General features: G+C 44.9%; 5 protein-coding genes, 1 long non-coding RNA gene and 1 other non-coding gene across 11 annotated transcripts; 3 read left to right on the top strand and 4 right to left on the bottom strand.

Annotated features, from left to right (window-relative positions):
• Positions 1–532: 532 nt before the first annotated feature.
• On the bottom strand, positions 533–639 carry LOC124509074 (U6 spliceosomal RNA). Its single transcript, XR_006961412.1, has one exon. It is a non-coding gene; the product is annotated as a U6 spliceosomal RNA (small nuclear RNA).
• A 71,049-nt stretch (positions 640–71,688) lies between these two features.
• Positions 71,689–279,458, top strand: PIAS1 (protein inhibitor of activated STAT 1). Of its 5 annotated transcripts, none has more exons than XM_047074882.1 (14): positions 71,689–71,893; positions 189,708–190,152; positions 237,203–237,287; positions 237,549–237,596; positions 241,039–241,129; positions 241,757–241,891; positions 248,114–248,219; positions 258,669–258,742; positions 269,067–269,227; positions 271,001–271,131; positions 272,263–272,443; positions 276,235–276,377; positions 278,226–278,263; positions 278,878–279,458. In XM_047074882.1, exons 2-14 carry the CDS (start codon positions 189,711–189,713, stop codon positions 279,169–279,171), a joined length of 1,929 nt encoding a protein of 642 aa, XP_046930838.1. In that variant the 5' UTR covers positions 71,689–71,893; positions 189,708–189,710; the 3' UTR covers positions 279,172–279,458. The 5 variants fall into 5 exon arrangements, with proteins under 5 accessions (XP_046930838.1, XP_046930836.1, XP_046930839.1 ...); XM_047074880.1 differs by lacking the exon at positions 71,689–71,893 and adding an exon at positions 121,305–121,617; XM_047074883.1 differs by lacking the exon at positions 71,689–71,893 and adding an exon at positions 121,418–121,617 and having other exon boundaries at positions 278,977–279,458.
• A 5,950-nt stretch (positions 279,459–285,408) lies between these two features.
• CALML4 (calmodulin like 4) lies at positions 285,409–295,524 on the bottom strand. The gene is given in 5 exon segments (XM_047074879.1): positions 285,409–285,727; positions 288,491–288,679; positions 290,779–290,919; positions 295,248–295,278; positions 295,390–295,524. Coding segments are annotated over 5 exon segments (594 nt in total). The 3' UTR covers positions 285,409–285,629.
• On the top strand, positions 289,119–290,785 carry LOC124508456 (uncharacterized). The gene is made up of 3 exons (XR_006961259.1): positions 289,119–289,397; positions 290,368–290,464; positions 290,596–290,785. It is a non-coding gene; the product is annotated as an uncharacterized LOC124508456 (long non-coding RNA).
• A 2,724-nt stretch (positions 295,525–298,248) lies between the features above and the next one.
• On the bottom strand, positions 298,249–315,065 carry CLN6 (CLN6 transmembrane ER protein). The gene is made up of 7 exons (XM_047074878.1): positions 314,876–315,065; positions 308,487–308,601; positions 303,935–304,033; positions 302,695–302,883; positions 302,347–302,402; positions 301,421–301,543; positions 298,249–299,818 (listed from the first exon to the last, which is right to left on the bottom strand). The coding sequence occupies exons 1-7, from the start codon at positions 314,959–314,961 to the stop codon at positions 299,548–299,550; spliced, it is 939 nt and encodes a 312-aa protein (XP_046930834.1). The 5' UTR covers positions 314,962–315,065; the 3' UTR covers positions 298,249–299,547.
• Positions 315,066–345,244: 30,179 nt separating this feature from the next.
• Positions 345,245–358,702, top strand: FEM1B (fem-1 homolog B). The gene is made up of 2 exons (XM_047074877.1): positions 345,245–346,103; positions 356,743–358,702. Exons 1-2 carry the CDS (start codon positions 345,856–345,858, stop codon positions 358,376–358,378), a joined length of 1,884 nt encoding a protein of 627 aa, XP_046930833.1. The 5' UTR covers positions 345,245–345,855; the 3' UTR covers positions 358,379–358,702.
• A 12,880-nt stretch (positions 358,703–371,582) lies between these two features.
• Positions 371,583–497,771, bottom strand: ITGA11 (integrin subunit alpha 11). Its single transcript, XM_047074876.1, has 30 exons — positions 497,720–497,771; positions 462,599–462,710; positions 433,455–433,555; positions 429,172–429,263; positions 426,144–426,258; positions 423,341–423,468; positions 422,172–422,320; positions 417,675–417,819; positions 417,037–417,202; positions 415,329–415,399; positions 406,448–406,592; positions 403,608–403,756; positions 399,521–399,661; positions 399,083–399,286; positions 398,204–398,334; positions 394,370–394,536; positions 393,003–393,145; positions 391,502–391,612; positions 387,964–388,049; positions 386,004–386,211; positions 383,780–383,878; positions 382,323–382,399; positions 381,317–381,406; positions 380,087–380,177; positions 378,522–378,635; positions 378,226–378,312; positions 376,745–376,855; positions 376,305–376,400; positions 372,385–372,498; positions 371,583–371,654 (listed from the first exon to the last, which is right to left on the bottom strand). The coding sequence occupies exons 1-30, from the start codon at positions 497,769–497,771 to the stop codon at positions 371,583–371,585; spliced, it is 3,567 nt and encodes a 1,188-aa protein (XP_046930832.1).
• Between the last annotated feature and the right edge of the window lie 45,188 nt (positions 497,772–542,959).

Raw genomic sequence — 542,959 nt, 5'->3', positions numbered from 1 at the left:
TTAGCAGGCCTTGCCGCAGCCACTTATTGGTTACATGATCATGCCCAGGTTGCTTTGCCTCTCAGTGACTCCTGTAAAATGGTGACAATAATACAAGGCAGGGCTGTCAGGAATACGAAACCCGGATATTGGTGAGGCCCCTGGCACACGGTAGACCTTAAGGAGCGGGCATTATTTTTTTTTGATTCAGAGGCAGCATGGTGAGTCTTGTTGCGCGTTCCTGTTAAAGTCACCTTGTCTATCACAGCCCTAAGTTCCTGTTCTGTTTTGGACCTGAAGTGGGTCCACTTTGGCAAGACCGTTTCTTTAAGTGTTAAGGTACCGTGGGACTCAGGATAGTGCAAGGGGAAGCAGAGGCAAGATGGAAAAGATCGAAGACTGGGGCCAGACATAAAAAGCATGACAAAGAGAGATTCTGACTATGCCCCACCTCCTCTTATTCCATCTCCTGGGACGACAGTTTCCTTTGTGTGAAACAAAACATAGAACCTGTGAGTGAAAAGTGTTTGCAAGGGAGGAATAAGCTCAGGTACAAAATATGGAACGCTTCACGAATTTGCGTGTCATCCTTGCGCAGGGGCCATGCTAATCTTCTCTGTATCGTTCCAATTTTAGTATATGTGCTGCCGAAGCGAGCACGATTTGCAGGCGCGCTCTGAGGGTATATAAAGCAGAGAATGCGAAGACTTTTACAGTTATGGTGACCATACTGCACTGCTTAGAAAAAACTAAATTTTGAAGACGTATGACCTTGTGTATCTCGTACACACGGTAATTGTATTTTGTGATTACAGCAAAATGAACCCTAATTATTTCTCTAACCCTCCAACGTTGTATATGCAAATTAAGGGACCATGGGAAATTGGCCCTCGGCCCGCGCGACCTCTGCGCGCCCCCGGAGGGCGCGAGCCTCACACTCGGTCACGTGGCGCGCGCGGCCGCGCTCCTCTTCCCCGCCGTCCCAGCTGGGCCCCCAGGGGTCGCACGCGGGGTTCCACCGAAAACCGGGCGGCACGGTGTCCCCGAAACTACGCGGGGCGGCGCGTGCGCGGCGCCGGCACATTTTGGGGGACAAGAGGCGGTGATGCGCACGGGGGCCCCACAGAAATCGGGTCGGGCCGTCCCCGCGGCAGGACCCGTGACCCTGGCGAGAGCTGGAAACGCCGGTCGTGCACCGGAAGGGGCCGGGCAGGGTGGCCCGGGGCCGCAGCGCGGAGGAGTGGTTCACCGTGCGCCGCTGCTTCCCCTGGGGTGGTCGGGCCCTGCGCCCCGTGCTTGAAGCCAAGGGCAAGGGGGTGAGCGTCCGCTTGGGGCCAACGCTTTCCGTAGTGTGACTCGAGGTGTGGCAGACCGGGAAAGGTCGCCAGCCTTTGGTCCAGCACTGGGCCAGGCCCCTTAGCTGACCCGTGTCCTTCCCCTCAATTTCCATGTTAGAAAACAAGCTCTAGTGGTTAATCAAGGCCAAAATTAGCCTGCCAGTCGTGAAAGAAGTTGGGATTTGCAGGCAAGTCTGGTTTCAAAAACCGATCCTTTCCTCTTCACAGTGGAACTCGAGCGAGGAAAGATTTGGGACCAGGAGTGCGGCCTCCCCTTTTGGACAATGCTCCCAAGGCCTTATCGGCTCAGACTTTCCTTCCTGCCCTAGTTCCCTCACCACACAGCAAGCATCTGTGACGTCAGCGCCGGGGCTGCAGGGCCAACAAGAAGTGGTTTGTGTTGCTGTGGCCGTTCGGTTCCAGCAAGGGAGCCAAGCAAACGTGGAAGAGCATTCTCAGTGCTGAGAGGGACTAGAAGGGAAGAACATGGGGTTTAGACAGTGACTGGGGAATGAAGGTGGGCAGGAGGGAAGGGGACATTTGAACTGTCGCTCCATACGGATGCAACCCTGAGAGGACCTGACAGTCAGTGCCAGGCAGAAGATGACCTGGGAGCTACCTGAGTCAATGTCACCCATCTGGGCAAGTCCTTCAGGCAGGAGAAGCCACTGTGGAGGTAGGTGGTGCTCCCGGTCATGCTGTGGCTCAGCGTTGTGAGCCTGACTCAGACCACAGCCGGGGAGCACCTGGCCTGGCCTCTGGGTACTTTGGAGTCCCTCCCCCCACCTGTCTTCAGTGAAATGGAAATCAGGTGCAGGCTGCCCAGCTTCTCACCTGACCTCTGTCTAAATAAGCAGTAAGCAAACACAAACCTCAGAATGCTAATACGGCCTTCACTGAGGGAAAAGAGCTAATTTGGGCAATGATGTTTCCCTCAGATTTGCAAAAGGGAATTGCAAATAACCAAAAAGCGTATTAGCATTGATGGGAGATGATGCTAATCTTCAATTAGCATCCACGTTTTTATTCATTTATTTAGAAGAAGAGCCTTTTCGTCACAGTCAATGCGCACACGTGTCACGGTGACAGGTACATCTCGTGGGTTCATAACTGCCTTATTGCGAAAACCAGCAGGAGATGGACCAGGTTGTTCACCATTTCTGGCTACACGAGTAGGTGTTATTTTGAGCCAGAGGTGGAGTTTGGGTGTTTTTTTGTTCTGTTTTGTTTTGTTTTTTGTTTTTGTCTGTTTTATTATTGAGCAGTTGTGTTACAGAGGGACGTCTGAGTTCTAGTTTCCATTCCTTCCTGCATCTGCCTTTGTGACCTTGCCCAACTCCCTGGACTTCTCTGCCAAGTGAGGAAACCGCCCTAGAGAAGATAACCTCTCTTTCAGCTTTGACATGCTGTGACTTTTTTTTTTTTTTTTTGTAACTGGGTAACTGAAGGACTTTTTTTGAGACTCCAATTAGCAACGTGTAAAAACTGAACACTTTTTGTTTTCTATTTTAGAAGGGTGGAGCATGCCAGTCATCCTTGGGGCATAGAATATCCCAGGAACAGTTCACAGGGCAGGCTAGGGTCTGGGACCTGCTGAACCTTGTGACACTCGCCCCTGAGCCCCAAAGGCCCAGCGTGGAGGGAGGGGGAGGGCCGGGATGAGAGGAGACGAGGCAGATTGGATGTGGCATGAAGCAGGAGGACAGATGTATGGAGGGAGTCGGTAGGGAGAGACCCAAGGAGACGGACACTGAAAGCAGGGAGGAGTACGTGGGTGCCAGAGAGAACTGCACGGTCTCAGAGCTGCAGTGGGAGCCCCCGGCTCCTGCTGGCCCTCGGAGCTGGTGTCCCCACCCTCCACTCTGAGACCTGAGGTGGCCTGAGTCCCGACAGCCTTCCCTGAGTGCCATGGGCTGCAGAACCTCAAGAAAGGCAGAGTGGTTCCCCCCCCCCCCCCGCCATCGCCCCCTCCGGTCTGAGCTGGAGCTTCCCGCCACTCTGAGTGCGAGAGATCAGAGCAACTTTAATTACATTTTGATCAATGGAGAAACCGCCTGTTTCATATTGAAAACACGTCAGTGAAGACATGAGATCTCAGCATCCTCTAACATTGTAGTGTTTCCCCTGCAGCCTGGGAGCACTGAGTGTTTCCATATGTCATTCATTTGAAGGAAGAAGGGCCAGGGATTCCCATCAACCCCACCAGAGGGAAGAAGAAGCAGGGATGTGGAGACGCAGCCGTGGCCTCCTCTGTGCTGGGAACCCTGGGGATGAATGGCATTGGGGGCATCAGGAGGCTTTACCCAGTCGTAGGGCGGGGATGTGCCGAGTTCACAGGCCTGGCCCGGAAGGTCCTAAGGCCCCAGACACAGAGCAGGGCTGCGGGGAGCATGGGCATGGAAGAGGACCCACCACTCAGGTCCTAGAAATCCCTTTGAGCAGCACGTGCTCTGACTTAAACCTTGTTTTTGTAAGCTCTCTTTTGAAGTATACTCTCCCACCTAATCACCCCAGTGTATATGAGTTTTTCCGAGTTTCCTTCTCTGCCTCCCAGTGAAGAAAACCAGGGGTGGGGGGAGGGGCAAGTAGAAGAAGATCTGTGTGCCGACAGCTCAGAGGGAGGCCTGAGGCAGGGTCAGCTGTGGCCAGAGGGAGTTGCTCCTCCCAAGCTTCCTTAATCCCCCTGTGCTCACAGCCCTTGCTTTTCTGGTTTGGCCCCTGCTGTGGTTAGAGCAGTTCTAATCCATCCCAGATGCCTGACCTCAGTGGTACCCTATAATCCTGCCCCTTCCCCAGCTTGCATTTGGAGCGGGGGTTGGGACCCCAGCCCAGGCGGTACTTTTTGACCCTCCCTGTGATCTCTTTTTTGTGCCTGGAACTTTGTGAATATCTGGCTATTTCCCCACCTGTAGGACAGTGACTCTGCTGAGTGCCCAGCACAGCAGTTTGAACACTGACTTCAGTTTTGACGTGAACAGCCCGAGCACTTTAGATGAGCTGCTTCTGTAAAGTGTTTAGGCCCTGGGCATGGGGGAGGTACATGGAAGGTATAAATATACTCGAGGCATAACCACTCCTTATTCTTCTTTGGTCTTCTTTCCTTAATCTTGCAGCTACCTGGATGAAACACACTTTTTAAAAAGTGAAAATAGCTCCTCTTTTTAAAGTGACTACCGGGACTATTTCTTAGCTACTATAAACTTTTTGTCGTAGTAGCTCCTTTTTCTGAGTTATCTCCCTCTCCCCTGCCCCTCCTTTTCTTAGCTGTGATGAGGACTGTTTTCACCCAGAGGGCTTCAAGGCTTTGGGTCTGAGCACACAGGCTCATAGACCCACTCACTCCTGTTCACTGAGCTTAGTCTGAATCCTTCCCTTTCTTCTGATGTTCTGTTTCATTTTCATGTCTGAGAGATAAGCACTTTTACTGATGGGGAAAAGCTAGGCCTGGAGAGGAGAGTGACAGAGCTAATCAGGGACACTGGAATTTGCTGCCAAATCTTTCTGGCTCCAAGAGCTAACTTTTGCACCTAGTTGGAATAAAGGAGTCCCATTTGAGGGTTCTGGGAGGATCTCTCTAAAATCTCTCTCTCTGTTGCCTTAACTCCTGCCTTTGAAGCCTCCTTAGCCTGAGCTGTTGCTATCTGATGAGTTCACTGTGATTTAGTCCAAGACCATTTTCTCTGGCAATCCCAGGCTAGCCTAAGAGCACAGGCACTTCGGTTTAGGGCATGGAAGGGACACTCTGTGAGGGTGCAAAAAGAATCCCAAGTCCAAGTAGAAAGTCTGCCAACTTCTCGGTGGTTCTGTTAGTTTTTCTCTGTGGGGTTGCGAGGTGAGAGGTGAGGTGACACCCTCTGCAGATACTCCCGGCCCTCCCCTGAGTCCAGACAGCGCTCACCCCCACCAGGGTCACACCGATGACAGCTGTGGTACAGGGAAAAACTACAATGGCTTTGAACCAAGGAAGACCACGTTTATTAGAGTCAGCAGTGAACCTCAGTTTCCTCATCTCTAAGATGGAAATAACAATTTCCCTACTTTTATAGGGTGGCGAGGCCCCATGGGAAATCCGACTGTAAAGTGCTGTGGGGAAAAAGGTAGGCATATGGTCTCCCCAGACCCCCTTTCTAGCCTCAGGCAGTTAAATCCTTCCCATACCTGGTGAGCGAGGCATTTGTGCATCAGGAACAGACCTACAAAATATGAACAACAAGATGAACCATCACATTGTGTTAATATTTTCACACCACTTAACTCTCATTAAAATGTACTTTGCTGAATTTAATATGTGATTCCAAATGACACAACATATTAAGTGCTTAATATACTAGAAATTATGAAACTATTATAGTCGGTGCCATATGAAATAATTAGACTGAATTAAACTTTAGCAGCCAAGTGAAGGAAAGACTTCAACTTGGAATGTCTTTAAAGGATCTTAAGCCACCACTGTAATCCCCAAAATAAGTGCCAGAAATTAAGATCTTTAAATAAAAACTGCAACCTAATCTGTGCTTACACCCAGCTCCTCTGGGCTTGGCTGATGCAGAGTGAGGGGCCTCGCACCCACCCCAGGGCAGGGCATCAGGGTCCGGTCTTCAGGGGCCTCTTCCCCTGGGGCCTGTCTGGGGGTTGGTGACTCAAGTGGCTTGAATCTGGAGTAAGGCCTCCTGCTGAAGGGGCAAGTCACTCTTCTTTGCCCCAAATTAGCCTCTTGTCACAAAATAGAAACAAACCCACCTTATTTAACATTTTGTGAGTCCTTCCTTCCTTCCGGGTGTTTTTTTATGCATTTTTTCTCACGTAATCCTCACAATATGTGCATGTTGTAAACCACCGTTTTCAGATGAGGAAACTGAGGCTCGGAAAGATTAAGTGAATCATCCAAGTCCAAGGCCCTGCAATCAGAATCCATAGTGTTCACCCCTACATCACACGTGGCTTCCTCATTAGCGTGTGCGTGTGCATGGCGCACCTTACGCTGCTTCCTATTTTAATAGTGGTTCGGTAACCAAACACATTAACCTGCTCTCTGGCAGTGACTTACAACCAATGGATTTTTCACAAGCAGGGTAGGGACCATGACTTGAGAGTCTCACTTTGAATAGATTGCAGCCTACCTAACTTACACAGGAAGCTCTCTGTATTTGCTGCTAATTCAATTAAAAAAGAATGGATTCATTACCCTGAGTATCCTGACATAATATCTATGGGTAGCTGTCATAAACAAGACAACTTCTTATAAAGAGTAAGCAACACTTTTTTATCATAGGGAATACTAATTTCTTGGCTACTTAAGATGCCCTGTCTCAATTTACTCATATCCATGTGAAAATACTGATCTAATGGGTTGTTTGAAAAATATAAATTTGACTGTAGAGATTTAAATATATTATCATTTACTCACCAGCAAAACTAATTTTAATGGAGGCAGGAAAACTTAGCTCAAGGAAACACATGTTTATAATTAACCAGAAACGTACTTTTCATGAGTATCAGGATAAGGTTCTGCCTCAAATAATAGAAAACCAAATAACTATTGCTTTAAGATGACAGAGGTTAATCTCTTTCTTGCATGAGGCAAGTTGTCTTTCTTTTTTTTTTTTAATATTTTTTTAAATTTTTTTTTCAACGTTTATTTATTTTGGGGACAGAGAGAGACAGAGCATGAACGGGGGAGGGGCAGAGAGAGAGGGAGACACAGAATCGGAAACGGCTCCAGGCTCTGAGCCATCAGCCCAGAGCCCGACGCGGGGCTCGAACTCACAGACCGCGAGATCGTGACCTGGCTGAAGTCGGACGCTTAACCGACTGCGCCACCCAGGCGCCCCACAAGTTGTCTTTCAAGGTCTGATCTGATGGCTCCACTGTGTCACAGAGCTGGCTCTTTAGGATTACAACTCGTGGCCCCAGATGGCTGCTGGAGCTCCAAGCTCCAGGCACCAGGAATAAGGCAGGCAAGAAAAGCAGAGGATGCATATTGATGCTCTGAATAAAATCTGTAACTAAGAAAGAAGATAACAACCAGGGGAGCCTGGATGGCTCAGTCAGTTAAGCTTCCGACTTCGGCTCAGGTCACGATCTCGCTGTTTGGGAGTTCGAGCCCCGCGTCGAGCTCTGGTGCTGATGCTCAGAGCCTGGAGCCAACTTCAAGTTCTGTGTCTCCTTCTCTCTCTCTCTGCCCCTCCCTTGCTCACACTCTGTCAAAAATAAATAAACATTAAAAGAGAGAGAGAGAGAGAACGGTAATGGATAGGCAGCTCGAACGATAATGGGTGGCCCTTGGCATACCTCCTGGCACTCAGGTAGCAGTCGATGAATGTTACTCTACTTCTTTTCTGCAGAGCATCAAGAAAGGGGAAGGGAAGTAATATTTGCTAAGAGCATGTAGGAGTTCAGGGACCATGCTGGACATCTGCACATGATCTCATTCAGTTATCATAACCCTGTGTGGGCAGCAGAGCAACAGGCCAGGTAAGAGAAGAGGCTGCCATCTGGGGTGAAGCTCTGTCCACAGGTAGAGGTGAGAAGTTGGAGGGGAAAGTTGGAATGTTTGCATGAGAAGCCCAGGGATTCCTGAGAAGGAAGGATGAAGCTTCTGTCCTTGCTCTCCTAGGGTCTGTCAAGTTATTATAAGTTTGCGGGGTGAATCAGATGGTGAGGACCGAAACCCAGCAGCAGGAAGGTGTTAACTATGCCCTTAAAATAAAGTTGCCATGAGCAGAGAAAGTGAAGAGATTACAAAATTAAAAAAATAACTTAAAACCGGCAAAAGACTTGAGCGGGCATTTCACAGAATGGGAGCATCAGACATCCCCTGTGAAAGTGCACTCAACCCCATCAGCCCTCAGGGAAATGCAAAATCGACTACCTCCCGGTTACCACTGACAAGTCTGAGAATGCCAAATATTGCTGAGGAAGCAGAGCCGTGAAGATAAGAGAATGTGTGGCTGGAGTGAGGAGAAATCAGTGCAGCCACTTTAGAAAACTGTTTGCCGACCTTCTAACATCGGGGATAAACTGACCCCTATGACTCAGTTGTTCCATTTCTAGTTATAAACCCTACAGAAACTCATGTGCATGTGCAGCAGATTACACGCAAAAAAAAAAAAAAAAAAAAAAAAAGAAGGTTCAAAGCGGCATTATTTGTAATGGCCACAAACTGGAAACAACTCAAGGGACGATCCACAGGAGAATGGATAAATATATGGTCGTGCACTCAGGCAATAGGACGCTAGACAGTACTGAAAACGAGATGCTCGTGAAAATAAGTGAACTATAGTTACATTCAGTGTCACGGGCTGAAATGTATCCCTCCTCCATTCAAATGTGAAAGTCCTAACCCCCATACTTCAGAGTGTGACCACACTCTGTGGTCTTCACACAGGTAATTACGTTAAAATGAAGTCATATGGGTGGTTCCTAAGCCAACATGAAGTCCTTATACAAAGAGGAAATTCAGACATAGACACGTGCGGGGGCGGTGGAGAGGGGTGGGTAGCCAATGTGAGAACAGCCATTCACAAACAAAGGAAAGAGCCCTGGAACAGATGGAGGCATCCCTCCTGGTGTCTTGACCTTGGACTTCTAACCTCCAGGTCTGTGAGAAACTATGTTCCCGTTAAGCCGCCAGTCTGTGGTACTTAGCCCTAGCAAACCCATACAGCCAACAATAGGGATGAATCTTGTATACTTGACGCTGAGTGAAAGAAGTAAGGCGCAATAGGCATTACAGAATTATACCATTTATATAAAGTTCAGAGTTATGGAGGCAAACCTATATTGTTTAGGGACACATATAGAGATGGTAAAATGGTAACAAAAACAAGGCAGGGATTGGCATAAATGACAGGGAAATGGGAAGGAGCACATGAAGGCTTCTGGGGTGGCAGCAACATACTATTTATTTTGGGGAGGGGGGAGGGGCAGGGAGAGAGGGAGAGAATCCCAAGCAGGCTCTGTGCCATCAGCGCAGAGCCCAACGCAGGGCCCAATGCGGGGCTCGAACTTGCCAACCATGAGATCATGACCTGAGCCAAAATCAGGAGTCGGACATTTAACCTACTAAGCCACCCAGCTGCCCCAACACTCTTATTTCTTCATTTGGGTGCTGGTCACTCAGGCATTCTGCCTCTAGTTATTCATTAATCTGAACCTTTATGTTTAGGGACTTTTCAGTGTTTATTTGCAGTCAAATGTAAAAACAAGAAGGAGAAGGAGGTGGGAGAGACAGAGAAGAAGGGGCTTGGAGAGGAGAAGAAAGAGAGGAGGGTAGGGAAGGAACTCATGGGCTAACCCGGTACCAAGTGGATTGGTCTAAGGATCTGTGAGCCCACAGCGACCACAGCTATATGTAACTGGAGGGTCTGAAGGTGGTGTTGCCTCTGAGTACATCACCTGAGCCCAGAATCTCAGGAAGAACTCCCTCCCCTAGAGAAGCCTTCAGACCTTTGTAATCTAGGGAAAGCCACCGCCCCTCTCTGAGGTTGGTTTCTCCATCTTTAGACTGGGGAAGGCTCACTACATGTCCTAAGGCTCATTCTGTCATTAACTAGGTTTCTGCTCAATGTCACCTCCTCCAGGAGGTCTTCCCTGACCACTTCTTGATGATAGCACCTCCTTTCTTTCTGTTTCCTTTTTTTTTTTAAGTACTTAATATTGGTGATAGGTATTTATCACTGAAATCATGTCAAATATTTGTTTATTTACGCAAGCAGAGCAGGATTTTCATTTTATTTTTAAGTTTATTTTTGAAAGAGAGTGAGAGGGGGGGTGTGCGCTCGCATGCGCACCCACACAAATGGGGGGAGGGGCAGAGACACACACACACACACACACACACACACACACACACACACACACACACATAATCCAAAACAGGCTCCAGGATCCGAGCTGTTGGCAGAGCTCGATGCAGGGCTCGAACTCACAAATGGCAAGATCAGGACCCCAGCCGAAGTCAGATGCTTAACCGATGGAGTCACCCAGGTACCCCAGGATTTTCATTTTATTACCACTCTACCTCCAATGCCTAAAGTAGTGTTTGGCACTCAGTATAGGTGCTCAGTAAATATTTGGAGTTACAAAGGTGAGAATGTTCTGTAGTGTCTGACACCTAGAAGGCACTCAGTAAAGGCTAGTTTTTACTTCCCTTTTAGCTGAGACCCACCTACCCACCCACCCACATTTCCTGGGGCTGAACTTAACCAGTGTCTCCCCCTCCCCGCCCCCGCCCCCTCCCCGGCAACTTGGGACTGAGAAAATGCCCACAACTCACCCCTCTGGTCATTAGCAACATTGTACCGTAGCTAACATCAGAGGCTGTCCCCAGGGCTAGGGTCTCCTGTGTGATGACACCTCATCCTGGGCCACTGCTTTCCCTTGGACCCAATGTGACCCATTTTGCCCCACTTCTGGCTCTGCGCTGACAGCATGGAGCTGGCTTGGGATTCCCTCTCACCCTCTGTCTCTGCCCCTCCCCTGCTCCTGCGCTCGCTCTCTCTCTCTCTCTCTCTCTCTCTCTCAAAATAAGTAAACTTAAAAAAAAATGTGACCCACTTCATTTGGCCTCTCCCCATACCCTTGCCGAGGGACACAGCTTCCCCTCAGCATGGCTCAGCTGCCCCGGATGAACCAGGCTCTGCAGGCTGACAGCACTTTGAGTGTGTGGGTAGTTTCTTCCCTTTAGAGTTTACTGTTGCAGTGCAGCGTGGGGCCCTGCAAACACGGCAGAAAGCCTCCTTCCCATTCCTCCATCAGCATTAATTGCTCACTCCCCCTGTTCTTGCTGCTCAGTTCCTATATTTAGCGCTCATTCTCTCCTGCCTTGTATTAGAGGTGGCTGTTTACTTGCTTGCCTACTCTCCCTCCTCCCCAGACCAGGAGGGCCTGCCCAGGACAAGGGGCCAGACCTCCCTGGTTATTGTACTCCTGGCATGTAGCGGAGCACCTGATGTTAACAGCCACGTTTATCGAAGAAAAAAAAAAGAAAAGCTTCTGCTGTTACAAATGACAGATAATAGGATTTTAGAGTTGATGTAGATGGCATTAGACCAATCTTCCTTGATATACCATCTCCAATCTGCCCAATTTAAAAGCTAATTAAGACACAGAAAAAGAAAAAAAAAAGTTAGAACCTTTCAGAAAAAGTGCTAAATTCTTGGCAGGCGTCTGGGACGGATTTTCCCTGATGACATGCCGGTGGGGCCGGGCAAAGCGGCAAGGTTGATTGGCATGTCTTGCCTTCTACAGTGCCCCAGAACCTCCGGAAGGAAAGCATGTAGGGGAAAGATTTGACCCTCACTCACCGGGTGGGGTTGCTTCTGCCAGATGGCCCGGCAGCGCCTCCTGTCCCACGGGTGCAGGCCGTCAGTGTCCTGAGGCCGTCCAGTGTTTCTGAGGCCATCACTGTCCTTCCTGGGCCTTTCCGTTAGATGTGTCTGCCCACGTCCGTCTGGAGACTGATACCACCAAAAGGCAGGGAGCAGGGTGTAACCGGTGAGGGGGCGTCACCATTGTTGCAGACGCTGAGGACGTGCGTGCGTCGTGAGCTGTACAGATGTGTTGTGGTCATTAAATTGTATTAATCCAGTTAGAGGGTCTGCAGCTTCCAGTAGGAGAGTGTAAGACATTTGTATACATTCTGGCATGTTGGGTCTTATTTTCATGTTGGGGCTTTGCGGATTTTGGCCTTCTCTTTTTTATGTTTCTTTTGTTTTTTGGCCTTCTGTGAAATGCACAATGATTTATTTGTTTTCGTCTTCTGTAATTTGGAAATTTGTACGAAGCATACAGCCTGTTGTTTTATTTTTTATTTATTTAAAAAAATCGTTTTAACGTTTATTCATTTTTTGATAGAGAGCGAGAGCAGGGGAGGGGCAGAGAAAGAGGGAGACACAGAATCTGAAGCAGCCTCCATCTGGGCTCTGAGCTGTCTGCACAGAGCCTGATGTGGGGCTCGAACCCACCAGCTATGAAATCATGACCTGAGCCGAAGTCAGACACTTAAGGGACTGAGCCCCCCAGGCGCCCCCCCAGCCTGTTGTTTTAATTCTTTGACGCCGTTAAGACTGTGAACTTCCTTCCATGTACATTTCTCTGACTGTCAGATTCCAGATAAATCCATCATTTTTGCCTCCCTTTCGTGGTGAGCTGAAGAGTTTTCCGGCTCCCCACTTGCATGCCTCTCCGTTCTATCTCCCATTTCAAAAACTACCCAGGTCTTCTTTTTTCAAACATTGGTTTTGAAGCTGATGTTCAAATTTTAGCGGTGCTTATAACGTTTACATTGAATTGTGTATATTGAAGTGGTCTTCACCTATACTGCATGTTCCAGGTACTATGGCAACACAGATTACCCCAAAACTTAATGGCTTCAAACAGAAATCCCTATTATTAATCTCTTGCAGTTTCTGTGCATCAGGAATTTAGACAGAGCACAGCAAGGGAGGCTTGTTTCTCCTCTACAGTGTCTGAGGCCTCAGCAGGAAGACTCAAAAGCTCGAGTCACTAGCTTGGCTTAATCATCGGAGGGCTAATTCACCTGTGGTTGGTGCTGGCTGTCACCCAGCTGGGATCCTGGCTGGGGCTATTTGTCACAACTCCTACACATGGCCTCTCGTGTAGTCTGACCTTCCTCACGATATAGGGGCTGAGTTCCAAGGGCCAGTGTCCCGAGAGAGAGAGAGAGAGAGAGAGAGAGAGAGAGAGAGAGAGAACCAAGGGGAAGCCATTTGCCCTTCATGACCAAACTTCAGAAATCATCCAGTCACTTCTGCTGCATCCTGTTGGTTGGGGCCGTTACTAACATCCACCTAAATTCAACAGAAGCGTGTCAGTATCGCTCTGTAAGATGAATATGTGGGATGCTCACACATATACACACGTGTACATGTACATGTACATATGTGCATTTTTAAAATTATTTTTGAATGTTTATTTATTTTTGAGACGGAGACAGAGCGCGGGTGGGAAGGGCAGAGAGAAAGGGAGACACAATCTGAAACAGGTTCCAGGCTCTGAGCTATCAGCACAGAGCCTGATGCAGGGCTCAAACCCACGAACCGTGAGATCATGACCTGAGCCGAAGTTGGATGCTTAACCGACTGATCCACCTAGGCACCCCTCATACGTGCATTTTTATGTTGGTGTGGTCATCTTTGTTTTTTTCATGTTTTATTTTATTTATTTTTGAGAGAGAGAGAGCATGAGCAGGGAAGGGGCAGAGAGAGACAGAGACACCGAATCCGAAGCAGGCTCCAGGCTCTGAGCTGTCAGCACAGAGCCCAACACGGAGCTCAGAATCACGAATCACGAGATTATGACCTGAACCGAAGTCGGACTCATTTATTTTTTTTCCCAATTAAGTAGGCTGCACTCCCAACGTGGGGCTTGACCTCATGACCCTGAGATCAAGAGTCACATGCTCTACTGACTGAACCAGCCAGGTGCCCTTGCATTCTCCTTTAAACTGGTTGTCATCTTCCTGGGTCCCTGGTTTATAATGAGTTAAATAAAATCTTTAGCATATTCATTTTGTATCTGTACAAGTGTAATGGTTTTACCTTTTTAAAAAAATATCTTTAACTGTCCTTCTCTTAAACATTGAAAAATATTTGAACATTACCTATAACAACATAGCAGGCATGATATAATGATACTTATGGACAATAGACTTCAACTATGTAGGTATAGTATGATTAGAACTGCATTAACGTTGTAAAGAAAAAAGACTGGGGGAGCCTGGGTGGTTCATTCAGTTGAGTGTCTGACTTCGGGTCAGGTCATGATCTTGCAGCTCGTGGGCTTGGGCCCCACGTTGGGCTCTGTGCTGACAGCTCAGAGCCTGAAGCCTGCTTTGGATTCTGTGTCTCCCTGTCTCTATGCCCCTGAGCTGCTCGTGCTCTGTCACTCTCTCTCTCTCTCTCTCTCTCAAAAATAAACATTAAACATTTTTTTAATTAAAAAAAAGAAAGAAAAGAGTGGAAAAGGTATATCAAAGTGTGTTAGACTGCTTGATATATTTAAAATATGTACTTTTGTTACAGAAGCCCAGTGATGTTAAAGTCTAAGCCTTTGTTTTTTTGATGGAGTGATGATTGTCTTATGGGATCTCGAAGGGCTCGAGAGGGGCATCCTGTCCTCTGCACAGCCACTGTGGTCAGCGTCAAGTTCTGTGGGGCAAGGGGGAGGGAGGGGGAAGGGGCATATGATGATAGTAATAGTAACAATAATAAGATAATGAACACATACGATGTCCCAGGAATTGTGGTAAGCGGTGTCTAACTGGACCCTCACAACAGCTCTTTGAAGTAGGTACCACCAGTATTCCCATTTTACAGATGAGGAAATTGAAGAGGTTAGGAAGCCAGGAGGTTAGGGGTCTTGTCCAACAAGCACGTGGTGAAGTGCGAACTGACACTCGGGCCAACTCCCTTGCTACCCTGCATCACGTGAGAAACACTGGAAGTCCTGGGATCCCCTTCTGAAAAATCAACCCCAGTGCTGAATCCAAGCCCTCAAAATCAGTGCATCTGGGAAACAGTTACCGAGCCCTCCATGTCCCTCCCAGCCCTGAGAAAAAGACAGTCTGAGTCTTTCAAGTAACTCAGGAGCTGCGATGAGCCGGCAGGGATGGAAGCAAAAAAGGAGGGGTGCTGTGAGGGAAGGGAGGGCCGGGAGGTGCTCCCAGGTGGAGGTGCCAGCCACCTGGAATCTCAAAAGGAGGGGAGGAGCTGGCCTGCCAAAGGGGTTGTGGGTGTGGTAGGGGCAGTCAGGACAGAAGAATGGCCTGAGCCGCGGGGTGAAAATGAAACACCAGACTAAGGCCATTCATTCTAGCATCGCCCTCCCCCTGTGTCCGGTGCCCCACCTGTCTCCATCCCCGGTTACCAGAAAGCCACTTTGCTCAGTGGGAAGGTGGGCACAGTTACTGTTGGGTGGGTACCTGAACATGCCAATCAGAGCCTGCTTCTCCAGGATATTTGGAGTTGGGTCACGTTGTCCCTCCCCAAAGCCTAGTGGCCTAAGATCCAGCCTGGAGCCAGTCATGGCAGTGGTGTGCAGAAGGTGCTGGGAGAGTGAGAAGACGAGGCTGTGGGAGGTCTGAGCAATGGGTCTACACGTCCTTGAGGTCCAGCGGTATGCCCGGCATGGGGTTCCATGACACGTGCTGAGTCTTTCTAACTCCTTTCTTGTTTCCTTTAGCTCGATGCAGTGCTCTTGACACTCCAAGGCAGCTGTCCTGCCCCAGCCCCTGTGAGAAGCAGATCGTTTAAGCCTCCCGGCTATAACCGAAGGGCCAGGGTGGGCTCCCTGCCAGGGGCCAGGCAGGGCACAGGCCGGCTGCAGTTGATGACTCACGGTCTGGCTTGAAAGCATGGGCTGTCTTCTGAGAGTGTCTTAAAAGGTTCAGAGGAAGCTGCAGTCAATGGCGGGCTCTATGGCTGGAGGCGGAGTAGGCTCGGAGGCTGGGGTGGCCGCAAGGCGCCAGGTGCCAGTTGAAGTTGCAGGGGAGTAGAGAAAGGAAGCTGGGTGGGAAAAGTAACTGCACGGGTGCCCTGTGGTCAGACACACACACACAGGCTAGCTGAGAAGCAGACACAGTAGTCACATCGCAGAACTGCCTGGTTTCTGGCCCTTCCTGGGGCTTGACAGGGTCTTCACTGTGCCTTCATGCCATTCCCCCCTCTTTCCTGGGGCAGTCTGGGTGGTCCTACACTTCTCTGCTACAGCCCACCAAACGGAAAGCCATGGCTGGAGCTGGTCACTTCTGCTGCTGGCTGGGCTCATCCCTCCCTCTATGATTTTCTGGTTTTACTCTTTGAGGGAACGTCAAACTTCAGGCTGGGGTCACTTTGCTGTCTTGGTCCCTCTCTGCGTGTTGGAATCTTAGCCACTAAAACTCACTGATGGGTGACTGGGGCCTCACTTCCCTCAGCTCTTAAATGGCCATCCTGCAGCATTATGGCAATGTGGAAGTTTATCTAATCCGGGCTGCAATGATTAAGAAATTGCCCTACCCGTTTAAGTTCCAGGGAGAAAGCGAACCGCACAGGACCACCCCCTGCTCTGCCCATTCCAGGAAAAACCCATCTCCATTCTTTCTTACTACTCCCAGAAGACGCACTGATGACTCCCTTGTTTACCTGCCTTTCTAAGACCCCAGGCACCTCCCTTTTCTTTGAGATGGTCCTTGTTAAGGAATATTCTGTCTAGTGCAATAGCCCGAATAAAATCTTCATTATCTGGTGCCTTTTGCTTTTACAATTACCAGAGGTTGCTGGCAGCATCAGTTGGGCCGCCTATCCAGAGTCCCAGGTTCCAGTCCGGGATCGCCCAAGTCTGACTTCCCCTTTTGGCAGGTTTCAGGTCTCTGTTGGAAGCTCGCTAAGGGACCCACGCTTGCAGGATGCATGAGTGGCAACTCAGCTCTCAAGCCTGGCACTGGGAGGCGGGGCAGAGGGAGCAGCTGTAACTTTTGCACGCTGCCACCAGAGGGCGGCTGCTCCGCGGAGGAGGGCCTTGGCTTCTGCACCCGCTGGCTCCTGCAGAGCCTTTAAAATGTGCTTTGAAGTGGACGCCACGCAGCGTTTTCAGCCTTCCAGCGCTTTCCCTAGTTTCTTCTACTGCCTCCCCCTCCCCTCAACCCCTTGTGGCACTCCAGGCGCCCCCTTTGTGTTCCAGCACCCAGAGAGTCCTCCTTCTCCGCTGATGCCCCTCACAAGACTCGAGTGAGCTGGAGTGAGTTTTCAAAAGCCAGCCTCTAGGCCTCCAGTGCTTGTCTGGTAACAAGGTCTCTCTCTTTCCCTGTCCCGGCCCTCTGGCCCTTGTCTCCACTGGAGACAAGTTGAAGAATCCCTACAGCTGGGAGATAGGGAGGAGAGGCAGCAGGGGCAGCCCTAAGAGGACTTAACCATCAGCACTTTGGAGCCTCACAACGTCCCCTTCCAGTGGGCAAAGCAAGAACTGCTAATCCCTCGGAGAGATGGGGAAACAGGCTCGCAGAGAGAAAGGGTGATTCGCCTCTGCTCGCACAGCTAGCATATGGCAGGATTAGGACAGGAACTCCGTTCTCCAGGCCCCAAACCTGGAGCCCTTAGCGAGGGTGCCAAACAGTCAAGAGATAGATTGCCACTTGGCAAAATTATATGTGAGCCTCCTGCAGGAAGGGGCCCTCAGCATGTATGGGGCCAGAGACCAAAATGCAGCCACTGAAAGGACTCCATTTGTGCAATTTTCTGAATTGACATGGTAAGATGATCACGTTTGCTTTTTTTTAGTACATGTGGCTACATACACGTTTTAAAAGCACATATAGGGGCGCCTGGGTGGCTCAGTTGGTTGAGCCACTGACTCTTGATTTCAGCTCAGGTCATGAACCCAAGGTGGTGGGGTCGAGCCCCGTATCCAGCTCAATGTTGAGCATGGAATCTGCTTGAGATTCTCTCTCTCCCTTTGCCCCTCTCCCCCACTTATGTGTGCGTGATCGCACGCTCTCAAAAAAAAGAAAGAAAGAAAGAAAGAAAGCAAGCAAGCAAGCATGACAGTCCACAGTGGCCATCTCTGGTGGTTGGAATAGCAGGAGGGGGAGGTGGATTTTTGTTTTGTTTATATCATTCAAATGATTCACTATATGTATAAAGCATATAGAACACAGAAAGAAGAATAATGACTCAGTATCTCTGACAAAAAGTCATACCTCCTTGTTAAAGAATTGGAAAATACGGGAGGGGATGAAAAAAAAATTCATCAGTAATTTTGGCCCCCGTTCCCCCTGTCCCCAAGATATTGATATTTTTCTTTCTGGTTGGTTTCTTTCTCTACAAAACATGGATAACAGTCTTAACCTTACAGGAACACTGTGAAGATTGAGAGAATGTATATAATAGCGAACATTCCAGAAGTGTTAGCTATTTCTATATATAACAAACTCGGCACCGTCCTCTATATGTTGTTCATATGCTGCTGTTTTCACTTATTTTTCATGGGCAGTTTCTCATGTCAACCAGTCTTTAAAAATTATATTTTTAGCGACTGTACAAAATTGCGTTATATTTACGTACAGTGTGTTGGACCTGTCCCCTGTTGTTGAATCTTTAGATTGTTTCCAGTTTTTGCTGTTAAAATAACACTGAGATTAACATCTTTAAACATCTCCCCTTGTCAGCATTTCTGATTACTTCCTTAGATGGATTTCTAGAGGCAGGATTACTGGGACAAAGGGTGCAAATATTTTTCAGGCTTTTGATTCGGGTTACCAAATTGCTTCCCAGAAAGATCTTGCCAATTTACAATCCCACCTGCAGCGTGTGAGAATGCCCGTCCCACAGCACACAAAGGAGGGATTTTTTTGGGGATGGGTGAGATTCGATTGAGGAGAAGAAGCCCTATAGAGAGGAAGAGTTTGAATTTCAGGAGACAGAGGGGAGGCTAGAGGAGTGAGGTCTCTGGGGGAAAGGGAGGGGGCTTGGGGGCACGTTCCGTAGGGATTGCCTCGGACTCACCTCATGTTCTGAGACTCGGGGGGTGGAGAGGGGGACAGTGTGACTGGGTGTGGATAGGCAGTCGCCATAAGTAGGTAGATGAGAGTCAAGGGACCTGAGGGGTCTCCTTTTCTCAATAAAGTAGGAGGCTGAGTTCAAAGGTACATGATGAGGGCTGAGGAAGGAGGGACTGGAGGAGAAGATGTAGCCCTTTTACCTACAGAGACTAAGAGAGTTGACAGTTGGGTTGAGGTGTGCGACCTGGCTTGTGGTGCCACTACTCTTTTGTTGTTGTTGTTGTTGTTGTTGTTTAGAGAGAGAGTGAGAGAGAGCATGTGCACACGCAAGTGGGGGGGGGCAGAAGAGAGAGAGAGGGAGAGAGAATCTGAAGCAGGCTCCACGTTCAGTGCAGAGTGCAATGCTCGGCTCACCTTGAGACCATGACCTGAGCCGAAATCAAGAGTCGGACGCTGAACCGACTGAACCACCCAGGCGCCCCTGTGGTGCCACTATTCTTAAGTGCTGTGTGTACTTGCTCTACAGTGTGCAGCCACCTGGGGAAAGTAAGACTTGGGTTCGATAATTTAAACCAAGTCCTTCAAAATATGTGGTAAACACTAGAAAACAACGGGGCTGGGGGAGTCATGGTAATAAAAGTTTATGAATTTCTGGAGTTGTACCAAACTCTCAAGGAACAGTTAATTCCTATCTTATGTAAGTTTCTCCAGAGAGTTAGAAAAGAACAAATGCTGCCCAGATCTTTTTATGAAACCAGTATAATCTCCATGTAAAAGACAAAGCAATAGGTGAAAAGCATAGGCCTCTTTCCCCTACGATGTAAATATAAATAAAGTTCCAAATAAAATATCAGTGTGCTAATCCAATGATATCAGGATGCCTGGGTGGCTCAGTTGGTTAAGCGTCCAAGTTCCGCTCAGGTCATGATCTCACGGTTCGTGGATTCGAGCCCCGCGTCGGGTTCTGTGCTGTCAGCTCAGAGCCTGGAGCCTGCTTCGGATTCTGTCTCTCTCTCTCTCTCTCTGCCCTTCCCCTGCTCGCACTCTGTCTCTCTCTCTCAAAAAAAAAAAAAAAAAAATTAAAGAAAAAAAAATTTTTTAATACATTTTGATCAAGTAGGATTTATTCCAGGAATTTCAAGTTCCACATCAGAAATCACCCCATTGATAAAGGACAAAGACCATATGGTTATCTCAATTAATTGATGAAGAAAAAAACAATAATGTTTCTCACTTGTTTATGGGTATGGAGAGACATCCTTAACTTGGTAAAGGCTATAGAGCAAAAACTTAAGGCAAGCATTCACTTAATGAAGAGGCTTTAAGTGCATTCTCTTTAAGATCTGGAATGAAATATGGAATCCAACTATACTGAGATAAAAACGATTACTATGTAAAGGTAATATTTTCATTTTCCTTGGAAAACAAAGAGAATCAACAGATAGATTGTTAAAACTGTTTAAAGAATCCAGTCAAATCACTAGATGCAAGATTAACCTAAAAAAAGAAATCCATGGCATTTCTCTTCACCAGCAGTAACCAATTTCTGTTCACAAAATCAAAACAGTATGTACAGTATCTAGGAATGAACTTGACTAAGAATATGCAAGAAATCTACAGAGAGAACTTTAAACTTTAATAAAGGATGGAGAAACTAACCTGAGTAAATGGAGGGAAATATGCTCTTGGATAAAATGGCCTAATGCTACACAGCTGTCACTTATTTCTGAGTTAATCTACACGTGCAATGAAATCCTAATAAAGATTTCAGGTGTGTTTTCTGGAACTTGACAAACTCATTCTAAAATGTGTACAGACAGGGGCAACTGGGTGGCTCAGTCGGTTAAGTGTCCAACATCTGACGTGGGCTCAGGTCATGATCTCGCAGTTCGTGAGTTCAAGCCCTGCGTCGGGCTCTGTGCTGACAGCCCAGAGGCTGGAGCCTGCTTCAGATTCTCTGTCTCTGTCTCTCTCTGCCTCTCCCATACTCATAATCTCTCTCTCTCTCTCTCAAAAATAAATAAACATTAAAAAAATTTTTTTAATGTATATGGACAAACAGAACTAAGTCAATCTTGCAAAAGGAGAGCAAAGAGCAACACATTACAAAGCTGAACAAAGCAAAACAACATTGTTTTGGCACAAAAACAGACCAATAGATCATGGAACAGAGTGAAAAACTCAAAATCAGACCAGGAGTGTATGTGTGGGAGGCATCACAAATCAATAAAGAAGGGACAGATTAAATCAGCTTACTGTGTGGACAAAATAAACAGGATTCCTGCCTGACATCAAATAAAAAGGTATACTCTAGAAGTGCCTGGGTGGCTTAGTTTGTTGAGCATCCGACTCTTGGTTGCAGCTCGGGTCATGATCTCACGGTTTGTGGGCTCGAGCCCAGCATTGGGCTCTGTGCTGACAGTGCAGAGCCTGCTTGGGATTCTCTCTCTCTCTCTCTCTCTCTCTCTCTCTCTCTCTCCCCCCCCCCCTCCCTCTCCCTCTCCCTCTCTCTCTGCCCTCCCCCCCACCCCCGCTCATTCTCTCTCTCTCTCTCTCTCCCTCAAAATAAATAAATAAACTAAAAATATTTTTTAAAGGTACACTGTAAATTACAAAAGACCTCAGTGTAAAACTAAAACTCTAAATTTGTAGAAGAAAATATAATAAAGTATCTTTGGCACTTGGGTCCTAAGAAGGACTCTATGTAAAACTTCAAAAGCCTTCTCAAACCAGAAGGAAAACAATTGATTCATTTGATGATATCAAAATGAAGGATTTCTGTTCAAGCGAGGATACCATGGGCAATATATGATAGAATGGGAGAAAACATTTGTAAATCTAAAACTGATAAGGAGTTAATACATAGAATATACAAAAAAAAAAATAGAATATACAAGTAGCTCATGCAAACCAATAAGCAAAAGAGAGACTTCTAGTTTCCGGTCTAGCAAGTAAGGACCTTGGAAGTCTACATTCTCTCCTAACAAGTAAAACATGGAACAAACTGAAAATAAACAGCTCTTCTTACATCTGCCAGAGAACTGAGCACACAGGGCAAACCACTGCTCCAAAAGTTGAAGATACAAATGGATGAATGCTCACAACTTACCAGAGCAGAAATCCTGGGAACAGTGCTAGACAGGAAAACCAGAACTGCAATTGTTGGATTTCTAGAGGCTCCATGTGGACAGTTCTGAGATTTAGGAGCCCTAAGGGTGCCCGTCGTAGAGGGTGAGATTTACCTCCAGAAGCTCTACCAGGTTCTCACAGCAAATAGCAGAGAACAATCTGTTCACACTTCTAGGAGGGGGAGGGAAAAGTAACCATTTTGAAATGTGCTGGTGGACTTTGTTCTTCGTAACACCTGCCCTCAGGAGAAACTATTTTATCTGAGTCTTGCTTGTATCAGAACCTAACCAACCTGGAGGAAGGAAACTACCCAGCTCCAGCCAGCTCTAGCCATCCTGTCCCACTTAAGGGGGGGAAACTGGGAAGCACTTGTGAAGTTCACAGTCCAAAGGTCTAGGCTCACTGAAAGACTGACAGCTCATCATAGGCCTCTTGGCTCCCCCTCCCCCCATGGACCTTACACCACATCACTAAAGGCCCATTACTACAGTTATTTTTATCCACATCATGTCTGGCTTTCAATAGGAAATTACAATGCATACTCAAAGGCAAAAACACAGTCAGAAGAGACAGAACAAGCACCAGAACGAGATTCAGATCTGGCAGAGATGCTTGAAGGGTCAGACTAGGATTTTGAAATAACTATGAGGAACATGCTAAGAGCACGGATGGATAAAGTAGACAACATGCAAGAACAGAAAGATAATACAAGCAGAGAGATGGAAATTCTAAGAATCAAAAAGAAATGAGATAAAAAACATCGCAGCAGAAATGAAGAATGCCTTTGGTATGCCCATTCATAGACTGGGCAGGTCTGAGGAAGGAATCTCCGAGCTGGAGGATATGCCAATAGAAACTTCCAAAACTGAAAAACTAAGAGAAAAATGACAGCAAAAACAGAATGGGATATCCAAGGGCTGAAAATAAGTAAACATTTTTTAAAAATTAAAAAAAAAAAAGAATGACAGAAAGGAGCAAAAGAAATACTTGAAGTAATAATGACTGAAAAGTTCCCAAAATTAATGTCAGACATCAAAACACAGATCCAGGAAGCTCAGAGAGAACCAAGCAGGTTAAATGCACCACCCCCCCCTCAAAACCTATACCTAGGCATATCATATTTAAACTGCATAAAATCAATGACAAAGTCTTAAAAGAAGCTGGGGGTGAGGGGAAACACCTTATCTATAATGGAGCAAAAATAAGAATTACATCTGACTTCTCAGAAACTGTGCAAGTAAGAAGAGCGTGCAGTGAAATATTTCAAGTGTTGAAAGAAAAAAAGATCGCACCAACTTAGAATTCTGTATCCTGGGAAATTATCCTTCAAAAGTGAAGGAGAAATGGGGCACCTGGGTGGCTCAGTCAGTTGAGCATCCAACTCTTGGTTTCGGCTCAGGTCATGATCCCAGGGTCGTGGGATCAAGTCCTGAGTTGGGCTCCACACTCTGTCTCTCTTGGGATTCTGTCTCTCTCTCTTTCTCTCACACTCTCTCTCTTTTTCCCTCTCTTTCTTTCCCCCTCTGCCCCTCGCCCCCACTCACACACACTCTCTCTCACTCTAAAATTAAAAAAAATAAAGGGTAAAAAAGTGAAGGGCAAATACTTTCTCAGACAAAAAATAAGGGAATTTGTTGCCAGTAAACCTGCCTTACAGAGAGAGGAAGGAAAATGAGCTCAGTCAGAAAGGTGGATCCACATAAAGAAAGGAAGAGTGTTAGTGAAGGAATAAGTGAAGGTAAAATAAACACTTTGATTTTTCTTATTCTTAATTAGCCTACTATGTAACAGTTTGTTCAAAATAATAATAGCAGTGTGTTTTATAATTATAGTTTATGTGTAAGTAAAATGAAATGGCAGCAGTAACACAAGGCATGGGAGGAAAGAATTAGGAATACTTGGTTACTGTAAAGTACTTGTAGTTCCTGTGAAACCATAGTTTTTTTTTGAAAGTGAACTTGGATTAGTTATAAACATCCATTGCAAACTCTAGGGAAACAACTAAAAAAGGTAAAAAAAAAAAGTGTAACTGATACACTAAAAAGGAGAGAAAGGAGAATCATTATAGAAAATGCTCAGTGAAACCACAAAAGGCAGGAGAAGAGTACAGGACAAAAAAAGGAACAAAGGATGGGGGTAGCCTATAGAAAACAGTAACACATATGGTAGATATGAATCCAACTATAGTATATCATAGTCATTTTAAATGTCAATGGTCTAAATATACCAACTAGAAGACAGAGATTACCAGAGTAGATGAAAAAACATGACAAATTATGTGCTCTATGAAAAAACCCACTTTCAATAAAAAGACATATGTACATTAAAAGTAAGGGAACGGAGAAAGATACATCACGATAACACTAACCAAGAAAAAGCTGGAGTAGCTATATTAGTTTCAAGCCGATAAGACCAAAGAGCAAGAAAAGTTTTCAGGGATAAATAGAGGCATTATATAATGATAAAAGGATCAATTCTCCAGGAAGGCAGATTAATTCTTAATATGTATGTGCCTCACAATAGAGAGTCAATATATATGGGGCAAAATGGATAGAACTGCAAGAAGAAATAGATGAATTCACTCACCTAGTTAGAGACTTCAACACTCCTCTATCAGAAATGGACAGATCTACCAGGCCAAAAATCAGTAAGGATACGGTGGAATGCCATATCATCAATCAAGCGGATATAATTGATGTCTATGGATTACTTCATCCAACTGCAGAATACACATTCTTCTCAAGCCCACGTGGAACATTCACCAAGACAGACCACACTCTGGGCCATAAAACACACCTTTAACAAACTGAAAAATAGAAATCATACAATGTTTGCCCTCAGACCACAATGGAATGATAGGAGAAATCCATAACAGAGATGGCTAGAAAATCCCAAGATACTTGGACATTAAACAACGTACTTATAAATGACACCTGGATCAAAGAAGAAGTCTTGAGAGAAATTTTGAAGTATTTAAACTAGTTAGAAATGAAAATACAACTAATCAAAAATTATACGGTGCAGTGAAAGCAGTGCTTAGAAATTTACAGCATCGATGCGTGTAGTGGAAAAGATCTAAAATCAATGATCTAAGCTTCCATCTTAGGAAACGAAAAAAAGAAGAGCAGGTTAAATCCAACGTAAGCAAAAGGTAACAGGCCCTATGGGAAAATGCACAAAGTTTATCAATGGGCAATTTAGAAAAGTGGTAACCCAAACAGGCATATGAAGAGGATTATTAAGAATTAAAATCATCAGGGGCGCCTGGGTGGCTCAGTCGGTTAAGCGGCCGACTTCGGCTCAGGTCACGATCTCGCCGTCCGTGAGTTCGAACCCCGCGTCGGGCTCTGTGCTGACAGATCAGAGCCTGGAGCCTGTTTCAGATTCTGTGCCTCCTTCTCTCTCTGACCCTCCCCTGTTCATGCTCTGTCTGTCTCTGTCTCAAAAATAAATAAACATTAAAAAGAATTAAAAAAAAAAGAATTAAAATCATCAGGGGCTCCTGGGTGGCTCAGTCGGTTAAGCATCCGACTTTGGCTAAGGTCATGATCTTGCGGTTCTTGAGTTCGAGCCCCATGTCAGGCTCTGTGCTGACAGCTCAGAGCCTGGAGCCTGCTTCAGATTCTGTGTCTCCCTCTCTCTCTGCCCCTCCCCAGCTCACTCTCTCTCTCTCTGTATCTCTCTCAAAAAACTAAATAAAAAACAATAAAAAAAAAAGAATTAAAATAATCAGTAATCAGAGAGGTTCAACTTAAGACAACAGGGAAATATCACCTTCCATCTACTACACAAGCAAAACTTGGAAAGCTGGAAAATGCCAAGCGTTGGCAGGTATATGGAGATACAGTCTCCTATACCTGCTGCTGGTGGGGATGCGGAACAGTTGTCCCTTCTGGAGAGCAGTCTGGCACAACATAGACAAATTAGGCACATGCAGAGCCTAGGACCCAGCAAAGTAAGTCCTGGGTGGGTATACCAAACAAATGATCGCACAGGTCCTGGAGGGGATTTGCATTAGAATGTCCACTGCTGCATCCGCTCTGATTGTGGGCAATCACAGACAGTCGTCCATCTGCAGAGGAGTAGATGCGGGAAGTGTGGAAGGTGCACATGGTAACAGTACTTACTACACAGCCGTTAGAGACACAAGGGATTGGATGCATACGTAGGAACGTGAATAGACCTTAAAAACAGTGCTAAGTTGACGAAAGAAGAAAAATGAGATAAATGACTCCAAACCATTCATATAAATGACAGTACATGTACATATTTTTGTAAGTTACTGTATATATGCTTTTTGTCAATTTTTAAAATGCATACGGAGCAGGGGAGGGATGAGTAAGCAGAGCACAGAGGATGTTTACGGCAGTGAAAATACTCTCTGTGAGCCCGTAATGGTTGGATACATGTCATAATGCGTCTGTCCAAACCCATAGAATGTACACCACCAACAGTGAACCGTAATGTAAATACAGACTTTAGGTGATTATGATGTGCCAGTGTTGGTTCAGCATTCGTAACAAAGATACCCTCTGGTGGGGGGTGTTTTAAATGGGGAAGGCTACGTATGTGAGGGGGATGGGGGAGGACAGGACCTCTCTGTACCTTCCACTTCATTTTGTTGTGAGCCTCAAACTGCTCAAAGAAAAAAATAAAATCTTAAAAAATATTTTTTAAGTAAATTTTAAATACACATAGTACTTGAAATGAATCATAAACCTAAATCTAGGAGCTCAAACTGTTCAATTTTTGGAAGAAAACATAGGAGAAAATCTCTGATTTGGGGTTAGGCAAAAATTTTTTTGGCTGAAGAAAGCATGAATGGCAGGAAAAAAATGGACACATGGAGCATCACGAAAATTAAAAACCTCTGCTTTTCAAAAGACACTGTTAAAAAATGAAAAGGCAAGCCACGGCCTGGAGAAACACACATATGATAAAGGCTTTTGTGCCAGGCAACAGTTTATTGGCTCTCATTTCCAAATCCACCCTTCTTTGCCTGCTCTGTGATCCTGGAGGTGGGCTGTGTAGAGATTTCATCTATGACATTTGGAGTGATGTTGTGCCAGTATGGGGTGCTGGAGGGACACTGACGAGGAGGGAATTTTCTCTTCCTCTTTCCAGTGTCCTGCAAAGTGCAGGCTTTCTTGCACTGGGCTCCTGCAGAGGGCAGCTTCCCTAGCTCCCAGTTCTGATAGCATAGGGCAACCAGCAGTGCCCAGCTGCTAGAAGCTTCTCTCAACACCTTCTCAAAGTGGTATGCCACTGGCAAGGGAACCTGACTCTGAGCCACTTCCCCCAGTACTCTTTGGGGGACTTTGTATCAAGTTCCATTGTATAGCACCTCCCTGTGGACAACATCCCCAACCCCCAAAGGGCAGATTTCCAGTTTCCACCAATGACCCACCTCAGTGTCTCCTTCACCATCCAGTGATCCATGCTATGCTCTTTCCAGCAGGTCTGGAGGCCCTTCTCAGAGAACTAGATCTCAGCCCTGCTAGTGGCTGACCCTGTATTTGCTATTCCTGTATTCACCAGAGTTCCCTCTGACCCTTACAAGTCAATTCCCCATTACATCAATCTCCTGTTAATAGTTTTCTTGATTGGACCCTGATACTTATATCCAGAATGTCTAAAGAAACCTCACAACTCCATAATAAATAAAATGAACAACACACTTAAAAAATGAACAAAAGATTGAAACAGATACTTCACCAAATAAGCACATAACAAGAGTCTCAGTATGGTTAGTCATTAAGAATTGCAAATGAATCTCTTCAGCAAGTGGTGCTGGGAAAACTGGACAGCGACATGCAGAAGAATGAATCTGGACCACTTTCTTACACCATACACAAAACTAAGCTCAAAAATGGATGAAAGACTAAATGTAAGACAGGGAGCCATCAAAATCCTCAAGGAGAAAGCAGGCAAAAACCTCTTTGATCTTGGCCACAGCAACTTCTTACTCAACACATCTCTGGAGGCAAGGGAAACAAAAGCAAAAATGAACTACTGGGACCTCATCAAAATAAAAAGCTTCTGTACAGTGAAGGAAACAATCAGCAAACTTAAAAGGCAACCAACAGAATGGGAGAAGATATTTGCAAGTGATGTATCAGATGAAGGGTTAGTATCCAAAATCTATAAAGAACTTATCAAACTCAACACCCAAAAAACAAATAATCCAGTGAAGAAATGGGCAAAAGACATGAATAGACACTTCTCCAAAAAAGACATCCAGATGGCCAACTGACACATGAAAAAATGCTCAACATCACTCATCATCAGGGAAATACAAATCAAAACTAATTTGGATGTAAATCTTAAAAAATAAAAAATAAAATTAAAAAAAGAAATAATTATACATGCAAATAAGCAGAAAAAAAAGAATTGCAAATGAAAACCACAATGACATTCTGCTACATCACAAAATGATTCAAATCAAAAAATCTGACAATACCAACAACTGTTGACAATGCAAAGCAACTGGAAGTTTTATACCTTGCTGGTGAGAAAGGAAAATCGTTCATCACTTTGGAATACAGTTTGACAGTTTCTTATATACTGATGAATATATCTCATTGTTTTAATCTGCAACTCCTTAATGACAAATGATGTTGAGCATTTTTTTGTATGCTTGTTTGCCATCTGTTTATCTTCTTGGTGAGGTGTCTGTTCAGATATTTTGCCCATTTTTAAATGGGGTTGTTTTTTTACTGTTCAGTTTTAAGAGTTCTTTGTGTATTTTGGATACAAGTCCTTTGTCAGATATATGTTTTTAAAATATATTCTCTCAGTCTGTGATTTTTTTTCATTCTTTTAACAGTGTCTTGTGCAGAGCAAAACTTTTTAATTTTAATAAAGTCCAACCATTTTTTTTGTTTAATAAATCATGTTTTTGGTGTTGTATCTAAAAATTCATTGCTAAACCCAAAGTTATCTGGATTTTTCCTGTCTCCTTCTAGAAGTTTTATAGTTTTGCAGTTTACATTTTTTTCTTTAATAAATCATGTTTTTGGTGTTATATCTAAAAATTCATTGCTAAACCCAAAGTTATCTGGATTTTCTCCTGTCTCCTTCAAGAAGTTTTATAGTTTTGCAGTTTACATTTAGGTCAATGACCAATTTTGAGTTAATTTTTGTGAAAGATAGAAAGTCTGTGTTTAGATTCCTTTTTTTTTTTTTCTTAACATATGGACATCCAGTGGTTCCAGCAACATTTGTTGAAAAGGTTATCCTTTTTCCATTGAGTTGTCGTTTCTCCTTTGTCAAAGATCAGTTGACTATTATTGAATGTAAATTTTACTTCAATAATATTGACTCTTCCGGGACCTTGGGCCACTCACGTAGAAACTACATTTCCCAGCCCCCTATATACCTCACTTACTTATGACCTTGTGGGCAAGTTTTCATCTGAATGGGATGTGAGAGGATGTGACTACAATTCTAATTTCATATTCTTTTTTTTTAATGTTTATTTACTTGTTTTGAGAGGGAGAGCATGAGCAGGGGAGGGGCAGAGAGAGAGGGGGAGAGAGAGAGAATGCCAAGCAGGCTCTGCACCATCAGCACAGAGTCCAATGTGGGGCTCAATCCAACAAACCATGAGATCATGACCTCAGCCGAAATCAAGAGTTGGATGCTTACCCGACTGAGCCACCCAGGCACTTGGGTCTTTGTCTTCTAATAGAAGATTTAACTCATTTACATGTATTGTTTAGATTATGTATTTTGTTTTTGGTAATCTTGCTTATGAGTCATACTTGTTTATCATTCTAATTACCTTTTTCATGTCTTCTATTATGCAGACTGTGTTTTGCTTGCTTTTATCTTGCTGTGATTTGGAAGATAGATATCCTGTTTTTTAATTCTACAGTTTATTGTAAATAAAAAAAAATTATTTCAAAAAGACCCCCACATCTTAATTATCAAGTCCAAATATAGCCTAACAAAATATCAGCGTTCTTCTAAAAAATTTATTTCTTTGTATCTGTCCCTTAGTAAGTCACCTCCCAATGAGATGAGAACAGAAATTTTACCTTATTATTTGTTTGTTTGTTTATTTAGGTTTAGGGGTAGCATGGTAAAGATCTTGGACTTGGCACAAAATAAATATATAATTTATCACACATACTGATACTCAGAAGGCCAGCTTTGATCTTCTTCAGTGACCCTTTTGAATTACAGCTGATCCTATTATTAGTTTTATTAGAATTTATTGGGACACCTGGGTGGCTCAGTCGGTTAAGTGTTTGGCTTCAGCTCAGGTCATGATCTCGTGGTTCACGAGTTCAAGCCCCATGTTGGACTCTGTGCTGACAGCTCAGAGCCTGGAGCCTGCTTCAGATTCCCTCTCTCTCTGCCCCTACCCTACTCGCCTCTCTGTCTCTGTCTCTTTCTCAAAAATAAATAAACATTAAAAAAAACACAATTTATTGATAATGTGGGACTTTTCTTTTTGTTTTCAACCTATTTTATTCCAATGACATACATAATGAATGACATTCACATACAAGGTACAGTCTCATGGACATAACCTCTCTGAGAAATACTAAACATTTAGTAGAGAAGTTAAATAAATAGCCTCTCATACTTTCTTTGGCATGATATTTATAACAGCATTTTTTAAAATGTTTATTTATTTTTGGGAGAGAGAGAGGGAGAGAGAGTGTGAGTGGGGAAGGGGCAAAGGGAGAAGGGGACAGAGGATCTAAAGCAGGCTCTGCACTGAGAGTAGAAAGCCCCATGCAGGGTTTGAACTCACGAATCACAAAATCATGACCTGAGCCAGTCAGATGCTTACGATGCCCCTATAAAAGTGTTTTATAAACATATGAGTGGTAAAATCAGCCCTTAAGGACATGTAAACAACATTCTATATGAGAAAGTACATAACTATAAGCAAATCAATTTCTAAAATATGAAGCTTTATTTAAATTAAAATATATCTTTCAATAAATTTTATTTTTCCCGTCTTCACAGCATAGATAATATTAGGAAAGGAACACATATGTACTGTTGCAGAATAAACATGAGTTAATCTCCTACTGTTTAAAATGATCTCAGAAGGGGTGCCTGGGTGGCCCAGTTGGTTAAGCGTCGGACTTGGCTCAGGTCATGATCTCGAGGTTCCTGAGTTCAAGCCCTGCCTCAGGCTCTGTGCTGACAGCTCAGAGCCTGGAGCCTGCTTCAGATTCTGTGTCTCTCTCTCTGCCCCTCCCTTGCTTATTCTCTCTCTGTCTTTCTCTGTCTCTCTCTCAAGAATACATAAACATTAAACATTTTTTTAAAAATGATCACAGAAGTCAATCATCTCTATCTATGTGACTATGAATATGACAAGTTGCCCTTGTACTATCTGTTTGGTTTTGATTTGGTAATCGTCACTGCCACCTGGCTCCTAATAGGAATGATCGTCAGGTCATGCTCTTTCCTGTGCCTTCTAGATGTGGATGTAATCTTCGGGTTTGATTCATCGTCCCTGCCTCCTTCCCTATTAAGAATTTATCTATAGGTAAAATTAAGAAGAAAATGAAAGTAAGTCTGTGAATCATGACTACCAGGCACCAAGATCATTCATAATCCTCACCGCTATTTGTGGTGCCCCTGGCAAGGGTAATCGCCACTAGCTGAGGCCAGGATAAGATAAATTGTGGGTCATGTGCAGTTTTGGTAGTTCTCTGTATCAGCCCTGTTTCTGCTTCTCAAGAAAGTGCATTGTAATTCAAGCGACTGAGCTTGATTATATTTGAATGCATTCTGAGTTTTCACAATTAATTAATTTCAAAATAGGAAATATTCCAATCAAAGAAATCCAGTGAATAATAAGACAATAGTATACTCTCCACCTAGTTTAAGAGATGCCACCTGGGTGGCTCAGTGGGTTGAGCGTATGACTTCGGCTCAGGTCATGATCTTATGGTTTGTGGGTTTGAGCCCTGCATTGGGCTCTGTGTTGACAACCTGGAGCCTGCTTCAGATTCTGTGTCTCCCTCCCTCTCTGCCCCACCACGGCTAGCCTCTTTCTCTCTCTCTCAAAAATAAATAAACATTAAAAAATTAAAAAAAAAAGATACAACAATAGAGATACGATTGAGTTTAAAGACAATTAGGTCTCTCTGATTTAAATAAAACAAGGCAAAAGAAGTCCCCCCACAAAACCCCACTTTAACTGAAGTATAGCATACATCTAATTTATTTTTAAAAAATAATTTTCAAAATTAACCCCATGAGATGAATTTCTTGGGACAACTGTGCCACCAGTGACAATGTCATGAGGTGATGCAGTAATATGACTGCAGATCAAATTCATGGATGAACAGTGTCCTTCAACTTTCCTCATCATAAGTTGTTATTTCAACTCTTTCTGGTTGAATATATAAATGCCAACAATTCAACATTCAAAATTATAAGCCTGTAAAGGAAAAGTAAGTTTCTTGGGGTACCTGGCTGGCTCAGTTGGTGTAGAGCACAACTCTTGATTTGGGGTTGTGAGTTCAAGCCCCATGCTGGGTGTAGATTACTTAAAAATCTTAGAAAGAAAGAAAGAAGGAAGGAAGGAAGGAAGGAAGGAAGGAAGGAAGGAAGGAGAAAGGAAGGAAGGAAGGAAGGAAGGAAGGAAGGAAGGAAGGAAGGAAGAAAGAAAGAAAAAGAAAGAAAACAAAAGTAGGTTTCTTGTCCCCTGTCCTTCAGCTCATGATTTCTTCCAAAGGTGCATCTATGGCTATGGGTTCTTGTGTGTCCTTCCAGGGATATTCTACGCGGTCAGTGAATTTTCAAGATAGGATCTATGGATTGGTTAGGTTGCATACAACAGAAAGGCCACTGTCTTGACTTAACCAAGTAGGAGTTTCCACTTCTCGTGAGCGGGAAGTCTGGAGGCAAGCAGGCAGGGTCGGGCAGCATTGTCACAATAGTGTCAATGTCCGGCCATGTCCCTGCTTTCTGCTGCCTCACACTTAATGTGCAGTTCATTGAGTCACAGTCACGAGTTGACTGCACTTCAGAAACCAAGAAGTAGGGAGAACGAGGGAAAAGTATGCCTGTGTTAAAGCAAAACGTTCTCAGAAATCTCCAGCTGTCTTCCACTGATATCTCAGTGGCCACATGGCGTCACGTGGCCACTTGGAGGGAATCTGGGAAGCGGAATAGCTAATCTGGGCCTACTGTCGCTCTCCTCGAAATGTCTCTTGGTAAAGAAGGACAGCAATAACTGTATCTGCCAACCCCGCTTGCTTTTTTTTTTCCACTTAACTATGTGATTCCACATGCTCTTTCTTCTCAGAATAGACTTGCAGTGTCAGATTCATTTCCGTCTTTTTATTCATTTAACAAATAAGAATGTGTTGCTCACTTAGGTAGCAGAGGGAGATTAATTGCCTTCCACTATCCGTTTCTGCTATTTTGAAAACCTCTGATTTTTAAATGGACACCAGGCTGGGGCACCTGGGTGGCTCAGTCAGTTAAGCGTCTGACATCGGCTCAGGTCGTGATCTTGCGGTTGGTGAGTTCGAGCCCCGCATCGGGCTCTGTGCTGATAGCTCAGATTCTGTGTCTTCCTCTCTCTCTGCCCCTCCCCAACTTGTGTGTGCGCTCTCTCTCTCTCTCTCTCTCAAAAATAAATAAAAATACTAAAAAAAAAAAAAGTTTAAGTGGACACAAGGCCACCCAGGATAAGACAAAATTTCTAGGCATCCTTTCAGCAAGGTGTGGCCATATGATTAAGTTCTGGCCTCTGTGATGAGAGCGAGGGTGGTGTGTAAAACTACCAGGTCCTGCCTTTGAAGAGGACATGTGTGCCTGCCCCTTCCTCTCTTTCCCTTCTGTGGGCTGCACTGCGGACTTCATGGTGCCCCTCATGCAGGGGTGGGTGGGGGGTGTTACATGCAACAGCAGCCGCGTCTACATCCTAACTAATACCTCCATGGATGTGCTGATAGGGAGCCAGGAAGCAAAAACGGATAGAATTGTCTCCTTGCCTTCAAGGAGCTCCAAATCTCATGGAGAAGACCAACAGGTAGACAAATCCCTCTGAAGTCATATGGCCAGTGCTGTGGTGGGTCAAGGACCTTTGGAGCCCAGCAAATGCAATGGCTTGCCATCTCTCCAGCCCTCAGCCGTTCACACCCATCCATAGATGGATTTATCTATCATCCACCCACTCATTCTTGCCCTCAGCCATCCCTCTCTCCTACACAGCTCACGAGGACCCTGCAGTGATTTTTGGCAGAGAGTTACGTAGAATCCATGCTGATGTATTTTTCTCAGAATCAAGCTGATCAGAGTGCACTTTTTAGCCACAATTTTAACAGATGCCAAGATCATCACACACATGCAATATAATGAGATTTCAGATCCAAATCACATAATACATGCTTCTTTGGGCAGATTTTTAGATTTTCCTACATAATAAAAATGATATATTGACTACTTTTTTTTCTTTTTCAAGCAGTCCCTCCCTCTTCTGAGTCAGGGTGTGACAGTCTAGAGCACAGCCGAGCCTGGGAGACAGGAAGGGCAAGTTTGGTGTTTTCAGTAGTCATTTGTGATGCTCTAAAAGTAAGGGTCATCCATAGCTGTGTATTCCCCTTATTCTCTAGGGCTTAGGGTGAGGTGGGGCGACTACCAAAAAAAATCCCAGCAGATTTCATTCACCTCCCAGGAATGAGACTCAAACGCTTCCTCTCTCTCTCTCTCTCTCTCAGTAAGGCCACTTAAACAAACTTTTGAAAATCCCTCTTAATAAACAGAAAACCAAGGATGCAGATTATGGCAGAAACATAGGGTATGGAATTTTCTGTTTCATTTAATGAGAAAACATAGTCATCATTAAAAAATAAAACAGTTCACATGCTGACCCCCATTAGCAAATATGAAATGTCACTTATCAAAAATGCTGAAAATTATTTGGTTTAAAACATTACGTAGCAAACTTCAAACAAATTGAACTTCGTGGTTAAGTCACAGACCTGACCTGCCTTCTGCGGAGATTGGGGGTGGGGGGGGGCGGTGGTTTCAGGCACTAGGCAGCTGGGCTCCCGGAAGTAGCCCACCCAGGAGAGAGGAGCTTAGCTGGCATTAGGTATCATTTGAGACTCATCACACTCTCCAGAGCTCCTCGGATTACCAGGCAAGGTTGCCTCTCACATTTGCAGAAGGAAGCACTGTCATTCCAAGCTAGCCTCTGTGCTCAAAATCTGGAAGGGTCTGCCTCCCTCTAAAATATTTTGAAAGTAGCCAACAGCTAAGCTTTGGTGAGCTCTGCCTCAATTTCTTCATCTCTAAAATAAGAATAGTAATAGTGGTGCTTACCTCATGGGGTGTTGTGAGAATTACAGCCCTCAGTTGATGATCATTATCATTACTTAGTAGTAATTATTATTAGTAATACTTCCTCCAGATTGTTGCATGGATTGCAGTATGTGCAAATAAACAGATTTTAAGGGCTTCCTGAGACTGGCAGTAGGGAGGCAGCATTTAAGAGTGGAGGCTTTCTGGCAGACTACCAGCGGCGTTTGTATCCAGGATGGCCACTGAGCAGCTGTGTGCCCTTGGGCAAGTTGCTTAACCTCCCTGAGCATTTCTTTCCTTTTTTTTTTTTTTTTAATTTTTTAAATGTTTATTTTTGAGAGAGAGAGAGAGAGAAACAGACAGAGACAGAGTGGGAGCCCGAGAGCGGCAGAGAGAGAGGGAGACACAGAATCCTAAGCAGGCTCCAGGCTCTGAGCTGTCAGCACAGAGCCCCACGTGGGGAGCCAACTCAGGAACTGTAACATCATGACCTGAACCGAAGTCGGATGCTCAACCGACTGATCCACTCAGGCACCCCTCTTTTCTCATTTTTAAGGTGAAAGTAGTAACAACGCGCATTTCACACTACCTGGTAGGAAGAGGCTGAGCTAGGCTCTCTACAGCCAGAGCATCTGAGCTGTCCAAAGGGCCTGGAAAGTGAGGGAGTATTATTCTAATAGGATAATGATGTTATTCTAGTAACAGTACTACCTATCTCAAAGGGTAGTTATGAGGCATGAGCACATGCAGAGCGCTTTACAACAATGCCAGACAATAACTATGTACTATTATTATTATCTCCATTTTGTAGATGAGGAAATTGAGGCCCAGAGGCATTGAGCCCCGACCCCAGAAGCATGCCATTAGTGGGTGGTAGGGCCGGCACTGGAATCCAGGGGTTCCGTCAGTGCCCCGCAGCTGCCCAGCCTGGGAACTAGACAGCTCCTCTCCCTCCACTCCCCACCCCCCGGGAAGGCGCCCTGGGAACGGAAAGCTGGCCGCCCTCCAAGTCCCAGGGGCCCTGGAGCCCTGCCCCCGCTGCACCCTCCCCCAGCCTCAGAACAAAGTACACTGCGCCGCGGGAACATTCCAGCCCACTGAAGGCCGGCCGCGCCCCCGGAGCTGCGCAGCGCGTCTGCGGGCCCCCGGCCGAGCCCCGCGGAGCCCCTCCGGCCCCTCCAACCCCCCCCCCCCCACCCCACCCCCGGCCCCTCCGGCCTTCCTGCCCAGCGCGCGTGCAGACGCGATTGCACCGTAGGAATTCGCTCTTCCCTTTCTTAACCTCCCCGACCCGACTCTCAAAAGGCCGAGGGATGCGGGGGGCGGAGCAGATGCAGAGGCTGGCGTCGGCCCCGGCGGGCTCGGAGCTAAGCTGCATTCCCCGCGGCGCCCTGCCTTGGCAGCGCCGGCTCCCGGGCGCGCTGGGCGCTGGCCCGGCTGCCCCCACGGCCTCACTTTACTCCTTCATAAGAAATTAATGCATGCTTTTGTTAAGAAAATAGGACAAGTAGAACTAGGAGAAAAGATCTCCGTGCATCCTACCCCTCGTAGACAACTGCTATTAATTTTGATTACGTCCTTCCAGACTTCCCTGTGCACAAAAGACACAGACGTATATTAACGTGGAAAGGGAGCATGCAATTATACCGTTGTTTTTAAATGAACGGACTTTAGTTTTCAGAGCAGTTTTAGGTTTACAGAAAATTGAGATCGTGCAGAGTTCCCATGCACCTCTTGTCCCCATGTACCTGCTGTCCCCATCTTCACAGTTTGTCCTCTTATTAGCATCTTGCATTCGGGTGGCACACTCATCACAACTGATGGACCAGTGTTGATACACTATTATTCATTAAGCCCGTAGCTTAATTAAGCTTTCCTTTTGGTGCTGTAAAGTTCGAAGTTCAGATAAATGTGTAATGTCTGTGTCCCCCATTACAGTGTCATACAGAATAGTTTCCCCCACCCTAAAAAATCCCCTGGGCTCTACCTAGTCATCCCTCCCTTTGGGACCTGGTGCAACCACTGATCTTTTTACAGTCTCTAGTTTTGCCTTTTCCAGAATGTCACATAGTTAGTCATACAGTAAGTACTTAGCTGTCCTTCCCTGTGGCAGGCTGGCTTCTTGGGCGAAACAGTATGCTTCTAAGTTTCCTCCATGTCTTTTCATGGATTAATAGCTCATTTCTTTTTAATGCTGAATAATATTGCATTGTATGAATGTACCACTGTTTGTTTATCCATTCACCTTTGGAAGGACATCTTGGTCGCTTCCAGTTTTGGGCAGTTGTGAACAGGCTGCTATAAACGTTCATGTGCAGGTTTATTGCACTATTTTCCAGCTTGCTTTTTTTCAATCACATTATGAATGGGTTTCGGTATTGTAAACACAGATACAGATCATCATTTTAATGGCTACGTAAGATTCTATCACAGTTTATTTAACCAGCCTCTATTGTTAAGCAAATAGATTGTTGTCCTGGATTCTGACCTCCTAAGCCTACCCCAACTGGTTGGTCTACACTTGACAGTATCTTGTAGTTCAGGCTTGGCTGCCTGAGTCTTGTGTTCGAATCCCAGACACCCCACTTACTTACTGGGTGACCCCGGGATGAAGTTCTTAATTCCCTATGATTTGGTTCCTCATCTGTGAAATGGAAATAATAATTGTGCTTATTGTGAAGATTAATGGAGCTGATACACGTAGAGTATTTAGCACAGTTTAGAACCTGGCACATATTAACCCATAATAAAACGTAGCTCTTATAACAGACAAGTAATACAGAACCTGAAAAGCCAGGGTGTTGTATAGTCTTTGATAGATGTTGGGTGAAATCACAAAGAATGGTGAGATACTCATGGTGAAGATACTACAGCGAGTGAGGGGCAGTAGCCGGCAGGCCGAGAAGGCTTCAACAAGAAGGATAGGGGCTGGTTTAGTCTAAGGAAACGAACTTCAAGGGAATAGTGGTTTTGTAGAGAAAAAAGAAGGATCAGTAGTCTAGAAAAGCCAAAGGAGAGTAAGGAGGACCCCTCCCCCACCCTGGGCCTGTGATCTGTGGGGTAAAGGAGAACACCCAGCGGCTACATGAGAGGGCTGTAAGAAAAGCAATGTTCTCAGGCAGAACCAGATTTCAATGAAGGCAAGAAGAGGAAATGAATGTTTGGAGAGGAGACTGAGGATTTAGGGGATATTGCTGAGGGTGGACCGGAGGTTGAGGTCGCAGTGGAAGAATGGGGAACTTAGGAAGAGTGGGCATGAAATTAATAAGCATAAGAGTCTGTATGAGGGTGGATGACCATCAATGGATGTTGAGTTTTACTATTTTTTAAAACTTTTAATTTAATTTTGAATTTACTTTTTAGATTGAAAAATTTATCACATTATTATAGGACTCTTATATTCCATTCATACCATAAATTTTAATGATTTTTTAAAAAAATGTTTATTTTGAGAAAGAGATAAGAGATCGAGCAGGGGAGGGGCAGAGAGAGGGAGACAGAATCCCAAACAAGCTCCATACTATCAGTGCAGAGCCTGAGGAGGAGCTCGAACTCATGAACCGTGAGATCGTGACCTGAGCAGGAATCAAGAGTCAGATGCTTACCCGACTGAGCCATCTAGGCGCCCCAAGTTTTAATGATTAATTTCACATTTATACCAACCCTTCATCCTTAGGATAACACAAACTCGCAGGATATATTATCTTTTTAATATATTGTTGAATTCTTCACTTTGCTGTTATTTTGTTTAGGACTTTTTTGCATCTGTGTTTGTTAACAAGATTGATTTATACTTTTCCTTTCTTCTAATATCCTTGGTAGGTTTCAGTAACAAGGTGATGCTGGCCTCATACTTTGAGTTTGGGGTACGTTTCCTCTCTTCTATTTTCTGAAACAGTATGTATAATCACGACAATTTTCCTTCTTAAATATTTATTAGAATTTGCCAGTGAAGCCATCTGGGACTGGAGTTTTCTTTGTTGGAAGATTCAAATTATGAATTCCACTTGTTTAATAGATATAGTACTATTTAGATGTTCTATTCCTTTTGTTGGTTTTTGTAAGTGGTAGTTGTGTAGCTGCTGTCTCAAACTCAAATTTTTAATGTATTTGAAGACACAAGTTGTTCATCGTCTTATCTTAAATTTTTTTTTCAACGTTTTTTTATTTATTTTTGGGACAGAGAGAGACAGAGCATGAACGGGTGAGGGGCAGAGAGAGAGGGAGACACAGAATCAGAAACAGGCTCCAGGCTCTGAGCCATCAGCCCAGAGCCCGACGCGGGGCTCGAACTCACAGACCGCGAGATTGTGACCTGGCTGAAGTCGGACGCTTAACCGACTGCGCCACCCAGGCGCCCCATGTTCATCGTCTTATCTTTATAATGTCTATAGGATCTGTAGCTATGTCTTTTTCTCATTCTTAATATTGATAATTAATGCCTTCTCTCTTTTATCAGTTTTCCCAGGGGCCTTTACATGTTATCAATGTTTTCACAGAACAGTCTTCTATATTTTGATCATCCTATGTATCTTAAGTTTATTATTATTATTTTTGCTGCAAGAGTTCCTGCTCTTATCTTTATGGATTTTTAAACATTTGACTTGTTAAAACACAGAGCTACCATATGACCGAGGATTACACCTCAAAATATATTCAAAATATATTCAAGAGAAATGGAAACATGTTCACACAAGAACTTGTACCTGAATGTTCATAGCGACTTTGTTCCCATAGCCCCAAAGTGGAAACAACCCAAATGCCACCAACTGGTAATGGAAAACAAAATGTGTTGTATCCATACCATATTAGTTTGCTAGGGCCGCCATGACAAAATACTACATTCTGGGGGACTTAGACAATGGAAATTTATCCTCTCATGGTTCTGGAGGCTAGAAGGTCAAGATTGAGATTTTCAGGTTTGATTTCTCCTGAGGTACCTGTCCTTGACTTGCAGATGACATTGTCTCACTGTGTCCTCACATGGCTTTTTCTCTGTTCATGTTTCTCTGTTCATGTGCATCCTTGGCAACTCTTCCTCTTCTTAGAAGGACACCAGTTCTGTTAGATGAGGACCCCATACCTTTATGACCTCATGGAGCTCTTAAAAGATGTTACTAACTCTGTATGTAGTAACATTGGGGGTTAGGACCTCAACATATGAATTTGCGGGGGGCACAGTTCTGTTCATGACGATCTTGTCGCACGTCTGTCAGTTCTCATCGCTGTAGAGAAATTCTGTGTGAATATGCCATGTTTGATTTATCTGTGCTACAGGTAATGGGCATTTGGTTAGTTTCCAGTTTGAGGATATATGAATAGTGCTTCTATGAACATTCTGTACCTTTTAGGTAAACATTAAACATTTCTGTGGATGTATATATATATACCTAAGAATTACTGGGTCCTTATTTTCAGCCTTACAAGATACTGATGAACATTTTTCCCATAGATAGTTTACACTCTTACCAGCAATTTCTGAGAGTTCTGTTTGTTCCACATTTTTGGCAACACTTGGTATTATCTGATTTTTTTCCTATTTTTTTTTTTTTTAGTCAATTCTGGAGATAGTGTGAAATATCTAGTGATGTTAATCTGTATTTCCTTCATGACTAGTGGAGTTAAGTACCTCTTCTGTGTCTGTTGGCCACTGGAATATAATTTATTGTGAAGTGGCTATTCATTTTCTGTTATTTTGTTATTGCCTTGTAGGGCTTTTAAATGTATTCTGGCCAGATAAAAACATCCTCTCTTATTGAAAATATCTTCTTACATACCATGGTTTGCCATTTGACTAACTTTCATCTAGAAGCCACTTTCATTCTTAATATAGTCCAGTCTATCCTTTCTCCCTAGATAGTCAGCTCATTATTTTGGTCCCGTTTTAAAAAATCTTTACATACTACAAGATTGTGAAGATGTTCTCTTATGTTTCTTTCTAAAAGGAGCTTCCCCCCGCCCCCATTTATATTTAGATCTGCAGTCGGAATTATTTTTCATGTGTGACCTGAGATAGAGAACAAAATTCTTTTTTCCATATAAACGTTCAATTAGCCTGACGCTGTATATTAAAATATTTTCTTTCCCTAGTGTACTGCCATGGTACCTTTGCCGTTAGATAGGTGACCAAATAAATGTGATTCTGATTCTATTTATTGGTTTATTTGTCTATGTTAGAATGATATATTTTATCATTCTACGTATACCTTCTATTAGCTTGAAAATTATATACTTTTTAATTTTTCTGTTAGCAGTCACCCCAATGATTACAAATGAATCAGTGACTTACCAAAGTCTAGTGTTATTTGGTAGTTTTACCGCTTTATTTAGACCACTCCAAATATATTTCAGACTTCACAAGATCTCCTTCTGCTTCTCTCCTTGTCTTTCTCCTCCTCCTCCTTTTTCTTGCCAATCAGTAGTCAGTTAGATTTATCTATTTTCCTGCTTATTTTGTTGCTCTTCATTTCTTCCTGCATCTCAGTATTTCCATCTGATATCTTTTTTCCATTTGCCTAAGGAACACACTTTCGGGTTCCCTTTGAATCGAATCTGTTGGTGATGAAGTCTCTGAATTTGTATTTGTCTGAAAATGTTTACTTTGCCTTCAATCTTGATGAGTGTTTCTGTTGGGTGTAGTATTTCAGCTCTCCAATGATCGCATCATAATTGTATCTTGGATTTCATTGGTTTGTTGAGATTTTTTTATGTCATTCTAATTATTGCTCCTTCAAAGGAAAGCTGTCTCTTTTCTGTTCTAAGATTTTCTTTGGGGGTGTCTGGGCGGCTCAGTTGGTTAAGCATCCGACTTTGGCTCAGGTCATGATCTCATGGTTCGTGAGTTTGAGCCCCGCGTCAGGCTCTGTACTGACAGCTCAGAGCCTGGATCCTGCTTTAGAATCTGACTCCCTTTTCTCTGCCCCTCTCCCTCTCACACTCTGTCTCTCTCTCTCTCTCAAAAAATAAATAAATGTTTAAAAAAATTGAAAAATAAAAGATTTTCTTTGTGCCCGAGTTTGTGATTTGTCTAGGTGTGGCTTTCTGTTTCATACCTTCTTTGCGAGTTTGTAGTAATTCTTACATCTGTGACTTGATATCTTTCATCAGGTCTGGAACCTCCTGAGCAATTGTCTCTTCACATATGTTTCTGTGTGACTTTCTTCTTCTTCATGTATAGGACTCTAATTACATGTATGTTAAGGCTTTTTAGTATATTGCTTGTTTTACTTCTATATTGCATCGAATTTTGACTCTCCATACAATCTGGATATTTCTTCAGTTCTATTTTTTAGTACATTAATTCTCTCCTCAGCTTTGTCTCCTCTGCCATTAATTCCACACACTCATTTCTTATTTGTTGGTTATGGTATTCTTAATATCTAGAACTTCCGTTTGGTCCTTTTTTATGGTTTCTAGTTCTTTGATGAAGTTCTGAGGGAATAAAAGAGTTACTTGGCACATTCACAAGCAGGTAGACTCTTGCCCTAAGACTGACTTTGGAATCATCTGAGAAGCTGCCGGAACCTATTGCTACATGGACTGTGCCCAGGTGGTGAACAGCTCTCTGCTAACCAACAAAGAGCTTCTTGGTTTATGGATGGAAGTTCCAAGGTGAATGGAACAGCATCCTGCTTGGAAGGCTGCCATTCTGACTGAAAAATGGTTAAAAACAAATCAGCTCAGTGGACTGAGTTACATGCTATTTGCCCCTTTTTGAATTTTTACTGACTCATTGGGGCAGTGGTCAATGGCTTGGCCATATGGTCAAGCAGAAGGGCAATGGAAAACTGGCCTATTAAAGGGATGCATAGAGGATCTGGTTGGCTCAGTCAGTAGAGCATGCAACTCTTGACCTCAGGGTTGTAAGTTTGAGCCCCATGTTGGGTGTAGAGATTACTTAAAAAAAATTAAATATTTGGGGAACTTGGGAGGCTCAGTCGGTTAAGTGTCTGACTTTGGCTCAGGTCACGATCTCATAGTTCGTGGGTTCAAACCCTGCATCCGGCTCTCTGCCATCAGCACAGAGCCTGCTTCGGATCCTTTGTCTCTGTCTCTCTCTGCCTCCCTCTCTCTCTCTTTCAAAAATACGTAAACATTTGGAAAACAAATAAAAAAATAAAGTCTTTAAAAAAAATAAAATAAAGGGATGCCCATAGGGGGCACAGCCCTGTGAAAACCACCATGGGAATTTGAGGGGTGCATTAAAGTGGAACATGTTGATGTCCATCTTGCTTGTGCTCAGTTGTGATTTGTAAAGGTGACTGAGTGATGACACTTAGAGGCTGATGCCAATGGAATATTTTTATTACTTACATTTCCCGAGAGGAGGTGTGTTACGCCTCACAAGGTGTAACACATGGAGAAGCACCAGTGTTGGGGGGGGCAGAAAGGAATGAAGGGAAGACACAGGCCACCGCCTTTATTAGGGTTTCCATGGGGAAGGCAAGGCAAGGCAGGACAGGGTGACTAGCTTAGGGTTGGCTAGTTTGAACAGTTCAGGCGGGCTCCGGGGCACAGGGGCTGTTCCCAGTTGCCTGGTCCCTGGCCCTGGGTGGTTCAGGGCAGGGGACGTTGTGTGGTGTGTGAGAGTAAGACAAAGAGGTGTTCAGAGTATGGGCTACAGGTGGCAGGCGAGCTGTAAACAACTGGGGCTGTTAGTTTGGCCCTGAGATGAATGGGTGCCAGACAGACAAATACCGAGTGTAAGAAAATACAGTTAGAACAGCATTAGAAGAACTCCCTTTCAGGATCAGCAGGTCACTGGAGCCAGTGAATAGATATCCTGGTGTGCTCATCTGAGGCAGCCACGTAGGTCCGTGAAATAAATAGACATCCGGGGCTGCAACAATGCAGATGCGGGCTGAATTTAGCCATATTCCTTTCGTACCCTCTGAGGCGTGGAGTGCCAATAACAACAGTTCCATCTGCCAACAAGAGAGGCAGAGATTGCAGATGGCACTGGGGAAGATTTCCTGGGGAGAAGGCCCTGAACGTAGCTGCTAAGTGGGCCTGGTACTGGTGGCCCTGGGCAGCTGCAAATGGGTCCTGGCAAGAGCAAATACTCACTCCGCCCGGGCTTTGCCTACCAAGCAATAGAGAGAAACGCTCAGAGTGCTGTAGAAAAACCGGAACTAGGGGCGCCTGGGTGGCTCAGTTGGTTGAGCGTCCAACTTCGGCTCAGGTCACGATCTCGCGGTCCGTGAGTTCGAGCCCCGCGTCGGGCTCTGTGCTGACAGCTCAGAGCCTGGAGCCTGTTTCCACTTCTGTGTCTCCCTCTCTCTGACCCTCCCCCATTCATGCTCTGTCTCTCTCTGTCTCAAGAATAAATAAAACTTTAAAAAAAAAAATAGAAAAACCGGAACTGAAGACACTCCACGAGTCTGGGCCTCCACGTCACATGTCTTCAGACCAAGGAACATGCTCTATAGCCCATAATGTCCAACAATGGGCAGAGAGATCTCCTCCTCAGAGTCATAGTTGTTTTCGTTTTTTTTAAAATTTTTATTTAAATTCTATACAGTGCACATACAGTGCAATATTGGTTTCAGGAGTAGAACTCAATGATTCGTCACTTACCTACAACCTCCAGTGCTCATCACAGCAAGTGCCTTCCTTAGTACCCATCACCCATCTGACCCTTCACCACCCCCCCCCCACCTCCACCTTCCTCCATCAACTCTCAGTTTGTTTTCTATGTGAAGAGTCCTCAGAGTTATAGTTTGATAGAGAACTGGAATGGGTGCTTAAAATGGTTGTCTAAAATGGGAGCAGACACCAGCATGAAGCGCTGGCGGAAGGCCCTCACGAGTGTGTGCTCATACTCAACGCAGGGGTGCCAAGGCGGGGTCCCTACTAGGTAGACCCCTCTGCTTTTTCAGTGGATTTGGGAACTTTGATGCAAATTCCAGGTGGTCATCATCTGAACTGTATTGCAGTACGCCAGCTGATGTCAGAACAGACTCTAGTTTTTATCCCCAGCCCCAGAAGGCTGTTAGATATTCCATTCGGCTTCTCCCCCTCTCATCTGCCTCTTGTGGACTTGTCTGATGCCCACTGTGGAAAGACGAACTCCACATTTCCTTTTTCTGAATGTTGACCCTATAATTTTTCATTGCCTGTTGGATCTTCAGTCCTCCAATCAGATGCGTTTCATATCCTGTCCAAAGTCTCTAATTGTCCTCAGTCTGGTAGGCATTATCCAGTCTACCATCCATGGAAACATAAGTCCCTCTTTCCATAGATTTTTTTTTTCCATTGTGGGTGAATATACATCGACAGGAAATTTACCACTTAAGCCATTTTAAAGTGTACAATTCAGTGGCATTGAGTACATTTTCAATGTTGTGCAATCATCAGCACTAGTTCCAGAACATTTTCATCACCCCCAAAAGGAAGCCCCATGTCCATTAAAAAGCCACTCCCCATTCTGTCTCCCCCAGTCCCTGGCAACCACTCATCTATTTTCTGTCCCTAGGGATTTGCCTGTTCTGGATATTTTATGTAAATGGAATTGTATAATATGTGGCCTTTTGTGTCTGGCATCTATCACTGGGCATGTTTTCAAGGTCATAGACCTTTATATACAGTGTTTTCTAAATATTCTTCAGTTACTGTTTTGATTTCTTCTTTAATTCAGAAGTCAGTTAAGAGATGACTTTCTAAGTTTTCTTCCAAGTTTTGTTAGTTTTATATTAGTTTTATTCATCCCTATAACACATTGATTTAGTCCACTTCTGTAACATTTTGTGTTCTCTGTTTTATCCTCTGTGTGGTCTGTTTTTGTGCGTCGCTTTCGGGCAATTTGGAAAGTAGTCAGACTATTTTTAGTTCTCCTGGTGGTCATCCTTGTCATTTTAAATCATGTTTAACTAACATTTCTCAATTCGTCATTTTCAGAAAGGAAACGATGTCATTTTCTCTCTCCTAAGAAAAATGGAGTTATTAGTGATTTAAACAATCTCTCTCGCAGCTGCTATGGAAATGGGATGGCCATTTCTTCAAAAAATTAAATGAAGCATTGCCATATGATCCAGTAATCCCAATTCCGGTTGTGTATCCAAAAGAAGTGAGTGAAAGCAGGGACTTGAACAGATATTTGTACACCCATTGTCATGGCAGTGTCGTCGTACACAGTAGCCAAATGACAGAAGCAACCCAAGTGTCCATCAACAGATGAAGAAATAAGCAAAATGCGGGCCATGCATGTAATGGATATTACTTAGCCCTAAAACTAAGGAAGTTCTGAGACACGCCACAACAGGGATAAACCCAAAGACATTATGCCAAGTGAAAGAAGCCAGTCAGAAAAGGAGAAATGTGGGTGCCTGGGGGGCTCAGTTGTTAAGGATCTGACAAGCTCAGGTCATGATCTCATGGTTTGTGAGTTCAAGTCCTGCATCGGGTGAGCTCAAGCCCCACTCTGGGTGAACTCATGGCCCGCTCTGGGTGAGCTTAAGCCCTGCTTAGGGTGAACAGGAGCCCTGCTTCGGGTGAGCCCTGCTTCCCTCTCTCTCCTCTCTCTCTCTTCCTCTCTCTCCCTCTCTCTGCCTCTCTCTCTCTCTCTCTCTCTCCTCTCTGCCCCTCCTGGGATTCTCTCTCTCTCTCTCTGCCACACCCTCTCTCTCGGAAGGAAGGAAGGAAGGAAGGAAAGAAAGAAAGAAAGAAAGAAAGAAAGAAAGAAAGAAAGAAAAAGAAAGAAAAATATACTGTAGGATTCCTCTTACATGAGGTTGCTAAAGTAGTCAAATACATAGAGACAGAATGGTGATTGCAGGGCTGGGAGGAGGGGGCATGGGGAGCTAGTGTTTAACAGATAGGAAGTTTCAGCTGGGGTAGATGGAAAGGTCCTGGAGATGGATGGTGGTGATGGGTGCACAGCAGTGTCAATGTGCTTAATATCAAGGAACCATACACTTAAAAATCATTACAATGGTAGATTTTATGTTATGGATATTTTACCACAATAAAAACGAACAAGCAAACAAACAAGCAAATATCTGTTTCTTTTTCTTCTATTCCCCCCCCACCTCCTTTTTTGTGACAATTTTGGGATTTTTTTTATCAACAACAATAAACACAACAACAAAAAGCATTTTCAAGGTTTTTTTTTTAATTTTTTTTTTTTTAACGTTTATTCATTTTTGAGACAGAGAGAGACAGAGCATGAACGGGGGAAGTTCAGAGAGAGAGGGAGACACAGAATCGGAAACAGGCTCCAGGCTCTGAGCTGTCAGCACAGAGCCTGACGCAGGGCTTGAACTCACGGACCGCGAGATCGTGACCTGAGCCGAAGTCGGACGCCCAACCGACTGAGCCACCCGGGTGCCCCCTTTTTTTTTTTAAATGATAATTCTAACACTTGTATTATTTTCCTGGTCAACATAATTATTACAGTTAAGAATGTTCAGGGGTGCGTGGGTGGCTCAGTTGGTTAAGCACCAACTTTAGCTCAGGTTATGATCTCGAGGTTCAGGAGTTGGAGTCCCGCTTTGGGCTCTTGTGCTGACAGCTCAGAGCCTGGAGCCTGCTTCAGATTCTGTGTCCCTCACCCACTAGAACTCTTGTCTCTCTCTCAAAAATAAATAAAAAGAGTGTTTACGTGTATGTTTAAATAGATGTAATGCTTACCACGAGTCTTTTTATACCTCAGTTTCCTCTTATGTCAATTCTTAATTTGGATTCATCTTTTGGCTGTTTTTCTCATGTCTTCAAATAGAGTGGTAGATTTCCTGTTGATGGAATGAATGAGAAGGATTTCACTTCCTGTGTGACACCTTTGGGGGGTGGGGGGGGCGTTCCAGCCTGGGGATGGGACAGCTCCCTGCTATTGTTAGTTCCGGTGCAGCTCTGTCCCTTTTGGTTTCCCTCACTTCTTGCCTAAACCTTGTCAATTGTCTCTTCATGAAATTTCCCTCAATTACCCAGTTTGAGCCAGCTTCTGTTCTGGCTGGGTGATGCAACCTCTCCCCCAAGCACCCCATACCTCCTGTCCCTTTTCTCTCTTTCAACCCCCTACCCCTCCCCATTCTTTCTTCCTCTTTTTGTCCTCTCCCATTTGAAGCTAGGTGACAGGCGGTATGTAGGTTAGCATAGCACTCTTCATGGGCTCTGTGGTTGCCCTTGTCCCTGGGTGGTCAAGAGCACAGTATTCCTTCTTTTGAAACAGCTCAGGATTCTGGTGGATTTTCAGAACGTGCAGTCCATCTCCCAGCCTCTCAGAAGCCCCACCCTGGCCAGCAGTCAGACAGGCTCCCAGTCCTGCCCTATGCTTTCTTTCTTATAGACAGCCCATTTTATTTCCTCGTCTGACATCTTGGGAGGGTGTGTGAGACCAAATCTGTTACATCAGTGTCTAGATGGAGCGTTAGCTAGCTCAGGCCAAGACATTATAAGTTGCATTTTTATTGCTTTCCCAATCCTTGTGTGCAGCTTTTATTGTGCTAGGAGTTTAAAATGTAATAAACAAGGAGAAAAAAAATATTTTAAGTCACTCTGGCTAAAGACTCCAGCCTAACAAAATCCTTAACAGACCCTTGTAAGTCCTGTTGCCGGGGAGTATTTGTCCAACAGACCTGGAACAGTTTAAAAAGGAGGAATGGGGGTTTGGTTAACATTAAAGAAACACAAAGATTTTTCATCTGGCTCTGGGGGAGACCAGAGCCACAGAGGGAACAAGAAAAGAAAGAGGGGATTGAGCATTTTTGCAAACAAATGATAAAACTGCCTTTTAAAGAAGGGGGGGGGGAACCCCTTGTCCAAACAAGACTTTTGCCAGGGTAGGAAATCATTTCTGCAATTGTTTACAATGCTCAAGCAGCCCGTCCAAAGTCAACATGGCCTGGAAGCGTTGCCCTGGAGCCTCCTGCTCTTTGCCAGCCGCCTGCCAGCTCGGGCTCAGCTATTTCTGGGACTTAGTTCCCTCCCTTGAAAAACAAACTGTGGCCCTCACTGTCATCCCCAATAAAACCCCCAGGTTTTTCAGGCTTAATCATGTTTTCCAGAAGAGTTGTCCAAATTGGGGCCTGGGTGCAAAGAGTTGAGTTTGGGAGAGCCAGTTTGGGGGGAAGGGGACCTTTCATTTGCAAGGTGCCAAGGTGGAAATTTCCATTGCACTCCAAGATGGCTCCACCTGTGGCTAAGGAAACCCGTTCTGCCTTCAAAGAGGAGACCCTGGCTAGTGAAATTTGTGCCCCTTCCCACAGTTTGTTCCACAAATCTAGAGAAAAGTTTCCTTTTAATAAAAAGCACCATGATTGCTAGTAATAACCTCTTACTTCTGGATACCTCTTTAATATAGATAAATGTCTGTTATCTTATTTGATCTCCACCATGAGAAAGGCACTGTTAATCTCATAAATAAATGAGATTGACTAAATAAAGTTAATCTATGTGTGTCCTTGTTTTTGTGTTAGTAATACAGTCACGTGGTTTGTAAATTTTAAAGTGAAAATAAAGCCCTCCCTTGCACTCTGTCTCCACCTGCCCATAGGTAGCCAGTGTTGTTCATCTCTTGTGTATCTTTCCAGAGGTGCTTTATGCATATAAGCAACTTAGAGTGGCGCCAGGGGAGAGTATCGCACTGAGACAAAGGAGTCCCAGGCCCTAGTCCTGCTTCTGTCTCCAATGTGCTGTGTGACATTGTGTATGCCACTTTCCCTCTCTGGACCTCATCTGTGTCATCTGTGAAACTGGGAATACAAATAGCTAACATTCGGTTGGCTTATATGTACCTGCCACCGTGCCAAGTGCTCCCATATGTATTAGTTGAATTAAGATCACCACAACCGCATAAGGAGGCATCATCAGCCCCATTTATCAGTGACAAAACCAAGACCTAGTGAAATTAAACAACATGTCCAGGTCATAGCTAATTAGAGGAGGAACCTGAATTTTATGAAGCTAGGTAATCTAACAGTAGAGCTCTTAGCCACTCAAACCACTATGATATTCCTCTGCCACTCATTGATGATATTGACAATACCAAATGATGGCTTGAGGCAGGAGGCTGTCCCAGAGCTGTTCCTTCCAAGTCTGCTATCAGGAACTGGTTCCAGTTCCTGTGAAGCTCTGGCCAGGCAGCTCTGACTCACTCAGCCCCATTTAGATGGGATGGTGGACAGCTGGCGAAGAGCAGGAGACAGCAGGGCAAGGCTCAGGCACGAACCCTGATGTCAGTCCCCTGCCTCCCTCCTGGGCATCAGGACAACTCCTTAAAAACAATCATTTTAAAATTTTTATCAAAAGTAGTAATGCACATATTTAAAAAGCCAACTAATATTTGAAGGCTTATAGCAAAAAGCATCAGAGAACAACCGCTTTTAACCCTTCTGGCTACTTTTTTATGTATTTATCTCCATTATTATAAATCCGGGGTTTACTTTTTCTGTAAGAGTGCAAACTTTTCCCATAAAGGGCCACATAGGAAATATCTTCAGCTTTGTGGGCCAGTATGTTGCAACCGCTCAGCTCTTCTTGTAGCTACAAAGCAGCTGTAGGTAAATGAGTGGGTGTAGACATATCCCAGTACAACCTTATTTACAAAACCAGAATTGGCCAGTGGGACATCATTTGCTGACACCTGTTCCAATTGCTTAAACTTCTCTTCCTCAATATTCTTGATGTGTAAGTTTAGGGATTACCCGTTCATTTTCTATTGTGGTAGATAAAAATTGACCTTTCTTAAACAGCTCCCCTTTCTGTAGTTGTTTATGCTCCTAAGCCATGCTAATAGAGTTATATTGTAATTATCAGTGAAATCAGTATTCAATGTTTGCTTATTATGACTGAGTAAATACTGTTCTTTACTGAGTCAAGTAATGTACCATGTGACATTTCCTTTCTCATGTAGGCTTTATTTTTACCTGGAGTTGATAAGGCTCTCATTCTTTTTTTTTTTATTTGCATGGTTTCTTTGACCTTCAACAGCCCCTGTTGGACAATTTTCTACGTGGGTAAGCAGATAATATGTCAAATGTCTCTTTTTTTCAGTGCCATTGTTTTACCAGAGTCTCTCCTAGAGCATTCTAGCCTCCTGCTCCACTGTGGACTGCTCCCTTGAGCTTGGGCTCAGATCCTATCCCAGGGCTTCCTTTCTGCACTTGATCTCTTTTCTGTGTTGGATCTCTTTTCCCCAGATGTGATGTCTTCTTCTCTGACTTAACTTCCTCATTTTGCTGGAGCACATCCTCTAGTAGCTGTCCGAGAAAGGGAACATGGGAGATAAAATGGTGAAGTTTGGTATATCTGAAAATGCCTTTAATTTAACATCACTGTTGAATGATAATTTTGCAGAATGGAGAGTTCTAGGCTAGAAGTTACCTTTGTCTCAATATTTTGAGAGATACAGGTTGTTAGAAGTCTGCTACATTTTTGATCCTTAATTCTTTGCATGCAATCTTTTTTCCCCTCAAGAAGTTTTTATGTTCTTCTTTTCATTCCTAATGTTCTAAAATTTCTAGTCATTGTGCCAGACGCTCAATAGACCCTTTCAATTTGGACATTCATGTCCTTCAGGTCTGAGAAATTTCTTTGTAATATTTCTTTCATAATTTCCTTCCCTCCATTTTATTTTTTCTTTCTTTCTGACACTCCAGTTCATTGGCTTTTAGACCTCTTGGATTGTCCCTTAATTTAAAAATGTTCTTTGTGGGGCGTCTGGGTGGCTCAGCCAGTTAAGCGTCTGACTCTTGATTTCAGCTCAGGTGGCAATCTCATGGTTTGTAAGTTTGATCCCTGCATCGGGCTTTGGGATGACAGTGTGGAGCCTGCTTGGGATTCTCTCTCTCTCTCTCTCTCTCTCTCTCTCTCTCTCTCCCTCTCTTTCGGCTCCTTCTGCACATGCTCTCTCTCAAAACAAATAAATAAATTTTTTAAAAAGTGTTCTATTTTCTGCCTTTATCTTTTTATTTTTGGAAGAATTTCCTAGACTATTCCTTCCAGTATTTCCATTTAAATTATTTTTATTCTAGCTACCATACTTTAGATTTCTCAAAGCTCCATCTTGTTCTCTGTTGCCTTTTTTTTTAATGTTTATTTACTTCTGAGGGAGACAGAGAGCCGGCAGGGGAGGGGCAGAGAGAGAAGCAGACAGAGGATCTGAAGCGGGCTCTGCTGAGCAGAAAGCCTGATGTGGGGCTTGAACTAACGAACCAAGAGATCATGACCTGAGCTAAAGACAGACGCTTAACCGACTGAGCCACCCAGGCGCCCCACTCTGTTGCTTTTTATAGTATTGTTTTCTTTTTATGCATTCACAATCTCCTCTCTTACTCTTCTGAGAATATCAAGTATGGATGGGACATTTTTATTTGTGTTATTCTGCTCCCTGCATTGTCCTTGTCTCCCCCAAGTTCTTGTTTTCCTTTTGCTTTATTCTGTCTTTTGTGTTGGAGGCTTTCTTCAACTTATTGAATCTTTGTCTCTTCTTATTAAAGAGTGAGTCACCAAAAAGCTTTATGGAAGTTCTGTTGTCATAGAGAGGGCTGCCAACTGGTGATCCTCACTGAAGGAGATGGAGCAGGCAGAGTATTTTCTGGAGGAGATGCCTAAGTGTCATTATCAACCAAACTTGTTGTTTTCAGCCTTCTCTTTGCCTTCTGCATTACCAGGTCCCCCAGTCACTGAGCCTCTCTGGCTTGCTTCTCGTGGTATCACCGATGTATATAATCTCTTCGGAGTCAGCTGCTTCTACTCTGATATGACTGACTGGGCTGTCTATCAGCTTTTCATCCTCCCAGCATGTTGACCAACCATTTCCCCCTATTGTTTCCATTCTTGTGCTCTTGTCTTTGTGGGCTTAGAGTTTGTTCTTAGTACAATACCACCCCCCCCCTCAAAATGGCCTTTTGGCTCCCATCCAAGGAAGTCTATTATCCGCACACAAGCAAGAGTGGTCCTTTAAAATGTAAGTCACAAAGGGCGCTTGGGTGGCTCAGTTGGTTAAGGATCTGACTCTTGATTTCAGCACAGGTCGTGATCTCACTGTTTGTGAGTTCAAGCCTCGCATGGGGAGTCAGCGCAGAGCCTGCTTGGTATTCTCTCTCTTCCCCTCTCTCTGCCCCTCCCCCACGAATGCTTTCTCTCTCTTTCTTTCTGTCTCTGTCTCTCTCTCTCTCTCTGTCTCTCTCTCCCTCTCTCTCTCAAAAATCAATAAACATTAAAAACATTTTTTTAAATAAAATGTGAGTCACAATACCAACATGTGGATATTCCATAGGATGCTGCTCTAACCTCTTTAATAGTCAAAGTGTGATGAAGAAGTGAGCAGGGATAGGGTGAGAGATGGTCCTAGATTTAAAATATTTACGAGACATACTAACAAAATGCAATGTGTGTTCCTGAGTTACACAAACCAGCTGTAAAAAGGCATTTTGGGGGCACCTGGGTCGCTCAGTCGGTTGAGTGTCCGACTTCGGCTCAGGTCACGACCTCACGGTTCATGGGTTCGAGCCCCGCATCCATCTCTGTGCTGACAGCTCCAAGCCTGGAGCCTGCTTCGGATTCTGTGTTTCCCTCTCTGCCCCTCCCCTGCTCACATTCTTTCTCTCTCTCTCAAAAATAAATAAAAAACTTAAAAAAAAAAAGTCATTTGGAGCACTTGGTGAAATTTGAATATAGATATGAAAGAATCATTAATTTTGTTAGGAACAAGCCTGGTATCGTGGTTGTGCAGGAAATGTCTTTATTTTCTAGAGATGCATATTTAATTATGATGAAGCACCATGATGTCTGAAAATTTGCTTTAAAAAACTCAGCAAAAAAAAAAAAGCGAACATGGTAAAATGTTTAAATGTAAATGTTTAAGTGTTAATGTTTAAATCTGGGTGATAGGTATACATTATCTACTTTCCCTACTTTTACATACGTTTGAAATTTGTTTTTAAAGGAGAGAGGTGAGGGGGGAGTAATATGCTGCTTAAGCTTTTCCGTGGCTTCGCAATTCCTTAAAGTAGAACCCAAAGCTCTTAAGGCGGCCTTCAAGGCCCTGCAAGGTCTGGGCCCCACCTGCCCCTGGACCTCAACCTCTGCTGCTTTGCCCTGTTCCCAGGATCCCAACCACACTAGCTTCCTCCTTGTCCTTACCAAGCCCATTACTGCTCTCTCGGGGTCATTACTGTGACTCTCGCCTCTGCCTGGCATGTTCTCCCCGTATCCCCATAGTCAGTGGGGAACCCCTGCCTCGTTCTGGATTCTGCTTTGACATCAGCTGATCAGAAAGACCTTTTCTGATACTTTACCTAAAAACGACACTCCCCCCCCCACTTCTCCACACCATTTCCCATTCCCCTTTCCCTGCTTTTGTTTCTTTATAGCATTTATTATCACCTGCCTTTTTTAAAAAAAAAAAAACATTTTATTTTTAGGTAACCTCTATGCCCCACATGGGGCTCAAACTCATGACTCCAAGATCAAGAGTCACGTGCTCCACTGACTGAGCCAGCCAGGCACCCCTATCACCTGCCTTAAAAAGAAAATTCTGATAAAATGTACATATGTGAAATTTGCCATTTTGACAATTTTAAAGTGTAGAATTTGGTGACATTAAGTGCATTCACATCTCTGTGCACCATCACCACCATCCATCTCCAGGACGTTTTCATCTCCTCCAGCTGAGACTCTGTGCACATCAAACACTAGTTCCCCCTTCCTCCTTCCCCTGGCCCCTGGCAACCACCATTCTGCTTTCTGTCTCTATGAATTTGACTAGTTTAGAGACCTCACGTAGGTGGAATCATACAATATTTGTCCTTCTGTGTCTGGCTTATTTCACTTAGCATCATATCGTTAAGGTTCATCCACGTTGCAGCCTGTGTGAGAATTTTGCAGCCCCTGCTGTTTTGTGTATTTATCTATTCATTTGCTTACTGTTGTTGTTGTCCACCTCCCACTCTCCAGCAGGAGGTATGGTCCTCGGGTGCAAGAGCTCTGCCTGGTTCGCTCACTCACCTACCGCAGTGCCTGGGCATGAGGATGCATTTAATAAATATTTGTTGAGTAACTTGACTCCCATTGGGGCAATCTTTTTTTGCATAGAGCTGGCCTTCTCTGAGCAAGACTTGCCCATTCAGCAAGCACTTTTTGGCCTCCACCGTGCTGATGGAGTGGCAGAGAATAAAAGAAAGAGAAGACAATGAAGCCAATGTAACTGAGAAGGTAAGAGAGATAGAGTGGATACATGCTTTCATGGTTTGTTTGTTTCTGCCCAACGTTTGCTCCTGTTTTTCTGATGATAGGAATGGAATTTTCCCTTGAGGAATCTTCCTTCCCTTCATCTTATCCTTGGTTTCAAGGAAATGCAAGCAACCCAGGCCTGGGATTTTTGTTGCAACCGTTGGGAAACACAGGCACCATTGCACTGAGACTGTAAAACTGGAAGGATGTTAGCCCAGAGTTATGATGACTCCCTGCATTGAAATGGCAATTGAAAGAATGCAAAAGTATTCAAATAATGATTGGTAGGAGACCAAAGTGCCTTCCAAACCCAAAGGTGACCCTTAAATGGTTGTTTTTTGGCTACAATAGAGGCTAGTGAGAGAGAGAGAGAGAGCTACTTTCTAGGGCGGGGGGTCGAGGAGAGTATGAAGGTTGGAGGTTTTCAAAGCTTTGTGTGGGAGGTTCTGCCAGTTACCCACCCAAGTCCAGCTCCCTTCCTTCCCAGGCACATGGCTAGATTCTATTTCCCAGCCCCCCCACTGCCCCCCTGCAGTGAAGTGTGGCCATGTGACCAGATTCTGTACAGAAGAGTGTGAGTGGTGATGATGCGTGACGTGCGGGGACTCGGGCCTTAAGATCATGGAATGTCTGTCTCCTCCTCTTTTCCTTTCCCACCAGCTGGCACCCAGGTACAGTCAGGGAGACCATAAGCGGGCTCTGGAGATGGCAGAGCAACAACCTGGAAGGAACCCAGGACTTGACAATCTGTGTGAGAGAAAGTTCATCCTTTTGCTCCCTAGGCCATCCTTCTATCGGACCTCTTCATTACAGCAGCTCAGAGCCTTGCCCTGACACCTGGCATGGGCCATCATGGCTAGGGCATCCATTTCTCAAAGTTCGTTTCCTTTTTAAAAACAATAGGCAGTTGTGGCAGGGTGGGAAAAGCCCTAGACTCAAAGTGAAGAAGTTTGCGTCGTGAAAATAATTAACATTACGTGCTTTGCATTATATCTGACAAAGGTTTCCTCTGTGAGACCTGGTTTCCTCATCCCTACGATGGCAAGCCACAGAGGAACGAGGAGTTCTGGTGACAGTTCCATAAACTGTCAGGTGTCATACAAGTGGGAGGGTCTCTTGGCATCTGGAGCAGGGGCTCCGTCTCCACTGAGAGGCAAGGTGGGGTCATCTGAAGAGGAACCAGGCAACAAAAGTGGTTGGAACCTGCTGCCTGGCCGCCTAGACCGATTGCATGCGAGAGGTCATCAGCGGACTGCGCTCTGAGTCAACTAACTGTAAAAATAGGCGGCATTATAGATACAGTGAGAGCCTGTATGACACCTCACGTTATGGAGAACAATCCCCACAGAGGGGTGCTGCATTGAAATAACAGCTGTGGCAGTCAGGAGGCCGCCTTCTGAGATGCATGCTGGAGTTTGGCTCTAAATGCCAACATCCTTAGCTAATCTAAGTAATGCATGAGCAGGAAGAATTTGGTGGCTGGGAGCCCAAGTGGAGTTGTATAAAGAACCCTTAAGAGCAGCTAGTAACCTCCGAGCAGTAGGCTCCAGTGCAAGATGGGAAACATAACATTTAATAAAATCTGGGGGTGGGGGGAGCAGGGGTGCCGAGAGGGCTGGGGGTGGGGTCTTGGGTCTTGGCAAGAGGCAGGCTGCTACGGGGCCCCTGGCAGGGTCTCCGCCACACCACAGATGGTTTTCGTCTCTATGGTTCATTCGTCCTGGGTGAGATGGGCCCGCTCCGAGTCAGGAGTCCCAGATTAGAAGGTCTACCACCCCCTCATTAAAGAGGGGCTCAGCCAAAAGATTTGGGGGGGAAGATGTATCTCCTACCGAGAAGGGAGGCAGCCTCTTACCCCTGACGTGCTAACCCTGTGATTTTTAAACGTTGTTATTATTACTAAAAAAGTAATAATAAAAAACCTTGTGATTTTTTTGAACTGGAAAATCGTTCCAGAGAGCGCCTCGCCCATGCCCCGCCTCCCCCCTACCATCTCCAGCTCTCACTTTACAGTTTGTGGAAACTGAGGCCCCACGGTCACACAGCCAGTTAGGGTCCTTCGAGATCATCTCCTCCAATCCAAACCACCGGTCCCTACCCTGTTATTTGACAGACATGGATACTGAGGCACAGGGAGAGTGACAAACTGGATTTCATGGCTAGAGGGGGAGGCGCGGCCAGGTTCCCTGGTCCAAACCCAGGCAGTTTTGATCCCCGTAGGTCAGCATCTCCCAGCTGAGAGCGATGATCGTCAAAGGCCCCTCTCCTGCTTTGACTCAGTGGGTCTCCCTGCAGCCGTTAGCAGCCCAGGAGGGAACCCCTCAGGACAGGGAGTGCTCAGCTGTCCATATTGGGCCAGACGCCTGCCCTTGAAGCAGTCGGCTGTGCCAGGAGGCAGGACAATTGCAGGTGATGGCAGCTCTCTCAATAATGCAAGTAGATGGAGCCAAGGGGAGGTAGTTCCAGAAGAAGGGATGCCGAGCAGACGATTCTCATGGACATGTACTGCAGCCTCCTTAACCTCGACTCTCCTCATCTGTAAAATGGGGACAGTAATTGTGCCCAGCCTACAGGGCTGTCATGAAGAGTAAACAGCGTAATATATACAAAGTCTGCTTTATGTAAGCACCTAATACATATTAGTTCCTGTCTCCCTTCATTTTTTTTTTTCCAGGAGCATTTCTGAAATTGGAAGCTCTCCCCTACACCAAACATGCTAATAGAGGAAGTGAAAATTTGGCCTGAAAACTCCAGTTTGAAGAAGGCGAGTGACATGATCTAATTTTTAATGTTTCAAGATCCCTCTGGAGGCTGGGTGGCACAGAGTCAGGAAAGGAGGCAGGGGTGGGAGCAGGGAGAAGGGTTACGGAGCCATTACAATAGCCCAGGTGCGTGGTGCTCCTGGCTTGGTGCAGGGGAGTAGCCGTGGAGATGGGGAGAGGCGGGTCAGACTGGAGACACTCTGAAAGGAGAGCTGACAGCATTTGGCTGTGGGGAATAAAAGGCACCCACAAATCCATAAGGTGCCTCAGTTTGGGGCTTCCCTAATTATTTAAAAAAATGTATTATTTTCAGCTTCTTTTTCCCAAGATTTTTTGGCTGCTTTTTAAAAAAATTTTTTTAGTTTATTTTTGAGAGACAGAGAGCAGGGGAGGGACAAAGAGAGAGGGAGACACAGAATTCAAAGCAGGCTCTGAGCTGTCAGCACAGAGACGGATGAGGGGCTCGAACCCACGAACCATGAGACCAGGACCTGAGTCAAAGTCAGATGCTCAACCGACTGAGCCACCCAGTCGCCCCTTTTTTTCTTCTTTTAATATATTGTGCTTATTTTTGAATAGTCAACCCTTTCACATGATCCAAAGTGAAGATATAAAAGGTATACAGTGGGCATCCTCCCTCTGCCAACCACCAGGTCCCCTCTCTGGAAGAAACCCAAATTTTGAATGTAACATTATCATTCCAGGGGTATTTTATGCATGTAGAAGGAAATAAATATATAGGGATACACATATATATGGATGACATACACACACAGAAATGTAGATATATTTCTGCCTTTTTACACAAATAATGATGTATTATACACATTTTTCTGCACCCTGATTTTTCTACTTAAGGATATATCTTGGGGCTCCTGGGTGGCTCAGTAGGTTAAGCATATGACTCTTGGTTTTGGCTCATGATCCCAGGGTTGTGGGATGGAGCCCCGCATTGGGCTCTGTGCTGACAGCCAGGAGCCTGCTTGGCATTCTCTCTCTCCCTCTCTCTCGGCCCCCCCCCCATTCACTCTCTCAAAAATAAAAATAAAAATAGGGGCGCCTGGGTAGCTCAGTTGGTTGAACGTCCAACTTGGGCTCAGGTCATGATCTTGCCACTTGTGAGTTCGAGCCCCATGTCAGGCTGTGTGCCGACAGCTCAGAGCCTGGAGCCTGCTTTGGATTCTGTGTCTTCCTCTCTCTCTGCCCCTCCCCTGTTTGCGCTCTCTCTCTCTCAAATATAAATAAACATTTAAAAAATTTAAAAATAAAAATAAAAATGAAGGGGCACCTAGGTGGCTCAGTTGGTTAAGTGTCTGACTTCGGCTCAGGTCACGATCTCGCGGTTCCGTGAGTTCCAGCCCCGCGTCGGGCTCTGTGCTGACAGCTCGGAGCCTGAGCCTGCTTCAGATTCTATGTCTCCTTCTCTCTCTGCCACTGCCCTGTTTGCTCTCTCTGTCTCTCAAAAAAAATATGTATCTTGAAAATTGTCTCTGACTTAATTATATAACAAATTACCCCCAAACTTAGTGGCTTCCCACAGCCACACTCCTATCTCTGTTTCTGTGGGTCAGGAACCTGGGTGCTGTTAACCTGGATCATCTGCTCAGGGCCCCTCACAGGTTGTCATCAAGGGGTCGGTGTGGTTCACAGTCATCTCAAGGCTCCACTGGCATCAGATGCCAAGCTCACTTGTGAGATTGTTGGCAAGATTCAGTTCCTTGGGAGCTGTTGGACCCAGTGGCTTCCTTCCTCTGAGGTCCTGGCCACGTGGTCCCTCCAGCATGGCAGCGTGCAAGTGAGAAGTCCCGGGCTTTCAGAGCCAAATCTTGCATAATTTAGTTGTTAGGAGAAGGCATTAAGTCTCGCTGCCCCTCACCCTTAGCCCAGCCACCACACACACGCACACGCATTCACACACACGAGGAGGGATTGCACAAGGGTGTAAATGCCAGGAGGTGGGGATCACTGGGATCTATTACAAAAGCTGCCCGCCACAGTTCTCCAGCGGTCTCTAATAAAAAGCATGTTCTGTCTGTCCCAACCTCCCATCATATGGATGGGCCCTTGTCCCTTTAACCGGGACTCTGCTGATGGGTTGATGAGGTAGTCTTTCACTCCCACTGGTCGGGAAGCTCACGGCAGCAGGGATCTTGTGTACATGGTGCGTGTGGCTGGCACTCAGCTAACACTGTGCTCCTTTGCATGTGTGGAGGGTAGAGAAAGGTTTCTCAGTTCTGTCTTAGTCAAGAGTGCACTGGGTAATAAACTGTTGCTTGTTCTTTAGGGAACCGTGAGTGATTTGAACGGAGGTTTTGGAAGATTTGGGGGACTCCATCTAGAGGACTGCAGAAAGCACATTCAGACATGATTGTCTCCCGGAAGAGAAACCATGAAAAGGGCCTGGACCAGACTGGGCTGGACACACATCGTGTATACGCAATATCCTGAACTGGACTGATCTTGGGCCATTCTGTATTTCTGTAGTTGTCCTGCCGTCCACACACAGCAAGACCATGGCCTTGGTAAATTCCACCAAAGGAAAGTTCCCATTGCTAGTCATCCTGGAATAAAGATTATCCTGGGGCAGAAACTGAGGACTCAGGATGTGGGCCTTTGGGATGACAGAGAAGTTCTCTCCCTCTCTCTCTCTCCTGATTTTAGTCTGCCCTACGAGTGAAGACATGCTCCATGCAGCTCTAGAAGTGGAGCTGAGCTGGACCCTGCCATGTGAAGCAAGCTGGGCCTGGATAGGTAGGTGACCCTATGAGATTACCTGGACACGAGCATGGGATCTGTGAGCTCTGAGAAAAACCACACGAATCAAGGTTGTGAGCATTGCTCTGTTTTACACATCTTCTGTGATCCCCAAGTCTTGTCAGCTCCTGCTAGAAGCTGGACCTGGTTTCTGGTTAAGTATGATACATGGAGAAAAGGGGCCTAACCATGCTTGGAGTTGAGTGGCTAAGACGAGGCCAGAGTGTGGGCTCAGGGCTGGTGGCTACCCATAGAGGGCGGCCATGTCCCCCAGGGTGGGAGTCATAGAGGGTGTGGGATCCGCTGAGGAGGCTGGAGGGCAAGCTCCGGGGCTGGTATCGCCCACCACTGAGGAGCTCTCCAAAATAGCTCAGGACACTCTGCAGGGGCTGAGCTCCCATGTGGGCCAGCAGGGTTCAAAGGAATTGTAATTTGAGTATTTCACGGAGTAAGACAGTTTATTATCCTTGGCTGGGGAAGCTTGAACACAGCCATTCTATTAGATGTTGTAGTAGGAAAACAGATAATACGAATAATCCAGTGCGTCAACATTTTAATGGAACTTTTCACTTTACAAAGCATTTTTACATGTGCCATCCCTAGTTGATCCTCAAATAATCCTGTAAGGTATGTAGAACAAGCATGAGATTAACTGGTCTTATTCATTCTGAGGATGAACCATATGAAATTCCATATTTACAGGTCAAATGGAGGTTAGATGTTGACAATGTATATGGTTCAGCCTGACAGTATTATACGCATCATAATTTAAATTATTAATAAGTAACTACAATAATAGGTGCTTTTTCTTAAGTGCCTGGAATATTGCTAAACTCTTAGCACGTTTTATCTGATTTCGTTCTCACAAGAACTCTGTGAAATGGGTACTGTGGTGATTATAGCTGTGTCCCTCCCAGGGCCCCCATCAGGGCCCCACGTCCATTCCCAGCTGCTGGAAATACTGGCCACAGCTCCTTCCCTCACTGGGAATTGTCCTCGGCCACAAGCTGCTGCCTGCACCAAGGTGAGGCCCGGCCTCAGAGGGCAGCCCATGACTGGCTGACGCGGGCGTGTAAAGGCTGGGCCTCCTCGCCTCACTTTGGGACCCGCTGAAGGGCCATCCCAGCTCAGAGCCCCCTGTAGGATCAGCTGAGGACCCAGCTGCACCCCCACTGGGGGTCAGCTTTCTTCTTCCCAGGCCGGTCCTCTCGCTTACAGTGTGTCTCCCAAGAGCACTGCCTGCTTAACCTTCTTCAGACAGTTCTCCACCTCAGAGCCTGCTTTCAAGGAACCTAACCCAAGACAGCTGGTGCCAGAAGTGGTCCGAGGAAGCAGATGTGGGAATTGGGAGAGGGGTCATTTGCCATCTGGCCATCAGTGAAGACCGCATCGCCGGTATAGAAAGGAAGGCTGGTCCCCTGCATGCTGTAACTTCGTGATTATCAGGCCTCCCTGCCCAGGACCTGGGATGAGATGCGGGTGGAAGGAGTCATGGTGGCTGGTGCAATGTCTCTGGACGTTGAGGGAAGTAGTGAGTATAAGGACCACGGAAATGAATGAGTGTGGCAGAGCCCGCTGGTTTGCTAAAGAGGGATAATGACAGCGTCAAAGGGAAACATCACCAAGGCCAAAAGCAAAAGCCAGAGGGCAGCCCCTGGGGTATCATGGAAGGAAATCCCTCCTACAGAAGGAGGACCAGGCTTAGGACTTTGTGCTAAAAGTAGCAGAGCTCCAGGGAAGCTGGACTTCTCAGTTCTGATAGGCCTCGTATGCCAAGATCAGAGCCTGTTAGGAAAGAGGTGGGATCCTAATACTCGGGTTGGGGGTATAGGAGTAGATGCAGTTGAGAATCTTGAACTCAGATTTTCTGAATCCACTGGGCCCGCAGAAGGGGCCCACTTCCTGTTGACAACGAGTGGTCCCTCTTTATGGGAGATTTAAATGCAGTTTAAAATGAGGCAGTACCCTACAGGATAATGCTCACCTCCCTCAGAACCTGCCTTCACCTCCTTTCTGACTATCCGACGGACACCAAGAGTCAGATCCCAACTGTGTTGGGCCTGCTAAGGGAGGAGAGGGGCACTTCACTGAAGGAGCCACCAGATCTGGCTGATACTTCTGGGCGGTATGTATACACAGAACTGAATCCTGAAGGACCAGATCCAGAGAAGAAGAAAATAGGGATGCCTGGGTGGCTCAACAGGTTAAGCATCCAACTTCAGCTCAGGTCATGATCTCGCATCCGTGAGTTTGAGCCCCGCATCAGTCTCTGTGCTGATGGCTCAGAGCCTGGAGTCTGCTTCAGACTCTGTGCCTTCCTCTCTGTCTGCCCCTCATCCACTCACATTCTGTCTCTCTCTTTCTCAAAAATGAATTTAAAAAAAATTTTAAGTAAAAAAATAGAAGAGGAAAATAAAGCTGGACAAGAGCAGGTGTTGATATGAAAGTACCCTCCTATGATGCAGGAGTTAACTCCTGGCAAGAAACCCAGGAGACGGTGCTAATATACTTTTTAGATGGATTTTAGAAGCTTAGGAAAAGCAGGGTTTCATGTGAAGTAGAAATGTTAGAATAGCCATGGCAGGGGTGCCTGGGTGGCTCAGTTGGTTGAGCGTCTGACTCTTGGTTTTGGCTCACGTCATGATCTCACGGTCCATGGGATCCAGCTCTGCATTGGTCTCTGTCCTGACAGCAAGGAGCCTGCTTGGGACTCTCTCTCTCTCCCTCTTTCTCTGCCCCTCCCCAACTCACACATGCTCTCTCTCTCAAAATAAATAACTGAACATAAACAAACAAAAAAAAAGAATGGGCATGGCAGACAGTGGAGGGAGAAGTCAAAAGGCTCAGAGAAGTGGGCAAGCTTGAGTGTTTGTAGCACACAAGTTCAGAAAGTCCACCGGCCAGTTGTTCTGGAGAACAGTCTACTTATCGAAGCAATAAGGAATGGGCTGGTGAGGGGAGCACCACCTTTCGGGGACAGTAGGAGACGCTGTTGCAGAACTGGGCTCCCCAATACCCACAGGGATTATGGGATCCCAAAATAATAGAGGTCGGGTGGTGGTGCCGAAACTTTAGAACCCGGGTGGGCATGATTATTGCAATGAGCAGCAAAATCAGAGTAGCAGTCAGAAGGGCCTGACCCATAGAGGCTATGGAGACCATAATAGAATACAGTGCTCCCAGAGGCAAGATAGATGGGTGGCCCACAGTGTATTGTCTACTTTAAACAATCAAAAGAAATCAAGGATGAATGATCAGGGAGCCAAGGCAGCTGCCCCCAGTAAAAGGTCACGATTCTCTACCCTGTTTCTGGACCTGAGCCATGGACTGAAGGTCTGCAACATTATGGCGAATGTATTTGGTAGTATTTCCCCATGCCCAGTCCTTTTCAGAAAGAATCCATGGCTATCACTTGTGTAACTGAGCATGAGAAAGGGGAACTGGCAAGGAATTTGAAGAATTGTTGGCCACAGGGTCTGCACTATCACTGCACTGATATTTGGTGACCCAAGTGCCGTTATGCACCACCTCCTGCTCCATTAGAGTGAGCGGAATGGGAGCCAGGTAGTAACGGAGCCCTGGCTTAGGTCTAGGTCTCAGTGAATTCAGTGGGGTCCCTGGGTGCCCTGTGCTTATTTCCCTGTGCCCGAGTGTATAACTGGAATGGACATACTTGGTAGTTAGTAGAACCCCGATATTGGTTTTTTGACCTATGGAATAAGAGCTAGTATATAGTAAGGAAGTCCAGTTGGAAGTCTCTAAAACTGCACCCCCCCCCCAGCCCGGATACTAAATCAAATACATGACTATGTCCCAGGGCAGATGGGAGGAATCGGTGCCACGCTCAAAGAAGAAAGGAAGCAGAGATGGTGGTCTCTGTCATATTCCCTTTTAATTTACCAGCCTAGCCCCTGCAAAAACTGTATAAAATGGCTGAGGAGGGTAAACTACCACAAACTTAACCAAGTACTAGCCCCAATTGTTGCTGTTGTGCTAAGTATGGTATCTTTGCTGGAGCTGATCAACACAACCTCCAGAACATGGTGCATGATTGTGATCTGTTTATTGCCTTCTTTCTATCTCTAGAAGAAAGAAGAATCAAAAGCAGTTCACATTCACATGGAGCAGAGAACAGGATCTGCTTGTGTCTTGCATCAGGGCTATGTTAATTCTCTGCCTTCTATCATAATGTAGTCTGAAGGGACTTAGACCATCTGGACAATTCTGCAGAATATCACATTAGTGTGCCATATCAATGACGCCACGTTAATGAGACCGAATGGGCAAGAAGCAATACGTATGATGCATTCACTTTCGAGGGTGGGAAATAAATCCTACCCAGATGTGGGGCCAAGAAACGTCAGTGAAGGGGCTCCTGGGTGGCTCAGTCGGTTAAGCGTCCGACTTCAGCTCTGGTCATGATCTTGCAGTTTGTGAGTTTAAGCCCTACGTCGGGCTCTCTGCTGGCAGCTCAGAGCCTGGAGCCCACTTCGGATCCTGTCTCCCTCTCTCTCTCTCTGTCCCTCCCCCATTTGCACTGTCTCTCTCTCAAAAATAAATAAACATTAAGAAAAGAAAGAAAGAAATGTCAGTGAAGCATATAGAGGTTCAGTGGCCTAGGGACAGCCTGTCCAAAGCAAGGAATGTAAAGGACAACTGGTGGGCACCTTGCCAGCACAAGTGAGTCTGAGCTTGCATGAAGCTGTCCCCCACAGCTGCGGCTGATGTCACAGGCAAGTTGAAGGGATGAGACACAGGGCACCCAAGATGTCTGCTATCTCCCATTTTACAGATGAGGCGGATAAGTCTCAGAGAGGTTGAATAAATTCCCCCCCCCCCCAACACACAGCTGGCAAGTGGTGGATCTAGGATTAAAATCTAACTCTGACTTCAAAGCCCACATTCTTTAATGCGTTGTATAGCTAAGGAGCCTGGGAACAGAGAGATCAGGTGGCCTCTTGCTGCGTTTTGGGTTCCCAGGGAAGCAGGCTCTGAGTTGGCAAGTTGGCATGCAGGAAGTTCCCTGGGAAGTGGTCTCAGGAGCAGCACCCCAGGGCAGCAAAGAAGGCAGGACTGGACACAGAAGGAGGTTGGACTACAAAGGTGTTAGACAATCCCACAGGTTGCTCTGGAGCTGGGGTGGCTCTTCAGAGTTGTCCTTGCTGATGAGAGGGGACCGAGCTTTTATACTCCAGCGTGGAGCAGGCTTTGGTCTGCCCCAGGAAAAGGAGGTCACCTTCTGAGAAGTGGTCCTTTTTGGCCTTCAGGGGACTCAGCTGAGAGCCATCAGGCTTTAACACTTCCAGCTCCGGGGGGCTGGGAGGGGGAACACCTCTTCAGCCCTGAAGGGGGCTCTGTGTGCCACATCAAGGCGTCTGCTACACTTCTCTGGGTCCCCCACCGCTAGTGGCTGGGCGGGAACACAAAGGTGGGTCCACTGACTCCAAACCTAAGGTTAGCCTTGTTTTTTTCCAGGTCTATAACATGCTCCCTTATCTCAGAGTGCACGAGCAAGACCAAGGGCTCCAGCTGGAGGTTGTTGATTGGAAAGAAAGGTAACCTATTCAAACTTGATCTGATCTGAAGGAGGGGGTGTTGTTAAATAAGAGAGAAGACATCATTCATTCAAAAATATGTACCGTGTGATTACGATTCCCCAAGCTCTACCCTAAGTGCTGGAGAAACAGGACAAAACCCCTGCCCTGGAGGGCTTCCTTTCTATGGAAGAGGACAACGAGGGAGCCCTGGTCTCTCCAGGGCACCGAGCGGACTGGCCTTCTTGAGGAGAAGCAAAATACTCTCTCATCATTTCATAAAGAGCCTACGGGAAAATAACACTCAGTTAATTTCTCACCTGATTACCTGCCTTATATAAGTAACTGAGTAAGGAAGGGCTGGTAACAGTTGTTACCTCTGGGGGGAGTAAGACAAGTGGAATGGGGAAGGAAGGGGGAACTTTAATTTCCTTGCGTTTCCTTCCTGCTTCCTGCGCCCCGCCCCCACCCTCTCTCCACCACTTCCTTTTTTGCCGGGTGTGCCCAGGGGACAGCTACTGTGTGCAGGACTGCGTCTGAGACAGCCCCAGCTCTTGGCTCAGCCCTGGCTTCAGGTCTGGAACAGCAGTGGGAATTTCCCTGCCCTGTCTCCTCTGTTCCGTCCACTCCAGGGACCCCTCTTGCTGTCCACGACAAGGGGGGAAGCAGGTACTTGGAGATCCCATGCAGTGGGCACAAGTTGCAGAGTCTGGGGGGGAGGAAAAAAGAGTCATTCTACAGACTTTAATTTTTTACACTGCATAGTTGTGCATTACTTGAATGTTTAAAAAAAATTTTTTTTTTAATGTTTATTTATTTTTGAGACAGAGAGAGACAGAGCATGAATGGGGGAGGGGCAGAGAGAGAGGGAGACACAGAATCGGAAGCAGGCTCCAGGCTCTGAGCCATCAGCCCAGAGCCCGACGCGGGGCTCGAGCTCACGAACCATGAGATCGTGACCTGAGCTGAAGTCGGACGCTCAACCGACTGAGCCACCCAGGCGCCCCTTGAATGTTTTGTAACACGTGTGATTTGAATATTGGTATGCTAGCTGTTGCTGTTCCTTTTTTCTTCCCTTCCTCTCTTTCTTTCTTCCCTTCCTTCCTCTTTTCCTTCTTCTCTTCTCTTTTCGTTTTTCTTTTCTTTTCTTTTCTTTCTTGACATTGCAGGAGGAAGATTCTGCCTGACAAACCAGGCCTGGCTCAAGACTTCTCTAGGGGCAACTGGGTGGCTCAGTCGGCTGAGTGTGTTCCACTCAGTCATGATCTCTTGGGTTTGTGAGCCCTACATGGGGCTCTCTGCTGTCAGCACAGAGCCTGCTTCGGATCCTCTGCCCCTTCCTCACTCACACTCTCTCTCAAAAACAAACATTAAAAAAAATAATAAAAATAAAACAAAATACTTTTCTAAAAAAAAAAAGAATTCTCTAGTAAAGACTTCTAAGGCAACACCTGCTTTTGGCCAAACCGTGAGGGTGGTGAGTCTGCCTACAGGAACAGAGGCCTCTCTTCCTGGGTTCTCCTTTTGTGGCCATGTCCCCCTCCCCTCTCACACTGCAACCTGTTCTTTTGAATGTTTCTGCTTCTGATTGTGGGTCATCCTGCTGAGAACAAAGATCTTTCCAGATGGGCTTTCTATCCCCCATGGCCTTTGTGCCTTATGCTGGAACTTCTTGCCCAAGGTGATAGGCTCTGTGTCCTGAGGAAGGAAGAGTCAGCTTCAGCAGGTGACAGTGGTGACCTGGTGATGGCACACTCTCCCTAGAGATGACCTATGAGTCCTGGTGGGGGGCGGGGGGGGAGGGGGGGCGCGGGACAGCCAGGCTGGCTTTGGAGTCAAGTTGGACGAGGATCTGCAGTGAATACCTATGAATTGCTCCCGCTCAGGGGCACCTGGGTGGTTCAGTTGGTTAAGCGTCCAACTTTGGCTCAGGTTATGGTCTCGCGATTCATGGGTTCGAGCCCTGTGTCGGGCTTTGTGCTGACAGCTCAGAGCCTGGAGCCTGCTTCAGATTCTGTTTCCCTCTCTGCTCCTCTCCTGCTCTGTCTCTCTCTCTCTCTCTCATCTGATCAAAAGTAAACATTAAAAAAAAAATTTGAATTGCTGTTGCCCAGCATTCAGTGCCCACTTTTCTGATGATAGCATAATTTTGCTTTAGCAATTGACCCCTCTTGCATTTCATATAGTTTGGGTGGGACTGACCATCCCCTGGCTGGAAGATGAGTCATGTCACTCCGTTATGCCACCAGATCCTCTTCCTAGGAAGCTGGATCTTGAGCAAATGATACAGATACAGAAAGTGTTTGGGGCTAATTCATCCTAGTCCTGGTGACTTCCCTCTGGGGTCTGCTTCCCAGGTTCCTAGAACTGCCCTCCTGTCGATTCCTCTGGGAGCCTGGGGCTGCAACTTTTCCTTCGGTTCTCTGTTGTCTCGCATCTTCTGGTGAAGTAAATCACTGTTGCTGAGTAAATTACCCAGAGTCCATTTCTGTTGCTTACCACCTAAGACCCCTGGCTAATATGGCCCCCGTGCCTCCCAGGTCTCTCAAGCCCCATTTCCTCCCCAAACAGTGGTTCGGGCCTCTTGGTTTCTGTGTATGTGTGGTCGTGGTAACTCTGCCCGTGTTTTATTTATGCTATGGATGTGGTGTGGGCAGCAGCTGAGCAGGCCAGATTGGGCCTGAGGCGCCAAGAGAGATGGTGGGGTCAGCCAGAGTCATCTCCAGTTTCTGAGCCATGCTGTCAAGCTGGGTGTGCACAGCCACGGAAGGAGGGCCTGTGGCAGATACAGGCAGAGCGTGAAGCCGCAGGCTGATCACGCTGTATCTTCTGGAAGTACCAGTTTGAAGATTTTATGGGAGTGGGGAGACATGGTTTTAAAAAAAAAAAAATTTAAATTAAATATATATATATTTTGGCATAGAATACAAGAATCTGCAGGAATTTTTATGAGAACACAAATGTGTTCTAAGAAATTTCCTGCTGGCAGAAAGCCAATTCCATATGCCTATCTAAACCTCCTGGCAGTACACATTCCTCTCTGCAACTATAGAGAGTTCCTTGGTAGAAATTTAGAGATACACAGGCTAATGGTATTGGGAGCCTTGATTAAACCACACAGGCTGTTCTGGTCCAGGTCCCCATCTCTGTCGACCCTCAGATTCCTTTCAGGCTTGCGCTACAAATGGGGGGCCTCTCAGAGTCCTGTTATCGCTGATACCTCTTCACAGCCCCTAAGTACGGCTACCTTGTTAAAAACGGACAACCCTGTTAAAAATCCCTCACTAAAGTGGGGTGCCTGGGCGGCTCGGTTGGTTAAGTGTCCGACTTCAGCTCAGGTCATGATCTCACAGTTCCGGAGTTCAAACCCTGCGTCGGGCTCTGTGCCGACTATCTTGGAGCCTAGAGTCTGCTTCGGATTCTGTGTATCCCTCTCTCTCTGCCCCTCCCCAGCTCGCACTCTGTTTGTCTCTCAAAATAAAATAAACATTAAAAAAAATTTTTTTTAAAGTCATTCATTAAAGAAAGATAGCCCCTCCTTTCATGAGTAAATTCAGGAAGCTTATAATTCTAATTTTAAATATGTAGATGCCTATTATATTCTGGGCATTTTCCATTAATCATTACAGCCACAAGGCAAAGATAGTATTATTCCCGTGGTATAGATGAAGATACTGGGGCTTACTGAGGCTGAGTAAGTAACCCAAGGTCACACAGCTAATTAGGCCATTTTTCTTAAATATCATTCCTGTTCAATCTCCCCTTTCTAGAGTGAGCTCATGGCCTGAATGGGGAACACGTTAAATCCACAAAACTTCAGTATGAATGGATTCATTTTCTGCTGCCTTCTTCCTAATGGGAGGCCTCTGCCTACCAAGAGGATCTTGGCCATCTGGGGCTGGGGCAGTGGGAGAAAGGCACAGAGAGAAGGCTCCCTGAAGATAATTTCTCCCAATGACTCTGTATGGTAGTGGTTAAGATCATGGGCTTTGAGGACAAGTAGGGATGGATTTGAGATTCTATTGTACTACTCATTGTATAGCTAAGAGGAATGGGACGGGGAGTACAGAGGGAGGGAAGCCCACCACACCACCATCAAGCCACAGTTGGGCTCAAAACCGACTCTGTTCCTAGTGTCTTTACGAAGAGGAATGGTAACAGCTACCTCCCACGACATCTGACCAAGCATTCTGCCGAACATTGCCAATTACAGAGAAGCTGATGGCAAGGGGCTGTGGGCGGGCCTGGCAGCCTGGCCTTGGCCAAACCTACTGCCTGGCCCCTCACTCTCATGATTCCATCCTGATCCACAGTGTCTACCCTGCAGGTGCCCCTGCCTCTCTCTCCCCTGTCACCTTTGGCCTGGGAACCCAGCGTGGGGCCAGGACTGTAGGACACCCTTACTTGACTCCTGGGTTGGAGTCCACAGTAGTGACAGCTCCTTGCCCAGGTCCCTTTGGCAGTGGGAGTGTGGTCTCTTGCTCTCCGCTTTCCCAGGATGTCCTGTGCTGCAGGGGTTAATAACACTGTGCTCAGGCCACTGGGGCAGACGTCCCTTGCAGCTAGGCCCTGAGTACTCTGACCCTAAACATGGGATCCGGGATCATGGAAGCCTCTACATGAAGATTCTGGAGTGGGTTACTTTATTGCCAAGTTGAATATTTTTATTAAACTTCCTTTTCATTATATGTTTCTTTTAAGGGAAGAAATCCCATTGTGCACTGTGACATCGACCACTCTATGCTGTGCAGAGAGTCCCATTGAAGAATATTCAGGACCTGGAGGGACCACTAGAGTTTCTGCTACTGGAGGGCAGGGGCTCTGCCTTACAGGTGTGGATGTTCGAGCCCAGAGAGGCCCTTAGCGACCGTCAAGTTCAGCCCAGATAGGGAAAGGAGCTTGTGCAAGACCCCATGGTCGGCAGGCCCTGAGCTGATGGGACCCCGCTTCACACTGCTGCATATCTGCACCCAGCACAAGGCCTTGCACATGGTTGGCTCTCAAAAATTTATGATGAATGCATGGGTGAAGGCATGAACAGACCAGCCAAACCCTGGGGACGGTTCTCCTGCCTCTCAGGCAAGGCCTTGACCTTGCCTTGCCTCTCAAAGAGCTGCTCTGACTGGGGATTGAGGCCAAACCAAGGGCCAAGCGGGCAGCTAAGCCCCTCACCAGCTTCGCCTCGGCATCCTCATCATCTCACATTGTCTGCCTTTGTGGAGAAGATGCACAGAGGAAGTTGCCCAGTGAATGGATTTGTTGAATGGGTGTGTGAATAAGATATTCTGTCCTTCTGGCTATCTCTCCACTTGGAGAGCGTGAAGGGAAGTTGTCTTCACCTGGATCTCCCTAAAGCAGGATTTGGTGGTAATTATTCGTTTAGGAGATGAGCCACGGAATTCAAGGTGAGAGAGAGGGTACGCGAGACATGGAAGGCAGGTAAGTCACCTGTTAAGGTGAATATTCTCTTAAGGGATATTTTGCTGAGCAGGTTATCCTTCTGGGCAACTGGGGCTCAGTCCCACTGGGGACCTTCTGAGGGGCCAAGAATCTGTTATCCATCAATAATTGTTCCTTAGTGACTGAGGTTTAAACCTGGGGCTATTGATTTTCTACACTCTCAGCCTGCCCCATGCTCCTGCTATTAGGGAAAGCCCTCAGGTAGAGAGAGGCAGGCTGGGAGTGCAGAAAAAGGTCTACCACAGCTGTCGGTGACCTCCAGGGTGGGCCATGGGAATCTGGGCAGGACAGTGACAGTGCCTGCTGGAGGAGTGTCTGGACGGTCATGCCCGCCCCATCACCACCAATGCAGGCTGTCTGCAGGTGCAGTGTACCCAGAAGGCAGCAAAGCTATCTGATGGGCACAGCCTGAGCCTGTGACCCTGGCCTCACCCTAGCCAGGTATCTTCCTACAAATGTTTCTGGAAGGCCCTGTTGAGTTGATGGTCCCAAGTGCTCTAAGGGGCTGGTGGATGATTATGAGAAAGGACTTCCTCCTTTTATGTGTCCTCGAGGGGGTGGGGAAGTCAGGCACCAACTGGGTGTTGATGTCTGTCACTAACTCACTGGGTGACCCTGAACAAATCACTTGGCCTCTCTGGGCCTTAGGTGGCTTATCTAATAATAATAATTGAAAGTCATTATGGCTTCAATGAGCTTCTCAGTTTATAAATGGTATTTATTCTTTGGGAGTCTCATAGCTTCCCTATAGACTCAAGGCTGGTAATCTTTTTTAATGTTTATTTATTTATTTTGAGAGAGAAAGTGCATGCAGGTGGGGGGGGTGCAGAGAGAGAGAGAGAGAGAAAGAGAGAGAGAGAGAGAGAGAGAGAGAGAGAGAGAATCCTAAGCAGTCTCCACACCCAGCAAGGACCCCAATGTGGGGCTCGATCTCATGGCCGTGAGATCATGACCTGAGCTGAAATCAAGAGTTGGGCGCTTAACCGACTGAGCCACCCGGCCCCAAGGCTGGTATTTTTAACTTTCTTTTTGAGTTGAATTTGAGGTCTAGAGAGGGCTAGTGTGATCTTAGGATAGCACAGCTAAACGTGCCAGCACAAGCTCTTTATTTTGCTCTTCCGTAGCTAACATGAACAGTCCCCCAGGGTCTGTCCTTTGCAAATTATGGTGAAGAAAATAGAGACAGCATCACATGTTGAATGACGTAATGACACCTGATGGGGAATAATCCATTACCTTTAAAAACATGTCTTTCAACCTTAGTGGTAGCATTCATTTCTCCATTCATTCATTTATTCATGGAAGAACATTTTGTGAGGCATCAGGTATGTGCCCGGTGCCATGAGAAGGGTTGGGGGTAAAGAGAGGAACCACCCATGACGCTTGCCCTCGACAAATTCACAGGTGTAGGAAGACAGACACTGAGACACAACCAGAGCAGAAAGTCCCTCAGCTGCCCCTTTAATTTGTGGAAGTTTCTTACTCTTGCAACAGCCCTTGTGGAAAAAACAAGGGGGTGGGGGGCACACATGCGGTGGGCGTTGGAACACAGGCTTTAGCAACTCACGGTTGTGTTGAGGGTCTCGAGTGCACGCAGAGTGTGCACGGGTGTGGGGGGTGTGCCAGAGCGCGTTCTCGAAGGTCTGAATCCCTCCCACCACATTCCCCATTGCGTCTCCCCAGTCGCAGGAACTTTGTAATCATAACCAGCCTGGGATTTAACCAAACACAGCATTCCACCACCCTCTGCAACCTCTTTGTTTGATCTTCCCCCGGAGACACAGGTCATGAGGAAGAGAAGGGGGAGGGGGCACGCTGCAGGGAGTGTGTGTGGAGCTTCCTCTGAATCTTCTTTTAATTCGGGAACTGAAAACAAGATGCCGGTTCCCAAAGCCTCCTGAGTTAACACCACCCTGCGTTAAAGGAGCTCAGTCACAGAGCTCCAGAGCACTGGCCACCTTGGAGGTCGCTAGTCTAACCCACTCAGGTTACAGACCCCAGAAAGGGGCAGTAGCTTCTTTGATGTCACACAGCAGAAAGGAGCATCTTTGCAGATCAGCTTAACCAGCAAATGCGCCGAGGGAGCGAGGGTGGTAATGGAGATTCATTTATGCTAGGGCGTGGATGACTGATATCATGGTGTTCTGACACCAAGAAGGAGGCTTAGGTAGTGGGGGCAGAGGAGGGGAGATCAGAAGGGCACTGGATCCTTCCAGTCAAGGTGACTGGGGCTCCGTCTGGAAGGAGGAGGGCACAGGGCTGGGAGGCGTCAGGCCCTGAAGAAAACCATGGCAGCTGCTTTGTATGTAAGCCCTGGGTCGGGTGTCTGATTTTCTCCTTCCTCTGGGAAGGAAGCCGCGAGCTTTCCAAAGTGTCAAATCACTCTTCGAGGCTAACCCTGTTGTCTTCTGGAGAGAATGTGTTTTAGATTTATTTTCAAACTGCATCTAAAGGCATCAGCAGGGTTATTCATTTCGGCTACCTGGGTTTGGTGGGTGCCTCGAGCATTCATACACAGCAGCACTTCCTTCCTCCAGCCCTGTGGGAAATGAGGTATTTCTCAGGGCGAGCTTTCCCGTTTTGTCTTGTTTTGCTTTTTGTTTTTTTTTTTTTTTAATAATTTAAGCCCCCTGCTTTATGTATCTAATCTCTTCATATTTTCAATATGAGAATAGTTCTACCGGCATTTTACGTTCTTGGAGTGTGTGGTAATGGTTGTTTATAATTTCAATTTCATTTATTCTTTTTCTTTAGTGTTTTTCATTACTTAAGAAATACATACTCATCGTAAAGCCTTCAAAAAATAGAAAAGTATATAAAGTAAAAAGTAAACATCACTTTATCACTTTCAATTGCTAAAGACACAGCACTTCTGTGTGTATCTCGGTTTCTTTTTCTCGTTTAACAGAAGAGGGATTATATACTCCATCAGTCGTTCTCAAAGGGTGGTCTTGTGAATTCCTGAAGGTCCCTGAGACCATTACAGAGGATCCACAATGCCAAAACAATGTTTAATGATAATACTAAGGCATTATTTACTTTTTTACAATTTTTTCTTTTATTTTTTAGTGTTTATTTATTTTTGAGACAGAGAGAGACAGAACACGAGTGGGGGAGGGGCAGAGAGAGAAGGAGACACAGCATTCGAAGCAGGCTCCAGGCTCTGAGCTGTCAGCCCAGAGCCCGACGCGGGGCTCAAACTCACGAACCTCGAGATCATGACCTGATCGGCAAAGTCTGAGGCTTAAGCGACTGAGCCACCCAGGCACCCCAGCTTTGTGCGTGTGTGTGTGTTTCTCCCCCCACAGTGCTGACATTGGCATTGATGTTACAAAAAGCAAAAGTTGAGTAGAGCTGCTCGTGTGTTAGATCAAGAGGTGACAGCCCCACACTCTCCTAACGGTCATTGTAACCCGTCACCCCCACACACTCGAAATAACGGAAACACCAGTTTCTTTAAGAATGTCTTTGAAAGCCGTAGAGATTATTCATTTTATTAAATTTCAACCTTGGAGTACCTGTCTTTTTAAGGTCCTGTAGAATGCCATGAGAAACACCCATGGAACACTTTCACTGCATTCCGCAGGCTATCTGGGGAGAAGGGGGTTTGCAATGAATTGTTGGACTTGCAAACTGAATTCCACTGGTTTTTTCATGGAACACCATTTTTACTTGAGGTGATGACTAAATGGTGATCTTTGGTGATTCAGATTTGGGAATTTTTCAGACATTTTCTCAAAACGGAATGAAAAGATCCTGTCCCTTCAAGGAAAACTGGCAGTGTTTATAACTAATGATGACATTCAAGCTTTCAGGCAAAAATTAGAATTTTTTACACAAGGGGCACTGGGTGGCTCAGTCGGCTAAGTGTCCAACTTCTGATTTCAGCGCAGATCATGATCTCTCAGTTCTTGAGTTGAAGCCCTGTATAGGGCCCTGAGCCAACAGTGTGGAGCCTGCTTGGGATTCTCTCCCTCCCTCCCTCTCTCTCTCTCTCTCTCTCTCTCTCTCTGCCCCTCCCTGCTCACACTCTCTCACTCTCCCTCTCTTTCAGAATAAATAAATTAACATTTTTAAAATAAAAAATAAAACCTCAGTGCAAATTTGAGCAGCAGCCTTTTGTTATTACACATAAAAGGGATTGTTCATGACATCAGCAGTTCTCAAAGGGTGCACTATGGCTTATGTCATGACCTGGACAACTTTCCAACACTTAAAGCCTTGAGTGGTGAGATGGGTGGTGATATTAACAAATGTGATTTTTGGTATTGTTAATAACATGGTCAATATTAGAGAGATCTGCATAACTCCATGAGCTGACATTTTCCAAATGACCAATGTTACAAAATCATGTGTGGGTAAAATAGTCATTCAGAGTAGAAGATAGGGGCGCCTGGGTGGCTCAGTCGGTTGGGCATTTGATTTTGGCTCAGGTCTCACAGCTCATGAGTTCGAGCCCCACGTCGGGCTCTGTGCTGACAGCTCAGAGCCTGGAGCTGCTTCAGATTCTGTGTCTCCCTCTTTCTCTGCCCCTCCCCTGATCTCTGTCTGTCTGTCTGTCTGTCTCAAGAATAAATAAACATTTAAAAAAAAGTGGAAGACAGACCAATGGATTTTATTTTATTTTATTTTTTGAGAGAGAGAGTGCATGTGACAGAAGGGAAGGGGAAGAGGGAGAGGGCAAGGAGAATCTTAAGCAGGTTCCACACCCAGCGCAGAGCCCTACATTGGACTTGATCTCACAACCATGAGATCATGACCTGAGCCAAAATCAGGAGTCCTATGCTTAACCCCCTGAGCCACCCAGGCACCCTCAAACCAATGGATTTTAATGCAACAGAATAGGAGAATCTCACTGATGGTGTTTCAGAATCCACATTACAACTAACCATTGAGAAATCACTCCTTGTTATATTTTGGTGAATTATCCAAGGAAAATATCCACGATGATCTGAAAAGGCTATTAAAATAATCTTCCGTTTTCCAATTACACATGTATATGAGGCTGGATTTTCTTCTTGTACTTCAACCAAGACAACACATCACACAGATTAAATGCAGAAGAAGCAGATCTGAGAATACAGCCGTCTTCTTTCTGTAAGGCACAGATTAAACACACGTGCAGAAGTGTGAGACAATGCCAGCCTTCTCACTAAATTATGTTTCGATATAGTTCATTTTCATAAAGAGGATATGACTCTTGTAAACATGTAATGAGTTCGTTATTGTTACTTTATTTCTTTTTAAGTTTTTATTTATTTAAGGAATCTCTACACCCAATGTGGGACTGGAACTCATGACCCCGAAATCAAGAGTCACATGCTCTCCCAACTGAGCCAGCCAGGCTCCCCTCATTGTTATTACTTTAAATAAATTATTAAGCACATTTTTTTAATGTCTCAGTTTTAATTTTCTAGTATGGTAAATACCAATAGACAGAGCTACATAACAAAAATTCTTTGGGATACCCTCGTTAATTTATAAGAATATAAAAAAGCCCGGAGGCCAAAAAGTTTGAGAACTGTTGCTGTACAGATTGTTCCATACTTGATCTTTCTTGCACGTCAGTAAACACAGGTCTGCCTCACTCCTTTTAACAATTGCATGTTTGGGGTGCCTGGGTGGCTCAGTCGGTTGAGCGACCAACTTCAGCTCAGGTCATGATGTCACGGTCCGTGAGTTTGAGCCCTGCGTCGGGCTCTGTGCTGACAGCTTTGGAGCCTGCAGCCTGCTTTGGATTCTGTGTCTCCCTCTCTCTCTGCTCCCCCCCCCACTCATGCTCTGTCTCTCTCTGTCTCAGAAATAAATACACATTAAAAAGAAAAGCAATTGCATGTTTTCTTGTAATTATTCACTTAACCCACTGCACTGTTGATGGACATTTATATTGGTTACAAATTTTCACCAGTATTTGTAATGAACAATGAATTCCTTTTGTACTTACATCTTACACGTTTGAAGGTAATTTTATAAGTCAAGTTCCTAGAATACGTGTTGAATCCAAGACATGTACATTTACAAGATTAGTAGACACTGAACAAATTATATTCTGAAAAGAATTTTAAACTTTTATCAAAAACATGCAAGTCCCCTCTTTCTTGTCTTAAATCTCAAGTATTTTACGTTTATTCCTTCTCTTCTTTTTTTTTTTTTAAGTGTTATTTATTTAAGTAATCTTTACACCCAACGTGGGACTTGAACTCATGACCCAGAGATCAAGAGTCACATGCTCTACCAACTGAGCCAGCCAGGGGCCCCACATTCCCTTCTTTTTTGACTATTTCTGCCTCAGAAGGGATTAGAGTGGGCCTACACTGAAAGCCAGAAAGAAGGATAAATTGAACAAAAGCTAGGCAAGCAGTGGCCCTGGACTGAGTAGAAGACAGGGGTGGATTTATACTAGAAATCTATATAAGAGAAAGACACTGTAGCAAAGCACTAAGTTTTGCCCTGCTCTATCAGGCAACTGGGGCAAAAAAGAAACATAGTAATTTATACATCTTGCCTTATCCAAGAGCAGGAAGTCAATGAGTACCCAGAGACAGATATCTATTCTCAATGCTCAATGCTGAATATTTCCTCACAGGGATGTTGTTTTCCCTTTTTTATCTTTAAAGTTTTGTTGCTTTGGTTTATTCTACTTTATTGGGTAGACAGTACATTTGTATGGCTTGAAAATCTAAATAATATAAAAAAGTACACACTGCAAAGTGTTACTTTCATTCCATCCCCATCCACCCTTTCCCCCTTAACCAAGAAGTACCCATGTTTATTTATCATTTCACTACTTTTCTGTAAATTCATGCACATTTTTTCATTCTCTTTCAATCACAAGAAATAACATACTTGATACACCCGTCTACATGTCCTGCATCTTGTTTTCTCCCTAAGGAAGATAATTTAGTCCAAATTGACAGGCTATACCCTCCGTGTACTGACAGAAACACTCGCGGTGCCTATTGAGGTTGTATTTCCAGATCAGACCGTGCTGTTTTGAGCAGATGCCACACGAGCAAGAACTCCGGCTGAATTTTCACACGTGGCTCCAGTAACGCTACTGGTGATCATCTTGCTTTCAGGGGTGCAAGGAAGCAAAAGGGACATGAATTTTTATAGAAGGGTCCCTGCAAGAACAAAAGCAAGGCGAGATATGGGTGTCATGCAAGGCGGTGATTACCCTGCAGCATGGATCTCTCCTTTCATGGGTCTATTTAGTCCTCAGTTTTGCAGGTCTGGAAATGCCCAGGCCCATCTCACGTTAGCCACTCTCAGAGGACACTGATGGGCATCCAAAATTAGCAATTAATTGACATTAAATGAAAGTGATTCTTGGACCCACAATTATATGGTCGACTAATCTTCGACAAAGCAGGAAAAAACATCCGATGGAAGAAAGTCTCTTGGACAAATGGTGTTGGGGAGACTGGACAGCAACATGCAGAAGAATGACACGGGCCCACTTTCTTACACCATACACAAAAATAAATTCAAAACAGATGAAAGACCTAACTGTGAGACAGGAAACTGCCAAAATCCTGGAGGAGAACACACACAGTAACCTCTTTGACCTTGGCCACAGCAACGTCTTACTAGACACATCACCAGAGGCAAGGGAAACAAAACCAAAAATGAACTCTTGGAACCTCATCAAGATAAAAACTTCTGCACAGTGAGGGAAACAATCAACAAAACTAAAAGGCAGCCTGTGGAATGGGAGAAGATGTTTGCAAAAGACATATCTAATAAAGGGTTAGTATCCAAAACCTGTAAAGAACTTATCAAACTCAACACCCCAAAAACAAGTAATCCAGTTAAGAAATAGGCAGAAAACATGAATAGACATTTTCCCAAAGAAGACATCCCGATGGCTAGCAGACATGAAACGATGCTTAACGTCACTCATCATCAGGGAAATACAAATCAAAACCATGATGAGATACCACTCACACCTGGCTAAAATTAACAACACAAGAAACAACTGTTGGCGAGGATGCGGAGAAAGGGGAACCCTCTTGTACTTTTGGGGAATGCAAACTGGTGCAGCTGCCTGGAGAACAGTACAGAAGTTCCTCAAAAAGTTAAAAATAGAACTACCCTATGATCCAGCAATTGCACTACTAGGTATTTACCCAAAGGATACAGAAATACAGATTCAAAGGGGTACATATACCCTGATATTTATAGCAGCATTATCAACAGTAGCCAAACCTTGGAAAGAGCCCAAATGTCCATCAACTGATAAAGAAGATGTGGTATATATATAATGGAATATTACTCAGCCATCAAAAGGAATGAAATCTTGCCATTTGCAATGATGTGGATGGAGCTAGAGTGTATTATGCTAAGTGAAATAGGTCAGTTAGAGAAAGACAAATACTAATATGATTTCACTCATATGTGAAATTTAAGAAACAAAACAGATAAACCTATGGGAGGGGGAAATAGAAGAGAAAGAGAGGGAAACAAACCATAAGAGGCTCTTTACGATAGAGAACAAGTTGAGGGTTGGGGCACCTGGGTGACTCAGTTAGTTGACTGTCTGACTTCAGCTCATGTCATGATCTTGTGGTTCGTGAGTTCTAGCCCCACATTGGGCTCTGTGCTGACCGCTCAGAGCCTGGAGCCTGTTTCACATTCTGTGTCTCCCCTTCTCTGCCCCATCCCTGCTCACACTCTGTCTCTGTCTCTCAAAAATGAATAAACATTAAAAATATTTAAAAACAAAAACAAATTGAGGGTTGATGGAGGGAGGTGGATGGGGGGGTAGGCAAATGGGTGATGGGTATTAAGGAGGGCACTTATGTTGAGCACTGGGTGTTATATGTAAGTAATGAATCACTAAATTCTTCTCCTGAAAACAGTATTACAACATAATGTATGTTAACTAACTAGAATTTAAATAAAAATGTGAAGGAAAAAAAAAGGAAGTGATTCTTTACATTTACTGAAATAATCACACTCATTTACTGAAATACAACTAGCTGGGATACTGCTTTCCCAGAAGGCATTTCCTACCCAGGGGAAAGAGATAATGCTGACAGATGTTTCATCCAGACCTGATCGTTTCCTTTCCCCCAACCAAGTATGTCTCTCCTTTTATCAGATAACTTGAGTCCACTGGCTTTACCATTCTCTGCACAGTATTTACCCCTCTGAGCTATCTTTTCATAGATGCCTTGGGAAACAAGCCCCCTTCTGTTAACACGCTGTCTTCAGGCAGAGCACAGCATGCTTGGGAGATTTCACCATGTTTGGTGGTCGAGTCCTCCTCAGGTTCTTCCATTATATAACCACAGTATCTTGGATGTTGTTATTGTGATCAACAGCGGTTTTAAAATATGTCCCCCGATGTTTGACTAATGTTCTCTTTAAGAGATGGATTTGCATTGCCCCCCCCCACCTTCTGCCTTGTGACTTGTTTCTTTTTTTTTTTTTAATTTTTTTTTTTAACGTTTATTTATTTTTGAGACAGAGACAGAGCATGAACAGGGGAGGGGCAGAGAGAAAGGGAGACACAGAATCAGAAGCAGGCTCCAGGCTCTGAGCCATCAGCCCAGAGCCCGGCGCGGGGCTCGAACTCACGAACCGTGAGATCGTGACCTGAGCTGAAGTCGGATGCTTAACTGACTGAGCCACCCAGGCGCCCATGACTTGTTTCTGATGAGTAGTGGTGGCAAGTGATCGATGTTGCCGAAATGCGTCAAAATGTTAATAAATATTGGTTGATTAGTAATGTTTGACTCCAGTGGGCCCCACCCCCATCAGAATTATTGGTGGTCCTGGGACAACCCTGTAGCTCAAGAATCAGGATTTTCGAGAAGAAACAGTTCTCCGGTGGACGTGGCTGTGAAGACTGGTCTAATTTGGTCACTCACTTCCTCAGCAAGCTGGGAGGGGCTCAGTTTGACACTGACCTGCCCAACAAGAAGGTCTGAATAGACTCTGAGCACAGGGGAGCCGCTGCTGGAGCCACTGGGGAAAACAGAAAAGGCCATTCCTACCTTGACCTTAGTGGAGGCCTGGGTCCCAGCCCGCAGGATGGACCGAAGGGGCCAGGATGCTGGTCCTCTCCTGGCTTCCGGAGCAACGGGAAGCCCAGTAGCCCTGCTCAGCGGTGGGAGTTCGTGTGGAAACCCTCACTGGCTCTATTCCTCCCTAGCTTCCCTGCAATAAAATCGAGCTGCCAACACAATAATAAATATAAATTATGTTTGGCTAGTGATCGTGAGTGATTTCTCGTCTTCCATTTCCCTTCACTATTAACTGCTGCTCGTCTGCTGTACACTGGGCGGCCAGAGGTCAAGGCTTGCAGCGGGGCGTGCTGCTAGGAGTCAGTCTGGGGAAGCAGCTTACTTTTATTCTTGAGGCTTTAATGCCCATGTGGGGCTCCTTTTGGGGAAAGCTGGCTACTTGAGCCCGCCACTATGGAGGAAAAGCGGGTAGCAAACCCAAGGACAGCCAGCTGTGGGTTGACCAGCAGCCCCAGAAGGACACCTGTAACTAACTGAACCCTTTAGCCCCTCTCTCTCTCGGAGTATTCGAATGTGAGTCTCAAGAGGGCTCCTTCTGCGGATGAAGCAGGGGAGGAGGCAGAAGCCTACAGAGGTGCTGAGAGAGGGTAGGGGGCAGAAGCCCACTTGCTACAGAGCAAGGCTGTAGGAATGGTAATGGCAGAGGCAGAGATTAGCTTTGTTGCCAGAGTCTGAGCAACAGAAGCCAGGGACCATTTGGCAGGGCTCCAGGCATCAGAGCTGCATGATCCCCTAAACCAAGCCCCGTTTACCTCCAGGGCTTTTTAAGGAGAGAGAGTAGGGGGCGCCTGGGTGGATCAGTCGGTTATGTGTCCGACTGCAGCTCAGGTCATGATCTCGTGGTTCGTGGGTTTGAGCCCCACATCGGGCTCTGTGCTGACAGCTCAGAGCCTGGAGCCTGTTTCAGATTCTGTGTCTCCCTCTCTGTCTGCCCCTCCCCCATCCACGCTCTGTCTCTCTCAAAAATAAATAAACGTTAAAAAAAATTTTTTTTTTTTTCAAAAAGGGGAGACAGTAGTGCTCTCGTGTAAGTGGCTGCCTAGCCTGTTTCTGTTTGCTTATTTAGCAAGGTGAACTGTGGGGAGGTAAGGAACTCAGGCTCGCCCTCACCAAAGTATCCTGACTTTCTTGACCTTGATCTTTTTAAAATGTAAGCATTTGATCTACGGAGCCTGGAATATACATTAAAATTCATGGAAGAGGAGACATATTTTTGAACTGAGGTCCTGTTTTCCAATTTCTTTTCCTTTCACTTCGGGTCTGGCAGGAGGTTTTTATATTGCCTCTCAGGTGTGGGGACCAGCCACTCTGTGGTGCTTGTAAAGAATGGAATAGCTTTTGGGAAAAAAAAAAAAAAAAAAAAAAAAGTTAAACGAAATTGCTTTCCAGGATGCTGTTGGCTTTAAAATTCCTTCTCAGGGTATCAGCTAGCATGACTCAGGTGCTCGGGCCACGGTTATGGGATTCCTGCTCATCTCTGCTCCTCAAACATTCAGTTCCACCATCTCCCTCCCTACTTCTCTCACTGCCTTCTCAGCCTGTCTTGGCTCCTCCACTCTTTCCTTTCTCCCTGTTCTTCTGGCACGATGTAATACTTCCCGGCACCAGACATTATGACACCGTGTTGATAGATAAGGAGCCCAAAGGGCTGGCATGAGGGAGGAACAGGGCTCAGTGAGGGCAGTCATTGCCAGCTGTCACTGGGGAATGGATGGAGAACATAGCTGTGGGCCCAGGAAAGCCAAAAAAGGAGGGCTTTCTAAACAGCCCCCAAAGAAATCCAGAAACCATAAAGGAAAAATGAATCTATCCAACTACACAAAATATTTTAAATTGTGAGGGGCGCCTGGGTGGCTCAGTCGGTTGGGCATCCAACTTTAGCTCAGGTCATGATCTTGCTGTCCATGAGTTTGAGCCCCGCATCGGGCTCTGTGCTGACAGCTCAGAGCCTGGAGCCTGCTTTGGATTCTGTGTGTGTGTCTCTCTCTCTGCTCCCCCACTCTCCACCCCCGGTCACACTCTGCCTTTCTTCCTCTCGAGAATAAATAAACATTTAAAAATATGTATCTAAAATTATGCAATGGTAAAAGATACCATCAGTAAAGTCAGCGAGCACATGACAGAGTAGGGAAAATAATACATGTGACAGACAAAAGGTAAATGTCCTTCCTATACAAAGAACACTCTACAACTGAATAAGGAAAAATATGAAAAGCCCAATAGAAAAATAGGTTAAGGTGTGAATAGGCAATTCACAAAGGAGAAAACACAAACCTCCAAAAGACATAAGATGATGCTTGACCTTTCTTTTAGTCAGAGAAATGCAACATATAATAATGACATGCTATCTTTTGCCCATCAGATTGGGAAAAAACAAAAAAGATGTGCAGAGTAAGGAAATGCTGCACCCATACACTGTTCATGACATATTAAGTGAAAAAAGCAAGTTGAAAATTTAGACAAATAGATAGCATGAATCAGTTTCTGTATTCTAAGAAAACCATGGAGACGGGGTGCCTGGGTGGCTCAGTTCGTTTAGTGTCTGACTTCGACTCAGGTCATGATCTCATGGTTTGTGGGTTTGAGCCCCGCGTCGGGCTCTGTGCTGACAACTCAGAGCCTGGAGCCTGCTTCAGATTCTGTGTCTTCCTCTCTCTCTACCCCTTCCTTGCTCATGCTCTGTCTCTCTCAAAAAATAATTTAAAAAACATTAAAAATTTTTTAAATAAGTAGGAGATAAATAATTAAGCGGCGCCTAGGTGGCTCAGTCGGTTAAGTGTCCAACTTCAGTCAGCTTACAATGTGGCCGTCCATGAGTTCAAGCCCTGCGTCGGGCTCTGGGCTGACAGCTCAGAGCCTGGAGTCTGCTTCAGATTCTGTGTCTCCCTCTCTCTCTGACCCTCCCCTGCTCATTCTCTCTCTCTCTCTCTCTCTCTCTCTCTCTTTCTCTCAAAAATAAATAAGCATTTACAAAATGTTCTTAAAAAGCATGGAGAGAGAGAATGATCAGTGGGTGGGTCCCTTTAAACTTGAAGGAAAAAAATAAATACACAGCAAACTGTTAATCTGGGAAGTGGAAAGTGGGGTCTTGTAAGTCTTAGTGTAGTTTCCTTTTTAAGCATAGTTGGTTTATGGGTGGTTTCACTTTGCGTGTTTTCACCGATATTTCAACCCAATTATAAACTGTGATATCGTAAGGATGTTTGTGGTAGCTGGTCATGCGGCATGCTGATTTTGCTTCAGTCACTGTACTAGGGTGTTTCTACATGTTAGTTTATTTTATCCTTGCAATCCCCAGCGAAAGACACGATTAGAACCATTTTGCAGGTGAAGAAGATGGAACTTGAGTAGCCAAAGTGCCTGGTCCACAGACTTTGGCTGCAGTCATGCCTTACAGGCAGTTGAAAGCAAAGTTGCAGTCAACGTGGGTGACACTCATGTCGTTATAAAGACAGAATTCAAAGCCTCCGATTTGGTGAACCCTCTATGAGGCACATGGATGATCTTTAAAAACTGAGTCTCAAATAATACCCTTCCCCAGCTGAGGTCAAGTCTCCTTCCTTTTGACTTTTGATGTCCTGGCTTCGTAGAATTGCGGGGCTCCAGCCAGGGACCCGAGTGAGGGTGGAGTGAGGGCAGAGGTTTGCAGCCCCAAGCGCTAGAAGGCAGCTTCCCCCCCGCTCATTTAATCCTGGATTAACCAATGCCAAATGGGAGTCTAGGTGTATCATGTGACCACATTTTCAACAACACTTCCAACTCTTTCTCCACCCCTTTCTCAGGATACATCCCCAGCTGTGGAGTCTCCAGAAGCCCCCTTCCACAAAGCTGGCAGCTCTTGGCCAGGACTATGGCAATGATTCCAGACCTCTGAAGAGTCTAAACCCCCTCTCCTAAGTTAGTATGTAGAGAGGGGGTGCTAGTCGTCCATGCTGGAGTGGGGGGGTAGGAGGTGTGGGGGAGGGGAGGCTGCAGAGGGGGCAAAGCTGCCAGGAGGAACTGGAGCTAGTGGAGCAGTTCATACCTGGGAGGGGAGGGAGCAAGGAGAGCAGGAAAGCCAGTGGTTCTGGAGTGAGTCTGCATGGGTCATTTAAAAAGTGGGAGCTGGGGGGTACTTCTGTGGCCACAAAACAGTTCTGGGGAATACGGTAGCCTGGAAAATACAAAATGTTATGAAAGAGACAGCTAGGGGCACCTGGGTGGCTCCGTGGGTTAAGTGTCTGACTTTTGATTTCAGGTCAGGTCATGATCTCGTGGTTCATGAATCTGAGCCCCACATCAGGCTCAGTGCTGACAGGGCGGAGCTTGCTTGGGATTCTCTCTCCCTCTCCCTGCCCCTCCCCTGCTCATGCTCTCTGTCTCTCTTGCTCAAAATAAAAGAAAAGAAAAAAAAAAAGAAAAGAGACAGGTGAACACCTTGGTCTGTGCTTAAATGATCCCAGTGTGTGTTTGGGGGGTGGGAGTGAGCGGTGTGGGAGTCTTCCCAACTTCTGATGACTTAATTCAAGTATCAGGCCACCTTTCCTGCCCTTGGAATCTCCCCACCTTTCAGTTAAAGAATCTTCCCTCTTTCCTGACTGCAGTCCCCAGCGCAGGTCACAGTTCCAGCTTCGCTGGGGGATGGGCAGATTGCCTGGTTCTGTCCACTGAATCAGATCTACTGCCCCAAGAAGAATAGGAGGCCCTTGGCTCAGCTCAGGGGCTTTCAGAAAGTCCTTGGGGGTTATTAGACCACAGCCTTCAAACTTTTTAAACTGCAACGCTTAGTAAGAAATACACATTGCAACCTAGTACACAAGTGCTCACTAGCACGTGCACACACGCACACAGCAGCAAACTTCAACTAACAATACTTAATACTTAACCCTAATTATCCATGGTGCACTTAGATTGTTTTCCATTCTATTCTTTCCTTTCTTTGGTTTTTGAAATGTTTGTAACTGCTCACAACACTCTCCGTTAATTTCAAGACCGGTGAGTTAAGACCAGCAGTTTGAAACATAATCAAAACAATGGAATTATGCAGACATTTTGGAGAGAAGCCGTCAGTTTGCCTCAGCCACGTGTGCTATAGGAGAAACCCGGACGGAGGGCGAGTTATGGTCCAAGGCCATCTCTCAGGCCCTTCTGGGTGAGACATTCTCAGTCAACATTGGCTTGACTGTGTTGAGTCAGATGGTGAAACGGACCACTACAGTTCTAGAATGAAAATAAGATTAATTATTGAAAGCTTTCTATGTGTTGGACATTGTTCTAAGCACTTTACTCCAATTAATGCACTTAATTTTCATACCACCATCGTGCCGTTCGTAGTATTATTTATTTCTGATGGACAAGTTTGGGAACTTAACCTCCTGGAAATGGCTGATATGTGTTGATGGAGGAATCAAAGCCCATTGGTTCCAGAGCCCCTGACTCTTAAAGCATCACACCTACCTACTCCCTACCCAGACCTTCTCTGGGATTTCACTACCAGTTCATTTTGCCATCTTTTCAAAGTATGCCATCCAGTGCTGAGTTCAGCAGGCTCTGGCCAGAACCCCACAGTGGACTTAGACCAGAACTGAGACCCCGGCATGGTCACCAATCCAGGAGCCTTTAATCCTGGTGGCTTCAGTAGAGTGTTCTTTCAATACACATTTACCAAGTCCCTCCAGCTGAGAAGATCGAGGCTGGAAGGCATCTCCGAAACTGTCCTTTTGCTGAGGGACTTTCATATGAGATATAAGGGGCACAGGCTTCCCTCCGCCCCAGGCCTCCACTTTTGTCTGTTTTAGATGTGGAGTTTCTGCATAAGCTCATACTTGAACAAAATAGCTTGCTATTAAAACAAATTGTTGGTTTTAGGAGAGGTGAGCAAAAATTTTAGGGAGTTGGTTTTCTTTTGGAAACTAATTCATTGAACGGTTTATTATTATGGTAAAATACATACAGCGTAACATTTACCATTAGTGACGTTGAGTACATTCACAATGTTGTGCAATACTCACCACTATATAGTGCCAGAACGTTCTCGTCACCCCAACAGGAGACTTCATGTCCACTAAACAATCACTTATTACCCTATTTCCCAAGCCCTTGGCAACCACCAATCTACTTTCTGTGTCAGTGGATTTGCATATTCTGGATATTTCCTAAGAATGAAATCGTACAATACATTGTCTTTTGTGGCTGGCTTCTTTCACTTAGCATAATGTTTTCAAGGTTCAGTCTTGAGGTAGCATAATATCAGTGCTTCATTCCTTTTTATGGATGAATAATATTTCATGTGTGGATATGCCACAATTTGTTTATCCATTTATCAGTGGATGGCTATTTGAGCTATTTGAACCTTTCTGCTATTGTGAATAATACCGCTGTGGGCAATTGTGTACAAAGTTTCTGTTTGAACACCTCTTTTCAATTCTTTTGAGTAAACACCCAGCAGAGGAATGGTTGAGTCACAAGTTATTGAGAAACTGCCAAAGTGTTTTCTCTAGTGGCTGCGCCATTTTCCTGCCCACCAGCAATGGACAGAGGATTCCGATTTTTCCACATCCTTGTCAATACTTATTTTTTATTTTTAAAAAATTAGAGCTACCCTATAGGGTATAAAGTGGTATCTTACTGTGGTTTTGATTTGCATTCCCAAATGACTAACCATCTTGAGTATCTTTTCATGTGTTTATTGGCCACTGTGTATTTTCTTTAGAGAAATGTCTATTCAAATCCTTTGTCCATTTTCAACTGGGTTGCTTGGCTTTTTGCTGATGAGTTGTAGGAGTTTTTAATATATTCTGGATATGAGTCCCTTCTCAGATATATGATTTGCAAATATTTTGTCTCCTTTTATGCGTTGTCGTTGCATTCTCTTTATAGTATCTTTTGATGCACGTAAGTTTTTAATGTTCACAAAATCCAGTTTATCACTTTTTTCTTTTATTCCTTGTGTCTTTGGTGTCATTAAAAAAAAAAAAACCACTCCTGAATCTGAGGTCATGGATATTTACCCATATGTTCTCCTAAGAGTTTTATGTTTTAGCTCTCACATTTAGGTCTTTGATTCATTTTGAGCTAATTCTTTAATATGGTGTGAGGTAGGATTCAAACTTCATTCTTTTGCATGTGGGTATTTGGTTTTCCCACCACAATTTTCCCATTGAATGCAATTCACATCTTTTAAAAATCAATTGACCCTAGATGTATGCATTTTGTCCTGGACTCACAAATCTATTCCACTAATTTATATGTCTACCCTTATGTCAGTTCCACAGTTTTCTTTCTTTTCTTTTTTTTTCCTTAAGTAAGCTCTATGCCCAACGTGAGGCTTGAACTCATGACCCTGAGATCAAGCATTGTATGCTCTACCAACTGAGCTAGCCAGGTGTCCCAGTCCCACTATTTTGATTACTGTAGCTTTATGTAAGTTTTGAAATCACGAAGGGTGAGTCCTCCAATTCATTTTTTTTCTTTTTGTTTTTAAATGTTTATTTATTTTGAGAGACAGAGGGACAGAGAATCCCAAGCAGGCTCTGCACTGTTAGTGCAGAGCTCGATGTGGGGCTCAAACTCACCAACCGTGAGATCATGACCTGAGCCAAAATCAAAAGTCAAATGCTTAACTGACTGAGCCACCCAGGTGCCCCTGGTTCTTTTTCAAGATTGTTTTGGCTACTTTCAGTCCTTTACAATTCCACGTGAATTTTTGGATAGCCTGGTCCATTTCTGCAAAACAGCCTTTCGGATTTTTATAGGGATGACGTGGGATCCATAGATTGCTTTGCATAGTATTGCTATCTTAACAATATTAAGTCTTCAGATTCATGAAGCTGAAATGTTTTTCCGTTTATTTAGATCTTTATTTTCTTTCAGCAATGTTTACAGTGTGTGCCTTGCATCTCCTTGGTTATAATTTATTCCTGAAAAATTTTAAATTAATGAACTGTTTTGTGGGGCAGTTTTAGTTTTATGGAAAAATTGAGCAGAAGGTACAGAGAGTTCCAACATACTCTCTAATTTTTTTTCTTTGATGCTATTATAAATGGAATTGGGGTTGTTTTTTTAAAATTTCCTTTCGGTGTTGTTAATTGCTAGTGTATAGAAACAAAACTGATTTTTAGGGGCGCCTGAGTGGCTCAGTTGGTTAAGTGTCCTACTTTGGCTCAGGTCATGATCTCATGGTTCGTGGGTTCGAGCCCCACGTCGGGCTCTGTGCCAACAGCTCAGAGCCTGGAGCCTGCTTCAGATTCTGTGTGTGTGTCTCTCTCTGCCCCTCCCCCACTCATGCTCTGTCTCTGTCTCTCAAAAACAAATAAACATTGAAAAACATTAAAAAAAAAAAAAATAAAACTGATTTTGGGGCATTGATCTTGTACCCTGCAACTTGCTGAATTTTTTAGCTCCAATTCCTAGTGATACTTGACCTTTGCTCTAGTCCACACACTTTCTCCACATTTAACTGTTGATGACACTCAGTAGCTGGGATTTGCTAGGGTCTTGCTGCCCTTTATACCTGAGCTTTGGTCCAGCTTAGTGCTTTCCCTTTAGTATTCAGAACACCAGCTCACTCCCAGAATTGAACCCTGGACTTTTCTGGGTAATTTACAGGCACAAATCTCATCAAGACGCCTCTACAAAGCCTCCTGTCTCTGTCTCTCCCTTCCAACTCCCCAGTCTTCCCCCCCACCCCATTTGCTCCCATTTAACTATTATCTTGAGCTGGGCTGGTCTCCCACCCCGACCCAGCCCAGTTCTGGCAGGTTGGAGGCAAAGATAACTTGGGGTAAGTTAAACCCCAGGACCCTTTGTCCCTGACCTCCCACCTGGAGCAGAGAAGCACCAGGGGCAACCCCTCTGTTCCGCCCCCACTCCCTGGGCCTGGTCTCCCCCACCCCACCCCACCCCTCACCCTGTCCCAATGAGCCCTTGTCTCAGACCTCCCAGAGCTCTGCACAAGCTGCCTTGGCAAGGTCAGACCCTTTGCCTGCAAGATGCCTGCCAGGAAAACAGTCAAATTCCGCATGCAAACCAGGATTATTTTAGGAGTTAGGGGCCTCCTGCTTGGAATCTGGTTTCCATGCTCACAAAAGGCAGCCCTAGAGGTGGAACTTTCCTCTCCAGACCCAGAGAATCTGTGGGCAGAGACAGTGGGGTGGGAATGCGGCCTGCAGATTGAGTGGGCGAGAGGGAGGGGGAAGGAGGAACTGCAGGCCCAGTGCCCCGCCTGGTTGCCTAGGTGACGGAAAGAGAAGTTGGTGGGGGGGGGGTGTGTGGAGAAGTGGCCGGGTAGGCTGAGTTATTTGAGCATCTCGATCTTAACACCATCTAGAAGTATCCATCTTTGCTTCTCCTGCTCCCAATAGCTCAGCCCCTGCTGGGGAAGCAGGGCTGCCAGAGCCCAGGGGACTCTTCCCCACTCTTTTACCCTGGTACCCAGGGTTCTGCTGCTCTATTTCTTGGAGAAATAGAATGTCAGTCCTGGAAAAGGAATTGCAGAGTCTCCTGGTCCAGTGGTTTTCAAATAGGCTTGTAGCAACACATCCTTGTTTCAGAAGAAATCTTACCCAGAACCCCAATATGCAAAACAGACACGTGGAGAGCTGCTCACCCTCCCCTCCCCAGGACTCTAGGGCCGCATCACCCAGAATGTGAAAATCTCTGGTCTGGGCCCAAACCCTCATTGTACACATGGGAAAACAGATCCCCAGACAGCACTGTCTTGCTTAAGGACACCCAACAGATGAGTTCACGGCAGAACCGGGAGGGGCACTGGCCTCCCTAGGGCCATAACAGAAAGAAGCAGACCCTTGAGGTGGTAGGGAGAAGAACAGGGACCACAGGTGTCTTAAGAACCTGGAATCTGCTGGGACAACCCAGTGCCCTCCTTTCACAGAGGAGGAAACTGAGGCCCGGAGAGGGGGCAGTAGCTTGTTAGTGGAGTGATTCTAAAAGGGAGTAATAGGGGCGCCTGGGTGGCGCAGTCGGTTAAGCGTCCGACTTCAGCCAGGTCACGATCTCGCGGTCCGTGAGTTCGAGCCCCGCGTCAGGCTCTGGGCTGATGGCTCAGAGCCTGGAGCCTGTTTCCGATTCTGTGTCTCCCTCTCTCTCTGCCCTTCCCCCGTTCATGCTCTGTCTCTCTCTGTCCCAAAAATAAATAAACGTTGAAAAAAAAAAAAAAAGGGGAGTAATATTCCCTTAGAAAGAAGATGAATTTGAACATTTGGCTTTTTGGCTAGCTCGTGCAGTCTTTAATGAAATTCCGAGGTGCCAGATGGTGTAGGGGGAGGAGCACTGGCCTGGGAGTTTCATCCCCCTCTGTTACAGACAAGCCCCATGACCTTGGGAGATTTATTTTAAAGAGCCAAAAGGATCATCCCCTGGTTTGTGAGAGGTCCAGGAGAGTAATAGGATTAAATGGTGCTTCAGAGTGTTTTATATTGTTTCTAAACGTCAGGCAAGAGGGGAGTAGGCACATTGTTCTTTAAAGATTGAATCTGACAGTGGGTTTTTAAAAGGACCTTTATATCTCTTTTCCATTTTTCATGGCTAATTATAAAGTAACACATGGCATTTCCAGAAAATGTGTAAAGTACAGAAAATGAAAAAAAAGCTGAAAATAAAATCACCCATAAACACATCACTCAGAGCAACCATTGTTCAACAGCATTGTACATATTTCCTTTCAGTCTTTTTTCTATACCTTTTTTTCCTTGTACAGAGTATATCACATTAAAATTTAAAAACTAATTTTGTTTAAGGACTAATAAAACCCTGCCTTTCACCCGTTATATCATGTCCAGCTATTAAGAAAACATTACGAAGCACACCAAAAGGCAAAAAACACACCCTGAAGAGACAAAGCAAGCTTCAGAATCAGACATGGCAGGGGTGTTGGAATTATCAGACTGGGAATTTAAAACAACTATGATTAATATGCTAAGGGCTCCAATAGATAAAGGAGACAGCCTACAAGAACAGATGGGCAGTGTAAGCAGAGAAATGGAAATCCTAAGAAAGAACCAAACAGAAATGCTAAAGATAAAAAAAATAATAATAACAAAAACAAACAAACCACTGTAACAGACATAAAAAATATCTTTAATGGGATCATTAGGAGACCAGGCATGGCCGAAGAAAGAATCTCGGAGGTAGAGGATATATCAGGAGAATCCTTGAAACCTAAAAAGCGAGGAGAAAAAAGGAAAAAAAAACCAGAGTATCTAAGGACTGTGGGCCAATTACATAAAGTATAACATACTTATAATGGGAATATCAGAAGGAGAAGAAAGAGAGAAACAGAGGAGATATTTGAAATGATAGTGACTGAGGATTTCCCTAAACTAATGTCAGGCACCAGGCCATAGACTCAGGAAGCTCAAAGAACACCATGCCAAAAAACTACCTCAGCATATCACTTTCAATTATAAAGGAAAAAAACCAAAACTGCATGGGACGCCTGGGTGGCCCAGTGGGTTAAGCTCCCAACTTTGTCACAGGTCATGATCTCATGGTTTGTGAGTATGAGCCCCTCCTTGGGCTGTCTCCTGTCAGCACAGAGCCCTCTTTGGATCCTCTGTCCCGCTCTCTCCATCCCTTCCCAATTTGTGCAAAAATAAAGTCTCTCTCTCTCAAAAATGAACTTTTAAAAAATTAAAAAAAAAAATCAAAGATTAAAAAATCCCAGAAGAAGCCAAAGGACAAAACACCTCGCCAATAGATGAACAGAGATAAAAATTACATCTGACTTCTCAGAAACCATGAAATCAAGAAGAGAGTGGAGTAAAATATTTAAAGTGTTGAGAGAGAAAAAAAAAAAAAAACATGAAAAACCCTAGCCACCTACAATTCTGTACCCTGCAAGCTTATCCTTCAAAAGTGAAGGAGAAATAAAGACTTTCTCAGATAACAAAAATTGAGGGAATTTGTTGCCAGTAGAACAACCTTGCAGAAAGAAAAAAAAAATTTTAAGTTTACTTGTTTGTTTATTTATTTTTAAGTAATCTCTACCCCCAACATTGGGCTTGAACTCTCGACCCCGAGATCAAGAGTCACATGCTCTACCTCATGAGACTGCCGGGTGCCCCTGCCTTCCAAAATATGTTTTTAGAAGTTCTCTAGAGAGAAGGAAAATCATATGGGCCAAAAACTCAGATCTGCATAAGGAAAATAAGAGTGTTGAAGAAGGAGTAAATGAAGGTAAAATAAAACTTACCTTCCTTATTCTTAATTGATGAAACAGATAATAGTTTACTCAAAATAATAACAGCAACAATGTATTTAGTTATGTATGTGTATGTATATACCACATATGCATATTTTCTTATGTATGCTTACATGTAAGTGAAATGAATGACGGAAATGATACAAGGGACAAGATGAAGGAATTAGAATCCTTTTGTTATTACAAGGCACGCACACGATCTAGAAAGTAATAGAGTGTTATTCAAAAGTGAATTTGGATTAGTTATAAATTTATATTGCAACCTCTAGGGCAAACCACTAAAAAGAAGTATAACTGATATGTTAAGAAAGGAGAGAAAATGGAAGCGTATAAAGTGTTCAACTGAAACCACAAAAGGCAGAGACAGTGGGAGACGAAAATAGGTATAAAGAACAAAGACAACAAATAGAAAACAGTGACAAATGTGGTAGCCATTAACCCAACTATGTCAATAATCACTTTGAATGTCAATGGTTGAAATATACCAATTAGAAGCCAGATAGTGTCAGAGTAGATCAAAAAAACATAATCCAATTACATGTTGTCACAAGGAACCCACTTTATTTTTTTTTTTTATTAAAAAAAAAATTTTTTTTTCAACGTTTATTTTTGGGACAGAGAGAGACAGAGCATGAATGGGGGAGGGGCAGAGAGAGAGGGAGACACAGAATCGGAAACAGGCTCCAGGCTCTGAGCCATCAGCCCAGAGCCTGACGCGGGGCTCGAACTCACGGACCGCGAGATCGTGACCTGGCTGAAGTCGGACGCCCAACCGACTGAGCCACCCAGGCGCCCCACAAGGAACCCACTTTAAACATAAAGACACATACAGTCTAAAAGTCAATGGATAGAGGGGCGCCTGGGTGGCTTGGTCGGTTAAGTGTCCGACTTCGGCTCAGGTCATGATCTCAAGGTCCGTGAGTTCGAGCCCCGCATCGGGCTCTGTGCTGACAGCTCAGAGCCTGGAGCCTGTTTCCGATTCTGTGCCTCCCTCTCTCTCTGCCCCTCCCCTGTTCATGCTCTGTCTCTCTCTGTCTCAAAATAAATAAACATTAAAAAAATAATTAAAAAAAAAAGTCAATGGATAGAGGGAAAATATACCATGCTAACACTAATCAAAAGAAAGCAACAGTATCTACATAAATTTCAGACAGAGCTGACTTCAAAGTAAGAAGGTTATCAGAGATAAAGAGGGGTGTTATGTAATGATGAAATGGTCAATTCTCCAAGAAGACCTAACAGTTCCTGACATGTATGTGTCTAACAATACAGCATCAAGTTACAGGACGCAGAAACTGAGAGAACTGCAAGGAGAAATAAATGAATCCATTGTCATAGGTATTTCAACACTCCTCTGTCAGAAATGGACAGATTCAGCAGGCAGAAAATCAATAAGGACACACCGGAACTCAACAACACCATCCATCAATTGGGTACAATTGACATCTGTAAACGACTTTATCCAACAAATAGCAGAATAACATTTTTCTCAAGTCCACACAGAACATTCACCAAGAAGATAAGAGGAGTAGCTTTCCTTATTTTTCTTGTCTCTGAAAGAGTTCATAGAAGATAGGAATTCCCTCTGTTATTTAGAAAAGTTCACTTATGGTGAAACTCTCCCGTAGAACTACCTGGACCACATATCTTCTTAGCAGATAGATTTTTGACTAATTGTTTCCATTTCTTTTAGGGTTGAGAATTTATGTTTTCCTGTTTCTCTTTCATCTGGGTTTTATTTATTTTTTTGAATCATGTTGTTTTTTATAAATGTAAAATCTCTTATGAGTTAGAAGTCTGTAGTTTTTCCATTTTGTCAATCTATATAATGTTAATTTTGCCTCCCTGTGCTTCACCTGATATACTTTGGAAAAGCTTACCTATTTCTTTAAGTGTTTTCATGGAATCATTTTTTTATTTATTAATTAACATTTTTTCTATTTTATTGCTTTTTACTTCAGTCTTTACCATTCTTCTTTAGTCTACTTTCTTTATATTTTGTAGGGTTTTTTTTCTATTTATTTGTTTTTTAAAGTTTGTTTGTTTATTTAAAAGTTTATTTATTTGAGAGAAAGAGCGCACATACCCATACATGCCTGTGCATGGTTGAGCACAAGCAAGGGAGGGGCAGAGAGAGAATGGGAGACAGAGAATCCCAAACAGGCTCCCCATTGTCAGTGCAGAGCCCGAGGTGGGGCTTGATCCTACAAACACAGGAGATCATGACCTGAGCTGAGATCAAGAGTCCGAAGCCCAACCAACTGAGCCACCCAGGAGCCCCAGAAGTTTATTTATCTAAGTAATCTCTACACCCAATATGGGGCTTGCACCCACGACTCCACGATCAAGAGGCCCATGCTGTTCCCACTGAGCCAGCCAGGAGCCCCTCAGTTTATTTTTTTGGAAGCTGGACAGGGTTCAATAGTGTCCCTGCAAAACTGATGTCCAGCCTATAAATGTGACCTTATTTAGAAATAATTTCTGGGGCACCTGGGTGGCTCAGTCAGTTAAGCACCCGACCCTTGATTTCAGCTCAGGTCGTGATCTCACAGTCGTGGGATTGAGCCCCAAGCGCTAGGCATGGAACCTGCTTAAGACTCTTTCTCTTCCTTGGCCCCTCCCCTGGTTATGCTCATGAGTGCTTGTGCTTTCTCTCTCTTTCTGTCACTCTCTCTCAAAAAAGAAAAAAGTATCTTAGCAGTTGTTATCAAGTTAAGATGAGTCATACTGGATTAGGATGGGCCCTAAATCTAATATGACTGGTGTCCTACAAGAAAAAAGAAACTTGGACCCAGAGGCAGACACACAGGGAGAAGTCCATGTGATAATGGAGGCATAGAGTGGAGTGATGTGACTACAAGCCAAGGCGTGTTAACAATTGCCTCCAATTACTAAAGGTTAGCAAGAGGCAAGGGAGGATTCTCTGCTGGGGCCTTCAGAGAGACCATAGCCCTGCCAACACCTTTATTTCCATCTTCTATCCTCTGGAACTATGAGACAATAAATTACTGTTTAAGCCAGTCTGTTTGAGGTAATTTGTTATGGCTGCCCTACTACAAAAGCTGGGTTCAGTCATCATTAGTCTTTCTTATTTTATAATAACTACATGAGCAGCACCTGGCTGGCTCAGTCAGTAGAACATAAAACTCAGGATCTCAGGACTTTGAGTTCCATCTTCACATTGATTGTAGAGATTATTTAAAACTAAAATCTTAGGGGCGCCTGGGTGGCTCAGTCGGTTAAGCGTCTGACTTGGGCTCAGGTCATGATCTCACGGTTTGTGGGTTCAAGCCCCGCGTCGGGCTCTGTGCTGATGGCTCAGAGCCTGGAGCCTGCTTCCGATTCTGTGTCTCCCTCTCTCCCTGACCCTCCCCCGTTCATGCTGTCTCTCTCTGTCTCAAAAATAAATGAACGTTAAAAAATAAATAAATAAATAAATAAAACTAAAATCTTAAAAAATAATAATAACAATAACTACATGTAAGTCTATATATTTCCCTGAAAACCACTTTGCTTCCCAAAGTAGTACTTCATTTAATTCTCACTTTGTTGTGATTTTTCTTCCATCCATTCTTATTTAGACCTCTGTTTTGAATTTCCAGATGTATGTAAGTTTCTACCATCTTTATACATCTAATTTCATTTCTGGGTCATCAATAAATGTTTTGTATTACACTAACTTTTAAAAATTTTGGAGACTCGCTGTGCAGCCTAATACTTAAGACAATTTTTGTAAATGTTCTATCGTGTCTGAAAAAAATGTACATTCTCTGCCAGGTTCAAAGTTCTACATGTATCCATTAAATTCACAGTTTGTTAATTTCTGTGTGAAAGACTGATAAACAGACCAGTTTCTGCCTTCCTCCTGGGTACATAACAAGGCTACATTTCTTGGCCCTATGACAGAGCTTTGGCCGGTCGAATGTGAGCAGAAATCATAGGTGTCAGTCACTTCCAGAACCGGCTCATATGTGATTCTCCATTCTGTCTCTTACCATGACTGTCAGCCAGATCTCAATAGCCATTTTTATTTTTTTGTAGTAGGTAATTTTTTTTATGAGCATTTAATTTTTTCTTTATCCTTGATATTCTGAAATTTCACTATAATGAGTAGATGTGGATTAAAAAATTATCTTATTGTACCTGGTGGACCCTTTTGTTATGAAGATATACTTTTTTTTTTTAAATTCTGGGAAATCACTGTTTATTATTTCTTTAAATACTATATCCTATTATCTCTGCCACCGACTTCCGGAACTCTTATTAGGCAATATTGGCGCTTCTAAGTCTATTCCCGTTATTTTTAACTTTTCTTTTTACCATCCACCTCTATTACTTCAGGCTGTATTCTATAAAAGAATTCCTAGGCCTCATCTTCAGGTTCCCTGATTCATTCTTTAACTGTGTTCATCATACGATCAGCCCCTCTATCTTTTGGTTTCAATAAGTCTTTCTTTTATTACAAGAACTCTAATTGTTTTTTTTTTTTACAACCAGCCATACCTGTAGCATGAATGAAATACTCTTCCTTATCCCTCTGAGCATTTAGAATTACATTTTTAAAATTTTTTTAAGATTTTATATTTATGTAATCTCTACACTCAATGTGGGGCTTGAACTTACAATGCCAAGATCAAGAGTCATGTGCTCTGCCAACTGAGCCGTCCACACGCCCCAAATTACATTTATTTTTCAGTCTCATTCTGGTTACCGTATTAACTCTCTTTCTTCAGATGTGTATTTATCTGCTTATTACCTCTACGATCTGTTGTTTGTAATATCGCACACCTCAAGCGTTTAGTGATTCTTGACTACGTGTACATTCTTGTAGTTGTGGCACCTCAGAAGGCCGATGGCTGCCTCTGGTTGAACAGTTTGCTTATAGGGAGTGACAAAACAGCTGCTGGAACTTGTCCTCTATACTATTTTGACGGGCAGGGCCTGCTGCTGGGTGGGAACCTCGGCAGCTGGTCTTCTAGGCTTGGATGTTTCTCATTCCTTCCAGACTTCGACAGCCACTCAGTGCATGGTCTTTTCTCCTTAATCCAAATACTTACCCCCAAGTTCATACACACAGGATACGTGGAGAAATGTGAGTTGGTAGGGCCTGGCTGCTCCTGCTACAGTTCTGCAAATAATACCCCTATCAACTTTCCCTAGACACCCTCTTGTTTACAGCTCTCTCCCATCACCTCTGGACGTGGAATGTCTTGATATTTCTCCCTTCTTCTGGGAGGTTCACTTCCACTGTGGCTATTGCTGTACCCCCTTCAAGTCCAATCCTGTCCGCTTTCAGTCTTGCACAGATTCCTCACACTTTTGGACCATAAAGAAAGCCCCTACTCATTGTTGAACATACATGTCTTGTCCCACTGTCTTTTCTAAGATTGGGTGTGGACTCAGTCTGCCACAGACATATAATTCTGTGTTTTTCCACTTGATATTGTATTAAAAATATTTTTTCATATTTTTGAGTATAAATGTGTGCATGTGTGTGTGTGTGTGTGTGTGTGTGTGTGTGTGTTTCCTGGCTGTAACAGGGCCTAAAGGCAATGATGCTTTATCAGCAGAGAATACACTTATGGCCCAAATCTTGGTTTCTGAATACTATTATCCACTAAAAGGAACCAAAACTGCTTTGGAGAAATGACTGACTCCAGGACTGAAGCATGGACAGTACAAGATAAGCCTGGAACATACTATTGCACAAAACAGTATGGAAGTGCCAAAAACAAAACAAAACAAAACAAAACAAAACAACAAAAAATAAAAAACCCAATGGGGTTATGTCAAAAGGACATAGGAGTCAGTTGAAGGGGCTTCCACTGACCTAATCTGGGACAATTTGAGCATGCAAATAAATAATTATATAACAAATAATAACTCATAAAAATAAAATAAGAATTGATGCTGGTATGAAAAATGAACAAATAAATAAGAGGTGGAGAAGGGAAGGAAGGATTGATGGGATCAGAAAACCACCGTTCACTGGGGCACCTGGGTGGCCCAGTCAGTTAAGCATCTGACTCTTGATTTCAGCTCAGGTCGAGATTTCATATTCGTTGAGACTGAGCCCCTCATCGGCTCTGCAATGAGTGTGGAGCCTGCTTGAGATACTCCCCCTTCTTCTCCCTCTGCCCTTCCCCTTCATGCTTTCTCTTTCTGAAAAATAAATAAATAAATAAATAAACAAACAAACAAACAAACAACTAGTAAAATTAAAAAAATTAGTAAACCACCATTCAGCAACCACCATAGTAATAGTTGTCAAACAAGAGTCACCAACAGAGGCTAAACCAGTGGGTAAAAATTTAACAAGAAACAGGGTACTTACATTGTCCCAAAGCACCTCCCCACAAGATGCTGATTAATTATAAAGGGAAAAAGAGACACCACGTAACTCTTGATTTGATAAGGACACACCATTATCCCTGTCATGTTGCCGACAAAATGTATAACCAGAATCTAATCATGAGGAAACATCAGACAAACCCACACTGAGGGACATTCTACTGAGCTGTACTGTTCGAAGTTACCAGAATCATAAAAGACAAGAAAAAAGTGAGGTAACAGTTCCAGGCTGAAGCCGACTAAAGAGATGGGACAATCAAATGCCATGTGTGATCCTGGACGACGTCCTAGACCAGAAGAAACATTCGTCCCTTTTGCTCTAAGGGATTTTACTGGGACAAGAGAGAAATATTTATGTCTGTGGATTAAGTAATGGCATCATATCATTATTAATTTCCTGATTTTGATTATCGTTACGGAAAAAAGTCTTTGTTTTTAGGGAAAAAAACACAGGTATTTAGGGATAAACAAACCAACACACACACACACACACACACACACACACACACACACACACACATTCACAGTGACACGCACACATGCACATACATGTATTTTTATGCCACTCTTCTGTGAAGACATTCGATGTAAGGCCTGTATGATACTCTGCCAGCCGGGTACATTGTATTTTACTTTATCATAGACTTCAAGTCAGACATTTCTATTAGTTCTAATTTTCCCCAATGATAAATAATACCGAACTAAACACCCTTCTATTTAGTGCTCCGTCTACTTTACAGATTTCTTCCTTTGGATAAGTCCACAGCAGTGTTGATCACTGTCCAGGGGTCTGAGCATTTTAAGATCCTTTTAAAAAAAATCTTTTTTAATGTTTATTTACTTTTGAGAGAAAGAGAGAGACAGAGGTGTGAGCGGGGGAGGGGCAGAGAGAGAGGGAGACACAGAATCTGAAGCAGGCTCCAGGCTCTGAGCTGTCAGCACAGAGCCCAAAGCAGGGCTCGGATTCACAGACCGCAAGATCATGACCTAAGCTGAAGTCGGACACTTAGCCAACTGAGCCACCCAGGTGCCCCACGATTCTTAAAGCACGTTTGTTTCATAGGAATTGGAACAACTCAATCATGTTCATGCATATTCTCATTCATTTAAAAGTTGTGCTAATTTGAGAGAGAAGAGGGATATTTCATATTGTTCTAATTGTCATTAAGCGTTAGACAGGATGTTTTCTCCCCATTATGAATAGTGATTTTTGTGTTTGTTCCTGGTGCCTGAGGGGATTTGTGACAGTCACACATTCCTCTTGGGGGTGAGAATAGCAAAGCTGTTTGTAACTTCTAAGAAGTAATAAATAGTGATTACCATACTGGAGCACGCAGTCAAATCACTTGTGACACAAGCACATTACCATACAAGATTGAATCGACAATTTATTTAGACTCCTAGAAGGAAGAAACGTAATGGGGTAAAGAGTGGGTGACAGGAGGAGGGAATTTCCTGGCCTGTTTGTTTGCTTACTCCCTGCTTTCCCCCCTCACGTCTCCCTCCTCCCTCCCTTCTAAGTGTGTGTGTGTGTGTGTGTGTATATAATATATATGTATGTATATATATTATATATATGTATGTATATATATTATATATGTATGTATATATAATACATGGCGTGTGTATATATATACATATAATGTATACATTTAATGTAACGGGGTATATTCTCATTATTAATGTAATATAATATAAGCCATCATAATATAATGTATGCATGACTTTGCCGGGCATCAAAAGGATTCAGAGATAGGAGACCAGCTGTCTTTCCTCTGGGGGCACCTACTCTCATGAAGGCAACAAGATATGTGCCTCATGATTCCAAGGGAGGGGAGATCAACTTAAGCCCCAGCACCCTTTATAAGAATCCTCACACTGCCCAGCACCCTGAGCTCTGCCTTTTCCTTGAAAACCTCCGTGCTGGGACGCCTGGGTGGCTCAGTCAGTTAAGCGTCTGACTCTTGTTTTCCGCCCAGGTCATGATCTCACGGTTTGTGGGCTTCAAGTCCCATGTCGGGCTCCACACTGACAGTACGGAGCCTGCTTGGGATCCTCTCTCCTCCCCTGTTCATGCTCTCTCTTTCTCTCTCTCTCTCAAAATAAATAAATAAACTTAAAATTTTTTTTCTAAAAAAGAAAAGGAGAAAAGAAAACCTCCATGTCCTTCTTTCTCAGTATTTTGCTATGCCTGCAGTTTCTTTCACTTATTGCCCTCATTGAACATAACCAGCCTTCAAGGCCCACTCAGATGCCACCTCCTCCAAGAGGCCTTCTTGGATTCCCCACTCTCAGATGCAATGGCATCTGAGCTCTCTCTGCATTCTCCACCTCTCCCGTGGCACTTGGCACTTGGCACTTAAGATGTGACACTTCAGCTATTATTGTACTTGTCATATGTCCTCGATCCGGCTGTGAGCTCCTGAAGGGCAGGACCAGTTCTGGCACATCTCTGTACCCCAATGTCACTATCACAGCTCTTGGCATAGGGAAGGTGCTCTGTGAACATTGGGATAAGTGAATGAATGAACACATCCACAGAAAATCCTTCAATTTCACAGTTTCCCATGTCAGCTGCAATGGGCAGTGTGTGTACAAGAGTGGACTTTCAAGTTATCACTTCTGAGAGATTGCACATAGGTCCGTCTGTGGGCAAGTTCCTAAAGGGAAAGCAGGAACTGGGCATGAGTGTGGCTAGAGCACTGGACTGGGAATCCGGAAGCCTGGGTCTCTACCACTACTGAGTTGTGTGATATTAGAAGTTCATTTCTGGGGCTGGGTGGCTCAGTTGGTTAAGCATTCAACTCTTGGTTTTGGCTCAGGTCATGATCTCATGGTCGTGAGTTTAAACCCCGAATTGGGCTCTACACTGCTTGGGATTCTCTCTCTCCCTCTCTCTCTCTCTCTCTGCCCCTTCCCCACTTGTGCTCTCTCTCTCTCTCAAAATAAATAAATAAACATCAAAAAATTAAAAAAAAAAAAAAAGAATTTAATTTCTTCCTCTCTGGGCCTTGATATACCCATCAGTAAAATGGCAGTTGGGAGTGATCTCCAAGGATCTTTCCTTTTTGCACATTCACCCTTCTGGCACAAAGCGTGTCAACTGCCCTGGCCGATCCTGAAAGCCCTTGGTACTCAGAGACTTAACTAGAAAAGAGAAAGTAGCTGGAAGCTATTTGGGAACTATGAGCTCTCTATTTGCTTAAAGGCTGTGCAGTTTTTATAAAGTTTATTTATTTTGAGAGAGAGAGAGAGCATGGGGGAGGGGCAGAGAGAGACAGAGAATCCCAGGCAGGCTCCACAGTGTGTCAGTGTGGAGTCTGACGCAGGGCTTTATCCCACAAACCATGAGATCATGACCTAAGTTGAAATCAAGAGTCAGATGCTTAACCGATTGAACCACCCAGGCGCCCCAAGGCTGTGCATTTTAAGTATATTTCCCATGTGATACCTTTTCTCTCTTAGGTTTCATAAATTACTTCACATACTCATACACACATGCGTACACACATGTATGATCAGAGAGGCTGACACACCAAAGCGATAATAATGATTTCCCCTCGGGAGGTGAAGAGGGTACTGAGTTCAGGAGCTCCGAAAGGACTTCAGCCTTACCAGCAACGTTCAATTTAGAGAACAAAATATATGCAGTCAGATGCCAAACTGTGTGGTTTAAATTCTGAGCGTTGACAAGGAAAAGAGGGGTGAGATCCTTGTGGTCAGGGGATGCCAAAGGAGGCTTCAGGGACCCGAATGGTGGGTTCCACAATATGTTTTATGCAACAGTGTTGCTTGTCAAACAAGTTGAAGAGAGGCTGAGTCTTTGATACTTTGATGGGTAGAATGAATCTTCATGGGATCCTGGCATCTTAGACTTTTTCTGACTGGTAAGAAGGATGAGAAAAATTGTTCTCCTGAACCAGAGGGGGAAGGGAGGCCCAGAGAAAATTAGCTTCCGTTCATTTCAACCAATGTCCTTTATGTAAAATTTAATTTGTTAGAAGCTCAGTGTATTTTTAAATGTTTAAAGTACCTTAATGCATGATTAGAATTTTAATAATTAATAACTTTAATAGCTATGATTGAGAGTTAAAATTTGATAAGCTATTTAATTTCTAAACCTGATACCTTTATTTTCTCATGAAGTGAAATGTGATGGGATTACTTGCAGGACAGGCACACCCTCGGCTTGTCATTGAGAAAGTCACCATGGTCGTAATTCTCTCCTCTTTAACGTGCTATTGTCCAACTGAGACACTTCCTGAAACACTTTGTACTTGTCTGGGGTTTCTAGGCCTGTCAATGTCAGTTGCTTTTGCTTTTACACTAACACATGTTGTCACATGAAAACATGTAGCCCTTCTCGTGAAGGTGACGGAAGTGATTAGGGGTGCCTGCCAAGACTTTGAGAATAAGGTAGCCTGTGGAATGGCCAGGGTCATAGCAGGAAGTAGAATTCACCCCCAGAGAATTCCAATGAAGACACTAGACAGAAGGAGATACTTACAGAGAGACCAGCAGAGTTTAGGGAACAACGAGGGATACTGAGGCACTCAGAGGCTAGCATCCGAGGAGGGAGGGAAGCTGTTACGACCTTTAGGCCTGGAGGGACAAGAGAAGTAAGTGGTGTCACTGAAGCCCAGCATTGGCTCAACCTGAAAGAAGGGACTGCCCAAAAGGAGCCATGGAGGGAAACAGCCACTGCCAAAGACAGGCCATCACTTCAGGGAAATCCAGGGAAAGAAAAAGATCTGACCCATATCTCTTCCTGTCCCCAGTGTCCTGCCAACCAGAAGCGAACTGGCAAAAGAGGCTGGGAGGTACATCCACAGAGGAAGGCTTTAGGGCATGGAGCAGGGCAGAGAATAGATGTGGGTGGGGTATGTGCAGTTGTCAGGGATCAGGGGGTAGCAAGCCAACACGCTCCCTCAGAGCCAAACTAGAAAACCCTACACATCATGGATGCCATCAGCCACTCTCAGGCAAGCCTTGGTAGGTGATGGAAAGGGTTGAGTGTCCCCAGGACTCCAACCACAGTGCCTTTATGTCATTCCCAGGGAGCAGAGCTGGAATGCGATTTCAGTTAAGGGACTTAACTGAAAATTGATTGCGTCCTACTCAATCTTGGAGTTGTAAGAACTCCCGCTTGGGGTACGGACAGCCAGGGGTGAGAAAACTCAGAGAACAGAATTTGGCCATGTGTCTCAATACTGGTCAGGAGAGAAAGTAGGCTCACCCTAAATCTCCCTGTGAGCCTGCCCCCCAAAGGGGATGGATACATCCGACTCTCATGGCTCCATGACACCTGCCAAGAAGGCCACCGGCTCCCTCCCAGGGCTCTGCATCCAGACTCCCCAAACAGCCCTGTGTTTAGCATTTGACTTCCCATAGAGCCTACCTGTACAGAGAGAATGTGCTGATCAGCCCATGAAGAGGACAATGACAGCTTGTTGTAAATGAACAAATTAGCCTCTGGTGTATCTGATGCACTTGGGGATTCTGCTTCAGGGCCCCTTCCACGTCTCCCCAAACACCTTCCTCTCTATTTCCAGGGCCCAGTCACACCCAGATTCAATAACCAGGTGTCCAAAGCTCTGGTGCCGAGGTCCAGATTCTGGACCTGCCCCCGGGCCTTGCCTCTCTGGACAACCAGCCAGCCTCACGAGAGCTCATCTTTAGTTCAGTCCTGCAGCCGTGGTGGCTGCTGACAGCGAAAACTCCACCTGCCCTTTCAACCCTTGCTCTTATTAGAGTTCAGAACCCAAGGCTGGCAGGGGTCTGTAAGGCCAGCCATTCCCCGTTCTTTCTCCCGCCCCCCCTTTTTTTTTTCCAGAGAAGAAGGCATTTGCTAGCAAGAGGGAATGACTTGCCCAGGGTCTTAGCACGTGTTGGTGACTCACCTCGAATCCTTTTTTATAATAGGATCACATGAATGGATGGATGGAGAAATAAATGGGTGCATGGATGCATGCACAGATGCACGGATGGGTGTTACGGGAAAGACTACTCTTTCATACATACTCTGTCGTGCTTGTGGCCGCAGCTCTGGGTATCCTGTGCCACCACTGCAGCCACAACGAATATTTCCACGCACATCTACAATGCTCAGCCATCTCACCGTTCTTTCTGCCAAAACTCTTCCTCCAAAGCTGCAGAAACTCATTCAACCTAATTGCAGGGCAGTCTCAAAGTGCATAGGAGTCAACATCGTGAGGGGTAATCCTTTGCCACAAAGAATGAAAATCGGGGCTTAAATGCCCCCAGCCTCCCATCCTTCGAAGGAGCAATTCTGAACTGCATCCTATATGATTTCTCAGACATTTGCTAGCAGGATCGAAGCTCACCCCAGTAACCGACTACCACCCTTTAATGGCTTTCCCCCCTTCCCTGTCTCGCTCTGCTCATTCCCTTACTCCTGCTTCCTGGAATCATCTCCCCCCAAAACTACCTCCACTCAGCTCCTTATCTCAGGCTCTGCTTTTGGGAGAATACATATTAAGACACTGATTAAACTGGCTCACTTCTTCTCCCCTGGAAGGAAGATGTCTCTTTTTATTCACACATGTGTGCATTCCTTCCCTCCAGATGAGAAACTTAGGGCTCAGAGTGGTTGAGGAGGCTTCCTAAATTCACAAGACATAAATGCCATCACTATGCTTGGTGAATACCAACTCACAGGACAATTCTCCATCATGGCCTCGCACAATCTCATAGCTGCAAAGACTCTTAGGATCATCTAGTGCAGTATTTCCAACGTGTTATTACCCTTCCAAAAGTCTTTTCGGACTTTTTTTTTTTGGCTAATGACTGCCCCCATGGAATTTTAATACCACAGATATATTGTATATCCATTTATGCAGTGTGTGTGTGCGCGCGCGCGCGCGCGCACCAGGCTGAAGATTCTTTCTGATATTGTTGACATTTTTTTCTTTTCAGCACCTGACATAATTATTGATGGACTGAATAACTTGGTAGAATGAAACAGTAAAAAATAAACTATTTTTATTTAAATCTCAAAGCCTAAGTCATACACAAAAGCTCTGAAATCAGCACAATCAATACCCACAAGGCAGCTAATGGCAGCCGGTAAGCACACACAGACCATCTCTTATGACAGCACTTTCTGATGGGGCAGGTGACAGACAGAAAGCCCCCCAATCACAGCCATCTGTTTGCCGTACTTTTGCCGCACCGATCTTGCATGCGTTTTGTGCATCTTCCCTGAACTTAATGTCAGTGCCGCTCATTTGATACCAAAGAAAATCCGATGAGATAAATCAGTTGAACGCTAAGGGATGAGATTTTGCCTGATAGGACTGCGCTTTTGGGGGGGGCGGGTGCCCAAACCCTTGTCATATCCAGATTTCTTTACCTCTCCCCAAACCAGTCTCCACCCTTCTAGATGTCATGAGAATGCATGAGTTAGACTGACGCCATCATTGTACAGATTGGAAGGACGTCTAGAGGAGGTCACATGATGGGATCAGGCCCAACTGGAATGAAAACCAGTTCTTCTGATGCATAGTCCAGGGTCTATGTTACATCGCCCAAGAACCTGGCTCACCCGTCGGTATGAATTGGCCCTAGACACAGCCAGTGTCGGTGCTCTCTGGCCCTCAATTTTTCTTGGGAACAAAGTCTTCATTTTGCTGTGGAACGTACCGTGATTATTAAACTGCATTTCAGTTGCTCCGCGACCCAGTTTCCGCTGGGGCATATAAAAGCAGAAAGCTAATTATATGATAGTAATTACCTGGAAATTATATGTTTATTGGTTTTTCCACCAGTGGATACTACTATTTTTGAACTTTTCATTGTCCCGCTCAGTGACAGGAGTCACACTGTCTCTGCTCCAAATGTTCCCTCCAATCTCATGATTAGCAGACTTTTTAAATGGAGCCACCGCTGGCAGCACGGAAATCCTCCGGGTAGGGACGGGAGCATGGTGACTCGGTCCATGCAGGAGGCACCGGAAGTCCTCATTGCCCACGTTCATATGCACCTCTCTTCTTGACAGGAGCCTTTAATAACAAAGTGCTCGACATCTCTGGTCTAAATGAAGCACGTTCCTGTCTTTGCTCTCGGGTACTGGGAATAGTATCCAATAGGAAGGGGTTTCATCTGCCACCGGATATATTTATCTACCCTTCAATTATGTGCCTTGGTTAATTGTCCCTTTTCTACCAGCTCTTCTTACGACACAGAGCCTGCGCCTCGCCTATAATTACAGTGAGGAAATGTATCTATGAGCTTTTAAAAGAGAAGCCTAAACTGGGTTGAAACATTGAAGGTGGGAAGGTCAGGGAGCAAGGGTCAGTGTTGGCTTTCCTCTCATGAGCCGGTTTCCAGAGGCTTTCAGTACTTTCTGCCACTTGCGGACTGTCGCCTGCAATTCCACCCATCCTGTTGCTCTTATCGTGACAATCGTGATCGATAGACAACATCTACGGAGGATTTTACAGCTTACAACATGCCTTTTGCGTGAAGTGCCTCGCTTACCTTCTCCACAAATGCTGCGAGCGGTCAGGTGACTTGGCTGCACTCACTCATCAAAATGCGTGTCCTCAGCCCTCCGGAGGGGCCACGGGGCAAGCCGCCTCCAGTCCTCTCTCTGCTTCGGTTTGGGGAGACGGCCAGCTTACAGCCCTACAGCTCTGCCTGCGTCTTCTATTCACAGTAGGATCTCAGCACCTACAATGATGCCCGACACATGGGCAGATGCAGGGACTGTTTATTGAGAGAGCGAACGCGTGCATCCAGCACAGAAGTGATGAGACTATTATTCATTCATGGGTCCTACACCCCCACCCCCGCCCCGTTCAGTCCATTCTCCCCTCCTTGCCTTTACTGATTAGGCCTGCTTGGAACACCCTCCTGCATATCTCAGCCTGGCCATCAGCTTTGGCATGAATCCTGCTAACTTCGGGACCCTCTCAGGGGTCCCCTTCCTTTTTCCTACTGTTCCAGCCATCCCCACCCAAACCATCCCTCCACTCAACCTTGACCGGAAGTTGGAAACCAATTAATCACCTGTCCAACCACTTCATTTAACAGATGAAGAAACAGGTCTATGGGGGTGAACGGCCTTGCCCAAGCCCCAGATCTTCCGGTGAATCAAGGGCAGGGTTGAAACCAGAACCCAGGTCCTTGGACTAGCTGTCCAACACACTTGCCATCACACCAAGGATAGGAAATAGGTTTCATCACAATTGTTCTGCTCGAGCTGTGGCAGCTGCCCAGAGAGGTGGACTGAGCAGGCCTATGTGGGAGTAGCCTGGCTTGGTGAGGAAGAGTGCTGTGATTGTTTAGTCATGTCTGCCAGGCAGGAGAGGGGGAGAAGGAGGAGCGTGTGGGACAGTCAAGGGCTTACCTTGCAGCATCAGGGGACTGCACTGAACCTGACCAGGGGCGTCCACTGCAGCCGGAGTTGTCTCCAAGGCTTAGCGAAGTGATGAGTTGACTCAGGGCAACTCCAGTCTGCTCACACTGAAAAGAGCGGCTCAGTCCAAAGGCCAGTCCCAGGACCAAGTGAGGACCTCTCTCCTGCTCGGCTTCGCGGCTGAGATATGGTGGTATTGCCTGCCCTTCCCCACCATCTTGTCCCAACCCCAGAGACAGCTCCAAAGCTTTGACTGTGTTTGTGTAATCAGAAGAGCAACGCTTAAGAGACAAGCCACTCAGTAATGGGATTTTTGCATTCCAACAGAGCCGAGGAAGCCTGTTAGGAAGGAGGAAGGGGGGCTTCAGGAAAAGGTCAAGGATGATGCCAGTGATGATGTGCAGCGCCGACTCCACTGAGAGAGACGCGGGTTTGCAAATTAGGGGACAATCAGGAAAATGTTCCTCTTCTTCCTCGTGGGCTTGAAGAACAGTTGTGGGCACACAGGCCCGTGGGGCCACACACATGAGTGAGCGAATCAGCCTGGTGTGTAGGACAGTGGGGAACAGTGGGGACTGTAACTAATTGAGAAGCCACACATACCCTAGCCAAAGGAGTTCAAATTTGCAAACATTTTTGAAAACACAGCACTGACCACATTAGAAGATGTTTGTGGGTTTCACTTAGCTTTAGGGCTTTAGATTGAAAACTGTTCTCTGGAGATGTGTGTGTATCTGACCTAACAGTTAACCACTGGTCAATCGGAAAAATAGAGAAGCAGGGTTGGGGGGGAGGGGCGGGGCGGTGTTCTAGAGATGACCGGTGAAGTGCCCCCCAACCTCTCTATTTTGTGGAACTGTGCGCCACGACCCTCTGTGGCCTGTCCTAAGGACCATGTAGATATCGTTCCAGATCAAACTAAAGAACTGGGACTTAAGGAATTGCACTGCTTGGGGAGGGAATGCCATGGGGGTGAGGTTGAGCCCTGAGGGTTGGGGTTGGGATTTCCTAAAAAGCGGGAGCAGATTTGTAAGGCAGGGTGGAAAGATTTGCAAGTCAGATCTGCAAAATAGAAGTAAAAAGAAGGAAGCTTTCTCGGAGAAGCAGGGGTGTGGGGGGGTGGGGTGGTGCGGGGTTAGGAACTGGTCAGGGCCCAGGTAGGGCTGAGCTGCTCAATGCAGCAATCCTGAGAGCTTGCGGTTCCCACAGACATGCCTGGGATGAAGGGCTTAACTTCTCGGCGCTCTCTCTCAGTCTATGGGGGGAAAAAACCCATATTTAGTATGCATGCTTAAAAATGTTTCCATTGCTTCATGGAGATTCCCCCCACTCAGCCTACCCGCCTCCCTGGTTTAGCCTCATAGGACGATGGCGGGAGAAAGAGAGAAGGCCTGCTCCTCCTGTTTGGAGGAAGCATCTTGCTGTCAAGGGGGCCACGAGGAAGCTTCCAGGAAGCCCCAGTGAGCCGTCGGGAAGGAATGGGTGGTGCTGGAAGGCCTCTGCCACAGAAACCCTCTCCTCTCTAGTACACAGTGAAAGACTGTAACCCCCAAGAGAGAAGCTGCTGAAGTTCAAGCACCTGCCTGGTCTCTGCCCAAACCTTGGAAGGAGCAGGTGGTAATGAATGTTTAGGCATTTTCCTCCCTCACTGGAGGCCCGTGTGACTCAGTGTGGCAGAAACTGTAAAAGGCTTGGGAAAACAGAGAGTCCTATAAATGCAAAATATTATCATGCACCCTTCCTCCCCACACACTTTTCAGCTTCACGAGATGTCTTTAAGGCCCAGTAAGAATGAGTTGAATTATAAGATTATTAAACTGGGGGCGCCTGGGTGTCTCAGTCGATTGAGCATCAGACTCTTAATTTCAGCTCAGGTCATGACCTCACCGTTTGTGGGTTCGAGCCCCATGTCAGTCTCCACGTGACAAAGCAGAAACTGCTTGGGATCCTCTCCCGTTCTCTCTGCCCTCCCCCTGCTTGCGCACGCTTTCTCTCAAAATAAATAAAGTTAAAAAAAATAAGATTATTAAATGCCCCTGGCCTCACAAGCGAGCATCTGCAGAAACTCCAGGTCCCTGGAGATAGCGGCCCTTGCACTGGTCTTGCCTCTCTTCCCTTGGAGAGAGAGAATGTGGGCTGGTGAGAAGTGCATGGCATGGGGCTTCTGGCAAGTCTGGGCTTGAATCTCAGCTTCATGACTGGTAGGACTTACCCTCCTTGAGCCTCAGTTTCCTCACCTGTAGGAGGAGGTGATGATGACTGACACTGGAATGCTGTGAGGCTGGGGGGGTGGGGATCATCTTTTTTTTTTTAATGTTTGTTTTGAGAGAAAGGGAGAAAGAGAGCAAACAGGGCAGGGGCAGAGAGAGAAGGAGACACAGAACGTGAAACAGGCTCCAGGCTCTGAGCTGTCAGCACAGAGCCTGACACGGAGCTTGAACCCACGAATTATGAGATCATGACCTGAGCCGAAGTCAGACGCTCAACTGACCCAGCCACCCAGGTGCCCTTGGGGGGAATCGTCTTTGAGTCCTTGAAACTTTGAGCAACATAAAATGGTATAACAGGTGAATTTATACATGGATGGGAAGAAAAGAAGATCTGTTAGATTCTCAGTATCTGATGTTTACACTTTGGATATAATCCAGCTCTTTCCCCCAGGGACAGACCAGGGACAAATGAGCTGTGTCCCTAATAAGATAACATTCTTTCACTATGAGGATGTAGTGTTTGCCTGTGGCACAGGGCCCTGGGAGAATACCCACGAGGGCAGTTATAGGCTCTGCTGCCCTCGAGTGCCTGAGAGGTCAAAGGTCAAGGCCCAGATAAATGGCTGCATCCCAGGATTGGGGCAGTGGGACGGCTTACCCTCCCCAGGCACCCTTGATGTGGTCCCCGGATGCTGCTGATGTCTGCACCCCTTTGGCATGCAAAGCTTTCCTGTGACTGGAACACCTACAGCCCTACTTGGCCCAAGGTGGTGACGTCTGTTCTCCAGTAGCTTAATCTCTGGGACTTAGACAAGAGCGTAGTGACCGTCACCATTCAGGCCTACCTGGGAACCTGAGGGTTCGGCACCACCCCTCCTCATTTGAAGAGAAGGTCTCCTCTTTGCTTATGGGATAAAGTTAAAGCCCTGGAGCCTGCACCCAAGGCTTCCCCTAATGGCCCAGGCTCATGGTCATGGCAGCCATGACCCTCTATCCCATTGCCCAGCCCAAAACACGCTTCCTGCCTTTGCACACATGTCTCCCTCACTCCCTGTCTCCACCGGCTCAACACCTTTCTATTTATCCATGTCTCTAAGAAAACTTCCCTCCCCCACGCCCCCCAAAAGAGTAATGTACTCCTTTTATCACACCCTTAACCTTCAAACTTGACTGATCCATCCACATATCAATGCCCCCAACAAGTACATAAAAATCAAAACAGAAGGAGGCTGGAGCGCCTGGGTGGCTCAATTGGTTAAGTGCCCAACCTCGCCTCAGGTCATGATTTCACAGTTCACGAGTTCGAGTCCCGCAACGGGCTCCACACTGACAGTGTGGCACCTGCTTGGGATTCTCCCTCTCTCTCTGCTCCTTTCCCACCTCCCCTCTCAAAATAAATAAGTAAACTTAAAAAAAAAAAAAAAACAGAAGCAGACTGAATGTGCAGCTCCATTCTGGGGGCTCCTGGTGGGCCATCTCTGGCTTCCCAGACCTGGGGCTCTGTGCTCCAACAGTGAGAGTTGCCTCTGAGCCCTTTGTCCTGTCCAGCCTGTTTTTGTCTCATCCACCCTATGACTTTCTGGCTCTGGGCTTTGGCTTTGTGCGTGGATCCTGGCCTTGGTTCAAACTGTGTATGATGGTCGGTCTGGTGGCCCAACTATACCTATGACAGGAAACTCCCTGCCCCAGCCCCGGATTCTCAGGTCTTCACCCAGCTTTCCAACCCTAAAGAAGGAGTCAGGCTGCTCCTTCGCCAGTGCTCCCCATCCTCTTGTTCTGTAACTTATCAGTTTGTCTTGTAACTATTTGTCTTTGTGACTGAGCCCCTCCCTGGTCTGTGAGTGATTTGAGGGCAGAAATATGGGACTGTGGGTGTCTAAACATACTTTGTAAATGAATGCATGAATAAGTTATGGTCACTCTCTTGTATTTTAATATTTGTGTGATATTACTACAAATGATATTTTAGTACAACGAATTCTATAGAAATCATTTTTATTGTCCATGACTTCCATTTCAAGCCCTCTCAAGAGGGAGGAAAAATAATCTCTGCCTCTCTGGCCCCACTTGGAGTCAAAGGAATATTTTAGGTTTTTTCCTTGTATTTCTCTAAAACCACTACTTTCTTTGAGGCTTGTCTACCTTAGTACCTACAGTTTGACATTTTTTTTAGTTTTTACAACATATTTTCTTAAGATATGAGGGAAAAACTGATACTGTAATTTTTTTCATTATCTACAAGATTAAAATTTGACTTTAACACTAGATACTCTGAGCCAGGAAAAAATGGGAATTGTTTCTTCCCTTTCTTCTCACTCTTTGAAAGCAAAACTTCTTTTTTTTTTTTTTATGAATATGATTCATTGTCAAATTGGCTTACATACAGCACCCAGTGCTCATCCCAGCAAGTGTCCTCCTCAGTGCCTATCACCCATTTTCCCCTCTCCCCCACCTCCAATCCCCCCTCAGTTTGTTCTCTGTATTTAAGAGTCTCTTATGGTTTGCCTCCCTCCCTCTCTGTTTGTAACTACTTTTTCCCCTCCCCTTCCCCCATGATCTTGTTAAGTTTCTCAAGATCCGTATATGGGTGAAAACATATGATATCTGTCCTCTGACTGACTTATTTCACTCAACATAATACCTTCCAGTTCCATCCACGTTGCTGCAAATGGCATGATTTCATTCTTTCTCATTGCCAAGTAGTATTCCATTGTGTATATAAACCACAACTTCTTTATCCATTCATCAGTTGATGGACATGTAGGCTCTTTCCATAATTTGGCTATTGTTGAGAGTGCTGCTATAAACATTGGGGTACAAGTGCCCCCATGCATCAGCACTCCTGTGTCCCTTGGGTAAATTCCTAGCAGTGCTATTGCTGGGTCATAGGGTAGATCTATTTTTAATTTTTTGAGGAAACTCCACCCTGTTTTCCAGAGAGGCTGTACCAGTTTGTATTCCCACCAGCAGCGCAAGAGGGTTCCCGCTTCTCCATGTCCCCACCCGCATCCCTACAGTTTGAATTTAGATGAAGCCTGTGGCTCAGTTTTCTACTTTGAACTTCATCTCTAAATTGGTCATGGCTCATTGCTATTGCTTCACATCTCACCGTTGTGTTTCTTCTTTTCCTACTTCTATAGGTTGTGAGTTAGGATAATCGAGTCCAGATAAAATCACCCCAAGCCATTTGTAGCTCTGGGAAGCTGGCACCAGGCTGTCAGAAGCTGGCTGGGTGCCATCAAGAGGAGGAAATGTTCTTCCTTTATTGGGACTCCTTAACAGTTTCTTGCCAAAATTCTAGGAAAATGATGATACTCTTCCCTGGAGCTATTCTGTATGTTTCTATAGGTGGGGAATCTTTCAACGAATACTTTGGCTATAAATGCCTCTCATGGTTTTTCATTGGATTAAGCGTGTAACTTGAGCTCCAGATTGTGAAATACTGACACAGAGATATGAATCATTGTGCATAGTTGAGATATAATTGTCATCAGCACCAGCCACTCACGTTAACGGAAGGTTTATAGTGTATGGAAACCTGTTCAGGATGTGCTCGTGGAAGAACAATTAGAGACTTTTTTTTTTTTAAACCATGAAAATGTTCTTTTCTGGGGGGATGAGAAGCAGAGAGAATGGGAAGAGCTTATGAAAAGCTGGTAGGTAATCACAACTCTCTTCATTTGTATATTTACTCTCTCTTAGATGCCCATTCAGATAATGACTCAATGCCGATCGTCAATTTATTTGAACATGTGTGTGTTTTTCTTATTTGGTGGAAGACTTTGTCTCTCTGGCATAGACCAACTGAATTTCAAATTCATGTTTAAGTGTTGAAAAGATACAGCCATAAGCATGTCTTTACTCAAGTCAGTCAATGTATCATCAATCGACAGTATTTACTGAGCCCTGACTACATGCCCAGGCCTGTGTTTGGAAGGATCCAGAGAGGAATAAGGCACTGTTTCTTCCTTCTCTTTATGAATTAACAGGCTAATCAGGTAGCCCTCAGTTCAAGTCCTAGTTCTGTAACTTAGTAGCAAAGAGGAATTTTAGCGAGTTGTGTAATACCCTCGGAGCTTCTGTTTCTGTCAAGATGGGGACGATGATAGCATCTACCTCACAAGGCTGCTGTAGGAATTGAAGGAGATAGTGGGTGTGTGTTGCAGGATGCATCTCTAAATGTTGCCTTTCTTCCCCTTCCTTGAGTCTGTAGCCTGAAGAAGCTCCAGCAGAAAGGGTAGTCCTAGAAGCCCAGTGTGAGGGCCTTTTTCTCAAGGCCAAGGGCCATTACTTCCATGGTCACATGAAAGCAGAGGCTGCACACTGGCTGCCTGCTGGCCAAAGCCAACCTTAGACCCTTCCAATTTGTCCTATGTGATGTTGAAATTGCCAATGTTTAAATGTCATAAAATATCCATAAAACCCAGAATTTAGGGATTCTCTTGAAAATCAGAGATTCTTGGGGCACCCGGGTGGCTCAGTCAGTTAAATGTGCGACTTTGGCTCAGGTCACGATCTCATGATTCGTGGGGTCAAGCCCGGCATTGGGCTCTGTGCTGACAGCTCAGAGCCTGGAGCCTGCTTTGGATTCTGGATCTCCCTCTCTCTCTACCCCTTACCTGCTCACACTCTGTCTGTCTGTCTGTCTCTTTCTCTCAAAAATAAATAAACATTTTAAACAATTTTTTTTTAAATGACACATTAATGTAATTAAGAAGCATTGCTTGGGGTACCTGGGTGGCTCAGTCGGTTAAGCGTCCGACTTTGGCTCAGGTCATGATCTCACGGTTCAAGAGTTCGAGCCCCGCATCAGGCTCTGTGCTGAAAGCTCAGAGCCTGGAGCCTGCTTTGGATTCTGTTGTCTCCCTCTCTGTCTGCCCCTCCCCCACTCGCATTCTGTCTCTCTAAAAAATAAAAAAATAAAATATTTTTTAAAAAAGAAGCATTGCTTGTTAGTTTTTTTCCTTTTTTGTATTGTGATATTTATTTATTTTTCCCTGATATGAGTGTCCGTATGAAATTCAATAAAGGAAAGCTTTTACTGACTGCTTTTTTTTCTGGCCACTAATATTGTTTGCTTTACTTGATTACTATTACTGAAAAGATTTTTGTCATATAGAGGAGGAGAGTGTTAAAATGATCAAGGGTGCCTGGGTGGCTCAGTCAGTTAAGTGTCTTGACTTTGGCTCAGGTCGTGATCTCATGGTTGGTGAGTGTGAGCCTCCCATCAGGCTCTGTGCTGACAGCTTCAGATCCTCTGTCTCCCTCTCTCTCTGCTCCTACCCTGCTTGCTCCCTGTCTCTCTCAAAATAAATAAATATACTTAAAAAAAAATCTTTAAAAAATGATCAGAAGGGTCACAGCCCAGAGGAGCCTAAGGAGAGGTGACAACTAAATCTAAAGTGGTCCCCTGGATGGGATCTTGGAACAAGAACAGCAACAAGATGGTAGGTAAGAACTAAGGAAATCCGAGTAAAGAAGAGACTTTAATAATAATGTATCAATATTGGTTCATTATTTGTAACAAGTATACTATAGTAATGTCAAATGTTAAACTGGATTTGGAGTATATGGGAACTCTCAATTTCTGTGCACCTAAAACAGTTTTGAAATTAAAAGCTTACCGGGGCACCTGAGTGGCTCAATCTGTGAAGCGTCTGACTTCTGTGCCTCCGATTCTGTGTCTTCCTCTCTCTCTGCCCCTCCCCTGCTCTCTCTCTCTCTCTCTCTCTCTGTCTGTCTCAAAAATAAATAAACATTAAAAAAAAAGACACGTAAACCTTTCCAAAAAAAAAAAAAAAAAAAGAAATTAAAAGCTTGCTAAAAAAACTAAAGGATCACCTCCAGAGTCAAATACGCCGGGTACATCAAAGATGTATCAAATCCTTAGTTTTGAAATCAGCCAACCCTAGGGGGTCTTCTGTAGTCTCTTCCTCCTCTGTCCTCATGCCTCCTTTGTGGCTCCCTAAATTCTCCCTCTAGGCCATAACTCTTTGAGTTATGACGTCTCTTATTTTTTTCTCAATCTCTTTCCTCTGGTCCAGCTGTTCCAAAGTGTGGTACCATTATGTACTCGCAGAAAAAAAGCCAGATTCCCTTAAGAATGTTCCTAATGAGGGGCGCCTGGGTGGCTCAGCCGGTTAAGTCTCTGACTTCAGCTCAGGTTTGTGGGTTCAAGGCCCGAGTTGGGCTCTGTGCTGACAGCTCAGAGCCTGGAGCCTGCTTCAGATTCTATGTCTCCCTCTCTCTCTGTCTCTCCCCTGCTTGCACTCTCTCTCTCTCTCTCAAAAATAAATAAACGTTAAAAAATTAAAAAAAAAAAAGAATGTCCCTAATGAAGCCATAAAAGTATCCATTTATTAGACTTTGACTCTTCAGTACACGTCTTTTTAAACTATCCTGTAGGATGAAATGGAAACTCTAAGTAATGCACTTCTACTGAATGCTGAGGAATAGCGATGGTTATCTTGGGAAGCTTTTCTGAAATTGTTTTGCGTTGCAAAGTGAAATCCCCATTTCCTGAAATGCCGTTTTTACTTGAAAGAACTGAAGACTCACAAAGCGTGGTGATTCAGACTTGAATATTTGGCAGATATTCTCTTAAATATAAACAAAGTGAGCCGTTCGCTTTAAGGAACACAACTGATAGTAATTTTTGCCAATGATAAAATTCAAATTTTTAATTGAAAACCAGGACTTTGGAAAACTTCTATTTACCATTGGGAACTTGGCAGCTTTCCCATACTTAAAGACTTTCTGATGAGTTTGGTGGTGAAGAAAAAGGACTTTGCTGCCTCCATTTTGACCTCGGACTTTTTGGTTGGGTTCTTCTTTACGGATTGTCTCTGGGCTCAGGCTGAAGCCCTCACAGGCAAAGCATCCCCTGATGGAAACAGAAACTCCCACCTCGAAAAACAAAGACCACCCTGAGCCAGCAAGAGCCCGCCCGCAATGGACTCCAAGAGGACTATGGATTTGACCTTCACTGCTCTCCCGCAAGTACACACCCACCTTAGCCCCACATTTTCCTCCTATAAACCTGGAAGTGTTTTCGGAACTTTGGAAACAGTCTTGGAGGGGCTAGCCCCCTGTCTTCTGGGTGTTGGCCTCGCTGAAGTAAATTCCTTTCCTGTTCGGCTACCACACATCTCTTGGCCTCTGGATTTTGTCGAGCAGCTGGACCTGGTCTGTTTGGGACCCCTGCGCCCAGGCTACAGCGATGTTAATAAATGTGACTTTTTGATATTCTGTAATGAACGATGTCCACATCTGGAAGGTGTGTATAACTCCGTGAGCCACTATTTTCCAAAGGACCAAAGCATAATTTTACAATAACCACACATGAGTAAAACGATCCGTTCAAAGCACATGGATTTTAACATAAACAGAGTGGGAAAAGTTCACCAATGTGGTTCCATAGTCAAATTTGCAACTACCCTTTAAGAAACTATCACTAATGAGTTTTACAGCGGTAGCAAGAGGAACATTCACAATTATCTGAAAAGGCTATTAAAATACTCCTCCTGGGACACCTGGCCGTGGCCCCATTGGTGGCCATCAATTCTTGATCTCGGAGTCACAACGTCAAGCCCCACGTTGGACACAGAGTTTACGTACTGAAAAAAAAAAAAAAAAAAACTCCTCTTTTGTCCAACCATATATCTGTGTGAGGCTGGGTTTTCTACATGTACTTTGACCAAAACAACATATCATAACATACTGAATACAGAAGTAGCTAGTGATGCTGGCAGGCCACATCTGAGGACCAAGAGAGTCCTAGGGGCGCCTGGAGGGCTCAGTTGGTAGAGCGTGCCACTCTTGATCTTGGGGTTGTGAGTTTGAGCCCCGTGTTGGGTGTACAGATTACTTAAAAATAAAAATTAAACAGGGGCGCCTGGGTGGCTCAGTCGGTTGAGTGTCCGAGTCCAGCTCAGATCATGATCTCACGGTTCATGAGTTCAAGCCCCACATCAGGGCTCACTGCCGTAAGCACAGAGCCTGCTTCAGATTCTCTGTCCCCTTCTCTCTGCCCCTCCCCTGCTTGCGTGTGCATGCTCGTGTGCGCGCTCTCTGTCTCTCTCTCAAAAGTAAACATTAAAAAAAAATTAAAAAATCAAAATAAAAAAAATCAGTCCATATCCATTATTGGCTCCATTTCACAAAGAGTCTTAATTGGGAGAGCAGTTGGGAGCTATCAGACTAAGAAACCACAGGAGTCTTAAGAAAAGGACCAGTAAGGGGAATGGAAGAAGAATTGATTTGAGAAGCATTTACTTTGGTGGCCAATGGAATGTGGAGGGGGCAAAAAAAAAAAAAAAAAAGGAGAGAGAGAGAGAAAAGGAAGAGTGTGGGTGCTTTTGTGAGTGGGAAGATGTGAGTCCCAGGAGGCAAAAGAGAAAGTCAAGAAGAGGGGCCGGACTGGACGTGGGGCAGGTATGGTGACTCCAGTGTGCCTTGTGCTGGCAGGTGCTCCCAGAGCCCCTGGCTTCTTTCAGGCCTTCCTCCTGTCAGAACTCAATGCTTCTTCTTCTTCTTCTTTTTTTAATGCTTATTTTTGAGAGAGAGAGAGACAGACAGACAGACAGAGGGCGAGTGGGGGAGGGGCAGAGAGAGAGGGAGACCCAGAATCCGAAGCAGGCTCCAGGATCCCAGCTGTCAGCACAGAGCCCATCGCAGGGCTCAAACCCATGTACCGTGAGATTATGACCTGAGCCGAAGTCAGACACAACTGACTGAGCCTTCCAGGTGCCCCTGGAATCCAGTGCTTCTAAACAACCTTCCTCCCTCCAGAACAAGGGTGTGCTCCCTACTCCACTCTCCACCCCCATGCCCCGGCAAAATTTAATAATTCCATTCTTCTATATCTAATCATTCAGCCCAAAGATCCCTCATTCCCTGTAACCTGAGACTTCAATTCTGTTCATTCATTTATTTAATCATTTATTCCTATAAACATTTCAACCAGAATTTTTAGAATGGCCACTGTGTTCTAGATTCGGGAATACAGGGGCACCTAGGTGGCTCAGTCGGTTAAGCATCAGACTCTTGATTTTGGCTCAGGTCATGATCTCATGGTTCATAGGCTCAAGCTCCGAGTCCTGCTCTGTGCTGGTAGTGTGGAGCCTGCTTGGGATTCTATCTCTCCCTGTCTCTCTCACTGCCCTACCCCTGCTCATGCTCTCTCTCTCTCTCTCTCTCAAAATAAATAAACATTTAAAAAAATAGATACTGGAATACGAAGATAATGAAGGAATCCTGTCCCTAGGTCACAATCTAACAGGACAATTATTATTATTATTTTCTAACAGGACAATTAAACCAGCTATGGTAGAGTGATGCACAAAGACAGAAAAACACACAAATCATAAATACCTATCTTGATGAATTTTCACAAAGTGAGCACATCCATGTAACCAAGAACCTAAATCAAGAAACAGAACAAGATCGGCATCCCAGAAGTCCCTTTTGGTCACCACCCCTTCCATGGAACACAGATGCATTTGCAAAGGCCCTCTCTAACTGCAGCTGGAAAGGTGGGTCAGGGGAATTGAAACTGAAGGCGGTGAAATTTGTCAGGAAGCAACCTCTAGAAATGGTGAGGCCTGACTCACAATGGTGATGGTGGAAAAGGAGAGGAAGGGTCAGACTAGAAGGGCAGTGAGTGTGATAGAATTGACAACGCCCTCTCTGCGGGGAATTCACAATATGCATGGAGCCCTCCGGTCAATTGCGAGCTGACCTTGAGAATTTCCAATGGCTTGCCTTCTCATTTAAAAGTACCCAAGGCCTGGGGCACCTGGCTGGCTCCTCAGAAGGGCCTCTGACCCTTGATCTCAAGGTCATGAGTTCAAGTCCCACATTGGGTGTAAAGATTACTTAAATAAATAAAACTTTAAAAATATGTAAAAAAAAAAAAACAAAAAAACCCAAGGCCTGGTAAGTATAAGCAAATACCTCCAACCTCAAAGAGAGTTGCATCTCAATGCACTGTGGCTTTTAAAGGAAGGGAGTGCTTTGGTCAGCTTCCTGGATTGTTTAAAAACAACAAAAGCCAAATTGGACCTTATAACAAGAGACTACAGATACTTCCTGAGGATCTTCAGCATGGAAGAGTCTTGAGGCCCGTTGGCAGAGCTCTGCGGCACCGACACAAGCAGTTTAATTTCACAAACACCCACACAATATTATAGGGCAAAAAAATTTTTAAGCAATAAAATGAACCACAGTATAATTGGAATACATGTTTCTGCAATCCTGACACAGTAATAACTTGCCTGTAAACACCTTTCTTGAAGAATTGGTTAATAGGATATATAATACATGGCAAAGGAAATCGTTTATTCCAGAAAGGCTTTAAAAATGGGTCATTGATGCCTCTTGTGAGCCTGTAATGATTCTAGAAGATGATGGTGATGATTCTAGACTAGAATAAAGCAACAACATTCCAAAGATGTGGGATGGAGTAGATTTATGCAAAATAGAAATCTGGCCATGGTTGCCTCATCGGCAAAATGAAGGCATTGGGCAAAATCTGTGGTTTTTGATTTTGACTTGTGCAGGCGGGTCTATGGACCTCTCTCGGCACCGCGTCTCCTCTGCTTTAACTACAGCCTCTCTGCTCTTACCTATTTAAATATTGGGTCTTCTGTGTAAGATTTTGTTTGAAATAAAGGGATCGTATAACTAAAGCAGAGTTGGAAAACCGCTGGATGAGATGATCTCAATTGCCCCTTTTGGCTCTAACTTTCTAGAAATCCAGCCAACATGTGCCTGACTGGTGAAAGGTGATGAAGACACAAAGATTAAAAAGAAAAACCCTAGAGGCGCTGGCTGGCTCAGTGACTAGAGCATGTGACTTGATCTCAGGGTCGTGAGTTTAAGCTCCAGGTTGAGCATAGAGCCTACTTAAAAACAAAAACAAAGCCCGAAACCAGCCCCTCAAAACTGTCCAATTCCTATCTGTAAGAAATTCACCAGTATAACGTGTGCATGTGAGTATGCAGCTGACGGTGTGTGTAAAATGCCACGTACAGGGGTGCCTGGGTGGCTCAGTCAGTTGACCATCAGACTCACGGTTCGTGAGTTTGAGCTCCTCATTGGGCTCACTGCTGTCAGCGCAGAGCCTGTTTGAAGCCTCTGTCCCTCTTTCTTTCTGCCCTTCTCCCTCTCATGCTCTCTCTCTCTCTCTCTCTCTCTCTCTCAAAAATAAATAAACATTTTTTAAAAAGTACCACATAGGGGGGCCTGCGTGGCTCAGTGGGTTAAGCATCCAATCTCAGCTCAGGTCATGATCTCCCAGTTCGTGAGTTCAAGCCCCGCACCAGGCTCTGTGCTGCCAGCTGAGCCTGGAGCCTGCTTCGGATTCTGTGTGTGTGTCTCTCTCTCTCTCTCTGCCCCTCCCTGCTCACTCTCTGGCTCTCTCTCTCTCTCTCTCTCTCCCAAAAATAAATAAACATCAAAAAAATTTTTAATACCATGTAGAATATTAAAAATAGTAACATGATAAGGTCTAAAATGAAGGCGTGGATCAAATGTTTGAGAGATGATTTGGGAAGTTGTTTTTAGAGAGGTGACATGTAAGTGAATGTTAACGGGGGGGGGGAGGTGTTAAAGCCAGAGAGATCAGCGTGAGCAAGGTTATGGAGGCCACAGAAGGGTTATGGCTGGGGAACTACAGGCAGCTCATTATGTTCCCTGCATACCCGGAGAGACAGCTAGAAGAGGCCAAGAAGGATGCTGAGGGACCAGTCCCAAACTCAGCTCCTAGGAGTTCTTTTTGCCTTGATGCTGCATTCTGCAAGCACCTGGCCACCTAACAATAAGGTTGTTTAATCATTGACCACACCACTCCTTCCTTCTATGTTGTGTAACTCCACGGGGTTAAGGAAAGGAGGAACGTGTAGACAAGACCAAGTCTATAACAAAAGGCTAGAACAGGGAGAGTCATAGCTACCTGCAGGCACTGAGGAAAAGGGAGACCCAGCCCAGGGAGGTGACCTGCTCAGACCAGGCCAGGGCCAGGATTCTCCTCTATGCCAGATGAAATGCTCCAGGCTGTCGAGCCATGTGCCCTGCAGCAGGCAGGATTTTGTGTTGAACTCTGAAACAGGTTCCTTTGGGAGAAGGAAGACTTCCAGGGTTGAGGAGGTAGTCCGTTTCCCCAAGACAGGGAAGGGACTAAGTGTTCAGAGGTAGGAGGCCCATGGGTGGTTCAACCCCTAGGCACCCAGGGGCACTCAGTGCCCCAGATTGCGAATGGCTGTTTGCTATGTCCAGGGAAGCCAGACCCCAGACCCTATGCCGTGGAAGTCTAGAGGAAAGACCTTTGTGACCTGCTTGAATGGAAAGGAATGGAACTGTACCTCACAAGATGGACAAAGGACGTCCCAGCAGTGACAAAAATGGAGCTAGAAGGGTTTTCCCCACACTCCCTGGCCCTTTAAGACTCCTGGGAGTCTTGTCCAATTCTAGGAAAGAAAACTCTCACTAATAAGCCGCTCCCCTGGAAAATGGATGCTCAGAGTGACTTTAATTTGATTCAGAAAGAGAATGAGATGCTACATTTCTGGCATCCAGATATTGTGGTGCAAATGCTTGTCACTCTAATGGCTTTTCAGTGGGTGTTGAGACACGACCAGACCTGCAGTTTGGAAAAATCACTCGGGTGATTGCAAGAGGATGTACTAATACAGAGATTGTGGGAGGAGAGGTCAAGATGCCACGGTGGTAATCCATGTGAGGTGGTGATGGAGCAAGGACAGTAGAAGTGGAGATGCGCAATAGGTTTAGGAAACATTTTGGAGGCAGAATTGACTGGTCTTTGGCAGCCAGTCAAAATAAATAAATAAATACATGCTGAGAGATCGGGTAAGGATGGGACTACAGTGCCGTGGTTTGCACTTGGCTGCACATCAGAATCATGTGGGGATCTTGTAAGCCCCCCTCCTGCCCCGGTGCTCAGGCCACACCTCAGACTAACGAAGTCTAGAACTGTGGCTCTAGTGCCTGGGCACAGGTATCTTAGAATACGGCCAAGGTGGAGAACCACCGTACTGAGTTGCAGCTTGGTAGGCAGAATGAATTGGGGTGGCGTTAAATGAGATAGGGACAAATAGTTCTTTGTGGTTAGGGTGTAAAATAGGTGGAGAAGGGGGAGGAACAGCAAGTTCAGGCAGAAACTAATGAGTTTGGTTTGGGATGTGCTGACTGCAATTAATGGCCTGATGTCCCAGAGGAGGTGTGGGAGAGCAGGAGCGTGGGGTGGGGGTGGGGAGCCTTGGAGAGGGTGGGGCATTACTTCCTCCGGAAGAAGGGTGGGTAAAGATTTAGAACAGCTTCCACGGGAAATGAGAAGGTTCTGAGTTAGGAAGAACAACAACACAAGAATGCACGTGCCAGGCCCTAGCATTGGGGGTTTAGGTGAGGTTACTCTGTATTAGCTATCGTATTAATCGGATAATAAACCTGTTTTTGAATTTGACCAACCAACATTCATCCCAATTAGTAGTGTGCTGAAACCAACTGGTGCCGGTTTGCAAAAGTAGATAACCACATTTACAGGAGCTTTGCCAGTTATTAAACACGGCCATTATTAACATTAGCATTTGAATATCTTAAATAAATTACATGAAAACAAGACTAATAAATATTCATTCAGTACTCACCATTTCCTAATACTTTGACTGCATGCTACTATTATCCATGCTCTGGAGGTGATTTACACCTGTCATGTGTATATGGTAGAAATACTGTAGGATGTTGTGTTACCGTGAGTCTTTTTCTTTTTTAAAAAAAAAAAAATTTTTTTTAATGTTTATTTATTTTTGAGACAGAGAGAGACAGAGCATGAACGGGGGAGGGGCAGAGAGAGAGGGAGACACAGAATCGGAAGCAGGCTCCAGGCTCTGAGCTGCCAGCACAGAGCCCGACGCGGGGCTCGAACTCACAAGCTATGAGATCGTGACCTGAGCTGAAGTCGGACGCTTAACCGACTGAGCCACCCAGGCACCCCAAACTGTGCGTCTTTTTCTAACTGTGCATTTGTCGACTTCACAGTGATAGCTTGAAATTGGCCATGGATAGAGTATCTACACCTTGGAAATTGGCAAAGGCTGCAAATCAGGGCTCACCTCCCTGTGCCTCGACCCCCCCAACAAGGCCAATAGTTAAACATGTACCAGCATATCACCGATCTTAATTCATCCCACAAGTATTTCTTGACAACATCCTAGACCGTGGTATCCTCTGGACAAAATCAAAGAAGTGTAAGGGTTAAATGTAGCAGTGAGGTGGGAGGATCGTTGAAAGACATGCCTGTAGGCCCCGCTGTACCTGGGTTCTAGTGCTGACCAGTGGTGTTAATAATGCCTCCTCTTTCCAAATTCCTATTGCAGTTTATATATGCCACAACGCGGCCACTGTATTAGTTATGCATCTTTTGACTACTAGATTAAAGCAGATTGGTAGTAGAAAAAATTCGTAGCCAGCACACAGGGGTGCAGGAGCACCTCGCTCCAGGGGTCCCAAACAGACCGGGTCCGGCCCCTGGCCGCTGACAAAAATCCAAAGGCAGAGAAATGAGTGGAGATGTTGGAAACAAGAAATATATTTATTTCAGTGAGGCCAACACTGAGAAGACGGCGGACTGGTGGACTAGCGTCTCAAAGACTATCTCCAAAGCGCCAAAAATATGTCCAGGTTGATGTAAGGAAAACGTGGTCAAATCCATCATTGCCTTGGAGCAGTCGTGGGTGGGGTTTTGTTGGCTCAGCGCAGCCCTTGTCGGTGGAGGGGGTAGTTTCTGTTCCCATCAGGGGACCTTTACACTCTCAGGGTCTTTCACCTGGGCCCAGAGACAAGCTGGAAAGAAGAACCCAAGTGGGATGTTCGCGTTCTAAATGGAGGCAGCTGAAGTCCTCTTTCAAACTGGTAATTTTTTCTAACTGCATTCTGGCTTTATTTGTTGCACAGACCAAATAAATGTGGCAGAAATCACCCCTCCCAGTTCTGCATTTATACGTGCTGTCTGTAAACCAGTCACACTGAAAATGGAATCTCTTAGCCTGGATTGTAGATTCCCAGGGAAGAAACTTATTGGCTCAGCGTGCTCCAATCTCCAGGTCTGGACCCATCAGTCAAAGTCTCATCTTCTATAAAATAAGGCTGAGGGAGATATGAAAGCCAGACAGGAAAAAAAAAGTCTACACCTCCTTATGAGGAAATACATCATTTGTACCCAGAGTCCACTGGGTGCTGTGAGAAATGACAGCTGTGTCCTAAGACCAGCCATCCAAAACTTTATAGGAGACCTCATTGTTCTTACTCCAGTCTAAGATAAACACCGAGATGATCACATATCTGTGTCATCTCTGGCAGAGAGATGTACAGCTCCAGAGGGCATCAGGCAAACAAAATACATTAGCTTAAGTGGCCATTTGTAATTTTAATGGCCCAACTGCTTGTCATGGTATTGTGGGAGACATTTTAATCTAGCACGGTTTGCTGTGAGTAAGACTGATTTTCCCCCCATCATTCATTGTGAAACGTCTGTGGCTGATCAGTCTAGTCGATGTTTAGGACAGTTGTTCGTTTAGGGCTTGGCTGACGCCTTAGTTCATTAACTTCTCATTAACCAGCTTGAGGTACAGGGAGAGCGGAATACAAATCTGTGAACTTGAGCAGAAGGCCCGGTTAAGTTTGGGAATGGTGTGCTGCTCACTATCTTCTAGTATTAGACTGTAAACAACTGAAGGCAGGGCTGTCTAGAATCCAGGCTCTAGATTCTCACAGCCGTCTTGCAGTTGCTGCATCCGGCCTCACGTATATACTGGGTTCTGGTATGTTTTTAGGAGGAAAAGACCTGTTCCAGCTCCTATAATTTATGAAACATAGAACACCCCTCAGCTCTGAGTCATGGTAAACAATAGGAATTTATGCAGTTAATTCTGTCCCCACAGTAGTCAGGGAGAGATGTATTATGTTTACCAATTACTCAGCTAATGTTTTTCAAGAATTTACTTAGGGGCAATGAGACAAGCCAAAGAATTATCGAGCCCTTCAAGGAGGAATGACGATCTGCTTGTGGGTGGGTGGTGACCAGCTATGCTATATTCGAGCTGTATTTGGATTGCCAATTTTCAAGAAATTCAATTATAATAAGACATGCTTGGCACTGAAATTCTCGGGGCCGTAAATGAATCTGTCTTTGATGACTCAGAGGGCATATTTGTACCTCGCTTTATTTAACAGATATTCAAATACTGAGTATCTATTGTGTGTGAGGCCTTGTTCTAGACCTTAGAAATACAATGATAAGCAAGACACAGCCCCTACTCTCCAGGAGCTTGCTAGCTTAGTTAGAGGTAGGGGCTGTAGGGAAGGAGGAGTAGGCTGATGGGTTGGTGAATGAGGGGGGGGGGGTTGCATTTTAGCACTAAAGGGCCAGAGCATGCTTATTGAGATTGCCCAGAGAAGGAATGTGTCACCCAAATGTTTGGGTGAGGTGTGTTCCAGAAAGAGTCTCCAGAGGAGGTGACATCTTACTTTGAGACCAGAAGATCGATAGGAGTTTGCAAATGGAAGGTGGGGAGGTGGGGGGAAGAGTTGGGCAATATGTTTCAGGAGAGGGGAACAGGCTGTGTCCAGGCTGAGACACCAGCGAGCTCAGCCTTCAGGAGCAGAACTGTCCTTGAAGTCCCAGTAGGGCCTCAGGGCTGGATTATTACATATGAAAGTGCCCTTTGTTAGTGTTCTTCCCAATATTATCCCTAAACCAGACGTTTGCATAGTACAGTTTTTTTTTTTTTAATGTTTATTTATTTATTTTTGAGAGAGAGAGAAAGAGGCAGAGAGAGGGAGAGAGAGGGAGAGCTGGAAGGGAGCCAGGGAGGGGCAGAGAAAGGGGGAGACAGAGCATCTCAAGCGGGCTCTGCGCTGACAGTGCTGAGCCCGATGTGGGGCTTGAACTCACCAACCCTGAGATCATGACCCAAGCCAAAGTCAGATGTTTAACTGACTCAGCCACCCGGGTGCCCCCCGTATAGTACAGTTTATTTCATCTCCAATTTCTTTCTTTCTTTTTCCTTTTCTTTCTTTCTTTGTTTTTTATTTTTGAGAGAGACAGAGAGACAGAGAGACAGAGTGCGAGCAGGGGAGGGGCAGAGAGAGGAGACACAGAATCCGAAGCGGGCTCCAGGCTCCGAGCTGTCCAAACCAGTTGTGCCACGTGTTAGCAGGTGTGTGAACTTAGACAAGTTACGAAAGTGACTCCAAGACAATCCCCCGGAGACTTGAGCTGAGATCTTCCCCACCTCACCAGCAGGGGTGGTGCCACACAGCCCCAGAGTCTCACCCAGTGTCAAGATGGGGGTGGACAGGCAATGTGCTCTTCATCAGACGTTTGGTACCACTGAGAAAACCACTGGCTCTCCTCCCTCCGGGCCCAGCCGCTCTCCGTAACCTTTGTGCCACATTGGGGATCGGGGCATCTCTTGTGAGTCTGTTTATGGTCACCCAACCTAGATGTAGCCAGCAGCCATGCCTCTGTGGGAACTTGCTGCCTCGCAGGAAGCAGAACCAGGCTCCCCCTTGACAGGGACTCCCCCCACCAAGAAATTCTATTTTTGCCTCTAAACACTATCTACACCTGCAAATAGCCTTCTTCCCTTCTCTCCTTTGCAAACCCTCTAATTTTCCCTCAAGCTCCTTGGGTTTGGGGAAAACAAAAGCCAGAGAGTTTTGCCTGCTTCTGCCTCCTGTTCTGCTTCAGACCTTCTCAACGTCTCATAGTTCAGAGTTCACCGTCTGCTTGAATGGGAGGGATGGAGAGAAGCAAATACGGGGTGGGGTGTGGGGCAGACGACAGATTAAAATCTGAAAATGTAAAATCTAGTTACACAGACAAGAGACTAGTGAGGGTCCAAAACCATAAAAGTAGGATAGGGGCGCCTGGGTGGGTCAGTCGGTTGAGCGTCCAACTCTTGGTTTCAGCTCAGGTCATGATCTCAAGGTTCCTGAGCTCAAGCCCCCATCGGGCTCTTTACTGACAGTGAGGAGCGTGCTTGGGATTCTCTGTCTCTCCCTCTCTCTCTGCCCCTCCCCTGCTCTCTCTCTCTGTCTCTCAAAGATAAATAAACATTAAAAAAAGAAATATTTTTTAAAAAGTAGGATGCAGGTAGAAAGGAACGATTCCAGAGGTTTATAGGGCTGCCTGGGTGGTTTAGTCGGTTAAGCAGCTGACTTCGGCTCAGGTCATGATCTCACAGTTTGTGAATTCAAGTCCCGCATCAGGCCCTGTGCTGACAGCTCAGAGCCTAGAACCTGCTTCGGAGTCTGTGTCTCCCTCTCTCTCTGCCCCTCCCTCCTTCCCCCACTCACTCTCTGTTTCACTCTCTCTCTCAAAAATAAACAAACATTTAAAAATTTTTAAAAAACAGATCTATAGAAAAAACCATTCATTTTTGCCTGCCAATTCACCGTAGGAGTCATGGGAATGCATGTCTGAAGGAGCACAATGACTCGGGTCAATCAAACAATGTGATCAGTAGTTGTCATTTTAAGGTGACCTTCAGTTACCTGCAGGTAAATTTGTTGATTCATTATCTATGGATTGCACTCATTTCAGCTGAGCACAGTAGAAATAAATATGTACATTTTAGATCACTTAGGCTGGGGGCGCCTGTGTGGCTTGGTCGGTTAAGCGTCCGACTTCAGCTCAGGTCATGATCTCACAGTTGGTGGGTTCAAGCCCCTTGTCAGGCTCTGTGCTGACAGCTCAGAGCCTGGAGCCTGCTTCAGATTCTGTGTCTTCCTCTCTCTCTGCCCCTCCTCTGCTCACACTCTGTCTCTGTCTCTCAAAAATGAATAAACGTTAAAAAAAATTATATAGATTAGACTGGATAATGGGTATGTGAGGGTTCATCATATGATTTCTTTGTGTATGTTTAAAAGTTTACATACTAACATTTTTCTGAAAATAAGTACATGAACCCATTTGAAAAGTAACTTTTTATGATCCATCACCTTGTATATTATTACAAGAAATAGTTGAACTCATATTTCAGCCTCACTGTGAAAACTTCATTCTACTAGTTAGATGTTCTCCACAAACCTTAGTTCTGACCTAATGAATTCTTTAAAAAATTTTTTTTAATGCTTATTTATTTTTGAGACAGAAAGAGAGAAAGACAGATCATGAGCAGGGGAGGGCAGAGAGAAAAGGAGACACAGAATCCGAAGCGGGCTCCAGGCTCTGAGCTGTAAGCACAGAACCCGACTTGGGGCCCGAACCCACGAACCAAGAGACTATGACCTGAGCTGAAGTCAGACAGTTAACCGACTGAGCCACCCAGGGGCCCCTGACCTAATGAATTCTTAAAGCTTAAAGACGTCTCTTGCTGAGGAGTGAAACGTGCAAACCAAGAGAACAAGAAACGAGGGGAAAAAGCCTAAAATTGCAAGGAGCCCTGTCTGCACTTTCTTAGAGGGGAAACTAAAGCCAAAAAGTAATGGAGATCATTAGAACATGAATGTACTTGGCTGTACCCTCAACATCATGGGTTAATGGAGGGAGAAGAAGAGCCAGAGCCAAAGGGGATAGAGCTAGAGAAAATGATCCTGCTGTCAGACTAGCCCCCAGGGGAGCCGGCAGCAGTCCAAGGCAGCATCCAGGGGGACATGCTGTACTCAGAATCAGACGGGCGGTTGCACCTTTGTTCTGGGTCATCAGTTGATTCGGAACGAGACTGCCGCCACAAGTTGGGGGTTAGAGAACACTGGCCAGTTCCTCAAAGGGAGAGGCTGACAAATGTGGGCAGCGTGTTCCAGTCATGTGGTCCCAGGATCACGGCAGGAAGTGGAAAGACGATAAGGACGCAAGGCAGATGCTCAGCTGAGTATGGTCCTGAGAGATTCTTTTTTGGTTGGAAGGGAGACAACTTAAGTTACTTCAGCTGATTTTAAGGATGCATTGAGAAAGTGATTTGATCTCTCTCTACTTTTCTTCTCTCTTTTTAATTATGGCACCTGACTTACGAAAAGTTTCTGTAAGGCTGTGGTGTCTGCTACCTCATGGCTTTTGTTCACAGTCTTCTCCCATGGTCTCTAGGCACGCTTCTCGCTCTGTCTTAGGATGGATTCTGTAGCAAAAAGGCTCTTGAGGTGGATATTGGTAGGCAGGAAGTTAATTGGGGAGAACTCTCAGGATCAACATCTGTGAGGAGTGAGGGCTGAGGGAGAAGTTGGACTTTGATGTAGTCAATACAAAGGCCTCAGCCCACCCCTTGGGGAATGCTGGAGCTGGGGTGGCCTTTCAGAGTTTTTCCAAATTGAGATGGTGGGGTCAGGCCTTTGTATTCTCACTACGTATTGGATGCTGGCCGCTCTTGGGAAAGGAGTACCACTTGGCTGAGGGCAGTTCTAGAAGAGGGACTCAGCAGTGGGTTGCCAACAGCCAATAAAGCCAGCAGCAGAAGAAATGAGTGCCTCAGTACCGAAGGGGAGTGTGGTGGCCCATCACAGCATCCCCTACATCTTCTATCTGTCCCCTAAGGGTAGTTCTGGTGGGTCCACTGCCTGTCTGCCAGTGTTCTTTCCAGTTTATAAAGATGGCCACAATCGAGTTGGACCTGATCCTCCATCTAATCAGTTGGGGGGTAGGTTGGAGACCTGACTTAGACCAAGACAACTTTCCTAGAAGGGCCTATAAAAATGGTGTCATGTACGGCCAGTAAGACAGGTGTTGGGGAAGTGTGTAACTGGTGCCCAGAGGTCCCAACAAAGTTGAAGGGGCTCACTTAATCCCAAACCCACTTGCTTGAAGGATCTGTGGCTGCTAACACTCTCTCTTCCATGGTCAGTATTGGCCTGGTTCCCGCACACAGGAGGCTGGATGGTCTCCAGCTGAGAAGGCCAGAGGAAGAGTTCCAACCCCACAACTCGTTAATTTTAAGCAAGCCATCGGCCCAAATTGCATCAGTTGGCAAATATTTAGCTAGTACCTATATGCCAGGAATTGTACTTAGCCCTGGTAAGTCCCTCTCTGGGTCTCACCTTCTTCTTTGCAAAATAAGGGTATGGGAATAAATGATCCCAGTGAAGTAAAATGGTGGCCGTATTTTCAGAAACAAAACCCCAAAACACACTGTCTGCCAAGCCAGACTATTTTTTAAAGGATTTTTTAATAATAAAAAATGTTTATTTATTTTGTGTGTGAGAGAGAGAGAGTGTGTGTGTGTGAGCAGGGGAAAGGGAGGGAAAAAAATCCCAAGGAGTCTCCATACGGTCAGCACAGAGCCCGATGTGGGGCTCAATCCTACAAACTGAAATTATGACCTGAGCCGAGATCAAGAGTCGGTCACTTAACCTACTGAGCCACCCAGGTGCCCCCAAAACAATATTTTATATTGAGCCTGACCCTAGAAAACCCAGGATGTATGATCTCATTATATACCTACACATGGATTCCATCTCCCCTCCCCACATTTGTTCCCCCCAGACATGCTGTATAGAATGACTTGATCCTCAGGATGAAGGAAGGAGGTTACATAAATTATATATGACTATACAACTTATATAACCTCTTATCTTGCAAATCTTTAAAGTCATTTAAGTGTTTACCCTTACTTTTTGAATTCTTTAGAGTTTACATGGTCTGAGTTTAAATAATCCTGAACACATTCCTCAAACACTCTTATTTAAACAAAGCCCAGCTATGGTGATTACACAGCCAGGTTTTTTCCAACCCTTGGAGGCTTTATAACAATTTTATTTTAGGGCCAAGCATCCTTACCTTCTGAGTCTTTTGCATTTGAATAGCCTTTCAAAGGTTGACAGCAGAGCTGGAGTCCTTCACAGAACAGCCCATAGCAGTTCAGCCAGATCTGGTAAGGTGAGGCCATTAGCATCACCTTAATCATGTGCATACTCTCCCCCTAGTCACAGAGACCCAGAGTCACAGAGCTGAATGTTGTCGGGGGTGGAGAGGGCTAAGGATCAGAGACCCAGTATTTGGCTTGCCACTGTGAACAGTGCTCCTTATGACAGGGAAGGGCATGGAGGTGAGAGAGGAGAGTGCTTGTGCATGTGAGGCACCTGTCCTAAGTGCTGTAAGAGATATAAAGGGAAAGGAAGGAGGAGAGAGACCCATGTAGTGAGCCCCACGTGGGGCTTGAACTCGAGAACTGTGAGATCATGACCTGAGCCAAAATCGGAAGCTTGACCAACTGAGCCACCCGGGCGCATCCCCCAAGGCCCTTGTTCTTCATGACCACACCTCTACAGTCATGTCACATGGACCTTATTATCCCAAATTGCAGATGAGAATACTGAGAGTCCAAGGGGGCAAGAAACTTGCCCAAGATCATGTAGGTCTTAATGACTCCTAACTACTACTCTTATTACTAACCTAGACTAATTCTCAACCTAAAATGGGACTCCTGTCCAGGAGGCGCTTCTGTTGTAGGTGGGCACAATTCTTTCATAATGAGTGCCTCTAAAGTGCCTAGTGCTTTCATAGGAGGCAACAGGCCATTCGCTTGAAGTGACAGAAGACTGACAGAAGGTTTGCTATTTTCCTTTTTTTTTTTCTTTAGTTTATTTATTTATTTTGAGTGAGACAGAGAGAGAATCCCAAACACGCTCCGTGTTCTGTGCTGAGCCCTGTGCAGGGCTGGATTGCTGGCTGGATCCCAGGGCTCAATGTCACCGGAGCCGAAATCAAGAGTCAGATGTGTAACTGACTGGCCACCCAGGCACCCCTGCTGTCTGCCATTTAGACCTTAAAGAATAGCTAGCTTGCTCTTGGGAAATTCTTACTAAGATCAGGACTGCTGGTTGGTTCTTCTGAGAACTATTTTGTTTGTTGGAATGAAGGAATGTAGTAACTTAGGAATTGTATCATTTCTCTGTAGCTGAAGAGTCACATGAGAAAAAGCAGTGGAACCCCTCAAGAATATCTCAAAGATAGATATTCTAAATTTGTTTTTTTAACGTTTATTTATCTTTGAGACAGTGAGAGACAGAGCATGAATGGGGGAGGGTCAGAGAGAGAGGGAGACACAGAATCGGAAGCAGGCTCCAGGCTCTGAGCTGTCAGCACAGACCTCGATGCGGGGCTCAAACTCGTGAACCACAAGATCGTGACCTGAGCTGAAGTCGGACACTTAACCGACTGAGCCACCCAGGCGCCCCACAAAGATAGATATTCTAATTTTTATCTTTAAAAATAAAAGAAAATTAAATTTTAAAATAAAAACTTACTCAAAATCTCACACTCTGAGATAACCACTGTTTAATATACCAAAGTATACACCCCAAAAATATATATGTATATCAGAGTATATCTGTCCGTATTTTTTCCATGTATAAACACAACTTTTGAAAATTAAATTATAGGGTATATATTACCTTATCGTGGGATTCTTTTCACTTAATATATCTTGAACATTTTTCCACATGATTAAATGTGGAAAGTTAATTCTATAAAATCATTTAAAAAAAAATTTTTTTTTAAGTTTATTTATTTTTGAGACAGAGAGAGACAGAGCATGAACGGGGGAGGGTCAGAGAGAGAGGGAGACACAGAATCGGAAGCAGGCTCCAGGCTCTGAGCTGCCAGCCCAGAGCCCGACGCGGGGCTCGAACCCACAGACCGCAAGATCGTGACCTGAGCCGAAGTCGGACGCTTAACCGACTGAGCCACCCAGGCGCCCCTAAAATCATTTTTAATGGTTGCAAAGTATTCCATTATTCACTTACTCAGTAAATAATGATTGAGCACTACTACGTGAGAGGTATTGTCCTGAGCTCTTAGGATACATCAATTCACAAAAATGAGAAAAATCCTCATCCTCGTGTAACTTACATTTTAGCAGGAGGAGATAGACATTTAAAAAAAGAGGTAATAGATAAATAAACGTAGGGCCTTATAGGCTATTGTAAGGATTTTTATTTTTAGTGTGAGTGAAATGGGGAACCACTGCACTGGCCAGTGTGTAAATATGTCATTCATCCAACTCCTGCAGGCGTTGGTTAGACATTTAGTTGATTTCCAATATTTTGGTATTGTAAAGAACATTTTTATATATAGATAAGATCATACAGTCCATACATTTTTGTTTATTGGATATTTGGTATTTTATTTAATTATTGTTATTATTATTTTTAATGTTTATTTATTTTTGAGAGAGACAGAGACAAAGTGTGAGCGGGGGTGGGGCAGAGAGAGAGGGAGGAGACACAGAATCCAAAGCGGGCTCCAGGCCTCCAGCTGCCAGCACAGAGACCGACGCGGGGCTCGAACTCGAACTGTGAGATCATGACCTGAGCTGAAGTCAGACGCTTAACCAACTGAGCCACCCAGGCACCCCAGATATTTGGTATTTTAGTCATAAAAGTAATATATTGTAATCGTGACAAGCCAAACAGTATAGAGATATATACAGAAAATGTAATAGTCTCCTCACTACCCTCTTCAATTTCACCCTCTTGAGGTAATGAAAGTGAATCAGTCAGAAAAACAGAAAATACATCAGTATTTTAACAGACAAAAGTTTTATCTAGGACGGACTGGGCACATTGAGGCCCACAGGCCAAATCCTTCCCAGCTCATATTTGTAAATAAAGTCTTACTGGAACACAGCCAAGTTCATCCCTTGCTGCCCCATCTATGGCTGCTTTCATTCTATGATAGCAGAGGTGAATAGCTGTGACAGACACCATATGGTCTGCATAGCTTAGAATATTTACTGTCTAGTCTTTTACAGTAAAAGTTTACGAAATTCTGATCTAGGGGTTTGGGAGAGTAGACAGAATAATAGTCCCTAAAGATGTCCATCTCCTAGTCTCCAGAACTTGGTCACCATGTTACTTGACATGGTGAAAGGGACTTTGCCGATGTGATTACATTAATGGTCTTGAGAATGGGAGATTCTTGTAGATCATCTGTGTGAGTCCAATGTAATCACAGGGTCCTTATAAGGGATAGAGGAGGCAGGAAAGTCAGAGAAGGATTTGAAGGTGCTACATGGCTGGCTTTGAAGGTGGAGGAAGGGGCCATGAACCAAAGAATGCAGGCAGTTTCTTGAGTGGAAAAGACAAAGAAGTAGATTTCTCCAGGGCTTCCAGAAGGAATAAAGCTTTGTTGACCCTTTGATTTTAACCCGATGAGACCCACTTTGGACTCTGACGTCCAGAAGTGTGTAAGATAATACATTTATGTTGTTTTAAACCCCTATGTTTGTAATGATCTGTTACAGCAGCAATTACAAACTTGATAATTGACTGAACAGGTAGTGGAGGACTGAGGGATAAAGGGACCACTGAGGTGAGAGAGTAGCTACAGGAGGTGGTTCCCACCTCTACGTCTGGGGAACAAAGGGAACTGGCTGAGTTATTTGAACCCAGAAACTTGGAGAAGGGGCTTGTGGAGCTGGTACCCAAGACTCTGAGGAGTGGGCACTCCTAAGCTCATTCTGGGCATGTGGAAAATACTGGAAACTGGAACCAGGTGTTGCTGCCAGGGTGAAAAATTAGTGGGGATACTCTGATAGGAACAGGAACGGGGCGCCTGGGTGGCTCAGTCAGTTAAGCATCCAACTCTTGATTTCAGCTCAGGTCATGATCTTACAAACACGGAGCCTGCTTGGAATTCTCTCTCTCCCTCTCTCTCTGCCCCTCCCCCACTCATGCTTGCTCTCCACTCCCCTCTCTCTCAAAATAAATGAATAAACTTTAGGGAAAAAAAAGGAGAAAAGAATAGGAAGCTCTTAGGAAGCAAACAGGAAGTTCCTCCTCCAGCCTTTTGGAACCCCTTATTACCGTTCTGTCACCAGAGTGAAGCAGAGCACCCAACGCTGAAGTGTAGTTTGTGGAGTCTCAGCCCCAGCCTCACGAAAGAGAATTAAAGCATTGGTTTGGACCTGAGACAAGAGCCCAATCACAAACACACGGTGTTAACAATTCGGTGTGTAGCATTATGCACTTTTCTCTACGCTCATGCAAAGATGCAGTCACATTTAATTAGAGGCTCTTCCCCTCTTTCCTATTTAGAAAAAAAATAATGTGGTCCTGTTATACACATTACCCAGAAACTTGCCTGTTTTATTCAACAATATATATGATGCACGTCTTTTCATGCAAGCATAGTAGAGTATCTCATTTTTAAAAACGGCTCAGTAAAATGAATGAATGAATGCATACATACATAGATACATACATACATACTGCTCAGTAATATCTCATGGAAATGCCAAAATCGACCCAGTCATTCCGAAGCTCAATGATTGGCCCAGGGTTTGGCATGTGACTCAGGTTTGCCGGTCTTGGCACTCTGGACCCCTGCAGCTGCGGGTGTGGGCAAGCTCCTCAAATCACATGCCTGAGAACGGGAGAGGGGCAGTTCCCCCAAAGAAAATCTAGGTGCTTTTGGCAGGAGAAAGACACAGCTGGAGAAGGAAACAGCAAATGTCCACAACTTCCTCATATCCTTTGCTCTATTGTTTCCATTGGCTTGTTTTGTTATCAGTTTATGGATGGCCTTTGAATATAGCTCATGTTAACCCTTTGTGTATGTATGGCAAATGTTTTTCCCAGCATATAATTTCTTAATAGTGTCTTTGACCATGTGAAAGTTAAAATTAGAATATTGTCTGATGTAACTCTCTTTCTCTTTCTGGCTTGTGGATTTCCTTTCTTGCTTCATAATGGTTTCCTCCTACAAAGATAAGCACATTTGGTCACTAGATTGGTCAGGATAGGTTAAGGATGCTGTGGGAAGAAAGAAAAACACTCTAAAATTTCAGTGGAGCAACTCAAATCAAGTATTTCTTGCTCACACTGCATGGTAGGTTAGAAGAAATCTCTCTACTGGTTACAGTCACTCAGGGACCCAGGCTGATAAAGGGGAGGCTCCAGCCCAAGAAATGATTGGTAAGCACTAGCTCTTAAAGTTTCTGCCCCAGGGGCACCTGGGTCGCTCAGTCGGTTAAGCATCTGACTTTGGCTCAGGTCATGATCTCGTGGTTCGTGAGTTCGAGCCCCACGTCAGGCTCTGTGCAGATGGCTCAGAGCCTGGAGCCTGCTTTGGATTCTGTCTTCCTCTCTCTGCCTGCCCCTTCCCCTCTCATTCTCTGTCATTGTCTGTCTCTCAAAAATAAATAAACATTAAAAACAAAATTAAATAAAAAAGTTTCTACCCCAAAATGATACACATGATTTCCTTTCACATTTTATTGAAAAAATTTAGTCACATGGTCAGAATTAATTTCAAAAGGATTGGGGAAGTACAGTACCTACCATTGGGTAGGAGAAGAGAATCAAAATATCTGTGAACAGCCACCATGTAAACAGAAAGAGTTAGGGGTCCCTGGAAAAAGAAAGACAGGCACAGCTTTCTCGACCAAAAAAAATCATTTTAGGACCCTGGCTGTCTTCTGAAGGAATGTACGAACAAACAGCCACTATCAGGCCAGAAGGTAGCCTAATCATATCAGGGACAATAAATCAGTGGTAAAATTCCCAGTGCTGATTCAAAAGTAAAGACTGACCTGACACACATTCTTGACTTATCTTTGCAGGATCTAAACCCCCTTGAGCATTCAGATACCCGACCAGCTGGAGCCCAAGAACCGTTGATGCTGACCCCTGCCAGCCTTGTGACTTTAACCTGGACTTAGTCACCTAAAGGTGACTTGTGCTTCAATTCTGTGCTGTATTCCTCATTGTGCAAGCCCCTTCATGAATATGTATGCACTCTCAGCTTGAAACTCCCCCCAATTTTGCTGTTCGGGAAATTTCCCCGGTGTTCTCCTTTACTTGTTGTTCTCCTTCCTTTTCCTATTCTTTGGCTTGATTGGGTCTTTTGTTTGACACCTACCAAGAGGCAAACCCAGTTTCAGGTGACATTAAGGACTAGTATACAGATTTTCCTCACCTTGTGATGAGGTTACCTCCTGAAAAACCCATCCTAAGTTTAAAACATCATAAATCAAAAATGCATATACCAACCCTAACCTACCAGACATCATAGCTCAGCCTAGCCTACCTTTCACCTGCTCAGAACACTTACATTAGCCTATATACTTGGGCGGCATCCTCTAACACAAAGCCTATTTTACAAGAAGGTGCTGAGTATCTCATGTAATTTGTTGAATCCTGTCCTGAAAGTGAAAGGTCTAGAATGGATGTCCGAGTATGGGATGGTTGTAAATGCACTGGTGGTTTACCCTCATGATGGCGTGGCTGCCTGGGAGCTGCGGGCCCCTGCCCCTGCCCAGTGTCACCAGAAAGGATCACACCACACATCGCTAGCCCGGGAAAAGATCCAAATTCATAATTGAGGGGCAGCTGGGCTCAGGTGGTTAAGCGTCTGACTCTTGAATTCTGCTCAGGTCACAATTTCAGAGTTCATGAGTTTGAGCCCCAGGTAGGGCTCCCCAGTTTAGGATTCTCTCTCTCCCTCTCTTTCTGCCCCTCCCCTGCTCACACACATACTCTCTCTCAAAATAAATAAGTAAACTTTTAAAAAAATGAAATTCATAACTGGAAGTACAGTTTCTATTGAATGCTTTTGCACCATAATAAAGTCAGAAAATCATTAAGTCCAGCCATTAAGTCAGAAACCATCTATAATCCACATTTCTGACCACCAAATTCCTTCCCCACAAACCAAATACCCACACTCACCCTTTCTGAGGCAGTTAACCGCAAAGTCTCATTCTAGTTGAACCTTTAGTCTGACACTTAATCCAGTCAGAAGTTTAATTATTCATTCATTCATTTATTTATTTTAAAAATAGGCTCCATGCCCAATGTGGGGCTTGAACTCACAATCCTGAGATCAAGAGTCACACGCTCTACCAACTGAGCCAGGCAGGTGCCCCCTCTCAAATTTCAAACATGGATGTAAGGGCAATACTTTTTATTAAATCCTTGTTGCAATGCTGAGTTTTCACTGTTTTCTGTTTTTTTTTTAAATTTTTTTATTAATGTATTCTTGAGAGGGGGGGGGGCGGGCAAGAAAGGGAAGGGAAAGAGAGAGAGAGAGAGACAGAGAATCTGAAGCAGATTCCAGGCTCTGAGCTGTCAGCACAGAGCCCAACACAGGGCTCAAACCCACAAGCCATGAGATCATGACCTGAACCTAAATCAGATGCTTAACTGACTAAGCCCCCCAGGCGCCCCTCACTGTTTTATCTTGTAGCTAATTTGTAATGAGAAGCAGTCTGTCTTCCAACTCTGCAAATCTCTGAATTTGTGGACTCTTTCTTTTGCTTTTCATTTCTACTTGCAAACAAGCCAGTTCCTCTTCCTCCCCTCCCCCCATCTCTTTCTCTTTCCCTCTATCTTTCTATTTCTATCTCTCTTGTCAAATACAGCCAAGGCGCACCATTAATACCATGTTTTCTTTTTTTTATTTTTAAGTAATCTCTGAACACAACATGGGGCTCGAACTCACAACTCTGATATTGAGAGTCCCATGCTCTACCAACTGAGCCCCAGCCGGTACTGGCTCAGTATTAGTATACTATGTTTTCTAATTGTTTCTTCTAGAGCTACAGGTTCATTAGGTACATAACCTACCTTCCAAGTAACTTCAGGCAATACCTTTATCAAATGTCTCACTATTGTGTAATATGGCTCACCATCCTTATCGCTGCCAGTAACACTTTTTCAGGTTTTTGTTCTGACTGCATCTCATATTAGGGATCAATCATGATAAGATAGGCTATGGTGTAGTAACAAACTCCAAACTCTCAATCACTGAAAATGGTACAAGTTTATTTCTTGCCTAGGTACATATCCAGCATGGATCAGCAGGGACATCTGCTCATGGTGGCCACTCAGAAGCCTTAGCTGATGGGAGCCTCACTTCATTATATGCTTCCACAACCATCTCAAAAGGGAGAAAGGGGGACATGTCACAGATCCACGGTGCTGCCTAGAAATGACACATCTTCCTTCTCCTAATACTGCCTCATTCAAAGCAAATCACACAAGTATGCCTATCTTCAAAAGGTTCAGAAAAGCGTCCATCTTATCAGGTTCACAGAAAACAGAACCTGTGGGTTTGTGAACAATCTTAATGGCTATCACAGGGATTTTGTGTTGAGAGTTTATTGCAGTGAAATAAACTGTAGGTAACAATAACAGCCTTTCATTTTCCATATACCTGGGTCTAGTTTTGTAACTCTGCTACTCTATTTTTGTGGTTGTGATGGTAGGCCATCATATTCCAAGTCCACCTTCAAGTACAATTTAATTTTGCTTTAAACCTGAATAAAAATACCTGATCCTTAAGACAGTTATTTCATGGGGCACCAGGGTGGCTCAGTTGGTTGAGCATCCAAGTCTTGATTTCAGCTCAGGTCATGATCTCATGGTTGTGGGATCAAGCCACTCATTGGGTTCCGTGCTAAGCATGCAGCTGCTTGGGATTCTCTCTCTCTCCCTCTCTCTCTCTCTCTCTCTCTCTCTCTCTCTCTGCCCCTCTCCCCAGCTCACTCTTTCTCTCTCTAAAAAAAAAAAAATCTGAATTCCTTCCACAGTCACTTAAGTCACAGTCACTCAACATAAGTTATAATTCAGATATTTCCTTATTCTGTCCTCCCTTCCTTACCTGATAATTCCACTCTGCAATTCTGTCAGAGACTGAAAACCAAAAAATAATAATTTTTTTTTTGCAAGAGGGTCAATGCAGAAAAATTACAAATGCTTGTTTTTATTCAAAATGAAGGTTTTGTTTTTGTTTTTAGTCAAAATTTTTAAAATGCCTTGGTTCTAAGATGATGGATATTCTTAAGGTTATGATTATCTACTTTGCTGAATGGAAGAATGTTAGTGAGAAAGAAAATAGAGCCGTTGTTTAGCAACTAATATAAATATCTAGGCATATTTGAGAACTTCAGTAGCAACATGAGGCAGCTTTCTAATCTTTCATCCTGAAATTAGATCCCAGGCCTGTCTTGAAGCTAGTCTTACTGAATAGTGGCTCTCAAACCATTGGTTGAAAATGCCCTGACAGAAAATATGTCAAGTTAAACATTTTGGTAAAGATGGCTGCTGAAAACCCCTTTCTGTGAATAAGCACACAAGGATGCAAGGTAGTAAAAAAAAAAAAAAAAAAAAAAAGAGAGACATCCTTTCAACCAGCATTCATTGAGTCCTTGGGTCAGGCCTTATTCTGAGTGCAGGAGGTACCGTGGAAAACAACACAGGTAGGAATTCTGACCTTCTAGAACTTACTCTTAGGTATGGGTCAGCACCAAGGAGACAAACAAATGAATTAAATAATTATACACTGTGATAAATGCAATGAAAAAGTGAACAAGAAAATGATGTATCAGGGATGTACAAACAGGGAAATCCATTGAAGGTAAAAAAAAAAAAAAAGAAAAGAAAAGAAAAGAAAAGAAAAGAAAAGAAAAGAAAACAAAAAAGAGGGGGCCTGGCTGGCTCAGTTGGTAGAACATGTGACTCTTGACCCTCAAGTGGTGAGTTTGAGCCCCATGTGGGGCATAGAGATTACTAAATTAAAAAAAAAAAAAAAGCAAAGGAAAAAAAAGGAAGAAAATCGGGAACTTTTAGGATCAAAGGGAGCCTAAACGGGTAGACTTGGAAAGTAAACTAGAACCCTGAGAGATTGGGGGCCAGGCAGCAGGAACCTGAGAAGGTCATGTTATAAGCTGTTTGCTGCATCTCTGCCCTGGTGTCCCTGTGTCTCCACAGAGAATCGGGGCACCTGCATTGAGGCTTGGCTCACACACCTGTCCCTTAGCTGAACCATGAAGCTGTTCTCTCTCAGCTTCTGGCCTCCAGGCTGGGTGGCTGGCTCTCTGCACTCTCCTCCCACCAAACTCCCACAGTGGGGAATTTCCTCTGTGAGGTCTATTCTAGTGGAGGTGACTTAGATGTAGGTCAGCCAGAAATAGGGCAAATGGCGACTCTGGTTGAAATAAAATCTACCACCTACCTTCTTTAGATAAGAAGGCATCCCAGAGAAAGTAACATTTAAGCTGAGCCAAGCCTGTTCCTTTCTTCTTCCCAAATTTGTCACACCATGGTTTTAATGAGTGTTTCCCTGGTGACTGATGAAGTTGAACATCTTTTCACGTATCTATTGGCCATTTGGAATATGTTCTTGAGTGAAGTGCCAATTCAAGTCTCTTGTCTATTTGCTTTATTGGACTGCATGCTTTGTATTTTGTTAAATTGCTGTGAAGTTTTATAAACTTCTAGTATAATATTCCTGGTCATCTCTTTTGTTGGATACATGTATTTCAAATATATTCTCCCACTACTGGCTCACTTTTTCTCTCTCTTAATAGTGTCTTATGATGAAGAGAAAGTTTTAAATATTAACATGCTCTAATTTATTAATGTTTTCCTTTGTGGTTAGCACTTTTTGTATCCTATTTAAGAGATTTCTGCCTACCTTAAGGTCATAAAGATATTCCCCTGTGTTAACTTATAAAAGATTTATTTATGTTTTTACATTTCATATTTAGATTTATAATCTATCTGGAATTGCTTTCTATGTGTGATTGGAGATAGGGGTCAAGATTCATTTTTTGCTAAGTGATGTCCAATTGACCTGCATCTTTTATTGAAAAGATCATGCTTTCCCCAAGTGTCTGTGAACTATAGCATCTGTTCTTTGCTCTACTTATCTATCCTCGTGCTAATACTCATGATTCAGTCACTTTAGGTTGATAGCATGTTTTAATTTCTGGTACTATGAGACATCCACTTAGGTTGTTTCCTTTGAGATTGTGTTTGCTATTTCTGAATCATTGCATTCCTGTTGTATTGAAATCAGTTTATTAGTATTTACAACAAATATGCTAGGGTTCTGATTGCAATTACGCTGAATATATTCCAATGAAACATGTATCAACTGGGAGCAAACTGACATCTTTACAATGTTGAGTAGTCAAATCTATGAAAAGAATATAATCCTTCTAGTTATTTGGGTCTTTGATTTCAGTGGCATTTTAATAGTTTTCAGTATAGAGGCCTTTTTATTTTTATTTATTTTTTTAATTTTATTTTAAGTGGGCTCCACACCCATTGTGAGGCTTGAATTTGTAAGTCTGAGATCAAGAGTCACGTGCTCCACTGACTGAGCAAGCTAGGCACCCTGTAGAGGCCTTTTTTTGAAGGCATGTTCCAAGATATCTTTTGTTATTCTAAAAATATTATTATAGGGATGCCTGGCTGGCTCAGTCAGTAAAGCATGCAACTCTTGATCTTGGGGCATGATTTTAAACCCCACATTAAGTATGTAGCTTACTTGAAAAAAAATAAAAATAAGAGTGTTATTACAATTGGTATCTTTTCAAGAATTATATTATATATTTGTTTACTGCTGATATTTAGAAATAGAATTGATTTTTTTTAATTCACCTTGTATCAAGTGAGTTGACAAATTCACTTACTAATTCTAATATCTAATAGTTTTTCTTAGAATCTTTTTTTTTTTTTTTTAAAGTTTATTTTATTTTTGGGACAGGGAGAGACAGAGCATGAACGGGGGAGGGGCAGAGAGAGAGGGAGACACAGAATCAGAAACAGGCTCCAGGCTCCGAGCCATCAGCCCAGAGCCTGATGCGGGGCTCGAACCCACGGACCGCGAGATCGTGACCTGGCTGAAGTCGGACGCTCAACCGACTGCGCCACCCAGGCGCCCCTCTTAGAATCTTTTATATGTTCTTCAGGCACAATCATTTTCCCTGTACATGACAATTTAATTACTTCTTTCTAATCCTGATATTTTCATCCACTTACCTTATCACCTTTATCATTCCCATTATCAAAAGGGATATTTTCAATATTTTACCATTAACTATGTTTTCTGTACATTTTTGGTAGATACTTGTAATCATATAATGGAGCTCTCTTCTATGACTAGTTCATTACAGCTGATATGATGAATGGGTGTTAAATTTTTTTTTTAATGCTTTTTCTGCGTCTATCAACATGATCGTATGCACTTTCACTTTTTGTGTCTATTAATGTGGTCGATTAAAATGGCTGGTTTTTATGAGACTGACACATTGCCCATTGCACTAAGAAGGCAATTAAAATGGCTGGTTTTTAAATGGTAAACAACTTTTTGTGTTCCTAGAACAAGTGCTTCTTGGTTATATTCTATTTTGCTTTTATATATTGCTGGATTCAATTGGCTAATATTTTGCTTAAGAGTCTTGCTCCTATGGGAATGAGAGAGAATTGTCTATATTTTTTCTTTCTCACAGTATCCCTGTCAGGTTTTGTTTTCAAGGTCCTGGACCCAAAGAGTTGAGTCTATCTTTTCCTATCCTTGGGTAGATTTTGTGTAAGATTGATTATTGTTTCTTCCTTAATTGTCTGGAAAATTCACTGGTGAAATCATCTGTCTGGAGTTTTCTTTGTAAGAAGGTTTTAAATAATGGATTCAATATCTTTGATAGATGTAGGACTATTCTTATTTTCTATTTCTTCTTGAGTCAGTTTTCTGAGTTATATGTTTTATAGAATTTGTTTATTTTATTTAAATCATCAGCTGTATTGCAGCAGGCTGTTCATAGTATTCTCTTATAATCTTTTTTAGTATCTACAGTATCTTTAGTGATCATTTGTTCATACGTGGTAGTGATAATTTCTCTTTTTCTTCTTTTTTCTTTAAAGTTTATTGTTGAGAGAGAGAGAGAGAAAGCAACATGAGTGGGGGAGGGGCAGAGAGAGAGGAAGACAGAGAATCCCAAGCAGGCTCTGAGCTGTCAGCACAGAGCCTGATGTGGGGCTCAAACCTACAAACCATGAGATCATGACCTTAGCCGAAATCAAGAGTTGGACACTTAACCGACTGAGCCACCCAGATGTCCCTCGCTTTTTTGCTTCCTGATCAGTCTTATTAAGGGTAACCAATTTTATTAAAAACGTTAAATAGCTGGGGTGCCTGTGTGGTTCAGTGGGTTAAGTGTCCAACTTCAGCTCAGGTCATGATCTCGCAGTTCATGGGTTCAAGACCCATGTGGGACTATGTGCTGACCGCTCAGAGCCTGGAGCCTGCTTTGAATTCTGTGTGTCCCTCTCTCTCTACCCCTCCCTCACTGATGCTCTATCTCTCTCTCTCAAAAATAAATAAACATTAAAAGCATTTTTAAAAAATGTTAAATTGCCAACTTTCAGCTTTGTTGACCTTTTGTATTTTGTACTTGTTATAAATTTTATTTCTGCTGCCATTTTTATTATTTCCTCACTGCTAGTCTGAATTTGATTTGCTGTTCTCCTAATATCTTTCTGAGATGGAAACTTACATAACTGATTTTCAACCAAAAACATTTTCTAATATAGGCATATTTGACTACAAATTTCTAAGTTTGTTTGTTACACTATTTTAAAACTTGTGGTAAGGGCACCTGGGTGGCTTAGTTGGTTAAGCGTCTGACATCCGCTCAGGTCATGATCTCACAGTTAGTGAGTTCAAGCCCTGCATTGGGCTCTCTGTTGTCAGTGCAGATCCCGCTTCTAATCCTCTATGTCTCTCTCTCTCTGGCCCTCCCCCATTTGTGCAATCTCTCTCAAAATAAATAAATAAACTTGAAAAATTTAAAAAAAATTATAGTAAATGATACAAAACAAAATTTGCCACTTGCAAGTGGCAAATTAAACAAATTCAGCAAAGGTGTCCAATATAAAGCCAACACACAAAAATCAGTTGTATTTCTATATACTAGCAATGAACATTTTGAAAAGGAAATTAAGAAAATAACTTCACTTATAATAGTATCAAAAAGAATAAAATTCCAAGGAATAAGTTTAACCAAAGGATTTGAAAGGGATGTTAGTCTATAGTTTTCTTTCCTTGTAATATCTTTGTCTGATTTGAGTATCAGGCTAATGCAGGTTTTACAGAATAAATTAGTAAGTAGTATGTTCTCTTCGTTTTGGGGGAATAGTTAATTCATCTGTAAATGTTTGGTAGAAATCACCAGTGAAGCCATCTGGTCCTGGGATTTCTTTGTTGGGAGGATTTTTTTTAATTATATATTCAATCTCCTTACTTGTTATAAGTCTATTCAGATTTTCTATTTCTCCATGAGTCATTTTGATAGATTGTGTATTTCTAGGAATTTGTCCATTTCATCTAGGTTATCCAATTTGTTGGAGTACATTTTTTTTACAGTATTCTCTTGCAATTCTTTTAATTTCCATGAAGTTGATAGTAATGCCTACTCTTTCATTTCTGATTTGAATCTTTTCTCCTTTTTCCCTTAGTGAATTTAGCTAAAGATTGGTCGATCATGTTGATCTTCTCAAAGAACCAAGTTTGGGTTTTGTTGATTTTCTCTATTCTTTTTCTACTCTCTATTCAATTTACCTTCACTCTAATCTTTTATTTCCTTCTTTCAGCTATCTTTGTGTTTCGTTTGGTATTCTTTTTCTAGTTCCTTAAGGTATACAATTATATTATTGATTTGAGATCTTCTTTTTAAAAATGTTTTTAAATGTGTATTTATTTTTGAGAGAGAGAGACAGAGCATGAGCAGAGGAGGGGCAGAGAGAGAGAGGGAGACAAAGAATCTGAAGCAGGCTCCAGGCTCTGAGCTGTCAGCACAGAGCCCGACGTGGGGCTCAAACTCATGAACCGTGAGATCATGACTTGAGCCGAAGTCGCACGCTTAACTGACTGAGCCACTCCAGCGCCCCTCACCTTTTTTTAATGTAGGCCTTTACAGCTATAAATTTCCCTCTGAGCATTACTTTCATTGCACCCTAGAAGTTGTGCTTTGTCTACATTTGTCACAATGTATTTTTTCATTTATCATGATCCAGTGGCTATTTACGATTATATTGTTTACTATCTATATATTTGTGTCTTTTCCAGTTTCCTTCAGTTATTAATTTCTAGTTTCATTCCATTGTGGTTGGAAAAGATATTTTGTATGATTTCAATATTTTTGAATTTATTAAGACTTGTTTTGTGGCCTAACATATAGTCTATCCTGCAGAATGTTTCATGTGCACTTGCTTCATATATTTTGGGGCTCTGTGACTATGTACATATATGTTTAATGTGTTATATCTTCTTTATGTATTAAATCTTTGTTAATATAAATGTAAATGGATTAGACTCTCCAATTAAAAGACAGATTGTCAGTATGAATTTAAAAAACTTTTATCGATATATAATGTCTTATGTCTTTTTGTTTTTTGTTTTGTTTTTGTCCTTCTATGTCTCTTATATCCATTTGTAATTTAAAATCTATTTTGTCTAAAAACAATAAAATCTATTTTGTCTGATAATAAGATAACCACTTTCTTTTAGTTACTATTTGCATGGAATATATTTTCCTCATCTTTTTACTTTCAGTCTATTTGTGCTTTTGTATCTAAAAGGTGTCTCTTCTAGCATACAAATGGATCATATTTTTAACCTGTTCTGACAATATCTCTCTTAATTTGAGGGTTTAATCTGTTTTCACTTAAAGTGATTACTTATAAGAAAGGACTTCTTTCTGCCATTTAACTATTTCTTTTTCTTTTCTTCTTCTTCTTTTTTTTTTTTTTTAAGTAGGCTCCACACCCAGCATGGAGCCCAGTGTGGGGCTCAAACACATGACCCTGAGATCAAGACCTGAGCCGAAATCAAGTCGGATGTTTAACCAACTGAGCCACCCAGGGACCCTAAGATTTATATACTTTTTATTCCTCAATCCTCCTTTACTGTCTTTTTTTTTTTTTAATCTGGTTGATTTTTTTTTTTGTAGTGTTCTGATTCTGTTTTTAACTTTTCCGTACATGTCTTAGTGATTTTGAATAGTACCAACTAAATTTTGAAAATATCCAAGCACTCTGCTCTCATACATTTCTGTTCCTCCCCTTTTATGGTCACAGATTGCACCTTTTACATTATGTGCCCATTAACATAGACTTATAGTTATTATTTTGTGCACTTATATTTTAAGTCATATAGAACCAAAAAAAAAAAAAAAGAAAGAAAGAAAAGAAAGCGTTACAGACCAAAAGTACAATAATCTTGAGCAACTGGCTGGGTTGGTCCATGGGGCATATGGCTGTTGATTTCAGGGTTGTGAGTTCAAACCCGCGTTGGGCATAGAGCTTACTTGATAAAAATATGTAAATAAATAAAAAGTACATTGCTACTGATTTTCATTTACCTATGTAGTTACCTTTACCAGTGTTCTTTATTTCCTCACATGGCTTTGAGTTACTGTTCACTGTTCTTTCCTTTTAACCTAAAAGATACCCTTAGCACTATTTCTATGGCAGGTTTATTAGTAATAAACTCTCTTAGCTTTCATTTATCTTGGAATGTCTTATATTCCCCTTCATTCTTGAAGGATAGATTTGCTGGGTACAATTCCTATTTACGGGGTTTCTTCCTTTCAGCACTTTATTTATTTTTTTTAATTTATTTTTTTTTAACGTTTATTTATTTTTGAGACAGAGAGAGACAGAGCATGAACGGGGGAGGGTCAGAGAGAGGGAGACACAGAATCTGAAACAGGCTCCAGGCTCTGAGCTGTCAGCACAGAGCCCGACGCGGGGCTCGAACTCATGGACCGCGAGATCATGACCTGAGCCGAAGTCGGCCGCTTAACCAACTGAGCCACCCAGGCGCCCCCCTTTCAGCACTTTAAATATGGCATCCCATTGCTCTCTAGAGTCTTTTGTTTCTTATGAGAAATTGGCTTTTAGTCTGATTGAGAATACTTGTATGTGATAAATTATTTTCTTCTTCCTGCTTTCAAGATGTCCCCTGCTTTCCTCTGACTGCTTAAATATGTTCTTAAACACCTCTAGCGAATTTTTCATTTTATTGTACTTTTCAGCTTCAGAAGTTCTACTTTATTCCTTTTAGTAATTGCTATCTCTTTATCTCTTTTTTGTTCATACATTATTTACCTAGTTTCCTTTAGCAATTTGAGAATATTTAAGACAGTGGCTTTAAATTAAAAAAAAAAATGTGAGAGAAAGAGACAGAGTGTGAGTCGGGGAGGGGCAGAGAGAGAGAGAGAGAGAGAGAGAGAGACCCAGAATCTGAAGTAGGCTCCAGGCTGTGAGCTGTCAGCACAGAACCCCAGGCGGGGCTCGAACTCACAAGAACCCATGAGATCATGACACTTAACCGACTGAGCCACCCAGGCACCCCTTAAGACAGTGGCTTTCAAGTCTTTGTGTAAGTCCAATGTCTGAGCTTCCTCAAGAATAATTTTTGTCAATTTTTTTTTTTCACTAGACTGGGCAATATTTTCCTGTTCCTTATTACGTTTTGTGTTTCTTTGTTGTCATCATAAAAAACTGAGCATTTGTATATTATATTGTGTTATCTCTGGGAATCAAATGCTCTCCCTTCCCCAGGATTTGCTGTTCTTGATTGTTGGAGCCTCAGCTTGTGTTCAGCCAGTGTTTTTACTGAGATTCCCTTCAATACTGGGAACTTAAACAAACAAGCAAACAAACAAGCAAACAAACAAACAAACGAAACACCTTTCCCCATCTTTGTGGATTGGGTCTTATTTCTTTAACACGTACCTAGACCATTTGAAATCCTTCCTCAATCTCCCTTTCTGGTTACACTGAGCATGTATGTCAGCCAACGGTGGAATCTGAGGGCTTTCTTAGGTCTCTCCTGAGATGCATCTTGTCTCAGGCACATTCGTGTGGCTTTCTGAATGCCCCTGTGTTCTTGAGCACTTTCTAATTTGAATGACCTAATTTCCCAGTAAATTTCTCTCCCCAGTTTCTACTCCCAGGCTTTAGGTGGTCTATTTAGGTACCAACTGTAATCTTTGGCCCCAGGCAGTTTCAGGTTGTTTGTTTGCATTACAGTGTTTTCAAGCAACACCTGCTGCTTTTCTGTGGCGGGTTCCATGTTAAACACAACAGAGACAGGCCTTGCATTAGTCCTTTAGCTAGCCCCCAGGAAGATTAGAACAGACGAATGATTTCCAGGGACCAGGGCTCCATCCCCAGAAGGTGGGGTGTTGTGGAAGACTGCTACCAAGTCAGGGAGGGAGTAGGGCAGATGTAAGTGAAAGTATCATAAAATTTAAAGTTTCCTTTTTGGACTAAGCATTTGCTTGAATGCTGTAAACCTTTGACTGTTTTCCAGAGGTCTGACCAAGTTAGTCTGACAGTTGCTGGGTTTTTTAAAAAATAAATTTTAAAAAATGTTTATTTTTGTAAGAGACAGAGCACAAGTAGGGAGGGGACAGAGAGAGAGGGAGACACAGAATCTGAAGCAGGTTCCAGGCTCTGAGCTGTCAGCACAGAGTCTGACACGGGGCTCCAACTCACTGAGGGTGAGATCATGATATGAGCCAAAGTCAGTTGCTTAACCGACTGAGCCACCCAGGTGCCCCAAGTTGCTGTTTATTTGCTTTTTTTTTTTTTAAGTTTATATGGAGGTATGGGAGTTTGTAACTGCCTACTCTGCCACTTTGATCATGTCTTTCTCCCCACATTGAGGATACACTGTATCCTCATTGAAGATACAACAATCTTCATTGAAGATACAGTGTATATTCAATATTTATATACACATATGTATACTTTTCAGATATACATGTTTATATACATCTGGAAAAAATGTGTACTCTTATTTTGAAGTAATTGTAGATTCGTAGGAGATTGCAAAGAAATGTACAGGGAAGTCTCATGCATCCTCCCCCCACCCCCAGTCTCCACAAAGTTACTATTTTATGGAACTATAGTATAATATCAAAATCAAGAAATTGACATTGGTAAGAACCATCCTTCCCCTGCCCCTGCCCCATCCCTAACTCCCTGGCAACCACTAGTCTATTCTCCACCTCTGTAATTATGTTATTTCATTCATGTTACAGAAATAGAATCAGACAATAAGAATCCTTTTGGGATTAGGTTTTTTTTTTTTTTTCAGTCAGTATAATTTTCATGAGGTTTATCCAACTTGTTGTGCGTATCAATAGTTTTTTTGGTTTTGTTTTTAGACTGCTGAGTACAGTATTTCATGGTATCACAGTTGGTTTAGTCGTTTACCCATTAAAGGAGATTTGGATAGTTTCTAGTTTGGGGCTCTTAAAAATAAAGCTTCTATTGGGGCCTAGGTAGTTTAGTGGACAGTTAAGTGTCTGACTCTTGATTTCAGCTCAGGTTATGATCTCACAGTTGGTGAGGTTGGACCCCATGCTGTCAGTGGAGACTGGGATTCTCAGTCTCTCGCCCTCTGCTCCTTTCCCACTTATGCACACATTCTCTCTCTCTCTCAAAATAAATAGGTAACTTTAAATCAATCAATCAATCTGCTATGAACATTCTTGTACAACTTTCTACATGAAAAGAAGTCTTTGTTTCTCTGGGATAAATGTCCAAGAATTGTTGAGTTGTATGGTGAGTACATTTCCAGTTTTCAAAGAACTGCCAAACTATTTTCCAAAATGGCTGTACTATTCCTACCAAAAATGTATGTGTGGTCCACATCTAAGAAAGCTTTCTCTCACTCAAGGTTATAGAGATTTACTCTTAAGAGTTTTATAGTTTTATTTATTTTTTATTTTTTTATTTTTTTAAATTTTTTTTCAATGTTTATTTTTTTTTTTTGGGACAGAGAGAGACAGAGCATGAACGGGGGAGGGGCAGAGAGAGAGGGAGACACAGAATCGGAAACAGGCTCCAGGCTCCGAGCCATCAGCCCAGAGCCTGACGCGGGGCTCGAACTCCCGGACCGCGAGATCGTGACCTGGCTGAAGTCGGACGCTTAACCGACTGCGCCACCCAGGCGCCCCAAAAGAGTTTTATAGTTTTAAGTCATATTTAGGTCTACGAATAATTTTGAGTTAATTTTTATGTGTTCTGTGGGACCACGATAATTTTAGGGCCCACAAAATGTTTTAAATCTTTATTATTGGAAGAAAAAATAAGTATACTCTGCTTGGATTGCATTAGTCTTTATACCAATACAAACGTAAGATGTAGTTTTTTTAAATGTAATTTTATAATATACATTTTTTAAAATGTAATTTTAAATGTAATTTTTTTTCATGTAACTCCAGGGGTGTATATATATATATATATATATATATATATATATATATATATGGGAAGAAAGGGCCTCTGAGGTTCTTTCTGACACCAAATATGTGATATCTTTCCACACTAATTCTCCAACACCAAGCATCCAACAATTCAGTTTGAAAAAAAATTTTTTTTAATCTTTATTTATTTTTGAGACAGAGATAGCATGTGAACAGGGAGGAGCAGAGAGAGAGGGAGACACAGAATGTGAAGCAGGCTCCAGGCTCCGAGCTGTCAGCACAGAGCCTGACGCGGGGCTCGAACTCACAAACTGTGAGATCATGACCTAAGCCTCATGAACTGTGAGATCATGACCTGAGCCGGAGTTGGAGGCTCACGGACTGAGCCACTCAGGTGCCCCCAACAATTCAGTTTTGACATCAACTCCAGGGGTAAGCTCTGACCCCACAGCTTTAGGCCTGAGTCCCACAAGCCTGCCCCTACTTCAGATGCCAGTTGCCAGTCCTATGGGCCACTTGTAGTTCTGTCTGAACAAATTTGAGGATTCCTAGAATTCCTCCTCAGGTTTGATAATTCATTAGAATGGACTCATAAAACTCAAGGAAACACTTTACTTACATTTACCAGTTTATTATAAAGGAAAGAACTCAGGAACAGCCAAATGAAAGAAATGCATAGGGCAATGCATGAAGGAAGGGGATGCAGAGATTCCCTGCCCTCTCTGGCCACCCACTTCCTAGTACTTCCTTGTATTTACTAACATCCCTCTAATCATGTGTTGAGTCTTTGTAGTGACCAGCTCCCAACCTGAAGCTCCCCGGGAGCCACGCCCTCTCATCTCATTAGTATAAACTTGGGTGCGGGTGCGGTGGAAAGGGGCTCATTTTGAATAACAAAACACAATCCTATCTCTCAGGAAATTTCTGAGGTTTTAGGAGCTCTGTGACAGGAACCAGGGACAAAGTCAAGTGGTATTTTTATTATACCACAGCCCCCAGAAGGCAAAAGTGCGTAGGGGCACGAAAGTCATAATGTAGTTCTGTCAGTTGAATAGCCTTCTTAGCAATCCAGTTGTAAAATTATGGCATCTTGGAATAGGGTGATGGTAGTGGGAAGCCAGTGAAATGGATAGGCTTGGGATATGGTTTAGAGGCAGAGTCAGCTGGACCGGCTGATGGATTGGATGTGAGAGGTGCCTGAAAGAGAGGAAGCAAGGATGATTTCCAGATTTTTGGTTTGGACATCTGGGTGGATGATGTTGCCATCCACTGAGAGTACTGGGAAAGGAACAGGATCGGGGGATAAAATCCAAGCTCTATTTGACATGGTAAGCTCAAGATGACTAGGAGTCATGAAGTAGAGATATTAAGTAGCCAGTTGGATTTATGAACCTGGATTTGGGTGGGGAGGTCTGGGCTGGACAGAAATTTGAATGTCAAAGAGTTGGATGAGTTCACCTGCGGAGAGTTAAATGGAGGTGACAGGTAAGGACTGAGCCCTGGAGCACTACAACATTTGAAGATTGAGCCAAAGAAGAGAAATCAGCAGAAGAGTTTGAAAAGGAGGCTCAGTGAAGGAACAGGAAAATCAGGACAGTGAGATGTCGAAGGAAGTTCAGGGGGAAAAGTGTTTCGGGAGAAAGGAGTCTTGTCAACTGTTTGCAATTCTGCTGAGAGGGTCATTTTAGATAAGAATAGAGAATTGACAATTGGTTTTGGAAACACGGAGGTTGTTAATAATCTTGATAAGGGATCTTGAGAGAAGTCAAAGCTGGATCAGAGGGGCTGAGAAGGGAATGTGACATGAGGAAGTGGGAACAAGCGCTGTAGAGAGATCTTGAAAAACCTCTCGGAGAATTTATGCAGTGAAGAGAGAGAAATAGGGCAGTTTGGGAGATTTTGGAGCCAATGGAGGTTTGTTTTAGATGGGAGGAATTTCAGTATGTTTATATGCTGATAGGAGTAATCTAATAGGGGAAAAAGTAATGATGTTGGAAGGGCGAGGTGATTGTAGGAGTAAAATTCTTAGGAATGTGGGAGGGAAAGGAATCCAGGTCACTGGTAGAGGGAATGGCCTTCATAGGCACAGGGACACTTCATTCATAGTAACCCAAATGTAACTGCCTGTAAGAATAGTTTGGATGGGGAGTAGGGAGTTCATGTCTGTTATCTTTTAAGTTTTTCCATGAGGTATGAAGCAAAATTGCTAGCAAAAAGTGGGGGTTGGAGAGGAGGTATAGGAGGCTTCCAATAGGGAGGAAAAGGTGTGAAATAATTCTTTCATCACATCTACTTAAAATGTCAGTTTATTGGAGAAAGCCCTCCTTGCATTAAGTCCATCTCCTTCCAATCGCTATTCTCTCACTGGACCCTTTGTTCTTTTCTAGTACTCATCACCATTTGTAATTGTATCTTTATCACTTGTCTGTACCTCCATTAGAGAACTACAGGAGGGCAGGGACTTAGTTGTATTTAATTTTCCGATGTATATATAAAGAAACAGGACTGGAACATAATCACTAAATAATTGTTGAAACAAAGAGTTAATGAACGAACGTCTTCAGAATTTTGTCTTAGGTCACCCCCCTGTCAAGTGTTTGGACAAGTCACTTTCCCTGCCTGAGCTTTCATTTCTGACTATATACATATGTGTGTGTGTACACAGTGTGTATATATATATATATATATACACACACACACATATATACCACGTGAATTGTAATCTCTGCTCTGCCCACTTCACCGCACTGTCATGAGCAGGATCTGAGCTAATAAATCTGGAAATGCTTCATCAAGTGATCTTCAAATGTAACGGATTGTAGCCTCGAAGGTAGCAGGTGCTGAAAAGGACTCGCTGATTGGGGGAGGGGGCCATTATAGTTTCTGTGACTGTAGGCATCGAAGCTTTGCAGCAAGGTTCTGCAGGCCGCGGAGGGGCGGGGCTCAGGCCGGCAGCCCACTCGCTCCGGCCTTTCTCTGGAGGAGCTAGCCAGGAGAGGATGGGGGGCGGGGAGGCCGAGGGGGGAGTAACTGTCAAACCTCCCCGCTTGGCGCCATTATTTAAATGGTACGTGCCCGTCTCCCTGCTGTACGTGCCCGGGGCGGGGCTCCGAGCGCCCGGAGAGGGGCGGAGGCCGGGGGCGGGACGGGGAGGTGGAGGGGCAAGAGGGGACGGGCCGGGGCGGGGCCAGGCTGGCTAGAGGGGCGGGTCTAGCGGCGGCCCCCGGCGAGGTTCAGTGCGCTTGCGCTGACAGACGCAAGATGGCGGACAGTGCGGAACTAAAGGTAAAGCGCAGCTCGAATTCACTTCTAATATTCGGCCGTGGAGACGGCGCCGCTGCTGCCGGGGGGGATGGGTCTGACCCTGGGGGGCCGCTCGGGCCTGACTCCACCCGGGCCTGGAGTTGTAGGGAGGAGCGGCGCGCCCGGCCCCAGCTGAGGGGGCCCGGCAGCGGCGGGCCGCGGGCCCCGGGTGCCTCGGGGGCGCTGACGGGTCGTCCCCGGCGTGTTATTGTTGTGGGCGCCTCTGGCGGGGGTGGCGGGGGAAGAGATCGGGAGTCGGGAGGTGGGGGCCTCGGCTGCCCCCTGGGCTCGGCTTCCTCACCTTCCAGCCAGCCTCCCCGCCCCCCCATGGGGAACGGGGGCTGGGGCAGGGTGCTCGTGTAGGGGGGATTGGGAAAGCTCCCCGCCGCCGCTTCCTCTTCCTCCTTTGCAGTCCCGGGCTGCTGTCAGGAGCTCTCCTTAGACCCCCGGGAACTTGGCTCCGGCCGCCCCGCCCCTCAGTGGCTCCCTGCCGCCCCCACCCCGGAGTCGGCTCTCCCCGGCTGCCCGCCTGTCAGGAGGCGCCGGGGGTGCCCAGTTTGTGGGCAGCGCGATCTTGGGGCATTGGGGCGGGGATGTGGGGAGAAGCTCCGGTAAAGTTTAGTGAGCCCCGGGCCGGCGTTGGGGTTCGGCCGAGGGGTGGCGGGGGAGTCTGCCTGGGCGGGACGTTACTTTCTCTCTGATTCTGGGCAACCGCGGGGGGGGTAGCCCCCCCCCCCGAAGGGTGTGTATTTGGAAGCAGTGGTGGGTGGTGGGAAGCAGCTACCTCTCCCTTCTTTTCCTTCTCTTCCTCTGGCTGGTGCGGAGGGTGAGAGGAGCCTTTGGGGGTCTCTGCACACACCATGATGGCGATGCTATAGCTGATGGAGGTGAATGGTTCGTGTTTATATCCCCCCGTTGCCTTTTGTTTGTAGGGACATCTTGCTGGCCATGTTGATTTGAACGAAATTCTCCCCTCACCCTACTTCAACCCCCGATAAATAGAACGTTCCTCCGTTCCTCTCAACTGTACCAATTACTCACGCCTCGCGAAATTGGATGAAAGGGTGCCCCCTGTTCCCCGCTTTTTCTCCCACCCCAGTCTTCTTTACCTGATGATGGCTTCTTTACCGAAGCAGATATACCCACCACTACACAAGCCGTTGGGGGAGGGCGGGTGGAACCCTTATGATTGGATTGTGACAAATGGGGCTCCGCTTGAATAATTTTGGTTTAGTAGCAGGCAGTTTTAACTAACGCGTATTATTTCGAGGCTCTGAACGCGATATTCCCCTGTCTGTGGCTTCTTGTGTGTGAGCCAAGCAGCTGGTTTTATCTTGACCCAGAGAACTGACATCTCTGTCAGAGTGGAGATGGGGATACACACTTGTAAATCTTTGGCGGGGGGGGGGGTCCTCTTTCCATAATTAATAAAAATTATTTAAAATTTATTTTCTCTGTTATACTGAAACGACAGCTTCTAGAACAGCCAAGCGCCAGGTTTGTTTCTGGAGAGTTTTTCTCTGGAAAGCTTCGCTGAAAGATCGGTTTCCCCAGTAATTTTGCAATGTTAACATTCCAAAATTTGTGTATTAAGTAAGGCACTGGCTTTGAATGTCACTCTTTTTAAATTGACTTCTAATTACAAATTAATTTAAGGGAGAGCAGATTTGGAGTGGTTGGTTTCGTTTTTTTTTTTTTTTTAATCCAGTTTCAAACTATTGACTGAAATGAAAAAGCCTCAGGAATTTGAATATTCTGAGGTCATTAACTCTTGAAATGAAAAGTACACAAGTTTAATAAGATACATGTCTTCTGTAGTTTCACTCTTGCGATGTAGTCACTATGTTGCTATGATCTTTACCTTCTAATATTTATTTTGTTTGGAATCCTTTTGAGTGATAGCTAATCAGTTCTGTTGTACACGGGCCACAGAATAAAGCTGAAAAGCTTGGGCTGGCTATATTGTCACTCTTGATGCTGTCCAAAGAAACTGGTATGGAAAGCACATGCTGGGAGATTTCCTCCTTTGTTCTTTCTCATTTTAAGAAAGTGCCTTTGGGGATAGATCAGATCCCTGGTGTGAGTCTTGTTAGGTAAAGTTTCTCTTTGCAAAAATGAGGCTGTATCAGATAAATGCTGAACACTGGGGGGAAACATTATTTTTCTAAAATTGGTCTCCCTTTTTGCTTTTTCAAAAATCTACTTGAATTTTTTTCCAGAGGAAAAACTCGTCTTGTGTTCCTGTAGTACAGTTTTTTTTTCAAATTATAATAACTGTTTTGACATACTGGTTTGTCACTGTGTGTGCCCAATACTTTGAGAAGCTGTGATAAATTGCTTAGCTGGTGATAGCTGTGTTAAAAATTTTAGTACTTGATTGTGGTTGGATTTGCTGTTCTTTTTTTTTTTTTTTTTTTTTTGGTAGATGATCTTAGGAATGCCTACCATAGTTATTTGAGAATGTGTGTATATAATTTTCTGTGCAGTAAGCTTTGGAAGATACTCCTCTCGGAAATTATATTTTCTGATGGGTTTTTGTTTTTTGTTTTGGATGTAAATAGCATTTATTCCTAATAAGATAGGAAAAGTCAGAATAAGATTTAAGGAAAACGCCAGATTTTTTCTCAAAGTTTTAGGTGAAAATACAATACTTACAATGGATTTCCAACTATGAGGCTTTGAGTAAATACCATGACTTTTTTGTTATCTTAATTCACAACCCACATTTCATTTTGCTGTGGATTGTATTCAAGATTATTTTCCTCATGGCCCATTTTAGTGAGTCCTTTTAAATCTATAGCAAATCTACAAAGATTAGATGGGAAGACGGATAGGTCTGTATCTCCTGTAGGAATAGTGCAAGCTGCAACACTTGAAGATACTGCCAATAAAAATTAGATTGTGAGTCATACATATCAAAAAGAATTCTCTGTGCACGTTTGTTTATGAAAAGTTTAATTTTTCATTAGGGGAATACCCGTAAATGACATTTGTAAGAATGTAGAGTGAGCATTTTATTATCTTTGGGAACTTAAAAAGAAGGAGGGTGTGATGGCCAGATGATCTTGGAAGTTAATAATCTGACAGCTTCATGTGGTTTCTCTTAGAGTACTTCTTAATTACAATTTTTTTGCACTAAAACTCAAATCAGTTTACATTGCCATTTTAACTCACAGGAGGAACAGTGGGAAGGAAGAAGTTCATTTTAGTGGAGTAAAATAATGGAATTCAATGGGAAGAGAAGCCATTCTTTTATTATTTATTTTAATATTTATTTTATTTTCTTTTAGAGAGAGGGGAGAGGGGCGGTGGAGGGGGTGGGGAGAGAATCCCAAGCAGGCCCCATGCTAGCATAGTGCCTGTCGTGGGGCTCGATCCCACAGCCCTGGGATCGTGACCTGAGCCAAACTCAAGAGTCGGCAGATTGAGCCACCCAAGTGCCCTGAAGCCATCTTTTTAAAACGTTGTTTTTAAAGTATCTATAAGCCTGTCAGTAAATTCTGTTGTCAAAGTCTGCCTCTTTATTTTCAAGAAATAGCCACTTGATTTTGATCTTTGTGGTGTGAATTGTCTGCCTCTCTTTCAGATAGAAGCACATAAATCTGACAATTTATTCATGGATTTGATTTGAATCTCCCTAACTTGGTTTTGTGTCACGTGCCACATTTGGATGACTTTTGTTTTAAGTCACCATTTTTATGAACAGTATTTAAAAACAATTTATAAAACACTTTAGTTTTTAAGGATTTCATATAATTGTTTTGAAATACTGCTTTTTCATCCACAGTTTTCTCCTGGGTCATTGTATTGTCTTTCTTTTCAAAGAGTCTCTTGTAACCACTGTGAATTGTAATAGTGCTTAGTGGTGAGTCCATAGCTGATTAACCTTGGGTTTCTCCTGGTGAACTCCATCAACATGTTGCTCCAGGGTTCTTGCTGAAGCTTTTTGAGTTCAGTGTAATTTGTACCCTTTCTAGGTGGTAACTAGGGATAAGGAAATTAAGTGGCTCATGGTTGTAGTGGGAACTGGGAAGAAGTGTTAGGGTTTCTGAAAAATTGGCTGTTTATGATGATTGTAGCCTTTTAAAACAAGACCCCTGGTTCATTACAGAATTGATTGTGCTGTTTTTTGAAATAATTTGCTCTGGTGTTATGCATCATTTTTTTTTTTTTAATATTTCGATGAATTATTTTTATATGGTACTTTCCAGTTAATAATGTATCACATTATCTCATCTGATCTTTCTAACCGTTCTTTGAGGTAGGAAGGCAGGTAATAGCTCTCTTTTATTGATAAAGTGAGACCAGAAAGAGTAAGCAACTAGCCCAAGGTCATACAAATAAAAGTGGCAGGGACTTGAACCTAGGTCTTGTGATTTCAAGCCCTGTACTCTATAGGCTGTTGTAAAGGTGCCATGTCAGTCCTGGAGACGTCTAGGGTGCCTTGCTCACAAAGAATTTTAGTTATGTTGTTGCTAATACTTTCCCTCTTGCTCTATGCCAGGGTATTTTTGGATATTCCTTGGGCTTTTTGCAAGGAAGATTTTGGAGTTTGTTAGTTGGAATCATAGATGTTTTAATTCTTGCAAATGTCATTTTACTTTGAATATTTCAGAGAATGCTGAAAAGTAAGCAGAAAAAATAAACACCTGTAATCCCAGCACTTAGAAATATCATGGTTAACATCTGGGTATCTATCCGTTTAGACTCTCTGTGAGCATATGTGTATGTATATTCATCACAAAAAGAGATCACACTTCTCTTTATTTGTAATCTGCTATTTTCATGGCTATCTTTCTAGGTTAGTAAATATAGGTCTATGTGATCATTTGAAAGGTAACATTGTATTTTATTCAGCTAGTACCTTATCATTGAACAATTAGATTATTTCCAACTTTTTGCTATTTTAAACAGTGTCTTAACAAACAGCCTGATCTAAAAGTTGGCAAATGTTTTTTTTTTAATAACAAAATACATTGATATGACAGAACTTTTTCTGTGCTGTAGGCAGCACAGCAAATGGTATTTTGATTAGATGGAAGTGTTGTGAGTGAAATAAGTAATTCTTGATTTGTTCATTGTACTTCTGTTTCTATTTCTGTAAACCTATCAGATAAGATTATTAAATGATGGCAGAGATATATTCTATAAAATATAAGTAAACATTGCTTCTCAATCAGAACTTTTGATAAAGTATGAAATAGAGTATCAAACAGCATTTATAATTTATTTCAAGTGTGCTTGATTTTTGAAATTGTATCACAATAATCAAATATCGGAAGTTTATGTGCCTTGTGTAGATGTGCATGTGTTTTTAACTGACATTTTAGGAAAAGCAGTGTTGAGCATTAATATAGATAAAGTGGAAATGAGAATTTGCCTTACTCATTTTTAATCTCAAAACTTAAGTGTTGCCTTAGTATTATATTGGTAGGTAACATTGTTTTGAGGAGGCTGTTATAGAAAAGAGATTACATAGTCAATGAAATATTTTTCTATTTTAAGAAACTTTTATGGGTTAAATCAATAAATGCACATATCAGTTGAGTTAAGAATATAATTTATGCGGAGTGCCTGGGTGGCTCAGTTGGTTAAGCATTCGACTTCAGCTCAGGTCATGATCTCACAACTCTTATGTTCCAGCCCCATGTCAGGTTCCCTGGCGCCTGCTTGGGATTCTGTGTCTTCCTCTGTCTCTGTCCCTCCCCCACTCACGCTTTGTCTGTCTCTCCAAAAATAAACGTTTATATATATATATATATATTATTTGTGCAACATCTGAAAACTACTGCAGTGTAGAAGGAACAGTTAAGGGTGTGAAATTGATCAAACTCAAAAGTTGATCACCTAGACTTGAATTTATGTAACAAGTTTTACCATGAGGATTTTAAAAAATAGGTGACCAAGAAATTTTAAGTACTTAGTTGTATTTTATTATCAATTTCATAATTGTCATACACTTTTTCCTACTCTTACCACAAAATATGATTATACTTCCCTTTCCATGTTAAAAATTGTGGGACTTCCATTTCTTTTGATTCCCTCTACTTTTGGTTTAAGTGGTATCACATGAAATGATAGCCACCCGCCCCCAACCCTTCCTCCCTTCAGAATTTTCTGGTAAAACTTCATTCTTTGTAATGAATATCCAAAACTCAGCAAAATGAAGAAACTATCTTTTTTTTCCTTTTCTGTTTCACCTTAGATCAAGCAAACAAAATACATTTAAACCCTTTGAACACCACCCGGTAACTGAAATATCAGTATGTCTCACGGGATTGTTGCAAATGTTCCTATTTTTTTTTCAATGTTTATTTTATTTTTGACAGAGAGAGTGTAAGCGGGGGAGGAGCACTGATAGAGGGGGACAGAGCATTCCAAGCAGGGGCTCTGCGCCCATAGCAGTGGGCCCCATGCAGGGCTCAAACTCATGCCATGAGACCGTGACCTGAGCCCAAGTAGGTTGCTCAACTTACTGAGCCACCTAGGTGCCCCAGCAAATGTTCCTGTTTTTTGTTTTTGTTTTTTTTTTTTTTATGTTTATTTATTTTTGAGACAGAGAGAGACAGAGCATGAACGGGGGAGGGTCAGAGAGAGAGGGAGACACAGAATCGGAAGCAGGCTCCAGGCTCTGAGCCATCAGCCCAGAGCCCGACGCGGGGCTCGAACTCGCGGACCGCGAGATCGTGACCTGAGCTGAAGTTGGACGCTTAACCGACTGAGCCACCCAGGCGCCCCAATGTTCCTGTTTTTTAAAACTTCATCTCCTTCTTAACCTTTCCTGCTCAGTTTCCCCCCTTTGGTTGCCAGGTTAATTTTCCCAAAACATTCTTTTCATCCTGTCACTCCAATGGCTTTCCATTGAAAACAGGATAAAGTTTTAGCTCTCACGTATTCAGGATTTTCTACATAGTTTGATCCCTGTCCACTTTGTGTGTGTTTTGTCTCCTCCACTCTATGGCAAGAGTTCTTAACTTAAAGCCAGAGCTGGTAGTTTGTTTCTTTTTGTTGATTAGTGTTGTACTTTGTATACCACTTCATTTTCCCCAATCCCTACCCTGTGGACACAGTAGGTGCTTAAGATATATTTGTGAAATGAACAAATTATGTTCAACGTTTGTTTCTATTAGTAAAGGGGCTGATGTACATGTCTGTATGATGGTCTAAATTGTAAATATTCACAACCTCACATTTTTTTTTTCATGGCTGCTTTGTAGATGAACTTGAATAACATACCCAGAATAATATAGATATCTTTGATATCTATATAGATAACATATAGATAATAAAAATATAGATATCTTTGAAGGACTGTTTCAGGTTTATCTTTTATATTTCTTTAACTTACGTATGTAATAAGTGAATACATTTCTTATTGTAATGGTATAGAAGTAAGTAGAGTACAATTTTAAGGGACTTCATTATCTTCAAACCCCCCTCTCCCACCAGAGGCAATCACTTTGGTGTCTATTCTTTTTTGGGAGTGAGGAGTATAACAGCTTTATTGAGATATAATTCACATACCATACAGTTCATCTATTTAAGATACACAGTTAAATGGTTTTTAATACATACACAAAGTGGTGCAACCATCACCATAGTCCATTTTAGAATATTTTTCTTATCCCCAGAGAAATCCTACACCTTTCAGCTATTTCCCCCATTGCCCACAACTCATTTCACCCTGAGGCAGCTGCTAATCTGCTTTTTGTCTCTGTAGATTTTGTGTCTTTGTAAATTTATATGAAATGTCCAAAATAGGCAAATCTACAGAGACAGAAAGCAGATTAGTATTTTGGACATTTCATATAAATGAAATCATATATAGTCTTCTGTGTCTGACTTATTCATTTTTCTTTGGGCATGTGTGTGTGCTTGTATAATATTTGTAATTTTTTGTATGTTTATATGTCTGGATTCAGAACAGAATAGGCACAGAGAAGGAACTTAATAAGTATTACTAAATGAATGTACATGTACATGAATATATTTTCTAAAAACATAAATGGGATCATACTATACCTACTATACTTTGACTTGCCTTTTTTTTTCTTTCTTAATAATACTTATCGAAGATCTTTCCATGCCGTATCCCAAAATGAGATGGTCTCATTCTTTTTAACAGCGCACATATTTTGTATGTATGTTTTTAGAGGTTTACCTCTTGAATTTATCAATGTGTATGTCTAAAAGTTCTTAACGTGGGGCGCCTGGGTGGCTCAGTCGGTTAAGCGGCCGACTTCGGCTCAGGTCATGATTTCACGGTCCGTGAGTTCGAGCCCCGCGTCGGGCTCTGTGCTGACAGCTCAGAGCCTGGAGCCTGTTTCCACTTCTGTGTCTCCCTCTCTCTGACCCTCCCCCGTTCATGCTCTGTCTCTCTCTGTCTCAAAAATAAATAAAAACATTAAAAATTTTTTTTTCAAAGTTCTTAACTTGTTTTGATGGTTTTGTTATATTGTTGCTTTTTAAATAGTTGCCATAATAAATGTAACATGTATGGTATTAACTTTGGAGTTTCACTGAAAAATAGGAATAAAAACTAAAACAGGTAAGGGTTGTTTGGCTTGAGGGGAAATGGAATGTAAGCTCTTTATGGGATTCTGGCAGTGCACAGCCAAAGCAGTTCATTTTGTATTTGGGTTTCTGAATGTGAGCAAGCCTGTTTTTAGCTTCATGGCATAGTGCTTAAAATAGAATTTAACATGCTATCTTGTGCTTTATGGTGAATTTTAAGACTTTTTCTTGCAGGCATGTAGGTCTAATCTTAAAAAAAGATCTGAAAGATTTCAGGATAAACATTTTTCTCATACATTAAAATCATCATTCTAGTCTCTAGGGTTCTGTAAGTTACCCAAGAATGGGAATATAGAGGCACCTAGCTTATAGCCTCGCTTATGGTAGGTACTTGGCAATCATTTGTTATTTATTCAAGAAGTATCTACCACATTCTGTCATTCATTATGTTTGGGTTCCCACTGTGAGGTACCAGGCTATCAGTGATTTGAGTATATCTCTATGCATGTATGTGTATTTTTAACCATTCTTGTTATAACAATATTTATTTAAAAATTTTCTTTAAAGTCATGTACGTAATATATTAGCTATTACAGTGGTTCTCAGAGTCCATTTTCCAGACCTCTAGAAAGAGGCCACCAGGCTCTTTCTGGGGGTCCTGCAGGTCAAAATGATTTTTCTAACCAGTAGTAAGGTGTTTGCAAAATCAGTGGTGGGTAAAACTGCTGGTGGCTTAGCGTGAATTAAGGCAGTGGCACTAAACTGTCCTAGTTTAGCACATGACCATGCATTTGGAATTAAAAAACAAATGCCAGTTACACTTAGTGTCCTAAATAAATCCTCCCCCCCCCAAATGTATTGATTGATTATGCCTCAGTCCTTGAGTACATTTTAAGATACACGTTGTGTGATGAAGTGGTAAGTGCCTGTAAAAGCACTTTTACTGAGTACCAAACCCTATGGTTAATTGAAAGAAAAGGTGTTGTTCAGTTGTTTGAGTTATAGGCTGAACCTAGCTGCTTTTTTAATGGAATACCGTTTTTACTTGAAAAAATGGCTGACAAAGTGTGGTTATACAGACTTGGATATTGAGCAGTTTCTGTGCAAGAGAACAATTGACAATATTTGTTGCTGATGATAAAATTCAAGCTTTCCAGGGAAAATGGAATTTTGGGAGACTTGTATTTGCTACTGTGTTTGATAGGTTCCCAGTACTTTTTGATAAGATCACTGGTGGTACTAATGAATGTGATACATTGAAGTTGTGTAGTGGAAGTGTCGACATTTGGAAGAGCTGCATAACTCAGTGAAGCAATGATTTCTAAATAATGCATGGGATTACAAAATCATGCATGGGTAAAAAGATCCATTGGAAATGGAAGATAGGCCAATGGATTTCAGTAAATCAGAGTAGGAAGTATTCAGTGATCCGGTTTCAGATTCCATATTGCAACAGCCTTTAAGAAACTGCCACTTGCTGAGTTTTGGTGAAGGATCAAAGAGTATCCATAGTTACTTGAAAAGGCTATTGAAATATCTTTTTCCAACTACATACCTGTGTGAGGCTGAATTTTCTTCATGTACTTTAGTCAAAACAACCTCATGCAGCAGATTAAATGCAAAAGTGGATACGAGAATCAGGCTGTCTTTATTAAGCCAGAGGTTTGTATTAAAGAGGTGTGTAAAAATGTAAAACAATGACAGTTTTCTTGTTAATATATTTTTGTCTTGGAATATAGTTCTTAAAATTTACATGTGATTTATGTTAATAAATAGTGAATTTATTATTTTTTTTTTTATTTTTGAGAGATAGAGCATGAATGGGGGAGGAGCAGAAAGAGAGGGAGACCCAGAATCTGAAGCAGGCTCCAGGCTCTGAGCTGTTAGCACAGAGCCCGACGCGGGGCTCAAACTCACGGATTGCGAGATCAGTTGGACACTTAATGGACTGAGCCACCCAGGCGCCCTGTGAATTTATTATTTTAAAATTATAAATCTTTTAAAAATTTGTTTTAATTTCTAATACAGTAAATATGAATAGATTTAATCAACAAAGATTTTGGGCGTCCTCCATTTTCTAGACTGTAAAGGAGTCCAGAGAGCAAAATTTTGGAGAACCTGAACACTGCTTGTATAAGAGTCACAGTGCAAGAGTCTGTAGCTTAAAATGAGACTAGCCCTTTCACCTTCTCACCCGTGGTATTTTTTTTTATTATTTAAAAGAAAAAAATAGCTTGTTTATAGATAATAGTGATCCCATTTACAAGGCAAGTTTGCAAGCAGAAACTGTTGAATTGTATCTTGCATTTCTGTAGTAAAAATACTAATGCATTGCATTGAATGACTCTGCTCTCAAGTGTTTTAAGTCAGTAATAAAGAGGGAATTGTGTAACTTTTTATTTTCTCAAGGTTATGTCTCAACCCTTGATTGGCTTTTTTCTGTTGTAGAGGATAGAAATGTCTTGGATAAATGAAAAATCCATACAGATGTCTCCTAACCTATTTTAGCCAATAATTTCCTCTTTGGCAGATCTTCTTAGCTCTTACCAGGTATCTAAGATGATTGGTTTGCATTCGACCTATTTCATTTTCTTCCTTTCCCTCTTGTGGGATTGAAGTGGAACCTAGAGATTATAAAACTCAGAATGCTTTTCTAGTTTCTTTCTACCTTCTTTAGAGTTGTATTTGAAAAGCTTCAGCCTCTGTATTCCTCAAGTGTCTTTCCCCAGGGTGTCAAGGTAAGACTGGAAAATGAAGATTAAAAAAAAATTTTTTTTTAATGTTTATTTCTGAGAGAGAGAGGGAGGCAGACCGCGAACGGGGGAGGGGCAGGGAGAGAGAGAGAGAGAGCACGACACAGATTTCGAAGCAGGCTCCAGGCTCTGAGCTGTCAGCACAAAGCCCATCATGGGGCTTGAACTCACGAACCACGAGATCATGACCTGAGCGGAAGTCAGATGCTCAACCGACTGAGTCACCCAGGCACCCCTGGAAAATGAAGACTTTTGTACAAAAGTTATTCCAATCTGTGATTTCAAAATCAGGTGACATCTTAAAGGTGAAAGGTTTTGTTTTTGTTTTTTTTTTTTTTAAGTGTGCCATTCTTTGTGTAATTGAATACTAATTATTCAATTCAGGGACAGTAATGTGAATTTTAGGATTGCCATTATTTTTCACTCCTAAATTTAAATTGTAATCCCAGGAATAGTTTAGACTAATAAGAAGGGGGAAACAGTTAAAGTTAATAACTCTTAATTCCAGACTATTTTTAAAAAATATTTTAATTAAATTTGTCTAATGTTTATTTCGTTTTGAGAGAGAAACAAAGAGCAAAATCATGCATGCGTGGTCAGGGGAAGGGCAGAGAGAGGGAGACAGAGGATCCAAAGCAGGCTCTGCGCTGACAACAGAGATCCCAATGTGGGACTTTAACGGAACCACGAGATCATGACCTGAGCCAAAGTCGGATGCTTAACCGACTGAGCCACCCAGGAGCCCCAGAGTTTTTCCAAGTGGCAAACCTGCTATGCCCAATAGAAAGGATATCAGATAACACTCATTTGTAATTAGCAGCATTATTTGCATATGAAAATGTGCTGTAACTCTTGAATAGTTTGGTTAAGTTCAGCTTTGCTGTTTAATGGGTTGATTGATAATTGTTTAGAACATATTTTCTTGTAGGTAAACACTTCATACTGTACTGAGGTATTTTCTGGAATCTGCTGATCTTAACAGGTGATTCTGTTGAGTATGGAGGGTGATACTGAACATTTTGTTTTGCAAACATATTCAAGTTTTATCTGTAGCTTTAGTAAAAGTGGCTCATTTTTTGATGTTCAAATGTCTTGTCATCATAAGTACATAATCTATTTGAAGGACTGGGTTCTGAGGGTGATGTTTGTATTTGTATGGTGGGGGTGGGGTTGGCGTGGTGAGGATACTGTGAATGCTGTTGGGATTCAGGGAGTTTGTCCTCCATCAAATGTAATTCTGCACATAAAGTTAATCAAGGGAAAAAGTGATATTGGTGTGAAGTGCAAATAGTTAAGCTCTTATTAATTAGCTATGGGTTTGAGGTATTTTTTTTTTTTTTAAGATTTTATTCTTAAGTAATCTCTACACCCAATGTGGGACTCAGACTTATAATCCTGAGATCAAGAGTTGCGTGCTCTACCGATTGAACCAGCCAGGTGCCCTGGTTTAGGGAATTTGATTGAAGTAATATCTTATGAATGAATACAGAAATATTTTTTTTCACTTGATTTACAAATTAGTTGATCCTGCAATGTTTTCCCTTTTGCAGTCTTTTCATAGCTCATTAAAAACATGGATTTTGAAGAGAATTTGTTTTACTTTTTATATAGTTAGGCTTTTTTAGATAGTCATTTATGTATTGATTAAATATTCAGGTGTATTCTGTGTGCATGGTATTGTGCTAGTCATCATTATACAGAGATCATTAGAACAATTACTGATGGAAAAGAATTCAGTCTGGTGGAGAGGTAGAGACATATTATCTTGCATCAAAATTATCTGCTTAAGAGCAGTAATAGAGCCATGCATGGCTGATCTGTATGTTTTACTTAACTTTGAATCTCTATGTTTTTGAGTTATTTAAAATTGTTTCTCCTCAACTTTCACATGAGAATACTATAGATAAGTGTAAAAAAAAAAAAAAATTAGTTACCGTAACCTAACTTTTTTGGAAAATGTACTATAGTCTTTTGTTCTGAAATTGTTGTATCACTCCTGTCCAGCTGCCTGCCCGCTGCCTACCTCCTGTCCTGCCGGCCCCATGGTTTTAAAAAAAGGATAATTCCAGGTGCCTGGGTGGCTCAATTGGTTAAGCATCTTGATTTTGGCTCAGGTCAATGATCTCACTGTCTTGAGATTGAACCCTATGTCAGGCTCTGGGCTGGGCGTGGAGCCTGCTTAGGATTCTCTCCCCCTCTGTCTCTGTCTCTCTCTCTTTCTCTCCCTCCCCCCCCCCCCCGCCAAGGTGTGCACACACGCTCTCTCTCTCCCCCTCAAAAAAAAAAAAAAAAAAAAAAGATCATTCATTTCAGGTTAGTATTTTGCCAAACTAAATTAACCAAAATCTATTAGTAGCAAAGGACTTTTAAGTAAAGTAATGATCCTATTGAAAGTTAGTTTACTGTTAAATCTTTGACAGATCTTAGCTTTTCAGAAAATTTCCTCTAATGGCTAGTTTTATCCCTTGAATGAAACTAGACAATTTGAAGTGTGGTAGAATTTCGAACTGTTAAAACAGACATTTTCTATTGTATATCCTTGCCTTCCATAACATAAAGTAAAGGTTATTTTCACATTATACATGGTACAAAGTGCCATTTTATTTTTGAACCTTTATATGACCTGTCTGGAGGTTTTAGGATCTTTATTCCTGGTGTGGCCAAACTTCATGATGAAATGCCTTGGATGGGTGTTTTTCAGTCATTGTGCTAAGGTGCTTGATGGCACAGTCTGGAGACACATCCCCTTCACTTCTAGGAAATTGTCTTGTATAAATCCTTTAGTAATTTTCTCCCTTTCATTTTCTGTTTTCTCTTGTCAGAGGACTGGATCTGTGCTTTTATTTTATTTTATTGTTTTGTTTTAAACCAGTTGAACATTGTCTTTTGCTCTTTGCGCTTGTGACTTAATTTTTCTTTTTTCTTCCTTTACTGTCATTTTGTTTCTTTTTAGGGAGGGAATGTGATAGCTGTTTGTGTATGGTCAGTTTGTATTTAACTGGTGGACATTGTAAACTTTGTGAAGCTCATAATATGAACCATATTAATATATGATAACCATTCTTAAATAGTTGCCAATGTTGAATTAAGATTTATGAGTGATAATAGAAATTGTGTTCTTTCCTAAAAGGTAGGTTGCTTTAAAAAATGTGTATACAAAATGATATGTATAATTTTGTAGAGGAATGCATAACTTATAGAGGACTAATAAAACATCACACTTAATAGAGTATTCCAAAACTTTGAAGCCTTTTTTGGTGTATCCTCATCCTTTCTCCTCTGTAGTTCCTTTTAGGTAATTTGTATTAATAGTTTGCTTTAAAAAAATGGCAGTGAAATATTAGTTATGTATATTATTTACTTGTAAGGTTGTTTTTAAGTTGTTGCTTCTGGTTAAACCATCTAATTATATCATAGTCTTATAAATTTCCAAATTTGATACAGCGTTCTTTGAAGAGGAAGATTCAATAGGTGGAGGTGGAGGGGGAAGGTTTGGAGACCTCATTTTGAAAACACGCAGAACTGTGGTAAATACATATGCCCCTAGAATCTAGCAATTATGCCTAAAGGTGTTTGGGGAAGACAAAGGGACTTAATTGCCACAGTGATCAATATTTGGTTAAGTCTTGGAAAGTGCTTAGATTTATATGTGTCATGCTGTAATCCATGAGGAAGTTGAGTTGAAGTGGTGAGAAAAGTCTTATCTTTTTGGTTGGTGGAAGCATAAACCATTAAAGTCTACATTACACATCATATATTTTTTCCATTATTTTGCTTGATACATTTTAAACATTTATGTTTAAAAAGTAAACATAATTATTCCTTTACTGGGCTAAATGTAGTCTGTGCTAAATCTTGAAAACAAGTATTCTCCCCTTCCCTTTCCTTTTCCTTGCTTCATGTTTGGCCTTTCATATCCCAGTTACTTAAGGCAAGGATCTCATTCCATCACTAAAAATGAGGGCTGATTTATGTACCAGATACTGTGTTAGATGCTCAGTAGTCATTTGGGAATGAAACAGATGGAGTCTTGGCCCTTGTGAAACTTACATTCGAGTATTCCAGTCAAGTACATGAAAAATAGCCTGGTTCTCTCGCACCTTTCTGTATCTGAATTTTTATAAAGAACACATGGTTTTATAATTAGCAAAAAAAAAAAAATGCTGCTTTGAGATTTTGGAGGTTTTTTTTGTTTTTGTTTTTTTGTAATACGAAATTTATTGTCAAACTGGTTTTCATTGAAAGTTGTTTTTTTTTTTTTGACTAACATAACAGTTGAATGCTTTGTTATAGAAAGTTGAATAGTTATTTGTTTAAGGTATACTTATTAAAGGTAGTTTTTGGAGAAAGGAGATATGGGAGGAAAAAGGAAAAGATTGACATAATTACCATGGGAAGTTTGATTGCTGGCTTACTGGAAAATTTAGTGGGATGCCTGTGCCCATTGGAATTGAGGATTATAGATGTATAGTAACATCTGTTTGCCTGTGTGCATGGATTCTTCTGTCTGCCTGAGTTGTAAAGTTGGAACCAGTTGAGTGTGCCAGCAATAGAGGGGGAAGGAAATTTTGCAAAAGAAAGTTTAATGATGGATCAATGGAATCTTTCTAAGCTGGACCTGAAGAGGGTAGGTGGACAGACAGTGATTAACATCAGTGAATTGGAGATATTTATGATGTTGAATTGTTGCAGCGAAGGTACTTAAGTAAGAATAGCAGGTGGTAGTTGGAGGATTTAGTGTTTGAATTAGTGATTTTGGAGGTGGTATAAGTTCTGGTAGAAAGGTCCAAGGTGTGGCCACCGGAGTGAGTGGCTGAGAGTGGAGAGTAATGATAGAAAGTTAAATACAGCTGAGGGTATTGGGTTGGAGTCTGGATAGTTGAGGCAGGTGCTAAAACCTTCAGTGAATGACAGGGATATTGTTCTAGAGCTGCACTGTCCATAACTGTTGCCACTAGTCATATGTGGCTATTGAGCATTTGAAATGTGGCTGGTCCAAATCGAGATGTGCTGGAGGTGCAAATATACAATGGATTTTGAAGACATAGTGTGAAAGGGGGGATGGAAAATAGGTCAGTAATATTTTTTAAGTTGATTATATGTTGGAATGATAATATTTTGGGTATTTTGGATTAAGTAAAATATTAATATTACCTGTTTCTTTTACTTTTTAGAAGTATAGTTTGCAGAAAATTTAAAACTACATGTGTAGCTTGAATTTGGAGCTTATATTATATTTCTTTTGGGTAGTGATTTTCTGGAAGTATTATCACCAATAAGTAGTATGAGGATTAGAAGGGAAGTAGGAGTCTGTAGAACCCAGTATAAGATATCCTTCGGGAGGCGTGCCTGGGTGGCTCAGATTAAGTGTCTGACTTCAGCTCAGGTCATGATCTCACGGTTTGTGAGTTCGAGCCCCGAGTTGGGCTCTGTGCTGACAGCTCAGAGCCTGGAGCCTGTTTTGGATTCTGCGTCTCCCTCTCTCTCTCTCCCCCTCACCTGCTCAAACTCTGTCTCTCTTTTCTTCAAAAATAAAACATTAAAAAAAAAAAAAAGAATCCTTTGGGAGAGGGAGTGGATCGATCTTTCTTTCTTTCTTTCTTTCTTATTTATTTTGAGAGAGAGAGAGAGAGAGATCAAGAGAGGGGCAGAGAGAGAGGGAGAGAGAAAATCCCAAGCAGGCTCCATGCTGTCAGCATAGAGCCCAGAGCGGGGCTCAATCTCACGAACCATGAGATTATGACCTGAGCTGAAATCAAGACTTGGACGCTTAACTGACTGAGCCACTCAGGTGCCCTCGAGTGGATGTTTCTTAGACTTATTTTCATTGGTCCTCTGATTTTCATTGGTCCACTTCTACTGTTTTTATGCTTAGAATTTCCTTTTGTTCTCCACACCTACCTCTGCTCCCTTCCCCCCATACCTGACCTCAAGGAGTTTGCCTCATTCATGTGGGGGAGAGAAATGTCTAGAAAAACTGTAATGGAAAGCAATATAAAAGAGTAACTGTATGAGTAGTTAACAATGGATTCATAAGAGGAAGAGGTCACTTGTGCCTAAGCTTATTTCAAACTGGGCCTTAGAAGACTTTTGATAGTTGGTGATCACAGGGGGGTTATTTCAAGCAGAGGGAACAGCATGAACAAAGGTAATGAGAGAAAACACTGAGGTATGTTTTATGGAACACGCAGTAGATTCATGTGTGGAGACAGATGTAAGAGAGTAATGCAAATTCTGTGAAGTTGGGGGTCAGATTGCTATCAGAACTTATCACGTTGGAATTATGAGTTTGAAATTGTACTAAGTTCTATAAAGGAAAAGGACAGAATTCTGTATGTACCTGTTAACAAGAAGACCTGACATAGTTTGGGTGCTCAAGGAAGGCTTCCCTGTTTCTAACCTCTGGACTACAAAATTCCCCACATCCAGGTCCTGTCACATCTTTCTTAATATTATGCCTTTCTTTCCTTCCCAACTACCACCCTTATTATTTCACTTTCATAGTATCATATTGGTGTTTATCAACAACCTCTAAATTGGTCTCATATCTTAATTTCCCTTTTGAATTCACTTACTCTTCAGTCAGATTGACTTTTTGATTATATGCCGTCTCTTCCCCACCCCCTCTAATTCCTGCAATTTGAACATTTTTTTTAATGTTTATTTTTGAGAGAGAGAGACCATGAGCGAGCAGGGGAAGGGCAGAGAGAGAGAGGAAGACAGAGGATCCGAAGCAGGCTCTGCACTGACAGCAGAGAGCCCGATGGGGGGGGTCAAACTCAAGAACTGTGAGATCATGACTTTAGCCTAAGTCTGATGCTTAACCAACTGAGCCACCCAGGTGCCCCGACAATTTGAACAGTTTGTATATCTCCTCATTCTTTGTAGGACTAAGGCCAACATTCTTTAACCATCCAAACTAAATAATTTATTGTTTGGATACCAGTAACATGTTGACTAGGCATTGGGCAGATTTATATAATGTCTTTATTTTAGGGAGGTATTGTGTATAATTTCTAATAAGTTTGCATTACCAAAATGGTTCATAATACTTAAGACAGATGCCACACTATCATTACTCATATATTTATTGACAAGGAACAAGACACAGTCTGTATAGACAGCGTATAGTTTGATAGAGAATAGATAAGTAAACAGGATTTTTCTGCATATAGTATAAGGGCTGTTGGGTTAAACTGTGGAGCATATGGGAAGGTAAATTTACTAATGTTGAGGGTTGCCTGAAGAAAGTATCCCAAAGGTAATAATGTCTAATTTGACACCTGAAGGAGTTGAAGTTAGCTAGGAAAAGGTTGGAGAGGGGGAAGAATTACTTGCTGAAAGAACAGCATGTATATGCAAATCCTGAATGATGGAGAGCTGGTTTAAGGGGGTTAGTGGCAGTGGCTGAGACTGGATCATCAAGTATATTTAGGCCAGGCTAGGAAGTTTGGCCCCTATCTTGAGTGCAGTGGGTAATCATTGCAAGTTTTAAGCATGAGAATGACCTGATAGACATGTTTTAGAAAGATCACTAGTGTGGAGAATGATTTGGAGGGTATAATATTGGAGACAGAACAGCTGAGTCTTTTGTAGACATCTAGGAAGAGATCATGGTAGTCTGAATTAAATTGATAATAAGGACTTAGACATTTTAAGGTGGTAGGATTTGAAATGACTTGGTAAATAGACATGAGTGAAGGAGAATGTGTTGAGGAAGTTTCTGGCTTGTACAGCTGGTTAGGTGGATGGAAAGTTTGACAGAAATTTGATGTATTAGGTTTGGACATGTTGAGTTGAGTACTTGTGGGTCATAAAGGTGTTCAGCAGAGTGGATTTGGGAATTACTGAATTAGAGATGGCATTTTAAAGTCATGAGATGGATGAGGTCACCGAGGAAGACTGGTCTGAGTGAAAAGAGAGTCAAGAATACAGAGGAATTCTCAGAGTTAAGACCTGGAATAGTTTTTACAAATATCTTTTAAAACTTTAAACCTCTTTTATGGACTGCATTAATGTTTTTAGAAATTTTTCTTTTTTGTGATGCTTGGGTGGCTCAGTCGCTTAAGCGTCTGACTCTTTGATCTTGGCTCAAGTCATGATCTTATGGTTTGTGGGATTGAGCCCCGCATTGGGCTCTGTGCTGACAGCATGGAGACTGTGTGGGATTCTCTCTCTCCCCCTCTCTCTGCCCCTTCCCTGCTTGATCTCTCTCTCTCTCTCTCTCTCAAAACAAATAACTTAAAAAAATTGTTAAGAAAAAAGAATTTTTTTTCCTTAGAATTAGATATAATGGACTCTTTAAAACTGTGCAATTGAGATATTGTTTGCTGTCTAAATCTGTTTGGTTTGTGAGTTCAGTTAGCAAGAGTTCATTAGTCCAGAGTATTTTGAAAGTATATGTAAGATTGCTAGCACAGAATTCCTTAAGAAGTTTGGGAAAAGGATTAGAGATCAGTCATCATCTACATAACATTTTAACTGCATGCAGTAACATGACCCTATTGATTTGACATTTGGTAAAGGTAGTTCACATGTTTTATAACTCATGTTTAGTTTTAGAGTATTAATACTACCATGACCATATAATTTATCATCCATACTGGGGCACTTTTAAGGGTGGAAGGGGATGCTTTTAATAATTTTGTGAGAGCAACAGGCATAAAAGGGAACTCCTGGAAAATTTGAAGGTCTTATAATTTATTCTAGAATCTTCTTTTGTGAAGTGCTAAGAAATGAGATGATAATAGATTAATATATAATAATAAAGAAGGCTTTGTGGATAAGCAAATTTGCAGAATGTTAGATGCAACGTTAACATTTCTGCTGGCCTTCTTGGGACCTTTTATGTGTTCAAATATGACTTGAGAAAGGAGGGCATGATGGAGAATTACAGAATCTTGAATTTCTTGAACTTGTTTTGCCATAGAACCCTATTTCTCTGAATATCTATTAATACCATGAGCCTAGTTTAGAAAATGCTGATTTAGAGTATCCTGTTTTTTAAATTGAAGCTTGATTTAAAAATTTATTTATTTATTTATTTATTTATTTATTTATTTATTTATTTATTTATTTTTTGAGAGAGCGCATGAGCAGGGGAGGGGCAGAGAGAGAGGGAGAGAGAGGATATTAAGCAGTGTCCATACCCAGCCTTGGAGCCCCCCATGGGGTTCGATCTCAGGACTGTGAGATCATGACCCAAGCCAAAGTCAAGAGTTGGATGCTTGACTGAGCTACACAGGCACCCCTTAAAGTTCTTTTTTTTTTAATGTTTATTTGAGAAAGAGAGAGAGAGAGAGAGACAGAGCGTGAGTCGGGGAGGGGCAGAGAGAGAGGGAGACACAGAATCTGAAGCAGGCTCCAGGCTCTGAGCTGTCAGCACAGAGCCCGATGCGGGGCTCGAACTCACGGACTGTGAGATCATGACCTGAGCCGAAGTTGGTTGCTCAACCGACTGAGCCACCCAGGTGCCCCTTTTTCCTCCTATTTTTGTACTTAAAAAAATTACTCCTTCCTTGGCAGTAACTTGAACATTTTGTTGTTGTTGTCGTTGTTGTATTCTGGATATGTTAAAACGGGTACTGTTAAGAGTTTTTGACGTCAGAGATTTAGGAGTAGTTCATCTTTCTTCTCTTTAGTAAATTTCAGGAAGTGTGTAGTGTTTTTCCATGGTCCTCACCTTGAAATGTATTTTTATGTACACTAATGGAATTTCTTGAAATAGAATATGAGCAGTTTCTTAAACTTGATTTCACTACTATAAAACTTCTGCATATAAATATTAATCATAATCTGTTCTGAAGAATGATCTGTGTAAGTTTTGCAATAAGTAGCAATTTTATTGTTAACTCTATTGTTGTGAAGTTGTTTCTCTTATCTATAACCAAAGAAATAATCAGGTGAAAGTGTTTTGTGTGGAAAAGGAAGGGTTGTTATAGGTTTCTGATGGGATTTTCTTTTAAAAAAATTTTTTTTTCAACGTTTATTTATTTTTGGGACAGAGAGAGACAGAGCATGAACGGGGGAGGGGCAGAGAGAGAGGGAGACACAGAATCGGAAACAGTCTCCAGGCTCTGAGCCATCAGCCCAGAGCCTGACGCGGGGCTCGAACTCACGGACCGCGAGATCGTGACCTGGCTGAAGTCGGATGCTTAACCGACTCGCCACCCAGGCGCCCCTCTGATGGGATTTTCTAAAAAAGATTTTAAGTTAATCTCTATAGCCAATGTGGGGCTTGAATTTACAACCCAGAGATCAAGAGTCACACACTCCACTGAGTGAGCCAGCCAGGCACCCCTGATGGGATTTTTAAAAACACTTAGGCAGGCTGTGATTGTAAGACCTGAACAACATTTTTCTGCAATATATTTTTTTAAATTTTTTTAAATTTATTTTTGAGAGAGTACAAGCGGGGAGGGGTAGAGAGAGGGGTCAGAGGATCTGAAGCCACCTCTGCGCTGACAGCAGCAAGTCTGATGTGGGGCTTGAACTCCTGAACCTTGAGATTGTGACCTGAGCCGAAGTTGGACGTTCAACCAACTGAGCCACCCAGGCGCCCCTATATTTTTTCTTTTTAATATTTTTCTGTAGTTTTTGAGAAATCATTACTAGGGCTTTTATTTTTTATTGTTTTTTGAAGTTAGTTTATTTATTTAAGTAATCTCTACACCCAGTGTGGGGCTTTAACTCATGACCCCAAGATCAAGAACCTCTTCTGACTGAGCCAGCCAGGCGCCTCATTCCCAGGCTTTTAGAACATTTGTGTACATCTTTTTCTAAGCTTATTTTTCTCTGAAAAGCAAGTCTGTAAATCAAGACTGAAAGATAACCTTAATTAAGTAGTTAAATAATTAAGGACAAGGTGTTTTGAATAATAACCTTAAGATTGGGGTATCCTGGGGAAAAATAGTCACCTGCATCCTAAGTAGTTGAGCAATGTTGTTTGTAACCTTATTGTTATCTGAAGGGGACTCTCTTAGGATGTGCCACAGGGCTCTGTACTTGATCCTGTTATATCCCAAGTTTTAAAGATGACTTTTGAATATTTAAAAGGCAAAATTCTGATTTTGTAGGTGGCACTGGGAAGAATACGTTAGATGACAGAATCAAAGGGAGTTAGTTCATCATCATCTCCTGGGCACTTAACCAAGTGTCATGTACTATACTTAGCCTAGGTGATATGGAGATAAGTGCTTGTCCTTGAAAAGCTCAAAGTCTAGGGAAGGACAGAGACCAGAAAATCAACGATTTTTAACACCATGTATGTACTGCAATAGAGGGTGAAAAGTGCATTTCCTCAGAGGGGTTTTGAAAGGCTAGAATGATGAACTGGAAAAAAAAAATGAAGTTTAATAGCACCTGATATAAAGTTATAATTTTAAATTTAAAAATTTTGTTTTAAAACATAAGAAGGTTTAGCCTAAAAGCAGTTCCTATGAAAAAAATTGAATAAACGTTTCACTTAACTTCAAGCTTAGTACGAAACAACAATTTGATGTAGATGCAAGTTCCCCTCACTGCTGAAACAAAAACATAACACCACATCCTTCCCCTTGCCCAGATAAAACAAACCAGTCAGCTTACAAAGCAAATGCCTTATTAGGTTACATTGGTAGAAATACTGTGTTCAAAATAAGAGAGGTAGTAACACTGCTGTATTCAAGATTAGGCCATTATCTGGAAAGTTTCAATCACTTCAGAGTGTACACAGAAACAGTGGACTGCTTAAGGGCTCCAGAGAACAGTGATCAGGGTAGGATGGGGTCTAGAAACCAAGCCAGTTGAGGGAAGAGAACCCTCTCAACACATTTAAAGAATAGACTCTGTGGAACACCAATGGGACACAATTTCAGAACGATTGGGTGGAGTTAAAGGAAAGTTTTGATTCATAGAGCTTTTGTGTAAGGAAGATCGCTTTAAGATTAGATTGTGAAGTCTTAGAAGAGTTTGAGCAGAGGCTGGGAGACCATCATTTAAGGGGGTACGGTAAAACTTCATATAATGGAGAGTTGGACAAGAAGATTCCTAAAATTTTATGTGATGTTGTACTCTTAGGATTCTCCTATTTCCAAGAACATCATTTTCAAATTATCAGATAGTGTGTGTCATTATCAGTACTCTGCAACATCGCGTGGACTTTGGCATCTGACTTTTGAGTTGGGTTCCATTACTTGCTAGCTCTGTAACCTTGAGTAGGTTACACTTGTTACTCTGAAATAGTTCTCTTGATACAAATTTCCCTCTAGGGCGTCACCTAAATGTCTTTTCTGGGACTCAGAAGGCTATGATTTAAATACTTTTTGTTTAGTTACAGAATACGTTTTTCCCCTCACATTTTGTTTTGTTCATACTTGTCTTTTCCTCCTTTTAGGTTTCTTAACGTTCTCTCAGATAGAGTATATTGTTTCTTTCATGGCTTCTTACCTTGTTTGAAAACTTAAATTAGATGAGATATGGTATCTTCCAATTGCAAATGCAGTGTTTTGCTTGTTTTTGGTTAGGAGAGTTTGGAAAAAAATCCCCAATCTTTTATAATATGATAGAATTAAAATTTCTTCAAGTCCTGCTTATTATTTTTAAATTCTAGATTTTATTGAAAAGTGAACGATGGGGGCACCTGGCTGGCTCAGTTGGAAGAGCATGTGACTCTTGATCTCGGGGTTGTGACTTCGAGACCCATGTTGGATGCAGAGATTACTTAAAATCTTACAAAAAACAAACCCACAATAAAAGTGAATGATGATTGTTCTCATGATTATGTAAAGTTCTAATTGTTAAAAGATGTAGTTAGAATATTGCATGTGACCTGCAGTTTTTCTTTGCATTATTTCTTGGTCCTATCTCTTCTGTGTTGACTGTCACATTTTCTTCTTACCTTATATATAGATAAATAATTCTTGTTGCCATATATTTTAGCTGGAAATCTTGTTAGTCTTTTTTGTTTCATCTGTCCTATAGGTGGCTACTTGGATAGCCTTAAACATTATTTTCATCACATTTTGTTGCCCCCAAATATGATTGTTTACTCTGTGTAGTCTAAATTCCTTATGTCATATAGTGCCCCCTGTCTCAGTGTAACACACAATGTGCCCTGGCTGAGATTGTGGTAAGATGCTTGTATTGGTTAGTCGTTATGAGCTTAGGCTCTGGAGTCAGGTTGGGTTTGAGCTCTGTCTCCGTCACTTATTTACTGTTGGAATTCAAGATTAGCCTCAGTTTTTTTATCCATGCAATACGAATGATAATGGTCTGTCTCTTGGGTTCATATGAGGGTTACGTAAGTTAATCACATTTACTATAATTAGTACGTGATTGGGATATTGTAAGCTTTTAACACATACTAGGTTCATCATTTTTATTCTGCCGGCCCATGTAAATGACACTTAAAAAATTTGATTGAAAACCTTACTAACCTAGATTCACTAACTATACAGATTGTTTATATTTCCTTAACAATGGAAGAATGAGAAGAAAGATTTCCTTTAATAGAGTTATACTGTTATAGAATTTTGATATTTTAAGGAACGTTTGAGAACCTCTAGTTAATCTCTCATGTTTTGAAGTGAGAAAACAGACCCTGTGAAAGATTGCGATTCAGTAAATTAGTGGTCAGGTTGGTACTGGAATCCAAGCTCTGTGTATACTAGTACCATATTATATTATACATGTACCTAGCACATAGTAGGTGTGTAGTAACTTTTGAGAATCGAATTAATATGATGATTATGTGTTTCTGTTTCTGAAGACTAGCTTATCTCTGTGTATTCGTTGTTCCTGTATTCCCGTTTTCTTCATACTCATTTAGGGGCCGTGCGTTGATCCAAAAAGCATTTATTGAACATCTGTGGGCAGAACAGCCTTTTACTTAAATAAAAGTCATGTTTTCCTACCTCTGCATAAGAAGTTTGGCAATGTGTTAGAATTTCACACTCTAAACTTTGTTTTTTATTAGAAAAAATATTTCATCCAAGTTTTAAAATGTTCTGAGTTAGGTTTGTTATTTTTAGTATCCAAGTTCTCATCTGGAAGGAGCCTTTTGAAGGACACGTCCTTATGTTTCATGAAATGTGATAGAACATAAATGAGGATGATTTTCAAATTATCTATCAAAAATCCAAAGCCATGGTACACCAATTGAACAGTGCTAGGTTTGTGCTTAAAGGAGAATGGGATCTCCATATTTTGTCATTATGTGGGACTGACTGCAGCCTGTATGATGGAATAAAGACCAGAAGAAGAGGAAGATCAACTGGAGGAGTAGGCCCTAGAGGTCACTTTTTAGTTATCTTATATTGAGAAATAAATACAGTGTGAGAAATTGGGTGGAACAAGATTATGGAGATAATTAGCCTGATTTGTTGTCTTAGTAGAAACTGTCTAACTAGGTTTTCTGGTTGAACTGGGCATTGCTGGCCAATTACTACTGCTTATTAACCATTTCAGATGGAGAGGATTAGAAATGATGTAGAAATCATTTTCAGTAGAAGCATCTGACTTTAAAAATAATGAATAAAACAATTGTGTTGTACTGTACAAACTTTTTAATGTATACAGTTTTAGAATCATTGATGATTGCTGTTGTGGAGAGAAAGCAAAAGTATGGGGCGGGGGAAGAAAGCAAAGGCATAAATGAAATATTATGACACTGTTAAATGCCTAATTTGTCTGTGTTCAGAATTCAGTTTGGTTTACTATTGGTTGTTATTTGATACCAGATAAAGATTCATAATATAGTCTGCTTTATTATGATTAATCCTGTAGACTACTTGCAGTGGGATGTGTGAATGAAAGTAATTATGTTGTTCAACGGGAGGTACCTAATTCTTATTCACAATTTAGGGGTGACCTTTAATAATATAAGGTCATGACTAATGAGACAATAATCCTGGCACTTTTTATTTAATAGCAAAAAGCAGTACTTGTTGATATTGTTGAATATTATTTTGTATTTGGTCCCTGCCTTTATAGTTGGCATAGTGTTTCTCTCTCTCTCTCTCTCTCTCTCTCTCTCTCTCTCTCTCTCTCACACACACACACACACACACACACACACACACACACACGTGTCTCTGTGTGTGTGTGTGTGTGTGTATAAAATTTTACATATCTGAAAGGAGATTCAGTTGAAATGTCTTCTTTTTGAAAGGTGAAGACCTCCCCCTCCCCTCTCCCCATTGTCCTGAGAGCACTGGAAGCCAATCTTATACTGCCAAAGCAGAACACTAGAGGATTCCTCTCTGTCAAAAGTGATCAGACCAAAGGAAAAAAGGAATCCTCAAAATAGCCAAGTTCCTGCCTGATCATCCTAGAATGAAGTACCCCAGTCTGCTCACTCAGATCATCTGATCATGTTTTTAGTATCTTACTTTCAGATACAAATGTAAACCAGTGATCCTCTGTCATTTGAGGAAAATGTCAGGCATGAAAGGCAGGTACCAAAGCAGATAGCAGAAAAGAACCCAGAGGTTACAGAGACCACACAGCAGAAGAAAACAACAATGTCATATATCCAATTTATTTATATCGTCAGAGAGAAAACAAGATACTACATTCATGAAAACTAAGAACAAGACGTAGGGGAAAAAGAAAAGAAAAAAGGCATGCAACAGAGCAGAGCTCATGGGAATGAAAATTTTAATAAGAGTGTTAGAAGATCAAGTTGAGGAAATCTCTCAGGAAATGGAGCTAAATGGAAGAGATGTAAAATGCAAGAGAAAAAAGAAAATAAAGACAAGTTAGAGAATTGGTCTAGGAAGACCGATACCTAAATAATAGGCATACAAGAAAAGGACTAGAAAAAAGACAAAGTAAGAAAACCTCCCAGAATGGAAGGACATGCCTCTCTAAATTTAAAATACTCAGCAATTACCAGTTCATACAATTAGCGCAAAAACAAAAGCCCTAGCAAAAAACCCAACCCAACACTAAGACCCAACACTGTAAAATTGCAGAGCATGTAGAAAGAAGCTTCTATAAGCTTCCTGAGGGGGATATACAGGTGACTATGAAGGATTGGAGATCAGGATGATGCCAGGCTTCTTAACAGCAACACTCAAAGCCAGAACACTTTGAGGAAAGGCTGTTAAAATTTTGACAGAACCTGTTTTCCTGTCTAGAATTCTATACTAAGCCAAACTCACTTATTAATTATGGATAAATGAAGATATTTTTGGACAATGCAAAGAATAAAAAACTGTAGCTTCCAGTTCCTTCTCCGGAATCTAGTGGAGGAAATACTCTACTCAAAAAAGAAAACGAAGAGAAAAAAGTGAGATCAAGGAAATGGGATCCAATATGGAAGAGAGACGAGGGAAATCCCCAAGATATGTTGAAGGGAAATTCTGTGACCACAGTTGTATCCCAGGTCTAGAGAGTAAGCAGTCCAAATTGGAACCTGGTGGAGGGCTACAGAAGGTATATATTTAAGAAAGAAATTAAAACAGGTTTACCTGATGTATTTGAATACGTTAGTAGGAAAGTTATACTTTTAGCAGTTTACAGATGAATTAGCAGTAATTACCTAGAAAATTAAGCAAATACAAAAATGGTGCAGTTATTAACTAAGGAAAGCCAGGTCATACAAAAAAGGAAGAGCAATCCTGATGTACTTTGCTCAATTGTGATATCATTTACAACCATAGTATAATGTAAACAACAGTTTATTCAACCAAAAATTATGATGGGAACTTGGGGATAGAGATGTCATAGCGCTAAACCATTATTGTTTATAATAAGTCATTTTTTTCTCGAAGGAAAAATTTTAAGAACACATAAACCTGTTATATAGAATATAGTGAAAAATGCCAGAAGAAATTGCCAAAAAGCCTTGAAAGAGGTTGCCCCAGGGATGTGAAAAATAGGAGCCGGGCAGGGGACATCTGTTTTCTCTCTCTTTGCACTATTTGACTTTTTAAACTGTGTGCATATGTCTGTTTAATTAAAAAAATTAATTTTTTTATTTAAAGAAATTTTTTTAAAAGTTTATTTTTGAGAGAGACAGAGGGTAAGCAGGGGAGGGGCAGAGAGAGAGGGAGACACAGAATCTGAAGCAGGCTCCAGGCTCTGAGCTGTCGCCTGACACAGGGCTCAAACTCACGGACCGTGAGATCATGACCTGAGCCGAAGAAGGACGCTTAACTGACTGAGCCACACAGGCACCCCAAAAATTAATTTTAAAAAGATGCCCCTCACAGAATGCTCTGTGTTCAGAGTATGTACATTTCTCAGGCATTCTGAATTCCCTAGGGTTCTGACAGCTTTATCATTTGGGGATGTAGAGTCAGCAGCATGCTATTTGAGGAGGTAATGATTTCTAGTAGTAGCAGTGGTTGATGTTATCCTCAGTTATAAATATTCATTTTGTTGTAGTGCTAACAAATGGAGATTTTTAAACACATGACAGATTAAAATATATTGCATTTCAACATCTCAGATGTAAGTGTTTAGTTTTCCTCTGTGTTGTCAACACTTTACATTGTGAATTGACTGCTCCATGCTTCTCTGAAGCTTTTTGTTGAGTGATGCTTCAGATGTTTGTGTTTCCGGCCCCCCTTTTATTTAGTTTTTAAAAATACTGCACGCTGGGGCACCTGGGTGGCTCAGTCAGTTAAGCGTCTGACTTCGGCTCAGGTTATGGTCTCGTGGTTCGTGAGTTTGAGCCCCCTGTCGGGCTCTGTGCTGACAGCTAAGAGCCTGGAGTCTGCTTCCGATTTTGTGTCTTCCTCCCTCCCCCCACCCCTCTGTCTCTCTCTGCCCCTTCCCCTCCCCGACTTGTGCTCTCTCTGTCTCTCTCAAGAATAAATAAATATTTTTTTAAAATTCTGTATGCTGGGGCGCCTGGGTGGCACAGTCGGTTAAGCGTCCGACTTCAGCCAGGTCACGATCTCGCGGTCCGTGAGTTCGAGCCCTGCGTCGGGCTCTGGGCTGATGGCTCAGAGCCTGGAGCCTGTTTCCGATTCTGTGTCTCCCTCTCTCTCTGCCCCTCCCCCGTTCATGCTCTGTCTCTCTCTGTCCCAAAAAAAAATAAATAAACGTTGAAAAAAAAATTTAAAAAAAAATTCTGTATGTTTACTACAGTCCTTAAGAGCGTGCAGAAGCTGCTCCAATAACAGCAATGGATAGCACCCTATCTTTCACTAAACCTGATTTTAAGGTGCAGTGGTTCGTTTGAATCCAGATGCATTCTTTTCTTATCCGAACCACCAATTGTTTTAAGCCAAATATTGATGCTTGAAATGGAGATTAGATGTTAAGTCAATTAGTCTTTTAAAAGGTTTTTCTCTTTCCTAATTGAAAAGCTCGTGGTTTGTTTCCTCTAAAAGATGGTATAGTATAAGAGCACAACATTTGGAGTAGTTGTATAGTATTCAACAACTTTCTTAACCTGCCTAGGTCTCAGTTTTACTTTTTTTTTTTTTTTTATGTTTATTATTTATTTTGAGAGAGAGAGGGAGAGAAAATCCCAAGCAGGCTCTGCACTGTCAGCACAGATCGCAGTGCCATGTTTGAACCCATGAACCATGAGATCATGACCTGAACTGACATCAAGAGTCAGACGCTTAACCAACTGAGCCACCCAGATGCCCCCAGTTGTTTCATTTGTAAAATAAGGACAGTACCTCATTAATTGTGATGATTAATTACACATCCTGTAAGAACAAAAAAATTACACTTCTGTCATCAGCCTTTTTCTTTTGACCATCAAGCAAGAGATTTTATTTTATGTGAATTGTCAATATGTCCTTCCATATAAATAAAATGATAATATATCTGTGGTGCATTTAAATCCTTATACCCAAAGAGTAAGGACAAAAACTGTCATCAGTGAAAAGTTTGTGATAATTACTGAATTTCAGGTTTGTTTGTATTTGACCTAGGAGAATGGAATTGAAGTAGAAAGACATTATTCTCTTTCTAAAATTTTTACTACTGTCTCTGTAAAATGAAGTGTACATTTGACTAATGCCAACCTAAATTTATTTTTAACTGATAATCTTTGAAGCATAATTTCTGTTATTTCTCCAAAAGCAGAAGCTTACTTATTAACGTAGTGCTTTTCAGTTGAAGTCCCAGTTCCTTTTAAAATAAGTCATAAGAATCTTTAAAACTATTTTGTACTCTTAGGACAATTTGGATAGTAGAAAGAAATCGGTATCTTGCTGACATTATAGTAAGTATTTAACTTCTGTTCGTATCTAAAAAAGAGGAACATTTAGAGGATTTGGGGTAGAATTTGTTTTTAAGGCTTGTAGTATTTCTTTGCATGCCTTGTATAGAACATAAAAGTTTGGGAGTTCATTTGCATTTATGTTATAGTTACATGTATAACTTATTGTTGTAGGTTCCACCCCTGTTCTTTCTTTTGGTGTGATTTTCTTATTTATTTTGTTCTTTCATTCATTCATTTATTCATTGTCCAGGCATTTGATGAGTTTCTACTGTTGTCAGGCTCAGGTAACATTGGCTTGTGCCCTGGAGGACCTCAAAGTGGTCATGGAGTCACTTGTACAAATAGAAAATTGTAATAAAGCAAGACAAGTGCTAGTAAAGATATGAAAAGTGGCCAATAAAAGTAGTGAGAAAAGAATCACTAATAATATTGCCAGGCCCAATGGACTAAGGCTGACAAAAGCTAGAATTTGAAGAAACAGTATTTTTCAGGCCAGAGAAGTAGAGGAAGGACTTACATATGTTTAATTACCAACTATATTGGATCTAAAGCTCTTTATACTGTTTTCTCACTATTTGGATTTTTTATTTAATTATTTTGCACTCTCTAAACAGCTTCAAGAGGATTGGCTGGGGTAGAATGTCCTCTCAGGGAATGGCGGTGAATTAGGAAAGGCAGGTTATCTTTTGTGAATTGGTAATTGGTATGGGGTGAGGGGATAAAACAGTTGGGGAAAATAGGTGGTGATAAGCTTACTTGTGTCTTCCACCCTAACACCTCCCTGTCAGTGGTGGTAAAGTCAGGATTCTGCTGTTAATACTATATGATCTTGGGTAAGCCATTTCTTCTCTTTGGATTCCTTTTTTTTTTTCCACTTTAAAATGAGAGGAGTGGTATAGATGGGCATTTCCTGTTGGTAGTCTCTTAGTAATTGGTGGAAAAGAAGAAATATTGACCAAACAATTTTGGAAACCAAGAGCCTTACACATTATGGCATGTGGATCGAATTCCTAGACTTTTTAGCCTGGGCTTGCCAGTGGAGTGAGTCAATATTATGTTTCCAGCTCTGTCCTTTCCTAATGGTGTAGTGGAAAGAATAGGGGTTAGAATCATACATAACTGTGTTTGAATCCTGACTGCTACTTAGTAGCTATGTGGCCTTAGGTAAGTTATTTAACCTTTCTTAACTACATAGTTTCTTCATGTGTAAAGAAGGAGCGTGATAACACCCTGTGGAGATAATAAAGATTTAGTGACAACGATATGATATGAAAATATTGATACGAAAATTCGATATGAAAATATCGAATATATCTGGTCAGTAATGGGTCAGAAAGGGTATATAGTTTTTAAGTCCTACAAATTCCAAGGTCCGCATAGAAGGTAATACCTGATAGTATGTTATTTATACCCTGCTGCGTGCATCTGGTGTTTGAAGTGGGCTGTGTATGTGTTTCGTATATAGTTATGTAATTTCCCCCCAAGAAAATAAATGTTCTTGAGGGCTCATCATTATATTTTGCCATCCACAGAGCACTCAGCACTCTCCTGGAGACTCAGTAAGTGCTTGGTGAATAGCTGACAGTTGAATCAACACAGTGGACTGAGGTTAGGTGTGGTTCTACCTGGTGAATACTTCATCTTACATCTTTCATAACCCTGGGTAGAAGTTGTTGAATTTATGAGTATTAACTTAAAATTTCTTTGATTACTTATTTTAAGTTTGAAATAGCTAGAATTGACTATAAATGAGCTGGCCTGTAAGCAAGCCATAAGGAGAAAGGGTTATAATAAAGTATTGTTTAATATTGTAAGTTATACTATTGGAATACTAACATTTCACATTTTGTTTTGTCTCGAAGCAAATGGTTATGAGCCTTAGAGTTTCTGAACTCCAAGTACTGTTGGGCTACGCTGGGAGAAACAAGCACGGACGCAAACACGAACTTCTCACAAAAGCCCTGCATTTGCTAAAGGCTGGCTGCAGTCCTGCTGTACAAATGAAAATTAAAGAACTCTATAGGCGGAGGTTCCCCCAGAAAATCATGACGCCCGCGGACTTGTCCATCCCCAGTGTCCATTCAAGTCCTATGCCAGCAACTTTGTCTCCATCTACCATTCCACAACTCACTTATGATGGTCACCCTGCATCATCGCCGTTACTCCCTGTTTCTCTTCTGGGACCTAAACATGAACTGGAACTCCCACATCTTACATCAGCCCTTCACCCAGTACATCCGGATATAAAACTTCAAAAATTACCATTTTATGATTTACTGGATGAACTGATAAAACCCACCAGTCTAGGTAAGATTATTCTATGATGGTTATTTGGTTACCTGGGACAGAGGTGGGGAGACGCATTTTCATTTTAGAGTGTTAATTTGACTCAGTTTATTATTCATCATGAAATTTTCCTTTGGTAGTAGCATTCAGATTACAATAAGGATCTTTCAGTTTTAGACAGAATCAGATACATAAAAGTTATCTTTCAGGCAAAGAAAAAAAGTATAGTCAAGTTTCCAAGAATATAAACTTTTAAAGTGTAATATTTTAGGGGCACCTGGGTAGCTCAGTCAGTTAGGCGACCGACTTCAGGTCATGATCTTGCGCTCTGGGTTCGAGCCCCATGTCGGGCTCTGTGCTGGCAGCTCGGAGCCTGGAGCCTGCTTCAGATTCTGTGTCTCCCTCTCTCTCTGCCCCTCCCCTGCTGACACTCTCTGTCTCTCAATAATAAATAAATGTTAAAAAAATTTTTTATGTGTAATATTTTAGATTGTTGATTAATATTTTGCAATAATCCTTACAAATTAAAAAATTAAAACCTAATAATTTCTACCAGCCTCTAAATTCAGTTTTTTTTTTTTCTTCAACTTTTTTTTTTTTTTTTTTTTTTAATTTATTTTTGGGACAGAGAGAGACAGAGCATGAACGGGGGAGGGGCAGAGAGAGAGGGAGACACAGAATCGGAAACAGGCTCCAGGCTCCGAGCCATCAGCCCAGAGCCTGACGCGGGGCTCGAACTCACGGACCGTGAGATCGTGACCTGGCTGAAGTCGGACGCTTAACCGACTGCGCCACCCAGGCGCCCCTAAATTCAGTTTTTAATTTTCAGGGTTGATGACATCTAAAACAAATGATTGACTAGTTTTGATTATTTAAATGAGTAAATGGTTTTAATTATTATAAAAGGAAAATTCAGCTTTGATGTGTAGTATTTTAATTTCAGCTGACTTTTTCAAGTGGATGTGTGTGCTTTGCAGGTGTGCACATGATCATGCTTTTATAATATGAATACTTGAAATTTTATTTACTGTGTTTTTATCATTATTTGATTAATGGATAGCATTTTAATAGGATTCAGTGTGTATTAGTCACTTTATTGCTTCAATACTACCATAGTTCATTTAATGCAGAATAAAACTGACTCTTTTGTGATCTCTAATACCTTTGTTGTAATATATTTAAAATATCAGATGTGCAGGTGCTGGTTTATTGTTATAAATTAGTGGTAGACAAGCTGTGGCCGGCAAGACAAATCCTGTGGCCTGTTTTTTGTGGACCTAATAAGCTAACAGTGTTGTGTGTGTGTGTGTGTGTGTGTGTGTGTGTGTGTGTTCATTCTCAAAGGCTTGTAAAAAAAAAAAAAAAAAAACAAAAGCAAAGAATAATATGCAACAGAGACCATGTTTGTCTGCAAAACCTAAACTATTTATTGTCTGACCTTTACAGAAAAAGTTTGCTGACCCCTGTTACAAATCATTAAACATTTCAGTTAGGGGCATTGGTTAGTGTTGAATTTTGAGAACATACTCGAATTCATTGAATTGGGAAATGTTTGTCTTTAATTATATTTAGCAGAATTTACCTGAATAAATTCAGTTTATAGGAGTCATTTTCAAACAACATGAATTTTGTGTCACATTATTTTTTAAAAATAGCTATTGCAGGGCAACCTAACACTTGTCAAAAACCTGTATGCTTATAAAACGTACACATGCTCATTATAAAAAATGAAAGTGCCAGAGTCCCTTCCTCATTAGTAGTTTGTGTATGCATATATAAACAAATTACGTTTTTTGTTTTTCAAGAAGGAATCCTATTATACATCGTATTCTGTGACTTGCCTTTTTCCCCTTACTATAGACATTTCTCCTTGTCTGTGTTAATAATTGAAGTCCATACACATATAGACACACACCACACACACACACACACACACACACACGCACGCACACATTCTAGCTCATTTCTTATTAAAAAACTGTATACTATTCTGTGATTTAAATGAGTTCTCTAGTAAAAGACAAGTTTTTCTAGTTTTTTGCTGCCAAAAACTGTGCTGCAGTGAACATCATCTGAAATTTAAAAGGAAAAACTGTTGGTGGCTTTGATTTGATTTGATTCCCAGTTCTCAAATTCTCTTCTGGTCTTAATTACTGTATCTTGCTGTTTTCATTTTCAGTAATATACATTTCAAGTACCAGTGTGAATAGATTATATTTACATATGTATCTTAATTTTGTTATAAAGAGTAGGAATGCAAACTGGACACACATTATACTTATATTGGATAATAGTTTAAATCAATTAAATAAATTAAATTAGAATTGAGAGAATTAATTATTTTTATTTTACTGAAGTACTTTGCTTGAATATATTTGTTAAGTATTAATTTCTAATTGTCTACACTGATGGTCTTTTCATGCCTTTTTAGCTTAACCTAATATATCATAATTTACATTTTGTATTGTATTGCTTTAATACTTCAGGATACTTTTATCCTTATGAACTTTTCAATGTACCCGATTTTCCTCTAAAAAGATACTAAAAACAGATAGTTCATAAGAAATTATGTTCTTAAAAGCTGCAGTTTTCGATCTCTTTGTATAATGCTTTCCCCCCAGTGGCTGTTTTTAAAGAATAGGCAGTAAGTTTTAAATAATTTTTCCATCTTTACTCTTTATGTGAAAATTTATAGACTGCTTCAATGGGTGTGTTTGTGTGATAATTTAAAAACAATTCCATAAAAATTTTCCCATCTTGATAACCAGTAAGTAAACCCTTGCATTTACAAAATTGACTAGATTGAAATACTGAAGGATTTACCATGAGACTTACTTAATTGGGTATTCTTTGTATTGTCAGTTCTCATTATTTGCACATTCTATCTTTGTGAATGTCTACTATCTCAAATTTATTTGTAATTCCAAAATCACATAATAATTGCATGGTCATTTTAGACACGTGCAGAGTGGTAAAAAAAAGTTGAGTCTTCTGACTCACACTTTCACACCTGTGGTTGAACAAGGTGACTCTCGAGGCCTTCTTGTTTTCAGCTTTCGTACTGTAAGTGTCCTCTTCTATGCTCTATTTAGTGCCGTGGTTTTTGCATTTTTGTGCTTTTTATTGGTGATTTCAGTTTTAAATAGCCCCCAACTATAGTGCTGAAGCTCTGTCTAGTGTTCCTAAATGCAAAAGGCTGTGATATGCCTCATGGAGAAAAAAATATATGCATTCAGTTTTGTTCAGGCATTAGGTAGTGCTGTTGGCGGTGAGGTCGATGTTAATGAATCACCAATATATATTAAGTAAGGTGTCCTTAAACAGAAACACAGCCTAAAACAAGGTTACATAGTGATCAGTGGATGAAGATGGAATCAGAGGCTTGTAGGAATTTAGTCCTATGTATTCCCTAAACCTGAATACTGGTTCAGTATTCACTAATTCATTGTTTGTGGTGACTTGTAGAACAATTACCACAAGTAACAAAAATTGATTGTGTATTTAAAGTGTAATTTAATTCGAATACTAGTTTTTATTGAATAAATCCATTGTTTATGGTATACATACAAAATGAATAGGTGTTATAGAATTGCTTGGTGTGTATAAATAGATTTCTAATTTCTCATTGCTATCATAGAATTAAAATAAAAGCCATTATTTTGGTTATGCATAAAGCAGTCTCACCAGAAAAGAATTTGTGGAGGTTTATTGATTCAGTAAATATTCAAGGGAGGGAATGCTCAGTGAATCTGAAAAAGATTTATTGAAAAAAGGTTTTGAGTAATTTGCAGAGTTTAAGGTGAATGTATTTTAAAGCTCTATTTTGTAAAAAGCGGAATAGAAGAGGGGCGCCTGGGTGGTTCAGGCAGTTGAGCTTCCAACTCTTGATTGCAGCTCAGGTCATGAACCCATAGTTTGTGGGATCGAGCCCTGTGTTGGGCTCTGGGCTGACAATGTAGAGCCTGCTTGGAATTCTCTCTCTCTGCCCCTCCCCAGCTTGTGCTCGCTCGCTCTCTCTCTCTCTCTCTTAAAATAAGTAAATATGGGGTGCCTGGGTGGCTCATTCGGTTAAGCGTCCAACTTTGACTCAGGTCATGATCTCGCAGTCTGTGAGTTTGAGCCTTGCCATTGGGCTCTGCACTGGTGGTGCAGAGACTGCTTGGGATTCTCTCTCTCTGCCCCTTTCCCTCTTGCATTCTCTCTGTCTCAAATAAATACATAAAAAAACAAACAAAACTTAGGAAAAAAACTTCAAAAAAAATTTAAAACCCCAAAAACAGAATAAAAGAAAATAATCTAGAAGATCCTTCAATGTTATTAAAGACTGTTTCTTCATTTAATGAAGTAACCACTTCACTTCATCACAGAATTTAGTTTTCTTTTTTCTTTCTTTCTTTCTTTCTTTCTTTCTTTCTTCCTTCCTTCCTTCCTTCCTTCCTTCCTTCCTTCCTTCCTTCCTTCCTTCCTTCCTTTCTTTCTTTCTTTTCTTTCTTTCTTTCTTTTCTTTCTTTTCTTTCTTTCTTTTGGAGTACACACCAGCCTGGCGAGGAGCCCAACATGGGTCTTGAACTCATATGACCCTGAGATCAACAATCAGATGCTTAACCCACTGAGCCACCCAGGTGCCCCACAGAATTCAGTTTTATAAAGGGCTTTTTTGCCACTAGGTCATTTCCGAAAAGTGAAATGTCTCTGGTATTCTCTTTGTTTCTAAACATATACATTTAAAATCATTATAGGCTCATTAGAGTTTAGTTTTGACCTGTAGCCAGCTAGTTTATAACAATTATCACTTGAGACAATCACAATGTGACAAGTAAATTTAATTTTTCATTTCCTCCCCTCCTTTTGGCCTTAGCCCTTAGATTTAAACAGATTCTAAGATGTTCTGAATATAACTTGAATGGTTTTCTGCATGATTTATGTTTCTAGCTAAAATCACAACAATAGTTTTGGTATCCCCAATTTTATTAGGTAATTGTTATCCACTCTTAAACTCATTTTGTTATTATTTCTTTAACAATGAGTAATTTTAAGGTCTTCATTCATTTTGGAACCACACATTAAAGAGAATTCTTTTCATTGTCCATAGTTAACTAGAAGAATTGGGAGATGAAGGGGTTGATTTATTTTTTTTGCCTATCATATTAAAAATCTTGTTTGTAAGAGGCCTATTTTACATGCTTTTTTTTTCAATATATGAAATTTATTGTCAAATTGGTTTCCATACAACACCCAGTGCTCATCCCAAAAGGTGCCCTCCTCAATACCCATCACCCACCCTCCCCTCCCTCCCACCCCCCATCAAACCTCAGTTTGTTCTCAGTTTTTAAGAGTCTTATGCTTTGGCTCTCTCCCACTCTAACCTCTTTTTTTTTTTTTTCCTTCCCCTCCCCCATGGGTTTCTGTTAAGTTTCTCAGGATCCACATAAGAGTGAAACCATATGGTATCTGTCTTTCTCTGTATGGCTTATTTCACTTAGCATCACACTCTCCAGTTCCATCCACGTTGCTACAAAGGGCCATATTTCGTTCTTTCTCATTGCCACGTAGTACTCCATTGTGTATATAAACCACAATTTCTTTATCCATTCATCAGTTGATGGACATGTAGGCTGTTTCCATAATTTGGCTATTGTTGAGAGTGCTGCTATAAACATTGGGGTACAAGTGCCCCTATGCATCAGTACTCCTGTATCCCTTGGATAAATTCCTAGCAGTGCTATTGCTGGGTCATAGGGTAGGTCTATTTTTAATTTTCTGAGGAACCTCCACCCTGTTTTCCAGAGTGGCTGCACCAATTTGCATTCCCACCAACAGTGCAAGAGGGTTCCCGTTTCTCCACATCCTCTCCAGCATCTATAGTCTCCTGATTTGTTCATTTTGGCCACTCTGACTGGCGTGAGGTGATATCTGAGTGTGGTTTTGATTTGTATTTCCCTGATGAGGAGCGACGTTGAGCATCTTTTCATGTGCCTGTTGGCCATCTGGATGTCTTCTTTAGAGAAGTGTCTATTTATGTTTTCTGCCCATTTCTTCACTGGGTTATTTGTTTTTCGGGTGTGGAGTTTGGTGAGCTCTTTATAGATTTTGGATACTAGCCCTTTGTCTGATATGTCATTTGCAAATATCTTTTCCTATTCCGTTGGTTGCCTTTTAGTTTTGTTGGTTGTTTCCTTTGCTGTGCAGAAGCTTTTTATCTTTATAAGGTCCTAGTAATTCATTTTTGCTTTTAATTCCCTTGCCTTTGGGGATGTGTCGAGTAAGAGATTGCTACGGCTGAGGTCAGAGAGGTCTTTTCCTGCTTTCTCCTCTAGGGTTTTGCTGGTTTCCTGTCTCACATTCAGGTCCTTTATCCATTTTGAGTTTATTTTTGTGAATGGTGTGAGAAAGTGGTCTAGTTTCAACCTTCTGCATGTTGCTGTCCAGTTCTCCCAGCACCATTTGTTAAAGAGACTGTCTTTTTTCCTTTGGATGTTCTTTCCTGCTTTGTTAAAGATTAGTTGGCCATACGTTTGTGGGTCTAGTTCTGGGGTTTCTCTTCTGTTCTGTTGATCTATGTGTCTGTTTTTGTGCCAATACCATGCTGTCTTGATGATTACAGCTTTGTAGTAAAGGCTAAAGTCTGGGATTGTGATGCCTCCTGCTTTGGTCTTCTTCTTCGAAATTACTTTGGCTATTCGGGGCCTTTTGTGGTTCCATATGAATTTTAGGATTGCTTGTTCTAGTTTCGAGAAGAATGCTGGTGCAATTTTGATTGGGATTGCATTGAATGTGTAGATAGCTCTGGGTAGTATTGACATTTTGACAATATTTATTCTTCCAATCCATGAGTAGGGAATGTTTTTCCATTTCTTTATATCTTCTTCAATTACCTTCGTAAGCCTTCTATAGTTTTCAGCATACAGATCTTTTACATCTTTGGTTAGATTTATTCCTAGGTATTTTATGCTTCTTGGTGCAATTGTGAATGGGATCAGTTTCTTTATTTGTCTTTCTGTTGCTTCATTGTTAGTGTATAAGAATGCAACTGATTTCTGTACATTGATTTTGTATCCTGCAACTTTGCTGAATTCATGTATCAGTTCTAGTAGACTTTTGGTGGAGTCTATCGGATTTTCCATGTATAGTATCATTTTACATGCTTTTTAAAACCTTTTTCATTAATCTAAGATTTCTCCCTATATATATCTATTCCTTCCCCCATCCAGAATTGATTTCACTTTTTTTTCATGTTCTTATAACATTTTGTTGTTAGTGCCTCAAAATGGTAAGGGTTCTGCTGTATTCATCTTGTATATATTCCTGTAATAGCTATCTATGACTTTGTTACATGGCAGTTGTTCAGTAAACATTTATTAGCTCTCCAATTTATTTAAATACAATAGAGTCTTTTACTTCACTCTGATTCAGTGAATTTTAATCATTTTACCATCTGAATACAACTGAGGCATACCACATTATCATAAACAGTGGCTTATGATAAGGATGGGAAATAGAGTTAGGGAGAAAAGAGGTGTCCTTCCTTTTATTATTTCTACTCCCACTCTGAACTCTATAGTTAATTGATGATTTGGATATTTAATATACTCTATACACTCTCCCGCCCCCCAATTATAAAAGATATAACATGTTTTGTATAGAATCCATAGAGAACACTCACTTCAGAGAGAAATTTAAAAATACTTCTATTGTGTTCTGGTCAGTCATTGTCTTGTGTGTGTTTGTGTTTCTTTTCTTTCTTTCTTTTTTTTTTTTTTAAGGTTTATTTATTTTTTGAGAGAGAGATGGAAAGAGTGCAAGCTGGGGAGGGGCAGAGAGAGAGTGAGAGAGAGGATCCCAAGCAGGCTCCACACAGTCAGTGCAGAGCTTGATGCGGGGCTCGAACTTACTCACTGAACCGTGAGGTCATGATCTGAGCCAAAATCAAGAGTTGGACGCTTAACCAAGTAAGCCACCCAGGTGCCCCGCCCCCCCCCTTTTTAAGTTTTATTTATTTAAGTAATCTTTATGCCCAACATGGGTCTCAAACTCATGACCCCAAGATCGAGAGTCACACGCTCTTACAACTGAGCCAGACAGGCACCCCTTGTTTGTGCTAATTTCTGATTTTGTTTTAATGAAGAGAATCTCAAATACTAGCTGATGTAACCCAGCATGTTCTTAGCCACTTACATTATTGATCCATATAAATAATGGGGCGCAGAAAATTTTAATCTTTGTAGTATATTGAGCAACATGTGTCAGAAGTATACAGTACTTTGAAATCTCTTATTTGTATAGAGTGCCCCTATTGTGTCGCTCAGCTATGGAATTTACACAATTGTAAAAATCAGAAGGACAAATCATTTTGGACTAAAATGTTATGTCCATTCAGAAGCAAGATATTTTCCCTCAATTCTTTAATATTATTTTTAGAATAATATCATTGTTTAGAATGTTATTGTTTATATTGTTTACATTTGCCTGTGTTAGAGCATAATGGTAAAAACACAAAATATTTTCATAGTGATTGAAAGAATATTTGGTTTGATTCAGATAAGAATAAACAGCCATTAATACTTAGGTTTATGTTTGTTAGTAATTTAGTTATTTCTCTTTTCCTTGACTCAGGTAAATTTTCAAAGAGAAACTAGATTTTTTTAAAATGATGCCTTTACATGTTTTTAATAGTTTTAATTATTTCAAAGGCAAACATAGAGAACAAACAGCTTTGCATTCATTTGGAGTACTCATGTAAAAGTTTGTTGAGTCATCTCAAGTTTTGCTGAGCCAAATTGTATCTTCTCAAGAGATGTCTTCCTTTTCAAGTTTTTGTTATTTATTTTATTTTATTTTATTTTATTTTATTTTATTTTATTTTATTTTATTTTTGTATTTTTTTAAGATTTTATTTTTTTTTTAATTTTTTTATTTTTAACGTTTATTTATTTTTGAGACAGAGAGAGACAGAGCATGAACGGGGGAGGGGCAGAGGGAGAGGGAGACACAGAACCGGAAGCAGGCTCCAGGCTCTGAGCCGTCAGCCCAGAGCCCGACGCGGGGCTCGAACTCACGGACCGCGAGATCGTGACCTAAGCTGAAGTCGGACGCCTAACCGACTGAGCCACCCAGGCACCCAAGATTTTATTTTTAAGTAATCTCTATACATACAACATGTGGCTTGAACTCAATCCCAGGATTAAGAGTTGCATGTTCTATTGACTGAGCCAGCCTGGCATCTCTCTTTTGAGTTTTGTTTTTTTTTTTTTTTACATTATTTTTTTATTCAGTTTATTTATTTTGAGAGAGAGAGAGAGAGAGAGAGAGAGAGAGAGAGAGGGGGGGGGGGGGAAGGGCAGAGAGTGAGAGGGAGAGAGAGAGAATCCCAAGTAGGCTCTGCACTGTAAGTGCAGAACCCGAGGTGGGGCTGGAACCCATGAACTGTGAGATCATGACCTGAGCTGAAATCAAGAGTCGGATGCTTAATAGACTGAGCCATCCAGGTGACCTCTCTTTTGAGGTTTTTCAAGGTCTTAGGCAGTACACCTGAATAAGTTTACATCATGTGTCTATGGATTAGCGATTTCTCATGGATTGGAATGAGGAATAATAATTGTTGTCATTGAGTGTTATTTCTAATGTTCTAAATCAGTGTTCTTCTAGTTGATCAGCAAAGGATACAATGTTTCCTCTTATCCAAATTCGAACCAACTGATAAAAATGACACATAATGACTTAAACATTTTACTTTAATGTAAAACATATTAATGTATATTCATTTGCCAGTCTTTTGGTGTAGTTTAAAAGGCCTTTCCTTTGAGACTGCAGATTTCCTAGTTTTAGTTTTATTTATTTTAAATTTATTTATTTTTTGAGAGAGAGTGTTCCCATGTGTGCGGTGGGGAAGGTGCAGAGAGAGAGAGGGAGAGAATCCCAAGCAGGCTCTGCACTGCTAGTGCAGAGTCCGGTGTGGGGCTCGAACTGAGGAACTGTGAAATCATGACAGGAGCCAAAATCAAGAGTTAGACCCTCAACTGAGTGAGCCACTCAAGCGCCCTGATTGCACTTTTTAAAAATAGATATTTAATTTTTTCAATGCTTATTTTTGAGAGATAGAGTATGAGCAGGGGAGGGGCAGAGAGAGAAGGAGGTACAGAATCCAAAGCAGGCTCCAGGCTCTGAGCTGTCAGCACAGAGCCTGACATGGGGCTTGAACTCACCAACTGTGAGATCATGACCTGAGCTGAAGTCACACGCTCAACTGACTGAGCCACCTAGGTGCCCCACTCATTGCATTTTTTTTTAAGCAACTTGCTTTTGTTGGGGCTTTGCAGAGCATTTGACTTAAGTTTTCATAAAAACAGCAACTCTTTCTGCATTTAAATTTCATCAGTTTTATAGTATTTAAGTTTGTAATTGCAGGTGCTACTGGCATATAAACAGGTTTGAGAAAAAACACCTCTGACTCTGCAGTGCTTCTGCACTGGAGAGTAGTCTGTCGGTGCAGGCAGTCAGCTTGCCGGAGCACCAGTCAGGAAGTGGAGAGGCACTGGGGAAGAGCAGTTAATAGCCGGTCAGTTAAGAGGGTGTCTGTGGATTTTCTTATGCAACCATTCTGAAAATATTTAACTCTCCAAAGACCATGAACTTAGAAGTTTATTTGTTCTCTAGCCTGCGAATAACTTAAGTGGCTTCTTTGGAGGAACAACATGGATCATAAATGTTACGGTTGAGGTGTTTTGTTGTCGTTTGTTTTGTTTTTTTTTGTTTTTTTTTTTTTTAAATTCCACCCTTTTTTTTTAAATTTTTAAATTTTATTTTTGAGAGAGAGAGAGACAGAGCATGAACAGGGGAAGGGCAGAGAGAGAGGGAGAGACAGAATCTGAAGCAGGCTCTGGGCTCTGAACTGTCAGCACAGAGCCCGATGTGGGACTGGAACTCACCAGCTGAGAGATCATGACCTGAGCTGATTAACCGATTAACCGATTAACTGACTGAGCCACCCAGGCGCCCCTGTCGTTTGTTTTTAAAGAAACCTACTTTTATCTCCCTGTCACCTCTTTGGGAGGTTTAGATGGGAGGAAGCTTAGGAGAAATAGGGAGGTAGTAAGTGAACGTTGTTTTTTACCATACAGTTTTATGTTTGTAGTCTATCTTTAGAATTCATTATACTCTAATTCTTTTCTAATTGAGGGCAGTGACCATAAAGAACAAGGACAAAATGAAACCATTTCACAGGCATTTTCTCTTAAATCTGATTCTTGTAAAAAACTGGAAATTGTCTGTGAAGATGGTCTTCTCTTGGTCCTCCTCAGTTCTTAGAGTGTTGTAACATTTTTTGGAAAGCATTTGGATGCTACCAAGTGAAGTATCTGGAACACTAAGACATTGTGTCATTCTTCAGTTTGGGGTTAAACAAGTCACTTGTTTATGTTTTCTTTTTCTTTTTTTTAAGATTTAATTTTTAAGTAGTATCTGCACCCAGTGTGGGCTCAAACTTACTACCCTGACATCAAGAGTCACATATTCTACTGACTGAGCCAGGCTGGCGCCCTTATCTTTCTCTTTTAAATCTTGGAAGGTAGCTTCTATTTAAGTTTTAATGTTTGTTAAACAATCTTTTCCATTAAACATCATGAATGTATATTATCTGGGTTCTATTTATTTGGATTTTCCTGAGCTTTGTCACACCGAGTTCTAACTTGATGTGGGACAATATACCGATGCTTCCTAGGGAAAACTGACAACTGAGGTGTACTGGGTTTATAGTCTCAGTATTTTAGAAAGCTAGGTTGATCTCTTTCCTTTTTAAAACAGAACACTTCCTATATAGAAAATTATAATTATTTTAGGCTTGGGAAGATGTATGAATAATTTATAGAAAAGGTTTGAATTTTATATATATATAGTGTGTGTGTGTGTGTATAAATTTGGGTTTTGCCTTCGAAAGGCAGCATATGCTTCAGCACTTCTAAATAGTTAAAATGATCCATCTTGTTTTGTGCAACACGGGTAAGGTTTCTGCTATATCTTAATAACGTTGGGTACCAGTGTTTTCCGCCAAGGGCTCCTCTAGCATTGGATTAGATTTCACAGTTTCCTTCTCCTCTCATTTTTTTATAATTGAGTTTGCCTTCCTCCACATGCCTGATAGCCACTGCCTAGAGATCAGGTGATACAAATTCAAGGACGCAGGCTCTGGTAAGTATTGGAAAGGGCATTCAGAGGTTTTGTGATTCACTCTTCTCTGCTTTTAGAAAATTTGCCTTCTAACAATTCAATACAAGCTGTGCTCTTCTGTACTTGAATTTTGGGAAATCAAGGCACTAATTTTTTCTGTAGGTGGGTTTTTTTTTTTCCTAATTTGGAAGCACTGGTTTCTGATTTCAAAGTAAAATCTAAGATTTACCTTCTAACGCTATATTCCTTTGTAGATAATTTAATATTTTGATTATTGTTTTTACAGTGGCTCAGAACCCCAAAGGCATCTAATGTGTTTTTAATAAATGGGTATCTGTGTTCTCAAGGGTTATCTTGGGAACTAAGAATGATAGACTTTTTTGGGTTGGAAAGGAATCTTGACAATAAGAATCAGTAAATCAGAGTCAGTAAAGAACCCTTCTGTGTAACTGTAAATATGAAATTAAAAATCTTAAATTGTGACATTAACAAGCCAGACATTTTGGTGCAGAAGCAAGTAAATACAGTTTAACAAAGAAATCCAACATATGAGATTTTGCTAGGATGAAATTTAAAGATCAGACATGTAGTGTGTACAGTGTTTGAAGTGCAGCCTTTCAGATTTCCCAGTGGGTTGTACACCACTTTGGCCCAGTCTCCCCGGCACAAATCGAGTTCCATGTGAGTTGCACCAGCCAGCTAGAGGAACTGCATCTGGTGATCATGGGACAGGTAGGATGGTGCAACACGGGGAGAACCCAATTTTGGCAATCAATTTCTTTCCTTTTTTTATTATATTATTAAAATTTTTTTTTGACGTTTATTTATTTTTGAGAAAGAGAAACAGAGTGCAAGCAGGGGAGGGGCAGAGAGAGAGGGAGACACAGAATCCGAAGCAGGCTCCAGGCCCCAAGCTGTCAGCACAGAGCCCGACGTGGGTCTGGAGCTCACAGACTGTGAGATCATGACCTGAGCCGAAGTCAGACGCCTAACCGACTGAGCCACTCAGGAACCTCTCTTTCCTTTTATTAAAAGGAATATTGTTGATAGATATCTGGGTGACTGGAAGATAGTTTTAAGCCATTCCCTTTCTTGAGCTATACTACTTTAGTGCTGGTAGTACTTGCAGATAGATGAACTCAGTAGTTGTGAGCAGAGATTAGTTCTAATTCTTTGGCACTACTGCTGCTAAATTTATTAAAACTAAAATGTAAATAAGCTTTAGATGTGCCAAATATGAGGATATTGCAGTTCAAAAGAAGCTGGATGTTGGATGTAGTATTAGAATTAAATCACTTTAAGGTAGGTGAAAATATAAAGGCTGAATTTTTTCTACCTGTTCTCTGTAGTTCCTAAAATTTTGTTTCACAGTTTATTTTAGAGCTATATTTTTGAATATTTTATTTCTGTTCTTAAATTTTGTTTTTATTAAACATTTTTTTTAATGTTTATTCATTTTTTGAGAGACAGAGAGAGAGCATGAGAAAGGGAGGGGCAGAGAGCGAGGGAGACACAGAATCCACAGCAGGCTCCAGGCTCTGATTTGTCAGCACAGAGACCAGTGCGGGGCCTGAACCCACCACCTGTGAGATCATGACCTGAGCTGAAGTCAGACGCTCAACCGACTGAGCCACCCAGGTGCCCCTTGTTTTAATTTTAAAAGTAATGATTTTAATACATAAGATGGATCAGAAGGGAAGTCATTTGTGTATAATATATTCATAACATTTTATGCTTTTTACCACCTCCCCACATAAACTTTAAATGTAAAGTAAGCAATTTATATTTACATACAACTTTCACAAAGAAAATTTTGGATTAAGTTGATTACATAAAAATGTTAAGGGGCGCCTGGGTGGCTCAGTTGGTTAAGCGTCCAGCTTCTGCTCAGGTCATGATCTCACAGTTCCTGAGTTCAAGCCCCACGTTGGGCTCTGTGCTCACAGCTTAGAACCTGGAGCCTGCTTTATATTCTGTCCCCCTCTCTCTCTGCCCCATCCCCACTTATGCTCTTTCTCTGTCTTAAAAGTAAATAAAACATTAAAAAAAATTACAAATGTTAAACCTCTGTGCATCATGGTTTTTTAAAAAAGTGTAAAAATAAATACTAAACAAAATATCTCAATCAAACATAAGACTAAAGGAAGGAACTCACAAATCAATATCAAAACTGCTAAGACTCTGTTAGGCAAAATATATGAATAGTTAAGTTATACAAGGGGAAATACAACTAGGAAACATGAAACTATACTCAGTTACTGGTTCTTTTTTTTTTTTTTTAAGTTTTATTTATTTTGAGAGAGAGAGCGAGCGAGTGTGTGCAACCACATGTGGGGGAGGGGCAGGAGAAGGAGGGACAGAATAGAATCCCAAGCAGGCTCCCACACCATCAGTGCAGATCCCAACGTGGGGGTGGAACTCACCAACCATGAGATCATGACCTAAGCGGAGGTCAAGAGTTGGACCCTTAACCAACTGCGCCACCAAGACGCCCCTCACTGTTACTAGTTCTTAAAGAAAATTCAAAATAAGTCAGTGAGGTTTTAATCTTGTTTGTAGTACTAGATTTAAAAAAATATATGTATTTCTATCCATTATTGATGAGATTTGTTAAAACGTATGTTCACTGCTGGTAATAATTTGGAGTACAGCTCTTTGAGAGTAGAGTTTGCCGATATGTAGCAAGAGCTTAAAAGTACATTTTGATCTGTTAATTCCACCTTTGGGAATCCAAAGCCTAAGAATATTCAATGTAACATTATTTCTAATATAAAAATTAGAAATAATCTAAATATCCAATAATAGAAAATACTTAACCTGTGATATATCTACTATGTAGAATATTTTAAGGCAGAGTTAAAAATGATTATCATGAAGTCTTGAATATAGGAGGTGGGGAGAGAAATGGGATACATAAATAAAAATTGTTGGGCACTTACTCTGACAAGCATTAAACTAGGAGTTTATATCGGTTATCTCATTTAAGCTTCCAAACAACTTTGGAAGCTTAGACCAATAGCCTAAATATTACAAAAGAAGTAGCTGAGATCTGCAGAAGGTAATTCACAAATGGAAGTGATGGGGCCAGGATTTGAATACAAGTTTGCTTCCAAAGCCAATGTTTTTCCTGTTATATAACAGAAGATATTAAAAATAAAAAGATTTTTTACGGGGTGCCTGGGTGGCTCAGTCAGTTAAGCATCCGACTTCAGCTCAGGTCATGATCTCATGGTTCATGGGTTCAAATTCCTGCGTTGGGCTCTGTGCTGACAGCTCAGAGCCTGGAGCCTCCTTCGTATTCTGGGTCCCCCCCCCCTTTCTGCTACTCCACTGCTCACATTGCGTGTCTCTCTCTCTCTCAAAAATGAAATTAAACATTAACAAATATTTTTTAAAAAAAGAAGGATTTTTTAAATTGTTCCTTGAAGTAATTTGTCAGTTTTATAACATCATTTTCTCTCAGTTTTATTTAGAAAAATCTTGAATTTTTTTTTAGTAGAATTTATTGGATCTACAAAATGGAAGCACTGTTTTGAAATTTACTTTTAGAGTGCTACTGAAGGTGTTTTTGTATTCCATATACATACATTGAAAGAGGGTTTGAGATTTTAATTTTACATGATAATCTTTACCAGTATACATTGTAAATGAAATGGAGTTTTATTTCAACAAATCATTTTGGACCTGTATGAAATTCACAGCACATATGAGGAATTCTGATTTATCACCTCTAGATGTTAGTCCCTAGATTAAGAAAAAAAAAAAGTGTGTTAAAATTATAGATCCTTCATAACTCAGTACCTAAATATTTCAAAGAGAACTCAACTTTTTTTCAGTGCTGTCTAGATTTTAGTTTTTGTGCTAACATTTATTCTCTTAAAATGACACACACACACACATATACATATATATATAGTTCAAAATCTTTCTGATGATTTTTAATATTTTGGAGGAGCAAATCTTTTGCCTTAAAGAAAATAACTTACACTATTTTCTAAGGTGTGGAGAGAGAGACCTTAACAATAAGATGAAGATTATAAGGCTCATCAAAAACAGTAGAAAAAAGGAATTTTTTTAAGTTCTTCTAAAATTACTTGAATAAAAGAGAAATGAAATAGAGTTATAGAAGACTCACTTATTTTGGTTATTTGGGGTTTTTTTTGTTTGCTGATATTTATCCTTTTCTTATGGATCAAGCCACTATAAAACATTCTAAAAGAGCAAAGATCTTAATAAAGCATATTTTCATTCTTATGTGAATACCTCTGGTTATGGAAGTAGAATCTTCTCCATCCCTTCTTGCCAAGAAATCTGTGATTTTTTTAAAAAACATAAATATAAAAATAACTTATTTTTATTTTAAAAATTTATTCATTCAACTAATATTTATTAGGTGCCTTTATGCCAAGCACCATTCTAGTTGCTGAGAAAGAATAACACATGGTTCTTCAAAGAGTTCATGATATGGTGGAGGAATCATACATTAGTTCATTTAGAAATACAAGACCAAGTAAACTAAAAGGCATAACCCAGGGATAAAAATTAAAGGGATTTTATTCACCAGGGATCATGAATTTATCATTTTTGTTTTGTGTAATAGTGGAATCAGAATTACTGATTTCTGTTAAATACAGAAATTTTCCATAGCCCGGGTCTTCTGAATTGTATTTATTATCATAGTACAGTTGTCCCTTGAACAACATAGTTTAAACTGGATGGGTCCATTTACGTGCAGATTTGTTGTTGTTTTTACAAATATACTGTAAATGTATTTTCTTTTCCTCAACATTTTCTTTTTCTTAACATTTTCTTTTCCCTTTATTGTTAGAATACAGTACATAATACCTATAACATACAAAATATGTGCTGTTTATGTTATTGGTAAGGCTTCTGGTCAAGAGTAGGCTATTAGTAAAGTTTTGGAGGAGTCAGGTTACATACAGATGTTCAACTGCGTGAGGGTCAGTGCCCCAAACCCCTTTGCTGGTCAAGGGTCAGGGTATATACATGCATTTCCATAAATGTCACTTCATTTCTTTGCACTCCTCTAGAATGTATCATAGTATGATCATAAACCTGAGCTTTCTCCTTTCCGTGAGCATACAGGTTATTTCCTTTTTTTTTTTTTTTTGCTGTTTATACCAGTGAACATCCTTGTGTGTGTGTGTGTGTGTGTGTGTGTGTGTCTATAATCCTTATATATAAGAATATGTATTTTTGTATGTATGTATTTCTTTAATCTTTAGTAGTTTTACTAGGTGAAAGGATATGCATACTTGTAATTTGCTACTGTCAGTGCTTCCCTGACCCTAAAATAAAGAGTTATACTCCTATGAACATTCTTGTGAGTGCCTATTACCCACAGTTTTATCAGTAATTTAAGAAATTTTATGAACTGACAAAATAAAAATAATATTTTGTTTTAATTTGCATGCCTTTGCTTACTGCTAAGGTTGAACATTTTTATGATCATTAACCATTTGTAGTTCCTGAATTGCTTGTTCATATTCTTGCTCATTTGCTTAGTATGTTTTTTTTTTTCTTATTGGTTTGTATTTTGTGAGTAATGCATACTAGTCAGTTCTCTATTATATGTTGTAAATATTTTATCTCGGTCTGTCACTTACTTTACGTAATTTATAAAATCTTTCATCACACAGACGTTGAAAACAATTAAGTTGTCAAATCTGTTAGTTGTTACTCTTATGGTGTTTGGATTTTTAAAATAATAGCTTCATTGAGATATAGTTCACATACTTTAAATTTCACCCTGTTAAAGTGTACATTTCAGTCGTTCTCTAGTATATTCATGGAGTTATGCATCCATCACCACAGTTTAATTTAAAAAAATTTCATCACTCTGAAAAGAAACACTGTACTGATTAGCAGTCATTCCCCTCTCTTCTCAGTCCCTGCAAACCACTAATCATCTTTCCATCTCTATGGATTTGCCTGTTCTGCATGTTTCATACAAATGGAGTTGTATAATAGATGGCCTTTTGGGACTGGCTTCTTTGACTTAGCATGATGATTTTAGGGTTCATCAATGTTACAGCATGCATCAGTAGTACTGCATTCTTACAGTTTTTTACATAAAGTTTATTTTGAAAGAGAGACTGAGTGGGGGAGGTGCAGAGAGAGAGGGAGAGCGAATCCTAAGCAGGCTCCATGCCAGCAGCACAGAGCCCGACATGGGTCTTGATCTCACAAACCATGAGATCACAACTTGAGCCAAAATCAAGAGCCAGATGCTTGACGGAGCCACTCAGGCGCCCCATAGGGTATATAATTTTTAGTGAGATGTGTCTAAGTTCCTTTTTAAATTTTAAAAATTGTGGTAACATATTCACCCTTGTACATTTTTAAGTGTACAATTCAGCGATGTTAAGGATATTCATATTATTGTGCAGAAGACTGCTAGAACTTTTTATCTTGCAAAACTGAAACTATACCCATTAAACAATTACTATTTTCTCCTACCCTCAGCCCTTTGGTAACCACTATTGTATTTTTTGTTTCTAAGAATTGGACTAGTTTAGATACCTCATGTAAGTGGAGTCACTCAGTATTTGTCTTTGTGACTGGCTTATTTCACTTAACACAGCGCCCTCAAGTTTCATCCATATTGTAGAATGTGACAGGATTCCTTCCTTTTTAAGGCCAATAAATATTCCATTGTATGCATAGTCTACATTGGCTAAACCAGTCATCTGTACCTGGACATTTAGGTTGCTTCCACCTCTTGGCTCTTGTGAATAATGCTGCTATGAACATGGGTGTGCAGGTATCTCTTTGAGGTTCTGCGTTCAGTTCTTTGGGGTATATATCCAAAAAGTGAGAGTGCTGGATCATATGGTAATTCAGTTTTTTTCAGTGGCCACCATACTGTTTTCCATAGTGGCCGCACCATTTTATGTCCCTACTAACAGTGCACAGGGTTCCAGTTTCCCTGTATCCTCAGTAACACTTCTTTTCTTTTTTTTTTTAGTAGCCATCCTAATGGGTGTGAAGTGGTTTCTCATTGTGGTTTTGATTTGCATTTCTCCAGTGATTCATAAGGGTGAACACTTATTCATGTGCGTGTGGCCATTTGTGTATCTTATTTGGAAAATGGTCTATTCAAGGCCTCTGTGTATTTAAAAAAAATTTTTTTTTACATTTATTTACTTTTGAGAGAGAGAGAGAGAGAGCACAAGTAGGGGAGGGGCAGAGAGAGACAGAGACAGAGAATCCAAAGCAGGCCCTAGACTCTGAGCTGTCAGCACACAGCCTGACATGGGCTTGAACTCACAAACCGTGAGATCATGACCTGAGCCGAAGTCAGACGCCTAACCGACTGAGCCACCCAGGCGCCCCCCTCTGCCTATTTTTTAATTGGGTTTTTCTTGCGGAGTTGTTGGAGTTCTTTATTTTGGGTTCTTTATTTGAGTTCTTTATTTTGAACCCATGACCAGATACATGATTTCCAGATATTTTCTGCCATTCTGTAGGTTGTCTTTCATTCCTTTGATGAGTAGATTTTAAGTTTGGTGTAGTCCCAACTGTCTGTTGTCTGTGCTTTTGGTGTCATATCCAAAAAATCATTGCCAAATGTATTATCATGAAGTGTCTCCCCTGTGTTTTCTTCTAGAAGTTTTATAGTTTCAGGTCTTTAATCCATTTTTAGTTAATTTTTGTATATGTTGTAAGGTAGGGGCCCAGCTTCATTGTGTTGCACGTGGATATTTAGTTTCCCCAGCACCATTTGTTGAAGATACTGTTCTTTCCCCATTGTGTGGTCCTGGCACCTTTGTTGAAGATCATTTGACCTAATGTGTAAGAGTTTATTTCTGGGCTTACTCCTGTTCCGTTGGTCTCTGTGTCTGTCTTTATGCCAGTACCACACTGTTTTGATTACTGTAGCTTTTTTACATATTTTGGCATCAGGAAATATGAAGCCTCTGACTTTGTTCTTTTTAAGATTGTTTTGGCTACCTAGAATCCCTTGAGATTTCATATGAATTTTAAGATGAATTTTTTGTTTGTTTCTATAGAAAATGCCATTGGGATTTTGATAGGGCTTGCATTGAATCTGTAGATCACTGTATAGTATGGACATTTTAACAATATTAAGTCTTCTAACCCACGAGCATTGGATGCATTTCCATCTACCCTACTTTGTGATTTTCTCCATACAAGTCTTTCACCTCTTTGGTTAGGTTTATTCCTAAGGATTTCATCCATTTTGATGCTATAGAAAATGGGATTGTTTTTTTAATTTCCTTTTCAGATTGATCATTGTTAGTGTAGAAACACAACTGATTTTTGAGTGTTGATTTTTGTATCCTACAGCTTCATGAATTTGTTTATTCTAATAGTTGTTTTGGGGAATCTTTAGGGTTTTCTACATGTAAGTCATATCGTGTATGAACAGAGATGATTTTACTACCTTTCAAATTAGGATGTCTTTTATTTCTTTGCTTATTTACATAATGGACTTCTGGTATGATGTTGAAAAGAGAGTTGGCCTTGTTCTTGAACTTAAAAGAAAAGCTTTTAGTCTTTTACCATTGAGTATGATGTTAGGTGTGGGTTTTTCACATACGGCCTTTATGATGTTGAAATAGTCTCCTTATACTCCTAGTTTGTTCAGTGTTTTTTTTTATCATGAAAGGTGTTGAATTTTGTCAGATGCTTTCTGTTAGTTGGAATGATCATGTGTTTTTTTCTTTCATTCTGTTAATGTGGTATATCACATTGATTAATTTTCATATTTTGAACCATCCTTTCATTCCATGAATAAACCCCACTTGCTTTTGGTGTATAATCCTTTTCATATGCTGTTGAATTTGAAGAGTGGACATTCTCATCTTTCTGTTTAGAGGGAAAGTATCTAGTCTTTCACCAGTGAGTATGTTAGCTGTGAATTTTTTTCATAAATGCCTTTTTTGTTGAATTTGTTTTTTAATCATGAAAATGTGTTGGAATTTGTTTACATGCCTTTTATCCATTTATTAGGGGTGATCCTGTGGTCCATGTCTTTTAGTCTATGAATATGGTCTATGATTGCTTTTCATATGTTAAACAGTGGCTTTTGGATTTTGTCTGATTTCTGAGGACCCATCCTATCTCTAAGATAAGTAAATTAAAAGTGCCTTGCATTTTCCATTTCTGACAGTGAAATATTTGGTTTTTTTTAGATGAACTCTAGAGATTTTTTTACTTATTGAGAGTAAAGCTCTTATTTTCTCCCAAGACTTCTTTTGAATGAATATTTTTTTGGACTTTTTTCTGTTCTACTGATTTGTTTGTATATTTCTCCACCAACATGGAATTACTGTGTTTAATATTTTTGATTGTTTTAAAACTTTCAAATTGGTAATATATTCACTGGATATAAAAACCAAAAGTTATAAAAGGCTTTATAATGAAAAAGAAGTTCCTCTCCTACCTTTATCTCAACCACAGGTGTTGCTTTCAGTTCCTTTTTTGTCTTTTCAGAGAGTTCTCTGCATATGCAAACATTTGCCACATTCTTTTTTTAATATCTACTTACTGTGTGATTGATTGGACTATCCTTTATTAAATATTCTCCTACTGATTAACATTTAGGTAGTTTCCTGCTTTTAAAAAATAGCACTACAGAGAATGTTTTGTAACATATATCACTGTGCACATGTCTAAATGTATAAAATAGTTTTTTAAGATAAATTCCTAGAAGTAGAATGTGTATTTAGAATTTTGATAGTTATTGCCAAATTTCCCTCTGTAGAAGGTTTGTGCTATTTCCTAATCCTCCTAGGCTGTGCAGAGAGTTTTTTCTCCTGTGCTTTTAATAACACCATGTGTTTTTAAACTTTTTGATCATTTTAAAATAATAGGTGAATATTTGTAACTCATTATTTATAGTTTTTTTTTTTTTTAAGTTTATTTTTGAGAGAGAGAGAGCAGGGAAGGGGTAGAGAAAGCGAGAGGGAGACACAGAATCTGAGGCAGGCTCCAGGCTCTGAGCTGTCAGCACAGAGCCCAACATGAGGGCTTGAACCCATGAACTGTGAGATCATGACCTGAGCTGAAGTCGGATGCTCAACTGACTGAGTCACCCAGGCACCTCTTAACTCATTATATATAGTTTTAACTTTCATTTCTCTTTAGAGTGAGAGTGAAGAGTTTTTTAATATATGTATATTATATTGCTTTTTGTTTGAATTGTTCATGAACTTTTCCCATTTAAAAATTGGCTTGTTGGACATTCTTCTCTGACTTATAGAATTAAGGAATTTAGCACTTTGATAAATTGCAACCATTTTTTGCTCTAGTGTGATACCTTTTGCCTTTATTTATGATTGGTGTTGGAAATTTGCCACCCATTCCTTTTAGTTGTTTAAGTAGTATTTCATGGTACGGATATATCACTGTTTCTCTACCTGTTCACCTTTTTGCATTTTGGTTTCCAATTTTTGTCTGTCACAAATAATGGTATTACAAGTATTCATGAACAGGTTTTTGTATGGACATATGTTTTGCCTCTTTTGGCCAAATGCTCAGGAGTGAGATTGCTGGGTCATATGTGTAAGTGTATGTTTAGTTTTTTAAGTAAAACACCAAACCATTTTCCAGAGTTTGTACCGTTTTACACTTCCAGTGGCAATGTCTGAGATCTAGTTTTTCTGCATCCTTGCCAGCATATTTGTTTTTGTCACTTTTTAATTTTAGGTGATTAAATGTAGGTAGGTAGTCGGAGTTGCTTTATGTATTCTAGATACTAGTTCTTAGGTATGTGGTTTGCAAATACTTTTTTCCAGTCTGTAACTTGTGTTTCTTTTTTCTGAACTTTTGATTTTGAATAATTGTAGATTTATAGGAAGTTGTGAAGAAGTGTGTACAAGAAGGAATGTCCTCTGTACCCTTCACTCAGCCTCCCCTATTGTTAGCACTTTTCCTAACTATAGAGTAGTCTCAAAACCAGGAAATTGACATTCACAGAGCTTATACAAATTTTACTAGATATTCATGCACTCATTTGTGTGTGTGTGTAAGTCTGTGCAGTTTTATCACATGTATAGTTTCACGTAACTACCACCACATTCAAGACACCGTAAGACTCCTTCTTGCTGCCTTCTTGTTTTATAGCCTCACTCACCCCCTTCCCCCATCCCTAGTCCCTGGCAGCCACTCATCCGTTCTCTGTCTGTAAGTTATGTTGTTCCACCAATGTTTTATAAAAGGAATCCTTATGTATTCTTTGAAGATTGGCCTTTTTCATTCAGCATAATTTCCTTCAGGTTCGTCCAAGTTGCGGTGTCCATCAGCAGTTGTTTTTTATTGCTAGGAATTACCTCATCATGTGGTATACTACCATTTGCTTAACCATCTTACCCACTGAAGGACTTTTAAATAGTTTTCAGTATTTGGCTATCATGAATAAAGTTGCTATGACCAGTTACATACAAGTTTCTTTGTGGAGATAGGTTTTCAATTCTCTGTGATAAATGCCCAGTAGTTCATTTGCTGGGCCATATGGTAAGTTCATTTTTAGTTTTAAAAGGCACTGTAGGGGCACCTACGTGGCTCAGTCGGTTTAAGCGTCTCTTTGATTTCAGCTCAGGTCATGATCTCAAGTTTGTGAGATTGAGCCCCGCATTGAGCTCTGCACTGACAGCGCGGGAGCCTGCTTGAGATTCTGTTTCTCCCTCTCTCTGCCCCTCTCCTCCTCATACTCATGCACACGCTCTCAAAATAAGTAAACTTTAAAAAATAAAAGGAACTGCAAAATTATTGTCCACAGTCACTATACCATTTTATATTAGTACCAGCCAGGTCTAAGTGATCCAGTTTCTCTGCATCCTTGCCAGCATTTGGTGCTATCATTATTTGCTATTTTAGCCATTCTGATAGATGTGTATCGTGATACCTCATTGGGGTTTAATTTTCATTACCTTAATGGCTAATGATGTTAAACATCTTTTTATTTGCTTATTTGCCATGTGAATATACTCTTCAGTGAAATTTTTCTTCATCTTTTGTCCATTTTATAATTGGAGTCTTTGGGGTTTTTTTTTTAACTAAACTAATGAGTTTTCAGAATTCTTAATATATTCTAGATACTATTCCTTTGTTGAGTATGTGGTTTGCAGTTATTTTCTTCTACTTGTTTTTTAATCTTCTTAATAAGGTCTTGTGCAAAACAAAGGTAAAAAAATCTTTTTCTTTCGTAGATTGTGCTTTTGATGTCAAGTCCGCGTACTCTTTGCCTAACCCTAGATCTGAAAGATTTTCTCTTATGCTTTTTCCTAAAAGCTTTATATTTTTATGTTTTACAGGTGAATTTGTGACTCATAGGTTGTTACATTTTATATAAAGTGAGGTTTAGGTTGGGGTTCTTTTATGGCTGGCTCATTGCTCCAGTACCATTTTGCTGAAAATGATATCCTTTCTGCAGCATATGTACCTTTTCAGAAAATAGTTGTCTGCACTTGTATGAGTCTGTTTCTGGGTCCTTTGTTTTGTTCCACTGATGTCTCTGTTTCCCATCTATACCACATGTTCTTGATTACTGTAGCTATCTAAGAAGTCATAAAAATCAGGTAGAGTGATTTCTCTAACTTCATTTTGTTTATAAATTCTTTTAGTGGGGCGCCTGGGTGGCTAAGTCAGTTCAGCTCCGACTTTGGCTCGGGTCATGATTCTCACGGTTTTGTAAGCTCGAGCCCCATGTTGGGCTCTCTGCTGTCAGCACAGAGCCCGCTTCCGATCTTCTCTCTCCCGCCTTTTGTTCCTCCCCTGCTTGGACACGCTTATGTGTGCACTTGTGCGCTCTCTCTCAAAAATAAACATTAAAAAAAAAATTAGCTCTGTTTTAAAAGAAAAATTCTTTTAGCTATTCTGGTTTTTTGGCCTTTACCTACAGGTTTTTGAGTTCTGTATCTCTATAAAAAAAATCTTACTGGGAGTTCGATAAGAATTGCATTAAGCCTGAATGTCAATTTAGTGAGAGTTAATTGTTTTTCTGTGTTGATTCTTCTAATATGTGAACAGGGTATGTCACTTCATTTATTTAGATCTTTGATTTTGTTGATCAGCAGTTTGTAGTTTTCAGTATAGAAGTCCTGCACTTGTTTGTTAGAGGTGTACCTTAGAGTTCTACTTTTTGGAGTGACTATAGATGTTATTGTATTAAATTTTTTTTTTGTTTGTTTTCATGTGTTCATTGCTAGTATATAGATGTATAGTTGATTTTTGTTGCTGTTGCTGATTTTCTATCTTGTGACCTTGCTATAAGGTCACTCTTAGTTTTAGGAAGTATTTTGTAAAATTTTGGGGATTTTCTAGATAAACTACTATGTCATCTACAAAAACAGGGACTTTTCTTCTTTTGCCATCTATATACCTATTATTCGCTTAGTTTGCCTTATGGTACTGTTTGGGATTCCAATACAGTATTAATACTGATGAGAATGAAAATCCTTTCTTAGTGTTCAATCTTAGGGGGAAAGCCTCAAGATAAATTGTTTTGTTTTTCTTCTATTTTTGGACTTTGTCCTTTGAAGTCTGCCTTGTTTTTTGTCATTATTCTTGCTTAAGTTTTTTAACATCTGCCTAATAGAAACTTTATTCTTTGTTTTTTCACCCTTTTGTGGCATTTTGTTTTAGGGTGCTTTATGTTTTTTAAATAACAGTTTCCTTAAGATATAATTCACATATTATAAAATTCACCTTTTTAAAGGGTACACAATTCATTGGTTTCAGTATAGTCATAGAGTTGTGCACCCATCACCGCTATCAATTTTAGAATATTTTCATCACCCCAAAAAGAGACCCATTATCAGTCACTCCTCATTCTCACCTCCCCCTGCCCCCCTGGAACTACTGATGTCATTTCTGTCTCTATGGATTTGCTTGTTCTGGACAGGTTATATAAGTGGTATCATACAGTATGTGACCTTTTGTGACTGGCTTCTCTTAACATGTTTTCAAGGTTCATTCATGTTGTAGCTCGTGTCAGTACTTTATTCCTTTTTTATGGCAAAATAACATTGTATGGATATACCACATTTTAATCCATTCATCAGTTGATGGACATTTGGATTGTTTCTGCTTTTTAGAAATTATGAATATTGCTGCCATGAATATTTCATGTACAAGATTTTGTATGGATGTACATTTTTAATTCTCTTCATTATATACCTAGGAGTGGAATTACTGGGTCATATGGTAACTCTGTATTTAACATTTGATGTACTGCCAGATGTTTCCAAAGTGGCACCATTTTACATTCTCACCAATAATGTGTGAGGGTTCCTGGTTCTCCACATCTTTGTCAAAACTTGTTATTGTATGTCTGTTATTATAGCCAATCTAGTGGGTATGAAGCGGTATCTGATTGTGGCCAGTTTCTCTCTTATGCATAGCAAGCCTGTGGCTGGCTTTTTAACAACTCAATCTAAAAATGTAACTTATTCTCATTTTTATGCTATCACTGTTACATTTGTTCTTTGTTCTGCCGTCTTTGTTTTCTTTGGTCATTTATTTTTCTTTCTTGACCTCTGTGAGATGAGTTATGTATGCTCTCTTTGCTTCCCTTCCATTTTCTAGTGTTTTATCAATTCTCCATGCTATTTCTGTTTTACAAGTAGTTACCGTTTGAAATTTACCAAACACCAAGTCAATACCAGAGTTTAAACTTAAATTTTCCTACGTACATCAGTAAAATTTCAGTGTAATCGGTGTGTCTTGTTTCTCTTTCCCCCTTCATTAATTTACTCATTGGTTTGTTTTACTAGAAATGTGTTAGTGGCTTATTCCTCAGGTTTTCTATTAACAATTAAAGCTTACATTAGGAGGTATTGACAGAAAAAGCATTTTCCTTCATTGCATAAGGATCTAAATCTTTAAATAGACTGAATAATTATGGTCATGAAAGAATTGCTGCCAAGTGGAAAAATATACATTCATCTTTAGTGCTTTCCTTCAGATTATTTTTAGAGGACTCTGTAGAGTCCAAAGCTATGAAGTAGTCATTCAACTCAGGGTAGGTGGGGAGGGGATAAGAAAGTCCGATGGATACATTGAGAGATCGAGTTAAAGTTCAACCAAGAGAGTGGAGCTCTGATAATATTTAACATGTCAAATTGCAACTGTATCCAGGAAATTCAGATTTTCACATTCACTCAGGATGTGAATCGTTAACTCCCTATTTAGTATAAATAATACATTATTGCTTAATAGACAGCATTGGTACTATTTCCTGTATTTTTATCTTAGGTTGAAGTTTCCCCAAAATTCATCTCATGCTTACTTTTAGGTAAAGTCAGTCAGGCCATATGTCTGTATTTATCATTTGTGTTTTTGTGTGTCATTTGCTTACGCTTGTATAGATCAGGGAGTACTTTTGAAGTCAATTTCAAGACAAGATTATATTTATGTATGTGGTGGTTTTTCATATTAATTCTCACCTTCCTGCCATAAGATGTAGATTTGCTAAATCAGAATATTTGGAGAAGAATGATACTTTACTTAGTGTGACTAGAATTAAAATACTGGAGCTTTTGCTACCTCATGAATAGTCTGTGTTAGCCTTTCTAAATCCGCAGATTCCTTTTACTTTGCTCCCTGACCTAATATATCACCTCTAGTTTTACCCCTGTTGTGCTTTTAATTTAACCTCTGAAATGTGTTTTAACTTCATCTAAAATGGGGGCGCCTGGGTGGCGCAGTTGGTTAAGCGTCCGACTTCAGCCAGGTCACGATCTCGCGGTCCGTGAGTTCGAGCCCCGCGTCGGGCTCTGGGCTGATGGCTCAGAGCCTGGGGCCTGTTTCCGATTCTGTGTCTCCCTCTCTCTCTGCCCCTCGCCCGTTCATGCTCTGTCTCTCTCGGTCCCAAAAATAAATAAACATTGAAAAAAAAAAATTAAAAAAAAAGTACATTTAACTTCATCTAAAATGAAATTACAGTTTTTAATGATAGTGACTTGTTGTCGCCCTCATTGCTTTACATAGATAGATTTTCTTAGAGGATAGACACTAATTTTTTTTTTTTGATACCTAAGGAATCACCTCACATAAGTTAAACATTTTACTATTTTGAGAAAATGATAATTACCAGTCTAATTCAGTTCTTTAGCTGAGGGTCATTGCATGGCATACGTTTGCTGTATGGCGAACTGCAGTTCAGATACCGATTCAATTAAAGGTGGTAATTTCCTTTTCCAGTTGATTTTTTGTAACTCTGGTCTGTCAATACGTGCATTTGCAATGCATTGCAATGACTGTGTTTAAGAGACAGAGTGCATTCCTTCGCACCTAGAGTTAGGGAAAGGAAAACAAACGAGAACGTGCATATTGGAGATATTAAACTCTTTGTACTGCCTTTCCTCCACCATCAAAGCTAAAAGTGATGGTTAAACATCTATCTCTGTGCCCACGAGGAAAGTAACTTTTGCTTCTGGACCTTTCTGTATTACAAGTGGTGGAGGATTTGTGGTACAGGAAGGTGAACTCTAGGAGCGAGAAGAAAGTATTCTCTTATCTGTTACAAAACTGGCTCAGGCCAAATTTCAATGGAAAGTTGTCTTTGACATCTTCCTATTTGTTGCTTTGTGCTCCCCCCACCTCTTTCTGCCCCCTTCTTAGGTGTCTGGTGTCTCTAGTTCCTCCCTGTGGCATTTTTCCAAGGCCTGCACATGTACCTCTTTTTAAACCCCACAGAATCCTTCCATTTTGCTTGTAATATTATCTGTAAAGTATAAGAAATCGATCTGATGTATAGAGTGAAGCGAGTTATTCTGACAGTCAGTGTTAGAGCCGGACTGCTGAAAATTCCTGCTGTTGTTCATCAGTTGCAGTAGTGTGTTATATCTAAATACTGTAAGCTTTCATCCAGCATTGGGTCCGATTGCTGTTTCTTTAGTTGAACACAGATGAAGTTGGCTTATGTTTAGGGACACATTGTGTGAAAATCATTACTGGATCTTTAAAAGACTAACATATTCAGCATCATGAGATACTCTCCTTAGGAAGAAGGTATAGAGAAACAGACTGACTGAGGTAACTACACTTTTCTGCTCACCGGGAAACTGTGGTTAAACAGAATGTCTGGCATTATTTATGATTATTTGGGACCACAGGGGAAAGATGGTTTTGAGCAAGGAGCTAAATCTAAGAAACCTACACTTGCTTGAGCATTCTTCTGGCTCAGCTTCATTAAGATAATCTTGCTATTCATAATATTTCTACTTTTGAACCTATAGACTCTCTACTCAGGGATGGGAGTCCAGGACAGTAGTAGCTATTTGTAAATGTTTGCTTATTTGTAATTTAGGTGTTTGTCAGGGATCTTCCATTAAGTAACTTAGGTGTTTATCAGGGATCCTCCACTAACTTCGAGCTATTTTTCCTCTGATCACTGTTCATAGCAAGTATGCTTCAGTTTGGGTTCACCGCCACCACCATCATGTCATGAGTTCTCTTAATCCTTATCAGAAGGAAAGTCGTTTCTTCGTAGAGGAAAGTAAACATAGTAGTTTGTAAGATTGGGTTCTCTTAAGGAATGTATTTTAGGGGCATAAATCAGTATTTACCCAAATGCCTAGAATTTCTAGCTTGTCTTTTGTAAATATAAAATTAGTTGTGGGTAAATGTTATTAAATGCCTTATGTTTACACTAGATAATTCTAGTCTTTGGAACCTTTTCTGGGTTCATGAATTTAGGCCACTACTCACATTTTAATATTTTACCCTTATTGTTTTTTAAGAAAGAAAGGATAGGGTAGAATGGATTTGAAAATGACTATTAAACTGTATGTAAATGCGATTATACAATGAATAGTAATGTATGATGAAAAATAAAGTGGCCAACATTATTTATTTATTTATTTATTTATTTATTTATTTATTTATTTAAAATGTTTATTTATTTTGGGAGAGAGAAAGTATGTGTGGGGAAGGGACAGAGAAAGAGAGAGAGAATCCCAGAGAAAGAGAGAGAGAATCCCAGGCAGGCTCCATGCTGTCAGCGTAAAGTGTGATGCTGGACTCGATTTCTTGAACTGTGAGATCTTGACCTGAGCTGAAATCAAGAGCTGGATGCTTAGCTGACTGAGTCAACCAGGAGCCCAAAATGACCAACATTTATAAACAGGAAAAAATTTGACAGTAAATACTTAATGCTCATGCTTAGCTAAAGACAATACACATCTAAGAAAAAAACTTAAGCACAGCCATTTAGTTTCAGTTTATACCATGTAGATAGTGAAACATTACTTAAAATAATTTTAAGAGTTACAGTGTCGCCAGAAACTTCTAGATACTTTTATACAAGAACTCATGTACAAGAAAACTACTAGAAAATCAACAGTGAGGATGTGTTAGAACTAATTAAAAGTTCAGCATGAGAGCTAATTAAAAGTTAATGTGAAAAAAAATCAGTATTCTTTTTATTGCAAATGATAGAAAATCTACCTAATTAAAAGTTAATGTGAAAAAAAAATCAGTATTCTTTTTATCGCAAATGATAGAAAATCTACCTAAATCTGGCATTAACATAAAAGCTAATCTATTAGTTCATAGAACCAAAGAATAAGGGGCTCGATGCTGAGTTCAGCGAACACCAAGATCCTTTTCTTGACCTTCCACTTCCTCTGCCAGCTTTGCTCCTCATTATGGCACAGTTCCATGAACAAGTCCTCTCTAGTATGTCTCCAGTTCCTCACCTTCCATTCACCTGTAAGTCCATTCCAGTCAAGCTGTTGCTCCAGTCACTCCACTGAAAGCTCCCTTGTCAAGAAAATCTGTGATGTCAAAGCCCAGGGTCCCTTCTCAGACTCCGCTTAGTTGATCAGACTCAGCAGCATTTGACACAGTTAATCAGGTTCTGCTGCTTGCAGCACTTTGCCACTTGGCTTCCAGGATCCTGCCCTCTCTCTCGATTTTCCTTTTATCTCACTGGTCATTTCTTTTTATACTTCCTTGCTTGTTTCTTTCCTTCTCCCAGTCTCTTTTCTGTTTACACTTCCTTGGTGATTTAATCTAGTCTCAAGCCTTTAAATAGTAATTAAACATTGGTGACCCTAAATTTGTATCTTTAGCCAAGGCCTATTTCATGGGTTATAGAGTCTCATCATCTACTGTCTATATAGAAAATCACAATTCAGGGGCGCCTGGGTGGCTCAGTCGGCTAAGCATCCGACTTCAGCTCAGGTCACGATCTCACAGTTTGTGGGTTCGAGCCCCGCGTCGGGCTCTGTGCTGACAGCTCAGAGCCTGGAGCCTGTTTCCGATTCTGTGTCTCCCTCTCTCTCTGACCCTCCCCCGTTCATGCTCTATCTCTCTCTGTCTCAAAAATAAATAAACGTTAAAAAAAAAATTAAAGAAAATCACAATTCAGATGTCTGTCTCAAAACTTACTATGTCCAGAAGTAATTTTTTGTTCTTTTGTCTCAAACGGATGGTACCCAGAGTCTTCTCCATCTTGGTTAAGGGAATCTTCATCCTTCTAGTTGCTCAGGCTGAAATGTGCAGAGTCCTCCTGGAGTTTTGTCTTCTATTGTGTCCCAGTCTAATTAGCTGGGAAGTCCTGCTGGCTCCACCTTTAAAACATATCCAGAGTTTCTACCATTTCTCATAACCTTGGCTGCTACTACCCTGATGTGAGCCACCATGATCTCTTACCTGGATGATTACATTAATCCCTGCATCAGTGTTCTCAACTTAGCAGCCAGAGTCATACTTTTAAATGTAAGCTAATCATGTTACTTCTCTGTTTAAAACTCTTCTTTGGCCTCCCATGTGACTCAGTAAAATCCAGAATCCTTATGATCTAGCCTTCTCTTTGTTATTCATCTGATACCATCATCTGCTAGTATTTATTCTCTTTGTTAACTTGGCTCTAACTATGCTGGCTTTCTTGCCGTTGCTCAAATATACTGTGTGTTCTTGTCTTAGAGCCTTGGCATGGGTGTTTTCTTTACCTGGAATGCTGTTCCCACAGATATTCACATGGCTCTCTCTTTTACCTCTTTCAAGTCAAGGTATTACTATTTTTTTTTTAATGTTTATGTATTTATTTTGAGAGAGAAAGCACGAGTGTGAGCAGGGGAGGGGCAGAAAGAGAGGGAGAGAGAGAATCCCCAAGCAGGCTTCACACTTAGCACAGAGCCTGGTGATGATGCGGAACTTGATCTCATGACCTGAGCTGATATCAAGAGTCGGATGCTTAGCTGACTGAGCCACCCAGGTGCCCCAAGGTATCACTATATTTAATGAGACTTACCCAGACTCCCTGTTTTAAAATTGCACCTCATTCCTTCCAATCCCCATTTCTTTGCCCAACTTTTTGTATAATGTTTATCACCTTCTAATACACTTTATTATGATATTATTTATTTTATCTTTCTTTGCCCATTAGAATGTAAATGTCATAAGAGCAGAGGTTTTGATCTCTTGCTCGTTGATTATATCAAGCACCTAGAATGGTATCTTAAAACATATTAGGTGGTTGGTGAATATTTTTTGAATGAATGTTTGTGTAACAATCAGATTCATGTTCTTCGTTTTGTGGTTCTGCTTCCTTGAGGTTCCTCCCAATTTTTGAGGCATTTATGTGGTTCCCAGGAGTTCCTTTCAGATTCACATCTACCTGAAGAGAGGAAAAGTCTTTGTCTCAACATTCCCAAGGGAAGTCCTGAGGTTCATTATGATTGAACTATTTTAAATGCTTCGTCTAGCCCTTGATCAATCAACCCTGGCAGGGGAATGTAATGTACTTTTTGGCCTAGACTTTGGTCATATGCTCCATTCTGAGACGGGAAGTAAAGCCACAAACAAAAATGTCTGTTGGGGAAACAGAAGCTGCTAAATAAGTATACAAGGAATGTCTACTTGCTTATATGCCACTGTTTCACAAAATGTGATCCTTGGATACTGGTTCCATGGGATGCCATTAGCCATTCTTTGACCATGTCCCATTAAGTTTGGAAATTTAAATTTAAATACATTTCGTTACAACAGAATTTCTCAGGGCTTTAAATATGATCATGTGCTGTAGGAATCTCTAAGTGGGAGATATTTTATGCAACAACTTCCCAAAATTCTTTGAACATGTAACCCTTTCCCTTTATAGAACATCTTTTCCTTTTCAGTGCCCTTTTAGAAAATCTCAAGGCATATTCTTGTGGACCATACTATGAGAAATTTTGATATACTTGCTAAGAACTAGTTACAAAATTGAAGAAAAAGCTCATGTGACAATTAAAATACAAAAGAATACTCCTCAAATATTCAGGACTTATTTGAAGACAAAAAAATGTTTACAGACCCCTAAAGACGTTAATATATAGAAAGACAGTTTTTTGAAAGATGTTTATTCTCAGTAATTTAGTGTAGTTGTAATTAAAAATCCAGCTTAATAGGGAGGGGGTGAAGAGAAGAGGAAGATAGCTTTATCAAATGACTCTAAACTTCCTTTGTTGTAGGCTTTTTTGATTACAAGGAAGGTAATACCTCAGGTCACCTAAAAAAAGTTTAATGTAAGGATATATATGAATTAAAACCAGAATCAGAAAGTTATGATTATGTACTTTCTCTGTATGGTTACATGCCTTCTTTTCCTCTGTGGCATCTCTGTATCTCTTTAAGCATCTATTTTGTCTTTCACTGACTACAAAGAGTCTCGGAGACCCTGCATGTTCCACCCTCCAAATCCTGGGCAAAGCTAGTTTGAATTGATTTTAGTTAATATGTTGATAATGGATGGATTCCTTCAAGCCTAGTCATTTTGTGGGTTGCCCAGAAGTCAGTGGATAGCCCACCCCTGGGAAAATTATGCTCCCCGGTCCTGTCGATGTTCAATATAGAAAACAGCCGAGAGCTGTTTCCCTGGTAGGAGATGTGAGCTGGGAAGATTCAGCTAGAAGGGGAAGTTGGATGTGGTATAGGTACCATGACTAAAATGTCCAGTATAATTGAGAAGAAAAAATAAGAATAGACGAAGGATTCTGACAAAGGGGTGTGTGCCATGCCACATATAAAATACACTATCCTTATATGTGGCAAAGGTATAGTAATTGAAACTGTGTGTGGAGCTGGTGCTTGAATAAGCAGTTAATGAAGTAGGAATACAATTTAAAAATAACATGAAAGTGAAATTTCTAATTAGTTGCATGAATTAGATATTAAATTGTTCAGGAGTTCTTAATTAACCATTAAAAAGTAAGATTCCTACCTTGCAACTTACCAGAGTAATGTCAAGATGGTTTAAAGATTGAAATGCTTAGACATGAAACTAAAACAATGTTAGAGGGAAATATAGGTTGCATTTAAATAAATGCATTAGGGGTGCCTGGATGGCTTAGTTGGCTGAGCATCCGACTTCGGCTCAGGTCATGATCTCACAGTTCATGGGTTCTAGACTCGCAGTGGGCTCACTGCTGTCAGAACAGAGCCCGCTTCAGATCTTCTGTCCCCGTCTCTCTCTCCCCCACCCCCACTTGTGCTCTCTTTCTCTCTCCAAAATAAATAAAAAAACATTTAAAAGACAAATAAATGCATTAAAGTACATAAATAATACTTACATAACATGGGAGTAAGGAAAGAATTTTCCCTAAAGAAAGAAAACAAGATTTCCTAGTGAAGACTCAAACTCCAAAAGCACTTTATCACATTAAATGGCACAAACCAAGGGAAACTATTGACAATATCTGACCATATCCTGTATCTTGAATATGTGAAAGGCTATTGGAAATAGTTTGTGTGTGGATAGTAGTGCTTAATCATACTCAGCCATCACGACAGCATTACTGTAGTCCATGTGCTCTCCCACTTTGCTAGATGACTGTTCTGCTCTTATTCTTTCACAAACAACTGTTCTTCCACTGTTTGCTGATGCCTTTCATTTTTATTTCTCCTTCACTGAGTTGATAGGACAATCAGAAGTTAACTTTTATAACTATCATAAGTAGCTTAGATCTACCTACCTGTCTCCCTGCCTATATGTTCTTTACATATTTATGTTTTTTCTGTGACCTTGGATGAAGTCTTTGGGCTAAGGCCAATCCTTAATACTTTGTGCATCATCAATTTTTTGCCTCTTTACTAGATCATTCCCGTTAATGTACAACTTTATGCTAACGTTCCCATCTTAAAACAAACTACTTTTCTTCTGATTTCCCTGCGGCTATACCCCCATTTTCTTTTCCTTCATCACAGAATTCCTTGCCAGGGGTGTCTCAATTTACTGTCTCCTATTTCTTTTTTCCCTTTGTTTCGTGAACCGTTTCCAAGTAGGTTTTTATCTACCCCATGCCAAAGAAACTGTTGTTATCAAGGTCATCGGTGACTATAATGTCACTAAAAGCAGTGGTCATTTCTCAGTTTTGAAGCATCAAGAGAAAAAAATTAAAAGATGACTAACACAGCAGAATAGTGTCATTCACAATACAAAGAAAGCCAATGAAGGATATGAAAAGCAGTCAACTTACAGAGTAGCCAAAGAAAGGCAAATTTAAGACAATAAGATGTTTTTCACCTACTGTCCAGTGTTGGCAAGTGAATCTAGCACTTTCACGTATCACTTATGCAAGTGAACATTTTTGGAAGCAAATTTGCACCTTGTACAAAAGCTTTAAAAATGTGTCTGTCTTTTGACCCACCCATTCCTTTTCTAAGAGGATGTCCTAAGGAAATAAAGATCATATAGATACACACATGGACATACACCCAGGGAGGAAGGAAAGGCATTGATTGTGGAAGGAAAAAATTAAAAACTATATAAATGTCCAGCAGTAAGAGATTGGTTAAATTATGGCACATCTGTATAATAGAATACCATGTAGCCATTTAAAATGATGCCAAAGATATGTTTATTAACATGGAAAGATTTTTGTTGAACGTTTTTAAGTGAGAAATGTATTCACTGCAATTTCTATGGGAAACTGCATCTTACACTCATTGGTGTACAAATGTACGTATGTGTATATATATGGAAAAATGCCTGGAAGAGTATATACGAAAATGTTTTTTTTTTAATTTTTAAAAATGTTTTTATTTATTTTTGAGAGAGACAGAGCAGGGGAGGGGCAGAGAGAGAGGGAGGACACAGAAACTGAAGCAGGCTCCAGGCTTTTTGGGCTCGAACTTGTGAACCACAAGATCGTGACCTGAGCTGAAGTCGGATGCTTAACTGACTGAGCCACCCCGGCACCCCCGAAAATGTTTTTTATCTGCTATCATCAAGTAGCAGACTTTTGGATCTTTTTCCTAACTTGGAATGGTTGGTTGTATTACCAATAGCAAAAAAAAAAAAAAAGAAAGAAAATGAAATTTTTGTGAAAGAAAGAGAAAACTAACTTCTTAATTATAGTCTTTCCCTTTTCTATTTTTGCATTTAAACATTGATCATCAGACATCATTCATAGCTGGCTGGCTTGATTTGACCTAGTCCTGTTTCTTAACCCACTGGACTTAAAATAGCCTGATGGCCTGCCAGCTGTGAGAGAATAGATGGGCCAGATAAAATATTTACCATACTTTTAGCTTTAAAGTTGCCCAGGAGTCTGTAGGCTCATTTGATTAAGTCTATCAGGAAACCAGCTACTAACTCTCAGTAAGCTATCAAAAAATAATAGAAAGACTAAATAGGAGTTGAACTCCCGAGGAGAAAGATCATGAAAAGTATAGGCAGGTGTACTGAAAATGAGTTTATTAGGAACCTCCAGTTAGGGTATGATAAAATGAAATTAAAGGGTTTTATAGAGCTGAAGTCTAATAGTATTGCATGTTACAGTTTTTTCCTGTTTCTTAGTATTGGTAATTTTTGTTCGTATGGGTGGACAAATTCATGTATAACATTTGTTGTACCCCAAAGAACTTTAAGCCAGAGTTTATCATGAAATATTTGTCATCATGAAGATTCTTAAAATCTAGCAGTAGATTTAATGTATGTGTGATATTACATTGGTTTTTGTACAAAATATGTAAAACAAATTATTACAAGAGCAATACATAGTGTAGTCTGAAGAATTCTAAAGGTAAAGTTACAAAGAAATCAACTCTTGGTGCCTCATTTGGTCTTTCAATAGTGAATATATTGGGGCACCTAGGTGGCTCAGTCGATTAAGCGTCTGACTCTTTGTTTCCCCTCGGGTCATGATCTTGCGGTTCATGGGTTCATGAGTTCGAGCCCTGGGTCAGGCTCTGTGCTGATAGTGTGGAGCCTGCTTGGAGTTCTTTCTCTCCTCCTCTCCCTCCCCCCCCCCCCCCCGCTGCAATGAATAAGTAAACATTTAAAAAATTGTGTGTGTGTATGTATATGTGTGTGTGTATATATAAGTATGTGTATATATATATATATATATATATTGCTTATGCTATATATTTCTTTTACATGTCTTTTAATATTTTATGACTATGTTGTCATGTCATTAAATATTGTTTACTTAAAAAACCTCCCATTTTAAAGATAAAGTAGTTAGTCAAAGCAGTGTTTGTTGATGATTCAGTGTATCTGCCTTTATTGGAGGAAATAAATTTTCTGCAACCTTCTGACTTAGCAGCCTAATGCTGAAAATACATCATTTCAGCTCCATTTTCAAAAATTACATAGTGGTCCAGGTTTTTGTTTGTTTGTTTGCATAAACTAGAGATCTTATTAAAGATTTTAAGGCTGACATTTGTAGATAGGTACTTTAGTTTCACTTTCCCCAAGACAGCAAGAAATATTCTATAACAGAAAGATGACTATTTTTAGCTTTTCTTTCTGCTGGTGAGGTGGAATAGTGAATATTTTTAGAGCAGTTGAAAGTACAGCCACTTAGACTAGCTCAGTGTTTCTATCATCAGAATCTCAATAACCTTGTTTATTTTATGTATCTAGGTTTTACCTTCCAGTGTTTTCAGTTTATGTAAATTGCAACATGATTCCTCTTTCTCTTTTTAGTCTAGTTCATCTCTCTGTGGAACAATATGTAAAAAAAAAAAGATGAAATTTTAAAGCCTAACTTTCTTTCTGCACATTTTGTGTATTTTGAATTATAATTACATCCTGGTTATTGTGGGCAATGCTTTTCTTTCTTACAGATGAAAATTTGGTAATTAATACAGGGGGAAGGTTGTTGAAAATCTCCCATGAATACCTTAAGCTCTTAATATTCATAAGAGATATTCCCCCATAACCTTTGTAAGTATTCTTAATTATGAGCACCACTAGAACATTTCATCTTTTTTCTAAATTGGAGCATAGAGTAAGTGAAAATCCGAATGACTTCTCTTTTACCTTCAATGACTACAAGTATACTATAATTCATGTCACATTGAGAGGCTGAGGTGCTACCTCAAACACTAATCCTGTATCGCCAACATTCAAATTCCAGTCTTAGAAAAATTTCAAAAATTTCAAATTACTGTACATTCTAGAACTTTGGAGACCTTCAAGATTAATTACTGTGACTCAAAATAGTATAGTAGTTAATGCAAAACCCTGAGACATTAATATAATTTCCTATTGCAGATAGGAAAACAATTGAAGATCTCATATTTAAGTGTTAAAATCAGTGATTTAACAAACCATTCGCACCTGAACCCATTGCACTCTTGACTTTTGCTCCTCCCATTGCCCTGAAACACATCCAGCCAAGATCACTTATGACTTGATAGTTGTTAAGTCCATTTCTGAACTCTCATTTTACCTGACCTCTGAGTATTTAACACTATCCACTCTTCCTTTGAAATTCCTTCCTTAGTATCAGGGACACCATTCCCCCCAGCTTTTCTTTCTGAATTCTTGGCTACTTCTTCCTTGACTTGAGGCTTTAATGTTGGTAGTTCTTCAGGGTTCTTTTGTTCATCTCCATCCCCCTCTGCCTCCCCCCTCCCCATTTTGCTTTAGTCACTTTTTTAAACAACTTTATTGAAATATCCTTGTCATATCATAAGTTGTACATATTTAAAATGTACAGTTTAATACGTTTATCTCATCCCATTAGTAATTCTTCCCTGCTACCCCTTCAGTTCTCACCCTGCCCCTAGATTGGATGTGCTTTCTGTCATATTATGAATGTCACATCTATAGATCAGTTTGCATTTCCTAAAATTTTATGTCATGGAATCATGGATTATATACTTGGTGGGGAGAGGTTGGTCTTCTTTTACTCACGATTATATTCTAAGACTTATCTGTGTTGTTGTGTGTGTCAGTAGTTTATTCCTTTTTATTGTTGAGTAGTATTTCATTATATGGATGAGCCATTTTATTCACCCATTAATAGGCATTTGGGTTGTTTCTCCAGTTTTTGGTTGTTGAAAACAAAGCTGCTATGACAATTGAGGCTCAAACTTTTGTATGGGTATGTGCTTATATTTTTCTTGGATAAATTGTTTAGGAATGGAATAAATTGGTCATATGGTAGACGCAGGTTTAACTTTTTAAGCAGCTCCCAAGCTGTTTTTGAAAGTGTTGGGCCATTTTACATTCCCGCCGGCGGGGTATGAGCTTTCCATTCGCTCTATATCTTTGTCAACACTTCGTGTTGTCATTTTAAAAATTTTAGACATTCCACTAGGTGTATATCTCATTGTGGTTTCAATTTGCACTTCCTAGACTAAAGATGTTGAGCATCTTTTCATGTGCCTTTGGCCTTTTGTGTATATTCTTTAGAGAGGTATCTATTCAAATTCTTTGCCCATTTTTTAAGTTGGGTTATTTTTGTTGTTCAGGAATTCTTCATATATTCTAGATATTAAACCTTTATCAGATATATGATTGCTCATGTTTTCTTCCATTCTGTGTGTTGTCTTTTAACTCTTTTTATGTCTTTTGATGCGCATTTTTCATTTTAATGGTGTTCAGTTTATTTATTCTTTTGCCTGTACTTTTGTTGTCGTGTTTAAAGAAACCATTGCAAAATCGAACGTCGTGAAGATTGTTTCCTTCTAAAATTTTTATATTTTAGCTCTTTAAATATAATGAATAGATAATAAATATTTGTTAAACATATTTATACAGTAAATATGTATTTATTAATTAAATATAATTATTCTCTATTAATATAGAACAAACAAAATACGTACTTGTTACCTAATAAATATATTTGTCTTTGATCCAATTTGAGTTAAATTTTGTATATGATGTAAGGTAGGGGTCTAACACCATCCTTCTTGTGTATAACCAGTTTTCCTATCATTTTTGGAGAGACTCTTCTTTCCCCATTCAATAGTCTTAGCATGCTTGTAGAAAATCAGTTGACCATAGATGTGAGGGTTTGTTTCTGGGCTCTCAATTGTATTCACTTATTGTCTATGTCAATCCTTACAATTTTTTGTGGAGAACTAGCTGTTTTGAGTATTTTAATATGCTAACTGGAAATCAGATTCTCCCTCTCTTCAGTGATTGCTTTTGTTACTTGTTGACGGGGGGTGCAGCTGTCTGTTTCGTACAGTGACTTTTCTACACTATTTCTGTAAAGTCTCTATTCCTTGTTGTGTATGGTTGGTCAATTTTCTGTTCCATTGTGTCTTTAGTCAGCTTGTGATCTGACAGAGATTTCTCCAGATGTCTGGATCTAAAAAAAAACCAAAGTGTGTACATCTCTTTAAATCTTCTGTTAGATGCTGGTGGGGAAGCTGCTGAACCTAGAGCAAGTCTTGAAACAAAGAGAAATATCTACTCTGGTCCCTCAGAGAACCACCAGACCACACAAGATGCACAACCCCGCATTTTTGGAGGGCTAGGTTCTTACTGTTCGTATGAGCCCAGCCAGCCTCTCCAAGAACTCAGGTCATGGTTCCCACAGCCCAGTGAGTCCCAGAGATGGTGGGGGGATAGTTGCTAGATCACTCACACCGCTCTCTTAGCAAATTTCAGCAATCTTGTTTTATCAAACACTCCCGTGGTTGCTGTAAGTGTCTCATCAGGTTCCAGATTTCTGAAATCATTGGTTCTGATAGATTTTTTTTCCCCCAGCTTAATGGTTATATTAGAGGAGGGACTAACCCCTGGATGTTCCTCCATGATGTCACTTAAGACCTATTTTGAATTAATTTTTATATATGGTGTACTATATTATTTGAAGCCCCCTTTTCTCCTGCATACATGGTGTCCAGTTGTTCCAGCATCATTCATCGATAAGACTTCTTTTTCAACTAAATTACCTTTGTACCTTTGTCAAAAATTAATTCTCTCTATATATGTGGGTGTACTTTGAGACTCTGTTCTGTTCCATAGATCTATTTTTATACTGGCTGGACACCAACATCATATTGTCTTAATTGCTGTAGCTTTATAATGTTTTGATATCAACTGTTGTTAGCCTTTCAGCCTCCTTCTTCAAAGTGGTTTGGTTCTTCTAGGTCCTTTGCATTTCCAAGTGAGTTTTAGAAGCAAGCACCTTGTCAGTTACTGTCCCCTCTCCGCCCCCAATCTAGCTAGGATTTTAATTGCATTATATTGAATCTACTGATCAGTTTGGTAACAACTGATAGCTTAATAGCACTGAATCTTCTGATCCACAAACATTGTATATCTCTTCATTTATTTGGGTACTTAATTTCTCTGAGCAGTGTTTGGCATTTTAAAAGGCCTTGTACCTCTTTGTGATATTTGTCCTTAAGTATTTCATTTTGAAGGGATGCTATTATAAATATGTTTTTAAGATTTCAATTCCTAGTACATAGAATACAACAGATTTTTTGGTGTATCATCTTTACCCACTAAATTCGCTTTTCTAATAGCTTTTTATAGACCTATGTACATAGGTCATCATGTATTGTCTGTGATAGATCGTTTTACTTATTTTCCAATCTTGATTTTTTAAAATTTCTTTTTCTTGCCCTGTTGCCCTAGCAAGAACCTCTAGTACATTGTTGAATAGAAGTGATGAGTGGTTATCATTACCTTGTTTCTAATTTTTTAGGGATAGTATTTAGTTTTTCACCTTTAGGTATAATGTTAGCTCTAAGTTTTTCATAAGAATCCTTTATCGGGTTGAGGAAGTTCACTTCTATGCCTGGTTTGCCCAGAGTTTGTTTTTTGAATCCAGAATGGATGTTGAATTTTTGTCAAATATATTTCCTATGTCTATTAAAATGACAATATGGTATTTCTTAGTTAATGTAGTGACTTGAATGTTGAACATTGGTTCCTGCATTCCTAGGAGAAATCTTACTTGGTTGCAGTGTACTATCCTTTTTTAACATATAGTTGGATTTGATATGCTAAAGTTATGCCGAGAATGTTTGTGTTTATGCTTACGTGAGGTATTGGTAATTATCTTACAGTATTTTTGGCTTGTTTTGGTACTGTAGTAATACTGACCTCATAGAATGATTTGAGATGTACTCCCTTCTTTTTAATTTTTTTTTGGTGGGGAGAATTTTTTAGAGCTTGTATTCCTTTTTAAATGTTTGATTTTGAAACAATCTATGTAGAACTGTTTCCTACAGTTAGAGAAATCTAACTGTAAGATACCAAAACCCAATGAATCTATAATACTTAAAAAATAGCACCAGGATAAAAAAGACCAATGGGAAAATAGCCCAGAAATGGAACATATTGGATATAAGGATTTAATATATGAGAAAGGAAGCACACATATCCACAGGGAAGGGAAGGATTATTTAACACATGGTGTTAGTATAACTGTTGGAGTAACAGAAATTTAGATTTTTAAAAATACCACATAGTAAAATAAGTTCCAGATGGATTAATAATTACATAGAAACAAAAAGCCAAAGAATTGAATTGTATGTTGATTGAAACTTAGAAGGGGAATAATTAGAATTTGCAAAGGATATGGTTGACAGATTAGACTACATAAAAGTTCAACTTTTATATCCTCCAAAAATGTAGCCAAATGAAAAAAATATAGCAGACTGGGGAAAATTTTTGCAGCAAATTTCCAAAGATTAATGTTCCTATGTATGAAACCCCTATGCAGATATAAAAATGGGTGAAGGACAAGATTGGACAATAAACTAAATCGGAAAATAAGCAAAAACAAAGAGGGAAAAACTCTTTAATGCACATTAAACTACTTAAGGAGTTACTATGGTCCCTGCCCCCCCCCCATTGAGTTAGCACAACTCCCATGCAAGCCAGGGTAGAGTGTGATTAGTAGATGCATAAATTGCTGGTGGTCTTATATATAATGTTATAACCATTTGAAAACCACTTTCACAGTATGTCAAGATTTATAAACATCTTTATACTTTTTGACCCAGAAATGCCACATCTAGGAATTGATCGAAAGAAAGTAATAGCTACCCCACCTTTCAAACAACAAAGGTATGAGCCCAAAGATGTTCACAGAGTTGTTTCAAACAGTGAAAGATTAGAAACAACGTAAATAGCTAATCAAGGGAGTAATTAAAATTTTCATTATACCCCATAGAATACAATGCAATAATTAAAATATGGCAATAGAGATTATAATTGAAAAATGTGATAAGGGTAATTTTTTTAAAGTGAGCTTTCAAATTGTGTATACAATTCAATATAAAAATGACTAGAAGGAAATATGTAAAAATGATAAGCAGTTATGATGAAGGGATAGTGGGTCATTCTTTTCCTATTTTCTGTGATCCATATAACGCTAGGTTGCATTAAGAGAATTATACCACCCAGATCAGGGGAGCTAATGGACCTGTATTATGAGAAGGCTTTGGAGATGTTTAGATTTGAGTTCCAATACTGCTGCTTCTTACCTGGTATGAGGCCTTGACATAACTACTTTGAACCTCACTTTCTAAATCTGACAAAGGAGTGGATACCTTTTCTTCATGTGTAGATTAATAATAGTAGATGGTAGTTGTTGATAAAAATGCTCTTCTAGTCACATCACATTTGGAATAATGTACCATTCAGCTTACAAGCAACCATAAATCTCAGTGGCAAATGAGTAAGGTTCATATCTGCCTATGTTACTTATTAGCTGCAGATTGGCTGTGGCTCTCCTTTATGTTCTTCTCACTCTACAGTCAGGGTGACCTGGAAGGAAAGATGATGAAACCAAAGGATAACCTATAAAAGTCTGCCCAGAAGTGGTACACTTCCACTCACATTTCATTGGCCAAGGCTAATGTCAGTGGTGCTAGTACAGAGCAACAGCAGATATTTTGAATAAATAGTATATATTATGACAGAGTATGTCCAGTTCTTGCTGTTGCTTTAAGGGTGTGACAACCTGGAGTATGGCCAGAGGATCAGGATGGTGACTAATTTTGTAATCTCCCCTGAAATACAGTGGGAAGAGTGGAGAAAGAGGGGCTTATTAATGCCATCTAAAATATTTGAAGATTGGCTGTCCCTGAATATGGTGTATGACAGCGATGAGTAGAAATTAAAACATTATGTATTTTGACTCTGTATAAGGGCATAAGGAGGAAAGCGGATAGAAAAGAACATTGTTGATTGTTTTAAATACCTTACCTCATTTATATTCTTCAAAATAACCCTATGAGGTTCTGTGTGTATGTGCATGTTTATGTTTAAATATCGGAGAGTATCGGGTAAGAACCGAAGGTTATATGGCAAGTAAGTGGCAAAACCAGTTTGGAATCCAAATCTGTGTGATCTCCTCTTTTTCCACTAAGTTTTGCTACTCTCTATAGGGCTGCACACTTTCTTACAGTTAAACTATTAATACCGGCTATCTTCTGCCTGACAAGGTAATGGCCACTCTTCCTCCCCCTCTAAAATGATTCACAGTGTGAGGAAGGGTTGAAAGGAAGGTTGAACTCTAGATGGGTAGTCTGCAAACTTATGTGATCATATGCATCCCCCCCCCAGTAGAATAATTTAGTATATACATATGTTACATCTTTTAAACTATCATATTCATATTGTATTTGTTATAAAACAAAAATAGAAGTAAAAAAAGGTAAGATTTTACATACAATTTTAGGTATTGTGTAAATTAGATTTGAGATTTCTTGTAAAATCTCAACTTTTTAAAACTTACGTTTTATAGTTAGGTAGATACTTTTCTTGTATCCTTGTGGATTGTCTTGTGTACCTTTTGAGATGTGTACCCCCAACATTGGCGGTCATTGCTTTGGAAGATATGTTAGACTCCTTTTCCAGGGTGAAGATTCTGTGATTCTGTGTAGCCTGAGCTTTTATAAAGGTGATAATAAAGCTTAATTGACTTTCAGCAAAGTTTTTGAGGTAATCTGTTACCTGAGACCAAAACTATAAATTCTTCACTGGCATTCTTTATAGAAATTAAGCCTGAAAACTACATAGATGAATGATGCTTTTCCAGATAAATACTAATAACCTCATGAATATTACAGTCTAAAAAGAGTTTGTAAATGGGAGTTATCACTAAGCAATAAATCTCATTTCCATGTGAGACACAAGAAACTGCCTCTTTATTTCAGTCATGTCTTCTCTATCTAAATCTGCATGTGTGTGTCCAAAACTTACTGTACTCATTTATTCTAAAATGAATCTGAAATTTTGCCTAAAGAGAAATACGAATTTTTGTACTTGGGAAATTATTTTAGGGCTATTTTAGAATGGAGCCAGAAATCTATATTAGGCTAAGCCCACTGGACTAAAATCTGCATAGAGATACATTCTTTAAGAAGCAAAGGAGTTACTTGCATTGTTTGACAGAGGAAACTGTGCTTTTCTGCATTCTCGTCCTTGGTTATCAGCCATTTGCCAGGTTGGTGCCTCACAATCAAGATAACTTTCTGGTTAATAACTCTTTCTTGGGGATAGATTATTTAAGAAAAAACCTTCCCAGATCGCAGAAAGCAGAAATGCAAATCTGGCCTTTAAAAGATAGTTCTATATTGAGATGAAATTGTAGATCAGCAGTGATCTTTTCCATTTTTTTCTCATCGTGATGCATTTGTACAGATTTTTCAGCATGACATACTGCAGTTTGGTGGTAATTGTAGAAGAAGTGTTGCTTGCAAGTAGAATCAAACCCAGTTTAAACAAGAGATGGCCAGTTCAGCTCCTTTTTCTGCATGGGTTTAAGTGGCCCACAGGCCAGGATTTCCTTGGTAATAGCTTTTAGTGAGCCTTTTGTCCTAGAAGATTACCCTTCAAAGTATAGTTTAAATAGTTTAATCTGACATTTAAAATTTTTCATGTTCTTTTATTCATTCAGCAGTCAGTGGTTGCTTCTTTGTGCCAAGCACTGAGGAGACATTAGTGCTGATTTTTAAAATCTATCTAAAACTGGTCTAAGCCAGGAGGACCCTTGCTGCTCACAGCAGGTACTGTAGGAGTCCCTGCTCTCACACAGACTGTCCTTGCTTGCTTGCTCTCCTGCTCTTTTCTCTCCCTACTGCCCTTCCCCTCCCTCCCTTCTCTTCCTTCCCTTCCTTCCCCTCTTTTTGTAGCTCTTTCCTTCTTTGAGATAGTGACCACAGCCAAATTTTGAAGTTAGAGCATCTAAGCTTAGGAGAAACTACTTGTGGTATTTACTGTATAACACTTGCATGGTATAATTAGACAGGAGATGATAAAATTCTGATTTTGCCTTAAAGACCAAATGTCATCTCACCTGTACAGGTATGTATATTTGTTACTTAGCTCAGAAGCCATGTATCTTTAAATGGCTTTATACTTTTCTATTTTAAATAAAACTAATACCGACGTGTTTTTACACAAGTGTGCTTTTTAGATGGAAACATTTATATGATTAGGTACTTTTCTCTTAGTGTTTCTTTGATTATGTATTTTCTGAATTTGAATCCTGATATGGCTTTTGGAATTAGCCATTTTGGGGCTCATTTCTGTTATGTTACAACTGGCATATTTCTGATTTTTCAGTGGTTTAATTGCCTCGTTATCCAGACTCTAGAATACATTCCAATTAATTAAAGTCATATGAGTGATTGAGGTTGTTTCTGTTTTTTTCTGGCTGTTGTGCTCTCTATTGAAGAATTTGAAGATGATTAAAAGTATGATTCTTTTCTTCTTTAGCATCAGACAACAGTCAGCGCTTTCGAGAAACCTGTTTTGCATTTGCATTGACACCACAACAAGTGCAGCAAATCAGTAGTTCCATGTAAGTTCTCTTCAAGTATAACTTGCAGTTTGGCCTTTGCAACCAGTAATGGCTATAATAAGTGATTTTTAAAAACAGTGTATTGGGTGAGTATTAGTGTCATGCAAATATTAGTATTGAAAATACTATAATAGTGTTAGTTATCCTAAGAACACTTAGAGCTCTGATAATTTGAAAAACTTCTGGAGTAACAGTATCTTTGAATCAGCTTTCATGTGCATATTTTAAAAATAATTGTAGTTCTTACCCTGTCTTTTATAGGGATATTTCTGGGACCAAATGTGACTTCACAGTGCAGGTCCAGTTAAGGTACAGTATTGACTATAGTATAGTATTAAAAGTTAATATTCCTTAAAGGTTGTTTAAAAAATTGTGTCATTTTCAATAAGTATATTGAAAGTATTGGGTTTAAATGTTTGGATGAGGTAAGACCTTCTCCTGTTATGAAATATCCTAATTTTTATCCAGCTTAGATTTTAATATAGCAAGTCATGTGCCATACCTCTAATCACATTTCTCCATTTTGTGTGCCTTCAGTTGGTTGAGAAGCTCCAGCTAATGATACCTTTAAATGATGATAGTGTCAGCTCTTTAGAACTACACTTTTATGAAAGTACAAAGGCCTTACCTATATGGATGACAAACTACTCTAAATAGAGAACTAGTAATGGGGCACCTGGGCGGCTCAGGTGGTTAAGCATCCGACTTTGGCTCAGGTCATGATCTCATGGTTTGTGAGTTCGAGCCCCGCATCAGGCTCTGTGCTGACAGCTTGGAGCCTGGACCCTGCTTCAGATTCTGTGTCTCCCTCTCTCTCTGCCTGTCTCTCTCTCTCTCTCTCTCTCTCTCTCTCTCTCTCTTTCAAAAGTAAAAGAAAACATTAAATTAAAAAAAACAAACTAGTACTTAGGTTAAGTGTATAGTTATGGACTAACAAAAAACAAAACAGTCTAATTTGCTTCATCCTGTATTTTAAATCATTAATTTAAAAGCAGTCTATTCTAGACATCTCTTGATAGTTTTGCAAAGAGGAATGGAAAATTTTCCAACATGGCTTCACAGTTTCCCCTTATTCAGCTTCTTTTCTTAGCTCGTTTCTTCTAAGGCTATCTAAGAATTCTTCTATGTTAATGTCTCTCTGTCTTATATAAACCATCTTCTGGTACTCTTTTTACTCCATGACTATCCATGTGGGAAACTAACTGCCCCAAACTGTTCTTGTTGCAATAGGAATAAAGAGGAAATAACAAGACAGTTGTTTTCCTCAATAAGCTGTTTTCCCTAAAGTGGGAAGGATAAGTCAAACAGATAGCCTCATCTCAATAACTGGATCCTAAGTTGTATGTACAAATTATAGCTACATTAGGAGGTCAGAAAAGAGGCTAAAGCACCTGCTCAGTGCTTCACAGAACAATATGAAAACCTCTGATCGTGACTTAAAAATAGGGTGCTGAAAACAAGTGAGAAAGCAGAAGGGAGGTTGAAGTCTTGATTTTAGAAGGCACTGACAAAGATGTTCCTGTGTAAAAGGTACTTTATCCTCTCTCATGAGCAGAACGTGGTAATGACTGAATGAATTAAAGGACTAAAATATGATGCCATCATAATTCTATATTGCTCTTATCTTGCTTACTTCCTGCATCAACAGTTTTCTGTTTTGTTCATACTGATAATGTGACATTATCGTTGAAAACAGTGGTCTTTAAACAAGCTTGGAGCTACCCTGAGGGGTCTATATTGTGACTGCCCCCACCCCACACATACTCTGAGCCCAAGTAGTGCTGCTTTGAGCTTTGATCTATTTTGCATGTTTGATGTGTGGGTTGGTTTTTCACTTGGAGAAAGAGTCCCAAGACTAAAATAAAGTTTGAAAACCATAGCTCTAGAACAAGAGATCTAGTTCCTGTCCTCAGTATTTTATATTAGTATACATGCATTCTTTAATGCAGCAGCAGCTGTGGTTCACATTCCAAAGGAAGGTTTTCTTTCTAAGATAGATCAACTCTATTTCAGAGATTCCAAGGGAATCTTGAGGGTTAAAAAAATGGTTTAGCCATTTTCAATTCAAATATATCTCCAGAACTTGAAAAAAAAGAAAGGAACCATTTTGTATTATATTTGGTAATTGTTAGGTGGTTCTTTGTGTTTTGATAAAATGGTTATTTTTCATCCTTACTCCCATACCCCCATTACTACATCTATAATCCATCCCAGTGTATTATTTAAGTTGGGAGTGTATACCTATCTGCCATCCTAATTATAAATTTTTATCTAAAGCATGAAAATAATTTAGGGTCAGTGTTTTCTCTATTAGATTAGGGTCAGTGTTTTCTCTATTAGATTCCTAGTCTGTTTTCATTTATGTCTGTTTTCCCTCCCCACCCCCATGAACTTCACAGAAATTTTCTGCTATTCCCCCTTTTTTCTTCTTTTCCCTTTGGCTTGTTAGGGTGGCTTAGATTTTCACCTTTTACTTAAATGAATAGTAGGAGTCAACTTGTCATAAATCTTTCTTTTCCTATAGCTTCAGGCAGCCAAGGTCCATGTTTTAAATTTATCACTGCATTGGAATAATTTATTAAAAACTTTGTGGCATACTCTTACTGTTGCAATATAAAGAACCTTCTTTAGGTTTTCTTGGGGTTGGAGATGATCATCTGAGCTTTGACATCTCTGTATTTTCATCTTTGTAACTATGTATATTTCAAGAAAATCTTTGTAGATCAGTAATATTTAACCCTTTCATGGATCCCTTATCCCTTTGAGAATCTGATGGAAGCTCCAGATTGTTTATTCATAAAGATGAACATATATATGTACACAGAAAAGATTGTCCCAATTTGTGGATCTTCCTACACACAGATTCTACAGCTGGCAAGTCAAGACCCTACACCACAGATGTTGAGGGAAGATGTTTGTGCAGGATGAATATGTCACAGAATTCAGATAGGGTTCTTCTTGACATATAACTCACAGATGCTGTGAATGTTCTGTAAAGGTGGGATGAGGCTCAGTCGTATATTGGGAATAAGGAAGTTATTAAGATGTCTTAAATAGCAAATTAACAATTTATTTCTTTATCTGTATAAACGTGAACAGAATGAGAATTTACAAATTATGTAGCCCTCTATAGTTTTGCCAAAAGATTATGCATTTAATTTAGAAATAAATGTTTTCATGAGTATCTAAAATAGTATTTTAAGTGATAATGCTATTTTTCAACATCTTTAGTTTTCAGGGAATAATGGAGTACCTTGGTTTAGTGGATAGAATTTGGTCCTGGGATGGACTTACAGCCTTTTCAGTATGCTCTGCTAAGAACCAAAACAAAAAGTTTTATAAGCAGATAAATTTGGGAATACTGTGTATTGTATCTCCCTCCTAGAAAGTTACAGTGCACGTTACCCTAGCTCTGAGAAGTCTATATTAAGGAAACTTAATTTAATTTTTTGATTCAGAATATCTTAAATTTATTCCACTACCGAGCTTTTTCTTTTTTTTTTCCTCTTTAGAACATGCTTAAGCAAATGATTGGAAATATTAGGAAGACAACTACAGGTTGATAGTCGTGATCACTGAAACTCTACATTGACAGAATTATTTACTTTCAATTTGTTTAAATATGTGAAATGTCTAGTGTTAAGTAGTTTTTATTGTTGTTAAGTTTGACAGCCTTTTAGATTAGCTATTGAACAGAAATATTGAGGTCATCCTTTAAGAATGGAAGTTAAACTTGTCCTTTATTGTTTAGGTTTTGTTTATCAGAAACCAGTTGTCCACAAGAAGATCACTTCCCACCCAATCTTTGTGTGAAAGTGAATACAAAACCTTGCAGCCTTCCAGTAAGTCCTAAAAGTTATTTTTTAAATGCATTGCCAGCATAGCATGCGTAAGTCATGACAGCTGTCGTTAAATCATAGTTTTTCATTAAGAAAACATCCTTAGTTTGGATATATATTCATGTGACTGAGTGAAACACTTGTACCAACTGTGTACAATTAACAGCTGTGACATTAGCTGTGGAGACCAAGTTGAGGAGGTGGAGTTGGGTGTGGTAACTTTAGTGTTATTCTGGATTTGAGGGGACAAGAAATTGTTGCAACAAAACCTCAGCGGCACTCATGTGAATCTGGAAGCCTACAGTAGAACAAAGGAAGAATGCTGTGGGGGGGATGTTTTCGGTTACCTTTAAGACGTTCTTTATACCCTTATCTGAGCTCTTAATGAATTCATCCTGATTCTTAAGTTTTAGACATTTTTAAGTTCTATCACTAGTATTTTTCTCTGGCTTACTATAGAATGAGATGACAGGGTTAATGTAAACTCTTGTAAATGTTTGCTTCTCTACTCTTCAATGAAAATATTCATATTTTCTAATATGTAGTTTGTGGGGTTTTTTCGCTTGTTTTAGGAATAGAAGTGGAAATGATTGTGGAAATAAGTAGAAATAAATTACATTTTATTCTTAGGGTTATCTTCCACCTACAAAAAATGGTGTGGAACCAAAGCGACCCAGCCGACCAATTAATATCACCTCACTTGTCCGATTGTCCACAACAGTACCAAACACCATTGTTGTTTCTTGGACTGCAGAAATTGGAAGAGTAAGTAAATTTTTATTTCTACTAGATCTTAGTATTATGAGGAAGGGTTAATCTCCTTGGCTACCTGAGCTTATATGTAAATTATATTGTAAAGTGAGTTGCAAAAGGATTTATTTTTGTCTCACAGTGAATTTTCAACATGTTCCCATTTGAAACATGGGATCATACGCTATTCAGTGTTTTATAACCTGATCCTGTTTCAGTCAGCAATTTATCATGAATGTTTTTTATGTCATTACATGTTCATCTGCATGATTTTAAATGGCTAGATCGTATTCCAATATGAGTATGCCACAATTCAGTCTATTTCCTGTTCTTGAGCAGTTAGTTGATTGATTGATTGATTGATTGATTGATTCATTGCTATTTCAATGACCATCCTAGTCTCTATAGCTTTGCTTCCATCCATGATAATTTCCTTAAATTCCCAGAAGTGGAATTCCTGAGTCAAAGAGCCTGCAGAATTTTAAGAAATGTTGTGTACATTGACAGATTGCCTTACCAGAAGACATGCAAATTTCTTCTCTGACTTTCAGTGTTTATTTGTGTGCCTGTTGACCCATACCCTATCAATACTTCTTTAAAAAAAAAAGTCTTGGGGCGCCTGGGTGGCACAGTCGGTTAAGCGTCCGACTTCAGCCAGGTCACGATCTCGCGGTCCGGGAGTTCGAGCCCCGCGTCGGGCTCTGGGCTGGTGGCTCAGAGCCTGGAGCCTGTTTCCGATTCTGTGTCTCCCTCTCTCTCTGCCCCTCCCCCGTTCATGCTCTGTTTCTCTCTGTCCCAAAAATAAATAAACGTTGAAAAAAAAAAAATTAAAAAAAAAAAGTCTTCTTTAAAATCTACCAATGTTAGTAGGTAAATAATGGCACCAAGCTGCTTTGATTAGTGCTCCTTTTATTATTACTGAGATTGAACATATTTGTCTGTGTGATTTACATTTTAAAATTATATCTGTATTTTTTCTCTGTTGCTATTTTCCTTACTGTTTATGAATTCTTTATATATTAAGAGTTAAACTCTTTCACATATTGGAAATATTTGTTTTTAGTTTGTTTCCCTTTTATTTTCGTTCATGTAATTATTTAATGTTTAGAAGATTTAAATTATCATAGAGACAGTTTTTAACTAGTTTTTTTTAATAGTCTTTCCCCCTTAGTCCCATCACACTTAAGTCTGTCTGCCCTTCCCAAGCTTACATAAATATTTGTTTCTATTTTCTTCCAGACTTTTGAGTTTTCTTGTTTTACCTTTAAATATTTAATCCATCGCAAGTTATGTGTGGTGTGAAATAAAAATGTACTTTCATTTTTAAATAGCCATTTGGTCTAACACCATTAACTAAACAAATGCTGGTGCAGAAGCCAACATCACTATGTATCTGATTTTTATTTATCCTATGTGTGATCCTGAACTTTTTCTGTATTGTTTCTTTGTCTTGCATTCTTTTTCCAGGACAATTTCAGATGTCATTGATTATTTCAGTTTTATCATGTGAATGCATATCTATTCATTAATTCATTTGAAATTTATTGAATGCTTCCTGTATGCCATGCACTGTACTGAAAACTGGGGGTACCATAGCAAGGAAAGAAAGTCCTTGTTCTTTTAGAGCCTGATATCTGGGGGCCAGGTGGTCACACACACAAAGGTGAACAGTTTTTAGAAGGACTATGAAGGAGAGGTATGCATTGATTTTAGAATATATTAAAGGGCACTTTGAACTAGAGAGAGGTCGGGCGGGGCTTCCCTGAGGAAGCAGTGACTGAGCCAAGAGAAGAGTAGCAGGAAGCAATTTGGGTGAAAGGTTAGAGGAAACAACCTGCACAACAGCCAGTGGCAGGGGACAGCCTGGTTCTTTCCAGGAGACTGAGAGGGAGCCTCTGGGGCTAGATTGCAGAGAGTGGAGAAGAGCCATGTACAACATGAGGCTACAGAGGTAAGGAAGGGCCAGGCCATGAAGGGCCTTTGAGGTACTGTTAATGTTAAGGATATTCTCTTCTTTAGATTTTTCTTTTTTCTTTCCTTTTCTTTTCTTTTCTTTTCTTTTCTTTTCTTTTCTTTTCTTTTTTTGTAATGTTTATTTACTTTTGAGAGAGAGAGAGAGAGAGAGAGAGAGACATGAACTGCAAGTGGGGGAGGGGCGGAGAGATAGGGAGACACAGAATCCAAAGCAGGCTCCAGGCTCCAGGCTCCACCAGCATGGAGCCCAAAGCAGGGCTCAGCCTCAGGAACTGTGAGATCATGACCTGAGCCGAAGTTGGACACTTAACCAGCTGAGCCACCCAGGCGCCCAAGGTTATTCTCTTTTTAAATGAAAATTTTACAGGAGTAAATATTTCTGTGTACAGAAGGTCACTCTTCAGAGTGGTAAACGGTTTGAATGGCATCCAGAATCGTGCAGAGAGGTCACTCTTAGGAGCACGCTGTTGCTGAAGTGTTAGTGGAGGAGGGCGTGTATTAGCCTGAAAGTGAGGGAGGCTCTGGGGAGAGTGGAGGTGTTGGAAAAGTAATTATGGGGAGGGAGCCATGTTTTCCTTTTTCACCCCCCCCCCCCAGATCTTTCTGGGAATGTGAATGAGATTGCTTTAAATTAGTATATTAAGTTAGGATTAATTTATACTATTTAATATTTCCATTCCAAGAACTGTATGTTTCTCCATTTATTCAAATCCTCTTTTATGTTCCTTGGTAATTTAATAGGTTTCTTATAAATCTTCCATTTTTTAAAATTAATTCTGTGTTGTTTATTGTTATTATTTCTATTGTAAGTAGATCTTTTTTCTATTATATTTTCTAAAGAATGTATTTGTTGTTGGTTTATTTAAAAGCTGGTTATTGTTGAATATTTACTTAATACCTGAATTTTCATATACTGGTTCCAACAGCTTTTTAATTGGTTTCTTGATGTTTCCAGGTAGGCAGTTTGGAGTTTGAGATGTATCATTATGCAGATAATGATAATCCTAGTACTTATGTCATAATTTCTGGTTTTTGTTCTAGTGTGCTGACTAGAACCTTCAGAACAATGTGAAATAATGAGAGTGCCAGTGGCACGCTCAACTTGTTCCTTACAATAATGAGGATACTACTAGTGACCCAAGTATTCATTAATTTTTGATAGAGCTTGCTTACATCAACAGTGTGCTCCTGTATTGCTCTTTTACTGGATATCTTTGTGAGACGTGGATTGTGAATTTTATCAGCATCCCTTTTGACAACTATCCAGATTATATTTTTTCCTTTGCCTAATTAATATGTCACCATTAGGTTTTTGAAATCCTTTTAAATGTTTTACTTCTAGTATACCTTGGGGTTCCCCTTTTGGTCTCCCTTTTTGAAGAGGGCATTGAAAATGTTTTTTGTTTTGTATTGTTTTGTGTTTGTTTGTTTGTTTGTTTTTGCCCGTGTGTGAAAAGCATAGCCTGTTGGGGGTGTTTGCAGTGAACTATGACTGTGGGAGCGCAGGGAGATGTGCTGATATGTATGGGATTAGAGGAGAGAGGAAAGCCTTTCCAACCTCAGAGAGAAGACAGTATCTTCAGTGATTTGATGGTTGTCTAGTCTTACCTAGGAGGTAAGATCTTCATGTAGACCCCAGTCTACAAGTTGGAGACCTTTTTGAAGTAAAACATTGAAAGACAGTTGTTCTTTTTTTTTTTTTTGAAAGAAAATTATACTTTACCAAAGCCCAGAAGATAACTTATTAGATTGTTTTTCCATCACTAGTTTTAATTCAACTTGTAAAGATGCTCTGATTAGTGTAGGATCTCTTTATAGAAGTGTATCAAATCAACCTGTTGTGTACCTTAAACTCACATAGTGTTTTATGTCAGTTATATCTCAATTTTATTAAAAATTTTTTTTAATTTTTAAATTTTATTTTATTTTATTTTTTGAGAGAGCAGGGGAGGGGCAGAGAGAGAGGGAGAGAGAGAATCCCAAGCAGGCTCCACACTGTCAGCACAGAGCCTGATGCGGGGCTCGAACTCAGAAACTGTGAGATCATGACCTGAGCCAAAATCAAGAGTTGGACACTTAACTGACTGAGCCACCCAGGCACCCCTATATCTCAATTTTAAAAAGACAATATTTTTTGAAACAGAAGAGCTAGCACAGTGCTGGAAGGAAATAAGTGAACTGTATTATAACTTTTTATCCTGTCAGGGTAATCACTGTATTTAGCATTAATTAAACTCTCTTTGTTTAGAGAAAAGTTATTTAGATACTGGTATAAAGGGCACTTAATGAGTAGATTATATCTTAATTATGGAGAAAACGTCCTGTGAACTTGATACACAATTTTGAAGACTTTTGAGAAGACACTTGACAAAAACATCAGTGTAATGCAATATATATGAGTAGTTGGGAGGTAAGTAGTAATTGAAGGGTTAGCAGAAACAATGTGTTATCGTTTACCTGAAGGAGATATTATACCACTGTAAAGTTTGGGGGATTTTTTGCTGCTGAATCTCTTTCAAGTGCTATAGAATTAAATTCTGTATTATCAGTACAAGTGGCATTTGTTAATAAATGCCTCAGATTCTTTTTCCTTCTCCTTTTTTTAATTTGTTACATGTTTCAACTAGAATGAACATACCTTTTCACTAAACTTGTAGTTGTGGTTTCTACTTGATCTCCCCTTAAAAAATTATATAAAGCCTGAGGGTAATTTCTAGTACTGAAGACTCAAGCTGTCAGTACATAATTTCACAGTGTTAATTAGCATTTCTCTAGTTTCTGTCATATTAATCAAATAAATAATAAAGGTGAATAAGGGTTTTTTCCCCCCAGAAGAAGCCTTTCAGTTTTACATTAGATTGATACGTATGCTCTAAAAATTAGGCAGGTTTTAAGATTACTTGTAAATTAGCTTCTTTGACCCTTCATTTCCACACCCCCCCCCCGAAAATATGTAACATGTGATAGGTTTCTGAACTCCAAATGAAAATTTGGCCTACCAGAGGATACATGGGATATTTTCTCTTGTTAAAAGAGGGGAATGCATTTTTAAAAGTCTGAAAGTTGGAATATACGTTGGGCTAGGTTAGGAGAGTCAAAGGAAACAAGGTGCACAAAAGCAGGAATGGTAGAGAACTACACTGGCCTTGGCCATTAAGTCCGTTGTCCCGATATCCCAACTCTTTCTTCCTGGTTTCTAGTGCCAGCTCTGTCACCAAACAGATGCATGATCATGAGCAGGTGACATATCTTTTTGTTCCTCCATTCCATGAATCCTTTACTTAGAAAAATACTTATTCTTGTCTTTTATATAGGCCTTCTGTGAGGTTTAAATGAAGTAGATAGTATATGTTAAGAGTGCTTCAGAAACTGTATGTAGCTGTAAGCTAGAAGGTGGCAGTAAGTATTTTTCCTTTTGCTTCTCTCCAAACCTCTTGATCTTCCTCTTGATCCCGACACAAAATGGAAAGTGGGCCTTCTCATTTAGATCTCTCTCCTACCCTTAATAAGCCTCAGCTCTCTTTTCTTCCTCTTATCCAGTCATGTACCGTTCACTCTGCCTTGGCTTATGATGAACTATTTTCTTGGTTACCTTCTCCTGCTGCCATCTCCTCTACCGGTCCTCTGCTGGTAATGGATATTCATCTATTCATCTGCCAAACCAGCAGCTTCTCTTTGAGAATCTTTAATATTCCCTCTGTTTGTGATAATGGCTCACATAGGGTCTTTTCACAACTAGTTAGAGACATAAAGAGAGATGCAGTGGTATAGATTAGGAAGCCAAGCTAATTTGTAATTTTTTAATAGGTACTATTATTTAAATATATCTGTTACCTACCAAATGTGGTTTATAGTGACTTTGACATCTTATTGGCCTTGGTTTAGATTTAATTTTAATAGTGTTTTTTGTTTTTTGTTTTTAATATAGGTGCCACAAATCGATTAGCTTCAAGTGTAGGTAGTCAGGTAATATGGAAGCATGACAGATTTGGCTTTGTTGCTTGAAAGTTGCAAAATTCTTTTACTTTTCTACACTTCACTTCCTCGTCCATAAAAATAGGTTTATGACCACCTCAGCGCCTTTTTGGTTAGGACTAAATTAATTACTGTTCATAAAAACACCTAAGATAGTGTCTGGCCACACAGTAGGTGTTTTAAGAAGTGTTAGTTTTCTTTCCCTATCGTTGTGAGATTAAAATAGATGTACTATTTACTTACATATGTTGTTTGTTTTCTACATCTTTTTTTTTTTTTTTTTTCCAGAACTATTCCATGGCAGTATATCTTGTAAAACAGTTGTCCTCAACAGTTCTTCTTCAGAGGTTACGAGCAAAGGGAATAAGGAATCCGGATCATTCTAGAGCTTTAAGTACGTATAATAAACTTATTTCATTTATGTAGCTGAACTATTTTGGTAAAGGTTAGAGTAGTGTGCTTTCTACTCAATAAATTTTCAACAAAAGAAATTTCTTTTTCACTAGAGATTGTCATAGAAGATTCAAAACACTGAAAACTTGTTTTCTGAGCAAAGTAAATCAAGACTTAAAAATAGTTTTAATATCTTTATTATGACCTATATTTTATCTGTAATATCTTTTAATATCTTTATTATGACCTATATTTTATAATCTGCATTTTACTGATCTTAAAATGAACTTTGGAAAGCCAGTAAATGAATACGGAAGATTATTTTACTAAAATTGCATAAAATAAATAAATGTTTAAGGGATTCTAGGAGACGGGAAGGAAATTTTGGTGTGTATTTCATGAGAATTATTTTATATTTAAGGCTTATCCAGGAAAAATGTGCAGGGATATGTGAGGACTGTACCCTTGCATTAATAAAGTAAAAAGAGAGCCTGTGGGATGGTAAAAACAATAATGAAATAGGTTCCATTAGTCAATTATGTGACCTTGGACAAGTCACTCTAGTCTGAGTCTCATGTTCCTCATCTGTAACAAGAGGTTGTTGCCACATGATTTCTAAAGCTCCTTCAAAGTCTGGGTTTATAGTTACAAATAACTAGATGGTTCATTTTGTCGTGTTGAATTTGAGATGTAGTAAGGTCTGTAGATTGACTGTTCTGGCCTCGGTTTTTGAGGGTTAAGGCCAGAGGTTGGCAGCCTTTCCCAAGAGGTGAGCTTAGTTCTTTTATGCTTTTCTTTGTGAGAGAAAGATTCTTCATGGATGGATTCAGGGATGGGGCTGGACACTTAGGGAACAAAACTTTATAGGCAGGGGTTAGATAGCTATTCTTGAAGGATTCTTGATGTGAGTTGGTTAATGAAACCCACTCTCAGATTTGTAGTTAGGCACACACACGCTGGTGGAAAGAACTAATAAGGTAGTAAGGCCGGCTTTCCCCTCACTTTCCTTTGTAGCATAGCTTTTATCTTTATTTCTAACCTGTTTCTGTGCCAGAGTAAAAGATCCCACTACCTCTGAATAGCATTATACCCTCAATAATAGTTCATCGAAGGATTTTTCTGCATTAAAAGGATCCTTTTTTTTAAATGCAAGTAATCCTGAGTCAAGAGGAGCATGATTTTGGCTAATGCCTCTGTAGACATGCCTCAAAAGACAGTAGAGAGCTAGAATGACAGCAGTGGTTCGGGGTCTACGGGAGAGGAAGCACCGGTTGGCAGAGACAGAGAAAAAAGGGACACACATCTGCTTTGCAGGAGAAGAACTTTTCTTTTTCACATTTGTTGAAGTCCATTTCTGGTCATTCTACTGAGACTCTCCGTGTGTGCCACATAGTGCTAGAATCTCATGTAGTCAGTGCTGTGGAATTATGTGAGCTTGTGTGGAAAAAGTAATACCAACAAATAAGGCAGATGAGGCTGTTCTATTGAATAATAGTGGTGGTGGTGGTGGTAGTCATAGCAGCAGTAAGGCAAGCTGGTTTTTGTTCCGGCTGTTAGCTCTTCTCCACTTGTATTTGTAGCACCGTCTGCGGGGGGAGTGGGAAGGTGAGCCTAGAATTACTTTATTTTCTGGAAGGAACCACTATTAGCCACTGTTAAATAATCAGAACTTCCTGTTTCAGAGGCTATTTATTCCATCTCTGATACAATGCCAGGAGTGGAGAGTAGTTGCAGATGGGGTAGGGTTTTTGTGGCAGTTTTTTCTTATCTTACTTACTGGCCTGGAGAACCAATAAAACATTAATTTGGATCCTACCAGTAAGGCATTCGTTGTAATTGTCTAAGGAACAGATTGTTTGCCTTTACGCTATCTATAAAGAAGTAACTTTCCCAACAAATTAATTGTGTAATTAAAAGATTGTATAAAACAATTTGACAGAACAAAATGTTGACAGATTTCTCAGATATTTTTGAAGAATCAAATTACCTAAAAATATATTCACTGTAAGTCATTCTTAATCTTATCAGTAAATTCTGCTGGCAAAGTTGTATTCATCAAATCAGGCACTATTATGTTCTTGAAAGAATAAACTCCACAATATTGAGACTTTTCACAGAGAAATCTACTCTGGTTCGTTTGATTTAGTAGATTTTTGCCTTGTGGTTTCCACCTTTGTGTAGAGTTGTCCCCTCAATCACAAAGACAGCCCTTTACTTACTTCTTATCACGTTCCTATTCTCTCCCTCTTCCCTGCAGCAGTCATTTTAAACCTTGGTCACACTTTACACAAACACTATTCCCCCTCTCTTACTAGCACACTGCCATTGCAAGAAAATTGGCACTACAAGGTGTTAATTCTCTCAACTGCCCATTGCTTCCTTAATCTAGTGCCACCATAACTGCTCTTCAGCTTATCTACATTTGTAACTACCCTTACTTATTCTCTTCAGTCTCAGGAGTAAATGTCCCTTTTTCTGCTCAAAGGTAATCTTACATTCATTTATTCTTCTCATTCAAGAAATTATATTAAGAGTCTACAGTGTTCCAGGCACAGGAGAATATAGCATTAAACAAGACACACACTGTCTCTGCATCCCTTAGAAGTTTGTAGTCTGGTGGGAAAGACAGAATTAAATGATTGAACAAGTCATTAATGAATTACAGTTGTGACATGTGCCTTAAAGAAGAAAGACAGGGAGCTCTGGAGGTAACAACAGAACATAGCCCTCTCTGGTGCTGTGATGTTTAAAGACAAGATTATAAGGATGAGGCAGAGTTAAGCCCAAGAAGAGAGGGGAATATGCTAAGAGACAAGGCCAGTGGAGCTGGAGAAGAGAGAACCAAGGAGGACAGTGGCCAGAGAGATAGCCATGGGGTGAGTTCATACAGATGACATAAAGGTGTCGAGGATAGAAAACCCTTAAAAGATTTTTAAGCAGAGTGACATGATCAGATTTGGGCAATAAAAAGATTGCTCTTGGGGGCACCTGAGTTTTGAGCGTCTGACTTTGGCTCAGGTCATGATCCTCACGGTTCGTGAGTTCAAGCCCCGTATCAGGCTCGCTGCTGTCAGTGCAGAGCATGCTTTGGATCCTCTGTCCCCGCCTGTCCCCCCCCATTCTCTCTCTCTCTCACATACACATACACATTCTCTCTCTCTCGCTCTCTCTCTCAAAAATAACTAAACATTTAAAAAAAAAAAATAGATTGTTCTGAAGACTGAGCTGAGGAGGGGCTGGACTGATGTGGTGAGGCCAGTTAGGAACCTGTTGTCCAGGTAAGAGGTGATGGTGTCTTGAGCATAGGTATTGACAATGGGCATAGAAATTGACAGTTTGAGGGGCGCCTGGGTGGTTCAGTCGGTTAAGCGGCCGACTTCAGCTCAGGTCATGATCTTGTGGTCTGTGGGTTCAAGCCCCGCGTCAGGCTCTTTGCTGGCAGTTCAGAGCCTGCAGCCTGCTTCCAATTCTGTGTCTCCCTCTCTCTCTCTCTCTCTCTCTCTCTGCCCTTCCCCTGATTGCTGTCTGTCTGTCTCTCTGTCTCTCTGTCTCTCTCTCTCAAATAATAAACATTAAAAAAATTAACAAAAAAAAGAAATTGGTGGTTTGAGAAGTGTTGAAGGGTAGCAATGGTGACAGATTACATGTGGGGAGGGAATAAAAAGAAGTCAAGGAGGAATTCTAGGCTTCTTAAACTGATTACATGGTAGTGCCCTTTACTGAAATGGGAAACAATGTGGAGAAGATTGGAAGGATCAGAGTGCGTGCTTACACTGGTATTTGAGATGTCTGCGAGACATCTGGGTGCAGATGCCCAGAAGCAGTATTATGAGACCTCGTTCCCTCATTTATCTGTTCTCTGTCCTGTACTTTGGTTCACCCCTCTCTATTAGCTCTCCCTGTCAGCCTTCTTTGTCAGGTCTTTTTCATCGTTTAAAAAATATAAAAACAAGCTATTCTCTATCTAGATAGAGTTCTGTCTTCTTCCTGTTGTGTCCTCCTACTTTTTTCAAAGAATAGCCTACACTTGATCTGTCTCCCTCCTCACTGCAACCCAGTGTGCCCTTTAACCTCCTATCATTCCATTGAAACTTCTCTTGCAGATGTCACAAGTGACAGTCTGATTGCCACATTTAAAGTTTATTTTTTCAGCTTTCATCTTAGATATTTTTGCTACATTTCATACCAACCACTTTTTCCTTGAAATTCTCTTCTGTTTCTTTTCAATCACTTACCTTCAGTAGATTCTCTTAAGAGAAGCATCCTGCTTAAGAGAAGCATTTCCCTGGGGTGTCATCCTTGGCCCACTTTTCTGTATACTTTATCTGGATATAATCACATCTGATCTTGTGGTTTAAATTAGCACATATCTCATCTGGGACCTTCCCCTGAGTTTCATATATAGATATGCATAGTTAGCTAACCACCTTCACAGAAACATTCTTTTGGGTCCTCAAATTCAAGTATTAAAAATTTTTTTAATGTTTATTTTTGAGAGAGAGAGAGAGAGAGAGAGACAACACGTGAGCAGGGGAGGGGCAGAGAGAGGGGGAGACACAGAATCTGAAGCAGGCTCCAGACTCTAAACTCAGGGACCGCGAGATCATGACCCGAGCCGAAGTCAGATGCTTCACCACCTAAGCCACCCAGGCGCCCCCCCAAATTCAAGTATTTAAAACTGAACTCCCTGAATCCTATCAAACTTCCAGCCTAAATACTTTCCAAATCTGTCTTCTCTCTCTCCCTACTGTCACTGCCATCATTTAAGCTCTCATATTCTGCCTTTATTTAAAAAATCTATTCTTAAGTAATCTATCCCTCTTCTTTCTTGGTCCCTCTTCCTATCTCTCTCCTGGTAGCGACCTAAGTGATTAGTACAGACCTAATCTTACACTCCCTTGCAATCCATGGCTTTGTAACATCGGTAGAGTAAAAACTCTAACTTTGTTAGCATGACAAGTGCAACTTTCCATGTCGTGGCACCTGCGTACCGCTTTCCACCGTTCTCTGTGTTCACCCTTACCTTTCCTAGTGTCATCTCTGTTTACACTTACCGCTTCCCAGTGTCCTCTCTATTCACCCTTACCCTTCCCAGTGTCCTCTGTATTCGCCCTTCTTTTACTTTATATTCCAAAAATACTGGATTCTTATCTTTTCTGCACGACTTTTGCCAGCATTGTTTTCTGTGCCTCCGAACTTCCCTGTTCTTTGCCTCACTTCAGTTATCCTTCGTGTTTCACTTTTTCCAGGAGGCATCTCAGAACCTCTGGAGTAGATGAGTTCACTTTCATCTAGCTTCCTGAACACATTTCTTTTAGAGCACATTAGAGATGGTCCCACTGAGCAGCTCAGCTGTCAACTAGACTCTGAGTTTCTCTGGGCAGGAATTTAATCTTATTTATCTTCGAATTCCTCATGCACAGTTCCTAGCACATAGTAGATACTCAGATTTTTGTTGAAGTAAACTGATTTAAAGAAATCCAGAATAAAAATTTGGTCTCTGTGCCTGTTTCCTTGCCTAAATAAAGTATTGAATTTAATATATTCAGTTGTTTACAACCTTAAAGTTCTAAAAGGATTACTATAAAATAGTCTGATATTAAGGAATGATAGAACTTATTAAAAAAAAAAAAAAAGCTAGAGCAACAGAAACAGAAAAATCTGTGATGATGGAAATGTACATCTGCCCTGCCCCATGGGTTAGCTGCCAGCAACATGTGCCTGTTGAGTTCTGAAATGTGACCAGTGCAACTGAGGAACTGAATTTTAAATTATATTTAATTTAAACTCAGATATAGCCATGTGTGACGACTAGTTGCTAACTCTCATAGGTCATGGCAACAGAGATTTTTAAAAAGATTAATTTTAATGTGGCTAGCTATAACTTCATTATAGGTCATATAATAAGATACTGTTACCACTGCACTCACAGTGACGCAGGAAAACTTTAATTCCTAGAAGACTTGCCCCATGTTGTTTGATGTTGCAGGGTAAAATATTGTAACCTGTATTTATTTTTTACTTCCTTGCCCTCACATTATAAGGACTTTGCTTATTTTATTTTTCCTTACTTGCTGTGACTAAATTTAACATGATTTTCTTTCCTGTCTCTCTTTTTTCTTTTGTTTTTTTTTATTGAAGTATAATTTACAAAAGTAAAAATTCACCTTTTGAATTGTACAGTTTGATGAATTTTACAGGTGTATGCAATCATGAACCACTGCCACAATCAAAATATAGAACGTCCTTCATCCCAGAAAGTTCCCCTGTGGCCCCTTGCAGTTCATCTCAGCCCCTTATTCCTAGTTCCTATAACCATTGATGTGATTTCTGTCTCTGTAATTTTGTCTTTTCTAAAATGTCAGGTATCTCAAGGCCTGCAGCATGGACCTTTTTATGTCTGACTTCTTTAACTTAGTATAATGGCTTCTGAGGTTCATCCATGTAGGGTTTTTTTTCTCTTTATTACTTAGTATTCCATTTACCTGAATCATCATTTGTTTATCCACTTATCAACTGACGGACGTTTAGGTTGTTTCTAGTTTTGCGCTGTCATAAATAAAGCTGCTAAAATGTTTACATTTTCCATATGGATATCCCACTTTTGTGGACATATGTTTTTATTTCTCTTGGGTAATTAGGACTCGGATTGCTGTCACATGATATGACTGGCAGTTTCTTATAAAATGCATATGCCATTTTTGCATTCCCACCAACAGTGTATGCGATTTCAAGTTTTTCTGCATCTTCACTACCACTTGGTATTGTCAGGTTGCTTTGCGTTTCAGCTGTTTTGGTCAGTGTGTAGTTGTATCTCATTGTGATTTTAATTTGCATTTTCCTAATGATTAATGATGCCTTCTGCTTATTTGCTGTCCTTATGGCTTCTTTGATGCAATGTCTGTTCAGATCTTTTCCCCATTTCTTTTTATATAATAGTTGTGCTTTTTGCATACTGTGAAGTCTTTGCCTAACCTAAGGTCACAAATATTCTTTTTTTAAATTAATTTTTGTATATGATGCAAGGTAAGGTTAGAGCTTCATTTTCCCCATATAGATACCCAGTTCCAACAACATTTTTGAAAAAAACTGTCTTTTTCTGCATTTAATCACCTTTCAAAAACCCAATTTGACCATAGATGTAGAATCTGTTTCTGGACTCTGTTATTTTTCCTTGACCTATATGTCTGTTCCTATGCCAATACAACAGTCATGATTAGTGAGTCTTGAAGTCAAATAGTCTTCCAACTTTGTTTTCAGAATTGTTGGCTAAGTCAATTCTAAGTCGATATGTAAAAAGATTATGATACAGTATGTCAACTACACTTCAACTAAAATTAAAAAGACAATCTATATTAACCAAATAGAGGTTATTCCAGGAATATTAGGTTCATACAATATATGTGAAAATCAATCAGTATAATTCACCTTCTCAGCAAACTTAACAAAAAGAAAAAATTACATGATCATCTCCATTGATGCAAGAGAAACATTTGGTCAAAATTCAGTATCTATTCATGATAAAATTCTCAGCAAAATAGAAGAGAAGGGAGCTGTCTCAGTGTAACAAATGATATTTACAAAAAGCCTTTAGCTAATATTATAGTTAGTGGTGAGAAATTAGAATGCTTTACCCCCATGATTGGGAAAAAGGGAAGAGTATCAGCTCTTAATATTTTTGTTCAGCATTGCCTTTGCGATCCTAGCTAGCACAGTAAAGCAAGAAAAAAAGCACAATAAAGCAACAGATTAGAAATGAATAAATAATTATTGCCTTTATTTGAAGATGACTTCATTGTCTGTGTAGAAAACAACTTAAAGAATCTATTAAAAAGCAACTAGAGCTAATATTAATTTAAGCAAGGTTGCAGAATACACAATTTATAAATCAGTTGTATTTCTGTTAGCACTGTACAACTGAAAAGTGAAATTAAAAAAACAGTTTACTATAACATCCAGAAGTATGAAATACTTAGGAATATGTCACACAAAATATTTGTATTCTGAAAACTTCGAAACAATGCTGAGAAAAATTAAAATAAGACCTGAATTATGGGGAGATATGACATGTTAATGGATCAGAACATTCAGTATTGTTATTGTAAAGATGTCAGTTCTCTTCAAAATGAAGTCCAATTAAGATCCTAGTAGAATCTTGAAAAGTATCTTTACATGAAAGGATTGACTAAGATTGAGTCTTTAAGGGCAAAGGCAAAAGCAAAGCTTTTTTTTAAATAGAAGTTGACAAGCTGATTCTAAAATAATTTCATAAAACCCTGCCATCTCCTAGAGAAAGTGAAAATACAAATGACATTTTTAAAAACAGTAGCAGTAGCTAATATTTATTGAGGGTGATTGATATTAGGTTATTTTAAAGCATTTTGTGTGTATTAACTCATTTAATGCTTAGAACATTGCTATAAAGTACTGTTGTTACCATTTACAAGTTGATGCAACTGAGGCACAGAAATGTTAAATGACCGGACTAAAGTCTGAATTCTAAGTTAGGCTGTATTCTTTCTTTTCTTTTCTTTTCTTTTCTTTTCTTTTCTTTTCTTTTCTTTTCTTTTCTTTTCTTTTCTTTTCTTTTTAAGATCCTGTATTCTTAACCACTACTTCAGGTTGCCTCGCCTGTTTCAGTTTCTTTGGGAAGTACTAAACACTGAACTCTGTTCTGCATAAGGTTGATATTATGGTCTGTGTTACTGCTTCATTTCAGTGAAAGTTTAAATAGATCAAGTCCATATTGTTCTCATTGCTGTTTGTAGGGTGGTGATAGGGTGCTGCAGGTATGCGGAATGGTCAGTAATCACATTACAATTCTATTTACATGTTTGTTACTTTTAAAAAGATACTGTTTGTTAAATGTATCTTTATAAGAAAGGATTGACTAAGATTGGGTCTATAACGGTACAGGTATAGTTTCCATAATTGACATATGATATATAGCATAAGTGATATGATAACTATATTTCCCAAACTAAAACCCGGGGATTTCATGCCTTTTCAGGTGTGGGATGCAGACTATGAGTTATATATATTTCAGACACTTGGAATTTCCAAACTAAATGAAATGACCTTTAAGCTTGGCATCAGAATCACATCTGGAGCTTTTAAAAAACAACCAGTTGGTGTCCCTCTTCCCCATTCTGACTCAGTGAGCAATTATAAGTTACAGAACTCTATAGGTAGTTCTAATGTGCATCATAGTTGAGATTCACTAATTTATGGAGATAGATAGACTATCTAAAATGTAGACCATCTCAAAAAAAAAAAAAATCCAGATTGTAAAGATCACCATGTTTAATAAAGGCGGGACTCTTCATTCTCATAAATGGTTATCAGCACAATAGACATCTACTCTGAAATCATTCTTCCTTATCTGAGTACTTTTCTGCTCCCCATTTTCTTAATTCTACTATATATTAACTTTCTAGTCACACTTAGTTGTGCCACAGCTCTGAACTTCTGGAATTGACTATGTACACAACCACTCCCACTTGGGCCTCCCCTTACACATACAGACTTCAGAGTCATTGTGGAACAATGTCTAAAATTATTGGAGTACTACCATTTAGGCATTTCCAGTCTCAACTCAGTGTTGAAATTTAATTAAAGTTCCAAATTGAAGTTTTCAGAAGTAAATATGTGTCTCAGGATTCCAGGCGAGAAGTATAAAGGTCCTTTACACTCCTTTAAGACTGACAGAAAGTAGCAAAATAGCCATTATTACTAGTGCCCTATCTCTTAAGAACCTCAGGAAGTTTGAACTGAAGAGACCCAGAGATTATCTAGTGTGTGAGTTCTTATTTGCTAGAAGCAAATAAGGAGAGGAGAATTGACTTGCCTAAAATATTAGCATAATTAGTTTATGGATAAATAAGTATAAAACTCAAATAATTATGTGGAAGAAAAGAAATTGAGCTTTTTTATAATTTGAAAGTAGAATTAATAGAAAAATAGAAAAATTTAATAATGAAAAATAGAATAATTAATATAGTGTATAAGATGTATTAATTATTTTATAATCTGAGCTTTGGAAAAATTTATAAATGTTGATAATTCTATTTACACTATTGTGTATTCTATTTACACTATTATAATTTCTTATAATATTGGTCATAATTTAAAAGAAAGAACAACTTTATCCAGTTTCTTAGAATTATAAAAGGAAAAGATTCTGCCGTCAGGTGAATATGTCAGTTTACTATACAGATTTCCTTTATGTTAATGCAATGTAGTTTTTGTTCCATGGATGAGAAGAAGTTATAAACCGTGTAATTGTTTTTATCTTTCCATTCAATTAATTGGAAATAATTGAACGGATTATTTTTGAGTTCATTTTTTTTAAGCTTCCTCATTTTAAGTTCCTTATTCTTTTTCTAATGTTGCATCACTGATGTATCTTTAATCAACATGTTCTGTTTGTTTTCTCTTCAATGAATGTCAGTTAAAGAGAAATTGACTGCGGATCCAGACAGTGAAATAGCTACAACCAGCCTAAGGGTTTCTCTACTATGTCCAGTAAGTGTTAACTAATATTTGCCTTTCAGAAGATTCAACATACATTTTTCTCCTTTCATGAAGTATTCCTGGTATTTGCAGTATTATGTTTTACTTTTGAAATATGCCCACCTTTGTCACAGTTTCTGAAAAGTAGAAAGACATTATTATTTAGTCGTAGGATTTGGAATCTAACCAAATTATTAAGTCTATAAAAATTTTCTACTCTTAATAAGATATATTTAAATATTGCTTGTGACTCATGATTGTCTCTCAGACTCAAGTGTAAAGTGTTCAAATAAGGAATATGTATTATCTTGGTGTATTTATTAAAATTGCATTTTTAAATGTTTGTTTTAATTTATTTTGAGAGAGTGAGTGAACAAGCAGATAAGAAGCAGAGAGAGAGGGAGAGAGAGAATCCCAAGCAGACTCTGCACTGTTAGCAAGGAACCTGACGTGGGGCTCCGAACTCACAGTGAGATCATGACCAGAGCCGAAATCGAGTCAGATCCTTAACTGACTGAACCATCCAGGCACTCCTAAAATTACATTTTTAAAAATAATATCCTTTCGAATAGAAATCTAGCCATGACTTACTCACACATTAAGTTTAACCATTTTGCCAACAATGTCTACGTTGTAAGAATCCACCGATTAAAAACTGTTCTATTTAGCCTGAATAACTGAATTGATTATGCATGAAAAAACAAATATTTTTAAACCAGAAAATGAGGTCAAAATCATTTGTACAAAATGAATATAAATAAGGCCCAAAGCATACCAGGATGATTAAACTTGTAGTGAAAAAGTTTCCCCCAAAGATGTGATAAGATTTATTTCTTGGGGGCACCTGGGTGGTTCAGTCGGTTAAATGTCCAACTCTTGATTTCGGCTCAGGTCATGATCTCATGATTCATGAGATTGAGACCCATGTTGGGCTCTGCGCTGATAGCATGGAGCCTGCCTGGGATTCTCTCTTTCTCTTACTCTCTCTCTCCCTTCCTCCCTCCCTCTCTCTCTCTGATCTTCCTCCACTTGTGCACTCTCTTTCTCTCTCAAAATAAATAAGCGAACATTTTTTCAAAAAGCTTTATTGCTTAACTAGCTTGATGTTAGGCCCACCAGTTGTAGGAGTGGTAATTGCATGTGGTTTTCATACAAAAATATGTGAAAAACTAGGAGTAAATTACTTTGACATTTTAATTACCTTTTTATAATTAATCAAATTAATCATACCTAAATTAGGGAGAAAGTGTGAAAACTAAGAGGACACAGCTGTTTCCTGATTTGCCTGGATTGTTCAGGCAGACTTGATTTATTTTTGGGACAGAGAGAGACAGAGCATGAACGGGGGAGGGGCAGAGAGAGAGGGAGACACAGAATCGGAAACAGGCTCCAGGCTCCGAGCCATCAGCCCAGAGCCCGACGCGGGGCTCGAACTCACGGACCGCGAGATCGTGACCTGGCTGAAGTCGGACGCTTAACCGACTGCGCCACCCAGGCGCCCCAAGGCAGACTTGATATTGAAAGCTTTGAATATTGAAATCCAACTAATCTAAGACAAAGATGAAGTTACTGTATTCTTAAATAAACAAAGAATTGAAACAAATTAAATGTTATTTGTCCTACATCTTAGTCTTTTATAGTTTATAAAATCTCAAACACAAGATGAAAAAGTCATTAGCTCTTGAATTCATATAAAATACTATATTTGATGTAGCTCTTAAAAAACTTTTTTGCCTTATAATTATTGCTAAGGGAACCCATCTTCATTATTAAGCTTTTGTAAAATTACAGAAATACAGTGGAGTTAATAAAACCCACCAAATCCTATCATTTGGCATATATCCTTCTACCTTTTTATTCCTTATTATATCTAGTCTTTCTTAGGCAAATTGTTTTGACTCCAGCCTTTTTATATTATTATTAAAATGATTTCCCAAATACATGATGTAATTGCTGACAGAGCTAAAGGGAGAACTAGAAAGCAACACAATAATAGCAGAAAACTTGATATCCCACTTTCAGTTATAAGTAAAATAACCAGCCAGAAAGTCACTAAGGAGGCAGAGGACTTAAACATTATAGACCAATTGGACCTTACAAAGTAGGTCCAACAACAGTAGATTACATAATCTTCTTAAGTGCAGTTGGAACATTCTTCAAGGTAGATCACGTGTTAGGGCACAAAACAAGCCTTAACAAGTTTAAGTCATACAAAGTATCTTCTCTGACCACAATGGGATGAAACTAGAAATCAGTAGCAGAAGGAAAACATGAAAATCCACAAATAGATGGAAATTAAACAACACACTCTTAAACAACCAACGTGTCAAAGAAGAAGTCACAAATAATCAGGAGACAAATGAGAATGAAAACAAAATATACCAAAACTTACGGGATGCAGCAAAAGCAGCAGGAAGAGGGAAGTTTATAGTAGTTAATACTTAAGTTAAAAAAGGAAAGATCTCAAACAACAACCTAACATTATGCCTCAAGATACTAGAAAAAGAAAAAAGAAAAGAAAAAAAAAAAACAAAAAAAACTAAACCCAAAGTCAGCAGAAGGAAGGAAATAACCAAGATTTGCAGAGAGATAAATGAAACAGAGAATAGAAAAACAATAGGGGAAAAAAAAAACCCAAAAAACCAATGAGACTGAGAGTTGGTTTTTCAAAACAATCAACAAAATTGTCAAACCCTTAGTTAGATCAAGCAAAAAGAGGGGAGACTCCAGTAGCTAAAATGAGAAATGAAAGAGAAGATACTACAGCTGATGATCTAATATGACAGAAATAAAAAGGATTGTAACAAACTACTATGAACAATTATATTCCAACAGACTGGATAACTTAAATAGATAAATCCTAGAAACATACAACCTACCAAGACTGAATCATGAAGACATAAGAAACCTGAACCTATACCTAGTGAAGCAATTGAAGCACCAATCAAAAATCTCACAACAGAGAAAAAAGTCCAGCACCCCAGTGCCCTCACCAGAGAATCCTACCAAACATTTAGAGATAACACCAATCCTTTTTAAACTTTTCCAAAGAATTGAAGAGGAGAGAATACTCCCGAACTCATTCTCTGAAGTCAACATTACCCTGATCCCAAAACCAGACACATTAAAAAAAATCACACACCATGACCAAGTAGGATCTGTAGCTGGAATGTAAAGATGGGTCAGCATACAAAAATGAATCAATGTGATATACCACATTACCAAAATGAAGGACAAAAACCACATGATTATCTTAATGCAGAAAAGCATTTCAATACCCTTTCGTCCTAAAACCACTCAGCCACCCAGGAATAGAAGGAAGCCTTTGCAACATAATAAAAGCTGTACCTGAAAAGCCCACAGTGAACATGGTACTCAGCACAGAATGACTGAAAGTTCTTCCCCTAAGATCAGGAACAAGAATGCTCACCCTCATCGCTGCTGTTCAACACAGTACTGGAAATTCTAGCCAGAGCAATTACACAAGAAAAAGAAATAAAACATATAAATTGGAAAGGAAGTAAAATCATCTCTGTTCATAGATGACATGATCTATTGTATAGAAAACCCTAAAGATTCCACAAAAAACTGTTCAAACTAATAAGCAAATTCAGCAGGATACAAAATCTTAGTTGTGTTTCTAAATACTAACAGTCAGCAATCCAAAATGGAAATTAAGAAAACAGTCCCATTTATGATTACATCAAAAAGAATAAAATAGGAAGAACCTTAACCATGGAAACAAAAGACGTGTACACTGAGAACTATGAAACATTGCTGAAAGAAACTAAAGAAGACATAAGTAAATGGAAAGACATCCCAGGTCCATGGATTAGAGGCTGAATATTGTTAAAATATTCTACCCGAAGTGATTTACAGATTCAGTGCAATCCTATCAAAATCCCAATAGAGCGGTGTCTAGGTTAAGTGTCTGACTCTTGATTTCGACTCAGGTTGTGATCTCATGGTTTGTGAGTGCAAGCCCTGTATCCCTGTTTGGGATTCTGTCTCCCTCTGTCTCTGTAACCCTCCCCTGCTTGTACTCGCGCTCTCTCTCTCTCTCAAAAATAAACATTAAAAAAAAAAAAATCTCAATGGCATTTTTTGCAGAAAATGGAAAGAAAATCTTGAAATTCCTGTGGAATCTCAAATGACCCCAGGGAGCCAAAGCAATATCTTAATGAAAACAGAGTTTGAACCCTCACATTCCCTGATCTAAAAACATACTACAAAGCAACAGTAATTAAGATGGTGTGGCATGGACATAAGATAGATAATGTAGACTAATGGGACAGAATAGAGAACTCAGAAACAAACTCTTGTATTTATGGGCCAAGTTCCTTTTCAACAAGAGTGCCAGGAAATGACAGTCTCTTTAACAAATGGTGTTGAGAAAACTGGGTATTCATATGAAAAATAAGGAATTGGACCCTTACTTTACACCATATGCAAAAGATAACTCAAAATGAATTAAAGACCTAAAACGTAAGACCTTGAACTTTTAAACTCCTAGAAGAAAATGTAGGGAAAAGCTTCATTGAATTTCACAATGATTTCTTGGATATAACACCAAAAGCACAGGCAACAAAAGCAAAAATAGACAAACGGACTACCCCAAACTTTAGAAACTTCTGCATGTCAACAAAACAAACAAAACAACTGAGTGAAAAGACAACCTGTGGAATGGAAGATCATTGCAAATCATGTATCTGATAAGGGGTTAACATCTGGAATATATAAGACACTTATATACCTCAACAAGAACAATAACAAAACAACCTGATTTAAAAATGGGCAAAGGACTTGAATAGAGAGTTCTCTAAAGAAGATTTACAAATGGCCAATAAACACATAGAAAGATGTTCTACATTGCTAATCACTAAGGAATTGCAAATCAAAACTGCATGAGTTATCTCTTCATACCCATCAGGATGGCCAGTATTAAAAGAAGATAGCAGGTGTTGGTGAGGATGCAGAGGCACTGGAACTTTTGCACACTGTTGGTGGGAATGTAAAATGCTGCAGCCCTTATGGAAAACAGTAAGGAAGTTTCTCAGGAAAAATTAAAAATAAGATTACCCCATGGTCCAGCAATTCCTTTTCTGGGTATATATCCAAAAGAACTTAAAGCAGGATCTCGTAGAGGTAATTTGCACACCCATGTTCATTACAACATGATTCGTAATAGCCAAGAGGTTATTATAATCCAAATGTATATTGAGAGATGAATGGACAAAGAAAATGTGGTATATACATACAACGGAATATTATGTGGCATTTAAAAAGAAGAAAACCATGTCATATGCTACAACATGGATGAAACTCTAAATCATTCTGATAAGCAAATAAGCCAGTTACAAAAAAAGGAATACTCTATGATTCCACTCATATGAAGTATCTAAAGCAATCAAAATCATAGAAACAGGAAATAGAAAGGTGATTGCCAAGGGCTGAGGGGAGGAGGAATCAGTGGTTATAGAATTTCAGTGTTGCAAAATGAAAAAGTTCTAGACATCTCTTGCACAACAATGTGAATATACTTAACACTACTGAATTGCATGCTTAGAAACGGTTATAGTGTTAAATTTAATGTTACATGCTTTACCACAGTAAAAAATATAGGCCTCAGAGTCATGGGGTGGATTCTTAAGTAACTAGGTAAATGTTATAATAGACTATGGTGTAAAGGAAGCTGGCATTTTTTAACATGTAGGAAAATGGCTCACAAACCAAGTGAGTGGAAGGTAGGAAGAAGACAAAGATTAAAAACAAACGAAAAAAGATACCTGCTTATCCTCCCCTCCTTCCCCCAAGCCCCAATTTATCTATTTATCTATTTTCCCCTTCCATGTGTTTTCTTGTCATCCCATTTCATTACAGAATACCAGGTTAGAGACTATGAGAAATTTAGAAAAGTGCAGAAGCTTCATTTCCCATTTAAATCACTGGAAGAAGTCTTGTTTTTCTGCAGTCTCCTTTTAAAAGTGTTTACAGTTGTTCTAATATCTATGATGTTTATATCATTAGATGAAGCATTTATTCACATAAATGAGCGCTGTAATATAAATCTTGATGTTTTTACTTATAGAACTAGTTCTAAATTTTATAGTTCAGGTGATCTCTATATTATTAGAAAATGTTAATCATGTTTTGCCACTTGCACCTCTTAATTTAGTGCACCAGCTTTTAATTTTTCTTTCCATATCACCACCGTTTCTTCCCTTTTTAGTTTCAACAGTTTTAGCAGTTCATTTTAAATTGACATCTGCTTTTAAAATTCAGGATATAGAAAAAAACTATATATAATCCATAATTATAATACTTTTATGGATTTCTATTTGGCTAAAGGGAAAATCCCTTTACAATTATTCTGGAACATTAAGGCAGTATATTTTAGGTATGTTTTTATTCTAAAAAGTAAAACTTAGTAATGACAACTCATCTATATATCAAATTTATAGAATAATAAAAAAGATTTGTTCCCTTTGAAATATGTAAATATGATGCCTGACTGTGCATTTGAATTGCCCTTGTTGTGATATACACAGCTCAAAATAAATGAGTTTCTGTTGTTTGTGAACATTTAGCTAAAGGCAATGAAAATAATTAGAAATGTTTTTGTTCTTTGGGAATATTTTAGTTCTGATTTATTAAAAATACAGCTGGAAGAATGTTTGAGAACCTACTTTGTAAGATATTCCCCAGACCTATGAACTTCAATACAAATGACTTGGAGTTGATAAAAGAAAAAAATAAACTCCTTGGGAATTTATTTATGACATGATGATGATGAAGAAAAAGTGAAATTATTCTTGATATCACTATTCCTTTCTTTTTTTTTTTTTTTTTTTTTTTTTAAATTTTTTTTTCAACGTTTATTTTATTTTTGGGACAGAGAGAGACAGAGCATGGATGGGGGAGGGTCAGAGAGAGGGAGACATAGAATCGGAAGCAGACTCCAGGCTCTGAGCCATCAGTCCAGAGCCCGACGTGGGGCTCGAACTCACGGACCGCGAGATCGTGACCTGGCTGAAGTCGGAGGCTTAACCGACTGCGCCACCCAGGCGCCCCACTATTCCTTTCTTTTTACCAGATTTAAAAATACATATTATTGACTCTCTAAGGTCCTTTGGACATAAGCTAGCTTGAACATCTCTAGGGTATAGGGTATTTTCTCTTACAGCGCCATCAGTTACTAAGTAGTACAATTATATATTATAGTAGGGCTAGTGGCATTGGAAAACTTGTTTGGGGGTTGCATACAGAGTGTTTATTTGCAAATGATGCAAATATCCAATGTCCTATGAAGGAAAAGGGGGAATTTGTAATTATGAGATGAAGATGTTTAAAGCCCTGCTCTTCTCCTAATACCATGTTAGAGAAGTCAGTGTCCATTTGTAGATAAATATTTAGGATTTAGAGATTGTTTTTAAAATCAGAAGTATGGGGAGTATTACCACATAACAGTTACTTCGTGATTCTTTGAAGCAAAGCGTTTTGTGACAGCTAATCAACAGTGCATTTGCAAGGGAACTTTTCTTCTTCTGTCCCCATTTATAAATGTGTTTCCTGCAGCATCCACTTAGCAGTGTTCCTTAAAAATCCTGTAGACAGATTTGTCAGTGTGGCTGATCATAAGGGCTTGAGAGTTACTCTCTCACCAAAAAGGTGAGCTGACCAAGTGAGGATTATGAGGGGGGAGAGAGGCATGTGAGACGATTGTTTAGAGAGTTAACTGCTTTTCAGAGTATAAGTTCTGTGGTTGTGTGGCTTGCATTCTGAAAATAGTCTTCTTCCTTCGGATCCATTGTCTTCATAAACTATCAGAAGTGGCTCACTAGTTCTGTACTACATGGACTTTATCCACAATTACTTTATTTGTCTAGGATTCTCAAGTCTGTGATTTCTCTACTTAGTATTTAAGCGGTAGGAATTTTATTTCACAGGTAAGTTAAGGTGTGCTTTAAGATATAAAAAATTAATTTAGCATCACCATCCAGATTGTTCTTTGGAAAATGTTTCTAGACTAATGCAACATGTCTTAGCTAACAGCAAATAGGTATTCTTCTGTTATAAGAACTAGTTTGTCCTTTTTGGCCTTTTTATCGGGTGCTTGTGTAAATCAAATCATAAAAATTGAATAGAAGAGTAGAAAGGAGTAATGAGTTGCCTTATCTTATGTGAGCACAGAATGGAAGAAGTACTGAGCTGAAAAGGGGGTGTGTCTCCCACTAGCTGACAAAGTAATTGGAAGCAAATAGTGGCTCTGTAGTTTTATTGTAATGGGGGAACATATACTGAGCACTTACTATGTGTCTGGCAGCATACAGTAAATACAGTTTAAATCCCACAGTCTTAAGATGTAGATGGTATTTTTATCCCCATTTTACAAAGCTGAGGCTTAGGGAGACTAAATGACATTCAGGATTCTCACACTACCTAGCGTGGCCAGGATTCAAACCTAGGCAGTCTAACTCCAGAATTCGTACTCGGGACAGGCTCATAAAGTGCTGTGTAGGGCCTCACACTCTCCATGAGTGCTCCCTCCCAGAGCTGCTCAGTGAGCACAAAGCCTTAAGTGTCCACACACAGGACCGTCTTCCTGCTGTATATAGCACATACATTTCCAGGTGCCAGGGATGAGGAACTGAGTCGGGTGTGTTTCTGGTAGAAGGCGACAGATACATAAACAGATAGTACATTATCACGCACAGGGTGGGGTGGGCACCCAGAGAAAGGAGCTGTCAGTTTTCTCTGTGTCTCCCCTGTCCATGCTTCTGACACGGAGCTGGCGCTACTCCCTTCTCACAAGTTTATGGCACATTCTGGGTCCTGTTTTGTTCTCGATCACTACATCCTGTTGAAGTGAGGAGGAAGCAGTGTTACTTTGGAGATAGAAAAAGAGGCCCAGAAAGGTTAAGTGCCTTTCCTAGAGGCACACTAAATCATTGGTACCAGAACAATAATTTAGGACCACAAATGACAGTTAATTTCCTTGGTAGACTAGGAAATTGCACATTTTCCTGAAATTCTTCTGAGCCAAAACTCTTTTCCTCTTTTTTTCCGCATTTAACTCCTACCCTTTTCAAGCCTTTATATTTTTCAAGCTTGCAGATTATGTCCAGAATCTTTTCCTGGTTCGCAAACAGTGTGGTTATTGAAAGTAGATAACTTTCATACTGTATAGCCATTGTAGCCTTTGGGCAGGGGGGCAGGGAATGGTGGCAACCCAGCTGCACCGTGTGAGGTGGCCCCCAGGAAAGGAGTTGTGATACGGCAGCTCGCAGTGCGGCTTCCGTGCCCGGGGCGCAAGCTACCATCTCAGGACCGGATGAAGTAGGTTTCATTTTTCATAGGGCAGACTATTGAGCCTCAGCTTAAGGCGAGAGGAGGAAGTCTCATAACATGGTGGAGATGCTAGGTCTAGGGATGTTTGCCGAATAGTGTGTGATAATGCCCAGGGAGGGGAGAAGTACAGAGAGTGCACACACTCGACCTCCTTCTCAGAGCTGCCATTTGGCAACTATGCCAGACATCCTAGGGATCTCATTCAGAGATCAGGTTGAATGTCTTCATATCTGTTATCTTGCAGTATTTAATGTAACATTCTTTTTTCATTTCCTCAAATCCTTTGTAAAGTGGTTTATAACTTTTTTAGATGAGGGACTACTCTGAGAATTTGGTAACAGCGCTCTTTTTGGAAAAATGCACACCCTTACAGAATTCGGCATATAATTTTAAGGGGTTCATGGTTCTTTCCCCCAAAAGCTAATCTGTGAGCTATGGATGTCAGGTGGAATAACCCTTGATGTAGACTTTCTTTTTTTATTTTATTTTATTTTATTTTATTTTATTTTATTTTATTTTATTTTATTTTATTTTATTTTTTTAATGTTTATTTATTTTTGAGAGAGAGAGAGAGAGAGAGAGACAGACAGACAGACTGTGAGTTGTGGAGGGGCAGAGAGAGAGGGAGACACAGAATCTGAAGCAGGCTCCAGGCTCTGAACTGTCAGCATAGAGCCTTACATGGGGCTCAAACCCATGAACCGTGAGACCTCAACTTGAGCCAAAGTCGGACACTTAACCAGCTGAGCCACCCAGGTGCCCCTGTAGACTTTCCAGAGTCACTGTGTTTAATATCTAAAGAAATCCTATAATTTTTTAATATGTAGGGTCCATAGGAAATGTATTTAATGTTCTTTCATATTGATGAAAAGTAAATACAATATGCTTTAAGTCAGAATACATACACATTGCGTTTCAGGAGATTTTTATCAAAACTTAAATTGAATGACCATTGTCTAATATTTGCTTTTGTCTCTCTCTTTTCAAGCTTGGTAAAATGCGGCTGACAATTCCATGTCGGGCCCTAACATGTTCTCACCTACAGTGTTTTGATGCAACTCTTTACATTCAGATGAATGAGAAAAAACCAACCTGGGTTTGTCCTGTCTGTGATAAGAAGGCTCCGTATGAACACCTTATTATTGATGGGTATGTTGATTTACAGTGTTTCCTTATACCTTGGAATGACCATCTATTATCTGAATTTGTGATCTATCAGGTTTAGGATGAAAATTCTGCAGGTAGTGTTTTCTAAGTAGTACATTTTTAGAATTTTCATGATTCTAGAAATTAATACTTTTCAAAGTAAGTAATTAATATTGTGAGCATTTTTCCCTTTTAACTTGATGTCCTCTGTTTGGGAAGTGTATGCTTTACCGTCTGTCTCTCCCGACTTTTACCATTTAAAGTAGCACTGGCTGTAAGCAGGGTATGCTTACACCTTTTCCTAACATGAGTCCCATCTGTCCCAGCCATGTAGGCCGTATTAGAGAAAGAATGAATGGCAGGACTGTGACACTCTGGCTAATTTCAGCACACCCCCATTAGGCTTTTTTAGTAGAAGCTAACCTATTTTTGCAGATTTTTCTCCTTCAGTCCTGGTTCATCATACCTGTTCCCCACTGTAAGGGCTGTAAGGGCTTCATAACTGATCAACATGCTGAATAGCAGCTTTCTTTGTTTCTGTTTCCTCTGAAGTACTTGTCTTTGTCTTTCTTGTCCGCCTACGGCATCACAATAGTCAGTTATCTTTTTTTTTTTTTTTAACACTCCTGTGTTTTCTCTGTCCTTCCAGACATCTTGGAGTGTTTCTCTAAATGCACCCCTATTCTCTAGACTCCTTTCTTGTCCTTTTTGCCGCTGAACAAGGATAAATTGTGAAAAGAAGGATCTTCTTGATATTTCCTGTACTCTAGCAAGACACTTAAGGCAGCTTATCTACAGCATTTGAGAAAACATAGGAGCCTGAAGATGTAACATAAGGAGCGGAATACATTTAGCAATACAGTGTAACCTAGAGCTTGAAAGATGTCAGGCCAAACGTGGGAAAAGAGTAAACATGTAACTTAAATGTTTTATGTTTAATTTTTTAGAAATGACAGTGATCACTGATAAATCTAAATTGAATGATATTTTACCAACTCTGTATATTATATAGCTCTAGATCCCCTCCCCCCATCAATTGGGATTTTTCTTTATTTTAAAAACCATATACTCATGTGCACGTATCTATACACACATTTAAGAAAAACTGAAAAACATAGGAAAATGAAAGGGTTTTGTGGTGTATTTTCTAATTTTTGTTTTCACATAATTGTGATTGTACAGTATTAATATTTTTTAGCCTTTGGTTTCATTTCAGAATTTGACAATTTTATCCACTGTCTTGCAAATCCCATTTCTTAATATCTGCATGTTATTTTTCAAGGAGACTTAACATTCAGTACATATTTTTTGTATGTATTGCTTCAGTTTATCAAATAAGATATGCTTATTGTAGATACTTTGGACTATGCACAAGAATATAAAGGAGAAATAGAACTACTCATAATGTCACCAGTCAGAAATAACTGCTGTTTATATACCACTTACACACAGAATTTTATTTTTAAAATGAAGAATTTTATTTTCTTGGCCTCTTCCCACTTTCTGTGTGTATTTTCCCCTATTATTAAAAATGTTTGAAAACTTCATTTTTCATAGTTACATAATATTTGCTCATATAAGGTACCATAATTTAAGTAACCATATTCCTATTTAGCCCTAGAATTTGAGAACAAATACAACTTATCTGTTTGGCTTTCTTCTTTCTCATTTATACTTGTACAAAATATAGGAGGTCTGAATGTTTTTTGAACAGCAATACTTCTAGTCTGTTTTCATTTAGAATGTGATATTCAAAGGACCAATTGCTTTTTATAGCTTGTTTATGGAAATCCTAAAGTACTGTACAGACTGTGATGAAATACAGTTTAAGGAGGATGGCTCTTGGGCACCTATGAGATCCAAAAAGGAAGTACAGGAAGTTTCTGCCTCTTACAATGGAGTTGATGGTGAGTGCTGGTTTTCCAGAAGGGTGGGGCAGTCTCCCTGTTATTGTGTAGCCTTGATTTTTACTATTAAAATGCATATATTTCTGGGGGTGCCTGGCTGGCTCAGTGGGTAGAGCATGCGACTCTTGATTTTATTGTTGTGAGCTTGAACCTTGTGTTGGATGTAGAGATTACTGGAAAAAAAATAAGTTTTTTTAAAAAAGTACACATTTCCGAAAAACTCAGCAGTTTATGGGTCGCTCAATAACTCTATTAAATTATTGATTAAATGTTCAGAAGTAGTAAAACTCCTTTTAAATTCACTTTGCTAGCTTTAAAGTTTTTCTGGTGTAAGATTTCAAAGTAACAAACAAATAAGTCATTTGTAAGGTCATACTTTTGAAATGGTATCATTTAAACTTTTTAAAAGGTTTGGTCAAGATTAGTGAATGTTTCTTTTCCATTTATGTTATTTTTCTGGTTTTTAGTATGTTTTTGCTGGAAGGATGCTATGACATTTAAAAAGTGTTACCATACATTTCCTAAGTATCCTAGGTACATATGTAATGTATGGTATTTACCCTCAAACTGCTTTTATGTTGAAATAGACATACATTTTGATTGTTTGCCCTAATTCAGAATTGTTTTTTTGTTTTTTTTTTTTTTGCTTTTAAAAAAAGGGGGGTGGGCTCCTGGGTGGCTCAGTTGGTTGAGCATGGACTTCAGCTCAAGATCAGGTCATGATCTTCAGGTCATGATCTCATGGTTTGTGGGTTCGGGCCCTGCACCCAGCTCTGTGCTGACAGCTCGGAGCCTAGAGCCTGCTTCGAGTTCTGTGTCTGCCTCTCTCTCTGCCCCTCCCCCTCCTGTACTCTGTGTGTGTGTGTGTGTGTGTGTGTGTGTGTGTGTGTGTGTGTGTGTCTCTCAAAAAATAATTAAAAAAATTAAAAACAAAAAACTTTTAACAACCAATAATCAATAGTAGTTTTAAGCTTAGGGGAACAGAGCCACTGTTGGTTTTCTACTCTCTGCCCCTAACAATATTGTAAGTCTAAACTGTAACTGATAAACTAACCCATAGACATACTGAGGAAAAAAGAGACGTGTCGTCATGGGTCTTTTTTACCTTGTGTTTTATTCATTCCTACACAGGATGCTTGAGCTCCACATTGGAGCATCAGGTGGCTTCTCACCACCCGTCCTCAAATAAAAATAAGAAAGTGGAGGTGATTGATTTAACCATAGACAGTTCATCTGATGAAGAGGAGGAAGAGCCTTCTGCCAAGAGGACCTGTCCTTCCCTGTCTCCCACATCACCACTAAATAATAAAGGGTAAGTAACTGAGACCTTAACAAGTCATTGGGAAAGTTAATTTTGCAAATACAGTTAAAAAAAATTCTGCCAGTAGGGGCTCCTGGGTGGCTTAGTTGGTCGAGTGTCCGACTTCGGCTCAGGTCATGATCTCACAGTTTGTGGGTTCGAGCCTCACATCAGGCTTGCTGCTGTCAGCTCAGAGCCTGCTTCAGATCTTCTGTTCCCCTCTCTCTCTGTCCCTCCCTGCTCACACTCGCTCACTCTCTTTCTCTCTCTCCAAAATAAACATTAAAAAATAATAATGAAATAAAAGATCAGCCAAATGAAATGATTATGCATGATTGTGAAACTCAGTAATCAAAGAATAGGTTGGAGTTTCCCCAGGTGTGTGATATATTTGAGGGGCTGGGACAATGCGTTAAAGGAGTCCCTTGGACGCAGTATTTATCATACCAGAAGATGATTCTCGAACATTGGTTCTTAAACTTTGGTGCCTGGCAGAATCACCCAGAGCGCTCATTAAAACACACATTGCTCCCCTATTCCCACACATCTGATTCAGGAGTTGGGACTGAGAAAACTCACATCTCTCATCCGTTCTTAGGTGATCTTAATGCTGCTCGTAGGATTTAGAACATTTACGCAATGTGTGCTTTAAGATTAATCCTAGGTTGAATATTTCAAGTAGAAAGCAGAGGAGGACCAGAGGAATGCATTAAAGCTGCCTCAGAGTGTGTAAGGTGGGCAGTGAAGGAAGCCAGAGACTAAAGTTGCAGTGCCAATGCTTTCTGTTTTGCAGACTCATTTCCCATAGTTCCCATTAGTCCCCTATCAGTACCTTGGTTATGCTTCAGTTCTCTTTAGCAAATACTGTTATCTGCTTTATGTAAAACACCCTGTGCCTAACCTGGGTGATAATAAAATGGGTAAGCACGGTCCTAACTTTAAAGAGTTTCACATTTTGTAGAGGATGGTAAGACAAGGAGCTGTGCTCTTTAAATGGACTGCCTCATGAGACACGTCGGAGATTCTCAACAAGAAGACTTCATGTTTTGCTGAGGCACAGTTGTAGCACCCCAAAGAGAAGTCTAGAAATAGGCGTGCCCCCTTTTAGGTATATATCGGGAGAATGATGTGGCCTGTTGTAACTGAGTAGGAGCTAGTCAAATAATCTCCTTCCAGCGAACAGTAGTGCCTGAAGAAGGAATGTTAAGTGAGAGAAGGCATTGTTGCAAAATTTCAGGGTTCCAGAGGGAAAGTTAACACCAGACCAAGGGCAGGCATTCCCATGCATGGAGTCAAATCATTGTCAGGTTTGATACTGTTGGATGAGATAAAAGATCTTCTATTTGGTAATAGTTGTAGTTACTTGAAAGGTAGAAGTTGCAGCAGTAAAAAGAGCATAATTATGATAAAGGTAACTTGCCTGTTAGAAACTGACTATTTCAGGAATCTTCATAATACAATCAAACCTGTTACACAGGTTAGTATTTTCACTCCAGAGTAGCTTATCAGCACACGTCAGACAGAAATAAAGACATTAATAGCAGTATCATTATTCTATGTAAAAAATAAAACACGAATATCTAAACACTAATTCCACTTTAAATCCTACCTTATGAAGATTTACGTCTGATGAAAGCCTACCCGGATGCCTGTTACCCAACAAACCTGACCTTGTTTTTACACCAACTTATTTTATAAATCTGAGTGGGAGGGGAAAAAATGTCAAATTGCCAGAAGACGGTATAGTTAGAACAAATATCTGTAGAATCTTGATCCCAAGATATTGTATATTTAATATCAAATCTTACTATGACCAAGTACATATTACCATATTATTTCTTTAAATACCATAATTGTAACGTTAAAAGGTATTTCATAAATCTCTGGGTTTATACCTAATGGATTAAATGCACCATTATATATGTAAGTTGCTTCTACTCTGTAGAATATTTATTCACATATATACGTAAACTGTGCAATAATTTTGCTCTCTGACTATACATTTTTCCTTAAAGGAAACTTTTTGGAGTGTTTAGAAATCTGGTATTTCAATTCTTTGGACATTTGCTTTGCTGTTTTTCCAAAACTAGTTGTGTTTATTATGTTTGGAAAATTACATTAGGTGCATTAACTGCTTCCTGAGCTTACCAGTGACCAATTAAACCCAGATAAAGTATTTACCAATGCCAGACCTTTCTCTGTTTTCGGATAAAAACAAGCAACCTGCAAGTTTATGGCATTTTTAGAAGAATAATGCCATATTCAGCATTCGTGGCCATTTTACAATAATGACTAGCCAATAAATAAAAACCTCAACCCTAGGCATATTGTATTTGTTATTGTGCAGTGTAAAGGTGGAAATGCATCTTCAGAATAATATCACAAAATTGAAAGAAAAGGAGCCAGCCAGGAATTAGAGGCAAACATCAGTAAATGTAAAACATTTTGCTGTCTTCAGCCAGTGAGTGTTTAGTATTCGTCCAGAAATTTCCTTTGCTGTTTGGTATACCAAGATATTTTCAAAGGCTAGCATTTCAACTGCTTTCTTCTGTCTTATAATCCCTTAGGCATTGTCAGAGGAGACAGCTAATGGAAAATGGTACTTTTTATAGATGTAAGAGGTTTAATTAAGTTTCCATTAGACAAAACATTTTTTATGAGGCAGAAGAGAGTATATTTTATGTTTCATATCCCATTCATGAAAATGTGGCGGATGGTCATAACTAGAACTCTATTCCTGGAAATCCAACCTTGGCATCTTTTGAAATATTCTGAACTTGCATTGCACCATCGAAATTGAATCTCCACACCCAAGTACTTTATATGAAGTTTTAAAAGCAAAAAAATAGCCTCTTTATACCTTCTTTGTTCTTTATTTTCTATGACTTATATGCCTGTTAGCCTCTTGGATGATTGGGATAGCACATGACCCTCATGTTTGCACTCAGAACTATTAGAATTCTTTTTCTTTTTAAGATCATTTCAGTTCTTTCTTGTCTTTTTCATCTTTTCCCCTCCATTTTGCTTTTTTAATTAATTTTTTGTAAGGAAAAAAAGATTTAATTTCTCAGCTACTTAAACATTTCACTTTTTTCTTCCAGAATCCCTTTTTTTTGTCCCGTTCTCCCCCCCCCCCCCCCCCCCCCCCGCCATTATACTATTCTCTCTTTAAAACCTATCTACCACCTGTTCACTTTGGAGCACATCTTCTTGTCTTGCTGCCTCCGTTCGTTCAGCAGGCTTTGTATGCAAACAGTGTGCCGACAAGTGTGCGGGGCATTGGGAATACCAGGATAAACAGTACCGTGTTTCTTTTCTCGTAAAGATTACAAGTGTGGGGGCCAGCTGTTAGCGCCACTGCTCAGATTGCTGCCATTTCCCAGGCTTGTCTGTGTGTGTTTTCTTTGTGGGGACATACCTATACTTTTGACTAGACAGCATTCCAATGCTTATTTTTAAAAGGTTTCCAAATTTTGGCTGCTATAGATATCTTTCACTCATATCTCGCTGAAGTGGCTCAGCCATGCCTTCCCCCTGCATTCCAAAAGTGTAGATGAGACAGCATGTGGCTTATGAATGTTGGATATATCATTTACCCATCCATTTCTCCCTATAGCCCCTGCAAAGTGCTACTCTATATACAGATTATTTCCAAATAATTATGATAGTTTAAATTATGTATTGCTTTGCTTGTCTTTTTATTTTCAGCACAAAAGCTAGGACTCGTTTTGCAAGATGTGGTCCCCTTGTTAGAATTAAAAGTTCAACTGACTCATGAAAATTATGCGAACCTTTCCTTCTAGCATATTAAGTCTTCCACATCAAGCATCTCCAGTGTCCCGCACCCCAAGCCTCCCTGCTGTAGACACAAGCTACATTAATACATCCCTCATCCAGGACTACAGGCATCCTTTCCACATGACACCCATGCCTTATGACCTACAAGGTGAGTCACTGGTTCTTCTGTATTGTCACATAGCATTATGAATGCCTTTGATCTACATAGACTTCCTCCGGGTGAGTCTAGGGAAGAATGGAAAGATTGAAAAAACAGGGGCTTGGGCCTGGTGAACTGAGAGAAATTAACACGGTGGTCGTAAATAAATACAGACCCAGTTCCTTGTTTGTACCTTCATTAGTAGCCAATGTTTTACTACCAGCGGTGAGACTAGTACAAGGATCTCAAGGTTTTGTGACCTTCAGTGATCTACAAGTTGTTTTTGGATGACTTTCAATATGTTGCTTTGCAATTTGATATTTATGAAAACTATTTTTTTTTTCCTGAATCCAGTTAATAATGCAACTGGCATTGTGGGTAACTGTGTTGTATTATGTTTTAAATAATGCTGAATTAAGACATTGGGAAGTTTTAATTTTTGTTCCAGCGAACCTGACTCTTCTTTTTAAAAGTAGTTTGAAATGTCAGTATACTCGCTGCACAGTGTATTTGGGGTTGATAATAATCACTCACATTATCAAAAAATTATTAGTTCTGTGTCTTTGTAATTTAAGAATTTGTACATCTAAGAACATTTTTCTTTTTTATCCCAAAAAGCTGTGTGTGCTTACTGTAGAGAATTTAATACAAAAATATAAAGTGAAAGATTCCCTCCATCCCCTCCCCTACGGAAAAATCCGGGGCCACTGGCAAAGATTCTTGGAAGCTGAAATAGTTGAGTAGATTCTTAATGATTGTTATGAAAACCCTGTTTGAGCTCTGTCCAGTAGAACTTTCTGCGAGGAGGGAAATGTAATTTACAGTGGCCACTAGCCACATCTGGTTATGGAGCGTTTGAAACATGGCGGTTGTGACTGAAGAACTCAGTTTTTCATTTGACTTAATCTTAGTGAATTTGGGTACCCACATCATGTGGTTAGTGGCTACTCTGAGACAAGGCAGCCCTATTTCTCACTGAGGCTACTGCCAGATGTCCACATCAGGAACCACAGGGACTGTACATTTTGCAGATCCTCGTGTTATAACCTGTTCCAGTGTAGACAGTGGATGGATCCTCAGAGGATTTGTGTCGTCATATTTTTATCTACATCTGCTTGTTATCCGTTCCCCCAAGCTTAGATATCAGAATGAGGCCTTTTATTCACATGGGTTTCTTGTTCTCCATATCATACATTGAGCGATGCGGATGAGAGTGGGAATTAGAAGGAGCAGCTTGCATGGACTCCATGGCAGCCAAGGACCAGACAGCCCTTCTGTGACACAGCACCCCAGCAGTCACACCCCTCCCATCTCCCCCCGCCCTCATGCCACTGGAGGATCTCTGAGTTGGAATCTGGTACAGATAGTGGCGAGTGAACAAATTTGAGAAAGAAAAAGAAAATCTGTGCTACAGCTTGCTTAACTTCCTTCTACGTATTCCTTCTACGTAAAACTTTCTCACCCACAAAATGAGGCCAGACATAATGACATACCTCACAGGTGCTTGTGAGGAGTACATTAGAGTAGTTTGAAATGTTAGTTAAGAGAAGTCAAGAAAAATTGGTGAAAAGTACTCTGTCCGTGTAAGGGATCATGTTCGATCCAGCAGGGTGGCAGTGACCCAAATCCCACAAATGGAGTTGCAAGGAGGGCAAATATGGCTAAAGCTTGAACTTCAGCCTTGGTAATCTAGAGAGGGGAGAGACCAACAGTGGGCTTCCGCTCTTCTTTTTAAATTCTAAATGAATTTAGAATTAGCATTTAAGATTTGTATTGGTTTCTAGAGTATTGGGGCATTAGGGAGGGTTTTTTGTTTTGTTTTATTTTTCAAAACTAAAATAATTTTTTTTCTCACAGGATTAGATTTCTTTCCTTTCTTATCAGGAGACAATCAGGTATGTTATATGAAACATATTGCTGTTGTCTTAATTGAACATTAAAGTATTTGTAAGTATATTATGTAGCTGTGAGAGAAGATAAATTTCTTAGAAAATTCAGAGTAGTCCTCATTATTGTTAAGGTTTTAAGCATTTAAATAAAAATCCCCTTGTTTCAGCTGTGCCTGAGTATACAGTCAGAATAGTATCTGTTTGTTGGTTTCCAGTACTCTTTTATATAAAAAAGAAACAGGGCAGTAAGTCAGTTGATAAATCCTTGGCCAGATATCTCCATTAGAGAAAGAGGGTGGACTGTCTTCTTTCCTGCTGCTAATGAGCATATGCCTCTTTGGAAATAGAGTTTTGAGAATTGTTCGCATTACAAATTAAAACAAAACACAGCACAAGTTTTACTTTGGTTCTCCCCCCCCCCCCACCCCCAGTTTCAAATACAAAAATGTTCTCAAGATCAAGAACGTGATCATTACATACGGCCATTTGACTGTGAAATGTTGCAGTAGATATTTCAGGCATACCAGATATGCAGTATGTAAGTTGAGGACTTTGTTCTGCTGAGAAGGTCTATGAATTTAGAATTGATGAGTGTTTTGTCTTCTGTCTTCCCTCCCCAGCATTATAACACCTCCCTCCTTGCTGCCGCCGCAGCAGCGGTTTCCGATGATCAAGACCTCTTACACTCGTCTCGGTTTTTTCCGTATACCTCCTCACAGATGTTTCTCGATCAGTTAAGTGCAGGAGGCAGTACTTCTCTGCCAACCACCAATGGAAGCAGTAGTGGCAGTAACAGCAGCCTCGTGTCCTCCAACAGCCTGCGGGAGAGCCACAGCCACACCGTTGCCAACAGGAGCAGCGCGGACACGGCGTCCATCTTCGGCATCATCCCAGACATCATCTCGTTGGACTGATTCCCTCGCCCCTGCTGCTCCCACCCCTACCCCAGATTAAATGAACTTGGCAGAAAGAAGAGAACTTTGTGCTATGTTTTACCTTATTCTGTTTAGAAAAGTACACAAGCGTGTTTTTTTTTCCTTTTTTTAGGGAAAAAATTAAAAGAAATGTACAGAGAACAAAACTATATTTTCAGTTTTACTTTTGTATATAAATCTAAGACTGCCTGTCTGATAAAACACTTGTAAAAAACAAAAAAAAAGGAAAGAAAAGAAAAAAAGAAAAAAAAAGTACCCACAAACCACCTTCAGTTCATTTTTTTCTGGATTCTGAAGATTTTTTTTTTTCATCATTTGTCCTATGGTTTTGGTTTTATTTTACTTCAATGGCATTATTTTATTTGCAATAACAGAAAAGGAATTGCATGTATGAAGTTTTAAATTGTGGGCTTTTCTTTGTTGTGGGGAGGGGGCTGGGGGGAGATCGTTTTAATTTCCATTTTCTAAAAAGGACAGACTTGGATTCTGTTTGTGCGTGTGCATATTTTATTCAGCCTTAAATTATAAATCTCATCTGTCCCACTGCATTCCCTGTGTATTTTCAGGACATAGCTCGTGGGTGTGTGTGTTCAGTGTGTGTGTCTGTGTATATTTTTCTGTCGTTACTGTTCCTTCTCCTCCCGAGTTTTCTGCATTCAGTTGATAAATCAGTTGCCTGCTTCTCTCAAAGTGCTTTGAAGGTCTTGAACTCCCGTATGAGCATCTTTATTGCTGTCCCAGTTGCATGTTCCCCATCACATATTCTCTCTTATTTGCTAGATACCCCCTGAGAATATGTTCTAGAGATTTGGAGTAAAGCTGTCTGGATAAAGGAGGAGGCTTGGCAGACCTGTGAATAATACACTTTAGTCTAGTTCTTTCTTCTAAATTTGGATTGCCAGTATTATGTATTTAAACCAAGTCTGTGAACACCTGCCTTTTTGGCCACGGGGTAACAAGTTTTCACGAAGATCTTCATGCCAAAGTAGGAAGTAAAAATAGCTTCAAAAGCCCTGTTGGGTGTCTTGTGCAGCTGACAGAGGTAAGGTTACATCGCTTCGAAAAAGAAAGCAAGACAGTCGATTACCCTAAAAGTAAATTCTCTTTGGAAAATACAGTGCACCACACACGTCCGTCTAGAAATCCACTATCTGATAAAGAGTTAAAATGCAAAATAGGCTTGATTCTTAGTCAATTTACTCCCTGGTTCTGAGTGAACTTCTTTTCTTAGCCTTGCTGTCTTGTTTGTTTTATTTTTTCTTCACCTTTTAAAGACACGCATGACATAGGAAAGTCAATATTGTTTCCTTTTTTCTTTTTTCTTTCTCTCTCTTTTTTTTAGAATTCATGGATCAATCTAATCTTATTAATAATGGAACATGTAAATATAGTGAGAACTGTTTTTCAGGAGATGAGTGTGGGTTGGAGGGAAGGAAGGTGGTTCTACTTGTGTTCCAGAATCCTCGTCAGAGAAGGTATCTTGTCCTTCGGGGAGCACCTGAAGGTGTGGAGGGGTTTAGCCAGTTTAACAGAAAAGATGGAGGAAGGAGCATAACGCTTAACCAGTTTCCCAGCCTGGATTTTTATATCACGACTGTTTATGTTCTCAGAGTTGGTGAAGGACCACCTTTGTGTATAAAAGTGTCGCTTCAACCTTGCAATGGTAACAAAATGACCTGCTTTATCTGGGTAGAATTCAAGATGGCTGTATCTTCAGTTGTATGATAAAAACGGTTCACATGACTGTGTGGCATCTAAAAATAATACCTGTTTTTACAGCATCTCTCTGCCACTAAATTGTTGACTTGAATTTTGAAAAACAAGTTGGTGTTGATATGTATATGTGTGTGTGTATATATGTATTTATAGACAAGTGTGTGTGAGTGACACGTGAGTTAATAGTCTTCCCCTACGCATGTGTATCCACACACACATGGCTGAGTTATAGTCACTAAACAATTTGCAATAAAAACAAAAGATTCATTGTCAGTGAAAACAGGAATTAGTGTTTTAATAAATCTGCTCTTATGGTGAGTAAACTCTTTAAGAACGCTCGTTGCCATATTAACTTAGGCTAAGATTTAAGAGTACCATAATTTGTGTCTAAATTCAGACTGAGATAGAAATCACTCAAGTTGTGGGGTGTTGCTTCTTATTTCACACTGTAATAGGAAACATCATTTCTATTAATTCAGCTACCTAAAATGAATAGTTTTCTGTATCCTCTTTTCTTTGTTTTTCTGTCATTGTTGTTAGTGGTCTCAAAATTCTGATCAATAACTTTGTGTGTAGTGCTGAATCCCAAACTCTGAATGATCCAGTTGAAAACCCATCCCTGTCCTTCCTTCAGCTGAGGTTTGGGGATGGTGAGTTTCCCTCAGTGTCCTGCATTATACCAGACTAAAGGAAGAACAGGTAATAAATAGGGAGAAAGAAATGTCTGTCTAGTGGCTTTGGTCATGTCTCCACAGGAGAAACGAACCATTTGATTGTCTTTCGATTTTAGTTCATTCCACTCTAAGGAGTTTGTTTCTTTCAGTTGTTGGCTTGCCAGAGTGTCTCAGTAGCAGTAGCTATCCCTCTGTTGGTCTCTTGGTCAACACTGGTCCATCAGACTGTTTTGATTGGTAGTCGTTATTGGTAGAGTCATGCCCTGCACCGTTATCTTCTAAGTTTAAAAAAAAAAAAAAAAGTGCACAGGCATTTCATCGGTTTTTTCCTTAACCCACCCTCACCCCACGCCAACACTGACATGCTGTCTGTGGACGAAGAGCGATTCCCAGAATCTTTAGGCAAGCTGCCACCATCCCCTTGCCGTGGGCTTTCCCAGTAGGTGCACATATGTTTCTGTTTCTGTACAGTACTCTGTATTTTTTGATAAAATAGCTATTTGACTTAGCAGGGTTGAAGTGGCTTTTAATTATCTTGTGGGCATTATTGGACACGTCTTTTTAAAAACAATCTGACCTTAATCGTGCCACACTTGGTTGACTAATTTATTTTGAGCATTAAAGTTTTTCTTCTGTTAATTTAGACATTATCACAATTCTGTATCGTTACTGACTTAGGAAAGATTGCACTTAAGCTTCTGTTAAATGTGATTTCTTGGCAGATTTTCCTTTGAGTCAAATGTCTGAAACAATGAACATATATCCCAATTTTAAACTAATTGTGGAAAGAACATTTTTAAACAATTCCAAGTTTAAATCCATAAGACACTTCAAGATCTTCAGAACTTTAAAGCACATTTAAAATTATTTTAGTAAGAATTTTGTTTTATCAATACATGTTGAATTCTGTTTTTTAGTTAAAAAAAAAAAAACACAAAGCTTAGATTTCAGAAAGAGGGAGGGAGAATAGCTGGTGGTCCCAGAGTGTGCTGCTGTTAATTGTTTAATTAACAAAGGGGAAATGTATATAAACAGATATAAAAGTTACCATAAATTCCATGAACTTAAATCTGTGATTCATTGCCTTAAAACTTTCTCTCTTAGAATTTCCATACCGCATGCCAAACCAGTAAAATGGCTTTTAAAAATGTATAGTAGACCAATGTCAGTTTGTATAAAAGTACCAAGTGAAAATATTTATTACATGCATTGGAAAAAAATTGTTTACCTATTGAATGTTACCTGTTTATGTAGAGCTCTTTAGATGTAATAAAAGAAAAGCCTTCAGTTAATTTGTCTTCTGTAAAATATACTGTGGGTATGCAAGGGACCATCCCCGTAAGAAAACTGATAATGCTTGGTGTTTCAGAGCACCATTCATCCAGAGATTTCAAAGCATGGCAGTTAATTCCCTTGCAACATGCTTTGAGGTAAGTAATGCACATACAGCCATCATTCCCCCTTTCTTACTGAAATATGGCAAGCTTTGTACTGAAACCACAGCATCTGTTTAGTTTTAAATCTATTTGATAATCTGCAGTTTGAGTGCTAAGACAGGTGTGGCCTGTTTTTGTAAACAACGCTAGGTGCCAGGTAAACCAACTGGGATTTCAGGAATGAACAAGAAACGGCCTTGGGGTAGTAAGAGAAGGCCTTTCCTGGGGTAGAGGTTTCAGTGAGAACGAGTCACAGGGTTTTGGAGTCCTAGCCACTGAACACCCAGAATTAGGAACACGGAGTCGGTGCAGATGAGCCCAGGCTCTAACGACCAAGCCACTCAGGGGCTTTGGGCAAGCGATACTTCCTGGTAGGAAAATGAGATTGATAAAACTTTGCTTTAAAACCATCCTGGGACCATTCAGTGACAAACATTTAAAAAGCTTGGAGGGGAAGTACCCTTGTTTATTATTTTAGCCCAGAACTTCCTTTCCTGTCCTATCTAACTCCTAGGTATCTGCTGTATCATCCGTGGTATTCCAGATTGGCTGTGCAGGGCTTGCTTCCTCATGTCCATGACGAGTCAAAAAGAGATGTGGGGCCAGGACCCCTAAGCCTTGGCTGAAAGTGAAATGTAGCAGTTCTCAATGGGGTACCGCAGAGAAGCCTTCAGGTAACGAAATTTAAGCACCAGCATACACACAACACCCCCCCCCCAACTTGCTTTGGCCTCTAAAAGGGCCCTGGGAACAGCCCTAGCAATTCTGTATATTTATTTATGTGTGTGTGTGGTTTTTTTTTTTTAATGTTTATTTACTTTTGAGAGAGAGAAAGGCAGAGTGTGTGTCGGGGAGGGGCAGAGAGAGGTGGGGGGAGACACAGAATCCAAAACAGGCTCCAGGCTCTGAGCTGTCAGCACAGCCTGATGCGGGGCTGGAACTGGTGAACTGCGAGATCGCCACCAGAGCCACCCAGGCGCCCCTCTCTTCATGTATTCTTAAAAGAAGGCCATCGAATTGTATAAGCCTCAGGCCCCACGAATCCTGGATGTGCCCCTGCACCATGTGAACCTGGGCTCCCCAGCCAGATGGTCACAAGTTCACCTACTTGGTGTTGGGGCCATTTACTGCCTGCCCCCAAGAGTGCTCGGAAAATGACCTTGGTTAGGTCTGAAGCCACAGCATCGGGAGATGGTTGCAGTAACACGGGGACCGATCTGTCTGTCCCTTGCAGTTTCCCTTGTGCCTAGCCCTTAGATTTGTGTTTTGTGTAACCTCCCAAAAGACACACCTCCCTCTGAATTTAGTTTTCTTTTGCTTTGGCCACTAAGGTGCCATTAAAAAGCCACAAGCCCACAGAGCCCAATTTTGATACATATAAGGATGAAAATCCCTGTACTTAGAGCTCTGCCCTGCCCCGGCTTAAACATGCTAGTGTGTGACTCCAGCCCTTTTTAGGGCTGTGCTGACACTGCCAGTGGATCCACACATTTGTTGAGCACACGGGCAGCACCAGCCTGGCACCTCCTGGGTACATGAGTCACTTAAAAATCTCCAGCTGGAAGAGGTCCCAGCAGGGCTCTCGCTGTGTCCCAGCCATGGCCGGTTGCTCCCCTCATTACTTGCCATTAGTCTTGGGGGGAAATGGCTTGAAGCCATGATCAATTTGGCCCACTTGAGCCGACCCCTCCTAGTGCCGTGACCCTCTCCGATAACAGTAGAGCTCGAAATTCAGACGGGAGCTCCTCTCAAGCTCTGCGGGGTCCTGATGAATGCAACGTGTCACATCTGACCTCCTGTGGCGTGGGCTGTAAAGCCAGATCACTCTTCCTGCTGTTTAGCCGATGCCGCCCTGTTTTAACGCGACGGTTTTCACTCTGTGGTCTGTGTTTATGAATGAATATCCCGAACTGTGTCACTATGTGCTGAGCTGGGAATAAGAATTTGTAAGCGGCCCCGTGGTGCCACAAGAAATGTTAACCATGATCTTTCGTTCATTTGTTTTAGCTCTTTGCTTGATGCTGGTTCTCAGCTAGCACTGGCTTTGCCTTGGAAACGTGGAAGATGGTTCCAGCACCCAAATACAGAATAGTGTCTTTTGGTAGATTGTCCTTTTTAGGAGACCCACCCGCATGGTAACTCAGGACCGCACAGTGCTCTGCGATTGGCAATGGCGGTTTCAGGCCACTATTTCAGACCATCCTCAGGGGGCTCTGTGAGGTAAGAAGTAGGAATCTAACTTTAGGAATCCAGCTGAGGCTTTGAGGGGGTGAAATGACTTACCCAGAGTCCAGAGTCACATAGCTTGGCAAATGGCAGAGTCAGAAGTGGAACCCAGGCCCAACTCCAAACCTTGGGCTCTTTCGATGCTATAAAGGGCTGGACTAATGGTAGTTATTAAAATCAGTATAAATCTTTTTATTAAAGGCCTGCTGATGCCACGGCTGAGATCCTTTAGTCTCAGAGCCAAGCTACCCTCTGGTACCGTCGGGTCATGTCACCCCGCTGCCATGTTCACCATTTCCCCAGAGGGAACGGAACACTTTTCCTTTCAGAAGCTCTCAGTCTGCATCTCCAGGGCCAGGGGGAGGCTCCCTCACATCCTCTTCGCTCAGTAGTCCTGCACAGGGATGGTGATCTTGTCAATAAATTCATCATACTTCACTTTGCCATTTGGTTCAATCTCTGCTTCCCTGAAAAGATCGTCCACTGCAAAAAAATCACATTAATTTTTCAGGTTGGCCACAGTGTTACATGATAGGACATCGAGTCAATTACTGGGGGGCTGAGGCTCCCCAGAGGTCCTCCCTTGTGTCCAACGGACCGTTCCTGTAGACTAAGAAATATACTAGTGAACAGAACAGGACAACCCATCCCCTGTCCCTGAAGGCCACTGATTCAATTTTGAGCTAATCAGGCTTTCTGCAGGGGCCAGGATAGAGGGTAAGGAGGTGTACTAAGTGAGGATTAAGCCACTGAAGCCACTTTGTGCTTGTTTTTCTCTTCATCTTTTTTTAAGAAAAATATCTGACCCCTGTGCTTGTATTTCCAGAAACGTTTGATGTGGATTTTACCTCCTATAGCCCACCCTCTCAGCCTCCCAGCAGAACAGACAGCCTCAGCAGCCCCATCCTGGGCCACCCTGTCCCTGGCTTTGGCCTGCCAGCTCTCCCTTCCAAATTGGCATGCCCCACCCTAAGAAGGGACTTGGTGACAAGTGGTGTCGGCCACCATCACCTCTCTTTTAAGACGTGTGTGTTTAGGGATGGGGGTAGTATGAGAGAAAATAAATTCAACTGTGTCTAAAGCTCATAGTATACAAAACTGTCATTGTTCTCTGACATTGCTAAAAAAAAATCATTTACTTGTTTCTTCTGGTTCTGGATTCCTCAGACAAAATACTAGCTTGTCCCAGATGTTGGCAAGAAAGGCCATTTCAGCTTACGTTTCTCCACACTGGCCTCATGGGGCCAGCCTACCTTTGGCTCTTTGGGCCATCCTCATCCTCTTGCAAAAACCGTTTCACTGCCCTGTGTCAACTTCCCTGGCACTAGATGTCCCCGACACATAATTCTGGGCAGTTGGGAAATAGCCCGTGATTCTCTGCTCAACCGTCCATCCTCCCCTAAAATGTAATTACTCTGCTGTGTGCCTAAGCTGATGGTAATTCTGAGTATGTTTAGAATGTTGTGGAGACTGTAATTTATCTTGTTTCCTGAAGAAGCTTCTACCCATCAGCCATTTGGTTCAGACCTTCCCAGTGGACAGGCCCAACACCAGCTTGCGACATCAAGCACTGCAGCCTTCTCCTGTCCAGAGAAGGGGCCGCGCTTCACGGCCAAGTGCTGATGATGCCTTCTGGGTAGAGCGGTGGGTCCCTCTGACCCCATAAAGAACCAGGGTGCTGAAATTCTAAGCCTGTCCCAGGCCTTCGAATGGAGGCCTCCCTGGCAGCCTTCTCCAGCTGTTTGGAGGATGCTTCTTAATAAAATTGAAGGTTTTCTTTCAGTCATCCAGGGTAAAAGATTCCTACTTCTAGTATCATCTTTCCTCTCTCCCACAACGAGAGGAAGGGAAATCGGGCTTCCCGCTTGTCTGGAACACATTACCAGTTTGTTTGAAATGTCACTTCACTGGTTAAACAAACAAGATGCATGTGAGTTTGGGGGCCATGGTGTTGCTTTAGACCGAGATCATTAACCGTAAGAATTAAGGTCCCAGCCGGCCCCCTCTGCCAACACACCGCCTGGAACATAAAAGGCCGAGCGGTGTCCTCAGAGCCTGAGAGCGAAGGAGAGCCCATGTTTTTCCCCGGTTCACATTAACACAGCTACAGTGAAAGATGGGATCGTGATAGCTGGCAGCCTGAAAAAGCGGGGGAAAGCTGAATCTGCCGTCTGTAGCGCTATTTTTAAATGTGCTGTGCCTTAGTGACTGCGGATAAAATCTTAAGTAGACTGCTTTACAGAATGTTAGCTCTTGGGAGGATCTGAGGGACTGTCTATTGTAACATTGTTTCCCAAAGGGAAAACCGAGGAGAGTGAGAGAGGTTAAGAAACTCATCTGAGGTCCCGCAAATGAGGGGGGGGGGGTACCAGGAGTCCAATCTAATTCAAACCACAACCTTGCAACCCCTCCGCTGGTCCCTTATGATTTAACCAAAGGCTAAAAGGTCCACGGTTACTGAAGCCTTTTCCTCCGGCCTGCTTGTGTCCTAGCCCAGCCCTCCCGGCCCCACCACAGGCAGGCCCAGCGGCCTAACTGGAAATGCCAGCCTCTGGTGGCCAGCCTGGGATGGCTGGTGTGGCAGGGCCCAGGGGCTAGGCTGGAAGATTGCCAGCGGATGGCCCAGCATTGGGGTCATCCCATAGAGCGTCCAAAGGGCTTTCCCAGAAGACCCTGGCCCCTTGTCCTGCTCTGAGGTAGGAAGGCACACTGAGCTGCTAGAAGGTGCCAGGTGAAGGCCACCATGGACGCTCCTTATGGATGAGCTCTTAAAGCTGGCTGAGTCGTGAGGAGAGGGAGCAGAGTAGCATCTCAGTTTGGAAGCTCTTGGCATTAGCGACAACTTCAGAAGACAGCCCTGGCAAGGGGAAAGAGGCTCGGGGGATGTGCGTGTGTCCAACTGACCTGCATTCAACAACTAGCTGTTACCCGCCAGTCACTCGTGTCACCATTTAGCAGTGTAAGGGGGCCACTAATGCCCCCAGGACTGTCGTGAGCGCTAAATGAAGGCCCATAGTAAGGCCCAAGTAGATCGGGCTGGGTTTCCCCGGGTCTTCCCTTCACCCTGGCAGACTTCCTCTGTCACTCTTGGGCCCCCTCGTTCTTCCCCTGGGCTCCAGAGTTCACTGAGCAGCCGTCTGGGGCATGCATCAAATGCGGTGTGTGCACAGACCTGCCGGCGTGGTGTCCTTCCCCCAACTCCCTAATCCTCCCCTGCTGTTAGGAAGGAGGGACCCAGGCCTTTACCTTCCTTGTGGGTGAGCTTCTCCCCCAGTGTCATGAGTTTTGACCGCAGCTCGGACGCCATGATGTAGCCTTTCTTCTCCTTGTCTGCCATCAACATGGCCAAGAGGATTTCTTTCTTTGGGTCCTCTTGTTTTATTTGCGTGTGCATAATGGTCAGGAACGTGGAGAAATCCAGCTCCCCGTTTCTGTCTGGGAAACCCACAAACACAGCAGACTGAGCAGGGAGGGAAGAGCTAACTGGCCCCCTGCCCAAGTCTTTATGGCCAGTTCAAGGGCCACCTACTTCAGGGAGTGCCGTGATGGTGCTGGTGTTATAGTGAAGATGCGGCTGAGATCCCACCATGGATCTGCCTCATTCAATCCTCCCAGTAATCCTCAGTGACCATGGCTACCATTGCCCATTTTGCCCACTAAGGAGACAGAGGCCCCAGAGCGTGGGGTCATCTCACAGAGCAGTGGCAGGACCAGGATGGAGCACACTTCCTCTGCCCCTCTTCCGGGTGCTTCCCTCCTGCCCTGAACTGGAGGGAGGTACCCCACGCGTCCATGCTTGCAGCCACTGCAGTACATCCGCAAGGACGCACAGGTGACCCACCTGGAACCTCAGGCCCCAGTCCCACCCGCTCACCTGCCTTTCTCCTCACTGCAGCCTCCGGCCTAGGCTCCCCAGCCCAGGCCCCTCCTCCAGGCACGCCTGGGCCCCTCAGCCCAGGCCCTGGCCGGCTACAAGTGCAGGAAGTCAGAACTTCCCCTCACCACAAGTTCCTGTTTGGAGGAGACAGAAGCCAAAGGAAACCACCACCCCTTCAGAGCTGGAAACAGGGGATCTCAGTCACGAAGCACCCCATCACCAGGCTCCAGATCTTCAGAGGCCTGCCTCCAGGATGGGCTCCTAGCGCTGCCACAGGTATGCTCTGCTGGGACCCCAGGGTAACCCCTAGCAGGTGGTGCGAACCCATCTGCAAGATGAGAAATGAGGTGCAGACACCGAGGCCTTTGGGCTCCAGGTCAAGTGCTCTTTCCCGTCTACCTCCTTCCTCTGGGCCAGTCTTTCCTTCCTGTGTGTCCAGCTACCAGTGCAACATCCATCCTGGCCTCTGACACCTCTCTTTTTGGGTTTTCTTATTTTTATTTCTTTAAAAAACAAATTAAAAAAAAAATTTTTTTTAATGTTTATTTTTGAGAGAGAGAGATAGAGCATGTGTGGGACACAGGCAAAGAGAGAGGGAGATACAGAATCTGAAGCAGGATCCAGGCTCTGAGCTGTCAGCACAGAGCCCAACATGGGGCTTGAACTCACGAACTGTGAGATCAGGACCTGAGCTGAAGTCGGACGCTTAACCGACTGAGCCACCCAGGCGCCCCTAAAAAATAAATTTTTTAAATTTAATTAGAGCATGCGCAAGTGGGGGAGAGGGGCAGAGGGAGAAAGAGAGAGAATCTTAAGCAGACTCCACACTAAGTGAAGAGCCTGATGGCAGGCTCAGTCCCACGACCCTGGGATCATGACCCAAGACAAAATCGAGAGTCAGATGCTCAACTGACTGAGCCACCCAGGTGCCCTTCCCCCCAAAAATAAATTAAAAAAAAATAAAACTTGTTTCTAGTTATCAAAGTCCTATATGTTCCCACTGTCGAACAAACAAGAAACAACAATAAAGGGTATAGAAATCATCCCTAATCCCATCTCCAGAGAGAACAATTTGGTAGCATCTTGGGTGGGTTTCCTTCTACCCTTTTTCTCGGAGTGTTGCATCATTTTTAGGAGGTCAGTCTTTGGAAGAAGAATCAGGTCCCAACCCTGATTCCACCATTGGCTTAAGAACTTGGGCAAGTTACCTAATGGTTCTGACCCTTGGTTTTTACCTATGAAACAGGATGATGCCTACTTCACAGTTGTTCGAGCTAAGCACGTGACAAGTACTCAGCGAAGGGAGACACGGGGGATCGCTGTTAGCCCTATCTGTACGGCAGGTTTGTGATGACCTAGTTGGAACGTCTAGATCCCGTGGTCCTCTGTGCAAAATGGGGTGGGGGTGGGGGGGGGTCACTGGTTGCTATGAGGATTCAAGGAAGCCTGAGGGATACACTGTACCCCTGGCCAGATGTCTCCACAGCTAGCGCTGGTGAGTTCTGACTCCCACCTGCCCCTCCACCGGCTGAGCTGTTCACACCCCCACCCTCTGGGCCACCCCCTGCTGGGCCCCTCCCCAGGACCAGAGCTGCGGGACTCAGGGCCCACCCACCAGCCCAGATACTGTATTCCCCTCCGGCAAGCGCCCACTCACCGATCCTGTGAGTCTGCAGGTGCCGCTGCACCTCTCCAGGTGTCGGGCTGGCCCCCAGGCACCTCATCACCACCATGAGGTCAGTGGCTTTTATCTTCCCCCGCTGCTGTTTGTCATACAGGGAGAAGCATTCCTTGTACTCTGTGCACAGCCCAGAAGAGAGAGTCAGCCGCACATACTTGCTCTCCACCCCCATGCCCTCTCTGTCCTCCCTTTCCCTTCCCTCCCCCTTCCTTTTGCTGACTCCCTCTCCTCCTCCCCTCTTAGAGTTGCCAGATACAGCAAATGAAAATACAGGGCTGCCATATCCTATTGACTAGAAGCAAGTTACGGTTTCCATCGACACTCAGGGGTAGGGGATCATACTGGAACATGATTACTAGGAGATGGGGATCCTGAGGGCCGCACTAACATCTATCCAACACACCACGTGTTGCAAAGAATCTAGGGTGACCATGTACATCCTGCTAGACATGCACCAGGGGCTTTCTGCTTTTAGTGCATCATGTGTTGTCTGTGCTATTCTGTGACAATATTTGTCGTAGCATTGCTTATTGTAGAAGATTGGAAACAACCTAACTATATATCAATGGAAGATTGGCTAAATATATTACATTATAGTCATAGCAAGGACTATTTTGCAGCTGTTTAAAAAAAATGAAGCAGAATCATATACACAAATCAAAACAATCTCCAAGAACAGAGCTAAGTAAGACTAAGGCAAAGGACATAATAGTCCACCTAATATGCTGCCATTTGTGTTAAAATAAATAACGGGGGAAAGGGAGAGAAATACCACTTAATGATAGAAATAATTGGAAAAATTGCCTGAAGGAAAATGGAAGACTGAGGAATAGAAATGGGAGAGAAACTTTACACTGGATATATTTTTTACTTATTTTTTAACTATGTGTATCCTGCCTATTCAAAAATAGAGTAATAAGAATTTTTTAAGGAAAAAAAATTACAGGGCTGCCAAGTTAAACTGAACTTCAGATAAACAGTGAATACGTTTTTAGTATAAGTATATCCCACATTTTGCATGGGATATACTTATACTAAAAGGTTTTTGCTGTTTATCTGAAATCCAGATTTAACTGGGTGTCCGGTATTTTATCTGGCAACCCTATCACCCTCCTTCTCCTGACTTCCCTTCTGTCTCCTCCCTCCCTCTCCCTTCCTGCCTCTCCCTCTTCCCTTCTCTTTTCTCTTCTCTTTTCTCCCCCTCCCTAACTGAATAAAACCAGAGGAAAGCAATCCTACCCTCCAGGGCCAGCCCATGGAGACCAGGAATCTACAGCAGGGCGTCCAGGCTCCAGGGCACCTTGGCAAAGACAGCTTATGTGGGAAACCAGGGAAATAATGCCTCCGGGTTACTGAGAGGAGCAGAAATCCCTTCTGGGAAGGCCTGGCAGAGAATGGCTCTCCTATGTGGCGACAGTTATTGTCACAACTGTGGGCACTGCTGTGCCCACTCTCCAGCCCGCCGCCTCCAGGCTGCCGAACCCTCAAGCTGTCCTCTGACACAAGCCCTGGTCCTGTTCTCAAAGACTTCAAGGGGTGCTGCCGGGACGTTGTCCCAGGCTCTGACTAAATCTGGCTTGCTGCTGTCCTCAACCCTTCCTCCCTGGGGGAGACACAATGGCTGCCAGAGCTGAGGCTTCTCTAGACCCAGTCTCAAGGCCCAGGGGAGCCCAGCTCTCAGCCCTGAGGGCACAGTGAGGCCAGCAGGGAGCTGGGGAAGATCCTGGGCCCCACCACTGAGATTCCCATTCAGGCTGGGTGGGGCTGCCATCAGAATTGGTCAAAAGCTGCCCGGGGGGCTCTCCAATCCCTGAGGCCCACAGGGTGGTGCACCCCCCATCGGGGCCTCTCAGCATCCAGCTCCTCTGTTCCTCATACCACCTGGCTGGTGCCTCAGAGGCTGGGCCCTAGGCTCCCTACCTGAATAATAATAACAAAAAAATGGCGGCTTACAGTACTGAGCACTTCACCTGGGCCCGGTTCATCCTGCAATGACCCTGTGATGCACCAACGTGGTACCTCTACCCTTCCCATTGTGTAGAGGGGGCCACTGAAGGCTGGGCGGCTGAGGGCCTGGCTCCTGAAGTTCAGCTCCACCCTCGAGGCCACTCTGGATCCCAGATTCCCAGGCGGAGGCCACCAGAGGGCAGAAGGGGATGAGGGGAGAGGGACGGAAGGTCCCCAGTTCAGCCCCTTCAGTTCCCCGATTAAGGCCTCTCCTTGCAGCCTAGGATTTCAGCAGAGCTGCTAATAAAAGGCAGCCTCCCCTGTGGGGTTTAGAGACAATTAGTAGCCTTTGTGCCTGCGGAGAGGTTGAAGGGGAAGGCCTAGCCCTTTCAGAACTTTCCAGAGCCTGGGCTCGGAGAGGGCCAGAACACATATGTGACCAGGGAGCAGAAACTGAAGTGTCCCAGGGAAGCAGCACCAGAGCCTGGCCTAAGATCCCGCCTTTGGTTCCTGCAAAACCTAACTCCCTCCAAGAGGGCCCAGTGCCATCACCTTATATGGAGGGATAGAGCGGGGGCTGCTCTGCATGTAGGCCTTAAAACTCCCACAGCGCCCTTCCTGGGGACCTCTCGCGGCCACCCCACCTTGTCTTCTGTCAGTTTGCCCTCTGAGACCTCATCCTATGACAGCTTTTCAGACCAGTGCTGCAAGGCAGTCATCACAGGTCATGGGGCCTGGAATCAGACAGATTCTACAGATGGGCAAACTTTCTCTCCCACTTGGATCAGTAACTGGGACGGTGCCCCTGACATCAGCAGGGCTAGGGGCAAATGGAATCCCATCGCCTAATAGACTGTTTCATAAAATACGTTCTTTCTTCCCACCTTGACAAATATACCATCGAAAGATCTGGAAGGCCAGATCTGAACTGGATCTCCCGTGCTGGAACAAAACAGCAAGTCTGTTACATTTATTTCCCAATAAATGTAATGTCGCTAAATCTGATAAGTGAGCTACTGTTACACTATTTCTCACCCTTGGACAGATTACATTCATGAAACTGAACCCTCTTTCAAATCTTCAGCACTATTGATTGCAATAGGGCTATTTTAAAACATTTGCTGTATAGATGCAGGGATTGGAACAGTGTTTGATGCTACATTACTCAGTAATGGCTCATTTCAACAACCAGCTCAGAGTACTCCTAAAATTATACCACCTGGCTCATGCTAGTTAGAGCAAGTCTGGGTGACACCGGCCCGAGGCAGGCCCAGGGTCGTGTGTATGACGGCCTCCTCTCTGTCCCTTGCTCACAGCAGCCTGGTGAGTCAGCGTCATTCTCCCTACTTCACAGATGAGAACACTGAGGCTCAGGGGTGACTGGACCCCAGGTCACTGCCTCCAAAACCCCTGGCCTTTCCACTCCAGCGGGCCACATCTGCCCAATCTCTCATTTATTAAGCATTAGTGGCCACTTTCTCAGTGTCAGGTACTGGGATGCAAAGGGAGGATTTCCTTCTTCCCTTCTGGGAGCTCCACAGGTCACTGAGCCTCGGAACCAGGCGTGGGTTGGTGGAGGGGGGTTCACGAGACTGACAGCCTTGAGTCAACATTCAGTCTGCCCTTCAGACTTGGGCAAGAGAGGTCCCTGCTGTGGCCCTCCTCTTGGGGTGAGCATGTCGAGCGATCTAAGACCAGGTGCTCTCCTGGAGCCTGCAACCCACCCACCCACTCTAGACCAAGCTCCGGGGACCTAGAACTCTGGAATCCCTGCCCAAGGAACCCTAAGCACACCTCCGGCTCCTGCAGTTGCTAGCTGGGCTCTGCTGCCCACCCCCTGGCTCAGGTCCGGGCCCCTGAGTTCTATGTAAGCCAGATCTCCCCTCCTGGCCTTGTGGACACACCACGCTGTGCTGTGCCAACACTGAGGCCGGCTGGGTGGCAGGCGGGCTAGGGGACTTGGGGAGTAAATGCTCCAAAACTAGGCTGGCTGTCAGGGCACAGGTGACCTCAGAGGCCACCTTAGCTGATCCCCGTTTCACAGATGGGGAGACTGAGGCCCAGAGAGCAGAAGTGCCTGCCCAAGAGTGCAGACCAGGGCTCTTTTGCCTCTCAGCAACTTTTGTTTGACTCTCAGCCATAAGCAGTTAATGACCGCACTCTCCACCTCCTATCCCTCCTCCCAAATCTAGCTATCAGATCCCCAGAGAAAAACCTCCAGGGCGCCCGCTCCTATCTCCCTAACTTGTAAGTTACACCGACAAATGTCATAGCAACACTTCCACCTCTGAGCCCTACCCCCACCTTCTCGGCTGTGGTGTCCCCGGCAGCAGGCGGCCCCTTGCCTGTGGGTGGGCCCCGCTCTCCCACCAGCCGCTTTCCTTCCCACTGATAAAAAAAACAAAACAAAACAAAACAAAAAAAACGGGCAGAGCAAATTGCCTAATGAGACCCATATTTTGCTGTGAGTTGCTAATTAAAGAGCAAAGCCAACCTACCATTAATTTGGTCCTGGGAAAGAAACTTGGCCTGTAGCAGAGAGAGGAAAACAGTCAGGGAGGGGACTCCAGGAAAGCGCCTCCCGCCCCCCAGTGCGGGGAGGGGGGGCAGCCTAGCTGGAAGACACAGCCCCCTACTCACCATCGAGGGGCCTCAGGCTGTCGCCTGTGGGCTCCCGGCTCCCACAACCTCCTGTTCTGTCCCTCTCCTCGCGGCTCCAAGTCGAAAGTCCGCCAAGCTGGGTGGAGGCCCCAGTAATAAATCCGCGGCTGCCATGGAGACCAGGCCCAGTGCCCGGGTCAGATTCCAGCTTCCCCGAGCACAGCTGATGCCCCGTCACCGCCCGGCCAGGGCGACAGGTTTCACTTCTTCACTTCGAGAAAATGAGGCTGCGGAAAGGGCTCCCCCAGGACTCGTCCTGCATCAGGACGCTGATGCTCTGTAGCAAACGGACACGCGCCCTGGTTCCTTCCTGGGAGCCCTCCGTGGACACCGGCAAAGTGTCGGTGAGTACACAGAAGGGGGTCCCTGCCTGGGGAGGGAGTGGGGGGGTGTGGTCTTTTCTCTCCCCTGGGACTAAGCTGGGGGCTGACAATTCCTGCTTGGTGCCTGGCACTTTGCACCCCGTCTTACTTAAGGCCCATCACACACCATCCTGGAGGCAGCAGGGAGCCCTACCATGGTGGTGCAGCCGGGCAGTGGACACCCTGCTGCCCAGGCCTCGTGGTACAGAGTGAGGAAGGGACACGGGCTTCCTGCTCTTGGGTTGGATTCAAATCCTTCCCTTGGGTTCATTTGCTGAGTGACCCCGGAGCATCATCTCACTGCTCTGTGCCTCAGTTTCTGCACCGGGCATCATCACAGGACTGTTGAGAGGATAAATGACTAGTGCACAATCGGTTGGTTCCCTTCCCTCCTTCTGGGGACCCTGAGAACAGGGGTGGGGTGATGCCTGCACTGGGGTCTCAGAGCCCACAGCGAGCTACCCAGGGGGTTCAGGGGGAGGCCTCTTAGGTGACTTTCCCCAGTCAGGAAGGCTGCTCTTCATTTCCCTCCTCTGCCACCTAGAACTCCCACCCCTCTGGCAGAAGCTGCTGACATTCCTGCGTCCTCTCACTGGTTTGTGCTGCACTCCCCCCACCCCCAGAAGGGGAGTGTTCCCCTAGGGTCCTCCGCAGCTGCTGGCTCCCTGTCTGTGGGGCTCCAACTCCAGGGTGGCACCCGCTTTGTTAGGTTTGGCATGGGTGGCCCCACAGGCTGTGCTCTGCACAAGGGCCCCCAGCTCAGGGGATGAGTGGGGCCTGGTGAGGGGCTGCACGTGCCTGGAGGAAGGCAGGGGGCTCTTGCTAATGTATACAAGGCACGTGGACAGGGGGCCTGCCCTTGGTCCAGCCTCCTTCCCTCCTCGCCTGACCACCTCCACCTGGAAGGTTCGCTTCCCCCAGATGGAGTCACTTCTTCACACCTGTTTCTAGGCCCAGAGAATTTCGGCTGGAGGATTTGACTACTCTCTGTTGGGGCTGAGAAGAGGAAAGGCAGGCAGGAGGCAGGAGAGGAGAGGGCCCCTGCTAATAGCCTTGTGGGGAGAAGAGGTGGGGCAAAGTCAGGTGGGGCCTTGGAGGCCAGGGGTGGGGGCACAGAGCTGAGGCTGGTGGGGAGGCCTGCAGGGGCGAGGCCAAAGCACTCGCTCGGAATCACCCTGTGTTTGGGAAGGCGCTCATGCGGGAGACAAGACATTTTCCATCCATGAAGCTGTATACTCACCATGAAAAATAGAAACCCCGTCCAATACCAACTGAGGGCTGAGACTTTGTTCACCAGAAGGGCCCCATCACCAGAGGTTCTGATTCAGCAGACAGAAGGGGCCAGTTTGTATTTTCCTCTGCCATCCTCGTGTGCCAGTCAGGGCCACACTTCGAGAACCACTGGCCTACAGGTAGCTAGAGGGAGTGAAGCCAGGTTGTAATTAAGAAGGATTTCTGGGGCGTCTGGGTGGTTCAGCTGGTTAAGCATCTGACTCTTGATATCAGCTCAGGTTGTGACCTCACAATTCGTGAGATCGAGCCCTGCATAGGGCTGTGCTGACAGTGCAGAGCCTGCTTGGGATTCTCTCCCTCCCTCTCCCTCTGCCCCTCTCCTGCTCTCTCTCTCTCAAAATAAATAAATAAAAACTTAAAAGAAAAAAGAAGTATTTCTAGGGAAACATTTCCAGGAAACTACCCAAAGAGATCTCTGTCAAGAGAGAAACCAAATTTCCAAGACTCTAATAATTTGCTGTGATTTCTTTTCCATTCTAAACATTCACTTTCGTACCTAATTTTTTATTCACTTTTTCTTGCTTTTTGTTTTTAATCAAGGGCTCCCCAAGTTGTATAAGCTTCAGCCCCCACACAACCAGGCCCATGCCTGCTCACGAGACCTCCAGCAAAGCTGTGCCGTGGAGAACAGGCCAGAGGCAGGGCTGGAAGGAGCGGTGTCCTCGAGGCGAGGAAGGAATCAAATGTGGTTGCTGGGTAAGTGGAGGCAGGGCCTGTGATGGTGTGAGCATCTCCTGTCCGGCATGGCCCTTCCTGTGTTCTCTGGTAACAGTAGCCCCAGCCAGTTCCTGGTGGCTGTGTGGTGTGAGACCCGGAGGGAGTAAGTGACTTGCCCAAGGCTCAGTGCCAACCTCCAACACACCAGCTTCCCCACCCCTCAGAGGGCACCCTCTCTGTTTCCACCTCTGGGACGGGCTGGCAGCATGGCTGGGAGGCTCGATGTGCCATCTCTGAGAGGCAGGCCTAGAGATGCCCTACCCTGGCTCCCCACCCCCCCACAGCCCCCAGACTCCTGTGAAGAGAGCTAGGACTGACTGGGTCCCACTGAGTGGCATGGAAGGCCAGTGGGCAGAGGCAGCACCCGCTCTGAGCCACACAGGCCTCAGACCAGTCACTCCCTCCCCTGCTCCAGGGGACTCCCTCCTGCCTCCCCAATTCAGCAAGAAGCAGCCACCAGCCAGGCTTGGCTCCACACTGGTCTTTATTGATACCTCTCTCCACCCATCTGACCAGGGACCGGGGGACCTCTAAGGGGGCTGCAGAGGGACCCCAACATGAAAGGAAAATCGGAGGCACGGGGCTCCCTGAGAACACAGGAATGGAGGCAGGGTCCAGGGAGAGACTCACAAGCTCACAGAGCCAGCGCTGGCTGGAAAATGGGGCTGGGGGGCCAGCAGCTGTGTGGGCAGACCTGGCCCCGATGCCTGGGGGAAGGTGGGCCCAGGGGGATCCTGCTGGGAACAAAGCCTCCCTTTTCTGGGAGCAGGCCTGCCAGCAGAAGGCAAGAGATTCAGGCTCAGACAAGGCCTCCAGGAGAGAGTCTCCAGCTCCCCCCAACATCTCCCAAAGGCCCCTGCCCCTATAATGGGGCTCAGGGAATACTGCAAGTGTTTAAGAACTCAGCCTTCAGCTGCAGTTCAAATGCCCGGGTCAGGCGGATGGGAAGGGGTGCTATAGTTCTGCTAGGGGGCAGGGATACAGCTTCTGGCAGAGGGAAATGGCTGGAGAGACCCCAAGATCAGGCTGCGGTTAGGGGAGAGGGCTGGCCTCTGGCTCTCCAGGGGCAGGGGGCAGGGCGCTCAACACTCCCTGTGACCTGAGGTTGGGTGAGGTCTGTCGCACGCGTACCCTTCCTAGGGCAGCAACAGAAGGGGACGACTCAACCATCCCAAGGCTGCCCCAAGAGGGGCCTGCAGCCGGCCCACTGACACACTTTGGGCCCATGCTCCCAGCTAGCGCACGCGACGCCTAGAGAATGGATGTGCTTCCTCAACAACACCCAGAAAGTTATCAGAACCTTTGTGATCTGGCCTTCGGGGTCAGGGCGGGTCTGAGGGGTGAGCCAGGTGGCGGGTGACGTGCCCAGTCCCCTCCTTGCTGCTGCCCCACCCACCAGGCGTCTCCGGGATGGCGACCAGAAGACATCCCGGGAAGAGTCCAGTCAGGTGCACAAGAAGGCAGGGCCCAGACCTCGGCCTGGACACACTGCCTAAGACGACATCCCATCCTGAAAAGATCGAAGCTACAGAGAAACTTGATCCAAACAGTCGAGTATTACGATGATGCACTCTGCACGCACACACACACACACACAAACACCCGCCCGTGTGCAAGACACCTACCCCCACCAGCGTTGTCACAATTGCACACACAGATGGACACACACGTGTGTGCACGCACGCAAGCACCCGCCCACCACACTCAGACACTCTCTGTGGCTCGTCTCCCGCCAGGCAGAGCACTAGCGGCTGGTGCCAGGGACTCAGTGTCGGCTGCTGACGTGGAGGGTGTAGAAGGCCCAGGGCTCAGGGACGTAGATGACACCCGGGTACTTCTTCCTGAGTACAGGGTCATTCCACAGCCAGGCGACCCACAGTGCCACAAGCAGGAGGGTGAGCGCAAAGGAGTAGAAGAGGAAGAGGCCGTTGCTGTCCAGGAAGAGGCGCTTCCGCTTCTGGTGCAGGACAAGGGCCAGCATGGCGAAGAAGGTGAAGATGAAGAGGATGAAGATCTGGCCCTCGGTGACCAGGTACCTGAAGGGGCCGGGGGGTGAGGGGAGGCGAGCGGCATGACAGCTCTGTCCTGCCTGGCAGCCCTCCCTGGACCCTCATACCAGGCTGCCCTCCCGCTCAGGGTGGCTCATCTCACAAGAGGCCCAGGGAACCATGCTACCCTGAGCCCAGCCCACGGGCAGCATATTTGTTTTAAATGTTGAGTTCGTTACCAACGTTTAAATAACAGATTAGCTGCAAATGCGGGTTTCTGGTTTCTTTGGTCACATTAGGCCTATATTCCCGCATGACAACAACCAATCAGAGGATAAAGCAGCTGTGCCCTTTGGAGAGTGCACGGTTCTGCAGTTTGCCACAGTCCCCACCACTCACTGTTGCCTCACTTGATGCCTGCTTGATGCATTTCTGTCACCAGCTTGGTTCCTAGAGGCATTTGAGTTTGGGAATGCAGTTGTAATTTACAGGCGTTGTCCTCACTGTCTCCTCGGGGGCTGGGACAGTCTCAGACCTCCCGGGGTTCTCTGCAGCTCCTAAGGCAGTGCCTAGCACACGGCCGGGGCATCTGAGAGGCTGTCGCCTCCGCTCCCCTGCCTCGAGAAAGAACCACAATGCTGACCCATTCGGCTCAAGGAATTACACAGCTCTGCAACTTTGTGGCTGTGTGGCCTTGGAGGGATTTACATGATATCCTGGGGCTTCTGTTTTCTTACCTGGAATGGGGACATAAATGGCCCCGTCTCCCGAGAGGTAAGACACCTGACAAGAGCTGTGCACACCTCTTACTTGAGAAAGCATGCTGCTGCTCCTATGCGGCCGTCTCTGCACTAACACAGCAGTGGGTCAGGACTGGGCAGGAAGTCCTCCCCGAACCGAACCGCTCTCCCTCTTGCTGTGGTTGCCACCCATTTCTTTTTAAGCCTGTCCTTAGGGGGCACCCTCTCGGTGAGGCGGGGACAGACCCTGCAAGTGGCTTGGAGCTGGCCCTAGGGAAAAGCGGCTTTTTTCATTCTGAGGCAAGCTTCCCATCAGAGAAGGGTCCAGTCCTTCCTAAGACACCCATGATCCTCGGGTGGAGCCTATCCTCGGGGCAGAATTGACAGGAGGGGGAAGAGCCTGGCCGAGGCCTGAGTCTACTCTCTGAAATGGGATGAGAGCGCTGGAAGGCACAAAGAAACCAGACAAGCTCCGGAGGCCATGGACTTCCCCCCTTTATCTGTCCTTGTCCCCTTCATAGTGCTTTATAGTTTGTGAAGTCCCTTTCCCTCCTTCTAGATCCTCACCATCCTGTGAGAGGGAGACAGGCAGGTATTGTCCCCATTTCACAGAGGAGGAAACTGAGGCCCACAGAGCTCTATGGGCTTGGTGTTCGAGGTGGAGTCTATTGGGACCGCGGTGGCACTGGAGTTCTGGGAGGTACAGCAGAGGGGCATGAGGCCAGAGAGACCACACTTGGGCCTGGCTTCCTGGTAACAGAGAGGGGACCACAAAGCACAGTCACAGTCCCCACTACACAGGGGAGGAAGCAGGAACCCAAGGAAAGTCACGGAGCAGGACCGTGGTCAAGAGCACATTTTTACTACCTGGCTCACTGAGCGCCCCCACCCCTTCCCCAGGTCCACTCACCAATAGTACAGGCCACTGGGCATCACCAGGAGCAGGGCCACCCCTGGCGCTGAACTCTCGGCTTTGGTGGGAGTGAAACAACCACTGAAGTATATGAAGAGGATGAGGAAGAAAGGGATGTACCTGCAACAGGGAGACGGGTGCCCGTTTTAGAAGAGGACAACTTGGTTCTCTTGGCTGTTGAGTCCAGCCTGTTCTAAACGGGCCCTGGAAACACGAGTGTAGGCCCGGTGTGACAGGAGCCAGCCACCGCACTCAGGAGGGAGGCCACCGGGTCCCAGGCTTGCTGCCCGCCCCCCACCCCCAACTCCCCATCGAACTCCTCCCCTGGCCCGGCTCCTCATGTAAGACAAGGGAGAACTGACGGCTGACTCCGAGGGGGGGATGGGGGGTGGGGGAACCTGACTCTCCCGCAGCCGCGCACATCTGGGAGGTTTCCGCCGCCTTTGGGGTGAAGGGGGCCCTCCCGGGAGTTCGAGGAGCAGGGTACTGGCAGCCCCTCCCCCATCAGGTCCAGCCGGCCTTCCTCGGCTTCGTTCCGACCTCCATTCCCAAAGATCACGTCCTGACACTGTAGGGGTCCCCCTCGGTGCCCCCCCCCCCGCACCCAAGCGTGACGAGGGGGCGAGAGTCGGTCCGCGCCGCGCCCCTCCCCCCTGGCCCCGGCAGGGCCCTGGAGGGACAGCCGCTCGCTGCCCTCTAGTGGCCGCCGCGGGCACTGCCGCACTGGGGCCCCGCGCCAGCGCGGGAAGGGTAGGCCTTTCCAGTGGCTCCGCCTCACATCCAGAGGCTCGTCCAGTGTCCCCGAGGCCCCCGGCAGAGCGGGGGGGGGGGGGGGGGACGGGGAGAGGGGGCTGGGCCCAGGGTCCCTGGGGAGACAGTGGGGCTGTTGCTGCCCTCCTGGCTGAGACAGCCCCATCACTTACCACATGGAGTGGCCCAGGTACTCGTCGTAGTAGTAGAGCAGCTCAAAGGAGTCGATCTGAGGGCGGCAGGGTACGGCAGGTGCTTCAGGAAAGGTGCTGGGGCCCACGCAGCCCACCCTTCCTCAGGCCTCCCCCCAGCAGCGCTCTACTCCAGGGGGCCCAGGTGGGAGCCAGTCAATGTGCCACTTCCTGAAGTGTCACCAGCATCCTAGCTTGGTGGGTCCAGCGCCCTCACCCAGCAGAATGCCTTTAGCAGGCCAGGCACAGTGATGGGTGGGGCGATCTCTTTGGCCTCCAGGACAGACTGTGCCCACAGGGCTTTACGAGTACTGGGGGAGGCGGCCTCACCAGTGTCTCCGGCTTGAGGTTCTTGATGATGGGATTCTCACGGACAGACAGGTGGTGCTGGTAGCCACTGAAGAGCAAGCGGTGGTTCACGGAGTCGCCCACCAGGTGGATGCTGGCACCCATGACGAAGGTGATGATGCTGACGTAGATCATGGAGCGTGGCAGGGTGCGGGGGGACCGCTCAATGAGCTGAAGTCAGACAGAGGCCTGATTCAGCCTCTATCACAATAGGAAACGCCCCTCTAGTCCCTCCCTCACGCCTGGGGCGGGATAGATGCCGCCGGTTGAAGAGTCACTCAGAAATTGACTTTAGCAGGCCAACCAGGCCTCCAGAGTCTCATATGATCCCTGTGGACCCAGCATGACCTGGGAAACAGCACCCCCTTCTCCCAGAGAGGAAACAGACTCAGAGGGGCTAGCTCAGTGCCCAAGGTCACACAGCAACCGTGTGCTAGAGGCAACAGCTAGGCCTTCAACACAGGCATCCAGGCCCCAGACCTGGCCCTCTGCCGGGTCCCAGGTGTGCCCCTGGGTGGCTGGGCTGGTTCAATGGCATGACTCTCTGATTTCTGAGTCACTGGTCCATGGTAAACACAAAGAAAATATCAGGGTTTTTTTTTTTTGGGGGGGGGGGGATACTTTGAAACTAAATTATTTACCTTTTAGACTCCTCTGAATTCTGAGATTATACCCTTCATACTTTTGGAGATTAGAAATGTCTTTCTAGAAACACAATGATGGGCACAGTAGACAGCAATAATTGTTTTAAGACCCCTTATTTGGATGTGCAAAGCTAGCTCTGTGCTCCCAGTGACTTCTCAAAGTCAGGGATCTCCAGGCTAGAGTATAGGTCACCTTCACTGCGGCCGTTCCTGCCACCTGGACCCTACCTGCCTGCTCAACTGTCCTTGACTTCTCCCCAGGCAACCACCTCAGTCATTCCTTCTGCCTCAGTCTCCCCAAATGTATTTGGTTTCCCAAGCATGGCCCTGTCTTCAGGTCCTTTTGCCTGACCACTGCTCCCACATCATCCCCTGACGCACAAGACGGATGCCCAAATCCAACACCCCTCCTGGGGGAGGCCTTCTCCATCCTTCCATCCCAGCCTTCATCCCCCCGACTCAGGCAGGGTAGGCCTGCTTCCTCCTGCTTCCATGACTCCTAGGGCGTGGTACCAGCTTCCTGCTAGGGGAGGAAGAAATGAGGGTGGGAAGGGAGGGCAGGGAACCGAGGACTGTACCTTGAGCAGAAGGAAGGGCGTGATGATGTTGTAGGCCATGTGGAAGTAGTCCCCCACGCTGGGCTTGTTGAGCGGAAACCATTCGAGAGGGAACACCAGCTGGGGAGCAAGGGGAGGGATGGTGTTCACCCAGGCAGAGTCCCATGAGCCCTCAGAGAGTCAACCCTCACCTCCTCCACACACATCTAACTCTTTCTGTGATCTCTGGGGATCCTCTTGGCAGCCCTGGGGGACCCAGACAGAGAAACTGACTCCCAGAGAAGGTAAATGGATTTGTTCCTGGATGCACAAGCAGATGCAAATCCAGGACCTGACTCTGGGCCCCTCTCCCGGTGGGTACTAAATAAATGTCCCTGGGGGCTGGTCTGGGAGTTGGAGGCTACCTTGGGACTTAGTGGTGCCACACACTTTCTGGGTGACCCCAGGCAAGTCCTTCTGCTCTCTGGGCCTTGGTTTCCCCACCTGCAACACGAGAGATGTGACCCAGGTGGTCCACTTGAGCCCTTAGGGGTCTGGCACTCCAGGTGCTATGCTGATGAAAAGATCTCCTGACCACTAGGCCCCATGTTCTGGGCCCTGAGCAGATGGACTGCAGACACTGCTTCCAGATTGGGTCAGAAGTATAATTAGGAAACAAAGGAGAAAATATGTGAGTTCTACCACGAAAAAGAAACTTCAGTTCTTTCTTCCCTCTGTTTCCTGAGACAGGAGGCAGGCCAGGACCAGTTTCTCGGCCTGCCATGCCCTCTGTCCTACTGGCCTTGTCAGGGTCCATGTGAAAATCCCTGGGCGAGGTCAAAACATGTGACGACCCCCCAAACTGTACTTCCAGTGTCTGTTGATTGAGAATACAGGCAATGACCACACATTTCAGTCGAAAATTTAAACGTTTATCTCTTTTAATTCAGAAATGCCATGTTGGTGAAAACTAACCTGCACATATAAAAAACCCCCAGGATACAGGTCTCTCTTTTCCTCTCTTTCTCTCTTATTCAGTGTGTATCTCTAGATCTTAATCTATATCAAGATATAGATGTTGGATATACATACCCTATCTTCCTTATCCACTTATTTCTTTATTCATTTACTGAAGGAGACTTGGGCTGCTTCCATAACTTGGCTATTGGAAATAATGCTGCCATGCACACAGGGGTGCATGTATCTTTTTGAACTGGTGTTTTCGTTTTCTTTCGGTAAATACCCAGTAATGGGATTACTGGGTCATTTGGTATTTCTATTTTTAATTTTCTGAGGGATCTCCATACTGTTTTCCACAGTGGCTGCACCAATTTGTATTCCCACCAACACTGTAGGAGGGTTAGGTTTTCACCACCAACACATTACTCAGCCATAAAAAGAATCTTCCCATTTGCAACATGGATGGACCTAGAGGGTACTATGCTAAGTGAAATAAGTCAGAGAAAGATAAATGCCATGTGCTTTCACTTATATGTGGAATCTAAAAAACCAACCAACCAACAAACAGAAAACGGATCATAAATACAGAGAACAAATGGGTGACTGCCAGAGGGGAGGATGTCGGGGGATGAGCAAAATAGGTGGAGGGGATTAGGAGGCACAAACTTCCAGTTATAAAATGAATAAGTCATGGGGATGAAAAGTACAGCCAAAAGAATATAGTCACTGATATTGTAATAATGTGGTATGGTGACTACACTCAGTGTGGTGAGCACGGCATAACATATAGAATTGTCGAATCACTATGTCATGCACTTGACACTAACATAAACTTGTATGTCAACTGTACTTCAGTTTCTTTTTTTTTAATATTTTATATTTGAGAGAGAGAAGGGGGGAGGCGCAGAGAGAGAGAGGAGACAGAGGACTCGAAGCCGGCTCTGCGCTAAGAGTGAAGAGCCCAATGTGGGGCTTGAACTCACGAACCGCGAGATCATGACCTGACCTGAGCAGAAGTCAGACGCTTAACCAACTGGGTTACTCAAGCACCCCTATACTTCGGTTTCTTAAGAAAAGATATATACCATGGTGAAGGAGCCACTATCAGAAATGATACCTTATACATACTGACATGGAAAGACAGCCATGATATGTTCTAAAGTAAAGCAAGCAAGCTGTAGAATAAGGTGTAAAGGAAAATCCCATTTGGGTTAGAAAGGGGAAAAGAGTGTATATACGTTTGCATGAGCAGAGAAAGGAGTGGGGTTGCTGTGTCTCAAACCTCCAGGGGTGGGACTGGAAAGGGAGACTCCAACACTTATTCATATGCCTGGGTATTAGTTGACTTGTTACGTACTACTTTTATAACTTGTTAAGACTTTGTTTTTTGCGATTACAAATTTGGGACTGCTATGCCTACATTTCAGAAGCTCCAGTGTATATACGAGCTTTTCAAATGTCTACTCTCCTAACAAGCCCACTTAGGTTGCTGGGCAGGCTGGGGAAGTGATTTGCCCTGCAGGAGACCCCCACGGCCTGTTGTGGCTGAGTCCTAATGAGTGAGGGAGCCATGAGCCTACTCCTGGCCTCATTTCCCCCTCCCCCATGGCAGTTCCTTTGGTCCCCAATATATGGGGCTTTCTTTCCAGAAGGGGGATCAGAGCAGCCAGGCCAACCAGCATTCTTATGAATGAGAGAACCAAAGCCCAGTAGACACTGACTTGCCTAAGGTCACCTACAAACCTGATCGCGAACCCCGACTCAGTCTCTTTTCTTTCTCCCACACTTCAAAACAACATGTACGCCCTATGGAGAGTCTGCCCAAAGGAGAAACAGCATCCACCATAAATCCGCTCCAACAGTGCTGCCAGAACAGCTTTTCTTAATCCCCTTCAAGCCTCTGATCCCATGTGTACAAGATGTTAAGACTGTCACTGACTTGCAGTCAGGCAGGATGCCTATCACTTCTATACCTTTATGCTCCTTCAACGTCCCAGGTTGCTCTATAGTATCTATGATTCCTGTTTAAAGGCCAGATAATGTTCTCTGTACTGGATACAAAAAGTTGATTTACCCAGTCCCTATGCTGGACACTGAAGTCACGTTCAAGGTAAGCAACACTACAGGGAACACCATTGGGTATAGAGGCTCTTGTCTTCTTGCTGATTATGTCTTCAGGGCAGATTCTTGGAAGAGGTCTTACTGGGTCAGGAGGGAAGGACACATTAGGGTCCTGGATATACACAAGACAGGAAGGGGGTAGTCTCTGGGGCCAGAGTGCCGGCACACAGATGCTGGCTCTTCTACTTGCTATGTGGGTGGCCCTCTCTACCCTTGAGTCTTCCCATCTATGAAATCAAGATTAATAAGAGGATCAAATTTGAGGTGAGGATCAAATGAGTTTAAACACTTAACAGGTTTAGAACAGAGTAAGCACTCAATGTATGTTAACCACTATTTCTACCTTAATGTTATTATTATTCTTAATTCAATAAAAGTGCATATGCTAGGCACTATTCCTTCTTTCTTTCTTTCTTTCTTTGTGTATTTATTTTTGAGACAGAGAGAGACAGAGCATGAACGGGGGAGGAACAGAGAGAGAGGGGGAGACACAGAATCTGAAGCAGGCTCCAGGCTCTGAGCTGTCAGCACAGAGCCCGACACGGGGCTCGAACTCACGGACCGTGAGATCATGACCTGGGCCAAAGTCGGACGCTTAACCGACTGAGCCACCCAGGCGCCCCAACTAGGCACTATTCTTTAGGTGCCTAGTTATCATCTTGACAAACTGCTTTCCAAAAGGGCTTTGCTATGGGGCGCCTGGCTGACTCAGTTGGAGGAGCGTGTGACTCTTGATCCCCCAGTCGTGGGTTCGAGCCCCATGGTAGGTGTAGATATTACTAAAAAAATAAATAAATAAAAACTCAAAAGGGCTTTGCTGATTTGCATTATCACTAGCATGTGCAAGGTGTCAGTTTCAGCATCGGATGTTGTTATTGTTACCACCCACACGCAAAAATGAACAATTTGATGCAAGGTGGTACATCACTCAATTTTTCACATTCTGTTATCTATCTACCTACCTACCTACCTACCTACCTACCTACCTACTTATGACAAGCCAGGAGTTTCAATACTCTTCCAGTATTGATCTCTGTACAGACCACCCTTGTACACTGATGCATGAACTAGCCTTGGAGGGAAGGGGATGGTTTCACAAGATAGCACTAAAAATTACCCGAGGCTCAGAGCCATGCAAAATCAACCTATACTCTTTACCTCCAGAAAAATAATATACCAAGGCTGTGGGGATGCTCTGTTTTCTTTCCCATACCCTGTTGTATGGCTTGGTGATTTGGTTAAACCTGGGTATGGGATGGTGGGATGGAAGAGGGGCACGGTATCACTGTTTAGGGCCACCAGTTCCCCTATGAGAGTCAGGGGACAATATGACTATTCAGGCCCCAGATCCCCACTTGTTGGCACAGTCATGAGCTAAAGCACATGAAAGCATCCAGGCGTATTCTTGCAGTTTACTGGTAGGGGAAGTGCCTTGTCTAAGGTCACTCAGCTAATTCACGTCACACTGTGTTCTCACTGCTGGTAGGGGCTCTGTCCATAGCTTCGCACTCACCATGGCAATGGGGCGGCCAAAGTCCAGAACCCAGTTCTGCAGGGTGAAGTAGAACCAGAGGTCAAAGTGGAAGGGAGCTGTGCCGGCAGCTTCATCAGCCTTGACGGAGCTGTGCCTGGGAAGGAACCAGACAAGAGGGGTCAGCTCTTCTCTCCTCCCATGGGAATCTTCCCCCTGAGATGAGCCACAGAAAGGTATGGGGATTTGAGGGCAAGAGGATTAATTTCTAGAAAATGAGTTTTGCTGGAAATACTGGCTCTGAGGCCAAGGGGGACATGTCCTGGGAATGGATTCCAGCTGTCCTGGAAGCTTAGCTTCTCTGTGATTCAGTAAGGAAACTGCCAAACAGGTATAATAACCATTGGGCATTCTCTCCTATAGCATGATGGGGACATCTAATGGGGCAAAGATGCAAATGTAGCTGGAAAATGTGAATCATGATGATGGATGACAATAGCGAACCTTTATTGAACACTTACTATATTCCAGGCACATCATGGCTGTTTGCATGCATTATCTCATTCAACACTTTTACTCCTCACAGAAACCCTTTGAGGTTGGAATATTACCCCCATTTTACAAGTGGAAAAACTGAGGTGTAAGATGTTAAGTAACTTGCCCAAAGTTACACAGCCAAATATTGAAGCCTAAATGACTAGGCTCCAGAGCTTGTATTTTTAACCTCTATGCCATCATCATGTTCACAATGATTGGGCCACCAGATGGGCATGTGACCTGAGCTGGACCAATCACAGCCCTTCAGGGAGATCAGCCTCCTAGACCATAGATTCCGATCAACAGTCTCTTTCCCTCCTTCTTGAACCTGGAGGAGGTGAGAATAGGGCTGCTGGTGTACCTCGTCTCACTAATCCACACAAGAGCAGCCAGCGGAAACAAGCTGATGCAAGAGACATGGCAAGAAGTGGAACACCATCTGACAACATATCTTTCGATGCCCGTCCCTCCTGCCAAGTCGTTAGCCATCTGTTTTTCACAGATGAGCTGAAGTTCAAGGGCCAGTGCCTATGCCACTTCCTCCAGGAAGGCTTCCTTAATAAGTCTTTTCCCAAAGCCCCACCAGCTCCAGTACAGGGAGTGCTTCATCACTAACTCCCTGTCTAGCCATGACCTCATGGGTCTGGAGCTTTGTTCTTATGTACACCCTTAAGAAGACGGATGGCTTTTAAGGTTCTCTTCAACTCACCCACCACCCTATCAGCGTCCAAATCCTCCCTGAGACTACTTTGCACACCTCCAGTGACAAACAGCCTGCTACTTCTTACGATGAGTGAAGTGTGAGTTTTATTGCTCTATTTGTGCTGAGAACAGAAGCTGTGTGAATGGTCCATGTTACCCAGCGTTCTTGGCTCAGTTCCTGGTTGATGCTTAGTGATCACTGGTTGATTTTAAACAATCTTGATTACCAGTTACTCATTGTTTTTACTGGCAAACATTAGCTTAGAGGCATTGTGAAGGTTTTTTCCTCTTCTCAGTGCTACTATGGCGTCCATAACTTTCTGAGATCCCTTTCGGGCAATTCTAACAATGGTCCACAGTGGGCTGGTAGAGTAACCCAGAGGCAGAGGGCCAAGCTCTGGGAGATCTCATCATCCTCTGGTGGCAGGTAAGAGGTGGGGTGGGCCTTTCTTGGGTCAACTAAGCCTTCCCCTCTCTTCTACTGAGTGCCCCACCACTTATTGAGTGCTGAGTGTGTGCTGTGTTAGCAGCTTCACCTACACCATCTCACTGAATCCTCACAGCAATACCAGGAGGTTGTTCCCCTCGTGTGTTACAGATGAGGATACTGAGGCTTACAGGGCTTAAGGGCTTAGCCAAGATCACCTGTGTGGTATGGCGCTACAGCAACTATTCCTTTTGTCGGCCTATTTCCCACTCCAAGCTGCTTCTAGTAAGAGATGAGGTTTCCTTAGTCACAGGGAGGGCCAGTGACCTAAGCCAGCCCGGTGGGATGTTTCTAATTAGAGCTGGTGGAAAGAGTCCCTCCCTTTCTGGCACTGGGATGCTAAGGATGCAAATCCAGGGCTATGTGTGGCTAAGGGGCGAGCCTTAAAGAACAGCCAGGTGAGAATGAAGCAACCCTGCAGAGAGGACCAGGGGAAAAAGAAGAGGAAAAGCCCTGAGAGTTCTAGGTAACCCCAAGCTAAAGGTTTGGCCACATGAGCCAATACATTCCTTTTTGCTAAGGGTGCTGCCATTCACCCTGGCTTTATGTCACTTGTAACCCATGAGTCCTGAACAGCATAAATTCAAATCTGTGTCTATATGAATTCAAGATCTGTGCTCTAAATAGTTTGCTATCCTGTTTCTATTATAATAAACTATGTGACATATGAGGAGGTCAAGACAGAGAAGGCTCAGTAAGGCCTGGAGCAGTATGCAAAGCTGGCATGAAGGAAGAGAGCCAGGAAGCATGGACGGGTGGATTTAAGTAGGCAGAAAAGCAATAGGAGGGCGAGATCAAAGGCCTGGAGGTGGAAGTGAGAAAGGCACTGCATGGAGTTGAATGCCTGGCTTATTCGTGAAGAGGAAGAGAAGGGAGGGACTGGAGGGGCTTTAGACTGAGCAGATACTCAGAAACTGTGAGGATTCATCTGAGATGGGTCTGAGATGAGAGACTGGCTTAGAGGTCCCCACCTGCCCTTCCCCTTAGTGACTATCAGTCAAGGCCTGAAAAAGCAGATGGTGGGAAACTCCAGGTTTGAAGAACTTGCTGGAAGAAAGAGGATAACAGCCCTCAGTGTTTTATTCTGGAAACTTCCAAACTGGGCAAAGAGTAAGATGTTTGGTACAGAGAAGAAAGGTATTTTGAAAGCCTGGGGAAGCACTTGGGTATGGGTCTCTGTAAGCTGTGGATACCTAACAGATACTAGGGGCTCAGTAATTATTTCCTCCTCTACCTAAGGGGGCACCTCAGTTAATGGGAATCCCTGTCATTAGTCCAGCTGGCTTAGTGGGGCAGGAAAAAAAAGAGCAGACATAGGGCACTCAACTTGGGAATCAAGATTGGTCAGCATCTGATGGTTTTTTCTGTCGGGACTCTGACCACAGGAGGAAGATCATGGAGAATGAAGGCCATCCTCTTCCCCAGTCCTTGTCCTGGGGATGAGCAACCTCAGGCCTGTCCCAAGTTCCTGACTCCACAGACTTCACAAACTGAGCCCCTGGCCTGTGCCAGCTCTACATCTCAGTCATCAGAAGCTGCTGCTGAGAACACTAGTAAAAGCACAATGGCAGGTAACCCAAGACGAGGATGGCCTTTTCTCTCCTCCACAGCTTTATAAGTCTACCATATGGGGGAACTGATACCATGACAGTTGGGAAACACATCATATACAGTTGAAATATTAAAAGCAGTCAGCATCTGTAGGACTCCCTGGCAGAAAAGGAAGGACTCAGCCAGGGACCCATAAATGGGAACTATAGAGGGACTGATTTACCATAAAGAATGGTAAAGTACCTGACATGATGGAAAGTTCAAGTGAAAAATGAGAAAATGAAGGCAAGTATAAGAGGGGAAAAAAGAAAGGCAATTAGAAACCCCAGGAAAAACAAAAGCAATATAAGAAAGCATATGGTACTGTTAAATATTCCTTGGCTTTGTAGGGAATAATGTTCACATGGCTTAACTAATAAAAATATTGTATACTGATTTTTTCAGAATTTAGAGTCCATCCACACACAAAACATGAACACAATTATGGCTGAAAAACAGCAGGTAAATACCATTAACCTCGAGAACAAGAAAGTAAATCTATAGAGGAAAGGAGCTGGGGAAAGGGTAAGAAAAGCTAAACATTAGAGTAGAGGACTAATATTCACCTTTGAAAAAGGAAGCAAGAGATACTGCCTACAGTTGCCCAAAAAAGAAATAATGGTGTATGCATGTTCCCTGAGGCTAACAAGGGTAACAAAGAGAAAAACTAAAAATAGTTTAAAAACTAAGAATAGATAAAAAGAACCATCTTGTGAATATGGGGGAGGTGTAAGTGAGCCAAATCATAACAGGAAATCGGGAAACATTATCTTAGAAGCTACAATTGATAAACCAAGAAATGGCAGTTGAACATAGCTTTTAAGAATATAGACTTTAGACTGGGTGGCTCAGTCGGTTAAGCATCCAACTTCGGCTCAGATAATGATCTCACAGTTCATGAGTTGGAGCCCTGCATCGCTCTCTGTGCTGACAATGCAAAGCCTGGAGCCTGCTTTGGAATTCAGTGCTTGTCTTCTCTCTCTGCACCCCACCCCCGCCCACTTACACACACACTCTCTCTCTCTCTCTCAAAAATAAATAAAACATTAAACAAAAAAAGAATATAGACTTTAGAGAACACCTAGGTTCATATCCCAGCTTTGCCATTAAACAGATTTTGAGCAAGTTACTTAATCTGTCTTGGGCCTCAATGTTCTCACCTGTAAAAAATAGTAGATCCTATCTTGAGAGTTGTGGTGGAATTATTACGTGCAAAACTTTAGCGCAGGACCTGGTCTGTGGAAAGTGTTACATGGTATTTGTTAATATCATTTAAAAATATGAATTTAATTCTAGTACAAAGAGCTAAAAGAAGGTTGTCTCTGGTGCAAGGGAAAGGTGGAACACAGAACCATTGATTTTTTACTCTAAGTCCTCCAGTGCTATTTAATGATAGGCATTATTATGTTGATTGCAATACAAAAATTGTCAACAGAACAGGTGGAAGCTGGAATGGGCTACCTTGAAAGGTAGTGAGCACCGTGTCATTAGAGGTATGCGAGCAAAGCATGGATGCAGCAGAGGAAAGCCAAGCATCTTAGGAATTGGACAGGATGATGGTACCTAGTGTCTTAAACAATGATACTGAAAATGGTCCTAGAGGTACCCAAAGATGGTGGCAGAGATACCCTGGAAGTGAGTCAGCCCTCATGCCATCCTCAGGGAACACCCTGCTGGTAGTGAGCTCATCAGGAATGAAGAGGAACATTACCCCTCAGCAGCCAAAGTGGAATAGTAGGAGCAGAAGCCTTAGGTGTAGACCCTGGGTCTTGCCACTGAGAAAGATACTGCATATGGAAGCCCCGCACATAAGATAAAGTGGTGATCATATCTGATACCCACCCATTGTTCTGATTGGACTTCCACAGTTCAGGGCAGTCAAAGACCCCCAACGTGGAAGGAGATCCAGAACAGAGATGGCCCTCAGTAGCAGGAGAAAGGGCTGCCCTCAGCCAAGTCCCTCAGATTTCTTCCCTCATCCCTAATCATACCACAAACCTCCTAAAATTGACTCTGAGCATACTAGTGCTCAAAAACCTTCCATGGCTCCCCTGTGCTTACAGAATAAAGGCTGCATTCTTAACCTGCCATTTAGGGCAGGAACTAGGGTGAGGCAAGTGAGGCACACAGGGCCCAACATTTAAGTAGGCACAGAGTTGCCACAGAGTGAACATGGCCTTAAATTTCCTTAAATTGGGAAGTCTAGGCTTTCACCCCAGCCCAGCTGCCAGGAAAGGCCCTTCCCAATCAGTCCACATCTCTTGCCACTCTACACCAGAAAGCTCCAGCACGCCTGCCCACCTGACTTTCCTCAAGCTTTCCCCCTGGCTGGAAGAACTTTTCGTCCCTGAGTCACCTACTGAGTACTCTTGAGACCCGGCTCAAGTGCCACTTCCTCCACGCTGCTCTCCGCGATGACCTCTCAGCCCCTTCCGCACTGCGAGCCCCTCCCGGCTTCACCCTACCCACCCCTCCGGTGCCTGCCACAGCACTGGGCACAGCAGAGGCGCTTAATAAAGACCTGCTCACCGCAAGGAATGTTTCTGGCCTATACGACAGGGTGAACGCAGAATGGAGGGAAAGACTAAATGGTGGTTTCCGTGCCTCTTCCTCGGCCACTCCTGGTCTCAACTACATAAACCAAGAACTTCCCTTTGGAGAGAGAAGGGAACAACACAAGAGTGAGAAAAGCCCTCCCTCATGGAGGAAAGCTTCCACACTTCCCTGTCCCTGGCATTTCCATTCTCACAGTCTTGGGATAAGGAGTGAGCTTCCCGATTAATACCAGAATCCAAGTCCTATTCAGCTTGTAGGGACCCCGAGAACTTGGAAATGGAGACCGGGGCGGGCAGCTGAGCTGGGGGCAAGGTGAGCGGAGGTGTCTTGTGGCCCGCCGCCCCCCACCTCGAGTCTCTCGGACCCCTGGAGAGGTCTCCCCAGAGCAGCGACTGTCCTCCAGCCGGCCCGGGCCCGGGGCACCCCCAGGAAGAGAAAGGGAAGTGGAGACGGGGCCCAGGCGCCAGGGCGCAGCGAGGGCAGCCCCCGGGCCGCCCCGGGCTCCTCCAGCGGGGACCCCGCCCCCGGGTCCCGGCTCCCCGCGCCAGCACGCGCCCACCTGGCCTGCAGGAAGGACGCGCCCGGCTGCGCGCCCGCGCCGCCCGCCGCTCCCGGATGCTGCCGCCTCCGCGCCGCTGCCTCCATGGCTGCCCCGCCGGCGGCGGGCGCTGCGGCCCCGCTTTCCAAGTTGGGGAAGCGTTCCCCTGCCCCGGCGCTGGCGACGGCGGACACCCGGCGCGGGGCGGGGCGTGGCGGGCCGGCGGGAGAGCGCTCAGCCCTGGGGGCGCGAGCGGGAGGGGCGGGACCCGGGGCGGGGCCGACGCAGGCGGGGAGGAGGGGAGGGACGCGAGGCGGACGGAGCCAGGGAGGCGGGGCGCGCCCGGACTGGGGTAGGAGGTACGCGACAGAGGTGGCGTCCCCTGAGGAGAGCGGGGTGCAGTGCGGGCCTGCGCGCGCAGCGCGTGTGGCCCTGTGGGGGCTGGGCTTTGCTGGGGACGCCGGCGAGGTCTGGGCGGGAAGCTTTGCCTAGGCAGGCCGAGGCCCGGATACTGGTCTGAGTCGGGTAGGAACCCGGAGAAAGACTCACCAGATCCAGATGCCCCCGGGGGAGGAGGCCAGGCGGGATTTCCCTTGTCCTTGGGGACAGGGACGGCGGGGGACGGAGGGATGTCCTCCCCAACTGCGCTGCGCGCCCATCTTTCAAATGGAAGATGTCGCTTTATAAAATGTCACTTCTGTGGCCCGTGACGCTAAGAATTAAATAATGGGCGGAATAAGAGGGTAATACGGAGAGGAGTAGCTAATTGTTTCCAACTTGGGGTGGGGTCGGATGAGTTGGTGCAGATTCCAATTCTGGATTTGTCACTCTCTTAGACTTTGTGGCTTTGGAAAAGTCGCTTGCCCTCTCTCTCTCCCACTCAAACGTCTATTAACTCTCCGCTGTGAGCAGGGCGCTGTGGGGCCAGAACGCACAAACCTTGCTCTAGTAAGGCTTACATTTGGTGGCTGAAGGGGGCGTTGGTAAATGGTGTGGTGGGGAAGGTACTCAGTGTTGTGGCCCCAGAGACTTGGAAGGGTGGGGTCAGACCAGGCATCTGGCGACTTTGGACTTCCGAGCTGACGGTGAAGTCTGAGCAGGGATGGAGGGAACACAGTGAGTGCGGAAGTGTCTGAGGGAGGGATCCACCAGCCAGGAGGCTCAGCATCCAGAGAGAAGCTGGTGTTTGGAGAACAGAAGGAGGTTCAGTGAGAGCAGCAGAGCAAGAGGAGCTGGCCTGGGGAAGGGCGCAGATGAAGAGGGCCTTCGTCCTGGGAAGGACAGCCTAGGAAGTGGCCCATTATATTTGCATTGCAGTGTTAGGCGGATGAGAGGAGGCAGGGCTGGAGACCGCCACGGGGAGTATGTGGTGTGCCCGTGTTCTAGTGAGGGGCCTGCTCTGGTAGGAGCCACCGTGGCAAGGAGAGATTTGACAACCTCAGTTGCATGGAGGGTACCATGCGTGTGACTTGGATGTCAGGGGTGAAGAAAGAAGAGTCCAGGCTCTGGCCAGGTTCTGCAGCTGGGTGGATGGTGGAGATGCCCTCTGGGAAGTGGGTCGGAGCAGGTTTAGGGTAAGTGAGACTTCTTCCTTGGACGCATGCCTGAGGTGGGTCGGGAAGGCTGTTGGTCCTGTGGATCTGGAGCTCAGGCCAGATCTGGGAGCATGGCAGACTGACTTGCGAGTCCGAGGAATACAGATGACAGTCAGAACCCAAGAGGCCGCCTGGGGAGACGGGGTCCCTGTGAGAAGAAAGAACAAAGGGCAGATCCCAAGAACAGTCTGCGCGCAGATGGCCTGGGTTTCAATCCCGGTACTGTTCCTAACTTGCCGTGACACTTGGGTGAATTCTTGAACCGCTCCCAGCCTCAGTTTACTCATCTGCAACAAGGAGAATCCTGTTGCATCTACTGCATCGCGGGGTGTGATCATTAAGTGGAGTAGTGCACGTGGAGCACTTGGCCTAGAACCTGGTGGGTTGCTTCTTTACTGCAGTCTGCCCCTGGACCTGATGTGTCCTGTGTGACCTGAGGGGTCCCAGCTGTGCCTGTTTCAGTTCCATTTTCCTTCCTGTCTTTTCTGCTGGGAGACTTACCGAGTTTTTATTCCTTCTCATTTTGATCAGAGCCCATGTCCTATCCTGGCTGTGACTGGTGCCTGCCCCAGGGTCACTTTCCATCAGCCCCATCCTGGGCGCCAGCAGCCCACAGGCCACACCCTGGCGCCCACCGCAGCCCCACTAAAGGGCAGGTTGACTTTATAGCTTTTCTTCTCTCATTTGCTCCTCACCAGGTCATGAGCAGAGTTGGCAGTGTCCCTGTTTCGCAGCAGAGAAAGCCAGTGTCCTGAGCCGAAGTAGCATCCCCAGGGTCAGCCAATGACAATGCTCAGACTGGATCCCAGATTTAATTTTGGTGAGTCTGATCTTCCTCCTACAGATTGATCTATGTATGTGCCAGCTCTGACCCCAATCTCTTATTCCCTGCTGGCTTTGCAAGCCTGGCTTCAAAGGAAGGGGTATGAAGTGCCTGTGATGTAATATCAGTTTAATAACACCCAGGGTTGGGCTTCCAGCCATTAGAGGATGAGGCTGTGTGGAGGAAGCTTCTCTGGCCCATTTAATCCTCCAATCCCTTAAATACCCACAAATCTATCTCCCGTCTGGAGCCGGCAGCTGCCCCCTGAGTGGAAGGGATCCCAGGCTGACGGGGGGCCAGGCCTTTCTGAATGAACATGATGAAACCCGCCCCCCCCCGCCGCCCCAGCCTAGAGGGATTATCAGTCCCTCTCTTTCCTGTCCCATCAGGATTCTTTTTTTTTTTTAATTTTTTTTAATTTTTTTTATTTTATTTATTTTTTTTTCAACGTTTATTTATTTTTGGGACAGAGAGAGACAGAGCATGAACGGGGGAGGGGCAGAGAGAGAGGGAGACACAGAATCAGAAACAGGCTCCAGGCTCTGAGCCATCAGCCCAGAGCCTGACGCGGGGCTCGAACTCACGGACCGCGAGATCGTGACCTGGCTGAAGTCGGACGCTTAACCGACTGCGCCACCCAGGCGCCCCATTTTTTTTATTTATTTTTATTTTTTTTATTATTATTTTTTTTTTCTGTCCCATCAGGATTCTAAGAACATCATCTTCATGTGCTCTCAAATTGCATGGACATTTGGGGGCCGAGGGGCAGAGCAAAGTTGGCATCAACCCTTGGGCACTGAGTGGCACACGTTTCCAAGGATCTTGCTTGCAACTCTCTGGGGACATGGTTCCTTCACCCAAGAAGGGTAGATGGTCTCAGCCCTTTGAGCTGCCATTCCACTGAAACATGTCCCAATGAACTTTTTAGCTGGGAAGGTCCTTTGGGATTGTCCAGCCCAGTGGCTTCAACTTTTATGTAGCAGATGTTCTCACTCTTTTTCAATTACTGCCATATCGGTTACTTTCTGGTGCGTCACCTAAGGTCCCCTCAGCCACACCTGTCTTCCAGGTGCTTGCCACCTGTTTCATTCCAGCACAAGCCAACTGCACCCACACCCCCTCCGAACTTCTGCTTTCAGAAGTTCAGGGGTGTCGGACACTCCACGGAGTGAAACTTTGACCGACAAGAAACAGGGTTTGGCAGAGAAATCTTTGCTTCCTCTTTCTGGATGAACTGTCCTAAGCTTCACAGAGCCTCTTTAGAGAAGGTCCCACCGGATCTAGCATAGTTGACGCTCATGGCGGCCAGCTCGGCAAAGATCTCTGTCCTCGTCTGTCTCGCCCCCTTTTCCTCACTGCAGCTTCCCTGGCTGCATCCCTCTCCCAGTGGCGGCACACACACATATCCTGCCTCGAGCTCTGCTTCTAGGGAACCTGGGCTAAGGCAGCATCTGGCAAGCGGGCCCGGGGTAGAAAGCGGATACAAGTGGAGCCACTCTGAGTGAAGAGAAACAGGGCCCCGGGTGCCATCCCTTTGCCCCCGATACAGTTTCCAAGGTGATGACCCAGGCACCACACAGGGCTCTCTGGCGAGCCTTTGATCTCATCTATTTCTGTCACTCAGCAGCTAAGGCAACTGAAGTCTAAAGTCACACAGCAAGTTAGAAGCAAAGGCAGACCCGCGTCCTGTCTCCACACTCTAAGCCAGCACTCTTTCTTTTAAGTCTATTTAAGAATTTCTGAGGGGTGCCTGGGTGGCTCAGTTGGTTAGTCGTCCGACTCGTGGTTTCCGCTCAGGTCATGATCTCCTGGTTCGTGGGTTCGAGCCCCACGTGAGGCTCTGTTCTGGCTGCAGGGAACCTGCTTGGGATTCTCTCTCTCTCTCTGTCTCTCTCTCTCTCTCTCAATACATACATACATACATACGTAAATAATTAATTAAATATTTAAAAAATGGTTTAAGAACTGTTAGCCCTGAACTTTGTGTTGTCAGACTTTGAAATTTAATCACCTACATGAATGTTACAGAGACCCAGAGCTACTAGTCTTTAGAAAATCTTGGCTTTCTTTTTCTTTTCTTTTTTTTAAGTTAAAAAAAGTTGTTTTAAAGTAATCTCCCTGCCCAATGTGGGGCTCAAATTCATGACCCCGAGATCAAGAATCACATTCTCCACCAACTAAGCCAGTCAGGTACCCTGAATATTTTGACTTTTCAATGTATCTTCATAGGCCTGATCCTTTAAAACTAGGCGAGGGGATCCTGGGTAGCTCAGGCAGTTAAGCATCTGACTCAGGTCATGATCTCATGGCTTGTGAGTTCAAGCCCCGCATTGTGCCCCACATCGTGCTCTGTGCTGACGGCTTAGAGCCTAGAGACTGTTTCAGATTCTGTCTCCCTCTCTCTCTCTCTCTCTCTCTCTGCCCCTCCCCCACTCGTGATGTCTCTTTCTCTCTCAAAAATAAAAAACATTAAAAAAAAAAAAAGTAGGCAAGCCATTCACCAAGTGGACCACGTGCTGCCGAAAGTGAGGGCTTTGAAGAGAGAAGACTTAGGTAGGATCTGGCCCCTTCTGGGTGGATTCAGGGCTGTGTGATCCTGGAACAGCCACCCAAGCTCTCTGAGTCTCGGTTTCTTCACCTACAGAATGGGGGTGATCACCACAGCTGCTTTCCAAGGTCTGTGGGAGGCCAAATGAAGGTGGTAGAAGGTGGACAACTTGTGATAATCACGCTGGTGGCAAGAAATATGTTTCTTGGGTGGGAAGCTCTGGGAAGGCGGTGCTTATATCCAGAGGAAGCTAAGACCAGAAGCTCAGTCATCCGAAGGACTTCTGGGTCCCCTTGAGCCCCACCAGGGGGGTTCGGTAGCCTGTTCCACATCATAGGAAGGACCTGAATTCCTTTCTGGGCTTTGAACCTGTGGGATTCTCTGTCTCCCCTCTCTCTCTGCCCCTCCCCAGCTCTCTCTCTCTGTCTGTCTCTCTCAAAAATAAATAAATAAACATTAAAAAAATAAAAAATATATTTGAGAGAGAGCATGAGGAAGGGGCAGAGAGAGAGAGAGAGAGAGAATCTGAAGCCAATTCCGTGCTGTCAGCACAAAGCCCAACACAGGGCTCAAACCCACGAACAGTCAGATCATGACTGAGCGAAAGTCAGACGCTCAACTGACTGAGCCACCCAGGTGCCCCCACCTAATTTTTTTTTTAAATCAGCTTTATTGAGGTACAATTTACACACAATGAAATTCTTTCATTTTAAGCACAATTCAATGCGATTTGTAAGTGTATGTTTTCATGTAACCACCACCACGGTCATGATACAGAATAATCACATCATCTCAGAAAATTCCCTTGTGCCCCTTTGTAGTCACTCCCTCCTGCCACCCCCAACCCCTGAAAACCACTGACCTTCTTTATGTCATGATAGTTTTGTCTTTTCTTTTCTTATGCTTATTTGTTTATTTTTAGAAAGAGAGAGAGCAAGTGGGGGAGGGATACTGAGAAAGGGAGACAGAATCTCAAGCAGGCTGTGTGCTGTTAGTGCAGAGCCTAACGTGGGGCTCGAACCCATGAGCTGTGAGATCGTGACATGAGCTGAAACCAAGGGTCAGTCGCTTAACCAACTGAGCCACCCAGGTGCCCATATAATTTTGTCTTTTCTTAAATTCCATATAAATATAAATCATCTAGCTTTAGTATGATGCTTTTGAGGTTCATTCATATCATATATATCAAAAGTTCCGTTGTTTTTATTATGGAACAGAATTCTATTGTCTGGATGTACCACAGTTTTTTTAATCCGTGTTCCAGTTGAAGGACGTTTGAACTGTTTCCAGTGTGGGGCTATCATGATAAAGCTGCCAGGAACATTCAGGTAAGTACCTCTTTGGTAAATGGCATGGCTGGGTCATATTGTAAATGCCTAGTTCACTTTATAAGAAACTGCAAACTCCTTCTGAAAGCAGCTGAACTCTGCTTCGCATAGGAGTTCTGAAAGATTACCTTCGGGACTGTAGGAGAGGCAACCACAGCGATATCATCCTAATGATCAATCAAGTGTTGTGTGTTCAACTCCGATGGCCTGGAGGTTCCTCATCCCTGCAGTGTGAGAGGGAAGCTCTAAATTGGGTCACTCACCCCCACCCTCGCTCTCATCCCCACCCCCCTTCCATGATCTTCCTGTGCTGGACCCTGGCTTGAGTGCCAAGCGTAGAAGCAGGTCAAGGCAGTCTATACATAATGTATGGATTGTCTGGGAATTAAGTTTCCACCTAAAGCAAAAAGCCCTAGTTGCCTGACTTCCAATTAACTATTCATTTGTTTGGCTACAGGATCCCCCATTGAACAATGGGCAAGTCATAATTCTAAATGGACCCAGCAGACAAAGCTGGATCCCATTAGCCAGAACCAGTTCTCAGTTACCCAGTCAATAAACATTTGTTGGGCTGTATCCGGATAGTGTATACGGAACTAATACTTTTTGCAACCTTACTGTCCCTGCCCAACCACTCCATGGGGATTGTCATTGCTCCTTGACAGATGATTCAATGGATGCTTTTATTTGTGTTTAGAAAAGCATTGGGAGAAAAATCCCAATGGCTTTGTCCTCTTTATAAAAGCTGGGCCAAGATTTTTGTATGGGACCTTATTTCTCTTTGGTCAGGTTCTTACTCTCCGTGACTAGGGTCCGAGAATGCGCATCAGGGGTCTTTAAACCACCTGAAATTGTACACAACATGTGTTGAGGATATATTTTTTCCTTTCATCAGATCCTCAAAGGCCTCTGGGAAACAGCCACAAGTTTGAATCACTTCTTTCTTAGTTTTTTTTCTGTTGCCAGCAATGGCATCAAAAGTACTCCACTGACTTTAAAGGAGGGTTCAGAGTTAGAATTATCCTTTTAAAAAGTAGCCTGGATCATCTGCTTTTGGCAGTGTGATGGACTAGATTCTCTGAAGGGCTCCCTCCCTAAAAACCAACTGGATCCTGGAGTGGGGGAACCCCAAAACTTTTAATGTATTGTTGGCTATGCAGAGAGTAGGGGAAATCCCCAAGGTCCCTCAGCACTAAAATCAATCAAACCAAACATCCCGGACTTGAGATCAGTAGGGGAGCCTGACTGGAAAGCAAAGGGAAGGATGGGTGACCCTGAGGGCAAATGCCCATTTCAGCGGTTACTGGGAAGCCTCCCTTGGACGAGTGTCAATGTGGGGGATCTGTTTCAAGACTCTGCTTTAGCTCAGGTCTCTAAGGGATTGTGTCTTGTCACTGTCTCCACCTTCTGAGGTCTCCCCTGTGGCACGGAGAAGCAGAAACTACATTTCCCAGAACCCTCTGCCCTGTGGCATTCCAGAGGCCCTTGTGAGAGGCTGGGAAGGCAGGTGAAAGGGAGAGGCACAGTTCTCCAGAGGTGTTGCAGACTGACTTTATGGGCAGACGTGAGCTCACGTCAGCTTCTGGGTGTGCTTGAGAATCCCCAGCAATGCGCAGCAGCTGGAAAGAGCGGGCAGGTGCTTTCAAGAGGCTCCTGAGATTAGATGGCCTCAGAGCAAACCTTGAGAGCCACTCACATGGGAGCTACAGAGGGAAGTTACAGTTGAAGTCCCCTTTCTTTTTACTTCCCTTACCGATCCAATGGTCATATAAACTCCTTTTTCCCTGTATTCAAAACTTAGGTACTTGGTGTGCCAGTCATGCATTTATGGATCGTCAGCTCCAAATTCAGTTACCAACACCTCCTGTAGGATAATGGGCAACATTCCTTGAGACAGATTACCTTACAATGAGCATGATAAGTTTTTTTCAGTAGGGGGCGCTGGAAAGACATTAGGGGAGGAAGGGGCTTCTGCTGGTTCTGGAGCTATACCTTTGGAGGGTAGTCTTGATGAGAGGACTTCCAGTGGTGTAGTGTCCCAGAATGCACAGTCTCAGTGAACTTGTAGCCCCTGTCCAGCCTGGTGATCACCTTCCTGTGGCCCTCTCACCTGGATAATAGATGCTCTGGGCCTCCATCCAGCCACGGTACCCACACTGCTTCTGTGCACCTGTGTGCCTGTCTACCTGTCCCCTGAGAGAAGCTCATCTGTGTCCCAGGAGGTTACTTCTTGCCTTTCCAGAGACTGAGGACAGGCTGTGACCCAAGCCACCTTGCAGTCTTCTCTGCCATCCAGTGGGCTGCAACCACATCTTCTTTAGTGAGGTCTGAACCTCAGCTTCGGGATGGGTGTCCCCCTTCAAAGTTTGTGTTCCTTGGGTACATTCCCTCAGCCCTCTAGGTTTTTATATGTCTTATAGTATGAAAATATACATCCACACAAAAACTAGTAAATGAATGCTCGTATCAGCATTCCTCATAATAGCCCAAAGCAGAAGCAGCCCAGATTTCCATCGACTACATTTCCATCAATTTAGTTAGTAAATAAATAAACAACATGTGGTATATTCATATAATGGACTGTTATTCAGCACAAGAAGGAATGGAGTACTGATACTCGCTACAACATAGGTGAACCTTAGGAACATTATAGAATGTCCAGTATAGGCAACTCTATAGAGATAGAAAATAGATTAGTGGTTTCTGGGGGAGGGGATGGAGGGAAATTTGTAGTGACTGCCAATCAGGCATGTGATTTCTTTCTTGGGGTGACAGAAATATTCTAGAAGTAGATGGTGGTAATAGTATCGCAACTTCTGTGACTATATTAAACACCAATGAATTGGGGGCACCTGGGTGGCTTAGTCAGTTAAGTGTCCTACTTCAGCTCAGGTCACGACCTCATGGTGCATGAGTTGGAGCCCCGCATAGGGCTCTCTTCTGTCAGCCCAGAGCCTGCTCTGGATACTCTGTCCTCCTCTCTCTCTGCCCTTCTCCTGCTCGTGCTCGCTTCCTTTCTCTCTCCAAAATAAATAAACATTAAAATTAAAACACACACACACACACACACACACAGACACACAGAATGAGGGCGCCTGGTTGGCTCAGTTGATTAAGAGACTGACTTCAGCTCAGGTGATGATCTCACGGTTTGTGAGGCTGAGCCCTACATCAGGGTCGCTGCTGTCAGCGTGGAGTCCACTTTGGGTCCTCTGTCTCTCTCTCTGCCCCTCCTTTGCTTGTGCTTTCTCTCTCTCTCTCTCTTAAGAAATAAATAAACATAAAAAAATTAAAAATAAAAAAACTCACAATGAATTCATCCCAAAGGATGAATCTTATGGTTTGTGAATTATATCTCAATAAGACTGTCATTAAAAAAAAAAATAAGCAAGGTAAAGAGACTATTGCAAATCTCTAGACATCTCCAAAAAAGAAGCAAATGGAATTTAGTTGTTGATATTAAAAATTCAGTGGATAGGCTCAACAACAGATTAAACAGCTGAATAGTGAATTAGTGAACTGGAAGACATATCTGAGAAAATTACCTCGAATGCCACACATGGAGTCAAGGAGATGAGAAATATGAAGGAAGGGTTAAGAGAAGGGAGGATGGAATGAGGAGGTCTAAAAAATATCCAGTCAGGATCCCAGAAGAAGAGAAAAGGGAGAGTAAAGGAGAAGCAGTATTTGAAAAGCTAATAATGACTACAAATTTCCAGAACTGATGAAAAATGTGAACCTATGGACAGAAGAAACACATACATCAAATAGGTTTAAAAAAAAAAAAAAAGAAAGAAAGAAACCCATACCTGGACATATTGTAGAGAAACCACAAAACACTACAGGCAAAGATCTTAAAAGCAGCTAGAGAGGAAAGATAAATTAACTACAAAGAAACAACAGTGAAGATGGCAACAGGAACATGAATCTATAAGATAGAAAAACATCTTCAAAGTACAAGAAGATGGAAAATAACCATCAACCCAGAATTATGTACCCAGCACAATTACCTTTCAAGAATGAGTGTGAAATAGAAACATGAAGGTGTACCAGGGATATTTTTAGGAAAAAAACCTGAGAATTTTACCATGAACAGACTTTTCTCTAAAACAAGTACATCTAGAAGATGTACTTCAGGAAGAAGGAAAATGATCCCAGAAGGAAGGTCTAAAAATGCAAGAAGAAATTGTGAGCAAAGAAATTAGTAAACATGTAGATAATTGCAAACAAACACTGTCTGCATAAATATAATGAAAGATGATGATGGTATATGATATATGGGCTTGACAAAGGACAGGAACAAAGGCTGGATAATAATGATTCATAGGTGAGGGGAGGGGAGGATGATGAGAGTCCGTGAACTTCCTTGTATTTGTCCTGAGAAGGCTCAGGGACTGATTTACTTCAGACTTTGTTAAATGTGCATGGTAAAATTTCAAGGGTAATCACTAAACCCAGAGAAAGTATCACTTCCACACCAGTAGAGAAGACAGAATAAGAAAGAAAAAAACCCAACAGCTCAATTTAGCAGAAAAAAAGGGGGGAAAGAAAGGAGTTTAGAAAAGAACAAATAGAAAGTAAAATGATGGTAGAAATGAAAATACCATCAGTAACCACTGGAAGTATAAGTAGACTAAACCACCTATTAAAAGACTGATTCTCGGGGCGCCTGGGTGGCGCAGTCGGTTAAGCGTCCGACTTCAGCCAGGTCACGATCTCACGGTCCGTGAGTTCGAGCCCCGCGTCAGGCTCTGGGCTGATGGCTCAGAGCCTGGAGCCTGTTTCCGATTCTGTGTCTCCCTCTCTGCCTCTCCCCCATTCATGCTCTGTCTCTCTCTGTCCCAAAAATAAATAAACGTTGAAAAAAAAATTAAAAAAAAAAAAAGACTGATTCTCAGGCCTACACTTAAAAAAATTTAGACACACCTAGGGGTGCCTGGCTGACTCAATGGGTACAGCATATGACTCTTGATCCCAGGGTTGTGAGTTCAAGCCCCACATTGGGCATATAACTCACCTAAACAAACAAACAAACAAACTTAGACACACTTAAAGTAAAAGGACACAGAAAGGATGAAGGTAAAATGATTGAAAAAGATATACCAGCCATATACTAAGTAAAAGATAGCAGGTGTAATTACATTGATTTTAGACAAAATGGAATATAAGGCAAAAAGTATTACTAGGGCCTTTTATCATTATGACGATAAAAGGTTTACATCATTAGGAAGATATAATAGTTCTAAAGTTGTGGGTACCTATTAAAATAGCACCCAAATATATAAAATAAAAATTTATAAAACTATGGAGAGAAATTGAGTAATCTGCTAACAGAGTGGGAGATTTCAGTACAATGCTTTCAATTATTGATAGGTCAGGAAAGATTTGAGTAACATAGCCAAGCAGCCCAACTTAGTGGATGTTTACAAATTACTCTGCATCCATCCATCAAGGAATAGACATTATTTTCAAGTACACACAGAACTTTCTTAATTTTTTAAAAATGTTTTTATTTATTTTTGAGAGAGAGAGAGAGAGACAGAGTGTGAGCAGGGTAAGGGGTGCAGAGAGACAGGGAGACACAGAATCTGAAGTAGGCTCCAGGCTCTGTGCTGACAACCAGGGCTAGAACTCACGAACCGTGAGATCCTGACCTGAGCTGAAGTCGGACATTTAGCCAACTGAGCCACCCAGGCACTGCCACACGGAACATTTCTAAAAATTGACCACATAAAAGACCATAAAGGTAGTTTCAACACAGTCAAGTCATGTGGCTTACATAAACCACATTTTATGACCTATGATCATAGATCTATGTTATGCAATTAAACTAGAAGTCTGCAACAGAAAGAAAAGTGACCCCCCCCCCAGTTTTGGAAATTAATTAGAAAGTGCACCTCTAAATAATTTATGAGTCAAGTAAGAATTCATCATAGAAATTGAACATTGCATAGAGACAACAATATGATATGTGATAAAAATTCTACATATCAAAACTGGTAGATGTGGCAAAAATGGTAAGCATAGGGAAATTTATAGTTTTAGATACTTACATTAGGAAAAAAACCCTGAAAATTAGTGAGCTAGAAGAAAGAGGAGAGGAAGGGAAAGAAAGGAAAGAGGAGGGGCACCTGGGTGGTTCAGTCAGTTGAGCATCTGACTCTTGATTTCGGCTCAGGTCATGATCTCCCAGTTCATGGGTTTGAGCCCTGTGTTGGGCTCTGCACTGTCCATGCAGAGCCTTCTTGGAGTTCTCGCTCTTCCCCTCTCTCTGCTGCTCCCCCCACTAATGCACACTCTCTCTTTCTAATAAATAAGAAAAGAAAGGAAAGAGGAAAAGAGAAAAGAAAAAAAAACCCAGTAGAATAAACTCAAAGCACAAGGAAAAAATAAAGATAAGAGCAAAAATTAATGCCATGGACAGCAAATGTACAATAGAGATGATCGGGGCACCTGGGTGGCTCAGTCGGTTAAGCGTCCGACTTCAGCTCAGGTCACGATCTCACGGTCCGTGAGTTCGAGCCCCACGTCGGGCTCTGTGCTGACAGCTCGGAGCCTGGAGCCTGCTTCGGATTCTGTATCTCCCTCTCTCTCTGCCCCTCCCCCGTTCATGCTCTGTCTCTCTCTGCCTCAAAAATAAATAAACGTTAAAAAAAATTAAAAAAAAGTTTTTAAAAAACAATAGAGATGATCAATAAGCCAATGCCAGATAAAATAGACCCTCTGGAAAGATTCAGTCAGAAAGAGGGTAGTAGCATGCAAAAGTAGACAGTAACTGAAATAAAGAACAGAAGAAAGCGACAGATACAGAAGAAGTTAAAAACATAAGATGAACATATCACGGATAACATTAGATCAGTGAATTCGAAAACTTATTAGAAAGGGAAACATTTCTATATTTTATTTTTTTTAAGTTTTATTTATTTCAGTAATCTCTATGCCCAACATGGGGCTCGAACTCACAACTCCGAGATCAAGAGTTGCACACTTCTCCTACTGGGCAGCCAGGCACCCCGAAAGGGAAACAATTCGAGAAAAATATAATTTGTCAAAGAAGTAACAAGAGAAGCTGAGTTTCCAATGGTATTAAAGAAATTGAATCAGCAGCTTTAAAAAGAAGAAGAAGGGGCGCCTGGGTGGCGCAGTCGGTTAAGCGTCTGACTTCAGCCAGGTCACGATCTCGCGGTCCGTGAGTTCGAGCCCCGCGTCGGGCTCTGGGCTGATGGCTCAGAGCCTGGAGCCTGTTTCCGATTCTGCGTCTCCCTCTCTCTCTGCCCCTCCCCTGTTCATGCTCTGCCTCTCTCTGTCCCAAAAATAAATAAACGTTGAAAAAAAAAAAATTTTAAAAAAAAAAAAAAGAAGAAGCAGCAGCAGCAGCAGCAGCTTAGCTGGTTTTTAGGCAATTCCTAGCAGGTTTTCATAGGATAAATTACTCTAATTTTATAACAACTCTTACAAAGACTATCAAAAGAAGCAATACTCCCCAACTCAAATGAGGTTAGTACAACCTTGAAATAGAATCAATGAAGGACTGTATGAGAAAGAAAATAACAGACCAGAATCCCTCCTGAACATAGACGGAAATGTTATAAACAAAATATTAGCAAATCAAGTCCACCAGTGTATGATAAAGATAATTTATCATGACTAAGCTGGATTTATCCCAAGAATATTAGGATGATTTAACCTAAAAACTCGTGACTTTAATTCACCACGTTAATGGCTTAAAGGAGAAGTTATATGATTATCTATCCCAGTGGATGTAGTAAAGGCATTCAGTAAAAGTCAACATCCAATCATGCAAAAAGCTCTTAGTAAAACAGGAATAAAACGAAACTTCCTAACATTCAAAGGTTGTCTTTTCTAAAAAAGCCTACAATAGTCATCACTCTTAATAGTGAATCATTGAAAGCTACTGTTCCTTTTAGAGCAGAACAAGACATCTGCTCAATAGGGCAAGTATAGGACAGATATAAGGAGAAAGACGGAAATAATACGGTCATTATTTGTGGCTAATGTATTGCATACGTAGCAAACTAAAAGAATCCACAAATTAGATTATTTGAATTAACTCTTAGAATTGTACATTGGTACAACTGTGAGAGACACTTTGGCAATATTTTGTAAAGTTGAACTAAATATATGACACAGATTCTTGCACATGCATAAGAATATTCATTGCCGTACTGTTTACAACAGCAAAACAATTGGAGACCACCAAATGGCCACTGACAGGAGAATGTATAAATCAAAAAGCGATATATTCATATAGTGAAATGAACTACAGCTACATACATAACCTGGTCAAATACAATGTATGAAGAAGGCAAGTTGCAGAAAACTACATACAGTCACGATACCACAGAGGCGCCTGGGTGACTAAGTCAGTTGAGTGGCTGACTCTTGATTTCAGCTCAGGTCCTGATCTCATGATTTGTGGGTTCGAGCCCCACACTGGGCTCTTTGCTGACAGTGTGGAGCCTACTTGGGATTCTCTCTATCCCTCCCTCTCTGCCCTTCCCCCTGCCTCAAAATAAATAAGTTTATTACTTACAAAATAAGTTTATTACTTAAAAAAAAATAAAGTCATGTTTCCACATTTATAAAGCTCAAACAAGTAAACTAAAAAATATTTTGTTTATGTGCATACACATATGATAAAGCTACATATTTTTAAAAATTAAAAAAAAATGGTCAACATAAAATTCAAGCTAGTGTTACCTCTGGTTAGGAGGCAGGGCAAGATAGGAAAGAGGCGTACAGGTGGATGCATCAAGAGATAATGTTCTTCACTTGAACAGTGGGTCTCCAGGAGTTTATTTTATGCTGCATTTACTCTTTTGATGTATCAAATACTAGACATGAAGCTTTTTATAGAGTGGCCTGTAGTTACCCTCTTTCACCACTACATGACAGGCTAGTCCGTCAGTGAAGTACCTCCTAAAAGGAGAAGGCTGGTGAAGACGGAAACACTACCTCAAGGCAGCGTTCTTGCGGCAACTACCCTACAGGGTGATTCTCAGAGTGTTTACACGCACAACCAGGATAGCGCAGGTGCACAGAACTCTGGCTAGCGTCTTGAGGCGAGGTGGCCAGGTTTTGTTTTTTCCTTTCTTTTTGCCTGGTTATGTAACCATTTTGCAAAGTTAAAAGTGTGTCTGCTTGAATGTTGATTTTGATTTCTCAGAATTTTCCAATACTTCCCAAGGCGTTCATCCCTAAATTAACAATATGGAGCATGAGATCAACTACTTGGCCTCTCTCATGGCAACTGACACATCTAATTGCCCCTTCTATGTTTATTGATCGGCGGCTATGTTTCTCAGTACCGGCATTAGAACCACCGTGTAATGAATTTCCAGATGGCACTGTTATATACAGGGATATTTAAATTTTCATTAACAGTGTTAAAATAGCAACGTAATAGTCATCGAAAACACTCACAGGAATTCCGGTCCCGCACAGCTTCTTCATGTGATGTAACTGATAAATGTTGGTAGATGTTTGTTTCAGCAGCCAGTGTTATGCCACCAGGGGCAACAGCACACATGGTACCCCAGCCACCTCCTACTTCTGTTTTCATTCTCCAGACCTGCCCTGTCCACTACATTAGCCACTGGCCACACATGTGGCAGTTGAGTGCTTGGAATGCGATGTGCCCTAAGTGTAAAATAGCTCTGAAGTTTGAGGACTTGGTATAAAAAAAAAAAGTTGAGTGCCTGTTAATAATTGTTCATAGTGATTACCTGCGGAAATTATTATGTTTTAGATATGTTAAGTAAAATGTACTATTGAAATTAATTTCATCTGTTTCCTTTTACTTTTTTTATGTTTGTTTATTTTTGAGAGAGAAGGAAAGAGAGCACGTGAGCGAGGCGGGCAGTGGGGAGAGGGAGACACAGAATCCGAGGCTCTGAGCTGTCAGCATAGAGCAGGGCTCGAACTCGTGAACTGCGAGATCATGACCTGAGCCGAAGTCGGTGGCTCAACGGACTGAGCCACCCAGTCGCCCCTCCTTTTACGTTTTCATGTGGTTACTAGAAATTTTGAAATGACGTACTATGTGGCTCATACTGTTATTTCCACTGGACAGCACTACTTGAGATTCTGCCACCAACGCTTGTGATCCCTGCATAGAGCCAGCTTCATGGTTTGTGGCAATAGCGGTAGCCCTGCTCTGTGACTGCTGCCACCTTCGCCAAGGGCGAAGGGTCCTGGGCAGGGTTGTGGGGAGGGGCAGGGCGGGGTGCGGTGGGGGCCATCCATTCCCGGGGCTGGCAGCGCCGGGTCTCTTGTCCGTATTCCTACCCAGGGACGGAGAGCAACTGGCGCTCCACGGAGGTGACGGTACCGTTGGGAGTTGCCTGTCTGCCTGGTTTGGGCAGCGGGCCTTAGGAAGGCGAGACAACTGGCCGGACTCTCTCCAGACTCGGCCAGGGTGTGGCACCGTCGTTGGCGGCTGGCGGGAGCATGCAGGTCTGGGCTGGAAAAGAAAGCATGCCCTAGTCTGGCTTTGAGCTTAGGGGGAAGGTGAGGCGGTGGCGTCGGGGGGGGCAGTGGTCTTCCCCCTCCCCAACCTGCCTCAGGTTTTCTTGTGTTTGTCTCTTCTGGACTGCTCACGGCACTCCCTAGAGATAAGCCACACCATGAAAATTGTGCAATTTCTGATTCCACATGCGAATTAAATACTATGATATTTGCATCTACAACTGGCACTACACAGGGGCACCTGGGTGGCTCAGGTGGTTAAGCACCGGACTTCGGCTCAGGTCATGCTCTCACCGTTCCTGAGCCCGAGTCCCTATGGGGTGAGCTGGAGCCCCGCTTCCAGTGAACACAAGCCCCACTTCTGTGGGATTCTCTCTCTTGCTGACTTGCTCCCCCCCAAAAAAAACATAAAACAACAACAAAAAACCCCCCAAAACTGGCACAGCACAATACAAAGAATGGTAAAATTCATGCTAATAATTTAAACCTTAAAGTTTTCTTTACATTTTTAAACGGTGGAAAAAAGTTTTTAATTTGTAATTGGAAACACCGTATCACATGATATTTACCATCTTAACCATTTTAATTGTACAGCTCAGTAGTGGTATAACACATTCATGTTGTGCAACCAGTGTCTCCAATTTTAGTGTGTGTGCTGTGGGAGCAAGCACTGTGCGACGAGGCCTGGACGTTTTTCATCTTGCAAAATTGGAACTCCATACTCATCAAACACTACCTTTCTTCCATTTTTTCCTCCTGCCAGGCATGGCAACCACCGTCCTGCTTTCTGTTTCCATGAGTTTGACTGAAGTCGTATTGCATTTGTCTTTTTGTGACTGGCTGTGTCACTTAGCATAATGTTCTTAAGGATCATCTACGTGGTGGCATGTGTCAGAATGTCCTTCCTTGTTAATATTGAACAACTTTCCACTGTATGTATATATACCACATGTTCCTTATCCATTCACCCATCCAGGAACATTTGTGTTACTTCCACCTTGCGGCTACTGTGGATAACGTTGCTATGAACATGGGTGTACAAATATCTCTTTCCAAATTTTGGCTAAAGTAAACAAGGCTGCAATTCATATCTTTGTGCATGATCACTTTGTGCACGTGTGTGTATCTATAGGTTACGCCCTTAAAGGTAAAATGTTGGGTCAAGGGAAATGTACATTTTATAATTTGTTAAATATTGCCAAACTGCTGTCCATAGAGATTGAACCATTTTGCACAGCCTTTGTGTGTTTTCAAACTTTGATCTTTGACAATATGATAGATTAGAAATGGAATTTCCGTCAATAAAAATGAGTGGAAGCATGTAAAATATGTTTAAGTCCAGGAGTTTGTAATGACACCATAAAAACTCCCCAAATTTTAGGGGCACCTGGGTAGCTCAGTCAGTTAAATGTTGGACTCTTGATTTCAGCTCAGGTCATGATCTCACAGTTTGTGAGTCTGAGCCCCACATCAGCCTCTGCACTGACAGCGTGGTGCCTGCTTGGGATTCTCTCCCTCTCTCTCTGCCCCTCCCCTGCTCCTGATCTCTCTCTCTCTCTCTCTCTCAAAAATAAATAAACATTAAAAAAAAAAAAAGCCTCCCACAGTTTCAAAATTCAGCTTTGAAGGATACTAAGGAAACAATTCACTGTTTTGAAAACAAACAGATGAAAACAAAAGGAATCAAATGTGACCTGCCTTTTCTTTTTTTAAAAAAAAAAAATTTAACGTGTATTTATTTTTGAGAGATAGAGACAGAGTACAAGCCAGGGAGGGGTAGAGAAAGAGGGAAACACAGAATCTGAAGCAGGCTTCAGGCTCTGAGCTGTCAGCACAGAGCCTAACACAGGACTCAAGCTCATGAACAGTGAGATCATGACCTGAGCCGAAGTCAGATGCTTAATTGACTGAGCCACCCAGGTGCCCCCTGCCTTTTCTATGTAAACTGTATATCAGGATAGCCAAATAGTCGATGAGAGGAAATTTCTCTTTATAAAAGTATTCTCATTGTTAAATGGAGAAGGAACAATGTAACCATTGAAAATACCCACAAAGATAATGATCACCAAAGATTGCAAAAGAGAGACAAAGTGAGAAAGAGATAGCTAGACATCGTGGTCCCCCAATATGAGATCATTGCTCTATCTCTGAACTCTACTTACCTAACATCTAAACTTGAATCTTGTAATGCCCGAAGTTCCGAAGCCTCCCACAAAAGACCACCAGAGTCGTAAGTCAAAGCCAAGCAGCAAGGGTCGTTTATTGCAGGTTCGAACCTGGACCTCCGCGCACTCGTCGCCAGTGACGCTAAGAGGCCTCCATCAGGGTTGGTACAGCGTTTTTATAGACAGGGACAAATAGCACAGGGGAGGTTTCAAAATATGAGGGGCCTGATTAGTTGGTTTTAAAGTAAGGTCATTTGTCGTTCTCTGATTGGGCGTCCTTTGTCTGTTCTTTGGCGGGAAGGCTTTGTCCGTTACTTGTGGCGGGAGGAAAAAGGGGAAAGGGGAAAGGGGGTAGAGGAGGAATGTGTTGAGCAAGCAGATTTACAGAAGTGAGAAATGCCGGTTAGTTCATGTACAGTCACTTATTCTATTACATACCAGACTACATGTAGGAATTTCACAACTTACTCTATTACATAGTGAGTTACATTCAGGAAAGGGTTCACAACGCTCGTAGCAAACAGCAAGCGAAACAGACTTCTCAGCAATTGTATTTTTTATCAAAGATCCATAATAAGCAGAAAAGAGAACTTTAGCTTTAAACTAAGGCAGGGCTGTCATTTGGATTTAAAGCTGTTCTTTTCAAATCTGATCAAGTCACCAGGTCTACCTGCCAACTACCAAGTTACAGAAAAAATAGAGATAAGAACAGGTTAAGCAAAATATCAAGGGGATGTGATCACAAAATCCAGACTCTAGGAAACTCAAGTGACCTAATTTCTTCTATAAATAAATTAAAAAAAAAAAAAGAGAGAGGGTGGTGGAGGGATCTCTAAATTAAAATAAATTTAAGGTTCATAGCAACCAAATGCAATATATGGGCATTTTAACATCCTGACTCAAACAAGCAAACAAAAATGTGCTATTATTTATGAGACAGCTGGGAATTTTAACCCTGATTCAATATTTAATTATATTAAGAAATTATTGTTGATTTAAAAAAAATTTAATATTTATTTATTTTTGAGAGAGAGACAGAGTGTGAGCAGGGGAGGGGCAGAGAAAGAGGGAGACACAGAATCTGAAACAAGTTCCAGGCTCTGAGCTGTCAGCACAGAGCCTGATGTGGGGCTCGAACTCACAGACCAGGAGATCATGACCTGAGCCGAAGTCAGACGGTTAACCAACGGAGTCACCCAGCTGCCCCAAGAAATTATTGTTAATTTTAAGGCACTATGATATTGTGCTATTTTATCACATGATGTTTTAGGTATTAAGGTATTATTTTCAAGATTTGTGGCATTATAGTTAGGTTAAAAAATCTTATCTTCTAAAGATATGCTAAAATAATTATTGGTGAAGGGATACAACGTTTGAGATTTGTTTCAAAATGACACAGTGGGAGTGTGTGCTGGGATGGGGTGTGGATGAACCAAGACTGACTATGAGCTTATGATGAATCTGGGTGATGCATACTCTACAATTCTCTGTATTTTTGTTCATTTTTGAATTTTTGAATTTTTCCAGATAAGAGTTTATTTCAAAAGGAGAATGAAAAGAGAGTAATTAGAAACAATAGGTACAGATTGGTCTTTGTAGGAATTTTAATGTAAACAAGGAGCAAAGAGGAAAAAGAATCAATAGCTGTGAGTCAAGAGAAGGTGGTTATTTGTTTTCCTTTTTTTTTTTTCAACGAATCTCTCCGCCCAACATGAGGCTTGAACTCACAACCCCTGAGATCAAGAGTCACATGCTCTACCAAATGAGCCAGCCAGGCACCCCATTAGAAGGCTTTTTCTTTTATTTTAGAGAGAGAGAAAGAGAGAGGTGTGTGCAAGTTCGGGCCAGGGGCAGAGGGGGAAAGAGAGAGAATCTTAAGCAGGCCTCATGCTCAGTGCGGAGCCTAACGTGGGGCTTAATGCCATGACCCTGGAATCATGACCTGAGCTGAAATCAAGAGTTGGACATTTAATTGACTAGGCAGCCCAATATTAATTTTTTTTTAAAAAGCAGGCAATATTAACAAAGGCAAATGTTACAAATAGTACATATTAAATGTTTTGAATACAAATATATGGAAAGCAAACTAATTCCACCTCTGGGACTATAAGATTTAACCCTCACCTATGGTAAACTCAGAGTATGGAAAGGATAGACAGCAAAAATAGGCAAAAGGAGGCAAAAGGAGGCAGGCCTCCACTTTTGTGAGAAAAGGGATTTCAGTCTAAGAAGCTGGTCTTGTTGAGTAAGAACTGACACCACCCATATCAACATGATGCAACTGTTCCAGAAAATTCTTGCCCAGGAAGATAAATGGATTAAATGCTAGCTCAAGAAATTAATTTATCTGGGCAAATCGTTTGCTCATCTGGGATAGGACAGATGACTGCTCTGTCAAGACCACAGAATGCACACACAGGCAAAGAGCTCACCATAATGACAAAGTCTATTTATCAAGATTTGTTTTAAGACCCTTGCTTCTCTGGGGCTGTGTATGCTAAACTGTGCCCAATCCCCATCAATTTCTTGCTTTGAAAAACCACCTTAAATCATGTGAGCCCAGACCCCCAAGTCCTACAAATCTCTTTTCTTGAAATCCCCTTTCTAAGATACTACCAAATCTCGATCAAGGTGTTATTTTCCCTTGCTGCAGTAAATACCTAATAGCCTTACTTTGCTTGATCAACAGGTTTTGCTGGTGTTCTTTTGGGAAGTCGGCAGCAGACAAGATCTGTGAACTCAAATGAGGAAAAAAACCCTGACATTTATTTTCCTAAACCTGTAACTGAAATTTAGCATTTCCTTTAACTATGAATATAAGCAACAAATCCCAGTGACTGTAGCCATGTCACCAGTAACAATTATGACCATTTGTCACTGGTAAAAATGACAGGTATTTTTGGTCTGAGTAACAGCTATTGCCTATATCTCAAAATATCATTTTATGCTTACCACTACTTTGAAATTAATGTGGGGTCAGAGCTGTGAAGGCTCTGAGATTTTGCCCGACTTACAAGCTACCAAGTCAGCTTGCCACAGATTCATGGATCATGGCAGAAGTCACAAAAGTCCTGGATCTGAGATGAAAGGTTGTATTAGTCACGGCAAAAGGGATAGAGCCAGAGTGTCAGTGGATTTGTGCTGTTTCCCTAATTTCTATTTCCACAAGGCATGCGGGACCAGGTCACAGGAGCACGTGAAGCAGATTTTGTTAAAAGACAGGACTTTAGGCCCCAGGGCCGGTGCACTTTTTGAGCAAGTGACAAATGTAGCAAGCAGAAAATAAGCTAGACTGGTTGCCTAAGTGACCAGCTACTGATGCTGCTCAGAATCGAGCAAGGGATAAGCCGTGCGGTCTGGCACACTCAGCAAGAATGTACAGGGACACTCAGGACTCATGTGGACTGCCTCTCCAACATGCAGTACTAGACTTGGTATTAATGCATTTACAAAGGAGCAGATACAGGGGTTCCTGGCTGGCTCAGTCAGCAGAGTAGGTGACTCTTTTTTTTTTTTTTTTTTTAATGTTTATTTATTTTTGAGAGAGGGGATCCCGGGAGCGGGGAGGAGAGGGGCAGATAGAGAGGGAGACATAGAATCTGAGGCAGGCTCCAGGCTCTGAGCTGTCAGCACAGAGCTGGATGTGGGACGCGAACTCATGAACAGCGACATCAGGACCTGAGCCGAAGTCAGATGCTTAACCAACTGAGCCACCCAGGTGCCCCAGAGCATGTGACTCTTGATCTCTAGGTCATAAGTTTGAGCCCGGCATGGGATATAGAGATTACATAAAATACAATAAATACAATAAATACAATACAATACAATACAATACAATACAATACAATACATAACATAAAATAAAATAACATAATAACCGATTTCCTTATTTTATTTAATACATGTATATACATACATAATTCCGAGAAGGGTTGGTAGGCTTAACCAGATTGCCAAAGGAGTCCATGGCACAAATAAGGTCAAGAAATGGGAGATTTAAGCAAATACTTTCTTTTTTTAAAAAAACTTTTTTTTTAACATTTATTTATTATTGAGATAATAATATGCCTCTCTGAGAGAGACAGAGCATGAGCAGGGGAGGGGCCAAGAGACGGGGAGACACAGAATCCGAAGCAGGCTCCAGGCTCCAAGCTGTCAGCACAGACCCGACTCGGGGCTCAAACTCACAAACCGTGAGATCATGACCTGAGCTGAAGTCGGACGCTTAACTGACGGAGCCACCCAGGAGCCCCAACAAATATTTTCACCAACAAGTATTGATATAAAAATAAATTTTTATACAGCTCCATTACTCAGGAATACCTGTTCAGAACTCTCCTCATCAAGAAGGCAGAGTGGGAAGGGCCCTGGTGTCAAATCCAGGAGACTAGAGTTTGGGTCTCAGCTTTGTAAATGCCCCACTAGTTACTTAAACTTTTTGTGTTCAGTTCTCATCTGTCATGTGATATGCTTGTTACCTAACTCACTGGCTCACGGCTCAAAACAGAGACTTGAGAGGTATACTCTCACACATTGTCTGTGGGAGCGTAAACTATATTTCCTGGAGAGTAACTTGGCCTTATGTACTCAAAAATATTCAAATCCTTTGAGCTACTACATCCATTACTAGAAATTTAGTATTAGGACATAAGCAGATATACACACAAAGACGTAATTGGAAAGATGTTCATGGCAGTATTATTTATAATCATAGTATTTTTGCAAACATCTTGAATGTCTAATAATTAAGGCATGGCTACAGAAATTGTGGCACGTCTATACTGATAAATGCAGTCATTGTGAATTGTCAGAGCTGAATATTTTGTAACATTAAAAAATGCCTGTGATTTTATGTTAAGTTATGCAAAACTCTGCTGAAAATGTTATCGCTAGTGGTATAACGCATACATATTTGCAATTTTTAAATTTACATTAAAATTTTTTCTCCTATATTTCTCAATAAGCATATGCTGCCTTGTAATAAGAAAAGCAAATTATCTGAAAAACAACTCAAATTTAAGGTTTTTTGTGTGAAAGTGTTTTGACACTCACATTGTATGACATAAATGTGAAATGTTATCAGTATTTTTCTGGGAATTTAGAAGCACAGTTGGATTCACGTTTAAATCAATAGATTTGGCTACATGGAATATAAATTGGTCAGTGGGTGGCCGTGTTCTGTGCAGCTCTGGAGCAGGTGGGCTCCCTCTGCTTGCTCCTCCCCCCCCCCCCCCCCCCCCCGCAGCCCCTTTCTCACTCCTGTTTTTCTTCCTCTCCATGCACCATCCAGCCCTCCTTCCTCTGAACGAAGGTGTCTGGTCTTGTCTCCTGGGCTGAATCATGCCTCAGAAATGGAAAAAGCCCCAAGGCCAGGGCCTGTCTGGCTTGAAGAGCAGGGGCTCAGTTTTGAGTGTCACATCAAAGGGCATAACGAGGGCTGTGTTGCAGGTTCCAGGCTAGAGGGCAGGCGTGGGTGGCGCCATGGTTATGGGCTTCGGGGCTGTGGCCCTGACGGAATGCTGAAGCCGTATGGCCAGACATATGTGAGGAAAAGACTGCTTTTCCTGCTGTACGATTTGAGGGCATCCTGTGGTCCCCCTCACTCCGAAGCTTCTGGTGCCAACTCACTGTCCTCTTCTCCTGAAATCTCCAACATTAATGAAGGCTCCTGTTGAAATGTATTTGGATCATCTGGGGCAGCAACCTAACCTAATACTAGGATTGAGGCTTTGGAATCAGGTAGACCTAGTTACATGCTGATCCCCACTCCACTGCTGCTTGGAATAGTCACTCGATGTCTATGAGCCTGGGTCTCGTCTTCTGTAAATGATGACAAACGCACTTACATACAGCAAGCATATGACAAGGCACAGTTCCGGGTGCCTTTCTTATAACAACTCATTTGATGTACACAACAACCTTAATAGGCACCTGCTGTTATCGTCGTGCCCATTTTACAGATTGGGAAACTGCAGCCCGTTTGGTTAATTAACTCGCTCAAGGTCCCCTCAGGGTCAGCACCAGGATGAACCCAAGCAGTGTGGTTCCAGAGTCTATGTTTTTAACAGCCATGTTGGGAGCCTCATGGTAAGATGCGGCAACTATAGTAACTATGATTTATTAGGAGCTTACTTAGTGCCAGGCACTATGCTAAATGCTGCAACAGGCATTTCTCATTTGTTCATCCCAATGCCTGGGTGAGGCAGGGACTATTGTTACATGCTAACATTGACCTGCAGGACCTGGCCCAGTGTAGACAAGGCCCTCTGTTAAAGGCGGGGCTTTTAGGAGGTCGTTACAGGGTAGAAGAGCTAAGATGTGTCCATAAATCAATGTGATTCACGGTAGACTCAGAGCTTGATGGAGCCGGAAGAGAGCTTCGAGATGGTCTAGTTTAAACTCATTTTTACTGATGACAAGAACTGACTTGCTCTGTTTATTCCCATAGAGTTTGGGGGAGGATCCAGTGAGATAACAATAGGCAACACTTACTGAGTTCGCTTGCTGTGTGTGTGTGTGTGTGTGTGTGTGTGTGTGTATTTTTCATTCAACCCTCACAACAACCAGATAGGAGAGGCACTATTATTATCCTCATTTCGAAAACAAAGGAACAGATGTTGAGAGGTTAATAAGCAACTTGTCCCACATCACACAGCTAGCAAGTGGCAGAGCTGGGGTGCTGGCAGAGTGGGTTCCAAAGCTCGGTGCTGAACCACCATGCTCTGTGCCACCCCACTTACAGAAGGTGGTTAAGAAGCCTAGGAGGAGGCGGGTGGGTCAGGTGGGTCAGAAAGTGCTTCGTAGACTACGAAGTGCTGTACAGACATGGGTTATTATCAGAAAGAAGTGAGGGTCCCAAGAGAAGCGTAAACTGGTACAAAGCCCAGGGCAAAACCAAGCATGATCTCTAGGATGAGATGGACCCGCGTTCCTAAGTACGAGTGAGGAGCATCCAGGGTGTTATGAGGTGGTGGTGGGGAAGGCTTCGTCTAGTCCTCCCTCATTAGCTCAGAATGACCGATCAGATTAGCCAATTGGCATGTTGGCCCTGGTGAAGTGGTGATCAGGACCAGAGAAAGCCTTGGGGACCTTCAGAGAGCAAGCTGGGCGGGGGCTACTCAGAGGGGGATAAATGGAGGCACAGAAGAAGGTTGGTAGCAGGGACGGGGGTGGGGGTTAGACAGCCCGAGTTCAAACCCTGATGTTTTACCACACTCTGATTATGAGGCCCTGGGTAAGCGATCTCTATCTGAGTTTCCTCATCTGAAGAATGGGAGTGATAATAATGGTATTCTTCAGAGGCTTGTGCAAAATAGACACGCTAATTTGTTTAAAGTGTTTGCTCTGATGCTTGGCACCCAGTAAGCACTCAATAAGAGCTAGCATTGTTATTTATTTTATTACTATTATCCCGGATACCTGATTGGTGTCATGATTCAGGGAGGAGTGGTGTTAGAAGAAAGCAGATACACATGTCTACCGCCATCTACTCTTGGTAAATCTAAGTCTGCTGTGGTGAATTGGTTTGCAAAATAATGCAGACTAGATTCCCCCCTTCTCACCTTAGGTTTTGTTTTTGAGAATCATTAGATCTGCATCTCAGGTAAAGGTAAGGAGTGGGAGGAAGAGGGGATAAAGGCCAATGGGCCACCGGGCCTCTGGGCTAATTAGAGAAGGGTCATCAGCGGTTTCTTGGTCGTCACACTCACTGATTTCTGATGCCTTCCCTCCGTGTCTCTGTTGGGATTTCTGAACTCTTGTTAATTAGCCTCCTCACCCCTTTGCATAGTATATGGATTTACGTTCTTCTTTTTTTTTAAATTAATTTATTTATTTTGAGAGAGACAAGAGACAGCACGAATGGGGGAGAGGCAGAGAGAGAGGGTGAGAGAGAGAATCCCAAGCAGGCTCTGTGCAGACAGGCTCAAATGCACGAAACTGCCAGGTCATGACCTGGGCCAAAATCAAGAGTTGGAGGCTTAACCGACTGAGCCAACCAGGTGCCCCTGTGGATTTACTTTCCATTATCAGAAGCAAATACATCCCTGCAGGGAACATGCAGATGGGTGGGAAGTCTTTTCTTGAACAGATTAATGGCACGATAGAAGGATGACTGTTGGATGGGAACTAGGGAGAATGGGAACTAATATGTACTGACCTGCACTCCTTTGCAGGACCAGGCTGGGTGAAGGAGCTTGCATGTTGCCATCATGCCAACCCTGCAAGAAAAGTATTAACTCCATTGTAGAAATCTGCCCAAGGCCACAGCTAGCCCATGGAGAAGGGAGTCCAACCCAGATCTATTCAATGCCAAGGGTCATCCTTTATAGAAAATCTGAGAAACTCCACTGACTCAGAGCTATAAGGCCAAGTCATCCTGGCTTGGGGAAAGGACTGCTCCAGGGAGGGAAGGTATAGTTTATTCTGCTTTAAGGCCTCCTCCCAAATCCCCCAGGAGATGAAGCACTGGAGCTCAGTTATGTCTTTGGTCCAGGTAGAAGATTGCAGTTTGTTGCAAAAAAATTGATCTCCATCAGGCTATTACTACTTGTGGTTATATTTAACTATTGTTCAGTTGCTCAGTAGCTTTTTGTCATGGGGGTGGGGAATAGGTCAGAAGCCCAAGGAACTATTTCTGGGCTCTTGCCTTTGGGAAAGCAACCTTGTCCTGTTTACACATCCTCCCTCTGGATTTGCACAACCTGACCCAGAGGTGACCCAGAAAGGTCACCCTCCAAGCCCAGGTAAAGAGAGGCAACCAAATAGTCTCCAGTTAGCCAATGGCTATTGAGCAACCAAGGGAGCCCAGAACCCTACAGAAGGCAACTATGATAAATGTAGAAGAAAAGAGCAGCGTCAGACTCCTTGGACTGCTGGAGCAGAAGCATAGTCCTGTCTGGGGGCGGAGGTCCCACAGTGCAAGTTCCAAGCCCCTCTCTCACATGACTCTTGGGCCAGTCACCCTTCTTAGCAACCACCCAGTAATACCACCAAGCTGAGGTGTCAGCACAAGCATGAACCCTAGTTTATCTTGTAGAGTGAGAGGAGGAAGAAGGAAGTCTCTTATTCAGCAGTGAATAATAGATGGATGAATCAGGTCTCCTTCAGAAAAGAAAACTGAAGGGAAGAAGGGGCCTGTGTCTGTCACCTTCTTCAAAAAGTCAGGTGGGAAAAAAAATGATGTAGGACAAGAGGCTGGCTCTGGGGGAGAGAAGGGATGTGGAGCCTGGTTGCTCTACAGAGCTCAGGAAGGAAGCCAGTTGGAAGGGAGCCCCCAGGTCACACATCTGAATATGTCACTGCCAAGTCCCCAGAAACCAAAAAGCCTGCATCAACCTGTCAGGAACTGGACATTCTGCCAATCCTGAACTCCCAGAACCAACCTGCTTCCTCCTCTTTTCCACCAGCTATTTCAGACTCTACCAGTGGAAGCTCATCTTCAGCCCTCATTTTCTTTTTCAAAAAATTTTTTTAATGTTTTATTTATTTTTGAGAGAGAGAGAGAGAGAGAGAGAGAGAGCAGGGGAAGGGCAGAGAGAGGGAGGCACAGAATCCGAAGCAGGCTCCGGGCTCTGAGCTGTCAGCACAGAGCACAATTCAGGGCTCGAACCTGTGAACGGTGAGATCATGACCTGAGTTGAAGTCAGACACTTAACCGACTGAGCCATCAAGGTGTCCTTGGAGGAGAGAATTTGAGAAGTGGCCAAACCCCACCAATAGCTCTGTAACTGAGGGGCGGTCTTCACCAACTAGGATTGGGATGGGGGCTAAACAAAATATATACACTTGTTGAGCCCAGCGCGGTCCCTTGGGACCAAATACATGTATTTGTTCTTTCTCGGTGATAGATATTGTCCTTTGGGGGATCGGGGGGGCGGAGGGAGAGAGAAAACTTCTCTATTGAGTTTGCACATTTTGTGACTGCCCCAGGAGCTTCATCACCTCCCCTTCTACCATCCTAATCCAAGACCTTTCTTCCTAAATGGCCTTCCTGCTTCCTATTGGGTCCTAGAGTTTATTCTCCATACAGCAGCCAGAGAGATCTTTTTAACAACATAAATTGTGGGGCACCTGCGTGGCTCAGTCTGTTATGCGTCTAACTTCCGCTTGGGTCATGATCTCACGGTCTGTGAGTTTGAGGTCTGCATTGGGCTCTGTGCTGTCAGTACAGAGTCTGCTTGGGATCCTGGGTCCCCCTTTCTATCTGTCCCTCCCCTGCTCATTCTCTCTCCCTCCTCTCAAAATAAAGAAACTTAAAACGTAAATCCTTACCTTGTCACTTTCTTGTTTAAAACTGTTCAAATGCCCCATCACACTTAAGAGTAGAATTTAAACAGTTCGCCATGGGTGACGGAGCCCTACGGTGACCTGCACCCCGCTGACTCCACCTCCCATCATTCTTCCCCGGGGCCCATTCTGATGCAGCCACACAGACCTTTGTGTCTGAGCTCACCAAGACTATGGCCTCTTCAGGGCTTTGGTACTAGCTTTCCCCTTTGCCCAGAATACCCTTTGTTCCTACCTGTCATGGAGGACTTGTCTGACCACTCAAACGAATTGGCCCACCGCCCCCCCCCCACTCACCCCCATGAGTGATACTGACTCAACCAGTCTCGTCTAGTATTCGCTTACTCGTTCATTGTCTGTCTTCCCCACAACAACACAAGCCCCAGAAGGGAAGGCACTGTGTCTATCACTGAATCTCTAGTGCCAAGCAGAACCTGGCGCGTAGATCTCTAGTATTCGTCAGATAAATGAGCTTTTCAAATCTGAACAATCCTGAGAGGTATGTGAGAAAACGGAGGTTCTGTCAGACTCTGGATCAGAGTCCTGGTCGGTCTGAATACAGTCCTCGCCTTCCTTCCAGACACCTCGTCCCTTTCCACTGCGGGAGCAGCTCCCCTACCCCTCCTCACTTAATCCCCCTCTCCTGGAGGGATAGACCGGAATTCCAATCTTGTCTCCGAGCCTGGTGCCAGCTCCCAAGTCCTCTCACGTTTCGGGGGCTCAGAGACGCCACCCTTTTCTTAAAACGGACCCTGTCGGGTGCGTGCAACCCCCCTTCCCTAGGTCCCCAATCAGGGCAGAGAGGAGTCCCGCACCGTCTATGGTAAAACCGGACGGGCCCCCTAGCCCACCGGTGGTATCGCCTCAACTCCCCGACTCTGTCCCTCTCCCTGCTGGGGAGCCCCTGGGCCGCGTGGGGGCGAGGAGGAGGCTCCAGGCGTCAAGGGCAACGAGGACATTCAGGCCCGAATTGGGGATGGGCCAACTTGGCGCAGTAGAACCTTTCTTCAGCGAGGCCTCGTTTGCCGGCCGGGCGGCTTTGGAGGAGACACCCGGCTTAACCGTCCCTCCCGCTCGCACCCTCCCCCTCCCGGCCCAGTCTGCGGAGGCGCGCCTTCCTGCCCGCCCCGAGTTCGGGGGCTGCTGCCGCGGGAGCGTTCCGCCTCGCTCCGGAGGGCACCCCCCCGCCCCCAGGCGTGGAGCTCCGAAGCCTTCGGCAGCGTCTGGCCCTTCGGAGCTGTGGTGGGCGAGGGCCCGCGGGTTTCCTCCAGCTGGGGAGGACGCAGAGCGGAGGCGGAGGCCGAGGAGTTTCCAGGCCCGAGGCCCGGCGGGCCGGGGCGAGGGAGACGCGCCCACCATTCGCCATCCGGGGCGCGAGCGGTCCTCTAGGGACCTCGCCGGCGACCCGTAGCTCGGGCACGCGCCTGTCGCAGCCCGCAGGAAGGAGGGGTCCGGCCTGAGGCCCAGGGCGGCGGCCGCCATGGAGATCCCCTCGGCCCAGGGCCGGCGCCTAGGGCCTTGGGGGCGGCCCTGACCGCCCTCCTCCCTGCCCGGACCGGCTCGCGGACGTGCCCCCTGCGGCATTCGGCCACCTCTGCGTCTCCGCCCTCCCCGGGCCGCGCTGCTGCCTGGGCGCGGCGGCGGCGACGGCGCCCTGTTGAATGGGCTGTGAGGGCCCAGGTTTGAAGCGCTGGCGAACGCGGCCTCCGGGGGCGCAAGGCAGCAGCAGCGGTGGCGACCAAACGGGTGTTGGAGTTGGCGGCGGCCATGGAGGGCCTGGCTGGCTATGTATACAAGGCGGCCAGCGAGGGCAAGGTGCTGACCCTGGCCGCCTTGCTTCTCAACCGGTCTGAAAGCGACATCCGCTATCTGCTGGGCTATGTCAGCCAGCAGGGAGGGCAGCGCTCCACGCCCCTCATCATCGCGGCCCGCAATGGGCACGCCAAGGTGGTGCGCTTGCTGTTAGAACATTACCGGGTGCAGACTCAGCAGACGGGCACCGTCCGCTTCGACGGGTAGGTACATCCCAAATCCTCTCCAAGCGCTCTGAGAGCCCCCCGCTCCCCCCGCCTCCACTCTCTCTTCCTAGAGGTATCACTGCTTCCTTTCTGTGCATCCTCCTGCCGCATTAATGACCACTTCATCTTCCAGGGCTACTACTTCATCCCGTGTGTTGCTCATCCTCCTCGGTCCCTACCCCTCATTCCCTCTCCTCTGTGCGTAAATAGCCACACCTCTGTCTTGATATCTAATCGGTATTCTTCTCCACTAGAGAGTCTGTGAGCAAGTAGTATGGAGGAGGTGCACCTTTCCAGGTTTTACCTTTGTCGATGGTGGGGGTCGGAACCGAGAGCAGAAATTAACGCGGTCGGCAATTAACATCGAAGACTTCTGTTTGATGACTTAGTTGGTCACCCCGTTTTTACTCCTTCAAGTGATGGTCCCTTCAGGCAGGTTGCTGGGGCCTTCATGTCAAAATAAGCGCCTAGAACTCCAGCGTCTGGAGGGGTCGTCGGGCAGCCAGACATCCCAAGACATGATTCTGACTCTTCCACGTTCCTCGAGGTAGAGCTGTTGGCTGCAAAAATGGCCCTGGGCCTGGTATAGCAGATGATGCCATTGTTAATATACGTTATCTTGTGATATTGTGAGGAAACTTGATTGTTTGCTCTTCTTTGAGATGGGGAGTTAAATTCATATTGTCGCAGTTAAAGTTTGGTTTTTAGGTCTAATGTACATATTTTTGGGGTGTGATAATAGTTAACGCAGAATTGTCAGGTTTGACAGTGTCTGCTGTGCTGGATGATTATAAAGTGTTTTACAGATTACAAACTTCATTGATTGCATTTGTATTTGTTGACTTTTGTGCCAGTTTATGAGCCATTCTAGCATTTTTTTTTTTTTTCTTTTTGAGGCGGATGTGGTCCAAGCACAAAGATAAGTATCTTTAGTTTTGGTGATTGAGAACTGCTTGGTTAAAACCGCATTGAAAAAGCACTTCTTGGGGCGCCTGGGTGGCGCAGTCGGTTAAGCGTCCGACTTCAGCCAGGTCACGGTCTCGCGGTCCGTGAGTTCGAGCCCCGCGTCGGGCTCTGGGCTGATGGCTCAGAGCCTGGAGCCTGTTTCTGATTCTGTGTCTCCCTCTCTCTGCCCCTCCCCCGTTCATGCTCTGTCTCTCTCTGTCCCAAAAATAAATAAACGTTGAAAAAAAAGAATTTAAAAAAAAAAAAAAGAAAAAGCACTTCTTGGTGATGACTAGGGCATTGTTGAATTTTGGTTGATTCTTTTTTACGTTTAAATAATAAAAGCTTTTTCTTCTGTTTTAGATGAGAAGAAAATATTTTAGAGTATTACATTTTAATGAAACGATAGCCTGTGTTGGTGGTTAATCTACGGTGCCACCTCCCTAGACATTCAGGAGATGGTCTTCTTCCTGTTGATGAAAGATGGCAACCTGATTCATGTTTGCTTTCCCTTACTGGCTTCTTTGTCCTTTCTATAACTACCTGCATTCCCACAGCCTTTCCGATACCTGGAGAAGTGCCACAGAATGACCCCTGAACTTCCAGCACCATTCCAGTTGTATAGGTGCATGCATTCATTGAGATATAACAGCTCCTGGGAACACCACAGCTAAGGAACTTGCTGAGGCCTGTTGGGAAGAGGGGAGAATAGTGGTGAGAAAAAATAGTTTCCTAAAGTATTTGGAAAGGCTTTGCTTACTGCTGTCTTCCTTAACTATCAAAGAGAAAGGTATTTTGAGATGGAATCACAAGAACTTGAAATGACTAGAAATGACTAGAAATACAGCACTGAGCCTGTATAGTAGTGTATCTTGCCCGGTGTTCTCCCCCGGCCAGTAAAATCAAAGAGTTCAGTGGGCAAACACTTACTGAACTCCCGTGTGCCAGGCTCTGCGGTAGGGATTGGGTATGCAGAGGTGAGTAACATACTGTTCCCACCGTGGGGGAAGACAGTCTAGTGGGGGAGACACAAATAGCTATATAAATGAATAATTACAGATGCCTTGCCATTTAGAGTTTTAGAAGTCTTTGGGACTGCTGAGGGAGTATGAGAAGAGGAGGTGCTCAGCTTTGCCTGGGGGAATCAGAGAAGGCTTCCTGGGTAAGGTGATGTCAGAGTTGGATCTTAAAAGAAGTGAGAGAGAGAGGCAACAGCCTGGTGAACTTGCAGTGACCAGTGTTTCAGTGTGTTTCAGTGTGGTCATAGGAAGGGATTCAAGCTGGGGAAATTGAGAAGAGATGTGGGAGACTGGAGAGAGGTGGAGGCCAGATTTTGATGACCCTTGTGGGAAACAGCGAGTCGGATTGGTGAGGCTGTAGTTGCGAGCGGTTCTGCATTTGAGATTTTGGCCAAGCGTTCTTTCTGTTCTTCAGTCTGCCTTTTTGGTTTGTGGATTGTTACAATTATGAATTTCTTGGCTGCTATGCAAAGGCAGTGGAGAATTTTATTTATTAAATGCCCGCAGTGGGCCTAGCCCTATTTATTACATCTTCTGTGGAGGATACAGAAAAAAATGCAAGGTTTCTACGTTTGAGGAGCTTACCAATTAATTAATAAGAGAGAATTGAAGTTCATGACCACCTTTCTGCCCACTCACAGCACTCTGAGATTTTGCAGTTTATTCCCGTCATTTTGGCATTTCAGAACTAGATAAAAAAGAGTGTTATTTGCAAATGTCATGATTTCACTTTGCACTCATTCCAGACATTGTGAAAATGGCCTGAATGCGGTGTTAACAATATGAAGCTCACTCATCCGTTGGGGGCTGGCTTTTTGAGAAGTACTTAGCTAAAATCCCCCCTTAGGTTCCATTGGCACTTGAGAACCATGGCCAGGTGGGGACTAGCAGGTTCTCTCTGTGTGCTGAGCTAGATTAGTGTTTCCTAGTTTTTGGTCACTTGTGTACCATCTTCACAATTTTTTGTCAGATTGTTCATTATTCTGTTATTTGCTCGATTTTTTTTTTAAGTTTCACTTTTTATCTTCATTCTAAGCAACGGTTATCTATGTGATTATGGGTTTGATATAGTATGTATTGTGTGTGTGTGAGAGAGAGAAAGACATTAAATATCTTATTTAAAAAAGTTATTTTTAAGTCTATGTTCTGCCTAAAAATTTCTATTATACCTTAGGAAACTAAAGTGGATTCATAATAGAGTCTCAAGGAGGAAGGGACTACCTACACCTACCGAGATCAAGCCCCATGGTGATATTTGAGCCCTTGTTCATATTTTTAGGAGGAACATTTGAGATTATTTTACTTATGGCTTAATATGCGAAGACTAAAATTGACAGACAAGTAGGCAAGAAAAATTACTTGAGTGGAAATGAAAGAACCTTTAGTTGGAGAATGGAAAACTATTAAGAATGTTACAGAAATGGAACAGAACAGAGGTGAGGTGTCATGTGACCATGGAATATTGTGTTGGCCTGAGTTCCTAGGGCCCACCGCCAGCTCTGGGCCAGAGTTTGTGGGGAACCCTTATGCTAAAAGAGGTTTGCTGACATGGATGGGAAGGAGAACAGGACCTCTGGGAATTCTGAGGCTTTTTGTTGAGTTCTCTTATTTTAAAGTCGGTGCTAGTACTAATACTTTCAATATCCTGGTAGAGGGCAGGCATGAGGGGCACATCATCATTTGACTTCATTTAAAAGTCATTGTTGGGGAGTATATATTTTAAGAAACTGCACTTGATCTAGTAAATGATTTTAAGGACTTTGGTTAAAATAAAGTATTGATCATTTACATTTAATGAATTTTTATTTCCTTTTCAAATGCTTGAACCAGACATTTTTATTTCAAATTGAACCAGGAAATAGTTGAGTTTAGTTTTGTGATCAGAAATGTTATCTTTTATTGTGAAATATTTGTCATCTGGTGTGTGTGTACATTTTGTTTAAAAAGGTGAATGTCAGATTTAGTTTCTTGATATTTATGTATTTACTTACTTAATTTTATTATTTTTTTTATGTATCTCTACCCCCAACATGGGGCTCGAACTCACGACCCCAAGATCAAGAGTCGCACGCTCCACCGACTGAGCCAGCCAGGTGCCCCGGTTTCTTGATTTTTAAAATGAAATACATAATAGGGAGTTTGCATTGCAGTTTGGACTGAGTCTAGAAAGATCATTGTTTTATAGTGCTTCTCCCATATGGACTAAGTACATATTGCGTTAATTTTATTATATTTTTATTTTCTGTTATAAATGTGTTTGGTATGTTGTTTTGAGGCAGTTTGTGCTCATAATTTCAGCTGAATTTTATGGACAAAGGAACGTCATAGATTTTAGGCTTATAATTCCCTTTAATCTGTTTAATTTTTTGTTTAGATGTAGAAATGCAAAATTTACTAAGGCTAGTGTTTCTGAAGGACTGGTCATTTTCTTTTTTAAAATCTTTTTTTTTTTCAACGTTTATTTATTTTTGGGACAGAGAGAGACAGAGCATGAACGGGGGAGGGGCAGAGAGAGAGGGAGACACAGAATCAGAAACAGGCTCCAGGCTCTGAGCCATCAGCCCAGAGCCTGACGCGGGGCTCGAACTCACGGACCGCGAGATCGTGACCTGGCTGAAGTCGGACGCTTAACCGACTGCGCCACCCAGGCGCCCCAGGACTGGTCATTTTCTAATACATTCTACAGTGAATATTTTGTCCTAAACTATTTATTAAAAATTTTTTAAGATTTATTTTAGAGTGAGTGAGTGGGGGGAGGGGCGGAGGGAGGGAGGGGGAGAGAGAGAGAGAGAGAGAGAATGAGAATCTCAAGCAGACTCTATGCTCAGCAAGGAGCCCGACGTGGGGCTTGATCCTACAACCTGAGCCAAAATCAAGAGTTGGATTCTCACTGACTGAGCCACCCAGATGCCCCTGTCCTAAACTATTTAAAAATTTTAATTGCCTCAATAAAAATAGATAATTGAAACTTTCTTGAGGCTTCTGTCACATCATTATATGGAAAAATGGAAATGATTAGGCTGCACCACAGAAAGTGTATTTTTAAAGTGCAAGGGAACTGGGGCGCCTGGGTGGCTCAGTCGGTTAAGCGTCCGACTTTGGCTCAGGTCATGATCTCGCAGTTCGTGAGTTCCAGCACTGCGTTGGGCTCTGTGCTGACAGCTCGGAACCTGGAGCCTTTTCAGATTCTGTGTGTCTCTCTCTCTGCCCCTCCCCCGCTTGCATTCTGTCTCTTTCTCTTTCAAAAATAAACATTAAAAAAAATAATAAAGTGCGAGAAAACATTTAACTATGTAAATGTAACTATATATTAACTATGTATTCATTTTTGATAGACTAATCATCAGTTTCAAAATGCTTTTTAAAGTTAAGTTAATGTTAACTTTTAAGTTAATGTCATGTGTTATGTTTCCTTACGTTTGATGCATTTTATAGTTTCTAGAGTAATATTGTGTTTCGATCTCATATAAACCTTTTAGTTACATATCTGTAAAATGAGCATAATATGGACCTCGTAGGGTTACTGGGAGGAGGGCATTGTGAGGATTGAATGAGATACATTGCATGTTGAGTACTTAATACAGTGAGTGCTTGGCACATCAAAAATATTTATTAGCTATTTTTGTTCATTTGAACTGTTTTTCTTTAATTGTGTCTCATTTTTGTTTTTAATTATGCATATTTTTAGTTAAGGTATAATATCTAGTAAGGTGCATAAAGTTTAAGTGGATAGGGGCACCTGGGTAGCTCAGCTGGTTAAGCATCTGACTCCCATCTGGCCTCAGGTCATGATCTCTTGGTTCGTCAGTTAAAGCTCGGCATCAGGTTCTGTGTTGTCAGTGAGGAGCCAGCTTGGGATTCTCTCTCTGCTCCTCCCCTGCTCGCTCTCTCTCTCAAAATAAATGAGTAAACTTAAAAATAAAAAAAAAATTAACTATACAATGTGATAAAATTTTAATATGTTTACATCCATGTAAACACCTTCTAGATCAGTATGCAGGACATTTTAATCATTCAGTTTCCCTTGTGCCCTTTCTCCATCAGTTCCTCTCCTTTTCCTTCTCAGAAGTAAAGATTATTCTGACTTCTATTATCATATATTAGTTTTGCCTATATTTGAACTTCCTGTAAAGGGAATCATACAGTATACTCATCTGTCTCTTTTTTTGCTTAACACATCACTATGAGATTCATCTGTGTAGTTGCATGTATGGGTTTTTTTTATGCTCTGTAGTATTCCATCGTATGAACCTATGGCAGCTTATTCTGCACCAGATATCGTAGGTGTTTCCAGTGTTTGACTTCTACAAATAAAGCTGCTATGACCATTTTTATGTAAATGTCTTCACTGGTGGTTATTCGTGTTCATTTCTCTTCAGTTACATGCCAAGGAGTAGAATTGCTGGGTCATGGGGTTGGTGTATTGCTAAACGGTTTTTCCAAAGTGGCTGGAAACATTACATTCCTACCAGCTATGAGAGTTTGAGTTGCTTCACATCCTGACCAACACTTAGTATTATCATGTCAGTCTTACTAATTTTAGCCATTCTGGTGGCTGTGTATTGGTGACTCCTGGTTTTAATTTGCATTTCCCTCGTGAGTAATTATCTTGAACATTTTTTTTCATATGTTTATTGGTCACTTGACTATCTTCTTTTGTGAAGTGTACTCATTTAGTCTTTTCACCCATTTTTTAGTTAGGTTGTTTGCCTTTTCTTATTGATTTGTCAAATACATTTAATGGAAATATCTTCTCCCAGTGAGTGGACCGCATATTCACTTTCTTCACAATATCTTTTGGTGAATTGAAGTTCTTAATTTTAATGAAGTCAGATAAATCAGTTTTTTATATGATTAGTGCTTTTTTTGCATTCTGTTTAAGAAATGGTCATTAACTCCAAGGTCATTAAGATAGTCTTTTTTTTTTTTTTTTTTAGAAGCTTTTATTGTTTTGCTTTAGATGTATGCCACTTCTCTAATTTTTATGCATAGTGTGAGGTAAAAGTCAAAGTTACTTTTTTCCCATACAGATACTTAGTTGCTTTAGGACCATTTTTTTAAAAAGAGACCATACTTTCTACCTGATTTTCAATGGAGCTTTTTTTTTTTTTTTTAAATTTTTTTTTAATGTTTATTTTGGGGACAGAGAGAGACAGAGCATGAACGGCGGAGGGGCAGAGAGAGAGGGAGACACAGAATCGGAAGCAGGCTCCAGGCTCTGAGCCATCAGCCCAGAGCCTGACGCGGGGCTCGAACTCCCGGACCGCGAGATCGTGACCTGGCTGAAGTCGGACGCTTAACCGACTGAGCCACCCAGGCGCCCCTCAATGGAGCTTTTGTCATAAATCAAGAGACTATGGGGCACCTGGGTGGCTCAGAAAGTTGTGTCTGACTCTAGATTTCGGCTCAGGTCATGACCTCAGGGTTGTAGGATTGAGCTCTGCTTAGCATGGAACCTGCTGGAAATTCTGTCTCTCTTCCTCTCCTTCTCCTCCTCTGCTTGTGCGTGCTCTCTCTCTCAAAGATTAAAATAAAATAAAATTAATTAAAAAACTATGTGTGTGAATCTACTTCTGGATTTTTTGTTGTTGTTGTTGTTGTTCTATTGATACACTTGTCTATCCTTGTGCCAGTGACACATTATCTTAATTACTGTAGTTGCCCTTTTTTTTTTCCTTTCAAGATCCTCTTGGTTGTTCTAGGTCCATTGCATTTCTGTATTCCTTTTAGGATTAATTTGTCAATCTCTACATGTGTGGCTATGCCCGCATGCGCGCGCACACACACACACACACACACACACACACACACACTGTCTCTCTCATCCACCCCTGCTGGGATTTTGGTTGGAATGCATTGACTCTATATATCATTTTGGTGGAGAATTAACATCTTAACACTATTGAGTCTTCTAACTATGAACATGGAATATTTCTCCATTTATTTAGACCTTTAATTTATCTCAGGAATGTTTTGTAGTTTTCAGTGTAGAACTCTTATATATTTTTCATTAGATTTATTACTAGGTACTGATATTTTCTGATGCTGTCACAAATGATATTTTTTTGGTAGTGAAAGAAAAATTTTTTGAACTTCGTATAATCATGACACTAAAAATGTTAATTTTAATTTTACTGAATTGTTTGCAAAAGGCACGGTTGGCAGCCATTAAAACCATCACTGATGTTTTGTCTTCTTTTTTGGACTTCCAGTTTAGTTTAAAAAATCAATTAACAAATGGCACTTACAAAAAATAAAATTTAGAAAAGAAACTTCAGAAACCTGGTTTTTTGTTTTTCGAGGTTTGTCTTCCATACAGTAAAAGGCACAGATCTTAAGTGTGCACTTTGGTGAGTTTTTTTGCCCTAAATATCCACCCATGTAGCCACTACCCAGGTCAAGATATAGGACATTTCCAGCAGCTTTAAGCCTCTTCCCAGTCAGTCCTACCCCTTTCCCATAGGTAACTGCGTAAGTCCTTGTTAGAAGACTTTTGTGTCATTTTGTGTCACTTGAAAGTGAAGAAGTAACTGCCTGAATTGTTATAAAGTGGGTCTTTTGTTTTCAGCAGAAACAACAGACCGATGGTGTCTTGGAGGTGTTGTTAATTGGAGTTAAACTATGATGTTTTTATTATACCAGAGGAATTATACTCTTCCATTTCATGGACGATATAATTTGACCTGTGTTATAACATAAGGCTGTATAGTGAGGAGCTCAGCAGTGAGGTTTTTATTTTTTTTTATTTTTTTTTCAACGTTTATTTATTTTTGGGACAGAGAGAGACAGAGCATGAACGGCGGAGGGGCAGAGAGAGAGGGAGACACAGAATCGGAAACAGGCTCCAGGCTCTGAGCAGTCAGCACAGAGCCCGGCGCGGGGCTCGAACTCACGGACCGCGAGATCGTGACCTGGCTGAAGTCGGACGCTTAACCGACTGCGCCACCCAGGCGCCCCAGCAGTGAGGTTTTTAGTATAGATTCTTAACTCTAGTAAATACTGCTTTTGTTTGATCTTTTTCCTTAACACTTCCAAGTATACTTATTTTAGTGGTTCATGCACAGTAGATGTAAGTATTTGTAGCAAAAATCTACTTTTTAGGGCTGATGCTTAGTAACGCGATAAAAAGTTGAGAAATTGAGGTTGGGGAAAAATTGAAGGTAGACAGATCGACAAGATTGGCCTCCTTGCACGTCTGATTTTATGTAAGTAGTGAACCTAGTGTATATGAGGCAATAAGTAAGTGGTGACTATGAAGCCAAAAAGTGCAAGCACAGACTGAAGGTCAGGGAAGATGCCCACTTGTTTTTAGGAAAATGCTAATTGTTTCCTGCTCTTAATATTTTCCCCCAGTGATTTTGTTGAAGAACATACATAAACCCCTAATGTAAGCACATATATACATGCATATTTTTAAGACTTCTACATTTTTTAAATTTATTTTTATTTTTTGAGAGAGCTTGTGTGTGCACGCACATACGCACAAACCGGGGAGGGGCTGAGGGAGAGAGAGGATCTTAAGCAGTTTCCATGATCCATGTGGAGCCAGACTTGGGGCTCGATGCCATGAACTGTGAGATCACGACCTGAGCTGAAATCAAGAGTTAGCACAACTCACTGAGCTAGCTACCCAGGCACCCCTTGAGACTTCTTTTTATTTATTTATTTTTGAAAGAGAGAGACGGAGGGTGAGCAAGGGGAGGGGCAGAGAGGGAGATACAGAATCTGAAGCAGGCTCCAGGCTCTGAGTTGCCAGCTCAGAGCCCAATGCGGGGCTCGAACCCACGAACTGAGATCATGACCTGAAGCGAAGTCAGACGCATAAGTGACCCAGCCACCCAGGGCACCCCAGAGACTTTTAAATTGGAGTATAACAGAGAGAAATGCACTAATTGAACATGTTTTTTCAGAAAGGGAACATACTCGTTTAATAAAGTTCCTTTTGTGCTTTCTCCCACTCTCTACTCCCCTTAAAGGTAAACAGTGTCCTTCTGACTTCCAACACTACAGATAGGTATATACATGTAGTAATATAACATGTACTATGTTTGGTTGACTTTTGCTCACCATTACGTTTATGTGATCCTTCCATATTGTATGGAGCGGGAAGTTTTTCATTCTCACTGCTGTGGTAGAGGTATATATTTGATTAGCTCAGATAATCTTAGGAAAAAGTTATCTGCTTAAATCCTTGTTTTCCTAAAGCAGTTTTCTAACACAGCGTCAATATAGGGATTAGGGTAGCTTTCTTACTGACATATAGAGAGAAACTCCGGTCCGTGAGGGATCCCGGGAAGGAGGAACATGCTTTTTCTTAAGAGCCAGTGCATCAACTGGGTGGTAAAGAAGTTACGAGCCTCCGTACATTGCCTCTGTGTTTTCTGAAATGTATTTACTTTTGCTAGTAAAAAGTTGGTGATTTTTTTTTTAGGGTTATATACGTTGGTAATAACAGTAATAGATAGCTAACATTTATTGAGCTTATACAAGGTATAATAAGTACAATGCAACATGCTTGACTTAAGTCACCTGATTTTATTTTCACACAAACTAACGCTTTATTTGCATTCTGTAGATTGAGGGTTTTGGTCAGTGCAAACGAATACATTCTTTAAACTTCTCTCAGGGCACATGGCCTCCATTTTCTGACGGTTTGTTCTTTTCACGAACAGGTATGTGATTGATGGCGCCACTGCTCTTTGGTGTGCAGCAGGAGCTGGACATTTTGAAGTTGTTAAACTTCTAGTCAGCCATGGAGCCAACGTGAACCACACCACAGTAACTAACTCGACCCCCCTGCGGGCGGCATGCTTTGATGGCAGACTGGACATTGTGAAATACTTGGTTGAAAATAATGCCAACATCAGCATTGCCAACAAATACGACAACACCTGCCTGATGATTGCAGCGTACAAGGGACACACTGACGTGGTCAGATACCTTTTAGAACAACGTGCCGATCCCAATGCTAAAGCACATTGTGGAGCCACAGCCTTGCATTTTGCAGCTGAAGCCGGGCACATAGATATTGTGAAAGAGCTGATAAAATGGCGTGCTGCTATAGTAGTGAACGGCCATGGGATGACGCCATTAAAAGTAGCTGCCGAAAGCTGTAAAGCCGATGTCGTCGAACTGTTACTCTCTCATGCTGATTGCGACCGAAGAAGTCGGATTGAAGCTCTGGAACTCTTGGGTGCCTCCTTTGCAAATGACCGCGAGAACTATGACATCATGAAGACGTACCACTATTTATATTTAGCCATGTTGGAGAGGTTTCAAGATGGTGATAACATTCTGGAGAAAGAGGTCCTCCCACCAATCCATGCTTATGGGAATAGAACTGAATGTAGAAATCCTCAGGAACTGGAATCCATTCGGCAAGACAGAGATGCTCTTCACATGGAAGGCCTTATAGTTCGGGAACGGATTTTAGGTGCTGACAATATTGATGTTTCCCATCCCATCATTTACAGGGGAGCCGTTTATGCAGATAACATGGAATTCGAACAGTGTATCAAGTTGTGGCTGCACGCCCTGCACCTGAGACAGAAAGGTAACCGGAATACCCACAAGGATCTTCTCCGATTTGCTCAAGTTTTCTCACAGATGATACATTTGAATGAAACTGTGAAGGCCCCAGACATAGAATGTGTTTTGAGATGCAGTGTTTTGGAAATAGAACAAAGTATGAACAGAGTAAAAAATATTCCAGATGCTGATGTCCACAATGCTATGGACAATTATGAATGTAATCTCTATACCTTTCTGTATTTAGTGTGCATCTCCACCAAAACACAGTGCAGTGAAGAAGATCAGTGCAAAATTAACAAGCAGATCTACAACCTGATTCATCTGGATCCCAGAACTCGGGAAGGTTTCACCCTGCTGCATCTAGCTGTCAACTCGAACACCCCGGTTGATGATTTCCACACCAATGATGTCTGCAGCTTTCCAAATGCACTTGTCACAAAGCTCCTGCTGGACTGTGGTGCCGAGGTGAATGCAGTAGACAATGAGGGGAACAGTGCCCTTCACATCATCGTTCAGTACAACAGGCCCATCAGTGATTTTTTAACCTTGCACTCTATCATCATCAGCCTGGTTGAAGCTGGCGCCCACACTGACATGACCAATAAACAGAATAAGACTCCGCTAGACAAAAGTACAACTGGGGTATCTGAAATACTACTTAAAACTCAAATGAAGATGAGTCTCAAGTGCCTGGCTGCCCGAGCAGTTCGGGCTAATGACATTAACTACCAAGACCAGATCCCCAGAACTCTTGAAGAGTTTGTTGGATTTCATTAAGTGACTGGATATGTAAAATCGTTTAATGTGGTGCTAAAAAGTAAAGGACTTTAATCACAGACAATAGAATTATGTGTTCATAAATTCTGCTTTTCTTTCCATTACCCTTCCTCCCTACCCATCCTTCCTTAGTTCTGTATTTGGTCTTTTTGCCTCATGATGTTGACTGATCTCAAATACGCTTTAAACAACGCCACATTGTTTAGGTGTAACTATAATCTAAGGTGTCTGGATATTGGTCACTTAATCTTTCTTTCTTTCTTTCTTTCTTTCTTTCTTTCTTTCTTTCTTTCTTAATTGAAGTATAATTGAGATACATTATATTAGTTTCAGGTGTACAACATAATGATTTGACATTTGTATTTTTTTTTAAGGAATGAATATAAAATATTTTATGTAACAAGGGACGTTTATGATTTGAAGTCAATGTTTTAAAAACTGCCTACAAAAGTATTTCTGTTAAGCCTGTGTCAGCGTGTTATCCTTGCAGCAGTTTTGAGGATTTCATGAAGAAGAACAACTAAAAAGGACCATAAGAGTAATGGGATACCCCGGTGTTCTGCGTGTGCCCAACTGCTGCACGTAGGTTTTGCTCTTCCAATATTTATGCGGAGTGATACGGCACATCATAACATCAGGAGGATTTCAAAAAATACTACTGCAGATTAATCTGAAAATGTGCTAATTTCATAATAGTTATAAATGTATCAAGTTAAAGCCATTGGAATTATTGCATTATGCTGGGTGGTACACACAAAGGAGTAATAGTCTTAAAGCAATTTTTCAGAGAATATCGATGGACTCTTTGCCGTCAGGCTTAAATTCTAAAATTCTTTGGTCTCTGTTTTAAGGTAACTTCTCTAAATTGCAGCAGCCTGCATTTGAACTCAGCTCACAGACATGTAAAAATTATGAATACTGTGTTTTCTTATGAAACAAATTGTCACAATATAGTTACACCTTCTATTTTTGTCCCTTTCTCCCTTTCCTCCTGTGTGGTCTCTTTTAAAAATTGAAACTACTTTTCCAGAGGGCACTGTTTGTGCCCCCCTCATAAGGTGTTTATGATGGATGAAAAGGAACAAGGATGTTTTTAATTTTTTCACTTTCTTTACTTTGTCCCTTATAATTAGTAGAAAAATCACTAGTGTGATATAGGAAATGAAATGTTTTTGATGATAAAAGTAATTTGCAATGCTGTCTGGATGGTATTTCTGTCTGAGAGCTGAAAGTTCAACCACAAAATGTCACTGATTCTGATAGGCTGTGCAGAGGTCTTTTTGTTTTGTTTTGTTTTGTTTTGATGGCAGCATTTTAAGTGTCAGACTAAAAGAGTATTCTGTGATTATCTTTTAAGCATCACAGAAATTCAAGTAAAGGGTATACACCTATTTCTATTTCTATTGATGTTAAAAAATGATAAAGTAAAATGAGCTATATCTGTATTTTTTCTCTCTAGTGCCAAATGAATGCCTTAGCTACTCGTAGTGCATGGTACTGTAAGTGAAGACCAGCTTTTTTTTCGTTAATGAAAAGCATTATGATGCTGTAACATCAGCTATAAACTAAAAAAAAAAAAACAAAAACAAAGAAACCCCAAATCTGTATGGTTTCAATGAGCATTTTATGTCTGCATATTGTTTGGTGAAGTATAAGAGAAAGGTTGCAGTTGAAACAGTATAAAGCATAAATGACCAAGCCAAAATTAGCACCTAGGGCCTTAAATAAAAGATACCCCACAAAATGAAATAGTTTGAAGGGTGGGAGGGATTGGAAGGGGGGGAACCTTAAAAACTTTTTCCCCTAAGGATGCAAGATACCTTTATGGCCACTGTAGTTCTACTTCATGCTCTTGTTTCAGCTAGGAACGTTTTGATGGCAAATTCTGTCATGGTAATATATTTCTGTTTTCCTAACCTGAGGTCTTTGCAAGGAGGGTTTTCAGGATGGTTTGAAGGGAGATACTTGAAAGAGCCCTAATTTGAAAGTTACTGGCCTTGATGATCCTTCCGGTGCAAATCAAGGAAATACTGTACCTTGCTCTTGGCAACTCTCGTGGCCTGAAAGAGAAAATGCACGTCCTCAAGGTGAGTGAATCACACCTTTTCCACAGCTTAGGTCAGACCCTGTATCTTTCAGACTTCAAGGCCTGTGTCTCTGACAGTCTGAGGAATGGCTATGATACTTGGTATTCAGTTGGTTCCATTATGAATGTGTATGATTTTTAAACACCAAAACTTAAAATATCAGATAATGTTGCATGTTTTAAAAAAACCATCCCTCTGGCTACCCAGGACCAGCACTCTTTTAGATCTTACATATTCATAAAATGAGGATGATGATTATATGTACATATTCAGACATCAAAATTTAATGACAGTGCTTTTGAGAAGGGATGCATGCTGGAGAGCGCAGCTGCTGACTGGAGTGCCGACAAGGTTGGAGAGAGAGTGTGAAGACAGTGGGAATAAACTGTGAGCTCTGCTAATGGTAACATACTTTTCTACTGTAGTGTCGTAGTATGTTGTGCACTCCATTGCTAAGGATCTAATTCTGTCTTGTAAAATAAATCCAAATATGTATTGTGAAACATCTGTATAAAACCATTCTTGAAACAAGTGATCTACATGCCTGTTTTATTTGTTTTTGGTAGAATTATTTTAAGTATGTTTAGCCAAATCCTTCCCAAGCTTAAATGTTTTGTGTGTTTTAAAAAATTTATTATTATTATTATTATTATTTTTTTTTTTTAAGGAAAATAAATCGGTAAGAAAGGTCAATAGTTCTGTATCTCAGCTCATGAGAACTCCAGGCTGTCTCCATTTTCCAGCCACTTTTGTCATTTTCTGTTTATTATTGGTAGAAGTATGCTTCGGATCGTAAGTCTTCCTTGATAATATTACAAATTAAGTCAAAACTTCTTTGTCTTGCTCAGTAATTGTCCTATAAATTTGGTTGAACGAGAGGCCCAGGAGGATGGATATCTGGGCAAACGAGGTGAAACTTAGGTGGGTTTTCCGTTTTTAAATAAGAGTTGGTGAAACTGAACCCTTGAATTTAGGTGACTCTTCAACTCAAGGAATGGGCAGCAAATCCATCCCCTCAATTGATTAAAGAAGGGGGAAATTTTTGTCGTGAGAACTCTGACACCACATGGTTTTCTTCACTCTACTCTGGATTGCTCCAGCAGGCCACAGTCCCACTACCTTAAGGTTCTTTGCCGTGGGAACTTCAAACAAACGAGCCAAAAAAGCAAGCTTTGGTCTTGCTTGTTTCTGGGAAGGGTTTTGTTTCAGTGGACTACTAGTTGATTAATAACCGATAATTAGGGGCAACCTAGGTAGGTACTATAGCGCTGTTTGAAGTAACAAACGATTCCGGGGGGTGCAGCTCCCTAAGTATCAACTCTGTGTCTGGCAAGTGGTTTTGCAAATTACATATCCCAAGGGAATGACAGCCGTTACCAGTCTCCACTGCAGTTGAGGCAGCTACTTTATGGATAGGACCATTTTGGATTACTCGTGCAGAAACTTTCCTTTTTGGGAACGGGGCGCGGTGAGGAGGTGAGTTGCTGGCCCTTGAGTTACAGTTTTCTGGGTTTAGAAGCAGCCAGTGATTGAACTAGTGAGTAGGTGGACAAAAGTAGAAAGGGCTTGTTTTTATGGTAGATTTTCTGTAAAAATCCTAAATGTTCCTTTTTAGTCTAGCCACAAGTATCTATGTACAGATGACTCTTCTGTTTTCCTCACTGACTATGCTGTAACACTGAAATGGGTTAAAGAAAACAAAACTCTGCCTTTTGCTCTATGGAAAGTTACCAGTCCATAGGATGTTAAGCTGTGTGTTTATTTCCACTCTGAAAACGCACAGCTCTGCTCTGGATACCCTTTCGGGAAGGTAGAAAGCTCCTAGGTACGTATGGCACCTTGCAGGGCTTTGTCATACACGTCTGGCAGACTTGCCCAAGTCTTCAGATGGCCTGGGTTGTACGTACAGCATCCTCTGTCCCAAATAGGGGATCTGGAATAAGTCCACTGATAGTGATGGTAGATACATTAATTTTTAAAACTGTAAAGTAAATGTGGTCTCTAGTCCTAGGTTTGTGGTGTGTTCATTTGTGTTAATGTGCAGGGAAGGGACATTGACTTGATGGTTATGGGGAGTATATCTTGATGTGTGTACAGGGGTGAGTATTGCTAAATTATTAACAGCTTTTCATTTAGGGGTGAGTCATGTGATGAGTGGCCTAATCAGCAAAATGAAGGAGCAAAGATGCAAGCTTTGCCCAGTGATGAAGTAAACAAGGTTTTGTATCTGTCTTTTATCAGGTGTTGTAAAACTTGCGCATGGCTTTTTTTGTTGTGGCTTATTAGTAATTGGTGGAGGAGAAAAGATGAGGAAAACCCCTCAGCTTTGCTAACCACTCTTTTCAGAGGTACATCATTGGGGAGTAAAATCTGACTGGCCTAATGTGTTGAAAAGATCCTATCCTTTATAATATTCACCCCATCCTGTAATCCTCCGCATTGAGGAACTACATTGTTGTATTCTAGTAATTCACTGTGATTTATAACAAACCAGTGATGTCATTCTCTTGTGCACTTTTGTCAAACCATTTACGTGACTTTAATAAACATAGTGAACTTGCTGACTGCACCAGAGGTCTGTTAGTGATTATATTGCATGACATTTTCTATTTGAGTTTGACATGTAGAATCATTTTTAATTTCGTGGCAATTGACAGTCCTAATAGCCCAGCTAATTTGAAACTAACAATATTGCTGTGTAAAAGGAAAAAAAAAACCGGTGTTTGTGTTCAGTAAATGTTTGAAAAAAAAAAACCAACCCTGCCTTGCAGTTTGTGTCTTTATTGTTCAGTGTGCCTTAGTTGAGATGATCTTTTGTTGAATTTATTTAAAAAAGAGTTGTCAGAGTTATATGTGCCTGGGGAAAAAATGCAGATAGTAAAGAAAAATTCAAATTGTAAAAAAACAAAACAAAACAATGCCCTTCTCATCTCTACCTGCCTCCCTCTCATTTAGACTCTTTTTTTTTTTTTAATTTTTTTTTTCAACGTTTATTTATTTTTGGGACAGAGAGAGACAGAGCATGAATGGGGGAGGGGCAGAGAGAGAGGGAGACACAGAATCGGAAACAGGCTCCAGGCTCTGAGCCATCAGCCCAGAGCCCGACGCGGGGCTCGAACTCACGGACCGCGAGATCGTGACCTGGCTGAAGTCGGACGCTTAACCGACTGCGCCACCCAGGCGCCCCTCATTTAGACTCTTAAGAGGGCTGTCACTATTACTAGTTTTTTTGAATAGCTTCCCAGAATTTTTGTGTGCATATATGTTTTTTTTCTCCTTTTCATTTTTTTAAAAAATGCAAATGGACTTTTTCTTATTCTATTCTGCATCTTGTCTTTTACATTTACTATATCTTAGGCTTTTTCATTTTGGTGTGTAGTTTTGTTTTGTTTTGTTTTGTTTTTTTAAGCAACTTTATAGATTTAATTCTGTGGGTGGACTTAACATTTATTTAGCCAGACCTTGTTGTTGGACTTCTAGGTTTTCAATTTATTGATATTCTAAATAACGCTTCAGTGAACATCCTTATATACTATGTTCATAGAACAGATTCATTCCTAGCACTGGAATTTCTGGTTTAGTGACTGAATATTTAGAATTTTGATAGAGAACATTAAATTGCCTGCCATCTACCTATACTCTTACATCAGATTTTATCTAACCATTTAGTTTTTGCCAAGGTGACTAATGAAAAATAGTATTTCATGGTTTTGATTTGTGTTCCTTTATTATGAATGGGGTTGACACTTTCATATATTTACTGGCCCATTTGTATTTCTTTTGCTTGCTTTTGGGTTGTAGTCTTTTTCTTACTAGTTAGAAATTCTTTGGAAGTTTTGGGAAATTTTCTTTGTCATATGTCACAGTTTGTAGTTTGTTTTTTGACTTTGAATATAGTTGCTTTTATATCAGAAGTTTCCATTTTTATGTAGCCAAATTTATAATTTTTTAAAATGGATTCTGAGTTTTGTATCTTGCTTATAAGGTTGTCTCCATTCCAAGATGATAAATCTTTTTTACCCATGTTTTCTTCTAATGCTTTTATGGCTTCTCCCTTCCATGTCTTCTCTCTCTTCTTTTTCTCCTCCTCCTCCTCCTCCTCCTCCTCCTCCTCCTCCTCCTCCTCTTTTATCTATCTGAGGGGCGCCTGTGTGGCTCAGTTGGTTAAGCATCCAACACTTGATTTGATTTCGGCTTTGGTTTGTGAGAACAAGCCCCGTGTCGGGCTCCCTCAGTGACAGTGCAGAGCCCGCTTGGGGTTTTCTCTCTCTCTGCTCATCCCCCACTCATGTACTCTCGTTCTCTCTCTCTCTCTCAAAGAACCATTAAAATAAATCAATCTTTTATCTATCTGGAATTTATTTTGATGTAAGGATCCAGCTAGCCGAATAGCTGGATTGGTACTGATACCAGTCATAAACCAAATTTCCATTATGTAATGAGATCTTTTTCTGGGTTCTCTGTTTTATTCTGTTGATCTCGCAGTGTGGTGGACTGGGGATTATTGTCACGGCTCTATCATTTACAAGCTCTGTGGCCTGGGGTAAGTTACTTTTCTGTCCAAGCCTTAGTTTCTGTAAATCGGGATGATAATATTTAACTTGGACTGTGATGAGCAAACAAGAGAATCAAGATGCTTACCTAACAGTAACAAAGTGCTTGACATAGTGAAGTGCCTGGGTAATGTTAAATGTTAATACTAGTGGGGCTAATTGTTCATTTGTCTTCTTTTGGGGAGGGAATATAGTTTTTTTTATTATTGTATGTTTATTTTTGCAGATGAATTCCGGTGTCACGTCATGTTGAAAGTTGATTTTGTTTAGCGTTAAGAGATTAATTTAGGGAGACTTGCTGTCTCTGTAAGTCTGAGCCTTTTTATCCAAAGGAGAGATAGTCCCAGTTAGTGAAGTCTTATGTCTCTTAGAGATTTTTTAAGGTTTTTTTTTTTTTTTAGTGAAGTTCTTACAAATATATTCCTTTTACTATTAGGTTCTGTGTTTATATTATGGGTAGGAGCTTTTTTTTTTTTCAATCACATACTTCTAAATGTTAATGTTTTTACATAGGCATTTTATTTTATTTATTAAAAAAAATTTTTTTTTACGTTTATTCATCTTTGAGAGACAGAGAGAGAGACAGAGCATGAGCGGGGAAGGGGTAGAGAGAGGGAGACACAGAATCCGAAGCAGACTCCAGGCTCTGAGCTGTCAGCACAGAGCCCGACGTGGGGTTTGAACTCACCAACTGCGAGATCATGACCCCAGCTGAAGTCGGATGCACAACCGACTGAGCCACCCAGGTGCCCCATTTACATAGGCATTTTAATGGATTTGCCTTTTTTTGAAAAATGAAATTGTTCATTGCTTTTGGATGTCGCAGATACACTAATCATCATTTATAAGTGAAGCTTATTTTGCCTCTTATTTCAGTATTCATATTCTATATTTCTTATAGAATTATAGAACCAATTAATATTGGTTAAGATTATCCAAAGAGTATTAAGTGGTGGTATTGGAGCACATCCTTGGCACATGTTTGTTTTAAAATTTAGATTTAGGGTAGCCATTCCAGTCCCTTCCTAAAGACCTGAAAAAACCATGTAGTTCAAGTCTCTCGTTTTATAGCTGAGGATGTAAACCCAGAAAGAAGTGTTTTGTCCATGTAAGGTCATACAAGGGTTGAATGTCAGAGCCCAGGGTCAGCTCTGGGTCTTGACTCACGGAGCAGTGCTCTTTCACTCTCAGACTATTAGGCTGGCACAAGCAAAGATCCTCTTAGCATCTCTGCCAGGTCTGAGCCGGCTGTAATACCCAGCTGGACTCCGGAAATCATCCAGACAAATTCTAAATCATTTTTTTTTTCTGTGTTTCAAGTAATGTCTGCTGTATTAAAGTAACAGACGATCAGACTAAAGAAAATACTGGCAGTAATATATTTCATCAGGTACTTAATCTAGAAAATGCCTGTGTGAGATGTAAATTTCAGGTGGTTCATAAAGACTTTGCATGTTGACAAGCATAGACAAAACTAGCTATTCTAATTTCTCTGTGCTTTGTGCATGTGGCGTGCTTGGTCTGTCCTGAGTGCAGTACTGGGGCGTGTTCCTGCCTCCAGCAGACACGCTGTATCAGGGATGCGCGTACAAAAATAAGAAACATGGTCCCTGCCCTTGATAAGCTTGTCATCTAGCCAGATGCCCCTATTTGAAATCTGATTTTCTGTTTTTCCTCAGATCTTCATTTTAATTTCCCAAATAAAAGTTTATGATGCTACCTTTTGACTCTGGCTTGGGCCATTTTCTGAAAACCTTTCAGGAAACCGTGTCATTTGAGTTGTTGATTGTCGTATTTTTCTGTGGTACCAGGGAGATAGGGGCAAAGAACGTGCACAGCTGATTTAGAAAGGATGAATCCGTTAAGGAACAATGCCCCCTTCTTTTTTAAGAAAATGTTTTTTTCCTGCTTCTACCCTACTTTGAACCTGGTGAGTTTGCTGGGGACATTTTAGCCTGTACCTTCCTGAGAAGTTACAGAGCCCAAGTGCCAGGCTTCTAACCCCCTCTCCACGCTTTACTAGCAAAACTCGTCCGTTCCTGTTCCTGTTTCAGTTTCCGTTTGGAACATGGTGTCCTACTTTAGTGTGATGTCAAAGCTAATGGAATAGATGGTGACACGAGAGCACTGGCCGGTTTTAATGTGGTCAATTAAGCCCGACTGCCCCTTGCGAAGAGTCTAGATGACGTAAATACTCACAGTAGGACAATTTTTTGAGATTTCAAAAAAAACGGTAAAAAGTAGTACAGAGTAAAGGGCTGACACGACCTCGGCTGGAGGTGAAAACGAAGGACAATGTGGTAGTGAATGAAAACAGGAGACCACTCCCCACTAATAGCTGTATTAAGTTAAGTCACCCAAGGCATATCTGGTGGTTGGAGAGACCTGGCCACTTCCTGTACAGGGTGAGGTGTGGTTGCAGTGAGTCATGCAGGAAAAAGAGCACGATTAAGCTGGCTGTTTCTCTTACAGGCTGCTTGGCACCCTGGGGCTTGAATCCGGGGGACTGGCTGAAGTCTAGAAGTCTAGTTTTGTATTCCAGGAGAGCACTGATGCTAAGTGTTAAATGCTAAATGCTGATGGAGACAGCAACTTGTCTTTTAAAGACCTCTAGGAAAGGCCAGTTCCATACCTTCTGTGGAAAGCCCTTCCGCTTTTATTGTCCCCTCTCTGCTGTGTTTGTGTTCGCACTTTGCCCCTTCCACCTGGTAGCTATCGTGTGACCCAAGGGCAGCTGAGGAAGGCGCCACTGTTTAAGAAACTGACCATGACGTCTAGAGAATATTGTGGCTCTGGATTGCTGGTTCTATAAATGTAATGTGCTTAGCATTACCTGACAGGAAATTGGATCCGTGAGGTCTGGGGTAGAACTTGGTCTGTGGTTCTGATCAGGGCGGCCGTGGAATCCCACTCTGAGAAGCTCAGCTCTGGATAGATGATCTGCTCTAGCAGGCACGGTTTGCCCTCCAAGCTTACATGTCCACACCATCTGATGCCAGAAAGAAGCGGCCGGCTGGAACCGAGGGACACCAGAATTGATGGCCGCTTCCCTGCAGAGCACTGGGCGGTGATGGCACAGGGCTTGAGGCCTTTCTTGTCTACCCAAGCCCTGCACCTCAGTTTCCGCATCTTTTCTGAGAGCCTGCCTCCCCCCCACACGTTAGAGCAGCAGTGAGACCTCATAGAACATCGCCCAGGATTCACTTCACAACTCCTGTGTTTCTCCTCTCTGAGAGCCTAGAACTTAGGAAATCCTGAGAATCCGTGGACCGAATTCTAAAACCATCTTCTGTTGGTGTTTGGTTTATAAGAGACCTTGACCCATGTGTTTTTCTCCTATGCACTCGTTTGCTATAGGCTTGCTTACGCAAGTATCCCGTGGCCACCTGAAAGTCAAAGCAGCTTGTTTAGAGTAGCATCTAGGATGCTGATAAAGCTTTTAAAAGACGGAACCATTTTTAACTTGGTTCCACTTTATGTCAGCACTCGGAGTTCAGCCCTTAGCTCCATCATAAATATTCTTAACTACGGAATAGAGCATTGCTAATAATATCCATCTGTGAACCACAATATGAATTTTATGTTGATCTGCAGTTGCATTTTGGGCTGCTTGCCACTAAATGCCAAAACTGCTTCGGAGACTGCTCTCCGTCTCTCCTCCAGACAATAGCAGATGGGTTCAACTTCTCCCAGAGTCCCCTCGGGGCTCTGGAGACCCAGGAGAACTGGGTGAAGTCTGTAGCAGATCCCTCTCCAGAGACTTGCTGGAACAAGAAAGTCTTCCCAACTCTAGGCTGGAGTCAGGTTAACTTGAATATTATGAACGACAGCATAGTCCCTAGTGCTCATAATGGAAGGGCACCTATGTGTGTTAACCCCTTATTTGTTTTCCAGCCTATATATTCACCTGCCTGTTGACCTCAGCTCGGCACATCTGTCACCAGAGGAACTCTAAAACAACAAAACTGATGCCTTGGCCCCTCTCCCAATTACATGTGAATCCCTGCGGTGGACCCTTGCATAGACATCTTTTAGAGCTCCTCAGGCCAGAGAACCGCTGTAGCGTGAGTTTGCTCCCTGTTAAATGCATCGTGGCCCTACCAGGAACTCTGTAAGGTCTGTCTTGATCATTTATACCCCAGAGCAGATAAATTCAGAAAGGATTGATAAGAGAAACAGACGAGAGAGACACGAGGGGATGGCTGAAGGCCTTGAAGTTACAAAGTTCCGCCTTTTGACCAGTTAGTTGTTCTTGGTGTAGGGCCAGGGAGGGGCGTGAAGGGGCCGCGGAGCCCTGGGGATAAAGGTGGCCTCCGATGGGCTGGAGGTTCCCATTTGGCCACTTCTGGGTTGCGTCTGACCTGCAGATACGTTTTGTTTGTCCTGCAGCGTGGCCGCACATAGCAACTTTTTAAAGGTGAATGCCAGTCTCTAAAAGGCAGGTTTCACGTGAAAGCATTCTCTCAGAGTTGATGGTACCAGACAGAAGACTCGGTCTAAATCACACGTAATGGCATACGTGTGAGTGTGGGTTCATGGAGCATCCTTGAGTCAGGTGCTCCATTCACGAGGGCAAGACTCCAGCGAAACTTGACTCTAAATGGGGCCTTCTGATTTGGGGGTCACCATTTGAGAACAAATATTCCCATAGTTACTTTGTATTAATGCCTTCTGCTCCTTTAGTAATCCCCTCCCCAACCCCCCCCCTCCCCCCCAGGCTGGGCTGTAATGACTACCCTACTTGAGAGACCGCAGTCCTAAAATGAGTGTGGGTTTTGCTGGGGATCCTAGGGCTATCTCTTAACTGCTCTGGTTCGGAGTGTCCTCATCCATGGGGGAACAAGATCAAATAATTTGTAAGTTTCTACCTCTGGCCTCTTGGGACTCCAATGGCACAAGATTGGAAGGGAGCCCACTTGGTTGAAGAGCAGCCTGTGTGTAAAGGTGAAGAAGTTCCGGAGTATGAGGTCAGCACTGAAACGCTAGCCTGGAGAAGTCTGGGAGGCCAGAGAGGGAGGAGCCGGAACTAAGGACTGGAAGCTACAGTCACTTGTGGGCTTCAACCATCCAAATGGGTGAAGGGGGAGCTGGTGGTCTTGGGCGGGAGGAAGTGTTCCATCCCTGGAGATGTCCATCCCAGATCAGGCAGCCATTTGGAGGGGATGTTGTAGGGACCAAATGGTGGACAAGCCCCTTCCAAACATTTAGAGACAATGGGAAGAAAGCAGGGGCCCCCCAGCCACCTCCTTTCCTTCAGAGAAAAGACTCTGGCTCCCCAGGATAAGCCCTGCCCACAGAATGGGAGACAGCAAGCACCTTGGTTGTTTTCAATCACTGTATTTTTTTTTTCTATAGTTTTAAAAAATATTTACGACAGTAAAGGTCGTACTATGGGACAGGGGGACAGATGCCTTTGATGCATCCCCCTTTCATTTCTATCTCAAAACAAGATTAAGGCATAAATTACTCGCTGGGCACCGGGCGTGCCTATTGTCCTCAAGGCGCCATCATTGGTGGTACCACTTGTCCCATGGGCCAGCGGATCAGGATCAGATATTTGCCACCGAGGTTCCATAGACTTGGGTGTCCCTGCACCAGCTTTAACCAGTGCATTCCAGAGAGCACCAGAGTGCATTCTAGCAGCGCTGGCTGAGCCCTTCTCTTGTGCACGGGGGGCAGTGGGCGGAAAGGGGGGACGGGAGGCTGTGTGTGCTTGTGGGGGGGGGGCACGCACCCTCCCGCCACCCCACTGCCAGGCCTGGAGTTGTGCCGCGCTCAGGGCAGGCAGGCGGGAAGACCCAAGTAGGTACGGGGGACCCAGGGAGTGTGCCGACTGCAGGCTCCCGTGGGGTACGAGGAACAAAAGCCACCGAGGGGTATGTGCGGGGGTGGAGGGCCCGCCTGCCTCCCATCTCGGGGTGGGCGCCCCATATTCTGTGTCCTAGCTGCCCGTCCGTCACAGTCTCCATGCCCCAGGGTCTTTCTTCATCCCTGTCCAGCAGCTGTCACCACCAAGCCCTTGGCCGCGGGGGTTCATTCAGGGGCAGCTCTCCTGCCTGGGGAAGGGGTGAGTGGGACTTGAGAGCCTTGGGGAGCGCCGGGGTGGGGTGTGGGGGGTGGGAGGACAGCCCAGGATTCAGATCTGCTGCCCCACTGGGTCCTGCTGGGACTCGAGGCCTGGAGTGTGAAGAATGGGTTTGCATTGCCTTCTTCCTCTGCCGGTTTCTTCTGAGGATGGGACAGTTATGAATTCCTAGCACCTAGTGGCGGAGGCAGCAAATGCCCCCACAAGCCCAGGGGAGGCTTTGGTGTGCCTTGGGAGGGGTCCCTTTAAGTCACCAGGGATCTGTGTTGGAGGTGTCTTGGCCTCCCAGTAGAGCAGTCCCTCTTAAAACTGGCTTGAGTTCCTTTCAGAGGGTGCAGGCTTGGTCTCTCAGGAGATGAGGTCAAGTGCAAAGCGAGCTGGCGTCTTCTCCACCCCAGCTCAGCGGGCCACGGGCCTGGGCCTGTACACTGCCTGGACTGGCGTCCTGGCCCCCATCAACTTGCAGCCTCCTCTGAGCCTCACTCCAGCACTTTGGGGGTGGGGTCCAGGCCAGGTTCCCTCCTGCGCTTGGCACTTTTAAAGAAGCCGAGCTGTGGGGGGGCAAAGGGAGAAGTCTCAGGGGTGGGCAGGGAGGACAAGACCTGTCTCTCCCACCTGCTTTCACCCCACTAACGCTCCTAAGACTTCTTCCTGTTGAAGGCTTCCCCGAATACCCCAGCTAACACTGAGTACCAGCCCCCACCCCAGCCCAGCAGAACTCCCTTGGTGGGCCACGCAATGGGCCACTTAACTGGTGAGGGGGGATTGCAGTGGAGTGGATGGAGCCAGGGTCGGGAGGCAAGAAGTCATGCTGTGTGACCCTGCCCTGGTCAACAACCCTCTCTGGGCCTCCCTCGGCTCATCTGTAACAGAAGGTTGAGACCAGGGGTTCTTCACCTGAGGCTCAGTGACAGAGAGAGGTTTGGGGGCTTGTTAACCGCCTGACTGTTGGAGAAATTTTGTGGTTGCGTACTTGCTGCTGCTTCCACGAAGAGAAGACCGAGCTCCCGTCAGGTTCTCAAAGGAACCCACCAAAGGGTCAGAGCCACAGACTGACGGCCCTCTGGAGGCCTTAGCCAATCTGCCTGCTGTGGTGAGATGTGGGTGCTTAGGTAGCAGGAGGCACATTCTCGGGAGGAGGCCGGGTGGGTGCCAGCTCCCACAGGGAGGAGAACGCGTGGGCTGGCCACAGAGCCTGCAGGCCGGAGCCCCCCTCCCCCACCCGGCCTGGGCCGACCAGCCAGGATGCTGCTCTCCACCACCACCTTGCTGGGGCCTCACCTTCCAGAGTGCCAGGACGAGCAGGGCCAGCAGCAGGAGGCCCCCCAGCGTGCTGCCCACGATGATCCAGATGGGGATCTGAGAGTCTTCTTGCTTGGAGATCTCAAACGTGATCTGTAAGGGGAGGAGTGCGCCAGGTCAACAGCATTACTGTCCTGGGGACCGGGGGGGGGGCAGCCGGGGTGCAGGCGATGCCTAGTGCCTGGTGGGATCTGCTGGAGGCATGGGTGGCACCCAGCCTGCGGAGGCCTCAGAGGACCCAGCCCTTGCACAAAGGACACCTGAGTTAAATGACCCAGGTGATCCTGCCTCCTCTTTGAAACTTTCTGCCTTTGGCCTTGGGTTCTGTGCCATGTTCCATGGCTCTGTCCTGGGACCTCTTCCTTATCTACAGTCATTTCCTGGTGAGCTGAGCACTGTCTTACCCAGTAGGCACAGGGAGCTCAGGGCCCTTAGTGCTTTTAGGGGCCCATGAAAATGTTCCAATTTCTTTTAAAATTCGAGGGAAAAACAAATATAATCTCTTGCCTGGCTTATATGTCTTTATATATATTTGTCATAAAATAATTTAAATTATTATTTTCGAATGTTTATTTTTGAGAGAGGAAGAGAGCAAGCAGGGGAGGGGCGGAGAGAGAGGGAGACAGAGAATCCCGAGCAGGCTCCGTGCCGTCAGCACAGAGCCTGATGTGGGGCTCGAACTCACAAACTGTGAGATCGTGACCTAAGCCCAAACCAAGAGTCAGATGCTTAACCGACTGAGCCACCCAGGCTCTCCTAATTTAAATTATTTCTAAGGAGGAAGGGTCTTCGAAGGTAAAAGTGCTCAGGGCCATGGAAAGCATAACACAGCCCTGGGCAAACTCACTCCATTGTGAGGCTTTGAAACCTATACGCCAGGGGCGCCTGGGTGGCTCAGTCAGTTAAGCGGCCGACTTCGGCTCAGGTCATGATCTCACAGTCTGTGAGTTCGAGCCCCGCGTCAGGCTCTGTGCTGACAGCTCGGAGCCTGGAGCCTGCTTTGGATTCTGTGTCTCCCTCTCTCTGACCCTCCCCCATTCATGCTCTGTCTCTCTCTGTCTCAAAAAATAAATAAACGTTAAAAACCTATACGCGGACTGCCGTCACGTTTCTCCCTTCTATCGGGACTCTCCACACTCCTATCCTCCTGTCTTCCTGGCCTGCTCGGCATCTTTAACAGGTGTCCAAACTCTTGATCCCACTCTGTACCCTCAACCCTGTTCCATCCCCGCCTTTCCCATGAAAGCAAATGCCAGCATGGTCCTTCCTCGCTGTCGCTCAGGCCAGAAGCCTTGTACTCGTCACTGACTCCTACCTTTGCATCCACATGGACTCCAGCAAAGTCTGTCTGGCCTACCTTTGAAGCGCCCAGAATGTGGGAGTCCCGCCTCCAGGGCTACCTGCTTGGACTGAGCCCCCTGTGTCCCCCTGGAGGCTGCAGGAGCCGGCTAACTGCCTCCCCCCTCCGGCCTCGCCCTCTGCAGTCTGTCCTCAGCATGGCAGCCTGACGAAGGCATATTTATTCTCTGCTCTGCTCCAGCCCCCCACGCAGGGTGGAAAAGAAGAGTCCTCGCGTGCGCCTGCCAGGCCTCACCCTCTCTGGTGCTGCTCATCTCGCTGGCCTCACCTCCTGCCCCCCCGTTGCTCTCTCTGCTCCAAGCCTGCAGCTACCTGGCCCTCCAGCATGCCAGCACACGTCCACCGGAGGCCTTTGTATTGCTGTCCCTCCCTTTCCGGCAGCACTTTCCCCCCCGAATAGCAACGCGACACCCCTCTTCTTCATAGTTTCTGATGTTAGTTTATCAAGGAGGCTTTTCCCAATCTCCTTGTATAAAATAGAACCGCCCCCCCCACCCCGCCCCAAGTCTCCACCTTTAGGTGCCTGCATTTTTCGGGACAGAACGTATCACCATTTGACAGTGATATATTCACGTGTCTTGCCCTTCTTCCCATCTAGAACGTCAGCCCCAGGGGAGCAGGGTGGTATCTGTTTTGTTCGCTGTTCTATTTTCAGTGCCTGGGACAGAGCAGGAGCTCGGTCCACATGCCGAATGGCTGCATGAACGAACCCCTGCAGCAGGGGGGAGTCCCGGCTCAGCCACTGACTCCCGGTTCAACTCTCTGCCTTATCTCACCTAGCCTGAGTTTCCGTGTCTGAGAAATGGAGGTGGGGAGTACCTCACAGTGCTCTGAGGAGTGAGCAAGGAAACGTGCAAAGTGTCTGTGACAGTGCCTGGTGCAGCGTTTAGGGCTCAACAAACGGCAGGTCCCTTCTATGTTCTCTGTCCTTCCGTAAAGGCTGGGACCTTCTCTGCCTTCCCACCCCCGGCACCTGGCACACATTCTGGGGCTTACATTATGGGTTGCTGGGTTTCTAAAAGAGAAGCGAGGCATCCAGAGAGTATAAGAAAGATTTTTTTTGGTCGGGGGGAGCGCCTGGGTGGCTCAGTCTGTGGAGCATCCGACTCTTGATTTCGGCTCAGGTCACCATCCCAGGGTCATGGGATCGAGCCCTGTGTTGGGCCTGTGCCGAGCATGGAGACTGCTTAAGATTCTCTCTCTCTGTACGTCTCCCATCCCTCTCTAAAAAAATAAAAATAAATACAAGAGGGATTTGCGGGGGAGGGGGGCAGTGGGAGTTGAAGGAGAACGAGAATTCATTTAAAAGATGAACTGGTGTAGAGACAGGGGTTGTGTGTGTGTGTGGGGGGGGTGGGGGTGCCTGTACAATGCCTCTTCCCTTGGCTGACTGCAGAATTCCAACATCTCTCTTAAGCTTCAGTTCAAGTGGACCTGGCTCCAGAAAGCTTTCCCCGGACATCCCTTGCTCTGACTGCCCCCCAAGCCCAGCCCCTGTGCTCACCCCCACATTGTAGCCATGGCTTTGTTATCCTCATCCCCAGGTCTGCTTAATTCATCTCTGTATCCCCGGGGGGCTTGAGTCATAGGAGGAACACCCAACAAATGCCGGATGAATGAACAGATAAAACTCCTTAGGTGGGTCCCCTGAATGCTGCTTCTAGGTTTTGGCACCTGCGACCCCTCTGCCTGGCAGCTCCCCACCTTGTTTATGAACATCTGTCCTCCTGACCGTGCCTCTTTTGCTCTCCAGCATCTCCTGGGGGTGGGGCTGGGGTTAACTCTGCATCTGGTGCAGGAACCCAGGCCACGGTTCAGGGACGTGGCCAGTGGAGGGCAGCAGTGTCCCACGCCCAGGATGCCCGTCTCTCCATAGGATTGGGCTTTTCTTCAAGGCCCAACTTCTCAGGAGAGCATTGCAGGAAGCCTCACCCCCCTTCCTGAGGCCCTGATTCGAGGCAGTCTGGTCTGTGACAATCTGGTTTTATCTAATTCAAAAAGAGTCCTAATACAGAGACATCCTGCATTCCTTGGTCTTGGAATTCCTTGGAATTCGGTTCGCACCAGACTTCTGAAGCATGTCATGTGTGTTCCTTAGATTTGAGGTGCTAATGGATGGGGAGGAGAGGGGTGGGATGTTCATTCTAGGCTGCCAGCCGGCCCGAGACCCAGCGTCACAGCCGGTGGAGTCAATCAATGAGCCTCGCCAGGGCAGGCGGGCCTGGGCTCCAGTTCTTTCCTCTAGTGCAGAACTCTTTCTCTTTCTCTGCTTTCGTGGGACTACTGTGGTCTAGAGCCTGCCGCCCCAGGCACTGGGCGAATGCTTGCTTCCGGCTCCCTCCCTACTTTTGCCCCTAACGTCCTACTGATCTTGCTTTTCCCCTCTTTTCTGATGCTGTGCTAACTGCCGGCAGATGGGTCCTTCTCTCTCCTGCAGGCACACACGAGTGGAGGGTATAGGAAACTCTAGGGGAAGGGACGACCCCTTCCCCAGCTGGCCCCGCTCAAGCTCAGGTCTGCAGGGTCTCCAGGGGACTCACCTGACGGCTGGGATCCTCCTCGCGGAAGATGAAGGGACTGTGGAACTGTCTGTGCAAGGCTGCATTGACCGTGATCTTCATCAACTTGTACTTGAGCTGTACAATCAAAGGCCTTGTCAGAAGCTGACCCCTCCCTGGGTGGGAGACTCCCCAGCACCCACCCCCTTCCCCTTATTCCTTGGAGTCTAGCCCAGGTTCTCTACTTTCTGCTTTTAATTTATTTTTGTTTTTATATATATAGAGAGAGCGGGCAGGGGAGAGGGGCGCAGAGAGAGAGAGAGAGAGAGAGAGAGAGAGAGAGAGAATATCTCAAGTAGGCTCCATGCTGAGCACGGAGCCCGACACAGGGCTTGATCCTGCAACCCTGGGATCATGGCCTGAGCTGAAATCAAGAGTCAGATGCTCAAGTGACCCAGCCACCCAGGCGTCCCTCTACTTACTGCTTTTAGGGACCTCAGCCACAGATTCCCCAGCAGATGGAAATGGATTTCCTGGTTAGGGGCCAGCCTCACGTTGCAGCTGATGGAGACCACGTCAGAGTTGCTATGATTCTGCAAAGGGAGGTAGGTCTCCGGGTGAGCGGCTGGGCTCCGGGGGAACGGGGGAGGCAGCTAGCCCAGCCATGACCTGAGAATGTGAGCAGAGGCTTGGGCCACCAGAGAGATGGCTGAGCTCCACCCCTCACCCAAGGTTTGCTCCTGGGGGAGGAGGCGCAGAGGACAGGGGACAAGGAGAGGTGGGGGTGGGGGACACATGGGCTGCGGCTGCCAGGGGATGGCACATGCTGTACTTGAAGTTGTGCAGCACTGGGTGTCTTCTGGGAGAACTTTGGTTCAACGTTAGGGAACCTATCAATGTCATCACCACACAAACGGATCAAAGCAAACAATTGTATGACTGCTGTAACAGATGCAGAGAAAGCATTTGGGGAAATCCAACTTCTTTTATGATATGTATATATAAAAAAAAAAATCTCCCAAGAAACTTCCTGAATCTGAATAAAGGGTGTTTATAAAAACCCTACTACAAGCATCGTGTTTAATAATGAAAAATTAATAAAAATAAAAAAAAAGTCAAGATCAAGACAAGACTGTTGTCATTTCTATTTCCCATTGCCCCGGAGGTCCTAGCCGGAGCCATAAGCCGAGAAAAGCCGTTTATAAGGATTGAATGGGAAAGCTTAACACTGTTATTATTTGCAGATGATACCGTAGTAACAGAAAAACCAAAGAAATCGTCAAATAATCAGAATTCATTGGGTTAAACTTGAGTCTCCTTCTTGCAGCCACCTCAACCCCCCACCCCCCCCGCCCCAGGCCCGGTCTTCAGGGAAGTACACTACACCCAAAAAATGCTTTGTGAGGCGCTCGTTTGGGGGAAATAAAACTAAAACAGCTAAGATCTTTGGGGAAGAATAATGAGAGCGCGCTCAGAAAGTGGTTTCTGGCAACAGTGGCAAGCCTGGGAGCATAAGCCTGGAAACTAGCAGGTGTTTGGGGAGGGCCTTGCGAGGTGACACGAGCTGCCTGCCGTCTCTGGGGACAGGGAGGCCCAGCTGGTGGGGTCAATGTCTCCACTACCAGCCATGTAGGTCCTGGCCTCCGTAGCGTTGTCCTGTCTGGCTCCTTCCCCTTCCCTCTGCTCATCTGTGTCCTGCTGGCCCTTTAAGGCATAGATGCCAGTCGACTCCCCCTGTTCCTTTCCTCCACTGCCCCTCTCTTGACACCTGTCACAGCCTTGTCCCCTGGCTTCTTTGGCATTCACTCTCATGGCCCCTGTGAGATGGTGAGCTCGTTAAGAGCCAGAAGTGTCTTCGCTTCATCCCGTTTCCTCTCCGCTTGAGGCGGGACACATTGCGCTCAACACGCTCTTAGTGACCGACCACCGGACAAGGACAGGAGCAGCTGCCCAGGACACTCACCAGCTGTGGGGCACGACTCAGGTCTTCCTCCGTCGGGGCGTGCCGGTACTCGGTGCTGTTTCCCCAGACGTTACAGGACGTGTCCACCTGCACGAGGGACACACACCCGCCTCACAACGAGCACCCGCAGACTCAGCAACCCCGAGACGCCCCTCTCTCCTCCTCTTCCCCGAGAAGGCCCTGCCCGCCCTGGTCCCGGGAGGAAGAGCTGAGGTCGGAGGACCTGGGGACACACCGGGGGCAAGTCTGTCTCCTAACTGGTCCCTTCCTTTAAGCCGGTTCCAGGGCGCCCGTACCTGGTCGGTAAGGAAGTCCCTCAGCATCAGCAGGCGGTTGCCGCCCCTGGTGGCGATGGGGACGGTGATCTTCATCATCACTCCATGGATGGGGAAGAAGCCCAAGTTCTGGATCTGTGGCCAGAGGGGGAGGGGTCAGCACAGCCCCCAGCAGCTGGAGGGGCGGAGGAGGAGCTGCATAGGGGCGACGCCCGCGGCCAGGCCTGGGAAGGCCCCCTTCACGCCCCCTGGCATTTTCACTGTAGAGGTTCTGGAGCTCTGCCCAATCATGGTGAGGGCTGCATGGGTGAAGTTGTGTGAGGGCGTGAGGACGCTGAAGGGGCCGGGGTCCCGGAGGCCGAGGACAGGTCAGTGGGGCCATGAGGCTGGAGGGCAAGGTCACTTCTGTTGTTTTTCTTTTCTTTTCTTTTCTTCTCTTTTTCTTTCTTTCCTTTTTTCTTTTCTTTTTCTTTTTCTTTTTTTTTTTTTTGAGAGAGAGCGTAGAGTGTGGGGAGGGGCAGAGAGAGAATCCCAAGCAGGCTCCACGCCTTCAGCAAAGAGCCCGACCCGGGGGCTTGAACTCACAAACTGTGAGATCACGACCTGAGCCAAAATCAAGAGTCGGACGCTTAACTGACTGAGCCACCCAGGCGCCCCGGTCACTTCCATCTTCAGCCTCCCCCGGTGTGGGGACTTTGCAGCCTGGTGCTGGTGGCACGGTGGGAGCACTCGTGAATTTATTACGACAGAGACTCTTTAATTAATGGCGCACATTCTAGCCGCGACACCTCTGGTGTCTAAGCAGCAGTGATTACAAGCAGGGCTCTGGAATCAGAAGGACTGGGTGTCGCAACCCAAGGCCATGACCACGTAGGAGCTGTGTGGCTTCGGGCGGCCGCTAACCCCCTCCTGGACCAGCCAGCCAGGTACCAGTGTGTCTGAAGTGCAGTTCCCAGCTGTCAGCCTGCCCCCGGCTCTCATGCGGAGTTCAGAGGCTCCGGGGGGCCCACACTGCAGACTGCTCAACTGCCTCCTAATTCTCCTTCTCCCCCCTTCCTCAGTGACGGGCACCGAGACAAACGCCACGTTTCCCCGCCTCCCTAGGTAACTACAAGTGTGAAGAACCGCTAAGGACCTTCTTCAGTAGGGAGGGGCCTGCTCTTCTCCCCTTCCTTCTTCCTGGAATGAGAACGTGATGGCTGGATCTGCAGCTCTCTTGGACTCTGAGATGAACTTGAGACCCTGATAATCGCATGTTGAGGATGGTGGACCAGAAGGGAGACCCGATCCTGAATGACTTCCTGAAGCTGACAACTCCAGACTTCTTTTATGGGGAGAATAAACCCTGGCCCATTTAGACCACTGTTTTTTTTTTTTACATTTTTTAAATCCTATGCAGCCGCACTTAACCTTCACTGATAATATCCTCACAGTCCAGCCCCATTATTTTCTGGACGAGGCCCAGAGAGGGGAAGGAACTTGCCTAAAATCACACAGTGAGTGGGTGACAGGGTTGGGCCGAACCCCAGGCACTAGCAATGATTCCAGATTCCTCCCCTCCCAAACGGGGGCTCCTCGGCTCTTACCTTGAAAACGCAGCTGAAGGGAGGCCCGATGCCATCATACCTCTCCAGTGAGCTATTGGGCTTGACCTCGTAGTGGCTCAGGCTGCTGCTCCTGCAGGGACAGAGGACAGGGCCGCCGTGAGCTCAGTCAACGTTGGCTAGATGGCTAACTGAACGAAAGAGGGTGTGGGCATGTGCCTGGCTCTCCCTGACCACAAAAAATAGGTTTCCTCTTGCGTCCATCGGGAGAGCCGTGTCAGGAAGGATTCTGAGGCTCAGAGGAATGCACGCTGAGATCAGTTAGCAACATCCTCCTGTGTGGGACGGGCATGAACCAGAAGGGCCATTATTTGACATCCCTGCCCCGGGGCCTGGCCTCTTTGGAGCACGAACTCGCCCACTACGCCCCGTTCCAGCCTCTAGCAGTGGCCGAGGGAGGGCCTGAGCTTGCTTTCTCTGTGGTCGCTATTACAGCTTCATCCGCCTGGGAGCTCCCAGAGGACAGGCTGGGGGCCAGTGGTACCCGGAGGGGAGTGGACGACCGGACAGGATGGTGGGAGCAGTTTGCCCTGCGGGGAGCGGGAGGGGGAGCATTTTCTCAATTTGGCTGTTTAGAGCTGCAGGTGCAAGATGGTCAGGGAAAGCAGATGGGCTTTCAGTAGGTTTTATTACTATTTTAAAATTCTCTACAGGGGCGTCTGGGTGGCTCAGTCGGTTAAGCGTCCGACTTCGGCTCAGGTCACGATCTCATGGTTCGTGAGTTCGAGCCCCGCGTGGGGCTCTGGGCTGATGGCTCAGAGCCTGGAGCCTGCTTCCGATTCTGTGTCTCCCTCTCTCTCTGCCCCTTCCCAGTTCATGCTCTGTCTCTCTCTGTCCCAAAAATAAATAAACGTTAAAAAAAAAAAATTAAAAAAAAAAATTCTCTACAGATCATGCTCCCACTCACTGCCTGAACTTGGGGTGGACACCTCTGGCTGCCCTGGCCCTCGCCCTCCTCCCCTGCCCCTGCCGGGATCTCCCTGGAGGCCAGATCTTTGTCTCCTCCTTCCGCTATTTTGATAGCACCCGCCCACCACGGATGAGGGGGCTGCACCCTCCCACCCCTCAGGGACACCCCTGGCTCCGGCTCACAGTCCCTGGGCACTGGAGTCCGGCCCCTGAGACCTCTGGCCTTATCAGGGCCCCCCCCAGGGGTACCCCATCTTAGGCCTCACTTCTCTCAGGCCTCCCCTCCCCCGGGGTCCCACCCACCTGGTGAAAAGGACATCAGCCTCGTATTTGAGGTGGGAGCGCAGGAGGGCGGTGTTGTCTTCCTTGGTGCTCTCCTCCTCATCACTGTCACTGCAAGGAGAGCCCCCCACCGAGCCGTCAGGAAGTAACCCGCTTCTACCAGCCCAGCCAGCACAGCGGACTGGCTGGCTGCAGCCCCTCAAAACGGGCAGAGCAGGAGTCATTCCCACCCCACCTCCCGAGTTACAGGTAAGAAAAGAAAAGAGGGCTCAGAAAGGTTGAACGAACTTCCTAACGACACACAGCATTTACATAGTGCAACTGGGAGTGGAACACTGGCTGTCCCACTCCTTATCCAGTGTTCTTTCTGTCCGGGATTTCCCCTGGGACATTTTTCAAGTTTATTTATTTTGAGAGAGAGAAAGAGAGAGAGAGAGAGAGAGAGAGAGAGAGAGAGAACAAGCTGGGGTGGGGCAGAGAGACATGGGGACAAGAGGATCTAAAGCAGGCTCTGTGCTGGCAGCAGAGAGCCCAACGCGGGGCTTGAACTCACCAACTGTGAGATCATGACCTGAGCTGAAGTCTGAAGCTTAACCAACTGAGCCACCCAGGTGCCCTGACATTTTTCCATCCGAAAGGACCTTATTCCCTTTACTCCGTGAGGATATCCCCTGCTTTGCCCATCTTCAGGGGCTGCTGTGAGGACCATTACATGTACGGTGTTTTGTAACCGTGGGCTTTAAAAATAACTGCTATCGAAATTGCTATATAAAGGTGAAGGTATTATTATTTGTGTCCCAGCTGTCCCAGGCTGGAGAATGGCAGCAACACGGCAAGCAGGAGTTTGGCCTAAGCTAGGGGATTGGCAGGGGGTGGGCGGGGGTGTTCCCAGGGCAGGGCGGGGCAGGGGGGGACGGCCTGGAAGGGATCCCATTGGGCGCAGGGAGGGACTATTGCTAGGGGCCAAATGGGGGCCCAGGAGCAGCGGGGAGGAGCGGGAGGAAGAAGGAGCAGGTGAGGCCCTGACCTGCCAGCCGTGAGACGGATCTCCAGGTGGTGCAGGAAGACGGATTTGCTGAACTCAAAGTCTAGGCGGAAAGCCACCTGCGAGGAAGAGGTCAGTCGCTGGAGCTGGGGTGGCTGGGAACTGCGTCTGGGCCTGGCCCTCCCTGCCCCTGCCCCTGCCCTGGGAGAGGAGCTGCTGACTGGGAGCAGCTGGGGGGCGGGAGGGCCAGGTGCCGGCTGAGCTCAGGACCTGGCGGGGACAGCCATGGACCAGAGCTCCTCTGATGGGCTCTCTTGGCTGTGGGGCCAGCCCTCCTCTCCTCTGACTTCCTTTTTTGTTTTCAACTACAGGCAACTAGAAGGTAGCAGGTCCAACTTCAACTTCAGACTCCTGCAGGAGTTCCTGGGTGGGGAAGGGGAGGTGGCCATCACCAGGTGCCGCAGGAAGCGGGGCCAGAAGCCAGTGGAAAGATGCCTCACGGGCCCCTTCTTCCCACATGAAGGTGAGGTGGGGTGAGGCCAGGAGAAGGGGGGAGGCTGCTTCGGGCCACCCAGCACGTTAATAAGGCACCTGCCTCCTGGTCCATCAGTCCTCCCACCACGCTGATGGCCCAGTCCAGGTGCTTTGCCTGGGTCCCCTGATTGTTGCCCTGTGCCCTCTGACCCTCCTTGCCACCTTCTGCTCCACTCTGGGGCTTTTCACAGGCTCCTGTGCTTTTCCCGGGTCTGGCCCTCTTGGGTTTTTCTAAAGAGATCTTGAGGCCCCATTCTTGACTTGTGTCCCAGTTGGAGGGTTCTTTGGCAAGGAGCCCTCATGGCCCCCCGCCTCTCGCCCCATCTCCTTTCCTTCCACTGCAGACCTGGGCCCTGGAAACATGCTGCCATTCCCTGGCAAGCTCTTGCCTCAAGCTCTGATTCCTGCTTTACAGGCAGCCTGGTCTCAGATCTTCTCCTGCTCCAGAACCTTCAGTGGCTGCCCACTGCCCAGTGGAGATGGGTAAAAGCCACACGATCTGGAGTCTGGAACTTGGAGATTCTTCCTGGCGAACTTGCTTCTCCCCTCACACACCCTAGCCACTTTCCACATGCACTTTTAGGCACATGGTAAGTGCTCACGAAATGTTAACTTTTCTCCCAATCTCTTGCCATGCTCACAGGAGGATGACAGAGGCTGGACTCTGAAAAGCTGTGTTAGGATACAGGACAGCGGGGTTAAGTGGCCAAAAGGTGGGGGGGGGGAGAGTGGTGGGTGGGAGTGGTAGGGCTCCCCCTGAGGTGAAGGGGCCTGGATGTTCTTTTGCGGGGGGCTGGCTAGTTAGGTCATTTAAGAGTCATTTCCTGGGAGAAAAAACTAAAAAGCATGCTCAGGCGTCCTGCTCCCTCCTCTGTTCTCCCCTCAGTTCACTTCCATTTCTCTTGCATTCCCAGTGCCTCCCAGTTTCCGCCTGGTCCCACCCCCACACTGCCCCCAGCCTCAACCTTGGCCTTGGCCCGGAAGAAGGGGTAGCTGACGTTGCAGACTTTCTTGTGGAGTCTCCTCTCCTCGTTCACGCACTCGATGCTGCCGTCTGAGTCGTCCTGGAGGTGGGTGGAGGGCACAGTGGGCAGCAGTTAGGTGGGCCAGAGACCCAGGTCTGGGGGCCACCCGTGCCGCCCCCAACGCCTGTACTGAAGCTGCAGTTGGAAAGAAGCTGGGACCACAGGGGCCCTGGAGAAAGGGGGTGGCGGTGGGTTTGAGGGGGAAACACCACCGGGCCCCCCAGCCTATCTGAGCTGGGGCCCCACTGGGCTAGCACAGGCGTCTGTCTCCTCAACACAGGTCCTGAAGGAGGGGACTCACAGCGCTCTAGACCGATGCTGCTGGGTGGCTGTGCGTTCATTTGCTTGGGTCTCATTTTGCTTACCTGTGAAATGGGGATGACAGTACCTACCTCATTTAGTCGCTATGGGCGTTCAATGATACAATGCATATAAATGCAGTGCCTAGTTCAATTCCCAGAACGGTGTAATCGCTTGCTAGATGATGATTTGTACCCGCTGCGGGCCCTGCACCCTTGGGCCCTAAGCTGTATGTCTAAGTAACATGTGTGTTTCCTTGGATGTAGATGTAGGTTGGTATGCTTTTGCCTATGTGTGTACAAAATGTATGTGATCAGACTAACGCATTTGTTTCTGGCTAAGGGTGTGCTTCCTCCACTAGAGTTCCCCTTGGCTGGATGATGGGGAGTCAGGGGCATCTCCCGGGCTGGGGATGGTTGGGAGGCATCCTGTGAAGGAGCCAGGAGCCTCTCCTCTGTTCTCAAAGCCCTCCTTTGCCACAGAAACAAAATCCCATGACTCCTGGCCCCTGGGGTTATGAGACTGTAAAGTCTGGGCTAGGGAAGCGGTGAAAGGTGGATGTAGGTTTCAGGCTCAGTTTCCCCTAAATATTCCAATTGAGACAGATACAAAAATCTCTGGGCAGGACAGGACTTTGAAAGGCCATCACATGGTGCCGCTATGGGGCTATGGGGGGCTTGGCGGTGGGGCCCAGCCCTGGGCCTGACAGACCGACTGGTGGTGGTTCTGCAGTGGAGGTGAGGACAGAAGGGCCCTTGTGCCTGCCCCACCCCACACTCTGGGCTCTACACTGACACTCTGGGACCCCCGAGGGCAGAGGCTGTGTCTGACGGGACCTGGGTCCCCCAGCACCCACACAAGACAGCGGTGTCCTGGGTTTACTCAATAACCACGTCTCCAGGACTTCTCTCATGCCCTGCAGGCCTTCCGGGTTATAGCAGGCTAGCACTCAGGCACTCTGGATGTCCCTGGGGCATACACAGGGCTGTGCCTGGGACTTCTGTGGGGCTGAAGGGACTTGCGTGGCCTTCTGCCACTTTGGGAAGGCACTCGAGAACACACGACATGACTGTGCTCTGCCGTGAGGAACCCCACCCTGCCACTTAGCAGCTCTGTGCTCCTGATCGGGCCCCTTAACACCTCTCTGTGCCTCAGTCTCCTTCTCTGTAAAATGGTAACCAAGAAGAAACAGGAGCCTGTCAGGCAGAGGAGGGAGGGAGTCCAGGCAGGGGACCACATGGGTAGGGCCTCAGTGTGAAGGCAGGTGTGCTGGGAAGCAGCAGTGGTGGTCGGACTAAGGGTGTGGGGGTGAGCGCAGAGGTGGCAGGTGATGGATGGGGAAGCGGATGGGCCTTGAATGCCACAACAGAGTCTGGAATTTGTTGTGAAAGCAGCTGGGCATGATGGGCAATTTTAAAGTGGGGAGTAACCTGTTCCGATTCTTGTTAGAAGGGCCCTTTTGAGAAAGCCTGAAGGATGGACTGTAGGCAGAGGGTGTGTATAAGCTGGTGTGCATATGTATGGTGTGTGTGTCTGTGTGTGCGCACGTGCCCTAATGAGGGCCGAGGACACAGGCCCAAGGACGTTCCTCCCCACATTCCTGAATGGGTCAGACCCTCATCTGCTGGTGGTTCTCGACCCTGGCTACACACTCACATCCCCCTGGCTGCTTTAAAAGCACACACCGCTGCAGGCCCCACCTCAGACCAGATCAGTCTGAATCTCCGGGAGAAGTCTGACCACAGGTGCTCGCAAGCTTCCAGGTGATTCTTGTGGGCAGCCAGCCAGGCCCCTTGGCTGGATCCATCCTATCCTGCCTCTGCCCTTAGCCTCAGGAAGGCCAGGCAGGTCGCCAAGGTCTCACCTTCTGGATCAAGCTGGCAAACTGCAGGTTTGCTGACTGCGAAATATTTAGGACTGTGCTATAGGCATTCTCGCCCCTGTTCTCCAGCACGGCCTCCACTGCCACCCGGCGGCGCGTGCTCTCTATGATGAAAACCGCCGTGTCAAAGGTGAGTGTGTACGTGGAGCAGTCCTGCGCAGGCTTCCTCAGCACCCTCTGGCAGTACTCCCTGTGGGAAAGAGACCACCAGGATCAGGCAGATGGAATGGGGAATGCAGGGCTGGGCCTCCCTACTCACGTATATGAAAGAGCTGACCTAGGCCGGCTGACTAGTGACTACGTCCCTGAAATGGCCGCAGTAGGAAGTTCCTGCTCAAACCTCAGAACACGCCTCCTCCCCTTAAGTAACTTACCGATTGATGCTTTCTTCCGAAGTCTGAGGTGGGAGGAAGGGGAGTGTGAGAGGCGTGGAAAGTGTGAGAAGAGGGAGGCTTCTCTCAGGTAGGGGCCAGAGGCAGGAGCCCTCAACCCTGTCCAGGCTTAGAATGACCTGGGAGCGTTTTACCCCTCCCCAAACCAATTAATCAGAGTCTCTGGGGATGGTGTTTGGTGCTAGGTATTTATATAGCACAGCTAGGCTGACAGCCAGTGGTTAATAGGTGACCAGTGAGAAACGTTCTGTATACGCTGAGGCCAAACATGTTAGAGATCCTCAGACACAGTGGTTCTTAAACTTCAGTGCATCAGAATCTCTTGGAAGACTTGTTTAAACACAGATTGCTGAGCTCCACCCCCGGAGTTTCTGATTCAGTAGGTCTGTGACCACCAGGCCCAACATTTGCATTTTTAACAAGTTCCAGGTGATGCTGATAATTGCTGATCTGGGACCACACTTTGGCAGCCAATCCGCTGAGGCCACGACCCTTCCCCAGCCAATCGGCTAAGGCCACGATCCCTATGAAACCTTTGTGCTTTTGAAACTCGCTCTCTCTCTCTCTCCCCGGTATCTCACCGCTGCGTCTCCTGCACAGGTAGGAGATTGAGCTCGAGCTAGCTCGAATAAAGGCTCTTTGCTTTTGCATCGGACTCGGCTCCCTGGTGGTCTTTGGGGATCACGAATTCTGGGCATAACAGTATATACCCCTTCTCTACTCAGCATGTTTCCCTTTTGGCTTTGGCTACCAGGAAGCTCAGAGCCAAATGTCAAGACGATCTTGATTAGTAGCCTAGATGGTTAGAATATTTGCTTCTTCATCCTTCCCTAAAAGTTTGTTTATGCTATTTCTATTTATTGTATATGTCAGGGTATATATGTCTTCTACCTAAATATCACAGAGTTGGGTAAAAGTTGAGCATGAATTATTTGAAAATACAGGGCGCCTGGGTGGCTCAATCGGTTAAGCGGCCGACCTCAGCTCAGGTCAGGATCTCGCGGTCCGTGAGTTCGAGCCCCGCGTCAGGCTCTGTGCTGACAGCTCAGAGCCTGGAGCCTGTTTCAGATTCTGTGTCTCCCTCTCTCTGACCCTCCCCCGTTCATGCTCTGTCTCTCTCTGTCTCAAAAATAAATAAACGTTAAAAAATTAAAAAAAAATATTACATAAATTTAAAATAGGACATTTTCTATTTTTTTCCCCTTCTTTGCTACAGAACCACAGGTCCTCGTCTCCACCTTTTATCTGTTTGGTAGTAGAGGCTCCAAAGAAAGGATTCCTTTTTCAAAACAAAGTTTGAGGAGGTAGGATAACTAGTAGTTTTCATTTTACAGAGGAACTGACTGAGGCCCAGAGAGGGAAGAGACTTGCCTGAAGTCACACAGGAGTGAGAGGCAGAGCCTGGGCTAGACCCAGGCTCCAAGTTCAGTGTTTGATCCATGCTGCCCGCAAGAAGGATGTGCAGGAAATAATCCAGCTCCCCGGGAGCCCCGGATCCACCAGCAGGGAGGGAAAGGAGTCAGGGTGGGGGCTGGGAGGGGCCAACTCACATGGCTGTGGGCAGGTCACTGCGGGCATCCAGCAGGAGGTCAGGGACGCAGTGCTCGTCCTCACTGCAGCCATTCCAGAAGGGCACCTGGGCCAGGGAAAGCCAGGGAGGGGTGGGTGGGCGGCCCTTTTTGCTGGGGGCCATCTCTCAGCCCCACAGCACACCAGCTCCTCTCTCTACCACACTAGATACAGGCTTTGTCTTCTCTGCCCTTTCCACGGACACCACCCTGCTGTTCCTCGTGCTTTTGCCCAAGTGCCCTCCTCTAATAAATACATGGCTCAAAACTCAGCTCCTCCTGGGTCTCTCAACTGAGCCAGTAGCACAGAACACCCACCCGCCCCACAGGGTAGTTCCAGTCCACATTTACTGTGGGGGGCAAGGTCTTAGGTGCTGGGGATACAGGATGAGGAAGACAGCTTCTGCTGTCAGCTCATGGGGAAGAACTGTGAATAAATAATTATAGTGTGAAATGTGCAAAGAAAAAAAAAAAGATCTGTGGGAGGGATAGGAGAGGCAGAGGGGAGGAAACAGTTACTTTGGTCTGTACCTGGTCAGAGAAGCCTTCAGGGAAGAGACAGTAGGTCAGAGTTCTGAAGGATGACCAAGTTAGCTGGATGGCCAGAGGGACAGGGGAGTCGGGAGGAAGGATGAGCCTGTGTAAAGGTCCTGAGGCATGAAGCAGCATGGTGTGTTTGGGAAATGACGGCTGGTTTAGTGTTGCTGTCGTGTGGGGTTGGGGGGAGAGGAGGGAGAGACGGGTGGGGCCAGTTCTCACAGGGCCTCGGCATCATGCCTTGCAATGGACAGGAGTCACGACTGCTGGGCAGGGGAGGGGGAGGGACAGGACTGTTGGGCCTGCGTATTGAAGGCTCCGTCTGGCGGCTGGGGGTGGATGCGCTGGATCGAGGCTAGAGTCAGGGAGACCGCTGAGGAGGCTGCTAAGCGTTCATGCAAGAGAAGATGATGATGTTGGAGGCATCCAACATCTGGATATGGAGAGGAGACAACGGGTGAGGGCCGCCAGAGGTGGGGTCCCTAGGACCTGGAGTTCATCAGAGCTAAGGAGGCAAAGGGCCCAGGAAGTTGGCGGAGTCCCTTTGTCCGTGTGTGGGAGGATGGCCACACCGCTCATTTATACGTGGCGGGGTAGGCTGAGTTCAGTTCTGGGGCACGTTGAGTTTGACACGCCCGTGGTCCTTCCAGCTGAGGAGTGCGACTGTCCCTACCAAGGACACGGCCCCAAAAAAGGGAGGGGAAACAGGTGTCACAAAGGCCACACGGTATCCGAAACCCACGAGCTTTTCTCACAGGTGAGCTCCTTAGCCGCCTCACTCAGATCCACACGCGCGTCCGTGGACACGTTTCTGTCAAGCACAGCCCTCGGGTCGGCCGTCAAATGGCACACACTTACAGCGAGAAGCAGGCACGCAGCAGCCAGCAGAAAAGGCAGCACAGCCATGTGACAGGGGGCAGGGTGAGGCCACGCAGTGAAGGGACAGAGCGTAAAACACTGAGTCTGAGGACTCTTACAGCGGCCCCCGGGGGCTTCGCTGTAAGCTGGCACCCACGTGCCCCTCGGTGACGTCAAGTCTCCGATGAGACGCCCCCACCCCGCCTGGCAGGCTGCGTAAAAAGTGTGAAAACTGTATTATAACCTTCAGAAGCATTTCCATCCAGTTGATTAAAAGGAATAATTAATGCGATAAGCAAACGCTACACTCAATTATGTGGAACAGCTCATTGCCCCAGGAGGCGAGCTGCCGCGGCGTGGAACAGACGCTAAGTAAGAATCTGCAGAAGAGCGACAGGCGGAGTATTTCTCCTTCGATAGAGACTGGGCACTAGAAATCCAGATTAACAAGATTTTTAGCAATTTAGCTGCTACTCAAAGCCCTCAATAATGTGGCCCAGATTGTCTTTTTCAGACCTATTTCTCCTTGACATTTTTTAAATGTTTATCTGTATTTGAGAGAGAGAGAGACAGTGAGTGAGTGCGGGAGGGGCAGAGGTGGAGACACAATCAGAAGCAGGCTCCAGGCTCCGAGCTGTCAGCACAGAGCCCGACGCGGGGCTCGAACTCACAAACCACGAGATCCTGACCTGAGCCGAAGGCGGACGCGTAACCGACTGAGCCACCCAGGCGCCCCCAGCCTGCTTTTTCCCACTTCCATGTCTTGGATATACTGTCAGCTCTCCTGGAACAAAAGCCCACTCTTCCCATTTCTGCATAGATGAATCTGGTCTATTCTTTAAGGTGCAGCCGACAGTCACCCCCTCCAGGAAGTCTCCCTGCCCTGTCACGTGATTACTCCATCACACTGTCTCTGAGCTCACCCCCGGCCTACAACGCTTACTGCCACCTTGCATGGATATCATGAGCTGGGCAGAGAGTGTGCCCTGCCCGTCAGTCTGCATTGTGGGCTTCCACATGCTTGGAGAATGAGTGGCAGGTTCTCATTCGTTTGCCGTAGCGGCTCTGTAATTACTGCGACGAGGAAAAACCTTAATGACTCAGCGTGTCACCTCTGCTCCTCTCCTGGCTCACTGATGAGGACTCCAGCCTTGCCAGGCCATTCCCCCCTTCTCGAAGTGGGTAACATAACCTCTCTTATACGTCTGTGATGCAGAATCAGGAGAAAGGAGGGAAGGTGTGAGGGTTGAGGGCTGGGTGGTGGAGTCTGGGAGGTCTGGGAAGGCAAAGGAGCTGAACGCAAGGAAGGGGTGAATGGGAGCAGAAAGGGGCTTTCAGAAGCATTGCTGTCGGCCACCCGACCCTTTTATGTTGGAGAAATACAAGTAAGAATGTGAGTGATTCTGAAGTTGTTTGCCGGCGGGAGTCTATAAAACTATGAAATTCTCAGAGACACTGCTCAGAGACTGGCCTTCAGAGGCCATGGTCTTTAGAGAGTTGTGGCGAATGTGAAAGTTGTTTCCCGAATCCTTAAGGCTCAGGAATTAGATGTTACATGTTACAGATTTTGCCTGCTCTCCCAGCACAGCTCAGACAGAATTAAACTGTGACCTTTTCTTTGAGGGGGATTTCGGTGGGAGTTGGAGGTGTGGGGGGCATGTGAGTGTTCAATACCAGAACGTTCTGATGCCTCTGGAGCTAGGGGTTAGGGAGTGTGATTGAGGGGGCTGGAGCACAGCTGCTAGAACCTTCTAGGTGGTTGAATCACCTATTCTGGCCTCCAGTGCCCTCACCTGTAAATGAGGGAGGTGGGCGATTGAGACCTAAGGTCCCTTCTGGTTCTGTGATTCTCCGGGACCTGTTCAGAGCTCACCCTGTGCTGTGGATACAGGGGACCCTCCACCAGGAGAGGCCTGGCCCTCCCCTACAACACGTCCAGCCCGGGTCACAAGGGAGGAGGGATGGAGTCCTGTTGCGGGTTTGCAGGGCAGGAGACAGGAGGGTGCAAGAGGGGAAGAACTCCTTTGTACCAGCGCACTCGGGATCTGGGCTTTGGGGAGGAGGTCGGGTGTGGTAGGGGGGTTGCTGACGGCCAGGGCTGTGTGCCCCATGTGCCGGGATGTACCGAGACACGGAGGGTGGTGGGCCAGCCGTCGTCCAGCATGGGGCCGTGGTCCGGGTCCTCCAGGGAGTACTCGACCGAGAAGGCCACCGGCTTCACATAGTCAGCAGTGTCCTGTGTGGGAGGAGATGAGGGAGACGTGAGGAGGCGTGGGGTGCCCATTTCTGGGCCAGGACGCTGAGAGAAAATGTCCACTTTCCTAACACAGGAGGGCCGCTTCCCTGTGAGGGAAGGGTGAGTCCGCCTCAGGGTGAGTCTGGGATGAAGGGGTGTGCTGGATGGATGGAGGTTTGGCAAAAGCTCCCGCTCGGCCTTCAAGGCTGGGCACCTCCACCCCGCCCCCCCCCCAGTGCCTCGGCCTCCAGGGAGCCAGGCTGGGCCCACCACCCCATGTGCACACCCTGTCCAGAGCCCTTACTCCGTCTGGCTTCTTATATGGCATTCGAACTGCCTCTGTGTGCTGATCTCCCTCCTTCAGAAGCACTTGGCACAGGGCTTCACGAATGCATTGAATCAATGAACGAACAAATGTGTGGACAAAACAGGGGCTGTTCCGGTGGGGGTCCGGGTATGGTTGGTAAAGAAGGGGATGCTTAGAGATGCCTACAAAATCTCCCGCGTGGAACCCAGATCCTGACACGAGTGGCTTCTTTGTATCAGGGCAGTGACCCTCAAACTGGAGGTTTTGCATCCCCGGGGGTGGGGAGGGAGGGCGCAGCAAAACCCTGAGTGCTGAGCCCAACCCCTAGTTTCTGATGCTGGCGGGCCTGGCGTGGGGCTTGGAAACATGCATTGCTAACAGGTTCCCATGTGATGGGGATGCGGCTGGTCCGGGGGCCCATGCTTTGAGAACCAGGACAACAAACACCTCAGAGGGGGCCACGTATTAATGGACGCGAGGACCTCCCATATCCGCTCACTTTTCCGACTTTTGGCCTTTGGACCACGGGGGTTCGGTGGGCTCTTAGTGCCCCCTGCTTGCATCTTAAGGCTGGAGCAGTGGCCTGGGCATTTGGAGTTTCTGGATGTGGCAGACCTCCTATCCTCCTCCTCATCCGTGAAATCAGGCACCAGGCCACTGCTGGTTCCCCCTCTCTGCCAGGCTGGCTGCTCTCGCCTCCTCCTCCCTGCTCGTCCCCGCTATGAGCCTGTCCTACCTGGTCCTCATCTTTAGCCAATGCCTGCTTCCATTCCCTCCGGCCATGGCCCCCGCACCCTCTGTGAGCCCTCACCGAGCCCAGATTTCACCCTCTGCTAAGGAAACGGCAGACATCACAGGGCTGGGGAAGAAGGGATTTTGGAGGTGGGTACCAGAAGTGATAGTGTGTCCCAGTAAGGCATGAATATGGGGGGCGGGCAAGGTCTGGGACAGTGTACCCCAGCTGGGCCTCCTGAGGCCCCAGCTGAGCTCTCTGCCTCTCCCATGGCAGCTCCTCGTCCAGCTGTGTCTCCTCCCTGTTTGACCTTGGTCTCTGCTGGTGGGGCTACTGGGCGTCAGGCTCACCAGGACATGGAAGTTGATCCGCTCACAGTGCTGCTGGCTGGAGGAGAGCAGGACAGCTCGGTTGGTGTATCGGTCCCCGCCCTCATCCAGGTGGGCCCGCGGCGTGTACCGCCTCTCATCCATGGTGGCGTTGTATCTGATGCCTGGAGGAGGGAGAGGGCAAGACCGTGAAGGCGGAGCCACATTTCCACTCAAGACTCTGCCTGTCTTTTAAGAGAGCCTCTTGAAAGCCAGCCTCCTCCAGGAAGCCCTCCAGGCTGGCCGGGGAAGAGCTGCTCTTCTCTTCTCACTAGGCCCTAGTGTGGGTGGGAAACTCCGGTGCGGAGAGTGAGAAAGGAGAAAAAGGAGGGGCAGATGGGGCTGGCAATGAAGGGAAAGAGAAAGAGACAGAGATGTAGGAGAAATCAACGTGGTGGAAGAGGAGACAGAACGAGCGGCCAGGGCGATGCCCTCGTTTGACCCCTCCTGGAGCGCCGGACATCCCCGCCTCTCCCTTCACCTTCCCAGGTCCCGTCAGGCGTGGGTCAGAGCCTCCACAGGCCGCAGTTCCCACCCCACGAGCCCTTCCCACTAGCGGCTCCAACCTAAGACACTGCTCTGGGGTTGAAGGCCTGCAGCCTCCTTCCCTGTAACTGCGCTGATCTTTTGCCAAATCCAGGAAAAGCCTCGTCTCGTCCCCTGTACCCCAGCCAGCCCTCCGGGTGCACCGATTCTTGCACCTTCCTCTTTTTATAAATAGAAGTTGAAAGGAGTGCACAGCCATCCAGGCTCGCCTTTACCTCTCCCCCACCCCCCCCCCCCACCCCCCATCCTTCTGGTGAGCCCTGCTCCCTGGCTGAGAAGCTTTCAGAAATCCCGGTTTCCTGCAGTCTGGTCCCAGAATCTGCAGCTGTCACTTCCTGGGGCTGCCTGGGTCCAGGGCTGCCGTGAGTAGGCGCCTGGCTCAGAGGGAAACTGCCCTGCCCTAGACCGACACCCACTCTGAGCAGTGACCACTCCCACCGGGGGTTTCATCTGTCTGACCCTCTCGTTTCCTGCTTCCCCTCCTGGGTCTGACTCTTCCTCTGCATCCTGGCTGTCCCAGTTCCCTGTTCTCGTCCCAACTTTGCATCCCAACTCTTTCCTTCTTCCTCTGGCCCCTCCCTTGCTGGTCACTGCTGCTCACTGCCATCCCCTTGCTTCTTGGAATTAGATCATCAAATGCAGTCATCAAGGTGGCTCCAGTTGTGACCTGGCCCTTAAAACCTATTTCAGTGAAAGCCCTGGTTTTGAAACAGAACAATCCCAAAGTCTACGGGAGGTGGGGGAGGGGTGGGCGGTGGCGGTGGAGATCGGGGCTGGGGGGAGCGGGGAGAGGCCTGGTTTACCGACTGTGTCCGTTTTGAAATGGGGTGCCAGGAACACGGGCGTGAAGCAGAGGAAGGCGGCCAGGCAGGTGGCGTCCCTGCCACTGCGTTTGCAATCCCTGTGGAAGATGTTGATCTTGGACGGCTCAAAGTGGAGGCTGGCGTTGATCTGAACCACGGGACGGGACCTGGAGCAGAAGAAGGAGTAGCTGGAGGATGGGACGTGTGGCTGCTGCGGGGGTCCAGCAGAGCGGGGGACGGAGGCGGTGGGAAGCGGATGGAAATGGGATCTGGAAAATCTTGGAGGAGGACGGAGAGGGGCCCCGGAAGTTAAGGTTTTGGGCAAAACAGGGACAGGTGGGTGGAGGGCAGCCACATAGCCCCTGGAGGCAGCCCTTCGACATTTCCCAGGGGCTGTATTTGCTGCAGACCACACTGACTGCCTCCTGCCTCCTCATCCCATCCCTGGACAGCCATTAGAATAATCTGGAGAGTTGTAAAAAACCCTGATGCCCAGTTTGTCCTCCAGATCAAATCAAATCAGGATTGGCATCGACATGTCTGAAAGCAGTGCCTCTCGAATTTTAATATGCTCGCACATCTCCGGGGGATCTTTAAAATGCAGATCCTCACCCAATAAGTGGGGACCAATTCTGTATTTCCAGTAAGCCCTCGGCTGAAGCTGTTGCTGTTGGCCCAGGCCCAAGCTTTGAAGAGCAAGGTGTTAACGCTTCCAGGTGGTTGCAATGTGTGGCCAAAGTGGAGAACCATTCGCTGTTGGAGAGATTCCCCATCTATCCACCCGACAGGACCCTATCCAAGCAGGCATGGAAATGCAAATGTATTCTTGTATTGGTCTAAGGAAAACATAATCAGAGAACGAAGTACACCGCCTCTCCAAAGCATGCGTTTCTATAACAAGAAGGAAGTGTAGCGTGATTATCTGTGCTAATGCCCCGCTCTTAGCCTAAGGAATTGTGCCTCTCCTGCGCTGTGCCGTGGAGAAGGGGGTTTGGGTCTTGGCTCCACGGTTCCTCACGGACCTCGGGCAGGTCACATGATCTCTCTGAGGGGGATGTGAGAGCCAAAGGAGGTAAGTGAGAGGGGCCCTTTGTGTAAAGTGTAGAGTGCTGTGTAAACACAATAGCTTACGTTAGCGGTTCCCAAACTTGGCTGCCTTGGTTGGAAACAGATACCTGGGGAATCTTGAAAGTTTACCACTTGCCTGGGCCCCTTCCCTAGACGTTCTGCTTTACGTGGTCTGGGTAGAGCCCGGCCTGTGAGAGTTTGAAAAACTCCCGGTTTGTGACAACACGGTTGGGTCTAGAGGGCATGATGTGAAGTGAAATAAGTCAGACGAAGACAAACACCGTATGCCTTCACTTATATGTGGAATCTAAAAAGCGAAACAAACGAATAAACCAACAAAGAGCAGCACTAGACCTATAAATACAGAGAACAAACTGAAGGTTGTCAGAGGGGAGGGGGAGTTGGGCAGAAGGGGGGAAGGGGATGGGGCGCCTGGGTGGCTCAGTCAGTTAAGTGGCCAACTTCAGCTCAGGTCATGATCTCGCGGTCCGTGAGTTCGAGCCCCGCGTCGGGCTCTGTGCTGACAGCTTGGAGCCTGGAGCCTGTTTCAGATTCTGTGTCTCCCTCTCTCTGACCCTCCCCCGTTCATGCTCTCTCTCTCTGTCTCAAAAAAATAAATAAACATTAAAAAAAAAAATTAAAAAAAAAAAAGAAGGGGGGAAGGGGAGAGGGCAGTACAGGCTACTGGTTGTGGAATGTATATGTCATGGGGGTGAAAGGCGCCACATAAAGAATATAGTCAATGATATTACAATAGGTATGGTGACAGGCTGTACTTGTGGTGAGCACAGCATAATGTATAAACTTGTTGAGTCACTATGTCGCACACCCGAAACTAATATAATGTGTGCATCGCCTATATGCGAATTAAAAAAAAGAGAGAGAGAGAGAGAAGCTCCCAGTCGATCCTAACGGGGCAGTTTGAGATCCACAGGGTTGGATATCAGAGTCTTCCCAGAAGGCCCGGACCCACAGTTGTACCACTGCTGAGGTAGCACTTAGGTTTAGACCTCAAAAGTTGGAGCTTGCATGGGTCCTTTTGCAGACTGATTCTCTTGGGGTGTGTGTGCATGTGTCTTGTTTCCTGTAAAGGACTTGGTTTGTGTGTCATCCTCCTGACCTGCTAGGCCATGTCTACCGCCTACCCTGGGTCTTGCTCACCCGGAACCAATACACTGAACCTCTACCGCCCAAGCCGCTCTTGCTGTCACCCCCAGAGATCCATGAGCCCCAATATGCGAAGGGGACCTTCAGAGAGAGGCCGTGGCCCCGGTGCACGGCACCCCCAGCGCTGCCTTTAGATGGCCTAGCGGTGTGGGGCAGTGAATGCTCTGGCCATGGCGGATGGGGGGATACGAGGATCCCCCAGGTACACTGCTCTCCCTCCTCCCCTACAATGGTCTGTTGCAAGAAGCAGAGATGTGTCCCACCTCGCTGGAGATCCAGTGGGCAAGTGAGGCCCCACTCACACCTGCTCCCCTTTTCTGCTTCGGCATCCTTGACCTTCACCTCTGCCTCTGGGATGAGGCCCTTCCCAAAGCATTAGCATGACCTCTAGTCTGGGGCTCTGTTTTCTAGGGAACCCAGGCTAAGACATCTCCCAACCGGGCCATAATATTCTTGGCGACTGAGAGCGCGTCCACTCCTTCATTCTCCCCGAGGAGTCGTTAGGATACCTCTGTTTCATGCCTTTTTTAAGTTGTATGAAAAATGGGTCTGTGTTCATATAAAATTACACGCAGGTGGAAAAAGATGGGTTGGAAATATGCCAAAATGCTAACAGCGGTAATGTGAAGTGGATGAAGCCCTGAGTTCTTTCTTTATTTTATAATTTTTCTTTAAGTTATTGGATTTATAATGAAAAATAGCTCATCAACATACATGAAAAATTAAGCCTTTTCTGGCTCAAAAATTGCCAACACATCACATGACAAAATATATGGACTTTTAGAAAGCTCCTTTTTTTTTTTTTAAAGCTGTAGACCATTGCTAAAGAGAGGCCCTGAAGAAAGAAAGAAAGAAAGAAAGAAAGAAAGAAAGAAAGAAAGAAAGAAAGAAAGAAAGAAAGAAAGAAAGAAAGAAAGGTCCTGAGTGCAGATGGGTGGCAAATATCTGATGCGCTGGTGCAGAAATGAGACCCTCAAAAAGGAAAGAAGAAGTCCGAAGGGGTTTGGAGGAAAGAAATCTGTATTACGTAAAGATTCTTTCACACTAGGGGAGAAGGGAGATCCTTCCAGCTGATAAGAATATCCTCAGCCTGTCCTCTAAGTAGCTTGAAAAGCTGAAGTGGAAGAGCCCAAACAGCCAGAACTTTTAGGACAAATTCTAAGAGGGGCGTTTGGACACTAATCTTAGAACTCTGTGGGAAGAGGGATTTGGACTTCAAGACAGCTTACAGTGATTCCACAGAAAGGAAATTTGTAATCACGAGAGGATTAAGAACATGAGGATTAAGAGGGTGAGTTTGGCTGACAATGATTAAAGACAAAGGGACAAAGGTCCTGAAGAATATTTTTAAAACCCGCTGTCTGGGCGCCTGGGTGGCTCAGCCGGTTCAGCATCTGACTCTTGGTGGGGCCCTGATCTCAGGGTCGTGGGAAGATGGCTCTGCACTGAGTGTGGATCCCGCTTCAGATTCTCTCTCCCTCTCTCTCTCTGCCCCTCTTCCCTGCTCTCTCTCTCTCTAAAATAAATAAAAACAACAGGCCCCTTCCCCCTCGCCCCCCGCCAAACCCCGGTGTTCATCCTGACCCTCAGCGAACCCACCACAAAATCACAGCATTGCCAAGGGCGCCCACCGCCAGGTCCACCAGCCCATCCTCGTTGAGGTCCAGCTGTCCGTGGATGCTGCAGCCAAAATACTGGAGGCCGGGAACCAAGTCGGAGGCGGCAATTCTCTGCAGGAAGTGGGAAGAGAAAGCCAGGCATGGGCACTGTTCACACAGGGCAGGACAGGACAACCCTCGGGGAAACTACAATCGGGAGCGCTGGAGAGAGCCCCTTTGGAACCATCAGGAAGCTTCCGGCCCAAAGCCCAAACAGACCCCGCTCCTGGTCTGTCTGTCCAGCACCTAACGTCAAGTCATTCTTTTGGATTAAGATCTCGCGTCTTAAAAGGGTTCCCCATTAAGTGTAAATACGTGATCTCTGGCAGGTAACCCAGCGGCCTCCCTGACCATGGTGTGTTAGACTACCTTACTAAGAAAATATGTAGGCAAAAGTGAGGACCCTGAGGGCATGGGACCCGAGATGGGTCCCTCTTGAGGCGGGCAAGGTTTCCAGCATGTGGCATTTCCAGAGAAGAGCAAGCCCACGTGGGAATTCTCCACTCTCTGTCAACTGCCTGCGTGTGTGTGTGTGTGTGTGTGTGTGTGTGTGTGGGGTGGGGAGTGAGGTTAGGGTCCCTGGGGTTTTGTTGTTGCAGGGGGAGATAAAGCTACGCAGGGAGAGGGTGCCCGCAGGGGTGATGGGAAGGTCCAGAAGACAAATGCACCCGTTTCAAAATCCCGACTCGAGGCAACTAGAGCTAGGCCAGACTGGGGTCTTTTCCTGCAGGAGGGCACAGAAGAGGCTCCTGAACAGGATGCTCCAGCAGGAGTGGCCAGGACTCCTGGTCCAGCTCCAGCTGTGGACGGGGAGTGGCACCTGCTTCGGCGTCTTTAGGAGGCTGGCTCGGAAGCCGTGGAAGATGTAGACGGCTCCTCCGTGGTTGTCCTCCAGAGGGGCTCCCACCACCACGTCGTTGTAGGAATCCTGATTGAGGTCCCGAACCGAGGCTATGGAGGACCCGAATCGGGCATTCTGGTAGCCGTGGGAATCCTTTAGTGTTCCGTTATAAACAAACCGGTTCTGCGAAACCAGGGGTGGAAAAAGGCTCGGGCTCAGGGGGATGTGGCAAGGACCCTCAGGGTCACGGTCCCCTCTGGCCTGCAGCACCTTGTCTCCAGCCCATGTTCCCCAGAATTCCTGCTCTCCCCGGCCTGGCTCAGCGGGTGGGCACTGGCCTCTCGGGGTGCACCCAGTGAAGGCAGGGCGGGGCCAGGTGCCTCAGAGGGCTCCGCCCCCCCCCCCCCACAGTAGTACCTGTCTCAGGGTGTAGACGTACACCCGGCCCCGCTCTCGGCCCTCGCTGAAGTACATGGGGGCGCCCACCAGCAGGACATCAGTCACCCCGTCGCCGTCGATGTCCACAGAGGTGATCTCGCTCCCGTAGTAGGAGCCTATCTGCAGCACAGGGGTGGGAGAGGGCAGTGCGCTGGGCTGCACAGGGAGCCGAGGACGCCCTTCCACTCGGAACTTGGGTGAACAAAGACAAAGGGTCCTCCCCTTCTCACCCCGCTCTCCCCTCCCGTGGAGTGGACTCACCTATTTTCACTTGGTCCCATCTTTTCCTCTTTCCTCCCTTTTTTTTTAAATGTTTATTTATTTATTTTGACAGATAAAGAGAGAGAGAGAGAGAGAGAGAGAGAGAGAGAATGAGCAGGGGAGGGGCAGAGAGAGAGAGGGAGAGAGAGAATCCCAAGCAGGCTTCAAGCTGTTGGCACTGAGCCCCACTTGGGGCTCAATTTCATGAACGGAGAGATCATGACCTGAGTCGAAATCAAGAGTCAGATGCTTAACTGTCTGAGCCACCCAAGCGCCTCTCCTCCTTTTTTTTTTTAAAGTTTATTTATTTTGAGAGAGAGAGAGAGAGAGCGTGCGCGCGCAGGGAGGGGCAGAGAGAGAGAGAGAGACAGAGAGAGAGAATCCCAAGCAGGCTCCACAGTATCAGCACAGAGCCGGACTCGGGACTCCATCCCGCGAACTGAGATCATGACCTGAGCCGAAATCAAGAGCCTGACACATAACTAACTTAGCCACCCAGGCGCCCCAACCCTCTTGTCTCCCTCTGTCATCCCACCCCCTCCACCTCTTCTTTCTTCCCATTGGTTAATTTTATGGATTGCCATTTATTCTGTTTGTAAGCAGCACATATCATAGCAAAAAATGAGCAAAATTAGTAAAGGTATGAAGAAGAAAATAAAAGTGACCCGTTGTCCAAACGTCCAACTATACGTCCCATGTTATAACGTTTTAGTGTATTTTCACTGAGTCTGTTTTGTCTAGAGTGTATGGCTTGTTTGTGTGTGTGTGTGTGTGTGTATGGCTTTATTTTCACAGTCTGGGATCATACTATATACAGAGCTTATATATGATTTTTGAATAAAGCAATGGGTCATGAGCACTTTCTCCGTGATGTGTTATATTTTTTCCTACAACATGATCATTGGTGGTTTTATAATATTCCAAATTATGCATGTGCCACGTGTATAATCAATCCTCTTGTTGGACACGTGGCTCATTTCTTTAGTTTATATTTTTTAGTTTTTTAGTTTATATTTTGAGAGAGAGAGAGAGAGAGAGCAGGGGAGGGGAAAAGCGAGAGAGAGAGAGAGAGAGAGCAGGGGAGGGGAAAAGAGAGAGAGAGAGAGAGAGAGAGAGAGAGAGAGAGAGAGAACCCCAAGCGGGCTCTGTGCTATGAGTGCAAAGCTAGACGCTTTGGATCCCAGGAACCATGGAGATCACGACCTGAGCCGAAACCAAGAGGTGGACACTGAACCCACTGAGCCACCCAGGCGCCCCGAGGCTCATTTCTATTTTTAACGTTACAAATATCCTGGGAATAGCACCTTGGACGGGAGATTATGTTTTCTTTTTAGCATTTGAGCACTCTGTGTTCCTCTCCCACCTTGGGGGCCATGCCCCCCCCTTCAACGAGGTGGCCACTCACCTATTCAAGTCAGAAAGCTGAGGGTCCTCCCCGGCTCCACCGCCACCTCTCCCACCCGCAGGTTCCCAGCAAGCCCTGCCTGGAGTGCGCCAAACACGTCCTGAGTCCGTCTGCTTCCCTCCTCTGCGTTCTCTTCCCCAGGAGAGGCACCTCTGCCGAAGGACCCCCTGCCTCACCCTCCAGTTCACCCCTGCGGGCAGCCAGAGTGGCTTCTAGCAGCTGACCACACCACTCCTTTGCTTTTGGAGGGGTGCAGGGGGAGGTCCAAGTTCTTCAGTGTGACCCTGTTGGACCTGCCTCCCTCCCTCCCTGGCCTCTGCCTATACCCACTCCCCGCCCCGCACCTCCAAGTTCCCACACTCGCTCCTGACATTCCCAGTGATTTCTCCCAAAGCCCCCGCCCCTGGCTGGGTTCCAGGCTTCCCTCTGCACATACTTTTCTCTTGTCTGCCCCGCTCTCCCCTTCTCCCTTCCGGACAATGTCACCGCCCTCAGGTCACTTCCTGTTAGAAGCTGGCCCTGGCCTGCCCTGCCATTTCCCTTTCCGCTGCCTGCAAGGGGTGCCCCTCTGCAATCACCCCCAGCCCCACGCTAGCACCTGTTATCCCCCCCCTGCCCCCACCCAAGAGTGGGCACCCTGTCCCTGCTGTGTCTCCTCCAGGCCTGGGCATAGACAATAACATAACAAATATAATAAATGTTTGCTGGACCAGCGGGTCACTTAGGAAGGACGAAGGAGTCCCTCCCAGGGACAGGCCTGTGTGACACACTTTACAGCCTCAGGTTAGCTCGTATGAGTCTCATGCTATCTTAGGAGAGATCACTGTCCTCATTTCACAGGGAACAAACTGAAGCTCAGTGAATTTGAGTCACTTGCCCAAGATCAGATGGCTGGCTACAGCCAAACTGGGTTGAAACTCCGGTCTGACACCCGAGCCCGTGATACTCCCTCCCCCAGCCGCCTCCTGGCGTAGGGTGCTTTCAGGAGAAATCCATCGTCCGGCATTAAAAGCTTTTAACTGAGGAGAAAGATAGAAAATACGGAAGAGGGGAAAAGGGAAATTCTAAACACAGGGTAGGGGAGGGAAGAGCTATCCCTACCTAAAATAATTAAGAGGCAGACAGAGCAAATAAGGGAGGAGTGGGGGGAGGCATTTGTCTAAATATGTGGCCTCAGCTATGTGGGTCACGGTGATTTGGAATCCACTTAATTTAGCTGCCTTCAGCAATGCGGTTTCTCGTTCGGATGTTGGAGGCGGAACCAGGCAGTAAAAATGTCATAAATTCATCAGCAAATTCCCTCCAGCTCTCAAGGTCTAGCCTTGGATTCCCGAAGAGCCAGCCCTGGGCAGAGTGTGGGCAGGCAGGCTGGAGGCTGGGGGACAGAGCAGTGCCCCAGGTCTGCCAGTGCCCTTGAGACGGGAAGGGGAAAGAGAATGATGGCTTCCTGCACCTGGAGGGACTTTGGTTAGACCCAGGGAGGAGCCTGTCCTCATGGTGACAGGCCAAGGGCAGGGGGCAGGGCTGTTCCTGGGCTCCACAGAGCCGAAGGTGAGCTGGGAATTATGGGAAGGGCCTGGCTAAGGCCCAGCCCAGGCCCAGGGTGCCGTGGATGCTGAGTGTGGCCAGGGGAGGGTGGGAGGGCTGATTTGGGGTTGTCAGGGGTCAGGAGGCAGTATCATGCAGAAAGTCCTGGACTCTCAACCCGACCCAGCCTCGAAACCACCACGTAACCTTGGAAAAGGGATGTGGCGTCTCAGGACCACAGTTCCCCTCGGCTGTTGGCATGGCTTGGATCAGAAGAACCCTGTTTCCCGATCTTTCACTACCAGTGACTCTTATAGCTTTTCAGTTGGCATTCGTGACCACCCAACACGAGACTCTTAGCGGCACAGTCTGGTTCCCACGCAGCCCAGGCAGGGCAGGGCTGTACCACTCTGCACTGTTCCCATTCCAGGAAAAGGAAAGAGCTGGTGGACCCACGGGGCCTCGCTGTGGGTGCGTTTGCAGCTGCTCCCGCTTCTGGCAGCATGAAGGCGGGCGTGAGGAACGTGACCATCCCCCCGGGATGCCTAGGGGCCCTGGCAGCCCGAGCTGGGGGCCTAGGTGCTGCCTCTAACCCTGAACTCTGGATGTGAACAGAGAGAAGCTGGCAGCCAGGGGCAGAGGTCTGGCACCAGAGACAAGAGGCAAACAGATTCTCCCGGGTTCTTGCTGTCACAGGGACCACGGCCTGGCTTTCTGGAGATGAGACAGTCCAGCTCCAAGGCTGGTATGAAGGAGGTGTGTGACCCCCAACCGGGAAGGATGTCTGCGAAGGAAGAGCAGAGCCCCCGCCAGCCCAGCCTTGCCCACATGCCCTCCCGCCCAGCCCCTGCCCCCAGCCTCCCCCTCCATTACCTGTTCACCCCGCAGGGCCTGGTGGATGGTGAGAGTCCGGTTGTTGTGCATGGTGAACAGGATGGCTTTGCCCGTGTGGTTGAACCGGGGTGCTCCTGCCACGTACACCCGCCCCTGCCTGGAGGACACGACCGACGTGACTGTGTACCCTGCCACGGGAGGAAACAGGCTGGTCTCTGCCCCAGCTCCTGGGCTGCGCCTGAAGGGCCAGCCCAGGGAGTGCATTCAGGGCAGGCTGAGCAGATGTGAAGCAGCGGGGTGGTGTTTCCTAGGAACAACTGGGGAGGCCTGGAAGAGGCAGGGCTCAGGAGGGGGGTAGGGAGGGTGGGGAGAACTCATGCGCCCCACCCCCTGCTGGAGGAAGCCAAGGAAGCCAGGTGGGGCTACGAAAAGGCACTGCTGACCTGGAATGTGCATGTGCCCCCGGCCCCTTCACCCACGTCCCTGAGACGTGTGAGAGAGAGCAGGGAGGAGGGAGGTGATGAGCCCTGGCCGCCCTTCATCTCGTATGGGGCAGGCTTTGATTTGCAATCTCCACCAACTGTCTCTCTCAGGGACCCGCCAGTGTCCTTACTACTGCAACCTGCTGCTGGGTGGTCTGGAGAACTACAGCACTGGCTGTCCAGGTGGGAGAAGCCGCTCCACTGGGCATCGAGGTGGGGTCCCAGCGACTCTTGTGGCCCCAGAGCTTTGCCGCCTCAAAGGATGGAGCCCCCTCCTCTCGGTCCCACACATACTCCACGTAAAAGAGGAAGAAATGGAAACCAGGGGCTCTTTTGGAAAGGCCACCAATCCGTGTCCTCAGGATGGCTTTGCCGTATCACTACCCAGCATGGGGGACGCATGCAAAGCCTAGAGCCCCACTTTCTGCCAGATGGTTGAGAGTGGATCCCGGTTTTTAGATGCCTCGTCAGCAGTTCTGGGCTGCTTCCTGGCAAACGGATGTCTCTTTCTGCCATGTGTGCACGTGCGTGGGCATATGTGGGTAACACTACCACTATGGTTCCGCTGGTTGCTTGTATAGCAGCTGCAGGATGTGTAGACGGGTTGATTCAGTGGCTGGGAGAACAGGTGCAGTAGGGCGAGCTACTCTGGTTCCAGACACGGTATTTTTGACTCTTAAAGGTGTATTCTGGGAAATGGGGCTCGAAAGGTCAGCGAAGCCAGAGTGTTGCATAGTCTGTGTTGGCTGTGTATTTAACACAACCATAAATATATGAGGGTAGGGTGGGATCAGCCTTGCAGAGTGGGGCCGAGGTGTCTTCTGAGCCCTCAGTGGTGCAGCTGAAAATGTTCCCAATTAGCCCTGGGCTTTGGGCTTCCTCAGAAGGAGACACAGCAGTCATGGGAAGGGCTTGGGGGCCGAATGTCCTAGGGGCAGGCGTGGGCCTCCCAAAGCAACAAGCAGCATTGAGAACTTCCTGCTTCCCACAGTCTGCTGGCTGTAGCTTACATTTCCATGTGGTTCTTTGGCCAGCAGGCAGGGCCATCCTGAAAGCTGGACCGGCCTCCCAGAAGGCCTGACAAGATGACAGAAATCCATACAGTTTCCTTGCGGGGAGGCAGAGAGCCTGGTCTCCCAGTCTCCTTCCTCCAAACCTCCCCTCTCCCTTGGGGCATGTAGGAAGGAATCTTCCAGAGACCCCAGACCCTGCCCTCATGGATGAGCCCCAGAGGGAGGAGGAAGGAAGAAGGGCTGTGACTGTGGGTAAGGCAAGATAGTTGGGCCTCATGAGGGTTTTTTGGTCTGGTTCTACCCCACTAGGGCCCCCTGGGAGGAGGAAGACAGTTATGCTGGGCCAGGAAGAGGTGGATTCATCCTGCTGCCCCTCACTCAGATACCTTCACTATCTCCCTACTACCAACACGAAAAGGCTCCAACTCCTTAACCTGGCGTTCGAGGCTTCCTGCTGCAACCTGCGCCAACCTGCCTTCCCCTTCCCCCTCCTGCTCTACTCCTCTGTTCCATCCTGGTCTACTTCCTGTGTCCTGACCCCGCCTAGCACTTTCCACACCTCCCCCCTTTGCTTGAGCCTTCTTGGTCTATTCAGTCTTTTTCTGCCTCAGAGACCCGGTGTCAGCCCCAGAACATGTGCAGTGGGGGCCGGAGTGTGCCGGCCACTGGTCCACGACCACCCACAGTGCTGGTCCTGCTCACTTGGGCCCTGGGCACCAAAGTTATCGAGAGAGAGAGAGAGAGAGAGAGAGAGAGAGAGAGAGAGAGAGAGAGAGAACGATTGGGGAGGGACAGAGAGAAAGGAAGAGAATGAACCCCAAGCAGGCTCTGCACTATCAGTGCAGAGACCAGGCAGGGCTCGATCCCGCGAACCTCAAGATCATGACGTGAGCTGAGATCAAGAGTTGGATGCTTAACTGACTGAGCCACTCAGGCGCCCCTGTGCTGCTCTTTAATGTCTGCTTCCAAAGTGCTTAACGGGAAGTGACTTCTGCCTTGATGGTGAACGTTAACAATAAAAACGAACATGGACTTCTCCACGTGCATGTTGCCTTGGGAGGCAGCTCAGCGTGCCCAAACCCTAGCCAAGGCAGAAGGTTTTAAAGGCACACCAACAGTGGGCCTGGTATCTAGAAGCATCGACTGAGGCACATTTCAGGTACAGGTGCTTTGCTTACCATTTATTCTACCTGTTTATTGAGAGCCTGTTGCATGCCGGGCATGGTACCAGGTGTGGATACCAGGCTGAAGAGGCAGCGGCCCCTGACCTGTGCCTGGACATTCGCAGGATATTCACAGACAGGTCCTTGTTTCACGTGGGGGCACGTTCCCCTGGGCCCCTCCTCGCCCGTGCCCATTCGCGACACTTAGCTCGGGCTCTTACCTAGATAGGCGCCATGATTCTTGAGCTCCTCGGGAAATTCCTTCAGGTAGGACTCGCGGAGGGGAATGACCTTCCCGCCACTGGTCTCCTTCAGCACGGCTCCGTTCCAGTCATAGGCGCCAACGGCTCCCAGCAGAATGCCGTCCTGACATCGGGGAGGGGACACACATCAGCTCGTGTCCCTGGGGGGCCCCTTGCTGGGAAGCCACCTCCAGGTTCTGCACAATGAAGCATCCACCACAGCCTCTTTGGGCACCTTCTCCTGTGTTCACTATTTAACTGACTTCCAGGCAGGGTTCTTGACTTTTGAATGAGGCCAGGACCATCCACCCCATCCTTAGCACAAAATGGATCAAACAAAGGAATGTTCTAGAAATAGACTCCACCTCTAGAACCAAGCCTCCATTGCTCTTTGGGCTTCATAAGCTCCACAGGAAATCTCCTGTCACTGTCCCTTCCTTCTGACGCTCCTGGAAGCTGTGGCCCCTGCCCGTGGCCTCCCTCCACATTCCTCTGTGGCGTCTGACTTGCTTCCCTGTGTGCAAATCTTACGTCTTCATTTCTTCTGTAACAATTCACCGAGTGTCTACTCTGGGCTGGCCACTTGCTCGGAGCTGCGATATAGTCCCTGCCCTTGCAGAGCTCAAAGTACCACGCAAATGTGCAAGTTAACATAATAGTTGCAAAGCGTGATAACTGCTATAGGGGATGTGGTAAATACCACAGTGAGGTTTAGTCTAGATTGAAATGGGGGTCAGGAAAAGCATTTTTGAGTATGTGATGCTCACCCGGACACCTGGAGGGGGAGGGGACGAGTGTGCAAAGGCCCTGAGGCTGGAGAGAGTTTAGAGGCATTGGTTTTAAGGAACTGAAAGCCGTTTGGTGGGCTGGAGTGCAGACTGACAGGGGCCAGAGCGACTCTGATGAGGCTGGACAGAGAAGCCAGGGCCAGATCTGTGACAGCCTGCACCCTGAGGAAGGGGGCTTGTCTTTAATTGCAGTGTAAGTGGGTGCTGCAATGCTCAGGCAGGAAGACGGGAACTCTGGCTCCCCGAGGGGCAGGCAGTCTCCCTGTTACTGACTCCAGGGTCACTCCTCACTCTCTGGGCTGCCCCTACACCCTATCCACCACTACTCCGCCTCCTTAACCTCCTTGAACAAAGCTAGTGGATACAGGAAGACAGATAGCAAGCCCTTGGAAGCAGGGAGGGCCACCTTCCTGGGTGACCTTGGTGACTCCTGGCCCGGCAGGTTGTGCCCCGGCTTTGGGCTGTGAAAGCACTAGCAGATGAAGTCACCTCTCTCCTCCCCTGAGCCTCCCTAATCCTGGCTGACTGGCAGGATTTGAGGTTCCCCCGCCACGTGGGGCCCGGGGCACCCCATCTCCCCTCCCCTCCAATACCATGGTGCCGACAGAACAATGTGATTCTGGCCTTGGGACAATCAGGGCCGTGAATGAGCAGGTGGGCAGCGTCACCATGCAACAGTCTCACTGGTGGCCGCGGAGGGGGCAAGACTGTGAACCTTACTCAGACCTTCCATTTCTCATTTCCCAGGGGTCACTTTAAAGAGTGAAGTTGATCTCAGATAAGGTTTAAAAAGTCCAAATTCTCTGGAAGTAGAACTGACTGTTCAGACAATGTTTTTCTGACCGCAAGCAAGCTGGTCTCTGGAGAGTCTGATGTACTTGGTTGTGTTTAATGTCGCACTTCCTAATTAGCTTTTTCCTCCCGGTCTGTGTGAGCCTCAGCCTGGGAGCGCCTGATGATCTCCTGGGCCGGGATCAGGGCCGGCACCTCAAAGACTCACGGCCAGTGCTCCTTGCACTTGGGGTGTGCTCCCTTCTTTGCAAAGTACTTTCTCATCCAGCCACCCATTTGTGAGAGACCAGCAGGTCAGATGTTCATTACCTGCACTTGACAAATGGCATCCAAGGTTCAGAGAGGGAAAGGGACTTGTCCGAGGCTGCACAGCAAGTCGGGGCAGGGCTGGGACTTGGAGCAGGGTGGTGGGTTGGGCAGGGGAGAAAAGAGCCACGGGCAGCCCCCGGACTCTGCTCCCAGTTTTCCATTGGAGCACTCTCTAAGAGGACAGTGATGTTTGGGCCTCGTCTCTCTCCTCCCTCTCTCTTCCGGCTGAATCCAAGTTTGCTTCTGCAGGACCAGGCTTCTTCCTTCAGGGAGAGGGCTCTCAAGATGAATTTTTGGCCTTGCAGGTGACTGGAAGTCTCCATGATGTGCTGAGGAGGACTGGGATTCCTCTGGGGAGGACCCCGTATGTATGTGGGGCTTGGGGATTCCACTGGACTTCCGGATTTGGCAGCACTAGGCCGGCTGATTGCTCACAGGCTCTCGCCTTATGCTGTTTCACCCTGGCAGTGCCCGTAGGCCTGTGCTCCCAGGGGGCGGTCCTTTCTTGAGAGGGCTCTGTTACCGGGGAGAGCCTCGCTGAGGAAGGCAGGGAGAGGGCAGGCTGGGAGGGCAGGAGGAGCAAACCTCAGTATGGCACTGTCTTTCCCCAGCTCGGGGAGCCTAGGCATTTTGAATTTGGAAAAAATCTGGAAGGGCAGGGTCCCAAAAAGGGCCAAAGCCTTGACAGAGGAAGCCAAGCATGTAGGCCCAGCTGGAAAACAAATACCAGGGCATTCCAGGGAAGAGCCTCATCCCACGCTCCAGGCCTGGCACCGGCTCCCTGATTTATGGCTTCCTTTCCCGTGGGGCCATGTGAGCTCCCACCAGATACTGCCAGGGTGTGCCTGGGTGGCCTTGCACATGGACCCTTGGCACAAGCTGACTTTTCTAGTGCCCTGTGCAGATGTGAGGATGCAGGCATGGTGGCCTTCAGCAGGTCCAAGGCCAAGTCCGTGCCCTTCCTATAGACAATCTGTACCCTGTGTTCACTCTAGCATAGCACCGGCCATCTGATTCTGCTAGCTCATCAATTAGCTGCCTTCTGACCTGGCCCCTGCAGCAGTCTTGCCTCCCTAGCTGAGCTGAATGTTCCTGGTACGTGTGACCATGTCCCTCCAAACTGTGTCCCCAGCCAGTCCGTGTCCCCAGGGTTGGGTCACATCCCTAACACTAGAAACAGCATCGTTTAGGGCAGTGGCTCCCAAACGGGGGGCAGTTTAGCCCCCAGGAAATATTTGGCAATGCCTGGAGACAGTTTGGGTTGTCATAGCTGGGGGTGGTGTTGGGGTTGGTGTGGCATCTGGTGGGTAGGGTCAGGGCCGCTGCCTACAATACACAGGACGGCCCTGCAGCAAAGAATTATCCAGCCCAAGTTGGCAGTTGGGCTGAGGCTGAGAATCCCTGGCCCAGTGGTTAGAGCATGAAGTCTGGAGTCAGACATTGCTGAGTTCCAGTTCTAGCTCCAAAGCTTCTAGCTGTGTGACCTTGGGCAAGCTTCTCTCTCTCTTCCTTTTTTTCTCCCTCTCTCTCTCTCTCTCTCTCTCTCTCTCAGCCTCAGCTGTAAATTGTTTTGTTGGGAGAATTAACATTTTTAATTCTTAGCACAGAGCTTGGCAGTCAGCAAAGGACTTGGTATATAGTAACTCCTCTCATTCTTTTATTCATCCATAAACCATCGGGGACGCGGGAGTCAAAGAATCACATCTCATGGTCAAGTTGGTGCTGCAGAGGAGTCATTACAGCAGCCTGAGGGGAGGCAGCCTAGTGGAGGCAAGGCAGCCTATTTGGGGGGCCCGCAGGAAGCGGCTGGGGTGGGGGTGACTGAGGAATTGGGTGGAGTTAGGACAGGATTTTAAGAAACCCTTACTTGGGGCGCCTGGGTGGCGCAGTCGGTTAAGCGTCCGACTTCAGCCAGGTCACGATCTCGCGGTCCGTGAGTTCGAGCCCCGCGTCGGGCTCTGGGCTGATGGCTCAGAGCCTGGAGCCTGTTTCCGATTCTGTGTCTCCCTCTCTCTCTGCCCCTCCCCCGTTCATGCTCTGTCTCTCTCTGTCCCAAAAATAAATAAACGTTGAAAAAAAAAAAAAAAAAAAAGAAACCCTTACTTGATCGTAAGTCTCAAAATGTACACTTCTAGTTCCAAGCCTCAAGACTCGATTCCGCCAGTGTTTTTCAGACATCTGCTCAAAGACTGAGGTTCAGAGAGGTTAAATGGTTTGTCTGAGGCCACACATCCAGGCAGTGCTTTCTTCTTGCCCAGCAGTAATGGAATGAGAATGCCAGATGCCAACAATTCTTGGCTTTGGATAGGTGGTCCTGTGCACTGAGTCCTGTCCTCCTCCCCAGGCTCCTCCATAGCTCCCTAGTGCCTGCATGTCCACCATCAGAGTGACTCTAGAAGGGCCAAGAGCCCCTCCTAAGGCAAATACGTCGTGAAGAGGACGGGTTATACTTTTCACTAATTGCTCGGATTCTGTCATAGACGATGCATTTTTAACAAGCCTAAAGTGGAGCCTGAGGAACAATGAGTGCCAGGAGGTTTAGATGGGGTTGGGCAGGAAACACCCAGAAATGGGCCTTCAGTCTTTCTGTGGAGAGAAGCCCTTCACTGTGCTGGAAGCTGGTAGGCACGGTGGCAAGGAGGTGGTGTGGGGAGCAAGGGCCACCCTGTACTTGACGGCTTGTTCCCGATCGGCGGGTTGGTTGTCTCTGCTCAGAGGTCCCGGGAACAAGGCTCAGGAGTGGGGTGCCTGGCACCAGGGTGCAGCCTGAGACACGGAGCTGGGCTTAGGAGGAGACCCCAATGACCTGGAAATGATTCCTGCCACCAGGAGTCACTTGGGAACGATCTGGAACAGCATGCCGGCAGACCCTGGCTACCATGTCCAGGCCTCATGGGGTGGAGCCCACGGACAGCCCTGACTGCCTGCCCTAGCTAGCACATGGAGGGGTCCACGGTTTAAGGTTATGGGGGTGTAGGAAGAGAAAGAGAGTAAGAGAAAGTAAGAGAAAGAGAGAGAGAGAGAATGAGAGCAAATAGGGGAGGGGCATAGTGGGAAGAAGAGAGAGAATCCTAAGCAGGCTCAGCACTGTCAGGGCAGAGCCTGAGGGGTGGGGGGCCTTGAACTCATGAACCGTGAGATCATGACCGGAGCCGAGATCAAAAGTCGGATGCTTAACCGACTGAACTGCGCAAGGCACCCCGGTTTCTTTCATTTTTGATTGAATCAAATGTGCAAAACTAGTTCAAATGTTTTTGTAGTGGCTCGGTCAGTTAAGCAGCCAACTCCTGATTTTGGCTTCATGAGTTAGAGCCCTGCTTCAGGCTCAGAACTGTGGAGCCTGCTTGGGATTCTCTCTCTCCCTCTCTCTCTGCCCCTTCCCGGCTTGAGCTCTCTCTCCCTCTCAATATAAATAAATAAACTTAAAAAATCAAATGTAAACCTCTTAGGAAAGATTACAGCCTGCAGGCTTTCACAGCTAAGCAGCTTAGGTAACAGCCAATGACCTTGGCTATCCAGCCCACAGCTCCAGCAGAGGCTGCGGGAAGGGCACAGGCTGAAGAGGCTGGAGGGTGGCTGGGGCTGCTGGTCTGGGAGGTAGGAGTCTCCCCACCCTTGACCTGTGTCAGACATAACTGAGGGCTGGTCTTGCTGGATCATCACGTGTAGGTTCAAGGGAAACAGTCTCTTCCCATCTCAGTTGAGTCACCAAAGTTTTTGTGTAGACAAGATCCACCCTAATAAAACTGCTTCCTTCTGTAAACTTTTGGGGTTGGGGAGAGGTAAGAGTTCCATGTGAAATTCCTCTGCAGAGCCCCTGGGTGGGAGCAGCACCCTAGCTCCATCCACCATTAGGGGGCATCCATAACTTATTGTCCCCTTCCTTTCCTGCACACTTTCCATCTTGGCTTGTGCGGATTGCAGAGTCTATAGACTCAGAGTCTATGCCCCCTTGGGAGGTATGGATCCCTTTTGGAAGCTTTCTGGCAGACTCCTGCAGCTTCTCCTTGATTACCCAGCTCAACAGGGAGTTCACCACCTCAGCACGCAGCCAGGACTAATAGAAGCCACTCCAGCTGTTAGTGATCTTTGCATTCATTTCCAAATACTAATGGAACCCCTGGCTTCAAAATCTGTTTTGGAATTTGACTGGAGATCCATAGCTGGCCTTCCTGGTGGTCATTTCCAGAATGTCCTCTTTCCCTTTTTTGGCAAATCAAGACTAGAGTTTCCTGGGTTGACTTAGGTCCCTGGGTTTCCCCATGGCTCTGACCTTCAGCGTGGGATGCCATTCCTGTGGTCTGGGGCCTTGGGCTCTTTGGGTGACCAGGTGATGTTTTGGGGTCTCCTCTCTACCCTGGCACTAGTCTCCCCTTCCTCTTGCTGTTCTTACTCTTTTTAAAGACTGCTGTTCTTACCCTTTTGAAGGCTGGTTTCCTTGCTAGACAGGCAACAGCAGCCCAGGTGATGAGCCACCAGCCCCTTTGCTATTTGAGAACATTCTATGAGGTACTTCCTCCAGGACTAGAGACCTTTCCTTCTGACATAACTAAACAGGCCCAGGGAAGCTGAAGGCTTCTTCTCACATTTGCAGGAAGTGGCTGTCTGAGGCCGTCTGTGGGACACTTTTGGAGGGGATGGAGGCTGAGAGCTCGCCCAGGACTTGGACTCATTCGGGCTCGAGACCTGCTCTGGGCAAAGCTGAAAGGCTGGACCACTGCTTCCCATCTCTGGAGAGGGCTGACCAGCCCCGAGAGCTGTGGACCTGGACTCCCAGGGACAGGATGGCTGTGGCCAATTATGGTGGCCTCAGTGGTCAGCATCAGCACTGAGAACCCTATGTGCCCTAAAATAGCAAACTCAGTGGCTGGTCACAGCACCAGATAGCCTGCCATCGTTGCTCCATTCTTTTGGATTTGGAAGGATTGGTTTTTTCTTTTTAGGTATTAAAGAGTCTCAGATTCAGACTTAATCATCTTCTCTTTAAGAGTTGTATCAGATAGAAACTTCCAGATGCCTGTCACTTGAAAACCAGACTCGGGGGCGTTAGAAGAGCTGGGGCGGTGATAAGGATGGGGAGAGGCACTCCGGTCTCTCCAACCAGAGGAATGAAAATGAGTTGGACACGTGGGAGAATCTACACAGGGCAGTGCATGACCTTGACCTAAACAACAGGCCAGGGCTCTGAGCTCTTGGTCTCCTCTGTGCAGCGGGTGGCGGTGGGTGGGGGGTGTCTATCCATGGATCCTTCAAGGACTCCTCCTGCTCGACATACTGAGATGCTTGGGTCCTTTTTAGGGTTCATCTCAAGTATTCCTGAACACCTGAACCTCAGTGTAACCTCCCCTTCTCTTTGAGTTCCCTGATTCCTAGGCACGCACGGACCACAGTGTTAGAAGAGGAGCCTGCACCTTCCAGGACCCAGCGCAGGGCCCAGCACAGAGAAGGCACGGAAAAGATTTGCAGACCTGACCATCTATGGGGCGCCTGGGCGGCTCAGTTGGATGGGCGTCCGACTTCGACTCAGGGCATGATTTCACGGTTCGTGGGCTCAAGCCCTGCATCGGGCTCTGTGCTGACAGCTCAGAGCCTGGATTCTTCTTCAGATTCTGTGTCTCCCTCTCTCTCTGCCCCTCTCCTGCTTGTACTCTGTCTCTCTTTCTCAAAAATAAGTAAACATTAAGAAAAACAAAAACAGGAAAACTATTCCCGCCTGTCGACCTGGCAGGGCTGTGCTGAGCCTGAAATGGGGCATAGGAATTTCCTGGAGAAGTTTAAAGTGCCGAGCATATACAACGCACTGTTATAATTATAGGCGGCTGCATTTGTAGCTTGCTGTGCCCGGGTGGGCACGAGTCTGTCCAGATGCAGTCCAGGAACAGTGGCGTGTGAGTCAGGTTTTCGTCCTGCTGCCTGTTCACATGTCCCCCTCCACCTCCGATTTGGGGTTTCTGACTCAGACCCCCTGAGATTCCACTCGCTCTCGGGGAGCAGCTGCTAGGCGTGGGGAGGAAGAGCGTGAGACTCGTATTTTCCTACTTAGGTCACTTGAGCAGGTCACTTAGACTTTGTGTGACTCAGTTTATTTGTCTGGAGACTGGGAACAAGGAATCCTGCCCTATTCACCTCACAGTGTTGTTGGGGGGGGTGGTGTTCAGTGAGATAATGGAGGTGATGCGGAAGTAGGCAGGTCATTTCTGGCAGGTTTGGAGGCATACATACACTCCCACGGTGCCAGCCTGGGGCAGAACACCTAGGAACCTCTCTGCCCCAAGCATGCCCACTGACATGGACTCCTGCCAGGTGGTCCTCCCAGCACACAGTGCTCCCAGGCAGGGCTCCACTGTTTACGACACATTTTCGCAGATACTGGCTCTCTGCCCCGCCCTGGCAATCCTGTGAGGTTTCCACCCCATCTTGTCAATCGGAACCAGGCGAGGCATGTCGAGGGCGAGTGACGGCCCGATGCTCTGGGCCGCCAATGTAGAGCTTCTAGCGCGACATGCTGCTTGTGATGCCATGTGGCCATCTGGGTCCTCTGCCATCTGAGGCCAAGTCTGCACCGGGAGCACAGCTGGTCCATCTGGACCCCCTCCCCGCACCAGCTCAGGGCCATGCCCCTGCACACACAGGCTGCCTTGGGCAAGGGCGTTATTGGTGCAGGCCAACAGCCTCTGCCACATTGACCCAATTTTTGCACAAGGCTCTGTGGGCTGCAGGGGACCTTCGGACCTGGAGGAAATGCCCCTGTTGGCTCCCTGTGCAGGTGGTTCGTTATTTGTAGCTCACTCCCTGCTGAAAAGGGCTTGTAAGTTGAAGGCCTCGACTTCCCCCTTGCAGCCACAGAAGACAGAGGCAGAGAGACCCGGAGAAACAAAGTGGGGGGTGGGTGAGGGACAGCCCAGGAAAGGCGGCGTGGCCACCTAGAGAGCCGGAAAGTATGTGGGAGGGCGGCTCCAACCCCGACCTACCTCCACCACGTGAGAAGAAAAGCCGGTCTGGGACATCTCCAGCCCGAAGGACGTCTCGTTCTTGTTGGTGCCTAAAACAGAGGGACAGAAAGACCTCAGCTGCAGAAAGACCCGATTGCTTAGCGCCACCCACCTGCAGCCCCATCCGTGGCACCTGTGTCCTGGGGCACCTCCGGGGAGGGAGGAGGGGTCCCTGAGGCAGCCCACACAGGGAGGGCACCTTCCAGGTGGCCGTGGCTTCACTATCAGTAGCCCAGTCACTGCCGCAAAGGGTTTGGGACGAGTTATATGACAGAGCATGTATGCCATAATGTCAATATAGGGGAAAGAGCAAGTGAAGCACATGGAAAGAAACAATCTCCATCGTTGGCAAGAAATGGAAATTCCATTTCTTTCCTCACTTCTCTCATTCCTATTATTCACCAGATTTGGTTCCAGATGCCTCTGGATGATTCCCAAACATTGAATCGAACCCTCGGGAGGGGGACCTGTCACCACCCCAGATTTGCACAAGTAACCCATGTGTGCTGAAAGCCCCTCCCCATAGAGGGCCTCCCGGAACATGTCACCGGCACCGATCTTCTCAACACCCAAAGGCAACCATTTCTGGGAGAAATACACTCAGCTGAGTATTTAAGTTCTGGCGGGAGTGTTGAAACTCAGGTTCAAAGTTTCTATTCCTTTATCCTTGTGGATGAGGGCTGCTTTCGTCTCCTCGTGTGTCTGTAGCTCATCTTTTCCAAAGTGCTGCAGACTGCTCGGGCTTGTCCACACTGCTTTTTATCTCTGTTTACCATCCCCCCCCATGTGGCCCAGCCCCGTGTTGGGAGGAACGGCTATAGCAACACATGGCTCAGAGGAGATCCGTGCCATCGAAACCGAAGTTTAAACAGTAAGGAGAGGGGTGCCTGGGTGGCCCAGCCGGTTGAGCGTTCGACTTCGGCTCAGGTCGTGATCTCACGGTTCGTGAGTTCGAGCCCCACATCAAGCTCGGCGCAGAGCCCACTTCAGATCCTTTGTCCCTCGCTCTCTGCCCCTCCCCTCCTCACACTGTCTCTCGCTCCCTCTCAAAAATCAATAAACAGGGGCGCCTGGGTGGCGCAGTCGGTTGGGCGTCCGACTTCAGCCAGGTCACGATCTCGCGGTCCGTGAGTTCGAGCCCCGCGTCAGGCTCTGGGCTGATGGCTCAGAGCCTGGAGCCTGTTTCTGATTCTGTGTCTCCCTCTCTCTCTCTGCCCCTCCCCCGTTCATGCTCTGTCTCTCTCTGTCCCAAAAATAAATAAAAACGTTGGAAAAAAAAAATTAAAAAAAAAATCAATAAACATTAAAAAGTTAAAGAATGAATAAACAAACTTGAATTTCAGACAATCAGCAGATAATTTCCTAGTATAGGTCTGCCACAAACACCGTATTTTATATTTGCTAAATATGGCAACACTAGTTCAAAGCCCGTCTCTTCCCAAAGCTGTGGAAGCTTTGGCAAGTCACTTAGGTCCCATGAGCTTCCAGTTCCTCGGTGGTAAAAGGAGAATGTCAGCAAAGCCACCGTCCAGGGCTGTCTGTGAGGTCCAGCACAGATTACCAGGGCCCTATCATGAAGGGATAGCTCCTGCTAAAGCTTTCTGTGTTGTGGGCCTGGATCTTACTCTATGGGGTTCACCTGGTGTGAGCCCAGGAGCGTAGACCCCTCTTGGTATGTACCCCTCACCTTCCAAGCTGAAGATCCTGTCCCCCAGGGCATCAACAATGTCCTTCAGGGCCGCCTCGTCAGTAACGTTGAAGAAGTGCTTGTCATCGGGGTCACTGGCGATGTATTTGATCTCATTTAGAAAAGCTTCTGGATTGATCCCCCTGCGGTTGTAGTAGCCCAGGACCTGCCAGGGAACGGGGGCAGGGCGACAAACCAGGACTTGGCACAGACCTCCCCACAGCCCCGCAGCCCCTGACCCCGCGTGGCTGGAGCCCTTTTTAGTTGCCATGGGCAGAACTCGGGGTCCCACCTGCATTTTGAAACAGGCTGTTTTGTAGGGGGCAGATAAGGCCCCTGTTCTAAGATAGGGTTCTGGGGGCTGGGTGGCTTGGGGGTGTTTTCTTGTGTTTTGAAGGTTTTGGCAATGGAGGAACTCTCCCCCAACCCCTAGCCTGTCCCCAACTGTTGCAGATAGCCCTCGACAGTGCTGAAAGAAAATTCCCAAGGTGCTCTTTAGGAGAGGATGAAACAAGAAGAGGCCCGTCCGGGGGCCTGGGCAGCTTGCTCACTACCCAGAAAATGCCCCTGGGAGTCCCCAGGGGTCTGACGGTAAAGCCTCTAGGGGCGGAGGGTGGGACAGGTGGGGCAGGACTCACGGCCACAGCGTATCTGGTCACGTTGTCTCTCTCGCTTTGCTGGATCACCTTCTCCAGGTCTGGGCTGTCATGGGACTCCCCATCTGTGATGACAATCATCACCTTCTTGGCCCCTTTCCTTCCGCCTTTCTGGAAAGCCTCTGAGCTGAAAACAGAGCACAGGAGGAGGGTCACAAGAGAGACGTAGGGATGCGGCAGCTCCCAGCGATCCTCCAGAGGGGCTGCCGCAGATGAGGGGTTGAGGTGCCCACACTACTCATAAGCAGGTCATGTATCTGCTTGTCTTTAAAAAGTAACTTTAAAGAGCCTCTTTAGGGTCCTGACCATGCTGTTTTGGGCAAGCAGAGGGAGCGGGTGGGTTTGGGAGAAAAGTTCAAGGTCAGATGGAGACCTTTAGACACCCTAAGTTAGTGGCTCAAAAACCCAGCTGTACATTAGAATCACCGGGGGGAGTTAAAAAAAAAATCCAATGGCTAGGCCCCACCTGGGCATGTAATCAGAATCTCTGGGGCATTGCCTGGAAATCAGGCCATTTTTTCATTAAAAATTTCTTAAAATGTTTTTATTCATTTTTTGAGAGAGAGAGAGAGAGAGAGAGAGAGAGAGATTGAACAGGGGAGGGACAGAAAGAGAGGGAGACACAGAATCCGAAGCAGGCTCCAGGCTCTGAGCTGTCAGCAAAGAGCCTGACGCAGGACTTGAACCCTCAAAGCACAAGATCATGACCTGAGCTGAAGTCAGATGCTTAACCAACTGAGCCGCCCCGGTGCCCCATCAGTATTTTTCAAAAGAATGAATACCGGGGTTGAGAACCACTTCCCTACATACTGAAAAGGTGACAGGCCAGAGTAATTCAACACCCAAACAACACTAATCCATAAAATACACATAATGACGTCCAACAAAGTTCTGCTTTTCCCCACGAGGACTACTTTGATTCCATTTTGGGAACAATTAAATATCAAATTCCATGACAAATATGCCTCTCTCTTGCTTTTTACTTTGTTTTGCGCCTGGAGCAGGTGCTTGGCCTGCCTCTCGGGCAATCCAGCCAAGGGCCAGGGGCCTGGCACGCTGACCCATGATGCTGCAGAGAGGCTCTTACAGCTGGCAACCCATTTCAGAAGCACGAAAACTGGCTGTGGAACCATTCTGGCTCTTGGTGCCTCTGTGGACAACCCTCCTTTAGATCGTGAGGTTCTGAGTAGGACAGACATGGTCTGAACCAAAAATCTGGCCCAGCAGGTAGAATTTTCCAGTAAGGATCTAAAACCGGATGCTTCCCTTAGATTCTATGTTGACTCCCCTGGGGTCTGACCCGTGGAGTTAAGCTCTGCAACGCTAGGTTCAAGCTCCGTACCACACGAATCTCTTGTTACACGGAAGCTGATGAGCTTGCCATGCATGATTTAGATGTTGACGAATTCACAAAACCTGGAATAAGTTAGTTCAGAGCATCTTCAAAGCTCCCAGTGAAGAGAAACAGACCATCTGCCATTCTCTCAGCTCTATGATGTTGTGGATATACTGACTTAAAAAAAAAAACAAAAAACCCTTGGGGGCACCTGGGTGGCTCAGTCGGGTAAGCATCCGACTTTGACTCAGGTCATGATCTCACGGTTCATGAGTTCGAGCCCCAACTTGAGCTCCCTGCTGTCAGCTCAGAGCCCACTTCAGATCCTCTGTCCTCCTCTCTCTCTGCCCATCCCACCCCCCTCTCTCAAAAATAAGTAAACATTTAAAGGAAAAAAAAACAAAACCGTATTTTAATATGAGCCATGAACTGAAGGAGGCCAGAGGCACAATTGACATGACTACAGCGACTTTTGAGCTTAAGCCTCACCCAGTGGAGCAAGAACTCTGCTAGTTCATCAAAGGAGATTCTAGATGTTTCCATAAACTCATTGAAGGATCAGGCTGAGGCATGAAACTCCATATAAAAAAGTATGGCAGGGGAAAAACAGGTTTTATTATATATGGAGTCAAGAAAAATTTTAAGTTCATATTTTCATATAGTAGAATTGTGTGAATATCTGTATGCATTTGTAATGGGGTAAATATTGACATGATTCATCAGATTTAAGATTGTGATTTTCTACCGAGTAAAAATCCTCGGATTTATTCCTTTGTAGATCAGATTATAAGTTCCTTAAGAACAGTGAGAGACTTATACTTAAACAGTTTCCGTGAACCTGGAAGCCAGAATGATCTATGGAAAAGTAGGCCATATCATGTCTCCTTTCTGCTCAAAATCTTCACTGGCTCCCATGTGTCTGGGGTCCTGAGAATGGCCCACCAGCCCATCGTAATCTGGCCCTTTTGTCCTTCTGTCCTTCCAAGCCCTTCTTCCTGCTTGCTCCCCTCAATAAAAAGTGTTGAGTGAGCTCAGTTGGAATGACATCATTATCCCCATGGCCTCCAAGCCATACATGACTATTAGATTCACCTTTATGTGCACATCTGATGAAAACACTCTCAAGACTAAGACCCTTCCGTGGCCAGTCATGGTTGTTCTAGCTATGACATTATCATCCTCACAATCTGGCTTCAATACCCCCTGCCCCAACACAAACCTCACACCATGCTCAAAAGGCTCTAAACATAAGGATTCCTTGAGTTTCCCCCTCTTCTACCCTTAGTCAGGACGAATGTCTCCTTTTCACCTCTCCTGACTGAATCCTGGGGTCTTCCTGGGACAAGCCAAATGCCAGCCCCTCTTGGCAATCCTTCCTTGGATCCTACCCTCTCATCCTTACTGAGTTAGACTGATGCTTTTCAGAGTTTCCCTATTGGTCCAGGAGCCACAGATTACCAGCTTTGATAACCCCTCAAGTCCATGGCCTGGATCTTTTTCCTTTTTCAGGTGCCCAGAAAAAATGCATCGTGAATAAGCAAGGAGAGCATTTTCCCTTAAAACACAGCCCCTGTAACTTGGGACTTGGCAGGCTGAGAAGATCAGATTTCAAACCTCATTTGAGGTGCAGACTGCATAGCCCAGTGGTGCTCATGAGTCATGACTAGATTCAAACTACTTGCCGGATTGCATACTCGTAATCGTTCTGGGGGTGGTCGGCTATACCCCTGTATAAGTCACTTAGTTCACGCTGAGGAAGCAATAGCTCAGTGGGCATGGGCTTCCTCTGTTGCCCCAGCAATTTCACAAGGGCCTGATGGGGGCCCCAGGGACTCATCCCAGTGACAGCAAAACAGCAAAATGGCCCATTCCTTGTGAGGATGGGTAAAAGCCATCGTTACACAGAAGAAGGTTCCTTTAGGAAAAAAGTTTGAGCAAGTTTTATCAGCAAACAGAAGTTGATTAGTGGAGCCGTAACTTAATTATAAAGAATTGTAAGGTTGGAAAAAAATGTAATTGTTTGACCACATGAAATCTCCTAAGTAGCTCCTAACTCCTAAGTAGCTCTCACACTGTGGAATTCTGTTAAACACATCCGCTAATCCTATGTGAGGTGGGACTACCAGAGAATGAGCCTGTGGTCTCAATGGCCATAGCGGAATTCATGTCTATAGGTGTAAAATGTATACATTTAAAATCTATATGCCTTAGGAGTTTAGGCCTCAGCTTGAGAGATCTTGGGGAATTGCTTCTAAAATCACTCACCGATTTCAGTGGGGGTGAGCACAACGTTTTGCGTAATGGCAGTCTCACTGGAGCCAGCACAAAGCCATCTGTGAGGGCAACTTCTAGAGGTAACCTTCATTATCATTGTGAGTGAGTTCGGGTGTGATTTTTAAGGAGGCAGCCTTGTTACTCCACAACCTCAGAAGTTAGACTTACCCATGTTCCTCACACTCCATTGATGACAGATACTCCACAGGAAGATTCTGCCCTCATGGAACCTACAAACTTTTTATAGGGTCTCTGCGGCATGGCCCATTTTCCATAGTCGTTTGCAACAATACCTCCCATCCCAAACGTTCTTCTGTGATGTAACCTCTCCATTCCTCCATCAAGGGGCAGAGTCAAATGCTCTTCCCCTAGAATCTGGGCTGGCCTTAATGGCTCACTCTATCAGTAGAATACGACAGAAGTTATAGCCGGGACTTTGGGGGCTAGGTCATAGGCAATCTCAGAGTTCCTGTGTGGGCCCGCTGGAAAGCTCTCTTGGGACACTCCCTCTCGGAGCTACATGGCCACGTGTGGGTGCTCAGGTCACCAGCCCACACTGAGCTCCCAGCCAACAGCCCAGAGCAACTGCCAGCCACATGGGTGCGCCATTTTGGAAGTCCAGTCCAGTCAGCTCCTCAGATGACAACAGTCCCAGCTGACATACCAGACTACCACCACAGGAGAGATGCCAAGAGAGAATTGACCAGCTGAGCCCAGCCAACCCCCAGAGATTTGAGGGGTTAATAAATTACTGTCTCAAGGTAGGGAATTTTGTAGAGGATTGTTATACAGCAGTATGTAACTAGCACAGTTATCTGAGATTTAAGTAGATTATTATTATTTCTATTTGACTAGGATCTTTTTTTTACCGAGCAAATTCGATGCCAAATGCTGTCCGGGTCTCTGTTCCTCCTCTCTGCTCAATGTGGCTGGCGGCTTCTACCACATCTCTTACAGACCTGTAGTCATTGAGGTGAAATTCATGCACCACGTCTTCTCCGTACTGGACAACCCCAACCTGCAAGGCAGGGGAGAGGACGACAGAACGTCTTGGTCCCTGAGAGCTGGACCTTTGGAGGTGAGGCTCCCCAGAGTCATCTCTCTGTCTGTGACTGTTCGAAAATGAGGAAGGCTGGAGAGTACCTGGGTAGAGCAGCAGTTCGGGAAAGCTCTGGGAATGAATGGATGGCTTGGTGACACAGGTGGAAGGTGCCTCTCGAGAGGGGAGGCTGTGATTTAAAGAAAGGCCCAACAGATTCTGTTTCTTGCTGGAGCACAGAATTGAAGCCTAAAATATTAGCAGCCACGTGGCTGGAGCATTGTGGCATTCTTCACCGAACGCTGGAACTAAGTTTCCTCAAAACTTAGAAGAGAAGAGATTCTTTTATCCCCAAGGCTGATAAGATATAGACAGTATTCATAGCCTCGAAGTAAACAAAAAACCTTAAAAGACTTACAGGGGGATTAGAATGAGAAAGCCTTCCTGTTGGATGGGGCCCGAGTTTATCTGGTGCCTTTCTAATGCTGGACATGCACCCACCATATCCTAAAGATGATCTTCCAGTCATGAGGAAACTCACTCCCTTTTTAACAGCTGTAGTTGCTACGGAATAATTTCTTAGATTGACTTGAAATCTGCCACCTTGTCCCTCTTATATGTCAACCCTCACTTGGCTATGACCTCCCCCTGAGTCTTCTCTCAAGATCAGTGTGTCTAATCCTCCCCTGTGCCTCACTCGGCAGGGTTCTACGTGACCTTTCCTACCTTCACTCTACCTGGTTACCTGGCTAAAGTCTTTCTTAATAGATGGCATCTATCCCGGAAGATAGGTTTGACCAGTGAGGTGGGGCCTCCCCCAAACTGTCCCCGGATGTGCCCAGCAGAGTTGGGTGTCCTGGGCTCAGGGCCTGGCACTGACCCTTGCACCTACACCTTGCCAGCACATGCAAGGATGCGCTCCTCCCTGACCCAGGGTGGCGTCTTCCATAGGTTTGGGGAGCCCTATTCAGAGGAGGAGAGAGTCCCAGAGATGCTCACCTGGATCTGCCCAGGGCCGATGTAAAACTTCTTCAGGATGTTGATGAGGAAGTGCTGGACCTCCACCCAGGGGTAGATGCTGTTGGAGCCATCCAGGACAATGACGATGTCCATGTAGGTCTGGCACCCTGGGAAGTGGGGACACGGTCATGGCTGCCCAGTGAGTCAGCGTCTGCTTTCAGTCTCTGATCCTCCAGATGAGTGCCCAAAGGACAACAGAAGAAGGCCCCTGTCATGTGTATATAATTCCCTTACCTGGGGAGCTGTCCTTGGGCTAGTGGCTGATTTGGGCGACAGGAATGATGAGCCCAGGAACTCCTGGCTCAGCTCAACCACTCTGTGCTGGCTGTTTGAACCAAGCTTTAATTCAGCCTGATTGCCTCCGCTCTTCATCAGGGACTAACCTGCCACCGGCTGGGTTAATGCTTCTGAGGCAGCCATCCTGCCCGGATCAGTAGCTCCCTGTCATTTGTTTTACTGCAAAGGCAGGCTGCACTTACCACATTTAGTCCAAATGAATGAGTTTCACTTTTTATGGTGTGCCGGCTAAGACCGTGGGATCCTGCACCAGACTGTCTGACTCCTGGCTTGGCTGAGCACTAGCTGTGTGACCTTGGGCAAGTAACCTAACCTCTCAGGGTCAGTTCTCTGCTGTAAAACAGGTGTGACGATAGGAGAGGGTCGTCCTGAGGAATCAAGGAGACGAGGCTTGTACAGAACTGAGCGCAAAGTCAGTGCTCAAGGAATCTTAACTGACCCTCTTTTCATTTTTTCCCCCTGTGTTTTAAAGCAAACTACTCTGTGAATGTGACAATGACATCATTGGGTCAAGCGTTTGTGCATTTATCTCTGCTCTGAGCATAAAGGTTTCTCTATATTCCCGTAATATTAACATCGCGTTACAACAAACAATAAAAACCGACAAAGAAACGCTGGTACCGTAACAAATGCAAAAACCTTCCTTTAAAATCTGAATAACTTCGTCCTCTTTGTCAACAGTTGGGGTTACTTTGCAATTAGTTGTCCCGATGTGATGTGATATACACTACACGACATTATATCATGTGGAAATACTGGGTATCTGTTGATTTTTACTGGAGAATTTTCACACTGTTGTAAAATCTACTTTATAGCAATATGGCAGAAGCCTTTCGTGTGTTAACGATTCCAGCAACTCCTGTAGCGTGAAGGTGCCCACCAGAGACAAGAAGGTGAAGGCTTCTGGTGAAGTCAGTGCCCACCAGAGACAAGAAGGTGCAGGCTTTGTGTCTGGGAGGGCATTTTAGAAGCATTTGGGTGACTGGGAAGATCACAATCACCTCTGCTTTAGAGTCGTATAGATGTTCTTGTCCCCACCTGCACGCCGTGTGCAACATGTGATGGCCCAATACTTCTGGGCTGACAGCACCAGATAGCTTTGTCCTTTTCCAGGCTGGTTTAGCTCCACGCCTGTGGACCAAGCAGCTGTGCGGTGCCAGTGGCCACAGTGGTGACCACGGCAGCAACTCCTTAATTAGGGGGAGTTCCTAATCTAGCGGTAGGAGCCAGGTTTCTCTTGTTTTTTAAGCCATCTTTATTATTAAATGCATTTATTACTGCTGATTTCTTTCTTGCAATTTCACATTTTACTTTTGAATCATCTTGAGAAGAACTATGCTTTACATCTGTGGCTCCTAAACAGGGCTGAACACTCTGGTGAACACACACACACACACACTCACACTCACACATACACACACCCTGGGGCTTGTCCCAGATATACTGAGTTACAGCCTCCAAAAGGGGTGCCCTGGGACCTGTGCTTGATAAACTCCCAGCCAGATGAGCAGGCCTCCATCAGAGGAGCTTCCGGAGGCCTGGATGGTCATATATTGGCCTGTGGTGAGGTTCCCTGTTCACAGCTCATGTGACTGACCTTGGGCCTCCTCCCCAGCCACAGCACCTCCTTGCCCTTGGCCACTCTGGGAGCATAGAATCAACACCTCCTCCTTTTACCCTTAAAAGAACCACTTTCCAGCCCCTGCTGGCTGATGCTCCCTCCCCACCCCCCCCCCACCCCCCCCATGCATCATCCTTCCATCTCTGATTGGGCCGTGTTGTTTGCAGGGAGGCTGCTGTTAGCCAGAGGTGCTAATCCCCTCACCCTCAATAAAACGGTTAGCAGCTGCTTGGGTGATGGTATTCAGCTCAGAGGAAACAGTGAGGCTCGGAGCCAAGTAGTTTGGGCTTGCCGGAGACAAGGTCTGAATATTTTTCCCCGGATTTTCTTGGCGGGTGGGGAGTGAGTGGGAGGTTTTGTGTTCCATGAGGCTCTGGGCAAGCGGGGTGGAGCCTCCTGATATCCAGGAACACCAGTTAGAGGGGACTGTTACCAGGGATAATTCTGTTTTCCTTGGCATTCCACCTACAGGCAACTGCATTGCACAACATCAGAGGGCACCATTCACATTGTAGTCTAAGTGAACAACGTCCCCAGAGTTGTGCTGTGCACAGCTTGCCTGCTATACGTAGCTGGCCTAGCACCCCCTCCCCCACTCACAGTGGGTTTGCAGTGAGCCTCTCTGGTTGCCAGGATTGTCTTCATAACCTCGGCTCACTTGCCGCCCGCCATCACTCTGGGTAACCCGCAGGTTCTGCATCAGGGCAGGGCTAGCCACAGTTTCTGGAGAAGGGTGGAGCTAAGCAGGTTCTGGATCAGGGTGGGGCTAGAGTCCCGGTGCGGCTTTGTGGTGGTGATCAGAACTCAGAGCCTCCCGTGACTGTCAGCCACCCTGCATGGATCTACAGACTTGAAGCTACTTACTTTGGAGAGCGGGGGCCACCGTCTTGGCGAACCTGAAGTTGGAGTTGACTCGCGAACACATCCCGGTGGTGTAGTAGGAACTCCCACACTCGTGAGACCAGAGGGGGCTGCAGGCCTGTGAAACACAGTCCAGACCCCCAGTCAGTAGGGGTCTCTGAGAGGGTCCAGGCCCAATAGCCTTTGGCCCAGCCTAACCTCCATGACCCAAAGCATCCTCTGACTATTGGTACTCCCAGGATTTAGAGAGTCTTCTTGGAGTCTAACTGAATTCTTTCTTGCCATAATGTGTTCTAGTTCCCTTGGTTTCAGGTGGAATAGAGAAAAACTAATTTTGGAATCCTCCTTTGTTGTATTTTCAAGGGTCCCATTCTCGACTCCATCATCTAGAGTTATGACTCTTCCCTACCTGCCCACCCCACCCACCACATAGGATCATCCATGGGAGTGGACCCTTCAAGGTCACTAGAAGAGCCTCTCTGAAGATGTCACCTGAACGTCCTTACTGAAAAGACTTCCAGGTCCCAATAACGTGCCCATGCCTCTTCGTGGGGAAAGAAAAAAGAATGTCTCTGCTTTTTTTCCCTGAAATTTGCTACCCAAAATATTGATGTCAGCTCCTGATTTAAAGAATGATAAGTCCTCAGAGTCAGGGTCATTACAAATGAAAGCCCAACTCCATGTCTCCATTTTTGTACTGGTGCCAGGAAACGCAGGACTCAAGTTTGTGCTGTAATTTCCTTTGGTTTGGAAAAATAATTATTCCACTTCTAACCTCTTTCTTTGATTAACTTTCTTTTTGTACTCAGATTTTAAAGGTTTAGTTTTATCTGTGTCCTTTGTGGAAGCTGCAGTAATTATTTCCGGAAGTATGGGGAGAATAAAGAATAGGAGGGTGGGTGATGGATGATGGCTAGAGGGATAGATGGATGGGTGGATAGATGATGGATGGATGGATGAATGGATGATGGATGGAGGAATAGTAGATAGATTATGGATGGTAGGTAGATGCATGATGGACAAATGGATAGATAGATGGGTAGGTAATGGATGGATGGGTGAGTGGATGAAGGATGGATGGATGGATAGATGGATGGATGGAAGGATGGCTGGGTGGATGGATGATGGATATCAGATAGATGGATGATGGATGGATGGATAGGTAGATAAATGATGGATGGATGAGTGGGTGGATAGATGATGGATGGGTGTAGGAAGGGATGGATGGAAGGATGAATGAATGGGTAGATAAATAGATGAATAGAGAGACAAACAATTGGTTGGGGGATGGACTGATGAGTGAAGGGTGAATGGATGAATAAATGAGCGAATGAGTGAACAAAAGTTGCTATTTATGGGTGCCTGAGTGGCTCAGTTGGTTGAGCATCCAACTCTTGATTTTGGCTCAGGTCATGATCTTATGGTTCGTGAGACTGAGCCCCGCATCGGGCTCTGCACAGACAGTGCGGAATCTGCTTGAGATTCTCTCTCTCCCTTTCTCTCTGCCCCTCCCCCTGCCCACACTCTCTTTTTCTCTCAAAATAAATAAATAAACATTTTATAAAAGGTTTCTTAACCAATGCACAGGGACTTAACCAATGCACAGAAGCCCCAGAGGGTGTATCACACCATCCTTCTTGGGCTTGCTTGCATCCCACCTTGTGAAGCAGGTGAAATCAACTTGGTAGGAGCATGACAAGGAGCCTCAGAAGGAAAAGGGAGTAGCAACAAAGCCCCTGACAGGTCTGTGTGTGGACAGGACCCAGGGTCTTATTTGCCCTTGGCTGGGATGGTGAAAGGCTGTGGGCCAGCCGTACACCGAGACATCTCGTGGCTTTCCCTGGCAGGGCTACTGTGCTCTCCTTAAGCCCCTGAGCATCCCAGTCATCTCGTTGTCCTGGTGTTTGGTGATCCACACCCTGGACGTTCCATCTGTCTGTCTGTCCAAGGACAGCCTTGGACAAGAACAAAGAGTGACACAAGCCCTCCTATCTTAAAATGAGTGGCTCATTTTATTGGTCTTTCTGGGTAATTTTTCTCTGAAATCCTCTCTTGCAGCCATTTCTAGAACTATCAGTCCCAGCAGGATCCTGTTTTGAATCCCCAGCATCATCCGGCTCGTGGTGGCAGGAAGTAGGCAGTGCCCACCATGATACCTACACCCACACTTGCTGACTGCGTGCCAAGTGCGCATGCACTCGCGTGGGCAGGGTGCAGAGACCTGAGAGCAGCTGTTTCTGCCCCAGCATCACGTTTACACTACTCACTGGCTTATCAGCTCTTCCCTGACCAGCATTAGGCCCTAGCAGGGCACGAGCTCTGTTGACTGCTGACTCCCCAGTGCCCGGCATGTGCTCAGCACATCGTAAGTGCTCAAAAAATTATAATTTAAATGAAGAAATGTCCCCAGCACTTCAGTGCATGCACCCCCTCTGCTTTCTTCCTTGCTAAGACCCATTGTCTCTTCTTTATCTATTTTTTAAATGTTTATTTATTTTGAGAGAGAGAGAGCAAGAGACAGACAGACAGAGTGCGAGCAGGGGAGGGGCAGAGAGAGAGGGAGACACAGAATCCGAAGCAGGCTCCGGATCCTGTGTCCGGGGACACAGAATCCAGGCTCCGAGCTGTCAGCACAGAGCCCGACGCGGGGCTTGAACTCACGAACTGTGAGATCATGACCTGAGCTGAAGTCAGACATTCAACCGACTGAGCCACCATGGTGCCCCCATTGCCTGGTCTTTAAAAGCAAATTGAAAACCTCCTCCAGAAAGCCTTCCCATTTAACTCTGGGTGGCCATCATCCTGTGTTTCTTCCCTCAGTTGTACTAAATCTGTGTTTTCTACTTATGGCTTCCCTCCAGAGTCTTCTTAGGGTGTGTGGTGTTTCTCTGATTGAACCTGGAGCACAGATTTAGGCTCCGCCTCAGAGGAGCCCCCTCACCCCCTGCCTCTCCTGGCCCCAACCAAGGGGTCTGGTGGGGGGGCAGGAGGGGCTGGGGCTTGGAGAGAGGGTGGAGTGGGTGGCTCTTACCAGGAAGCTGTTGTCCTTGGGGTTGGTGGCCAGGCTCAGGCCGAGACGCATGTTGTCCTTCCGCTCGGACACGTTGGAGAGAGTGACCCTTCCTGGGGTGGGAGGGAGGAGCTTAGCCTGCAGCCCCACCCCCACCCCGGGCCCAGAGCCTGCCACTGCCATCAGCCACCCGACGTGTTTGTGGCAGGGTCAGGGCCAGGCAGAGTCCTCCCCAATCCCCCCTGCCCCTCTAGAGCCCTCGCTCGCCTGCACGTCCATGCAGCCCTTCACGGTTTACGAAGGCCTTGCCTAGACATGGTCTGATTACTTCTTCACAATTCCCTGAGAGATGAGCAAACTGAGTCTCAGAGAGGCCAAGCAACCTGCTCAAGGTCACACAGTCCGCACACGGCAGAACTTTCCGTTGCCCCATCCAGCCTTTTTCCTCCTCCAGACATCTGACTGGTCGCTAGCATTCCCCACATCCTCCGTCCTGCACTTCCCAGAGCACCCGACTGAGGCTGGCTTCCTCTCTGCAGTGTCCCTTCCACATCTGCCCGCAAGCCCGTCTGCCATCAAAACTTGGCAGTCCGTGTCCTACTTGTGACTCTGCTTCTCTGCTCACCGGATAAACCGACACAGGATAGCCGATTCTCTCGCGGGTAGCGGGAATGTCATTCCGTGGTTGGCCACCAAGAGAGCTCAGTAGGCAAGGTCATCGGCCAACTGAGTGTCGGGAGAGGGTTGTGGCAGAATAGAACTGCTCAACAAAATTCTGTTAAGGTTGTACTAAATTTTGCAGGCCACTGAAGGGAAGGAAGCAAGCTTGAATTCCCCACACGTGTGCTGGGATGTAAGTGTGTAAGTGTGTGTGTGTGTGTGTGTGTGTGTGTGTGTGTGTGTGTGTGTTTACGCATGTGTAGGGGCATGGGGTGTGGGGGGGTAGAGGTCAGGGGAAAGCGAGTCGGGCATTACATTAAACGCAGAGCAGGTCAATCTTCATGTACTGTGAGGAGCGGCGAGATTTCGTCCCTGCTGACTTCCAAGGACGTGGATGGCCTCCGCCCAGAATGGTTTGCTAAATTAGCTTCATTGGTGACTGGAAGTGTGAAGGGGGCACAAGCCAGCAGGGCCTGGGGCCGGGCGTTAGGAGAGGCCAGGCCTGACTACGCTTGGGGCTGGGGGCTGGGGGCCGTTGTGTTTGTTGTTGTTTTCTCTTTGGGTTCCCTCAGTTTGTAGTGAGGCTCCTTTTGAAATCCAGCCCCTCTTGGCTGTGTTACGAGTGACTGAGATTGTTTTGTTTTGTCTGTCCGTAGAGGCCAGAGAGAAAAAGAGTAGTCATAACACTGTGTTTTTATAATGCCTCTCATTTACAAAGTACCATCCACACGCGCCCTCCCAGGACCGCCTCTCGGTCCTGGGACGTCCTGAAGACAACATTTCCATTCAACAGAAGAGGAGATTGAGATGCGGAGAGGGGTCAGTGACTTCTAGAAGGTCACTTGCTGGTCAATGAGAAGAGTGGGGACTCAAACCCAGGCTGTGCACTGTTATATCCTGAGCTCTCCGTCTCATGGCAGGGCTGTGGCGGCAGTGGGGGGGTCGTGAGAAATCTGGAGAGGAAGCTCCAAGCCCTGGCTGGGCGACCTCCACCCCTCAAGTGGCTTGGGGAGTTCTGCACTGCACTTGAGCTGAGGCACGCCCTCAGCTCACCTCCCCATGCCGTCTCCTTCCTCCTGGTCCCAGAGATGGAGGTGAGACTGCCCGCCCGGAAGCAGGTGAGATTAGTAAGGAAGATCCTTGTGTTGGAGTTAAGGAAGACTTGGGCTTAAGTCCTGCTTTTGCTGCGTATGGGCCTCAAGGACTTGGGGCAGCCACTACCCTCTCTTGGGGCTTGGTCTGCCCCTCTGTGAACAGGAGAGGTTAACGTCTTTCTCAGTGGGGCTGTCTGAGGACCCTGGGGCACAAGCCCACCTCACACAGAATCTGCCTTCCAGAATCACCTCCTCTGCCTGAGCCTCTGCCCTTTATTAAAACCCTGACTTCATCCAGCCGTCGGGAAGAAAGTGCCAGTGATCTGCTTTTTCATACTGAGTTGTGAATGTCTGCCACCCGTTTAGCCTTCCCTGGAGAGAGAAGAAAGAACATTCCTGGCTTGGTGAGGCTCATAGCCTGGAAAGGCCGTAGGAAAACCCAAGACTCAGGTTTCCCAGCCTAGCGTTTTCCACTGTGGGGATAAGCTGACAGATGGTCTTCCCGCTGTGCACTTTCTCTTCAGTGAAAGGAAAAGGAACACTCCTCAAACGCAGGGCTTCCTGATCCGTACTTTTCCTCCGCCCTGACTCACTTTGCTGCCCACCACCTCCCAGCTTAGGCCCCAGTTCAGGAATGTTTTCCAGGGTCTGATGGCTTCATGTCTCCCACTGCCAGAGGGGTTCCTCCTCCCTTGGAGGGAAACAGGATCCACACTGGAAGCCAGAGCAGTGGAGAAAACTAAGCAATGGGTTGATGGGTTCACATGTCTGTGTCCCCACCTGGACCAGGAGCCCCTCTCGGTGGCCCCAGCCCTGAGCCCAGTGCTCATCCCTCCCACTCCCATCCTCCCTCCCTCTGCCCCAGATACTTGGCTCCTCTTTCTGTCTTCCAACGGAGTAAGCTCATTCCCACCCCAGGGCCTTTGCACTGGTTCTCTTGCTGCCTGGGATGCTCTGGTTCCACCTGACTCCTCGCCATCAGACCTTTGCTCAAATGTTACTGCTTAAAGAGGTCTCCCCTGACTGCCTTGCTATAAAGTAGAACCCCCTTCCTCACACCCAGCCTCTCTTATCACAGCACCCTGGGTTATCACACAGCATTTATAGGTATAGGTTATATCACACATATAGGTAGGGATGAATTCCCTACCTATAGCATATCCCTACCTATTGCTACTGCTTTCCCGTTTGTCCGCTTGCTTATTGTTCCCTCCCAGCAGAGCTCTTGGCTTCTTGTTCCCTGCTGTATCCCCAGAAACTAGCAAGGTGCTTGGGACATAAAATGTGCTCAGAAAAGGGGGACCTCACCTTACACATGAGCAAACAGAGGCTCAGAGAGAGCACGTGTGCTCCCTGTGGACACGATGCGACGAAACTGTCCAAGTGGAAGAAGGGACCCAGCTTGGCTTGTTTGGGAAGCCTGTGCCTTCAGGGTGGTGATGACTGGGTTCTGCGAGCCACCAGCCAGGCTCCTGCTTCCCCCAGCTTATTTCCTCACTGAAGTCTGGGCCCCGGCTGTGCTGGGGTTTGAACTTCCCACCCACGGCGCTGAGGCAGATGTGGCCAGCGGGAGCTTCCAGCACCGTGTGATGGGACCAGCTGGCCACCCTGGGGATCTGGGTTCTGGGGCTTTCTCTTTGATGCAGACCTTCTCATCCATCTGCTTATCTCTTGAAGCTCTGCTGTCTCCCCCACCAGGCCCACACTGCCTCCCTTCACCTCCCCAGTGAGCCCCACCCTGCCGTGTAGGGCAGAGGCCGCCTCCCTAGAAGTCAGGGAGAACAAGGGGCCTGGCCCCGGGGAAAGGCCAGTCCTTTATGGGAGGGTTGGAAATACAGCTTCTCAGCCCAAATGGAATTTTTGCTCCATTTGGGAGCAACGTGATGGTCCAGCCACTGTCCAACGTTTAGGACAAGGTGGGCGTGCTTTACAGGATCAGTGTGTGTGTTTTAACGGATGCACATGTGTGGATACACACACGAATCGTACAAAGGCTCTTCGGCGAGGACAAAGCCTTCATTTCAGAAAGGCAGTGCTGCTTACTGAGGACTGCCTGGGGTGGAAACTTGGCCTTGCCGCTTATTAGCTAGGTGACCCTGGGCAGGTCCCCCCATCTCGTATGGTTGTTGAGGGGATTAAATGAGTCAAAATTCCTAAAAGTGCTTAAAGCAGTGGCTGCCACATGGTGAAGATTATATAAGATATATGAACGCTGGCTATTCTTATTGCAAAATCGGAAAGAAGACAGGAAATGTTTTTCCCCTGCTAAGAGTGCAAACCTTGTGTTGAGGGGCCGTGGATGAGTCAGAAAGAGGAATGGCCTGCAACACCAGGGGCCCTGCTTTGAATCCTAGCCGGCCCCTGACAAGCTGTATGGCTCTGGAAATGTTTCTTCCTCTCTCTGGCCTCAGCTTGCTCATCTGTAAAATGGGGGGCAGCAGTACCAGGGTGGCCGTGACTGTGTGACTATGGGCATGGATGTGCTTTAAAGACTGTCCCGCCCTAGACGATGGTTGGCCTCACTGTGGGGAGACCAGCGGCTCACGTTACCCAGGTTGAGCTTGGTGCAGTTCCCGTGGGTCACTGGACACTTGTACACATCTCCCGTCTTCTGGTGGCCGTTGGTTTCCAATGGAGCGCCCACGACCAGCCTGGGAAGGAAGAGAAGACAAGTAAAGACCGACCGTGGAGAAGGTGCTCCTTCCTGGCAAAGGATGGAAACCGGAGGGCAGTGCTGAGATGGGCTGGGGAAGGTGAGAGGAAATCCTGGGGGAACAGCCAAGTGCAGACACCCCAACATAGACCTTTGCCTCCCACGGAGAGGGACACTGTGTATTCAGCATGACGTCATGGGATCCGTGACCTAATCCGGGTCCTTGCCAGGATCTAGAGATACAGAGACGAAGACCACACGGGCCCCGTTACAAATGAGATGGAGGTGATCCTCGGGAGAAGAGGTCAGGGCGGACATCGCGGAGGAGACGTGCTGGGGCTGGGTCTTAACAGATGTCTATGAGTTTGCCAAATAGTGGGAGGGTGGTAACGGTGGGCATTAGGCAGAGGAATGACGATTTTGGAGCCAAGGAGTCTTGACCATTTGTCAAGGCTACCCTCCCCAGGTAATGCGACCCATTCCTCACTTTATCTGACAGTCTTTCAGCTGGTGACCCAGGGGCTGGGGCATGGTGTATATTGGTCATTCATGGCTGCCCCGTGAGCCACTAACGTTTTGCTCAGGGTGGGCGAGGCAGCCAGTGGGGCCAAAGGGTGGCCAGGGGCAGCCACCCAGCTGGGGCCTCTGCCTTGAGCCTATGCCTTTGTGACCTTATTTGGAAAGAGGGTCTTGGCAGGTTTGTTTGTTTTTTTTAAGTTTTATCTTCTTTTTTTTTTTTTAATGTTTATTTATTTTTGAGAGAGAGAGAGAGAGAGAGAGAGAGAGCAAGGGAGGGGCAGAGAGAGAGGGAGACACAGAATCCAAAGCAGGCTCCAGGCTCGGAGCTGTCAGCACAGCTGCCACCACCTCCCCTGAAGGCCAGGGACAGTCCCCCTGGACAGCCCTGAGGCCCTATCCTTACAGCCCTCCCCACCCCCTCTGTGCCTCATCTCTAACTCACCAGAGAGCAGCAGCATGGGGGGCAGCCCAGAGTGGCCCTGGGAGGCAGCCGGACCCCCACTGCCGACATAAGACACAGCCCTGAAAGCAGGCGTGGTTTCCCTTCACCTGCTCACCCTGTCAGTGCCGCCTGCCCACCTCTGGTGCATCTGGAACCCTCTAGGCCCCCAGTCCTGTTCTCAGCCAGCAGCTGCCGCCTCTGCACGGGCCTGAGCGCTAATAGTGACTCAAGAACGAAGCCCTCAGAGGGACAGCTGATGTGCCACAGCTCACACAGCCCTAGAGGTCTCCCAGACCCCGAGGCACAGGCAATAGACATCTGTGGAGCTCGGGGCCCAGGGGTAGATGAGACAGTGGCACAAGGAGATGGTTCTGGACCCCTGCTGTCCCAGCAGCTCCCCACTCCTGGCAACGCTGCCCAAAGAAGCAATCGTGTCTTCTGACTTACGCTGGCTGAGAGGGGACAGGCCTAGAGGTTCAGGCTCCCCAGGACTCCAGAGGCTTCCGGGGATCAGATTACCTCCCCCCCTGCCCGGCTCCTGCCCACTTCTCGCCATGATCGGGGAAGAGAGCGAGGTCTGAAGTGGGGGTTAACTGAGCTCTGTTTGAAATTAGAGTTTATGAAATAAGAGCTGAAGTTTCTCCCCTGGGAACCAGATAATGACAGATTCTAAATATATCTGCTTATTAAGCATGCCTATTTTTGACCAGCAGGAATTAATTGGACCCATAAAATCTGTTTGTCTAGACGACGTGATTTTTGGCTACTTAATTCTGTGAGCGATTGTGTGGTCAAGGCTGCTCCATTCTTCCCAGCAAGGCAGGGGAGTGGAGAGAGAGAGGAAGAGGGAGAGAGAGAGAGAGAGAGGAGAGACAGAGAGAGACGAAGAGAGAGTGGGGGAGGGAGGGGCAGACAGAGAGGGAGGGAGGGAGGGAGGGAGGGAGCTATCAGTACGTGGAGCTTGGGCTCCAGGCCTGCTTTTCTGGCTGCTCGAGTTTTCAAGGACAAATATGTGACCAAGTCTTCCCAGAGGAAAGCCCTGACCACTGCCTGGTGGTGAATGCTTTCTGGAAAGAGTGCCTTTGAGGAACACCTTGTAGGGTGCCTCTGGGAGAGCCCTGAGCAGCAGGTTCTAGATCAGACAAACCATGGCCATCTGCTAGAAAAGCCATCTCCAAGTGTCTTCCAGAAAACACCCCAGCAGCCTGACAAGCAGACTTCTCGCCACTCTGCCCATTTTATGCAGTAGAACTTTGAGGCCTCATTGGCCTGCTTGGTGGGGCCCCCAAACACAGGGAAACCCTTCGGACTGAGATTTTAGGAGCCAGGTCTTCCTCCTGGTTTGGCCCCCAGCTTGCTGGGTGGCCTTGAGAAGTCATTGAACTTTCCAGATCTTGGTTTCCTTGGCCGTGACGTGGGGCTAACCACCCCTGTACTGTCCCCAGATGCAGGAGCTGAAGCCCCAGGAGGGACCTGACCCAGCCCCCACAGTTTGAATGTGGCAGAGCTGGGACCAGTCCTCCTGGGACAGCTTTCTCTGTGTTGCCCCAAATATTTCCTCGCCGTGAAGTGAGGGCCTCAGTCAGCCCTCTTCACCACTCTTGAGTCTTGGCATTACGTAGGCCTGTCGGGCTTGAGGTTTTGAGGATATGATTCAATCTCACTGCGAGGGGGTAACTGCCCAAGCCCGGGGAAAATGTTTGCGTCACCGCTGAGACCAGACAAATTGCTCCTGGGGTCTGGCAGCCCTGACCATCCCCTGTGGCCTCAGCCTTATATAGCCATATGCAGCCTCAGGGCCTGTCGTGCCTCCGGGGGCAGGACACCAATCTCTCCGGTGTGGGCACCAGACAGCAAAGCAAACCCCAAAGGTCATGGCGAGCATCAGGCCCCTTCCATGGGCCGTGTGCTGTGATGGGGGAACTGGCGGCAGGCTTCAGCCATAGCCCTGTGGGACCCCTCCCTGGAGGCTGCCCTCTATAGAAGCAGGGCCTTGCCAAGGGAGGAAGCCCACCCGGGAGATGGCCACCTAAGGAAGAAAGGTGTGGCCCCACTGAGTGCGGGGCTCCTTGGCTCCCAGCAGGTCACAGGCTAAGAGAAGGGACCTTGGCTCACCAACAGGGTCCCGTGGGAACTCATCCTGACCTCTGTTATCCTTGGTTTCATCCTTCAGGGCAATTTTAGTCTCTGAACCTTTTATTTCTTTTAATCTTTATTTATTTTTGAGAGAGAGAGAGAGAGAGAGAGAGCGAGCGAGCACGAGCGGGGGAGGAGCAGAGAGAGAGGGAGACACAGAATCTGAAACAGGCTCCAGGCTCCGAGCTGTCAGCACAGAGCCCGACGCGGGGCTAGAACTCACGATCTGCGAGTTCATGACCTGAGCCAAAGTCGGACGCTCAACCGACTGAGCCACCCAGGTGCCCCAAGTCTCTGAACCTTTTAAAACGTACGCTTCTGGGGTGCCTGGGTGGCTCAGTCGGTTAAGAGTCCGACTCTTGATTTCGGCTTCACAGTTCGTGAGACTGAGCCCTGCATGGGGCTCTGTGCCAACAGCGTGGGGATTGTGATTCTTTCTCTCCCTCTCTCTCTCTGCTCCTCCCCTGCTCTCTCTCTCTTTCAAAATAAATAAATACACTTTAAAAAATAAACAAGTAAAACGCACGCTCCTATCAGAAGAAAGGTAACACATACCTCCAATGTGTGTAAATTTATATGTAAATTATACCAGAGTGAAACTGTCAGTCTGTATATGAAATACCAGTAACCTTTTTTTTTTTCAGATAAAATATAAACTTAAACAGAACTTGAATCATTTTGTTTCTGTGCCCAAGTATACTGTCCTACACATCCCACCCTGGAGACCATCCCTTTAAGATACAGCAAAATTCCCACCTACTCCAAGAAGCCCTCCCTGATTACGCCCCACCCCCAGGCTTTCCCACATGACCTAGCATGTAATCCCTGCTGCCTGCTGTGGTCGGTGTTTTAGTGTCATAACTCCTTGAGGGCTGAGACGTCCTCATCTGCCTTGCTACACTGGCATTGGGTGGTCCGGAAGGCCCTAGGTAAAGAGGTACCTATTACCTGACCTGACATTGGGTTGACAGTCCATGGCAGCAGGAGCAGTTCTGGGGGCTTTTGGCTTTGCCTCATACCTAAGAGGAGTCCCAAACTCAGTGCCTGGAAAAAGGGTTACTGAGAAATCGAGTAGTGTCTGTGCACAGAAGTTCAAAGGAGTGACCCAGCTTCCAGGTAGACTCAGCGTTGCTTGCTTCCCTGGTTCCCATGTCTCTCTTCCCACAGTCCTCACTCTTGTGAGGTTCTAGGGACTGAGCACATACCTCAGGCTGGGCCAGTTTTAGCCTCTGGCTGCAGTGATTGAGTCAGGGTCACCCCAGTCAGAGTGAGTTTCAGGACTTCCTTTTGGACCAAAGGGTTCCTTTTCTCTGGATGCCATAGTATGTAAGGACAAACCCTGGAATTCCCGGCAGTCACCTGGTGGCAATGAGAGGTGTGAGCTGATGCATGGAGAGGGGGAGGCCTGACAGAAGGAACAAGAGAAAGAGCCCAAGTCCTGATGATACCGTGAAACCCTGGATCAAACTCTACCTGAAGCCAGAACTGCTGCTGGGCTTTTCAGATATATAAGCAGTACCTACTTTTTACTGTATAAGCCTCTTTGGGGTGAGGTTTCAGGTATTTGTAACCACAGACATCTAACTAGAGTAAGGCCAAAAAAACCCCACATAGTTAAAATTACCCTTAGAAATTCCATATATTACCATGCTATAAGAGGAACCTGACATCCAAGACCAAGAAGACAGGAGCAGATTCATATCCCTGAGCTCATGCTCCATCTGGGGCATATATTTACTTTGTCGTGCATGGCAGGTGGATCCTCAGACACCATGTATAATATTTCTCTCTCGTTGTTTAACCAAATGCATAAAACCGTCCCCTGACCCAGCCTTGTGGGAACAGAAATCCTTTTGTTCTATGTGCATCGCACTTACAACAGCTACTTGGACAGGGAGCTCTGCACTCCAGGTGTTTCTGGTTGCCTGGTAACAGGCCTCGCAGGCCGTCAGAGCTGGGAGGAAACCGGGCTTGGGTCAGCCTCATGATGGGCCAGTGAGTCCGGAAGCCAGAGCAGGGTAATGCTATGTCTGAGGCCTCAGAGCAGACAGTGGCAGCACCGGCATCCTGATTCTCAGGGCAATGGTCCCCCAAAGCATGGGGTGGGGGGAGGGCTCTAGGGGGTCTGGGAAGGCAGATGTGAACAGTTTAGCCCTCCAGCAGCAGATAGGGTAAGCAAAGCCATGGGCACAAATGGGCCAGATGCTTGGGCAAGAAAAGAGGAAACTTCCAATGGATGGGCCTGCCCTTGGAGGCGATCCTGAGCCCAGAGGCCAGCACAGACTGCTGAGGAAAGACAAGAAGTGGGTTTCAACCCCTTTCTGAGAAGCCTTCTGCCCCTCTCTGCAAGACCTGGCTCTCGAGTCCTAAGAAATCCTATCATGACTCATTGTTTTTTTCATTTTAAGGAGACCCTTTTTAAAAAATTTTGTTTAAATGTTTATTCATTTTTTTGAGAGAGAGAGAGAGAGCGCGCGAGCGAGCATGAGTGGGGGAGGGGCAGGGAGAGAAGGAGACACAGAATCTGAAGCAGGCTCCAGGCTCTGAGCTGTCAGCACAGAGTCCGATGTGGGGCTCTCACATACGTGAGATTGTGACCTGAGCCGAAGTCGGACGCTCAACCGACTGAGCCACCCAGGAGCCCCTAATGGGTGGCTTTTGATGCAATTAAGTTGCACTTGATTTTGATCACCGGGACAGCTTTGAGTCTGGAAGGGCAGTTACTATCTGAGGCTCAGAAGGTGATGTGAGAAGCCTGTGGAGAGATGTTGGGACTCCAAGTCCAGTGCTCTTTCCACCATTGTGAGAGAGGGGCCAGTTCAGATGGCCCAGCACGGAGAGGGGCTGCCCTTCTGGAGCCAGCTGGGCCTGTCCCCCAGGGGCCTCCTCTCCTCCTCTCCCACCCGTCCTAGTCCCTCCCTCACCTGTTCCTGTTTCCTGGCCCCCCTCCTCCGCTCAAACCCACCCAGGCCCGTTGTTCCGTTTCTTTCCTGGCTTCATTTTCCTTTCCTGAAATCAGATAGGGGCATCAGAGAGGGGGGTCCACTTGAGCAGCAGAGAGCTGGAGGGAACAAAGGAGAGACTATTCCTTTGGTGAGGTTTTTCCTCTCCCTCTCTCTGCATGGAAAATGTAATCTTCTCCAGCCAGCGTGAATATGGTGGCTAATGTGTTCAAGATGGGGCTGGGGAAGGGCTGAGTGCTGGGGGTGGGGGCCCTGGGGCTGCACTGGCGGGGGGCAGGGTGTGGAGGAGGACCCCACCTGGGACCTGCTGGAGGTGCTGAAGGGGAGGTGTTGGCACCGCAGGGCTTCCTGGTTTGGTTGGAGGGGCTCGTGGTTCCCTGTGGCTCAGACGCCTGGCAAGGCCTGGACTCCCGGGGGCCAGGAAAATGAAGCCCCCTCTGTTGGCCAGCACATCCCTTACTCTTCCTGCCTCTGTACAAGCCTCGTCAGAGGTGTGTATTAAAAACAAACACTTGTACTGTGACAATCAATTTTATGTGTCAACTTGACTGAGCTATGGGGTGTCCCGATATTCGGTCGGATGTTATTCCAGGTATATCTGTGAGGGTGTTTGGAGAGGAGATGAACACTTAAATCTGAAGACTGAGTAGACTGTCCTCCCTAACGTAGGCGGGCCTCGTTAAAGCAGTTGAAGGCCTGAATACAACGAAAGGGCAGACCCTAGCCCGAATAACAGAGACTCCTTCCTGACTGCCTTAGAACTGGGACATTGGCTTTTTCTTACTTTTGGACTCTAATTAAAACAGCAGCTCTCCTAGGTCTTTAGCCAGTGGGCCTTCGTACTGGAGCTACAATATCAGCACCTCTGAGTCTCCAGTTTGCTGATGTACCGATCTGATGTGCAGATCACAGGACTTGCCAGGCTCCAGAATCATGTGAACCAACTCCAACTCCTTATAATAAATCTCTTTATATATATATATATATATATATATATATATATGTATATGTATGTGTATGCATATGAATGTGTGTATATGTATATGCATGTGTGTATATATGCATGTGTGTATACATGCACATGTATGCATGTATATGTGTATGCATATGTGTGTGCATATATGTATATGTGTATTATGCACATATGTATATGTGTATATATGCATGTATATGTGTGTATATATGTATGCATGCATACATGTATATGTATATGTACGCATATGTGTGCATATATGTATATGTGTAGGTGTGTATATATGTAGATGCACTTATGTATACATGGATGTGTGTATATGTGTACATGTATGCATATATATGTATGTGTATGCATACACGCATGTGTGCATATATGTATATGTGTATGTATATGTGCACATGTGTACATGTATGTGTATATGTATATGTATGATATATGCATGTATACATATATGTATATATGGTGCATGTGCGTATATGTATGTGCATGTATGTATGTGTGTATATGTGTGTCTGTGTGTACATGTATGTATATATATATGTATACACACATATACATACACATCCTACTGGTTCTGTTTCTCTGGAGAAATGTATTTCTCCTAATACATTTACATAGTGCTTGGTATGTTCTAAGGGTTTTACACATATTATTTGTGTAAAATAATGATCCATGCCCTCATTCATTCACTGAGTCATAAGCATTTCTTGAGTTCCTGCTAATGGCCAAGCACTAGGGCCACCATGATGAACATGATGTCATCCTGCCTTCAGGAGGTCTCCAGAGGAGCCTACCGGATGAGACAGGCAGGCTAACAGGCCATTACAACACAGTAGTAGTTTCAAAGTGGTTCCCAGACCACAGCATCAGCCTCCTCTGGAGCGGGTTAGAAACGCAACATCTTGGGCCTCACCCAGACCTACAGAATCAGACACTAAAGGGGGCCCAGCATCCGTGTATTAACAAGCCTTCCAGGGGGGCGCCTGGGTGGCTCAGTCGGTTAAGTGGCCGACTTCGGCTCAGGTCATGATCTCGCGGTCCGTGAGTTCGAGCCCCGCGTCGGGCTCTGTGCTGACAACTCAGAGCCTGGAGCCTGTTTCAGATTCTGTGTCTCCCTCTCTCTGACCCTCCCCCATTCATGCTCTGTCTCTCTCTGTCTCAAAAATAAATAAACGTTTTAAAAAAAAAATTAACAAGCCTTCCAGGGGCTACTGATGCATGCTTAAGTTTGAGAAGCATCATAATGCATAGGGTGATCTGCAGCCCTAACTGGGCTCACACCCCAAATGCATTCCAGTAAAATCCACCCACTTCACTGTTCCTGCCGATGCTCTGTATTAGTTCACTGCCCCTCACCTGCCTGTCCCCACTTTTACCAGGGTGGCTCTGAAAGCTGCACGGCCGGGTCCGTCACTTAGGGCTCCTCTCCAATGTCATCACCCTCAACGGGCCTTTCCTGGCCACCTGCCACTCCTGTGTCACCACCCTGCCTTAGCTTCTCATAGCATTTCCTCCTCCCTGAAGGTGCCTTCTTTTTTTCCTGGTCATCATCCTTACCTCCCAGTAGCACGTGAGCTGAAAGGGGTTGAGGACCTCATTGGTCAGGCTTGCATCTCTAGATACACCAGCACCCACAAGAGTGCCTGGCATGGAGTAGCACCCCCAAATATAGTTGTCAGATGAATCAGCCAGTCAGATGGCTCAGTGGGATGACTGTAATCCCGTAGCCTGCCATTTGGGGCCACTGACTACAGGCCCTCTTTGGATACCTGTTAATCCAGCCAAGAGAGTGGAACAAGCTCTATTAGGGGAGCCAACACCCAAGACAAGGCTATTAACTGTGCTGGGCCTCAGTGTTCTCATCTACCAAATGGGATGGACCATACCTGGGCTACTAGTGTTTCAAAGGTGGTGGGTCCCAGACCTTGCTGGTCATCAGAGTAATTGGTGGGTTACTGGTGCAGGTTCCCGGGCCTCACCTCCAGAAGGTTCTAATTCAACCAGTTGGGGACAGGGCCCGGGAATCTATTTTTAGAAGCTCCCAGATGTGCAGGAAGGATTGGGAGCACTTGTGTAAAAGATCTGTCGAGGAAGCCAGAGAGGAGGCCCCATGGATATGTGAAAAAGCACATGTGTCCCAGGAATTTTTATTATGTCTTGGGATCATGACCACAGCAATCTTCCTGGCTGTCCGGGAATGGTCCAAGAATGGTTTTTTGTTTGTTTGTTTGTTTGTTTTTAATTTGCTTTCTTTCTTTTGGTCGCAAGAAAACGCGTAAGAGATACCTACTTTAACACACAAGTAATTCATGCTTGTTGTCTGATGTTCACAGCACAGAACTGTGCAAAGTAGAACAGGCAAGGCCTCTCCCTTCTTCCTCACCCAGCCCTCTGCAGATAACTATCAGTAGCAACAGGGCTGCAGAAAACTTTCCAGGCATTTATGTAGTGAATTTGAAAAAATGGAATATTCTACATACATGATTCTGTAGTGGGGTTTTTTTCACTTAATTGTTTTAGACTCGAACACATTTCCATGTCAGTATGTTCACTGCCACACTTAGACCTGGTCCCTCGGCCCCTGCCCTGGCTCCCGCTCTGACCCTTCTCTGACTACACCCTCTCCTATGGGGTGAGGAGTCCCAGGAGTCAAAGGGACAGACCACGTCCTACCCAGTCTGGGTACCGGGACTCTGAAATCTCTTGCCCAAACAGCTCAGGACAGACCTCTTCCATGGATCTTCCTTTCTTTCCTTTTTAAAGTTTATTTATTTAATATTTTTTGATAGAGGGGGTGAGAGAGAGCGCAGGATGGGGAGGGGCAGAGAGGGGGAGAGACAGAATCCCACGCGGGGCTCGAATTCATGAACCGTGAGATCATGACCCGAGCGGAGATCGAGAGTCTGACACTTAACGGACGGAGCCATCCAGTCGCACCTGGATCTGTCTTTCTGATGGTGGACCCCACCACCAGTGGGGCTAGCCAAGGAGTGGCCACTCACTGGGGGTGCGCAGAGAGCTTGGATGTGTAGCCGGGGGTGTTCACATGTGCCAGGTCTCTCAATTACCAAGAGAGAGCTGGAGGCGGGAAGAAAAGATGGTGGGCCACGGACCAGAGCCTCCATGTGCTTTCTGGACCCAGGTTCCTCAGATGTTAGGGGTGGGTCTGGACAATAAAGTTCTGCCTCATCTTTATACCGGTGCCACGGTCTACATCTTTATACAGTGTTCCACTCTTCTTTTCAGTCATTTCTTGTACTGACAGATCCCTTTTCCTAGTGATAGACGTCCAGGTGCTTTAGGGGCGCTGAGGTGGCTCCGTTGGTTGAGCATCCGACCTCGGCTCAGGTCACGATCTCACAGTTCATGAGTTCGAGCCCCGCATCGGGCTCTCTGCTGCCAGTGCAGAACCCACTTCGGATCCTCTGTCCCCGCCTCTCTCTGCCTGTCTCCCGCTCACGCTCTCTCTCTCAAAAATAAATAAACATTAAAAAAAAAAAAAAAAGATGTTCAGGTGCTTTAACAAAATGTTCCCCCTGAACAGCCTTTCATCAATACTAATGAATAGGCCTCTGTGCACAAGTAGTCACGCGTAGCTATACAAGCGGTAAGTACAAAGCCCGTGCCTGTTACGAGGCAGGCAGGCCCTGGAGCCGGCCCTCGTCGCCTTGGGCACAGAGCCTGCTGACAAGCATCATCACAGACGTTGACTCCACAAGCTTGGCTTTCTGCTTTGTTCCTGGAAACTTCTGGGTCCACCTCAGCTTACATCCAATCAGCATTTTTTTCCTACGTTGCAGAAGAGGGAAGACTGAGGGAAGGTCACCGCAAAGGACAATCTCAACCCACCGGAAGGGAAAATGAGAACCTGACCCACTGACTGTGAAGGGCAGGGTGGCTGGCATGTGCCAGTCAGCTCAGTGCCCCTCCTCTTCATACACCCGGATCCCGGTCTCATGGGGTCACTTGCCCCATTTTTCACCAGACCTGGAAGTTTCCTTCCTGCCTCTCTGTGTACAGTCCCCTAAGTCCAAACTCTTGAGCCTTCCCCATTCCATCCACTCTTCGGTTCCTCTTCTTCCAGGATGCCCTCCTTGATCTCTCAGCTGAAAGCACTCTCTGAATTCCCATGAAGTTTTGTTTGTACCCATCTTGTTGGTCTTTTTTTTCTCTCCTTTAGATAATTTGTCTCTAGATAGCAGAGAGAGAGAGAGAGAGAGAGAGAGAGAGAGAGACACTCCTGATCATCTTTAAATCTCCCCCTTCAGTGCTGGTCAAAGTACCTTGAATATGGTCTAGGCTTAATGACTGTTTGTTGAGTGAATATGCAATGGGCAGTTGGAGGACCCTGCTCATTTTGCAAAGACATCTTCGCTCTGCTTCTCAGGGTGTAGCTAGGAGCTGAGTTCTTCGGGGCCCCGTCTTCAGAGGGGCCACCAACTTTGGAATACCCTTGGCTTGGCACTCCCCGGGAAGGTGTGGTCTGGTCTCAGCACACAGTGTGAAGAACCGCCCCCCGCCCTTCTCTTTTCAAAATGTCCCACGAACTTGCTTGTTTTTCCAAGTCATGCTCGGAGTTCCTCCCTGTCCCCAGTTTTCTAACAGCTCTTTCCTCTGAAAATGAAACACAAACACACCAACGGTCTGGGCAGATGTCCTCAGGGGAATGTATAGTTTCAATGTCCTGGCAGGTGCTAGTCTGACACCTCCTCGGTGATTACTTGGTGGCAAGGAAAGTGGCCTTGGAAGGAAATGCCTGTTCTCTCCCCGGGGCTGGCCCGGTCCCTCAGGTTCACGGTCAGGATGGTGATGTTCAAAATGTGACTAGCACACGCACCCAGCAGCTCACTGCGCTGTTCCCAGGGCCCCGGGAGGCAAGCGGACAAGAGCAGTTATCCCCATTTGGCTGAAGGAGACAGCAAGGCCCAGAGAACGTCAGACTCTCTGGGTGGAGTTTGAGGCACAGCTGGAATGTTCGTTATTCCTACTGTGTGCGCCGCTCGCTCCACCAGCCCTGTGCACCCAGGTAAGGGAGAAGACGGGGGCAGAGGCAGAACAACAGAGGCTGCTTATCAGTTTGGGGCCTGTTGACATGTTTATGGTTCATTCCCATCTACTCCCAGATGGGCTGAGCGACCTGCGGCGTGCCCCCTGCCCTCTCTGCGCCTGTGTCCTCACCTGTGAAATGAGAGCTTGGGCAAATTCAGTTCAGAGAGTCAGATTTACTATGAGTGGGACACTGAGGACTGAAAACTGAATGAAGGAAGCACAGTCCACACCCTGTGTGGAGTCCACACCCTTCATTTGGTTTCAGTGTGGAGGACAGCGCTACGAGCGGGGCCCCAGGTGGGGGGGTGGGGCACAGAGGCACCTGCTCAGCCAGCTGGGAAGCCTTCCTGAAGCAGGCAACTCCTAGATGGAGACCTGCATGGTGGATAGGTGTCACCCAGGTGAAGAGGGACTGGGGCCCACGGGGAGGAACGATGGTCCTGAAGGTGCCAGGCTTACGTGTGTGATTCTAACGCACCTGCTGTGGCAAAGGCTTCCATGGGCCAGGGATGGACCCAGAGAGACAGACAAGTCTCTGCCTTCACAGAGCTGGGGGTGGGGTCATCCTCACCTGGGCTCACGCCATTCATCCCCCTTCTTCCTCCTCACTTACGTCTCCCTGACACTCCAAATCCCCACCTTGTCCCCTCGGCTTGTGCAGAGAACTCTACCTAAAGTAGCCCGAAGTGTAGACAGATGGTTAGATGTCTACATGCTTGACGTCCATCGCATATCCCCCACTGATCAGATTAACTCCCCTGCACCCCTGCCCCACTTTCCAGGGTCTCTAAATTCCTGCCACTGGCCACCCCCTTGGGTTTAGGCACTGAAGGTCACTCTAAAAGTAAGCCTGGAAAGGAACTAACCTACGAATCCATGAGAACTCACAAAGCCCTTAAATCAGTGGCTCCAGAACCTGGCTGGGAATCAGGCTTATCTGGGGATGTTTAGAAGTACCTCCAGAGATTCTGATTTTGCAAGTCTTGGACTGGGCTAAGGAATCTGTATACTTTTTACATCTTTCACAGGCAATTCTGTCCTGCCAGCTTTAGGAACCTCTAGATTGTATTATCAGGTGATCACCAGATTTTGAAATAATGGAAAGCAGGCCACATAGGAATTGGGGGCAGGATGCCCAGTCAAGAAACAGTTAACAAACAGGGCACCTGGGTGGCTCAGTCCATGAAGCGGCCGACTTTGGCTCAGGTCACGATCTCACGGTTCGTGAGTTCGAGCCCCATGTTGGGCTCTGCGCTGACAGCTCAGAGCCTGGAGCCTGCTTCGGATTCAGTGTCTCCTTTCTCTCTCTGCCCCTCCCCTGCTCACGCTATCTGTCTCTCAAAACTGAATAAATGTTAAAAAAAAAAAAAAGAAGAAAGAAACAGTTAACAAGCACTACTTAACAAACATCGACTTTCAGAGCACTTCGTATGAACAAGCAAGTAACTAACGAATGCATAAATGAATGTTTGGGGGGGCACTTTATTATGTGCCAGGCACTTCCTCCGACGTTAACATTAATCCTCTGACATCAGTCCTCACAGCAGCCCTGTGAGAGAGACAACAGTCCCGTTTTAAAGCTGAGGAAACTGATACACAGAAGCCAGGTGACTCACCCAAGTCACTCAGCTGGCTGAGGGGCAACTCCTTGGCCTCATTCTCCCCGTCTCTGGGCAGAAGAGGGCAGGGAGCCCTGAGTTGCATCAGCGAATTATTGGCTAGGCAGAATCCTTCTAAGTACTTTCTTTCTGGTTCGAAGCTCAGATTTATTTCCCTCCTCTCCTCTCTGGATCGTGAGTAATGACTCCTCTTACAACACTATTACTTGAGAGGCCGGACAGGAGCAAAGAGTCTGTAGACTCACTTGAACCACTGGAGGGTAGAGTCTGACATTACATTTTTGGAACCATCCTCCCCCCTGGGTTACAACATCCTTGGCTCAGTGGTTGGGGAGAAGCAGAGAGGACAGTGCAGAGAAGAGGCGTTGCCAAGTGAGGTGTTTGGCGTTGGGCCAGACCGCCATCCACCATCCACCTGCTGCCTCCCCTGCAGGGGGCACCTCTCCCATACCTCAGCCTTTCATCAGCCTCTCCCATGGGGGGCCACTGTCCCCAGGCCCTTTACCACCAGAATGTCCAGCTTAGGGCTGCCCTGAGATTTAGCTTGGATCATAGCCTGACTTCTAGAACCATTCTTCCCTTTCTCCTTCTATGGGTCTGTGCCAAGCAATGATGAATCAAAGGCGAGCCCTATCCTTGGGGGCCCACGGCTCCCTTTCCCTCATTACTCGTCTTCCCTCTCTATTTATTTCATGTCCCCCTCTCCTTTACTATTTCTCTTAAAAAAATTTTTTTTAAACATTTATTCATGTTTGAGTGAGAGAGAGACAGCACATGAGCAGGGGAGGAGAGAGAGGGGGAGACACAGAATAGGAAGCAGGCTCCAGGCTCTGAGCTGTCAGCACAGAGCCCAACATGGGGCTCGAACCCATGAACCGCGAGATCATGACCTAAGCCGAAGTCGGACGCTTAACCGACTGAGCCCCCCAGGCACCCCTCCTTTGCTATTTCTTTTCATTGGCTCTTTCTACAACTTTCCATGTCTGTCTTATCGGCTCAGGGTGACTCATCACAGCTAAACCAGGAAGAAATGATTCAAGAGGGACAGTGGAAGGATTTAGGGATTCCACAGAAAGCAACAGCAACCTTGTCAAGATGGTCTCTGGTCAATGACAAGCCTTTGTCATCGGCCGTGTGTGCCTGAAGGTTGGAGCCGTGTGGAAGAGAAGAAGAGCCATTTGAACGAGTCTGGGATCCTGAGGAAGCCTTCTTCAGGAAGAAGTCAGGGAAAGCTAGAAGGAGCTATTCTATCCAAGCCTGGAGGAAACGAGTTTCAGGTTAAGCAGTGACCCATCACTGGTAAGGTTAGTGAGAAAAAGCATGTATATAGCAAGCACATGGATTTGTTTTCATAATTGAATACAACCTTAAAACATGATTATGGTGGTTTTCTTTCTTTTTTTATTTTTATTTTTTTCTTTTACAGAGAGCAGGAGAGAGGGGAAGAGGGAGAGAGAGAATCTTAACAGGCTCCACGCTCGAAGCTCGGCGGGGAGCTAGAGGCGGGGCTCGATGCCACGATCCTGGGATCACGACCTGAGCCAAAATCAAGAGTCGGACACTCAACCAACTGAACCACCCAGGCACCCCGATTGTGGTTTTCAACAAAGAGTTCTGTGTTTCACATTTTATAGCCTGACCCAGCGGAAGCACGGGCTACCCTGAACGGTAACATCTACAGGGCGCCTAGAAGATTGGCGTGAGGAGCCGTTACCAGGCTGCCTCGCTCCCCCTGGTGTCAGTTACGAGAATTGCAGATAAAGTGCCAATGAGCAATTAATAACCAGTCTTGAAAATTCAAACCTATGCAATTATAGTTAAGACATTCTCAATATGGGGTGAGTTTCAGTATTACTTTGTTCTCCACGTAAGGAACCCTCCTTCCCTGTCCGGCACTGGACCTAGAAAGGACGTTGGGATCCCAAAAAGAGCCCTGCTGGCGGAGACAGGGGAGCCAGGCATTAGAGTCCATAGGCCCCGGGACGAGGGGAGCGAGGTGGTGGTGGGTGGAGACGATGCTGAGTTGGCCTCTGGCTTCCCTGAACTGCCCAAATTAAATTTATTTTCTTTCATGGAGGTTAGTAACCAGGAGACTTTCCTTTCAGCGTTTCCACTACCAAGATTGTGCGTCTTACCCCCAAAGCATGCAATGGTTGGCCCCTTGCCTCTCCGAGCTCAGCACTAAAGTCGTTCGCCACCCAGAGGACCCGCTCAAGCTCCCTGTCAGGTTGATCAGTCGTCTCTGTGGCTCAGGTTCCCTGGGTCGTCGCCTACATACTCTTCAAGTCCTGGGTTTCCCTGTGTGGTTCTGGCATTAAAGAAAGGAGGAGGAGGAGGTGGAGGAGAAGGAGGAGGGGGGGCAGGGGAAGGGAAGGAAGAGGAGGGGGAGGAGAGGGGGGAAGAAGAGAGGGGAAGGGGGAGGAGGAGGAGGAGAGGAAGAAGAAGAAAAGAAGAAGAAGAAGAAGAAGAAGAAGAAGAAGAAGAAGAAGAAGAGGAAAAGAAAGAAAGGAGGAGGAGGAGGTGGAGGAGGAGGAGGGGGGCAGGGGAAGGGAAGGAAGAGGAGGGGGAGGAAGAGGGGGAGGAGGAGAAGAGGGAAGAAGAGAGGGGAAGGGGGAGGAGGAGAGGAAGAAGAAGAAGAAAGAATTAGAAGAAAGAATTAGAAGAAGAAGAAGAAGAAGAAGGAGGAGGAGGAGGAGGAGGAGGAGAGGGAGAGGGAGAGGACAAGAAAGAAAGGAGGAGAGGAAGAGACAAGAAGGCAAGAAGAGATCAAAGTATATGGAGCTTGGAGGAGCCTTGAAAACGTTTGCTGGCTGCGTCTTAAGCTGTGGGCTTCTGGTACGTCTTCCATGCCCTGAAGGACCCTGAAGGGCCCCCAGCTCCTTCCCCAGGAGGACCACTGTCTGGATATCCACTGCTCCGGCCCTCTGGGGGAGGGGCGGGGAGCACTCTCTTCTTGTGCATGTGCTGCCTGCCAGGGTCTGCTGGGTATCTTGGCCTGGGGCTCTGAGCCAACATCCCCCACCTCCCTTCCGCGAGCAGTTTTTCTCTCTCTCTTCCTCTCTCTGGTGCGTTGGGTGGTTTCATCCTATCCTGCGCTGTAGTGATTTATCCTTTAACCAGAATGAGTCATGGCACCGGATTTTATTTGTTCCAAGAGAAAATAGCAGAGGGTATTTGTGCGCTGCGGTATTGGGAGCCTGCTCCGGGGCCTGAGCCAGGAAAAGGGCTTAGGACGTTCCTGGGTGAGATTTCTCCGGCAACAAAGGCTGAGGCCGCCCCAGGCCTGACAACCGGCATGGGCACCAAGGAGGAGGGATGGGCTTGGATAAGACCCGTCGTTCTGCCCAAACAACAGTCCTTAGGGCCCTTTTTCTTGACACCTCTCCCCAGACACCATATCCTTTTGCGGGGGACAGGCCAGCATAGGGCACTAACTTATCCAGCAAAATCTGCCCGCTCACCATCTCCTATTGCTTCCTCATGAAAACACATTTGGGCTCGCAGATGAAGAAACCCTGGTCCAGTAAGTGGCTGTGACATGCTTCAGTTCCCGCGGCTTGGAAAGTGGCTGAGCAGGGAAGGGAACGCAGGTTTGTGTGGATCTGGACGCCTAGAGGTTTCCTGCAGTAAAAAGCCACCCCCTCGTGCCTTCGTGTATCTGCCCAGGCACCAACCTTGAGACCTGCCATAACCCTGAGGGAGGGGGCCACGAATGAGAGGCTGGAAACCGCCGGGGTTGGGAGGGGAGAGGAGGGCAGGGCCTGAGGGCACCCCGGGGCTCGGGCTTGACACCCAGTTTTTGTGGACTTATTCCTCATGGATTAGCTTTCCGGTCAACCCCAAATTCTGTCACCAGCGGGCCTCCTGTTATCTGAGAAGGTCTATACAGAAAGGCATTGGAAAGAATGAGCACCTTACCCAAATTACAACTTAGTGTAAGTAGCTACCACCTAGTGATCTTGAGACAAGAGACCCAGGATGGTGGGTAGACTAAGCCTTGGGCAGTTTTCACGTAGGCACCAGGTGGAGATATCACGGGAGGAGGAGGCTGGCTCCTATCGCAGGAAGAGGAGCTGGGAGACCTGGTTTCAGTCCTGCCTCTCCCACTCACTTGCTGTGTGACCTGGGTGTAGTCTCTGTCTCTGGCACTCAGTTTCCTTGTCTATAAAATAAGGGGATTGGGGCGAAGAATTTCTAAGACCCTTCCCAGGCAGGGGGGGTGGGGGGAGAGATGCCACAGGGGTGGAGTAGTCCTGAAGACCAACCACATTGATGTTTGCTACAGGTCCCTCTGTGCCTCCCGGGCCTGCTCGCAGCCACCCCGTCCCTCCCCAATCCGCCTCGGCCTCTGAGAATTGGGGTCTGCTGGAGACTGCACCAGTGGTGACCCTGTCTTCAGGCGAAGGAGAGAGCCCCCCTGCCTGGGGTCTCTGCCAGTGGAGAGGTCTCTGGGGAGAGATGGGGTATCTACTATCCTATACGGGGCAGGTCCGTTCCAACTTTGTCTTAGGGGCTGAGGGTGCTGACTCCCCACGTGCTGGCAAGCTTTTGGGGGGAAGTGGTGGTTCTCGCAGGGTGTGCACGTAGCCCTGGGATGGGGGAGGTGCTGGCAGGGTGTGCACGCAGCCCTCCATCTCGCTCCCCAATACCTCAGTGTCCACATGCAGGACAATGGCACAGCCCTTTCAGCATCTGACCACACAGTCCCTGAGTTCAGTCATCGCAGAAGAATTCACAGGGACCCCCTCAAAGAGATGGGAGGCTGTCTAGGACTTTGGATGAACCAAGCCACCAAATCTGTCCTTCTGTTGCTGAGGGTGATGACAGTTATACTCAAGATGCTTCTTTTCCCCAAACGGAAGTTGCTGGACACCCCAGAATTGCCTGGAGACTGAGGCGCCAGCATGGTTCTGTGGGGGTCCTCCTAATCTACTGGATTCCCTCTCTGTTTCCTCTCTGCCTCCAGGGCCCTTCCCCCTCGCTCCCCTGTCTGCACAGAAGCTCCCCTCCGTCCCCAGCCATGGGTGCGCACCACTGGCCAGGTAGCGCTGGAAGGCATCGGAGTAGGCCAGGTGGGCAGATGCCAGGGAGTTGGGCCGGGGTCCCTCCCCTTAAGGGTACAGTCAGGCTGATGAGACTAATACACTGGTGGCTGTGCACAGGAGCGAGGGCTGGGAAGGGGGGGTACAGGACAGTCTCCCCTGGCTTTGGCCCCACCTGAGACTCCAGTGCAGGGGCCAAGGAGGAAGTGGGGCGTGGGGAGACAAGGGATGCGGTGGAGGAGGGGCTGAAGGGCGGAGGGGAAGAAACACTGAAAAGTAAGGAGCAGGATGGGAAATCCAGAAACCAGGCAGAGGAAATGGGCAAAGAGAAGAAAAAAGAAAATGGAAAGGTAGGAGAAGGCAGAAGAAGGGCTAAGGGAGACAGGAGGAGTCTTAGGGGGATGACAATAGTGAAGTGCGAGCAGGTTTTCGCAAACCGCCTCCCCTCCCCCTGCAGCCCCATCCCCAGCTGGCTCTGGGCTCTCAAAGTCCCCATTTCCCCACAGGTTCCCCGCACACGGTTCAGGTCATTTTGCTTCTGCCTGTTGCCACGAACTTAAGATTCCGGGGACAGAGATCTCTAGGTCTGTGGTTCTCAGAGTGTGGTCCTCAGACCAGCAGCCCCAGAAGCCCCTGGGAGCTTGCTAGACAAGTGAGTTCTCAGGTCCCACCCCAGACCTGCGGACTCAGAAACTCTGGATGTGGGGCCCTCGGGGGACTCTGGTGCCCCCGCTGAGGTGTGAGGACCACTTGCTCTAGAGGTTCACACAAGTTGCAGTGAGTCCTCTTGAGAGCCTCTAGATGTACTCTGTGTGCGTAAGTGCGCATCCTGAGTGTTTCTGTCCATCCATCGCAAGGGCTCCGGCCCCGTAGAGGTTTGCCCAGCGCTGCAAACTCCCCTGCTGGGCCCCCGGCGGCTTCTCGGAGAGGCTCTCGGGGACAAGCTTCAGAGTGTGAGCACCACCCCCTCTGTCTTGCAATTCTCCCCTCCTCTGCCCTCTGCGACACCGAACCCCCATCTCCCCCTTGCCTCTGATGGTTCTCTCTCCCTCCTCCCCACTCCCACCCACGGGCATCCTAGGGTTCTTTCCTCAGCCCCCTCCTTCTCTCTGAACGCTCCTCTGTGAACCTAGTTCTCCCAACGCACATCTGAGTCTGGGCCCTGATCTCCCCGCCAAGGTGAAGGTCTCTGTCCCCTGCAGCCAGCCGGCCACCTGTCCCCGATGACCCTTGGATACCTCAGACCAATGCGGCCAAAGCTTAGCTCACACGTTCCCCCAAAGTCTGTCTCCTATTGCTGGGTTTTGCTTTTCTGTTTTTTCATTGTCTTGCCAGTCAGCCAGATATGCCCCCAGCCATCCTTCAACCTGTCTCATCTGCCGCCTTCTCTTCTTGCCTTAGCTCGCTCTACTCCAGCCACACTCATGGTTCCTTGAACATGCTGAGCATCTTCCTACCTCAGGGCCTTTACACTTGCCATCCTCTCTGCCTGGAACACTCTTTTTTTTTTTTTTTTCCCAAGTATTCATGATTGTCTCAGATTCTCCCTTTCCTTCCGGTCTCTGACTGCTGTCACCCTAGCATTGAGGCCTTTCTTGGTGGCCAGCATAAGGCGGCAGCACTTCCCCCAACTCGTAAGCTCCCCTTACCCTGCCTAATGCTTCTCCATTGCACGGATCACCATCCGACAGATGATGGGGAAACTGACAATGTGTCTTCCCCTGCTAGAAGAAGGGCTCCATCAGGGTTGGGACTCTGTAGTTTTGTTCACCATTGAATTCCCAGGATCTAGCACCAGGTCTCAAGGATGAATGAATGAACTACTGACACTCATAAGGTCCACCCCTTCCTCAAGCCCCGGCCCTTAGACCTTCCCCTTAACCTAGACTTCCATAGCCTTCCCACCAGCCTCCTCACCTCTAGGCTCTCCTCCCTTGGTTCCAGCCTCACATAGTAGCCAAACTGAGCACCCTGAAAATTATACCTCGGGTGAACCGCTCTCCTGCTCTGAAACCTCCAATGGCTCCCCATTGCCTCCCAGATACAGTCGCCTTGCTCTGGTGTCTAGGAGTCTCTAGGGCATTGTCCTCGCCCTCCCAGTCTTTGGCCTCACTGCTCTGCTTTCTGCACCTTCTCCTCCAGCCACATGGGATGGCATCCTTTCTCTAAACATGGCCTCTTTTTTTTTTCTCCTCTGCACAATCACCCATGCTGTTCCCTCCATCTGTTATATTTTTCTCACCCACATCCATTCTGCCCATGGAAATCCTACCCATCTGGAAGCCCCCTCCTCCATAGCCTCCCCCGATTCCTTCCGCCTCCTGAATTAGAAATGTCTCCCTCACATGAATTCCCCTGATCTTTTCTGTGTGCCCTCTCTTGGTATTTATTGATCATTGGGTATTGGTTGGGGTTCTATGAGCATACACCCTCTCTTCCCGGCTGGGCACAGCACATTTATGTGACTCTGCTAGAGTTGGGTCCTGGGGGACACCACTGCCTCAGTTCCCATGGGGCCAGCAGCATGGCCAGTGGGGAGAGACACCGCTGACGGAGACTGTGGGTTTCCAGCTGGTGGGGCTGCTTCTGTTCTGGGCTCCTCTGGGGCTAATGAGACCTGGGCCCCAGACCTGGCTTGGGCATTTACCGTGTCCTCTCTCTTCAGTCTCAGTTGCCTCCCCTGGAAGATGAGGACAAAGCCTACCTCTCTTACATGTGGCTCACATCCCTGAACCTGCACCCCAGGGACCTCACCAGGCCCTCTTGTTCTAGAATCCCACTGAGTTCCAAAGGGCTCCCTTTGTGGAGCCCACCAGGGCTGTCTGGCTCCTGCTCCCCAGTGCCCTCAAGGGGACAGAGCAACATGCTCTGCCTTGCTGAGAGCTGGCGCTTCTCTCTCCAGGGGTGACAGCTTCAATGACAAATTGGAAACTTGTGGGGCCCAGCTCTGCTTTTTTTCCTAGCACCAGGAGGCTTCCTGCCCCGGGGGGACCAAAGGCACGGAGAGGCCCTCTGCAAACCCTACACCGGAGCTTCTGGGACATCAAATGGTCTGAAAAAAATCAACTGACTTAATGACTTCAATGTACATGCATTAGAGTCACATGGATTAAATTTCTCTGAAAATACACAAGGGCTTTAAAAGCAGGGGCAGAGAATACTTAGCACAAGAGGAATTTGTTTGCTCTTTTCCTTTTTGTGTGTCTGTGAGTGTCGTTTTTGCTGCTGAAACCAAGACACGTGGCAAACTGTTCAAGGCTTTGCCTAGCTTGAGTCTGGAGTTGGGGCACAATGGGCAGAAGGGGAAGGGTTAAGGAAATCAAGTGACATCCCCACCAGGTCTGTCCCCCTTCATCCTGCAGCTGATTACACCAGGCCCTGGTGCCCTTGACGTTCGAGGAGGCCCACAGCCTGGTAAATGGGGGCCAGGCCTCCTTGGCGCCTGTGGTGGAAGATAGCTGGTGGGTCCTTCTCTGCAGCGGTGCTGGGGCCTGGATTTCTGGGAAGGCACTGGGGAGTGATGTGGTCCCCTACTCGCATCTCCCCACCCTCAGGGGAGATGGTGATCCTCACGGGTCCCCCTGCAAGAGTCTCCTGGGGAGCTCTTTAAAACACACACTCCCTGGCCTCATTGCAGGCCCAGGAGATGCCGACCCAGGTGTGCCAGCCCTGCCTTAAGGGCTGGGAGCCAGGTCCATACCCAGGAGGCAGACTGTCAGAGGAAGACTCTCGACCAAGCGTCCAGAGGCCCCATTTCAGGGTTGGCTGCTTGCTCGCTGCAAGCCGCTCAGTCCCCACTGCCTGCTGTACACATTCACGTTTAGGGTATTTTCTGATCTTGCCTAACACCCTGAGATCAGTAAGTTCATATCCATTCTAGACACAAGCAAACAGAGGCACAGGGAGGCCGAGAGAGCTTCTCCCAAGGTCTTCCTCTGAGAGACGGTCATTGGACAGCAAGCCGTTGCATCTGCCCTCCCTCTGAGCCGCCTGCTGGCATGGAGTTGAATCAACACGCACCACTGGAGCCGTCCCCTTGCATAATTTCCAGCCAGTGTCCCCCAAATGACACTGGCATCAACCTCTTTTCCTATGATCAACATCCACAGAGTCTTGTGTCTGAGCACAGCTCTTGGGATGCTGCCCTACAGGGCAGGAAAAATGGGGGCCAGGGTGGAAGCGAAAGGCAAGCATCCAAGTTGGATAAACGGGTGTCCCTGCAGTGGGGACAGGTTCTTGAAAGGCCCTGTGTGCTCCTGTCCGTTCTGCATGAGGTGCAGCTCCCTGGGGTTCCAGGGCCTCTCTGTCTCTCCCAACCCAGCTGTGACAGAAAACAAACCCAGGAGACATGGCTACAGTGTAGTACCAGCCCTCTCCCACGATGTGCTCAGATCAGCAAAAGTGACCAGGAGTTGATTCTATCAGACCTTTCTGCTCCTCTAGGCTCAACCTCCAAGACTCCACTCAGACGCCCCTCTTCTATGAAGGCCTCCCAGAGACCCCAGGCACAGGGATTTCTCCTTTCAAACTCGGGCTGAGTTTCTTCTGTGAGGAAGATGCTGTGTGGGCTGCTCTCAGACACAGGGAAACGAAGACGGTGTCCAGCAGGGGGGATGCACTGTGGGCCTAAGTGACTCCAACACAAGGTAGGAAGTGATATATGCCATTGGAGAGAGGGTTTAGGAAAGGTAAGGCCATTTTAGGCCAGGAGAAGGATCCAGAAAGCCGCATGGAGAAAGTGGCCTTACAAAGATGAACATAATTAACAGCAGCTCATATTTTGTCTTGTATTGTTTTTTAATTATTTCAAGGATATTAGTGCCGCCTCCTCAAATGCTCTGTGAGTTATTTGTGAGTGAAACCATGCCTTACTCACACTAATATTTTGCAGAAACTAGTAACGTTTATTAACAGAAGCTTAATAAACAAATAGTAGTCAAAACAAATTCAATCTTGCCAAAGCCAGTTCCATTTAATCTTTTTTTTTTTTTAATGTTTATTTGTTTTGAGAGAGAGAGGGAGAGAGAGAGAGAGAACACCAGCAGGGGTAGGGGCAGAGAGAGAGAATCCCAAGCAGGATCTACACTGTCAGCACAGAGCCCGACACGGGGCTCAAACTCACAAACCATGAGATCATGACCTGAGCTGAAATCAAGACTCAGGTGCTTAACCAATTGAGTCACCCAGGCACCCCCAGTTCCATTCAATCTTTAACCCTTCACAGCACATACAAAATATGTACCATATTTTGGGGCTGGTTGAGAGAGATTTAAATCATTAATTTAGTCTTTTGGGGCACCTGGGTGGCTCAGTTGGTTAAGTGTCTGACTTCGGCTCAGGTCATGATCTCGCGGTCTGTGGGTTCGAGCCCCGCGTCGGGTTCTGTGCTGACAGCTCAGAGCCTGGAGCCTGCTTCAGATTCTGTGTCTCCCTTTCTCTCTACCCCTCCTCTGCTCATGCTCTGTCTCTCTCTGTCTCTCAAAAATGAATAAACATTAAAAAATGTTTTAAATCATTATTTTAGTCTTTCAAAATATGTTCTTTTGAGCATCTACTAATTGCCAGGGATTATACCCCTCATTTCAGAAAGAAAGACAATGAAACAGGCAATCACTATCCAGTTTGATGAAAGTTATGAAAAACAAAATACAGAATTCTATGGGGCAACTACTCTGGTGATGGGAAGGGATGGTCAGAGAAGGTTTCTCAGAGGAAGTGAAATCTCATTTGATAAAAGAATGTGGACTTTCAATTCTACCCATAAACAAATTATGAAAGCCAGATAAAACACACGGAACAACTATTTTCAGGCACTGGGCAGCAATCAATGCAGAGCTCAGTACTCAGAAAAGGCAAGCACCCCGGCTCTCTACATGAGGGAACTTTCCTTATTTGGGCACAGGGGAATAAAATCCAGAGAGCAGCAGCCGTGCTGAGTGGAGGAAACAGTGATTGATCCTGAAACTAGGATTTGGTAGGGGCAGGCAGAAGGGAGACAACCACAGAAAAAGAGCCCCCCAAACTCTGCTAACATTTTCCCTCAGGATCCTTGGCTGACTCCTAAGCTGCGTATGCATCTTGTGAGACTCTAGAAAACCTGCTGGTGGGGAAGAGTTTTTAGAGGCTGTCCGATGCCTGGGAGATGTTGGGGTTCATGACTGATCTGAATGGAGAAACTTTGATGACTATTGTGGGCTTTCAGGGGAGATCCCAGAAAATCCATGCCTTAGGAATTAAGGCCACACCCTAAGAGGAAGGACAAAACTAGATGATACCTGCCCTAACCAAGGCCCAAACAAAGCCATGTTAAGATCTAGGTGATTTCATCAGTATTTTAATTGCCTCTCAGAACAAAATATATAGTTCTTTATTTTATTTTATCCTATTTTATTTTATTTTACAATGTTTATTTATTTATTTTGAGAGAGAGAGAAAGAAAGAGAGAGAGAGAGAGAGCGCGCGCAAGCATGGAAGGGGCAGAGAGAGACGGAGAGAGAATCCCAAGCAGGCTCCATGCTGCCAATGCAGAGCCCGATACAGAGCTTGAACCCATGAACTGTGAGATCATGACCTGAGCCAAAACCAAGAGTTGGATGCTTAACAAACTGAGCCACCTAGGTGCCCTGAAAATGTATAATTCTTTTAAAGAAGGTAACATAATCTATAGCCTCTACTGTGTAACATTCACAATGTCCAACATAGACTAAAATAAAAAATTACTAAACAGGCAAAGAATCGGGATAATCAACTGATAATCATAAGATAGTCATTAGAAGCAGACCCAGAGATGATCCAGATATTGGAGTTAGCCAAGGACTTCAAAATAACTATGATTAGTATGTTAAAAAAAAAAAAAGACTAAAAAATCAACAAATGGGAGAAAGATTATTTTAATAGAATTAGAATCTATAAAAAAGAATCAAATTGAAATTCAGGAGCTGCAAAATAAAATATCTGTAATTAAGAATATATCGGATGCATTTAGCTACACAGTATACCTCATGTACATAGAAACAGAATTCCTGAGAATATATCAATGGAAAAAATTTTTTAGAAAAGTCAATGAGTATAGTTAACCATATTAACAAAATAAAGGAGAAGAACCATATAACACTGCAGTCTTTGCAGAAAAAGCACCTGATAAAATTCAACACTTACTCACACACACACATATACACACACAACCTCAGAAAACTAGGAATAGGAAAAAAAAACTTCCTTAATCTGAAGGTATCTATAACAAATGAATAAGCTATAGTCAAAATCTTATTTAATTGTGAAATACTGTAAGTTTTCCCTCTTATTAAGGAAATAAGAAAAGTGTGTTCAATGTCACAATTTCTATTCTACTTTGTACTGAAGGTCCTGACCATTGCAATTAGGCAATTTAAATAAATAAAAGCTACAAAGACTGGAAAACAAGAAATAAAACTGTAATTATTTCAAATGATCTGATTGTATACCCAGGAAATTCAGAAGAATAGTATCAAACTATTAGAAATAATAAGTTAATTTCATAATATTGCTGGATATAATGTAAGGATACAAAACCAACCATATTTTTATTTTTTTACATTTTGTTTTAGAGAGAGAGTGTGTGCGAGCAGGGGAAAGGGGCAGAGGAAGAGAGAGAGAGAGAGAGAGAGAAAGAGAATCCCAAGCAGGCTCCACACTCACTGCAGAGGCTGATGTGGGGCTCAATCTCACAATCCCAGGACCACAACCTGAGCCAAAATCAAGAGTCAGACACCCAACCAACTGAGCCATCCAGACACCCTGACTGTCTTTTCCTATATACCAAAAAAAAAGATTAGAAAATGAAATAACATTCCACTTTAATTAGCATAAAATAGCAAATACCTAGGAGTTAATGTCATAAAAGACACAAGAATTTTACACTGAAAACTTGAAAGCACTATTGAGAGAAGCACTGTTAGTTTTCTTAAACAGGATGTACAAGAAACACTAACCATAAGACAGTTTTACAAGTTAAAGTTTATTAAAGTTAAGAACTTCTGTTCCTTGAAAGATACCATTAAGAGAATGAAAAAGCATATCACAGACTAGGAGTTCTTTGCAATGCTTTTCTCTGACAAAGGATTTGTATGCGGAATATGTTTTTTAAAATTCTATAAGACGATAAGGAAAAGAAACAACACAATTTTTCAAATGGGCAAAAGTCACAAATCAGACACTTCACAAAACGGGATACCAAAAGGCCAGTACATTTACACAAAATTACTCAACATCATTAGTCGCTATAGTAACCCAAGTTTAACTCACAAGGAGATACCACCGGAATAGCTAAAATCAAAAAGACTGATAATACCAAGTGTTAGTGAAAATATGGAGCGATGGAAACTCCATTACATTACTAAAGAAAAGTTGAAATTGGCAAATCATTTTGGAAAAAAGTGCTTGGCAGATCATACTAAAGCTACATTACCTACCCTTTAACTCAGCGATTCTCCTCCTGAGTATACACCCAATAAAAATGAGAGCAGACATCCACCAAAAGACATATATGAGAATGTTAATAGCGTCTCCACTCAAATTAGCCAAAAAATGGAAACAACCCAAATATCCATCAATAATTAAGTGAATAAATACACTGCTGCAGTGGAATATTACACCAGTGAAGGAGCATGAAGTATAATACATTCTGCGATATATTAAACCCCAAAGACATAATGTTGAGTAAAACAGGTCAGGTATAAATGAGTACTTACAGTATGATACCATCTATATGAAGTGCAAAACCAGGCAAAACAAATCTGGTGACAGTGGTCAAAATAGGGATTACTTGGAGGGGCACTGACTGCCCCTCCCGTGTGACAGGGGTCACACGGGAGCTTTCTGAGGGGCTGGAAATGTTCTGGATCATGTTCTGGAAGGTGATGACATGGGCCTATACATAGGTAAAATTTCACTGAGCTGTACAGTGGAGATGTCTACATTTTATTGTGTCTAGTTACACCTCAAAAGAAAGACAATAAGATACTCCTTTAAAAAAATATGAGAGGATTAGCCAGATCAGCATGGTGGGGTAAGGTGAGGGGGGAAGGTAGGAGACGACATCACTGAGGGAGGGAATAGCATGTGCAAAGAAGGTCTAGAGGGAGAACTGGAAAAACAGAAAAAATTCAGTTTGGCTAGAGTGTTGACTACAAGAAAGGAGTGGAGAAAGTGGAAGGAGAAGAGGATGGGGAGGGTAGGCAGAGGCAACACTGGGAAGAGAGCAGGGTAGAACGTTTATCGCCACTGTTTGTGTGGTCCCTTGACTCGTCAAGGGTATCTAAGAGGGCCAAGAGAGGCCCAGCCTCTTCCATCTCGGGAAGGAGGGCCTTGCCTTCTGGCAGCTAAAACCCAAGCAGAGGGAGAAGAATGGCGATTAATAGTACATGTGTGGGGCAGATCTTACTGGGGTGCTGAAAACGTTCCAAGACTGATTTATAGCAATGGCTGCATAACTTAGTAAATTTGTTTTAAAAAAAAATCATTGACCTGTACACTTGAAAAGAGTGCTTTATGATACATAAAATATAAGCCAATAAAGTTATTTTTAAAAGTCAGAGGCAGACCCTTCCCCCCTCTTGATTGTCCCTGCCCCCAGAGGCGTCCTTGGGAGGTTCCTGGCCCTCTCCCCCCACCCTGTCTCGCTCTCGCTTTCCTCTGCCCCACCTTCGCCTGTGGTTTAGCTTGTGAGCACACACACCCATCCTCAGAGACACCCCCCAACACCTCTCCAAGCAGCCAGGATCAGAGGCACTACCCCACTGATGAGACACTGAGGCCCTGAGAGCAGACGGGAAGGGGTAACTATCGGTTCTGGATGCCTGCTACCTGTGCTGTCACATAACGTGCCACCTGTGCTATTTTCATTCCTGTTTCTCAGATGAGAAGATGGAGGGCCTGACGTGGAATGCTCGAGGTTTCATAGTCAAGGGCAGATGATATGAAGCCAGGACAAGAAGTCAAGTCACTGGACGTGAAGGTGTCTACACATGAGGGCCACTGTGGGCAGCCAATGGAGGGGCTGGGTGTGGGGGGGCCCAGGGCTGGGTGGGGTGACAGCTCTCACTCACCACTTCTTTTCTTTTCTTTTCTTTTTGACAGAAAGAAAGAGAGAGCATGCACAAATGGAGGAGGGGCAGAGACAGAGGGAGGGAGAGAATCTCCGCTGAGTGCAGAGCCTGATGCGGGGCTCAGTCTCACGAAGTGTGAGATCATGACCTGAGCAAAAATCAAGAGTTGGACGCTTAACCAACTGAGCCACCCAGGCGCCCCTCACTCACCACTTATTGCCACTGATGTCATGCTGCTGCACTGTGTAACCGAAGAAGGCGGCCCTGGAGCCAGCGATGATTCGAGGCTTCCTGGTGTCCATGTTGAAGGTGTCCGTGAACCCTGGGGTGGGGAGAAGAGGATAATCAGGCAGGAAGAGGTCTGGGCCCCAGTTGGTTGATGGTCCCCACTGGCAGGTCTTGGGTGTGGGAGGAGTACGGTCCCCTGTCCTTGGGGAGCCGCCATATGAGGTGGTTAATGTAGTCCCTGATTTGGGGAGCCCACAGTCTGATAGAAGAGGTAGGAGAGGCGCACCCCTTGCCCTGCAAGAGCCATAATCTGATAGGGGAGGCATAAAACCTACTCTCAAGTACACCAGGTCTGACTGGGAAGACCTGGTCCCTCCTTCTGAGAATGCCAGTCTCATGGTAGGGGTGGGGAGAAGATAGCTCCTTTCCTCCTCCACTATCCCTACCTCCAACTCCACTCCTTCTAGCTTCTGCTGGTTTCCTCTTCCATTTCGTTCTCTCTTTTCTCTCCTTTCTCCTCCTCCTGTCCCTCCTGCTCCTCCCTCTCTTCCTCCCTCTCATCTCTGCCTGCTAAAGAGTCAAGGAACTGCCTTCCCACCTGTCCCCCGCCAAGCCTTGGTTCCTAGTGGCCATGACTCCAGCTCTACTGGCTCACCACCACCTTCTGAACTGATTTGCAAAGCTCTGCCTGACTTCAGTTGGGGGTCACTGCTCGGCTGGGGCAGTTGACGCAAAGCAGAGAAACAGTCTCGTAACCCTTTTCACCCTGGCCTCTAAGGTTTTCCTTGTTTCGTTAGGTCACGTGTCAATGAACCGATTCCACCTGCCAGACAGCCTTGGTGTTGAGCCTTTGGCATTCTTGTGCCAAATCACAAGAAACAACAACTCACATCTGCATGGCAGCTTGGTTCCTGAGTCTCTTCACATCTGCCACCATTTTCCCTCACAGGACCTTGGGAGAATGAACAAGCATCATCCACATTTGGCAAAGGGGGATCCAGTGCCAAAGTGGTTACGAGGCTTGTCCAAGGGTGCACAGGGGGTCAGTGGTAGCAGCAAGAACGAGGACCTGAGATGCCTGCTCTTTGACTCCTTCCCTCCACAAGGCATTTTCAGGGCATGTCTGGCTTCCTTACCCATCATTAGTAGTAGGAACACCAAACTTGGGACCCATGGGACTTGAGGGGTGGGATCCTACCATCAGCCCAAATTTTCAGATTAGTGAAATACAATCAGTAGAATAGAATAGAATAGAATAGAATAGAATAGAATAGAATAGAATAGACAGACTATCACTGTCCCCCCCCCTTTCACGTATGTGTAGGGCGTGAAATACACGTTTATGTATTTCAAAGAACTTTTACATATATGTTACCCATTTGACCTCTATGACAGCCCTGTGACATGGGTAGCAAAGGGTAGCCTGTGGGACAGGGCCTCTGAATGTGAGGCTGGTACCCTGAGTGTCCCACTGTCCTGCCCATGGACACTGAATCCCCAGGCTGAGTATTTGAGGGGGACACCCAGGGGCACCTACTTGAACAAGACCTATTGTAAAAGAACAAGTCGTTTCTTCCACACTTTCTTTTTTGCTCTGCGAATGGATGCAGTGGCCAAAAGTTTCATCATTAGAATCATTGAATTAGAGTCCCGGAGGGAAAACTGGAACTCCTTGGAGTCGGGATATTAGATATATGTTATCTCCCTTGTCTATGTCAATTGGTTATTAGTGCTGCCTGGAGCACTGTGTTAAGAGAGATTCTGAGGTCAAGTCTGTGCTCGGTGGGCAAGACTAGTGTGATCAATGAGCGGGATGGATCCTGCCATGGAAACAGGAGAGGACAGTGGCAGCAAGCTGCTATGTAGCTGTCCTCATATTCCTAATCTGCCACAGGAATTTAGTGTCATGGCCCAGAGTGGGGCTGGGAGACGTACTTAACTCATTAGCGCCTTATTTACCAGGCCCAGACTCTGAACAGACTTATCAGCCTGGTTAGCAGCAGGCAGCCTCAGGAAAGGGGACCCTGGTCAGGTGAGCCCAGGGGGAGGAACCAAGGACACTGGTTCTTGGCCAGTAAGGGCATGTCCTGGAAGAGAAAGGGACGATAGTGTCACCTATGCAGGGCTGGGAGGCGGGCAGCGAGGGGTCGAAGAAGCGGGGTTTGCGGACAAGGAACTCGCTCTCTCTCCAAATCCGTTCCAGGAGTGAACACACATACACACACGCACACACACATGCACACACATATACATGTGCACACGCAGTACACGTGCACACCCATGCTTGTGTGCACACACACAGGCCTGTGTGCACACACACGCACATTTACAGGCACAGGCCACATCCCTGATGGTGTGCAACACTTTGTCTGGCTCCCTGGCGCCCCCTGGAGACACCCCATGGTGTCCCTGGTCCTCTTGCTGTATCTGACCTCAGCAGGAGGAGGTGACCCTGAAGAAGGGAAAGGCACATTCTGGCTGTCAGGACCCTCCCACCATTTCCAGGCCTACAGGAGGGTGAGGGCCAGGGAAGGTGAGGCCATAAATTGTGTCTTTGAGGTCCTCCCACTGCAGTGCTTCTTGTGTGAACATGGCCAGGGGGTCCCTCCAAGATCTGTCAGATCCTGTTACTCCTCAGCCCCATACCCTCCACTGGGTTCCCACCCCACTCAGTCACAGCCAGACTCCTTACCTGCAAGGCCCTGTGTGACCACGCCCTCCCCGCCCCCGTGCTGTTCTTTCTTTTTATAAATTTTTTTTTTAATGTTTACTTATTTTTGAGACAGAGACAGAGCATGAACAGGGGAGGGGCAGAGAGAGAGGGAGACACAGAATCTGAAGCAGCTCCAGGCTCCGGGCTGTCAGCACAGAGCCTGATTGGGGGCTTGAACTCACGAATGGCGAGAACATGACCTGAGCGGAAGTCAGATGCCCAACCGACTGAACCACCCAGCCGCCCCTCATGCTGTTCTTTCTGCTCATTTCCTGTCCTCCCTCCTCCATCCATCTGCTCCAGCCACGCTTTCCCCACTGGTCGGTCCTAATGATGCCTCAGACCGTCCTCTGCTCCGCGCCTTTGCCCTGGCTGTTCCCTCTGCCTGGAACACTCCTCCCCAGTCAGCTGCACAGCTCACCCCTCAAGTCATCCAGGTGTCTGTCTCAGTGCCGTCTTACCCACCACCGGGCCACCCCGTCACTTTCCGTCCCCCTTCTCCTTCTCCATTTTTCCTGACAGCACTTATCACAAACATATTACATATTTGTTTCTCGTCATGCGGCTGATAGACCATAATATTCCTATGTTCTCTAAGTGGCATGAAACACTGCTGTACCCTCAGCTTCTCCTTAGCCCTTGGTGCCTGGTCATAGGTATCGACTGACTGGATGGCTGGGAACCAGGCGCCACGTTGGGCTGGGATGCCCTCTCCCCTCCATGAGGAAAAGGGGAAAGAAAAGGATATTTCCTGAGCACTGAGATGTTCCGGGCATGATTCTAGGCATCTAACCATCGATTTTACATTAATTAGTTAGATCTTACACCAGCCCTGTGAGATAGGTATTATCCTACCTCTAGGAGGTTAAATAATTTGCCCTAAATCACTCGGCTGGGAGGAGATCAGAGCAAGTCCATGATCAAATAGCTCAGGGCACTGGGGTGATGTGTTACCCCTGGGAGACCAGCCTTTTATAATAAGGACCCAATAGGGAGGAGGGAATATTTTTTTCAGAGAAGGGGGTCTTCCCTGCCCTCTGCCCTCAGGGGCCACCTCCTCTGCTTTGGAATTCTGCTGGGAGAAGGAAATGGAGAGAAGGCGGATCCCTGTTCTCCTTCCCTCACCTGGGGGTCTGTCTAGGACCAGTCTAGTCTCCCCTGCACCCCCACCCCCAACCTCCTGGGGATAGGATTAGTGAAGCCAGCCACAGGCTAGAGGACAAAAGCCCTCAGGGCCAGGGTATTAAGTTACAAAGTGGTGGTGTCCTCACTGGCGTGGGCATTTGCTTCTGATCAAACCAAGCCAGAGAATGGGTTTCCTAAAAGTGATGTCAAGTCGGATGCTCTGACCTCAGCTCCCAACGAGATCTCTGGCCCGCTCCTCTGACGGCAGATGGCTTTCACGCGTGGGGAATGTACTCTTCTCAGAGATTTACGATCTCCAAATACCAATAAAACAAAACAAAGTTGTTTTTGACGGGAATCGACAGGCCAGTCGCAGAGACGCTGGGAGTCTGGCTGCTTTTCTGCCCTTGCTATTGATGACAGAGGGTGGAAACCCACAATTCTTGGGCTGCTCTCCTGTGGACTGTGGCCAAAGTTACATCAGCTTTTTCAGAAGCTTATCTGTATTTTTAAAAAGCACCAGTCAGTCCCAAGAAGGGATGGAAATCACAGCCCTGAGCTCGAGTACCACTGCAGGCTAAGGTGAACACCATGGCCTCGTTACCAGGTGGGGCAGTCCCAGTCCCAAATGCTGAGGCACGCTCTCCAGCACGCATCCAGAGCTTCTGTCGGCCAACAGCTCCACCGGGAGCCCTCACTCTAGCTCAAGGTCGGCCGCTGGGCTTCCATGCTGCACTGGTCCATTTTCATGGCTCACCCCCCACTGCCCAGCCCGGTCCCAAATCCTCCACACGTCTGCAGACTCACTTGTGCTAGTTTTCCTCTGGCTGCCTGCGTGCAGTTACCAAGGGCCCCTTTCTGCTCCCTAAGATGCCCCTTCCTCCCGCCCTGGGGACTTTGCACTTGCTGCCTCTCTGATGAACTTCTCATCCTCATCAAATCTCAGCACAAATGTCACATCCCCTCTCATCCCCAGAAGCCTCCCTGACCCCTGATTATACCAGGTCTTGCCTGATGATCTCGTCACCTCTTGTACTCACCAGTACAAGTGACTTCTTTTCTTATCACAGTTAGTAGTTGGAACTGGTGTGATCATTTGGTTGATGGCAGCTCCACGAACGCCAGATAGGGTCTGTTTACTCACTGCTGTCTTCAGCACCCAGCCCGGGGCTAGCCCCGAACAGCACTGAGGGGTGAGCAAGACAGGAAGAGAGTGGGGAGCCTACCAGCTAGGGAGAGCTGCGTGGAGAGTAAGTGCAAGGCTGTGACCAGTCTGCCATGATGCTTAGAGAAGGCAGGGACCATGGTGGGCTAGGGCAGTCAGGAAGCTTCTGGAGCTGTGATCTCAGCCTGGAAGGCTGATGCGTACAAATTGGTGAGGCGGCCCAAAGGCGGTAGGCAGGAATTTCTGGTGTGAAGGGAAGGAGAAGAGAAGAGCCTGCCTGGCACAGGTGTCAGAACTGTCTAGCTCCTCCTGCCCTCCTGCAGACTCCTTGAGGGTGAGTCCAGGCAAGGAGACAGCATGGCTTTTGAGATGAGGGAGGGCTGGTTAGAAGCCTGGCTCCAGCATTCATTCGCTAATGGGCGACCCGGGGTCAGTTCCTTCTTCTTTCTGGCTGTTAGTTTACTCATCTATAAAATGGGACGAATAATGCCCACCTTGAAGGGTGGGTGACGAGACTGAATGCAGTACCCCAACTGTGGCAGTGCCTGGTAGGTGGAAAGCACTCAATACATCTTGGTTGAATTAAATTGAGTCAAGATTCCCTGTTCTCTGGGCTGCCTCAGTGCCTCTGCCCACGCTGTTCATCTGCCCTAGGAGGCCTTTCCTCCTTCCTTCCTTCCTTCCTTCCTTCCTTCCTTCCTTCCTTCCTTCCTTCCTTTTTCTTTCTTTCTTCTCTCTTTCTCTCTCCCTTCCTTCCTTCCTTCCTTTCTCTCTCTCTCTCCTTTTCTTCCTTCCTTCCCTCCCTCCTTCCTTCCTTCCTTCCTTTCTTTCTTTCTCTTTCTTTCTTTCTTTCTTTCTTTCTCTTTCTTTCTCTCTTCCTTCCTTCCTTCCTTCCTTCCTTTCTCTCTCTCCTCCTTTTCTTCCTTCCTTCCTTCCTTCCCTCCCTTTTCTTCCTTTCTTTCTTCTCTTTTTCTCTTTCTCCCTTCCTTCCTTCCTTTCTCTCTCTCTTCTTCCTTCCTTCCTTCCCTCCCTCCTTTCTTTTCTTTCTTTCTTCTTTCTCTTTCTCTTTCTTTCTCTCTTCCTTCCTTCCTTCCTCTCTCTCTCCTTTTCTTCCTTCCTTCCCTCCCTCCTTTCTTTCTTTCTTTCTTCTCTTTCTTCTCTTTCTCTTTCTTTCTCCCTTCCTTCCTTTCTCTCTCTCTCTCTCCTTTTCTTCCTTCCTTCCCTTCTTTCTTTCTTTCTTTCTTTCTCTTTCTTTTTCTTTCTTTTCCTTCCTTCCTTCCTTCCTTCCTTCTTCTCTCTCTCTCTCTCCTTTTCTTTTCTTCCTTCCTTCCCTCCCTCCCTCCTTTCTTTCTTTCTTTCTTTCATTCTTTCATTCTTTCATTCTTTCATACTTTCTTTTCTTTCTTTCCCAAACATCAAGGCCCAGCTCTGATGACTCCTCTGCTACATTGTGGCCCTTCCTCTTGGATTATAGTATTTTCCACATCTACCTTGCCCTCTTCCCTGTGTATACACTATTCAGGGCAACGTCCAGCAGCAGCTTTTTATCTTTACCCTGTGCCCGGAGGATGCAGAGAGACTTGCCTGCTGGATTTCTCACCTTCTGAGAATCTGCTCTCAGAACCTGTATCTGTGGGCTTCTTCCTGCCTTAGTTTACCTCCTAGCTTTCTGACTTAGGTACTAATGGTCCCCTGACACTTACATTATAATAATAACAAGCATAGCATTCACTACGTACCAAACACTGTTCCAGATTTCTTTAATCATCACAATAACCCTTTTTTTTAAATTTTTAATTTTTCTAAGTTTATTTTGAGAGAGACAGACAGCATGAGCAGGGGAGGGGCATAAAGAGGGGAGACACAGAATCTGAAGCAGGCTCCAGACTCTGAGTTGTCAGCACAGAGCCTGATGCGGGGCTTGAACTCATGAACCGCGAGATTGTGACCTCAGCCAAAGTCCAATGCTTAACCAACTGAGCCACCCAGGCACCCCACACAATAACCTTTTGAAGTGAGCATATTATCATTCTCATTTTACAGGTGAAGAAACAGACACAGCCAGGAACAGCAGGGAGGCACCCCAAGGCCTCATCAGTCCTGCCCCATGCCTCCTGCCTCCATCCAGCCTTCTCTGTCAGCCCCACCCCCTTCCATCACCTGAATTCCTCACCCAGGTTTGACCTCCTCCCACTCCCTGCTCCTTAAAAACTCACGAGTCCCAGGTCCCACACCCTTAGATCCTGCTTGCTAGAGAACTGATTGGTGAATCCCTGACCACAGGGACCAGGTGGGCCAGAAGGAAGCAGCCAGAGTCCTTGAAGGTCTGCACACAGCTCTGCTCAGCAGCCCTCTGTCTGCAGGGACCCAGGCCTCAGCTCACTCCCTGGGCCCCACGCTGCGTTACAGATGCACTTGTGTAAGCAAACGCCTTCATTTTCCTTGGACGATGTATGCTGGGATGGGGGCGAGGGAGGCAGAAATGCTACCCAGACTCTCTCCTATCATCTCCCTCTTCCCAGTTCTCCTTGGGCCCCAAGAATCTTCCCATCTAAAAGCAAATCGCAGATAGAGAGGGTGGGAGGGAAAGACCCTGAAACTAGCTTAAGCAAAAAGAAATGGTAAAGTAGACCTCTTGCCACTGTGGAGGACAGAATGACACATTCCAAAGTGAGACAGAAATGAGATGTCAGTGCCTGGCTGTTTTGCACCGTCTGCGTTGCTGTCCCTTTGGCACACAGTAGGTGCTCAGTAAAATATGCTGAACTACAGCAGAAAATGTAGCTCTGAGACAAACCACAGGGGACTCTTAAATACAGGGAACTGAGGGTTGCTGGAGGGGAGGTGGGGGGGGGATGGGCTAAATGGGTGACAGGTATTGAGGAGGGCCCTTGTTGGGATGAGCATTGGGTGTCGTATGTAAGCGATGAATCATGGGAACCTGCCCCCGAAACCAAGAGCACACTGTATACACGGTGTGTTAGCCAGCTTGACAATAAATTATATTAAAATAATAATAATAATAATAATAATAAAAAAAGCAGGGGACTTGCTGGGATGAGTGTTATATGTAAGTGTCATGTGTAAGTGGTGAATCATTGGGTTCTGTTCCTGAAACCAATACGACACTGTATGTTAACTTGGATATAAATAAATAAACAAACAAACAAATAAATATCACAGAAAGAAAGAAAGAAAGAAAGAAAGAAAGAAAGAAAGAAAGCAAGCAAGCTTAGCTCTGCCTAACAACAACAAATAACAAACACTGTCAAGCATTCCCACTTGACTTTGGGCTGGGCCATGGAAGGCAGAAATTAAAGTGAGTCAGTTCCCAGCCGAGGTCTTAGGCTACTCGGTTCATTCCTGCTTGTTCATTTGCACCTCTGCCATCCCTGTGAGAAGTATCTCACTCAGGCTAGCCCAGCGATTCCAGGAAAAGGGTGCAGGGCATTTGGTGCGAAGCTGGCCTAGCCAAACCCAGCTGAGGTCAGCGATGCCCGGGATGCAGGAGCAAGCCCAGGGAGACCAGCAGAGCCACTCGGTCGTGCTTAGTTTAGGTCAGCTGATGCCAGACACGGGAGCTACATAATTATTGGGTGTCACTCAGATTTGGGGAGGGGGTATTTGTTACACGGCATTATTATAGCAATTGATCACCGACTTGGTCTAGCTCTTAAAGGATGGACAGTCAGGGAGGATTAGGAACAGTTTCACAGGGTGATTAGACAAAGACACAAGGAGAGGGAGGCTGGGGATCGGTGGGGACTCGTGGTTTCTGGGGTAGGAACCTGATCGCTGCCTTCTCAAGGGCTCATGAGGAAGCCCCAGGGTGACGCAGGGCGAGACCTGTGCCTCGCCTGTCAGGGAACCGGGCGGCCCAGCCAGCAGGTCATGACCTGAGCCATGCATCAAGCCTTAGAGCTGTGCTGTTGTGCCTCGTCAGGACACAGAATGGCAGACACGGGCAGCAGACCTACAGACAGACCCTGAGCATCGATTCTGGGCTCCACATAGGATCTGTGCGGCCACAAAGCCTCCACAGCACAAGGGCCCTCCTGTACCTCATTTTCTTTCCTCCTAATTGCCCGGGCTTATGACTACTACCCTCTCCCTCCCAGACAATTGAACACTTGGGTCAAAGGAGTAGCAACTTTGTTATCAGGGAAAGGTAACTTCTTTGGGTTTTATTTTTATGAAGGACCTTAGAGATCAAGTAGTCTATCAGTCTCCAAACTTTATTTTTCTGGAGAGAATCCCAACTTTTTTTTTTTTTTTTAACACAATCTACACAGGAAATGCAGACACAAGACGTTGAGGTTAGGTTAGGGGCAGGGGATAAGGAGTACCTCCTCACCCCCAGTAAGAGTCCTAAGACAGTTCTTTTGAACCCTAGCGTGTCCTGGAACATAGTTTGAGAAGCACTGGCTCAGGTTTAAGATGCTTATTGTCACAAGAGAGCGAACTAAGGCTAGGAGAGGGGTGGGGATTCATGCAAGGTCACCAACTTTTCTTCACACCCATCTTTATTCACCACCAGTTCTTTTTCCTTCTTTCTTTCTTTTCTTTTCTTTCTTTCTCTTTCTTTCTTTCTTCCTTTCTTTCTTCCTTTCTTTCTTTTCTTTCTTTCTCTCTTTTTCTTCCTTCCTTCCTTCCTTCCTTCCTTCCTTCCTTCCTTCCTTCCTTCCTTTCCTTCTATTTTTAAAGATTTTGTTTTTAAGTCACCTCTACACCCAAGATGGTGCTCGAACTCACCACCCTGACATCAAGAGTCGCATGCTCTACTGACTGAGCCCACCAGGCGCTGCACCGCTGGTCCTTCTGCATGACCTTTCTCTTGGGTCCTTTGATTCAGTAAAAATCTACTTGGGTCTGTGATGCTTCGGGTCCCATGCTGGGTAGCGGGGACACCAAGGTGATAAGCTAAGACTTGTGGTGGTCAGAGTCTGCAACCATGGGGGCGGGCCAACAGACACGTAAGCAAGTCAGCAGAGCCCGAAGCAAAGCTGAGAAGAAGTTGGACCAGGGTGGTGTGATGTGGGTTCTAATCTCAGCACCGTCACTAACTTGGCTGTGTGTCCGTGGAGAGTCGCCACGCCTCTCTGGGCCTCAGTTTCCCCATCTGTAAAGTGACAGTGCTCTGCGCTCTGCCATCTAAGGCCCAGTCCCCTCACACATCAGTGAGGTTCGCCGGGGCAAACACACAGCCGGCTTCCAGCTGTCAGCACGCGAGCATCTGTCTTGAGTCTTTGCAAACAATTTGGACTTGGAGGCCAGGCAGTGTGGAGGAATGCAAACTCATCTTAATGTTGGCCGGGGCCAAACACATTTAGGAAGGGAACTCTCCAGGCAAAAATGATCATCGTTTGCATTCCCGAGCCAAAGGGAAGGACTAAGGAAACTGTCATTTAGTGCTCGGCAGTAGGCAGGCCTTGTTCCCTCCCCTTGCCTGAACCCCGGAGACCAGTCCCCGGGGCCTTGCTTCCCTGGCCGTGGCTGCCGGGCACGCCCAGCTGTCAGACGGGTGGCCTTGGTGGGGGTCCAAGCAATGTGGTCACCTCTCCAAGAAATCCCAGTCCTGTCCCGTTGCTGGACTGTGCTGCTAAAACCTCAGCGAGGAGATCTGGAGCAAGCGGGCAGCAGACCCCATGGCTGCCTTCACAGCTCTCTTCAAAATCGTGGCTGCCAGGCTTTGTGCCCTAACCCCTTGAGTACATGGCTACGTGGCCTTGGAAGACGGAGGCTTCTCTGTCCCTAGGATCTTCTCGCAATGGGAGCAATGACCCCTTCAGTGGGGAGAAATGGCTGGAGGACCATTGCCAAGGTCAAAGGCTAGAGGATGGACTCCCAAGAACCAGAACTCAGAAAAGGGAACGTGGGACTGTAATGCCCACCTCCTGAGAGCTGGGATTGCATGGGTGTCAGGAGACCTGCATCCTCCCCTGGCTTCTGCCACCGACTGGCTGAACCTTGAACAAGGTACTTTTCTCTGGGCCTCAGTTTCCCCTTATAGATAATGAGGAAGCTGGACCAGGTGGTCTAAAAACCTTTACAGTTGGGACGTTCTGAGTCTGTGTGACCCTTCACCTGTGGATTCATTTCCAAATCTACCTCCCTTAGGAGGGGAGAGCAGGCAGATGAGCACTGGACACCCCAAGAGGGCATGCAGCTGGCCACTGCCCCTGTAAGTCCCTGCCAGACTGGCTTCCAGGACTGAGGCCATCCCCCCTTCCCCTCCAGCACTTGGATCCAACACAAATGCCGCTCAGCATCAAGCCACTTCTGAAAGTGAACTGAACACCCTCCTGCCTGCCCTCCATGACTTAGCGCTCAGCTGTACCGGCCCGCTCCTAGCACTGGGGGCCGTGATCAGGTGGGCACGGGTCTGGGGATTCCAAGCCACTTCTTACCACCAGGTCTCTGGTGCTTTAGAGCAAACCTGCCCAAATTTGGTCTCTCTCTCTCTCTCTTTTCTTTATATGTTTATTTATTTACTTTGAGAGAGAAAAAGAGCAAGTTGGGGAGGGGCAGAGAAAGACAGAGAGAGAGAGAAGCAGGTTCTGCACTGTCAGCACTGAGTCCGAGGCAGGGCTCGATCCCATGAATCGTGAGATCGTGACCTGAGCCAAAATCAAGAGATGGACGCTTAACCGACTGGGCCACCAGGTGCCCCAAACTCAGGTCTTTACTCTTGCGAAAGACCACCCTGTTCTCCACCTTATTATCTCCTCAGTGTCTTGCTTCTTTGCCAAATGACTGCCCTTCTGGATGGACTTCAGGTCTCTCTGCTAACAGGTCCTTACCCCCCTGCCTTTTTCTTGGAAAGAAGTGCTATGGAGTCCATCCGGCTTCATATTCGTCCAACATTATTATCACCAACCAACAGCCGTCCTTCCTCGTTCTACCTTCTGTTGAAGAAGCTAGAGGGAACCCTGGCTCTGGATGGAGTCTCCAATCCTTGGCTCCCCTGGTTTGGTGCAGGTCAGGACAGGCCCGCTGAGGGAGCCTGGTGCACACATGTGCACGAGTAGCTAAGGGATTAGCAAGAGAGGACGGGCTAGGTAATGGCAGGCAGGAGTGACTTCTCCTGATGGAGTCCAGGAAGAGGAGAGGATCCCATCCATCCGAAGGACCATCCCTATCCTCAGACTGGTAGAGAAGGGGAGGGCAAGGCCATAGTGGGGAGGCTTCCATGGAAAGGCTTCATCCCTGCCCACGGAACGAGCACACCCCTCATTTCTTGGAGGAATCTCTCAGGGAAATGATCTCATCAGGGAACCAGCGTGTCCCCAGCCCACATTCACTGCTGCTTCTGGCAGTGAGCCACTCTGGGCGAGCCAGTGGCTATCTCCTGGGTGGCTGTGGCCACAAGTCCACCTTCCCCGGGAGGAGGAGCCCCAGATCCATAAGTTCTTTTATGTCCTCCTGGATGTTCCATGTGTGAAAAAGCGCACATCAGAATCAGGCAGCTTCCTCGTGCGTACAGTGAGGGGGCCTAGACATTGTCACTGGTTGAGTGCTGGGTTCCACTTGAGCCCCACATCTTGGAAAGCCTTCGTATGTGTACAGAGGTCTTAACTGGACAGAGGCTTTCATATTCATGATCCCATCAGGCCCAGGCAGCTTCTAACACACCGTCTGTCTACACAGAAGGAACACTGCTGCGCTTGCCTACCTGCCTTTGCTCTCTGTGTCCTCCACCTGTGTGTCTTCTCTTCCCATCTGCACTCTCTTCTGCACCCACCCATGAGCAGGGCCCAGTGTGTGCCCCACTCGCCCTGTCATTTTGCTCCTGTGGTCCCCACCTCGTCCAATGTCCCTTCCCAGCTGTCCCGCCTCCTGACCCTCCCTTCCACACCTGGGGTGGAGAGGCCAGGGGACAGGGAGCGGGCCATGTCCTGCACCTGCATGTCCTTGGTGCCTACTGTTTCAGACAGCAGGCACTCAACAAACATGAAGTAGACACATGCACACAAAAGGCTGGGCTTGGGCCTATCTCACCAATGGGGAAACAGAGGCTCAGGAAGTTGCCTGCTGTGACCAAGGTCTTCTAGCTGGTGGGGCATGTTTAGTTAGAGCAGGGATCCAAAGGCAGTGCTCTTGGTCCAGTCCTTCCCTGAATCTCCCAATGGGATTCAACTGTCATTCTCGGAACACCTATCGAGTGCCAGAAACAGGCCAGGTGCCTTAGCATTTCATTGAATCCTAACACGTGATTAGGGATTTGATCCCCATTAGACAGGCGAAGACATGGAGGCTCTGAGACTGACTTGCCCATGGCCTAGGTGCTCATGCTGAGGCCTCATCCTGCCTGCTTCCCAGGTGACACACCCTTTACCCCTCTAGAGTGCCCCTCCGGGTCAGCTGTGTCTGCGAGAGAGCAGGCAGGGCAGCTGAGAGCTCTCCACGGTGGGGTTGGATAAGACCCTCTACTCATGTCCAAAGAGGGTGCCCTCCCCCTTCCCGGACCAGAGATAGCTCTGTCTTTGAAGCTTTCACTTGCGTTGGAGCATTGCAGACCCTAGGCCAACCCGATATTTGGTGCCAAAAAGAGAGGCCACCATAACCAAGGCGAGGGGGCTTCTGTCCCTCTTCGGCCCTGGGCCCTGCTCAGTATCCAGAACACAACAGCCTCTCAACAAAGTTGACTGAACAAACTCATGAATGAACGAGCATGGATGAGCTTATCAAGTTAACTCGATAATCATCTAACAAGGACCTATGCTGACGGGGCTCAGGGCAGTCTCACCTCTGCCCACTGCCCTCGGTCAGTTCACCCTCCGCTCTCCCCAGCCGGGCTCCCCCCTGGAGCCCTCCTGCACCGGCCTGCCTACCTCTCTCCCCTGCTTCAGCCTCCTTGTCTCATCCAAAAGCTCAGTTGTTCTCTGTCCTGTTCCCACAGTGTCCTAAAGCTTGCTGACCTATGACTTATCACAAAGAAATCTCTACATCAGAAGCAATCAGACATGGGCCGGGCAGCCATATCGGGTAGTGAGGGCCCCGCTGTGGGGGAGGCTACAGGGGAGATCAAACACTTGCTGGGGCCGGTGAGCTGCGGGCTGAAATAGAGACACTTGCATAAGCATCCAGAGAGGAGAGATGGAAAGAAGGAGCCAGTGCTGGCGAGAGCAAGGGCTATCCTTTTTATTTATTTTTTTGAGAAATCGGGAGTTTGCCAATGTGCTGGTTAGGCAGATGTCAGGCTCATGGAAAACAGGCCTAAAAACTGAAAAGAGCAAACAGCAAACTGAAATTTGCTGTAATTAACATTGTTTTTTTGCTCCCAGCCTTGGACAGCCATCTCATGCCTTCAGGGAACACAGGGATCACCTCCTTCAGGAATAAGATTCACGTTTTTATGAGAGCCAGTGTATTTTCCTGCCTGACATCATTTTTTCCTTTTTCTAGCTAGGGAAAGTGATCAAAATGGACCTCTTTCCTTAAGTTTTCAAAGGCTGCCGTGAAGGATATAAAAACACACCAGTGTCAATATTGTGAATCTCTGTGTCGTAAGTTCATTTAAAGTACAACAAAGTTTGGGGCGCCTGGGTGGCGCAGTCGGTTAAGCGTCCGACTTCAGCCAGGTCACGATCTCGCGGTCCGTGAGTTCGAGCCCCGCGTCAGGCTCTGGGCTGATGGCTCGGAGCCTGGAGCCTGTTTCCGATTCTGTGTCTCCCTCTCTCTCTGCCCCTCCCCCGTTCATGCTCTCTCTCTGTCCCAAAAATAAATAAACGTTGAAAAAAAAAATTGAAAAAAAAAAAAATAAAGTACAACAAAGTTTGGAGCAACTAACCTTCTCCCTGACCTCAAGCTGCCTAGAAGACTGGAGGCAGAGATGTGACCCCAAATATGCACCTGTAGGACCTGGCTGAGCATGTGGGACTTGGGCTGAGGCTTTTCTCCACTCACCCCAAACGGGCCCAGGCTCCTGCGAGCCCCGGATCACACCCAGCCCAGCCCAGCCCTGCCCTCTGAGCCCCATGGTCAGTGCCCAGATGCCCACAGACATTTTCACTTGAATGTCTCATGGCATCTCACTTCATGCGACCAAAAAGATGCCTTAGGTTTTCCCTTCCCAATAGGCTTTCTCCCAGAACTCCCCATTTCAGGACCTGGAGTCACCTACCATCCGATGGCTTGAGTCACAAGCTTGGACATCAGTCCTCAGGATTTTCCTTCACTTCCCATCGGCGAATCCTGCCAGCTCCACCCCCTCAATTCCTCTCGAATGTGTCCCCTCTTCTCTATTTCCTCTGACACCACCCAGGCCAAGTCATTTTCATCCTTTTATACCTGGACCTCTGCAAGACGCTTCTTTGTTTTTTTTTTTTTTTTAAGATTAAAACAATTTTTAATTTTTATTTATTTTTGAAGGAGAGAGAGACAGAGCATGAATGGTGGAGGAGCAGAGAGCGAGGGAGACACAGAATCTGAAACAGTCTCCAGGCTCTGAGCTGTCAGCACAGAGCCCAACGTGGGGCTTGCAATCACAAGCCATGAAATCATGACCTGAGCTGAAGTCGGATGCTTAACCGAACTAGCCACGCAGGCACCCCTTTGCAAGAGGCTTCTCATTGGTCCCTTAATCCTACTTTTGCTCAACTCCAAACTATGCTCTTCATAGCAGCCAGATCCTGTGATCCTGGTACCTTCCTGCTGAAAACTTCTGGGGTCCTCCCATCGCATTTAGGGTAGATTCTAGACCCTTCCCCAGGGCTCACCAGACCTTGCAGGATCTCTCTGTTCCTGTGTCACAATCTTTGCCACTTTCTACTTTCAGCCATTCTGACTCTCTCCCTGATCTTCAAACCCACAGAGTTCTTCCCACCTCAGGGCCTTTGGACTAGCTGTTCCTTTTATCTAGAACATTATTCTCCAAGATCTTTGCTCAGCCGGCTCCTTCTTAACCTCCAGTTTTAATGTCCTGGCCTCAGAGGACTCTTCCCTGAGCACGCTCCGGAGAACCATTATCCTCCCTCAAAGCATCTTCCTTATGTCTTTGGCAAATAAAGATAATTACAGTTGGTTATAAGAGCTATTTGCTCACTTGGACACTGTCTCCTCTCCCCCCTGGAGTTTAAGTTCCACAAGGAAGGGGACCAGGCCGGAATGTGTACAATCTTCCCTTTCAGTGATGTCATGGTGGTGGCTTGCTTTTAATTGACCACAGTGGGAGGATTTACACCACGGTATTTGGCAAATGCTACAAATAGGGACTCTACCCATCTCATCCCAAGAGCCAGAACGGGTTGTTAAACATTTACCAGCCCTCCACTGGAAGGGACTGCATCTGTCTGTCTCCCTACCTTACCCTCAGCATCTGGAACAATGCCTCGCACACAATAAGTACTCAATACGCATTTGTTAAAAGAGATTGGAGAAAAAAAAAAAAATAACAAGCACCAGGCCCCCAAGAGTCTCATACACTAACCTGCCGACAAAGAGTAGAAGGGGAAAGTTACACTCGGAGCCTCAGAGGGGGAGAGAACCTCAGAGTCCTGAATTTGGCTTCAGAAGCCCTGGTTCTAACCCCAGCATAGCTTTTTAACATGTTTTACAACTTGGATGGGTTTCTTGCTCTGCCTGACTCGGTTTTCTTACCGGTGAAAGGCACATGCTGGACTGGATGCTCTTGAGTCCCTGTGTAGGATTTCATGAAGCCCATCGACGTGCACTGTTCCCATCTTACCCCCTCGAGCCCCCCAGTCACTGCACTACACTGCCCAACTGCAAAGAGTGCTGTTTACACCGTAGTCATTTGACTTATGCAGTGCACAGTCTTTACAGCTGTACGTGGCAGCCCTGCCCACCCTGATCCCGGCCACGGTCCCTTTCAAAGGAAGCTGAATTGGACAGTGAGTTCCTCCCTTTCCTGACATACTAACCAGCTCAAAGAGCTCAGACAGTTTGGTTTTGGTTTTCGAGTTCCTAAGATTATTTCCCGCTTGTCATGGGCGTGTGGAGCAAGAGCCCTGTGCATCCAGGCTAAGCCCCAGCCCAGGGAGTGTTTGGGTAAAGTAAGAGCAAGACAAGGCTTAGGATATGCAATTTGTGGCACAGCTTTCCCTCGGAGGACAGGAAGCAGCGCAGTGAGGACCCAGAGAATTGCTGTGCCTGTCTGCCCCTGGTCTTTGAATACAAACTAAAAAAAGGAATTGTGGGGGGCCCTTCCCTTCCAAGCCTGCAGGGCCCGCCCTGCAGTGGATACACCCGCAACCCATCTGAAAAGTTCTCTGGCTGCTTAGAGCTTAACATAGACCCAATAGAACCCAAGCGAAGCTGGATGCTATTGGCTGGGCTTGATGGGGGTGGAGGACATTAGGGAGTGGAAGTGTGTTGGTTCCCTGAAGGTTATGCAGAAGCCCTTTGGGTTTTCGTATATGTCACTTCCTCATGGTTTCAAAACTATCACAAATGTCTACTGTCACGTTTAGGTCTTTAGAAGAGTCAAGGGCTCATGGCTCCGCCTGCCTTTGCTGGAAAACAAAGGCCTGCCTTGTGAGGTGGTGAGCTCTCTGTCACTGGAGGGATGCAAGCTGAGGATAGCCACTCATCTGGGATATTCGGGCTTCACGTTTCCTATCAGGCAGATGTTTGGCACTAAGGCCTTTTAAGAGGCCCCTGAGGCTTAGAACTGCTCACGGACCTGTGGATGAGGAAGGGCCAACCATCCTCTAGATGAAGTTGTTCTAAAGTAGAGTCTCTGTTGTCGACTTTCTCATGGTACGTGTGGCCTTTATAGTCAAAGTTGGCTTCTAATTCCGGACCTATTCACAGATGCATGGGAGCATAGCCCTCAAAGAGCTTTTAGGATCATGGAGGCCAAACACTTACTTTAGAAGTGACTGAATGGAAGTCTTTATTTTTTTTTTTTTAATTTTTTTTTTCAATGTTTATTTATTTTTGGGACAGAGAGAGACAGAGCATGAACGGGGGAGGGGCAGAGAGAGAGGGAGACACAGAATCGGAAACAGGCTCCAGGCTCTGAGCCATCGGCCCAGAGCCCGACGCGGGGCTCGAACTCCCGGACCGCGAGATCGTGACCTGGCTGAAGTCGGACGCTTAACCGACTGCGCCACCCAGGCGCCCCATGAATGGAAGTCTTAAGAGGATACATGCGTCACCCAAGTTCAGTATTGAAGCCCGAACTTGACCCAGAGGTCATCATCTGCAGCCCAGGCTTTTTCATTACCGTAGACTCAGAGGAGTAGTGAGAGATGTAATCCAACCCCAGGCTTTGGTTTCCACATCTAGAACACTCAGGGTCGGTTCAGGTTGGTCCATTTGGGCCAAGTCATGGCTGGTTTCAAGCAGCCGCTCCTAAAAAATCAATAAGGAGTGGCGTAGGTCTAATAGTCTATCAGCCGTGAACTCCTCTGTGTGAATTAGGTTGCAGTTGGTTTACTGCCCAGCAGGCTGAGCAGAGCCAGGGTTGGAAGAAGAGGGGGTGCTGGCTGGTGTGAACTGCCTGGGGCAGTGTTGAAACCTTAAGCAAGGTGTATGTTGGCAATGGGCAGGATGGTGTGGTGCTCCGTGGAGGAGGGAAGAGTAAGAGAGAAGCAAACGGACAGTGCCTAGTGCCCACTGTCCAAAGGGCCAGGGAGCCTTGTGGAGAGTAGAAGTGCTGCTGATAAGACAGAGAAGCCCACAGAAATATCACCATCACTTCAGCAGTGGTCCAGGAGGGCTTCCTGGAAGAGGAGGTCTTTCTGGGGCTGCTAGAGCCTGGGGAAGCAGCAAGTTCCTCTCCATTTTCACCTACATCCATTAAGGACACTTATTATGGAAAGGATTGGGGGTTTCTTCTCCTTTCATGGGGAGCCAAACGTTTATTTGGGCTGTCCTCCCTGTGGTTCCTTGCTCCCCCACCACGTCCCTCCCCTGCCCCCACCAACTCCAGACCAGCCCCATGCTCAGCAAAGCTTTGATCCGGGCTCCGGTTCCCCATAAAACTCTCTTCACCTGCCTGAGCAGGGCACCCTGGGCAGACCCCTCTTCCTTGGCCCACCCCCATCAGCAGTGGGGACCAGTCCAGCGGGGCCACTGCCAAGTCAAGCAGCCCTGCAGGAACCCTGGGCTGGGCTGAGCACAAGAGAAAACGGCCACTCCTGTGCCTGGACACCTGCCAGCTTTTCTAGACTCCTCCTCGAGACTGCCACGGGGTGCTGGCCCTTGAAGAGGCCTTGACCAAACCTCCAAGGAGAGAGAGCCAGGGCAAATCACATCCCAGATGAATGGAGTCTGGGTCAGTCTCATACCTGACCCACTTCAGTTCTGGATGAGTAGGGACGGGGCTATCTGTCCTTCTTGAGAGCTGCATAGTATAATCCAGGGTCCCCCATGGCGTTGTGGGTGAAAAAAGTTTAGGTGGGTCAGGAGGGAACATTAAAACTTGACTACTCATGTGTTTATTTAATGGGTATTAAAAAATTACAAGCAAATAAAAACTTAAGTTTCATAGCAATTATGGCTTAGGATTAGGGTAAATTTAAAAAATTAAATTGATTTAAAGTCAATTTAAGGAAAATTATTAAGTGAAAATAGTGTATTACACAGCTATGGCCGAAGTCCCGTGAGCAGTACATAAAAAGCAAGGACGGGGCACCTGGGTGGCTCAGTCAGTTGAGTGTCCGACTTTAGCTCAGGTCAAACCCGCGGTTTGTGGGTTCAAGCCCCACATCGGGCTCTGTGCTGACAGCTCAGAGCCTGGAGCCTGCTTCAGATTCTGGGTCTCCCTCTCTCTCTGTTCCTCCTCTGCTTGTACTCTGTCTCTGTCTCTCTCTCAAAAATACATAAACAATTCAAATTTTTTTTTAAAAAAAAGGAGGGAAGAAGTGGGTTTTCAGGTGATCAAACCTGGATTTGGACTCTGGTTCTCTTGTTCGGTGGCGGTTGTGTGACCTTGGGCAAGTCCCATAGTCTCTAGGGACTGCAGTCAGTGGGGTCAGACTGCCTGGGTTCAAACCCCAGGTTGACTTTATCACCTGGGTGATCTTGGGTAAGTTCCTTCACATCTACATGCCTCAGTTTCTCGTCTCTAAAATGGGGGACTAGCACCCCTCTTACAGGATTATTGAGAAGACAAGCAATTAGAACAAAGCCCGATTCCTGGAAGCCCTCTATGAATGTTATCAAGCATTACTATTGCTAAACGTAATAAATTAACATTTATTCAGCTCCCTGTCCCTACCGGACATTTTGCAGTGACCAGCATCATCTCTAATTTTTCCTACTAATCCCACATGGTGGGCATCATCATTTCCATTATATATCCTAGAGAGAGGAAGTGACTTGTCCAAAATCACACACTTAGTAAGTGTCAGCGCCGGTATTCAAAGCCCAAGTCACAGCAACGTGCCGCTCATATGAACCTCACTGGGCTCAGACTCAGCCTCTCCACCTGTGTGACGGGTTTCGCGTCATCTCCCAAGTCCCCAGGGCCGGTTCTGGTCCAGCGGCACCCAGGGATTGGACCGTAACCTGGGATCTACCGTTTGGTCCCTGCCATCTTCTCCGGGCACCGCCAGCTCCTTCCTCTGAACTAAATGACATGGTCACATCCTGCGGTACATGGGTGATGTCTGAATCACCACCCTTTTGTGGGAAACCGAGCATTTTAAACTTGTGCTCTCCCCGCCTTGTTTCCTGGGAAGTCCCATTATATACATCAGTTGGCACTGTGTAAAAACAAGGCCTTTCTCACGTCTCCTCACGTTCTGAGTCATAGTCATAATACCGAATAGCACGGGGCCAGCTGGGCTGGCCTGGGCTATCTGCTGTGAACTGATGTGCCCCTTTCAAGGCCCTCCTCCCCTCAAGAGCCCCTCTTCCACCTCAGCAGCCCTCCTTGTCCTGCCCACCTGCAACTGCCTGTTGCCTCTCCTTCTCTGGAAAGAAAGCCTTTAATCTAAAAACAAATGGCCTTGGGAGTGTCAGGGCTGAGCACATGCCCACCCAGGGACCTGGCCTGTTGAGAAAGGTGACTGGAACCAGGGCGATACTAACCTCAGTGGGGATTAGTTAATGGGATTTCAGGAGGTTGCAGGCTTGAGTGAGTTTTCATTGATCGATTCATTCATTCCACAACCATTTACTGCTTGTCTCCCCTGGCCAGGCACTGCTCTGGACCCTGGGAGACAGAAGTAAACACAACAAACACGAATCCTTGCTCTCCTGATCACATTCTGTTGGAGGAGACAACAGACAAGGTGAAAAAATAAACAAGCAACGATGCTAAATAATGAGAGATGCCTCAGAGAGACTGAAGCAGGGGAGGGTGTTTATGTCTGTGCATGTACGCAGGGGGAGGTTGACATTTTCGTCGGGGGAGCCATTAAATGCCTCCGTGAGAGGGTGATGTTGGAGGAAAGGCCTGAAGTAAGTGAGAGAGACTCTTTGGTGAGGAGCCCCCCAGGCAGAAGGAACCACAAGTTCGAAGCCCAAGATGCTCGTTGTGGGGAAGAACCTTCCAGACACTGCGAGGGTGGAGCAGAAGGAGCAAGTGGGGGAGGAGTCAGGATGAGGTCAGAAAGGCAGGGGAAGCTAGATCAAACGGGGCCTCTTACTCAGAGGAGGGACATGACATGATCTGACCTACATTCCATCAGCATCCCTCTGGCTACTAGGGGGGTTGAGCCTCAAGGGGCCAGGGCAGAGGCAGGGGGACCAGTTAGGTGGCTCTTACCGCCAGCCACGGGAGCCTTTCTGGGTCCCCCCAAAGTGGCCCCCAGACAACTGCCTGCCTCCTGGCCCTGGTCCTCCAGGCTGAGTGAGTGGAGATGGGAAGGCCGAAGGCATGGGGGCTTTCAGAGCACCGATGATGTGGGCCCAGTGGGCAGGCTGGGGTGTGGCGGGGAGAGCTAGTTTTAAGATGAGCAGATCGCAGGCAGAGCCACACGGAAGAGAGAGAAAAAAGCAGGGCCCATCTTGGCGACACTTCGGACACATTCGGGACAATCGGCAGGGCCTCTCACTGAGGCTGCCAGTGTCTCTGCCCCTGGCTGGCCTCACCGTCAGCAGCAAGCACATTCCACAGCTGATGTTTGGCTTGTGGTCTGGCCTGGCCCTCTCCTTGGCTTCTTCTGCTCTGAAAGGCTTTTAAAATCAAAATCTGGGTTCTCTTTAAGTTTGGGGCATGAATCACTGCTTCTGGGCCTGGGCAGGGGCTGGAGGCCGGGAGGCCCCATCCGCGGGTGCTTCCTCTCACTTAGACCTGCGTGCGTTGTGTCACTAAGCACGTTTGTGTGACAGGCTCCCAGTCAAAGCACTTGGGAGTCGGACTCGCCTCCAAGCTCCCGGCCAACATTTCCAATTGCCTGAGGGCCCCCTCCACCAGCCCCAAGAGCCCCGCAAAGTCAGCATGTCTAGAACGGACTCGACTTCCCCTCCTCCAACCTCCTCCTCCGCACAAGCCAGTGGTGCTGCCGCTTGGCCTCCCTGACACCTTTCTTCCCCAGATGACCAGGCCCCGCTCCATTCTGTCCCTCCAGCCTCGTTCTTCTCCTTTCATCTTGCCACCTCTCCACCAGGCTCTGGTGGCCCCTGGGTCACTCCACGTCCGTCTTACCTCATTCCACCTGGTCTCAGTTGTCCTGTCGCATTCACCCTCCTCCGTCCCCCAGAACTTCTCAAAACACAGATTCAAACACGCTGCCACCCTCCCTCAGAAACCTCCAATGGCTCCCCATCTGCTAAATCCAATGTCTTAGTTGGCATTCAGGTCCCCTCTCAGTGCCTCGGCCCTGAAGGTGTTCCCTTCTCTCAGTTCCCCGTGGCACACCCTCCAATATCCCGCTGACCAACATCACGCCCTTTGCCCAGATACACTCTCTACCCCTCCTGCATTTGCGATCTCTTTCCCAACTCTCAAATCCCAGAGTCTTTTCTCTGTGTGACTTCCTCCCTTATATTACAGTTATTTATACAAAGGCCCTGTCTCTCCCACTAAACCATAAACTAATCAGAGGACTGGATGTATCTCTTATCTTTTACCCACTAGAGCACTGAGCACAGGGCCCGGCTCACACAGGTCCCTGTGTTAGGACCCCCTGGGGGTACACGTGCAGAGAAATGTAAGACATTATCTTGCCCTTAAATACCTTTCTGTTTAGGGGCGCCTGGGTGGCTCAGTCGGTTAAGCATCCGACTTCGGCTCCGGTCAGGATCTCGCGGTCTGTGGGTTCGAGCCCCGCATCAGGCTCTGTGCTGACAGCTCAGAGCCTGGAGCCTGCTTCAGATTCTGTGTCTCCCTCTCTCTCTGCCCCTCCCCTGCTCATGCTCTGTCTCTCTCTGTCTCTCAATAATAAATAAATGTTAAAAAAAAAAAAAAACAACTTTCTGTTTCCTCGGATAGACAGTTCTTACATATTTAATACATATTAATCAAGCATCTACTGTGGCGCTTGGTGAGAGCTAGGGACACTGGGAGTGGTAGGAGATGTGGTCTCTGCTCTTAGTTCGGTGGAGGAAGATGTGCAACCAATTACAATACTGTGTGGTCAGTAAAGTGCAGGGTGTCTTGAGATCATACAGGTCTCCAAGGTCTCGTTGAGGGGCTAAGGTGAGGATTCCAGGAGGAACTGGAGCCCAAGTGGAGACCTGAAGAATAAGTAGGAGGCAGCCAGGAAAAAGGAGGAGGCAGAATTGGATCTAAGGAACAACATGAGTGAAGGCCAGAGTGAGCTGGTGTGCCTGGAAAACTAAGCTCGGTCTGGTGGGGGCCCTCTGGGAGGGCGTGGGTGCTGGTGCATGTGGTGCTGCTCCGGGTGGGTCCTGAGCACAGGCCAGGGCCAGCTATTCAGGGTCTGGTTAGCTCTGCCAACCTGATGGCAATAGGGAGCCACTGAAGGTTTTAAGCAGGGGAGTGACGACACTACTTTGTATTTTAGCTTTACCTTGGCTGCTATTGAAAACGGTCTGATGGAATGGGGGTCAGGGAGACAATGACACCTGAGTTGGGCTGGGGCCTCAGGGAGGTCCCAGAGCCCTCCTGCTCTGTCCCCAGATCTCTCTTCCTGACGGAGCATCCCTTTCCCACCCCACAAGGCTTTGCTTTGCCTGTGCCCCATCCTGAGTTGGGGGCTTCCTTCACTAGAACACTGACGACAGTTTCAGCAGGCCCCAGAATCAGAGGGTTGGAATGATGCTAGGGGGCTTCGTCTAACCCCTGCTGGACACCTCCCATCCCGCCCCCAACCCCTGTGCCTCTCCATCTGTCTGTTGGCAGTTCTGACCAGGATCCTCAGTAGATCAGTGTCCTCCAAAGCCCCTCTTTGGCTTTTCTGGGTTTCCTGCTTGGGGCCCAGTGCCCAGTAGCTCATGGCTTTGTAGGAGACACAGAGAGGGTCTCCAACGATCAACCCCCCACGTGCCAACTCCCACCCCCAAATTCCACCTTGTGCTCAGCCTCTCAAACTTTGACTCCAAGCTGGGTTTCCAGCCCAGCCTGGCTATGAATCCTGCGCCAGCTCAGGCTGGGGTGGGGGTGGGGGTGGGGGTGGGGGTGGGTGTGGACTGGAGGAACTGGGGCTCAGGAGAACTGGTGAAATCCTGGCTTCACCACTGGCTGTTGTGTGACCCTGGGTAAGTCATTCCCTTCCCAGACGGTGCTTTCTCTTCTGCTTCACTGGGGACTGGGCTTAGAGTTCATCAGTGATTCTCAGCCATGGCTGTCTGTTGGAATGACGGAGGAGTTTTAAAAAACGTGATGCTGGGCTCTAACAGAGAGTGATGATGTGTTCTGGGGTAGGGCCTGGGCAAAGGTTCTATTTTATGCAGGCCGCCATCCCCTTGTTCATCCAGGATGAAGGACGCTGGATTTGCTGATCGTCTGCAATATTCCATGACAGACCAAGATGGGTGGGGCAGAGTGGGCAAAAAGCCCGAGGAGTGTCCCCTCATAAAGTATCGGCCCGCAGGACCACAGCAGTACAAGTACCTGCGGCTGCAGAAAGGCCAGAAAATTCAAGTTTTGGCCTCATGCATTCAGCAAGGTGGCTACTCCAGAGCCTAGCGCCAAGTGCTTGGAAGGGCCCCCCCCCCCCCCCACCAAAGGTTCTCAAAGTGGTCTTGGGCCAGTAGTAGCTGGAGAGGGAAGCAGCTTTTGATTTCGGCATCTTTTGATGCACGGCTTCAAATGCATCCCGCAGGCCTCACTCCGCCTTTAGAACTGCTTCATGGGACACCCCAGCATCGTGGGCACCAGCACTCTGCACGAGCCCTACAGTCTGTATGTGATCTGCGCCTTCCTGCTCCCACCGTGTCCCCCGAGGAAGAGGCTGTGCCTTATCTAATTTGAAATCCCCAGGATCTGGAGGTGTAGTGGGTGCTCAGTACACGTGAGTCAAATGGACAAGCCACTCAGTTTCTTCATTTGTAAAGTGGGATCATGGTGCCTCCCTGCCAAAGTACAGGCCTGTGGGGAGAACCACATGAGCAGGCTGGCTTCATGGGTGTGCAACCTGAGCAGCTGCTCAGGGCCCTACACTCAGAAGGGCCCACACTTGATTTAATGCTCTGTGGTGGCCATCCTGGAATTCTTAATCTTTTTAAACGAGGAGCCCTGCGTTTTCATTTTGTACTGGGTTTTGTAGATGATGGGGCTGGTCTTGCACGTGTGGAAAACGGTGTGAATAAACCCAGAGAAGAGCCCTGCCTACAAATTATTTGTGGGACTTTATGATTGCCATCAGCTACTGGATCTGAGAGGCTATTAACTCCAGGGAAAGACCAGTTCTGGTAGAGGAAGAAAACATGGGCGCTGCTTTGTGACCTTTCTGGTAGGAGGGGGCAGTGGTCTGGGGCAGCGGCCTGGGGATGGCCAGGCTGAGAGAGAGAACTGTGGGGGCCGGGGAACACCAGAGGTCTATAGAGAATGATTTCAATGATCTTATCCCTCCTGCCTGCCACAGATGTAGAATTTCTACCATTAGAACTTCATTCCTTTGCCTGAAGCATTGCTTGCTCCTTAAATTAGGTGTAGCAAATTAGATTCCTAACCTCATCTTTGGCCAGAGAACCTGCCTCTGAGTTCCCATGTGATCTTGGGAAAACCGTTAAGAGCCTCGGTTTCTCCATCTACCTAATGGACATACTAGCCATGGCAGGGCCTCTAAGCCTCACTTGGCCCCTCCTCATTGATAGAATGAACATATGGAAATGCTCATCAGGAGCTGCACCCACTTGCTCAGTTTGGGTTTTTTTCCCCATGGCCTTCCTGAGGCACAGCCCTCCCAATCTGCAAGGACATAGGCCTAGGAAATCTGCAGGGTCAGGATTTCTGATAGCCTGGGTGATGCTCTGGAGGAAGAAAACTATCAACCCCAGCTGCAGAGGCAGGAACCCCTTCTCTGTGTCATCCTGTTTAGAATCCTGGAGTATGTTGCTATAGCAACTTGCCTAACTCACCCCACATGCCACGTGGAAAAGCCTCTGTCTGCTCTAGTGCATCACCCAAGCCACAGACGGGATTCTTCTAACTTACAGGATGGGGCCTCCGTCATCCACAAGGGCCGGAAGAGTGGGCCAAGTGGCTGGACCACGTGAAGGCAGGTCCCCAGCCTCAAATATTTAGTCTGCTGGTTGGCCTCTGCACCTGACATTTTACCATCAGCCCCTTGTCCCTTGAGCTCAAGGTACAGTCCAGTTAAAATGCAAACCCCTTCAGGTAGGACACATGAAATTGTCATCACTCATTAGTGCCCTTCAGCCTGAATTAAATCATTAGGTCTGGGGCTCAGAGCAAGTTTTGATTAGGGGAACAGGAGAAGAGAACTGCTCAGCCCGGACCCCGAGAAGGGACTGGAGAGGGAGTCTGGGGGCGGGTGGCGTGGTCCAGAGCACTGGGAACTTGGGGGCAGCGGGTAGAGAGCCTCTCTCGGCCCTGAGCTGTGAGGCGAGGGAGGGAGAGCCTTGCTTACATTCTGAGGCACCATGTGAGCGTCGCTTCTCATCAGGCCGGCACCTTGACTGAGAAGCCAGTGTCTAGCTGAGTCTGAAGAAGGGAGTGGCCACTCCTGGGCTGGTGCCCTTGAGCGGATGGCCATTTGAGCGCTGATCTCATTTTCCCTGAAGACAGCTCCTTCAGCAGGAGCACCTTACTCATCTATCTATGCTCTCCGGGCCCAGTTCCCAAAGAAATATCATGAATGGATTAAGGAAGAGCCATGGCTTGGGCGTCAAACAATCCTGATGCGACCTCTTACTCTATCAACATGACCTTGGATGAACCAACACACTCCTCGCGTGTATTCTGGTGATTGCAGTTGTGACTTCGTGAGGCAGCAGCAGGGCCTAAGTGAGATGTGAGAACGTGCTCAACACAGCAGACGGCATCAATCAAATGACGCACGGTGGGAAGGGGATACCTGCTGCTGTTAACTGACGGCTGACTGGGTGCCAGATGCTGCTCGAAGCACTTGATATGAGTGAGCCACGTACAGATCATCGGACGTTTAGCACGCACCAGCCTGTGATGTTGTTTTTCTCCCCATTACACAGATGAGGAAAAATGAGGCCCAGAGGGGCTTCTCCAGGGTTTGCCGAGGAGAAAAGATGTGAACCCGGGCAGCTGGGCTCCCAGGCCACGCACATGGTGATCGCTGCTGCTGTTCAGGAAGCACGTGGGTGAACAACGAAATGAGGGACAGAGGCAGGGAGGCAATGTGACCACCCTGGCTTTTCCCTCCAGGTAGGATTTTATTTATGTTGGGACTCAGGTCATAAAAACATGAAGGGTATGAAAGCCATTCCATGGAATGGATTCATGTTTTGGAAAGCTTATTTAATTGGGGTTTACAAGATGACCAACTCCAGCCTCTTGCCTCCCCTTCTCCCCACACTGGTAACAAACTTCTGGGCTTTCAGCTAAGAATCTGTCCAGCTGGGATTTACATGATGGGGGTTGGACCCCCACCTGGACCACAGCTCCCTCTAGCAAGCACTCCACACTGAGGGCATGTGGGTTCGGAGTCAGCTGGAGGCCATCATATACCTCAACATAATAAAGGCCACATATGACAAATCCACAGCCAACATCACACCTAATAGTGAAAAACTTTTCCTCTGAAATTAGGAACAACACAAGGCTGCCCAACCTTGCCGCATAGTATCCAAAATCCTAGCTACAGTCACCAGACAAGAAAAAGAAATAAAAGGCATCTCAACTGATAAAGAAGGAACACTGCCACAATTTGCAAATAACATGATATATATAGAAAATCCTAAAGGCTCCACAAAAAGCTATTAGAATTAATAAATGAATTCATTAAAATTGCAGGATATAAAATTATTAGACAGAAATCTGTTGCATTTTTATACACTAATAATGAGCTAGCAGAAAGAGAAATCAAGAAAATCCTATTTGCAATTGTATCAAAAAGAAGAAAATAACTGGGAATAAATTTAACCAAGGAGGTAAAAGACCTATACTCTGAAAACTGTAAGGTATTGATGAAAGAGACTGACGATGAACCAATAACTGGAAAGATACAGCATATTCATGGACTGGAAGAATTAAGTGTTAAAATGTCCACACTACCCAAAGCAATGTACAGATTCAATGTAATCTCCATCAAAATACCAATAGCATTTTTCACAAAACTAGAATAATCCCCAAATTTGTATGGAGCCACAAAAGATCCGAATAGCCAAAGCAATCTTGAGAGAGAAGAACGAAGCTGGAGGTATCACAATCCTGGATTTCAAACTATACTACAAGCTGTAGTAATCAAAACAGTATGGCACTGGCACAAAGATAGACACATAGATCAGCGGGACCAAGCAGAGAGCCCAGAAATAAACCCACGTGTATATGGTCAATTAATCTATAACAAAGGACAGAAGAACATACAATGGGAAAAGACAGTTTCTTCAATAAGTGGTGTTGGGAAAACTAGACAGCTACATGGTAGGGAAGGAAGGAAGGAAGGAAGGAAGGAAGGAAGGAAGGAAGGGAAGGGGGGGAGGAAGGGAGGAAAAAAGGAAGGAAAGAAGGAAGGAAGGAATGGGAAGGAGAGAGGAGGAAGGAAGAAAGAAGGGAGGGAGGAAGGGAGGAAGGAAGGGAGGGAGGGAGGAAGGGAGGGAGGAAGGAAGGGAGGGAGGAAGAAAGGAAGGAGGGAGGGAAGGAAGGAAGGAAGGAAGGAAGGAAGGAAAGGGAGGGAGGAAGGGAGGAAAAGAGAAGGAAAGAAGGAAGGAAGGAACAGGAGAGGGGAGGGGAGGGGAGGGGAGGAAGGAAGGAAGGAAGGAAGGAAGGAAAGGAAGGAAGGAAAGGGAGGGAGGAAGGGAGGGAGGAAGGGAGGAAAAAAGGAAGGAAGGAATGGGAAGGGGAGGGGAGGAAGGAAGAATAGAAGGGAGGGAGGAAGGGAGGGAGGAAGGGAGGAAAGAAGGAAGGAAAGAAAGGGATGGAGGAAGGGAGGAAAAGAGAAGGAAAGAAGGAAGGAAGGAACAGGAGAGGGGAGGAAGGAAGAAAGAAGGGAGGAAGGAAGGAAGGAAGGAAAGAAGGAAGGAAGGAAGGAAAGGGAGGGAGGAAGGGAGGAAGGAAGGGAGGGAGGAAGGGAGGGAAAAAAGGAAGGAAAGAAGGAAGGAAGGAATGGGAAGGGGAGGGGAGGAAGGAAGAATAGAAGGGAGGGAGGAAGGGAGGGAGGAAGGAAGAATAGAAGGGAGGGAGGGAGGGAGGAAGGAAAGAAAGGGAGGGAGGAAGGAAAGAAAGGGAGGGAGGGAGGAAGGAAGGAAGGGAGGAAAAGAGAAGGAAAGAAGGAAGGAAGGAACAGAAGAGGGGAGAGGAGGAAGGAAGAAAGAAGGGAGGAAGGAAATAAGGAAGGAAGGAAGGAAGGAAGGAAGGAAGGAAGGAAGGAAGGAAGGACACCCCTTTCTTACACCATATAAAAAAATAAACTCAAAATGGATTAAAGCCCTAAATGTGATACCTGAAGCCATAAAACCCCTAAAAGAAAACATAGGCAGTAAACTCCTAGACATGGGTCTTAGCAATATTTGGGAGGGTCTGTCTCCCGAGGCAAGGACAACAAAAGCAAAAATAAACAATTGGGACTACATCAGACTAAAAGCTTTTGCACAGCAAAGTAAACCATCACCAAAATGAAAAAATCCACATCTACTAAATGGGAGAAAATATTTGCAAATGATGTATCTGATAAGTAGTTAATACCCCCCAAAATATAAGAAGTCATTTAAAAAAAGCAATCTGATTTTAAAACGGGTAGAGAAACTGAATAGACACCTTTTCCAAAGAAGACATACAGATGGCCGATGGGCACATGAAAATATGCTCAATATCACTCATCATTAGTGAAATGCAAATCAATACCACAACGAAGTATCATCTCGCACCTGTCAGAATGGCCATCATCACAAAGACAAGAAAAAACAAATGTTGGTGAGGATGTGGAGAAAAGAGAACCCATGTGCTATTGGTGGGAATGTAAATTGGTGCAGCCACTGTGGAAAACAGTATGGCAATTCCTCAAAAAATTAAAAATAGAACTATTTTAATAGTTCTGAACGACCCAGTAATTCCACTATTGGGTATTTACTCCCCCAAAATGAAAACACTAATTCAAAAAGATATATGCCCTCCGTTGTTCATTGCAGCACTATTTACAATAGCTAAGATATGGAAGCAACCTAAGTGTCCATTGATAGACGAATGGATAAAGATGTACTTTGTGTACACAATGGGACATTACTCAACCACAAAAGATAATGAAATCTTGCCAATCACAACAACATGGGTAACACCCAGAGGGTATGGCACCAAGTGAAATAAGTCAGAAAGAGACATATACCATGTGATTTCATTTACACGCGGAATCTAAAAAACAAAGCAAATGAACAAACAGAACAAGACCAATAGACTCATCAATACAGGGAATAAACTGGGCTGCCAGAAGTGAAAGGGATTAAGAGGCACAAACTTCCAGTTATTAAACAAAAAAGTCCTGGAGATGAAAAGTACAGACTGGGGAATCTAGTCAGTAATATTGTAATCGCTTTCTGTGGTGGCAGGTTGCAACCACTCACCACGGTGTGCATTTCATAAGACGTATAAATGTTGAATCACTGTGTTGTAACCTGAAACGAATACAATACTGGATATCAGTTGTACTTCTATTAAAAAAAAAAAAAAACCTACTATAAAAAAAAACACAAAGAACTAAAGAGCAAGCCAGCTCAGACCACAGTTTTGTCCTAAGCAAGGAGGAGAGAGGATGGAAGGGAAGTTGCCTGCTGCTGAAGGAAGCTTCCCCTACAGGAGGGGAGAGAAAGAGCTTTGGGGAGGTCAAAATGAAGGTGAGTCGCTGTCTGAGTTCCGTAGGGGCCCACAGCCCTGTGTGGGTGGGCGGGGACAAGGAGAACAGCAAGGAGATAGACATCCCATCTCTGGGGGGCCATGGTGGGATAGACGCTGGCCACAGTGAATAACTAGAAAGAAGGTGATACTCCACTGCTCTTTTCAGGGGCCCCGAGACCCGCGTGTGGAAGGGTCCAGAAGCTCCTCAGCTGAGAGGCTTGGCTGACAAGCCCCACAGCTGGAGAGCCGGGCTTGGATCCTTTTAGTTTTTGCACACCCACGGTGCCTAGTACTGTGTTTTTTTTCCCAGACGAGGTTTTTCTGCTGAATAAGAACCGCCCCCCACCCCCTGCTTCCACAGGGACACACAAGGGCCATGCCGCATGGTAGGTTCTTCTCCACGCCACAAAATACCACAAGACACTCACACTAAGATTGCATTGACTTCATGACAGCCTCAACCGAAATAAATAAATAAATAAATAAATAAATAAATAAATAAATAAATAACTAGCTAGCTAGATAGAATCCCTCAATTCCCATCATGATCAAGACTTCGGGCCAGGTCTTTAGGAGAGGGGCTGGGAAAGTTTGTGTCTATTTGGGGCCTTGACATGTATGTCTTCTCCAGCACCCTCGCACGTAGCACTTCCTTTAGACCTCTCCTATGGACTTGAGTTTGACAGCTACAACTCCGTGCATCCTTCCATCGTACCTTCAGTCCTAAGCTGCTGCTGCTGGAGAAGAAAGACAACCTCCCTGAATGCTTAATATGTGCTGGAACTTTCCAAGCACTGTATTTACACTTACTCATTTAATCTTTGGATAATTCTGTAAATTCTCTTATTATCATCCCCATTTTGCAGATGAGAAAGCTGAGGCACAGAACCATTTGGTAATTTGCAAAGAGCACAGAGTCCTAACTGGCAGAGGCCAGACCCAGTCCAGGGAGTGAGACCCCCAGGCTTTCACCCCCACGCTGTGTCTGATCTCCCTGTGTGCCTTTATGGAGCGCCGCAGACAATAGGTGCTCAGTAAAGATTGAGTTTTAAAGAATCATTACTCATGAACCCTTATTACAGATATGTTATGATAGAAACTTCTGATCAATGGATCTGTTTTACCTGGATGTCAGCTACAAAAGCCTTTAGGTTTGTCTATTTCCTATTCCTTCCTTCCATCCTTCCTTCCCTCCATCCTCCCTTCCTCTTCCCTTCTTCCCTCCTTCTTTTATTTCCTTCCTCCCTTCCTTCCTTCCTCTTTCCCTCCTTCTCTCTCTCTCTTTATTCCTTTTTTCTTCCTTTCTAGTTTCGCCCACCCATCACCTTGCCCAACTTACAGCAGAAGCTCTGGCAAGATAGAAGCTCCAAACTCATAATGGCTTCCACGTGCATTCACTCCCAACTTGGCCTGTGACAGGTTCCCTGCTCAGCCAAGCTGTGCCGTCACCATCAGGCAAGCTTCCTGGTAATCCTCACATTGAATCCATGTGATGCACCATTGGGAGACTGACATCAATCTTGCTCTGGAGCCAGGGGGATGGACCCACTGACCCCCCCAACCCCCGCCCCAACCTTTCCAATTTTGGGTCCAAAATAGAGTCACCTTTGTGGTTTAAAATATCTTTTTTTTTTCTCTCCCTTTAATTAGTCCCAGGAAATAACACTCTAACTTATAAACAATCCTACTTTGAGGCCCCTCCACACTCTCCACACCCTTTCAAGGCTCTCCTCCCCTCAGGAAGCCTCCTTTGCTAATCAAGTGGAACTGAACTTCTCTTGTGTGAACCATAGTCCTTAGCTTTTCTGTGCTGTTCACTCCCTAATCCCTCTATTCAGCTTCCTCTGGCCTTGCCTTATTCCCAGCTCCAGGCAGGACCCAGACTGCACACATACTTGGTCCCCACGCCCAGTTTCTTGCAAGCAGATGTCGTCGTTCCAACATTGATTGATATGTTTAATGAATCCCATATTTTAAGAACCCAAACTGACCATACATAACTTAAGGGTGGTTTTTCTCCATTTAAAGGGAATTCTGAGTCACAAATCCTGTCCCTGTCCTTCACCCCACTCCCCTAGCGCCCCCCCCCCCGGCCCCCACCATTCCTGCTTGAGTAAACGACATTAACAACCATGGCTTCTGCCCTGCTGTGCACCAAGCCCTGTGTTAAGGACTTTTCTGACAGTGCCTCACTTAATTATCTGGAGTACTTTATGAACTCGGTCTGAGTTTCTATCTCCGTTCCACAAAGAAGGAAACCTGTTGGAGAGATTGCATATTGTGCCCAAGATTGTACAGCTAGTGGGCAGCAGAGCCAGGATGGAAGCGCTCTGATTCCAAAGACTTCATTCTTAGCTTTCCGAGGTCCAGGCTTTCTCCATCTCAGGTCCGGTGGGAAGGTTCCTCCTATCTGGAGCCACACAGGGCTCCCTTTTCCTAAGACTGGATCTCCCCGTGATTTGAAGACAGTTCCTGGAGTTACCTTCCCTCCTGTCTAAAAGACCTAGAGTGGACTTCACCTCCCCCTGCAGCTGGTTTCTAGACGTCTGCTGGCCTGGTGGCCTGATGCCCTCCCCAACACTCCTTTCCCCAACAACTTAAAGCGGCAATGTTTGCTTCGTGGCTCTAGGATCTGGACTGAAATCCATGGCCAGAAACTCTTTCAACTACAGGCCCTTCCAGAGTCTCCGCTAGAGACCGATGGGGGGTGCACTTGTTTCCGCGGTACCCTGGGACCGCGGTGAGTGAGCCCGGGCTGGGGGGTCGCCACCGATGCTCCCTGTCTGCTCCTTCCCTGCTGCCCCCGCGTCTGACCCCAGTACCGCTCCAGCCCCAGCCTGACCCATGCGGAAGGGGAGGCGAGGCCGGGCGGCTAGTCCCCGCGGCGGGCTCTGGTCCCCGCCGGGACACTCCGCTGCGCAAAGGAGAGGCCCCGAAAGCGGTCGCCGCCGGTAGAACGGCGCCGCTGGCCGCCACCCCGGGTCGGGGCGGGTCGCTGGGGGTGGAGAAGCCCAGGCCGGGTGGCCCCAGTGCGGAGAGCCCAGGGCCCGCTTCTGGCTGCCGGCAGTGCGCCCGGCCGGCCCGAAGTCCTCGCCGCGCCCCGACACCTGGATTGCATTAGGCGGGCGGCGCGCGCCTCGGCGACGGCGGCTTCTCCCGATTATTGAATAACTGCATAATTTCGAGCACCGGTTGCCCCGTCCCTACCCCGCGTGTCAGGTAAGGTTTCTGGGGCCCTGGACTGCGAAGCTGCGCCCGTCGCCTTCGGCCCGGCCGGCGACCGCTCGCCCCTGGGGCTTCGTCCTAGGGGTCCCCGCCCTGGGGCTTCGTCCGACCGCGGCCGGAGGTACTCTGGGCAGCGCTCGGCGCCCAGGTCCCCCCAGCTCTCCCGGGCCGTCGCGCCCGGCTCCCCAAACTTCAGGCGCCTCCCTCCGCAGGCAGGAGGGCTCCCGAGGCGGCGCTTGCTCCGCGCGCCCGGACCCCTCCCAGCCCGGGCCACGCGCCCTCCGCGCTCCCGGGACGCCCGAGTCTCCCCGGCGGGGCGCCCGGAGGTAGCCAGCGTGTCCGGCGGGGCCGCCAGCCCGCCGCGCTCCTCGACTCGAGCCTCTTCAGTCTTCCCCAACTCCTCCCCGCACACCCAAACAAACTCCCGGCCCCGAGTCGCCCCGGCGCCCTCTTTTGCGAAGTTTGGCCGCTAGACTGCCGCCGCTTCTCGGGGGACCCGCGTCCCCCCAGCAGCCAAGCTCCGACCCTCCGAGGGGCTCCCACCGGCGCGCGGAGGCAAGGGAGACGTACCTGGCCACAGGCTGAGCGCCCAGGCCACCAAGAGGCCCCTGGGCAGGTCCATGGCGCGCGGCGGCGGCGGCGGGTGAGGCCGGGTGAGGGGCGGCGGGGCGGTGAGCCCGAGCGGCAGCCTCCTCGCGGGCGCCCGGAGCCTGCACTGCGAGCCGCGCGCCCGGCTCCCTGACAGCCGCCGCTCCTGCAGAGGAAGTGGGAGGGCTCGGGCGGCGGGGAGGGGCGCGCGGACACGCTCGCGCCGGGCGCGGGGCCAATCTCGGCCCCTCTGCCACCTGGGCACGCGGCGTGCCGCTCCCCCCCCCCACGCCCTCTCCGCACCGCCCGCGCCCCTACTCCTCCTCTGCCGGTGAGAACTCCCCCCGCCCCCTCCTCCGAGAAACGGTGCGGCGCCTCCCTCCACACCCCGCCACCAAAGGCCAAATCTCTGCAGCAAAAGTGGTTTATATTCCCGTTTCTCAGAGGGTTCACAAAGCTCGGAGGGGTATCTCAGGTGACCCGAAGACATTGGCCACGACTGAGGTCTCCCTTGGCCCAGGGCAGCGGATGTCCCTCAAACGTCAATTCGGAGACGTCCCTCCCGCCTGCCCTTATCGGGAGCTTGGAATGCAAAGGCCCCGGTGCTGCTTCTGACCCCGGAATGAATGCGGATCCCTGCTCCACCTCCACTCTGTCCGCCCCTCCTACCTGAGGCACACCCCGACGCAGCCAGGAGGATCCTGTGCCTACTTTCACAGCAGTGAAGCTGTTCTTTGGAACGCAGCCACCTTCCTTCCCAGCAGTTCAAAACCCTGACAATTAAATTCAACGCACATTTGTTGCACAAACTTTAAATCAGGCCCTGGACCAGAACCAGGGAGTGTAGAGGCTGGCCTGCCCAGCAGGGGAGAATTGAGGCAGAGGGTGGGATGGCACAGGTGGTGAAAGTGAGAGCAGGGACCCCACATCACTTTCTCAGGAAAGCCTTCCTTCACCCCCACCCCAACCCCCGTCCTCACCAGGTAGGCTCCCCAGGTACATGATCTCTCTCCCTCTCTTTTCTTCATTATACTTAGGTAAGTTAGTGTAATCATTTGATTAACTTTTCTGCCCTTGTCCAGACTGAAAACCCCATTCAGGTAGAAATCTCTGGTTCACAACTGAGCACTCAGCCCTCAGCACCCAGTACCAGTAACACAGTAAGTGGGTGGGTGGACGGATGAGTAGTTGAATGAGCACAGGTGATGTGTGGGTGCCCAGAGGAATTTTCTCTCTGGGAAGGATTGGAAGGGCTTCCCAGTGGAGTTGGCATTCAGGCTGAATCCTGGAGGATTGAAGTGGGTTTTGAGAAGGCCCAGGTTCACGTGAGTTTAGTAATAGGTGTTGTGCCTGCCTCCCCAACACTGCTCTCTTCTTGCTAGATACCCTGGTTTTATTTCAGTAACCTCACCTCCCTCACTTAGCCACAGACATTGGGGAAAGCTCATTCCATCCCCACAGGGTGTATGTGTGTGTGTGTGTGGGGGGAGGTATGTGGTTTAGGCTGAAATGAATCAGTGTATTGCCACCCCCTGACCATAGTTTAAGAAAGGGAAACATGACCAAGGAAGGCTTTCTGGGAAACAAGCTTTCTTACTCTTCTAAAATGGCCCGTAGAAGGGAGGAAGGAAGGAAGGAACTCTTTTCTCCCTTCTCCTACTCCTACATCCCCTCCCAGGCTGAAACAAAGAATCATGTAGGCCCAGAAGTGGAAGGGGTTGGGGTGGAGAAAGGAGATCTGTCTTGGGATGGCAGAATGGAGAACGCAAGTCCACGAGGGTCTTATTGAGCTTCTAGATCAAACCACCTCCTCAGCCTGTTCCCCTGAGGACTTTCCAGTTATATGACCAATGAGTCCACTTTATTGTTTAAGTGGGTTTGAGTGAGGCTGCTTTGAACCTAGAGCACCCTAACCGGTAACAGTTATCCAATGAGCTGCAAACCACCTCTTCTTGCCTCACCCAATTTCAGGCTTTCTCTGGTGGTTCTCAAACTCCAGGTATTTGGGGGTTGCTTGAAGCACTTGTGAAGACCAGACACTCTTTGCTGAAGGAGATCCCTTTGGTGGGTGTGCTGCTGAGGGTCTTCGTGTAACAATTCTTCTATTTTTCCCCTTCATTAGCTCCCATTGTCCTCATCAGGGGCATTCGAGTCCTGAATACGATATGTGTGCCTTTTCAGAATCTGGCAGCATGGGGAGGGGAAGAGATGTGCCCTCCCTCTTCAACATGCAGAACACAGAAGAGAAGCCTACGCTGGAGGCCCCAGGGGTGGAGCTGACAAGACACGACCTGGTATTTATTGATGTAATCATAGTTTATTATTTAATCATTTATTTAAATAATTTATTATTTGATGAGTATTAAACATTTTATCTAAACCTTACAAGGCAGCAGCGTATGGGTGACAAATGCACAATGCAGATTCAATCTGGAAAAACTCAGAGACTCAGATAAAGGGCTTTATGGAAGCTGGGATTTGAGTTGAGCAATGGCAATGATACTACTAACCCTTTACATGTATGTAGCATATTTATTTTTCTTGAGATAATTCACATGCCATAAAATTCACCAGCAACTTTTAGTTTCTCCACAAGGTTGTCATGACCTCCCAAAGAAACTCTGTAATCATTAGCAGCTACTACCCATTCCCTCACCCAAGTCCCCTGGAAACCACGGATCTACTTTCAGTCTGTACAGATTTGTCTATTCTGAACATTGGAATCAGACAAGAGATGGCCTTTTGCGTCTGGCTTCTATCACCTTGTATCCAAGGTTCATCCATATTGTAGCAAGAATCAGTATTTCATTCCTTTTTATTGCTAAATAACATTTCGCTGCATGGATATACCGTGTTTTGTTTATCTACTCATCAGGTGAGATATATTTGCTTGTTTCTACTTTTTGACTATTATGAATGATGCTGCTATGAACATTTGCATACAAGTTTTTGTGTGAACGTATGTTTTCAATTCTCCTGCGTATATACCTAGGAATGGAATTCTGAGTTGTATGATAACTCTGTGGTTAATCATTTGAGAAACTAATAAACTGTTTCCACTATGGTGTTTACATTCCCACGAGCAATGTCTGAGGGGTGTCCATGGTGTTTTACCAATTTTCAAATCCCTTTCACAACTTCGATCTAATTTAATGTTCACAAGACTCCTGCAAGGAACTATAGTCATTTTTTTATAGATAAAAAGACTGTCCTGGTGAGGATTCTTTCACAAGTAACAGAAACTACACAAAGCGACTCACGCAGAAAAGGCAGTGTATGAGCTTATGTAGACAGGAAGTGCACAGATGATTGCTGCAGGTATGGCTGGATCAAGCGTCTCAAGTGAAACTCTTGTCTGTTTTCTGTCTTCTCTTAGTTTTACTTCACTCTGCAGTCCTTTCCTGAAGCAGACAAGATTTCCCTGCCTGCTAGGAAGATGTAGCCAGCAGACCCAAACTTACACTTTATGGATTCTAAACAGAAAGAGACAGCCTTCCCTACTCGATCCAGCAGAAAAGCCCAGGGCTTTGGTTCATGCCCACTCCAGAACCAATCAGCACCTGGAGAACATGGTACTATAATTGGCCCAGTCTGTGGCACACGCCCAGCCCTGAGGAGTTGGGAAGAGAAGGGTGTTACGACTGACAGCCGCAGCAAGATGGCATATCATAGGAGAAGAGTTCCCTAAAGGAAACAGATAAAGGGGGATGACAAAGTATGCCAGGCAGAAAAATCCACAGTTGCCAAGTCCACTTGAGAAATCTAAACTCAAAGTAGCAAAGGATGCACCCGAGATCCCACAGCACCTGCGTGGCAGAACTGGGATTCGAATCCCAATGGACTCACAACTCATCACCACATCACAGCTGGATGGGGGAAGCAGGTGTTTTAGGCCAGGACTGCATGAACATGGTTAGCCCAGAGACGTCCTGTGGGTGGGATCTGCTGAGCCTTGATCTTGGTCCCAATGCCGAGGGTCATTGACTGGGATTCCTACCAGGATCAAGCCCTGTACACAGCCTATACCAAATCCAGGAAGTTATCTTCTGATTTCCATTTCTCAAGCCACAAGTATGTACAGTATTTCGCAGTAAAGATATCAAAGGGAAGGAGTATGGCCATAATACAAACAGACACACAGGATGGATGAGGAAACATCCTCTTGAAGAAAAACATCTCATTTGGAGACTACAAGTTGCCTTAAAAGTCTGGAGGTAGCAGTCAACATCCTAGCTGAAAGGCCATTTCTGATGAGTGAAGCCCTTGACCATGGACCAGACAGGAAGAGTGACATCAGGAACAAACGTCACAGTGACAACAGTATGAAGAACAACTTGCCTTCAACTGAGTACTCAGTATGGACGAACTATAACTCCTGCATCATTTCCTTTAGCCTTCTGTGTGGCCCAGGGCATCGTCCAGGAACTTCTCCCCGGCCCTGGCTGGGCTGGGACGTCAGAGAGAAGTCATGAAGGTTAGGGTCTGCATGGAATGCACCAGGGTAAAGATGGGCTTACGGAGGGCTCTCTGGAGAGTCTCAAACAAAGACAAGGAGCAGAGAAAGGGATTCCCAACAGTGCACAGGGACCAGATGCAAGGGTGCCTTTGGGCCAAGGGACAGGAACTGAGCCATTTGATAAGCATATTCCTGTGAGTGTGTTTGGGCCGAACACAGGTACACACGCCCATGCAGTCACATGCGTGCATGCGTGTCCGTGCCAACAATAAACACACTCTCCCCCTCCAGCACAATCCAAACCCATGTTGAGGAAGAGAAACATTTCTCCAAGCACGCTTCAAATGTACCGATTACCCTATGCCTTTTGGGGATAGCATTTCCCATGATTTTTTAGAATACTGTTGGTTCCTCATCGTTCTTTCTCCCACTTTCAGATGAAACCTAAGCATCCATGTCTCAAATGCCAGGGACAGAGCTCCCAAAGGACACCCTTTGGTTTGAAAAAAAGCCATAAAAAGCTTTGTTATTGGTATCCTTTTCTTTACTTTGGGGGCAGATCAAATTCCAGCAGGTAAATCCTAGGGATTTTGCAGGAGGGTGAGGTTGGTTAAAAAAAGATAAGGGTGGAAATAATTTTGGTCCCATTGTGAGATATTTTTAATCAGCCTTCACTTGATAGGTAATGAGCTGTTTTTGAGTGAGATGGGGGAAGGGCAGGGAGGGTTGTATCCATATAAGTCAGGAGGACAGAAACCTGTGGCCTTTGACCAATTCAGGAAGGTTCTATGGAGGAGGGGTCAACACCTCCCAGATCATCTTTCAGACACCCCCACCTGCTCCCCCCAAGATATTGTGTGCTTTCATGTGCATTGCTTGAGTTTCCGTAAAGATGCTTCCTTTTTCCAGCCTTAGCCTTGGTGGATTCTGTTCACTGTGCTCACCGCGGAACCTTCTGCTCCCCCCAGCCCCGCCTACTGGGTCAAACCTGTGCTGTGCCTGTCCTTCAAAGCCTGTGCAATGGGACTTACTCCTGCCTTCCTAATTGTGTTTCCTGCCTCTCTCCAAAACAATCCATGTGGCCAAGACTAGAACACAACTAACAGGACCAACAACCATCACTGAACGTCACTGACCATGGGCGAGGTACTTTGCTGAGTGCCCTACACCATCTCATCTGATCCCTTGGCCTTTGGTGGGTCTTCTGTTCCCACGGAATGGCTAGCATTGCAGTCACCATCAATACTCTAATAGATTCCCTTGGCCCTGGCCATTGCTGTGAATGCCATATTCTGAGGCTTCCAACTATGAGCTGGAAGGTGTTCTCTGGACCCTGGAGCTCTGTCAGCAGGCTGGGAGTGTTGGGGAATTAGTGGGCGCAGTCCCCAACCAATGACTGATGGGAGCTGGTGGACGAGTACAGCTCAGCTCCCATAGTCCTTACTATGGACTGAATCTTTGGTCCCCCTCCCCAAACTCACACGTTGAATCCTAATCCCTGAGGTGATAGTGTTAGAATGGGGGTGGGGGGGGTTTTGGAAGATGATTAGGTCATGAGCGTGGAGCCCTCATGAATGGAGTTACTGTGCTACAGCTAGGAGGTGCTGTCTATGGACCAGAAAGCAAGGCTCGTGAGACACCGAGTCTGCTGGCATCTTGATCTTGGAGTTCTCAGCCTCCAGAACTCTCAGAAATACATTTTTCTTGTTTATTGGCCACCCAGTCTATACAATTTTTGTTACAGCAGGCCAAACAGACTAAGATATCCCTCCTGAGGGACCACTCTGAGGCTTATTCTATAGTGTCCCAGGGAGCCCTATTTGCCCACAATGGCCACCTGCTCGCTACTGTGTCCTATATTGGCTTCCTTCCCTTCTCTGTCTTATTCCCTTGACAGTGCTTCCTGGGATCACCTCCCCACTGCCCTCAATCCTGAATACTTGCACTTAAATTCTTGTATCAGGGTCTACATCCAGGGGAGCCCAACACAAAGCAGATGGTTTAGAGGAGTCAAGCACCTGGACCCAAGTTTTGTAGCTAGAAAGTGGCATAGTCAGCACTTGAACCCAGGGGATACAGGTGGGACACTGAAAGAGGCTCCAAATTCTCCTGCCTCCAGACTTTCTCACATCTGTCCAAGCACCTGGGATGTCTGGGACTGCCAGAAACTCTGCTGTTTGAGTTTCTGGCTCCAGGTACACGCTTTGAAAAAAGAAAATTCCATATGGGAAGTAGATCAACCTATTAAACGATTATCGGCCATCCACTCACAGCACGAATATATTTACCACGTCATGTTCTTCGCAAGATCCCTGAACAGAGTAGGAGTTTTAACAGGGATGAGAAAGGGATATGATTTTGCAGTGAATGTGGGTCAGGGGCACCAAGCCCTCAGGCAGCTGGAGGCCCCGGAAGGAGAAAGCAGACCCTCAGAAAGGCAGCTGAGAGGGTGGTAAAAAGCAGCGTGTCCTGTTTTCCCACGTAGCTGAGAGCCAGTCCTAGCCCTTGGCTGATATCCTCAGCCTGAAAGGGCATGCAGAGATTTCTGAACATAAGTTGCATAACTGATCTTGAAAGCCCAAGAGAAGAGAGAGGAGAGCATGGCCCAAGACAAACCCTAAGAAAAATATTCATGACAACATGACCAGTGATGAAAGCCACTATCTAATCTCTGCCTCCAGCCAGCCTTGATGAACCCAGGGACTAGAATTTTAAAAGGATGCCACTTTCCTCTACCTCCCCTTCTGCCACAGGCTCGAGGGCCTGGCCTCGTCCCTGAGATCACACACCAGCCAGGCTGGGGGAGCCACCCGTGGGTGCCTGCTTCGAGACTGCTTGTCTACATGCATTCTGGAAAGAGGACCAACCTCCTCTTCTGATGGGGGAGCTTGTCCCCACACTGCCCCAGCTGCTGCTGCTCATCCTAAAGTATGCTCCAGAAATAAACATCTCCCAAGCAATTTGCAGCTGGGGGCAGAGGCCAAGTGGTGGTGGTTGCGGATGGGGGGAGAGGTATGATGAGTGTAGATGTTTTAGTTGATATTTGGGTAGCAAATGCTTCTGTGAGGCTTTTTTTTTCTCTGCTGAGCATTCGTGAGCAAAATGTGGGTGCAAAAGCTGGGCTTAAGGCCTCTCAAAAACTCCTCCGCAGTGCAGGCCAAAAGTGAAGCATGGTGTGGAGGATTATTGCAAGGGAAAGGGGCTGGCAGCTTCCTTTTGTGTTTGCAGGGCTTCAAACAGACTCCGTGAATGGCTGGGGACTCTAACCTTGCTCGTGCGACTGTCGGAGGTAGGGAGCGTAGTGGTTATACATGGGGGCTCTGGGTCCAGAAGAGAGCTGGGTGAGAATCCCAGCCTGGCCCTGCATCAGCTGGGTGACCTACCACTTGACAACCATTTCACTGCTTATAAAGTGGAAACGATAAAACGAGTTTCGATGGGCCACTTACCAAGTGCCAGACCCACGGGTCTCAGCACGTGATGTACATTAACTCCTGAAATAATCACAACAGCTCTGTGAAGTTAGTGCTATCCCTATTCCCATTTTACAGATGAGAAAACTGAGGCACGAAAGGGCCATAACCTCAGCTGGTAAGTGGTGCGAGCCTGCAAATGGCCTTAGGCAATCCGGCTGCAGCGCCCTGGACCACTCTGCCTCTCGGGTTGCTGGGACTCACTGATGAAATGCGGCCTGTAAAGGGCTTGGCGTAGCACCCACCACACGGCAAGCTCTCAATAAATGTTAGCTTTTATTACTAACAACACACGAAACAGCATAAAGCAGACTCGTCAAGCGATCCGCACCGTTTGAGATTCTTAACAATGCCTGACATTTGTTTAGCCCCATACGCAATTCAGAGGACTTTCCCAATTAGATCTCTGAGATCCCTCCTTGAAGTCCTATGAGGGCAGCGAGGCAGTTTAGAGTGGGTGTGATCATTGGATGAACGAGGACACGGAGGCCCAGGGTCAGCGACTTGCATAAGGTCCCAGGCCAGCTCTCCGGTCATACCGTCCTCCAGCAAGCCTGGGTTGGTATCCCAGAGCCTGACTTACACACCAGTGGACTGAAAAAACAGACAAACAAAAAAACGAAAACACACCAAAGAATCATCAGCATGTGGTCTTATAGTATGTTTCACTCAGATTCTATGTACACATTTTCATACCCAACTGTATGTTGTGTGTTACAACAGTAACAATTTATCAGTTGGTTATACTCTACAATTAGGATCTGAAGGGATTGCAATTAAAGCAGATACTGCAAATCCACAAAATCTCCCCCCCAAACCCCCCCGAACAACAGAAGACCAAGAGTCAAACAATGGAACCGATATTTGTATAGCGTTTTCCATGTTATAAACATGTGTGATCTCATGTCAGCCTCCTGACAATCCACTGTTGGACATGATTGTGCCATAGAACTTGGACTGAATGGAGCTACTGTAACAGAGAGTTCCATGGCCGTGGTCAAACCTTCTACTCTGTGGAGTTTTTGCCTGCATGTTTGGTCAGTTACCAAGAGGGTAGTTAGTGTCAACATCCCCGACTATGTTTCAGTAAGACTCTGGAGCTAGAACGCTTGGTTTTAAATCTCAGCCCCAACACTTCTTAATTCTGTGACATTGGGCAAGTTCCTTAATATCTTGATTTTTCAGAATTCTAACCTAGGAAGTAAGAACACCTGCCTCATGTGACTCTGACCTGTCACATAGGAAGTGCTGTTTGCTTACACAAATTAAAACCAAAACTTACGTCCCACAAAGACTGTAGAAACATGTGTCTCTCCTTTATAGGTCTGTCAATTTTTACCTTACAGATTTTGAGGCTAGGTCATCAGGTGCATGCAAAGGCAGAATTGTCATAACTTCTCAGTGACTTGAACCTTCCGTTTTTACAAAACGTCTGTCTTTAGCCATACGTTTCGGCACCATCTACTTTCTGGTATTAAAACAGTCACACTGGCTTTCTTTTGATGAGTGTTTGCATGGAAGATCATTTTCCATGTCTTTGCTTTCAACTTTCATCTTTGCACTTTAGACCTGTCTCGTGTAAGGAGCATTCAGTTGTTTAAAAATTTAATCTTTAATCAAATTTTCAACTTTAATTGGAGCACATAGTCCCATTTACATATAATTGTCTCTATATTTGAGTTTAAATCTACCACCTTTGTATTTTCTATTTGTCCTGCCTGATGTGTGTCTTTCTCTCTCTCTCTCTCTCTCTTTTTTTTTTTTTTTTTTGCTTTCTTTTGGGTAGATTATTTGTCATTATTCTTTTCCCCACTCTGTTAGGTGGGAATTAATAAAGACATTTGCTGTGCATTCATGATTCCCTAGAGATTCAGCGTGCATCTTTAATTTATGAAAGTCTAATATGAATAAGTGGATTTATCTTCTCCCAGACAATGCAAGAACCTCAGAACGTTTGCACTGTAGTTGCTGCTCTCCTGGTTTATAGACTGTTGCTTCTGTTTATTTTAATTCTCCCCTGTATTTCAAAAACTGTGAGGCTCTTATTATTTTCGTCCAGCCAGTCAGTATTTGGATTTGTCCACGTATTTACCATTTTTGTGGCTTTCCCTCCATCTTTGACTTTCCACATGTGATCATTTTCCTTCTGCCAGAAGAATACCATTTAGCATTTCCTTTAGGAATGGACTTTTTGGTGTCAAATTCTCTCTGTTCTTGCTTGTATGGAGATGATATTATTTCCTTTTTATTCCTGAAGGATGTTTTCTCTGGGTGTTATATTTTTTTTCTTTCATCCCATTGAAATGAGCATCCCATTGTCCTCTGATTCTTATTATTTCTTTTCTTAAATTTCTTTTTATTTTTTAATGTTTATTTATTTGTTTTGTGTGTGAGAGAGAGAAAAAGAGAGAGAGAATCCCAAGCAGGCTACACACTGTCGGTGCTAGTCCGATGCGGGGCTTGAAATCATGACCTGAGCCGAAATCAAGAGTCAAATGCTTAACCAGCTGAGCCACCCGGACACTCTTGATTCTTGTTATTACTGATGAGAAGGGTCAATTGTCAGTTTAATCCTTGTTCCTTTGAAGGCAAAATGTCTAATTTTCCTGTAGCTGCCTCAAAGATCTTTCTTTTTTCTTTTGGTTTTAAGAAATTTTGCTATGATGTAGATTTCTTTTTCTATATCCTACTGAGATTAATTTGATGTCGTTTACCTCTGAATTTAAACCTTTCATCAGTTTGGGGGAAACATTAGCTCTTACCTCTTCAAATATTGGACCTGTCCCATTTTATCTCTCCTCCACCATTGGGACTCCACTAAACATTTATCAGAATTTATCACTGTATCTGTTATAGACTGAATGTTTGAATCCCCTCAAAATTCATATGCTGAGATCCTAACCCCCAATATGTTGGTAGTAGGAGGTGGGGACTTTGGGAGGTGATTGGGTAGATCGTGACCATGGTGACCTCATGAATAGGATTTGTTTCCTGGTAAAAGAGACTTCAGAAACCTCTCTCCCTGTTTCTGCTACGTGACGCCATGGCGAGAGATGGCCAGGAAGCAGGCCCTCACCAGACTCCAATCTGGTGACACCTTGATCTTGGACTTCCCAGCTGTGAGAAATAAATGTTTGTTGTTTAAGCCACCCAGTCTATGGTATTGTTGTAGTGGTCTGAATGGACTAAGACAATATCCTTTATGCCTCTTATCTTTGCATTTTTCAATTATTTTTTCTTCCTAATGTTCATCCTAGATATTTTTTTCTGTTTTGCCTTCCAGTTTATTAGGTCTTTCTCCAGCTGACTCAAACCTATTCTTGAAATTATTAATTTTGGGGCGCCTGGGTGGCTCAGTCGGTTAAGCGGCCGACTTCGGCTCAGGTCATGATCTTGCAGTCCGTGAGTTCAAGCCCCGCGTCAGGCTGTGTGCTGATAGCTCAGAGCCTGGAGCCTGTTTCAGATTCTGTGTCTCCCTCTCTCTGACCCTCCTCTGTTCATGCTCTGTCTCTCTCTGTCTCAAAAATAAATAAAAGTTAAAAAAAATTTTTTTAAAAAAAGAAATTATTAACTTTGATTATTTAATTTTTTATTTTAAGAATTTCTATTTGGTTCTTTAGAAGATTTAAATTTTAAATCTTATCTTTTATCTCCCCAAACACAGAAAACATCATTATTTTAAAGTCTGGGTCTGATCAACTGGATTCATTATGGTCTGTTTCTATTGTATGTTATTTCTCCTGATCCTCAAATATGATGCATTATCTTCTCATGGGACTATCTTTGATTGTACATAGGTCATTGTACTTGAAAATTATAAAAATAGGGGCGCCTGGGTGGCGCAGTCGGTTAAGCGTCCGACTTCAGCCAGGTCACGATCTCGCGGTCCGTGAGTTCGAGCCCTGCGTCGGGCTCTGGGCTGATGGCTCAGAGCCTGGAGCCTGCTTCCGATTCTGTGTCTCCCTCTCTCTCTGCGCCTCCCCCGTTCATGCTCTGTCTCTCTCTGTCCCAAAAATAAATAAACGTTGAAAAAAAAAAAAAGAAAATTATAAAAATAAATTTAGAGCTTGAATTTTATCTTCCAGAAAGGATTTTTTGCTTCTGCTAGGCTCCTAAGCTAGCTCAGATCATGCAAATACTGTTAATCATTTCATAATATTTTGGGATTGAGACTTTCTTGGGTACTCAAATGTCTACAAGCTGGATTTCAGTCTATGTGAGCACTGGATTACTAACAGTTCACCTTTACTTTTCGGGTATGCCCTTCAGGATTAAAAAATTTTAGAGGTTTACCATGATCCCCACTTTCACAGATCCTGAACTACAATTATTTTCCCTACCCACAAATGTTGTCAAAAATATTTCCCAGTGTCTCAGATGCATCTTCTGGATTTGCAAATGCCTCCAGGACAAGGCAGCCCAAATGCCAAGCTCCTCTCTGGGCTTCCTTCCTCTTACAGATCTCAGTCCAGTAATTTTTTACTACCTCAATAGCTTTCCCATACTTTCAAGCTGATTTTTGGAAAATATTTTGTCCAGTTTGGGAGTTTTCCTCAGAGGGAAACTTGTCTACACTACTCAATCTGCCAAAATTGCAAGTGTAATCCAAAATATGCCAATGTCATTTCCTCAAGATGACCTTTAATATCTCATAAAACCCAGCAAGAATTTTCTAGTAAGTCTTCTAGAATTTTCTATTCAGAATCAAGTACTGGGACAGTGATTTTATCTAGTCTTATCTAATAACAATTCAAGGACTAAGAAATGCATTCACTTATTCAACAAATATTTATTAAGTGTCTGCTACGTTCCAGGCCCTGATCTAGGCTCTAGAGATATAATGGCAAGCAGAGCAGACACCTTCCCTCCTGTCCCTAAGTTTAAAGTCTAGGGAGAGAGTGTGTGTGTGCAGGAGGAACATATAAAACGATTAGTTACCCTGCAATGTGATGAGAGATTGAGAGAAAAATTGATTGAAAACAATCGATTGCAATAGGAGGAGGATGAGGGTGCCAAGTTCAAGAAGAATTACATCAGTTGTGATGCTGTGTCTGCAAGCATCAGAAAATTGGACCCAAATGGGCTTCAATAATGACTGAAGGTATTATCCCTCACAAAATAATAAGCCTAGTGGTAGAGGAACCTCAGACAGAGGTCATCAGAACTCTAGCTGCTCCTCTGCCTCTTCCTTATCATTGTCCTCAGGCTGGCACAAGATGGCAGCTCAGGGTCCATTGGTCCCATCCAGCCATGGAAACATCCAGGGTAAAAACAGGAAAACCCTAGCACATCTCCCCTCATCTCTCCTCATCTTTCATTGCCCTCTCCTATACCAATCACAGGCAAAGGAAATAAAATTATCACAATGGAATAGACTAGCCCTGATCTGTTTCTAGCTGGGAATGGGGTCATCTTCCCTCAAGTCATGAGTGGGAAAGGCCAATTCCTCAATTGGGGTTCTATTAGGAAGGAAGAAGCAGAATGGTTGCTGGGTAGTGTTCACCACAGGGGATTGGGACATCACCAAAGACAAACCACCCATTCCACAGTTCTCCTTGAGTCTTTACATGCACATCCTAACATGTCCTTCACAATATCCCCATAAATTAATAGTAATAGCTAACGTTATTGAGTGCTCACATATGCAAACTCATTTAGACCTTATGAGAACTCAGTGAGGTAGGTTCTGTTATTATCCTCATCTGATAACAGCAAAACTGAATCGCAGAGTGTTTAGAAGCTCGTCCAAGGTTACATTATTGGGGGAACCTGGATTTAAACCCAAGTCATCTGATTACAGACCTATAGATTTTACCCTCTATGACAAACTCTCTCTAGCGAGGTAAATGGAGATGATTATTCTAATATTTTAGATGAGGAAACTGACATTCAGAAGGGTGAGGTTTGTTCATCCACTTATTCATTTATAAAACTTTATTGAACTATCCCTTAATACTCCTGGTGCCATGCTAGACGCTGGGGATGCAGTTCTGAACAGACACTGCCCTTGACCTTATGATGCTTACAGACTAATGAGATAGCAATTATTGAATGCTTACTGTGAGAAATTTAGCACAAAGGTAAAGGTTGTTGGCTCTGGAATCAGATGCTAAGGTTCAAGTCCTAACTTCATAGCACACTAGCTGTGTGACATTGGGCAAGTCTCTGTTTTGATGACCTCTTCGCCCCATTGGTGATGGGGAGATTACCACCCTAGGGTTATGGGGATGGCTGAACACACGCTAGACAGATGAGACCAACAGTAGCTTATTTGTTATCTATCCTCACAGCCTAGGGAAGAGGACACCACCACCATGCAGGACCACACAGAGTCTCACTTGGGAACAGGGTGAACAACTGGGGGTTGAGGGAGTCAGGCTTTGTAACATCAAGAGGGAATGGCACCTCCTGGTTCCTGCAGGAGGTTGTGACTGGCTTGTTTATATAATTCTGTGGTCTGGCGAGGAGCTAAAACATGCTATTCAGGGATAAGCAAGAATTGCACCTGGCCCATCGAATAAGAGGAGTTGGCTAGAGAAGTTTATCTATAAGAGCAGAGGGAAGAGGGGAGCTGACCATTAGGCCACTGGGACCCCCCTTGATTTCACCACACATCAAGCAGCACATAACATTGGACCTTAATTTCAAGCTTTATAAAGGTCCCTGTTTCTTAACCTGATTGCACCTTTGTTTCTTCATCTGTAAGGTAGGAATAACAATGCTTAATTCATTGGTTATTTGTGAGTTTTGTAGGAGGCAATGTGAGGTGAGCATTTAAAACAGGGACTGGCACTTGGTGAGTCCAGTTGTTGCCAAGCGCCAAGCATGGGCTGAGCGACTCACAGGAGGTCATATGGCTGGTAAGCAGCGAACACAGATTTAACCACCCACCTCTTGTTTCTAGATGCTGGGAACTTTCTACAACGCTGAACTGAAATCTTGTTCATTGGGAAAATACCAGTTGGTGTATTCCCTTATCTATCTAAATACGCATGCATCCATCCACTTATTTGTTCATTCATTCAACAAACGTTTATGGAGTGCCTGCCGTGTGTGTGGTCCCGGCACTATGAAGATGGCTTTTATAAGCTCGCAGGAGGCAGACATGAGATAGGGGCTTTACAATGTGATAGATGCTGTGCCACAAGTGGTCAGTGCCAAGGACAAACGAAGGGAAGGACCACTGGAGGTGGGCTGTGGGTTGTAAAGGCTCTGCAGCCCATCTAAGCATCTCCTGCTCCCTCCCCGATGACAGTTGGGGCTGATGACCCCTGAGTTCCACACTGGAGAGCAGTTCTCCACTGGGGTTCCTGGCTGACAAGTGACGGACTTCAAGGAAACCACGATTTTCCCTTTCTGGCTCCTAAACTGTGGCTGCCACTCACCGGTGGTAGATTCCCAGGCTCGTCCCTTTCCCACAGTGAGCCCCGGTTTCTTCATTTGTAGAACAAGGGTGTTGGGCTAAGTGGTCTGGGGAGGGTACCTCCAGCTCTACCCAAAAATATTGTTTTAAACACTGTGTCTCATGAGACCCCCTACCCCACGGAATCACCACTGTACCCGCTGGCCCCCCCTTGCCCTCCCCCACCCCCTATACACACTACACCCATCATTCTGGTCTACACCACACACCCCTCTAGGTGGGGACTGGCTTCCTCAGATATTTTCTTCCACAAAGGAAGTGATATGAAACAACAGCAATACTAACAACAAAGCCCTAGCCCCTTTGTCTGTCTTTGGAGGTTGGCATACTTTGTGCATTTGGGCAGCTTGACTTTTCCTCCACCGGGGTTCTCATTTTCAATGAGACTGTGCCATAGCTTGGCGGCTCTGTTTTTTATTCCAGGCTTGGTGTTCCACAGGATGTCAGAAAGGAGAGCCAACTTTTCAGTTTTCCCCAAATCTGCGAAGATCTGGGAGGGGGGTTTCCAAGGCTGGACGGGAAGATGGAAATCTAGCAGCATCCAATACGTCCCAGGCTGGCCTGACCACAGCCCTGTGGGTAGGCGGCAGGCAGGCAGCCGGGGGAGTACCCGGAGAAGGAGGCAGGGAATTTGCCTCCTCCTCCAACTTGGTGTGTAGGAGATGTGAAGGACGGATCCCAGTGCCAGGCTCTCTTGATTCTACGTCTGGAGTCTGGCTGGGGTCAGAGTTTCACAGGGGGCAATGCTGTGGGACTCTCCCCTGGCCCGTGTGCTCCCTTTGCCCTAGAGGAACATGAAATTCTTTTTATCAGTGAAAGCACCCATGTTCTGCTTTCACTTATTGGAGGAATACCTCATCAAGAGGAAAATCTGCATGCGCTTAGGCCAATTGCTTTACTTCCGGGAGTCTCAGTTTCCTCTTCTGCAAAATGGAAGGGTTGCATCAGATTATCCAAAAGGTCGCTTCAGGTTATAAATTGTGGGGGGTCGGGGTCATGATGTCTGGAATCAGACAGTTTGACCCGGTTTGCATCCCAGCACCATTTACCAAGAGGGGACCTTGGGCAAGAGGGTTGACCTCCTTTAACTCCAGGGTTGCTTGAAAATTAGATGAGTTAGTGCAAGCAAGAGTGTATGGGCCTAATGTAAAGGGAGCATTCAGTAAATAAGTTATGAGCTCTCAAGAAGATGAAGGTAATGAGCCCACATGCCCGCCTTTCTTCTGCTTGCTCTTTCTGGAGCAGAGACCAGAACGCAAATGCAGTGGAGTGTTCAGCAGCCAAAGGTGGCACTTCACTCCCCAAGGCTGGTATTTCCTTCCTGGGCACCCAGGCCAGTATCTGGCTGGCTATCAGAGGACCACAGGCTAGACATTAGGTGGTTGCTGCTGAATGGGAGGCAGGGAGACAAGGGAGACCAGCTGAACCCCGGCAAGTGCCAGTGGTTGGTGGTAGATAGAAGGCACAAAGAGCATTTTCTAGAGGGGACCATGATTGGGAAAAAGCGTATTATTCTATCTCCAGCTAGACTGGCCTTAGCCTCCTGTCATGTTCCACATCATCCTCTTATGAAGTGGATGGTGATGGCGTGCACGGTGGGACACAAGTACGGTAGGGGAAGGTGGAGGATAGAAGAGAAGGCTAGGAGGGCGCTGGGGACACTTGAACGCCTTAACCATAAATCAGAGACTTCTCTCAGCCACACCTCCCACAGTGGCCCTGGCAGAGCAATCCGCCAGGTCAGCCCTGGCCCCAGGGATCCTTCTATGAGCACTACTCTCAGCGGGCTCATTTACCTGCCCTGACAATGCCAGCATCTGCGTGGCAGAGAGCTGATTTCTTCTCTCGAGGCATTAGGCTCCTTTTTGTGAAGTGACAGAGACTTCTTTTTCCTCCATGATGGCGGACCATGAACAACTCTACCAAATGAAAGGATGCACAGTGCTGTGAAAGGAGAAAATATTTTCAACTGCACACTGCCAAACTGGCATAAAGGTAAGGAATCACAAAAGAGGTGAAACCCAAAATCGTTGAGTGTAAATTGGGAGAGCCAAAGCTCTCTTTGGAATTGTGGATATCTGTCAAAATTGGGGGCTCTTGGGGGCACCTGGATGGCTCAGTCAGTTAAGCATCCAACTTCGGCTCAGGTCATTCTCTCGAGGTTTGTGAGTTCAAGCCCCGCATCATGTTTTCTGCTGTCAGCACAGAGCCCACTTCAGATCCTCTGTACCCTTCTCTCTCTGCCCCACATCCACCCTCTCTGCCCCCTCCCTCCACTCTCTCTCTCTTGCTCTCGCTCTCCCTCTCTCAAAAATAAATGAGTGTTTTTAAAAAATTGGGGTATCTTGAGCTTCTATTTTATGGTTTTACAGAAGCAGGGAACAGAACAGGAGGCTTAGGGGTCCCCCAAGGTAGAAAATCTAATAGAAGAGCTCTTTGCATAAAGCTAAGACATCCCTAAAAAGCTTGGTCTTCAGTGGAAATGAATAAGAAATGGACTCTTCAAATAGGGTAAAGCATTGAAACTAGTCTTTATAAAATCTAAAAATAACTCTGAAAATTCAAAACTATAAGGTGACCTTTGTGTGAGTTTCCAGTTCAGGTTCATACTCAGTGTGGCCCAAAAACCTCGAACAGAGATTTTAATTTTAAGTGGTCCTATGTTAAAAGAAACAAATATAAATAATTTCTGAAGGGACTAAACTTAAATCCAACCCTCAAAGAATTCCACAAATAAACCTCCAAGGAAAAGGAGAAACTTGCAGTAAAAGCAAAATGAAATAAAATACACAAGGAAATAAGATATCAAAAGGAAGGATCACTGGAAACCACAAACAAAAGATCCACAAGGACTTCATATTCTGGAGTTAGGAGATGGAAAAGCTAGATTTCACACATGGAAAGAAATAAAAAATGTTATTATAAATATGAACAAGGAATGAGCAGGTTTGAAATAGAACCAAGTAGACTGAGAATTGAAAAAAATACAAGAGCTAAAACTTAAAACCCAAATGAACTGGTTAATGAACAGATTGGACACTGGGTGGAAAATTTGTAAATTGGAAAATATTTTCAAAAGACAGCCAAATGTGGACACAAAGAGCTAGAAAATATGAAAGAGAGGGAGGTGTTAGGAGACATGGAAGATATCGTGAAATTTTTAAATATATTTTGAATTAATTTCCAGAAATAGGTAAAGAGAAAATGGAGAAGAGATGTTTTGAGAAATAAATGCTAATAATTTCCAGGGGGCTCACGGGTGGCTCAGTTAGTTGAGGGTCCAATTCTCAATTTCAACTCAGGTCATGATCCCAGGGTCATGGGATTGAGCCCAACATTGGGCTCTGGGCTGAACATGGAGCCTGTTTGATATTCTCTCTCTCTATTTACCCCTCTCCCCCGCTTTGTGCTCACTCTCCTTCTCTAAAATAAAAATTAGAAAAATAATAATAATAATTTCCCCAGATTATTGAAAGCTTCTAATCCATATATCCAGAAAACCTAATAAATTCCAAGAGTAAACACACACACACACACACACACACACACACCTAGACATGAAGTAAATATTTTCAAAGCAGCTAGAGAGAAAAGACAATTCGACTGGTAACTGATCTTTTAACAGAAAAGTAATGAGTTGAGAGAAAATAACCACCAGTATAGAATTCTATACCTAGTGAAATTATCCTTCAAGAATTAGGATACAATAAAACATTTTCTGATAAACAAACACTGAGTTTATCCCCAAAATCTTCACTCAAGGAAATTATAAAGTATGTGCTTCACGCAGGAAGGAAAATAGTCCCAGACAGAAGATTTAAGATGCAAGAGGTCACGATGGCAAAGGTATTTGTAAAAATGCAGACAAATAGAAAATAATTGCATAAAATACCAATACTATTGACTAACTTATGTAGTGGAAGAAACAAGGTAAAACTAGAATACTGGACAATGATAGCAAATGAATCACAAGAGATTGTTGGAATTATAGGAATCTAAGATCTTCATATTACGGGGTAGAAAGGTAGATAATATCTTCAAGCATGTGTTAAAATCTCAATCCGCATTTCAAGATAAATAGGACAGTCACTAAACAAACAGACAAAGAACATATAACTTCCAGGTTGCCTGGGTGGCTCAGTTGGTTAAGCGTCCGACTTTGGCTCAGGTCATGATCTCACGGTTCGTGAGTTCGAGCCCCGCGTTGGGCTCTGTGCTGACAGCTCGGAGCCTGGAGCCTGCTTCAGATTCTGTGTCTCCCTCTCTCTCTGCCCCTCCCCCGCTCATGTTCTGTCTCTCTCTCTCTCTCTCTCTCTCTCTCAAAAATAAATAAATGTTTAAAAAATTTTTAAAACATACAACTTCTAATAAAGTAAAGGGAAAGAGGAAAAACCCGATACATGAGAAAGAAGGCCAAAAGAAATCGGTGGAAAAGGAGACAAAAAAAAGCCAGAAAAGGAAATCGTGCATAATGAGATATTAGGAGTAAACTCAAATACATCACACAATAAGGGTAAATAGACAAAACTCAAGTTAAAAGAGAAAAGTTGTCAGATTGGGTTAAAAAGTAAAATGCCAATGATAAGCTGTTTGCTACAGCCGTGTTTAAAACAAAGAACAACAGGGGCATCTGGGTGGCTCAGTGTTTAAGCAACCGACCTTGCCTCAGGTCATGACCTTGCGGTTCATGAGTTCGAGCCCCGTGTCGGGCTCTGTGCTGACCGCTCAGAGCCTGGAGGCTGCTTCAGATTCTGTGTCTCCCTCTCTCTCTGCCCCTCCCCTGCTTATGCTCTGTCTCTCTCTTTCTCAAAAGTAAAATAAACGTTAAAAAAAATTTTAAACAAAGAACAACAGAAGATCGAAAGTCTCAGCATGGAAAAAGATGTGCTGGGCAAATACTAACAAAATAAATCTGGACTTTTATATCAATAAAAAACAAAAAAGAACTTTATGACCAAAAGTATTTTACAGTTAAAGAGGGACAGTATATAATGGTAAATAGAAAAATTTACCAATATGAACTTCTAAATTTGTATGCATGTAATAACATATCCTCACAAGATGAAAGCAAAAATTCATATCTACTGTGAAAAAATAGACAAATAGACCTTATAGTGAAAGATTTTTAACACACTTTTTCTAGTATCTGTGGAGTAATAAAATGTTTAAAAAATCTGTAATAGCACAATATGCAAATTTTGATCCAATGGGCATGTATAGAATATTATACCCAACAATTAAAGAATATAGGAACTGTCAGACACACATAGGAAACATTCATGATAACTTATTTTTAATATTTATTTTTGGGGGGGGAGGGACAGAGAGAGAGGGAGAGAGAATCCCAAGCAGGCTCTGCACACAGCAGAGAGCCCCATAAGGAGCTCAAACTCAACAAATTGTGAGATCATGACCTGAGCCGAAATCAAGAGTCAGACACTTAACCGACTGAATCACCCAGGCGCCCCTGTGATGACTTTATAGCAAGTTGCAAAATTCATCTCAAAAAGTTCCAAAGAATTGGTATCATACAGGTCATATTCTCTAAATATAATGCAATGGAGTTGAAAACAAATAACCAAAAGATCATTAGAAAAAAACCTCACACATTGAGTTTAAAAAAAATTTTTTTTAATGTTTATTCATTTTTAAGAGACAGAGTGTGAACGGGGGAGAGGCAGAAGGAGAGGGGCACACAGAATCCAAAGCAAGCGCTAGGCTCTGAGCCATCAGCCCAGAGCCCAATGTAAGGCTCAAACCCATCAACCGTAAGATCATGACCTGAGCCGAAGTCGGACGCTCAACCGACTGAACCACCCAGGTGCCTCCTTTCTTTTTTTTTTAAGTTTTTTTTTTTTTTAATTTTAATTTAAGGATACCATTCTATTCAATAATTCTTAGGTCAATGAAGCACTCACAGCAGAAATGAAAATACTTCTAACTGAACAATAATGAAACTATTATATGTACAAAAGCTTGTAGGACGTTTTACCTACACTGTTGATTTATAATTTCTAGCTCTGTTTCCTTAGAAAAGGAAAAAAAGGCTCAAATATACTGTGTCTAACAGACACAAAGAAGTTCAGAAGGATAATCTTAAATAAAGCAGATGGAAAGAATAAAGGTAGAGGCAGAGGTTAATAAAATAGAAAGTGACTGGGCAATGGGAAAAACCAACAAACCCCAAATTTTGTTTTTTTTGAAGATTAATACATTGATAACTCCTTAGCAAGTCTGATCAAGAAAAAAAGAGAGAATATATAATTTCCAATATCAGAAATGAAAATATAGACACCTTCATGAATCTTATAGATGTCAAAAAATAATATATTATGAACAATTTTATTTGAATAAATTAGAAAATTTAGAAGACAAAATTTTAAAAGACAAAAAAGACAATTTATCAACATTGGCAGAAGAAATGGAAACTTTGAATAGTCTAATATCTATTAAAGGAATTTGATTTTTTAAACATCTCCCTAGAACGAAAACTTTAGGAATAAATGGATTTACAAATGAATCTTCTAAACACTTAAGGAAAAAAGAATACTAATTTCACAAATCTTCCAGAAAACATCAAAATAAGGAACACTTCCTAACACTTTTTGTAAGGCCAGCATCACTTTGATATTACACCCTAGCAAAAATCACAAAAAATGAAAAGTCAAAATCATCATCTCCCATGAATATAGCTGCAAAAATCCTTGTCAAAGTGCTAGTCAATAAAATCTGGCAACATATTAAAAAGGATAACATGTTATGATATTTGGGATTTATTCTAGGAATGCAAGTTTGGGTTAACATTAGGAAATCAATTAATATAATTCACAATATTAACAAAAGAAAGAAAAAAATAATATGATCATCTTGATAGATTCAGAAAACATATTTGACCAAAGTTAACATATTTATGATAAAAACTCATATCAAACTATAAATATAAGGGAACATTATTAAACTTTAAGAGGTGTCTAGAAAAAAACTACAAGAAACATCATGCCTAATATTGCTATTGTATAATTGCTTAATACAATTTTTAAAAAAAGTTTTTAATGTTTTTATTTATTTTTGAGACAAGAAGAGACAGAGCATGAGCAGGGGAGGGGCAGAGAGAGAGGGAGACACAGAATCCGAAGCAGGCTCCAGGCTCTGAGCTGTCAGCACAGAGCCCGACGTGGGGCTCGAACCCATGAACCGTGAGATCATGACCAGAGCTGAGGTTGGATGCTCAACCGACTGAGCCACCCAGGCGCCCCAATTTCTATTTTTTTAATGTTTATTTATTTTTGAGAGAGATAGACAGAGTGTGAGTGGGGGAGGGGCAGAGAGAGAGAGAGAGAGGGAGACAGAATCCGAAGCAGGCTCCAGCCTCCGAGCTGGTCAGCACAGAGCCTGTTGTGGGGCTCGAACCCATGAACCATGATATCATGACCAGAGCTGAGGTTGGATGCTCAACCGACTGAGCCACCCAGGTGCCCCAATACAATTTCTATTATTGCTATTATAATATCAACATAAAATAATGAAAACTTTCTGTCTGAGATTAGGAACAAGACACGGATGGCTCCCATTAGATGCCTTCCACATTGTACTAGAGGTCCTGCCAAGTGCAATGATGCAGGAAAAGAAATAAAAGACATACAGATTGGAAAGGAAGAAACAAAACATTTTTTATTCACAAATAACATTAATTTGTGCCTAGAAAATCCAAAAACAATCTACAGTCAAACTACTAGAATTAATAAGTGAATTTCACTAGGTCATTGCATACAAAGTTAATACTAAAAATTTATGTTATTTTTGTATACCAGAAATAAGTAGGATTTAAAAGACAACTTATAATAGTACCAAGAAACATCAAGTACCTAGGAATAAACCTCACAAAATATGTGCAAGTTTCCTATGGTGAAAACTACAAAATATTACTGAGGAAAGATGTTTAAAGAGGACACATTCCTGGGGTGTCTGGCTGGCTCAGTCGCAGAGTGCGTGTCTCTTGATATCAGGGTTGTAAGTTCGAGCCCCACGATGGGTGTAGAGACTACTTAAAATATCTTTTTAAAAATGGATATATTCCTCCTTAAAAGGGGAGGAATATACCATGTTTACAGATTGAAAGATTTAATATTGTGAAAATGTCGGTTTTCTCAAATTAGTCTATAAATACAATCTAATTCCAATCAAAACCTCTGTGTGTGTGTATTCAGTGAGCATAGACAAGTTAATTCTAAAATCCACATAAAAAGGCTAAAAGATGTAAAATATTTTTAAAAATCTTCAGGAAAACCAAGCTGGAAGAGTTTCACCACCAGGTAACAAAACCTGTCATAAAGCTGTCGTGGTTAAAACAACATGTTTCATATACAAACAGAATAATGAAACAGATAGGAATCTATTAAGTGATCCACATATATTCTGTCACCTGATTTATGATAAAGGAGACCATCTAATGTAGTATAAGAATGGATTGTTTTCTCATAAATGGTAGTAGGTTGATTGGCTATTCACATGTAAAAAAAAAAAATCTATTTGGCCTACTAGCTGAAATACAAAAAACAAAAAAACCAAAAAAACCCAAAAACAAATCCAGAATTAGATGGCAGACCTAAATGTGAAGAGCAAAAAAGTTTAAAAATAATGACAAAATAATAGAAGAAAACACTAGAGAATATTTTCATGACCTCGAAACAGGCAATAGTTTCTTTTTTTTTTTAATTTTCTTTTTTCTTTTTAAAAATTTATATCCAAATTAGTTAGCATATAGTGCAACAATGATTTCAGGAGTAGATTCCTTAATGCCCCTTACCTATTTAGCCCATCCCCCCCACACTGCCCCCAGTAACCCTCAGTTTGTTCTCCATATTTATGAGTCTCTTCTGTTTTGTTCCCCTCCTTGTTTTTATATTATTTTTGTTTCCCTTCCCTTATGTTCATCTGTTTTGTCTCTTAAAGTCCTCATAGGAGTGAAGTCATATGATTTCTGTCTTTCTCTGACTAATTTCACTTAGCGTAATACCCTCCAGTTCCATCCACGTAGTTGCAATTGGCAAGATTTCATTCTTTTTGATTGCCAAGTAATACTCCATTATATGTATGTGTGTGTGTGTGTGTATATATATATATATATATATATATATATATATACCACATCTTCTTTATCCGTTCATCCATCTATGGACATTTGGGCTCTTTCCATACTTTGGCTATTGTTGATAGTGCTGCTATAAACATGGGGGTGGCATGTGTCCCTTCGAAACAGCACACCTGTATCCCGTGGATAAATGCCTAGTAGTGCAATTGCTGGGTCATAGGGTAGTTCTATTTTTAGTTTTTTGAGGAACCTCCATACTGTTTTCCAGAGTGGCTGCACCAGCTTGCATTCCCAGAAACAGGCAACGGTTTCTTAAACAGGACACAAACAGCATTTGCTACAAAAATAAAAGTAATAAATCATGATTTCATGGTGTCAGGTCTTTAAAGTTGGTATGTAAATTCAATATAATTCCAATTCAAATCCCAAGAGTATTTCTTTTTTTTAGAATTTAACAAGCCGATTCTCAAATTTATGGAAAGAGCAAAAAAGTCAAGACTAGCCAAGACACTCTGATTTTAAAATCCCCAACAAACCAGATGGTGGACTCACCTTGCCAGATATCAGGATTTATCATAACGATACGATGATTAAGACAATGTGATATTAGCATAGGGACGAAACAGAATAGGGTGCCCAAAAACAAGCCCTCACATATGCAAGAACTTGATTTACGACAGACCAGACATTGCAGATCTGTGGTACTAGGGCGATTGGTTATCCATATGGAAAAAAGTGAAATTAGATCCCCCAACTTACACAATACACAAAAATCAACTCCAGATGGAATAAAGGCTTAAATGTAAAATGAAAAGCCATAAAAGTATTGGAAGATAATATAAGAGACTATCTTTACGACCTCCAAGTAGGGCAAGATTTCTTAAGACACAATGAGTACAAGCCATAAAGACAAAGTCTGATAAATTTAACTACATTAAAATTAAGAATTTTTGTTCATGGAAAGATACCGTAAAGGGAGTAAAAAGACAAACCACAAACTAGCAGAAGGTAATGGCAACAAGTAAAACTAACAAGGTATTGAATCGCTTCCAGAATTTATAAATATGAATCAAGAAGAAAATGACAAATGATTGAAAGATGGGCAAAAAAAAAAAAAAAAAAGAACAGGGATGTCATAGACAGAGAAACATAGATAGTATACAACTGTATAACTATAGGAAAAGAGGCTCAATCCCAACAGTCATCAGGAAACTGCAAATTAAAATGAGATACAATTATACATTCATGAGATAGGCAAAACCTAAAATGTCTGACAACACCAAGTGTTGGTAAGGTTATAAAGCCATGAAACCCTCTCCCACTGCTGGTGGGCTTTTAGGTTGATGAAACTATTTGGAAAATGTTTACCCTTATCTAGGGTTGAACATGTGGAAATCCTGTAATTCGAATTCCACGGTGAAATAAAGACATTTCTGCACCTGTTCACCAGGAAACACTTTGAAGAATGTTCTAGGCAGTGGGGGCGCCTGGATGGCTCAGTCAGTTGAATGTCGGACTCTTCATTTCAGCTCATGTAACAATCCCAGAATGGGACCAAGTGTGGGTGTGAAGCCTGCTTAAGATTCTCTGTCTCCCCCTCTGCCCCATCACCCTCTTGTGCTCTCTCTCTTGACAGTGGCTTTGGAAGCACAAAGTTTTAATCTTGATGATGTTCAGTTTCTCGATTCTTCCTTTTGTTGCTTTTACTTTTAGTGTCATGTCTAGGAAATCATTTTCTAAGGTCATTGCCGAAGTCAGAAAGATCTACACAGGTTTCCCTCCAAGAGTTTTGTTGTTTTAGCTCTTATTTTAGGTGTTTGATCCATTTTGAGTTCATTGCTATAGATGGTCTTGGACAGGAGCACAAGTTCATTCTTTTGTAGGTGGAAATTCATTCTTTAAAAACACATATCACCCGATTAAAAAATGAGCACGCGATTCAAGTAGACATCTCTCCAAAGAAGACACACACATGGCCAATAAGTCCATGAAAAGGTGCTCAACGTCATTAGTTACTAAGGGCATGCACATCAAAGTCATAATGAGATACTGTTTCACACCCACCAGGATGGCTGTAATGAAAAAGACAGACAATAGCAAGTGCGAGGAGATGTAGAGAGAACGACGCACAGCCATTGTTGGTGGTACAATGCCGCAGACCCTTTGGAAGGCAGATTGGCAGTTCCTCAAATGCTTAAACATAGGGTTACCATGTGACCCAGAAATCCCACTCTTATCAAAGAGAATTGAAAACATACGTTCACATGAAAATGTGTGCACATGTGTTCGCAAGAGCGTTACTCACAAGAGCCATAAAGAAGAAATGACACACATATTCATCACCACCTGATGGATGGATAAACAAAATGTGATATATCCGTACAATGGAATAGTATTTGCCCACAAAAGAAGTGAACTGATACATGCCACAACATGGATAAGCCTTGAAAACATTATGCTGAGTGAGAAAAGCCAGGCATAAGACGTCACTTAATTGTACGATTCCATTTATGTAAGATACCCAGAATAGAAAAATCTATAGAGACAGAAAGTGGATTAGTGGTTTCTAGGGGATATGGGGAGGGAGGAATGGGGGGGGGGTGACTGCTAACTGGCACATTGTTAACTTTCAAGTAGAACTAAGTACTCATGTCACTGGCACAGGGTTCCTTTGGGGGGTGATTAAAATGTTCTGCCATTAGACAGTGGTGACCTTTGCACAACCATGTAAATATACTAAATTGGCTGTATTGGTAACTCTAAATGGGGAAGCTTTATGGTATGTGAATTGTAACTCAATCATGAAAATATGTATTAGGTGGTAAAACCATTTTCCAAAGTAAAGACTGGTTAACCCCAAATCGAGATGTGATTGCCTCTAGTGTGTATGCCAAGGGGGGGCGGTTATTGCAGGAAATGGGGGTGGGCAGTTCTGAAGCATCGGTAATGTTTCCTTTCTTAATTTGGATGATGTGCACACGGTGTTCATTTTTCTGATTGTATAAACTAAACACATATCTCTTGTGCACTCCTATATGTATGGCATATGCCATAATAAGTAAAAATAAACTGAGGGAGTTGGATTAGGGGGATCCCCCAGAGACCTCCTTGCCCATGTGGTCTCCAGCTCTTTGGAAGTGGACAGAGGATGGGAAGCAGCCCTTAGGCACCGATTCAATGATGCTCCAGAACTGGGGCACCTTGATAGGGACTTTCAAGTGGAAAGGAGGTCTCCCAGGCTGACCCTGAGGGTGGCCTCTGGGGATCCCAGGCTGACCATCTCCTCAAGGCCTCAAGGGGGCGCTCATCTCATTCACTCTTGGCCAGGCACACCGGACACCAGCCGTTATTGACTCCATCTGGCCTCCCACCCAGAGACCTCACCTTAGTGGGGAGGGACAGGTTCCCATGAATAAAACATACACATTTCATGGATACACCTAAATACCGCATTGTTAACTTTCAAGCGGAACTAAGTACTCATGTCAGTGTGCCCACATTCTCTTCCCGAAGGGGGACTCTCATCTCCGGCAGGAAGTGGCTCAAGGGCACTCCCGAGTGAGGACAGGGGGACCATCCCTCTCACACCTAGATGGCCTTGCCAGTGAGGCTGGAGTCCTCACTGGGTGTTGACACCATTTCCTGCGTGTCTCGTCTCCTCGGGGATAACGTGTCTCGCATTCAACCAATACACATTTATCAAGTGCCATGGGGAGCACCAGGGTGACAGCATCGAACAGAACAGAGCTTACAGTCTAACTGTGGAGGTGGGACATAAAGAGACAAACACAGTTAAAAATAAAGTTATACATTGTGATAAATGGAACTCATGTTCCATTGGCCAATGAATCCCAGACCCTAGAGGAATATCTGGCACAGGTGTGTCTGATGAAAGTATGAATGACTGGAGACTGAATGAATGAATTTGTCCTGCACGTGAAAGTGCCGCTGGTCCAAAGACCAGGGTATCTCCAGGCAGTCCCTGTATTTCCAGGCACTGCCAGGATAGGTCTGGACACATCACCTTTCTCCACTCTTCTGTCATTGGCCAGCCCCTCCTCCATCTGACCTACACAGTCTTTGTTTAGACTTTGCCATCGGGATGTGGCTCAGTCTTGCTGACATGGGAGCCATTCTGTCTCTGAGGGTAACTGTGCTTATTGCCTCCCTGATCTAAGCTCTCCGGGAGCACGTCTTTGAGGCCTCCAGCACCCTCAACACTTACGTGGCTGGCTCAGAGCAGCCCGGGGTGGTCAGTAGGGAAGTATGATGGTGAGGCGCTGATCTCATCCCATCCGAGGAAATGCTCAGGGGTCTGGGAGAGGCCCCTTCCTTGATGTAGCAGACATGAGCCTGTTCCAGACTTACAGACAGAAGTGGGGAACCTGGGCCACAGGCAGGAGCTGGCGAGGTTCTTGGAAATGCTCGGAGGTGACCAGCGAGCGGGAAGGTAAGAAGGGAAGGAAGACAGGGAGGAGATTCTGCAGGCAACTGACCACAGACACTTTTACCACGATGGATGGAAAGAGCCCACTCAGTTCGCTACTACAAAAAGAGATCCTGTGTTCCAGGAATGCAGGAAACCATCTAGTGGGGAGTGGGGAGGACTGGCTGACTTAAGTCTGCCTGTTTCACAGCAGCACAGAGTCCTTCTCTGGAAGGTGAGCAGGTAAGGATGGTCTTTTCTGAGAGCCAGCTCTGCCTGTTTCTCTCAGAATCAGGGAGAGTGAAATGAGCAGGCATTTCCCTGTTCTTCCCTTGAGAGTAGCCCAATGGCGAGAGTGGGGCCCTGGGCTTGTGGCCCAGCTCTATCACTGACAAGCCGTGTAACCTTGAACAAGTTCTTCAGCTCTCCAGATGCCTATATCCTCTTCTGCTTCAAAATGGGGATAAAAATGAGCCATAACGCACCGAGGGCTTATCTGAGGCGATCTCTTAACCTAGCACTCAGCATGTACTAAACCTCGCAATCGTTGCGTATTATAGTACTGATTATTATCCTGGTTCAGAGAAGGGAGGGAGGGCTGGAGAACCCGAGGCACACTTCATGGAGCAGGCAGAGTGAGTCTCTTAAGAGTGAAAATTGGGTACATGGAAAGGGTGGCAGCAGTGGGGGAGACTGAGGCAGGATATCGAGAGGGGTGGATGGATGTGGCCACTGGTGGTGAGGAGACCTCCAGGCTAGAGCACAAAGGTGGAGCCCTAGAGATGAAGTGTCATCAAAGAGGAGCTTAAGGGATAAGGATGGATAGTTGGTGGACCCCCTAGAGGTAAGCCCGGGCCTTGAACCTCCACCTATGGAGCCCTTAGCGCCTCAGCAGGGGCGAGGTCCCCTGCGACTTGGTGAAGGGCTCTTTGAAACTGTCACCTGTCACTTTCTGAGATCTCCCGGTCACTTGCGATCAATCCACAGGCAGCTGCTGTTTTGGAAAGATCATCGTTCGGAGAGTAAGTAAGGGAGACTCAAGTTCTCGTCCTAGCTCTGCTTCTAACCAGACGAGTGAGACACCATGGTGGTCCCTCCCTTCTCGAGACCCACAATCCTTATCTGTAAGATGAGGGAAGGGGAAATACCTCATCTTTAAAGTTCCTGCTACTTGGTGAGCTCTGCAAAAAAAAAAAACAAAAAAAAAAACCCACCCAGCTCTAACTTTGCTGCTCCCATTTCAAGGATTTGGGGGGACAAACCTCCAGATACTTTGAGTTTGCAGAGAGGTTTCTGTGAGCTGATACTTGCAATCTTGCTTATTTCTAAATTTGAAAATTACCAAAGCAACTGTTGTCTCTGGTTCTGAATTTCAAGGCTAATATTTAAAAAACATTTTTTAATGTTTATATTTGAGAGAGAGAGAGAGAGAGAGAGAGAGAGAGAGCCAGAGTGCGAGTGGGGAGGGGCAGAGAGGGACAGAGACACAGAATCTGAAGCAGGCTCCAGGCTCTGAGATGTCAGCACAGAGCCCGATGCGGGGCTCGAACACACAAGCGTTAAGATCATGACGTGAGTCGCTCAACTGACTGAGCCACCCAGGCGCCCCTTAAGGCTAGTTTTTTTGTTTTTTGTTTTTTAAAAAAAAAAAACTCTTTAAATGTAAATGCTATGAGGAACCCACAGGCAACTGTGAAGCAGCGGGTAGGTGGACACAGCTGGAATGCTAACTCGGACACTCACCATCCAACCTGACCTCAGTTGGATACTTAGCCTTCCTACGCCTCCACTTCCTCATCTCCGAAATGGGTTGCAGTTCCTTTTCTCACGAGGGGAAGGCGGACGGGATGTCATCACCATCATGAAATTCATTCTCATCTCATTTTTCTTCCAAGTGTTGAACTTCGGCCATCGCCACAGTCTCATCAGCCGGGGCAGGTGCCATTGTCTCTATGTCCAGGTTGGGAAACCGAGGCTCAGAAAGGGGAAGTGAATTTTCCCAAGCCACACCGCAACAGCAAAGCTAGGATACGAAAGCCACTGGCGGTCTTTGTACTAGGTTGGCGCCTGCACAAACCTGCCTCCTCACAGCCAGCGTAAATGGAGACGGAATTCGCCATCCTCATCTGGAAGGCCCAGTGGCCTTCAGTGGCCTTCACAGTGGGCTTTTCTCTGACATCTGTGCTTCGGGTGACCCTGGCAGGGCCCTGCTGGTGGCAGCTCTCCAGCCTGGGCCAGGAGCAAGAGCCTCTCCCTCAGTCAATGACCATGGCCCAGGAAGGCGAGGCAAGGCCCTGCGGCTGTCGACCACAGTCACCAGCAGGCCCCTGATTCCAGTAGCTGTCCCGGAAGCTGCAAGCCACGGCTGTAATTTCCAGGTTGGGCCTGGACCAAGAGCAACCCCACTGCTGAATCAGTCACTCAATCAGTCCTATCCTATTTCTTGGCTTTCTGGCCAAAGCAGCTTGGCCTCCCGGAAGTGGTGCACGGGAGCCTGCCTTCTACCTGGGACATTGGCTGGCTTCGATCTGACGTCCTCACTGTCTTTGACCTCTTCCCCACAGCTCTCTTGCCTGAAGGAATCCATGCCCCTCAGTCCTCCCCACCCCCTCACCCCCAGCCTCCCTCATCAATTGCAAACCTTTCTGGCTCCACCCCACGGGCTGAATCATGCATTTCTTCTCCCCAAAGGGCCCCAGCTGGGGTTTCTGCCAGACAATCTGACAATCTGTGCAGATAAGTGCAGGGGACTTTTCCCACAAAAAAAAAAAAAAAAAAATGGGAAAATGGCCCAGAAATTAAAGAACTTGCCTCCCTTCCTCACTCTCCTCCACCCCCTCCCCATTCTGCAAGCCTAAGCGAAGCCAAAGAGGAGATGGCTTTTAGGAGGACAGAGCAGGGACTTCTTGCAACGTCCAGTGCCTGTTTTGTCCTCAGCTGGGCCAACAGCTCAGTGTCCTTTCCTGAACCCCCATGCCCTGCAGCACAGCCCGAGGACTCTGGGTGAAGGTATTCATTCATTCATTCATAAAAAACCTTAGCGTTTGTCACCATTATCGCTGATGGCGAAGGCTCTGGACCATGCAGTCACCTCCCAGCAGGACTATCTGTATCCCTGCTAGTCTCCTTAGGTCTCTTTCCCACAGGAAGCCAGGGTCCCCTTTCTGAAATATGAATGGGTTACAACTCCTCTGTGTCCCCCTCTTTAAAACCATTCAACATCTCCTTATTGCTTTTAAGGGAATTGTCACTTTCACACCTCCAAAGCCCTGCCTGGTCTTCCCACTTACCCTCCAGTTTCTTATGGGCCTCCTTCCACCTCTATCACTGCCCAGGCCACACCAGCCTGCCTATAGTTCCCCGCGGCCACACATACCCCCCTCCCCCACCACCACAGGACATTTGTATATGCTGTTCCTTCTTCCTGGAGTGTTATTCTTTGTTACCTAACAATGCTTGCTTATCCTCAGACTTCAGTCCCTGTGTCTCTAAGCCCAGCTTAATCCCAATCATTCAGGGTACTCCCTCATGGCACTATGGACCTCCCCATCACAACAGACTCATGGTGCATCGTACATTTGTTTTTGTGGTTATTTGGTTGATCGTGTCTGTCTCCTCCATGAGATCAGGCAGCTTGTCTGATTCACTCACTCCTGTATCCTCCAGTGCCTAGTAGTTTTCTTGGCACAGGCAAGTGCCCCCCCATCAATATTTGTAGAGTGGGGAGAAGCAAATGCTGAATCCACCTGGTGCCAAACTCCTATGACCCAGGAGCTCTGGTTGGAGGTCTCACAAGATTCAGAGAAAAAGACAATCCAATCTGAGGGCTGTGGATGGTTCAGTCCATTTGTAAACATGGGAAAGACACGTAGGTGCATCTTCAGAAAGTGTGTGTGTGTGTGTGTGTGTGTGTGTGTGTGTGTGTGTTCAAACCCAGTGTAGTTATGCGCAGCTATAATCCCATGGCCCAAACTGTTGCCAGTGCAGAAGTCCCTCTACCTCTGAAGCCCATACCCTCCTTCCCAGGACAAGTCTTCAAATACTGACATCAATTTCCTTTAAAAATCATTCCTTAGTTTATTCTGGTCTTCGGCCTTGACAAGAATCCCGTATCACTCCTTCGCATGTGTTCCTGGCTGTGTGCCTGTCTGTCCTTTCGGATTGTATATACGTCCTTTCCCAGATGTGGCTCGCAGGCTGCCTGATGCTGCTGTGTTGGGTTTATCAACCAACTCCGCTTAGCGTCCTGTGTGTCAGGCCCTATCTGACTGCACTCAGCTGAGCTGTCATTTGCTATAATAAACTCTATGCTATAGTCTCTCACAAGGACTTGTGAGAGCCACTTGCCTCTGAGTTGTCCCAGGAGATTATTAAAAATGCAGATTCTGGGCTTCATCCCAGACCTACTAAAACCAAGCCTCTGAGAAAAAGGTCCAGGAATAACATTTTAAGCCAACTTCTCAGGAATTATCATGCACAGTTGGAATTGCAAACCACAGCTCTGAGGAAACTGGAGATAAACCTAGTAAGAGTGGGGACCCCTTGCACATTTTATTGCCTTTACCCCCCCCCAGGTGCATTTGTCTAAAAAAGGATGGAATTCTCGACAGGGTTGGCAGTGGGGAGGATAGATGTGGTGTGTTTCTTTTCTTTGATGAGAAGAAGCTGTTTACCAGGTAATAGAATGTTCCTTCCCTGGGGCTTTAGTAATATCATTTCTGGAGCTACTAAGGTTTCTGAAAATGCCTCAGAAGCTGATGAACTGGGTGGGCTCCAAATTCACTGGCCCGTTGCTCACACATACTGTGCATTTATTTGTGTTCAATACTATTTATTGAATGTCTGCCTTGTGCCTGACACTGGGGATACTTTGCTGAAGAAAACAGACAAACATCCTGTCCTCATAGAGCTTACTTTCTAGTGGAAAAGGAATAAGCCCACATGGGTACAGAAGAAGAAAGGAGATTATAGCAGCAGGTGAGTGATGTTAGCTCTCCTTTGGAGGGATAACATGCAGTGAGATGTGGGGTTGAGACATAACAGATAAAGGTGACCCATGAGGAGGTCATAAGGAATGTCCAAGAGTAGAGGCAGGGTGGGGGGTAGGAAGGATTTGGAAGATGATTAGCGACCATGTCAAGATGAGATTGGATCTTATGTCAAACTAGAGGGGGCCAGGACTTATGCAGTAGACTGACAGCTTATTGACAGATAGTAGCTGTACATCAGGTATGTGGGAAGGCGAGGGAAGAAAAATGTCAAGGTGAGGAAGTGTGAGCCTGACATTTTGGAAAGAGCTATAAAGCTGGGTATGAGAGAGATGAGGTTTCACTTGATCTTAGCCAAAAGGCCGAGAAGCGATAGAGATGAGGTTTCAATGTGGGTCCAGGCAACCTGGACAGGGCTGAGAAGGCACCAAGCCGAAAATTTGCCAGTGTGGCTCATCCTTATGTAATTCCACTTCCGCTGAATGTAGGGCACTGGTCCTTCTCCTGATAAATGGGGCATGACAGAGTGGAGGGTGTGGCTCCAGGGCTCCCCAGAGACACAAGCGAAACATGTGTTCTGAGCACCTGACAGGAGAGAGGGATGTCACATCCAGACTCACATACATACATGCACACACAGATACTCACTTCCACACTCACACACGCATACACACAGTCACCCTCCTTCCTTTGTATACCAAGACTGTCGCGAATGGGGTGGGGATGAGGTCAGTGCTACCACGGCTGCTGGGGGCGTTGGTCAGGACACCCAAGTATAGAGGTTAAAAGAGAGAAGAGTATGTGGCTCCTTGCTGACATCTGAGCAGAAGACCCGCGACAATCTCATTCCGGTTCAGCTCTCCTCTTCTCCCAGTCTGCAACTGAACTTTTCACAGCGACTTAGTAATAATAGTAACGACGAAGGCGAGAGCTCTTCAAATAGCACCCAGCTGGCGTTCATCCTCCCGGAGACTGGAAAACACATTTTTGAGGTCAGATTTTTTTATGGTTGGGAAGTCATTTTGACCAAAGCAACTAGCCTCGTGCTGTGTCATTTTGACAATACGATTTTATGCTCGTTATATTTTTAGTGTACTCTTTCCCCCCATCCTTCGATGGATATTTTCTCTCGTACCACGGTGTGCCGGGGAACTGTCCGAGATGCTCAGTGGGAATGAGGGGACCAGCTCTGGCTCTCTGGGAGCTTACACCCTAATGCAAGATCAGGCCTGGGGAGCCAAGAGGTTTTGTGGTGACCAAAAGGGCTGGGAGTCCTCACTGAGCCCACTGTGGACCTGCTGGGATGTGCAGCCTTCCCTCCACTCACCCAGAAGACGCACTGGCACCGGCACCACCATCATTCACAGAATGAAGTCACGAGTGTGCAGGGCTCAGGGAGGCCCTGGGGCTGCTGAGAGAGGAGCCATGTAGCAGAGATCGGAGTCCAATGCTGTCTGCTCCCAAAGACCAGACCATGCTGCTTCCTTCTCCTGCTCCCTCTCCTCGGGAGACTTCTCCCTGCTTCCCGCACGGGACTCCCCATAGTCCTGGGGGTGGTGGGGAGGGAGATTCACTTTGGGTGTGGCCAACTTCCTGGGGAGACAGCGACGAAACCCCACAGGTCTGGGCGTGAGTCTAAGGCAATGCTAATGTTCCGGTTCTGCTCCTTCGGAACGTGCCCTCCAGTCTGCCCACCGTGGGAGCCCTGGCCACCCAACTCCATTCAGCACTCTGTGCTGAACAGCGCGTTGGGCCCTGGGGATGCACAAACAGAGGAACCAACGTGCCTGTTGTGCCTGGAACAGACACATGGTAGTTTGATGAAGTAAGAGCAGGGGCCTGAGAAGGTCAAAGTTGGGGACACTTAACCCTGAGGGAGATGTGCCCAGACTTAAACAGATGCTGTCTTCTCTGTAGGGGAGCTCCCCAGCACAGGTCCGCCACGGCACCCCAGAGCCTAGCACAGAGCCTGGCATGTAGTAGCTGCTCACTAAATTTTCGCTGAGTAAATGACTACAGCCAGGTAGTGAACATGGGTGAGGCCACTGGTCTTGCCTCTCACGTGTCCTGGGTTGTGTGGCCAAGCCATGGTTTCTCTTCCAGAGGAGCTCTGGAGAGGAACAGCAACCACCAGTGCCTCAGGGCTGGAGGATCACATTATTAGTGAGCCCCGAGGAGCAGAGTGGATTACTCACAAGCCTTGGTTCCAGACAGGGCGGACCATGGAGCTAATGAGAGAGAAGCTTCAGGGCCCCCTCTTGCCTGGGCCCATCCAAGGCTAAGCATTCTTTACTCAGTGCAGGATATCTGTGAGCCTGCACCCTGGTGATGTCAGCACCCCCCCCCCCATCCGTAGAGCTTCCCTGAGGACTGTCACTGAGCGTGCAGGTCCTGTTTTGAAAGCCCATGGAGAAGAATCTGAAGGAGACAGCACTAAGATGCAGGCTTTACCGCCACCCTGCTCCGTGGGTACCTGTCCGGCAGGTGGGGGTACAGTGATGACTGGGCAGAGCTGGGCCAGGTGCCCAGGCACGACTCCCTAGGCATAAAGCACCAGATAAGCAAGAAACTTGACAGAAAGTTTTATGTGACATTACCAGTAACAAGCTATGAAGCTGACTTTTCCAAACTATCAATAGCACAAAACACATTTCGATAACCCATGCCGGAGGGAAGACTGAATTATCTTTCTTTCTTCTCTTTAGAAAAGGATTTTATAAAATCCTTATTGCATACGGAGGTAATCAAAGACAATGCAGTCAGAAATGTTAAAATATAGGAGGGGGAGGGGCGCCTGGGTGGCTCAGTCAGTTGAGCGTCCAACTTTGGCTCAGGTCATGATCTTGGGGTTCATGAGTTCGAGCCCCGCATCAGACTGGCTGCTGTCAGCCTGTCAGCACAAAGCCCGCTTCAGATCCTCTGTTCCCCTCTCTCTGTGCTCTCCCAAAACTAAATAAATATTTTTAAAAATATATTATGGTATTCTTCTGGATTTTGTGATGTTTGTGTTATTTGCCATATTTTTAAACTTTTCACTTACGATTTTTAATTCTTAAAAAAAATTCACTTTTATACCTGATTCTATGTATGTATTCTGTGTATTTTTTCTTCCCTTGGAAGGTCTCCCCTCCCCCAAACTGTGGAAGCTTCAGGATCCATATAAGGTGGATACATCTGTATAGTTCATGACATATGCTCATCCTTCTGTGGTCATTGCCTATTTTTTTAATGTACGTATTTAATAAACACCCTTGAACCTACTACCCAATACCAAAACATAGACGACTGGTGACTTATTTCTCCCAACCCATTTTCCTGCCTCCTTCTGCTGAGATAATCAGTATTCTGAAACTCGTATTCATGGTTCCCTTGATTTATTATATTTTTTAATGTTTATTTATTTTGAGAGAGAGAGAGAGAGAGAGACTGCATGAGCAGGGGAGGGGCAGAGAGACAGAGGGAGAGAGAGAATCACAAGGAGGCTCCACACGGTCAGCACAGAGCCAGATGCAGGGCTGGAACCCAGGAACTGTGGGATCATGACCTGAGCCAAAATCAAGAATCGGGCACTTAACCGACTGAACCACCCACCCAAGCACACCAAGGTTCCCTGACTTTAAAACTATACAGTAAAACCTTGGATTGCAAGTAACTTTTTCTGCAAGTGTTCTGCAAGACAAGCAAACGTTTCGAATAAAGTTTAACTTGGTAAAAGAGCGGTGTCTTGTAATACGAGTAGAACGTGAGGCAGGACGTCACATGATCATAGCTGAGCCAATGGTTCTTGGAATTCGCTTTGCTATACAAGTGCTTTGGATTGCAAGCACGTTTCTGGAACAAGTTATGGTCACAGACCAAGGCTTTACTGTATTTACCAAATACGTGTGTTTAGCCTTAGTGTGGCTTCGTTTTTAATCTTTACAAAGGCGCTGTTGATGTGTTTGTGTTTGTGTTCATGGCCGGAAGACTCAATATAGTAAAGGTGTCAATTCTCCCCAAATTAACATATAGGTTCAATGCAATTCCTACCGAAATCTTAGGCAGGTACTTTGCAGTTATAGACAAGATTATTCTAAAATTTGTATAGAAAAACAAAAGAACCAGAAAAGCTAAAATCATTTAAAAAAAAAAGCAAAAGAAATTGGGAGAAATCAGTCTACACAATTTCAAGACTTAGTAAACAGCAACAGCAATCAAGATTGTGTGGTATTGGTGGAGGGACAGACACATGGGTCAATAGAACAGAACAGAAAAGTCAGAATTAGGCCCACACAAATATATCTAACTTAGTTTTGACAAAAATGCAAAAGAAATTCAATAGAGAAAAGGTAGCTTTTCCAACAAACGGTGTTGGTGTAAAACCACTGGCAGAAAAATGAAACTTGATCCAAACCTCAACCCTTGTACAAAAATTAATCCAAAATGAATTATGGACTTAAACGTAAAGCACGAAACTCTAAAACTTTCAGAAGAAAAAAAACAGGAAAATCTTTGCGCTCTAGGGCTAGACAGAATTCTTGGACTTGACAGCAAAAACATGATCCATAAAAGGAAAAACTTGTAAGTTCGACCTCATCAAAATTAAAAAATTTGATTCTGAAAAACACCTCGTTACACCCTGTGGATAAAAAACAAGCTACAGACTGAGGGAAAATATTTGAGCAAACCACATAACTGACAAAAGACGAGTATTTAGAATATCTAAAAAGGTCCCAAAACTCAACAGTAGAAAACCCAAACAATCCAATTAGGAAAAGAGCAAAAGACACTCCTAGACATTTCACCCGGGAGGATACGCAGATGATACGTAAACACACAAAGAGATGTTCACCATTAGCCATTAAGGTAATGCAAATTTGACATTTACCATGGGATGTCGCTGTGCTCAGGATGGCTAAATTAAAAAAGATAGTGACAGTGTGGAGAGACTGGGTCACTCAGTCATCGCTGGTGGGAATGTAAAAGGGCACAGCTACCCTGGAAAACAGTTGGACAGTTTCTTAAAAAAACTACACATACAACTACCATATGACCCAGCAATTGCACTCCTGGGCATTTACCCCAGAAAAATGAAGACTTTTATGTTCACCTAAAAACCTGCCCCCGAATGTTAAGAAGAGTTTTATTTGTGATAGCCAAAACCTGGGACGAACTCGGACATCCTTTGACATGGGTCGCTAAATGGATGTGGTATATCCACACCATGGAATGTTACTCGGCTATAAAAGAAAATAAGTACTGATACTGAATCAACTGTGCCGAATCTCCAGAAATCATGCTGAGTGAAAGTTACACACTGTGTGACTGCATTGATATGATATTCTTTAAATGACAAGCTTATAGGAAGAACGTGCAGCTCAGCGGTTGCCAGGGTTAAGGATGGACGCAGGAAAGAAGTGTATGTGGCTGTAAAGGTCCTTGTGGAAATGATCTGTCTTTTCAAACGTGTCAATGCCAATATCTTGGTAGTGATACTGTGCTATGGTTTTACAAGACATTACATGGGGAAAACTGGGTGTAATGGTTCTCACAGCTGCATATGAATCTGCAATTAATCTACATGTCTTGCAGTTTTCTGGGGATGGGGGGAAAAGAGTATCGGTCAAAGTAATTTGAAAAATTAAAGGTGCCCTATGGATTGAACAGCGGCCATGGCTGCTGATGTTGGCCATGACAGTGCCTCTGGTACTGGCTAAGTACTATGGATCACAAATGCTGTGGTGTAAAGGAACCAAACCTTGTCTTGAACCCAAGACAAAAGACCTGGGTTCAAATCTCAGCTTTACCCCTTCCTAAGCCCTTGACCTTTGGCAGGTCATTTGGGGCTCAGTCTTTTGTCCTGCCCTGATCTTCCCCTCACTCCCTGTGGTTCAGACAGGGCCAGCCTGTCCTTACTGGCCAGGGGTGGGCACAGGGCTGAGGTCCAGCCATTCAAGGACTCATCAACTGAGCCAAAATTATTGGTTCTGGTGTTAGGCTGTGACCAAGGCAGGACCAATTAGAGTCTTCCTTAAGCCTTCTTTTTCTTTCTTTTTTTTTTTTCACCAAAGCTATCATTAAAGTCACTTTCTCTTCCTCTGGGACCATAACTCTAAGAATGACATGGTAACTGGTTGGGATCTTCTTCCCTAGACACATGGGAGAAGCAATAATTTGATATTGTTAGAGTTCCTAGATGCAGCCAGACCTGAAGCTATTACTGCAATAAATATCTTTTTTAACTTATGCTCCTTTCAGTGAGGTCTCTATCACTGGCACCTAAAAAATGTACCATGATTGGGGCACCTGAGTGGCTCAGTCGGTTGGAGCATCTGACTTGACTTTGGCTCAGGGTGAGATCTCACCGTTCGTGAGATCGGGTCCCGTGTCGGGCTCTGCGCTGACGGTGTGGAGCCTGCTTGGGATTCTCTCTCTCCTTCACTCTCTGCCCCTCTCCTGCTCGAGTGCACGCGCTCTCTCTCTCTCTCTCTCAAAATAAATAAATAAACTTAAAAAAAAAAGTACAATGAATATCATTTCATTTAACTACTTTGAGCCTGTTTTATTATCTATTTATAGATAAATATATTTATCCATTGTACAAGTCGATGTAATAATAATAGTAATAATCTCATGGATGTACTTAAAGAGATCATGTGCATAAATCTTTTTCCCCTCCTCCATCCTTGACCTGTTGATTAACTTCTTGGTTGGACTCACAGACAAATTTAAAACAGATGAGACTGTAGTTAGAGGGGACTTACAGGCATCCAGAGCAACCATTCAATACTTAAATCTTTTCTCTCCTTCCCATTTAATTTCCTGAGTCTTTTTATTTATTTATTTATTTATTTATTTATTTATTTTACAATGGGGATGACATAACCACTTTTTTTTTAATTTTTTTTTAACGTTTATTATTTTTGAGACAGAGAGAGACAGAGCATGAACGGGGAAGGGGCAGAGAGAGAGGGAGACACAGAATCAGAAGCAGGCTCCAGGCTCTGGGCCATCAGCCCAGAGCCTGACACGGGGCTCGAACTCACGGACCGCGAGATCATGACCTGAGTTGAAGTCGGATGCTTAACCGACTGAGCCACCCAGGCGCCCCACCACTTTTTTTTTTAAAGCATATGTCGTTGGGGGTATAAAATGGCTTGATGCATATCAACGCATTTTGCATAAAATGGAAGAAAATAGTTATTATCTTACAAGGAGCTTGTGGTCCGGCTACAGAGATAGGGAATCCTCCCAGAATCTTCTTGGCAGAGGTTCTGAAGGTGCAGTGTGCACAGAAATAACCTGAGGAGGGGGGCGGGCCGATCAAAATGCACATCTCTTCCTTCTTACAAACCCGGGGTCACGTCGGTGTCACGGTCTGAGCTCGCTGCACTAGAGACTAGAGGAAAAGACCAGAGCACGAGGAAAGGCAACACTTGAAGGCTTGCTGCTGATAACCAGAGAAGGAGTCGGCAGCAAAGTGCAGAAAACACAGCTAGTGCAGAATCAGGACGGGCTCCTGGAAAAGGGCTTCAAGGGGCGCTTCTCCCAGAAGCGGACTCAGAGCCACGGAGTCAGGTGCCCTGGACCAGCCAAGCAGGTGCTCCCACGGAAAACCGGTAAGGGAGCCGGCGAAGCAGGCTGCGCCAGGGGAAGAAACCAAACTGAGTGCTGTTCCAGGTCCCGGGAAGGGGGGCTCTGAAATGTGAATTACACCTCCGTACCCGCACATGGCCAATCATCTGCCGTGGGGCAGGTGCGTGGGGATCGACTCCTACCTCGTCCAGCTGTCCCTGTGGGGACACTGTCCCAGCACCCAAGCACAAGGCTCTGAGGGTCAAGGGTGCCAGCCAATAGCAGCAAGAAGCTGGAGGATGGGAGCTGGGAGAATGTGGGTGGGGCACTGGCACCATCCATTCCCCGGGCCTGGGACAGCACCCTAAGCCTGGATCCAGGAAGGAGGAGAAGGAGGGTGTTTCAGAATCCTGGACTGAAAGCACCACAGGATGGATTCGACGTGGCCGGAGTTGCCACTTTGCTCTTATTTCTTGTATTCCCAGCAAAGCGCAGATAAGAATCCAGAGCATTTGAGAATGTGATCCACCCACCCCCGACCCCTCCTTCTTAGCCCCCCACCACACACTTCAAAATGAAATATTTTTAGCTGTGCTCACTTGCTGTCTGTCTCTCCAGACAGGGTTGCATAAGAAGGAGCTGTTTTCCTCCCTGTGGGAAGCTGTGCACGGATGGGAAAGCCATTGACATGTGGAGAAGCAGCCAGTGTGGCTTAGGGGGTTGGCAGGTCCCAAGCCTCTCGGCACATAAGGGGAAACCTGACGAATGCCAGGGAGGCGCGATGACTTCACACAGACGCTGATTTACTGCAAAGAATAATGCACGAGCCCTCCCCCTGCCCCTGCCTTTTGGACTTTGGGAATCAGAAAACGTTACAACTGGGAGCCTTTGCAAGCAGATCATCTGGCCTGAACTGGTCATCATAAAGACGAGAAAACTGAGGCCCCGAAGTGGGGAAGGGAAGGGGGCTAATACCTGTAAAACAGAACCACTACTAGGCCCGGGCCCGGTGTTGGACACTTTTCCAGACTGTTCCATTTTAGCTCCACAATGGCGTTGTGGGGTAAGATTATGAACACCATTCTTATAAACAGGGATACAAGCTCAGGGAGGTGACACAGCTTTCCCCAAGTCTCACAGCCAAGCAGGAGCTGAGATTCAAACCCAGGCACCCTGGATGTCCAGACAGAGAGCCCTTGTTTGTTTGTCTTAATCTTCAGGGTAATTTGGGGAATGGTTTTCCAGCCAGCCACGAAAGAGTCTGTGCCTACAGCTTCTCACTCAAGTGTCAGTGCCACAGGGCAGGGCACTGTCCCTTTTGTTTCCTTCTACATCCCACTGCCTAGAACAGGGCCCATAGGTGCTCCGGAAACATCCATTGGATGAGTTAGGTGAGGCGAGCAAGCATTTATTGTACACACCCTTCATATAGCTACCTGTTCCCCTAAAGGAAATAGCACTGTCCCTTGGGGTGCTCATGCTAGAGTTGATAGGATAAGATGTACACATGGAAAATGCCAGAAAAGGGTCCTAGGTGATGTAGACACATACGAGCTAGGGTTGTCCACATGGGTCTGGGTTCAGGGCAGCTTTGGGGGTGCGTGTATGTCACCACTGCTCTACCCGCTTCTGCCCCACCTACGCTCCGGTGAAAAGGAACTAGTCCTCACGTTTTCCCAGCCAGAGCCTTGGTCTGAAATAGGCTCCTTCAGATTCCCCATGACCCACCAGCTTTCAGGGATCAGTTTAGATACCATCTCCTAGAGGAGGCCTTTTCTGATCCCTTCAGCTGGAGGGGATTTCTCCCATCCCTGAGTTCCTGTAACACTTGCCCAGCACCTCTCTGGTAGCATGTGACTCATCTCCTTTGCTGACCCCCAAGACAGGTATCAGCCGCACCCCTGGAGCTCCAAACACTTGATAAAGAAACTGCGCCCACTGGTGTTCCCTAAGTGTATAAGGATGAAATGGAGGAATAGTTGGGGACAAGGGTACTGGACAGACAGGAGTTTTTGGAGTCGGTGGCTATCTCCATGCTATGATTCAAGGAGCACAAGATTCAGCTCCCTTGAATTGAACATTCCTCAGCATGGTGCTGCCCTCACATCTACTGTTCACCACACACTGCCGTGAATTAAGGTAGGGGTAGGAAGTCCTCTGTCCCGTTGGCTAAATGAAGCCCTCGGCTTAATTTCAACTCCCGTATGGAGAAAGCAGCAACAAGTGATGTATGTCCCCATTTGGCACTTATAGTTGCAAAAAGGCATATGGCTCTAAACGCCGTTGGTATAATAGCCTAGAGAGAGGTGGTTTTCAAACTGCTCCGAGCCACTCTCAGGGTTCCATAAACAACTTGCTTCTATCTCTCCTTGCTTTTATGTTTCTCTCATTCAATTTATTTGAATGAATCTTACACGAGGAAGTTTATGGGGTGCCTGGGCCGCTGCTCAGTTGGTTGAGTGTCTGACTTCGGTTTCGGCTCAGGTCATGATCCCAGGGCCGTGGGATCCAGCCCCATGTTGGGCTCCGTGCTAAGTGTGGAGCCTACTTCGGATTCTCTCTCCCTTTTTCTCCCTCTCCCCTGTTCATGCATGATCTCTCTCAAAATAAAAAAAAAATTTAAAAAGCAAGAAAACAAAAACAAAAACACACCAAAACAACAACAACAACAAACAGAAGCTCATGGACCTGGGAGATGGAAACATCACATCCTGGGTCCCACCTGCCTGTCTTTCTCTGGTTATCTGGGTCCTTCCAGTCAGCAGGGGTGCCTGGACACGCACAGCATTCAGAAATCTGCCTCAAAGCCCGTATTTCCTCCTCGTAGATCACAAGCTCTTAGAGAACACTGAAACTTGCTCGTCGTGTGTTCCCCCGGGACCCAGGACATATCCTGCACCCAGTAGGTGATGAGTGCTTCTTCTTTAGTTTCTTCACTCAAGAGGGGGAAAATAGAGTGGATGGATTAGATGATTGGAAGTATTGGTGTATTTGGTAAAATTATTGATGAACATTTGAAGGTAATTTTGGAACACTAGGACGAAATGACTATGGGAATATAGAAAAACCAAGTAAATAGAGGTGGGGGAGGGACAGGAAGAAGGCCATTATTAAATCTAATCCTGCCCCAGGCTGAAGTCTGGGCCCACATCCTGCCACATGAGGGCTCTGTGCATGTGTGGGTGGACATTCATGCTTCGTGTCCATGTTCCATCTGCAACCCTCCAGAAAAGCATCCACCTCTTGGCCACCCCCAGGACCTAGGGGTGTGCGCCCAGCAATGTGGACCCTCTTTGGGAGAGAGATTTCTGGAGAAGACCCCCCACAAGGGGGCTATAAGGGGGCTTGGGGCCATTTAACCAGGAAATTCTGCACGCGTCCCAGGTAAAAGTGCTAATCCCCTAACTACCGCCCCAGGAAGCGAAGAGATTCTGCTGAAAACAAACAATTCGAGAAATTTCAGGATAAACGTGCATCCTTTCCTTTTTAAAAATCTGAGACTCAAAACCAGCAGAAAGAGCTGCGGCAGGATGAAAAGCCGGGGCCATTAGGAAGAGTAACCAAGGGTGGGGGGCAGAGGGCTACAGGTTTTTGTTTTGTTGTGGGTTTTTGGGGGGGTTTTTTGGTTTTGGTTTTTTTTTTTTTTTTTTTTTGCGTTTTAGCAGTATCTTCTAAAAGAATGTGTGTGTGGTACCTGAAATACACAAATATTAAAAAATTAAAGAGGGCTTTGGTAGCCCTGTGGAGGGTGGACACAGATGATGAGACTAGAGGCAGGGAGGCCAGGGGAGGCCGGGACGAGGGGCAGCAG

This window comes from Lynx rufus, unplaced genomic scaffold (genome assembly GCF_022079265.1).
Source record: "Lynx rufus isolate CCGP_SWC_20201006 ecotype Redwood Valley unplaced genomic scaffold, mLynRuf1.p SCAF_13, whole genome shotgun sequence".
Taxonomy (NCBI): Eukaryota; Metazoa; Chordata; class Mammalia; order Carnivora; family Felidae; genus Lynx; species Lynx rufus.
Note: the sequence above shows the minus strand (reverse complement) of the source record. Positions and strands in the feature narration are given on the sequence as shown.

Excerpts from the sequence above, each read along its gene's own strand:
- FEM1B (XM_047074877.1), top strand. The coding sequence starts at position 345,856 with ATGGAGGGCCTGGCTGGCTATGTATACAAGGCGGCCAGCGAGGGCAAG. Across the intron at positions 346,104-356,742 it reads GGCACCGTCCGCTTCGACGG|GTATGTGATTGATGGCGCCA; the intron begins GTAGGTACATCC and ends TTTCACGAACAG.
- PIAS1 (XM_047074884.1), top strand. The coding sequence starts at position 184,959 with ATGGGATCCAATATGGAAGAGAGACGAGGGAAATCCCCAAGATATGTT. Across the intron at positions 237,288-237,548 it reads CAGCAAATCAGTAGTTCCAT|GGATATTTCTGGGACCAAAT; the intron begins GTAAGTTCTCTT and ends TGTCTTTTATAG. Across the intron at positions 241,130-241,756 it reads CAAAACCTTGCAGCCTTCCA|GGTTATCTTCCACCTACAAA; the intron begins GTAAGTCCTAAA and ends TTTTATTCTTAG.
- CLN6 (XM_047074878.1), bottom strand. The coding sequence starts at position 314,961 with ATGGAGGCAGCGGCGCGGAGGCGGCAGCATCCGGGAGCGGCGGGCGGC. Across the intron at positions 308,602-314,875 it reads GCGTCCTTCCTGCAGGCCAG|GCACAGCTCCGTCAAGGCTG; the intron begins GTGGGCGCGTGC and ends GTTCCTTCCCAG. Across the intron at positions 302,403-302,694 it reads ACCTCAAGCCGGAGACACTG|ATCGACTCCTTTGAGCTGCT; the intron begins GTGAGGCCGCCT and ends TGCCGCCCTCAG.
- ITGA11 (XM_047074876.1), bottom strand. The coding sequence starts at position 497,771 with ATGGACCTGCCCAGGGGCCTCTTGGTGGCCTGGGCGCTCAGCCTGTGG. Across the intron at positions 433,556-462,598 it reads GACATCAGTGGCAATAAGTG|GCTGGTCGTGGGCGCTCCAT; the intron begins GTGAGTGAGGGG and ends CTTCCTTCCCAG. Across the intron at positions 417,820-422,171 it reads TTTGGCATCGAATTTGCTCG|CTCAGAGGCTTTCCAGAAAG; the intron begins GTAAAAAAAAGA and ends CTCTGTTTTCAG.